The sequence below is a fragment of the Homo sapiens genome, chromosome 10 (genome assembly GCF_000001405.40).
Source record: "Homo sapiens chromosome 10, GRCh38.p14 Primary Assembly".
NCBI lineage: Eukaryota > Metazoa > Chordata > Mammalia > Primates > Hominidae > Homo > Homo sapiens.
The window spans coordinates 89,211,890-89,788,605 of NC_000010.11; the positions used below are offsets into that span (position 1 = coordinate 89,211,890).

At 39.7% G+C, this 576,716-nt stretch overlaps 9 protein-coding genes, 4 long non-coding RNA genes, 1 other non-coding gene and 3 pseudogenes across 72 annotated transcripts, besides 36 other annotated features; 11 read left to right on the forward strand and 6 right to left on the reverse strand.

Annotated features, from left to right (window-relative positions):
• Positions 1,683-202,790, reverse strand: LIPA (lipase A, lysosomal acid type). Of its 25 annotated transcripts, NM_001440835.1 has the most exons (13): positions 130,603-130,800; positions 126,306-126,446; positions 123,128-123,645; positions 102,654-102,770; positions 35,649-35,760; positions 33,787-33,904; positions 16,311-16,509; positions 15,006-15,115; positions 13,203-13,339; positions 11,795-11,941; positions 10,622-10,693; positions 4,049-4,120; positions 1,683-3,172 (listed from the first exon to the last, which is right to left on the reverse strand). In NM_001440835.1, the coding sequence occupies exons 5-13, from the start codon at positions 35,757-35,759 to the stop codon at positions 2,939-2,941; spliced, it is 1,200 nt and encodes a 399-aa protein (NP_001427764.1). In that variant the 5' UTR covers position 35,760; positions 102,654-102,770; positions 123,128-123,645; positions 126,306-126,446; positions 130,603-130,800; the 3' UTR covers positions 1,683-2,938. The 25 variants fall into 25 exon arrangements, with proteins under 25 accessions (NP_001427764.1, NP_001427750.1, NP_001427753.1 ...); NM_001440821.1 differs by lacking the exons at positions 102,654-102,770; positions 123,128-123,645; positions 126,306-126,446; positions 130,603-130,800 and adding exons at positions 81,683-81,779; positions 200,902-201,033; positions 202,654-202,790; NM_001440824.1 differs by lacking the exons at positions 123,128-123,645; positions 126,306-126,446; positions 130,603-130,800 and adding exons at positions 200,902-201,033; positions 202,654-202,790.
• Positions 23,023-23,524: an enhancer, noted in NCBI's record as "NANOG-H3K4me1 hESC enhancer chr10:90994669-90995170 (GRCh37/hg19 assembly coordinates)". NCBI's record gives its function as "activates a minimal SCP1, AML or CMV promoter by ChIP-STARR-seq in naive H9 embryonic stem cells {active_cell/tissue: H9 hESC(naive)}" and the evidence as "EXISTENCE:reporter gene assay evidence [ECO:0000049][PMID:30033119]".
• Positions 23,525-24,024: an enhancer, noted in NCBI's record as "NANOG-H3K4me1 hESC enhancer chr10:90995171-90995670 (GRCh37/hg19 assembly coordinates)". NCBI's record gives its function as "activates a minimal SCP1, AML or CMV promoter by ChIP-STARR-seq in naive H9 embryonic stem cells {active_cell/tissue: H9 hESC(naive)}" and the evidence as "EXISTENCE:reporter gene assay evidence [ECO:0000049][PMID:30033119]".
• Positions 37,155-37,244: an enhancer, noted in NCBI's record as "active region_3737". NCBI's record gives its function as "activates an Ori minimal core promoter by ATAC-STARR-seq in GM12878 lymphoblastoid cells {active_cell/tissue: GM12878}" and the evidence as "EXISTENCE:reporter gene assay evidence [ECO:0000049][PMID:35858748]".
• Positions 39,913-39,972: an enhancer, noted in NCBI's record as "active region_3738". NCBI's record gives its function as "activates an Ori minimal core promoter by ATAC-STARR-seq in GM12878 lymphoblastoid cells {active_cell/tissue: GM12878}" and the evidence as "EXISTENCE:reporter gene assay evidence [ECO:0000049][PMID:35858748]".
• Positions 71,785-80,236, forward strand: LOC124902477 (uncharacterized). 4 transcript variants are annotated; one of them, XR_007062230.1, is made up of 3 exons: positions 71,785-72,002; positions 73,147-75,333; positions 80,098-80,236. It is a non-coding gene; the product is annotated as an uncharacterized LOC124902477 (long non-coding RNA). The 4 variants fall into 4 exon arrangements; XR_007062231.1 differs by having other exon boundaries at positions 73,147-73,375; XR_007062233.1 differs by having other exon boundaries at positions 73,193-73,375.
• Positions 80,221-90,014, reverse strand: LOC105378419 (uncharacterized). The gene is made up of 3 exons (NR_188200.1): positions 89,397-90,014; positions 81,683-81,779; positions 80,221-80,464 (listed from the first exon to the last, which is right to left on the reverse strand). It is a non-coding gene; the product is annotated as an uncharacterized LOC105378419 (long non-coding RNA).
• Positions 89,865-90,184: an enhancer, noted in NCBI's record as "active region_3739". NCBI's record gives its function as "activates an Ori minimal core promoter by ATAC-STARR-seq in GM12878 lymphoblastoid cells {active_cell/tissue: GM12878}" and the evidence as "EXISTENCE:reporter gene assay evidence [ECO:0000049][PMID:35858748]".
• On the forward strand, positions 90,157-97,382 carry IFIT2 (interferon induced protein with tetratricopeptide repeats 2). The gene is made up of 2 exons (NM_001547.5): positions 90,157-90,239; positions 94,073-97,382. The coding sequence occupies exons 1-2, from the start codon at positions 90,235-90,237 to the stop codon at positions 95,484-95,486; spliced, it is 1,419 nt and encodes a 472-aa protein (NP_001538.4). The 5' UTR covers positions 90,157-90,234; the 3' UTR covers positions 95,487-97,382.
• Positions 115,876-116,115: an enhancer, noted in NCBI's record as "active region_3740". NCBI's record gives its function as "activates an Ori minimal core promoter by ATAC-STARR-seq in GM12878 lymphoblastoid cells {active_cell/tissue: GM12878}" and the evidence as "EXISTENCE:reporter gene assay evidence [ECO:0000049][PMID:35858748]".
• Positions 116,108-129,079, forward strand: IFIT3 (interferon induced protein with tetratricopeptide repeats 3). Of its 4 annotated transcripts, none has more exons than NM_001289758.2 (3): positions 116,108-116,189; positions 125,536-125,653; positions 126,772-129,079. In NM_001289758.2, the coding sequence occupies exon 3, from the start codon at positions 126,923-126,925 to the stop codon at positions 128,237-128,239; it is 1,317 nt and encodes a 438-aa protein (NP_001276687.1). In that variant the 5' UTR covers positions 116,108-116,189; positions 125,536-125,653; positions 126,772-126,922; the 3' UTR covers positions 128,240-129,079. The 4 variants fall into 4 exon arrangements, with proteins under 4 accessions (NP_001276687.1, NP_001540.2, NP_001276688.1 ...); NM_001289759.2 differs by lacking the exon at positions 116,108-116,189 and adding an exon at positions 120,640-120,738 and having other exon boundaries at positions 125,532-125,653; NM_001549.6 differs by lacking the exon at positions 125,536-125,653.
• Positions 116,436-116,485: a silencer, noted in NCBI's record as "silent region_2591". NCBI's record gives its function as "represses an Ori minimal core promoter by ATAC-STARR-seq in GM12878 lymphoblastoid cells {active_cell/tissue: GM12878}" and the evidence as "EXISTENCE:reporter gene assay evidence [ECO:0000049][PMID:35858748]".
• Positions 118,337-118,396: an enhancer, noted in NCBI's record as "active region_3741". NCBI's record gives its function as "activates an Ori minimal core promoter by ATAC-STARR-seq in GM12878 lymphoblastoid cells {active_cell/tissue: GM12878}" and the evidence as "EXISTENCE:reporter gene assay evidence [ECO:0000049][PMID:35858748]".
• Positions 120,246-120,325: a silencer, noted in NCBI's record as "silent region_2592". NCBI's record gives its function as "represses an Ori minimal core promoter by ATAC-STARR-seq in GM12878 lymphoblastoid cells {active_cell/tissue: GM12878}" and the evidence as "EXISTENCE:reporter gene assay evidence [ECO:0000049][PMID:35858748]".
• Positions 120,416-120,675: an enhancer, noted in NCBI's record as "active region_3742". NCBI's record gives its function as "activates an Ori minimal core promoter by ATAC-STARR-seq in GM12878 lymphoblastoid cells {active_cell/tissue: GM12878}" and the evidence as "EXISTENCE:reporter gene assay evidence [ECO:0000049][PMID:35858748]".
• Positions 120,416-120,737: a biological region, named in NCBI's record as "Sharpr-MPRA regulatory region 6014".
• Positions 120,443-120,737: an enhancer, noted in NCBI's record as "tiled region #6014; HepG2 Activating non-DNase unmatched - State 2:TssF". NCBI's record gives its function as "activates a minimal TATA promoter and a strong SV40 promoter by Sharpr-MPRA in HepG2 cells {active_cell/tissue: HepG2}" and the evidence as "EXISTENCE:reporter gene assay evidence [ECO:0000049][PMID:27701403]".
• Positions 121,868-122,087: an enhancer, noted in NCBI's record as "active region_3743". NCBI's record gives its function as "activates an Ori minimal core promoter by ATAC-STARR-seq in GM12878 lymphoblastoid cells {active_cell/tissue: GM12878}" and the evidence as "EXISTENCE:reporter gene assay evidence [ECO:0000049][PMID:35858748]".
• Positions 122,128-122,317: an enhancer, noted in NCBI's record as "active region_3744". NCBI's record gives its function as "activates an Ori minimal core promoter by ATAC-STARR-seq in GM12878 lymphoblastoid cells {active_cell/tissue: GM12878}" and the evidence as "EXISTENCE:reporter gene assay evidence [ECO:0000049][PMID:35858748]".
• Positions 139,744-139,843: an enhancer, noted in NCBI's record as "active region_3745". NCBI's record gives its function as "activates an Ori minimal core promoter by ATAC-STARR-seq in GM12878 lymphoblastoid cells {active_cell/tissue: GM12878}" and the evidence as "EXISTENCE:reporter gene assay evidence [ECO:0000049][PMID:35858748]".
• Positions 150,708-151,601, forward strand: IFIT6P (interferon induced protein with tetratricopeptide repeats 6, pseudogene; annotated as a pseudogene).
• Positions 156,090-156,189: an enhancer, noted in NCBI's record as "active region_3746". NCBI's record gives its function as "activates an Ori minimal core promoter by ATAC-STARR-seq in GM12878 lymphoblastoid cells {active_cell/tissue: GM12878}" and the evidence as "EXISTENCE:reporter gene assay evidence [ECO:0000049][PMID:35858748]".
• Positions 166,167-173,316, forward strand: IFIT1B (interferon induced protein with tetratricopeptide repeats 1B). The gene is made up of 2 exons (NM_001010987.2): positions 166,167-166,251; positions 171,430-173,316. The coding sequence occupies exons 1-2, from the start codon at positions 166,247-166,249 to the stop codon at positions 172,847-172,849; spliced, it is 1,425 nt and encodes a 474-aa protein (NP_001010987.1). The 5' UTR covers positions 166,167-166,246; the 3' UTR covers positions 172,850-173,316.
• Positions 179,569-179,730: a silencer, noted in NCBI's record as "fragment chr10:91151215-91151376 (GRCh37/hg19 assembly coordinates)". NCBI's record gives its function as "represses an EF-1alpha promoter that drives an FKBP-Casp9 reporter gene in an ReSE screen in K562 erythroleukemia cells {active_cell/tissue: K562}" and the evidence as "EXISTENCE:reporter gene assay evidence [ECO:0000049][PMID:32094911]".
• Positions 180,283-180,332: an enhancer, noted in NCBI's record as "active region_3747". NCBI's record gives its function as "activates an Ori minimal core promoter by ATAC-STARR-seq in GM12878 lymphoblastoid cells {active_cell/tissue: GM12878}" and the evidence as "EXISTENCE:reporter gene assay evidence [ECO:0000049][PMID:35858748]".
• Positions 180,563-180,612: an enhancer, noted in NCBI's record as "active region_3748". NCBI's record gives its function as "activates an Ori minimal core promoter by ATAC-STARR-seq in GM12878 lymphoblastoid cells {active_cell/tissue: GM12878}" and the evidence as "EXISTENCE:reporter gene assay evidence [ECO:0000049][PMID:35858748]".
• On the forward strand, positions 180,734-194,598 carry IFIT1 (interferon induced protein with tetratricopeptide repeats 1). 5 transcript variants are annotated; one of them, NM_001270930.2, is made up of 3 exons: positions 180,734-180,828; positions 181,218-181,452; positions 190,392-194,598. In NM_001270930.2, exon 3 carries the CDS (start codon positions 190,480-190,482, stop codon positions 191,821-191,823), a length of 1,344 nt encoding a protein of 447 aa, NP_001257859.1. In that variant the 5' UTR covers positions 180,734-180,828; positions 181,218-181,452; positions 190,392-190,479; the 3' UTR covers positions 191,824-194,598. The 5 variants fall into 5 exon arrangements, with proteins under 5 accessions (NP_001257859.1, NP_001257856.1, NP_001257857.1 ...); NM_001270927.2 differs by having other exon boundaries at positions 181,218-181,314; NM_001270928.2 differs by lacking the exon at positions 181,218-181,452 and adding an exon at positions 188,001-188,114.
• Positions 181,414-181,463: an enhancer, noted in NCBI's record as "active region_3749". NCBI's record gives its function as "activates an Ori minimal core promoter by ATAC-STARR-seq in GM12878 lymphoblastoid cells {active_cell/tissue: GM12878}" and the evidence as "EXISTENCE:reporter gene assay evidence [ECO:0000049][PMID:35858748]".
• Positions 202,536-202,845: an enhancer, noted in NCBI's record as "active region_3750". NCBI's record gives its function as "activates an Ori minimal core promoter by ATAC-STARR-seq in GM12878 lymphoblastoid cells {active_cell/tissue: GM12878}" and the evidence as "EXISTENCE:reporter gene assay evidence [ECO:0000049][PMID:35858748]".
• IFIT5 (interferon induced protein with tetratricopeptide repeats 5) lies at positions 202,679-209,108 on the forward strand. Its single transcript, NM_012420.3, has 2 exons — positions 202,679-202,914; positions 205,316-209,108. The coding sequence occupies exons 1-2, from the start codon at positions 202,910-202,912 to the stop codon at positions 206,757-206,759; spliced, it is 1,449 nt and encodes a 482-aa protein (NP_036552.1). The 5' UTR covers positions 202,679-202,909; the 3' UTR covers positions 206,760-209,108.
• Positions 203,456-203,555: an enhancer, noted in NCBI's record as "active region_3751". NCBI's record gives its function as "activates an Ori minimal core promoter by ATAC-STARR-seq in GM12878 lymphoblastoid cells {active_cell/tissue: GM12878}" and the evidence as "EXISTENCE:reporter gene assay evidence [ECO:0000049][PMID:35858748]".
• Positions 203,656-203,725: an enhancer, noted in NCBI's record as "active region_3752". NCBI's record gives its function as "activates an Ori minimal core promoter by ATAC-STARR-seq in GM12878 lymphoblastoid cells {active_cell/tissue: GM12878}" and the evidence as "EXISTENCE:reporter gene assay evidence [ECO:0000049][PMID:35858748]".
• Positions 210,126-211,325: an enhancer, noted in NCBI's record as "BRD4-independent group 4 enhancer chr10:91181772-91182971 (GRCh37/hg19 assembly coordinates)". NCBI's record gives its function as "activates an origin of replication core promoter dependent on BRD2, P300/CBP, MED14 and CDK7 cofactors, and independent of BRD4, by STARR-seq in HCT116 cells {active_cell/tissue: HCT116}" and the evidence as "EXISTENCE:reporter gene assay evidence [ECO:0000049][PMID:35650434]".
• Positions 218,410-344,815, reverse strand: SLC16A12 (solute carrier family 16 member 12). 7 transcript variants are annotated; one of them, XM_047425223.1, is made up of 8 exons: positions 344,719-344,815; positions 343,993-344,092; positions 250,490-250,735; positions 231,867-231,970; positions 229,219-229,362; positions 226,715-227,294; positions 224,171-224,430; positions 218,410-221,437 (listed from the first exon to the last, which is right to left on the reverse strand). In XM_047425223.1, the coding sequence occupies exons 3-8, from the start codon at positions 250,687-250,689 to the stop codon at positions 221,175-221,177; spliced, it is 1,551 nt and encodes a 516-aa protein (XP_047281179.1). In that variant the 5' UTR covers positions 250,690-250,735; positions 343,993-344,092; positions 344,719-344,815; the 3' UTR covers positions 218,410-221,174. The 7 variants fall into 7 exon arrangements, with proteins under 7 accessions (XP_047281179.1, XP_047281177.1, XP_047281178.1 ...); XM_047425221.1 differs by having other exon boundaries at positions 344,635-344,815; XM_047425222.1 differs by having other exon boundaries at positions 343,993-344,099; positions 344,635-344,815.
• Positions 244,102-256,262, forward strand: SLC16A12-AS1 (SLC16A12 antisense RNA 1). Its single transcript, NR_120614.1, has 3 exons — positions 244,102-244,359; positions 250,626-250,803; positions 256,137-256,262. It is a non-coding gene; the product is annotated as an SLC16A12 antisense RNA 1 (long non-coding RNA).
• Positions 264,478-264,978: an enhancer, noted in NCBI's record as "H3K4me1 hESC enhancer chr10:91236124-91236624 (GRCh37/hg19 assembly coordinates)". NCBI's record gives its function as "activates a minimal SCP1, AML or CMV promoter by ChIP-STARR-seq in naive H9 embryonic stem cells {active_cell/tissue: H9 hESC(naive)}" and the evidence as "EXISTENCE:reporter gene assay evidence [ECO:0000049][PMID:30033119]".
• Positions 278,737-279,238: an enhancer, noted in NCBI's record as "NANOG hESC enhancer chr10:91250383-91250884 (GRCh37/hg19 assembly coordinates)". NCBI's record gives its function as "activates a minimal SCP1, AML or CMV promoter by ChIP-STARR-seq in primed H9 embryonic stem cells {active_cell/tissue: H9 hESC(primed)}" and the evidence as "EXISTENCE:reporter gene assay evidence [ECO:0000049][PMID:30033119]".
• Positions 321,972-322,871: an enhancer, noted in NCBI's record as "OCT4-NANOG-H3K4me1 hESC enhancer chr10:91293618-91294517 (GRCh37/hg19 assembly coordinates)". NCBI's record gives its function as "activates a minimal SCP1, AML or CMV promoter by ChIP-STARR-seq in naive H9 embryonic stem cells {active_cell/tissue: H9 hESC(naive)}" and the evidence as "EXISTENCE:reporter gene assay evidence [ECO:0000049][PMID:30033119]".
• Positions 346,980-347,504: an enhancer, noted in NCBI's record as "OCT4 hESC enhancer chr10:91318626-91319150 (GRCh37/hg19 assembly coordinates)". NCBI's record gives its function as "activates a minimal SCP1, AML or CMV promoter by ChIP-STARR-seq in primed H9 embryonic stem cells {active_cell/tissue: H9 hESC(primed)}" and the evidence as "EXISTENCE:reporter gene assay evidence [ECO:0000049][PMID:30033119]".
• Positions 367,606-433,353, reverse strand: PANK1 (pantothenate kinase 1). Of its 7 annotated transcripts, none has more exons than XM_017016334.2 (8): positions 431,808-432,027; positions 427,260-427,317; positions 399,807-400,159; positions 387,363-387,616; positions 381,924-382,100; positions 381,308-381,431; positions 376,763-376,888; positions 367,606-372,576 (listed from the first exon to the last, which is right to left on the reverse strand). In XM_017016334.2, exons 1-8 carry the CDS (start codon positions 431,820-431,822, stop codon positions 372,517-372,519), a joined length of 1,167 nt encoding a protein of 388 aa, XP_016871823.1. In that variant the 5' UTR covers positions 431,823-432,027; the 3' UTR covers positions 367,606-372,516. The 7 variants fall into 7 exon arrangements, with proteins under 7 accessions (XP_016871823.1, XP_016871822.1, NP_683879.1 ...); XM_017016333.3 differs by having other exon boundaries at positions 427,260-427,353; NM_148978.3 differs by lacking the exon at positions 427,260-427,317.
• Positions 380,858-380,938, reverse strand: MIR107 (microRNA 107). The gene has a single exon (NR_029524.1). It is a non-coding gene; the product is annotated as a microRNA 107 (primary transcript).
• Positions 424,355-424,856: an enhancer, noted in NCBI's record as "H3K4me1 hESC enhancer chr10:91396001-91396502 (GRCh37/hg19 assembly coordinates)". NCBI's record gives its function as "activates a minimal SCP1, AML or CMV promoter by ChIP-STARR-seq in primed H9 embryonic stem cells {active_cell/tissue: H9 hESC(primed)}" and the evidence as "EXISTENCE:reporter gene assay evidence [ECO:0000049][PMID:30033119]".
• Positions 432,127-432,176: a silencer, noted in NCBI's record as "silent region_2593". NCBI's record gives its function as "represses an Ori minimal core promoter by ATAC-STARR-seq in GM12878 lymphoblastoid cells {active_cell/tissue: GM12878}" and the evidence as "EXISTENCE:reporter gene assay evidence [ECO:0000049][PMID:35858748]".
• PANK1-AS1 (PANK1 antisense RNA 1) lies at positions 432,225-440,272 on the forward strand. Of its 8 annotated transcripts, none has more exons than NR_184343.1 (5): positions 432,225-432,310; positions 437,034-437,132; positions 437,258-437,399; positions 438,170-438,342; positions 438,664-440,272. It is a non-coding gene; the product is annotated as a PANK1 antisense RNA 1 (long non-coding RNA). The 8 variants fall into 8 exon arrangements; NR_184344.1 differs by having other exon boundaries at positions 437,034-437,109; NR_184350.1 differs by lacking the exon at positions 432,225-432,310 and adding an exon at positions 433,381-433,610.
• Positions 432,877-433,356: a silencer, noted in NCBI's record as "silent region_2594". NCBI's record gives its function as "represses an Ori minimal core promoter by ATAC-STARR-seq in GM12878 lymphoblastoid cells {active_cell/tissue: GM12878}" and the evidence as "EXISTENCE:reporter gene assay evidence [ECO:0000049][PMID:35858748]".
• Positions 440,273-479,410: 39,138 nt separating the features above from the next.
• FLJ37201 (tigger transposable element derived 2 pseudogene) lies at positions 479,411-486,039 on the reverse strand (annotated as a pseudogene). Its single transcript, NR_026835.1, has 2 exons — positions 485,881-486,039; positions 479,411-482,913 (listed from the first exon to the last, which is right to left on the reverse strand). The product of NR_026835.1 is annotated as a tigger transposable element derived 2 pseudogene (transcript).
• Positions 481,495-481,996: an enhancer, noted in NCBI's record as "NANOG hESC enhancer chr10:91453141-91453642 (GRCh37/hg19 assembly coordinates)". NCBI's record gives its function as "activates a minimal SCP1, AML or CMV promoter by ChIP-STARR-seq in primed H9 embryonic stem cells {active_cell/tissue: H9 hESC(primed)}" and the evidence as "EXISTENCE:reporter gene assay evidence [ECO:0000049][PMID:30033119]".
• Positions 489,223-489,302: a silencer, noted in NCBI's record as "silent region_2595". NCBI's record gives its function as "represses an Ori minimal core promoter by ATAC-STARR-seq in GM12878 lymphoblastoid cells {active_cell/tissue: GM12878}" and the evidence as "EXISTENCE:reporter gene assay evidence [ECO:0000049][PMID:35858748]".
• Positions 489,347-489,862: an enhancer, noted in NCBI's record as "OCT4-NANOG-H3K27ac hESC enhancer chr10:91460993-91461508 (GRCh37/hg19 assembly coordinates)". NCBI's record gives its function as "activates a minimal SCP1, AML or CMV promoter by ChIP-STARR-seq in naive H9 embryonic stem cells {active_cell/tissue: H9 hESC(naive)}" and the evidence as "EXISTENCE:reporter gene assay evidence [ECO:0000049][PMID:30033119]".
• KIF20B (kinesin family member 20B) lies at positions 489,701-563,045 on the forward strand. Of its 5 annotated transcripts, none has more exons than NM_001284259.2 (33): positions 489,701-489,791; positions 493,405-493,552; positions 497,278-497,364; positions 497,456-497,572; positions 498,038-498,176; positions 499,072-499,256; positions 502,158-502,194; positions 503,066-503,293; positions 504,547-504,658; positions 505,535-505,606; positions 505,687-505,833; positions 506,821-506,983; positions 507,530-507,817; positions 512,075-512,214; positions 513,131-513,269; positions 514,404-514,632; positions 515,967-516,007; positions 517,239-517,358; positions 521,014-521,167; positions 525,498-526,728; positions 527,069-527,207; positions 531,919-532,038; positions 534,010-534,070; positions 539,457-539,582; positions 540,678-540,802; positions 542,629-542,784; positions 546,817-546,993; positions 548,637-548,747; positions 550,749-550,946; positions 556,401-556,502; positions 556,849-556,999; positions 560,800-560,942; positions 562,082-563,045. In NM_001284259.2, exons 2-33 carry the CDS (start codon positions 493,406-493,408, stop codon positions 562,157-562,159), a joined length of 5,463 nt encoding a protein of 1,820 aa, NP_001271188.1. In that variant the 5' UTR covers positions 489,701-489,791; position 493,405; the 3' UTR covers positions 562,160-563,045. The 5 variants fall into 5 exon arrangements, 3 of the variants coding, with proteins under 3 accessions (NP_001271188.1, NP_057279.2, NP_001369435.1); NM_016195.4 differs by having other exon boundaries at positions 514,524-514,632; NR_168374.1 differs by lacking the exon at positions 506,821-506,983 and having other exon boundaries at positions 514,524-514,632.
• Positions 489,863-490,379: an enhancer, noted in NCBI's record as "OCT4-NANOG-H3K27ac hESC enhancer chr10:91461509-91462025 (GRCh37/hg19 assembly coordinates)". NCBI's record gives its function as "activates a minimal SCP1, AML or CMV promoter by ChIP-STARR-seq in naive H9 embryonic stem cells {active_cell/tissue: H9 hESC(naive)}" and the evidence as "EXISTENCE:reporter gene assay evidence [ECO:0000049][PMID:30033119]".
• Positions 529,195-529,696: an enhancer, noted in NCBI's record as "NANOG hESC enhancer chr10:91500841-91501342 (GRCh37/hg19 assembly coordinates)". NCBI's record gives its function as "activates a minimal SCP1, AML or CMV promoter by ChIP-STARR-seq in naive H9 embryonic stem cells {active_cell/tissue: H9 hESC(naive)}" and the evidence as "EXISTENCE:reporter gene assay evidence [ECO:0000049][PMID:30033119]".
• On the forward strand, positions 574,721-575,218 carry MTND5P42 (MT-ND5 pseudogene 42; annotated as a pseudogene).

Sequence of the window (576,716 nt, forward strand, 5' to 3'; positions counted from 1 at the left end):
TTGCTTAATTTGGAATTGAAGTTCAAATCTGCACCTAGCGCAACATAATGAAATACTGATTGGGTAACTTTTTAAAAATCAGAATAATTACTATTCAAAGTTGCCTTTCAGTGTCACAACAGATCAGAGTGACTTATCTTTTGAAAATCTCTTAATACATTGAAAAATTAATGACAAGAAATCACATTACAGTGTATTTTTAATGTTTATATTTAAAAAATTAACACCTTTAATACCCACAAACACAAAATAATCATTATTTGGGGATGTCACTAGTCTAAATTTCAGTCCTATATATGTGTGAGGCCTGAGTTAAAACCTTTTCCTCCTGCCACCCATCCCCCAACCACATCTGAAGTTCTGATCACTCATTTACCTATTAGGCAAATTTTTATTTTCAGTTTACATTTGAGGGGCAGGTATTCCTTGAGAACGTTTTCCAGATGTTATCCACTAGGCAAGAATTAATTATACTCCTGAACAGAAATAATACTACCATGGCTGGCCATCAAATTCCAACTGGCTCAGAAAGCAACAAAGTTCTCTACCTTCCCTGGTAGATGCTGGAGAAAATCTTAGAAAAAGTAGTGAGGACATGAACAGACACTTCTCAAAAGAAGGCATTTATGCAGCCAAAAAACACATGAAAAAATGCTCACCATCACTGGCCATCAGAGGAATGAAAATCAAAACCACAATGAGATACCATCTCACACCAGTTAGAATGGAAATCATTACAAAGTCAGGAAACAACGGGTGCTGGAGAGGATGTGGAGAAATAGGAACACTTTTACACTGTTGGTGGGACTGTAAACTAGTTCAACCATTGTGGAAGTCAGTGTGGCGATTCCTCAGGGATCTAGAACTAGAAATACCATTTGACCCAGCCATCCCATTACTGGGTATATACCCAAAGGACTATAAATCATGCTGCTATAAAGACACATGCACACGTATGTTTATTGCGGCACTATTCACAATAGCAAAGACTTGGAACCAACCCAAATGTCCAACAATGATAGACTGGATTAAGAAAATGTGGCACATATACACCATGGAATGCTATGCAGCCATAAAAAATGATGAGTTCATGTCCTTTGTAGGGACGTGGATGAAATTGGAAATCATCAATCTCAGTAAACTATCCCAAGAAAAAAAAACCAAACACCGCATATTCTCACTCATAGGTGGGAATTGAACAATGAGAACACATGGACACAGGAAGGGGAACATCACACTCTGGGGACTGTTGTGGGGTGGGGGGAGGTAGGAGGGATAGCTTTAGGAGATAATGCTAAATGACGAGTTAATGGGTGCAGCACACCAGCATGGCACATGTATACATATGTAACTAACCTGCACATTGTGCACATGTACCCTAAAACTTAAAGTATAATAATAATAAAGAAAAGAAAAGAAAAGAAAAGAAAAGAAAAGAAAAGAAAAGAAAAGAAAAGAAAAAGTAGTGAGGGAAGAGAGCGTGGGAAGATTTGCAAGCAAAGCCAAGAGTGCCCTCTTGTGGCATACAAAAAAATGATTTTTAAAAATCACTCGTTACTTGGTAGCCCTTCATTTCCCGGAGTAAACACATTAACCTTGAGAAGAGTTCCAAGTACTGCCAAGAGAGAAAGGGAAGAACCGGATGACTGTTAAATAAAAGAGAAAAAACATACACACAATTCTTTGGGCCTATAAGTCTCACTCAATTTTATTGAAAAGTTTAAGACTTTAAAAGTTACAAAGTAGTATTCGCCCTGCCTATATTAACCATTAACAAGCATTGTACTGTTAGTGCAGCTAAAGTAATTATATCAGAAAAACATATCAATTGTCATTTTGTCCACCGGACAGTATTGTAAGGAAATGATGCTGCAAGAAAAGCAGACAAATATGGACTTCCCAACATAGGGACGTGAAGCAGGTGTATTAAAAATAAGGATGCATATAAAACTAAGACACAAAATGAATCCCTGAGCTGAGTTTGCATCCGAAAACATCACGTTCACACTTCATTTGGGTGAAAATGAACAAGGACACTTCTCATGGGCAACCACGGGGCTTTGGCTTCACACAGATGTGATCAATAACGACAGTAGCGGGCTCCAAGAGTACATTAATCTCAGAAAAAATAGTGGTATAGTCTCCACAGGGATTTGCTTCTCAGATAAGTAGAACTATGGCCTGCCATGAAATTGAGAGCTCATGAATATAGATGGTTGAGTGTATCAGTCTTCAAAGCATTTAAAACATACTTTTGTTTTTGTTTTATCAGTGCAATTTGTTTTTGAAGACGCCGGAAAACTATTTCATTTAACCTGAGCAATTAAAACGTGTCAAATCACAGCTGTCACAGTTAGGTTTGATAAAATTAATTGTTAGCATCCTTATTACTGGCACAGCTGTGATATTTCTGGATTTGACTATGCACCTGCTGCAGGAAAACATGATAAAATGTCATTTAGATCTCTAACTACAAGACCGTTAGACTAGAGAGCTCTTTAAGGCAAGGACATGAAAACTGCGTACTTTTATACCTCGCTTAAGTCAGTGACAGATTTACCAATGACAACACAATTTTAAAATTCCAACACATATATTACTTTGTCCTATGAAGGGCAAAAAGTCAATATATTTTAAATTTTAAAAACAGAATGGATATAATGACCTTTTTACACATCAGTGATATTTAAAAGACTTAAAGAGACAATACTATGGTTGAGACACTGGCTTCCTATTCCAGCCCTAATTAAAGAAAAAATAGCTAGTATGTTTCTAATTGAAACTAGAGTGAACTGGGCATCTTCAAAGTTATCATTTTCTTGGATATAAAAAAACAAAAGACCTGGGAAAGAAAAACAAGTGTTTTACAGAAATGAAGCAAACACATTTTCACATGACATAATCATTGACTTGGTGGTACACAGCTCAAGTCCAGCTTTCACTGATATTTCCTCATTAGATTAATAATTTTATTATAAAGCCTCCAAGGGGCATCCAGGCCCCAAATGAAGTCAAGATGCTCCCATTCCGGAATGCTCTCATGGAACACCAAGTTGGTGATCTGAGTCAGTAAGATATTGACGTCGTAGACATCTGCAAGCCAGTCGTGACCCCCGCTCCAGACTGCAGTCGGCACAAGCATGTCCTTCACATTGTATGTGGGAGGATAACTCTACAATGAAAAGGAACCAGAGAAAGCCTCGTTGTTGTTGTTGTTTTAATTTTCAAAATCACAATAAGCGCAATCTCCATTAAACATTGTCTAGTAAGTTTGACTAACAGACTAAATTTTTAAAATCTCTTTGAGTATCTTTTCAAGTTGCCATTACCGGCACAAAAAAAGAAATCTAACCCCAAATGAGAGAATGCTAATTATAATCGCCACTAGCTGTGGAGCTGCTGCCGTAGGCTGGGCACCAAAATGAATGTTTAATCCCCGGCAAGGAAGGTGTTGTACTCCATAGGTAGTACACTCAAGGCAATAGTGGCTGGAAAGAGTTTGGGGTCATGCCCTCCTACTTCTTCCCTTTGGGTGTAAGACAAGTCACAGAAATTCTCTAAGCCTCACTGTCCTCATGTTTAAGTCAGAGATAATCACGTTTACATCACAGAGATGCTCTGGGAATTAAATTTAAAAAACAGAGCAAAGTGCCTCACACTTCAGTGCATTTAGCATGCTCAAAAATGCTAATTTTATTAGTGCAGGGAAGAGGCTTAAGCAATGTAATCTGGCCAAGGCCCCATAGCTACCAGATAACAGACATAGGACTGTCTGACTCTACAGGCTATGTTCGTGATTACTCTGAGTAATGCATAACAGTGATGATTCTTATTTAGAGCTGGGGAAAGGACAAAGAGAGGAGGCCCAGTCCACAACACCAGCTACAAAGCTTGGATTGTTCTGAATGGACTGATGGAAAACAAACACTAGTCAACTCCTGCAAACATTTCCCACAGCACCTGAGCCTGGCCAGAATCCTGATAGGCCAGGCTGGCTTTCTTGATGAGTTTTCAGGGCCCCCTTTAATGAAAAGACTAAAAACTTTACCTGGTTGTAATGAAAATAATTCTTGGCACTGCTTCCCCAGTCAAAGGCTTGAAACTTTTGGAATTTAACAGCCTAAAAAGAAGATAATTTGGAAAAGAGTTATCTGACACCAAAGTTAGAGATAACATCATAGGTTGCTGGAGCTAGCCACAACCTCGGAAATCAACTTTATACCAATATCCAGATTTACTCTTCATTTCCAAGGCATTATTTTAAATGAGATGGCATGGTTTTGTCCTGCTTTACTGAATGACTCAATTTCTCATTGTATGATTGTTAAGCAGCTACCACCTGACACAAGAAAGCAGCTATGCACATATGCTGTCAATTATACTAGATCAACAGTTGCTCCTGCTAGCGGAACTTTATGCTGACATTTTCTGCTGAAATTTGCATCCTAAGCTTTTTCAAAGAGTTAGTCATTTTACTTGGGAAATAAAGGTAGACAGATAGGTAGCTACATATATATATACATATATATATATATAATAGAGAGAGAGAGAGAGAGATGGATATATATAGATAAAATAATTATAATATACAATTGGCCCTCCATATCCAGTTTTGTATCTGTGGATTCAGCCAAGTGATATTTTGCAGATGGAAAATATTTGGAAAAAAACAATAAAAGATAATAAAACAATAAAAAATACAAATTTTAAAACAGTGTAACACCTACTTACATAGCGTTTACATTGTATTAAGCATCATAAGTAATCTAGAGATGATTTAAAGCATATGAAAGGATATGCATAGGCTATATGCAAATACTACATCATTTTATATAAGGGACTTGAGTATCTGTGAATTTTGGTTTGGGGATGATGTCTGCAGCCAGTCCCCAAAGATACTTGAGGGATGACTGTATATTTTCTATTTACCCATTCTACTTGTCTAGTTATATTAGTCAAATTTTAATGATGGTATTGATTAAACACTTTTTCTTGAGTACTGGTATCAGTATAATCACCAAGTAGTACTGCATGCCAGCACAATTCTAACTAGTTAGGGATACTAGAGCCATGAAATTGAAATTGTATTGAAATTTACATTTATTCATATTTAAAATAGTATAATATAAAATATTAGCAAAATGTCACTTATTTTTAAAATTCAAAATAGTGCAAATCCATATTTCCTCTACACTCTCAAATTAAATGTATGTCAAAAATTAAACACAAAATTGGCAAGCCAAATGAATTTGAAATGGTAAGTTTTGGCCACAAGGTGGCGCCTGGTAAAAAGAAATGCTCAGACATTCTTTGTCAAAACTGCTTTTGATTTATGTGAAGTCTGTTCTAATCAACTGCATACAATTCTACTGTTTGATGTAATAAAAGACAGAGTGAGATGATATACTATAGGGGATTGTTACAGGAGAAATATTTGGCATCTGTTTTTGCCGTTGCAAATGACTGATATTAAATACCTGTGGCATATTTAACAAGCAAAACAAAATTTGGATTCACAGCACCTGTTGGTACATCTGTTCCCCATCTTTGTCAGTGAAAATATATTGATGCAAACTATTCTGCCACTGAACACAGACAGCAGTTCATCACTTTGTCACATGTCCTTCAGCATTCATATGAAGCACCAGCGTGAGCACAGAATACAAAGGTGAAACTTGCCTATAGCTCAGACTGAAGTTCTAAATTTGACTTTGTGCTAAGTCACTTAGGACTTCAAGCTATCCACTTGAAAGGATATTTCAAAAGAAAAGTATTAAGATGATTTCCAGTAACAAAAACCTGGAAATAAGCTAAAGCCCAATTTTAATAAGTAACAATCCCTTGTAGTATATCATCTCGCTCTGTGTTTTATTACATCAAACAGTAGAATTGTATGCAGTTGATAAGAACAGACTTCACATAAACCAAAAGCAGTTTTGAAGAGAATGTCTGGGCATTTCTTTTTACCGGGCGCCACCTTGTGGCCAAAACTTACCATTTCAAATAATAGATATTTGGGTAAATATGTTACATAAATATACACAAGGGGTATGCCACTGTCATAAATATAAATAAAATACAAACAGAAAATGGCTTACAGATAATCTCATAAATAATACTAAGTGGAAAAAAATGAAACCAAATATACACTAAGGTTATACTTCTGTGATAATCATATCACAGAGTATATGTAGATAATGATCAGGAGGAAATGCCTATAGTATTAGGATAAACCGTTTTAAAATGACATTTAAAAATTATATTTAGGTCTTGAATGGTAATAAAAATGTAAACGGGTTCAACTTTTCTAAAGTACAATATGTATTAGAAGTCTTAAAGCTATGCCTACCCTCTCCCTTACTAAGTCTACTGCTATAAATGTATCATCCTAAGAAAACACTCTAACATATAAGGACAGATGATTTATGACTGCAAAACAACTATCACTGCAAAAAACAAAATGATAATAAAATTCAAGCAACAGAAACTGCCCTTTATGACAAATATTTTAAAACTTTAGTTACTGACCCGGAAAGGCATTTTTAATTATGGCAGAGACTGCCACCCATTCCCATTCTTGCCTTCTTCCTTTCAGTAACAGAATCCCTAAAGCTTTCCCTAAGTACATGGCTGCCAAGATAGAAACCACATCCTCATCCTCCTGCGAGCAGCCAGGCTATGGCCATACCGCTCACTTCTAAGCTATCTCCTTCGCACAAAGTCACTTGCCCTGAGCTCCCTCTCCCCTGCCTTCCTGTGAGTTGGAAGAGACATGGAGGTGACCGGGCTGCAACCAGGCAGAAGAGGACAACACCCCGAGGATGGCAGAGCTATAGTATGGAGGGAACTGGGTCCCTGCATGGCCTCATGGAACACAGCCAAAACCCCCTCTATCATCAGTCTGGGCCACCTCTCTCTGAACTTTATTATGAGAAAGAAATAAACTCTTTATTTAGCAGCTGTATTTTGGGGTCTCTAATACAACAGCTTAACTTGTATCTAACAAATATAATGGCATTTCTTTAAATGAAAATTTACATAAAAGCAGATGTAGTATGATCTGACTTTTGTAATGGAAATGATTATATTACAAAACTGTAAGATTATACCAAAATATTAATAGTGGCTATTGCTGGGTGCTAGACATACAAGTCATTTTTCTTTCACTCATGTATTTTCTAAAATTTCATAAAACATATTACATGTTTAACAAAAATTATACTGAATATCCTTTTTACAGTGTTCTTTAAAAGCCTACCAAAAGTATGTTTTTTCCTTTAAAGAAAAAAAAAAGAGCACATCGTAATCATCTAAGGCACTTAACTCAAACATAGATCCCAGGGTCACAGCCCTAGGAATTCAGAGTCTCCACAGGTCTCAGACAGGCCCAAGAACCAGTATTTTTAATAGCACCTTAGGTAGGTCAGAACAACACTGGAAAACTACACTGGGATGGCCTTCTTCAAACAGGTGAGAGTACCTGGGCTCTGGGCAGGGCCAGTGAGAAAGTGAGAAGTAATATCAAGTCTTGGCTCTGGGGAGCTCCGAAATTCATCAGGTTTATAAGGAGAATGGAAAGATGAGTATGCTATATTTAAAATCCCGCTAAAGAACAAGGTATGGAATTTATTAACAAGTTAATCCTAATTATTTAAACAAAAAGTAAACTTCTGAATGGACTGTAAACAAAATGGCCTTTAAGGTCAACCCCAAACTCATACCATAAGAGCCCTCTAATGCCACACCTGAATTCTAGCCCCAGCCTGCCCGGCATCCAGGCCTGCCCAGCTTCCACAGAAGCCTTTTCCTGCACTGCCTCTTGGAGCCTGCAGCCTGCACCAGTGGCAGCCCCTGGCCAACAGCCCAGAGGAGGGAAAGCCAAAGGGAAGATCCGATACAATGGCTGCACAAAGCAACCAACCATTTTACTGACAAAAGATGGTACAGCGGGTAGAAGAGCAAAGGCCCAGGCTGCCTTGTACAGCAAATCTGGGCTTTGCAAATATTCTGGAGGTATATTCCAGGGTAGTTAGAATCTAAAGTCACCAGGTCACAAATGGGGCACAGAGCAGTGCTCTGGCCCTCACCCTGCAGCCTTTGACCCTGGCAAGCTGCTGGATAAGAGGGCTGGAACAAGACCAGTAGCCTAGATGATAGCCGATCCAATGTCTCTACTGCAAACCCCATGCCCAGTGGAGGCCCAAGACACAGAAGGGTGAAGCAACACAGGTCTGTAATATAAAATAGAGTTGGCCTAGGACAGCCTTGGTTTCAACATTCCCAAGGGCCTCTGACATCCCAGGTCTGGTGGCCATTTGTACTTTGCTGAGGCCTGGCGTGTACTGTGTGTGGGCTGCTGGCAGTCACTAAGCTGGTGGGAAAGCTCAGGATCTGCCTCCAGCCAGCTCAGTCACCCTCCATCATCTCTGGGGGTGCAATAACTGATGAGGTGACAGACATTGGGCCTTTTAGGAAAATGTCCATTAGGTAAGAGGTCCTAGGCATCCTCAAAAATGTAGGGGAATTCTAGTGACAGGGTATATGAAGAAAACAAGTGACTATAAGCATAAATGTGACCAAGGAGAAAAGCAGAGACCTGAACCAAGAACGAAAATCCTCAATCTTTGTGAATTTGAGGATTTTTGAAGGTTTGGGGGCATTCCTTAAGTGGTAAGCATGTGCTGTTCAGCACGTCATGAACTATTTGCATTCCAGATGCCCCTCTTTTAGGCCACAACAAACTCTGCCCCTGAGGAACTGACATTTAACTCTCAGCCTTCTAGTTACTATAAAGGACCAGGAGCCTCAGGCCAGGCTCTTCCTAGTTCCTTAGAGACGAGCCCCAGGGAAAGGAGAACTATAGCACTGTTAGAGTTCCTGGGGCAACTGAAGAAGGAGATGAAAGTATCAGGATGTCCCGAACAGGTCTGCTCCCAAACCTGGTGGAGCAAAAGAATCTACCAGGCAGATTTTTTAAAAATGCAGATCCTCAGAAATAAAAAGGAATGAACTACTGACATACACAACATAGGAAAATTTCAAAACAAGTATTCTGAGTGGAAGAAGCCAGACAAAAACAAGTATAAACTGCATGACTGTTCTCATGCAAGCTCTAGAAAATGCAAACTAAGCTACAATGACAGGAAGCAGATCAGTGGGATTGAGGGGAGGGATGGGGGGAGGTATCACAAAGGGGCAGCAGGGACCTTTTAGGATGATGATATATTTGCTGTGTCGATTATGGTGATGGTTTCACAGGTGTATACAAACACTGAAATATATCAAATTGTATACTTTAAATATTCTATGTCACTTATACCTCAATAAAAAATTTTTTTTTAAAATAATAAAACGACTCGGGAGGCTGAGGCAGGAGAATCACATGAAGCTGGGAGGCGGAGGTTGCAGTGAGCCAAGATCGCACCACTACACTCCAGCCTGGCAACAGAGTGAGAGTCCATCTCAAAAAAATAAAATAAAACGAAAAAATAAAAGTACAGATTCTCTAGTCCAAATGATTGGGACACAGGAGTATTTGTTTTATAAGCCTGGATGGTAGCCAATCCAAGAATTCCACTATAATTCCAACTCTCATTACTTTTTTAATGCAATGATTTATTAAATAGTGTACTTTTTAAAGCAATTTGGTGATTCTGATGCAAGCAGTGACTGCCAGGTGTTTGGAAATTACTATTCAAGACACCTACAGTGTCTTGGTTTAGGGCTTAAATGGTGAGTTGTTTCATATTAAAAATGAAGTTAGCTGAAAAATAAATGGCACAAAATTATGTCCTGAGGTAGAAAGAAGTCCCTGACATATTGTCAGGTGAAAAAAGAAAAGCAAGCTGTAAAACAGTAAGCAGGAGAAAAATCAATCTATTTCTACATCTACTATTTCTATCCATGTCTTTAACAGCATCTTTTTGAAAAGAGGTATAGAATAGAATGCAGAGACATTCAATATCTATGGATATGCATTTCCTCTCTGTCTAGGGTTATAGAATGATTTTATTTTCATTTTAAGATAATTTTTTTCTAGATGTAGTTTCTAAATTTTCTAGAATGAACATGACTTATTTACATGATAAAATAATCAAAACTGTATTTCAAAAGTCAGGGGCCCCCATTCACATCTATCATTGGTTTAGCTCCAGTTTATTCACTGCTATTCCAAGCATATTGTGATCAGGGGTTAGTGTTGAAACAGCGGTTTCTATCTCCAAAACGGACTTAAAATCACTCTTTATGAAGCAACACAGAAATAAAAAAAATCTAGGACTCAATGAGAAGCAGATGGAGGGGAGGAAACAGGAGGAGGAAAAGAAAGCTGGGGGAGAAGGAAAGGGAGAGAATATATTAACCTGAGACTTGAGGAAGGGAGAGGAGGGAAAAGAAAAATGTCAACCCCAGTAGCTGTTTGTGAACCCACGTATAACACAGTGTGCCCCACCACAGGTATCAAAAGCAACACAAGCACGATGACAAAAACCCAGGACTCTGGGGAAGAAAACCAGATCAGATTTGTAAGCAGGTTGTCTTTCTATTTGGAAAGGGTTTGCATGCCCAGACCTTTCTGATGTTGATTTTACATGAACCCCAAATGCACTCCTGGAATGCCTACCTGGCTCCAGTGTAACATGTTTTGCACAGAAGTTCCAGCAGGAGAATGTGTTGTATATACATCCACTCTAGACTGCAAAATAAATACATTGAAATGAAGAATGAAAACAGCATTAAGGTGGCATTGATAATAAACATTGTATTTTGCCCTTCAAAGCACTAAAAACTAGAGCCATAATCTCAAGTATGTGAGATGAGAGGTAGAAAAAAATTATTTGACTAAAAATCTGCCCTATAAAAATACATACAACCACATACAAAGTCCATATGAAGGAGGTGCAACAACATGGTAAGCACGGGACTGTGTGGGTTTCGTTTACAGGGCATTTTCATTTTGTTCTTCATGCTTTCCTGAATTTCCCAAATTTCATATAACAATCACACCTTGCTTTAATTATCAGACAAAAGAAAAATGGCACTGAAATTCCTTAGGGCCTTTATTCCAGGATTTTAACCCTTTTTTTCAAAATGCCACATGACAAACTAACAAACATATTTAGAAACACGGGCATAGTATTGGCCAAGGGTTTATATTTTATAAAATAAAATGGGTTTACATTTTATAAAATGTACTTTTATAAATACACACACACTGCAAGCATACACTTATGTGTATGTAAATGGCCGTTCCAAATTTAAATACTTATAGTAATTTTTGAAAATTTGTGTATTTTAGATTCGGGGGGTCCATGTGCAGGTTTGTTACAAGGGTGGATTGCATGATGCTGAGATGCGGGCTTCTATTGATCCCATAACCACAGTACTCAATATTGGCTATAGTACTCAACAGGCTTCAGCCCTTGTCCCTCTCCCTCCTTCCTTTTGGAGTCCCCACTGTCTATTGTTCCCATCTTTATGTTTATACTTATAATGATTTCTAAAAGAAACAAATCACTAGAGTAATTATAAATATTACAGCTTAATTTGTGACAGATCTCCTCATTCAATAATCTCCATCTAGGTACAACATAAGAAGGTGACCACAGTCAGCCTGAGGATGGCAGCAGGTGGTACCGTATTCTAGGCATTGGCCAAAGTTCATGCTTGTGCCTCTCAAATGAAAGACTCTTTAGAGTTCTGATGAGGTCATTCCCACCTCTCCCATATCATTCAACACAAATAAGCACATTCACAGATAAAAAAAAAAATCAAATCTTACTATAAACATGCATACCATATTTAAATTTCTCTCATTAAATCCACACAGAAGAAAACAGAGATTTCCACAGAGCTCCTTCAGTATGACATGAGTGCAAACGTGGGTACCCAGCCACTTCAAAAACGCACTCTGGGGAAGAAATTCTTTGTCTCCAAATAAGTCCTACAAAATAAAAAGAAACCCAAGAACATCTCAGCATTTCACTCTGGTGCATAAGTCTCCGTGACTCACCTCAGAAGCAGAGACAAGTACCCAATGTCTCCACGAATGGCCTCAGGAGAGAATGGCAACCAGTGGACATCAAATCAGGATGCTTTTGCACAAGTTTACCAAAGCAAAAATCACACACTACAGAGGTGTATTTAAATTCTCCAAATGAAGAGAAGGAGGCAGAAAATCAAATAAGTTTTCAGCGGACTTCTACAGTGGGAAAGGGCCTTAATGATCACCCCTCCCAGGGCCATCCCCAAGTAATTTTCATCTGACTCTGATGGATCGGTGGTTACTTCTAAGAAACAGTCAAGGCTGTGATTGATCAGTAATGTCTGCCAGAGGTGTGCCCATCTAATTCAATGCTACTGGCCAGCAGGCCAAATCCAGCCCATCGCTTGCTTTTTTATTTTGTTTTTTAAAATTTTTTTTATTGGCCAGGCATGGTAGCTCATGCCTGTAATCCCAGCACTTTGAGAGGCCAAGGCAGAAGGACTGCCTAAGCCTAGGAGATTCCATCTTTCCTATTTAAGTCTTCTAAATGGCCCATGAGAGACGTTATACCTCATTTCATGTATATATTTCTATACAGGATTTCATATGTGTGTGTGTGAACATATATTTCATAAAAGACATATAATGCATGCATAATAGAACATCTGGTCTTACCTAGCTTAAAACTCTTTTTCATGAAATCTATTTCCTCCCTGAACAGAGGTTCGGGTGCCACAGCTTTAGGGCAGAGCCCTGATGAAGCTACTGGCTGTGTTTAGGAGCCATATTATAAAATACAATAATGATAGCGTTGTTAGGTCACCCTCAGTGTAGCTAGGGATGGGCTTTTGGGAACATTTCCTATCTCCCATCTCCTACATCCTCTGTGCACAGGCTCACCTCATGGGATAAAGGGCAACTCCACAAATGCTTAAATTATTTTCTCCCAGACTCTCCTTGCTCTCCCTGTGAGGTGGGCAGAGCTGTACTGACACATGCTAACCATGAGTACACGTGGCACCAGTGTGCAGGAAACGACAGGCGTCCCCGGCCACCCCTGGGTCTGGAAGGAGGGGTAAACGGAAAAAGAAAAGCCCACTGCTCCACTGATATCAAAACGCAGGGGAGGAAGGCACAGATTATCCCTCCCCTTGCCATTTCTTCAGATCTCAGGAGGAAATCTGCGGGGAGAGGAGAGGGATGGGAGGGGTCCAAGTACCTTAATGAGATGATCTGGTAATCGTCCTAATTTGGCCATAGGGCTAGTACAGAAGGCGACGGAAGCCACAGGACCCAGGGCAAAAAACATTTTAATCCTTTTAGCCAGCTCAGGGATCTGTGAAAATGCTATAAAACCTGTGAGAACAAAGGACAGAAAACAGGAATTCCATCATCTGGGATTTCCTTCTCAGAAAACACAAAGGCCGTCACTCGCGACGCCCTCTCGCGGAGGCCTGAGACCCACGCAAACAATACCACCAGCAGGAGCCAAAACACTTGACATGGGGCACTCTGAACTTCCGTGTGCCCTAACACTGAATTTGGTTAAACTAGTAAATCAAGCATTTGTTAATGCTTGCTCCAAATCTCAACCTAGATAAGCACTGGAAGAAATCCAGTCTGGGAGAATCAGAAAATCTTCCCAGTTCCTTTTACAATGTAAATAACAGACTATTTCCAAGAGCCTCACCCCATCACCTTTATCTCCCCCATGCCCCTCCCCCAAAGAACAATTTACAGACACCACGTTGAAATAAACCACCAATGATTTCAAAGGAACTCACACATTTAGAATCCCCTAGCTTTAAAATATATTTTAACCCTTGATATGGTTTGGGTGTGTTCCCACCCAAATCTCATCTTTAATTGTAGTTCCCATAATTCCCATGTGTTGTGGGAGGGACCTGGTGGGAGATAATTGAATCACGGAGGCGGTTCCCCCCATACTGTTCTTGTGGTAGTGAGTAAGTCTCTTGAGATTTGATGGTTTTATAAGGGGAAACTCCCTCACTTGGCTCTCACTCTCTCTTGTCTGCCACCATGTAAGATGTTCCTTGCTCTTCCGTCATTATTGTAAGGCCTCCCTAGCTCACAATCCATTAAACTGTGAGTCCATTAAACCTCTTTTTCTTTATAAATTGCCCAGTCTCGGGTATGTCTTTAGTAGTGGCATGAAAACGAATTAATACAACCCTCTCTGACGTCTTGCCACCTGGCCCCAGAATGTCACTTTAGGAAGCAGTGGGGCAAAGGTCCCAAGCAGGCAAGTCATGAAAGAAGAAATATAAATAAAGAAAAATGCCTAACTCCATTTTTTTCCTGGCAATATAACCACATGTTTTGAGACCCTTCAAAACATTCATACCTTTCATATAGTAAGGCTCCTTCTAGGAATATATTGTAAGGAAAGCATGTGATGGGAACACTAAGGTGTTAGTCATAGTAAACATTAAAAGGGAGAATTAAATAAATTATAGGACAGGTTCCTAGTCCCTAATTACAAAAACTCTTGCTGACTAGAATTATGGGCAATTTTTATTTTCTTTAATTTTGCTAAATCTTCTGTTCTTCTGTTTTTCTACAGTGAACATGCATTACTTATATAATCAGCATAAATTAAAATGCATATAACTTTTCAAAATTTTTTGTAAACCAAATGTACCTGTAGTTAGTTATATTCCACTTAACTTCAGAAGGCAGTATATTTTCTTGTTTTCTTTATGTAAGTCTCTGAACTTAGAAACTACTTGTTTTCTACTCTCTCACATCCCTATCTTGCTTCATCTAGGAAAACATGTAATATATTGTGGCTTACATTAATTTCTTCAATTTCAACCATATACATGAATTTTCATAGAAGACTAAATGTTACCAACATTCCTTATCTTATTCATTATTTCTGTTTGGCATTTAAAAATAAATGGAATTTGAACTAACATCTTTTTATATTTCACTTTTAAGAAAAGTACAAACTCTGTAATGAAGAATTTATATCAACTTCTGATCTTATTTACATACATACCTATAGTGGTGCCTTGAGAATGACCCACATAATACACTTGTTCTTGGCCAGTTTTATTCAGAATGAAGTTAATGGAAGCTGGTAGGTCATATTTTGCCATCTCATCATAACTGTAATCCAAGAAAGGAACTCTTTCATTGAAATAGTACATAAAATAGAGCACACACATACTGAGTATGCAGTTTGATGAGTTATCACAAACTAAACACAGCTGGGAAAACCAGCAGTGAGTCCAGGAAACAACACCAGCAGGACTGCAGAAGCCCCCTTGGGCTCTCTTCCAGTTGTGTCTCCCAAAAGTAACTATTGTCCTCATTTTTCACACCAGAAATTAGTTTCGCCTGTTTTTAAATATTTCTGTAAGTAGAATTATACAATGTGTATTCTCCTGTATCTGGCTTAATCCATTTTTTGCTGCATATAATTGTAAGTTGTTCATTCTTATTCTACTATATAAATATACAACACTTTATCCATTCACTGCTGACATGCATTTGGGTAGTTTCCTGTTTTCCGTTGTTACAAATAGCGTGACAATAAACCAATTCTTGTATATGCCTTTTGTTAAAAGCTCTCATTCTTGTGTTTCATGTCCTTAGAGGTGCCTCTGGTTTTAAAAATGGGAAGCAAGCCCGGAGGCTGCTATAGTGCTGCTGACTTTCTCTAATACCTGGTACCAAAACATAGACCAAAACCCAAGTGTGCGTATGGGTATATGCATGCGCATGTTGCCACTGGCAGGAGAAGAGCCAACCCCTAGCCAGTTCATACAAGGTGCCAGGTTCTGTGGAGGTTCCTTCTCTGCACCCTCTCCTTTAAGCCCCCAGTGACCTTATGAGGTAGGTGTTTATTACGCTCCATTTTACAAATAAGGAAACCGAGACACAGGAGGCTTATGTAAGATGTCCAATGTCATACAGCAATTAACTGGTGGAGCCAGAAGGAAGAGGGAGGAAAGGATAATTTCTGGAAAGAAGAAAAGTGAACATCTGGATTACATATTTATGGAGAAAGGAGGAAAGTTATGGAATAACGTTTACCCAGCAGCACCCACACCACCAGAAATGCCGAAGTAACTTAAGAATTCCTAACTAAATGTAAATCTTAATGTAATCATTTACTTATAATTTACCTTACTGCTAGTCATTAAATTCCTAGCAACATTTAAAACCTTTCAAAAGACACTAACTTCCCCTCTCATACAACTTCAGAGTTACCACCTATCTACCTCTTCTGCTGGAAGCCTGTTGTCTGCTTTAAGAGTACTAAGGAAATACATCCATGCCATTATCAATTCATATATACCTGAAAGCCCAGAATTCATCCTGAGAAACTGAGAGTGTCTTATGTTTCCGAGACCAGGTATTTCCTCTGCTGTTGCCCATCCACACGTCAAAACCAGCATCAGCAAGAATGAAGCCCAGGCTGCTGTTGGCAAGGTTTGTGACCCAGTTACTAGAATCTGCCAGCAAGCCATGTTGCAGGAAGACAACTGGTTTGGGACCTGAAAAACATTCATTGTTTAGGAGGCAGTAGCACCAAGCTTCAAAACAAATATGATATCTTGCTAAATAGAACATTCGTAAAAGATCCATAAGCAAATAATGAACTAGAAATAAATTGAAAGATTGACATAGTGATGTACTCACATATAATGTTAGTAAAGAATTTTTTTAAAACAGCACTGGCAAGGTAGCAGTGAAACTGGACCATTTTTTGCATGTCCACTAACAAGACACACTTATGTAAGCAGCAAAAACAAAAATCAATATATTTTTAAGAAATTATAAAATGTTTTTACAATTTTTTTCTTATAAAATGTTTTTACAATTTGCTTTCGTAATTGCATTTCTCACAATAATTCCTAACAAAATAAACAAAAGGAAAGAAAAAGATCACACATAATGAGACATCACTATACACGTATCAGAATGAGCAACATCCAAAAACGCTGAAAACACCAACTGCTGAAGAGGATGTGGAGGAACAGGAACTCTCATTCATTGCTGGTGGAAATGCAAACTGGTAGCACCACACTGGAAAAGTTTGGCAGTTTCTTACAAAACTAAACATACTCTTACCATATAATCCAGCAATCACATTCCTTGGTATTTTACCCAAAGGAGTTGAAAACTTACATCTACACAAAAACCTGCATACAGATGTCTATAGTAGTTTTACTCATAATTGCCAAAATTTAGAAGCAACCAAGATGTGCTCCAGTAAATGAATGCATAACTAAACTGTGCTACATCCAGACAATGGAGTATTACTCAGCCCTAAAAGGAAATGAGCTATCAAGCCACAAAAAGATGTAGAGGAACCTTAAATACATATTACCAAGATCTGTAAAGGCTGCATTCTATATGACATGCTGGAAAAGACAAAACTATAGAGAGAGTAAAAAAGATCCTGGTTGCCAGGGGTTAGGAGGGAGGAAGGAATTCATAGACAGAGTAAAGAGGATTTTTCAGGGCAGTAAGACTACTCTGCATGATACTATAGAGGTAGACACATGCCATCATACATTTGTCCAAAACTATAGAATATACAACATCAAGAGTGAACTGTAGTGGCCGGGTGTGGTGGTTCATGCCTGCAATCCCAGCACTTTGGGAGGCTGAGGCGAGTGGATCACTTGAGGTCAGTAGTTCGAGACTAGCCTGGCCAACATGGCGAAACCCTGTCTCTACTAAAAATACAAAAAAGGTAGCTGGGTGTGGTGCCCCACACCTGTAATCCCAGCTATTCAGGAAGCTGAGGCAGGAGAATTGCTTGAACCCGGGAGGCAGAGGTTGCAGTGAGCCAAGATTGCACTGCTGCACTCCAGCCTAGGGGACAGAGGGAGACTCAGTCTCAAAAAAAAAAAAAAAAGGGAACCCTAATGTAAACTACGGACTTTGTGTGAATGTAGGTTCATCAGCTGTAACAATTACAATTCCACTCTGTGAGGGATGTTCATAACAGGGGAGTGTGGGGGCAGAGGGTGTATGGGAAATCTCTGTACCTTCCACTCAATTTTGCTATGAACTTAAAACTGCTTTAAAAAATAAAATTTAATAAAAATTTTTAAAGCTGAATAAAAGTTAAATAGATAAAAAGGCTCACACACACAAATTCATAAATATATGTGTCTGTGTCTGCCTGTGAGAATTTATTTTCTACTCACCTGTACCCGAGACAGTGATATAGCAGAAAAAACAAAGATGTGGGAGCCAAAGAAACCTGACCTCAAGCTGCTTACCTAACGCTGAGACCATTCAGTTATTCATGAAACAAGCCTTTATTGAGTACCAACTATGTGCCAGGCCTTCTTCTCAGCACTGAGAACACAGCAGAGAACAAAAACAAGAGGAAAAAAAGTACCTCCATGGAGCTGACATTATACTGACCATGAGTTTTATCCACTTATTTGATTGATTGATTGATTGAGATAGGATGTTGCTCTGTGACCCAGGATGGAGTGCAGTGGCGTGATCTCTGCTCACAGCAACCTCCACCTTCTGGGCTCAAGTGATCCTTCCATCTCAACCTCCTGAGTAGTTGGGATTTCAGGCGTGCACCAACACACCCAGCTAATTTTTGTGTTTTTTGTAGAGACAGTGTTTCACCATGTTCCCAGGCTGGTCTCAAACTCCTGGACTCAAGCGATCCACCCACCTCGGCTTCCCAAAGTGCGGGGTTTACAGGTGTGAGCCACCACGCCCAGCCCGATCATGAGTTTTAGACAGCTCAAACAAACCTAGGCTCAACTCTGTCCTCTCCAAGTTCTAACATGACACCTTGGGGAAACATCTCCTAAAATTAATATAATTCCCTGAAGAGTAGAAATGATAATACACATTTTATAGGACACAGTGAGATATGAGATATTATATGAAAAGTAGGTAGCAAAGAGTCTGACACACAGTAAGAGTTCACTATATATCAACTCATACTATTAAGTTGCTTAACCAGTCTGCGTCTCAGTTCCAAAAATAATTGTTAAGAGGAATAAGTGAGGTAAGTATCCAGTATAGTGACTGACACACGGGTCACAGTGAACAAATGAGAGCTTCCTTTGCCCTCTGCTCATTCTTTATAACAGTGAAAAACTGGAAATAAGCTAATTGTCAAGTGGTCAAATAATTCATTGAAATCCACTTGGTATAATAATTATCCATCAACCATGACAAGGACAGTGACAGCATAGAAAAGCTTATACCTTGCAAAGGAAAAAAAAGCAAAATACAAAATTATAGACTACTCTAAATTACAGCTGTGCAAAATTAATGTACACCAAAGAGGAGTGTAAAATACCAAGGAAAAATGAGAAGAATGATTTGTCCAGATGATAAGACTATAAGTGAATTGACAAATGTTCATTTCTGCTAATGTCCTAATATAGATTTGATAACTAGCAAATTGTTTTTAAATGACAGTTCTGCTGCAAGGTAGCTTCCGTAGACTACTCCGGAAGGCACTGCTCACATACATGAAAATATACATGGTACTCCCTGGAGTTGTACAACCTGGGGGTGCTATACCCTCGTGTTGTTAAAATAGCAGGACCCCAGGCCAAGAGTATAAAATGATTCCCATAACTTTTTTTTTTTTAAGAGAGAAAAGGTCTCATTCTATCACCTAGACTGGAGTGCAGTGGCATGACTGCTCACTGCAGCCTCAAACTCCTGGACTCAAGTGATCCTCCCACCTCAGGCCCCTGAAGAACTGGGATTACAGGTGTGTACCACAACATCCAGCCAATTTTTTAAAAAACTTTTCATAGAGATGAGGTCTTACTATGTTGCCCAGGCTGGTCTCAAACTCCTGGCCTCAAGTGATTCTCTCGCCTTGGCCTCTCAAAGTGCGGGGATTACAGAAGTGAAACATCATGTATGGCTGGTGTGATTTTCTAATCACAAAATAGAAATGCCAGGGCCATGCAGGTGAACTTCTACCCATGGGGAGAAAATAGAAAGCAAACTGGACAAGATTAGGGCTGCTTTATGTGCTCATCTTTGCCTTCAAAGGTTCATTTTAATGCAATATTAACAAGACTAAATTTACTACGAAAAATGTAAGTGGAAGGCATTGTGGTAGATACAGCGTCTTATGCACAGGCTTCTTGGCTTCAATGAAGAGGATGATAATCCAGCTGGGAAAATATGAAAATTGATCATTAAAAATCCAAAATTATAAACTGCAGTGTAAGTGACAATTATAATTACCAAAATTAATTTATCATTAAATTATAGTTGAAAAATGTGTAACTACAGGCACCATCATCATCTCATGGTAACTGTACGTGAGAATGGTGACCGGGCGCTGTACGATGCAGTGGCTCTGCTGTACTGATGGTGCCCAACACTTTCTAGAAAGAGGGGCTTTCCTGCTCATGTCACAGCTCTTTAGGTATGTTGAGGCACTTTTCACCCACCAGGAGTGATCAGGAGCTAGGCCATGAGTAAGGTGACTTGACTTTGAAAGGCCAGGAACGGGCTGCTCCCACAGGTCAGGTCATTTCCAACAAAAACGACTGCAATCGTCTTCCCTCAGGATGGAGAGTCAGAGAGAGGCAAGAGGAAGGCTCGGTAGGTGGCCTAATTCCTTGGCACTTGTTCCAATCTGTGCCTCTGTAGTTAACACGGAAAACATGGGACTGCCTAGTCTACTCCTCAGGGGAGAGTGTCCAGAGAAAGGCAGGAATGGTTTGAAACCAAAGAGGGCCCTGGGGCAAGGATAATTGAGAGAGGAGAAGGAGGGTGATATGTGGCAGCCAGGCCAGGACAGAGGCTGGAAGGGGAGATGTTGGCCAGCACATGGGACCAGGACTCAGCTCCCCACCTTCTCTCGATGGAGAATGTTTAAAATTTCCCTAAAGTCTCTGTACTTCCCTCTGTAACCTCTAGAGCTTTGAATGGGGAAATGTGGAAGCTGACAAGTTGAAGATACATCAGGAAAGTCTTTAAACATCCCCAATAAATAACTCCTGGATTCCCAAGGGCAATGAGGAGCTGCTGCAGTTTTCCTGGGAGGTGAGTGTGAAGAAAGGAATGGCCTGTGGACAGCTGGAGCATGTGCTACCCAGGAGACCACGCCTAAGGTGGCTGTGCAGCTTCTAAGAACATCGGTAAATACCCTTGTTCCACCCAGACCGAATTCACACCTGCACAACGCTTTTCTCAGGGAATTACTTTATCCTTTGAAGGAGGCTTCCAGAGAATAAGTCAAAGACACTATTTTTCTAATTGTCCTTTTTTGTTTGTTAGGGTTCTTCCATCCCCTACTTCAAGCTGAATACAAAAGCTCAATGAACAACAGGCACAAAAGATGCAGCAGATGGGAAGGAAACAGTGAATCTATTCTTTACAAGCTAAATGTTTTCAAATCTGGAGAATCTGGGCCAAGCACTGCAAAGGGTACTGCAGACCACACTGTTTTCTCATGGGAAATGCTGGCAGATGAGGAAAAGGGCTGATGAAGAAAGGTAAACGTCTGACAAATGGCATGGCTTTAGAGAATGGAGGCCACTCAGCTGTGTCCTCCACATTCAGGTGAAAAGTTTTTAATGGAAATCTGCTGTATCTTAAGCAGTGCACTAGAAGGTAAAATATCAAGAAGTGATTTGAAAACATACATTACGTTTCGTGCAAACCTTTAGTGGTGCCTACTGAGTACCAGCCACTGCTATTAGGTTGTTGCAAAAGTCATTGTGGTTTTTGCCCTTAAAAAGCAATGGCAGGCCGGGCACGGTGGCTCACGCCTGTAATCCCAGCATTTTGGGAGGCCGAGGCGGGTGGATCACCTGAGGTCAAGAGTTTGAGGCCAGCCTGGCCAGCATGGTGAAACCCTCGTGGTGGGTGCCTGTAATCCCAGTTACTCAGGAGGCTGAGGCAGGAGAATTGTTTGAACCCAAGAGGTAGAAGTTGTGGTCAGCCAAGATCGCACCACTGGACTCTAGCCTGGGTGACAGAGAGGGATTCCATTTACCCCCACCCCCCACAAAATAAAAAAGCAATGGCAAAAACCACAATTACTTTTGCCCCAAACTAATAGATGCTAGGAATGCAAAGATGGGTAACCCACACTCCCTCCCACAGGGAGCTCCATCCTCGAGGGAGTCAGACACACGATGACTGTCTAACCCAGCAAGAAGAAGGCTAGAACACCACTCAGGAAGTCCCAGAAGAAGGAGAAAGTTACTTGGCCAGTGGGACAAACATTTGACCTGGATTCTAAGTAAGAGACAGATGTTTCCACAAAGGGTTCTGGAGAAAACATAGGAGCCAGATGAATAAAGAGCTGACACTGCACCCAGGCCTTGGCCAGATGGGACCAGTGTGCACATGAAAGCCTCCCTGCCTGATTCTGACGCGCAGCCAGGCTGGGGAACCACTAGGAAAAGTCCAGTGCCTTGTCTGACCTGGGGACACAGGGAATAGGAAGGACTTCATGGGGTGCACATCTTTCCAGGCTGGGCCAGTTTCCTTTCATCCCAGAACAAAAAAGTCTCTTCTGAGGAGGGAGATGCAGAGGATATAACTTACTGAACTTCTAGAGATGGCAGTTCCATTAGGCATGACGGATCCTCAGCAAAGAAAATAGTATCGAATCCTCGGGTGAAAAACCTTTAAAAATGGCTTCCAAACCTCTTGCCCCTTCCCTCTGGCATTGGGTGAATACAAAAGGGAATGGAAAAGACTGGACGCTGGAAGCAGGCCCAGCCAACTGTTGCCAGCTTCTCTCACCTGCTCCCACCAGGGGGAAGAAAGGAAGGTACAATGTGGTTCTTTCCCATCCCACCACCAAAGAAGGATTTAAGGATTGACTGGCAAAGGATGTTTCTCTCTGGGAAGGTAAAACCTATTGCTGTTCACATCTTCCAGTGAACTATTTCAGATTTCACTTCACCTTGCTGAGAACAGCTGATTGAAATGATAGCTAGCGCCGATTGCACGCTTGTATGCTGTAGGTACTGTACTGAAAATCCTTTGAAGTTGGCACTACTGCCATTTAACAGAACAGGGAATTGTGGTAAAGAAGTCAAGTAACTTGCCCAAGGCTGAACGAGAGCTAGGAAGCGTGAGGGTTGGAGTCTAACCAGGTGTGTCTGACACCACAGGCCATGCTTTTCAGTGCTTTGCTAGGGAAAGAAGGTTAACAAGAGAGAAGTCTCTAGAACACACTGAGGCCTTCCGGCTGAAGGCAGAAAGCTATTTTTGAAAGGATGTGGACAAAGTGCTTGAAGAAAGTAATCTCTAGTAGATGGAGGGGGATAGGGAATGAAAGGAGGGGCACCCACTCAGCCTCGCCTGGTCAGGCAGCTCCTCCAAGGCCCAGCCTGCTCAATGCACTCAGGCACCCTGAAGCCCTGTTTGTCAGAGTGACAAACCAGCATGACAGGTCAAGGGCTGCCTTCCCCAGCTATGCCCTACGGGTGGCTCTGGGAGTTCTGTGCAAATGCAACTTGAAGAAAAAGAAGCCCTAGGAGGGCTGGGGATTAAGGGAAAAGACTAAAGGACCATTTCTCAGCCTGGAGATGGCAAGTGATTTCATTATGGCCCTAAATAGGACAAAGCTGACAAAGAAGCAGCCCAGTGGCAGTCCACGACAACGCTGCCTTCCCAGTGTGGGTGGAAGCCAGGAGGCGATTACTCAAGCTCCGAAACTGAATGTGCTGAGCCCACAGTCCCGCAGGAGGAAGATGACCGGGTAGGTGGGGAAGTTCCTCCTGCCTCCCAAGGCACTGGCCTTCTCTGCCAGGATGCTGAGTCCGGACAGGACTCCGTCACACTCCAAAACACATGTGAGAAATCAGCTGAGGGCCAGGGCAGAACCAAAACAGAGAACAAGGAGGTGGTCAGACACCAGGGCGTTAGCATGAAGCAGACCTCAGTTCTTACTGGCTACAAAACTTTGTAGGATTTGCTCAACTCTCTCTGAAGTATAGGTGTCCTTTTCTAAAGTGAGAATGACGAAGTAGTTAATACATAGTAAAGCTGAATAAATAATGGTCCCTGATAGTAACAATAATAAATCTATACAGTTGGTCCTTAAACAACACAGGTTTGAACTGCACAGGTCCACTCATACATGGATTTTTTTTCAATAAACATTGAAAAATTTGTTGGAGATTTGCAACAATTTGAGAAAAACTAACAGACCAACTCTGTAGTCTGGAAATAATAAAAAGTTACTAAAAGGTTAAGTATGTCATGAATGCATAAAATATATTTAGATATTGGCCTTTTTTATTTATTACCATAAATATACACAAAGTATAAAAAGTTAACATTTTCAAAACTTAGACACACACTTACAGACCAAACATGGTGCCATTGACAGTTAAGAGAAATGTAAACAAATGTAAAGATGTGGTATTAAATCATAACTGCATAAAATTAACTAGAGTTTATTGTGTACTACTGTAATAATTTTGTAGCCGCCTCCTGTTGCTCAAGTATTGTAAATATCTGCTTAAATTTCTCATGACACTAATCATCTCCACGTAAGCAGTTTCTCCAGTAAATTGCACATTGCAGTAAAAAGTGATCTCTTGCAGTTCTCATATGTTTTTCATCATGTTTAGCACGATATCATAAACCTTGAATAACACCATTGGACCCATACAAAGAACTAATAGTGATCTGGGAGTGCTCCCAAAAAGCAGAGAAAAGTCCAGACAAGAAAAAGTTGAATTGCTTGATATGTGTCATAGATTGAGGTCTGCAGCTTCAATTATCTTCATTTCAAGATAAATGACACATAAAGATGACTGTTAAAAAAAAAGGGAAAGAAAATTTGTGAAGCCATTTGTCATTGCAGCTATGACAGCAAGTGCCAAAACCTTGCACTTTTTCCGAAATACCTTTTATCTCATATTGAAAATGCAGCTTTTATGTGGGTGCAGGATTGCTCTAATATGATTCTAGACTCTAATATTCAAGATAAAGCAAGAATAGATTCTAGACTCTAAGATTCAAGAAAAAGCAAAGTCATTATATGACAACTTAAAGAAAAAAGAAGGTGAAGAATCTAAAGTTGGAGAATTTAATGCCAATAAAAGATGCTTTGATAATTTTACAAAGAGGTTTGGCTTTTAAAATGCCAATATAGACCAGGCACGGTGGCTTATGTTTGTAATCCCAGCATTTTGGGAGGCCAAAGTGGGAGGACCTCTTGAGGCCAGGTGTTCGAAACCAGTCTGAAAAACACAGTGAGATCCCCATCTCTATCAAAAATTGTTTTAAAAATTAGCCGAGTATGGTTGGCACATGTCTGTAGTCCTAGCTACTTAGAAGGCTGAGGTGAGAAGACTGGTTGAGCCAAGGAGTTTGAGGTTACAGTGAGCTATAATGGTGCCACTGTACTCCAGCTTGGTGACAGAGCAAGATGCTGTCTCTAAAAAACCAAAAATTAATTAATTTTAAGAATTAAAAATTTTAAAAACTTTAAAAATATGTCAAGATAACAGAAGAAGCAGCTCCTGCCAACCAAGAGGCTGCATATAAATTCCTAGAGGAAAATGTATCTGCCTGAACAGGTTTTTAATGCAGATGAAAGTGTTCCATTCTAACAAAAAAAAATATATATATATATCCCACAAAGGACGTTTATTAGTAAGGAAGAGAAACAAGCACCAGGATTTAAGGCAAGAAGGGATAGGCTAACTCTACTGTTCTGTGCAAATGCAGTAGGGTTGATGGTCAGGTCTGCCCTTACCTATAAATCTGCTAATCCCTGAGCCTTAAAGGGAAAATATAGACATCAGCTGTCAGTCTTTTGGCTGTACAATAAGAAGGACTGGACAATGAGAACTATTTTTCCAGATTGGTTCCATTGATGCTTTTTTCCTGAAGTCAGGAAGTGCTTTGCCAGTAAGGGACTGCCTTTCAAAGTTCTTTTGATATAGGAAAATGCCTCTGGCCACCCAGAACCCCATGAATTCAATACCAAAGGCATCGAAGTGGTCTACTTGCCCCCAAACACATCTTTAATTCAGTCTCTAAATCAGGAGGTCATAAGGACCTTTAAGGCTCATTACACACATACACTATGGAAAGGATTGAATTGGAAGAGAACCCCAACAGAGAGAACATCATGAAGGTCTGGAAGAATTACACCACTGAAGATGCCATTGTTGTTACAGAAAAAGCTGTGAAAGTTATCAAGCCTGAAACAATAAATTCCTGCTGGAGAAAAGTGTATCCAGATGTTGTGCATGACTTCACAGTATCCATATCCATGACTTAGCCAATCAAGGAAATCAAGAAAAAGATTGTGGATATGGCAAAAAGGTGGAGGGTGGGAGCAGGTAAATAGTTTCAATATATGCATCTTAAATAAAGTCAAGAGCTAATAGACACACCAGAGGAATTAACAGAAGATGATTTGATGGAGACGAGTGCTTCTAAAACAGCACCAGACGATGGGAAAGAAGACATGGGAGATGCAGTGCTAGAAAACAAACTGATATTAGACAATTCAGGAGAAGGGTGGCAATTGCAATTATTCAAGACTTCCTTTACAACACTGACGCTTCTATGACACAGGCACTGAAACTAAAGCAAATGATGGAAGAATTGCTATTCTATAGAAACATTTCTAGGGAAATGAAAAAAGGACAGAAATTACAATGTATTTTCATAAAGTTACCCTGAATGTGCCCACTTCTCCTGTCTCCCCTTCCACTTCCTCCCCCTCTTCCACCTCTGCTACTCCTACAACAGCAAGACCAACTCCTCCTCTTCCTCCTCTTCCTTAGCCTGTTCCAACATAAGAATGAAGACCTTTATGATGATCCACTTCCACTTAATGAATAGTAAATACATCCTATTTTCCTTATGATTTCCTTATAACATTTTCTTTTCTCTAGCTTACTTATTGTATATATGGAATATAATACATATAACATATAAAATATTTGTTAATTGGCTATGTACGTTACAGGTAAGCCCTCTGGTCAACAGTAGGCTATTAGTTAAATTTTGGGGAATGCAAAAGTTATATGCAGTTTTCAATAACTCTGGGGGACAGCACCCCTAACCCCCATGTTGTTAAAGAGTTAACTGTAAATGTAATAAAATATTATTAGAACATAACCACTATGAAGAAGGATAGAGTGAAGTGGCATTCTTTGGCCCAGGTAATATAATCATAGTAACAGCAAGCGCATACTAAGTGTTGACAATGTGACAGGCACCATGCTAAGCACTTAAGCACTTTACACGCATTATCTCAGATAAGTCACCTAACAGCTCTCTGAGTTGCTGTAGTAGGCACAAGCAGGACATCTAGCAGATGCAGGACATCTAAGTCAGATACTTTCCACTTTCCACAGTGTGACTTTATCAGGGACATCATAGCTGTTCTCTAGCCTGAGAAGAGGGCCAAGTGGGCAGAAACAGTCACGGGCTGTGTGACTCCTGCCTTCACTACCCATCAGCTGCTTTATCTTGGGCAAGTTAATTAACCCTATAAACCTTGGTTTCCTCATCTGTAAAACAGGAGGTAATAGGAGTTCTTACACCCTAGAATTGTATGAGAGTTCACCTGATGATTCACACAGGGCACAGCGCTTGGCCTGTCCACAGGATGCATTCAGGAGTCATGTGGCCTTTGCCACTGTGCAGTCCACTGCACTCACACTTCACTGTCACCCTGCTGGGGAGCAGGTGACCTGCAGGAGTGAACACAACAAGAGCACCCTGCATCACAGAGCAGGGAAGAAAACCGTTCCATGCCTCAGAATGCTGTTTTCCCCAAAACCAGCAATAATCACTCTGATCACCAGGCAACACGAAGGCAGTAATGTGGTCTGTCTTGTTCACTGCAGAACGTTCCAGGACATTATCATAATTAGAGTTTTCCACGCACCCAGGATGGTGCTGGGCCATTTACATCATTCTTCCTCCTTTGGGGCCTCTGAGGCTTAGAGAGACTAAATCATTTGCCCTAGGACACACAATTAGTATACGATGCAGCTGGGAATCAAACCCAGGTCATGTGACAAATGTGCCCATCATCTCCATGCCAAATTGCCTGTCTTCCCTGCCCCTCTCTGCCACCACGGCCTGTCCTCAGACAGCTTTGCAGCACAGCAACTTGAGTTCCAGAGCTTCACAGTTGAGCGAATTTTGGGAAATTATCCAGCTCTCATCCAAAATTCTCCCTCAACAGAAGGAGCAGAGGGTCCACAGAAGAAAGCACCTGCAGGGGACACAGGGCTAGAAATGACACAGTGCTTGTCACCTGACCCCCAGACATAGTTCTATGACATTTCTTACTTTTCTTACTTCTGTCCATTGTAAACAAATGCATCTTCCTCCTGTCCACACAGTTTAGAATACATCCCTGTCATGGAGGGCTTAATCCTGAAGAAGTCAATATCAGAGACCACCATCAAATCCATGTTGACATTTCAAAATTAAAAACAGAGGCTGGGCACCATGGTTCATGCCTGTTATCCCAGCCCTTTGGGAGGCTGAGGGAGGATCATTTGAAGCTGTAGTAAGCTATGATTGTACCACTGCATTCTAGCCTGGGAGACACGGTGAGACTTTTAAAATATTTATGTATTTATTCATTAATATTTTAAATAAATAAATGTTGTAAAAGAAATTGTATCACCTGCACTTACTATACTGCATATATTTCACAGGCCTTATCAAATTTTCACAACAGCCTACGAAGTAGCCAGTATTATTCTTCCTGTTTAATAATTGAATAAGTCAAAACTTCAAGAGGTAAAGAAAATTGCCAAGGTCACACAGCCAGTTAAATAGTAGAGCCAGAACTTACACCCATGACTGGTGGCTCTTCACATGCTCAGCTTAATCATGAGGCAATACAGCTTCAAGTTTTACCCACCACAGGAAGCATTTAAGTTGTGTTCGTGGACTCCTAGGAGCCCAGGAGTAGGAAATCCTTCATGCAGTGTGCCCTTGAGCAGGGGACACTATTAAATCGCAATGTCACAGGAGGGCTGCAGGAGCATGCTTGGGTAGACTGCAGCCTGGAGCTAAAGCAATTTACCAAGTAAAGAGAATCAGAAAAGTCTTCATCCCCGCAGAGTCTGGTGGGGATGACAGAGGTCACACACATCATCACCTACATAATAATATATTGTTTATTGTCTTAATTGCGATGGAGAAAAACACAGAGGACTATAAGAATATGTAGCCAGGGGCCTGACCTGGTGTGAGAGGCTGAGGAAATCCTCCCTGAAGATGTGAAAATTAGGTTGAGAACAGAGGACAGGTCAGAGCGGTTAACCAGGAGGAAGAGGAGGGAAGGGGACAGGGCAGAGCACTATCTTCCTTTCCACTTGGCTTTCTGCTCTGATCCCAACCTGGGTCTATGAGATAAGCTGTACAGCTGACCTCACTTATGCTGCTCCATTAGGCAAAGGTTCTGAATGCAATCCCCTACCCAATGCGCCATCAGAGTGCTACATGAGCCTGAGCTCAGCCCAAGTCACCAAGCTCAGGCATTGATTAATGAAACCATGTCTGTTCGGCACCACCAGGGGTGAGGAATTACATCCCAGATTACCAACGCCTATGTGTAGCCCGTTAGAGCACTGCAGTGATTCAAAAAATAGTTTCTTTAGAAGTGAAGGATTTTTCTATAAGGAAAGAAAAATCTAGAAATCAACCAGAATTCTAAAATAAACAATCAAAGCAAAATACAAGCTGATGGTCTCCTTCTAAAGACTTAACTCACAAGCCACGCTGTGAATTTTCAGCTATGACTCTAATAGCTCAATGGACAACCCCTGGGGAATCTTTGCTGAGGCCACAGTTGAAAAGCCTGTTTCTGCATGCTGAAGGCAGTCATTCCAGGCTTTCACAGTCTAGAGTGCCACTTCACCCACTCGGCAATCAGATGCATAACTTTCAGATACAAATGTGCCACTCTTGGTGTGTGTATATATATATAAAATATATATTGTGCCTATCATGGCATCAACTTGGTTAATATTTATTATGTAAGGCCACATTCTCCAGTTCAAAGATCACTGAATCTGTAGTCAGACAGGTCAGGACATGACCCTCTGCCCTGAGACAAATTCATTTCCCTATTTGAACCTGGCTGTCTTATCCAACAAAATGAGGATGTTAGTCTAGAACACAGGTTGCCAAAACCAAGAATTCTACCTTGGAATCCACCAGTGAAGTGTGTTTAAAAAAAAACAAAAATCCCTAGCCCAGGCAGGAATCTGAGATCCCTCCAGTGCTAACTCCCCATGACTTTCTGAAATAAGGCTGAGCAGATGAAAACAGAGCCACTTCCCTATGAAGTGTAATTTCTGAATTTCAATTCCCTTCAGGAGCAAAGCATTGCTCAACACTTCCTAAGAAGGTTGCTTAATGGTGGGAAACAGCATGCACATACTGCACGAGTAGCCAAGGGCTACTACTGTGCAGAATGGAGGTGAAAGGTACAAATACCAGCTGGACAGAATATTTAAGGAACAGTGTGTATCTTCATTTCTGAGACCCCTAAAGATTGCTGAATGGCAATTTCACATCATTATAGCTAAGCTTTAAGAAACTTAATCCTGCAAAACCACATAGGATGAATGAGAACAGGAAGCCTGGCAGAGAAAAGAGCAGTTAGGTAAAGCCTTTAAGCAAACATGAGCAGAGAAGCCATGTGGCCAAGCCCTGTGTTCATAAAAAAAACCTGATCTCCAAGTGAGGCTACACAGTCAGTCAAAGAGGCCCATGGCAACAGGACTGAAAGATGCTCACCATTCAGCTGTAGACTCAGGTTCCACAAGGAATGTGGTACCAAAAAATGAATAATGTTTTAATACATTTTGTAATTACTTGTAAATAGTATGAATGTATAGCAGTATTTTTGTGTGTATTAAAAGCATTAATTTCTTAAACTATATAAGCAAACTGAATTTCCATAATCCTGTCTTGAAATTCTTTCTTTCTGTTAGTATACGAGGAGCCTTGAAAATGGAAATGGCTCAAGACTCTCTCAGCTGCTGAGCTTATTTCAGGCGCCCAGTTAAGTGGTAACAAGAGCCTAATGTAGGCTGGTGGTCAGGGAAACAGAAGAAAAAGATGAACTGAAGCAATTTAACGTGGGTGGCCTAGAGAGGACCCGTGGTCAAGAATGATTCTGCAGATTCCAGGCTAGGTCATTAGGAGGATGCTGGTGCTATTAATAATAGAGGAGGAAGTCAGGAGGGGAAGCGGGATGCATGAGAAGAGGACGCGTTTCACTTTGGGTGTGAAAGGCCTTCTCCATTCTTTTTATCTATTTGCCTTTAAACACCGGAAATAACACCAGTGGCAACAACCTTGCTCTTGAATAGGAGTGAAGGACAGTAAAGAGCCTCTGTCCATGCTCTGTTTTAGAATGTGGAAATGCAAACCATCAGGAAAGCGCCTATGCAGTTCTTAGGAAAATCACAATTCCTTTAGAGAACTGAGTTGTTCACTGTAGACTTCCTTGAAGACTCCCCACTGAGGTTAGCTCATAGCAGGTATGACATACACATCAGTGATCCCCTACAGGGAGGGCCTCTCAGAATAGAGAAAGAACATGAGGACCAAATGCTATGAACAGATTTAGCTTAGAGTAAATACTTTCAGTCTATATTCCCCCATTCTAAAGACCTAGACTCTCCACTCTCCCAATCCCCAACCCTCTTGCCAAAAATAAAATAAAGTATATATAATATATCCCACAGAGGTTAAAAAAAAAAAAGAAAAAACAAAGCACACAAGAAGTCAGGGGCAAACCCAGGTGTAGCACCAAGGTCCCATAAGTCTCCTTTCTATTACCTGGGAGCATATCAAGACTCATGCTCACTTTCTTCATATTCCAGGGCACTGCACCTTCCCCTGCAACAGTGTGATACACACAGGTAGGGCATGTGACTCTGAGTGTTTTAACCACTGTATGGAGAGAGAAGTCTGAAGCTGGATATAGGAGGAGAGCTCTCAGCAAGTTTTACTGAGATGCTTACCATCATTTAACAGTGATTCACGTTACTAATTAATCAACTATAATTTTAAGAAAAATAATATAAAGCATTTTTCTTTATACAGTGTCTGAAATCAGTATACAGGGGTTATTCTTTGGGGGAAAAAAAAGGAAGGAAACCAAGATCATATGCTCGCTCTAGCATAAAATATATGTTTTGAGTGTTTTGAGCACAGGAAAAACTAAAAGCTCTCACTATAACTCATCACTCATTTTATAACATATTTATAAAAAGGAAGCTTAATGGCATATATCTGTAAAGCATAAAAATCTCAAGAGTTAGAAATCAAATTTCAAAAAAAATGGTTGTCGTGGCCACCTAAACATTATTAAAATCTTATTACAGCTAGAACACATGGAAGAAAAAAGTTAAACTAGGATAAATTAAGAAAAAACAAAGCAAATAATAATACAATGCTCACATTAACACAAAGGGTGTTTAAGTTTGCTTTGAATAACAATTTGGGCAGGAATTGAGGCAAAGGTGGCTCTTTTGCCCGTATAACACTTAAATTGAAGAATAAATAGCTATCTAACTACCTTAATCTAAACCTTAATTTCCCCAAGAAAAGTCTCCAGAAACAAAAAAATGTTAGAGAATAAGCTACATCTTACTTGAACCTGGGAGGCGGAGGTTGCAGTGAGCCAAGATTGCACCATTGCATTCCAGCCTGGGCAACAAGACCGAAAATCCGTCTCAAAAAAATAAATAAATAAATAAGCTACATCTGGAGAGATAATTGAATAAAGATTAGATCCTTCTTCTGATAACTGCTTAATAATTTCAATCAGTCTGTCTAGAAATTCCTTTATCTGCACTGGAAACTGCAGTTTTGCTTGAGTTATAAAATGAGAGAGAGAAAAAAGATATACATATATATGTATATATATACTTTTTAAGCCAAAGCTACAAGAACTTTCATATATTCATAGTGATAGTAATTATCAGGACACATGCACATGAAAATCAGCTTGGCAATATATATCAAAATCACAAATGCATATATCCTGTGATCCAAAAATTCTACTTCTGGACATGTATCATGTAAATAAACTTGCACACACAAAAGCTTATTTACAGCAGCAATATTTGTTAACAGAAGACTGAAATAGCACAAATATGCATTAATAGGACACTTGGTAAATAAATAATGATACAGTCATATAGTGAAATATCATGCACTTCTGGAAGATGTGCTTTATGTATTGTATGGAAAGATCTCCAAGATATTAAGTAAAAAATTCAAAGAACAAAATAGTGCCATCTTTTGCATTCAAATGGAGGCAAGGGAAAAATAAGAATCTGTGTGTGTATTTGTTTCTAATGAGATTTTTGGAAATAAAAAGATTTTAAAATGAAGTTATTTCAAAAAGATACACAAAAAAGCAGGAAGTAGGGAGTGAGAGAGAAGGGAGGCATTTCACTGTATGTCTTCTAATTCTCTGATTTTTAGATTATGTGAATTCAAAAAAATTAAATAATTTTTAAATAGCAAAAGCCATCTATTTAATGCTCAAAACATTTCATTAAATACACTTCCTTAAAAAAACAAAGCCTCAGAGATTTTAGCATATCCTCAAATGAATCTGGCCTTTGAACAAAAAATTAGATGACTCTTGTCCTTACTTCTTTAAAAGAAAATTATTTTTCTTTGCCTTGCAAACCTCAACACAGTTAGTGCTTTCGTCTAAAAATAATCCCATTTCAATGTTTTTAAGTTAAATCTGAACTTGGTTACTAACACAAAACCCAGAAGAATTCTGGTTTTTACTTTTAAGAGCCTTCCCATACCTTTGTCAGAATGGTTCTTCCTCCCATGAGGAATTCGGTTAAGGCACAGAATATATCCATCTTCTGTCTCAACTAGGTATTCCTCACTAGGGAATCCCCAGTAAGAGATAATTTCACTCTGTAGAGAAAAAGGACGATGGAAATTGGGTGGACAGAATCTGAAACAGTCTCCCACATTAACAAGCAAAGGAGCAGATAAACTATGTTCTCCAGGCTTTAAGAAAGCATTTGTCATTGAAATTTTAGTCTGCTAAATCTAGTAGCCAACTTCTCATCACAAGAGTAAATCCTCCCTTGTTTCACGCTTGTGTTCCACCTACCGGTGTCTGGTTAAACTTCAGTTTCATCATTCTAGCATGTTTTATACCAAATTTGCCTAACTTTACCACATCTTGGGCCTCTTTGTTTCCATCCTGCCTACCGGGCACAAATAAATGCTCATTTCTTTCTTTTCTAAATATCCCAGCTAGAACTGTCAATGTATAAAACACTTTCTTTGTTTTGAGAGATCCCCTGCTGGCCAATAAAGTATAAAAAATATTAACTTGTTTTTATCAATGGACTAAAATAATTACATAGAATGTCAAGGTGGGATGGAAGAAAAGTTGAACAAAATAGGGAATTATGGTCACATTCACTTTTCTATAAGGAAGGATTCATGGGACAATTGTTAATCAGGAGCTCAGTGGGATATGGATAATTCAATTATCCAGGGGATTTAATGTAAATAAGTGCACATACCCTCTCTACCATAAGTACTTGAAAGAATTTAATTTTATCATTCTTATTTAAAAAATTATTTTAAAAGTTGGAAAAATTGGGAGGCAAAAGAAAAGCTTTGAGCTAAGAAGTAAAACTTAACTTTAAGACCCTGTTATCAGGTCATACTCTCCTGGCTCACTGTGAATTTCTCTGCGAGTCCCTAAGCTTGCCTGATTCTTCAGCTGGGTCACTGCAACATCTATTTTAAAGTTGCTGTTTTCTTTAATAATTTGTACTTTACTGATATTTTGTGCCTAAATGAGGTATTTCCAGATTTTATTGTTTACTTACGATTAATAACTTTCAGATGTTTTAATTAGTCGAGTGGTTATTTTTGCATATTTTTTCTAACAAAATTTAGCTCAGATACTTTGACTTCTGTATAGAAATATGTTCCCTGGACATTCTTAATCACAACCTTTGTTCAATGTATTCTAAAACCAGCTCTCAATAGCGGTAATGTTCTTGCAAAGTTTAAATACTTTTTTATAGTTTAAACAAACTTAGTGAGACTTAAAAATGAAATGAATTAATAAAAAATCATAATTTATCTTATTAAGAAGTATATATAACATTAAACTGAGGTTTGTTGGCTACATATTACCTGGTGAGAAAAGCCTAGCAAATTGAATCTAAGATTCAGAGAAATTGGGCTGGGCACGGTGGCTCACGCCTGTAATCCCAGGACTTTGGGAGGCTGAGGTGGACAGATCACCTGAGCTCAGGAGTTCAAGACCACCCTGGGCAACATGGTGAAACCCTGTATCTACTAAATACAAAAAAAATTAGCCAGGCATGGTGGTGCATGCCTGTAGTCCCAGCTACTTGGGAGGCTGAGGCTCGAGAATCACTTGAGCCCCTGAGGCGGAGGTCGCAATGAGCCGAGATCACACCACTGCACTCCAGCCTGGGCGGGCAGGTGACAGAGTAAGACTCTGCCTCAAAAAAAAAAAAAAAAAAAAAAAAAAAAAAAATTCAGAGAAATTGAAAAGCAAAGGAGTTATAAAGAGATGAATGTATGGGTATGGCTTCATGTAGCTCACATAACTGGATCGGGGAAATAGATGCATTTTAAAAGTACATAACTTTGAGAAACTTACCACATTCATGTTTGTTTCAGGATCCACAGCTGTCAGTTTCCCTCCAGACCCCTCAGAATGCAGGGTCCAGAGAACCAAACAGACCACCAACCCCAAGAACCGCATTTTCATTCTGTATAATAAAACAGTCTATTATTATTTGCTTGAATTTTACTACACAAAAATATTCTGGTAACTTAATGCTCCCACAAAAAGTTCTGAACCAGATTTAGGGCAAGTAAAAGGTGAAAGGAAAATATGAAACAAATGACTCCAGCCATATCTGAAAGGAGAATAAGGAATTTTTAAATTTTATTTATTTATTTTTATTTTATTTATTTATTTATTTATTTATTTATTTATTTATGTTGAGATGGAGTCTTGCTCTGTCACCCAGGCTGGAGTGCAGTGGTGCAATCTCAGCTCACTGCAACCTCTGCCTCCTGGTTCAAGCAATTCTTCTGCCTCAGCCTCCCAAGTAGCTGGGACAACAGGCACGCACCACCACGCCTGGCTAATTTTTGTATTTTTGTAGCGATGGGCTTTCACCATATTGGCTAGGCTGGTCTCGAACTCCTGGCTTCGTGATTCGCCCACCTCGGCCTCTCAAAGTGCTGGGATTACAGGCGTGAGCCACCGCGCCTGCCCAGGAATTTTTTTTTTTTTTCGGAGTCTCGCTCTGTTGCCCAGGCTGGAGTGCAGTGGCACAATCTCGGCTCACCACAACCTCCGCCTCCCAGGTTCAAGCGGTTCTCCTGCCTCAGCCTCCAGAGTAGCTGGGACTACAGGTGCAGGCCACCATGCCCGGCTAATTTTTGTATTTTTAGTAGAGACAGGGTTTCACTATATTGGCAAGGCTGGTCTCAGATGACTTCGTGACCTGCCCGCCTCCGCCTCCCAAAGGAATTATTATTATTATTATTTTATATTTATTTATTTATTTATTTATTTATTTATTTATTTATTTATTTATTTTGAGGCTGAGTCTCGCTCTGTCGCCCAGGCTGGAGTGCAGTGGCGCAATCTTGGCTCACTGCAAGCTCCGCCTCCCAGGTTCAGGCCATTCTCCTGCCTCAGACTCCCAGGTAGCTGGGACTACAGGCGCCCGCCACCACGCCCGGCAAATTTTTTTGTATTTTTTTTTTTTTAGTAGAGACGGGGTTTCACTGTGTTAGCCAGGATGGTCTCGATCTCCTAACCTCGTGATCACGCCTCGGCCTCCCAAAGTGCTGGGATGACAGGCGTGAGCCACCGCGCCCGGCCCAAAGGAATTACTTTTAACTAAGAAACCTCCCACCCACCACCTCCAGTTGATATATGACCTTTGGAGTCCAGCATACCCATTCACCTCCTAACCCCAAAGTTAAAAACAAATTGGTCATGGAGAAATAACAAAAGGCAAGACTTAGAAGAGGATAGTTTGAGAAAAAGAAAGAGACACAAAATTTCTGAGCTTGCTTATTTCCCACCTCTTGCCTTCCACCTATGATTTAGACATGTTTAAGTTCAGCCACTATTAGCTCTTCCTCCTACTTATCTAACCACTATTAGCTCTTCCTCCTACTTATCTAACCACTTCTGTTCTTGCCCCAAATTATACGTCAGCATTTAAATTTGTCATTCATGGGAAAAAAGTGAAATGAAAGAAAATAGAGCTTTCAAAAGAAACAGAAAGGAAAAATTTGACCCGTCTCTCTCCTTCTGAAATTCTCTAACCATCAAATCAACAAAGACCATCTTGGTTTCTGGCAGTGATGACTCAAAATCACAGCAAAGACCTTGAGGATGCTGAAGGCAAAGTTAAATGCCTCTCCTAAGATCACGCAAGTGGTCAGAGAAAAACCTAGGACTAGATCCCAGAACTTCTACATTTTTAAAAAATAAATAGAATCACTTAAAAAGATGCAGGCATGTATGCCCATACAAAGACTTGTACATAAATGTTTATAACAGCTTTGGGTGTAATAGACAAAAACTGGAAAAACCCAAATGCTTTAAATGGATGATTGGATAAATTATGGTATATACCTACTACTCAGCTATAAAAGGGAAGGAACACAAAAAAATATAGATTAATCTCAAAATAATTATGCCAAAAGAAGCCAGATCAAAATAAGGAAAAAAAAAAGTACTGTCTGATCCCATTCATATAAAACTCCACAAAATGCAGTCTAATCTATATTCACAGAAAGCAGATCAGTGGTTTCCTGGAGAGAAGGGGCAGTAAGAAAGGATCACAAAGGGGTATGCACAAATAATATTTTGGAGGTGATGTACAGGTTCATAATATTGAATGTACTGATGGTTTCACAGGTGTGTACACATGCAAAAACTTATACAATTGTACAATTGAAATATGCCATGCTATTGTATGTCAATAATACTCCAATACAGCTGTTTGTTTTTAGTTTTGTGTTTAAACTGAATATTCCACAAGTCTTAAGAAATTGATTCTCAGGAGATTGCAAAAGTGAACTGACTCCCTTCTGTTGATGGAATTCCTCCTGGGATTATTTTTTTCCAAGAAGTAGTGAACTCTGAAATTCTTTTCTTTTTTCTTTTTTCTTTTTCTTTTTCTTTTCTTTTCTTTCTTTTTTTTTTTTGAGACAGTCTTGCTCTGTCCCCCAGGCTGGAGTACAGTGGCGAGATCTTGGCTCACTGCAAGCTCCACCTCCTGGGTTCAGGCCATTCTCCCGCCTCAGCCTCCCAAGTAGCTGGGACTACAGGCGCCCACCACCACGCCTGGCTAATTTTGTTTTTGTATTTTTAGTAGAAACAGGGTTTCACCGTGTTAGCCAGGATGGTCTCGATCTCCTGACCTCGTGATCCGCCGGCCTCGGCCTCCAAAAGTGCTAGGATTACAGGCGTGAGCCACCGCGCCCGACCGTGAACTCTGAACAGGAGCAAACGTTATCCCCTTCAGTGTGCATTGGCAAAGCAAGGCCACTGCTTCTACTTACAACTTTGTACTTCTTCATGATAGGAAGGATTGTACAGCCCCAGGCTATTTTTTATCATAAATGCAACCTCCCAAAAGTCCATTATTACTAGAGAATAAGGAGTAAATTGAAAGGGAAAAAATTAAAGGAATTACCACAATTGAAAACAGAATAGCATCTGCAGGAGCTGCTTTCATTCAGCGGTTTTCCTACAGAACCTGTATCAACCGCCCAGAGGAAGGTCCATGAGAGTAACAGCTAAAGCTACTCAGCTGAAAATCTCACCCAGTTAAGTTTTCCTTCCAACACAACACTACATACTTAGTATGTTTTTCTCAACATACTAAGCCAAGCAATTCTTACTAAGAAGGAGATACTCTGAAAATCTCGAAGGAGGGGGGAAAAAAAACCTTCCAGGCTGAATTAAGTGTGCTTTTCTGGGCTGTATTAACACCTTTATCTCAGTTATTTAGACTTTGTAACAATCTGACTCAGCTTTGTACCCCCAGGACCAAGCAAAGTGCCACGTATATATTAGATGCATAGTACAGATTCTGAAAAAAGATAAGAGCAGTCCAACAGTTCAGTGGCAGAAGAAAAGGCCCCAACGCAGCATGCTATTTAACTTTCTAATAACAACAATTATTACGACTCCCATTTAAGCTCTTGCGAGGCGCCAGCCACCGCAGGCAGCGCTTCTGATCTACTGTCAATTACTCCTCCACCGACCCTATGGCAGTACCATTAATTCCATTTTTCAGGAATCTGAGGTTCACCCAGCTGAAGTACTGGAAGCAAAGTGTCAGCTGTTTAAAAAGCAGTATCGCTGGGACTTTAACCAGGATTGATGCCCAAGTCTGCTTTCGACCACGCCGTTGGCTAACAAGAGAGGTAGGATGGGATGCCTGGAGGAGCTAAGGGGAGAGCACGAGGATGCAGAGAGAGGAATCAGACATCCCTGCTGTCCTCGCGGTCCAGGAGCACTGGGCAGCTTCACTGACCGGAGACCGCGCCTGTCCAGGAAAGTGGACAGCGCCCAGGGAAGAGAGTGGGCTTCTCTCTGAAGTTGCTCTCTGAAGTTGCCCTGGTTGATTGGCAGATGCCTTGAGCCAACGCCCGCAGAAAAAGCACCCGCAGGCACCCCAGGCAAGACTCGCTGGGTCCAAACGCAGAGGGTCTTGCCGGCCGGCAGAGCCTCGGGGCGCGACCCTCCCCTTGCTGAAGGCACCAGCTTCCACGCCGCACCCGCACCTGGCAGCGCCGCGGCGCCGGCACTCTCACCTGGAGCTGTCCTGCCGGGCCGCTGTCTCGAGTCGCAGTGCCAGCTCTCAGGGGCCGGGGTGCGGATAGGGGACCTGCAGGGGGCCTGGTCTGCCTTGTCGGGAGGGCGGATGCCCACCACCCTCGGACTATTTGTTCAGCCAATCAGAGCAGCCAGCCACCGGGAAGTGCCTCGGAGACTCCGCCCCAGACCAGCGCTGCCGCTTGCCAGCCCCCCAGTTGACCCCATAGAGCATGCGCCGTAGGCGTTTCTAAGAGATGGAGCCCGTCCTCCGCCTCGCAGGCTGGCAGGTCCACAGCTCTACCAGCGCGTCGCCTACGCATGCTCTCTTAGCAAAGGCTGTTTTAGGCGGCCTTCTGCTCCGCCCCCGAAGCTCCTGCAGGGCTGGCACCTTCTGCGCCTGACAGAGAGCATGTGGGCTCTATAAATGAAAGTGAATCATGGGCTCCATTTAAAGCGCTTATCATTGTGCCTGATGCAAAGCAATCTTGCTGCTTTAAATTTTTTATTATTATTAAAGATTTGTTAAAAGAGGAAACAATATTCAATATGTACATATTATTTATTAATCATTTTCTAAAACAAAGATTTTATTGAGCACCTACTAAATGCCAGGCATTAGTAAGACAGTGGAGGTATAGAAACCAACCAAACAAGGTTCCTGTTCTCTTGTATATATTCTGATGGGAAGAGACACATCATGAATAACTATATAATACATGAGGTGGTGATAAGTGCTATAAATAACAACAAAAACAAACAAACAACAACAACAACAAACAACAAGGGGCTGGGCACAGTGGCTCACGCCTGTAATCCCAGCAGTTTGGGAAGCTGAGGAGGGCGGATCACCTGAGGACAGGAGTTCAGGACCAGCCTGGCCAACTTGGTGAAACCCCATCTCTACTAAAAATACAAAATTAGCGGGTGTGGTGGTGTGTGCCTCTAATCCCAGCTCCTTGGGAGGCTGAGGCAGGAAAATGGCTTGAACCAGGTAGGTGGAGGTTGCAGTGAGCGGAGATCATGCCACTGCACTCCAGCATGGACAACAGAGTGAGACTCCATCCCCCAAAAAAAAAAAAAAACAGGGATAAGGAGGATGATATGTATATGGTAATCAGGAAAGGACTCTTATGAAGTGACACCTGAGCACAGGCAAGGAGGTAGTTAACAGCCTTAGATACTGGAGAAAGCACATTCTGGGTGAAAATAGCAGGTACAAAGGCCCTGTGGTAGGAATATTCCTGGTGGGTCCTAGCCAGAGTGGTGAGGTCTTTGAGGCTAAAACAGAATGTACATAGTAGAAAGTAATAGAACATGAAGTCCTAGAAGTCTGGTGCCTTGGGAGCCACTTGTCAAGATCTTACCGTGTCTTCTGAGTAAGATGAGAAGCCAGTGTAATATTTTCAATAGAAGGGCAGCATAATCTAGTTTAGAAAGATCATTCTGAACTACAGAAGCAGGGAGACTAATTAGAAGGTGTATTAGTCTGTTCTCATGCTGCTAATAAAGACATACCCAAGACTGGGTAATTTATGAAGGAAAAAGGTTTAACTGACTCACAGTTTCACAGGACTGGGGAGGCCTCACAATCATGGCAGAAGGCAAAAGGCTTGTCTTACATGGCGGCACATGTGAGAGAAAGAACCAAGTAAAAGGATTTTCCTCTTATAAAACCATCAGACCTTGTGAGACTTATTTACCACCACAAGAACAGTATGGGCTAGACTGCCCCCATGATTCAGTTATCTCCCACCGGGTCCCTCCCACAACATGTGGGAATTACAGGAGCTATAATTCAAGATGAGATTTGGGTGGGGACACAGCCAAACCATATCATTCTGCCCTTGGCCACTCCCAAATCTCATGTCCTCACATTTCAAAACCAATCATGCCTTCCCAGTAGTCCCCCAAAGTCTTAACTCATTTCAGCATTAACTCAAAAGTCCATAGTCCAAAGTCTCACCTGAGACAAGGCAAGTCCCTTCCACCTATTAGCTGGTAAAATCAAAAGCAAGTTAGTTGCTTCTTAGATACAATGGGGGTACAGGCATTGGATAAATACACCTGTTTCAAATGGGAGAAACTGGCCAAAATGAAGGAGCTAAAAGCCGCATGCAAGTCCAGATCCATCAAGGCAGTCATTTCTTAAAGCTCCAAAATGATCTCCTTTGACTCCATGTCTCACATCCAGGTCACACTGATGCAGGAGGTGGGTTCCCATGGTCTTGGGCAGCTCTGCCCCTGTGGCTTTGCAGGGGGACCCTTCCTCCTGGCTCCTTTCACAGGCTGGTGTTGAGTGTCTGTAGCTTTCCCAGGTGCACAGTGCAAGCTATCGGTGGATCTACCATTCTGGGGTCTGGAGGACAGTGGCTCTCTTCTCACAGCTGCACTAGGCAGTGCCCCATTGGGGACTCTGTGTGAGGCCTCCAATCCCACATTTCCCTTCTGCACTGACCTAGCCCAGGCTCTCCTTGAGGGCCCCACCCCTGCAGCAAACTTCTGCCTGGACATTCAGGCTTTTCCACACATCCTCTGAAATACAGGTGGAGGTTCCCAAACCTCAATTCTTGACTTCTGTGCACCCACAGGCTCAACACCACATGGAAACTGCCAAGGCTTAGGGACTGTACCCTGTGAAGCCATGGCCTGAGCTGTACTTTAACCCCTTTTTGCCATGGCTAGAGTGACTGGGACACAGGCTGGGACACAAGTCCCTAGGCTGCACACAGCAGGGAGGACCTGAGCCAGCCCACAAAAGTATTTTTTCCTCCTAGGCCTCTGGGCCTGTGATGGGAGGGGCTGCCTCAAAGGTCTCTGACATGCCCTGTCAGACATTTTCCCCATTGTCTTGGTAATTAACATTTGGCTCCTCATTACTTATGCAAATTTCTGCAGCCAGCTTGAATTTCTGCTCAGAAAATGGGTTTTTCTTTTCTATCGTATTGTCAGACTGCAAATTTTCTGAACTTTTATGTTTTGTTTCCCTTTTAAAACTGAATTCTTTTAACAGCACCCAAGTCACCATTTCAATGTTTTACTGCTTAGAAATTTCTTCCCCCAGATACCCTAAAGCATCTCCCTCAAGTTCAAAGTTTCACAAATCTCTAGGGCAGGGACAAAATGCCCCCAGTATCTTTGCTAAAACATAGCAAGAGTCACCTTTACTACAGTTCACAACAAGTTTCTCATCTCCATCTGAGACCACCTCAGCCTGGATTTCATTGTCCATATCATTATCAGCATTTTGGTCAAAGCCATTCAACAGTTCTCTAAGAAGTTCCAAACTTTCCCACGTCTTCCTGACTTCTTCTGAGCCCTCCAAACTGTTCCAACCTCTGCCTGTTACCCAGTTCCAAAGCCACTTCCACATTTTTGGGTATCTTTACAATAGCACCCCATTCTACTGGTACCAATTTACTGTGTCAGTTCTTATGCTGCTAATAAAGACATACCCAAAACTAGGTAATTTGTAAAGGAAAGAGGTTTAATTGACTCACAGTTCCACGTGGCTAGGGAGGCCTCACAATCATGGCAGAAGGCAAAAGGCACGTCTTACATGGCAGCAGACATGAGAGGATATGAGAACCAAGTGAAAGGGGTTTCCCCTTATAAACCCATCAGATCTCATGAGACCTAGTCACTACCACAAGAAAGGTATGGGGAAAACTGCCCCCCATGATTTAATTATCTCCCACTGGGTCCCTCCCACAACATGTGGGCATTATGGGAACTACAATTCAAGATAATGATTTGGGTGGGGACACAGCCAAACCATATCAGAAGGCTACCACAATAGTCCAAGTGAGAGTTAATAATGACTTGGACCAGGATGGTGATAGCAGTGAAAGTGGAGAAAAATAGGCAGCTCTAGGTATGTTTATAAAGTTGAACCAATAGGACTTGCTGGTGGATTGAATACAGGTATGAGAGGGACAGTAGCATCAAGGATGGCACTAATGGAGTTGCCATGAATTTGAATGGACAAACTACCAGGAAGAACAACTTGAGAGGGAAATTAGGAGTTTGTTCTAGATGTGTTGGTTTTGAGATGCCTTTTAGAGACCTGTGTCAACTCAGGCCATGTCAGGAAATAGAAGCCACTCTAGGCATTGCAAACAGAGGACATGGTTACACAGGTAATGACATTGCTGAGAAGACAAACAGGGTTTGGGTGGCACCACAGAAATTATTAGCAACAGTGGAAAGAGCTGGGGCATTATTGGATGAAGGAAGTGTCATACCATAGACCAGAAGTTGAGCAACAGTCTCTGTCAGAGACACTACTCATGGCCAAGAAAGAGAGGAGCTAGAAATAGCTGGACCTCCCCTTCTTTCTTCCTTCTTCCTTCAGTCTTCCACAAGTCCCTTCTGAGGATCCTAGGCAGGCTAAAGGTGGCTGACACAAGAGCCTGCAGAGGTCAGACCACTCCACCCTCCACAAGACAGAGCAGAGCAGAGGTAGGACAGGGAAAGGATTTGGAACAAAAAGGAGAAGATTGGAAAAACATCCACATGGAGATGTTGAGTAGGGACTAGGATATATAGATGTATTCAAGCTCCAGGCTAGAGATATGATTTGTGACTAATCAGATTAGAAACAGTATTTAAAGACATGAGGCTGGAGGAGATCCCCTATAAAGTAAGCATAAGTAGCAAAGAACACACGTAGAGATTCAGAAGATATAAAAGCTGAGAAGACAATGAGGTTGGAGGAGAAATGAGTGTGTTGTACTTGACATGAACTGAAGAAAGAAATTTCATGAAAGAGGAAATGATCAGCCCAGGCAAGTGCCAATGACAGCTTAAGTGAAGTGAGTACTGAGAAACGAGCAACAGATTGAGCAGCATTTCTGTGTGTCAGACATTGGGCAATATAGTTACCCTTTCTAAGCCTCAGCGTCTTCACTTGTAAAATGGGTGTATGAAGGTAGTCTTGAGGATTAAGTGAGACACTGTATGTAGAGGGCTTAGCACAATTTCACAAAAGTAAAAAGTGATGTAGCCCAAAATGCAACCCAGGCAAACTAAATCCAGGTTGTCATCCGTGAGTGAATGAATGAAAATATAACCACGAGGTTCCTTCACTCAGGTAGGGGAAGATTTCTCCTACTTCCTGCTTTGGGCCATTGTGAGCCACAGTGACTGGTGGATGACCTATACCTTTTCCAAGTTAAACTTAATAAAGAGAGAAAAGGAGACTCTACATAAGAAAATGATATTTATTCAGGTTTGCAATGTGAATAAGTGTGCCATATTATACTATGTGCATATTTAAAGAAGTTAAGACAAGGGGAAGTTTTTAAAGGCAAAATGAGAAAGAATAAATAAGTTGTTTTGAATCAATTGTCCTTGGCTACGAGGATCAATAACAAGGGTGGCATTGGTCCAAGGACTGACAGTTGCTGAATAGACATCCTTGCAGAAGTATTTTCTGTGCAAGACTGCATTTTTGGCAGTCTTTTGTGATAGTTCTGAATTTCAGGCATATGTGTGAGAATACTCCCTTTATGGCCTTCCATGGGTCCATTTGCCAGGACTTTAATATAAAGGACTTCATTTTGATTTTGACAACTTTCACAACTATAAAAAGAAAGTTTTATAGAAAACAGGAGGTAGTAGTGGTGTGTGTGTGTGTGTGCATATATGAACATGTGTGTTTGGGATGGTCACTTTATATCATAAGCCAGACTGGTGAAATAAAGACAGAAACAATACTAATAGCAGTTCTGCTTCCAGCAAAGATAGAGTAACAATGACCTGGTTTACTCTCCTACTTTAAACAGCTAAGTTGGAAAAAGTATGAAACGATAATTTCAGACATTGGACAACAAATAGTGCAAAAGAAAGAGCAATCCTTGAGAAAAGAAAAACAAATGAAATGATCCCTGCAATGCCTCAGATAATTGCCTGGACAGATTTTCCAGGCTGTAGTTTAGGGAGGCCAAATCCAAGCAAAATCCAGCAGTTTATCTAAATAGAGGAGAAAAATGAGAATTAAAAAAGCATTCTCATCTGGCAGTAGGAATTCTCTTAAGGCAGCAGAGTTGCAGGGCAGAATGCTGGAGCAGAGAGAGCTGAAGAGAGAGAGAGGCTGTGGCGAGCTGCAGATGGGTTCCTTCAAGTCTTTAACTAACAGTTTGCATGTGAAGAAACTATGCTAGACCATAGTTTAGTGGAAAGAACCACCTGCAAACGGTAAGATCCCCAAGGCTCACACAAAACTTGGAATGGTTTAAGTTACAACCAGCCAGAGTGGGAAAACATTGTAACACAGAAGGCACTCAATAAAAGATTCATAAGACTATTGTCTCAGTATTGGAGCAAGATCAGCCCTAAGTTAAGGCTGCCTTTTAAAAATAAGAATACTGAATAAGAATAAGAATACTGAATACTGGGAAGTAGACCCCCAATTGATTTTTACCAAGGTTCCATGACAATTCAATGGGGAAAGAATAATCTTTTTAACAATGGTGCTAGAACACTTGAATAGCTATATGCAAAACAATGAACCTAGACCCTTAAGTCATAGAAAAATTAACTCAAAATGGACCATACACATACATTTGAAAGTTAAAAATATAGGAGTTCCTGGAAAAAAATTGGAGAAAATCTTAAGAAATTTGAGTTTTGTCAAAGATTGTTTAAATACAACACAAAAAGCACAACCTATAAAAGAAAAAATATCAACAAATTGGACCCCTTCAAAGTAAAATAACTTTTTTTTCTAAAAAAAAGACGTTTTATAACCATGATGAGATACCACTTCATACCCACTAGGATAGCTATAATAAAAAATACAGGTAATAACAAGTGTTGATGAGGATGTGGAGAAATGTGAACCCTTGCACACTGCTGCTGGAAATGTGAAATGGTGTGGCCACTTTGGAAAACAGTCTGTCTGGAAGTTCCTCAAAAAGGTAAACATAGAGTTATCATATGACCCATCAACTGCACTTTCAAGTATATACCCAGTAGAAATAAGAACTGATGTTTACATAAAAACTTGTACATGAATGTTCATAAGAGCATCACTCAATATAGCCAAAAAGTGGAAACAACCATATGTTCATCAACTGATGAAGACATGAATAAATAAAATTTGATATGTTCATACAATGGAATATTCTTCTATAATTTAAAAATGAAGCACTGATACTAACTACAACATGGATGAATCTTGAAAACATTATGCCAAATTTAAAAAGCCACTCAAAAAAGACCCTTCCACTTGCATGAAATGTCCAGAATAGGCAAATCTCTGCAGACAGCAAGTAGATTAGTAGTTGCCTAGGGATGATGGTGGGTTGATGGCTAAAGGATGGGGAAGAAGAGGAAGTTAGGATGATGAAAATGTTCTAAAATTAATTGCAATGATAGTTGCACAGCTCTGCAAATATACTGAATGCCATTGTTCCCTTTAAATGGTGAATTGAATGGTATGCAGATTGTATCTCAGTAAGTTTTTTTAACTTTATAAAATGATTTGGTCTGCTCCTTAAAAACTAAAAACCCGATCAAAAATGAGCAAAATATTTGGACAGACATTTCACTAAAGAAGATATATGGATGATGAATAAACATGTGAAAAGATGTTCAACACCATTAATCATTAGGAAAATGCAAATGAAAACCACAATGAGATAACACTATTCTACCCACCAGGATGGCTAAAATTAAAAAGTGTTGGCAAGGATGTGAAGCAGCTGGGAAACTCTTTCATCGCTGATGGGAATGTAAACTGGTACAATCACTTTAGATAAAAGATTATAAGTATATCTACCATATGGCCCAGCTATTCTACTCTTAAGTATTTACTCAAGAGAAATGAAAGTGTTTGTCCACAAATGATCATAGCAGTTTTATTTGTAATAGCCATAAACTGGAAACAACACAAATGCCCATCAACAGGTAAATGGATAAACAAATTGTGGTGTATCTATACAATGGAATATTACTCTGCAATAAAAGAATAATGATCTTCTGATGCACACAGCAACATGAATGACTCTTAAAATAATTATTCTGAGAGAAAGAGGACAAACAAAAACAGTACATGTCTCATTTCATTTTCATAAAAATATAGAAATTGTAAATTAGTCTACAGTCACAGAAAATTAGTGGTTTCCTGGAGAGGGGACATTTTTCTTTGGGGAGGAGAGGAGGCTGGATGACAGAGAGGCATGGGGAAACTTGGAGGGAATAAATATATTTGTTATCTTCACTGTAGTGATGGTTTCACAGGTATATACACATGTGAAAACTCATCAAAATGTACAATTTAAATATGTGCAGTTTAATCTTCATCTGTCATACTTCGATAAGCCTATTTAAAAAAATACTAATAGTTACTATTTATTGAACCCTTGCTATATGACAGATATAATCCTAATACTTAACATTCATTATCGTGTTGAATCAGTAACCACCCAACAGAGGTGTTTTCCGTTTCTTCAGATGATGATATAGAGACTCAAGCCATGAAGATGATATTTAAACTCAAGTAGCCTAATGCCAAAGATCCAGCTCTTCTTCACTAACGAGAATTTAACCCATTTTCATTCAGCAGTTCTTTGTGTGATAGGCCACTCTCCTAAGGGTTGCAGATTCCGAGCTGAACAAGGATACCTGGCTCCTGCCCTCAGTGCATAGTGGAGGAAGCGAGAAGCTGGGGAACCTGAGGCTCAAAACAGGAAGGCCCAACTCACCTGGCTTATGGATGAGAGGTTGGGTAGCTGTGGAGAAGATTGGCTAAGCTGATTAGAACAGAATGTTGTCTCACCCTTCATTGCCAGCAGGGGGCAGCAGTTCCCCAGGAAGACCGTGTCTGGGCCTATGCACGCTTGGGCCTCCTACTTGGAGGTGCCGACACATTCTGGTACATGGGGCCTCAGAGTCTCACAGGCCTTTGGCTGTGTTTTCCCCACCTCCACACACATTACAGTGCTTAACAGTTCAAGGCCCTCCATCTCCGTGTGCTCAGTAAAGGGAAGGAGGCTTTACAGAGCACATACAGGGCAGACTGCTCTGCCTCCCAAAGGGAGGCAATTTAAACATGTCCCATTCTGTTTTGTATCGGTTGGAAGCGCTGATAAAAGGTTTACTAGCATGCACTTGAAGATGGAGTTCAGATATCCAGGACGCTCCAGGCTTTGACCCGCGATGGTGAGCAAGGGTTCCTCTTCCTTTTCCTATGCTGGGCTTCTCAGTCAGTTTCATCACAAAAGGTGAAAGGTAGCTAGTAGTGACACATTCCAGCACCAGAAGAATTTCTAGAAATTATTGTCTAAGGGTCTTTAATTTCCAGCCCATAGTTGCCTTTGATTCCTATTAACGACATGTATGGACACCTACTAAAGAACTAGCCTGGAGCTGAGGACACAGAAATGACTAAGTCCAAGCTTTCAGTGCCCTCCTACATAAATGTGAGTAATTGGATGTGATGCCTAGTCCAGAAGTCATAGCCAGAGGCCCTCAGATATGCATCCTTTGCCAAAATAGCTGGACCCTCTGGGTGTTCTAGAAATTTGAATTAGTAGTCAACAGTTAAAAATCAGAAGAGCTCAAGACCAGACTGGCCAACATGGCAAAACTCCATGTCTACTAAAAATGCAAAAATTAGCTGGGTTTGATGGCGGACGCCTGTAATCCCAGCTACTTGGGAGGCTGAGGCAGGAGAATCGCTTGAACCCGGGAGGAGGAGGTTGCAGTGAGCCCAGATCGTGCCATTGCACTCCAGCCGGGGTGACAGAGCGAGACTCTGTCTCAAAAAAATAAATTAATTAATTAAAATTAAAATTTAAAAAATCAGAAGAGCTCACATAAAAATATATAATCCTGGCTTCTCTTGAAAAACAGAGAGAATGCTGGCTCTTGATTACAAGATGAAATAAATGTCTTAGAAATGTGGGAAAACTCATTGGCATAGGTCAAGTCCAGCCCCCTCTCAGTGCAGAGGAGAATAGAACTCTAGTCTCATTCTGTACCTTCTGTGGTTTATTCTTATTCTTCCTTGTTCAGACCTGTGCATCTAACACTAGTTTATATTGAATGGGCTGAACTTGCTCAGATTCATTAAGAAATTCTGTCTCTCTATTGCTGCCCTGCAATGTGCTATTCCTGAGCTCCCCTCCCTATCCCTGAACAGCCCGGTTGATTTTTTTGCCGTAACCAATCCAATTCCAATCTCGCTTTTCAATTAAAAGTTTCTCTCCCTCTTTTACTTCAGGCCTGCTTAAGATGAAGTCCAGCCATGGGAAGGGGTATGTGATCTGTTTTTTTCCCTTTTCCCAGGTCTTTCCTTACTCACCTACCCAATGCTTACTGCTGGCTTCTTCAAGCTAGAATCAGGGAAAGATGAGATAATAGAAAACAAGATTTTTATTGTTACCTGACTAGTGCTGAGGACTTGTAAACTCCTGGTATTCCCTATGGGAAAGCATACGATTGCTAGCTCTCTCATTTAGCACACACAAATGGACTGAACGTTCCAAAAAAAAAAATCAGCATATACCATCTGACAGTGGCAAGCTACTATGCAGGCAATGAGGCATGAATTAAACAGCATTGAGTATCTAGTAAGGCTTCCCTCAGTGGCTTCAAGTCATCCCTGGAGTCTGCTCACAAGCTGTTCTCTTTGCCTCTGCATTCTCCATTCAGCACTTGTTGGAGTCTCTCTTTTCTTTGTCTCTCTGTACCTACAGCCTAAGGCTCCTAAATGACAGCACAATGAGCAAAGGGTCATGGAAACTCAGTATCTTTCTTCCTGTCTGAATCACAGCTTTGCTAAGCAAACCTTGACATTTTTATATCTTCATTCTGCAGATATCATCAGAGTATCCCAGCCTTTTTACAACCTTGCTATGCAAAGAATGGTCCCTGGCCCAGCACCTTGAGATCATCTGGGAGTATGTAAGAAATGCCAAAATTCCGGCCTCACCTCCAAACTACTAAATCAGAGTGCAAATTTATCAGATCGCAGGGTGACTCACATGAGGAATGTTTGAGAAGCACTCTTTACAAGATTCTAATTCTATATATTAAACGTATTTTTCATATTTGTAGTAAATTTCATCAAAACAATTCCAAACTCTTTCCTCACATTTCCTCAGAAATCTCAGTGGACTCTTGTCTAGGATTCCTCTCAGTTGACAATCACTTTTTGTGAAGGGAACAGTAAAAACTGCCAAGCCCAATTACATGTGCAGTTGTTGGAGTTACTTTAAAACATACTAACATGTTGCTGTTGGCAGCTGAGGCAGAATAAAAGGGAGAGGCAACTAGAGATTCCATCAAGTCTTCATGAATTCCTTACCTCTTTCTTCCTAGAACTTCTCTTCACATACAAAATAGATATAGGGTATCAGGGCCAGTTTGGCTTTGACTTTCACTTCTCTTCCTCCTAATTGCCCTTCACCGCCTCCAAGACTCCCTCAGTGAACTTTCTTAAATGAACTGCAAGCCTATTGGGCCATGAATAGATCCTGAATTTCTGCTGGATGACAACAGGTTTGGTTTTGCTGCAGGGATGGTGACCTTATTCTGACTTTAGAAAGATTATAAAAACAAGAGAAGGTTGTGTTAGTGGTATTGGACTTTACTTACTAAGTGCTCCATTTTGTGGGAAATTACCAGAGACCTTTTGGTGGATTGCTACCAAAAACTACAAATGTCACTTTTAATATGCTTGCATCTTTGGTTGGTTTTATGTTCAGGAAAACAACTTCATCTCTGTGATCCTTTCTATTTGCCATGGTAAAAACTCTCCTGTCCTCTAACCCTACCAAACATATCATGCAAAAGCAATACAAAACCTACACAGAAAGTTATGATTAATCAAAAGTTGCTTGAGAAGCATAGATTTAGTTCAAAGAAGTACTGATAGCATATGGAACTGTCATAAGATCCTTAGGGTGTCACTTTTCCAGCCAGAAGCCTGTGTGGCTGTTGGCACCTTTGCCTGAGCTTTACTCAGGCCTGCTGGGCTTGTTTTGCCCACTTGGCCTGGCAGGCTGTGCTTGGCTCATGCTAACCAACCAGATCCCACGCCTCCAAGGTCAAGCCAGGTGTAGAGTGGTGAGAGGTGCATAAGCAAGTGAGTGTGGGGTCCAGCCACTGTGGAGAGTCAGCAAGCCAGCTGCTCTGGTGGGGTGGGCAGCTGCAGGCACCAGTACAGATGCCAGTTCTGTGCAAGCCTACTGCTGGATCAGATGCACCACAAGCAGCTTCTCCTATGGACACCCAAGTCTGGATAAGGGGAGTGTGCTGGCATCCAGAAACTTGGAGAAGCCAGAAACCACAGTGCCCCAAAGAGGGTGGCACAGCCCTGGCTTGGGGAGCCTCTAGGTTTGGGCTCCTGGAAGGGCCTCTGCTCTTCTCTGCTGCCCTTCTCTCCTTCTCATTGCTGGCAACATGGCAAGCAGGGGGGGTGGTAGGGGCATGTTTCAGCCCTATTTGTGTTACAGCTCTTTCAGTCCCACCATTCAGGGGGTCCTGAGTTCTTGTCCCACATCCAGGAAGAATGAAATATGCAGACGACTGGAGGGTGAGCAAGGTGAAGAAGTCCTTTATTGAGCAACAGTACAGCTCTCAGGAGACCCAAAGTGGGTAGCTCCTTTCCACAGGCAGGTTGTCCCAACAAGTGATCAGCCCTCAGAGGAGAGGAGACCCCCAGTGGGTAGCTCCTATCTTCAAGCAGATTGTCCCAATGAGTGTGCAGCTCAGTGGAGAGCAGACCTGGAGTGGGTAGCTCCTATCCACAAGCAGGTAATCCCAAGTGTGCAGCCCTCAGCAGGGAGGAAACCTGGAGTGGGTAGCTTCTATTCACAGGCAGGTTGTCCTGACAAGTGTGCAGCCCTCAGCAGAGAGGACACCCAGAGTGGGTAGCTCCTATCCGTAGGCAGGTCATCCTGACATCTGTCCCAGTCTGGCTGAGTCCTGGGTTTTTATGGGCTCATAAGGGAGGAAGTGTATGCTGATTGGTCCATGGGCGGCCATGGGTGGGCCCAGAAAAAGCACCATAAGTTCTCACTCTGGGCTGTGGACACCACCTGGAACTGATAGGTTGGCCCCCAGGCTTCAGGCCCTCCCTGGCTTCAAGGTGGTGCTTCACTGGGACTGCCCCTTTCTGCCCAGGGGCCTATCTGCTTCCTGCTGCCATCTGCGTGTCATCCACGGCCCCTGGGCTGTTTGTGCTGAGGGGAACCCACAGGCCCATGCTAAGCAACCCTCAGCACCATCCTCTTCAGCCTCCCTCCCATGCTCATTGGCCCCCAAAGTCTGGAGGAGGCCCAGGCAGCAGGGGGCTGGCATGTTGGTGCCACCCTGAGCACATCCACACCTAACCAGGTCACAGCAGCACCTAGGCTTGGCCACAACTTTGTTCTGGAGTGGGTGCCAGGAGCAGGGAGAGGCCAGGCAGTAGGAGCAGGCACTTCTGAGCTTGCAGGGGTGAGGGGAAAGGAGTGGGGTGCAGGGGGTTGGGGAGTGGGGGCCATGGGGTCCTGGGCCCCCAAACTGCAGGGATGCCTAGGTCTGCAGCTACAGCTGGGCAGCTGTAGCTGTGCCTGGGAGGGTGGGGCTCCTGACCTGCCAACTCGGAAGGGGACAGGGCTCCCACCATCTCCATGGAGTACACAGTCCTGGTCACACCTCCCCTGGTGCAGCTGGCGTCTTCGCAGAGGCCACTCCAGATGGGCCGCTGCTGCCATCAGAATCAGTAAACATATCCTTTTGTGGAAAATCATTTTTGAACAGTGTATAAGTAGCTTTCAGCTACATAAACCAAGTGATACAGAAAAGATGCTTTTGTTCTTTGGGACTTGAATTGGAATTATTTTACTTTCCTTTTACATTTTTAAAATGTTGTTCATAGGGTCAATTAATATCTAGTGAGTATTGATAATATGCAGTCTAGTTTCTAACACTGGGAAAGATTGGAAACTCATAAAAGATGTTGTCCATGGTGCTTGACTATAGACAAACATTTTCCATTGGCTCCTCCTAAATTGCAAGTTCTCCAATCTTTGCTGTGTTCAGACTTGTAAAATAGCTCACTAGTTAATGAGAGAGACCTCAACATGAGAGAACTAAAAACCAAAGAAGATGCTATGTTATTATTACAGGTGGAGCATCCATTATCCAAAAATCCAAAATCCAAAATGCTCCGGGATTCAAAGCATTTTTGGGCCAACATGAAAAATTCCATTCTGACCTCATGTGACAAGTTGCAATCAAAATGCATGTGTACAACACACAGTTTATTCAGCGTCCCTAAGAAAGAACCTCCCAGCCCCCTTCAGCTGTGATGTATGTTTTCTACATATGATATATGTTTTCTATCCTCAGATTCTCACATAAAAAATACCTTGTACAGTAACTTTTTAATCAAAACACAGCATCGTAGGTGGAGACTGAAAGCCTGCTGTTGTTTGTTGTTGCTGTCATTTAACAGCTGACGCAGATATTCCAGTGATGCTACGGTGCTGTTTAGTTACACTAAACACATTCTTTCTTACTGTATTAATGATATGTCTTTTTTTATGTAAAATTCTTATGTGTGAATTAATGTAAGAAAATGACTGTGTATTGGTAGCATATAAATTCAGTCAAGAATGATGGTGATGCCAAACAACCACAGACTATCCACATGTGTGGCTGAGATAGTGACACCTTTACTTTCTGATGATGGTTCAGTGTACACAAACATTATTTTATGCACAAAATGATCTAAAATATTATATAAAATTACCTTCGGGCTATGTGTATAAGGTGTATATGAAACACATATGAATTTCATGTTTAGACTTGGATCCCGTGCCTGAAATATTATGTATATGCAAATATTCCAAAATCTGAAACACTTCTAGTCCCAAGCATTTTGGATAAGGGATACTCAATCTGTACTTTGTGTTATCTTGAGTGGAAAATAAGGGGGCTTTATAAAAAAATGTTTTACTCATGTCTGACTATTTTCCATTTCCCAGTTTCTAATTAAAGAGGGTCTACCAAGTAACCTCATAAATCTGTTCCAGAGCAAGAATGGTCTACAAAGTGTTCTGTGACTTAATGTCTGTGTTTGCCAGAAGCTCTGTATATTGCCCTGAGAACTGCAGAGAGAATTGCTTTTGTGTAATTATTCTGAGATAGCAGCATCTGTAAAACTGCAGAGTGCATCAAGATTACCATGCAACATGCTTTACAAATATTCCTGAAGTGTATCTAGTCTATCCAGGACAGAGAAATAAGGACTGGGGAATAAGGTGTGGGTGGCTATGAATGTCAAATAAAATATCTTTGTTTATAACCATCAAGTTTACTCCCACACATTCTCTATTTTTATATTATCTTCAACCCTCCTGTTCACGTGATGTGTTTCCAAAATACTCAGTGTCAGCTTTATGAACACAGGAATCACAACTTGTATGTCAGGATCCTAACAAGGGCATTCAAAATGGAATGATTCAAAGACAGCTGATTTGCAAACAGACTATTTAACAGTTGTTGGGCAGGGGAAGCATAAGATAGTGCAGTAGCCCCAGGTAGTAGCAGTTCAGCTGTTAACCACCCTTAGGCTCAGAGAGATGAGATTGTTACTGGAAAATGGAAGGAGAAAGTCTCACAGAAGCTTCCCTGAAAGGAAAATTATTCCTTAGTAGACTGACACAGCCTGCTCCAGGCAGTCCCAGCAGGGAGAGAACCAAAGAAATTGGAAACCATCATTCTCAGTAAACTATCGCAAGAACAAAAAACCAAACACCGCATATTCTCACTCATAGGTGGGAATTGAACAATGAGATCACATGGTCACAGGAAGGGGAATATCACACTCTGGGGACTGTGGTGGGGTGGGGGGAGGGGGGAGGGGTAGCATTGGGAGATATACCTAATGCTAGATGACGAGTTAGTGGGTGCAGCGCACCAGCATGGCACATGTATACATATGTAACTAACCTGCACAATGTGCACATGTACCCTAAAACTTAAAGTATAATAAAAAAAAAAAAAGAAACTTAAAAAAAAAAAAAAGAAAGAAATAATTACTCTACCATCACTTTCTCCATCCTTTCAATCTCCTGCAGGTGCCGCCTGTCAACAAAACCCAACCAGTAGCCGGAGGACACTGGAACCGGCAAGTATAGTCTCTGCTGTAAACCTCCCACTTTATAGGGCAGGGTGGAGAATAATGGAAAGTGGAACTCAGGGGAGTTAAGGAATGGGGAATAAGCTGTGGGTGGCTATGAGTATGAAACTTAAAATATCTTTGTTTATGAACATCAAGTTTACTCCCACAAATTATCTATTTTAAAATTATCTTCAACCCTCCTGTTCATGTAATGTGTGCCCCAATACTCAATACTACATGGGAGATATCCTTCATATGATCTTTATCCACTCTCCTTTGGAAGAGGAAAATAGGAGGTCCAGGATTGTAGTTAGGAGTGCAGACTCAGGGGTCAGGCTGCCCACATTCAAGGCAAAATCTACAATTTGCTGGCTGTGCAAACTAGTGTAAGATTTTTAACTTCTTCTTGAGTTAGAGTTCTCTTCTGTAAAATAGAATTAATATTGTCTAGGGACATCTCAAATTTTGGATAAGATAATATGTGTTAAGTGCTTAGAATAGTGCCTTGCACTCAATAGATGTTAGTTGATTGTGTTTTTTAAATATTTTTCCTGACAGTAATTTTTTTTATAAATCCAATTTATTTGCTGATTATTAATGGATTCTAGTTACTATGTAGGTTCAATATAGTTACCATTTTGGTATGTACTTTCAAACTTGTTTTCCTCTGATACATAATTTCACAAAAATAGGCTCAAGCTATATATATTATTTAGTTATCTACTTTTATTCCCACTCAATAGTAGAAATCTAAATATGTCATTCAGTATTTTTTGAAATCATTTTTAATGGTTGCATGTATTATTTTGTCATCTGGAGTTACAATGATTTACTTTAAATCATTTGAATGATGTACTTTATTTAAAAATGCTTCCCAGCACTTTGGGATGCTGAGGCGGGTGGATCACGAGGCCAGGAGATTGAGACCATCCTGACTAACACAGTGAAACCCTGTCTCTACTAAAAATACAAAAAGTTAGCTGGGCGCGGTGACGGGCGCCTGTAGTCCCAGCTACTCGGGAGGCTGAGGCAGGAGAATGGTGTGAACCTGGGAGGCGGAGCTTGCAGTGAGCCAAGATAGCACCACTGCACTCCAGTCTGGGCGACAGAGACAGACTCTGTCTCAAAAAAAAAAAAGTATAAAAATACTTTAAATGATTTACTTTATTTAAAAATACTTAGGGCCAGGCACGGTGGTTCACACCTCTAATCCCAGCACTTTGGGAGGCTGAGGCAGGTGGACCACCTGAGGTCAAAAGATCGAGACCATCATGGCCAACACAGTGAAACCCCGTCTCTACTAAAAAATACAAAAAAAAATTAGCTGGGCGTGGTGGCGCATGCCTGTAGTCCCAGCTACTCGGGAGGCTGAGGCAGGAGAATCACTTGAACCCGGGAGGCAGAGGTTGCAGTGAGCCAAGATCTCACCACTGCACTCCAGCCTGGTGACAGAGTCAAAAAAATAATAATAATACTTTAAGAAGTTTAGTTTATTTCTATTTTTTAAGCCAGGATACGCTCTATATCCATGGTAATTTCACTAGGATCATGTCCTAGAAACAAAACTTTTAGGTCTAATGTAGGTATATCTTTAAGGATTTTTTTTTTGCTCTAATTAATATTTTATTCTTCTCTTCAACATTGTGCAAAGGCTTCAACATATTCGACAAATAAAACTTTGATGACATAATCATTAATTTTCTCTGAAGTCAACCATATAATACTTTAAGATGACATGAAAGTTTGTACATGAGAGACTGGAGTTTCTGAAGCTTATATGTTCCTCTTTTGGGGAAATTTAAAGCGATGCGTTGGCAATACAGCAATGCAATTGTAGCTTCAAAAATATTAATTTCCTTACCAAAGGTTAATGTCCTATAACTGACTCTCCATACTTTGCTGTATTAAAAATTTGGGGGAGGATGAGGTTTTTTTAAACTTTATTCTTTACTAAAATGTGAGACTAATTTTTAGTAATGAATCTGCAGGTACAGATTTGTAGGTAGCAACCTGATGAGTTTACAGAGCCACTAAGGTCTTCAGTTGTGGGTATGTGGGCCTAGACTTTGGAGACACACAGCTTTGTATTCTGGTCAGACATAAGTTGTGTGACCTTTACTCCAATTTCTTCCTCTTTGAAGGATTGCTCAATTATGTCTGTGCAAAGTGCAGATGGACCTTGGTGAATAGCTGTGGATTATTAAAACTTAACCAGGTGGTCACTCCAAATTAGCTACTATTCTAAATGTCTTTTCCTTGGAGAAAGTTGACACATTCCCTAGCATGTGGTGTGCCACAATATATTTGACAAATGTTATATTGTCTATTTGTGTTGGTAAAGATCAGCTGAAGCAGTTTGCTTCCACCAGTCAGGGCCAGAAATCCACCTTCATTGTCCCATTTTAGGGATATGTAATTCTCCAGAACTGCAAAGATTTTTACCTGCCAAAACTTATCACTTCTCCATTTCACAATACATCATGTGGTCCAATGTGATACTGACAGTATTTGCTGATTTAGACCAAGTAAGCAGGAAATAGCAAGCATTCTAGACACCTTGGCAAGACACAAGTGGGTGGGAAATAAACCCCTTATAAATTCAGAGGACTGCCACCTTATTGCAATTTCCAGAAGTCCATTTTCTGGAGCATGTTGATATATCCTTTCCAATATGAAGGATACATTTCTGTATCTGTTTTCTTCTACCACTGAAAAAGAGGCACTGATCCTAGTGGACCTCTTTGGAGGTCAACATATACCTCATTTGGGCCTGCTCCTCTAGCCCACTTCCTGAATAACCATAAAGGCTGCCAGCTTTGAGTAGGGCCCAGAACAAGAGAATGCAACAGCTCTAAGCTAAAGGCAAGCTGCTCTGCTACTCATGTTATACGACCCAACAGATCTGATGGTGCTCGAAGTGTCTGTGACAGATAGGGAGGCTCTATGGCACCTTTAGCAGGTAAATCACAGAAGATACCCTTAGGATCTTGGAGCACAGCTATGTCATCCCCTGCAGATAACTATTCTTTTGATGAACAGTGGCTGGCTTACTTTGGGGCTCTAGTAGAGACTGAATGTTTAACGATGGCCCAAGACCTGAGCTATGAATTGGATGTTATCTGACCCATCAAACCTTAAAGTTGAGTGTGCACAGCAGTATTCCATCACATGGAAGTGGTAAATGAAATTAGACTTATGTAGGTCCTGAAGGCACAAGTCACATGAGCAAGATTCCTGTGACCCCTACTCATACTACATTGCCCCTTCTCTCTCATCTGTCTTCTCATGGGGAGTTCCATGTGACCAGTTGACTGAGGAAGAGACTATTTGGTCTACTTTATAGATGGTTCTGCACAATACACTGGCATCACCCAAAAATGGCCAATGCAGTACTCCTGTCACATTTAGGGATGATTCTGAAGGACAGTGGTTATGGGACATTCCCCCAGTGGAAAGAGCTTTGAACGGTTCACCTGGATGTTCATTGTTCCTAGAAGGAGAGATGACCAGAGTGATGGATTTACATTGATTTGTAGCTTCATTAACCTGGAAAGTAAAACTGTCCCCAGCCACTTTGTACTCCTTATGCTAATTAACCAGCAGGCTTAAAAAAGGTGATTATTGTTCTGATGGGTGATTTATCCTGGCTATGAAGGGAAAATGGGGTTGCTACCACACAGTGAGGGTAAGGAGGAGTATGGTGGCTTGCAGGAGGTCTTCTGGGGTGCCTCTTTGTATTTCCATATCCTGAAATCAATATTAAAATGAAAACAATTCAATGCAGTGAGGACTGCTAATGGCAGTGACCCTTTAAGAATGAAGGTATGGGACAGCTCACCAGATAAGGAGTCATGACAAGAACCAGTGTTTGCCAAGGGCAAGTGTAATATGGAACAGGTGGTAAAAGAAGGAAGTCATAGGCTGGGCTCAGTGGCTTACGCTTGTAATCCCAACAGTTTGGGAGGCCAAAGCCGGCAGATCATTTGAGCCTCAGGGGTTTGAGACCAGCCTGGACAACATATCAAAACCCCAACTCTACAAAAAAAAAAACCCACAAAAACTAACCAGATACATTGTCACGCACCTGTAGTCTCAGCTACTCAGGAGGCTGCAGTGGGAGGATCACTTGTGCCTGGTAGGCTGAGGCTGCAGTGAGCCAAGATTGCACCACTGCACTCCAGCCTGGGCACACAGAGTGAGACTCTGTCTTAAAAAAAAAAAATTTAAAAAAAACTTTTGTTTTAAGCTCAGGGGCACATATGCACAATGTTCAGGTTTGTTACATAGGTAAATGTGTGTTATGGGGGTTGATTGTACAGATTCTTTCACCATCCAGGTATTAAGCGTAGTACCCATTAGTTATTTTTCCTGATCCTCTCCCTCCTCCCACCCCCTGCCCTCCAGTAAGCTCCAATGTGCATTGTTCCCCTCTATGTGTCCATGTGTTCTCATCATTTAGCTCCCTCTTATAAGTGAGAACATGCGGTATTTGGTTTTCTGTTCCTGTGTTAGTTTGCTAAGGATAATGGCCTCCAGCTCCATCCTTGTCCCTGCAAAAGACATGATCACATTCCTTTTTATTGCTGCGTAGTATTCCATAGTGTATGTGTACAACATTTTCTTTATCTAATCTATCATAGGGGCATTTAGGTTGATTCCATGTCTTTTCTATTGTGAATAGTGCTGCAATGAACATATACGTGCATGTGTCTTTATAATAGAATGATTTATACTCCTCTGGGTACATACCCGGTAATGGGATTGTTGGGTTGAATGGTATTTCTGCCTTTAGGTCTTTGGGGAATCACCACACTGTCTTCCACAATGGCTGAACTAATTTACACTCCCACCAACAGTGTAAAAGTGTTCCTTTCTCTCTACAACCTCGCCAGCATCTATTATTTTTGGACGTTTTATTAACAGCCATTGTGACTGGCGTGAGATGATATTTCATTGTGGTTTTAATTTGCATTTCTCTAATGAACAGTAATGTTGAGCTTTTTTCACTTGATTGTTGTCTGCATGTATGTCTTCTTTTGAGAAGTGTTTGTTCATGTCCTTTGCCCACTTTTTAATGGAGTTGTTTTTTTCTTATAAATGTGTTCCTTACAGATGCTGGATATTAGACCTTTGTCAGCTGCATAGATTGCAAAAAGTTTCTCCCATTCTGTAGGTTGTCTGGTCACTCTGAAGATAGGTAAAAGAAAGAAGTTATAAACACTAGCTACAACCTTGTGCCCTGTCTTAGAAATGAAGACTAAACAGTTAACATCAGAATTCCTCTTTTGGTGGAGGGGAGGGAAGCATAAGGAATTCCTTTCTATTTTTCTCTTTGTTTTTTGTAAAAGAAATTAACTTGATACATTTTCTAGAGTCAGAGTAGAACATATTGTCCCTCATTATAGGAGGAAGATGAGAGGATGAGCTGAGTGTCCTCTGGAAAAATGGAAATGGAGTCAGAGGTAGGGGTTGCTGGATGAGCCAGAGGAAGCATTTGTGGCACTATGTGTGACTGTTTTGGGGGTACTGGGAAGTTAATATCACATCTGGATCAACACAAGTGGCATAAACACAGTGTCAATGTAGCAGGAGCTCAGGAGACCAGGAGCACTGGAACCCAATTTACCTAGGCTTCTGTAAAGCATCAACAAAGGCTCTGAGAAAACAGAGCTGATGGTTAAGAACATTTTGACACCCTGGAAAGTGTTGTGCTGAGAAAAATATTGTGAATTGGGGAGCTGTGAGGAGCCTGCTAGGGAAAGAAGAATCACAACTGACAGGACAGTACTCATAATCTAGTCAAAGGTTTTAGCCGATGTAAAGACAGATAACATGTGTGGGTATTCATTGAGATATTCCTGAGCTGTAGGTCATTTACAGCAAGAAGGCAGATTTGAAATAAAACCAGGTATTTTATTGGGCCTCATTTCTTCAAGATGCTCTGTGAACATGAAGAATTCATAGGGCCAGAGAGCAAAGGTTAACACACTACAGCTCGTGGGCTGAAACCAGTCTGCCACCTGTTTTTGTAAATAAAGTTTTATTGGAATTTGTATTGTCTATGACTGCTTTTACACTACTTTTACAGCACAGTTGAGTAGTTGATACATAGACCATACTGCCCACAAAGCCGAAGAAAATATTTACTATTTAGCTCTTAACAGAAAAAGTTTGCCACTGCCACTATAGAACAGCATTATAGACATAAGTCACATTCCTGGGATCCATGAGACACATAAAACTATAGGAACTACTGGAGTTTGTGTGCCAGTGGCCCTTGGACAAAAGTGCAGAAGCTCACTGGGGGATTTTTTGGTTATTTGAAATGATTTAACATTTCCTGTGAGATATAATTTAATTAAGTAATAATAAAGGTCTAAAGTAGAGCAAAGGATTGCTTTCTATTGTCTCTTTTAAAGAACACAGGAAACTCACCTTTTAATGTCCAAATGATAAAGAAAAACTTATATGTGGGTATCAACATTATCAATCATTTGGAGATGATTAGAGAAAAAACAGATTACCTCAATGGAGAGGAGCAGTGACGGGGTATGTGTACGGTGCCTGAGTCCAGACAGTCTTTTGTGTTGGATACAACTCTGCTCAGTTCTGAAAGGCAGCCCAGAAGTTAAAGAAAGAGACTGTTGGGTTGAACATCTGAGAAACTAGGACACATCATGTCTTTATAGTGATTTGATTAAAATATAAAGGATTTTTTTGGAAAATGCTTTTGACTGATGTCTGTCCCTTAGTATCCTGGGCTCACTGACCCTATAAACAATCCCGTTTATTGCTGCTGAAATCTAGCAGGTTGAGAGGAATTTTCCCTAATCCTTGAACAATGACAAGAGACTAGGGATAAGGATGGCCACCAGAACTCCCAGCAGGTACTGGAATTTCCGTGTCTGATGGGTGGGAGGTGACCTCTGTTGAGACAGACTTTATTGGAGTTTTCTTCCTCCTATAACACACAAAGATGCAGAATGAATTAATTTGTTGATGCTGCTGCATTATTAGAAGAGGCTTCTGGTGCTATGACTTCTGCCATCATTGCAGAAGTCAAGAATGCATTTTATTCTTTAATGTTTTCTTAAAATGAAAAGGCATTCTATCTTAAGAGACACTGCCAAAAGGCTCACATGACAGTGTCTGAGCTAGGTAAAGAAGTAGAGTTGAAACTGTCGGGGCTTTATAATAAATAATGTCTCAACTCAGCTAGGCTGAACTGTGTTTCCCAGAATTTCCTCGTGTTTTCAGTCAGGATGAGTCAGTAGACATTTTTGCATGTGATTTAGAGGGTGGAAAAGAAGCAACTATTTAGCCTTTTTATGCTTGGAACGTTCAAGCAGGTGTGTTTGTGAACCACAGAATACTATGGCCCATCTCCTGGGTTAACTCCTTGGTGTACCAGACCTGCAACTACTCCAACTTCCCCTGAATCCTCCTTCAGCATCTCTGAATCCTGGGCCAGGTGTGTAGTTAGCTCCATGATGAAGGGCTCCTGCTTCTCCTGCAGGAGGGGTTAGAGGCAGTGAGAGCTGACTTGGGTTCTAGTCCGTATTTGTGGAACTGCAGCTCGTGGTTGTGGTTCCAGCCTGTCCTTGTCCTGCCCACTGGACATTCATCCATCTTCCCATTTTTTCCACCTGCCTTATGTACTTGAAGCTTCAGTACCAGACATGAAATCAAGAGCCTTACAGAACCGGCTTGGCCAGCTCCCACAATTGCATAAGATCAAATACCCAAAAGAAACGTGTATATCCCTTCCAGTGGCTCTGCCTCTGTTGCTGGATCCTGACTAATACACAATCAGAGATATCGAGTGAAACTGGGATTAGAAAACTAGTGATCTACTTTCATTTCTGCCAATTCTGGCTCTGTCGTTTTGTGAAAATTATTTTACTTTTTTAAGCCTCAGTTTTTTTAAAGTATATGCCTTTTACCAAATGATCCTCTCAAATTTCATTCCAGCTCTAGGGCTATCAGGTGACTTGATGATTGTATGTCCAGATATACCAGATGCTTCATAAATAACTTTCTAACTGCAGTGTATGGAGATTATGTTATGATTGCATCTATTTTAATACTATCTTTGATGCTGAAGTACATAGCTTGTGTGAGAATAATGCCAGCTCAGTTCACAGTACAACCTTTCTACTCCATAGTATAATTTTGTAGAGGATGCTAAGCTTTAAAAGGTAGAGTTGTAAAAGGTAGGCTCTGGATAGGGCTGGGTCTAGATAGGTAAGGTAAGCAAGGCACTTAATGCACATTAAGAAGACACTCACTCTCACGTCTTGCAAATGTGTGGTCAGCACTTGAACTACCTGCAGAGTAAGTATCTCCTTAAATTTTATGCCCTAGGCCCTCACTCACTTCACCCTCATCCAAGTCCTGATTTCTAGAGCCAGACTGCTAGGTTTGAAGCAAAGATCTTCTACTTGCAAGTGTGATTGTAGTTACAGCCTCTGTTATTTTGTTATACCAGCCTGAGCTAAGACATTTCTCAACTTTTTCCAGAAACTCAATTAGCAGCCAGGCTCTTTAACAGCAGATAGACACAAATTCAAAAGTATCACACCACATTATGTTCCACATACAGTATTGGTTAACTATAATACACCAAGTAATGGCATTGCCCTATCTTGAGATATCTTTATGGATTAGAGGGGAACATTTTAAAATAAGAGCTGTAAAACTGTACTGTTGTAGAGCCTTAGATGATCAAATGACCTTAACCAAGTTTCTGATTAGTTTAACAGTATCGTTGGAAGAGACTTATTTTTCTGTCTACCAAACTGTAAGGCATTTGAGGGTAGGATCCATCTAATAATAATAACATATGCCAGTTATTTAATATTTAGTGGCTGCAAAGTGTTATTCTAAGTGGTTTGCATGTATAAAGTCATTTAATCCTGACAACTCCATTAGATTTTTAATTGAAAATTAGAATATCAATTAATTAATAATTACCATTATTATTCCCATTTGATAGATGAGGAAACTGCAACAGAAATACTAAATAATGGCTAGAGGAGCTAGCGAGTGGCAGGTCTGAGGTCGAACGAAGGCAGCCTAGCCCCCAGAGCCCTGTCTCGACCCTCCATCTCATTCACTGCTGAATCCCTAGTACTCACCCCAGAGCTCATCAGTTGGCTTCACTAAATGTTTATTGAATATATACCTAATGGCTGTTTTTATTAGATGAATGCCAAACCCAGTCACATAAACTTACTGTGTATTAAAAGAAGGAAGTATCCAGGAAATGGGGGTGAAAATGTCATTTAGAAACAGAGGAGGAAAGTGATGGAAGAATAAAGCCTGCATGCAGTAGGAAGGTTCGCTGGGAGTGGAGTGGCTGCAATACGAGAGGAAATAGCGTTACTGCATTTCTGCATTACTGCATTTTTACTTACAAGTGTGCGATCTTATACAAGTTATGTAATCCTTTTGAGTCTGCTTTCTCGTATTTAAAAAGCAGATAATCACAATATATATCATAAAGCTGTTTCAGAGGTTAAACACATATTTTAAGTAAAACACCTAAGAGGGTTACTGGCACATCGGTAGGGATCAATAAATGTTAGCTATCTTTAGTTTTACTTGCATTATACGCAGAACATTAGAGGCATGGAACAGTGTCTGACACATGGTTGAAATTCAATATATATTGACTGAGTGAATTAATGAATGAATAAAGATGGATCCATAAAGATAAATGGATGGCTAGATGGACAAAGTATGTTTTCTGAGTTCAGCTTCCCTAAAAAATACAGAGAATACAGAAAACAACCACTGAAAAATTATTGGCAATTATCTCTATATTGGAGGAAACAATTTAGAACAACCTCTGCTGGTCATGATTGGGTTCAGGGATATGACTGGATTGGAGGCAGTAAGGTGACTTCTTTCATTCATCTTCCAAGAAAACAAAGTACTACTATATTTGAACTTACCTGGTAACTTTTACTCTATGTTGTTGTCGTTGTTTTCAAAAATAAACAAACCCCTCCCCACTCTTTCCTTTCTCTTGTTTTCATTTGTGTTTTTTTAAGTGTTTCGTGCTCACTTACCTAAATTACAAAGGTAACTTGGAAACACAGGGGTCTACATAATACGAGGTATAAGGGATTATGTACTGCCATTGTGAGAACCCCTCATACAATCCTGCCTTTTTTCTTTAGTTTCCCTCTTTTTGATCAGATTATGCTCCTGGTGTAAATCAGGCTCAGGACCAAGAGCCCTGGTGGGACCAGCAAGAGGGACACAGCAGGAAAAAGAAGAACAATTCCTACCAAAGCATGTTACTAAGTTTCTTTCTCTCAGGAAGTAATAACAGGAATGTTTTCATTTTCTCAGTTCTAATGATTTCATACTGAAAGAGAAAAAATAAGTCACAAGACCAGTGATCTCCATGGCTGGATTGGCTCCAAGAGAAAAAATCCATGACAAGAATAGCTGGGAGTTGAGTCACTGTGCCCAGAAGTTCTGCAAACATGATTCAGGAGGTAATTCTCTCTGCTTTAGTGTAGCAGGAAGGTGTGGAGAAGGGTCCACTAACATGTATTAACAGCGTGCAGTTTGCCAGGCACCATCCCTGAGGCTTTTCTTGGTTTAGCTGATTTAATCCTTACAATAAACATCTGTGATAGGAAGCAGAGGGAAAGAGAGGTTAAGCAAGTTCCCCAGGGCCACACAACTAAAATGCTGCTCTATTTTGCTTCAGACCTGGAAGACCTGGCAATGTTATCTTAGTTTGGAATATTAACCAAAAATATAAAATTACAAAGACAGGCTCCAAATAGTTCTTTATGCTTTGGAAAAGTAAGAAGTCTCATAAAATATAATTGAATTGTGAAAAATGTAAAATCTTCAGTCTAGGTTAAAAAAAGTAATTATGGAAGAACACAAAATATATATTACTTACATATGTGTTATAGTAATATTATTTACATATGTTTATATTTTAAAATATGTAATATAAAATTACTTTTATATATAGTATAATTAAAAGAATGTACATGGTCTAAATATATTTTGATAAAAATAATATATAGTCTTCTTTCATATGCACACACACACAGAGACATATATATAATGGAAACATACAGAATGGTAACAGGTTTTTACCAACAATTGCTTGTAGCTAATGTAGAACATACTTGAGAAAATGGCTTCTGTGAAAGACCAGTTAGTACCAAAATAATCTGGCCCAGAAAAATAGCCACCATTCTTGACTACATTAATAGAAATAGAATAACCCCCAAAGGGAGATGAGAAGCATTCTAAAGTGCACTGATCATGAGTTTCTATGTGATGATTTGTGTCCATTTGGAGCTCCAGTGCTTTAAAGCTGAAATGAACCCTGGCCTTTCACCACCCTCCCTGCCCATAGTATGGTATATCCTCTTATTCCTTCCCTCTTAGCTTACTGAGAGTGTAATTTCCAACCAGTTAAGCCAAAGAGGACTATTTTCTAGAAAAGGAGAGAGAGAATGAATTAGCAGATAAATGAAGAGTGTGAGGGAGGCCTTTGGTGGTCCTAGGGTTGGAAGAGAGTTTTGGAGAAGCATTCAGGGATTTGCTTTCTACCAGGTGGCAGAATATAGGGAAAGATGGGAGTGTAAGGGGTTTGCATTTATGGAAGGATTCCAGATTTCTAAATGTATTGGCAGGAGCCAAGTTCCTGTCATGACCCTTGATTGGAGACCAGGGCTTCGAGCCAAACCACAAGGGATGATAGAGAACAATTGATAGAAAAATTCATTCATTTCCTGAGAAAGTAATAGGAAAATATAAACCCACAAACAAAAAGTGACCTTCCCATGCTCCCAGAGGGGTAACAGAATTGACAGTGGAAGGAGGGATTTTCCAGCCTAAACCTGGCCTATACACACTGTACTTAAGTAAGGAAGTGGGAAATGGTAGCCAAGTGTGAATTAAATAGCAACTCAACACCATTTTGGACAAAAAATGGGGCCAGGATTTAAGACATGGTGTGAAGCATCTGGTCAATTTCTTTGACCTGGAAATTCTAATTTCCGGAATGCATCGTATTGAAAAACCCACACAATTGTACAAAGACGGACATACAGTGATATTCACTTCAACATTGTTTGTAATAGTGATAATCTGAAAATGACTTAAATGTCCAGCAAAAATACATTAATTAAACATTAAAATATGCCTATTAAATGTTGTCCTTGAAAAAAAATAGCAAGATTATAAGTACTGACATGGAGAGATACCCAAGATTTATCATTGAATTGAAAACCACAGCTACAAAACAACATGGATGGGGAGTGATTAAAGCACATTATGATCCAAGTTTAACTTCAGACTTTTATTTTGTTTATACTGATGAATTTATAATATATAGATTTTTATTTTTATAATTAGAAAACATATGCAAAAAATTTAAGGGTATCAATGTGTAGCAAAGAAAAAAACAAAAGGAAGAATCTCCCTCCATAGTCAGGTAAAAAGTGAACGTGCTCTCAGGCAAACAGGAAAGGTTCCTTGAGACACTAGAAGGCAGGGGAGGGGTCTCCTGGGTACATTCTCCCTTCGCCTCCCACTGCCTCGCCTGGCGTTAAACACAGCTGGATTACATTTCTGCTTTCAGAAGTTTGCACTCAGAGTGACGGTCTCTCCTAGGAGGGGACCCTCAATTCTAATTTTGTGATCTGCCATCTCCAAACACTGTCCCCATTTTAAGTTGGTCCCAGCTTCACCCATTCATCTCCAGTCAGAGTTTCTCATGTTGGTTCTGCTGATTTCTGCTACTTTTGACCGTAGCCCATATTTATGTGTCGGTTGGAAGTCTGAAGTTTTCTTCACCATCTGGTTTCACTAAAGATAGAATGTGTGAGGATGTTTTATCTGATGCCTTCTTCCTCGTTATTATTCCAAAGTAGAAATTTCTGACTAAGCTGCTCCAGTGTTTTTTAATGGTATCATTTCTGAAGTTGGTTTCAATGGCCAATTTTGGAATTCATGGCTGAATATTAATTCTGTTTACCTCTTTGCATTCCAGCTATTATAATCCCAATTTACCCTAAAGAAACTCTTGCCTCAGATATTATAGGTGAAAAGTCTTAAACAAAGAAGTACAAGAAGAAAAAGCACGTTAATATATTTCCAACTATGGTCATGCCACAGAGGAAATAATAAATAACTTTGGTTTTAAAAACAGTGGCTATTTATGATTTTAAAAAGAAGGCAAATATTTGTCTGTTAAGTATTTGCAACTCTTGAGAAGGATTCCCTCCTTGACCAAACTTTAGGCAGGTTCCTTTTTAGTCAGAGCCCTCTTCTTGACTAGGCCTCAACATGGCTCTCATCCTTCTCCTTCAGAGACCAGTTTTAGCAAAGAATCCTGCTGAGCCACTTTATCAAGAATGCCCCCCCACCCTGATATACAATTAAGTACTTCTTTCCCAGGCCTTGATATCTAAGCAAGTTCTTTTTAGTAATTTTCCATCCACTCCTTCATCCGGCCTGTTGACTACAAATCCACACTTGTTGTATTCAGTGTTGAGTTTAGTCTTTCTCCCATATTGCAATAGTCTGTCTCTCTCATTGTAATAGTCTTGAAAAAAAATAAAAGTCTCTCTTGACATTTTAACAGGTGCCCACTGCAAAATTTATCTTTAACTCCACAAGGTTGCTATCAATACTCAACACTTTACAGATGTGGAAACTAAGGCTCCAATAGATCAAGTAATTATCCAAGGTCAAACCACTGGTAAGTGGTAGGAACAGATGTGAACTCAAGCACTGATATTCCAGAAACCAAACAAACACTTCGCTACTGCACTTTTTGTCTGACTTTCTCAGCTCAATAGTTTGTGAAAACATCTCAGTTTGGAACCAGTTTAGGTCATAAATGCCAGTTTTAGGGAAAGTATTAGGCAGGATGTATGATGATGGTATTTGGCAATAAGCCACACTATTGGGGTATGAAATCCAGTCCTCTGGCATGAACATCATAGGGCCAGCTACTGAGAACTATACATACTATCCCTACTTAGTGTTCCTGGCTGAGATATTCAACCCTGGCTCTTGGTTCTCCATCAGAATAAACAGTTATGGTACTATTAGAGTTTTCCCTTTAGTGTTCCATGTGCATTCACATGCAGGGTCTACACTGTTGCTGTTGATGAGGCAAGAGTTAATCAACTTTACTCTTCTCATTCCACAGAGATGGAAACCAAGGCACAGAACTACTGTGACTTTCCCAGAACCTCAGACCTAGACTGGTTTGCACCTTGAACTTGATTCCAGGATATGGATTCATGAAATGTTAGTCATCATATTTCATACTGAGAAAGGTCCTGGAAGGATCATCCAGACCAACGATTTTTATTTCTCTGAGCATAAAACTGAGACCTGTTTTATGATTTATCTAATATCACAAACAGTTGGTGACAGAAGTAGGAAATACAGCTGAGGCCAAAACTCATTCTGAACAGCAAATGAAAACAGATACTTTTGGCCGGGCATGGTGGCTCATGCGTGTAATCTCAGCACTTTGGGAGGCTGAGGCAGGCAGATTACCTGAGATTGAGAGTTTGAGACCAGCCTGACCAACATGGAGAAACCCCGTCTCTGCTAAAAATACAAAAAAATTAGCCGGGCATGGTGGTGCATGCCTATAATCCCAGCTACTCAGGAGGCTGAGGCAGGAGAATCGCTTGAACCCAGGAGGCAGAGGTTGCGGTGAGCCGAGATCGTGCCATTGCACTCCAGCCTGGGTAACAAGAGCGAAACTCCGTCTCAAAAAAATAAAAAAAAAAGAAAGAAAGAAAACAGATACTTTCATCGAATCCATTATGTGCCAGGCACTATTCTAAGAGCTTCACAACAAGCCTATGAAATAGGTGCTACCACTCTTTACAGATGAAGAACGGATGCAAGTTCACACAAGCAGTGCATTTCAGAGTTGAAATCAGAAACTATATAGTTTAGATCCAGAGACTTGCTGCACTTAAGGAACACACTGAACAAGGGAAGTTCTAGAATTGGGCAGACCTGGACTTCTGTCCTTGGGCATATCACTTAAGTTCTCTGAATCTTCTCTTACTCATCTGTTAAATGGCCATATTTCACATGAGTGTAAAATGGAGTAAATTAGGTAAGTCCTATAAAGCCCTGAGCAAAAATTCTCAATCAATATTAGTGTTGAATTAAGTTTCACTTAAAGCTGCCTCCTTGCATATTTTAAGTTCACCCTGACAGTTTTTCTGTACATAGTAAACTATAACCTAACTGGATGTGTAAACAGACTGTAACCTACTCCTGTGCCACTCACAGTTTTGGCCAATCAAAGGTGGCCAACCATTCAAACCATGTTAAAATAAGGCAAATGCTGGGCTGTAACCAACACTTCCATTTCTGTACCTCACTTCTGTTTTTTATAGGTCATTTTCCTTTTTCTGTCCATAAATCTTCTACCAGGCAGCTGCACCGGAGTCTCTCTGAGGCCACTCTGGCTCGGAAGTCTGCCTGATTGGTGAATAATTCTTTGCTCAATTAAACTCTACTAAATTTAATTTGTCTAAGGTTTTTCTTTTAACATTAGCTACTGATGTCACTATTAATATTAGCTAGTGATGACAACAGTTCTCCGGAATCCACCCTAGTCCTGTGGTCATTTTTAGATTTCTGGTTCTCTGACCACTACATTGCTAATCCTCCTTCTAGTAAATTTTCATCTACCTTGAACTTCCTTACACACTATTCCCCCTAAACGTTGTTCCAGTTGAGTGCCCAGCCAGAAAGATTAAAGCTCTCCCTGCTGAAATCTCCTTTCCCTCCAGCAGGAAACCAGTGTAGTTATGTTGTTTGTACTTGCCAGGATACACTTCCATTTCATATTTGCAAGTACACATAAAGGTATCCTTCATCAGCAGCACAGTGCTTCCTTTCCTCTGAATCTGCCATCAGCTCAGGCAGATTTCTAAGCAGCAAATCAGCCTTTGCCAGAACACTGCAGGACACCAGTGCAGCGCCCAGCCTGCGACCATGAGGTAAAGGATTTTTTCTTGCATTTATCCCTTGAAATTATGTTGTGTGCCTTTGAAAACCTCAAGGTAGATTTTCTTAGGTGCTGGATTTGGGCATCTGCTTAAATATTTAACATATCTTAGAGAATACTTGTTTCTTGTTAATTCAGGCATTTTAAAATCTGTGGCGCTTCCAGACTCATATCAACATTCCCTGATGGAAGCCTTTAGCAATCCTAACCAGGAAGTGGCCAGAGCCTGGAGCCAGAGACGAACGTCCCTCATAGGAGGGGTTGCTGGAGGAGGAGGGGCAAATCTATTTCATTCTGTCCTTGCAGGCACATTTTCATCAGTTAATGATGCAAACCAGGCTGAAACGTTCTTAACAAGCATGTGTGTTTCTGTTTTTCATTTGAAAGTCAGGAGCATGAGGCTATATTCATCATAGAGGCAGGGTTTCTCTGTGTCAGAGCTCAGCATTGGCAGCTCTAGCAAAGGACAGGCTGCATTTAGCTGGTTCTTTTCTAAGGAGCCACAGTCAGGCACTAAACCAGCATCTACACCTCTGAGGCCCCTAAAAGCCTCCAGTGAAGCTGGGCTTGATCAGACCTCAAAAAGATCTCCCTTTGCATTTTGCTCTTAGTTCTCAGTGATCTTTAAAAAATAATAATAATAAAAAGATTAGAATCATGAAAGATTTTTCTCAGGATATGAATACTATAGGCACACTAAAGAAACTTTGGAAAAATGCCAGCAAGTATAAGCGAAAAAAAATCATACTGCCCCTTATATCACCCACTGAAATTAAAATATTTAAACATTATGCTTCTGTGTACACCTGTATACGCTATATGTCAGGCCTCTGAGCCCAAGCTAAGCCATCATATACCCTGTGACCTGCACGTATAAATCCGGATGACCTGAAGTAACTGAAGAATCACAAAAGAAGTGAAAATGGCCTGTCCCTGCCTTAACTGATGACATTACCTTGTGAAATTCCTTCTCCCAGCTCTTCCTGGCTCAAAAGCTCCCCCACTGAGCACCTTGTGCCCCCCACCCCTGCCAGCCAGAGAACATCCGCCTTTGACTGTAATTTTCCACTATCTACCCAAATCTTATAAAAACAGCCCATCCCATCTCCCTTCACTGACTCTCTTTTTGGACTCAGCTCGCCTGCACCCAGGTGATTAAAAAGCTTTATTGCTCACACAAAGCCTGTTTGGTGGTCTCTTCACATGGACGCGAGTGACATTTGGTGCCGTGACTCGGATCGGGGAACCTCCCTTGGGAGATCAATCCCCTGTCCTCCTGCTCTTTGTTCCAAGAGAAAGATCCACCTACGACCTCTGCTCCTCAGACCAACCAGCCCAAGGAACATCTCACCAATTTTAAATCGGGTAAGTGGCCTGTCTTTACTCTCTTCTCCAATCTCTCTCACTATCCCTCAACCTCTTTCTCCTTTCAATCTCGGCACCACACTTCAATCTTTCCCTTCTCTTAATTTCAATTCCTTTCCTTTTTTGGTAGAGATACGGGAGATGTGTTTTATCTGTGGACTCAAAACTCCAGTGCTGGTCACAGATTCGGGAAGACAGTCTTCCCTTGGTGTTTAATCACTGCAGAGATGCCTGCCTGATTATTCACCCACATTTCATTGGTGTCTGATCACCGTGGGGATGCCTGCCTTGGTCATTCACCCACATTCCCTTAGTGGCAAGGCAATTGTGGGGACACCTGCTTTGGCTGCTCACCCACATTTGCAGCCCAGGGCTGCTCACCCAACCCCTTCTCTCCATGTCTCTACCCTCTCTTTTCTCTCCACTTTCCTGGGGGGCAAGGACCCCCTACCCCTTCTCCACTTTCCTGGGGGGCAAGCACCCCCCACTCCTTCTCTCTGTGTCTCTACCCTCTCTTTTCTCTCCACTTCCCTGGGGGACAAACACCCCACCCCTTCCCCATGTTCCTGGGGTGCAAGAACCCCCCACCCCTTCTCTCTGTGTCTCTACCCTCTCTTTTCTCTGGACTTGCCTCCTTCACTATAGGCAAACTTCCACCCTCCATTCCTCCTTCTTCTCCCTTAGCCTGTGTTCTCAAGAACTTAAAACCTCTTCAACTCACACCCGACTTAAAACCCAAATGCCTTATTTTCTTCTGCAATGCCACTTAACCCCAATACAAACTCGACAGTGGTTCCAAAGAGCCATAAAATGGCACTTTTGATTTCTCCATCCTACAACACCTAGATAATTTTTGTCGAAAAATGGGCAAATGGTCTGAGGTGCCTGACGTCCAGGCATTCTTTTACACATCGGTCCCTCGTCCCTCCCTAATCTCTGTTCCCAATGCAACTCATCCCAAATCTTCCTTCTTTCCCTCCTGCCTGTCCCCTCAGTTCCAACCCCAAGTGTCACTAAGTCTTTCCAATCTTCCTTTTCTACGGACCCATCTGACCTCTCCCCTCCTCCCCAGGCTGCTCCTAGCCAGGCCGAGCCAGTTCCAATTCTCCCTTAGCCTCCGCTCCCCCACCCTATAATCCTTCTATCACCTCCCCTCCTCACACCCAGTCCAGCTTCCAGTTTCGTTCTGCGACTAGCCCTCCCGGACCTGCCCAGCAATTTCCTCTTAAAAAGGTGGCTGGAGCTAAAGGCATAGTCAAGGTTAATGCTCCTTTTTCTTTATCCAACCTCTCCCAAATCAGTTAGCGTTTAGGCTCTTTTTCATCAAATATAAAAACCCAGCCCAGTTCATGGCTTGTTTGGCATCAACCCTGAGATGCTTTACAGCCCTAGACCCTGAAAGGTCAAAAGGCCGTCTTATTCTCAATATACGTTTTATTACCCAATCTGCTCCCAACATTAAATAAAACTCCAAAAATTAAATTCCGGCCCTCAAACCCCACAATAGGATTTAATTAACCTTGCCTTCAAGGTGTACAATAATAGAGTAGAGTCAGCCAAGTAACAATGTATTTCTGAGTTGCAATTCCTTGCCTCCACTGTGAGAGAAACCCCAGCCACATCTCCAGCACACAAGAACTTCAAAATGCCTAAGCCGCAGCAGTCAAGCATTCCTAGAGGACCTTCTCCATCAGGATCTTGCTTCAAGTGCCAGAAATCTGGCCACTGGGCCAAGGAATGCCCACAGCCCGGGATTCCTCCTAAGCTGTGTCCCATCTGTGTGGGACCCCACTGAAAATCAGACTGTCCAGCTCACCTGGCAGCCACTCCCAGAGCCCCTGGAACTCTGGCCCAAGGCTCTCTGATTGACTTCTTCCCAGATCTTCTGGGCTTAGTGGCTGAAGACTGACACTGCCCGATCACCTGAGAAGCCTCCTGGACCATCACAGATGCTTTAGGTAACTCTTACAGTAGAGGGTAAGTCCATTCCCTTCTTAATCAATACAGAGGCTACCCACTCTGCATTACCTTCTTTTCAAGGTCCTGTTTCCCTTGCCTCCATAACTGTTGTGGGTATTGACGGCCAGGCTTCTAAACCTCTTAAAACTCCCCAACTCTGATGCCAACTTGGACAACATTCTTTTATGCACCCTTTTTTAATTATCCCCACCTGCCCAGTTCCCTTATTAGGCTGAGACATTTTAACCAAATTATCTGCTTCCCTGACTATTCCTAAACTACAGCCACATCTCATTGCCACCCTTCTTCCCAACCCAAAGCCTCCTTCATGTCTTCCTTTCATATCCCCCCACCTTAACCCACAAGTATAAGATACCTCTACTCCCTCCTTGGTGACCGATCATGCACCCCTTACCATCCCATTAAAACCTAATCACCCTTACACCACTCAATGCCAATATCCCATCCCACAGCACGCTTTAAAAAGGATTAAAGCATGTTATCACTTGCCTGTTACAGCATGGCCTTTTAAAGCCTATAAACTCTCCTTACAATTCCCCCATTTTACCTCTCCAAAAACCAGACAGGTCTTACAGGTTAGTTCAGGATCCGCACCTTATCAACCAAATTGTTTTGCCTATCCACCCTGTAGTGCCCAACTCGTACACTCTTTTGTCCTCAATACCTCCCTCCACAACCTCTCCACAACCCAGTATTCTGTTCTGGATCTCAAACATGCTTTCTTTACTATTCCTTTGCACCCTTCATCCCAGCCTCTTTTCACTTTCACTTGGACTGACCCCGACACCCATCAGGCTCAGCAAATTACCTGGGCTGTACTGCTGCAAGGCTTTGCGGACAGCCCCCATTACTTCAGTCAAGTCCAAATTTCTTCTTCATCTGTTACCTATCTTGGCATAATTCTCCATGAAAACACATGTGCTCTCCCTGCTGATCATGTCTGACTAATCTCCCAAACCCCAACTCCTTCTACAAAACAACAACTGCTTTCCTTCCTAGGCATGGTTAGGTATTTCCACCTTTGGATACCTAGTTTTACCATCCTGACTAAACCATTATGTAAACTGACAAAAGCAAACCTAGCTGACCCCATAGATCCTAAATCCTTTTGCCACTCCTCTTTCCATTCCTTAAAAACAGCCCTAGAAGCTGCCCCCATGCTAGCTCTCCCTAACTCATCCCAACCCTTTTCATTACACACAGCGAAAGTACAGGGCTGTGCAGTCAAAATTCTTACACAAGAGCCAGGACTGCATCCTGTAGCCTTTCTGTCCAAACAACCTGACCTTATTGTTTTAGGCTGGCCCCCACCCCCATGACTGTATCTCTCTGATCTACCTGACATTCACTCCATTTCCCCATATTTCCTTCTTTCCTGTTCCTCATCCTGATCACACTTGGTTTATTGATGGCAGTTCCACCAGGCCTAATCTCCACTCACCAGCAAAGGCAGGCTATACTATAGTATCTTCCACACCTATCATTGAGGCTACCACTCTGCCCCCTCCATTATCTCTCAGCAAGCCAAACTCATTGCCTTAACTCGGGCCCTCACTCTTGCAAAAGTACCACACATCAATATTTATACTGACTCTAAATATGCCTTCCATATCCTGCACCACCATGCTGTTACATGGGCAAAAAGAGGTTTCCTCACTACGCAAGGGTCCTCCATCATTAATTCCTCTTTAATAAAAACTCTTCTCAAGGCTGCTTTACTTCCAAAGGAAGCTGGAGTCATTCACTGCAAGGGCCATCAAAAGGCATCAGATCCCATTGCTCAGGGCAATGCTTATGCTGATAAGGTAGCTAAAGAAGCAGCTAGCATTCCAACTTCTGTCCTTCACGGCCAGTTTTTCTCCTTCTCAATGGTCACTCCCACCTACTCTCCCACTGAAACTTCCACCTATCAATCTCTTCCCACACAAGGCAAATGGTTCTTGGACCAAGGAAAATATCTCCTTCCAGCCTCACGGGCCCATTCTATTCTATCGTCATTTCATAACCTCTTCCATGTAGGTTACAAGCCACTAGCCCACCTCTTAGAACCTCTCATTTCCTTTCCATCATGGAAATCTATCCTTAAGGAAATCACTTCTCAGTGTTCCATCTGCTATTCTACTGCTCCTCAGGGAATGTTCAGGCCCCCTCCCTTCCTTACACACTAAGCTCGGGGATTTGCCTCTTCCCAGGACTGGCAAATTGACTTTACTCACATGCTTCAAGTCAGGAAACTAAAATCCCTTTTGGTCTGGGTAGACACTTTCACTGGATGGGTAGAGGCCTTTCCCACAGGGTCTGAAAAGGCCACCATGGTCATTTCTTCCCTTCTGTGAGACAAAATTCCTCTGTTTGGCCTTTCCACCTCTATACAGTCTAATAACGAACCGGCCTTTATTAGTCAAATCACCCAAGCAGTTTCTCAGGCTCTTGGTATTCAGTGGCGCCTGGTTTTACCTCAAACTGCCACCCTTAAGTCTCTGTTTGAACGGATAGAAGATCTTTGGTGACAAAGTATACTCTAATACTTTCACCCCGATGAAGTCCTATTCTTTACTTTTACACTTACTCTTATTCTCGTTCCCATTCTTAGGCCACCCTCTACCTCTCCCCAGCTATCTCCACCACACTATCAATCTCAGTCACTCTCTCCTAGCCATTTCTAATCCTTCTTTAACAAACAATTGCTGGCTTTGCATTTCTCTTTCCTACAAAATCGCTGAGGCCTTGACTTACTCACTGCTAAAAAAAAAGGGTGGGGGGGACTCTGTATATTTTCACATGAAGAGTGCTGTTTTTACCTAAATCAATCTGGCCTGGTATATGACAACAATAAAAAAAACTCAAAGATAGAGCCTAAAAACTTGCCAACCAAGCAAGTAATTACACTAAACCCTCTTGGACCCCCTTGGACACTCTCTAATTAGATGTCCTGGGTCCTCCCAATTCTTAGTCCTTTATTATCTGTTTTTCTCCTCCTCTTATTTGGACCTTATGTCTTCCATTTAGTTTCTCAATTCATCCAAAACCGTATCCAGGCCATCACCAATCATCCTATACAACAAATGCTCCTTCTAACAACCCCACAGTATCACCCCTTACCACAAAATCTTTCTTCAGCTTAATCTCTCCCACTCTAGAAGCAGCCCTGAGAAACATCGCCCATTATCTCTCCATGCCACCCCCAAAATTTTTGCTGCCAACACTTCAATACTATTTTATGCTATTTTTCTTATTAATATAAGAAGACAGGAATGTCAGGCCTCTGAGCCCAAGCTAAGCCAACATATCCCCTGTGACCTGCACGTATAAATCCAGATGGCCTGAAGTAACTGAAGAATCACAAAAAAAGTGAAAACGTCCTGTCCCTGCCTTAACTGATGACATTACCTTGTGAAATTCCTTTTCCTGGCTCATCCTAGCTCAAAAGCTCCCGCACTGAGCACCTGGTGACCCCCACCTCTGCCAGCCAGAGAACAACCCCCTTTGATGTAATTTTCCACTATCTACCCAAATCTTATAAAACGGCCCCGGCCCTATCTCCCTTCACTGACTCTCTTTTCAGACTCAGCCTGCCTGCACCCAGGTGATTAAAAAGCTTTATTGCTCACACAAAGCCTGTTTGGTGGTCTCTTCACGTGGAAAAGAGTGAAACTATATAAAATAGATTTCTTTGGAAAATATTTCAAAGTTAAGGGTGTATGTTACAGTTGGTTTCATCTTATCCTTTCACTTAACATTATATTGTGAGTGTTTTCTGATATTATTACAATTTTTCAATGACATGGGTATTGAGAGCTTCATAATAATATTGCAAAATATGGATGTAGGATGTAGGATGACTTCTCGGTCTCCTTTCTTTGTTCTTTTTTTCATTTCCTTTCTTCCATCCTTCCTTCCTTTCCTCCTTCATTCCTTTTTTCCTTCCTTCTCTCCAATCCTTCCTCTTACTTCCTTCCTTTGTTCCTTCCCTCCATTCTCTTCTTCCTCATTTTTTCCCCTTCCTCCCTGCCTTCCAGATTCCTTCCTTTTTAGCTTAATTAAATGTATACATTCACATCATTTAAATAGTCAACGTGATCTACAAGGTAGGAGACATAGCAACCCCCTTCCCCATTCCACCCTATTTCCCAGTCTCCAGAGGTAACCACATATAACTCTTTTGGTGCCTATTTTGTGATTTGTTGCCACACCCTGAGATTCTTCCATGCTGTCTTTTTTCAGTTTAAAGTATTTATTATAGTTAACCTACCACAATACATGATACCATGATACACATGAGTTATATAGTCTTAACTAGCCTTTTGATTTTTTTTTTCTTTTAAGCATGAGACCACAAGGAGTCACATACTGACCTTTAGGCAGGACAGTGCTTTACTCAGAAATCCCTGACCATGAGCTGAGTGCAATGATTCCTTGACTGTGGGTTGGCTCCCCTGGGAAAGGTCCCATTATGTTCTATGTTTGGGAAGAAGTGTATACATGGTTATTTAGGGCCAGAGCAGGATACTGTTGTGGAAACAACTCATGATCCTTCCAAATTAGTGTTTCCCCTTCATAATATGAAGTCGTCACCAGGAAGGGGGCTTCCTACTCTGCAGCTACATGAACTAACCTTCACTTCTCCCCAGGTGGGCCATGAACTAGTGCTTCCTAATAGAATGTGAGTGAATGTGATGTATGTCATTTCCAAGTAAAGATGGTTAAGAATCAGGTGTACCCTCTTTACTCTCAATTTCCAGGCTCTAGGGGATGGTAGAGTCACAGGATGGAAGAACTCTGTGTCCTTGAATCATTGCATGGAAGAGAACTGGAAGTTGCCCAGGAACACCAGCCTTGGACAGTTATGTGAACAAGAAATAAACTTCTTTTACAGTGTCATTTATGTTTTTGAGCATCTTTGTTACAGCGGCTAGGTGTATACTAATTCAGGGATTCTGTGATAGCAATATTTCTTCTTCTTTTGAGTAGGTTTCCAAAACTTGATTTTCCACAATTCTGAAATATTTTGGTTCTGGGATAAACTTTTCTACTCTTTTGGCAGCACAAAGATCCCTTTGTACAGAGGCACTGATTTGTCTTCTTCTGGAGTAGCATCCCAGTTTCTCACTGTGGCCAACAAAGCGAATAAAAAGAAAAAAAGGATCTGAAATAGCAATCCAGCGGCAGCCACCAATACCTGATAATACTATAGTCAAAGCTCCACATTAGAGAACAGACCACTTTCAGGTGAGTGGCCCCTGGCCCTAGAAGTAAGTGGTATTCAAAGATGGTAAATGGTATGGGTGGCAGTAGAAGGTAGTAATAACTAACCCTTATTGGGCATTTACCATGTGCCAAGCACTGTTCTCAGAGCTTTATACATAGTAGTCCACTCAATCTCCACAAAACCCTATGTGGTAAATACTAACATAATTCCTTTTTCTTTTTTAGAGACCTAGTCACGTTCTGTCACACAGGCTGGAGTACAATGGTGCAATCTTGGTTCACTGCAGCCTCAAACTCCTGGGCTAAAGCAATCCTCCTGGGTAGCTAGGACGACAGGCTCATGCCACCATGCCTGGCTACTTTTTTTTTTTTTAATTGTAGAGATAGGGTCTTGCTATGTTGCCCAGACTTGTTTCAAACTCCTGGCCTCAAGCAATTCTCCTGCCTCTGCCCCTCAAAGTGCTGAGATTACAGACATGAGCCACTGTACCTGGGCACAATTCTCATTTTAAAAATGAAGAAATTGAGGCACAGAAAGGTTTCTAATATGGTTTGGCTTTGTGTCCCCACCCAAATCTCATCTCAAATTATAATCCCCATAATCCTCATGTGTCAAGGGCAGGACCTGATGGGAGGATTGGATCATAGGGGTGGTTTCCCCCATATTATTCTCATGATAATGAGTGAGTTTTCATGAGAGCTGATGGTTTTATAAGCATCTGACATTTCCTCTGCTTACATTCACTCCCTCCTGCTGCCTTGTGAAGAAGGTGCCTTGCTTCCCCTTTGCCTTCTGCCATGATTGCAAGTTTCCTGAGCCCTCCCCATGGAACTGTGATTCAGTTAAACCTCTTTCCCAGTCTCAGGTAGTATCTTTCTAGAGTATGAGAACAGACTAACACAGTTTCCATCTCTATTACTTAACAGCAGCAGCCAGATCCCGGCCCCCTTTTCTCCACCCATATGTAATTCCTCTTACGGTCTCCACTTACTCTTTTTTTTCCCCATGGACTTGTCCCATATTGTCTAATTTATTTATTATTGTATTAGTCTACATTGGCTGCCATAATGAAAAATCACAGACTAGGTGGCTTAAGCAACAGAAATCTATTTTCTCACAGTTCTAGATGCTAGAAGTCCAAGTTGGTTTCTGGTGAGACCTCTCTTCCTGACCTGGAGATGGCAGCCTTTTCTTTATCTTCACATGGCCTTTCCTCTGTGTGAGATGAGAGAGAGAGAGAGAGAGAGAGAGAGAGAGAGAGATATCTGAGGTCTCTTCTTTTTCTTCTTGTTTGTATGAAGACGTCAGTGTTACCAGATTAGGGGTTACCAGATTAGGGGCCCCACCCTTAAGACCTCATTTAACCTTAAATACCTCCTCACAGGCCCTATCTCCAAACAAAGTTACGTTGAGGGTTAGGGCTTCAATGATGAATTTTGGGAAAGGAGTTGGGAACTCAATTCAGTCCAAAGCAGTTGTTTATTGCCATCTCTTCCTGATAGAATATAAGCTCCATGAAGACAGAGATCTTTGTGTACTGATGTATCTTAAGAGCCTAGAATGGTGCCTGGCACATAGTAGATTCTCAGTAAGTATTGATTTGATGAACGAATGGTGAATGAATGAATGAAACAAATACTCCTAGTGTTCTAACAGGGATAAGTGTACAAATTGTCCCAGCAGAAGTTTATTTAGCATGGTCTTATTTCTGAATAGGACTATGGAAAGATAAAGTCATTTACCCGCATCAAGTTTCCACTCAAAGACTGCCCAACTGCAGTCTAAAAAATTAATGCTGAAAAATGTCTTAGTCCATTTTTTTCTGCTATAACAGAATACCACAGATGGGCAGATTGGGAGATTGGGTAATTTATAATGAACAGACATTTATGGACACATGGTTCTGGAGGCTGGAAAGTCCAAGATCAAGGGGCCACATCTGGCCAGGGCCCTCTTACTGGGTCATCCCATGATGGAAGGGTAAATAGGGGGTGAGGGTGAGCAAGAGAAGGTTGAAGTCATCCTTTTATATGGAACTCCGTCCCTCAATAATGGCATTAATCTATTCAAGAGGACAATGCCCCCATAACCCAAATACCTCCCATTAGGTCCCACCTCCCAACACTGCCACATTGGGGATCAAGTTTCCAACACATGAACTTTGGAGGACATATTCAAACCACAGCAAGAAGAAATGGTGTTTAATTAATTTTTGAAAAAAGAATAAGAATGGGGAGCTGGCCAAGTGCTGTGGCTTATGCCTGTAATCCCAGCACTTTGGGATGCTGAAGCAGGAAGATCAGTTGATCCCAGGAGTTTGAGAGCAGCCTGGGAAACATAGTGAGACCCTATCTCTACAAGAAATAAAAAATTAGCTGGGTGTAGTGGCACTCATCTGTGATCCCAGCTACTCAGGAGACTGAGGTGGGAAGATCACTTGAGCCTGGGAGGGAGGTCAAGGCGACAGTGAGCTCTGATTGCGCCACTGCACTCCAGCCTGGGTGACAGAGCAAGACTCTGTCTGAAAAGAAAAAAGAAAAAAAGGAAGAAAGGAAAGGAAATGAAATGAAAGGAAAGGAAAGGAAAGGAAAGGAAAGGAAAGGAAAGGAAAGGAAAGGAAAGGAATGGAAAGGAAAAAAGAATGGGGAGCTATTTTATTAACTATATCAATATTTTTGAAGTTCATGTGGAAGACCATTTTAAACGTGTATTTGTGAATGAGTACAGAAGGGAATGTCATATAGGTGGGAACACATTGTTTTCAAATTACAGCCCATTGTGGGGATCAAGAGAACCCACTGGGCTACCTAAGTATTCCTCTAACAAGTGCGAATACTATTGAACAGTCACCAGCTCTTCTAGGTGGACAAAACTTCAGTTAAAAATAGACTCAAAACAAAAAAGAGGGTCAAATTTTTTAAAAAATCTCAAGGAAAAAGCATAGAGTTTCATTTTATAGAAGTAAAAGTATTTTTGCTTACATTCAATATATTATTTGGTTCTCAGACTTTAGCATCCATTATAATTATCTGGAAGGCTTATCAACACCTAGATTTCTGGGTCCCACACTGGAATTTCTGATTCTATCAGTCTAGAATGGGGCCTAAGAATTTGCACTTCCAGGTGATGCTGATATTGCTGGTGGCAAGTAGCAATATGAGAATTATTGCATTATACCATCTGTAGTTGATGTAACCCATTCCAGGAACAGGAAGCAAATCTATATTCTATATAAATGAAATCTATTGTTCTAGGAAATATGAACAGGGCCTATATTCCAGGAAAAAGACACATATATATTTGTAGCAACGAGGTTAGGCAGAACTCTTTCTAATAAGTTTCATTTTCTCAAAATAGAAATAACACCAGGAGAAAGTTGGTTTTCCTTTTCAGTTGCTATTTTGCAATCACATTGCATGCATAGTCTCACACTAACCCAGCTACTAAATCAGCTGATGCATACCTGCTGTGGTAACATTATATACAGGCACTAGCCATACAAATTTCTGAAGTGTAAATCAGTATCTCAACCATTTCAAAGCACAGTGACCATGGCAAAACCTTTCTCTATGCTTCTCCCCAACCAGTACCTTTATTCACAAGATTTTAAAATTCCTATCCAATAGTTTTCTTGAATACTGAGTTCAAAAAATAAATCAAACCAAACCCACAGCATTTCCACTTTCCTATTTCAGCATTTCTTAAAAACCTAACATACATTTCTGTAAGTACCTAATAGAACTTGTAAATAGAAGCCAGGCACTGTGGCTCATGCCTGTAATCCTAGCACTTTGGGAGTGCTTCCCAAGGCGGGCAGATCCCTTAAGGCCAGAAGTTCATGACCAGACTGGCCAACATGGCAATACCCCATCTCTACTAAAAATACAAAAATCAGCTGGGCCTGGTAGCTGGGCCAAGTAGCCAGCTACTTGGGAGGGTGAGGCACGAGAACTGCTTGAACCCGGTAGGCAGAGGTTGCAGAGAGCCAAGATCTCACCACTGTAGTCTAGCTTTGGCAACAGAGCGAGACTGTCTCAAAAAAAAAAAAAAAAAGAAGAAGAAGAAGAACTTGTAAACAGAAAAGGAACTTGAAACTCTTGCGTAAGACACAAAAGTAAGGGTTTCCAACTGGGACAGGCTTAGCTGTGCATCCTAATCAAAGGGTGGAGACTTTTTAGGAAGGATAGTTTCTTTTTCCTCCCTGCCCTAGGCAGAAAAAAAATTATGGTAAATAACTTTTCCCAAGACTGAATAACCTACCTTAACAACCTCAGTTTTGCTGGAGAATGTGTTCTATCTGTGCTTTGTGTAATTTTCTGACCTCAATCTTTGAGGTACTATTATTTTCTTTTGGGCCTATATACATGATTACCCCCTTTGTGACTAAGGGTATGAATAAGGAAAATACATTTCTTCTATCATTACAAAACACTATGGCTGTACATTGTGATTTGGGGATGTCAAATACCAGGGCAACAAGCAGGGATTTAAAATATGGTGGGGATTCTGGTTCAGGATGGCTGACTAGAGACATCAGACACCCACCCTCTCTAGAAAGAAGAACCAAAATTATGAATAGATAATTATACCTCGAATAGAACATCTAGGAGACAACACTAGAATTCAACAGAGAAGTCATGGGAAACACCCAAGGCGCAGAAGAAGAAGGTATCAAGTGGCCAGCTTGGCTGAGATTGGCCAGGATAACAGAGGGCCTTGGCATTTCAGGGAAAGGTCAAATGAGAGAACTTCAGCAGTCCACATCCCTCCTGCAAACTGCTGCAATCTGAAACATGAGAGAGTTTCTCTACCCATACAAACTCTGACACCAGTATGGGTGGTGATTTGGAGACCCCACAAGGGTATTTCATGAGACAGGGAACTCACGCTGGGTCTCTCAGCTCCCCCAAGACCTAAGCGGCACCATTGTGAGACTATAGTCATGGAATTACATCCTATCCTGGGAACCGCAGCTCCCATATCTCCATATCCCAGGAGCCCCCAGTGATATTTCCCAGTATCCACCCAGTGGGCTACAGTGACACAGCACTGGCTAGACCCAAAGGTAATACAGTGTCCGCAGCACCCCAGCCCACAGGGAGTACTACTCCCCAGGGAAAGAATGGTGCAATGTGCCAAAAAGACAGCCCCTGATACAAAGGAAACTAAAACATGTCCTTTCCAGAGCCTCCTGTTTGGGGCTGTGAGAAGTGACCCTACCCTTAGCAGCACCACAAACTCTGTACTCGGCCTCACAAGTGGATAGTGAGATACTCTCCCACTAGTGAAGCAGGCTGTGTGCTTGGGCTTACATGTAGAGAGCAGAGCCCCTTCTTGTCCTCTACACACTGCTGCAGGCACAGCCACTGATGCTACTACCAGAGGCTGGGGCAGGGAAGCCAGATGGCCGCCTGTCTGGTGCTGTGAGTGGTGACTGCACCCCCACTGGACGCATGGCCTCTGTGCCTAGGCTCACACCTAAAGAACAGCGTCTCTCCTCTCTCTGCACAGTGCTGCGGGGTTGCTATTACAGAGAATGAAAGAGCCTGAGAGCTGTGTGTCTGTGGTATAGGTGGCAACCCTGCACCACAGCCACTGCCAACATCAGTGTACACTTATCAGAACCCAAGGGTTTGTCCCACCGTTGGCTACTGCCATTGCCCAGATCACATCAGCTGCCCAGGGACTTGAGAACCCACTCACCCACCTGGCCCACTGCTGCCACTATCAGCATCTGAGCAAGCTATCTGGGGGCCCAGGAATTAGCCTACCTGGTCCCACTAACACCAGTGCCAGTGTATGTTGTTCTGGGGCCGAAGATCAGACATCCTCAACCCACTGCTGCCACCACTGGGGCCTGAAGACTGGCCCACATGGCAACCCTGTTCCCAGTAAAATGTCACGATAGCCTCCAAGAATAAACCCCACCCTAAACCATCAAGGAAATCATATATATCACTGATCACAGCCAAATAAATTGTACAGAGGCTACACTACCATGCACACTCAGAATCAAAGTTGAAGTGCCTTACTCAACCAATATTGTTGATATATCTTCAGGAAAAAGTCCTCCCCTACAAAAGCAAATTCAAAAATTGAAAGAAGTGACTATTATATTAGATGCTCAGATATCAGTGAAAGGACACAGGAAGCATGTAAAAGCAAGGAAATATGATACCTTCAAAGGAATACAATTCCCCAGCAACAGATCCCAATCAAAAAGAAATCCAGGAAAAACTATTCAAAATTATACTAAGCACAGTGCCTCACACCTGTAATCCCAGCACTTAGGGAGGACAAGGAGGGTGGATCACCTGAGGTCAGGAGTTCCAGACCAGCCTGGCCAACATAGTGAAAACCCATCTCTACTAAAAATACAAAAATTAGCCAGGCACGGTGGTACATGCCTGTAATCCCAGCTCGAGAGGCTGAGGAAGGAGAATCACTTGAACCAGGGAGGCAGAGGTTGCAGTGAGCAGAGATCGCACCACTGCACTCCAGCCTAGGCAACAGAGTGAGACTCCATCTCAAAAAAATAAAAAATAAAAAAATAATATATATGTATATATAAAAAATACTAAAGAAGCTCAGCAAGATACAAGAGATTTCCAAATCCAATACAATTCAAACAATACACAGAAATCGGAGAAACAATTCAGGATATGAATGAGAAATTTGCCAAAGAAATAGGTATCATAAAAATAACCAAACTGAAATTCTGGAACTGAAGAATTCCTTGAATGAAATACAAAATATACAAGAAGCTTCAACAGTAGACTAGACCAAGCAGAAGAGAAAACATCAGAACTTGAAGACAGGTCTTTTGAAATAATCCAATAAGACGAAAATAAAGAAAAAAAAAGAATTAAAAAGTATGAACAAAGTCTTCACGATCTATGGGACACCATAAGGTGACCAAATATATGAATTATCAGTATCTCCAAAGGCGAAGGGAAACTGAAAGGGTTTGAAAACCTATGTAATGAAATAATAGATGAGAACTTCCCAAGTCTAGTAAGAGATTTAGACATCCAGATACAGGAGGCCCAGCAATCCCCAATCAGATACAGTGAAAAACGTTCTTCTCCATGGCGCATTATAGTCAAACTATCTAAAGTCAGTGACAAAAAGAAAATTTTAAAGACAGCAAAGGAAAAGCATCTCATCACCTATAAAGGAGCTCTGGTATATGTGACCAACAGGCATATGAAAAAATACTCAACATCACTCAACCCCAAGGAAATGCAAATAAAAATCACAATGAGATATCATCTCACCCCAGTTAGTATGGCTATTATTAAAAAAAAAAATAACAAATGCTGGCAAGGATGCAGGGGAAAGGGAACTCTTATACACTGTTGGTAGGAATGTAAATTAGTACAGTCATTATGGAAAACAGTATGGAAAGCTCTCAAAAAACTAAAAATAGAATTTTCATAAGACCCAGCAATCACACTACTGGATGTCTATCCAAAGGAAAATAAATCAGTAAATCAAAAGGATACCTGCACTCACATGTTCATCACACCACTATTCATAATAGCAAAGATATGAAATCAACATAGGTGCTCATCAGTGAACAAATGGATAAAGAAAATATTGTATATATACACAATGGGATATTATTCAGCCATTAAAGAGGAATGAAATCATGTAATTTGCAGCAATGTAGTTGGAACTGGAGACCATTATGTTAAATGCAATAAGCCAGGCACAGAATGACAAATACTGCATGTTCTTACTGAAATGTGGGAGCTAAAAAACTTTATCTCATGGACATTGAGAATAGAATAATAGATACCAGAGACTGGGAAGGGGGGTGGTGGGAAGATGAGAGTTAGGTTATGGGTACAAACATGCCGTTAAATAAAAAAAATAAGTTCTAATGTTTGATAGCCGACTAGGGTGACTATACTTAGCAACAATATTATGTATATTTTAAAGTAACTAGAAGAGAGGACTTTAAATGATACCAACACATAAAAATGATAAACACTGAAGGTGATACATACCCCAATTACCCTGACTTGATCATTAAACATTCTTTGCACGTAACAAACACTCACATGCAACTCATAAATATGTAAATTATTATACATCAATAAAAAGGGGGAAAATATTGTGGGGCTTGGGGAAGCCAAGAACATAAGGAGATGTTAGGAATTGTTTGGCTTAGGTCAGTAATTGTGATGGATTGTTGAATGTCAGAGGAGATAAAGTTCTGGAAAAAGCCAACATTGAAATTTCCCCTGGCCGGGCGTGGTGGCTCACGCCTGTAATCCCAGAACTTTGGCAGGCCAAGGCGGGCAGATCACCTGAGATCAGGAGTTCGAGACCAGCCTGGCCAACATGGTGGAACCCCATCTCTACTAAAAATACAAAAATTAGCCGGGCGTGGTGGTGCGTGCCTGTAATCCCAGCTACTCGAGAGGCTGAGGCGAATCACTTGAACCAGGGAGGTGGAGGTTGCAGTAAGCCAGGATCTTTCCACTGCACTCCAGCCTGAAAAAAAGAGTTTCCCCTCTGATCACTTTGGTTAACGATTTTAGTTAATAATTATAATAGAAACTAGCATTTACTTATTACTGCCAGGCATTATTCTAAGGACATTTCACGTATTCTCTCATTTCATCCTCCCAACACCACAATAAACCAGTAGTTGTATTATTCCCAATTTACAAAACCGAAGCAGAGACATTCAATAATTTTCCCCAGAGTTTCATAGCATAAAGGTGGAAGCTGATTTCAAATCCAGATAGACAGACATCACTGCCCATGCTTCTAATCATGTATTCATTTAGTCAACAACTACTTTTGGAATGCTTGCCATACCATGCAATGTGCAGGTTGTTTTGCAGGGACTGGAGATTCAGCAATGATTCAGACTAAAATCCCCTGCCCTGTCGAGGCTAAATAACTGCTCCTTACAGTGGCCTGTGGATCATATTGGTATAAGGCAGAGCAAAGATGGGTTAATATGGTAATCACAAGGCAGGGAGCTTTGTAAATGTGTCCTCCTAGGAGTTGTGCTCCCTTGATGCCATCAGTACATTCCACAAAGAGGAAGTTCTTCTAACTCACTACGCAGCTGGGCTTGGCTCTTACTCAAGAGCATTTTGGGGTGAAAATATCTAAGTTTACCAGCCCTTGTGCAAATCTGAGATGAAGGACTACATTAAAAGTAAAATTCACCTTAGCAGGAAGTGGGGTTTGCTATTCTGTGTATATCTTTAACAGTATCTGCTGAAAAGAACCCTTTTGTTAAATAATTGTATTACAAGTCCCCAACTTAATCTTTTCGAATATGAAATAAGAGAGGGACAGTGCACAAGAGCAATGTCCCCAGACCCATCTTTAAGTGAAGCACCAGGCCGATGAAACATCCCTCTCTGCTGCCTTCTTTCTCTGATCACAACTCAGCTCCGGAGGAAAAAGAGTCCTCTAAAGTATAATAAAAAGAAAAAAAGAAAAAGAGTCCTGCCAATTTCACTTTCTAGTTTCACTTTCCCTTTTGTAACGTCAGCTGAAGGGAAACAAACAAAAAGGAACCAGAGGCCACTTGTATATATAGGTCTCTTCAGCATTTATTGGTGGCAGAAGAGGAAGATTTCTGAAGAGTGCAGCTGCCTGAACCGAGCCCTGCCGAACAGCTGAGAATTGCACTGCAACCATGAGGTAAATATTTTCCCTTCGTATTCGGTAGTGCTGTTGAGTCATCTTGTCCAATGCAAATCCTGAGAAGCTATGTTCCCAAAGAGGGCCAGCTCCATTTTAGTGTTTGTTTATAGCCTTACTATGCCTCTACCTCTGTTGGTTGTAAATCTGTCTTACCAATGGTGGTTTGTTCCCTCCTGAACAATTTTCTGCTTCACACTGGCAAGCTTCCTAAATTCATCTCCAGAACTGCACGCCTGGGGAGTTGAGTTGCAATCAGAGAAAGAAGGCAGCAGAGAGGGATGATGTTTCATCGGCCTGGTGCTTCACTTAAAGATGGGTCTGGGGGCATTGCTCTTGTGCACTGACCCTGTCTTATTTCATATTTGAAAGGATTAAGTTGGGGACTTGTAATACAATTATTTAACAAAAGGGTTCTTTTCAGCAGATACTGTTAAAGATATACACAGAATAGCAAACCCCACTTCCTGCAAAGGTGAATTTTACTTTTAATGTAGTTCTTCATCTCAGATTTGCACAAGGGCTGGTAAACTTAAATATTTTCACCCCAAAATGCCTCCTGAGTATGAATTAGAGATGGAGTGCTTGGAGAAAATAGTTCTGTTCTCACCTCTAACATTCCCTTCTATCCCCAAAACATGAGACTGCCCTGGAGAGGAAGTGTTAGCTCATTGAATAGGAAGGGAAATATTTTCTCCAGTTTGAAGGTGGGGTGGCCGGACCTGGTTGCCTAACCCTCATCCTGGGAGCTCTGGAATCCCGTGTTACCAACCCCTGTGCTTACTTCCTATGAGACACCTTGCCCTCTGTCTGTGAGGTTCCTGATTTCTCTTCTTGAAACGATATTATTTCCTGCTAGTCTAAATGTTCTGCCTGATTTCAAAAAAAAAAAAAAAGATTTGAGATATTTACAGATTTCTTTTTTTTGTAGTCACCCAGAATCTATAGAACCCTTTTCTTATTTCTTAGAATTTTAGCATGGTCTTATCTTAGAATTTTTCCCATTACAATACAGACCCATCTGTCCTTTCTTTCCTTAATTCTTTATCTATTGTGACTTTCACTGGGCATTGCCCTTGTGCCCTAAGACAGTGGTTCTCAAAATTGAGCATGCATAAAAATTGCCTGGACAGCTTATTAAGGACAGAGTCCTAGGGTTGACTCCCCAGAGATTCTCATTAAGTGGGTCTGGGTTAGAGTCTGAGGATGTGTGTTTCTAAAAGGCTCCTCAGTGATTCTGAGACTGCGGTGGTAGCATTAGTTCTGAGCCTGGTTGATAATGTCACTGTGGCTTTCATCCAGATAAGAGGCAAAGGAAGAAATTGTTGTTGTTGTGTATACAACTGGAACTTCTATAGGAATCGGGAGAATAGGTCCTCACAAGCCAGAGCCCAGGAAGCAAGTGTCTGGCATCAGCTTCTCTAACTTACCAGTGGAAATAAAAACCCAAAATCAAGCAGTGAAGTTGGATGCCTTTTAAATGGCTGCTCAAAGGGCTTTTACCTAAGTGTGTATATTAAATATCTCTATCCTGCAAATGCACAATAGACTTTATGTTTTATATGGTGGAGATAACCTCAATTCTATTTACTCTCTCTGTTTCTTTTGTAAAATGAGAAAGGAGCTAAGGAGTTTATGTGTTAAGGGAATGAGCTCCCAAACTCAACTGGAAGTTGGAAATAGAATTGAGAGGGAGCAAGGAAGCTATAGTGAGTCTTCAGGTGTTAGGATGCGTGCTGCACATGCTTGGGGTCTGAGAGTGGTCATATTCTGTAGGACTCACCATATTCTGTAATGAATGCAGTAGAGAGTGTGACTGAGATGCACATGGAGAAAACACAGGGTCTGAGCCCTCCAAGCTCCCCAGTGTCCTGTTCTGATCCTCCTGGGGTCACTACAGTCCTACCCATGGTCCTGTGAAGCACTCTAGTAACTTTAAATCAGTTCCTGCTCACCTCTGTTTCTTGGAACAAATGGAGACTTAACTATCCCAGGCAGAATAAACAAACAAACAAACAAAAATAGGATGGAAAATAGGCAGGAGTTTATAGGAAGGACCCGCCTTCCATTCAAAGCTCCAAATAGGTCTTAGCAAAGAGCCAGGTTGTCTAAGTCCCTTGATGTAACTAACCCCAGGTGCGGGAGCCCCGGAGAGTGCTTGGCTTGGTTATCAGGCATCCTAATGGCAGATGCATTCCCGTTGAAAAGCTCATGTCCAAACAGATCTGTTTTTATTCTTAGTGAGGTTACAGGAAGATTCCCAATCAAAATGGGAGTGGGAAGCAGTGGTATAAAAAGTGGGAGAGAGAGGGGCAGTTAGAAAGAGGGGTCACATAATCTTCTATCTAGACATATGTTTCATAAGTGATCCTGCCACATTGCATGACATTCCAGATATCTATTGGTTGTATAAGAAGCCATACTATTTAGAAATACAGCTCCTGATACAAGGGTTGCTGTATAGATACCACGAAAAAAAAATTTAAATAAGAAAAGGCAACATTACAGAGACTCCAATACACAGACAGTGTTGAGAAATAATTTGGGGCATAGAATACTATTTATCTCCAAAGTAATTCGAAATACAGGCTTTTGCTCATTTGTCTGTTCTCTGGGTTTTTTAGGGGTTTTTTTGTTGTTGTTTTGTTTTGTTTTTTGGTTTGGTTGATTTTGGTTTATTTATTTATTTTGAGGACCAACACTAAAGGGAATGGAAAATCTTTCCAGGAGAGTCATAAGGGTACCCTAAAGAAAAAAGAGCTCTTTCTATAAGAAAAGGAGCTAGTGGCCTTGTGAGCCTTCCCTGTAGCTGCACTTCTTGCCCCTTATTATAAAAGCAAAACCCAGAAGAGAAAAATAAAATTTCAAAAAAAAAATTAAAACAATAAAGTACAAAATTATTAATAGAGCAACTCAATGAGATGTGTTAAGAACAGAAATCACCAGTTTAAGAAATAGAGGTATGGGGGGGAGGGGAGGAAAAAAAATTACATTTTATTCCAAAATAAATGTTTAAGACATTGCTAACATAAATAATACTTGAAATTAAATGAGAGAATAATACAAAAGCAGATAAAATGAGTAAAAATTAAGAATGGTTGAAAATAAGATTCAAATGGTTAAAATGGAAAAATTCACAGAAAAAAATGAGAATGTAGCATGTTAAAGTAATAAACCAATACAAAATAAAACCAATCTGATAAAAGCTCAGAAAGTTTGAATAGACAAAATAAATGAAGGATATATTAAAAGCTGAAATAGACAGAAAATCGAAAGTGATAAAGATTTCTTTAAAGGCAAATGAAGGAGAACTAAGGAATTAAGAATATCAAAGATAAAATGAAGCTGCATTTCGGAGGGATGAGAAATTAAAATCACCATGGCAAAACATTAAAAGAATAAAAAATTATAAAGCTGAAATTTTCAAAGTACAAAAGTAAAGCTAGGGAAGAATGAAGAACAGAAACAGCAATGAAAAAGACTTACTTCTTTAAAACTACATAAATAAAACCAAGCCTCCACAGAGACCCTCGAAAGCAGAGAGGGCAGAGCTGTTTAACAAAAACTGTCTTATTCATGAAAACCTAGCCACAGACTCAGAGAACAACCCACTGCCCTCGCCCTAATTCTTCTGCTGCCCACAGTCCCTAAACTCCTGCTACCACATGCAGGAATTAACAATAAGGAAAAACATATTATAGAAAGAAAAGAAGGGGAGTTTCTTTGATTTGTGTTAACAGCCTTTAGGAGGAGGAGCATTTTATTTGCCATGCTCCCATTTCTTGACATATAAATCTGTGTCTCAAAGTCCATCTTTGTGTTTTTCCCTACAGTGAGAACAATAAGAATTCCTTGGAGAGCAGCCTACGGCAACTAAAATGCCATTTCACCTGGAACTTGATGGAGGGAGAAAACTCCTTGGATGATTTTGAAGACAAAGTATTTTACCGGACTGAGTTTCAGAATCGTGAATTCAAAGCCACAATGTGCAACCTACTGGCCTATCTAAAGCACCTCAAAGGGCAAAACGAGGCAGCCCTGGAATGCTTACGTAAAGCTGAAGAGTTAATCCAGCAAGAGCATGCTGACCAGGCAGAAATCAGAAGTCTGGTCACCTGGGGAAACTATGCCTGGGTCTACTATCACATGGGCCGACTCTCAGACGTTCAGATTTATGTAGACAAGGTGAAACATGTCTGTGAGAAGTTTTCCAGTCCCTATAGAATTGAGAGTCCAGAGCTTGACTGTGAGGAAGGGTGGACACGGTTAAAGTGTGGAGGAAACCAAAATGAAAGAGCGAAGGTGTGCTTTGAGAAGGCTCTGGAAAAGAAGCCAAAGAACCCAGAATTCACCTCTGGACTGGCAATAGCAAGCTACCGTCTGGACAACTGGCCACCATCTCAGAACGCCATTGACCCTCTGAGGCAAGCCATTCGGCTGAATCCTGACAACCAGTACCTTAAAGTCCTCCTGGCTCTGAAGCTTCATAAGATGCGTGAAGAAGGTGAAGAGGAAGGTGAAGGAGAGAAGTTAGTTGAAGAAGCCTTGGAGAAAGCCCCAGGTGTAACAGATGTTCTTCGCAGTGCAGCCAAGTTTTATCGAAGAAAAGATGAGCCAGACAAAGCGATTGAACTGCTTAAAAAGGCTTTAGAATACATACCAAACAATGCCTACCTGCATTGCCAAATTGGGTGCTGCTATAGGGCAAAAGTCTTCCAAGTAATGAATCTAAGAGAGAATGGAATGTATGGGAAAAGAAAGTTACTGGAACTAATAGGACACGCTGTGGCTCATCTGAAGAAAGCTGATGAGGCCAATGATAATCTCTTCCGTGTCTGTTCCATTCTTGCCAGCCTCCATGCTCTAGCAGATCAGTATGAAGACGCAGAGTATTACTTCCAAAAGGAATTCAGTAAAGAGCTTACTCCTGTAGCGAAACAACTGCTCCATCTGCGGTATGGCAACTTTCAGCTGTACCAAATGAAGTGTGAAGACAAGGCCATCCACCACTTTATAGAGGGTGTAAAAATAAACCAGAAATCAAGGGAGAAAGAAAAGATGAAAGACAAACTGCAAAAAATTGCCAAAATGCGACTTTCTAAAAATGGAGCAGATTCTGAGGCTTTGCATGTCTTGGCATTCCTTCAGGAGCTGAATGAAAAAATGCAACAAGCAGATGAAGACTCTGAGAGGGGTTTGGAGTCTGGAAGCCTCATCCCTTCAGCATCAAGCTGGAATGGGGAATGAAGAATAGAGATGTGGTGCCCACTAGGCTACTGCTGAAAGGGAGCTGAAATTCCTCCACCAAGTTGGTATTCAAAATATGTAATGACTGGTATGGCAAAAGATTGGACTAAGACACTGGCCATACCACTGGACAGGGTTATGTTAACACCTGAATTGCTGGGTCTTGAGAGAGCCCAAGGAGTTCTGGGAGAGGGACCAGATTGGGGGGTAGGTCCACGGGCTTGGTGATAGAATTATTTCTCGATTGACTTCTTGAGTGCAATTTGAACTGTAACATTTGCTTAGTCACCTTTAGTGGAGTAATCTACTGGGCTTGTTTCTATATTTATATAAAGCAGCCAAATCCTTCATGTAATATTGAAGTCCATTTTTGCAATGTTGTTCCATACTTGGAGTCATTTTGCATCCCATAGAGGTTAGTCCTGCATAGCCAGTAATGTGCTAAGTTCATCCAAAAGCTGGCGGACCAAAGTCTAAATAGGGCTCAGTATCCCCCATCGCTTATCTCTGCCTCCTTCCTCCTCCTTCCCAGTCTATCATCAACCTTGAGTATTCTACACAATGTGAATTCAAGTGCCTGATTAATTGAGGTGGCAACATAGTTTGAGACGAGGGCAGAGAACAGGAAGATACATAGCTAGAAGCGACGGGTACAAAAAGCAATGTGTACAAGAAGACTTTCAGCAAGTATACAGAGAGTTCACCTCTACTCTGCCCTCCTCATAGTCATAATGTAGCAAGTAAAGAATGAGAATGGATTCTGTACAATACACTAGAAACCAACATAATGTATTTCTTTAAAACCTGTGTGAAAAAATAAATGTTCCACCAGTAGGGATAGGGGAAAAGTAACCAAAAGAGAGAAAGAGAAAGGAATGCTGGTTTATCTTTGTAGATTGTAATCGAATGGAGAAATTTGCAGTATTTTAGCCACTATTAGGAATTTTTTTTTTTTGTAAAATGAAGACTGAACTCTGTTCAAATGCTTTCATGAACCTGGTTTGAGACGGTAGGAAAGCAACAAAACGTGGGAACCTGGTGACTAAGGGCCTGGTGCAAGGACTTGGGAAATGTCATTGATAATAGATGGTGGGGTTTTCCCCCCTTTAGAAATGTTGGATATTAAGTGATATAAACACTTCTTTTAACTCCGAAAATCTTCTGAGAAATCACAAAATTCACGGTATGCTTGGAACGATTGAGATTTTCTAGGTAGATGCTGAATAGCCTAGACATCAAAGTTGGTGTGAACCAAAATAGAGTCAGCTGACCCAGCATCAGCCACACTCTGGGTTGGAAAATGTTTGCCTGTTGGAATTAATTTAAGCTTAAGTATATATCAACATTATTTTATTGTGCAATTAAAACAATACAAATTCATGGTTTTTTAAAGTTAAAAATTCTAACCACTGTAACAACAGTTTTTGTGTTATTTTCTGTATTAAACATCTTGTTGCACGCATTTGAGGTCATCAGGGTGCAAAATTTGTATTCCTGAAAATGTCATATATTTTCATTAATAAATAACCTAAATATGATAAAACATAAAGCAGTGTTCTGGTTCATCTGGAATTTTGCTGTACTTTAAATCTTTCAGACTCAGCTACTGATAAATGAAACGTTACACAGGTGTGAACCAAATCCAAATAACCTCGACTGGTCTACTATCATAATCACCTGAACAGAACAAAACTTTTTCCTCAGCTTTAAGAGTCCAGGGCTTCGGATAACAGCTGCCATCTGCCACCTGCTACCATTGACCTACGTGAACACAGACATTCTGTCTCCACCTTGATGGTGGGTGGGCTGCTCCCCTTTTCTTTGTTAAATTTTGTGCTTTCATCACATTTTCTCTATTCTGACCTCTGTTATGAGAAATAAAAGTCACTGATTCCATTTTATGCCCCATCCTGGACGCAATCCAAATGCATGTTAAAGAGTCTTCCCTATTAAGTAAAGAATAGGAAGAGACAAGAAGGCCCAAAATCTCTATTATTTTTCAAGAGGCCTCTAATGGAAAACACAAATCACACCAACTGCAAAGGTAAACTCATTTCATTGGATCAAAATGGACAAGTGTATGTTTCAGGGGAAGATCTAGCTCACCTTGATCTGAGTAAATTAGGACTACATCTGGTGCCTGGGAAGGAACACCACACGTATTCTGAGTGGAAGGTTAAAATGGACAGGTATGCCGACCTTGAGAGAGGACCCTTGGTACCTGTGTGTGCTAAAGATGGATGTATGTAATCTTGTCCTTGCATGTCATGCCTCCAGTCCCTTGCTGGAACAGGACCCTTAGTGGGAAAACAGCAAGAAGGGTAGAAAAGGGAAACATAACATATTACACTTAATATGAGGGCTTAAAGTTAACAAATGATTGGAAAACAATGAAAATTATGTACATAGCTCCAGTTTCCTGAAATTTCACTATCCAAGAATAACAAATGAAGTCACATTAATTGGGCTTGACTTGTAATTCCCAGCCTTTTAGCCACATTTCCCGGGGCAGGACATTTGACTCCCTTCATATATTCATCCAACACGGCAAGCCCCTAGTAGATGTCTCCTATGTGCTCATGAACCCGTTTATCAGAGTTATCGGACCACATCTGCTACTTATGTAGCTTCAACACCCATATCCATCAATGACCATTGCCCCTAAAACTGCCTTCAATACATTTCACATTCTCTGTATTTGATTGCCACCTTGAGAGTACTAATATCTCTGCCAACAATGTTTTCAAGTGTGTTAGTGCCAGTGAAAGAGTGAGAAGAATTCCTCTTATCTCTGTGTTGGTTCCAAGTAGTTCTTATTTATTTCTCTGCCTCAGAGTCCTCAGTGAAAAAGATTCATCACTTCTGCTTGTCTTTCTCCATAGAGCTCAGACACAGTCCCTGGGGACAGCTGACCTTGAGTCATGCTGCACTTTCACCTTCCTTCATACCCTATGTCAATTGACATATCCAATACAACTGGATCCAGTGCAACTGGAAGACTGGAAGCATTAGAATTCTGATTATAACACAGATAGGCCTTGTGTTAGGATCCCTACCATACGTGCAATCAACCTTGGATGCCAATCTGAGGGTTGCAGTTTGCAACCTACATTTGCCCTATTGCCCTTTTTGGAAAAGGGACTAACTTAGACTAATATGTAAGAAATTTTCCCCATGATTAATAGTGCAGCTACCTCATTGCTGATTATCTACACCTTCTAGGGAGGCTGCAAAGAGGGAAACCCACTAAAATCCTTAGATGTACCTAGGTGCATGCACTTGTAAGAGAGGCATTCTCAGCTCTACATGGGGCCTCCCTTCAGCTGCTTTACATACAGGACTTAAGACTAGAGAAGAGACCAGAGGCAGGATTTGTTGGAAGCCTGTGGAAACAAATCCCAAACAGTTCTGCTTCTCCTCTGGTTCTCTGTAGGCTGCTGTTGAAAAGGAGGCTACCAAACAGGTAAACGATACAAATAGACCCCAGAGCCTTGGTTTATGTCTCACTTGTTTTGGAAACATAATGAGTCATAGTTTGTGTTATTTCTGAGTAAAATGTAAAAATATATAGTAAATTCTGCCCTGAACCTAGAAATTCCTGAAACCCTTCTAGAGATCTGGAAATTGGCCCCAGTGTGTTTATACAGATATAATCTAATTAAAATATTTGAAAAGTCTTTCTTTACCTTTCCAGAATCCTGGATATCCCAAGTAAATGAGCCTATTTATGTTCTGCTTTTGATTCACAGATATTACAGAGCAAAGGCACTGTGATATAAAACCACTGAGCACACATTTTCCTTTCTCATTTTTAAATGAAACTTACTAATTTGTCATCAAGCACTACATTTAAAAACTCAAACCTGGCTGGGCGTGGTGGCTCAAGCCTAAAATCCCAGCACTTTGGGAGGCCAAGGAGGGTAGATCACCTGAGGTCAGGAGTTCCAGACCAGCCTGATCAATATGGTGAAACCCCATCTCTACCAAAAAAAATACAAAAAAAAATTAACCAGGCATGGCGGTGTGTGCCTGTAATCCCAGCTACTCAGGAGGTTGAGGCAGGAGAATCTCATGAACCTGGGAGGTGGTAGTTGCAGTGAGATGGTACCACTGCACTCCAGCCTGGGTGACAGAGGTAGACCCTGTCTCAAAAAAAAAAAAAAAAAAAAACCCTCAAACCTACTTGTACGTTTTTTGCATTTAGTGAAACACCTACATAAGTTGGAGCTTTAAAACATATGTATAAAACTTTGTAATATATCTTCTAATTGTTGATTAAGGAAAACTAGAGTTCACTAGAATATTTAAATAGAAACATTTTAAATAATGATTAAGGCTTTTAGGTTATGGAAAAGAGTTGATTTGTCTAGGTGTTAAAAAGGAAATTATTATTTCCACTAGCAATGTATGAGAAATACTGTTTTCAGCATCTTCACCAATACTGAATGTTACCAGTCTTTAATTTTTGTCAATCTGATGAGTGCATGCATATATTTCCAAAAAAGGCACTGGCGTATAGATCACAGAAAAATAAAATATTCAAGTGTGGAATCTGTATGACGGAAATCCTCTCCACACCCAGAATGCTAGTTTTCTCTCCTCTCTCTCTGTCTGTCCCCACCATCTCTCTCTTCCTTTTTCTCTCCTTCTTTCTCACTTTTATCTTCCCTTTACGTCTTCTTCCTTCAAGTTTCTCTTTCTAGAGATGACTTTGCGTCTCTGTGCATGAAGTGGAAAACATGCCTACCAGGTTATTTATCTCTTCTCCTAATAATTCAACAAAGGCCAGGTGCAGTGGCTCACACCTGTAATCGCCACACTTTGGGAGGCTGAGGTGAGCGGATTGTTTGAGCCCAGGAGTTCGAGACCAGCCTGGACAGCATGGTGAAACCCTATCTCTACAAAAAATACAAAACTTAGCTGGGCTTGGTGGCATGCACCTGTAGTCCCATCTACTTGGGATGCTGAGGTAGGAGGAACACTTGAGCCCAGGAGGTGGGGGCTTCAGTGAGCTGAGATCGTGCCACTGCACTACAGCCTGGGCAACACAGTGAGATGAGACCCTGTCTCAAAAAATAAATAATAATAATAATTCAATAAAGACTTTCTAGAATCACTTTCTTCTGATCAAAATTCCAAAGAAATATCTGTTTGTCTCATTTCAAGTCAATATCCATTACCAATAGAATCCAGTTGACTGAGGCGGGCGGATCACGAGGTCAGGAGATCGAGACCCTCCTGGCTAACACGGTGAAACCCCATCTCTACTAAAAAATACAAAAAATTAGACAGGCGTGGTGGCGGGCACCTGTAGTCCCAGCTACTCGGGAGGCTGAGGCAGGAGAATGGCGTGAACCTGGGAGGCAGAGCTTGCAGTGAGCCGAGATTGCACCACTGCTCTCCAGGCTGGGTGACACAGCAAGACTCCCTCTCAAAAAAAAAAAATAATAATAATAATAATCCAGTTGACCAAGAGAATGAGATCATATTCCAGAGAAAGCAGGGGCTTAGAGTGCATGCTTTCTGCAGGAATGAGAGCAAATTATCCAAGAAGGAGACATGGGAGGAGGGAGAAAATGACTGGCAGAGGACATGGCTTGCATACCTAGAATACACTCTAGCTTTCAATCACACGAGCACACACTTTTGTGTGTAGTCCAGCACTGTCTTACATGTTATTACCTGTAGAATATCTAGAGTTCTAACTAGACCAGTATTTCTCAGACTTTAATGTGCAGTGCCTACTTTCATGTGCACAATCACCTGAGGATCTTGTTAAAATGTAGACTATGATTCAGTAGATCTGGGTGGAGCCTGAGACTCTGTATTTCTCACAAGCTCTCAGGTCAAAACAAGGCCTGTAGTCTGTAAACTACACCTTGAATAGCAGAGGTATAGACTGAACTGCAACCAATTCAATCTGGTTCCATTTTTCAGTTTATCCTTTAGTCAGAAATGAAGATCATACCAGCACATTTTCCTTCCTACAGCCTTCTCTCTCTTTCAGTAACTCATCTCTTGAGATCTCAGATAAGAAAATCTGTATTACCTCAAAAATAAGTATGTTTAATGTAAAATGGTGCAGCCACTTTGGAAAATAGTTGGACAGTTCTTCAAATGGTTAAACATAGTTACCATATGACCCAGCAATTCCATTCCTAGATACATATGTAAGAAAAAGGAAAACATGAAAACATAGGTTCACACAAAACTTGTGCATGAATGTTCATAGCTGTATTATTCATGATGGCCAAAAAGTGGACCCATCAACTGATGAATTGATAAATTAAATATGGTAGAGCCACATAATGGAATATTATTTGGAAACAAAAATAAGTGAAGTACTTACTGATACATGATACAACACAGATGAACCTTGAAAACATGCAAAGTGACAAAAGGCAATTTAAAAAGTCACATATTGTATGATTCTGTTTATATGAAATGTGGAACGGAGGCAAATTTATAGACACAGAAAATAGATTAGCAGTTGCCTAAGGCTAGGGGAGGGGGTTGTGACGATGGGAGATGACAGCTTGAGAATGTTCTATAATTGATTGTGGTGCTGGTTGCATAACTGTGAATATAATGAAAGCTATTGAATTGTATACTTTAAATGAGTGGATTATATGATATGTGAATTATATTTTATTATAGCTGTTAAAAATGGGCACTCTTATTCCAAATATAATAAAGAAAATTTTTCTTTTGTTATCTATTTTTACTTCTAAGTTTGTTTTCATTGTGTTGTATCCTTATTAGTAGCATTTTGAATACTGTCATTGCTTTCACATTCGGTAGATATGTTAGATAAGTTATGTATTCTATTTTCTGAGTTGGGTGTGCTATGAAAATCTGGTCCCATCTGATTTTATATTTAAATACTCATACGCAGGAACCTTACTGATTGGCAAATTGGCACAAAGAAAGAGTCCAAATACAGAAGAGAATTTGACTCCATATGTAAGTTCAAATCTGCATGTGTACAAGTTTAAGAATAATGTGAATTTATGCCCGAGCGCAGTGGCTTACGCCTCTAATCCCAACACTTTGGGAGGCCAAGGCGGGTGGATCACGAGGTTTAGAGATCGAGACCATCCTGGCCAACATGGTGAAACCCCATCTCCACTAAAAATACAAAAATTAGGTGGGTATGGTGGTGGGTACCTGCAGTCCCAACTATTCGGGAGGCTGAGGCAGGTGAATTTCTTGAACCCAGGAGGTGAAGGTTGCAGTGAGCCGAGATTGTGCCACTGCACTCCAGCCTGGCTACAGAGCGAGACTCTGTCAAAAAGAAAAAAAAGAATAGTATGAATTTCTTAATGATGCAGAATGTTATTCAGTCACCATGTGCAACTGTTGCAAATACTGCTAATTCATGAGTACTTTTTGAGCCAGGAATTAGAACAAAAAGAAAAGCAAGAAAATGGACAATAGGTCCTACTGTACTGGAAAAATAATTATTCATTACATAAGAATCTATTGCATTCTGGTGAAAGACAGTCTTTGAGCAGTTTGCTGAATTTGCCTTTTCTCTGATCTTTATTGCTACAATCCTCTCTGAACTCCAAAGCAGAATCTGTCTCTAAAAATCAGCTCCCTCACAATGCACAAACATGCATGATATAATCTCCATTCATTGTGAGCAAAGAAGGGAAGATAGGCAACTTTTCCCTGGGCTGGATGTTTAGGGTTTCAAGTCCAATTCTACCAGAATTAAGCACTGGATTCTGAGTAACAGAGGTGCTATTTGTTCTTTCAAAATTTTACATGTTTGTATCTGTGATATATGGGACCCTCTAAAGCACGGGGCCAAAGGCACCTTCTAACTGGGTATAAGGATGGTATTTATACCATTTATGATATCACAAATATATGTACCTTTTATAAAGATATGTCACTTTATTATCACCAAGATAACAAATTGTTAAGTTAAACAACCAATCAGAATTAGACTTTTCCAAGTTGCAGGTTTCTTTCTTAGACTATAACAACCTCTGAACTCGAAGTATCTCATGAGACTCTGTTGTTGGAAACACCATATGTCATGTTAATTTTGCTACACAAGAGTCTCTGCTTTGTGCAGCTACAGGATGGAGGAAACGCTTCTAGCTAACAATTCCTTCATTATCAAATTAGTCATGACAACTATACTCCCTAGGTTTTTATGAATATTTACATCATGGTTGGGAAGTATTATAAAAATGAAAAGAAAAAAAAAACCTCTCAGGGTAGTATCAACTCCTTCAGAGCTCAAAGCATAAATATATAATCCATCCATTAAACAATAATATGTGTATTACTTTTGCCCATTTTACAGCTGGGTAAACTAAATTATTATCCAGAGCTTGGAAAGCTAAACAGCTCACAGATCCCTCCAGGGCCTGGCTTCGTATGTTTAGTGTGAGGCAAAAAGGAAATTCTGGCTCAATGATATGGCCCCTGGAAAATTCGAGAACTAGTAAAGTAAACAGAGATAATTAAATCTAGGTCTCTAGGTCTAAATTTACTTCTGGGGGACAATTTACTGGACAAAACTACTATTTTTTTTTATTATACTTTAAGTTTTAGGGTACATGTGCACATTGTGCAGGTTAGTTACATATGTATACTAAAACTACTATTTTTTTTACAAAACATTTTGGAAGTCTTTCATATAACCGGCTCCCAGAAACCCCTACATCAGAATCTCCTAGAGACATTATTAAAAATGCAGTTTCAGAGGAGGTTCCAAGATGGCCAAATAGGAACAGCTCCAGTCTATAGCTCCCAGCATGAGTGATGCAGAAGATGGTAGTTTCTGCATTTCCAACTGAGGTACTGGGTTCATCTCACTGGGGCTTGTCAGATAGTGGGTGCAGCCCACACAGTGTGGGCCAAAGCAGGGCGGGGCATCGCCTCACCCGGGAAGTGCAAGGAGTCAGGGAATTCCCTTTCCTAGCCAAGGGAAGCCATGACAGATGGTACTTGGAATATTGAGACACTCCCACCCTAATACTGCGCTTTTCCAACGGTCTTAGCAAACAGAACACCAGGAGATTATATCCTGCTCCTGGCTCAGAGGGTCCCATGCCCAGGGAGCCTTGCTCACTGCTGGCACAGCAGTCTGAGATGGAACTGCAAGGCAGCAGTGAGGCTGGGGGAGGGGCGCCCACCATTGCTGAGGCTTGAGTAGGTAAACAAAGTGGCTAGGAAGCTCAAACTGGGTGGAGCCCACCACAGCTCAAGGAGGCCTGCCTGCCTCTATAGACTCCACCTCTGGGGCAGGGTATAGCTGAACAAAAGGCAGCAGAAACTTCTGTAGACTTAAACACCCTTGTCTGACAGCTTTGAAGAGAGTAGTGGTTCTCCCAGCACGGAGTTTGAGATCTGAGAATGGACAGACTGCCTCCTCAAGTGGGAGTTAGTCTGTTACTCCTCCCTGAGTAGCCTAACTGGAAGGCACCTCCCAGTAGGGGCTGACTGACACCTCATACGGCAGAGTGCACCTCTGCGATGAAGCTTCCAGAGAAAGGATCAGGCAGCAACATTTGCCTTTCTGCAGCCTCCACTGGTGATACCCAGGCAAACAGGGTCTGGAGTGGACTTCCAGCAAACTCCAACAGACCTGCAGCTGAGGGTCCTGACTGTTAGAAGGAAAACTAAAAAACAGAAAGGACATCCACACCAAAACCCCATCTGTATGTCACCATCATCAAAGACCAAAGGTAGATAAAACCACAAAGATGGGGAGAAACCAGAGCAGAAAAGCTGAAAATTCTAAAAAATCAGAGTGCCTCTTCTCCTCCAAAGGAATGCAGCTGCTTGCCAGCAATGGAACAAAGCTGGACGGAGAATGACTTTGATGAGTTGAGAGAAGAAGGCTGCAGACAATCGGTAATAACAAATTTCTTCGAGCTAAGGGAGGATGTTTGAACCCATGGCAAAGAAGCTAATAACCTTGAAAAAAGATTCGACGAATGGCTAACTAGAATAAAGAGCGTAGAGAAGACCTTAAATGATGTGATGGAGCTGAAAACCATGGCATGAGAACTATATGACGCATGCACAACCTTCAGTAGCCAATTCATCAACTGGAAGAAAGGGTATTAGTGATTGAAGATCAAATGAATGAAATGAAGTGAGAAGAGAAGTTTAGAGAAAAAAGAGTAAAAAGAAATGAACAAAGCCTCCAAGAAATATGGGACTATGTGAAAAGACCAAACATACATCTGACTGGTGTACCTGAAAGTGACACGGAGAATGGAACCAAGTTGGAAAACACTCTGCAGGATATTATGCAGGAGAACTTCCCCAACCTAGCAAGGGAGGCTAACATTCAAATTCAGGAAATACGGAGAACGCCACAAAGATATTCCTCGAGAAGAGCAATTCCAAGACACATAATTAGCAGATTCACCAAAGTTGAAATGAAGGAAAAAATGTTAAAGGCAGCCAGAGAGAAGGGTCAGGTTACCCACAAAGGGAAGCCCATCAGACTAACAGCAGATGTCTCGGCAGAAACTCTACAAGCCAGAAGAGAGTGGGGGCCAATATTCAACATTCTTAAAGAGAAGAATTTTCAACCCAGAATTTCATATCCAGCCAAACTAAGCTTCATAAGTGAAGGAGAAATAAAATCCTTTACAGACAAGCAAAGGCTGAGAGATTTTGTCACCACCAGGCCTGCCTTACAAGAGCTCCTGAAGGAAGCACTAAACATGGAAAGGAACAACCGGTACCAGCCACTGCAAAACATGTCAAAGTGTAAAGACCATCGGTGCTAGGAAGAAACGGCATCAGCTAACGAGCAAAATAACCAGCTAACATGATAAGGACAGGATCATATTCACACATAACAATATTAACCTTAAATGTAAATGGGCTAAATACCCCAATTAAAAGACACAGACTGGCAAATTGGCTAAAGAGTCAAGAACCATCAGTGTGCTGTATTCAGGAGAGCCATCTCATGGCAGAGACACACATAGGCTAAAAATAAAGGGATAGAGGAAGATCTACCAAGCAAATGGAAAATAAAAAAAGCAGGGTTGCAATCCTAGTCTCTGATAAAACAGACTTTAACCAACAAAGATCAAAAGAGACAAAGAAGGCCATTACATAATGGTAAAGGGATCAATTCAACAAGAAGAGCTAACTATCCTAAATATATATGCACCCAACACAGGAGCACCCAGGTTCATAAAGCAAGTCCTTAGAGACCTACAAAAAGATGTAGACTCCCAAACAATAATAACAGGAGACTTTAACACCCCACTGTCAACATTAGACAGATCAACGAGACAGAAAGTTAACAAGGATATCCAGGAGTTGAACTCAGCTCTGCACCAAGCAGACCTAATAGACATCTACAGAACTCTCCACCCCAAATCAACAGAATATACATTCTTCTCAGCACCACATTGCACTTATTCCAAAACTGACCACATAGTTGGAAGTAAAGCACTCCTCAGCAAATGTAAAAGAACAGAAATTATAACAAACTGTCTCTCAGACCACAGTGCAATCAAACTAGAACTCAGGATTAAGAAACTCACTCAAAACTGCTCAACTACATGGAAACTGAACAACGTGCTCCTGAATGACTACTGGGTACATAAGAAAATGAAGGCAGAAATAAAGATGTTCTTTGAAACCAATGAGAACAAAGACACAACACACCAGAATCTCTGGGACATATTTAAAGCAGTGTATAGAGGGAAATTTATAGCACTAAATGCCCACAAGAGAAAGCAGGAAAGATCTAAAATTGACACCTAATATTACAATTAAAAGAACTAGAGAAGCAAGAGCAAACACATTCAAAAGCTAGCAGAAGGCAAGAAATAACTAAGATCAGAGCAGAACTGAAGGAGATAGAGACAAAAAACCCTTCAAAAAAATCAATGAATCCAGGAACTGATTTTTTGAAAGGATCAACATTATTGATAGACCACTAGCAAGACTAATAAAGAAGAAAAGAGAGAAGAATCAAATAGATGCAATTAAAAATGATAAAGGGGATATCACCACCAATCACACAGAAATACAAACTATCATCAGAGAATACTATAAACACCTCTATGCAAATAAACTAGAAAATCTAGAAGAAATGGATAAATTCATGGACACATACACCCTCCCAAGACTAAACCAGGAAGAAGTTGAATTCCTGAATAGACCAATAACAGGGTCTGAAATTGAGGCAATAATTAATAGCCTACCAACCAAAAAAAGTCCATGACCAGATGGATTCACAACTGAATTCTACCAGAGGTACAAAGACGAGCTGGTACCATTCCTTCTGAAACTATTCCAATCAATAGAAAAAGAGGGAATCCTCCCTAACTCATTTGATGTGGCCAGCATCATCCTGATACCAAAGCCTGGCAGAAACACAACAAAAAAAGAGAATATCAGGCCAATACCCCTGATGAACATCGATGCAATGCAAATATCCTCAATAAAATACTGGCAAACTGAATCCAGCAGCACATCAAAAAGCTTATCCACCATGATCAAGTTAGCTTCATCACTGGGATGCAAGGCTGGTTCAACATATGCAAATTAATAAATGTAATCCAGCATAAAAACAGAACCAAAGACAAAAACCACATGATTATCTCAATAGATGCAGAAAAGGCCTTTAACAAAATTCAGTAGCCCTTCATGCTAAAAACTCTCAATAAACTAGGTATTGATGGGACATATCTCAAAATAATAAGAGCTATTTATGACAAACCCACAGCCAATATCATACTGAATGGGCAAAAACTGGAAGTATTCCCTTTGAAAACTGGCACAAGACAGGGATGCCCTCTCTCAACACTCCTATTCAAAACAGTGTTGGAAGTTCTGGCCAGGGCAATCAGGCAGGAGAAAGAAATAAAGGGTATTCAATTAGGAAAAGAGGAAGTCAAATTGTCCCTGTGTGCAGATGACATGATTGTATATTTAGAAAACCCCATAGTCTCAGCCCAAAAGCTCCTTAAGCTGATAAGCAACTTCAGCAAAGTCTCAGGATCCAAAATCAATGTGCAAAAATCACAAGCATTCCTATACACCAATAACAGACAAACAGAGAGCCAAATCATGAGTGAACTCCCATTCACAATTGCTTCAAAGAGAATAAAATACCCAGGAATCCAACTTACAAGGGATGTGAAGGACCTCTTCAAGCAGAACTACAAACCACTGCTCAATGAAATAAAAGAGGACACAAACAAATGGAAGAACATTCCATGCTCATGGATAAGAAGAATCAATATCGTGAAAATGGCCATACTGCCCAAGGTAATTTATAGATTCATGCCATCCCCATCAAACTACCAATGACTTTCTTCACAGAATTGGAAAAAACTACTTTAAAGTTCATATGGAACCAAAATAGAGCCTGCATTGCCAAGACAATCCTAAGCCAAAAGAACAAAGCTGGAGCCATCACACTACCTGACTTCAAACTATACTACAAGGCTACAGTAACCAAAACAGCATGGTACTGGTACCAAAACAGAGATATAGACCAATGGAACAGAACAGAGCCCTCAGAAATAATACCACACATCTACAACCATCTGATCTTTGACAAACCTGACAAAAACAAGCAATGGGGAAAGGATTCCCTATTTAATAAATGGTGCTGGGAAAACTGGCTAGCCATATGTAGAAAGCTGAAACTGGATCCCTTCCTTACACCTTATACAAAAATTAATTCAAGATGGATTAAAGATTTAAATGTTAGACCTAAAACCATAAAAACCCTAGAAGAAAACCTAGGCAATACCATTCAGGACATAGGCATGGGCAAGGACTTCATGTCTAAAACACCAAAAGCAATGGCAACAAAAGCCAAAATTGACAAATGGGATCTAATTAAACTAAAGAGCTTCTGCACAGCAAAAGAAACTACCATCAGAGTGGACAGGCAACCTACAGAGTGGGAGAAAATTTTTACAATCTACCCATCTGACAAAGGACTAATATCCAGAATCTACAAAAAACTTAAACAAATTTACAAGAAAAAAATCAAACAACCCCATCAAAAAGTGGGCAAAGGCTATGAATGGACACTTCTCAAAAGAAGACATTTATGCAGCCAACAGACACATGAAAAAGAGCTCATTATCACTGGCCATCAGAGAAATGCAAATCAAAACCACAATGAGATGCCATCTCACACCCGTTAGAATGGCCATCATTAAAAAGTCAGTAACAACAGGTGCTAGAGAGGATGTGGAGAAATAGGAACACTTTTACACTGTTGGTAGGACTGTAAACTAGTTCAACCATTGTGGAAGACAGTGTGGCGATTCCTCAAGGATCTAGAACTAGAAATACCATTTGACCCAGCCATCCCATTACTGGGTATATATCCAAAGGATTATAAATCATGCTGCTATAAAGACACATGTACACGTATGTTTATTGCAGCACTATTCACAATAGCAAAGACTTGGAACCAACCCAAATGTCCATCAATGATAGACTGGATTAAGAAAATGTGGCACATATACACCATGGAATACTATGCAGCCATAAAAAAGGATGAGTTCATGTCCTTTGTAGGGACATGGATGAAGCTGGAAACCATCATTCTGAGCAAACTATCGCAAGGACAGAAAACCAAACACCGCATGTTCTCACTCATAAGTCGGAACTGAGCAATAAGAACAACTGGACACAGGATGGGGAGCATCACACACTGGGGCCTGTCATGGGGTAGGGGGAGGGAGGAGGGTTAGCATTAGGAGATATACCTAATGTAAATGACGAGTTAATGGGTGCAGCACACCAACATGGCACAAGTATACATATGTAACAAACCTGCGTGTTGTGCACATGTATCCTAGAACTTAAAGTAAAATTTTAAAAAATGCAGTTTCGAGCTCGGGGTTAAGATGGTAAACTAGAAGCAACTCATGTGCCAGGCTATCACGGAAAGGAAACAAAAGGGCTAGTGAGCATTGACCCTGCAGGCCAATCATCTGAGAAATCATGTCAGGGATTCGGGATCCTTCAAGATGTAAGGGGATTACAGAGAGCAGAAAGGGGTGAAGCTAGATACCAGCCTGTCCGGGCTCAGCGTGGATCCAGGAGAATTTCTCCAACACTGGAAAGGGTGAGTGAGTGAGAACCCCCTAGGGGATTCACACTCTCGACAGGGACCTGTGCAAGACTGGAAATGGGAGAATGCCCCTGAAACCCCTGCCCACCCCCGACCCCACCACCGTGCTTCTAGACTGAGGCAGAGAGCCCCCCAGACATTTTGGAGGGCAACTCTCTAGTCCAAGGAGACTTCTGCAAGCCTTGTGCCCCCAAGAAGACCAGCACTGGTGCCATAGCCCAATAAAGGCTGCAGTCCCAGTGCCTAGGAGCAGTAAGATTGCCCCATCTCAAACCCTTTCTGGATGGGGCTTGGTGCCAGCTTCCAGCCTACTGGTCCTACTTCTCTGTCTGAACTCAGCCAGTGACCATAGCCTCCTGTTCTCCCAGGAAGCACCTGGAGGGCAAGACAGGTGACTACATCTACCCCTGCCACTGGTTGCCAGGCAGGCAACACTTGCTAGAGCTTCCATCCCAGTGGTTCCACTTCTGTCTGAATTCAGCCAGAGAGCACAGCCTCCTGTTGTCCTGGGAAACATTCAGGCAAGGTAGGCAACCCCACCTACCCTGGCCTCTTGTAGCCAGGCAAGCCATGCCTGCTAGAGCTTCCAATTTATGTCCCACAGCCAAATTCTCATTTCCCATTCCTTTATAAAATTCTTGTTTCTGTTGGTTCAACATACACAAATCAATAAATGTGATTCACCACATAAGCAGAACTTAAAACTGAAACCACGTGATCATCTCAATAGATACAGAAAAGGCTTTTGATAAAATTCAACATCCATTAATGTTAAAAATCCTCAACAAACTAGATATTGAAGGAACATACCTCCAGATAATAAGAGCCATCTATGATAAACCCAAGGTCAACATCATACTGAATGGGCGAAAGCTGAAAGATTTCCCCTTGAGAACTGGAAAAATACAGGGATGCCCACTCTTAGCACTCCTATTCAACAGAGTACTGCTAGCATGAGCAAGCAGGCAAGAGAATGAAATAAAAGGCACCTAGATAGGAAGAGAGGAAGTCAAACTATCTATCTTTGCAGACAATTTGATTGCATACCTAGAAAACCCCCACGTCTCTACCCAAAAGCTCGTAGGTCTAATAAACAGCTTCAGCAAAGTTCCAGGATACAAAATCAACATACAAAAATGAGTAGCATTCCTATACACTAACAAAATCCAAGCCGAGAGCCAAATCAGGAAGACAATCCCATTCACAATAGCCACAAAAAGAATAAAATACCTAGAAATACAGCTAACGCAGGAGGTGAAAGATCTCTACAATGAGAATTACAAAACATTGTTCAAAGAAATCAGAGATGACACAAACAAATGGAAATGCTCATGGATAGGAAGAATCGATATTGCTAAAATGGCCATACTACCCAAAGCAATTTACAAATTCAATGCTATTCCTAACAAGCTACCAATGACAGTCTTCATAGAATTAGAAAAACCTATTTTAAAATTCCTATAGAACAAAAAGTGCTCAAATACCCAAAGCAATCCTAAGCAAAAAGAACAAAGCTGGAGGCATCATGTTACCTGACTTTGAACTATACTATAAGGCTACAGTAACCAAAATAGCATGGTACTGGTACAAAAACAGACACATAGACCAATAGAACAGAATAGAGAGCCCATGTTACCTGACTTTGAACTATACTACAAGGCTATAGTAACCAAAATGCATGGTACTGGTACAAAAACAGACACATAGACCAATGGAACAGAATAGAGAGCCCAAACTTAAGGGCACACACCTACAGCCATCTGATCTTCAACAAAGCTGACAAGAACAAGCAATGGGGAAATGATTCCCTGTTCAATAAAGGGTGCTGGGATAACTGGCTAGCCATATATAGAAGACTGAAATTGGACCCCTTCCTTACATCATATATGGAAATCAACTCAAGATGGATGAAATGTAAAACCTAAAAATATTAAAACCCTGGAAGATAACCTAGGAAATACGATTCTCAACATAGAAACCAGCAAAGATTTCATGATGAAGACACCAAAAGCAACTACGACAAAACCAAAAATTGACAAACGGGACCTAATTAAACTAAAGAGCTTCTGATAGCAAAAGAAACTATCAACAGAGTAAACAAGCAACTGACAGATGGGAGAAAATATCTGCAAACTATGCATAACCAAAGGTCTAATATTGAGAATCTATAAGAAACTTAAGCAAATTAACAAGCAAAAAAGCAAACAGCTCCATTAAAAAGTGGGCAAAGGACATGAACAGACACTTTTTAAAAGAAGACATGCATGCGGCCAATAAGAATATGAAAAAATATGTGGTGTTTGGTTTTCTGTCCTTTGTGATATTTTGCTGAAAATGATGGTTTCCAGCTTCATCCATGTCCCTGCAAAGGACACAACTCATCCTTTTTTATGGATGCATTGTATTCCATGGTGCATATGTGCCACATTTTCTTTACCCAGTCTATTGGGTTGGTTCCAAGTCTTTGCTATTGCAAATAGTGCCGCAATAAACATATGAACCAACATGGCACATGTATACCTATGTAACAAACCTGCACATTGTGCACATGTACCCAAGAAATTAAAGTATAATAATAAAAAAAGAAAATAAATTTCTTCCTTCAGATACCCTAAAAAAAAGAATATGAAAAAATACTCAATATCATTAATCATTAGAAAAATGCAAATCAAAACCACAATGAGATATCATGTCATACCAGTCAGAATGACTATTATTAAAAAGTCAACAAAAATAACAGATGCTGGTGAGGTTACAGAGAAAAGGGAACACTTACAAACTGCTGGTGAGAATGTAAATTAGTTCAGTCACTATGGAAAGCAATGTGGTAATTTCTCAAAGAACTTAAAATAGAAGTACCATTCAACCCAGCAATCCTATTATTGGGTACATACCCAAAGGAATATAAATCATTCTGCCATAAAGACACATGTTCAAGTATGTTCATCATAGCACTATTCACAATAGCAAAGACATGGACTCAACCTAAATGCCCATCAACAGAAGACAGGATAAGGGAAATGTGGTACATATACACCATGGACTACTATGCAGCCACAAAAAAAAGAATATCATGTCCTTTGCAGTAATGTGAATGGAACTGGAGGCCATTATCCTAAGTAAACTAATGCAGGAAGAGAAAACCAAATACTGCATGTTCTCACTTATAAGTGGGAACTGAACATTATGGACACAAAGAGGGGAACAACAGACACTGGGGCCTACTTGAGGGTAAAGAATGGGTGAAGAGAGAGGACTGAAAAACTACCTATCATGTACTATGCTTATGAGTGGGGTGACTAAATAATCTGTACACTAAAGCCTCATGACATGCAATTTACCTAAATAACAAACCTGTACGTGTATACCTGCACATAAAATATAAGTTAAAAAAAAACCTACAATGAGATATGATCTTACCCTGGTTAAAATTGCTTTTATCCAAAAGACAGGCAATAACAAATGCTGGCAAGGATGTGGAAAAAAGGAAACTCTTGTACACTGTTGGTGGGAATGTAAACTATTATAACTACTATGGATAACAGTTCGGAGGTTCCTCAAAAGACTAAAAATAGAACTACCATATGATCCAGTAATCCCACTGCCAGGAATACATCAAAAAGAAAGGAAATCAGTACATCAAAGAGATATCTGCACTCCCATGTTTATTGCAGCACTATTCACAATAGCCAAGATTTGGAAGCAACCTAAGTGTCCATCAGCAGAAGAATGGATACAGAAAATGTGGTACATTTACACAACGGAGTGCTCTTTAGCCATAAAAAGAATGAGATCCTGTCATTTGCAACAACATGGATAGAAGTGGAGGTCATTATAAGTGAATTAAGCCAGGCACAGAAAGACAAATTTTACATATTCTCACTTGTTTGTGGAAGCTAAAAATATTAAGACAATTGAACTTATGGAGATAGAGATTAGAATGATGATTACTAGAGGCTGGGAAGAGTAGTAGCGGGGGAAGTGGGGATGGTTAATGGGTACAAAAATATACTTAGATAGAATTAATAAGATCTAGTGTTTGTTAGAACAAGAGGATGACTATAGTCAACAATAGTTTATTGCACATTTCAAAATAACTAAAAGAGTATAATTGGATTGTTTGTAATACAAAGAATAAATGCTTGAAGTCATTTACCCTGATGTGATTATTACTCATTGTATGCTCGCATCAAATATCTCATGTACCCCATAAATATATATATCTACTATGTGTCCACAAAAAATTTTTAAAAATAATAAGAATTGGCTTAAAAAATGCTGTTTCCTGGGCCCCACCCTAGACTGATGGTCAGATACCTAATGTTGACAAAAAAAGTCAAACTCTGTAAAACATTTGAAGAGATTTATTCTAAGCCAAATATGAATGACCTATGGCCTGTGACACAGCCCTCAGGAGATCCTGAGAACATGTGCCAGGCCACAACTTGGTTTTATACATTTTAGGGAGACATAAGGCATCAATCAATACATGTAAGGTGTACATTGGCTAGGTCCAGAAAGGTGGGACAATTGGAAACAGGGAAGCGGGGCAGCTTCCAAGTCATAGGCAGATTCAAAGATTTTCTGATTGACAATTTGTTGAAAGAGTTATTATCAATAGAAAGGAATGTTTGGAGACATCCAATAGAAATTCAATAGACAATCATTAGAAAGGAATGTCTGGGTCGTGGAGACCAAGGTTTTATTATGCAGATGAAGCCTCCAAGTAGCAGGCTTCAGAGAGAATAGGTTGTAAATGTTTCTTAATACACTTAAAAAGAGCATGTTCTGGCTGGGTGCAGTGGCTCATGCCTGTAATCCCAGCACTTTGGGAGGCCAAGGTGGTTGGATCACCTGCTATCAGGAGTTCAAGACCAGCCTGACCAACATGGCGAAACCTCGTCTCTACTAAAAATACAAATATTAGCCGGGCATGGTGGTGGGTGCCTGTAATCCCAGCTACTCGGGAGGCTGAGGCAAGAGAATCACTTGAACCCAGGAGGCAGAGGTTGCAGTGAGACGCAATCATGCCACTGCATTCCAGCCTGGGCAACAGAGTAAGACTCTGTCTCAAAAAAAAACAAAAACAAAAACAAAAAAAGAGTGTGTTCTATTAGTAATTCCAAAAGGAAAAAGGATGTAATGAGGCATATCCAGCTTCCCCTTCACATCAGTTTTCAGGTTAACTTTGGAATGCCCTTGGCCAAAAGCAGGGGTCCAGTCACATGGTTGGTGAGTATGGCCTTAGAATTTAATTTTTTGGTTTACATTAGGAATGCTTCCACATTCTCTCAAACAAATTTTAGTCACAGTTTTGAATAACGTACTCTGGCTCAGCCATTGCAGGTCTCAAGCCGTTAGGTTTCATTTTCCTCCTCCCAACGATTTTAAATTAGTTTCACTTTCCAGTTTCCTCTTCCTTCCCCTAAAAGCAATTACTCAAAAACGGAGAAAACATCAGCTGATGCGTGCCCTACTCTCCCACCCCTTTATATAGTTCCTTCAGTATTTACTTGAGGCAGACAGGAAGACTTCTGAAGAACAAATCAGCCTGGTCACCAGCTTTTCGGAACAGCAGAGACACAGAGGGCAGTCATGAGGTCAGTGAAATAAGAATGCATAATCATGCTTGTTTTTGAGTGCAAATTGTAAGTTGAGTTTCTTACTGTGCAGGCACATTCCTGAATTGTCCTGATGTTTATAGATTCAATATGTCTTTATCAGTCTGAGCATTTGTAAGATGTTTGAGGGGTTTTTCCCTGTGGCTTTTTTTGGTGTACACACAGGCTTCTTAAGTTTCTGGAATGGTTCCCTACGGAACTACATGGGGGGAGGCAGGGTGGGGAATGCATCAGCTCATGTTTCCTCCCTGTGTGCAGCTATTTCCTGCAATGAGAGGAAGGCTTGGCAGGAGCGGTGTATTTCACTCAGCCACAAACTTGGCTGATTCAAGGGTAGACCTAAGGGAATTACTCTTTTGGGTTTTTCTGTTATTGTCATTTTGTTTGAAAAGATTAAGTCACAGGCTTTTTTTCTTGTAATTTTAAAAGGAGGAATTTATTTTCAACAGATATTGTGAAAGATACAATCAGTACTGCAAACCCACTCATGAAGAAGGCAATTTTGCCCTGAAACGTTGCATTACTTTAAGGTGGGAAGTGGAAGAAACAATTCTTACAAATGGGCATTTTTGTCATTTCTTATATAAAAACAAACCCAAAGCTTAGCATTTATTTTTATTGATGTAGTGAATGCTGGTCAGCAGCAAAAAAAGAATTTCTCCTCAAAAGTGTAATGACCTAATCTATTATCTAAAACTAGTCTAATCTCTAATGGTGGGAAGCAGATCAGTGGTTGCCTGGAGATGGTGGGGATTGAGTAGGAAGGCTCCCAAAAGAATCTTTTTAGAATCATAGGAATAGTCTATAGGGAGGTAGTGATGGTGGCTACATATGCATAAACATTTACCAAAACTCATCAGACTATACACTGAAAATGGGTGCATCTTATTGTATATAAAGCATAATCTCAGTAAACTTGATTTTTAAATTTATATATTGACCTCCTGGAGTTCTTCAGGGGATAGCATGTTAGGGAGAACTAAGAGAAAAGGATGCCTTTCCCACCAAGCATCTCTAGGAAAGGAGTGAGGAGGTGATTGCCAGGGAGGGAAGACCCCATCGACCATTCAGGGGGGCAGAAAAGGAAAACTGGATTCCCTACCTTACTCTGCCCCAAGGACTTGAAGATGCTCTGCAATGTCATGTTTGGGGATGAGATGGGTAAGAGGAATTCACTGCCAAATACCTCAGTATATAGAATACCCTTTTATATAGAATAAGTTCCTGGTCAAGAGTGATGTTAATTGTGTCTGTGTGAGTGGGATTGACCAGAGAGCAAGGCGTCTTAGTAGCCAGCTTGCAGGAAAGGTTTTACAGGGTCCTGTCTTTAGGTGTGTCTATAGCCACTGACCTGAGGAGGTCTGAGGGGGGCTCTCTGAACTATGCTGGACTCAGGTTCACATCAAGGTGCTCCTATTTCCAGAGGCTATAGGAACAGGAAGAGATTGGGCTGCTCCTCCCCAGTTGTGCTAAAAATTTCCAAATGGGAAAATCACCTGGAGAACTCACTGGCACGTGCCAGCTGATGGGCATCCTCCTCTGCCCCATCCACTGAGGAACTCTGTTGCTCCCTTTACACACTCACAAATTCACTTAAAATTATAACACAAATATATTAGTACCAGCAATCATGGTGGTAACATTTCTTTGTGATCTGTAGTTAGTGGTTTCATGCAAGTCCGTGTGAAGAGACCACCAAACAGGCTTTGTGTGAGCAACAAGGCTGTTTATTTCACCTGGGTGCAGGTGGGCTGAGTCCGAAAAGAAAGTCAGGGAAGGGAGATAGGGGTGGGGCCATTTTATAAGATTTGGGTAGGTAAAGGAAAATTACTGTCAAAGGGGGGTTGTTCTCTGGTGGGCAGGTGTGGGGGTCACAAGGTGCTCAGTAGGGGAGCTTTTGAGCCAGGATGAGCCAGGAGAAGGAATTTCACAAGATAATGTCATCGGTTAAGGCAGGAACAGGCCATTTTCACTTCTTTTGTGGTGGAATGTCATCAGTTAAGGCAGGAACTGGCCATCTGGATGTGTACATGCAGGTCACAGGATATGATGGCTTAGCTTGGGCTCAGAGGCCTGACAAGTGGGCACTGTGTTAAACACGTTTTACGCATGACCTCATATCACCCTTCCAACAGCCCTAGGAAGTAAGAGCTATTATTTCTATTATTAGCCTCATTTTCTAGATGACCAAAATGGGGCTTAGAAGGGCAAATTACTTGCCCAAGACATCAGATAGAGAGCAGGTGTCAGAGCAGAGTCATTAATGGAGGCACCAAACTCTACTGCTGATCATCTGACTCTATGCCCAATGGCCAAAAGGTGAAAGATCTTAATGCTTTCAACTATGCTCACTTTAGAGAGGGGGCCAGGGATGGGCTTCCTATCTGGAGAGTAAGGGCCAGCCTTTGATGGTTACCCATGCCTTAGAGTGGCCAAAGCCACAAGAACTGAACCCAGATCTTGGAGAAGGGTGAAAGTGGTTCTCCCCAGGGCATAATTTTCTATCATTTGGATGAAGGGAAAAGGAAATTCATCCTAGGGCATTTTAAGGATAAGGGAATGAGGCTCAGTGATATGACTCAAGAAATATCCCAGAACTAAGCAAAGAGGTCACTGAAATCCAGGTGTCCTGTGGTTTTCTTCCCTTCACTCAAGATGCCTGATAATGCTGCTTAATTCACCACATTAGCTCCATAAATAAAGGGGAAAACTGCTTTTTAAAATACCTCTATGACAGCACTTCTCAAAATGTGGTACAGGAACTCCTGCACTGAATTTCCAAGGCACTTGTGAAAACACAGGTTTCTAAGCTCACATCAGATTCACTGCACCAGAATCTCTGGGAGTAGGACTGCATAGTCAGTACTGTCAATATACAATAATCAGAAGGCTCAGGATCCAGTTAAAAGAGTTTATTCAACAAAAAGTTGAGGGCAGCAGTCCCAGGAGTAGAGCTGCACCCAAGAATGGTGAACAGTACTTCCAGTGTAGAGAAAAATGAGGACTGTTTACATAGGCAAAGACAGAGGTGTTCAACAGAATGACAACTTCTCTTGTTGTTGTTGTTTTTGTTGTTGCTGTTGTTGTTTTTGAGACAGAGTCTCACTCTGTCACCCAGGCTGGAGTGCAGTGGCCCGATCATGGCTCACTGCAGCCTCAGACTCCTGGGCTCAAGGGATTCTCCCACCCAGCCTCCCAAGTAGCTGGGACTATAGGAGCACGCCACTATGCCTGGTTAATTTTTTTGTATTTTAGTAGCAATGGGGTTTTGCCATGTTGGTCAGGTTGGTCTTGAACTCCTGACCTTAAGTGATGCACCCACCTTGGCCTCCCAAAGTGCTGAGATTACAGGCGTGAGCCTCCGTGCCTGGCCAACATTTTCCATACAGAGGCTAACATACAGATATACAATTTGATTGGCTACTATTGATTACAGTCCAAGGGAATTGCTTAATATTCTTTTGTAAAGAGGTAACATGGCTGGCCGCAGTGGCTCACACCCATAAGCCCAACACTTTGGGAGGCCGAGGAGGGCAGATGCTTGAGCTCAGGAGTTGGAGACCAGCCTGGGCAACATAGTGAGACCCCGTCTGTACTAAAAATACAAAAATCAGCCAGGCGTGGTGGCACGTGCCTATAGTCTCATTGACTGGAGAGGCTGAGATGGGAGGATCGCTTGAGCCTGGGAGGCAGAGGTTGCAGTAAGCTGAGATCGTGCTACTGCACTCCAGCCTGGATGACAGAGTGAGATCCTGTCTCAAAAAAAAAAAAAAAAAAAAAAAGTAACAATCAAAAGGGTCTCTATTTCCATAACATGAGGTCTACGTTTTAATAAAGACTAGGTTGTCTGAGGCCGGGCACGGTGGTGCAAGGCTATAATCCCAGCACTTTGGGAGGCCAAGGCGGGCAGATCATGAGGTCAGGAGTTCGAGAACAGCCTGACCAACATGGTGAAACCCCGCCTCTACTAAAAATACAAAAATTATCCAGGCATGGTGGTGCACGTCTGTAATCCCAGCTACTCAGGAGGCTGAGGCAGGAGAATCACTTGAACCCGAGAGGCAGAAATTGCAGTGAGACTAGGGAGTCTGGTTAACATGTAACCCCTCACCACACAGGTCAAAGAGCAACAGTCATGCACCTGAGAAAAAAAACAGTCACGTTACGTGAGTCAGTTTTCAGGGCTTAACTTTGCCTCTTGACATAACACATTTGGAAGCTTCTAAAATTTTATTTTCTTTTTACAGTGCCTTTTTACAACTTTCAAACCACAGTTTTCCAAATCTGTCTGGAACATGTTCCTGGCGTGAGTGAGCTCAGTTCTCACAGATTCTGTTTCAGTTTCCCCTCAAGAGGGATCTTGATAGGGTTCCATCAGTTTCACTTTCCTTTCCCCTTTCATAAAAGCACAGACCTAACAGCACCCTGGGTGGAAACCTCTTCAGCATTTGCTTGGAATCAGTAAGCTAAAAACAAAATCAACCGGGACCCCAGCTTTTCAGAACTGCAGGGAAACAGCCATCATGAGGTAAATAGTCCCTGCTTCTCTGATAGGAAACAGAATTTCTTATGTACAACTTCCTGACTTATGCTATTTCAGTGTTTGCTTAGAGATGAAATATGCATTTATCTAATTCAAGCATAAATCTGCCTTACCAATTCATGCATTTTTATTTCTGTAGCTCTTTGTGATGTATAGAGTTAGGCAGCCAAAGGACACAGGGAAATGGGAGCTGGGAGCTGGGAAGGGACGGGGCATATTGAGAGATCCTAGAGAGCCCATGCTCAGATGCTTTCAGGTAAAATCGGGCCAGTGAAAGCTGGGGCCTGGAGGGAAGTTACTGGAGGTTCTGGTTCGTCTTTTGTTTCTTATATTTAGAAAGCCTAAGTCAGAGGTTTGTGGTTTTGTTGTGACTGTGGTTATTTTTAAACCATGCTTGCTTCTCAGCAAATGTGTCAATAATTAATTCAGCACTGCAAAATTCCAATTTATGTTGAGGTCACTTTTACCTTGAAATGCACTTTTTCATAATTGGGGGATATGTCTACTTGAGTTGTCCTCTAGCAGGTCTAGTGACCTGCTAAGCCTCCCACGTGATCAATGAACAGGGAGAAGGTGTTGCTTGCAGTCTCTCAAACTGTGTTCTGCGAGTGGCCTGAATCATATCAACCTGAGTCTTCTAATAGAATGCAAATTTCTAGGTCCTGCATTCTGAAATCCTGATTGAGTAAAACAGAAATAAGGTCCAGAAACAAACATATATTTAAAGAGGACCACAAGTACTTCATAGGCATACTGAATGGCTTACAGAAGAAATGTCCATCTCCAAATCCTCTCTTCCTTAAATGCATACAAGGCTTCCTGCATTGTATGTGTGTAAATGTGAAGGAGGAAACCCCAAGAGGCAGGAGGGGGGAGGGGTGGGAAGAATGTTGAAATAAAGCAAAGCTTGTTTCTGGGCACAGTGGCTAAGCCTGTAATCCCAGCACTTTGGGAGGCTGAGGCAAGAGGATTGCTTGAGCCCAGGGGCTCCAGACCAGAATTGGCAACAAAGTGAGACCTACAAAAAAACAAAAATAAAATAAAAATAAAGCAAAGTTTGACTGTTTAAAGGGTAATTTAAGTATGAGAAACTGGTGATTGGAAATCACTGCCAAAAAGGGAAGTCTTCCCAGAGCCTTGCTGCTCACAGTGTGGTCTGAAGCTGAGATCCCCCGGGAGGTTGTAAGAAAGGTAACATCCCAGCTTATCTGAATCCAGATCTGCATTTTAAAAAGATCTCCAGATGTTTGTGTCCATATGTACATTAAAGGTTGAGAAGTCCGGCTCTGGAGAGTTCCTTCACTTGCTTTCTGAAGTGATGGACTCCTTGGATTGGGCCTGTTCTGACCAACCAACTGAGCACAGGTCTGCCAGTTCCTTCACGTAGTCAGTTGGAGCATAACCAGCACATGCTGGGGACAAGCTGCACATGTGCAGACAAGAGTGGGGAAATCCCCACTCTTACCACTTCAAGAAAGCCACTTTCTGAAAATTTCAAGATTCTACTCTAGTAATAGCTTTGACTGGGAAGGAGATGTGGTATCTACCCTGGAGTCTGTGGGCAAGACAGGTGGTCATGATCTGGGTTAGGTGAGAGACTGTAACTATGTTGATTCTGGGGATTTCCTAAGGACTAGCAGCACTAGCTTTAACTGCTTTAGTAAGCGAAATCTTATGTCTGCAATCCGAGGTCATGGGAAATCTCTTTCTGGACCTGAGGGAATCCTATCTCCCTAAGGTCTTCTACTAGATGCAGATCCAGGTAGGACTGGCATTCTACTCCCCAAGTTTCACCTGAACCTAGCTATTCTGTTTTTTCTTCTTTTTCTTTTATTCTTTTTTTTTTTTTTTTTTTTTTTTTTTTTTTTTTTGAGACGGAGTTTTGCTCTTTCGCCCAGGCTGGAGTGTAGTGGCCCGATCTTGGCTCACTGCAACCTCCGCCTTCCGGTTTCAAGCAATTCTGCCTCGGCTTCCCGAGTAGCTGGGATTACAGGCGCCTGCCACCACGCCCGGCTAATTTTTGTGTTTTTAGTACAGGCGGGGTTTCATCATGTTGGCCAGGCTAGTCTCGAACTCTTGACCTCATGATCCACCCGCCTCAGCCTCCCAAAATGCTGGGATTACAGGTGTGAGCCACCGCGCCCGGCCACCTAGCTGTTCTTTATCAAGTGACTGTAGTCATCATCCCACCTGCCTGCTTGTATTTATTTAAATATCTGCATTAATTACTGTTAACTAACTTATTTATACATATAAGAAGTATTCAGAGTAACTTTCAAAAACACATATGAGATAAATTATTAAGTGAGGAAACCTTGGCAATTGGAGTATTTGTTTTAAGAGGGCAATAGTATTATAATGAAAACCTCCTGACCTGTGGCTCTGGGGTTCATGTTTCTTCTTATCGAGGTCTCAGGCCTTCCAGTCCAATATATTTTGCTCCAAATTTTACTTCAAGGAGAGATCAAGTATCAAATACCTCATCAAATTGGAGACTTTAGGGAGTAAGGCTTAGGAAAAATCAAGAGAATCAAGGGACCCAATTTTCAGTGGGTTTTATAATCATAAAGCCACATGAGTAGTTGACTATCTTCCTGAATAAATTGTTCCATGTTATCATTAAATGTCTCAGCCTGGCCAGCTCTCGCATTGGTAAAGCATTGGTGGGGATGGAATATCCCTGAGAGATCCATATTCAGAGCTCTTTCACAAGTCCAGAAATGTTCAGTGTGCTTTTCTGCTTGTCCAACACTTTCTTGAGCAATTGATATCTTCTGAAGCTGACACATGACAGGGTGGAAGTATGTTTCATCTCAGAGGGAGAATCTTGAGCTATAAGTGCTTAAAATTTAGTTTGGTAAGATCCCTGGTGCATTGATATGTCAAAGCCTTCTGCCCTCCAAAAAAAAAAAAAAAAGAGAGAGAGATAGTGTCATCAGACTTGCAAGGTGGTTTCCGGTTTCGTTGAGGCAAATACATCCAACAATACATCCAACATCACCTGTCATCCTGCAGGTCCACTGGATACTCTCTATTAATTACTAGTGTTCAGCTATTTTTTTCAGGCACCCATATGTACCTACAAATCTGCAGATACATTCTATTGATCTGAGACTCACACTTTCTCCTTTTAACCTTCCTAATTCACACATCAGCAAAGTTAACTCATGTTTCCATGACTTTATTATGATTTAGTGGCATAACAGATATAAGCAGAGTTGTTCAATTATCATCGTTATAACTTACTTTTGGTATTCATTTTTTAAATAATTGCTAACTTGACTTTTGACTTGTAGTCCTTCATACAGGGTAGTTAGAATACCCAGGTAAAGCCAAATTGAAAACCCCTAGGGCCAGGTGTGGTGGTTCACACCTGTAATCCCAACACTTTGGTATGTCGAGGCAGAAGGATTGCTTGAGACCAGGAGTTTGAGACCACTCTGGGCAATATAGTGAGACCCTGTCTCTGCAAAAAAAGGAAGGAAGGGAGGAAAGAAGGAAAATAGGGAGGGAGGAAGGGAGGGAGGGAGGGAAGGAAGGAAGGAAGGGAGGAAAGAAGGAAAATAGGGAGGGAGGAAGAGAGGGAGGGAGGGAAAGAAGGAAGGAAGAAAGGAAGGACCCTATAATAGACAGGGAAGATATTGACACTGGAACCCTAGACAGGGACCAAGAAAAGGAAAAGGACTGTCCCCAAATCAAAGCACACACATAAAGAGGCTAGCCGGATGTAGATGGCAACTTCCCTCCTCACTCCCATTGCCCTTGAGTTGATTCTGCATCTCTCACTATAAAGCATTTCATGTGCAATCATATTGGGCCAAAAATGGTTTAGATCAGCATTACTGGAGAGACAGACAGGAAGTATAATAGATCAGTACACTTGCAGTAGCGGTGTGAGGGCCAGTGCTCGTCCATGGTAAATTGCAAATAAAGTCAATGGCTCCTTGTAGAACAAAATGCATTCAATTTAAAGAATTTTGTTTATTCTGAGATTACTTTTTCAGTGGCAAGGAAAATTCTTTCTTTTCTATCTTTTAAAATAAAATATTGGTCAGAATAGATGGTTGGTATCTTTTCAGATACATTAGCAGCCCTATTTGGTTCATAACTTTTTTTCTGAAATTGTGCTTGTCTGTGAAATCCAAAAATAAGGACACTTGGTTTAATGATTTCTGGAGGTTCTTTCCAATCTTATGGTGCCGTGACTCCACTGGTAAGAAGGAAGAAGCACAAACTCAAGAGTGAGGGACATACAGCCCAAGCCCCAGGCAAATGTAGATAATGGGAACACACTTAGAGAACTCTTGCAATTTATCCAGCTAAATAAGGCAAGTGATCTCCTTTAGTATCTTCCAACTACAAAACAAAAATGAGTCCATTTTGTTTGTTTGTTGCAACAAATTCATTCTGTCTGGGAATCTGGCCTGTGTGGTGGGGAGACTACTTCAGTCAGACTCAAGCTGAGCCTCCGTGGGTCTGTTTGTAAGTGGTGGAAAAGATGAAGGGAAAAATACCTAAATCACATAACATGTTGGCAGACATATCTGGGCTTTTATTTCTTTACATGTCTCCTAACAAAACTGAAAGCACCTGGCGGGCAGAGAAGGTTGGGATAATCTCTATTTTTCTTAGTATCCATAATATCTAATAAAGTGACAAAAAGAGGTACCCCAATAAAGAGTCATGGGATAGCTAAACAAACCTTACCCAGAATGTACAAGGAATGAGAACTGACTTGGTATTTTTTAATTTTTATTCTTACTTTTATTTTTTTTGAGGCAGGGTCCCACTCTATCACCCTGGCTGGAGTGTAATGGTGTGATCTCAGCTCACTACAACTTTTGCCTCCTGGGCTCAAGTGATCCTCCTGTCTCAGCCTCCCGAATGGCGAGGACTACAGGCATGTACTACCATCCCTGGCTAATTTTTGTATTTTTAGTAGAGGCAGGCTTTCGCCATGTTGCCCAGGCTGGTCTTGAATCCTGGGCTCAGGTGATCCACCCGCCTTGGCCTCCCAAAGTGCTAGGACTACAGGCATGAGTCACCATTCCTGGCTGACTTGGTAATTGAGCAGCGTGAGAGAGATCTCATTTCCTGTCACTGAAGCTGCCTCCTCTTACCCATCTTACCTCACCTCCTGCATATCTGCTTACACGGTGTAAGGGATGTGCTTTGTGGGTGTCTGCACAGACTGTAGCTAAAGAAAAGTGAATGTAGGAAGCAACTTACAATTTTTCCAACCTTGTGATGGTACAAAAGTGATAATTCCATTCTTGTTTTTCACTTAAAATACAGTATTCAATAAGTTACATGAGATACTCAACACTTTAGTATAAAATAGGCTTTGTGTTAGGTGACTTTGCCCCACTGTAGGCTAATGTAAGGGTTCTGAGCACATTTAAGCTAGGCTAAGCTATGGTAGGTTAGATGTATTAAATGCATCTTTTTATTTACAATGTTTTCAATTTATGATGGGTTTATCAGGATATAACCCCATCATAAGTCAAGGAACATCTATATATAAAGAGATTTATTATGAGGAATTGGCTCACCTGATTATGGAGACTGGCAAGTCCCATAATCTGTTGTCTGCAAGCTGGAGACCAAGGAAAGTTGATGGTGTAGTCCCAGTCCAAGTCTAAAAGTCTGAGAACCAGGTAAGCCAATGGTGAAAGTTCTAGTCCAAGTCTAGTCTAAGGGCAGAAAAAGACCAATGTCCTAGCTCAAGCAGTCGGTCAGAGGGAGAATTCTCCCTTCCTCTGCCTTTTTGTTCTATTAAGGCCCTCAACAGAATGGATAATGCCCACCCATACTGGGGAGAGCAATCTGCTCTACTCAGTCCACCAATTCACATGTTCATGTCTTCCAGAAACAACCTCACATACATACCCAGAAATAATGTTGGACCAAATATCTGGGCATCCTGTGGCCCAGTTCAATTGACATATAAAATTAATGATCACAGGGTGCAGTGCTTGGCAGTGTACATCACAGTGACCATGTTTATTTTCTCCACAGTGAGGTCACCAAGAATTCCCTGGAGAAAATCCTTCCACAGCTGAAATGCCATTTCACCTGGAACTTATTCAAGGAAGACAGTGTCTCAAGGGATCTAGAAGATAGAGTGTGTAACCAGATTGAATTTTTAAACACTGAGTTCAAAGCTACAATGTACAACTTGTTGGCCTACATAAAACACCTAGATGGTAACAACGAGGCAGCCCTGGAATGCTTACGGCAAGCTGAAGAGTTAATCCAGCAAGAACATGCTGACCAAGCAGAAATCAGAAGTCTAGTCACTTGGGGAAACTACGCCTGGGTCTACTATCACTTGGGCAGACTCTCAGATGCTCAGATTTATGTAGATAAGGTGAAACAAACCTGCAAGAAATTTTCAAATCCATACAGTATTGAGTATTCTGAACTTGACTGTGAGGAAGGGTGGACACAACTGAAGTGTGGAAGAAATGAAAGGGCGAAGGTGTGTTTTGAGAAGGCTCTGGAAGAAAAGCCCAACAACCCAGAATTCTCCTCTGGACTGGCAATTGCGATGTACCATCTGGATAATCACCCAGAGAAACAGTTCTCTACTGATGTTTTGAAGCAGGCCATTGAGCTGAGTCCTGATAACCAATACGTCAAGGTTCTCTTGGGCCTGAAACTGCAGAAGATGAATAAAGAAGCTGAAGGAGAGCAGTTTGTTGAAGAAGCCTTGGAAAAGTCTCCTTGCCAAACAGATGTCCTCCGCAGTGCAGCCAAATTTTACAGAAGAAAAGGTGACCTAGACAAAGCTATTGAACTGTTTCAACGGGTGTTGGAATCCACACCAAACAATGGCTACCTCTATCACCAGATTGGGTGCTGCTACAAGGCAAAAGTAAGACAAATGCAGAATACAGGAGAATCTGAAGCTAGTGGAAATAAAGAGATGATTGAAGCACTAAAGCAATATGCTATGGACTATTCGAATAAAGCTCTTGAGAAGGGACTGAATCCTCTGAATGCATACTCCGATCTCGCTGAGTTCCTGGAGACGGAATGTTATCAGACACCATTCAATAAGGAAGTCCCTGATGCTGAAAAGCAACAATCCCATCAGCGCTACTGCAACCTTCAGAAATATAATGGGAAGTCTGAAGACACTGCTGTGCAACATGGTTTAGAGGGTTTGTCCATAAGCAAAAAATCAACTGACAAGGAAGAGATCAAAGACCAACCACAGAATGTATCTGAAAATCTGCTTCCACAAAATGCACCAAATTATTGGTATCTTCAAGGATTAATTCATAAGCAGAATGGAGATCTGCTGCAAGCAGCCAAATGTTATGAGAAGGAACTGGGCCGCCTGCTAAGGGATGCCCCTTCAGGCATAGGCAGTATTTTCCTGTCAGCATCTGAGCTTGAGGATGGTAGTGAGGAAATGGGCCAGGGCGCAGTCAGCTCCAGTCCCAGAGAGCTCCTCTCTAACTCAGAGCAACTGAACTGAGACAGAGGAGGAAAACAGAGCATCAGAAGCCTGCAGTGGTGGTTGTGACGGGTAGGACGATAGGAAGACAGGGGGCCCCAACCTGGGATTGCTGAGCAGGGAAGCTTTGCATGTTGCTCTAAGGTACATTTTTAAAGAGTTGTTTTTTGGCCGGGCGCAGTGGCTCATGCCTGTAATCCCAGCACTTTGGGAGGCCGAGGTGGGCGGATCACGAGGTCTGGAGTTTGAGACCATCCTGGCTAACACAGTGAAATCCCGTCTCTACTAAAAATACAAAAAATTAGCCAGGCGTGGTGGCTGGCACCTGTAGTCCCAGCTACTTGGGAGGCTGAGGCAGGAGAATGGCGTGAACCTGGAAGGAAGAGGTTGCAGTGAGCCAAGATTGCGCCCCTGCACTCCAGCCTGGGCAACAGAGCAAGACTCCATCTCAAAAAAAAAAAAAAAAAAAAAAAAGAGTTGTTTTCTCATGTTCATTATAGTTCATTACAGTTACATAGTCCGAAGGTCTTACAACTAATCACTGGTAGCAATAAATGCTTCAGGCCCACATGATGCTGATTAGTTCTCAGTTTTCATTCAGTTCACAATATAACCACCATTCCTGCCCTCCCTGCCAAGGGTCATAAATGGTGACTGCCTAACAACAAAATTTGCAGTCTCATCTCATTTTCATCCAGACTTCTGGAACTCAAAGATTAACTTTTGACTAACCCTGGAATATCTCTTATCTCACTTATAGCTTCAGGCATGTATTTATATGTATTCTTGATAGCAATACCATAATCAATGTGTATTCCTGATAGTAATGCTACAATAAATCCAAACATTTCAACTCTGTTAGAATAGAGGTAATTGTGTGGTTTGTGTATGGGACTATAACAGTAATATTAATTCCCAAAATTTCTCCTACTAGGAACAGTGGGTAATTGCTAAGCCGTACCATACTATTCTCGACATGTTCATTTGAGCCCCTCCCTTAGAATGAACACCCTCCCCCTGAAGGCAGCCTATCCTTACATTATAGGAACTATGACTGTCTTTCCAGCCTAGGAGCCCCAACTAAGCCCCATGCCCAGTTAGCAGCTGCTGCTGTAGACAGGGTTGCTGTAAGCCCAGGAATATCTGGGCAAATGCCTCCCTGACAGAGTGTGAGGGACATCAGTGTGAGGCTGGTCAAAAGGGCAGAGATCCATCCAGGTCTACAGCAGTCCCTTTCAAACTGCCAGCATCTGACACGGTGAGCTCCATTTTGTTCAGGTTAAAGTCAGACCTGGACAGCAAAGGTCTCTTAAACACATGGGGGAATAGCCTCCATGGACTCTTGAGATTAACTTCTGCAGTTCATTTTTAATTCACTCATGAATGTAATATCTAGTCACAAAGGTGTAAACAGAAAGGTAAAAGTATATAAATGTATAAGATGATCATTTGAACACTTTCCTTTTAAATTCCTTATCCCCTAGGAATTAATGTAATATTTGAAATAAATTCTGAAATGATTCCCTAGCTGATTTAACACCTGGAAACTTGCTTGTAGGTTCATAAGTGGCAGAAAGACTGTGGCCCTAAAGGAGTTCATCTCTCAGAATTTAGAATATAGACCCTACACCAGGAACCCATAAAGAGTTGCCCTCTGGTATTCACAGACATAGTATATGCACCTTGGACCATTTCCAAACTCAAAGATCCAGACCTGCTAGGGATTTTGGGTTTTGCCAAGGCATTATACCGTATTAAGAGGCTAACATAGTACATCATGGTGACTATAGTTAATAATGATATGTTGCATACGTGAAAATTGCTGAGAGAGTAGATTTTGTGTTCTCACTACAAAAAGAAAGGTAAGTAGCTGAGGTAATGCATATGTTAAATAATTTGATTTAGCCGTTCCACAATGTATACATATATTAAAACATGCTATACACCATAAATATATACAATTTTTACATGTCAACTAAATTTTTACTTTGTATTAAAAAAGGCTAATGGGGGGTAACTGCAGCTAATGAATAAACATCCAATAGGTCCAGCATTCCCATGTCAAGTGTCCTCTGCCTGTCATCCTTTATACAATAATTCTAATGAAATGCTAGATGGAATGGGACATACCACTCAAGAATACCACAGATGATCACCCTTAAGATATTATAAGATGGGCAGAGAGCACAGACTTCCACTCTTAACTCTTGCCTGGCTGATCACAAATCATATCCCAGCCCAGGTCCAGGGACCTACTTGCTTCCTTACAAACGAGGAGACCCTGGTTCTAAGACTTTTGCTGAGAGCAGAAATAACCTCCCCCATCCTCCTGCTCCTTAAACAAAAGAACCTTTAGGGCAATTGTCTAAAAGGAAACAACATACCAGAAATACAATTCCTGGGTTAAAGCAAGCAAAGCTGCTTTTCTAATAACTCCCATTTTCTATGCATACCCTGGGTCCAGCATTCCATCTTCCAGGTATGGTTAGAAAAGAGATCAGACCTTAGTGACTGCTGGTGAAGTGAATTGCATGCTGCAGCCCCTCATCAGCATCTTTGTACAGCTCAGTTTCGTGTTTTCTGCAGAATCAGGAGCTGACAATCAAAATGGCCCCTCACTCACATTCATTGGTCAGACTGGGCTTGTGATAACAATTTAGACTAATCACTGACAAGCAGGGATGGGGAGCACTGAAGTCAGCTATTGGCTGTGTCCCGGAGCAGTTGGGCATTCTGCCACTGGATGCTGCTTTTGTAATCTTGTCATATGACAAAGCATTATGATGTTCTTTTGTTTTCCTTGGATTGGCTTAAGGGCTGGTGAGAAGCAGGAAATATTCTGCCATGGGAAGTCTACTGACCTGCAAAAATTTATCAAAATACACAGAAGCAGGAATGGAAGGTGGAAAAATTACAAACTGTGATAATCAGCTCCAAGAGCATGTAGGGGTAAAAGGAGGTAGGTAATACCTCTCCTTACTCATTGTAAGAGTCATGGCTGACACTCCTATAACAAAAGACAAGTTAACAAGAGAAAAGCATAACAAATTTACTTAATCAAAGTTTTATGTGATATGAGAGCCTTCAGAAATGAAGACCCAAAGATCCAGGGAAAACTGTTTTTGTGCTTAGGTTCCATGAAGAATGGGCAGCTCTGTAGAGATGTGTTTGGACAAGAGTATGATCTAATGGTAATAGACTGGGTTCAAATTCTTCTTGGACTCTCTGTGTAGCATTTCTTCTTTGCAAGTATGGGGCAGGATTCCTCTGGATTAAGGGTCTTCAAATGAGAAGGGAGAAGGGAGAGAGTGACCTTCCTAAGTTTTATGGCTTGCTTTGGGGAAAGGGCTTCTAGTTTCTATCATTGTCTTGCGGAAGAGGAATTCTAGTTTCCATGGTTCACTCCAGGGGAGAAAGAAGCATGAAAGACAAGAGGGCAGGAGAAGGTCAAAGAGATCTTTCTTCGGAGGCCCTTCCAATGTCTTTCAGTTCAAAGTACTCAGCACACCGAGGCGCTATACTTTGGGCATCATGTTCTGAGAGCCAACAGCTACAGTGAAGAAGTATGAGAGCAGTCACTGAGTAGGGAGGGAGCTTTCAACTAACTTAGAGGAGCAGGGCCTGACCCTAGCAAGCATTCCTGGGGCCTCCCGATTGCCATATGGGGCAGTACTTATGTGTGGGACAGTGATATGAGGAGCTACACTCAGGAAGCTTCCTGATCTCAATTTTTATTATGATTTGTTTCTGATTTGGGATCTTCCTAACTGAATTAAAGAACTTATATTAATTTCTAGCTTAATTCAGGCAGGAGTTAGTCCAAGTATCATTCGACAAACTTTATTAATCTTTTAAAAGTGCCTTGGCTTTGGGTTTAGACCTATTTCAACCTCACCTCCACCACTTAGTATCTCTACAGTGTTGGGAAAAATCACCTAACCTCTGTGACCCTAAGATATTCCTACATAAAACCTGGGAATAATAAATTATACCTCACAGAAGATTAAATGTGTTTCCTTACAAGCATTATGGTAGACCAGATATACACAGAACAAAAAGCCTGTGTATCACAATGAAAAATGCTATATAATCTGCAAAACATATTTTTTAAATGCACAGCTGCATTTATAAGAGAGTAAGGAATTCCCTGAAGTCCAGAAATGACAGGAAAGTGAAAATCCACCAGAATAAGCATGTGTTCATTTGTGTTGGTGATCTACATCACTTTCTCATGGACTACATTACATTATGAAGGAGATGGAAGACAAAGTCTGGGGCCTGCACGTGGTACATTGTATCATAGAACTCACATAAAACCAGGACCCATTCAGAGGTTAAACTGGAGAACAAACTCCTTGCAGACGTAAATGATGGGGCTACACATGCCTGTTTTTGGCTTTGGCCCTAAGTAAAGCAGGGAGGAAAAAAAGTCATTGATAATTTCTAATCTTAAGTGGAGAAGCATGATTGTTTTGGGCTGAAATTCTCACTATCCATGCGGCAAGAAAAAAAAAAAAAAACCTCAAGTAGAAAATTTCATTTTAAGCAATTCTGGCTTGGTAGTGCTCCCATGCACCTAACAAAAGCAAATAAAAACACCCCTCAAAGGGAAACACTTTTTACATAGTTCTCAAAGAATTTCCAAGTTTGATAAAGTTCCAAGGAATATCAGGTCATAATACAAAATCAAAGAATACACACAAATAAATAAGCCACAATGTGCAAAAGTTGCCAGATAATAAACGATAAGCCAGAGCAACAAAACTGCAGATATTGTAATTGAATAGAGAATAAAAAAGAATGTATTTAGTACACTTTGGGAGGCCGAGGCAGGTGTATCACTGAGGACAGGAGTTAGAGACCAGCCTGGCCAACATGGTAGAACCCGGTTTCTACTAAAAATACAAAAATTAGCAAGGCATAGTGGCGGGCATCTGTAATCCCAGCCACTTGGGAGTCTAAGGCAGGAGAATGGCTTAAACCTGGCAGGTAGAGGTTGCAGTGAGCCGAGATCGCACCACTGCACTCCAGCCTGGGCAACAGAGTAACTCTGTCTCAATAAAAAAAAAAAGAATGTATTAGTGTATTTAGTAAATTTCAAGATAAAGAAAGAAAAAATTAAGTTTTAACAAAGGAATAGGCCGGGCGCAGTGCCTCATGCCTGTAATCCCAGCACTTTGGGAGGCTGAGGTGAGCAGATTGCCTGAGGTCAGGAGTTCAAGACCAGCCTGGCCAACATGGTGAAAACCCATCTCCACTAAAAATACAAAAATTAGCCAGGTGTGGTGATGGGTGCCTGTAATCTCAGCTACTCAGGAGGCTGAGGCAGGAGAATCTCTTGAACCCAAGAGACAGAGGTTGCAGTGAGCTGAGATCATGCCACTACACTCTAGCCTGGGTGACAGGTCGAGACTCCATCTCAAAAAATAAATAAATAAATAAATAAATAAATAAATAAATAAAGGAACAATAGTGTATTAAATTTGATTAGGCATATTTGCACAAGAACCAAACAAAACTTAGAAATATAAAAACTAAAATAATAGAAATTAGAAACTCAAAGGATTTGTTGAAAAGTAATTTATACACAGCTGAAAAGCATTTATTGATTTAGAAGACAGATTCGAAGAAACTACTCAGAATGCAGCACAGAAAAACAGTGAGATGGAAAATCAACAGAGATATTCAGGGACATGGAGAACAAAGTGAGGAAGTTAAAATGCATGTGATCAGAGTTGCAGAAGAACAAATAAAAGGGAATGGAGGAAAGGCAATAGTTGAAGAGACAATGACCGAAATTTTCGGAATTAATGAAAAATGCTAATCCTCAAATACATGAATTTCACAAAAGATCACCCAAGCAGATGTCACCTAAAAACATAGTAGTATCTTTTAAGTGCCTTTGAGGCAGAAAGATTTTTAAAACGACAAAAAACAGAAGAAATATCTGTGAAGGAATTGGTATTAGGTTAAGCTCAGACTTCTCAATAGCAACCAAAACACAGTGGGAAATAGTTTCAAAATGCCAAGAGAAAATAATTGTCAGCCTATAATTTGACTTTTTAACCCTTTTTATTTGAAATGATTTTAGACTTAAAGTTGTAAAAATGGTGCCCAGAATTCCCATATACCCTTTACGCAGCTTCCCATCATGTTAACACCTTACATAAACATAGAATAATCTTTAAGACAGGAAACTAACAGTGACAACATATAATCAACTAATCTACAAGTCTTGTTCAAATTTTACCAGTTGTCCCACTAATATTCTTTTTCTAGTTCAACATCCAACCTGGGATCTTCCCCAAAATGACCTTTGTTCACAGTGTCATAATTCACCCTGCAACACAAGCTCTGCTCAACTAGAGTTTGATGAATAAAATGATTTTCTCTTTGCCATGGTCCCTTTATATGAATATCTCATAAAGCATAAAGGTCAGGGTGGTTCCTGTTAGAATATTCACTTCCCTTGATTTCCTGCCAAATATCATTTCACAACCCTCCTGAGCTCCCTCTTGATTATAAAGGGAAAGACATTGACTCCAGTCTGACGCAATAAACAGAAGAGTTTTTGATGACCCTGCACCTTCTTTTCTTCTGATTTATGTGGAACATACCAGCAACAAAATCCTGAACCAAGATCCACCAGGGGATGGACAGGTGTCCTAGGTATGCCCAAGAATGATGCAACATCCCCAGCCATGCGCATGATGGCTGAGGAATCTGGGGACAGCTATTGTGTGGAAAGAAAATCTTACAAAGGGAAATCCTCATAGGAAATTGCGTAGGTTGGAGAAAGAGCCACACTCAGTCAGGCTTAGCCTGTCTTTTCTCTCCTTTGGTCTCCCAGAGGGAGCTGTTATATTCTAATAGCCTGCTGCATTGTTTTTTTCTAAAGAGAATTCTAGGAAATTGACATCAGGGTCTCCAAGACTACCCCTAGATTTGATGATTCACTGGAAAGATGAGCAGGATTCAACATATGGTCATACTCACAGCTAAGCCTTATTATAACAAAAGTATACAGAGCAAAATTAGCACAGACAAAAAGTGCATGGGGCCAAGTCCAAAGAAAATCAGGTATAGGTTTCCAAGAGGGCCGGTAGAGTCATCAGGTTGTGCTTAATTCCTCCAGCATCAAATTGTGACAACACATGTGAAGCCAGTTAGACTGTGTGCCCAAGGGTTTTACTGGGGACTGATCATGTATGCACCCTCTGCCTAGCATGTACCAAAATTCCAGACTTCGAGAAGGAAAGCAAGTGTTAGCATAAACTCCATCATTTGCATAAACAGTCTTAGCATAGTAAGCCACCCATATCATTTATAGAATAGCTAGAAAACTTAAAAATCCAAGTTCCCTGATGTTAGCCAAGGGCCAACCTTGCAAGCAAGTCTTTCTAAAGATAACAGTTTCAAACTTGCCATGCTAACTCTGCATGGTCCATCCCCTTAGTCCTTAGCAAGGCAACTTTATAGTAAAATTATTATTTCTAGGATCTCTGTCAGTATTGATCTCAGTTTTTTCCAATACATTCAGTATTTATCCTCTTTTAAGGATCCTGAATTTAGCCAGCTTAAACAAATCTGATTAATTATAAAGGTCTATCTTAGAAGTCCAGAGAGCTTCCTCCGTACATGTCTATATTAAACTTTTAACCTGGTGGCACATCACAGCTGAGGCCAGGAAAGTAAAGTGGACCTGATCACCTTCCTGGGCTGAGACAGTGTCATGACAGTCAGGTACACACAGACACAAAGCACAATCCCAGAGGACATGCATGGCAGCCCAAGCGGGACATGCCTTAGGCAGTACAGGTTTACAACCCCCACCATGTGGCCTTCCATGGTGAGGCCTACCACCGTAAGGTTTCCATCCCAGTCCAAAAAATACACTGAAGTCCTTGCTTTCAGAGGAACTGCCTTCAAGCTATCAGTTCCAAACACAGGAGTGAGGAAGACATCTGAGGTTTTCTGGATGGAAAGTTCCAGAGTGGATCCCCACCTCCAACCCCAGTGCTGTCTGTTGTGCTCAGAGGCTCAGCAATCTGAATTCAAAGCATTAAGTAGGAGTTTGGAAAGACAGCGTGGGAAGATTTCCGTCAGACAGAAGGGAAATCTTCCAGGAACAGTTCTGAAAAACAAAAAGATTGTTAATGACTTCCTCTCCTTTATGCCTCCCTGGGGGCTGAGTTTCTATTTTTTTCCATTGCGACAAAGTCAGAGAGTCCTATTCAGCAATCATATATTTTTGTTCAGTTATATCCCATTCTCACGCAGATCTTTCAACTGGAAAAAGTGTATACAAAAAGGACAAAAGGACTTTCACCAAAAAAACATTTTCATGCAATTTAAGCATAAAGAGGTATCATGCTCACATTGTCTGCTACTGAACAAAACTGGGGTCCACTTGCCCAGCCCAGTAAAGCCAAACACCCACAGTGGGGTTTTGCAACAAGAGAAAGGAGGGCATTTGTTTGCGGGTTGCCATGCAAGGAGAATCCCGCAGCTCACGCTTAAGACCCTATTTTTGGTTTCTATAGAGAACCAAACATCACCTGACTCTAACTTCCTTGGCTGTTGTTGTAAGCTATTATTACCTTCTTGCTTATCAGCTTGCAAACTTACTTCTCAGGGCCCGGTAGTGCCTGGAATTTCCCTTGAAGGAACTTGAGATTTTCCTTTATTTCCATGCCTGCGTGGGGGTCCTGGCAGGCCACTAAGAAGGAGTCCCTGCTCCATCTTATGTCCAGAATGAAATCCTGAATTTTCAAAAACTTTCAAAATTGGCTAACATAAACTCCCACCTCTTTCATCCAAATTATACACTGAGCCTAGAAATTAGTAATCCTTTTCTGGGGTCAATTGCATTTAATAATCAAACTTCTAAGGTCAGGAAATGCCACTCCAAAATATATCACTTTGGACTTCAAAATGAAGGCACTTGAGAAATAGCAAATGCAAGACAGGATTTTCTCTGAGCTCCCTTTATCTGCATAAAGATAGACCCTCCAAAAGGAACTCAGATGTCATGAATCCCTTCCCAGGGAATCTTATCAACCAGGAAGATTAAACTTGGTTCACTGGAGAGAACACTGGAGGTTGACCCCGTGTCCAGACAGACTTCGTCACAGGCTGTCACATATTCTTCTGAGGGCCCATTCATTTTTCATCAAAACAATTTACTCCCCCTAAGTAAGTTGCCTACATCTCCCCTCCCCTCTCCTTTAAAAAGAGGGTATATAAGCTTCTTGATCTCACTGGGTTTGGGGCGTTAACTTTCCTTTCATATGATGCCCCATGCACGTAATAAGTTTGTATACCTTTTGTTCTGTTAATCTGCCAGTTTTCAGTTTATTTCATAGATTCAATTATCAAGCCCTCAAAAGATATAGGGAAAATGTGTCCTCCCCCTACCTTACTAAGGTGTGTGTGTGTGTTAGGACAAAAGTGAGGGATGTAGATTCAGGCTGTCAGATCATTTTCACAGATTGAAACTAATTGGGAAAGTTGAAAAGAGCAAGTCAACAGCAATGAGATAGTCTCAAGATGGGGAGAGTCCAGTCTGTCAGGAGTGGTTGGAGGGGTTACACTCCCTGTGATGTGTCCTCCTCCAACTTACAGCTTTCAACAGGGATTATAAATCAGTAATGCAATTAGCCTCTGTATCATGAAGGGGCTCAGACTATGCCACCCCAAAACATGCCATTTTGACATAAGAATTATTTTGAGTTAAAGGGAATTGAAAAAAAGCAGACGCAGGATGAGTTGTCTGCCCTACTTCTGTCTGCCTGAAAGCAGAATATAAACGTCTCTTGTGATGGTATCCCCAACCCCTACTTCCATTCAAGAAACGGGATAACAACCTTATCACTGGACAAAGTCTACACAAACAAATCTTAGTAACTAGCCCTCATCTACCATTAGTTTCCCCAAATATTTGTCTTTGCACAATTTGACACCCCTCAAAGTTCAAAGTTCCTTCTTTTTTGTCTGGCCACTTCTCTACAAATGTATTGTTATTTTGTTAAGATGCTCAATAAGTCTGAAGTTCTAGCCACTTCTTTCACTTGCTCATCACTGAGTTCTCTGGTGTGAAGAGACTGATGGGGTTCAGGAGGATATGATATTTATTAATTATTTAGGTGCACCGGCCCAGTCAGATTAACATCTAAAGGACTGAGCCCTGAACAAAGAGTGAAGTTACCTTTTTTTTTAAGACGGAGTCTTGCTCTGTGGCCAGGCTGGAGGGCAATGGCGCAATCTCGGCTCACTGCAAGCTCCGCCTCCCAGGTTCAAGCGATTCTCCTGCCTCAGCCTCCCGAGTAGCTGAGACTACAGGCGCATGCCACCAGGTCCAGCTCATTTTTTGTATTTTTAGTAGAGAAGGGGTTTCACCATGTTGCCCAGGATGGTCTCGAACTCCAGACCTCGTGATCCGCCCACCTCAGCCTCCCAAATTGCTGGGATTATAGGTGTGAGCCACCGTGCCTGGCCTGAAGTTACCTTTTAAGCATTTCTTGCAGGGGGTTGGGGGGAGATCTGTGCAGGGGGAAGGATACTACAGAAGAGAGAAACAAAGGCAGTTATTCAATTGAGACATGCATTACATCATTTCTTACTTTTTAAGGAAAAGCATGTTTTGCGACTTGAGTTTATCTGTCTAGTGAACTTGCAGTTGCATAGCTAGGGAAACAGAGTCTTCACAATGCCTGGGAAGGGAGGAGAGATAAGGCTTACTAGCCACAGAAAAACAGGCAGTTAATTTTTTAAAGGACTCCAGTTCTTTCTCTTTCTCAGGGGGAGTTGGGTTTTCTTACATACAACTGAGTTTTTGCTTACACACTCTTTCATTTCTTTTAATTTCTGTTTCAGTAGGGCCCCAGCCTATGAACCTAAGACGGGAAGAGGAAATAATGTTTGCTGAGCCAGGCGCAGTGGCTCACGCCTGTAATCCCAGAACTTTGGGAGGCTGAAGTGGGCGGATCACTTGAGCCCAGGAGTTTGAGATCAGCCTGGGCAGCATGACAAAACCATGTCTCTATAAAAAATACAAAAATTAGCGAGGTGTGGTGGCACATGCCTGTAGTCCCAGCTACTCAGGAGGCTGAGGTAGGAAGACGGCTTGAGCCCAGGAGGTTGAGGCTACAGTCAGCTGTAATCATGCCACTGCACTCCAGCCTGGGCAACAGAGCAGAAACCCTGTCTCAATAAAAATCTTTAATGCACAGAATGGTTTTTTTCCTCTCCTACAATCATAAATATGTAATCAGCAACTGGATTTCAGATGGCCTAATCAGAGAAAAATCCAAATAGTCCAGAAAAGCCCAAAAAGTATCCATGACGATTTTATAAATTAGGGCTCCACAGAGCAGTGATTTGCAAGGATCCCAGAATCTGAGTTCTGTCCACAGAGCCTATGTCTGCTTTCAGTTCAGCACAACACAAACTAAGGCTGAAACCACCTAACAACAGGCAGCCACAGGTTTCAGTTTAGAGTCAGAACAGGCAATTAGAATATGTGAATTCTGGATTTCAAAGGAGACAGCTTCTTTTCTTCCTGCAGCAACAAAACCAAGATACTTTAGAGTCAGAGAGCCATGGTCCAAGTCCAAGGGACAAGAAATGCTTTCCCAGGCCCTTTTTATTTTGTCAGGCTTAGAGTCTTAATTGACCCACTCAAAAAATACGCGCATCACCCTGGAACATCATCAGCCTTAAAGATTCAGACATCTGACATCACAAGGGCTCTCTAGCAACTAAAAATTGATTTTTCAAACTCAGTGTGTCTCCATCTGGAGACAACGTCTGAGAAATAAAAATAAAATCCTAAGCCCCACAAGCAACTGAACATAATATACCCCCTCTTGGCCACGGGGACCCCAGGGAAACCTTAAAAACTGAGTGCCCGGCCACGATGGAATGTAAAGTCAGACACACCCCTTCCTTATTAATCTTTAACCAGAATTCTTTCCTAAGGAGTAAGCAGAAACCAGCTCTGGAAAACAAGAAATAGAGGACACATTCCTTTATTGCCTTTAGCCAATCATCTGAAGCCACTGCTCGACTCCCCCTCCCTCTTTGCAGTTTCAATGTGACAGCTCGCCAGTTTCACAAGGCAACCCTTTCTAAAAATTGACCTCTATCTCCAGTCCAGTTTTGGCCCAATCACAGAGGAAGGGCAGTGCGGGTTTTCATGTCCTCTACCTCACCTTTTGACACAAGAAGGCCAAAAACTCCACCCATGGATCACGCTAACACCACCATTTTTTGTACATATGATTCATGGAAAGGCACGAGGCTCAATTGCACATGTGCATATTTTCCCTTTCATGAATATTCATGACTCCTCCTATAGCTTATCGAATATGTGTATTTGGACACCTCATTCAGCAACAATTTTTGTCTTAGTCTTCCCTCCCACAAAGTGCCTGTGGCTTCTGGTTGGAGGCTATGCTTTCCAGCCTGTCAGAATGGCTAGCTTTGTAACTGCCCAAGGGTTTTTTCCTGCCCACTGCACAAAGACCATGCCATTGTGGTACAGAAAATTTTAATAGACACATGGAAGGAAAATAAATCTTGGGACCCCCAAGTCACTAAGCCAAAGGGAAAAGTCAAGCTGGGAACTGCATCAGGCAAACCTGCTCCCATTTTATTCCTAAATGAGATAACTACAAAGATAAAAAAAAAAAAAAAAAAAAAGCTACATACTTCCTTCACAATTTGTCCATAAGGAAATTCCTTGTGGGCCTCAATATCTTTACCCTAAAAACAGTTCTGTTGAATTTTACCCTAGCAACATAAACTGATAGCTTGTCTTCACCAGTACAGGACAGAAAGTCATAACTCTACTCGCCTGAGACAAATGCCTATCTGGTTGCTTCCTCTGCCCTATCGTTCATGTAAAACTGCCGATTCACTGAGACAGACTAAGGCATAAATTGTTAGAGTAGGTAGTTAGACATGAACAGGGCAGGAGAGGGCCTCCTCTCCTACCAGGCAACCATCAGGTGATGGTCAGGCAGTTGTTAAACCGTCCCTAAAATGATAATTGGTTGAAGCCAATGCCAGGGAAGGGCCATCTCCCAATAGAAATACCTGAAATTGGTAATCAGCACCTTCCAAGTAAGATCTCAGGAGTTGGACAAGTGGGCTCAAGCATGTGCACTAAGAGGCAAAATGGCAGAGTTTAACTGGTATATGAACTTCTTCTAGAACACTTGACTGGTAGGGAAACAATGCCTCAAGTGAGCATGTGCACAATTTCAGTAAACACACTGAGCATGCAGCCCCAGCCCCTCCCAAGTGCTGGCAGATCCCTGCACATGTAGACAGCCCAACCCAAGGGAAGAAACAGGGGAGAAATAACGAAAGACCCCAGAAGCATGCCAACTTGCAAACCCCAAGTCAAAGGTTAAATGAAATAACAAAAGACCCCAGAATTTCCTTGTGGGCAAATTGTGAAGGAAGTAACGAAAGACCCCAGAAGCATGCCAACTTGCAAACCCCAAGTCAAAGGTTAAACCATGCACTTGAATCTCTTAAGTTACCCACTTGGCCCTCTTTCAAGGTCAAGAATATAAAGCACACTGGGAGGCCGAGCCTGGCAGATCACGAGGTCAGAAGATCGAGACCATCCTGGCTAACATGGTGAAAACCCGTCTCTACTAAAAATACAAAAAAATTAGCTGGGTGTGGCAGCGTGCACCTGTAGTCCCAGCTGCTGGGGAGGCTGAGGCAGGAGAATGTTGTGAACCAGGGAGGCAGAGCTTGCAGTGAGCCGAGATCACGCCACTGCACTCTAGCCTGGGTGACAGAATGAGACTCCGTCTCAAAAAAAAAAAAGAATATAAAGTGCATTCAAGTACTTCACTTCCCCTTATTCCTGCTCTAAAACTTTTTAATAAACTTTCTCTCCTGCTCTGAAACTTGCCTCAATCTCTCTCTTTGCCTTTTCCCCTCAGTCGATTTCTTTCTTCTAAGGAGGCAAGAATTAAGGTTGCTGCAGAACTGTATGGATTTGCTGCTGCTAACCAAATGACTATTCCTCTACCCCACCACCATATATAAATTGTGTATTCAGTGAAAGGCTGATCAAAGATCCAAAAGAATGCAACCTTTTGTCTCTTATCCGCCTATCACCTGGAAGCTCCCACTTTGAGTTGTGCCACCTTTCTGAACCAAATCAACGTACATCTTACATGTACTGATTGATGTCTCCTGTCTTCCTAAAATGTATAAAACCAAGCTGTGCCCTACCTTGGGCACATGTCCTCAGGATCTCCTAAGGGCAATGTCATGGGCCATTGGTCACTCATATTTGGCTCAGAATAAATCTCTTCAAATATTTTAGAGTTTGACTCTTTTCATTGACAGACACAAGACTAGTCATGCCATGTAGGAGATGGAGTTCGTATTCAAGTCGTTCTCCTTCAAAGCTCATAAGTTAGAAGTTTTGTTCTTGTTTTTGTTTTTTCTGAGACAGAGGCTGACTGTGTCGCCCAAGTTGGAGTGCAGTGGTGCAATCTCGGCTCAATGCAACCTCTGCCTCTCAGGTTCAAGCAATTCTACTGCTTCAGCCTCCCGAGTAGCTGGAATTACAGGCACCCACCACCACGCCCTGCTAATTTTTGTATTTTTAGTAGACATGGGGTTTCACCGTCTTGGCCAGGCTGGTCTTGAACTCCTGACCTTGTGATCCACCTGCCTCGGCCTCCCAAAGTGCTGGGATTACAGGTGTGCACCACCATGCCCGGTGTATGTTAGAAGGTTTTCAAAGTGTGGAGGTGGCTAGGCTTGCTGCTGACTGGTTGGGCAAAGACAAAATCATAGACAGTTGAAGCTGTCCTCCTGCATGCTGAATTGCTTCTGGATGGGGCCACAGGAGGAGGATTGGTGGATTCAGGTGGGTCCAGGTGGAGCCATGGGTATCAGACATGCAAAAAACCTGAAAAGATGTGTCAAAAGGCCAATTTTAGGGTCCTACAATAGTGTTGTTATTTGCAGGAGTAATTGGGGAAGTTGTGAATTGTTTAACCTCAGGAATAACGGCTATCAAACTTTTATGTCTGCCCCCTAGTAGGATTCAGTCTCCGCTCCTCCCCACAGCCTAAGGGACTCTCATTAGCTTTACAAAAGTGGTTGAGTTTGGGGGACAGCCTATTACCATTTAAACTATAATCTAATGTCTTCCAAAGTTAGCTCAACCCAATAGCCCAGAAATAATTATGGGAAAGGCAAGATGGGGGTTGGTGAGTTAGCTCAGATCTCATTCCCTGTCATAATTTTCTCACTGATACAATTTTTGCAAAGATGGTTTCAGCCTGAAGGCTGCAATCCCCTTATGAGAAATAAAGCTCTCCTTTCAAAATTTATGAAGTTTGTTATTCTTCAGTTGAAATTATAAAGGATACAACTATTAGAGACATTTGAACCAGAGAAACTCCATCTTGAATAGGGGCTGGGTGAAATAAGGCTGAGACCTACTGGGCTGCACTCCCAAGAGCTTAGGCATTCTTAGTCATAGGATGACATAGGAGGTCAGGACAAGATACAGGTCAAAAAGGCCCAGCTGATGAAACAGGATGCGGTAAAGAAGCCAGCCAAAACCAAGATGGTGATGAAAATGACCTCTGGTCATCCTCACTGCTCATTATATGCTAATTATAATGCTAAATTTAGCATTATAATTTAGCATTAGCATGCTAAAAGACACTCCCATCAGCGCCATGGCATTTTGCCATGGCAACATTCAGAAGTTAACCTATATGGTCTAAAAGTGGGAGGAATCCTCAATTCTGTGAATTGCTTGCCTTTTTCCCAGAATACTCATGAATAATCCATCCCCTGTGTAGCATATAATCAAGAAATAACTTTAAGTATACACAGTTGAAAAGCCCATGCTGCTGCTCTGCCTATGGAGTAGGCTTTCTTTTATTCCTTTACTTTCTTAATAAACTTGCTTTCACTTTACTCTGTGGACTTGCCCTGATTTCTTTCTTGTGTGAGCTCCAAGAACCCCCTTTTTGAGTCTGTATTGGGACCCCTTTCCTGTAACACAACTAAGGAACAACCAAATGGAAGAGTTGCATAGGGCAAGGTATGGGGTGAGTAGGGGGAGGAAGGGTGGGCATGGAGCTTCCATGTTTTTGCTTGGGATGCTACTCTTCCAGCACCTCAATGTGTTCACCAACTCAAAACCTCTCAGAACCCCATCCTTTAAAGCAGGTGTCCCCAATCCCTGGGCTACAGACTGGTAGTAGTCCGAGGCCTGTTAGGAACTGGGCTATACAGCAGGAGGTGAGCAGCAGGCGAGCAATCAAAGCTTCCTCTGTATTAACAGCCATTCCCCATCACTCACATTACTGTCTGAGTTCCGCCTCCTGTCAGATCAACAGAGGCATTAGATTCTCAAAAGAGCACGAACCCTATTGTGAACTCTGCATCCGATGAACCTAGGTTGCGCATTCCTTATGAGAATCTAATGCCTGCTGATCTGCCACTGTCTCCCATCACCCCCAGATGGGACCGTCTAGTTGCAGGAAAACAAGCTCAGGGCTCCCACTGATTCTACATTATAGTGAGTTGTATAATTATTTCGTTTATATTACAATGTAATAATAATAGAAATAAAGTGCACAATAAATGTAATGTGCTTGAATCATCCTGAAACCATCCCTGCCCAGTCTGTGGAAAAACTGACTTCCACAAAACCAGTCCCTGGTGCCAAAAAGGTTGGGGATTGCTGCTTGAGGGGTTTTTATGGAGGTTCACAATATATAGGTAAGATTTTGATGACTGATTGAATCATTGGCCACTGGTGACTGAACTCACTTTCTAGCTCTTCTTCCCTCCCCAGAGGTTGGGGGATGGGGCTGAAAGTTCCAACCCTCTAATCATGCCTTGGTCTTTTTGGCAACCAGCCCACATAATGAACTATCTAGGGGCCCCCAGTAGTGTGACTTCATTAACATAAACTCAGGCATGGTTGAAAGGGGTCTGTTATGAATAAGAAAACATGCTTCCTATCACTGTTGGAAATTCCAAGGAATTTAGAAGCTCTGTGACAGGAACCAGGGACAAAGGCTAAGGAGATATTTCGTATTATACCATAGCAGTGCTATTTACATGGGAAACAAGATCACCAGGAAATCCTCCCTGAATCTAAACCCCTCACTTGCCTAAGAAGCACCAAAGGACACAGGACAAACCTGAGGAGCCTCTCAGCTGGAACCAAGCACTATGTAGCAACTGTGTCTCTCAAGAAACTATGAGGTCAACCTCTTGGTGCTCCTGGACTTTTGTTTCTAGCATATTTTTAAATTCCTGTATTTTTCTAGAATGCAAATTTCCCTGCAGACTCCTCCTAAGAAAGGCAAACTTTCTAACTCTTCTATTATGCTTTCTTACTAAGTTAACAGACACAGACCCAGAAAGAAAATAAAGTTGTGTTAACAGTAAAAGTCATTGCATTTGTGTCATAATTCTAACCGAATGAAAACATCACAAGCGATGTTCATAGAATTGCAAACCAGACAAAACTGACCTGAGGTTTGAGAGGAGCTGAATGAGACAGGATGATGGGAGGAGTGAGTTTTAATCTATTCAGGCTAAGATGGATCACTCAAAGGTAGGTAGTAAAATAAAAGAATTTTAAAGGTAGCTATGTTCAATTTTTATTTGAAAGCATCAATGCTTGGGGTTTTGTTGTGATGATAACCATTAAAATAAGATTTATCTTTTCAACAGATGTTAGGAAATATAAAACCTAACCAAAATTAAGGTATATCTTATTCAAAAGGTACACATTCCTCTTTTCCTGTTTGGTTTTGTGCTGGTAAGTTGCAGAAAGTATTTTCTTCTCAACATTATACTGACTGACTTGCTAGAATCTTTTCATCTGATATAGTGTCAGGAGAAGGATAACTGAGAAAAAAAAAGAGGACCCTATTCTCAGATGCATCTTCCACCATTTAAATACCTGTAACTGCCTGCTGCGAAGAGGTCTGCAGGAAGGACAGAGACCACTTTCTATTAGTTCCTCCATGTGGTGAGAAGATAATCTGGCCGCCTGAGCCACAGTCCCAGGAAGGCCATTAAATGCCCTGCAGAATCAAAACCACAGTGAGATAGCATCTCATCCTGGTTAGAATGGCTACTATCAAAAAAACAAAAATAATGAATGCTGATGAGGATGCAGAGAATGGGGAACCTTATATACTGTTGGTGGGAATGTAAATTAGTACAGCCACTATGGAAAACAGTATGACGTTTCCCCCCAAAACTGAAAATGGATTTATTATGTGATCCACTGCTGGATATATATTTTTAAAAATTGACATCAAGTTATCAAAGCGATATCTGTATTCTCATGTTCATTGGAGCACCATTCACAATAGCCAAGATATAAAAACAAACTAAGTGTCCATCAGTGGATGAATAAAGAAAATGTAGCTTATAGACACAGTGGAATATTATTCAACTATAAAAAAGAATGAAATCCTGTCATTTGCAACAACATGGATAGAACTGGAGGTCATTATGTTAAGTGAAATAAGCTAGGCACAGAAAGACAAATATTGCACATTCTCAATCATATGCGGGAACTAAGAACAAAGTGGATCTCATGGACATAGAGAGTGGAATGTTGGTTACCAAAGGCTGGGAAGGGTAGAGGGGAGGGAAGATAAAGAGGGGTTTGTTAATGGGCACAAAAATGTCATTAAATAGAAGGAATAATTTCTAGTGTTCGATAGTACAGTAGGGTGGCTATAAGTTATTGCATATTTCAAAATAGCTAGAAGAATTGGAATGCTCTCAACACAAAGAAAAAATAAATTATTGAGATGATGGACATCCCAATTACCCTGATTTGATGATTACACACTGTATAAATGTATCAAAATATCAGTTCTTTCAGTGAATGGAGCAAAGGAGGATGCCCATCAGCCAGCAGGTGTCAGGGGTTTTCTCAGGTGAGCTGCCCTTTTGTCCATTTTTGGCACTGCTGGAGAGGAGCAGCCCAACCCGTCCGTGATCTTGGGCCTCTGAGAATAGAGGAAGCTTGATGTGGGCCTCAGTCCAACTTAATCTGGAAAGTCTGCCTAAGGCATATTTTAGAGAGGGAGGACACATTTTGGGGCACATATGTTTTATATTGTTGCACCCCAAAATATATATAACTATTATGTCTCAATAAAATAAATAAATTGATGAATTAGTTAATTAAAAATAAAAATAAATGCCCTGTAGGGCAGTATTTGAGGAATAGGATATTGGTGAGAGAGATTCACTACTAAGAGGTTCCTATTTTTGTTAACTGCATTCCTGGTCACGAAATCATGTTAATCCTAGTGCTACACATGGGGTTGACCAGGAAACCAGGTTGACCTGCCCAGGGCCTTAGCAGCCAGCCTGCCCAAGAGGCTTTTCAGCAAAATGCTCAGGTGTGTCCAGAGCCCTCTGACCTGAAGGGCCTCAAGGAGAACCTCTAGATTATGCTGGACTGAAGCCCTCATCAAGCTGCTCCTATTCGCAGAGGCTCAAGACCATGGCAAGGTGGGGTGCTCCTCCCAGAAATGCCAAAATTTGACAAAAGGGGAGCTCACATAGGAAAACACGTGTCACCTAATGGTTGATGGGCGTCTTCCTCTCACCCATCCACTGAAGGCCTGGATCTCCCTCTCTATCTATCTCTCTCTCTCTCTCTCACACACACACACACACACACACACACAAACACACACACACACAATGATAATGCCAACCCTAATGCTAATGCCTAAGTTCTATGTTCTGCTTGGTAATTAGCTCACTCTGCCTTGATCTCTTATTGCGTTACCTCAGCATTCTCACTATAGTTCTATAACTAGGAATGATTATAACTCTTACTGGGTCATTTTGCAAATGAAGAATTTGGAAATTGAAGTTAATTACTTAAACTCACACATGTACTAAGTGGGGCAGAATTGGGTTGTTAACCAGGTTCCCTGACTCTCTGCTTCCTAATCATAAAACATATGAGAATGAACTATCTTACTGCCCTTTATTTGCTCAGTTTTTAAAGAAATAGGAACCTGGAGGATTTTAAGTGCCTAGCATCTATTTAGAGAGTAACAACTACTGTTTAATAACATTTCACCCCAGAATGTGCCTGTGGCTCACAATCTAGAGAGGAAAAGATGGCCCATGTTGGGGAGGACACACCCATAATCAACACAAAAGAAAAACCTCTCCTGCTTGTTGCCAAGGCAGCCAAGCATTATTGTTCAGATTATTCATTAGCCAAAGGGGTAAGGGAAGAGAATGAAACCCAGTCTACATTTGGCTCACCAAGATAAGTGTCCTGGCAAGGGACACATATACTCACAGAAAAGGGCACTCTTTTCTAATTTACACAAGCACCATAGAGACTAGAAGTGGTACATGTGAGGCTAAGAGTGATGGTTTAAAAAGAATTGGATTTTTACTAGAGATGGGTTTTCTCCATGTTGGTCAGGCTGGTCTCGAACTCCCAACCTCAGGTGATCCACCCGCCTCGGCCTCCCAAGGCATGAGCCAGGCATGAGCCACTGCACCTGGCTCGTTCCCCATCAAACATGGGGATTCCCTAAGATCACAGCAGTCAATCTCAATGATCTTTCCTGCTTCAATGTTTTCTCTGTGTATTAATTTCCTAGGGCTGCCATAACATAGTACCACAAATTGGGTGGCTTAAAACCACAGAAATTTGTTCTCTCTCAGTTTTGGAGCCCAAGAGCCTAAAATCAAGGTATCAGCAGAGCCATGCGCCCTTTGAAACTCCCCGCAGCATCCTTCCTTGCCTCCTCTTAGGTGCCATGCTCTCTCTTCACATGGCATCCTTCCTTGTGTTTTTATATCTTCCCTCCGTGTGTGCCTGACTCTGTCTCATTTCCTCTCCTTATGAGGACATCAGTCACATTGGGTTAGCGTCCTCCCAATGTGCTCATCTTTGATTATATCTGCAAAGACCCTATTTCTAAATAAGGTCACATTTACAGGTACTGGGAGCTAGGACTTCAGAGCATCTTTTTGGTGGACACAATTCAACCCTCCAATATGTCATAGATAGGACTGGGCATAAAGGAGTAGTTGGCTCAAAAGCTGCTCCTAACCAATTCTCTTTTGGCATGTTGATGACTCTAAGAAATAATTCTTTGTAAGAAAAAGGAGAAGACCATGCCTGACACTGAGTTTATTCAGAAAAGTCACTTTGCCCACCGTCTTGTTTTAGGGGGAAGAATAAAACTAGAAATGTTTATTTCACTATTTCTGCCTTGGGGAAAGAAGCAGTTGTTTTCAAATCTTAATGGACCAAGTTGGAAACCTAGAGAAAGGTGAGAAAGAGCTTCTCCTTGCCCCAGGTTCATTTCTCCTGACAGCATTATTGCTTTTTTGATGCATGTCATCTGCTATGGCATCCTGAGAAACGAAAGTGTCATATAGCATTGAGGAGTTCAAAACCTATCTAACTGCATTAGTTTTCCAACTAATCTAAGTCACTGGCAGATTTAATCCCTTTCAGCCAGTATTCAAGCAGACAAAATGCATTTGCTGATATCATGATGTTGATAATTTTTAACTAAGGCTTCACAGCCTAGTATGGTTCCTCCTTAGGATATTGCAGGGACAGCACCAAACACTTGGCAATATGGAATGACGTTGACAATGTTAAGCTTTACCTAAGCCTTATGCTCCTGGAAAACAGCTATGGGGAAAAAAAAATCCACCCCCCACCCTCCACCTGCCTTTTTTTTTTTTTTTTTTTTTTTTTTTTTTTTTTTTTGAGACAGGATCTCATTGTGTGTGTCACCCTGGCTGGAGGGCAGTGGTATGATCACAGCTCACTGCAGCCTCAACCTCCTGGGCTCAAGCAATCCTCCTACCTCAGCCTCCCTGAGTAGCTGGGACTACAGGTGTGTGCCACCATGCCCAGATAAATTTTTTTTGCATTTTTTGTAGAGCTAGAGTTTTGCCATGTTGCCCAGGCAGATCTTGAACTCCTAAGCTTAAGCTATCTGCCCACCTTGGCCTCCCAAAGTACTAGGATTGCAGGTGTGAGCCACTGTGCCCAACTATTTAACAATGTTTCTACCTATCTTTTCATTAGATAGCATTCCATTTCCATCAGAAAATCACGCAAATACTTCCTGTTTATTTTCACAGTAAAAATGCTGATTATCATGGAGTCAAAGATAGGCTTGAGCAGTTGAGATGTCACTTTACATGGGGGTTGCTAATTGAAGCCCTTGAAATTTCTGATTTAGAAAACAGGGTCTTGGAAGAGATCCAGTTCGTGGACACAAAGTACAGTGTGGGAATGCACAACATACTAGCTTATGTGAAACACTGGAAGGGCCAGAATGAGAAAGCACTAGAGAAAGAAGTTGAATGAGAACACACCAACCAAGCAGACATGAGTGACCAGTATCATCACATGGGCAGGTGACCTGGGGCAACTTTGCCTGGGCTGGGGCAAATTTGCCTGGGCGTATCACCACATAGGCAGACTGGCAGAAGCCCAGACTTACCTGGATAAGGTAGAGAACATTTGCAAGAAGTTTGCAAATGCTTCCCGCTATAGAATGGAGTGTCCTGAGATGAACTGTGAGGAAGGATGGGCCTTGGCGAAGTGTGGAGGAAAGAATTATGAACAGGCCAAGGCCTGCTTTGAAAAGGCTCTAGAGGTGGGCCCTGAAAATCCTGAATTCAGCACTGGGTATGTCATCACTGCCTATTGCCTGGACGGTTTTAACACAACAGACAGTAATGAGACATTTTCTCTGCACCCCCTAAAATGGGCTGTCAGTCTAAATCCAAAAGATGCACACATTAAGGTTATCCTTGCCCTGAAGCTTCAGGATGAAGGACAGGAAGCTGAAGGAGAAAAGCACACTGAAAAAGCTCTAATCAGTATGTCTTCACAGACCTATGTTTTTCTATATGCAGCCCAGTTTTATCAAAGAAGAGGCAATATAGATAAAGCTCTTCTGCTCTTAAAAATGGCCTTGCAGGGAACACCCACTTCTGCCTTCCTGCATCACCAGATAGGGCTTTGCTGCAGGAAACAGACAAAAAAAGCTAAAGGCAGGATAGAGAAACTGTAGACAAAATAATAAGATTAGTTATATCTCATGTTGAATTTGCTGTAGAGCAAAGGCCCACATTTGCAATGGTTTATGTGGACCTAGCCAACAGGTATGCAGAGGGAGGTGAACACCAAAAAGTTGAGGACATTTACCAGAAAGCACTCAGCCTGCATGATATTAATAAAAGCTGTTGCAAGAGATTTATTATCGTTATGGCCCCTTTCAGGAATGTCATGGGAAGTCTGAAGCTAACACAATTGACTAATATTAAAAAGAGCTGGGCTGGGCGCGGTGGCTCTCGCCTGTAATCCCAGCACTTTGGGAGGCCAAGATGGGAGGATCACAAGGTGAGGAGATGGAGATCATCCTGGCTAACACGGTGAAACCCTGTCTCTACTAAAAATACAAAAAATTAGCCAGGTGTGGTGGCAGGCACCTGTTGTCCCAGCTACTCGGGAGGCTGAGGCAGGAGAATGGCGTGAACCCGAGAGGCGGAGCTTGCAGTGAGCTAAGATCATGCCACTGTACTCCAGCCTGGGCAACAGAGCCAGACTCCATCAAAAAAAAAAAAAAAAAAGCGAGGGGGGGCGGGTGTGGCTAAATATAGAAATTCAGTCAAGTGCTAGAGGAAAAAAATTTTAGTGCTTTACTGAATTGGCTAACAGGCAAGTTCATTTGCTTAAATCTGATGAGGAGAGTTTGAATCTCATTGTGCTCCTTCACACATTGAAAGGGGAAAAGAAAGTGAAGCTGTGCTGTCCTATGAGACAGCCTGAGACGGGCTACTGGCCTGAACCCTGTCTTTTGAGATGTTAAATGTTATCATATCTAAATCTAAATATCAGATAAATCTTCCCTGATCGCTGCTTTCAAAAAGGCATGACAGGAAGCAACATAAAACTGTTTGGTGGCACACATCGCATCATCAGCTCAACTCCCACTTTTTGGCTAATGAACACCTATCCACGTGGTTGTGGCAGCAATATCAGCACTTCTCCTTTATCACTGCACCCCTTTGTCACTCTTGATATGTCTTGTGTTAGGTACCTGGCACCTGCCAGACCAATCAGACTTCTGAGAATTTGCAATTGGAATTGACAACTTCCATTTTCAGTCTACTAGGTCAGCTGTTCAAAGGAGATTTATATTCAGGGAGTACAGGAAGTCAACTTTTTCATATGGGCAAAGATGTTGACCCACAAGAAGATCTACAAACAAAGCACATGGGCAGAAAGAGAGAAAAGATTCTTGTGTGCACCACAGTATCTCAGCTCCATTTTCACTTCTTAAGGCCCATCTCTCTCCTATACTTTCAGACTATTGAGATACCTTATAATATAAATTATTATAGCTTTATAACAAATCCAATCCTTTGTTTAAGAAAGTTCTCAGTCCTTGAAAGCGAAATAGTTCTAAAGTATTCATATATATGTATACATATAATATATATGTATATATATAGTATATATATAATTAGTCATTCTGACCTAAGGGAAGTTAAGTTGCATCACAAAAAGAGAAAGTGAAAAAAGTCCCCCTATTTGAGATGCACAAGTAGTGCTAGGTAGTGTGTAATATACTCTTTGCTCTTTCTCTGTATCCAAAAATCTATAGTAAAATTAACCAAGATAACAAATTTGTGAGTAGAGTTTTAAATTGTTGCAACCTCTAAGAAGCTGTGAATTTACATGTCTGTGTGGGAAGCAAGAAAACTAAAACTGTCTGTGCAGAAATAAGAGGCAGAAGAAGCCATAACATCTACCTACAAATAAAAGACACACATCAAGGAAGCATTTAGCCTTCCATGAATTGCACAGAATTGGAGAGTGTTGACAAATTTCACAGATATTTAAGGGCTGGGAAAGGATATGGAGCCCTTCATGTAGCTGACATGGGTGTAGAATTCCTTTCTAATTTTGGTGAGGAGATTTATTAGTTTTATTCAAAAGAACATTACCAGTGCATGGGGTTTCCAAGGAGCTCTCCTGGCCTCTCCTTGAATTCCTTACCTAATACCACTACAGACCTCTGTGTAGGGGCAGATTTGACTTTCCTTCTGGAACACAGCTAAAGATAAAATCTAAAGACAGAGATCTTGTAAATTTGTTTGAGTTCTTTGTAGATTCTGGGTATTAGCCCTTTGTCAGATGAGTACTTGCAAAACTTTTCTCCCATTCTGTAGGTTGCCTGTTCACTCTGATGGTAGTTTCTTTTGCTGTGCAGAAGCTCTTTAGTTTAATTAGATCCCATTTGTCAATTTTGGCTTTTGTTGCCATTGTTTCTGGAGTTTTAGACATGAAATCCTTGCCCATGCGTATGTCCTGAATGGTATTGCCTAGGTTTTCTTCTAGGGTTTTTATGGTTTTAGGTCTAACATTTAAATCTTTAATCCATCTTGAATTAATTTTTGTATAAGGTGTAAGGAAGGGATCCAGTTTCAGCTTTCTACATATGGCTAGCCAGTTTTCCCAGCACCATTTATTAAATAGGGAATCCTTTCCCCATTGCTTGTTTTTGTCAGGTTTGTCAAAGATCAGATGGTTGTAGATGTGTGGTATTATTTCTGAGGGCTCTGTTCTGTTCCATTGGTGTACATCTCTGTTTTGGTAAAAGTACCATGCTGTTTTGGTTACTGTAGCCTTGTAGTATAGTTTGAAGTCAGGTAGCATGAAGCCTCCAGCTTTGTTCTTTTGGCTTAGGATTGTCTTGGCAATGCGGGCTCTTTTTTGGTTCCATATGAACTTTAAAGTAGTTTCTTCCAATTCTGTGAAGAAAGTCATTGGTAGCTTGATGGGGATGGCATTGAATCTATAAATTACCTTGGGCAGTATGGTCATTTTCACGATATTGATTCTTCCTACCCATGAGCATGGAATGTTTTTCCATTTGTTTGTGTCCTCTTTTATTTCGTTGAGCATTGGTTTGTAGTTCTGCTTGAAGAGGTCCTTCACATCCCTTGTAAGTTGGATTCCTGGGTATTTTATTCTCTTTGAAGCAGTTGTGAATGGGAGTTCACTCATGATTTGGCTCTCTGTCTGTTATTGGTGTATAGGAATGCTTGTGATTTTTGCACATTGATTTTGTATCCTGAGACTTTGCTGAAGTTGCTTATCAGCTTAAGGAGCTTTTGGGCTGAGACCATGGGGTTTTCTAAATATACAATCATGTCATCTGCAAACAGGGACAATTTGACTTCCTCTTTTCCTAATTGAATATCCTTTATTTCTTTCTCCTGCCTGATTGCCCTGGCCAGAACTTTTTACAAATTTATAAGAAAAAATTTTTTCACAAATTTACAAGAAAAAAACAGACACTTCTCAAAAGAAGACATTTATGCAGCCAACAGACACATGAAAAAATGCTCATCATCACTGGCCATCAGAGAAATGCAAATCAAAACCACAGTGAGATACTATCTCACACCAGTTAGAATGGCCATCATTAAAAAGTCAGGAAACAACAGGTGCTGGAGAGGATGTAGAGAAATAGGAACACTTTTACACTGTTGGTGGGACTGTAAACCAGTTCAACCACTGTGGAAGTCAGTGTGGCCATTCCTCAAGGATCTAGAACTAGAAATACCATTTGACCCAGCCATCCCATTACTGGGTATATACCCAAAGGATTATAAATCATGCTGCTATAAAGACACATGCACACGTATGTTTATTGCAGCACTATTCACAATAGCAAAGACTTGGAACCAATCCAAATGTCCATCAATGATAGACTGGATTAAGAAAATGTGGCACATATACACCATGGAATACTATGCAGCCATAAAAAAGGATGAGCTCATGTCCTTCTTAGGGACATGGATGAAGCTGGAAGCCATCATTTTCAGCAAACTATCTCAAGGACAAAAAACCAAACACTGCCTGTTCTCACTCATAGGTGGGAATTGAACAATGAGAACACTTGGACACAGAAAAGGGAACATCACACACCGGGGCCTGTCGTGGGGTGGGGGGAGGGGCAGGGATAGCATTAGGAGATATACCTAATGTAAATGACAAGTTAATTGGTGCAGCACACCAACGTGGCACATGAATACATATGTAACAAACCTGCACGTTGTGCACATGTACCCTAGAACTTAAAGTATAATAATTAAAAAAAAAGACAGAGATCTGCTGATTAGAGATTGTAAAGACAACACTTCTCCAATCAGACAGCTCTTAGCTTCTGGCTTCTAGCTCTGTCCTGCAATTGTTTCTAAACCACTTCTTATTCTTGTAAACAAGATGGCTATAGTTTCCCATTACTGGCTCATCTAGGCCTATAGAAACCAAAGGACATATTGTTCCTTCTTGGTTAAAAGTTACATAGAAAATTTACTAGAAGTTAGATGGCATTATTTACAGGGGTTGGCTAACAGGCAAGTTCATTTGCATAAATCTGATCAGGAGAGTCTGAATCTCTTTGTGCTCCTTCACACCTTCCCCTGGTGCTGGAAACCAAAGCTGGTTTCCCTAGTAACCAGCACCTATTATGTGTGAGAGAACTGTGACTGTGAGTTTTGAGCGTTTGTGTGTGTATTTGGGTAATTACTGCTGACTGAGGTTTTCAGTACAGCATGAACTTCTTTTGTGCCAGAAACAGAAACTATTTTTTTTTTCCAGAGACAGGGCCTCACTCTGTCACCAAAGCTGGACTGCAGTAGCATGATCATAGCTCGATGCAGCCTCGAACTCTTGGGTTCAAGCAATCGTTCCACCCCAGCCTTCCAATTAGCTAGAACTACAGGTGTGCACCACTATGCCTGGCTGATTTTCTTTTTTTAATTTTTTGTAGAGTTAGGTCTCACTATGCCCAGGCTAGTCTCAAACTCCTGGCCTCAAGAAGTCCTCCTGCCTTGGCCTGTCAAAGCTCTGGGAAGAAACTATTAAAGTTCATTTTGAAATGTCATTGATTGACTCTCTTGACATTGGGCTGCATATGAGTGCTTTCTATGGGGCACACGACCTGGAGGAAAGGAGGGAAGAATGAAAATAGTGTGGTGAACTTGTGAATTCATATTCCACTAGCACAGAGCTATTAAGAAATCTTCCCCAGTGATCCTATTGTAAACTCTGGCTACACTTCTATGTATAATCCATATGCACCACACCTCACAAGCCTTTGGCTACATCACATTTGTGTGTTAGGCCTAAATTATGATAGCTTTAGCCCAAACAGATCAGAATACCAGAAAGGGTCCCCAGCTGTCTCAAGCATTCCAAAGAGGACTTCCACAAACATGCTCAGCAGATATTCATCACCTTCTTCCTCTCCAGCCTCTCCACCCACCAACTCTGCTCTCTCTTCTGCTGATGGATTTCATGGGCTTACTGCTCTCTTGGGACCATTGTCTTAAGTGGGTTATAGAAAATATATACATATTTAATATTTGCTTTAAAATATACTTATTGAGCTCTCAATGTATGTAAGATATAAACATGGTGACAAAAAGCAAATTAAAATTAAGATGGTGAGAGAAAAAAGGAATAGCCAGGTCTAACACATCAGGTAAGTTGTCCACTTTTCCTGCTCTGGCCCTGGCTTGGTGCTAGTTATAACTCAGGTTCAAGTTACTAAGGATGGAGAAAAAAATCTGGAGGAGTCCAAAGTAGACAGAGAAAGACATACCCCCAGACCATCACTTTAACTACACACAAACATATAAACTTACACACACAAACTCACACACTCACAAACACAAACACAAAACTCACACACACACACACACACACACACACAAATGGTTAGAAGGCATCCGAATCTGCTCTCCCTGGCTCTGGAACTCTTTGGAGCTGCCAGGTGTCTACCACAGGGATTGGATTATTTATATTCATTAAGCTCAATGTCAATCTTTTTCCATGGGCAGTGCTGATTCCATGGCCTTCTCCACAGTCTACGGCAAAGGAAAAACTCCTTAGAATAACTTGTACACACAACAGAAGCATTCTACTTGTACATTCTTCTTGTACATACAAAAGAAGCATTCACTCCAAGCTCAGGGAAGAGAAACTCAGTCTCCTGCCTTTCTGGGGCCCCAGAATGTCTCTTAAGTGCCCTTCCAACTAGTGCTTGGTAAATGAGACACTGGGCTGAGGAAACCACTGACCACAGGCCACGTCTTCCCTCTGCAAGCTTCTAGATTCAGTTGCCAGGATGGGCTCCTGGACTGTGCCTATTCTACTGGACACTGATTAAAAGTCATCTCTGTGCCCTTTCATTTCAGGCAGCTGGGGAGGGGATGGCAGTGAGCAGCCAAGAAGCGGTCTCTCTCCACCCTGGGAACCAAGCCATTGAGCTAAGTTCTGAAAACCGGTATGTTGGAGTTATCTTTATCAAGAAACTTCAAAAAGTTCATGAAATAGCTGAAGGAGGAAGATTAATGAAGAGAGTCATAAAAGAATATTCTATGGACAACAGATAATGCTTTTTAATGAGTTTTTCCTAAATAGAAGTGTTTCCTATATAGAGGTATTTGCGCCCTCTACTGCCTTCAGCTGCTACTTCTCAGCAAATTATCCCCTGAATATAAAGTCTTAGATACTAGCACACAGATCTTTTGAGTTTTTTAAAAAGGAGATTCATCAGTATATATGGATGGAAGGAAAGGCAGAGAGAATGGCATTCCTAGTCTCCTCTGGAGCAGGAATGCATACTATATTCCCCACATACAGCCAAAGGTCACTGTGCCCAGAAAATGTAGGAAGTTTCTTAATGAACTATATTAAAGCTATAAAAGCTGCAGCTCAAGAAACTGCTATGTGCTACCGAAGGCAAGTGCTGCTTCCATCAGGTGTGTGGGGGAACCCCCAGCATCTGACACTGCAGGCTTTTATGTAGAGCTGGGTGGTCTGATATGAAGCCACTATGCAGCTATTTCAATTTATATTTAAATTAATTAAAATAAAATCTAAAACTCAGTTCTTCAGATGCACTAGTTACACTTGCAGTGCTCAATAGTAATATATAGCTAGCGGTGGCACAGATTTAGAATGTTTTCTTTTTTTGTTTGTTTTGTTTTTTTTTTTCTGAGACAGGATCTGTCTCTGTTGCCCAGGCTGGAGTGCTGCAACACAGTCATGGCTTACTGCAGCCTCAAACACCTGGGCTCAAGCAATCCTGCCGCCTCAGCCTTCCAACTAACTAGGACTACAGGCTCACACCACCACATCGGGCTAAGTTTTTTTTTTAATTTTATTTTTTGTAGAGACAGGGTCTCTCCATGTTGCCCAGGCTGGTCTCAAACTCCCAGACTCAAGTGATCTTCCCAATTGGCCTTGGAAAGTGCTGGGATTACAGGTGTGAGCCACCCAACCCACCCTAGAACATTTTTAACATTGCAGAAAGTCCTTTTGGAACTAATGTAGGGTTTTTCAGTCTAAGCACTATTGCCATTTGGGGCCAGATAACTCTTTGCTGTGAGGGGTTGTTCTGTACATTATAGGATGTTTAGCATCAGCAATGACCTCTGGATGTCAGTAGCACCCACATCTCCAGATGTGATCATCCAAAGTGTCTCCAGGGGCCAAGTGTGGTGGCTCATGCCTGTAATCCAGCACTTTGGGAGGCTGAGGCAGGCAGGTCACCTGAGGTCAGGAGTTCAAGACTAGCCTGGCCAACATGGAAAACCCTATCTCTACTGAAAAAGTACAAAAATTAGCTGGGCATGCTGGTGGGCACCTGTACTCCCAGCTACTCGGGAGGCTGAGACAGAAGAATTGCTTGAACCCAGGAGGCAGAGACTGCAGGGAGCCGAGATCGCACCACTGCACTCCAGCCTGGGTGACAGAGTGAGACTCTGTCTCAAAAAAACAAACAAACAAACAAAAAATTTTCTCCAAGTATTGCCAGATGCCCCCAGGGGCAAAATTGCCCCCATTTGAGAACTGTTCATTTAAAGCAGTAATCAGCCCAAGTAGGCACTGGCCAGATCCCACCAAAAGGAGATATCACAGAACTCATACAGACAGCCTGGATAAGTTGGTGGGTAAGAGTATCTAATGAAAGACCAGCCACTCCTACATCATGTGCCACTGCCACTTCATGATCTTAATGCATATGGCTTAAGACATATGGGTTAACAAGGCTAAGCTTGTGGCCTGCTTACAGATGGAGAATCTTGATAATTCCATGACTCTCCATTTTAGTTCACATCAGAACTATAACTCTTTATTTGCCTTAGGGCTGGAGATCAATAACATGATCCAAAATGTCTTCTATGAGCCTCACAAAGTAGTATTTCTTTTCTCTGTGCTTACACAGCATCTAAACTGTACATGTTTTAGTACAATAAAATCAAATATGTTCTAATCTGTCTCTGTCTCCCACGAGACAGCAAACCACTAGTGATGGAGGGGAAGAAGAGGCATCTCCATCGTTTTACCAACTGGTGTTCTCAGAATGCCAGGCATAACACAGGTAAGCATTACTGGTTTGCTGAACGTTTGAACTGATGAGAAGCCCCTGACAATGAATGCTGCTTTGGAGGCTTGTGAGTACTACTTGTAAAGATCGCCTACCATCTGACCAGTTATTTTTACCATTGGAACCTTAAACATCCTTGGAATTCTCAGAGCTATAGGAATAACATGGGTGTTGATCTATGTTCTTTTTAGCCCATCTAATTTAAGATTCTAAATTTTGGTTGCATGAATACTATGCAGCCAAAGGACAAGATCGTGTCCTTTGCAGCAACATGGATGGAGCTGGAGGCCATTATCCTAAGTCAACTAACATGGAAACAGAAAACAAGATACTGCATGTTCTCACTCACCAGTGGGAGCTAAACACTGAGTACATGTGGACACAAAGAAGGGAACAACACAAATATGGGACCTACTTGAGGGTAGAGAGTAGGAGGAAGCCCCTCATAGAGGCCCCTATCACAGAAAACTTCCCGTCTCCGGTGTACTAATTTGGTAGTCAGCTGGCAGTTTCACCGTTGCACATTCTGTCTTATCTGCTTTTGCAGGATTACCATGACTTGAGATACAAGAACAGGTTTATGGTCCTAGACCAAAGCCTTTCCCCTAGTGTGTGCAGCCAGCATCATTGCACACTGCAAGAGTAGCCACAGGGACCCTTTGGGGTCAGACCTGCTCACAGACTAGACAGTCTTGGAAGTATTCTTCCAGTGGGGGAGACAACAGGATTATGATTTTGCCAAACACTTCAGGTTAAAGACCAAAAGTTAACTGAGGAAGTTTTTCATGAACCTCAGGAAGAGATAAACATCCAATTCTCTGTTATTTCAAAGCAACCAATGTGTACTGTTTTTATTAAAAGCAAATTAAGCGCTTATCAATCTGTCTCCTGCTACATGACAGGTCACTTGAGAAGAGGAAACATGCCCTATGTGTCCCAACAGAGTACCTGGCCTGTACCTAATGATAATTCATAGCTTGCTGATTATAGAAATGGACAAGGAGCTTAGAGCAATGAAGTCTGCCTTGGCCATGCTAACAATATGTTTGGATCGCAGGTTCCTTAAACCTCTGTGGGTTTCCCAGAACCATGGGAATGGCATTGAACTTCTTTTTTCAGCTCAATGTATAATCCTAAATTTCAATTGCATCTAGAAAACATCTTCACCTCTTCTCATTTCCTTTATAGACATGGACTTTTCAAGTCCCAAGATACTTCAGACAGTCTAAAAACAACTTGCTTTCCGGGAACCTGAGGACTTTTCCAATAGACATTATAGGATCTATGAAATATCTTGAGTCTAGTTCAGTGATGTAAATGCTTCCTACAATTTATATAGACAATTCCAGGTGAATGAATATTTGACATGTAAAACAATGAAAGCACAGAAATTCAGTTAGAATTGGAACACGTGGGGCCGGACGCGGTGGCTCACGCCTGTAATCCCAGCACTTTGGGAGGCAGAGGCGGGCGGATCATGAGGTCAGGAGATCGAGACCATCCTGGCTAACACAGTGAAACCCCGTCTCTACTAAAAATACAAAAAACATTTGCCGGGCGTGGTGGTGGGTGCCTGTAATCCCAGCTACTCGGGAGGCTGAGGCAGGAGAATGGCGTGAACCCGGGAGGCAGAGCTTACAGTGAGCCAAGATTGCACCACTGCACTCCAGCCTGGGCGACAGAGCGAGACTCCCTCTCAAAAAAAAAAAAAAAAAAAAAAAACTGGAACACGTGGGAGTCAGCCAGAAAAGTAAATCAGAGTAGCCCAAAGATAGCCATCAAGACCCCTGAGGTGGTATGAAGATTACCAGGACTTTCAGAGCAGAGAAGTTCCTAGTAGCTGAGTATTTTCTCTGTGGACATGATTGGTGCAAGTTTGCAAACATGAGTAGTCTCAAAAGCAAACATCAGACACTCTCTGTAGAGGTCAGTGCACTTTGACCTACATCCTTTCTGGTATTGCATGGATTATTAAGGTGCACAAGGGGAAACCAAAGCATAGAAAAATAAAGTTCTAGACTCAGAGCCTCATAGAAAATAGGTATTTATTAGGAATTAGTCTCTGATCCAAAGCATTTGGACCTGAAAGGGATCCAGGGATCATTTGGAAAAGTATCTGTGAAACTTTAATGTACCAACAAATCATCTGGACATGTTAAAAGGCAAGTTCTCATTCAGGAGATCTGTAGAGGGGCCTGATATTCTGCATTTCTGGGCTTTTAGTAGTTGAGGATGCCACTGTAACAGACCATATCCTGAGTAGCAAAAATCTAGTCTAGTGGTTTTAAACCATGCACAAAAAAATCACTTTGGGATTACTTTTTTCAGAAAACTTACTGATAATACTCATGCCTGGGCTTCACTTCCAGAGATTCTGATTGATTGGGCTGGAGATTGGCTCAGGCATCTGCATTTTTAAAAGACTTCCAAGGAATTTTACAACCTTGCAGCCCAAGGTTGTAAACCACTGTTCAAGGCCAACCTTTTTCTATACCTGATGAGGAAACTCAGTGTTTAAGTGAAATCAAGTTCACTCTGCTAGTTCGTCGAACACAGAGCTGGTTCTGGAATGTTGATAGTGGTTAAGTTTTATTTCTCCAATGCTTAAGTTTCATTTCTACAAGTAGGCATCCTGCCCATTAGAAATGAGTTTCCCTCTCTAGTTTCCATTGTTTTTTTCCTATTTGTAGACACAGACACACACACACTCTCTCTCTCTCTCTCTTACACAATGTGTTGGCTGTTTCCTTATTGTTGCTCTGTCCTGTGTGGTTCATGGCTGTATTTATCCAAGGACACACTGGGCCAGATCCTGAATACCTAATCAGTTGAGCCAGAGCCTCACAGAACCAGGACTGCTGCCAAATTCAGTGACCACATGACAAACACTCACTCTGTTTCTCTGACACGCTGTTACTAGCAATAATTTTATGCATGAAAATTCCAAAGTCATACTACTCTCAGTGTAAGCAGCTCTCCTAATGTTCATTTCAGTATTTGCTTATGTTTCTATCCCTTTTAGAGTTGATTCAGGGCTAGTGCCTTACAGAAGATATTTGTATCTGAAAACACAATTGGCCTCCTAGAAGCTTCCCATCTGATACAGAACTGGAGAGAGAGAGCTGAGAGGAAATGAGTCCCATTCCAAAATCTCTTCTCCCCCTACACAGGTCCATCCTCACTAGGGAGAGGTTGAATGCCTGCTGCCCAAGAGGTACTGCTGGGCTCTATGTGTAGATATGGCCAGGGCTCCCTGACCTGAGCCTGAGATGGGAATATGTAGATTGCCCTGGCCTGAAGCTCAGAACAGGACACCCCTATCTCAGCAGCTGCACAGTCAGATATGACATGAAACACCTCTCTCTCAGTGCCCACTGGGAAAAATTGTAGTCTGGAAGGGCTCCAGCTAATGGTCAGCACAGACTGCACAGATAAGGGGACTTGTCCCACACTGTGAAAGCAACACTCACAATTACTGAATGCTGTTAAATGAGACATGCTTTCCATGCAATATCCCACTTCATCTCAACATAACCCCATGACGAAAGTCCTAGTGCTATTCCGATTCCATGGGTAAGTAAATGTGGCTTAGAAATGTGAACCAACTATCCCAAGATCACATGTCCAGTAAGCAGCAAAGTCCATTAATGACCCCAGGTAGTCTGATTCCAGGTGGCCTTCACTACTGAGCAACATCATCTTGTGCGCACAAAGACAAGTAAAGGTAAAGGGTTTTAATAGTTCTCATTATGCCCAAGCTGCAGAGCAAGAAAGGAAACCTCAGAAGAAAACATCCCATTGGCCCCAAATATAGAATAATGGTTGTTCTATGATGGGGTGCTATTGTCTTATACTCAGAGTACACAACCCCAAAATAAACAAGATGGCAAATATCTGTGCAGAACCCCCTCCATCAGGTGATTCTGTCACCTGACAGGTGTAGAAGGTTTTTTCTAATGGCCTTGGTTTGCTCAACCCCAGATGGAACAATGTTTGACTAACAATCATTCTTCCCTTTCAGCAAACTTGGTCTTCCACAGCAGGGCTACGTGGGCCTAGTTTCCTTTCCCTCATTCCCCTGAATGGTTCTAACCTCCATTTCTGTGCTGTCATTATGCTTAGAGAATTTTTCTGCCTACTTTTATTATTAGAGTATACTCAAGGAATAAAATGGGGATTCTCATTACTTAAGTAATGTTGAGATTTGGTGGGTTTATGGAAGAATACATGGATCTAAATGATATCCTGTGCTTGTAAGATGTCAAGACGGGCCAGGTGCAGTGGCTCACACCTGTAATCCCACACTTTAGGAGGCCAACACAGGTGCATCACCTGAGGTCAGGAGTTCGAAACCAGGATGGCCAACATGGTGAAACCCCATCTCTACTAAAAATACAAAAAAATAGCTGGGTATGGTGGTGCACACCTGTAGTGCCAGCTACTCTGGAGGCTGAGGCATGAGAATCACTTGAACCTGGGAGGCAGAGGTTGCAGTGAGCAGAGATAGTGCCACTGTACTCCAGCCTAGGTGATACAGCGAGACTCTATCTTAAAAAAAAAAAAAAAAAAAAAAGAAGAAGAAGTCAAGAGGTCCAGCACATTCTTCTAGGAACTTGTCTCATGCGAATGGGGAGATGTGGTCTATCTCAAGTTGCCTAAATCCTTCCTTGAATAGACGTGGAGATGGGTTTTTAATTCACATAGAGAGAGAGATTATATACTATACTCTTTCTTAAGCATATTCTTTTCCTAAGATGTCTGCTCTCATTTCAACTGTGAATGCATAAGATCTTATGTGACGTTCCTTTTCTGGGTAGTCCTTCTTGTCTATATAATTTTTGGCTTTAGAAAGGTCAGGAGCAGTAACTGGAGCAGTAACTCAGAAGTTCCCTGAAAAGAAAGAGAAGAGCTGCCCCAGACATCTGAGAGCATCATTAACACCTGTGACCATGATGGGTCAAGACAAAATACAAGGCCACTCTGTAATCAGGTCTGAGTGCAGACAAAAATACGAATATTTTCCAACTGGATTCGAAAATAATCAAGCAGCCCCTTAAACTGGCCAATATGAATGACTGCTGCTTCCTTTCAAATTACACCTGTCACCTTGGTCTAGTCTTCTCTTTTTCCAGACACAATTTAAGATACCCAATTATAGAATCATTTCTGCTTCCTGACAGCCTCCCATCCCATGCCCATGACCACACCTTACCACATGGGAGCCTGGGAAATATAGTCTAGTTACAGGCCCAGGACAAAGAAGAAATAGCACAGCGAGGCTACAGTTTCATTTGGTAATTATGAGAAGACTGTAATGAAGTTAATAACCCTACCTTGAAATGCTCACTCAGAGGGAAATCGCTCTCAGTCTTTGCCCTTTTGCTTATCTTGGTGCACTACCCCTACAAAACCAAGATCCAGAAACGTACAGGATGACATTGTAACAATTCACAAGAGGAATTCAGAATAGCAGCTTTCCAAATTTTCCTTTTTCTCTGCTAATTGTGTGGGCAATTACATCAGCCTTGGGATCATATAAATTTTTCATTAAACATGTGAACATTGTTTGATTGACTCTCTGATGGTTGTTGCTTTGTAACAGATAATCTTCAAAATAGTAGAAACAGAAGAAACATAAGGACAACTCAGAAGAACTATGTGAATTTGGATTTAGATTTTTAACCCCCATGACCCCATCACATTCTCTGACTACATTGCATATGTTTCTCTACTGACCAGCTCAAACATTGTTGTTTGAACCACTAATGGTGAACAGTAAAGATCATCAAAACAGTCAATATGCTTGAATAGGCTCCACTATAGCCAGGGTTGGCAGTAATGCAAATGCTGCTGGAGGATGTAACCAGTATGGGACCCTTCTTATAGACCAATATCTCAAAATTGAGGAGTTGTTTTGCCTAACACAGCCCCACAGAAGAAGACCTAACCATCTGCAACCTCATTCTTCCACAAATTGACAATGACTTTCTACAGTATTCTTTTAGGCACAAACCACTGACCCTGGTCTAAGGAGCTTCCATTGTAGACGTCCCTGGAACCACCTGGCGGGATACATGTGATAGTAACAAGTTTGACAACAGAGTCTGACATGATTCACAAAAATATACGTTCCTGTCTGCCACTGGTTTTTCCACAACACTGAATGTCATCATAAAGTCCAGTTACCCTCTATCTCCTACACCACATTGACTCCAGCAAGGGAATTTGCGTATCAAAACTGCTTCTCACACACCCATCCTCTTAGCTGCCAAAACTCAGCATGTATTTGTAATCAAAGCAGAGACAGCCCTATTCCTCTGTATCATTTTCACCCTGCCAATTCACTAGGCATCAAGGGTGTAAAAAACTGCCTGGATATACCTCCCATATATAAGCACCATGCTTATCTGAGAAGCCCTAGAACTCTGTGGATGAACCTTGAAGGAGCCTCCAAGCCTGAACCAAAGCACTACAGATCACCTGCTATCTTCATAGCACCATGAGGTAAAGTCTTTCTCTGCTTCACTGACCTTATTTCTGCACACTTTGAAATTCTAAAACTTTCCTTAAGGGCCAATTTTTTGACAGGCCTTCTCCTAAGGGAGCTGTCCCACTGGTGGTTCTGACCCTGATAGGCACCCTCAACATGATAACCAAGAAGAGTTTAATAAGGGGGCTATTTAAGACGATATGGGCAAAGTTTAGGGAAATCAACAGGAAATGGTGCTTGTTGGTTGCAGGGCAGCGGGAAGAGGCGTGTTGGTTTACAACAGTGGTAACATGATAACCCTGGGCCTACAGGAGCAAGAGGAGAGAACCAGACCCAAGGAGACTCTAAGCTATAGCTGTAGGGGAGGGGCTTCTCAAGAGGCCTTTGGTGAAAAAATCACTGACAACCTCAAGCAGAGCACAGTGGGAGCTTAGGAATTAATTCCATGACCTTCACCTCCTCCTGCAATTTAATATCTGGCTGGTGCTCCCCAGTGGGCCAACCCCAGTAGAAAGTAAAAAATAAAAGAGTTTTGGAGTTAATAAAGTCCATAGAGTCAGCTTCCAAGCACAGAGCATGGTGAAGAATGTAGGAAAGTAGATTCAGAGGGGCAAGATGAGAATATATGTAGAGGCAAGTTTCCTAACTCCTGTTACAGAGCTCGCTTAGTAAGGGTAGCTGGCTTAATAAAAGCAGCAATGCTCTTAAGGAAATAAACGAGAAAGCAATCTTATTTCCAAAGATGTCATTTCTGTAGCACTTTCTAATAGAGGGACAATTACCCAGGCAACACTTAAAGACTGTTCACCAGGGAACAGAGGCCTGAGCCTAGAGAGGAGACTGGCCCGGGGACCAGTCAGGGCAAGAGCATTGAGATCCTTTTAATATACAAAATACTCTTTTAGGCATCCAGGTGAGAAGAAGCAGCTATTTTTATTTGATAAATTGGTTAAATTCACGTGGGAAAAAGAAGCTACTTTCAGAGATGGCTGTTTTTCTGTTGTTTGTTTGTTTTTGATACCAAGTCAAATTTTGTGATTACTGTGAAACTATGAAATTGTGATTACTATGAAATTTGCTTTTCACTGAATTAACTGTTCTCAAAGTGTGGTCCCCTGACTAGCAACATCAGCATCACTTGGGAAGGTAGCAGAAATGCAAATTCTCAGGCCCTACCCTAAACCTGCTGACTCAGAAACTCTAGGGTGGGGCCCATCAATCTGTGTGTTATAAGTTTTCCAGGTGATCATGTTGCCTGCTAAAATTTGAAAAACCATTATACTAGATGTTAGAAAATAAGAAATTTTGTAGGCATTGTGATATGTTTGTTCCACAAAATATATATTTCTTTTTTTCCTGGTGTAGTTAGAACTGGTGACCTGCAGAAAATGCTTTCACTCAAAAGTATTCTGACCTGCTAGAGTTCTCCCATCTGATGTTGCAGTCAGTGGGAGAGGAAGAACTTTACAGAAAAAGGGGCTGCTCTTTTGAGATCCCTTTCTAGCAAACATGTAGACCTGTCTTGAGAAGAAATTATAAATGAAGGATTGCAAAAAAATTCACCACAAGAGTACCCAAGTCTCTCTTTTTAATATAACGGGCTCCTGGTCATAAGATGTTAGTTGTGGCTGGGCATGGTGGCTCACACCTGTAATCCCAGCACTTTGGGAGGCCGAGATGGGCAGATCACGAGGTCAGGAGATCAAGACCATCCTGACTAACAAGGTGAAACCCCGCCTCTTCTAAAAAATACAAAAAATTAGCCGGGAGTGGTGGCGGGCGCCTGTAGTCCCAGCTACTCAGGAGGCTGAGGCAGGAGAATGGCGTGAACCTGGGAGGCGGAGCTTGAAGTGAGCCGAGATTGCACCACTGCACTCCAGCCTGGGCAACAGAGTGAGACTCCGTCTCAAAAAAAAAAAAAAACAAAAGGTATTAGTTGTGTCTGCATCTGTGGAGTTGACAGAAAGCAAGCCTTTCATTCCCTGCTGCCTTGGTAGCTAGTCTATGTGAGAGGTTTTGCAATGGCCTGGGCGTATGTTTCTAGAAGCCACTGACCTGAGGTGGCCTAAGGGGAATCTGGACTATCCCAGACTGAATAATGCCCACATCAAAATCCTCCTGATCCCACTGGTTCAGGGACAGAGGAGCAGATTGAGCTCCTCCTTCCATTCATGCTTATTGATCAAGACAGCTTAAGTGGAGCTTAAGTGGACAAGATCCAGGGAAATGCCTCACAAAACATGGTGACGAGTCCCTGTCTGCCACAGGCATACAGGGATTAGGTCACTACATACATGCACAAACTCATCTTTTTTTTTTTTTTTTTCCAGACAGGGCCTCCCTCTGTCACCCAGTCTGGAGTGCAGTGGCATGATCACAGCTCACTGCAGCCTCCACCTGCCCGGGCTCAGGTGATCCTCCCACGTCAGCCCAAGTCGCTGGGACTACTGGTGTGCATCGCCAGGCCCGGCTAATTTTTGTATTTTTTGAGAGACATGGTTTCGCTATGTTGCCCATGCTGGTCGTGAACTCCTGGGCTCAAGCAATTCACCTGCCTTGGACTCTCAAAGTGTTGGGATTACAGGCATTAGCCACCACGCTGGGGCCTAATTTGATGATAATATGTATACTACTAATAACAGCACTTTCTGTATGCTCACCAGATAAAAGGAGGACTTTAGGCTCTCAGCATTTCCATTTTAGAGAGTGAGGACACCTCTAGGGTGATATTCTACTCCTTAGTCTTCCCAGGGCCCAAGTCAAGAAGATACATGTTGATGAACAACCACCTATAAGAAAGAGCAATAATTCTCTTCTGGAACTTGGCAGGGCAGCCTTGTAAGATTGTGTAAATTGTGCACTTGAAATTCTACAATCTCAGTGAAAGCCAAAATCTAGTATACTTTTTTCCACCTATCAATGCATGGCCATGATTAGATCACTCAGAGGAAGACTGATCTCTTTCTACTGCTCACAAATGTGCTGGGTGGGCTAGCAGCTGAGATGCTGAGATTGGGTACATATTTAGAAAGCTTGGAATGGCTTATCTTCAAATATTCCAGCAGCTCTAGAGTAATGGAAGTCTGTGTGGATTATTTTCCCTGGGTAGTGTCTGTTCTCATCATAGCACAAGCTCCACGGGGCATGAGTGGACGATTTGGGTCAAAAACTCTTCCCGATTCCATCTTCTGTAGGGGTGGTGACTATTTTCAGTGAGCATTCTTCAGCACAATATTAATTTTACTTACTCCTGACCCCACCTCACCCAGCATATGTCCCACACACACCCCCACACACAGGTTTCATTGGGTAATCTTCCTGGGCCACAGCTGGAAGGAAGATTTCTGGGACTCCTCATCTCAGCAGTCAACTATACAGTCCTATCCTAAAGCAATATGCCAGGACTCTCATATTCCACAGACTCAAGGATGGAGAAGATGGCTTGGGATTGTGGGCAGGAATGCACTCAAGGAGGGTCTAAGCATAGTAGGGAGTTTTTTAGATGGAGACTCTGAGGGAAAAGTGAGGGCTGTGTTGAGCTGCCAGCTGTGCTCAAAGCAGCAGTCATAAGCCTGAGTATCCTCTGCCCAACTTTGTGGTGCTATTCATTATCTTGTGAATCCTTTCCTTTCTTCCTTTCTTTCCTTTCCTTTATTTTCTTTATTATTAATTTTTTTGAGACAGAGTCTGGCTCTGTTGCCCAGCCTGGAGTGCAGTGGCATGATCTCGGTTCATGGCAACCTCCACTTTCCAGACTCAAGTGATTCTTGTGCCTCAGCCTCCAGAGTAGCTGGGACAACGCTGGCTAATTTTTTGTATTTTTAGTAGAGATGGGGTTTCACCATGTTGCCCAGGCTAGTTTTGAACTCCTGAGCTCAGGCAATCTGCCTACCTCGGCCTCCCAAAATGCTAGGATTACAGGTGTGAGCCACCACACCTGGCCGTGAACTTTTTCTTTCCCTTTATTTTCAAAAAAGAATGTTTCATCATCCATTTTTTGTGATTAGATTATGGTTATATTATATTATATTATGGTTATATTGAGTCAGGATTTATATAAAAATTGTTTTTGCTATACATTGCCATATAGAGAGTAAGAGAAAATTTCATAATGGTCCTCTCTGAAATCATTCCTTGGGCCTAACGGATAGAAAACATGTCAAGTATAGACTGTAAAGTAATTAGTTTAGAACACAGAGGTAAATATACTTACATAGGATGTGAGGACCACTTTTTCAACTATTAAGGACAAATTTCTTTTTCTTCCTTCATGTTCTTATAGGGAGACTAGGACTTCAGTTCCACTTCAGAGGAGCGTGAACTATTGGGGAAAAAAACCCTTCTGGTCCCACTGACTTCATATTATTCTCTCTTCCTCATGAGTGGCTGAGAGATTACTACAATTGTTGAGATTTTATAGCCTGTCCTCCACTAGGCTTCAGGGTTACTTGATGTCAGGAGCACTGACTTACAAAAGTGGGACTTGCCACTTCTTCAAAGAGACACATCTTACCTATGTAATGTTCATTCATGCCTCTTCTTCTGTCCCCATCAGTAAGGCTGCCCTTGTGAGGTGGTTCCACCCACTTGGAACCCCTCCATTTAGGATTGGTTGAGTAAGTGCACACAGGCAAAGGAGTTAGAAACCCTACCACATTCTCCAACCTGGCTTGAGCATTCATGAAGTCCTGCATTTGAAACCATATTTGGCTCTCATATTTTACTCAGAACCCTTCATGGGAGGAGAGAAAACCAAAATGTGTTTACGTGTTGAGAACATGAAAAAGATGAGTAAGGAACCCACCTTTCTGTGAACCCTCTCTCCACATTTCTTCTGACTGCATTAGTCATGGACTGCAAAGTCAGGAGGAAGCAGAAAGAAGACAGGTTTTGCAGTGTTGAGGGTGGTGCTGAGATTATTTTGATGTTAGCAGAATTAACCTCTTTTGAATTGACTTTTAGACTTCATGTAACCTATCTGTTGGCACTACAAGATGATTAGCATTTCCCCTTGGTTTTTATGTCAACCTGTTCTCTTTCCTAATGACATGACTGTAGAACCCAGAGGGGCACCAGATAATGGAGGCAGGGAAATTAGGATAGAGCATATTTGACTATTTGAAGTGCTGGCTTCATTTTCAGTGGACTGAATACTTTCTCAAAATGTAATTAATTGCTGCCTATTTTTACAGTGAAGAATCTGATGGAAAGCTTATTGAAGACAGCCTGATTCAGCTGAGATGTCACTTTACATGGAAGTTGTTAATTGAAGCCCCTGAAATTCCTGATTTAGAAAACAGGATCTGGGAAGAGATTCAGTTCCTGGACACCAAATACAATGTGGGAATACACAACCTACTAGCCTATGTGAAACACCTGAAAGGCCAGAATGAGGAAGCCCTGGTCAGCTTGAAAAAGGCTGAAGACTTAATTCAGAAAGAACATGCCAACCAAGCAGATATTAGAAGTCTGGTGACCTGGGGCAACTTTGCCTGGGTGTATTACCACATGGGCAGATTGGCAGAAGCCCAGACTTACCTGGACAAGGTGGAGAACACTTGCAAGAAGTTTGCAAATCCTTCCCGCTATAGAATGGAGTGTCCAGAGGTGGACTGTGAGGAAGGATGGGCCTTGGCGAAGTGTGGTGGAAAGAATTATGAACGGGCCAAGACCTGCTTTGAAAAGGCTCTGGAAGGGAACCCTGAAAACCCTGAATTCAATACTGGGTACGCAATCACCGTCTATCGCCTGGATAAATTTAACACAGCATCAGGGAGGAATAAGGCATTTTCTCTGCACGTCCTAAAACGAGCTGTCAGGCTAAATCCAGATGATGTATATATTAGGGTTCTCCTTGCCCTGAAGCTTCAGGATGAAGGACAGGAAGCTGAAGGAGAAAAGTACATTGAAGAAGCTCTGACCAGTATATCTTCACAGGCCTATGTCTTTCAATATGCAGCCAAGTTTTATCGAAGAAAAGGGTCTGTGGATAAAGCTCTTGAGCTCTTAAAAATGGCCTTGGAGACAACACCCACTTCTGCCTTCCTGCATCACCAAATGGGGCTTTGCTACAGGGCACAAATGATCCAAATCAAGGAAGCTACAAACTGGCAGCCTAGAGGGCAAGATAGGGAAACTGTGGACAGATTGGTTCAATTGGCTATATGCAAATTTGAAAAGACTATAATGTTAAAGCGAACATTTGAGATGGCCTATGTTGACCTGGCTGAAACGTATGCAGAAATAGGCCACCACAGAAAGGCTGAGGAACATTTTCAGAAAGGGTTACGCATGAAGATCTTTGAAGATCAGCTAAAGCAAGAGATTCATTACCACTACGGCCGTTTCCAAGAACATCATGGGAAATCTCAAGATAAAGCAATTACCCATTATTTAAAAGGTTTGAAAATAGAAAAAATGTCCCATTCCAGGGAAAAACTTCTCAATGCTTTAGAGAAATTGGCTAAAAGATGTATTCACCAGAATGTACGGGTTGTGGAAAGTGTCAGCCTCCTTGGGCTTATCCACAAATTGAAAGGAGAAGTAAGTGATGCTTTGCTGTGCTATGAGAGGGCTCTGAGGCTGGCTGCTGACCTGAACCCTATATTTTAACATAGAGGTCACCATTATCCATTTAATGGTCTTATAACTAAATAGAATGACTATGAAATTAAATAATGCAAACTTAAAGCTGTTGGAAATTTACCTTATTTTGAGCCTTGAGAGGAATGTGGCTGTGTGGCCTGAGTTATGTAGCATGCAACTGCAACTTCTGCTTTTTCCTGTAAATGATCAGGAAAGGCCTTGTGGCACCAGACATAAGACCCCCTGAAAGTATCATCCCTCCTGATGGAATGGTAAAGCAATCTTTCTTGGAACATAGCAAGTAGTAACCGATCAAATTGCTATAACGTGTGTACTGACCTTATGTGGAAAATGCTGCAACCCTGTTTACTGCCTATGTAAGTGAAATCTTAACTTCCCCATTTTGGAATGCTGACTCCAGTCATTAGGTGTCTGTATTTCCTGAGTGGTTACCCTCAAGCTTTGTGCTCAAATAAACTCTATACTTAATCATAGTTTCTGAATTCCATTATTTGAGATTGAGACAACAGTCTTTCCCAATTGCTGCCTTCAAAAATGTATAGTCTGATGAAATACAAAATACTTCGGTATAACACATACTCTATTGCCTGGCCACCCCCCTCATTTTTTCCTCTTCAATCCATGTGTCTGCGGCAGGAGCATCTATTCTTCCACAACACATCCCTGCATTCATTGACCAAGGCTTATTAATGCTGTTTTAGGCACCTACATCTGCTGGGACAATAAGAATCATTTTCCTTAAAATTTTGCCTTTGGAATGAGCAGTTTTCATCCTCAGTCTCCCAAACAAAGGAGACCTAAACAGGGAAGGTTTCTGTTCCATGTGGCCAGGGTCACTGACCTGCAACAAAACCTAAGAGTAAAATAAATGAGCAAAGACAAGAGTTAGAAAGGAGGGAATTTCAGGAGTTCTACAGCATTCTAGCTGGAGTTCTATTTCCCAAGGCCCTACTGTAGCTGGGACCTGCTGGTCAGTGAGCCAAGCCTTATAATAAATTCAAATTTTTGTTTACATGTGTCCAGCTGCTGGCAATCACAAGGGATCTACGTGACCCAAACACACTGCTGGACATTTATTCACACCTGAGATCACACCTAAAATCACACATCTAAGATTACACCTAAGAGCTTTGCTAAGATCACAAATTCTTGGAGTGTATTTTATTAGTGATATTCAAAAACAAGTGTATTTTGTGTTTTATTTCAAATAGAAAAATGTAGAACCAACTTACACAGCATTAGAAGGCCTGAAGCAGAGGAAGTGATGGAATAGAAACCTGACCAAGAATTTTTATAATTTTTATTTATTTATTAGAGGCAGGGTCTTGTGATGTTGCTCAGGCTGGAGTTCAGTGGCTATTTACAAGCACAGTCATAGCACGCTGCAGCCTTAAACTCCTGGCCTCAAGAGATCTTCCCTCCTCAGCCACCTGAGTAGCCAAAACCATAAGTGCATGCCACCATGTACCACTTCCTACCAAGAATTTTTCAAAAAACTAGGGAGGCATTTACTACTACAGGCCATGGAATTTTAAGATTGACTTATGTTACTTGGATCCTTGAAAGCGGGGAGTGACCAATGATGGAGATTTGGGAGAGTGGGGAGGCAGGGGAGTGGAGTCATTTAGATGACACCTGGAAAGCACAGGAGTAACACCTTTTTCAACTTTGTTGATAGTAAACAAAGAACGTACTTATTCAATTTAACCAGAGGAAACTACTATTGACTTTTCCCTGTAAACAAGGTGTGATTCAGGCTCACCTGGCCTCTGAATTCCTTACTTGTAACTGCCACAGAGCTTCTTGTAGGGGAGATTTGCCTCCATTCATGGAATTAATCTAAATGAGACATCTGAGGACATATCTCTACTAATTAGAAAACACAGAGACAATGTTCTTCTAACTGGACAACTCTAAGCTTTTGGTTTGGCTCAGTTCTGTAATTGTTAGTAAACTGACAACTATTTGCTCCTTAGCTACTGGTTACTCTTGGCAAAAAGAAGTAACAAGAGATTTACAGTCCTCTTGGCTGAATTCATCACAAATAAAATAAAATTACTCAGCTAGTTAGTAAGTTGTCAGGAAATTAGGTTTTATTGAATCAAATTCATTCATTAATTAATATTGAAACCTTCCCACCACTCCAGGTACTGGAACCAAAACCTTTTGCAACTGCATCTACTTAATAGAGTTTATGAGTCTGTGGGTATATGAGTGTGTGTGTGTGTGTGTGTGTGTGTGAGAGAGAGAGAGAGTGTGTGTGTGTTTGGATAAGCACCAAGTAAGTCTTAAAACTATTTTAGGCTGGGCGCCGTGGCTCACGCCTGTAATCCCAGCACTTTGGGAGGCCGAGGTGGGCAGATCATGGGGTCAGGAGATCGAGACCATCCTGGCTAACACAGTGAAACCCCGCCTCTACTAAAAATACAAAAAATTAGCCGGGCGTGGTGGCGGGCGCCTATAGTCCCAGCTACTCGGGAGGCTGAGGCAGGACAATGGCGTGAACCCAGGAGGTGGAGCTTGCAGTGAGCCGAGAGATCCCGCCACTGTACTCCAGTCTGGGTGACAGAGCAAGACTCCGTCTCAAAAAAAAAAAAAAAAAAATCTATTTTAACAACATCAATTCACCATACCCTGGGAACATAAGAGGGAATCAATAAACAATTATGGATTCATTGGCTGAATATCATCTAAAGTGCTGCTTTTATCAGTGGCTTCTACATGCAATATGGGCCAGCGAAGAAGAGAGAAAAAATTGGAGGGTATATAAAACTTATCTACCTGCTTGTATTAAAATGAAAACAGTGGATGGATAAATGAAATTTTGTAATGGTTACCAATAAGAAAGAGAGGAAAAGGAAAGGGACAGCAATAGGAGCCAGACTTCTCTGTGTTTGTTTTTGCAACCATGTCAATATTTTGCCTAATTATAAAACCAAATTTATATTTAGAAAAGCAATCCACATATGTAAGCTAAATGTTTTATCAATTAATTGTACTGAAGGCCCTTTTATGCAAAAGAAAATATAAAATAAATGGATGGGTGGATAGAGAAATGAGTGGATGAATAGATATGTAATAAGGTAAATATAGTAAAATGTTAACTGTAGAATCTAGTTATACAAGTGTTCATTGTAAAATACTCTCAACTTTTCTCTCTGCTTGACCATGTATAATAATAAAATGTTTGGATAAAAAGGGCAAATAGCAGTATCTAAAAAGTACAGCAAACTGAGACAAATTATCCAAAATATGTAGGGAATGGTGGATAAAATCACATAGGAAGGAAGGATTCCAAGTGATTTTTAAGTGCGCTGTAATTTGACTCTACATTTTTAATAGGATATAGCTTATAAACAAAACTAACATGGAAAAAAATTCTTTTTTTTTTGAGACAGTGTCTCGCTCTGTCACCCAGGCTGGAGTGCAGTGGCATGATCTCAGCTCACTGCAATCTCCGCCTCCTGGGTTCAAGTGATTCTCCTGCCTCCGCCTCCTGAGTAGCTGGGATTACAGGTGGGTGCCACCACACCCAGCTAATTTTTGTATTTTCAGTAGAGACAGGGTTTTGCCATGTTGGCCAGCATGGTCTCGAACCCCTGACCTCAGGTGATCCGCCCATCTTGGCCTCCCACAGTGCTGGGATTACAGGTGTGAATCACCGCGCCTGGCCGAAAAAAATTCTTAAACTCTACTTAGCACCATTCTGGAGGTGTTTTGTTAATTTTGTTATTCAGAGACGGTTGTTGGTGTATTATATAATAGATCACATGAATAATTAAACTGGCATCACTTAGAAAAGGAATGTTTAGTTTGGGAGGAAAAATATGTACGTAAGATTTTTTATGTTAAGTAAAAAAATCCAGTGTACCTGGGTTTGTAAGATTCATGTCATATTTTATCTTCAAAATATATACACAGTATCCATGTCATCTTCCTGGTTTTAATATTGTACTACAGCTATATAAGATGTCACTATTTGGGGAATTTGGATGAAAAGTACACAGGATCTTTTCTGAAATTTCTTGTGTCTATAGTTGTTTCAAAATATGCCTGAAATGTAAAAAAAAAAAAAAAATGAGCTAATAAAAATTCTAGTAGTACTTGAATAGGTTGCAGTAAACCAAACTGTGGGTCAAGGTGGGCTGAGTGATATCATGGGCTGAGAGGTCTCTTGAAGTTTCATGAGAAGATATGTAAATCATCAAATCATTTGCAACGAAGAATTTCTGGAGTCCAAGTCCTCTCTCCATGGATGCGACTGGAAGTAGTTTAGGAAAAATCTCAGAAGCCAAGAAAATAGTTTTCATACAGTGGTCAGAACACTGAGAATTACATTCCTCAGAAAATAGGCTATAGCTAAAAATATCTTTGTGATTGAATACATTCAAAAGAGTATATAACATGTAATTAGCAGAGATATTCCAATTGTTAAATGTTAAATTATAAATTAAAAAGAGAAATATCTAGAAACCTGACTTTTATAATTAAATGAAAAACGTGAGGAAAATCAAAGATGCAGGAACATGGAAATGGATTGATCGATTCAGTCAAGCCTTTGGTTTTTATGATTCTAGCATGAAAGCATCTTGTGTGTCTTTCATGTCACTACAATGCCTTCATTTAACTATGATTACCAAAAAACAAGTACAGTAGCAACTTCTGCAGTACAAACTGATGGAAAGGACTGCTGAGGAGACAGAGAAGCCCAAGGAAGTAGTACCACCTAGGGGCTGAATTTGTTTCTAACAAGAAATCAGCTTTTCATTAGGTAACCAGATCACTAGATCCTATTCTACCTGGCCATTAGCAAGCTGATAAGAGATTTTAGACTACAAGAGATGACCCTGGAAAAGACAGGGGAAATTTCTATGGAGCCCATTCCTTAATAAGTTGTGATTGGATATTTGAGACCCTTCAGCAGAAATGGCTTAGCATTTGTCCATATTATCATATTATAATTTTTAAAAAATACACTCAGAATAACATTCTTTTTCCATATCATCCTGTGAATGAAGAAGAGACTAAGGAATTCATTACCCATTGTGTAGGTGAGGAAACAAGGCATTGAGTCGTAAAATACTGAATCTGGGCCTCACAGAACAGGAAGTGGGTCCAGGGATTGAGTCCCATATCTCTCAGTCAGAGAATTTCAGACATACAATAGACATTAGGGATAATTGAGGCCCTGGTTCCCGGCTCAGGGCGCAGGTCTACATCAAAATCACCTGAAGATTTCTTTCTTTTTTTTTTTTTTTTTTTTTTTGAGATGGAGTTTCACTCTTGTTGCCCAGGCTGGAGTGCAATGAAATGGCACGATCTCGGCTCACCACAACCTCCACCTCCCGGGTTCAAGCGATTCTCCTGCCTCAGCCTCCCGAGTAGCTGGGATTACAGGCATGTGCCACCACGCCCGGCTAATTATGTATTTTTAGTAGAGACGGGGTTTCTCCATGTTAGTCAGGCTGGTCTCGAACTCCCAACCTCAGGTGATCCGCCCGTCTTGTCCTCCCAAAATGCTGGGATTACAGGCGTGAGCCACTGTGCCCAGGCTGAAGATTTCTTTTTAATACTGAGCCAGAGGCCTGTACCTAAGTATATGTTCAATTGTTCTGGAATGGGCATAGTTAGCATTATTTTTGAGATTTACCTGGCTGATTCTAATGTGCAGTGAGGGTTGAGATCTGCCAACCTATTCCAAATGACTTCTCAGCTGAGGAAATTGAGATTCATAGAGGTGAAGCAGTTTATCATAACTGGTCAGTCCCTTGCAGAGCCCAGCTTAGACTCCTGGGAATGAACTCACAACCTAGTGCTGAAATTTCATTTTCTAAATGTTTGATCCTCTCTGGTTCCCATTTTCTTTTTTATCTGTAAACACACACACACACGCGCGCGATTGGCTTTTCTTTCCTTAATGCTGTTCTATCCTGTGTCCCTCATGGGTTTGTTTAGCCCAAAGAGACACTAAGCAAGATTCTGAATACCTAATCAGCCTGGGCCATAGCCCCGTAGAACCAAGACTGCTGCCAAATTCACAGCAATGGCAAGATAAACTTTTTGTTCATATCTCTGCATGCTATCTAGTGCATTGGCAAATTGAAAACCCATTTTTTCCCATAAGAATTCCAAAGACATCTTGCTCCCCAAAAGATGTTTTCTAATTCATCTGTTTCAGCATTTGCTTATGGCCTGATCATGTATCTGAGTGCAAGACAAAACCTGTCCTATTAATTCAGAAATTCTTATTTGTGTAGAACTTTCTAACTAGTTGTTGAACTCTCTGTGGAAGCTTACAGAATTGGTGAGAGCTGACATGGGAGATGAGTCTGGCAGGGAGTTGAGCAGAAACTGTTTAGATCTGGCAGTGTGCCCAGTTAAGTGTTTCCAAAAGGAAAATACTCTTGCACCTGCTCCTCTTCTGCTTCTTATGTTAAAAGACAAAGTAGGTAGGTTTTTTTAAAGGAAACATTGTTTTTATATATTGTTATGATTATTTGAGACAGGGGCTCACTCTGTTGCCCAGGCTGGAGTGCAGTGGTGTGACCATGGCTCACTGCAGCCTCTACCTCCTGGGCTCAAGTGAGCCTCCCACCTCAGCCTCCTGAGTAGCTGAGACCACAGACACACACCACCACACCCAGCTTTTTTTTTCAGTTTTTTTGTAGAGTTGGGGTCTCCCTATGTTGTCCAGGCTGGTCTACAATTCCTGGGCTCAAGTGATCCTCCCGCCTTGCCTTCCAAAATACTGGGACTTACAGGCCTGAGCCAATGCACCCGGACAACAATTTTTTATTTTTTATTTATTTATTTTTTTAGACGGAGTCTCGCTCTGTCACCAGACTGGAGTACAGTGGTGTGATCTCGGCTCACTGCAACCTCTGCCTCCCAGGTTCAAGCAATTCCCCTGCCTCAGCCTCTCGAGTAGGTGGGACTACAGGTGCACACCACCACACCCAGCTAATTTTTTGTATTTTAGTAGAGAGGGGGTTTCACCATGTTGGCCACGATGGTCTCCATCTCCTGACCTTGTCATCCGCCCACCTTGGCCTCCCAAAGTGCTGGGACTACAGGCATGAGCCACCGCACCCAGCCAAGAATCATTATTTTTAACTTGATGACTGAAAATAATAATAATAATAGTTACCACTTATTTGCATGCTTCTATGTGCCAGGTAGTTGCTAACTATTTAAACTCAAATTCCATGAACTGTAGTGGAGGTTGTACTGGAATTTGATTCAGAATGACAGTGTCCATGATGGAGCAATAGAGGGCTCTCTATTTCAAACCATACCTCCTTGCTTTTACCTCCTGCCTAAGTCATCAGGGGTTAGAAGGCTTTCTAGGTATTGGTCTCTTTCCTTCATTCCTAAACCAGATTGGTTGCTTATTTCCGTCAAGCTGAAACCAAAAGTAAGCAACCAAAAAGCAACCAGCAACCAAAAGCCTTGTTACTCAATTAATTAAGAGTAGATTTTTATATTTGATAGTAGGTTCCTTCTAAATATAGAAACTGAAAATAGAGCTATCTCCTTCAATTCTCCTTTTTCTGTGTATTCATCCAGAATCCAGCCACCAACTGCCACAATAGGCAGCAATGGACTGATGTTCTTTAGGGAGGACGTGAATCTCGTTCCAAATGCTGGCCAGTCATTGGGTTTCTGCAGCACTAGAAACATCTATGGTTGCAGGTCTGCAGTTTATCTGTTTTAAAATAGAAACAAAGTTTCATTCCCCACCCCCCCCCGTCAGCAGGAATTCCGCTAGCTTTAGTTTCACTTTCCCCTTTCGGTTTCCCTAGGTTTCCAACTTGCAAGGACACACCCACAGCTTACACCATTGGCTGCTGTTTAGCTCCCTTATATAACACTGTCTTGGGGTTTAAACGTAACTGAAAATCCACAAGACAGAATAGCCAGATCTCAGAGGAGCCTGGCTAAGCAAAACCCTGCAGAACGGCTGCCTAATTTACAGCAACCATGAGGTAAGGATTTCTTTGCTCCTCTGCCATAATGTCTAAAGTTTTTGAAAAAATGGTAATTAAATACTATTTCAACAGGTTAGATCTCAGTGAGGTCAGGTTTTCTAATTCCTCGATTTGAGTATCTGCTTATGGACTGAATGTGTGCATGCATGTGTGTGCACGTTCACACATACATAAATTGTTTAATGCATTTTTATGTTTGTTAGCATGAACTTGAGGAAGCTTACCTCATGCTATAGCCCAAAGAAGGGGAGGGAAATGGGAAAAGAGTTTTGCAGGAAGGGAGAAAATGATCCCAATCTGAGAGATTCTTTCCCATCAGATTCACTTCTGTCTGATATGGGGAAGGAATGGACAGCTTGTCTGAGTAGAGGCATTGCTTTCTGCAGGTTCTTTACCACAGAGAAAAAGCAGGACCCACAAGAATGTGAAAGCCTCAGTCTTGCAGCCTCTCTGATGTCTTGTGGGTAATACAGTGGAGATGTGGTAGGAAAAGCTCACAGCCTTCCTCCATAGGCTTCTGGTCTCACTTTCTGCACTGCTGGCCTCTTACAACAGGTTTTCGCAATCAGGCTGAGCTTAAGATAAACAGATTGCCTCCTCCCTGGAAAATCTAGGCTCTTGGTACGTCCTTGACTGAAGATGATCCACATCTGCTTGGGAAGATCCGTATCTTCCTTACCTAAAGGGCCTAATGTGGGAATTTCTCAGCTGATTTAAAAACCATTACTTAGGCCGGGCAAGGGGGCTCATGCTTGTAATCCCAGCACTTTGGGAGGCCAAGGTGAGCAGATCGCCTGAGGTCAGGAGTTGGAGCCCATCCTGGCCAACATGGTGAAACCCCATCTCTACTAAAAATACAAAAATTTGGGCATGGTGGCACATGCCTGTAGTCCCAGCTACTTGGGAGGCTGAGGCAGGAGAATCACTTGAACCTGGGAGGCGTAAGTTGCAGTGAGCTGAGATTGTACCACTGCACTCCAGCCTGGGCAACAGAGCGAGACTCCGTCTCAAAAACAAACAAACAAACAAAAAATCCATTACTTAATACTGATTTGTAAATTTTCCCCTCAGTGCTCCAGTTGGCAAAATTTTGAAGAGGTAAAAATTCCAGAAAATGCACATTACAGGCCTATGATGAACCCTCCTCTGTAAACAGATGGAGTTGGTACTGATAATTAAAATAATAATAATATTAAATGTTATAAAGGTAGTTATCACTTCTTGAATTCGTATTAAGTGACAGCCTGGCTTCTAAAAGTGTTATGTAAATTATTCCATTTAATTCTCAAAAGATACTTATAAGGCAGGTACTTACACAGTCATGCATCGTGTAACAATGGGGATACACTCTGAGAAATGCAGCTGTTAGGCAATTTCATCATTATGCAAACATCAAACCTAGACGGTATAGCCTACTACACACCTAGGCTATAAACCTGTGCAGCATGTTACTGTACTGAATACTGTAGGCAACTGCAATACAATGGCAAGTATTTGTTTATCTAAACATATTTAAACATAGAGTACAGCAAAATTGTGGCATTAAAATCTTATAGGACCACCACCAAATATGTGGTCCTTTGTGGACTAAAATATCATTATGCAGTGCATGGCTGTATGATCCTGATTTTACAATAAGGAATCTTAGATTTAGAAATGTTAAGATCACACAGACAATAAGTGGTAGCTTTGAGATATGGATCAGGATCTCTACATTCAATGATATTTCATTAAACCTTTAAATCAATGTTTCCCAAAGGGTGTCAGTGGGGGCTCATGTGATTATTTCAGATGGCAAACTCATTTGCTTTTATGTTTTCCTGCTTTTATGTTTATGTCAATATGTACTACAGGAAAATATATATATATATATATATATATATATATATATATATATATATATATATAAAACTTGAATTTTATTCAGGTTAGCAATGTGATTTTTTATTGTGATAAAATACATGTAAAATAAAATTTATCATTTTAATTACTTTAAAGTATACAATTTAGTAGTATTTAGTATATTCATGATACTACTGTGCAATCATCATCACTATCTAGTTCAAGAACATTTTTCTCGCTATGTGGAGAAACTGCATAGCCATTAAGCAGTCACTCCCTACTTGCCTCTTTCCCCAGGCCCCAGCAACTGTTAATCTGCTTTCTGTCTCTATGGATTTGCCTATTGTGGGTATTTCATATAAATGGAAACACATACTATGTGGTTATATTGAATTTTTATAATTTTATATTTCCTAAGCATCCCTTTTTGAATATTAAGTTGGACTTTCTCATTCCAGAAGCAGGGCTCAGTCACCCTTGAGACAATTTCTAGTTCTCCACCTTTTTCCAGTTCCTCAATGTGATTGATCCAGATATCTGCTTTATATAACTACCTCCTGGTGACCACTTCCCTATAGCATAGCAGGGTATGACCTATTTGACTTGCCCCCACTGACCCCACCCCCACCCCACATGGACCAGGCAGATGTGCTGCAGTGACCACCTCTCAGTCACAGCATGACCCCTTGGCAAAATTGCACCTGCTTGCTCTAAACCCACCAAATAGAACTCTCCACAGGAAACCCACCTAGGTAACGCCCTGGCCTCCCATAAAGGCTTGGGCCCACATTCCCCACTCGCTGGTTGAGCAGGCATGTCCTCAATGGCTCCCCCTTTCCCATTGGCCCTGCAAGGCATATTACCCTCTTCTCTCTGGATCTGTAAGTAATAAGCTGCTTCTGTTATTTCACATACTATTTTTTTCAATTGCCTCCTTTGTATTTCACCTGACCAACACACTCAAACTCTTCTTTACTGGTCATGGCTTTCCGAGAGAGTGGCTGTCTCAGTAGAAATAAACTAAACACAGGTCAGGCAAGAACCACAAGGGCATCTGCCTGATATAAACAAGTTTCCTATAAAAGGGGACACCTAGACATAGATCAGACGCTTAGGCATTAGGCTGTTCATCAAAATAAAGAAGTATCCCAAGAAAGGCACATTGTAAATATCCATGACCAAATACCCTGAAGCTCTTTCAAGGCAGGGCTGTAGATTGTAGCCACTCTCACAGGAGAGACCTCAAGACAAAATTAGGAAAAAAAAAAATACAACAGTGACCTTTTGGATCAGTTTTTTTCATTTAGTGTAGTGTTGTCAAGGTTTATCCATGTTGTGTCATGTATCAGTACTTCATTCCTTTTTATGGCTACATAATATTCCACTTTATGGATATATTACATTTTTTTATCTATCAGTTGGTGAACATTTGGGTTGTTTCCATTTTTTGGCCATTATGAATAGTGCTGCTATCAACATCTGTGTGCAAGTTTTTATTTGAACACCTGTTTTTAAGTATCTTAAGTATATATCCAGATGTGGAACATCCAGGAATGTATACCCAGGAATGTGTCATATGGTAATATTATGTTTAACTTATTGAGGAACCACCACATTGTTTTCCACAGCAGCTGCATCATTTTACATTCCCACCAGCAATGTATGAGGGTTTCAATTTCTCCACATCCTTATTGCCTTAGTCCTTTTTGTGTTGCTATAGAAGAATAAGCAACAATTTCTAAGGCTGGGCAATTTCTAAAGAAAAAAGGTTTATTTAGCTCACAGTTCCGCAGCCCATACAAGAAGTATGGTGCTGGCATCTTCTCAGCTTCTGGTGAGGGCTTTGGTGCTGTGTCAAAACACACTGGAGAAGGTCAAAGGGGAAGCACATACAAAGAGGGTCTAAACCCAGGGGGCATCCTCACATTATAACAACCCATTCTCAAAGGATTAATCCATTCCCCCAAGAACCAATCCAGTCTCACAAGAATGAGAATTCACTCACTACTACTAGAATGGCACCAGGTCATTCACGAGAGACCTACCTCTATGATCCAAACACATCCCACTAGACCCTACCTCCAAAATTGTGACACTAGAGATCAAATTTCCGTAGATTTGGTGGGGACAATCAAACTGTATCCAAACCATAGCACTTGTCAATACTTGTTCACCTATTCTCCTTTTCTAAAATTATTATTGTAGCCAACTTACTGGGTGAGAAGTGATAGCTCATGGTTTTGGTTAGCATTTTTCTAGTAGCTAATGATGTTGAGCATCTTTTCATGTGTTTGCTAGTCCTTTGTGATTCTTCTTTGGAGAATTGTCTACTCAAGTCCTTTGCCCATTTTTAAATTGGGTTGCTTATCTTTTTGTTGATGAGCTGTAAATATACTTACATATATTTCTCCATACATGAGTAATCACATACATACAAATATATAAGGATTTGGTTCTTTATAAAATAGGGTCGTGTTTTGGACACTTCTTTACAATTCACTTTTCTTGATATATATGAAAGTCCATCAAACTCAAGTAGTTTTGATCTAATTCATGTAGTCTAGTGGCTACATAATATTCTATGGTATAGATATACCTTTATTTAACCGTTCCCTATTAATATTTCCAGTTTGTTGCTAATATATACAGTGTTGGTAATGAATATTCTTGAGTATACATCCTTATGTACTGGTTATTTTTTTCTGGGAGATAGATTCTGAGGAGTGGAATTACTTTGTTGAAGGAAATGTAATTTTAATGACCACCATTAATTTTAATTTTGATTTTAAAATTAAAATTTTAATTTTAATTACTATCAATTTTCATGGCTGTCATCAGATTGATCTTGAAGGCCATAATAATACATGGCTTCAGAAATTGTGTCCTCATCCATTTAAACTCTTGCCAATCTGAGTGGAATAAAGTTATAAATTATTGCTTCTTTAATTTGCATTTCTCTAATGGCTAGAGGCTTAGGGCATCTTTTTTCTTTTTATAGAGACAGGGTCTTACTATGTTGCCCAGACTGATCTTAAACTTCTGGCCTCAAGCAAATCTCCTGCCTTGGCCTCCCAAAGTGCTAAGATTATAGGCATGAGTCATTGTCTTGATCCAGAGCATTTTTTTTCATATTTATTGGCCATTTATATTGGCTTTTCTACAAATTATCTATTCACATAGATTTCCAGTGGTCTGTTGAACTATACCAATTTACAAAAACACTTTGTATATTACAGATGAGAGTCTTCTCTGTATTACAAACATTTTCCACGTTTTTGTTATTTTTCTATTTACTTTGTTTGGAGTACCTTTGCCATAAATAAATCACAAATTGTTTTATTATGGTAAAACATATATAACATAAAATCCACCATTTTAACCATTTTTAAGTGTACAGTTCTATGACATTAAATACATTCACTTTATTGTGCAACCATGACCACCATCCATCTCCAGAAATTTTTCATCTTCCTAAACTGAAATTCTGTACTCATTAAACAATCATTTCCTATTCCCTCCTCCCCCAGTGTGGAGGATCAGTCAGAGTGACGGGAAAAACTATAGGGAAAGAATGCAAGCCTTCTGAAAGGTCAGAAGGTTCTGCAGAGCCCTGGGGGAGAACAGCTGAAGGCAGCTGTTCTATAACTCTGAGGCAGAGGGCAAGGAGTAGGTACAAGGGAGTGTGGGGGAATGTATCTTAAACAGGCTTGTTTATTTATGTTGACCAGGAACTGACCTTTGATCATCCACATGCGTGATGTTCCCTGAAAGGGGAACAATAAATGTTAATTCCCTACAGGTTGTGTTGGCTCCAGGTTTTCGGCATTGTGCCTGCACTGAATAAAAGTAAGCAGCTCCAGCTTCTCGGGGATGTTCTCTGGCCACTAGAGCCAGGCAGTCACCTAGCTGCTCTTACATTGCATACCTGTGTCTGAGTACTCATTTCATCCATCAGCCAGGGTCTGTGGGACAGACCCGGCACCCTAGTCCCTGTTAATCACTATTTTACTTTCTGTCTTTATGAATGTGCCTACTCTAGGTAGCTTATATAAATTGAATCATACAATATTGTCCTTTTGTGACTGGCTTATTTCACTTAACATAATACCTTCAAAGTTTATCCATGTTGTAACATGTATCAGAATGTCTTTTCTTTTTTAAGGCTGAATATTCCATTGTATGTATATACCACATTTTGTTTATCCATTCATCCATCAATGGACACTTAAGTTGCTCCTACCTTTTGCTATGTGAATAATGCTGCTATGAATATGGACAAATAAATAATCTGCTTGAGTCTCTGCTTTCACTTCTTTTTGGGTATAAAACCAAAAGTGGAATTGCTGGATCAAATGGTAATTCTATGGTTAATTTTTCTGAGGAATTACCATACCATTTTTCACAGCACTTGCCCCCTTTTACATTCCTACTAGCAGTGCACATTTCTCTAGATTCTCACCAATAATTGTTATATCCTGCTTTTTTTTTAAAATAATAGCCAACCTAACAGACATGAAGTGGTATCTCATTGTGGTTTTTATTTGCATTTCACTAATGATTAGTGATATTGAGCATCTTTGCATATGTTTATTGGCCATTTGTATATTTTCTTTTGGGAAATGTCTATTTAAGTCCTTTGCCCATTTCTTAATCAGTTGTTTGTTTTTTGTTGCTGAGTTGTAGAGGTTCTTTATCTATTCTGTATATTAATCCCCTATCAGGTACAAGATTTGCAAATATTTTCCTTCATTCTGTGATTTGTCTTATCACTCTGTTGATAGTATCCTTCCATGCATAAAAGTTTTTAATTTTGGTGGAGTCCAGCTTAATTATTTTTACTGTTATTGCCTGTGATTTTGGTATCATATCTAATGAATCACTGCCAATTGCCAAATCCAATGTTACAAAGCTTTTTCCTTTCTTCTGAGTTTTATAATTTTAGGGCTTACATTTAGGTCTTTCATCCATTTTGAGTTAATTTTTGTATATGGCATAAAGTAAGGGTCCAACTTTACCCTTTTTCATCATATATCCAGCTTTCCCACACATTTGTTGAAAAGACCATCCTTTCCCCATTAGATGGTCTTGTCATTCTTATTGAAAATCATTCCACCATTGTTATGGAATGAATTGTGCACTTCCCACCCACCCCTGCCCAAAATTCTTAAGTTGAAGCCTTAACCCTCTTATGTTGAACTGTTGTTTGGAGATAGAGTCTAAAAAGAGGTAATAAAGGTTAAATAAAATCGTAAGAGTGAGGCCTTAATCCAACAGAGCTGGTGTCCTTAGACACCAAAGCTCACTCTCTCTCTCTCTGTGCCACTGAGGAAAGGCCACTTAAGGATGCAGCAAGAAGGAGCCATCTGCAATCCAGGAAGAAATTCCTTGCCAGGAACCAAATTGGTTGTCACCTTCATCTAGGACTTCTAGCCTCGAGAACTGTAAGAAAATAAATTTCTGTTGTTTAAGACACCCACTCTGTTATATTGAGTTATGACATTCTGAGCTAACTAATACAGTCAGATAAGTAAGGGTTTTTTTCAGGGCTTTCTATTCTATTTCACTGGTCTATACATCTGTCTTTATACCATTGTTGTAATATTGTGATTACTGTAGCTGTGTAGTAAGTTTTGAAATCAGAATGTGTGAGACATCCAACTTTGTTCTTCTTTTTCAAGATTGCTTTGACTATTTGAGATCCCTTGACATTTCATATGAATTTTAGGTTGAATTTTTCTATTTCTGCAAAAAATGTCATTGGGATTTTTATTAGGATTGCATTGAATTTGTAGATCACTTTGGGTAGTATTGACATCTTAATATTATGTCTTCTAATCCACGAACAAAGGATGTCCTTCCATTTATTTATTGCTTCTTTAATTTCTTTCAGCAGTCTTATAGTTTCCAGTGTACAAGTCTTTTGCCTCCTAGGTTAAGTTTATTGCTAAATATTATATTCTTTTTGATGCTATTTTTGTAAATGGGATTGTTTTCTTAATTTCCTTTTGGGATTTTTAAATTGTTACTATATAGAAATATGACTGATTTTTCATGTAGATTTTGTATCCTGCAATTTTGCTGAATGTATTTGTTAATGTGTAGAATCCTTAGAATTTTCTACATATAAAATTATGCCATTTGTGAACAGAGATAATCTTACTTCTTCCTTTCCAACTTGGATGTCTTGTATTTCTTTTTCATTCCTAATTGCTCTGACTAGAATTTCCAGTACCATGTTGAATAGAAGTGGTGAAAGGAGCATCTTACCTCATTCCTGATCGTGGAGGAAAAGCTTTCCCTTTTTCACCATTGAATATGATACTAGCTATAGGTTTTTCATATATGGCTTTAATTGTGCTGAGATAGTTCCCCTGTATTAGTAGTCTATAGTCTGTTTTTTTTTTCATAAAGGGTGTTGAATTTTGTCAAATGCTTTTCCTGCATCAATTGAGATGGTCATGTATTTATTCCCTTCATTCTGTTAATGTGGTATATTACATTGATTAATTTTTGTATATTGAACTATCCTTTTATATGAAAGTCTCCATTTAGATGACTTTTTTTTTTTTTTTGAGACTGAGTTTCTCTCTGTTACCTAGGCCAGAGTGCAGTGGCGCGATCTCAGCTCACTGCAACCTCTGCCTCTCAGACTCAAGCGATTCTCCTGCCTCAGCCTCCGAAGTAGCTGGGACTACAGGCATGCACCACCATGCCCACCTAATTTTTTTTTTGTATTTTTAGTAGAGACAGGATTTCACCATGTTGGTCAGCTGGTCTCAAACTCCTGACCTCAAATGATCCACCTGCCTCGGCCTCCCAAAGTTCTGGGATTACAGGTGTGAGCCACCGCACCCAGCCTATATGACATTCTTGAAATGACAAAATTACAGAGATGAAGAACAAATTAGTGGTTACCAAGGGTTAGGGGAGTACAGGTGAGGAGGTGACAGATGTGACCATAAAGGGGTAATATGAGGGAGATGTGGTAGTGAAGAGGAGTTTCGTTTCTTTATCAAAGTGGTGGTCTCATAGGCTTACGTGAAAAAAATGACATAGCACTATACAAAAGCATTGTTGTACCAATGTCAATTTTCTAGTTTTGAGCTACTGTATTATAGTTGTGTAAGATATAATCATTGGAGAAAGTGGGTGAAGGATACACTGGATCTCTGTACTGTCTTTGCAACTTTCCGTGAATCTGTAATTATTTCCAAGTAAAAAAAAAATGAAAAAAAAAAAACCCGGGTCAAATATTATCTGTTTCATGTGGTCTTAATTTGTTGCATTACATGCAGAGTAAGGTCCTGAAGTCAATGTTTCCTAAGGTTCTGCATTTCTAACTGACCTCTGTCCTAATTATCTTAATATTAAAATAAGAAACTCTTATATAGCATATAATATGCTCTAAGTGCTTGACACATATAAGTTTATTAATCCTCACCAAACCCAGTGTGATAAATACTATCATTATCTCCATTCTACAAATAGGACTCATAAGTACAGAATAGTTACTTGGCTGGAAATTGCTCTAGCCAGCATATGAAGCCAAGCAAACAATATCAACAGTCCATGAATAACTTAAAAATACATTAACTTTAATGAAACCTAAGTAAGTTGATCCTTTCAAGGATAAGCACTAAAATACAAGGTATTTTATCTGACTTTTTTCTTTTAGCTGTTCCTCACCTAACAAAGAAAATCTGTTTTTGTTTTTACAGTACAAATGGTGATGATCATCAGGTCAAGGATAGTCTGGAGCAATTGAGATGTCACTTTACATGGGAGTTATCCATTGATGACGATGAAATGCCTGATTTAGAAAACAGAGTCTTGGATCAGATTGAATTCCTAGACACCAAATACAGTGTGGGAATACACAACCTACTAGCCTATGTGAAACACCTGAAAGGCCAGAATGAGGAAGCCCTGAAGAGCTTAAAAGAAGCTGAAAACTTAATGCAGGAAGAACATGACAACCAAGCAAATGTGAGGAGTCTGGTGACCTGGGGCAACTTTGCCTGGATGTATTACCACATGGGCAGACTGGCAGAAGCCCAGACTTACCTGGACAAGGTGGAGAACATTTGCAAGAAGCTTTCAAATCCCTTCCGCTATAGAATGGAGTGTCCAGAAATAGACTGTGAGGAAGGATGGGCCTTGCTGAAGTGTGGAGGAAAAAATTATGAACGGGCCAAGGCCTGCTTTGAAAAGGTGCTTGAAGTGGACCCTGAAAACCCTGAATCCAGCGCTGGGTATGCGATCTCTGCCTATCGCCTGGATGGCTTTAAATTAGCCACAAAAAATCACAAGCCATTTTCTTTGCTTCCCCTAAGGCAGGCTGTCCGCTTAAATCCAGACAATGGATATATTAAGGTTCTCCTTGCCCTGAAGCTTCAGGATGAAGGACAGGAAGCTGAAGGAGAAAAGTACATTGAAGAAGCTCTAGCCAACATGTCCTCACAGACCTATGTCTTTCGATATGCAGCCAAGTTTTACCGAAGAAAAGGCTCTGTGGATAAAGCTCTTGAGTTATTAAAAAAGGCCTTGCAGGAAACACCCACTTCTGTCTTACTGCATCACCAGATAGGGCTTTGCTACAAGGCACAAATGATCCAAATCAAGGAGGCTACAAAAGGGCAGCCTAGAGGGCAGAACAGAGAAAAGCTAGACAAAATGATAAGATCAGCCATATTTCATTTTGAATCTGCAGTGGAAAAAAAGCCCACATTTGAGGTGGCTCATCTAGACCTGGCAAGAATGTATATAGAAGCAGGCAATCACAGAAAAGCTGAAGAGAATTTTCAAAAATTGTTATGCATGAAACCAGTGGTAGAAGAAACAATGCAAGACATACATTTCCACTATGGTCGGTTTCAGGAATTTCAAAAGAAATCTGACGTCAATGCAATTATCCATTATTTAAAAGCTATAAAAATAGAACAGGCATCATTAACAAGGGATAAAAGTATCAATTCTTTGAAGAAATTGGTTTTAAGGAAACTTCGGAGAAAGGCATTAGATCTGGAAAGCTTGAGCCTCCTTGGGTTCGTCTACAAATTGGAAGGAAATATGAATGAAGCCCTGGAGTACTATGAGCGGGCCCTGAGACTGGCTGCTGACTTTGAGAACTCTGTGAGACAAGGTCCTTAGGCACCCAGATATCAGCCACTTTCACATTTCATTTCATTTTATGCTAACATTTACTAATCATCTTTTCTGCTTACTGTTTTCAGAAACATTATAATTCACTGTAATGATGTAATTCTTGAATAATAAATCTGACAAAATATTAGTTGTGTTCAACAATTAGTGAAACAGAATGTGTGTATGCATGTAAGAAAGAGAAATCATTTGTATGAGTGCTATGTAGTAGAGAAAAAATGTTAGTTAACTTTGTAGGAAATAAAACATTGGACTTACACTAAATGTTTAATTCATTCATTTTATTGTGAAATAAAAATAAAATCCTTAGCTCCTCCACCAACTGAACAGACCCTCTTGGCCAAGGAGACCCCAGAAACCTTAAAAACTAAGTTTCCCAACCATGACAAGATGAGAGATCATTCACACCTCATTATATTCCCTCCCTTGCTAACTGCCATTGGACTTTTTCCACTGAGTTAAACAGAAACCCATGGAAAACAAAGAACAGAAGACTCACTCCTTGGCTGACTTCACCTAGCTCACTCCACGTAGCGCCACAGCCAGACTCCCCTCCCCTCTTGCGGTTTCCACATGACAACTGATCAGCCTTCCCTCCTGATAAGTGACCACTGCCCACAGACTGGTTCTGGCCAGTCCATGGAGGCTGCACACAGGGTGCCTCTATGTCCTTTGTTTCACCTTTTGATATAGAAAGGCTAATTTTGCTGTATTTTAATGTTAAGTCTCCACCACAGAGTGAACACAGAATGCATGTGACATACATGTTTACATACCACTATTGTGTGACTGCCCCTCATGAATATTCATAGCCCCCCATAACCTGTTAACTATGTGTGTCTAGCCAATCCACCAACCATAAAACTTCTGTAATACCCTCCCTTCCTCCAAGAGCCTGCTTTTGGTTGCTGTGGTAGGCTCTGCTTCCCAGGCTGCAGGTTGCAGGAGAGGAGGCTGCAGTGGCTCACGCCTGTAATCTCAGCACTTCGATGGGACGAGGCAGGCAGATCACCTGAACCCAGGAGTTCGAGAGCAGCCTTGGCAATGGCAAAACCAACCGTCTCTACAAAAAATGCAAAAACTTAGCTGGGTGTGGTGGCATGCACCTGTAGCTTCAGTTCCAGCTACTCAGGAGGCTGAGGTGAGTGGACTGCTGGAGCCAGGGAGTTCGAGGCTGCAGTGTCGAGATCTTGCCACTGCACTCCATTCTGGATGATAGAACGAGACCCCATCTCAAAAAAAAAAAAAGTTCTCTCCAATTGTATATAGCTTGTGATTTTATGTCAACACTATCAATAAATAGCTTTCAGTGCAAGAAACCAAAAATACTGTAATAAACAGGCACATATTCTTCCCAAACCTCATGCAGTTTACAATCTAGTGAGAGACACAGATAGCAGTACAGAGTCAATTAAAGGTTAGTTTTCTTCATGAAGATGTTTTAATTTTAATTCAATGTGAAAGGGTTCCAAGGAGTTTATCTTGTTTTATGCCATTTTATTTGAAGCACTACTTACTAAGTCATTTGCTGATATTAATCTAGTTAAATCAAGAAATATTACATGAAAATGTTGCTAAATCAGAGATCATGGGTAACAATCACCTTTGATTATGAATAATCATATTTTATTGAAAGGCAAGGCACAACAAATAATAAGAAGGAAAAAATAAATAAGCAATGTTATTGATCTTTCATTCTGTATATGTTTTGGGGGGAATATACTAGTTTCTTTTAGTGGCTGTAACAAATTACCACAAACTTGGTGACTTAAAATTTCACAGATTTACTCTTTCTTACAGTTCTGGAGGTCAGAAGTCTGAAATGGGTTTCAATGAGCCAAAGTCAAGGTATTGATGACGCTACACTCCTCCGGAGGCTCTAGGCAGATAGCCTTTTCCAGCTTCCAGAGGCTGCCTGAATTCTTTCATCCATCTTAAAAACCAACAGTGTAGTAGCCTCAAATCTCTCTCTCTGCTTCCTTCTTCACATCTCCTTCTCTCCTCTGACTCTTTTGCCTCTTTCTTCTAAGGACGCACCAGGTCCACCTGCATAATCCAGAATAATTGCCCCATCCGCAAATCCTTAATTTAATAACATCTGCAAAGTCCCTTTTGCTATGTAAAGTAGCATGTTCACAGGTTCTGGAGACTTGGCCATGGATACGATTGCGGGGGGGGCATTATTCTTACCACAGAGCACCCCAAGAAAATCTCCAAATTTTGGGCTTCCAATCCATTTTGCTTCAATTATTTAATATTTTTACTCCTTCCAGTAGATACTGATTTCATCCATTGCCCTTAAGAAGGTAGGACAGAGATTATGGCACATCTCACATTAAATGCTATATTTTCGTTGGAAATACATTTTTTGCTTCAACTTTTATTTTAAATTCAAGGGTACATGTGCAGGATGTTCAGGTTTGTTACACAGGTAAACGTGTGCCATGGCGGTTTGCTGAACAGATCATCCCATCACCAACAGATCATCCCATTGAGAGGTGAAGCCGGCTGGGCTTCTGGGTTGGGTGGGGACTTGGAGAACTTTTCTGTCTAGCTAAAGTATTGTAAAATGGACCAGTCAACACTCTGTAAAATGGACCAATCAGCTCTCTGTAAAATGGACCAATCAGCAGGATGTGGGTGGGGCCAAGTAAGGGAATAAAAGCAGGCCACCCGAGCTGGCAGCGGCAACCCGCTCGGGTCCCCTTCCATGCTGTGGAAGTTTTGTTCTTTCGCTCTTTCAATAAATCTTGCTGCTGCTCACTCTTTGGGTCTGCACTGCTTTTATGAGCTGTAACACTCACCACGAAGGTCTACGGCTTCACTCCTGAAGCCAGCGAGACCACAAACCCACCAGGAGGAACAAACAACTCCCGACACACCACCTTTAAGACCTGTAACACTCACTGCAAAGGTCTGCAGCTTCACTCCTGAAGTCAGCAAGACCACAAACCCACCAGAAGGAAGAAACTCTGGATGCATCTGAACATTGAAAGGAACAAACTCTGGACACACCACCTTTAAGAACTGCAACACTCACTGTGAGGGTCCGCAGCTTCATTCTTGAAGTCAGCGAGACCAAGAACCCACTGGAAGGAACCAATTCCAGACAAATTTTGGTGACCACGAAGGGACTATCGCCTATCACCTATCGCCAAGCAGTGAGTACCATCGGACCCCTTTCACTTGCTATTCATCCTATTTTTCCTTAGAATTCGGGGGCTAAATACTGGGCACCTGTCGACCAGTTAAAAGCAACTAGTGTGGCCGCCAGACTAAAGACACGGGTGTCAGGCTTTCTGGGAAAGGGCTCTCTAACAACCCCCAACTCTTTGGAGTTGGGAGCGTTGGTTTGCCTGGAACCAGCTTCCATTATTCCTGTACTTCCAGGCTGAACCAAGGGTTGACAGGGAGGAAAGCCATTCAGCTCTGGGGTCCTGACAACAAGTTCATTGACCCTGCGGCCATGAGTGAAACTCTCAAAGTCATGTCGCCCAAGTGAGACTCACCTATCTATTCTATCTACCCTAACCCTTGCCTCCTGGGTCCTAATGCCTGCCAGACAAACTTCCTCTTGCTTCTCTTCTCCGAGGCTAGTCCCGCTTCTAAAAACCACTCCCTGTCTCTGGTGCTTTTCTAGTTTCCCCTATAAGAATGATTTCTAGTATAAACTTCCGGACTCTGTTACCATCTTTAGGCACCCAGGCTCACCAATGAGAAAGACATAATTTTTGCCCAAAGCCCCATCGTATGGGGGACTATCTGGAATTTTAGGATCCCTCCTCAGACAAGCAGGCCTAACAAAAGCTATTCCTGAAGCTAGAATATGGGGAGCCTCAGAAATTGTATCCTTCCTATTCATATAAATGAAGACAAAAGGCATTACGCTTCCAACTCTGGAGCTCCCTTCCCTCCCTCAGGGTATGGCCCTCTACTTCATTTTTGGGGCATAACATCTTTATAGGACACAGGTAAGGTCCCAATACCAACAGGAGAATGCTTAGGACTCTAACAGGTTTTAGAGAATGCGTCGGTAAGGGCCGCTAAGTCCGATTTTTCTCGGTCCTCTTTGTGGTCTAGGAGGACAGGCAAGGGTGCAGGTTTTCGAGAATGTGTAGGTAAGGGCCACTAAATCCAACCTTCCTCAGTCCTCCTTGTGGTCTAGGAGGAAAACTAGTGTTTCTGCTGCTGCATTGGTGAGTGCAACTATTCCAATCAGCAGGGTCCAGGGACCATTGCGGGTTCTTGGGCAAGAGGTGTTTCTGCTGCTGCATCAGTGAGTGCAACTATTCTGATCAGCAGGGTCCAGAGACCATTGCGGGTTCTTGGGCAGGGGGAGAAACAAACAAACCAAAACCATGGGTGGTTTTGTCTTTCAGAAGGAAAACACTCAGGTATCAACAGGCTCACCCTTGAAATGCATCCTAAGCCATTGGGACCAATTTGACCTGCAAACCCTGAAAAAGAGGTGGCTCATTTTTTTCTGTGCTATGGCCTGGCCCCAATATTCTCTCTCTGATGGGGAAAAATGGCCACCTGAGGGAAGTATAAATTACAATACTATCCTTCAGCTTGATATTTTCTGTAAGAGGGAAGGCAAATGGAGTGAAATACCTTATGTCCAAGCTTTCTTTTCATTGAAGGAAAATACACAACTATGCAAAGCTTGCAATTTACATCCCACAGGAGGACCTTTCAGCTTATCCCCATATCCTAGCCTTCCTATAGCTCCCCTTCCTATTAATGATAAGCCTCCTCTAATCTTCCCTGCCCAGAAGGAAATAAGCAAAGAAATCTCCAAAGGACCACAAAAACCCCAGGGCTATTGGTTATGTACCCTTCAAGCTGTAGGGGGAGGGGAATTTGGCCCAACCTGGGTACATGTCCCCTGCTCCCTCTCTGATTTAAAGCAGATCAAGGCAGACCTGGAGAAGTTTTCAGATGATCCTGATAGGTACACAGATGTCCTACAGGGCCTAGGGGAAACCTTCCATCTCACTTAGAGAGATGTCATGCTAGTGGTAGATCAAACCCTGGCCTTTAATGAAAAGAATGTGGCTTTAGCTGCAGCCTGAGAGTTTGGAGATACCTGGTATCTTAGTCAGATAAATGATAGAATGACAGCCCAAGAAAGGGACAAATTCCTTACTGGTCAGCAAGCCATCCCCATTATGGATCCCCACTGGGACCTCAACTCAGATCATGGGGACTGGAGTCGTAAACATCTGTTGACCTGTGTTCTAGAAGGACTAAGGAGAATTAGGAAAAAGCCCACGAATTATTCAGTGATGTCCACCATAACTAAGGGAAAGGAAGAAAATCCTTCTGCCGTCCTTGAGCGGCTACGGGAGGCCTTAAGAAAATATGCTCCCCTGTCATCTGAATCACTAGAGGGTCAATTGATTCTAAAATATAAGTTTATTACCCAATCAGCCACAGATATCAGGAGAAAGCTCCAAAAGCAAGCCCTGGGCCCTGAACAAAATTTGGAGGCATTATTAAACCTGGCAACCTCGGTGTTCTATAATAGGGACCAAGAGGAACAGGCCGAAAAGGAAAAGCGAGATCAGAGAAAGACCGCAGCCTTAGTCGTGGCCCTCAGACAAACAAACCTTGGTGGTTCAGAGAGGACAGAAAATGGAGCATGCCAATCACCCGGTAGGGCTTGTTATCAGTGTGGTTTACAAGGACGCTTTAAAAAAGACTGTCCAAACAAGCTGCCCCCTCACCCATGTCCACTATGCCAAAGCAATCACTGGAAGGCACACTGCCCCAGAGGACAAAGGTTCTCTGGGACAGAAGCCCCCAACCAGATGATCCAACAACAGGACTGAGGGTGCCTGGGGCAAGCACCAGCTCATGTCATCACTCTCACTGAGCCCCAGGTATGTATAACCATTGAGGGGCAGGAAATTGACTTCCTCCTGGACACTGGTGCAGCTTTCTCAGTGTTAATCTCCTGTCCTGGACAGCTGTCCTCAAGTTCCATTACCATCCAAGGAATCCTGGGACAGCCTGTAACCAGGTGTTTCTCCCACCTCCTCAGATGTAATTGGGAGACTTTGCTCTTTTCACATGTCTTTCTTGTTATGCCTGAAAGTCCCACACCCTTATTAGGGAGGGATATATTAGCCAAAGCTGGAGCTATTATCTAAACGAATATGAGGAATAAGTTACCCATTTGTTGTCCCCTACTTGAGAGGGGAATCAACCCTGAAGTCTGGGCATTGGAAGAAACAAACTCAAGCTCTAGCCTTAAGCCTTCCCAAAGGATGAAACTTTTCTTTAAACATCACAGAGAAAGCAGAAATAGCTCCTGGGGTCCTTACTCAGACTCGTGGGACAACCCCATGACCAGTGGCATACCTAAGTAAGGAAACTGATATAGTAGCAAAAGGCTGGCCTCACTGTTTAAGGGTAGTTGTGGCAGTGGCCATCTTAGTGTCAGAGGCTATCAAAATAATATAAGGAAAGGGTCTCACTGTCTGGATACTCATGATGTAAATGGCATACTAGGTGCCAAAGGAAGTTTATGGCTATCAGACAACTGCCTACTTAGATACCAGGTGCTACTCCTTGAGGGACCAGTGCTTCAAATACCTATATGCGTGGCCCTCAACCCTGCCACTTTTCTCCCAGAGGTTGGGGAACCAATTGAGCATGACTGCCAACAAATTAGTCCAGACTTATGCTGCCCGAGATGATCCCTTAGAAGTCCCCTTAGCTAATCCTGACCTTAACCTATATACCGATGGAAGTTCATTTATGGAGAATGGGATACAAAGGACAGATTATGCCATATTTAGCGATGTAACCATACTTGAAAGTAAGCCTCTTCCCCCAGGGACCAGCACCCAGTTAGGAGAACTAGTGGCACTTACCCGAGCCTTAGAACTGGGAAAGGAAAAAGCAATAAATGTGTATACAGAGAGCAACCATGCTTATCTAATCCTACATGCCCATGCTGCAATATGGAAAGAAAGGGAGTTCCTAACCTCTGGGGGAACCCCCATTAAATAACACAGGGAAACCACGGAGTTATTGCACGCGGTGCAAAAACCCAAGGAGGTGGCAGTCTTACACTGCTGAAGCCATCAAAAGGTGAAGGAGAGGGAAGAACAGCAGCATAAGCCACTGGCAGAGGCAGGGAAACACCAGCAGAAAGGAAAGCAAGAAAGAGACAGAAAGTCAGAGAGAGAGAGACAGAGAGAGGAAGAGAGAGACGAAGAAGTCAAAGAGAGAGATAGAAGTAGTAAAGAAAAAACAGTGTACCCTATTCCTTTAAAAGCCAGGGTAAATTTAAAACCTATAATTGATAACTGAAGGTCTTCTCAGAAACCCTATAACACTCCAATACCACCTTGCTGTCAGTGTAAACAAGGGCGTAGCCTGAAAGCACTGAGGCCACTGACAACCAGTAGCCTTCCTATCAAAAATCCTTACCCAGCAGGTTTCCTAACAGGGGATCTAAATCTTAATTAATTCCCATACAAAGGTCTGACCAGATCTAGGAGGAACTCCCTTCAGGACAGGACGGATAGATGGTTCCTCCTGGGCAATTAAGGAAAAAAAAAACACAATGGGTATTCAGTAAATAATAAGGAAACTCTTGTAGAAGCAGTGTTAGGAAAATTGCCTAATAATTGGTCTGCTCAAATGTGTCAGCTGTTTGCACTCAGCCAAACCTTAAAATACTTACAGAATCAGGAAGGAGCCATCTATACCAATTCTAAGTTAATATGGACTGAACGAGGTCTTACTAATAGCAAAGAATAATTGAAATCCCAAACTTACAAGGTTTTCAACTAACGTAAAGTTTGCTAAAAGTTAACAGTGTAACATGCATTATCCTACTACCATACACTCTCAAAGGATTTCTCAGACAGTTTGCATGAAATAATGAAATCTATCCTTACTCTACAATCCCAAACAGACTCTTTGGCAGCAGCGACTCTCCAAAATCGCCAAGGCCTAGACCTCCTCACTGCTGAGAAAGGAGGACTGTGCAGCTTCTTAGGGGAAGAGTGTTGTTTTTACACTAACCAGTCAGGGATAGCACGAGATGCCACCCGGTGTTTACAGGAAAAGGCTTCTGAAATCAGACAACACCTTTCAAACTCTTATACCAACCTCTGGAGTTGGGCAACATGGCTTCTCCCCTTTCTAGGTCCTGTGGCAGCCATCTTGCTGTTACTTGTCTTTGGGCCCTGTGTTTTTAACCTTCTTGTCAAATTTGTTTCCTCTAGAATTGAGGCCCTCAAGCTACAGATGGTCTTACAAATGGAACCCCAAATGAGTTCAACTAACAACTTCTACCGAGGACCCCTGGACTGACCTGCTGGCCCTTCCACTGGCCTAAAGAGTTCCCCTCTGGAGGACACTACACCTACAGGGCCCCTTCTTCGCCCCTATCCAGCAGAAAGTAGCTAGAGCAGTCATCAGCCAAATTCCCATCAGCAATTGGGGTGTCCTGTTTAGAGGGGGGATTGAGAGGTGAAGCTGGCTGGGCTTCTGGGTCAGGTGGGGACTCAGAGAACTTTTCTGTCTAGCTAAAGGATTGTAAACGCACCAATCAGCACTCTGTGTGTAGCTAAAAGTTTGTAAACGCACCAATCAGCACTCTGTCAAAATGGACCAATCAGCACTCTGTAAAATGGACCAATCAGCACTCTGTAAAATGGACCAATCAGCACTTTGTAAAGTGGACCAATCAGCTCTCTGTAAAATGGACCAATCAGCAGGATATGGGTGGAGCCAAATAAGGGAATAAAAGCAGGCCACCCCAGCCAGCAGCGGCAACCTGCTCGGGTCTGCTTCCACGTCGTGGAAGTTTTGTTCTTTCGCTCTTCGCAACGAATCTTGCTGCTGCTCACTCTTTGGGTCCACACTGCCTTTATGAGCTGTAACACTCACCACAAAGGTCTACGGCTTTACTCCTGAAGTCAGTGAAACCACGAACCCACCGGGAGGAACGAACAACTCCGGACGCGCCACCTTTAAGATCTGTAACACTCACTGTGAAGGTCTGCAGCTGCACTCCTGAAGTCAGCAAGACCACGAACTCACCAGAAGGAAGAAACTCCAGACACATCTGAACATCGAAAGGAACAAACTCCAGACACGCCATCTTTAACAACTGTAGCACTCACAGCGAGAGTCCGCAGCTTCATTCTTGAAGTCACCAAGACCAAAAACCTACTGGAAGGAACCAATTCCGGACACACCATCACCTACGTATTAAGCTCAGCATCACTTAGCTATACTTCTTGATGCTCTCCCTCCCACCACCCCCAACTCCAACAAGCCCCAGTGTGTGTTGTTCCCCACTGTGTCCGTGTGTTCTCATCATTTAGCTCCCACTTACAAGTGAGAACATGCAGTGTTTGGTTTCTGTTCCTGCATTAGTTTGCTGAGGATAATCACTGGAAATACTTGCTCTGTATTTAGAGTTCATAAAATTTGCAACTTATAAAAAGCAGATTCGTATACCTAAGTTATTCCAAATGTAAGTTTTCTATTAACTTATCAGTTTTTAAATTTATATTAAATTAAAAATCAGGTTCTTAATAGCCACAGGTGACCAGCAGTTTCTGTATAAGACAGTACAACTGTTAGAAGTGATTGCTTTAAATGAGGCACTCGCTTCAGGCACTAAGTTTTGAGGGGTGGGGTGCCAGAAGCTCAGTGATCAAGGTAGACAATATTTCAATGCAATATGTTTTTAAAAATTCAAAATCAGGCCAAGCATAGTGGCTCATGCCTGTAATCCCAGCATTTTGGGAGGCCACGATGGGCGGAACAATATTTAAGGTTTAGAAAAATATTTGTGCCCAGGTGTTGGAGACCAGCCTGGGCAACATGGCAAAACCCCGCCTCTACAAAAAATAAATTAATTAGCCCGACATAGTGGTGCACGCATATAGTCCCAGCCACTCAGGAGGCTGAGGTGGGAGGATCGCTTGAGCCATGAAGGTTGAGGCTGCAGTGAGCTGTCATCTCACCACTGCACTCCAACCTGAGTGACAGAGTGAGACCCTGTCTCAAAAAAAAAAAAAAAACCAAAATCAATGCAAAAGATGAATTATGGACAGGATATTGAGGTTTTGAATACAGACATTAACTCAATAAGGGTAAGGCCCGTGTCTGTTTTCTTTATTGTTATATTGACAGTACTTTGAACAAAGTCTGGCTCTTACAGTTGTTTGTCAATATTTGCTGAATGAATTCAAAGGGGACAAAATGTTTAAGGTATGGGTGTTTGACATTTTCTGCCTAGATCCCCAATACCACTCTTGTCTTTATTGGGTCCTTATTACAAAGCACCATTGGCGAAGGTATGGAAGAGAAGCAGTCTCCTACAATTGTGGGTAAGAGTGGATTTTTAAAGCTATTTGGCAATATCCGTCAAAACTTAAAATGTATATAGATTTTAGCTCCAAATTTCTCAGTTTACACCCAACAGAAATAACAGCATAGATGTATAGCATTGCAGTGTTGCTTGTTGAATCAAAAGACTGGAGTGGAAGCAGGGACTTAAGTTTCCGCCTGTAATCCCAGCACCTTGGGAGGCAGAGGCGGGCGCATCCCTTGAGATCACGACTGGGTGACACAGTGAGACGCTATCTCAAACAAACAAACAAACAAACAAACAGTTACACGGGCAGCATGCGAACTCAGCGTACTCAGGGAGGCAGATAAAAGCCGAGACCAAAGTGAAGGAGCCCAGCTGCAAATTCAACTCCGAAAGACCCTGGACTCCGCAAACGTCTGGCCGCGGCTCTTGAGCTCTTCTATTAAGTTTCGGTTTCTGAAGCTTACGTTTAGTTTCGATTTCTTAAGTTTCAGTTTCTGAGCGCTCGGCATCTGATTCAATCTCCAGTTTCCTGTTCTTGCTGGGGCTGGGGTCTCTCCTTTAACAAAGACACGCCGCGCGGCCGAGTCCAGGGGCTGCAGAGGCCTGGCGCGCGCACGCGCACGCGCACGCCCACCGCGCGGCTTCCCGCGGTCCCCGGTGCTGAGGAGAGAGCGATCCGAGGGACTGCGCCGCCCGGACGGCCTGCAGAGCGCTGCCATCATGAGGTAAGGGTTTTCCTTTGCCTCTCCTCCCAAGCCCTGCGTCGGCCTTGGTTTCAAACCGGGCTGCTTTTATTCATTTCCAGCGCAGTTCTGCGGCCTTTTCAGGGGCCGAGCCCCTCGCGCCCAGCAACCGGGCATCTGCGTTGGGGACCCTCCCCGGGCGCTCTGTCCCGGCGCGCGGCGTCTGAAGTCGGGCCTGCCGGGGAGGGTGGCCGAGTGGACGCTTCTCGGGAGTCCGGCCCCTCCCCAGCGCCTAAGAAGGCCGGTCAGGGAGGAGGAACAGGAGATGCTCCCCGGGAGCCTGTCCCATCCCTGGCGTCTGCGGTCGGGACTGTCAGGGTATGTGCCGGGCGACGCTCCCCCGGAAGGCCTGTCCACCCATCGCGACCCGACGGCTCTTCTCGGCAGCGGCGACGGTGACCGTGCTGGGTCCGCGGCCGCCGCCTCCGGGAAACTGGTCAGCGCCTGCAGAGCCCCCAGGCGCTGTTCCGGGGGCAGCTGCTACGTGCCACGGGTCTCCTTAGGCCTGTCGCGTGCCTCTCTTTCCAGCTGCCATTCCCTCGGTGTGGCATACGCGGTTTCGCCGCAGCCCTGCAGGCGTCAGGTTCGCCTGCCACTGCCAGTTTGCGTTTCTGATTTCTGGGTCTGAGTTCTTCCCTTCCCAGGAGCTACCTCTGTACCAAGCACAGATTGTTATCGTCCCACCCAATCCGCTGTTTTATGAGGATTTCTTTATCTGTTTCCTTTACTGATTTAGTATGATGGCGTCCTTTTCTTGATCATTTTGTATCCCCAGGGGCTAGCACCCCGCCCTGCACGTGGTTAGTGAACCTTCCGCATTTAATGAGTTGAGGAATGAGATGTTAAGGTCTTGGGCTCTAAAAGCAGATAGTCCCTTGTTCTAAATCCGGACTGAACTCCTACTAGTTGAGTGATCCCAAAGTTTCTCAAACTCTGTGAGTCTGTTCCTTATTTGTAAAAATTAATGGTGTCCATCTCTTGGGACTGTGGAAAAGGACAGTAATAAATCCTATCAGTTGACTGCTTAGCACATAATACTTGCACAATAAATGTTAATTATTCCCATTATAAGTTTAAAAAAAAAGTTTAAGTGCCACCCACACATCTAACTTTATTTTTGAGACGGAGTCTCGCCCTGTCACCCAGGCTGTAGTGTAATGGCTCCATCTCGGCTCACTGCAACCTCCGCCTCCCGGGTTCAAGCCATTCCCCTGCCTCAGCTTCCCGTGTAGCTGGGATTACAGGCGTGTGCCACCACGCCTGGCTAATTTTTTGTATCTTTAGTAGAGACGCGGGTTTCACCATGTTGACCGGGCTGGTCTCGAATTCCTGACCTCGTGGTCCACCCGCCTCAGCCTCCCAAAGTGCTGGGATTACAGGCGTGAGCCACAACGCCTGGCCACATCTAACATTTGTAAGAAAGGAGAGTGCTATCAGGAAGGGGCTTGACAACAACAACAACAACAAAACAACAACAACAACAAAAAACAGAAAAAGACGGTGGCGTGCACCGTATATATGCAGGATGGGGAGGAAAAGGGCTCAGCCCCATTGGGGACTGTCTCCCAAGGACAATGAAAGTCTGCTTCTTCCTAGCAGAAGAACAGAATTACCGAAAGATACGTGTTACCTCTTCTGATGCAATAGCTTCTCTCTTATTAGCTTCCCAAAGACAAAGTTACAAAATTAAGTAGACAAAGTTTAAACAATAAAAATTCTCATGGTGTCCAGTTGTGCATAAATTCCAGAGCCTGGACAAACCACGTCAGTACCTGATTGAATGTCCCTTTGAGATCTTACAACCAAATCCATAATACCTGAGCAGCCCTCCTCATCCTCCTTGGGCTGGGCTGGTAGAGACCTTCAAAACAGGTGTTTGTTTTAGGCAGGGGGCTGGTAAAGCCATGTTGTTGTGGATTTAAGCAGGCTGTAAGGACATGGCATGTCTTGCCCATATTTTTGGTACAATTACACTAGAGAAAGGAACAATTACCAAGGAGCAATTTTACCAGGTTTCCTAGTCAGGATCAGTACTCATAATACAAAAATGGAATTTTCATATTAATTATTGAATATGTATATATTCATTCCTAATTTTCAATGGTTTAGTGATTGCCAAAAGGAAATAGATACATGTAATACAGAAAGCTCTGTCATCTCTCCAGAACTGTTTTTGCAATAAATAGTGAGAATTTAAATGAAATATTTCTAGGACATAACTGTATATAGAAGAAACTCTAGTATAAAGTTATGGGAAACTTATGTTTTAACTGTAAGATCAAATAGGGATAAAATTAGTTGTTATGCAAAGAACAATATTTAAGGTTTAGAAAATTATTTCTTGTATTTCTTCAAAAATTAAAAAGTATTTTATCTTTGACAGTGAAATTCGTAAGGACACCTTGAAGGCCATTCTGTTGGAGTTAGAATGTCATTTTACATGGAATTTACTTAAGGAAGACATTGATCTGTTTGAGGTAGAAGATACAATTGGGCAACAGCTTGAATTTCTTACCACAAAATCTAGACTTGCTCTTTATAACCTATTGGCCTATGTGAAACACCTAAAAGGCCAAAATAAAGACGCCCTTGAGTGCTTGGAACAAGCAGAAGAAATAATCCAGCAAGAACACTCAGACAAAGAAGAAGTACGAAGCCTGGTCACTTGGGGAAACTATGCCTGGGTGTATTATCACATGGACCAGCTTGAAGAAGCTCAGAAGTATACAGGTAAGATAGGGAATGTCTGTAAGAAATTGTCCAGTCCTTCTAACTACAAGTTGGAGTGTCCTGAGACTGACTGTGAGAAAGGCTGGGCACTCTTGAAATTTGGAGGAAAGTATTATCAAAAGGCTAAAGCGGCTTTTGAGAAGGCTCTGGAAGTGGAGCCTGACAATCCAGAATTTAACATCGGCTATGCTATCACAGTGTATCGGCTGGATGATTCTGATAGAGAAGGGTCTGTAAAGAGCTTTTCTCTGGGGCCTTTGAGAAAGGCTGTTACCCTGAACCCAGATAACAGCTATATTAAGGTTTTTCTGGCACTGAAGCTTCAAGATGTACATGCAGAAGCTGAAGGGGAAAAGTATATTGAAGAAATCCTGGACCAAATATCATCCCAGCCTTACGTCCTTCGTTATGCAGCCAAGTTCTATAGGAGAAAAAATTCCTGGAACAAAGCTCTCGAACTTTTAAAAAAGGCCTTGGAGGTGACACCAACTTCTTCTTTCCTGCATCACCAGATGGGACTTTGCTACAGGGCACAAATGATCCAAATCAAGAAGGCCACACACAACAGACCTAAAGGAAAGGATAAACTAAAGGTTGATGAGCTGATTTCATCTGCTATATTTCATTTCAAAGCAGCCATGGAACGAGACTCTATGTTTGCATTTGCCTACACAGACCTGGCCAACATGTACGCTGAAGGAGGCCAGTATAGCAATGCTGAGGACATTTTCCGGAAAGCTCTTCGTCTGGAGAACATAACCGATGATCACAAACATCAGATCCATTACCACTATGGCCGCTTTCAGGAATTTCACCGTAAATCAGAAAATACTGCCATCCATCATTATTTAGAAGCCTTAAAGGTCAAAGACAGATCACCCCTTCGCACCAAACTGACAAGTGCTCTGAAGAAATTGTCTACCAAGAGACTTTGTCACAATGCTTTAGATGTGCAGAGTTTAAGTGCCCTAGGGTTTGTTTACAAGCTGGAAGGAGAAAAGAGGCAAGCTGCTGAGTACTATGAGAAGGCACAAAAGATAGATCCAGAAAATGCAGAATTCCTGACTGCTCTCTGTGAGCTCCGACTTTCCATTTAAATACATACTCTAGGAAATTAGCTCTAAGTTTTTCCCTTCATTTTGGGTTCTCCTGTTTGTTTTTTTTTTATTATTTTAATCCCTTGTTTATTATAGAGCTAATATTTATTGAATAGTTATTGTGTACCAAGCATTGTGCTAAATACTTTATATGCATTATGATGAATCTTGTGCGGTTTTCTTTCTTTTTTTCTTTTTAATTAAAATACTATAATCCATTGAGAAATAGCAATATTCTAGCTATTGTAACTTCTAAAAATGGTATGGCCATTAGATCTGTGCTTTTTATCTCTGCTCTTTGAATTTCTCATATTATATAGTAAATATATTCCTACGTAAACCTTTGATACCTAGATCAGGAATACTCTTCCAGGAGTACAAAATTACATTATTGATAGTTAAGCTCTTAATTGTGTAGCTTGCAAAAGACAGCACTTTTTAGTTACAGATGTTTTGACTTTGATGAGGATATTTAGCTATCAATCTAATAGTCACCTAAAATATCTTTTTTGTTGGAAAAAAGTTTATAATAAAAAAGTTTGTCATCTCTAGTGACTTCAATAAAGAAAAAACTAGAAGAGGAGAAAAAGGATTTCCTCAAATTTTAAATATGTAACTTCAGGGATTCAATCCCCAAATGTTTATTAAGTAGCTAGAAATAATTATGTGGAAAAAAATGAATAATGGAAAATAGTGAGTCTCAAATTGTTCTCTTTTTTTTTTTAACTAAAACAAATCTGCAATGAATCTAGATGCAATTAATTTTATTCCTTCCAACTAAAATTACAATATTTTTAGGTTAAAATTATTGAGATATAAAGCAGCCATTGGGAAATTGGGAGAAATGATAAACAAATGGAAAAAGAAGATGTCCCTAACCTACACCCATAGATTACCAAGGTTTCAGTGTACTAGTTTTGAATCTGTTCTGAATGGAGTTTTTATACCCTCAATTTCTGGCCTTTGGCTATTTTAGCATTTCAAAGTGACTTCTATGAAGCTTTTTTTTTAATGTGAAATTTTCAGAATGTTGTTTTTTTCATGTAGATACTCCAGGAAGAGTTAAGCACTGCTTTCAGTTTTAATATCCACCTTGAGGGGTCGCTGCTTGAGGGCTCTTATCCCAGGGGACTTTTTAATTCGGATGTTACTTAATGTGGCTTCTCTAATGTAGTTTCTTTGATTACCGACTACACAATTATGTACCATCACAGTATTAGTGGAAAAGTACCATGTGATTTAATTCTCCATTCCTCCAATGTAACTCTTAAAATTATTATGTATGTGTGTGTGTTTTACTTTTTGTTTTTTATCATCTTTAAAATTTCTATTATGGTTTGATTATTATAAAAATAATGAATTCTCACTGTAAATTTCAAAAAAAAATTACAAAAGTATGTGAATTTAAAAATGAGAGCAGTCCTCTCACCCTACCACAGTTCCACACCCTCAAGGTAAACTTATAACTTATAATTTGATATGTAAACTTCCAGATCTTTTTTCTATGCGTAATCAGACATACATATATACTGCAGTGTATCTCACGTATTAATTTTTAAAAATCTTTTGTTTTACTTAATTCTGTTTTTATTATTATTATTATTTTGTTTGATCTATTAAGGAAGAACAAGGAAGGGAATGATCTTTACTCAAGAATTTCAGAAAGTCAGCACTGAAGTCCTGACCTATCAGTAGACACATTTGTCCCTTTCAGATATTTTAGGATATTCTAGCAAAGCAGGCCATTTCTCCCACCTGAAAGTACATAACTTCTATCACTTGCCACATAATTAAAAGAACTCACATTAAGCGGTTACTCAGACAGTTAATCATAGAAAAGATTATTTGCTTCATCAGTTCATAGAAAAGATTATTTGCTTCATCAGTTAACTTGTTTTTATAAATCAGGGCTGTGTTCATACACAGAAGGGGCCTGAGATTTCTGCACTTTAAACAAGCTCCTCCTAGGTGAGGATGCTGTGGCTGTTCTAATTACATTTTGAGTAGTAAGGTCTACAGCATTGTTCCTCAAACTTGGCTACGTATTGGAATCACCTAAAAAGTTAAAACAAAACATGGATGTCTGGGTCCCGCCCCATAGAGAATGACTTAATTGGCATGGGGTGCAGTCCAGGCATCATGATTTTTAGATTTCCCAGTTGGAACTTGTGCAGCAAAGTTTGGGAGCTACTGATGGACATGTGAAAAGTAAGTATAAATGGAATAAAATTAATTAGGCTAATAGGCTTAACCCAGGAAATCCTAAGTTCCTTGAATATCCAGTTTGCATTTGGACTCCTCATCATATACTTGGTATATAATACTCTAATAAAAGCTGCCTGAGTTGAATTGTATATTGTCCTGCACCTACCTCTGAAAACTGCCCTTATCAACTGACTCAAAGTCTCTGAAATGGGTCCAAATCCTACTTAGTTAGATGAACTCATCCTGTCAAGCCTGATAAGAATCCTATGATGCCAGGCCCAAGTTGTTTTGTTGCCTATTAGACAAACTCATAAATATGCCCAGAAAAGTGGCTGTGATTGCTCTTCAGGGTAATTTGACCCTTCCGGAAAAGAAGTGCTGCCTCTCCAAATCTTGAAGGTGCTCTTGGAAACTACTTCATTCAGCACTAAAGGTACGCTCCCTGACTCACAAAAGCTGAGAAAAGCCCTTTCAACAAATGATAAATCAGCTGGCAGAAAAACTGGTTTCCCAGTCATGGAGCTCTTAAAGATATTTGCTTCCTCTCTGGGTGCAGAAATAGTCTTACCTGTTGATCACATGCTATCAGCCAGTTTCAAAAGCAATATAAGCTGTTACTATTCCTTTCTAGATTGAGTCAACGATGCCGATTACTTCAGTTCAGGAACAACCTTGTAGACAACACAGAACTTTAAAATCAGGAGGACCTTGAGAAAATCCCTACTCCAACCAACTTTATTGATATGAAGATTGAGACCAGGACTGGTGATATGACTTAAGGTTTCACAACTAATTTGTGGACCATAATTTCTTTCTCCTGGCTGCTGGTTCAGTAGCACTCATGCCCATTTTACAGTTTCTACCGATAATCATTTGTTGGAGGCAACAAACTCCATTTGTTGGAGTCTGTCAAACTCAATTGACAGAGTTTATCTGGCCATGATGTGACTATGCTTATGTGACATCACCTACAACACAGGCAGGCCCAAGGATAGTCCCTTTATGGAATATGTTCATTACTGAGATTAAGGAACATGACAGACCTATAAAACAATGTGGCATGTTTTTATATAATTGGTGAATTACAAGAAATGAAAATCCATTTGGCCTTGACAATTAGAACAGTCTCCTTTGAGTAGTTCAAGTGTAATAACATTGTAACCCTAATGTGGTAGCAATGAGAAGCACCTCTCAGATCTCTAGCTACAAGGATTATAATTGTCTGAAGGTCCCATCTCTACACATTGAAATCTATCACTACATTTACACTGAGGCCATGCTTCCCAGTGTGGCAAGGTTACTAAGTCATGTCCTCTCCTGAGAGATGCAGTACTCCTCTGATGAGCAATTTAAACTCAAGGACTCCCCACCAGCCTTGCCAAATATTCCTTAAAACAATACTGTAATCTAAGATGTTTTTACCCAACTTTTATTCCTTCTGTCTCTCCTACATATGGGGTCAGACCTGCATCACAGTTGGATGGCTCTCCCAGCCTCTGTCTGCTCTCTTCCCGTTTTTTCTCAGAGGTGTTTCCATTACATTTCTTGCATGTTCAACATCCCATCTTGGATCAAACTGACACATCTAGTGAAAGAAATTTAATTAGAGGACTCTAATTGGCAGTAGGTGAATAATGTTTACATAATATAAATGTCATTTATTGTTCTTCAACTTTCTGGATGAGTAATTATGATTAAAGAACAAAACATGGCTGGATGTGGTGACGCATGCCTGTAATCCCAGCACTTTGTGAGGCTAAGGCGGACAGGTTGCTTGAGGCAGGAGTTCAAGACCAGTCTGGCCGACATGGCAAAACCCCATCTCTACTAAAATTACAAAACTTAGGTAGGCATGGTGGCACCTACCTGTAATCCCAGCTACTTGGGAGGCTGAGGCACATGAATCACTTGAACCCAAGAGGCAGAGGTTGCAGTGAGCCAAGATCACATCATTGCACTCCTCCAACCTGGGCGACAAGAGTGAGACTCTGTCTAATAAATAAAGAAATAAATCTTTCCAATGTTATAATATTTGATTTGGAAAAGAGAATGGGGAAGAGAGGTAAGGGAAATTGTCTTAGTTTCTGGTGTGCCGCTATAATAGAATACCTAAGACTGAGTAATTTTAACAAGCAGAAATTTATTTCTCACAGTTCTGGAGACTGGAAGTTCAAGATCAAGGAGCTGGCAGGTTTGGTGTCTGGTGAGGGCCTGGTCTCTGCTTCCAAGATGTCACCTTGAATGCTGCACCCTCTGGAAGGGAGGAACTCTGTTCCTCACATGGCAGAAGAGCAGAAGAGAGCAAGAACTCACTCCTGCAAGCCCTTTTCATAAGACCATTAGTCTAGTCATGTGGGCAGAGCCCTCAGGAACATCTCTCCTTAGGCCTCACCTCTCAATACTGTTGCATTGGAGATTAAGCTTCCAATCTATGAATTTGGAGGAGACAAAAACATTCAAACCATAGCAGAAGAATAGAGACTCAAAAGATACAGTTAAGGTTTTATGGAGTAAGAATTAAATATGTTAGTATAACTTATAAAACAAATTAAGTAAAAATTGAGTTGTGGGATGAGAAGAGTTCTTTAAATTCAGTTAATTAAATCCTAACAACATAGCAGAAAACCAATAGATAAAGTCTATATTAAACAGATCAAAAAATAACATTATAAAACGTACCATCACAGATTGGGATAGCCCCTTCTCACAAAACTAACTTTCTTCCTCTTTCTATCCCTTCAGAACAACATAGCAAGTGTATATTTAAAACAAGTTTATCACTTAGCTTTCTGCTCATACATCCCCTCTCTTTCTGCTTGTACATCCCCTTTTCTCCCAGGACTCCAGCCTCCGCATTCCTCTCTACTTCTCTTCTGAGCCAAAGTTCCCTGCCTCACTGGGATGTGGTTTCTTCTTCTTTAGCTTTCTCTTTTCCTAAGATCAAGCCACACACACTGGATCCCACCCCAAACACAACTACCCCCTTCTTCGGAAACTTCATATTTACTAAGTTGAATTTGTTCATTCAACATTTTGTATTTCACTTTGAGGAATAAAACAGCATCTAATTACTAGAAATGTACTAGAAATGCCATGTATATATTCCCAAAACTGTCTGAACTGAGGGGTTCCTCTGTAAGTGATGAACTGGATTTCTCAATACCTCCTTTCATGATGGCACCTAGCTGAGTAACTAAAGAAATAATGAAGGTGACATGAATAAGCTTTGGGAAAGCCATGCCTCAATGGGAGCACACAGGTGCCTCACAGACAACAAACTCTGAAGGGCAAGCATAGACTGAGGCCACTTGGATTGAACACTTAACATAGAACACTAGCGTTCTTGACTCCGGTGATGCAATGATAGTTATAGCTAACTCTTACATAGTACACAATATCTGCCGGGTGCTGTTCTAAGTGCAGGGCATGTAGTAATCTTGTAAAATCCTTACAAACCCCCCTAAAATAGGCATTTTTATTCTTTCCTTTCGCACATGAGTAATTAGGATTTAGACACATTAAGCAAGCCCAAGGTCGCATACCTAATAAGAGGTGGGAAAAGGATTCAAACTCTGGGTGTCTGGTTCTAGAATCTAGCACTTAACTACTATATAATACTTTCTAAATAGTCTTAAAATTTGGAATGAAGGATATGGGAAGATAGGACCAAATCTTTACAGACCAGAGGAGAGAGATTCTAGAGGATCACACCAAGCCCACATTCTACAATCATAGGTCACCAGACACTATTGTACACAGAACCCCGAAATTCCCTGGAAGGAACTAGGAAAGGGAACTATTTATGTACATTAGCTGCCTCTTGATGCTGGGATTAAAAGCTGTTCTGAAACCTCAGGGAGAATGACCTAAGAAACTGACGGACTCCATCTAAGTGAGGGTTTGTTTCCAGAATTGGATTTTGGAATTCAAAGATTTGGAATAAATTCCTCAAAAAAAGGAAGCCACATATTTTGGAAGACTGAAGAACCAGTAAACAATTAGAAGCCAGAACACGTACCCAGTCCTTTGTCCTTGGAAGGAAGGATATATCCCTTGTGCACACACCAACCAGCATCAGACCCTCACCCAGTGTGGAGAGCAAAATAAGAAGGCAAGGAGATAGTTTGATATGGCCATTCCACAATGTATACATATTTTAAAACATCATGTTGTACATGATAAATATACATGATTTTTATTTGTCAATTTAAAAAGGAAAGGGAAGGGGCGGGGAGGGGATGGGGAGGGGTGGAGGGCGCTGGAACACGTGTAACAACTAGGGCTGGGGTCACCTGCGCTTTAACATCCCCTGAGTTTGCCTTGAGCCTCCAGGCCATGGACTTTGGAATGTGGCTGCGAGTCCCTAATTCTATTAAATATTAATTTTGTTCAAGAGTAACTTCATCTCTCTTCACATGCTTTTCCTTTCCATACCACATCAACTCCAGCAAATCTCACCAAAGCAAACAAACAACAACAAATATAAAAACCAAAACACCAAAACTAAAATCACTTACAGGTCATTTCTATATAAAAACCCTTTATTGAGAAGATCTTAGGAGACAGAAGAATCTACAACTTTAAAGTTAATATTAGGTAATCTCTGTTTTTCAGAAAGAAAAAGGGAGAGAAGTGAGAGGGAGGGATATTGGGAGAGGGGAGACAGGAAACAAAAAAGAGGAATGGAGGGAGCAAAGAAAGAAGAAAAGAAGGAAAGATCCCCAACCATTTATTGATATGCCTGCCTCTTTCTGTGATTCTGAGCTTTGCCTGTTTCCCTGTGTCTCTTCTCCCTTCAAAACCGTTCCTCCATTTTTCTTAAACAGAGCAATTCAGTTCTAACTCTTATCCTCATACTCAGTCACAAACCCAACTATGAGTTGCTTAGTTCTTAGTTCTACATAAGAACTTTCATTTTAACATGATCCACTCTCCTTTGAAAGCAATTTCAGTTATAAATAAATAGAATCCCCACGATTTCACATGCACTACACATTTAAAGTAAATTTAATCACTTTGTCATATTTGCTGTACAGTATAATCCGATATTTTATGTTTTCAAATTGACATGGAATCCATTCTTCTGTATCATTTGGTTTCAACATTTTCTAACATTTGGCTTCTGGTATAACTTTGAGATTCTGTGTCTCACACTTTAACTCCTTTATCAACTCACATCAAATAAATTAACACATTAGTAGGGGTCACAGTGGGAACAAGAATGGAAGGCTGACAATCTGGGTTCCAGAGAAAGGCAGAGGACTTCAAATTTTTTTTACGTTATGTTTTACCAATGGCTATCCCTAGTCAAGCCAGTCAAAATCATCATTCATATTAACTTTGATACTCTATGTTACAGAACTGATATAGGTAACCAAAAGCTGAAAACTGCAACACAGCATCTTTATCCCCGTGTTTATACTTGCAAGAGGAACAGGATAAATGTGGGATGGGTAACGAGCAAGGGGGAGTTGGAAGAGGAGGAAACAATGACAAACTTTAATGTTTGTGCCTTTAAGGTAGGCCTTGGGGAGTTGAACAATTGGAGATTCCCCTACTCCTGGGAAGTGTTCTTGCTAATTCCAGCAGATGGCAGTGCTGCATAATATGTCAATTTTAAAACTCTTTTCTGTGCTTAAGGATCCAAACTTTGGATCCTTAAGAAGAGAATGACACTCTTTACAGTTGAGAGATGAATATTGAATTATAACCCCATGCCCTGAAAATCCCTGCTTTGTACTTAAAGAAGGCAACTGCAATCCCCAAAAGTCCCAGACACCTTTATGGACCCGTCATCGGAACATTTATGTCCACGTGTGCTTGGTTCTGCACTGGCCTGAGATGCCTGCTGGAACCTCAAGGAGCCACACAAAGCAGCTGCCTCACATCTCTTTCCCTCACTCCCAGCCTCTTGCCCTGAAAAAAGTAAGGGCTGATTCCAATCTGTTCAATCCTGTCTTCAAATTCCCCAGAATCAAATTTCTTCAACCCATAATGAATTCTTCCTCTCCTAACCCTCAAAGTACTACACATGCCCTTAGCCTCAGGTCAACATTTAATAACTTCTTGGTGTTGTTCTAACCTGAGTTGGTTTCAATTTACCAATTAGGTAGTAAATTTGAGATCATGGAGGGGGTCCTATGTGTATTTTTAATTCTCCACCATATGTAACATGGTTCCAGATTCCAAAGAGGTGCTTGATAAATAGTTGGTTGATTAACTCCTTTCACCATCTCTTAAAAATGTCTGCCAGCATACTGTCTAATTTTCAATAATGCTTTATGAGTTAGGGGCAGCCATAGGTCTGGTCAGGACAAAGATTTCAGTCAGAAACATCTTCTGCACCTAGCAAAACCCTGGCATAAATATTTTGTGTAAAAGCAGTTTGTGTGGTGCCTGTAATTGAAACCCTGTCTTTTCAGGTTTGGGGCAGGTGCAATCCACATTTTCCCAACGTTCCAGGGCTCCCTTGTGTGAACAGTTCCTCTTCCCTTGGGTTTCCGTTCATTTGTGCACAACAGCTATTTAATTAAGCCTGTCTGGGTTGAACACAGTAGTATCATTTTTTACATTCAGGCCTCAATCCAAAGTTTGTTATTTAATATCTTTTGATCAACTCTTTACTTTGCCACTTTTATTCCCTTTCCAAAACCTGCTCCATAATGGTCAATGCTCCAGAGCTTCTACTGTTTTTGTGACACTTCTAACAAGGTGTCCTATTTTGACACACCAAATTAGGAACATCTAATGTATCCTGTCTGTTCTGGGTACAAGAGCAATTTGCACCCAAACAAACCTGCACCCCAACCCTTCAATCCGCCCCACCCTCGCTAATGTTACAATTCTCCTTAGCAGTTTTTTCATTTATTTGTTCTTTACACTCATTTATTCATTGACCAAGTATTCATTGAATGCCTACTCTGGGTCAGGCACTGCTCTAAATAGTGAATGAGTCAGTATGATCCGTATCCTCAGAAAGCCTGTGGTTTTGTGGAGCAGATGAAATTTAAAAATAAAAACACACATCAATATATATGATCATAACTAAAAGATGTTCTTTGAAGGAAAATAATAGAATGCTATGAGCATGAAGAATGTGGGTGGTAGTGGCGGGGGAGGGATGTATAATTTAGATAAGGGCAGTGGTTAAAGATGGACTCTCTAGGGCAGTGACATTTAAACTGAGACCCAAAATATGAGAAGAGAGTGATCACAGGGATCAACATATGCAAAATGCCCCAGGGTCAGGGGTATAAAGGGGAGGCTTGGTACTTGAAGGAACTGATAGAAAAACTGGGCGCTAGATTGTAGTAGAAGATGGGGGATGTAGCCTAACGTCAGGAACTACACCCTGTGAGACTTCGTAGGTCCAGTGTGGGCACTGAATGCTCACACCAGCCCTGTCAGTTCTGCGATTCTGAAAAAGGCTTTGCTCTTCCCTGTTTGAGCTTTAGAAAGCTGTTTGAGCTGTTTGCTCTTCCCTGTTTGAGCTTAGGGTCAGAAATCTGGATTCATCCACCTGCACGTGGGCCGGAACCTCAGGTAACCACACAGAAGCTGCCCCCCAACCTTTCTCCCACTCCCGAACTCTTCCCTACCTTGACCTATACCCACACCTTGCTCTGCCCACAGTTGCAAAAATAAGCTATCCAAGAATGAACATAGGTCTTCATCTTTCGTAGGACAAGGTCCTTGAACTCTTCCATCATTACACTGGTCAGTGGGAAAAGGCCTAACTTGTCATCACAAAAGAAACATATTTATGGAAAAATGTGAAAAGGGCTGCATTTGAAATGCTAATTCTAAAGCCTTTTAGTGCCAACTCAACTCAAAAATAAACTGCTTTTTACTTAATTCTAGACCAATCTTAGGTCCCAGATCCCTCAAAAAGACCTCTGACCCTTAAACAATTAAGAGCAATAATGAGAGTAATAATGATCACTCTCATCTAAACCTCAAAATCCCTTTTCATTGGTTTGACTCTCTTGGGTCAGGAGAGAAAAAAAAAAAAAGCCTCTTTTAACTTATTTAATACAGCCCTGGGCCTCAGGTAGATAGATCCTTAGGGGCTGGGGAGAAAAGGAGAAAATTTTAATCTTCAATTGAGACACTCAAAGCCCATATCAAGAAAGGAGCCCCAATCAGCTTTGTAAGTAATGATGTGGCTCATTAATAGGTGATACTAACCACACATGTCCCCGTTAGCAGGAACAAATTATTCTTGCCAAGTTCAGGCATTCCCTGGCAGCTGAAGGAAACATGAGCTGCCCACATGTTAATATACTTCAAATTGCTTCTCAAGGGAGAGGATAATGGGTAGATAATTGTAGATGTGGGGGGATAGGTACCTCAAGTTCTTTACACTATTCATTCTACTTTTGTATATGTTTGAAAAGTACCATCATGTTTTGTCTTAAATGTCAGTCCTTTTATCATTATTTATATCTTCCCACTCCCCAACCAAATAGTTTTCCGTGCTATGGGACAAAACCTCAGTTATCTGTCATTGGTAGCTACGCTGGCAACAGATATAAAAATCTATTGCTTGACGGAGTTAAAAAAAAAAACAAAAAAAAAACTTTTTTTTTTTTTTACTCAAACTTTCAAGTGTGAGAAAAGAAACTCAGATATCCACCCTGAATTTGTACTATTTCATTTCAGTAAACAATTTCAGAATTAGACCTACTGGGACCAGGAAGGGGAGTGTCAAATAGACATTACCATTTTCATTATCACTGGCAGTGGTGAAGGCAATTCAAAAAGAACTCAACTCCTAACTGAGAAAGCCTGACTTTGGTAATGTGGAAAGCAGACAGTGGAACTAGCTCACTTTTGGGACAAAATATGCTCCCCAATTCACCCCCTCAACCCTAAATGCTCCCCAAAAGAAGCCTGGATCAATCAACAGCAAATTAAACCACTGAGCCTGAAAGTAGTGGTTTTGATAGATCCTCTTGGGAAAACTCTTGGAAATCTCCAATCTAGAATCTTCCTTCAATATTGATTAGAAGACTGAAGCATAATCCAAAGGATTTTATCTGTCCAAGGGAGCGTCGGTTTCCCAACAGCTTCTTGAACCCACATAAGATAATCCAAGTAGGCACAGGGGAAGGACACAGGGCTTCAGCATCAGCAGCATCCCAGTTTTACAGGATTTCACACTAGAGGATACTGAGCTGTGGGAACTGGTGCCTCAGTTTCCACATCTACAAAATGATAATAATAGAGGTCACTATGGGGATTAAATTCGACAATGACAATGCATAGGAAGTGCCTGGCATAATAGCTCACACATTGGAAGAACTCAATAAAGACTTCTGGTTTTTGTAAATCATTTGATTATTTAACACATCTTAAAATGCTGACCACATCTTAGCATGATCCAGACAGGCCCACTCACCATCCAGTCCAAACCTCTTGTCCGAGGGAAAAATGTCTTTCCAAACACAGGACAATAAATTCATTTTATTTTGCTTTTGAAATAAGAAAATATTAGCATAAATATTTCATCTATTAATGAAATTACAATCTGAACAAAAAGCCCAATCATACAGTGTATCTACAAAGTTAGATAATGTCTTCTGATTTTCTACTCAGATAATTCCAAAGTAGAGCTTACAGTAGTAGAAAGAAATATTTAAGATGTAAAATTATCCCACTATAATTTTGTTCTTGATTCCACAAAATACATCATTCCCATGAATTTCTCAGTTTTGAAATAAACAGTATAGACACATGGAACATTAACACTAAAATTCTGTGTAGAAATGTAAAATAGTAGACCTTAAGATGTACATTTTTCTTACTGATTTTCTAAAAATGCTGCCTCAAAAGGGAAAGTAAAATGCAAATCTATGCATGTATAAAGTCAAATCTCCCAAATGTTTTTATACAAAATCTTTAAAATTTCTGATCACTATGCTTATTTTTCATAAATACTTGTAATACTTCACAGAAATTATATTGCAGAACCACATAAACAAAATTTTGTTGTGATCATGATAAAAAATATGTATAAGAATATTTGTAACTATTCATATTTTTAAACATCTTTAGGCTTGAAAATTCAAGAAATGATATTTAGGGCAAAGTGCTATTCCAAACAGATATAACTTCATCTTAACTTTGACATTTTACAGATACCTTCCAATTTTTTTTTTTTGAGATGGAGTCTTGCTCTGTCGCCCAGGGTGGAGTGCAGTGGCATGATTTTGGCTCACTGCAACCTCCACCTCCTGGGTTCAAGCGATTGTCCGGCCTCAGCCTCATGAGTAGCTGGGACTACAGGCGCCCGCCACCACGCCTGGCTAATTTTTTGCATTTTTAGTAGAGACGGAGTTTCACGATGTTAGCCAGGATGGTCTTGATCTCCTGACCTCATGATCCACCCGCCTCAGCCTCCCAAAGTGCTGGGATTACAGGCGTGAGCGACCATGCCCAGTCCCAAATATTTTTAAAATTGCAAATGACAAAGTCAATGGGGTTCAAAACTAAATTCTTAAACTAAGTAAGGAGATAACAGACAACATTTAAATTTGTCTTTGGAAAACAACTATGAAATATTACCATTTTCTCCTATCAGATCAAGTCAGTATTTCATTCTGAAAGCAATGTATTAACATGTGATTTTATGAAATAATCAAGGTATAGGCAAGCTCTCTTGCGGAGCATACACATTAACTCAGGATCATCCTCATTGCTGTTTTTTTTCCCCCAGCACTTGTGAGGCCTTGTAGGGGACAGTGGATTAAATAGCCTTCAGGGTCAAAACAGTTCCTTGACATTTGGATTTTAAACTCCTGGTAATTAAAATTGATTGCATAATTTACTCCTATTACAGGTGTGACACACTGTGAGATTCAGGATTATAATTCTTTGGACTTAAAATGGTTGGAAACAAGCTGGGGGATCTGGACTTTTTCTTCCCTCCATGCCTTCCCTCTTCAATCTGAAGACTCAGAAATTATCCCAAACCATAGAAAAGTGGAGTATTTGAGAATGAATAAACTTATAATCCAATGAGTAGATTTCTAATTATTATCTATAAAGAGATGAAGAGCAGTGGATAGTGGAACAAGAATTAACACAGGGAGAAAGGAATCTCACCTTTAGAATATCTCTAGGATAATATTTTTCAGACAACTGACTCCCTCCAATCCTCTTTTGGGTAATGATAAAACTAAATGTCTGATCTGCAAAGAAAACTCTCACCAGAGACCTGCTGATTCAAGAATTCAGTTCCTGCCCAATTGGAATACTGCCAACATTTTTCCAACCTAACAGGAATGCGTCTGCAGTCTAAGTAAGAGCTTCTTCTCTGAAGGTAAAAGACGGGAAGTTTTGGTGTTGTTGACATTTCAGGTAAGATTGAGAGGTTGTCCTTGTGACTAAGTGTGTTCTGCTAAATTTAGAGTAAGTATTATATGTGATGGTAACAAATGTGAGAGCCTGGAACCCAGTCTTAGGAAAAGAGCTTTCGGTTTCCAGTGGACAATTTCAAATGGATCTTACCAGATGCCCTTTAAGATCTATTCCAACCATGGCATTCCATGATTATTTGGATTCTCATAGTGGTGTCTACCCTTGGGCAGAGGCAAGGGCTGGCTGGAAGACTAAGAGAAAAAAAAAATAAGAGTTTCTTTCTATATTAATCACCACTTTTTGAAGAATCTCAAGTATTCTTTAACAATCCCAAGTAAAACCCTAATGAGAAACTCCACCATGAAAAAGTATGGCATCTTCACTCTTCACCACCACACCCAAGCTGACCTCCCTTCTCTAACCAGAACAAGGTAAGCAAAGCTACACGTTAATGTTTCCATTTTCTTTCTGAGGAGGGAACATGAAGGGCCTGAGACTGGAACAAAGCTGCTGCCCAGTGTCATCTGCTTTGGTTATGCTTTGAAATTATCCCTAATTACAGCTAATTATATCAGCTGTGTCCTTACATTTCTTACAGAGCTATGCCCATTGACCAAAAGATACGAGTTCAGTTATGAGCACAAATCCCAAATGAGAAGGCTCTGGGCTAGTCCAGCTTTCCTTATTATGTGCTGTTTTCCCTTATAAATATTAATATGTTAACAAAACAATAATAATAATTTCCTTGGAAGGCAATCCTTCTGCCAAAATAAAAAGTTTCAGAAACATGAAGAATCTGGTGGCCCCACCTCTCTCAAACCTGAAGATTCTGGGGCTCAAGGCCTTTGGTCATGTGAGGCTGTAGCCAGGCACTGCTGTAGCCACAGGCTCCCCATGTTTCTGATCTAATTCTCTTGCCACAGAATAAGCCACTGATCCATTGGTCCATAGCTGCAGCTTAGGATCAGATTCTTTGGCAATGAACTGCAACTGGGTTTTTCTCATTCTCTTTATAAGTCTAGCAAAGCCAAGCAACACAGAACTAAATATCATTGAAAATCCACAGAGGAGGAATGCTGCAGTGTAGCTGCCGGTGGTATCTACCAGCCGTCCTGTAACAAACAACAGCAAAATTTTATTTTTGAGTTGAAAATTCAATTGCTTACCCACTCTCAAATTCTAATGATTTGTAAGGATAATAATAGATCGATAGCACCACCAATTGTAACTTTGAAACAAAAAGAGGTCACCTAAAAATATTGTGCAGCAACTGAAAAATACATTCTGTTTTCCAGGAAAACTTCTAGAGTGAATTGATTGTTGTTCTGTAAAGTGCTTGGAAAAGCATCATGTACTTAGTAGTCACAACGTAAATATTAGTTACTATTAACCCCATGAAATCTGGTAAAAAGATAAAAATAGCATCATTTAAATTATTAAGGTTGGAATAATTTACCTAGGGTGTTAAGAGAACATATTTGTACAAAATGCCAGTAGTATTCACAGCACCCATACACTGTTTTGAGTAACATGACATGCTTCAAAGCAGTATCACATTTTCAACTGGATTCAGTCATTGTACTCTATCCAGTTTGAAAATCAGAACTTTCAGCTATTTTAGCAGTTGCAAATGCAAACTAGCTTTTTTTTCTTTATCTCTTGTTGCAACAAATTAATCTCAATATCTATCTCAGCTCTAAATTTTGAGGAAAACCGGGCATATGATATGCAAAATAGGGTCCACAATGACAGAAAACCAGTGGAATAACATTATACTTCGTCAGGCAATTATTTTATAATTAACAAAGGTTTTTTTAAATTCCTTCAAACTTTCCTTATCTGCCAAGAAAACCCACCAGAGAAGTATATGATTTCTTCTCTTACCCACTTCAGATCCATTCGTCAAAAATAGCATGTAGAAGTTGTTATAAGCCCCACAAAATTTCCTGAATTTAAACTGCTCTCAAATATTTTAGTTATTGTTTGATTTACTTGTGCAATTCTATAGCACCAAACAAAAAAGACTGAGTACACAGTTGTCATTTGAAAGGTAAATAAATAAGAAAATGATACAATAAGAATTAATCCTCGAATTTCCAGTAATGAGTATCATGTCTGATTTGCCAATGAAGGCCACGAACTGAATCCCAATTTCATTTGTGTCCTGTGACCTTTGATAGAATGACACTGTTTCTAAAGGTTGGTGAGCACTAAAATAAGCTATGAAAGGAGGATGTGGGAATATTTTGGGGGCAGTTTTCAAAAATGGAGCATTAAACATAAAGATCTGTATCATGGAGTTCAAACTGAACAGGGTTTTGTCATCTGCACCACTCAAGCGGCCACAATTTCCCCTAGTTTGCTGTTTTTATTCCACCCCAATTGCTGGATTTGGAAATAGCCTGAAACTGTCTATTCACAATAATAGCTAATAGCAGAAACTCTGCCTTCCTCAAAAAAATTCCTGCCTTCTTTCTAGGCAAAGTTTTGGGTTATTTCTCTTTTGCCTGTCTTCAGAGAACTTGTTCACTCTCTCAGTTTTAATTTAGGCAGATAATAATATGGAACAGTCATTCTCAATATTTACCTCGCATGAGCATCACAACAAAGCTGGTTGAAAATGCAGATTTCTGGAACTCATCCTCAACATTCAGATCACAGGTGGGAGTGTCAAGGAATCTGCATTTTTAACAAGGTCCCTAGGAGACTCTGATGCAGGTGGTGTAGACCACATGCTTTAGGAAGGAGAAACAGCTTCTGACCTGTTTACTCCTGTCTCTCCAGCATGATAAACACAATGCTAGTTACACATGCAATATGTATTTGTTGAATTACTTGTTTAATGCATACAATAAATATTTGTCAAATTGTTTAATCATGCTTCACTCTATAGCATTTTAGAGTTTATAAAACATTCTATGTGCTTTATATGATGATTCCCAAATCTATATATAAACCAGGCCATCCACTAAAGCTCATATTTCATCTTTAAACAGCTCTATTGAGCATTTTTACCTGTATATTTCAGAAATCTCAACATATCTAAAAACCATATTCATTATTTTTCAGGCAAAGCCACTTTCTCGAATTTCCTTATTTTCTCAACCATGACATTATTTTCTAAGTCATCCTTGACTTCTTTCTCTCATTCACCTCTGTATGCTAAATTCTGCTGAATTTTGTTTTGAAAACTTCTTCCTTGCCCCCAGAGCTCATCTTTATTTCTGCTGCAGCAGCCCTAGCTCAGGCGTTTATCAGCTGCCTCCTAAACTATTAGAATGGAATCTTAGCTACCTCTCTCCTAAGTTACTAGATCAATTGCTAGATCACATTTTCTAACATATATACTTTACCATATTATCCTTTTACATAAAAACTTTAATACTATCCACAGTCTCTGAAGAATAGAGCCCAGTTCCTCTGTCTGGCACCCAAAACACTCCACTATGACACTGGCGTTTATAATTTCAGCCTCATCACCCACTGCCCCCTGTTGGAATCCTGTTCTCCCCTGAGACTTCCCTCTGAATGCACCCTACTTATTTATAAGGCTGAACAACTGCTCCATCCCCCTGCTCCCATCATTAATATGGAAAGGAATCAAGACCCTAATTTGGGACTTACTCTTTCCAGGTAGGCTAAGGTTCTTACTTGGTTGGAAGAAGATTATAAAACAAGGATGTAGGTGGGACCATGATGGTTTTGGGGGCTCTTATATCCCTTTTCTCTTTCACTCTTCCCCAACTCTCTTGACAGTCCTTCTCATTGACTGCATGTGGGTTTGCTGTTTTCACATCAATATGCCAAAGAGAAAAGGTGGTTGGGGTTTCTCTCTGGAAACTTACCTGCGATGGGTGGGCTCACCAAGTATGGCACTGCGTGAAGGAAGTATACCACACCAAGCGCTGATGACAAAGAGGTGGTCCCCACTATCTCTGTGGTCACTACTGGGATCAAAGTCACATAGGCACCATCAAAGTAGCCAAAGGTACAAGAGAAAGGCACGAGCAGAGGGAGACTTTGAAGCATTGGGAGGCAGAGATAGCAGAGCCCATCCATTCCCACGGCAAAGAGGTAGCAAACATACTGGTAATTCTTCAGACACCTGTAGATTTGAAGAACAAGAATAAGTGCAGGAGGTACACATTCTGTAAAAGAGCTTTAGAGCCACGGCTATGCAGCAGTAAGCATTGCAGTTATTTACAGAGATGGCTTTCCCATTGTGTGTTATGTATGCTGTCTTCCTATCTTTCTTTTTTGCAAATGCAAGAATTCATCTCTCCAGGAAGCATGGTGTGGTAGAAAGAATATATACTTCAAAATTAGAAAGGTAGAATATTAAAACTAGTCCTGCCACCCACTGCCTGCCTAACTCAATTTCTTTAGCTATAAAATGGAAAGGTTACTTATCTCACAGGGTTACTCTGAAATTAGTCGTGAAATAAAATAGAAATAAAATGTAAAATGGGGTCTCCAATCTTTTGGCTTCCCTGGGCCACATTGGAAGAAGAAGAATTGTCTTGGGCCACACATAAAATAAACTAACACTAATGATAGCTGATGAAAAAAAGAAAGAAAGGAAAGGAAAGGAGGAAGGAAGGAAGGAAGGAAGGAAGGAAATAAGGAGAAAGAAAGAAAAGAAAGAAATAAAGAAAAAGAAAGAAAGAAAGAAAGAAAGAAAGAAAGAAAGAAAGAAAGAAAAAGAAAGAGTGCATAAATCTCAAAATGTTGTAAGAAAGTTTACAAATTTGTGTTGGACCACATTCAAAGCCATCCCAGGCCACAGGCAGCCCATGTGCCACAGGTTGGACAAGCTTGATGTAAAGGATCAGAAGGGTAATTTTCCTAGCAGTCTACCTTATTAGATACTTTTAGGTATGTTATCCATTGGTATCTGGCATGTCATAGATCATAAATACTCAATAACCCAAGTGGTTACACAAAGGGGAAACTGTAATACAAAGACATTAAAATGATTTGCCAGAGATGATGGAGGTCTTGGACTAGGATGAAGTCTAATATATTTCAAGATCTCCCAAGTGGTATTCCCATTAATTTTCCTGATAACTCCAAACCCATTTATGATACCAATAATTTCAAAGAATCTGTATAATGTCAGCTCCAACAGCTTATGCTTTACAAACATTTTTCTACTCACAGCCTCATTTGAACATCACAAAATAGTATAAGGTCAACAGGCAAATATTGCACTGGCTCATTTTACAGATAGAGATCATTGTGGATCTGAGGGTTAGGTGACTTTCTGTAGGTCACAGGGTTAATAAGGAGCAAAGCCAGTGCAAGAACTTAGGTCTAGTATGCCTCAGAGTAGAGATGCCTCCATTAGACCTACACCTGGCTGCTTCTTGCTGAGTTATTTGATTGTGAAAATAGGTAATCTTTGCTCTTCCACTTCTTCTTTAACCATTAAAAATGTGGAATCAATACTAAATATCATATTCATAACACTGGAGAATGGCAGTTGGATCCTGATTAATTACCAAAAACATAATTTGTGAGAAGCTACATGATGGTATTAGCCCTGCAGGTCATATCTCAAGTGTGAATGGTTCATCATTTAGGAGAATATGAGTAGCCTGCACTCTTCAGTCCAAACAGATGAGCATTTGCTGAAGAAATTACTTGGTAGATTTCTTATAACTTTGGTTTCTAAGCCTGCAATTACAAGGAAATTACTTGCAATTTGCATTGTCAAACATGAATATGTGGCTACAGACAATGTGTTATCATTGCACCTGGCCCTCCTGCCTAAACTGAATTCTGCTCCTTTTTCCATTGCCAGTCAGGACTGGTTCAAAAGAAACTAACACCACCACACCCAGCCAAAAGTTGTCTTGCTTGAGGACTGACTTGTCTTGGGATGGAATTAAATCTACCGCCAGAACTTGTAGTTACCCTAGGCTTCTGCAATTTAGACACATCTGGCCCATGACATCTTTTTGTACTACCTGTGAATTAAGAACGGTTTTTCCGTTTAAAAATGGTTGGAAAAAATCAAAAGAACAATATTTTGTGACACATGAAAATTATAAGAGAAATTCACATTTCAGTGTGCATAAAGTCTTATTGGAACGTAGCCACTCTCTTTTGTTTACATATTGTCTGTGGCTGTTTTGTACTATAATAGCAGAGTTGGGTAGTTATGATGAACACTTGGCCTACAAAGCCAAAAATGTTTACTATCTGTTCCTTTACAGAAAATTTTGCCAACCTCTGATCTAGAAGTACCAGCAAGGGAGATGCCTTCAGATACTGCAGACTTGTTAACATTATTCAGACCTAGGTACTCCACAGGGTAAGGGGCTGAGGAGAAACTCAAGGCTTAAAGTCCCCTGGTGGGGAACCAATTGTGGTTTCATGAATTTTACCTTCTGTCGGTCAGCCATCCAAATGTGATATTGCCAATAATGTCAATCACTCCAAGTATGGACATAAGAAAAGCAGCTTGCTGATGACTCACTCCAACACTCAAAGCATAAGGCACCAAGTACACAAAGAGAGGGCTGCAGCCATAAGCCATAAACAGAACGGAGACGGCTAACACAACAAAGTCTGACATGAGTAAAAAACTGTACTCTTGCTGCAAACAGCAACAGAGGCAAGTCTGTGCCCATTCTTTGGTCAAAGATGAATAGGGAGACACCCGCTTAATGTCTTCTTTCTGAGTTCTACACACATGGTTCTGCTCTGGAGTTGTGTGGTCCTCTTTAAGAGTAATTGGCCTCATCAAGGCACCACATACACAGAGATTCAAGACAAAGCCCCCAAGAATGAGTAAGGCTCCCCGCCAGGAAAACTGTTCAATAAGGAGCTGAACCACAGGAGCCAGGATGAAGGTGCCAATGCCACTTCCTGACATGGCGATACCATAAGCAAGGGCTTTCCGTCTGCTGAAGTACTTGCCAACCATGGCAATAGCTGGAGAGTAACAAAGTGCAAATCCAAGACCTGAGGATAAAGAGAACTCTATGAGTGCTGAAGTACCATAAACAGCCAATGATATCTCAGAATACAATGATTTATATTAAAGAGAATCTGACCTCTCATTAAACCCTTTTAAAGCTGCTTTTTACACCAAGCTTAAAATGAGTCTCCCCTCACCAGTCATTCACAATTTGGAAAATGTAGAATATATATGACTTTCTTTTTAGGGAGAACACCCTTAAGGAAATATGACTTCATAAACAAAATTAAATGAAGAACATAAAAATAATTACACAAACTAAATTGGAATTCACTAGAAAATCTGGATAATGCCAACCAAAGAAACTTATCACTTCCTCCATTTTTTAACTTAAATTATCCAGACAATTCCCTAAACGCTTCACTGCCTATGAAGACACAACACTGACAATCTGCACCACTCTGGAATTTGGATTCAAATAGCATGTACAACTATGAAAATTCCAGGGTAATTTTACATAGTTGGGAAACATCATGCCAATTTTATATGTGAACATAGCAATGTATATTTTCATATATGTGAAAATATCTCTTAAGGTCAGCAGACAAATGTTGACACTTTAGAAAGTTTTTAGAGACCTTCAACTTTTGGGCTGGGTGCAGTGGCTCATGCCTGTAATCCCAGCACTTTGGGATGCTGAGGCAGGCAGATCACTCGAGCTCAGGAGTTTGAGACCAGCCTGGGCAATATGGCAAAACCCCATCTCTGCAAAAAAAAATACAAAAATTAACCAGGTGTGGTGGCATGCACCTGTAGTCTTAGCTACTCAGGAGGCTGAAGGGGGAGGATGGCTTGAGCCCAGGAGACAGAGGTTGCAGCTGAGATTGCGCCACTGCACTCCAGCCTGAGGACCGAGCCAGATAGACCCTGTCTCAAAAAAAAAAAAAAAAAAAAAAAAAAAGATCAATTTCTATTACTTTTTAAGTGAAGAAAATCTGAGGGGCTGTGAGCCTGGATTTTATGGCAACTAGAATGTCAGAGAAGGAAAAAGAGAACCACCTTCAGAAGCTCCTGCTTCCAACTGCAGTGCACAGTAGCCAGCAACCCAGAGTTGCCTGGACTGAGGGGTTTCTGGATGTGGGACTTCCAGTGTTAAAACCAGGACAGTGCCTGGTAAACTGGGATCCATTGGTCACCATAGCAGCAGTCAGGGTCTTTGGGTTACTAGGGGTGGGTGTACCTTCTTTAGCTAACATAGCCAAATTTATAGCCTCACTATGAGGTTACGTCCTTTATTGACCTTATTCACGCCACACCAATGGCACAATGCCCAGACAGGAGTTGGCGCTACTCTCCACACCCCTTTGAGTGATAGGCAAACTCCCATTGCAGTCCCACAATCCTATGCAGTCTCTGTAAGAGTGATTTATTGAATGTACATGTTGCTTTTTTCCATGGCATTTATTATGATTTGCTAAAGTGATACTTCCACAGCATTGAGAAAGAATGTGTAATATAAGAATATTCACAATAAAGGGTTTTTTAAAATTAGAAACTCCCATTTATTGGACAGCAATATTCATTATAAAGCAGGAGCAACTCAGATTGACCGTCAATAGTATTTTAATGTCTTGGCAATGGCTGGAAGAATGACCATTGCTGAAAATTCATGTTGCCCTGGGTAATATCTTGTTTCTTCTGAGTACAGAATCTCAGTCATACACTAATTCCAAGGAGAAAGCTGCAGTTGCTTTTACCATCTGGCTGAATTACAGTGGAGATGCATTTTCATTAGGGTAATGTAATCTCATTTCCAGCTCTGTTTAACTGCTAGGTAGGTAGACATAAGCTAGGTCAACTAAATTATGCATCTAACAAAATGAATATTTTATGAATTACTTCTCTGTTGATGTGCTTGGAAACCCCTGAATGGAGTGGGGTGAGACAGGTGGTACAAAGTGCCCTTACCTGTAAGAACTCCCAGAGTGAGGTAGAGATGCTTCAGACTCGTGGCAAATGAGCTCAGGATGAGTCCAGTAGATGCAAGCAAGCCACCCAGCATGATTCCCACTTGACAGGATAAATGGTTACTGACAACACTCCCAAGTGGAGCTTCAAAAACAATAAGAAATAGGTTCAACAGAAAGGCCTTGAGGGCACTGTGAAAGGCTGTGATGTGGCATTGACAGAGGAGAGAACCTTTAAAGCATTGAGCCCACCCTATTAATTCTGCAGCTTTGGAAACTGAGGCCCAGAGAAAGGAAGTGATTGTCCATGGTCCCACAGATAATAAGCAGCAGGGTTGGAATAGAACTCAAGTCTCCTGACCTGCATTTCAGGGCTCAATCCTCTTCATTCTATTATAGTCATAATGGCAGGACGGTAGGGTGTTTTTTAAACAGTGGATCAACTTTCTCTAAATTACATGTCATTTGCACAGGGATGCTTACTATAGTGTTGATCATATATCATTAGCAATAATGGTGACAGTTAATTGCTGGAGAAAGAAAGTGGATAACACCATGTGACCAGCAGGGTTATGCAGTAAAAGACCAGGGAGAGAGATCATAGACAAATTCCACAATCTGGCCCAGTTTTCAGGCTTCAGCACACCCTGTGGTTGAGATATCAAAGCCCAGAAAATCTAAGAAAAATGCTTCATGCCCATGGTGACATTCTGGTTGGTCTCACTTGGTTTGTGGCTTACCAGTGTATCAGAATTATGTTGGCCTCAAGGCTCATAGAATATTAAGTAAAACCAGAGACCAAAATGGAACTGAAGTTCAGGGGTATATGGCATGGCCCAAGGTCACCAACAAGAGCACCTAACACCGAGTGTGAGGTTATTTCACGCCCTTACTCTTTGGGTCTCTCAGACTAATGGCAGGAGTGATGGGTGAGGAAGGCATGTGAATTTCCTTCTAAGGAAAAATTCATGCTGACATCAGTAACTCTTAGTAGCAAGATCAGAAGACCTGATTTTCCAGGTGTCTGAAGAGTATGATCATTTTTGTATTGATCAGACTGAAATTGGGGGTCAACTGTTACCTTCTCTGTTCATCACAGAGCAGATCTGTTCCCAGTGGGTGTCCCACATGTGATTCTGCAGACTCTCATCCATACTCTGAACTTTAATGTTCTAATATTATGTTACAAGGTGAGCAGGTAGGTATATGGTAATTGTGTACAACAGGCCTCTTGGTCTTGCATAGAATTTAAATATGTTGCTTCTGACATAACCCTACTCAAAGCTTGACTGTGTGAACCATATTGACTGTGTGACCATATTGGTCACCTAAGGTCATTTCCTCCTATTTGGGGGATTATGAATATCCTCCAAAAGATAGAAATGAGGGAAATTAGTCACTTTTATCCTCTGAGAAGACAAACATGGCTTCTTTGGTGTGCTGATGCAAATGCTGTGACTAATAATGTGACCCTGAAAATCAAGTGGTTTCAAAAAAAAGACAAGCTCTATAACTCGAATATATGATTTTTTGATCCCTTAAGACCTTCTTCTTAGTTGAAAGAGTTGAGTTGATTTAGCCTTCTCATGAAACCTGCTTTTAGTCTTAGAACTGCTCTCAACTTCCTCCCAACCAAACAAATATTATACATTTCAGTACAATTTAACTGATTCATGAGTAAATGAATTTTTTTTCCAAAAAGAAATATGAGTCAGTGCCTAGAATGGAATAAAATGGTTATTATGAGTTACTGAATACAGGTATTATTTCCCTTTTGCCACTAAGACATGGCTTGAAGAGATGAAAATTTCCGAAAATACTCAGAACTCATTGAAATGAATGGATTAAGTGGGTCTAAGCTACAAACAATTTGATTTAATCTTAGAAACTCTCTAAGACATCAATTTAATAACGTGAGTTTGAAATTTATTTTAAACAAATGCCAGGTTTGTTGTCCTCTACTACACAGATGGAATGTTAATTCCATACATTTCTAGAACACCCTACATACCTTATATAACACTTTCGGAGTTCCTTGAATGAAATTACACCCATAATGAATATGTTTATCTCATGACGACATAATCCTATCCTTCCCCAATACTTCTCTAAGCATGAAGATTTATATATGAAAAAGATGAAATCCATGAGCCAAATGTCAAGCCCTGGGGGAGGAACAGAATGCAATCCAAGACTTGAGATGTGATACAACACTGTTGGCACTTATGACTATGTAAAAATGGCTCATGGTACTATCAATAACTATTTACACAACTTGAGAATGAGAAGGCCATAGCATTTGGAAGAGAGAAGCCAAGCATATACTATAAATTGCTTCCAAAATCAGGACGTGTTCTAGAATGCTCAGCGTCCTATCTCTATATGGAAGAACCAAATCTTACGTGTTCTTTTGAGTGTATTATCTAACTGTTCTACCTGACATCAGCCAAGACCATTAATTACAAGAGCAAGTCTGGTTGGCTTTGGCTGAAGATAGGATTGATCTTTTCTTTATATTATATAGTCCTAGCCAGTTTTTAATGTAGCCCTTCTACTTAGGAAAACTAGTAATCAAAGTCAGTGGAATGTCATTGTCATATACAGTTCAAGAGTGGCCAGTAATTCCCTATCCTAGTAAGTAATACTCACCACAGAGCATGGTCACACAATCTACAATGGAATGGATCCATGCCGTTTGTGCGTAATCCTGAGTGAAGTATGTCTGGAACTCCACAAAAAAAATTGAGATACATCTGAAAAATACAATGCAGGCATTTTATACAAAAAATGAATGAGCATGCATTTGAGCCAGAACTTAAAATGTTTGGTTCAATTAGCTGCTCCTGTTTCCAAGGGTTTTAATTGCTAGACCATAATAAGTGGGAAATCAGAAGCTGACCATTTGGGCCATGCTGGATAACAAGAAGAACAAGTGTTCAACCACCACAGGGGCTACTAAAGCCAAGTAGATGTGAAAACTACTGCTCTAAGGAAGGTTTTATGGAAACAAAAGCAGGTCAGGAACATGGATTCTTATTTATTTTTGTATTTTGCTAACTTCTTCTGAGAGGTTATTATACAAATTAAGATTTGACAATAAAGAATTATATATCACCAGCAATGTCACCTCTAGGATTTATATAAAGGAAATAATCAGGTGATATTGATGATAGATAGATAAAAGGATATATTCTGGAGAACTAATTTAGTCTATAAAATTATATATATGTGTATATAAAAGGATATATTCTGAGGGATATAATAATAATAGATATATAAGAGGATATATTCTGGAGAATAGCCAAATATCATAACCAATGTAACTGTTCATCAATAAAGGAGTGGCTAAATAAATTATGGCATATCAATAAAATAAAATAGTAAGTCTTAAAAATGATGATGTTGATCTGTATATATTGATTTGGAAATAAATTTGCAATATAATGTTAAGTAAAAAATAAGTTAGTTACCAAACAGTTCATATAGTAGGAACTTATTTTTGTAAAAACAGTTTATGTAAATAGAAAATTTCCTGGATGGCCGAATAGGAACAGCTCTGGTCTGCAGCTCCCAGCGTGATTGATGCAGAAGACAGGTGATTTCTGCATTTCCAACTGAGGTACCTGGTTCATCTCACTGGGACTCGTTGGACAGTGGGTGTAGCCCATGGAGGGGGAGCCGAAGCAGGGTGGGGCATTGCCTCACCCAGGAAGCACAAGGGGATTTCCCTTTCCTAGCTAAGGGAAGCTATGACATACTGTACTGGGAAAATTGGGGCACTGCCACCTAAATACTATGCTTTTCCAATGGTCTTAGCAAATGGCACACCAGGAGATTTTATCCTGTGCCTAGCTCAGCAAGCCCTACGCCCATGGAGCCTTGCTCACTGCTAGCGCAGCAGTCCGAGATCAAACTGTGAGGCGGCAGCCCGGCTGCGGGAGGGGCATCTGCCATTGCTGAGGCTTGAGTAGGTAAACAAAGTGGCCAGGAAGCTCAAACTGGGTGGAGCCCACTGCAGCTCAACCAGACTTCACCTCTGGGGGAGGGCATAGCTGAACAAAAGGGAGCAGAAACTTCTGCAGACTTAAATGTCCCGGTCTGACAGCTCTGAAGAGAGCAGTGGTTCTTCCATCACAGTGTTTGAGCTCTGAGAATGGACAGACTGCCTCCTCAAGTGGGTCCCTGACCCCCGTGTAGCCTAACTGGGAGACACCTCCCCGTAGGGGCCAACTGACACCTCATACAGCCAGGTGCCCCTCTCAGACAAAGCTTCCAGAGGAAGGATCAGGCAGCAATATTTGCTGTTCTGCAATATTTGCTGTTCTGCAGCCTCTGCCGGTGATACCAGGCAAACAGGGTCTGGAGTGGACCTCCAGCAAACTCCAACAGACCTGCAGCTGAGGGACCTGACTGTTAGAAGGAAAACTAACAAACAGAAACGAATAACATCAACGTCAACAAAAAGGACATCCACACCGAAACCCCATCTGTAGGTCACTAACATCAAAGACCAAAGGTAGATAAAACCACAAAGATGGGGAGAAACCAGAGCAGAAAAGCTGAAAATTCTAAAAACTGGAGCACTTCTTCTCCTCCAAAGGATCACAGCTCCTCACCGGCGACAGAACAAAGCTGGACGGATAATGACTTTGACAAGTTGACAGAAGTAGGCTTCAGAAGGTCAGTACTAACAAACTTCTCCGAGCTAAAGGAGGATGTTCGAACCCATCACAAGGAAGCTAAAAACCTTGAAAAACGATTAGAGGAATGGCTAATTAGAATAAACAGCATAGAGAAGACCTTAAATGACCTGATGGAGCTGAAAACCATGGTATGAGAACTACGTGACGCATACACAAGCTTCAGTAGCCGATTTGATCAAGTGGAAGAAAGGGTATCAGTGATTGAAGATCAAATTAATGAAATGAAATGAGAAGAGAAGTTTAGAGAAAAAAGAATAAAAAGAAATGAACAAAGCCTCCAAGAAATATGGGACTATGTGAAAAGACCAAATCTACATTTGATTGGCGTCCCTCAAAGTGACAGGGAGAATGGAACCAAGCTGGAAAACACTCTTCAGGATATTATCCAGGAGAACTTCCCCAATCTAGTGAGGCAGGCCAACATTCAAATTCAGGAAATACAGAGAACAACACAAAGATACTCCTTGAGAAGAGCAACCCCAAGACACATAATTATCAGATTCACCAATGTTGAAATGAAGGAAAAAATGTTAAGGGCAGTCAGAGAGAAAGGTCGGGTTACCCACAAAGGGAAGCCCATCAGACTAACAGCAGATCTCTTTGCAGAAACCCTGCAAGCCAGAAGAGAGTGGGGGCCAATATTCAACATTCTTAAAGAAAAAGAATTTTCAACCCAGAATTTCATATCTGGCCAAACTAAGCTTCATAAGTGAAGGAGAAATAAAATCTTTCACACACAAGCAAATGCTGAGAGATTTTGTCACCACCAAGCCTACCTTACAAGAGCTCCTGAAGGAAGCACTAAACGTGGAAAGGAACAATCGGTACCAGCCACTGCAAAAACATGCCAAATTGTAAAGACCATCGATGCTAGGAAGAAACTGCATCAACTAATGGGCAAAATAACCAGCTAACATTGTAATGACAGGATCAAATTCACATACAACATATTAACCTTAAATGTAAATGGGCTAAATACCCCAATTAAAAGACACAGACTAGCCAATTGGATAAAGAGTCAAGAGCCATCAGTATGCTGTATTCAGGAAACCCATCTCATGTGCAGAGACACACATAGGCTCAAAATAAAGGGATGGAGGAAGATCTACCAAGCAAATGGAAAGCAAAAAAAAAGCAGGGGTTGCAATCCTAGTCTCTGATAAAACAGACTTTAAACCAACAAAGATCAAAAGAGACAAAGAAGGCCATTACATAATGGTAAAGGGATCGATTCAACAAGAAGAGCTAACTATCCTAAATATATACGCACCCAATACAGGAGCACCCAAATTCATAAAGCAAGGACTTAGAGACCTACAAAGAGACTTAGACTCCCACACAATAATAATGGGAGACTAACGCCCCACTGTCAATATGAGACAGATCAACGAGACAGAAGGTTAACAAGGATATCCAGGACTTGAATTCAGCTCTGCACCAAGCAGACCTAACAGACATCTACAGAACTCTCCACCCCAAATCAACAGAATATACATTCTTCTCAGTACCACATCACACTTATTCCAAAATTCACCACATAGTTGGAAGTAAACCACTCCTTAGCAAATGTAAAAGAACAGAAATCACAATAAACTCTCTCTCAGACTACAGTGCAATCAAATTAGAACTCAGGATTAAGAAACTCACTCAAAACCACTCAACTACATGGAAACTGAACAACCTGCTCCTGTATGACTACTGGGTAAATAACGAAATGTAGGCAGAAATAAAGATGTTCTTTGAAACCAGTGAGAACAAAGACACAATGTACCAGAATGTCTGGGACACATTTAAAGAAGTGTGTAGAGGGAAATTTATACCACTAAATGCCCACAAGAGAAAGCAGGAGAGATTTAAAATCGACACCCTAACATCACAATTAAAAGAACTAGAGAAGCAAGAGCAAACAAATTTAAAAGCTAGCAGAAGGCAAGAAATAACTAAAATCAGAGCAGAACTGAAGGAGACAGAGACAAGAAAACCCCTTCCAAAAAATCAATGAATTCAGGAGCTGGTTTTTTGAAAAGATCAACAAATAGATAGATCACTAGCAAGACTAATGAAGAAGAAAAGAGAGAAGAATCAAATCAAATAGATGCGATAAAAAATGACAAAGGGGAAATCACCACCAATCCCACAGAAATACAAACTACCATCAGAGAATACTATAAACACCTCTATGCAAATAAACTAGAAAATCTAGAAGAAATGGATAAATTCCTGGACACATACTCCCCAGACTAAACCAGGACGAAGCTGAATCCCTGAATAGACCAATAACAGGCTCTGAAATTGAGGCAATAATTAATAGCCTACCAACCAAAAAAAGTCCAGGACCAGAAGGATTCACAGCCGAATTCTATCAGAGGTGCGAAGAGGAGCTGGTACCATTCCTTCTGAAACTATTCCAATCAGGAGAATAACAGGGAATCCCCCCTAACTCATTTTATGAGGTGAGCATCATTCTGATATCAAAGTCTGGCAAAAACACACACACACACAAAAAGGGATCTTTAGACCAATATCCCTGATGAACATTGATGCAAAAATCCTCAATAAAATACTGGCAAACCAAATCCATCAAAAAACTTATCCACCAAGATCAAGTTGGCTTCATCCCTGGGATGCAAGGCTGGTTCTACATACGCAAATCAATAAATATAATCCACCATATAAACAGGACCCAAGACAAAAACCACATGATTATCTCAATAGATGTAGAAAAGGCCTTTGACAAAATTCAACATCCCTTCATGCTAAAAACTCTCAATAAACTAGGTATTGATGGAATGTATCTCAAAATAATAAGAGCTATTTATGATAAACCCACAGCCAATATCATTCTGAATGGGCAAAGACTGGAAGCATTCCCTTTGAAAACTGGCACAAGACAGGGACGCCCTCTCTCACCACTCCTATTTAACATAGTGTTGGACGTTCTGGCCAGGGCAATCAGGCAGGAGAAAGAAATAAACGTTATTCAATTAGGAAAAGAGGAAGTCAAATTGTCCCTGTTTGCAGATGACATGATTGTATATTTAGAAAACCCCATCGTCTCAGCCCAAAAGCTCCTTAAGCTGATAAGCAACTTCAGCAAAGTCTCAGGATACAAAATCAATGTGCAAAAATCACAAGCATTCCTATACACTAATAACAGACAAACAGAGAGCCAAATTATGAGTGAACTCCGATTCACAATTGCTACAGAGAGAATAAAATACCTAGGAATCCAACTTATAAGGGATGTGAAGGACCTCTTCAGGGAAAACTACAAACCACTGCTCAACGAAATAAAAGAGGACACAAACAAATGGAATAACATTCCATGCTCGTGGATAGAAAGAATCAATAACTTGAAAATGGCCATACTGCCTGAAGTAATTTATAGATTCAATGCTATTTCCATCAAGCTACCAATGACTTTCTTCACAGAATTGGAAAAAACTACTTTAAAGTTCATATGGAACCAAAAAACTGCCTGCATTGCCAAGACAATCCTAACTCAAAAGAACAAAGCTGGAGGCATCATGCTACCTGACTTCAAGCTGTACTACAAGGCTACAGTAACCAAAGCAGCATGGTACTGGTACCAAAACAGAGATATTGACAAATGGAACAGAACAGAGGCCTCAGAAATGACACCACACATCTAAGACCATCTGATCTTTAACAAACCTGACAAAAATAACAAATGGAGAAAGGATTCTCTATTTAATAAATGGTACTGGGAAAACTGGCTAGCCATATGTAGAAAGCTGAAACTGGATCCCTTCCTTATACCTTATACAAAAATTAATTCAAGATAGATTCAAGACTTAAATGTTAGACCTAAAACCATAAAAACCCTAGAAGAAAACCTAGGCAATACCATTCAGGACATAGGCATGGGCAAGGACTTCATGACTAAAACACCAAAAGCAATGGCAACAAAAGCCAAAATTGACAAATGGAATCTAATTAAACTAAAGAGCTTCTGCACAGCAAAAGAAACTACCATCAGAGTGAACAGGCAACCTGCAGAATGTGAGAAAATTTTTGCAATCCAGTCATCTGACAAACGGCTAATATCCAGAATCTACAAAGAACTTCAACAAATTTACAAGAAAAAAATCAAACAACCCCATCAAAAAGGTGGCAAAGGATATGAAGAGACACTTTTCAAAAGAAAACATTTATGCAGCCAACAGACACATGAAAAAATGCTCATCATCACTGGCCATCAGAGAAATGCAAATCAAAACCACAATGAGATACCATCTCACACCAGTTAGAATGGCCATCATTAAAAAGTCAGGAAACAACAGGTGCTGGAGAGGATGTGGAGAAATAGGAACTCTTTTACACTGTTGGTGGGAGTGTGAACTAGTTCAAGTATTGTGGAAGACAGTGTGGTGATTCCTCAAGGATCTAGAATTAGAAATACCATTTGACCCAGTGATCCTGTTACTGGGTATATACCCAAAGGATTATAAATGATGCTACTATAAAGACACATGTGCACGTATGTTTAATGTGGCACTATTCACAATAGGAAAGACTTGGAACCAAGCCAAATGTCCATCAATGATAGACTGGATTAAGAAAATGTGGCACATATACACCATGGAATACTATGCAGCCATAAAAAAGGATGAGTTCATGTCGTTTGTAGGGACATGGATGAAGCTGGAAACCATTCTGAGCAAACTATCGCAAGGACAGAAAACCAAACACTGCATGTTCTCACTCATAAGTGGAACTTGAACAATGAGAACACTTGGACACAGGGCAGGGAACGGCACACACTGGGGCCTGTCGTGGGGTCAGGGGATGGGGGAGGGACAGCATTAGGAGAAATACCTAATGTAAATGATGAGTTAATGGGTGTAGCAAACCAACATGGCACATGTATACATATGTAACAAACCTGCATGTTGTGCACATGTACCCTAGAACTTAAAGTATAATAAAAAAAAGAAAATTTCCTGAAAGCTTATACACTAAAATGTACCTAATCATTATATGTAAATGGTGAGATTAGAAATAATTATTTTAATCTTTATAGAGCATTTTCAATTACTTTACAATAAACATGATTTCTTATGTAACCAGAAATGTGTATATATGTGTGTGTATGTGTGTATGTGCAGAGAAAGAGAAAGAAATATTTATATTGAAAAATAGTTAATTACTTAGAGAAAGACATGTGAACCAGAAGCAATAGTTTGCATCACTGTGCAACTTGGAAAAGCCTTATATGGATTAGCATGGCGTCCTCATTCAGGCAGGAAGCTTTTATAGCCCGGTGATAACAGTAGGGAAGAAATCAGGCCTGTGGCTTGGGGATGAGATAAGAGGTTATTAATCTCTTTGGAGCTAAGTTCCAATTAATTGTGCTTTAACAATCCATAGTAACCTGTTATGTTCACTCTCCCTCTCCTCCCCAGTTGCTGCTGGGTGTGAAAGTAGGTGGTGAAGAGCTTGGAGAAGAAGGGAGAGAACCAGGTATAAACAAGACTGCCATGTTAGGCAGGGCCGGCTTCATGGGAGTGCAGCCTACACAGTCACATAGAGCCTGGCACTTAGAAGCATGAAACTTGATTTAATGCTTGGCTGTCACTGACTGAACTTTTTTTTTTTGAAACAGAGTTTTACTCCTGTTGCCCAGGCTGGAGTGCAATGATGCAATCTCGGGTCACTGCAACCTCCGCCTCCCAGGTTCAAGCAATTATCCTGTCTCAGCCTCCCGAGTAGCTGGGATTACAGGCGCCCGCCACCATGCCCGGCTAATTTTTGTATTTTTAGTAGAGACAGGGTTTCATCATATTAGTCAGGCTGGTCTCGAACTCCTGACCTCAGGTGATCTGCCCACCTCGGCCTCCCAAAGTGCTGGGATTACAAGCTTAATAATTTTATGTTTGAATTTCTGTTTCATAAGTGCAGTGCAATGGAACAATGGAGACTTCATGTGAGTGGCGGAGATACGTGCAATATGTGTTTCTGCAGTTCTGTGATGCACCATTCACACATAGTGTTAGAGATGTCCCATAAGCACAGTGTTCTGCTAGGCCCACGATTTGAGAGAGTTCAGTTAGGACTCAAAGCCAGTATGAGGTAAGTGTGTTACATCTACAGCTTAGCAGGCCTGGGGATAGGGAATGAAGTGTCTACCAGCCCCAAGAGGCTATGCTTTCCTTTTGAACCAAAACCTGCTTCAAATGCAGAAAGAAGGCAGTGGTGTTATAAGAATCACAAAGGACCAAGGATTTCTATCATATCCTTTTTCATTCATATCACTTCCTTGTATTAACAAACCACTAATGTTGAGGGTGATGGCATAGAAGGAAATGGAAAGATCAGCCAACCCATATTTCCATTCCCTTTCAGTCCTTCCTGACTCATCAATAAGCTGAAGGTAGGAGAATGTCGATAGGATGTGCAAGTTTCAGGAAGTCAAATAAAAACAGTTGAGTTAGTTTTGTGCAGGGTTTCTACTGTTCTGATGGAAAATGAAATATGTATGTATGTATGAGCTATAAAATAAGAGTTGCTTGACTTCAGTGATTCCATATATGAGTTCAAGACTCATATTTGCATTTAAAGCTGACATTGCATAACATAAAAATGTGTGGTCAATTCATTCTAATTATTTCACACTCTCATTTTCTTTACTTAGAATAACATTAAATAGCAAATTTAAACATCATGAAAAATTTAAAGAGACCACTGAAGAAAGGAAGAAGCTTTCTATTTTAGTACATTTAACAGCATTTTCCCCTGCTTTTTGAGCAAGGGGCCCTGTATTTTCATTTTGCACTGGGCCCTATAATTTTGTTGTTGATCCTTGTGGTAGGAAAGAAAAAATGGAACAGTGTGGTGAGCTAAATTCTAAGTCCCAGCAGAAGGTGGGATGAAGTTTGGCATGCAGGGCATACAGTAAGGATCAACACTTGTAGAAGGAAAGGGAAGGATGCAGGATTAGGCAGAGAGGTCGAACTGCAATGCAGGCCTAACAAATTCTCAGTCAATCCCAAATGAAATGGTTCAGCCCTGATGCACGTCCTCAATCAGCCATTGGCGGTGGGTGCCCCCTCTACGCCCAGGGGTCTGCTCTTGGGAGACGCAGCTTTCTGCAGGTGAGGGGGACCTAAGAACTGACAGCTGCAGGCTCTGCTGACTGTACACCCTGCAGCTAAGGCCAAATGAGTGGCACATCTCTGTGTTCACCGCAGTCCCATTCTTGTATGCCACACGAATGCTCTATGTAATTCTCTGTCAAAGGGGTATAAAAAGTGGTCCTTCTCTATCCAGTGATTTAAGAAACCAGACATGCTGCAGCAGATCTGACGCTAGATTAATAATTATATCAGAACTTGGAGTACTAAACAGTCACACCCAACGACAGAGAGAATGGTAACATAAACTGCCTGGCATTGATTAACTGCAACAGTCAAACTAGCTTTAATTCAGTGCAAACAACAACAAAAACCTTATGATGTTTCTTAACATTTTAAAAATTGCTAGTCTAATACTAAAAAGTTTATTATTTTCTCCTAACCACTAGGACTTCAATTTAAGTGAATAATGATTTATTGGATTTACCCTCATTATAAAATTCAGACATGTACCACATAATGACATTTTGATCAACAATAGACTACATAGACAATGGTGACTTCATAAGATTATAATATCATATTTTTACTGTACCTTTTCTATGTTTATATACACAAGCACTTACCATTGTGTTACAATTGTCTACAGTATTCAGTATACAGTAACATGCTGTACCGGTTTGTAGCTTAGGAGCAATAGGTTATACGACATAGCCTAGGTGTGCAGTACGCGCTACTTTCTAGGCTTGTGTGAGTACACTCTATGATGTTCACATGACAATGAAATTGCTTAATGATATATTTCTCAGAACACGTCCCCGTCATTAAGCAACACATGACTGTAGTCTAGTTATCCTTACCCGAAGGCTTCTCAGTGGAAGCACTATTGACATTTTGGGCCAGGTAATTATTTGTTGTGGGGGGCTTTCTTGCACACTGTAGGATGGTTAGCAGCATCCCTGGCTTCTACCCAAAATGTCTCCAAACATTGCTAAATGCACCCTGGAGACCAAAATCAGTCTGCCCGAGAACCACTGACCTACTCAATTGCCAAGTTCTACTTATTCTCTCTCTCTCTCTCTTTAACCTTTTTACTTTTATTGCCTCCCTCCCTCGCTCCCTCCCTTCCTTCATTTGTCTCAGCTCTGTTGCCCAGGCTGGAGTGCAGTGTGTGTGCAGTGGTGTGATCACTGCAGCCTTGACCTCCCGGGCTCAAGCGATTCGCCTACCCCCTACCTCAGCCTCTCCAATAGCTGGAACCACAGGAGTGCACCATCATGTCCAGCTAGAGACAAGGTCTTCCTATGTTACCCAGGCTGGTCTCCAACTCCTGGGCACAAGTAATCCTCTCGTCTCAGCCTCCCAAAGTGCTGGGATTATAGGCATAAGTCACTATCTCATATATATCCCTCAAATTCCTCAACATATTAATATCTCTAACCCCCTTACCATTCATCATTCACACCAGCACCTTTCTCTGGTACTGCAGCCAAAACCCTCCTAATCTTCCTGAATTCACACCAGGCTACCTTCAGTACATTCTACACCCAATGTTCTAGAACACCAATCAGATCCTAATGCTTCATACTTTTTAACCTGACTTAGGAGACTGCATGAGCTAGCCCTTCTTAGTGTGCCTCCTTTCTGCGCATCTGTTGGGCTCTTCACTTCAGCAATACTGAACTTCTGCTTGCCTCTTTTAACACATCACCCATGATTTTTTTTTTAATATCTTTGAGCCTTCACTTTTTTTTTTCTTTTCTAGCATGCTCTCCCAACCTCCCACATTCTTTAGTCTCAAGATAACCTTCCTCCAGGAAGGTTTCCCTGACCACTCAAGTCTCTCTTGATTCCACTCTTACGTGTTTCAACTACATGCTGGACATTTATCACACTGTGTGGCAATTTCCTTTGCATTTGTTTATATTCTTCACTAGACTGTTACCCTGTGACAGAAAAGACCATGTCTGTCTTATCTCACACTGAATCCCAAATATCTAGTATAGTACCTGTCATATACTTGGTGTTCATAAAACACTTTTCAAGGGAAGCAAGCCAGGAAGGAAGGAAAGGAGGAAGGATTAAAGTTGGTAGAGGAAGTGACTAGAAGACAAGGAAGTGAAAATGATTGAGTAGCAACTTCAAGAACTATGAATGAGAAAGGGAAGAAGGAGGAAGACTGGATGGTAGCTATATAGGAACATGTGGTTAGGTGAGGTAAAGTAGGGATGTGAAGAAAATGAGTGTTACAAGCTGAGAAAACAAATCCACAAGAGGGAGATGCAGAAGCTGGAGATGTAAGAGGATCACATGATGTCTAAGAGAAAAGGGCCCCCAGATGATGATATTTTCAAATTATAAATAATAATCTCTTTTTTTCACTAAATTGTTTTGGGGAACTTAGTAGTGTAACCATGTCTGTCCCTTGTCACTTTTTTTAAAGGTTACTTTGATTTCTGCTTGCTGGTTTTCTTAGATGACTTAATCAGTCATATGAATCAAACTTTAGATATACAGAAATCAAAATTAATACCTGAAATTCTTGTCTAAACATGTAAGCAGGCTTAACAAAGGCAAACTTTCTAATAACCACATACAGGCTTCTGAATGATTGTGACTTTCATGAAATATGGGAAGAATATTTTATCACTTATCTGTTCTCAAAGGGGAAAAGCACCACAGAACTTTTTGAGTAGTAGTTTCATGATGTATGCCTCTGAACACAGGCATGATATTAAATAAATGAAATTTTATTGGGAGCATGTGTGCATCTCACTCCAGAAATTATTTTTATTATTTTGGTTGTTCTTTGGAATATTTTACAGTGAAGCAGGGTCCTGATCCCTGGTTCTCACCCTAGGTAACTGAGGTTTTTGATAAAGCTTCTTAATCCCTCAGGGCCTCAGTTTCTTTATCTCTAAAATTAGCATTTTGGTAAACATGACTGCATCAGTCAGAATGGGCTGGATTATGCTGCAGTAGCAAACAACTCCTAACAACTTTCAGTGTTCATAGGCTCTGTTCATAAGAATGTGGAAACAAAGTATCACCAAGTGTCATCTGTGACGAAATGACATTCTCAAAAATACCTTCTCTCAGAGGCCAGTATGACTGCTGTCTCAATCTTGCCACTCTGCTGTAAAATTTTTCTCTGTCTCCTATACAGTGAGTGCTGCCAACATCTGGCATACTAGAATTGATCTACTGGGCACTGCAGCCTAGTGGCTAAAAGTCCTGCCACTTACTAACCATGGGACCTTGGACATGTTCTTCAACTGCTGTGTGTTATGAGGATTAAATGATTTAATCCATAAAAAATGCTTGAAGAATGCCAACATGCACAATGTAAGTGCTCAGTTAAAGTTAGCAATTATTATAAGAATTCAACTATTGTTAAGAGAGTTCAAAAGAACTCTACAATCCCATAGGATTCTAGACATATATTGCACCTAAGTTAATTTGGACCCAGTAGACTTAGAGAAAAATAGGTCTCAGACCTGGAGGGGGACAGGGTTTTGGACATTTAAATCAAACATTGCTTTTTAAGTATCAACCCAACTCAAGTGGCCAATTTATGAACAGAATAGCCTGCAATTACACATGAAGTATGATTCTTTTTTTTTCATTTTTTAAAATTTTATTTTATTTTACTTTAAGTTCTAGGTTACTTGTGCAGGATGTGCTGGTTTGTTACATAGATAAACGTGTGCCATGGTGGTTTGCTGCACCTATCAACCCATCACCTAAGTATTAAGCCCAGCATGCATTAGCTATTTTTCCTGATGCTCTCCCTCTTCCCACTCCCCCACCCCGACAGGCCCCAGTGTGTGTTGCTCCCCTCCCTGTGTCCATGTGTTCTCATTGTTCAGCTTCCACTTATGATTGAGAACACAGAGTGTTTGGTTTTCTGTTCCTGTGTTAGCTTCCTGAGGTTAATGGCTTCCAGCTCCATTCATGTCCCTGCAAAGGACATGATCTTATTCCTTTTTATGGCTGCATAGTATATACATAGTGGTATATATGTACCACATTTTCTTTATCCAGTCTATCACTGATGGGCATTTGGGTTGATTCCATGTCTTTGCTATTGTGAATAGGGCAGCACTGAACATACGTGTGCATATATCTTTATATTATAATAGAATGATTTATATTCCTTTGGGTATATACCCCGTAATGGGATTGCTGGGTCAAATGGTATTTCTATGCAAAAATTGACAAATAGGATCTAATTAAACTAAAGAGCTTCTGCACAGCAAAAGAAACTATCATCAGAGTGAACAGACAACCTACAGAATGGGAAAAAATTTTTGCAACCTATCCATCTGACAAAGGTCTAATATCCAGAATCTACAAGGAACTTAAACAAACTTACAAGAAAAAAAACAAACAACCCCATTAAAAAGTGGGCAAAGGACATGAACAGATGCTTCTGAAAAGAAGACATTTATGCAACCAACAAACATATGAAAAAAGCTCAACATCACTGATCATTAGAAAAATGCAAATCAAAACCCCAATGAGATACAATCTCACACCAGTCAGAATGGTGATTATTAAAAAGTCAAGAAACAACAGATGCTAGCAGGGCTGCAGAGAGATAGCAACACTTTTACACTATTCACAGGAATATAGATTAGTTCAACCATTGTAGAAGACAGTGCGGTGATTCCTCAAAGACCTAGAACCAGAAATACCATGAAGTGTGATTCTTTTTTTTATAATCTTTATTGAATATTTTTATGTACAACCAGTTACATTTTTTTTTGTAGGCAGAGAACACATGTACTTAATTTTACACAGAACACTGAATTAGCCAGAATTTTCTGAACTAAGCACCCTTTATTCCATCCTGCTTTAGCTACTATTTCTTTTTGGAACAAAGATCTCTCCCCCTGTGACTTTTTCAAAAATATTCAGACTGTAATGCTATTGTAATTTGTTTAGTGGAAACTGAGAGCAGCAGTATAAACATATTTACCCCAAGTCTGATTGTGATTGTGGTGTTCTGAGTTATCCTAAAGATGGAGAAGGGCCTGGAAAACTCTGTAGAACATCCATTGTGTCCCTGAGGATCAATAATGAAAGATGTTAGCATGTGTGGATGTCCTGGGTTCTGCCTGGGCGGTTTGTTTATTTATTTGTAGATAGGAGCATAACATAGATGTTCTTTTTCAGACAGAGGGATTGGCAAATTTTTTCTTCTTTAAAGAACCAGCATCCATTTACTGTTGATAAAGATAAAATTGTTTATAGTGCTGCCAAATCTAAGTAGCTGTTATGTAGAATCTCCTCCAGTATCATCGCCAATTGAATCCAATATGCGTTAGCCCATATACCTCTGGCCAAACGAGGCAGGGGTTTTCAGTCAAACATGTTAGACTGGTCAAGTGATAACACAAAATTGGGCATCTATGAGTTTCATGCTCTTCATGGTTCTTCCACAGACAGAAGTATGAGAATTTGACCTTTGGGTCTATTTACCTGTCTGAAAAATAACAGGATTAGGCACTTTGGAGCTATCTACTTACTTCTTTTTTGGTGTACAGAGGACTTAAGAGTTAAGCTCCCTTAGTTATCCAATTGAAAGATTTGGCATAAGCGCACCAACTATAATTAAGGAAATGACTCAAGTGACAGGCATTCTACCACCGGAAGGTATTTCTGGAGTGAACTGATTTTGCCTTTCGATTCTTCATCATCAAATTCATACTTAGATACAGCTTCACATTAAGCAGATAGAATAAATTGCCTTTACTGTTCACATACTGAAGAGCTTTACTTAATTACGATTTGGTTGGGAACAAGGTGGAAAGAGGCATTATTAGTGATTACTCCTGACACTTTTGAACAGTTTTTAAGTTCTTAAAATACATCCAATCATGAATTTCAAAGCATAGAAAGAATCATGGGGTGATGGTAAATCAGGATGGATTATCCCCTTCCTATAAATTGCAATGTGGGGTGAGTTAACAAACCACTTTAGGCTCCTGAGTTAACTTTTGATCTTACTGGAAAAAAATTGTGCAAGTAAGATGTGTTTAACTTTTTCCTATTTGTCTGTGGTATGTCGGAGGAGGGGCAAGCCTAAGAAGTTTACAGTAAAGTAAAACACTGTGAAAAGTAAGGAGAAAAGTTGAAGAGCACTCAGGAATACCTGTTCCTCTGCAATTTTTCCTATGGAAGAATTTTGCACTAAGATATACATTTTATGAGAAGAAAAGATAATTAATTCCTTGGTTCCTAGGTTTCTTAGTCTGAAGTGTGATTCTTAAGAGGGCCTGTGTAAGAGTAATTTGGAGACATTTATTCCCTTGATACTATGACTTCGCATCGCTGATATGACAGCTCGCTGGATATTAAGAAGTTGCCCATGTTAAGACAATGACTCCCATAACCAAGGCAGTTTTTTTAAAAAAAAAAACCCATGTCTTATAATACACAATTGTTCTAAAGGATAAGCTGCAGAGTTTGCATGTTTGTGTGTGTATGTGTATGTTTGTGTGTGTGTAGTGTGTATGCAGGGGCAGGTAGAAGTGTGGTGTGTGTATGAGAATAGTTTAGGAAGCTATTTAGTTATGTATTGGAAAGGGCATAGCGGTTTCTGTGTTTATGTGTGTGTGTGTGTGTGTGTATGTGTGTGTGTGTTTCAAGAGTCAATGGATTATGAATGTATGCACAGTGACAAACAAACAAACAAACAAACAAACTAGAATTCTAGTCCAGCTCTGTCCTACTAGACAAAAAGAAATGTAGGCCGGGCATGGTGCCTCGCCCCTATAATCCTAGCACTTGGAGAGGCTGAGGCGGCAGATCACCTGAGGTCAGGAGTTTGAGACCATCCTGGCCAACATGGTGAAACCCCGTCTCTATTAAAAATACAAAAAATTAGCTGGGTGTGGTGGCACGCACCTGTAATCCCATCTATTCAGGAGGCTGAGACAGGAGAATCACTTGAACCCGGGAGGCGGAGGTTGCAGTGAGCTGAGATCACGCCACTGCACTTCCGCCTGGGCAATAAGAGTGAAACTCTGTCTCAAAATAAAATAAAATAAATGTAGACAAGTCAATCTTTCTGAGCATCAGTGTCCTAATCTATTAAATAGAGGGTGAATAAATCACAAGGCTCACATGAGGCAATGTGATTGGAAGACTTATCTTAGTATCTCATCTAAAAGCACTATGGGCAATTCCACAGAAGTGCAACTTCATCATGAAGACTCAACTACCCCTAAGATTCCAGCATGATCCCTCCTTCTAAAGCATTGTGCCCACTTCCAGAACTCTTTCATCATGGGAATGATGGAAGCTTCTATATGAAGGACCAAGGATAGGGATTCCTTTTAACTCCATGACTTCCTCAAACCCAGAACACAAGACTCATAATATAGATGAGTCTTACAGACTCATATTATAGACTCATAATCTAGACTTCTTAATGTCCAGGGAGCTGTCATATCAGTGATGAGAAGTCACAATGCCAAAGGGATAATTGTCTCCCAATTCCTCTTACAGAGGTCTTCTTAAGAATCATACTTTGGCAGGGCACAGTGGCTCACGTCTGTAATCCCAGCACTTTGGAGGCTGAGGCGGGTGGATCACCTGAGGTCAAGAGTTCGAGACCAGCCTGACCAACATGGTGAAACCCCATCTCTACTAAAAATACAAAAATTAGCCAGGCGTAATTTTTGTATCCCAGTACAAAATTTTGTATCCCTGTAATCCTAGCTACTCCAGAGGCTGAGGCAGGAGAATCGCTTGAATCTGGGAGGCGGAGGTTACAGTGAGTGGAGATCATGCTATTGCACTCCAGCCTGAGCAACAGAGGGAGACACTGTCTCAAAAAAAAAAAAAAAAAAAAAAAATCACACTTCATAGTATTTCTGGTTCTAGGTCAGGGAGGAATCACCACACTGTCTTCCACAATGGTTGGACTAATTTATATTCCCACCAACAGTGTAAAATCACTCAGCATCAATTATATTATTTTGAACAAATCTGTAGTTTATTATGATACACAATCAACCAACCGTTACTGTAGCAAAGATAAACATCTTATTCTATCCTGCACTGTATCTTTGTTATGGGAGGGACACTGATGCCTGTATTGATGATGCCAACAAATAATTAGTCCAAATTACTTTCTTGTAATGGTCTGCTGCCAGAGGAGAGAAATAAAGATTTCTATTTGAATGAAAGCACCTGTAGAGGAAAGAGCTCACATATGTAGATTTCGAATGCATATTTACTCCAAATATAAATGAGATGGATGAGTCTTAATGTACGTGCATCTAACTTAGGCATATTCAACACTGACTTTGGAGAAAAGTAAGAGGGAGAAGAGAGCAGGCAAGAATGAGAGAATCCCTGTATCTATGTTTGTGCTCTCCTTCAACCTAGAAGTCATCACCACAACAGCCAAAATGCAAAATAAAGCAAAATAATTTAAATTCTAGGTTTTAAGCTTCCAGGGGCTTAATGAGCCCTAGGGAGCCAAGAAATTTTCCAGGATTATTTTGGCCTTGCATGTTTTATCCTTTCTGGGATGAATATAGACCCTAACCTTGTGTAAGATTAACTCTGTGTGATACATTCACACATCCAATGTAAACTTTATAATCATACTCTTGTCACCTGGTACCCCTTTTCCTCATCCCTAGACTTAAAGCCACATCACACCATTATGACTATGATCTCTTGCCATCAGTTTGCCCATAGTGTTTTTCTTGATTTATGAATTATAGATCACACATCCTATTAGCTTTGTAAAACTTTAATGAATAAGATCTATCTTAATTTAGATTTATCATTAAGATGACAGTTAAAAATTCTGGAGAAACACACTTGTAGAAATGATCTTACCCTCCCCTGGAGCTATGCCAGCTTAAGCTAACTTACCTTCTCAGGTATGCATTTACCAATCCTTTAAAATCCCCAGAAAAGTGATTTCATTATGAAAATACTGTAGGACATTTCCCATGCTATTTCACATGTGATGAGTTTTAAGTATTTCATATTACTGAAGAGTGGAAGATGAAGAGTGAAAAGAAATAGATGTTACATCCTTCCACATCTTCTGGAGCTGCTTATGAAAATGAATGGCTGGAATAGTCACAGCATTGGCCTACAAATGTCCTAAGACTCCAGGTTTAAATATCAGATATGATAGAAAAGATCACTATCTGGGACTCATAAGTGTCAGAGAATCACATACTTTGCAAAGGAAACGATACCTGAGCAGTCAACGGAAATATACACACCCCACATGAAAAGACCACTATCTGGGACTCATAAGTGTCAGAGAATCACATACTTTGCAAAGAAAATGATACCTGAAGAGTCAACGGAAATACACACACACCACATGAACACACACATATCTTCACAATGATGGGTTCAGAAAGAGAATGAAGCAGATTTAAAAGAAAAGACAGGCCAGGTCATCTTAATAAGTTAAGAAGAAAATCCTACCTACCTTGTGACTGCCCGTGTGCAGATGGTAACAAGGAAACAGCCAGCCACAATCATCCAGCCCCAGCCTCCATCTGGAGGGGAGGTAGACCGAGCTCTATTTACTTTTGCCATGGTTTTTCTTTTTTCTTCTTTTCCAGGTTGCTCCAACAGCCAAGTTATGATCTTGGAAGAGTTTGCTGTCCAGTGACTTCCTGATGGCATTCAAGGTTGGCATAGAACGCTACCTGGCCCATGGGTTACTCGCCATCTAAAACCAAAAATCAGGACATATTTATATCTTATTGCTATGTCCAAAGGTTGATTTTTCTTCACTTGGTAAGACATGATTATTACTTTCCTATTAAATATGAGTATTTGTAACTATGAATACTAGACTGGGGCAGACTATTTGTTGTCCTTGGTACATGCTTTCTTTTTTAAAAATAAAATAGAACCTCTCAAATTGTAGTCAAATGCATGTCTACTCTATTTGATACCATTTTTCCCTAGCCTCTCTTGAAGGTAGTTGTGGCAATAAAGTGTAGTCTCCATGAAAGGGATGTGAGCAGAAGTCATGTGTGCCACTTCTGGTTCATCAACTCAAAGGCAAAGGTACTTTTTGAGGACTTCCAGCACCCTCTTCCAACAGACTGGAAGATGGATGTGGATATGAAACGACTTCAACCACACAGACCAGGACATCAGTCTAGGGGCTGGCAGAGGTACGAGACAGAAGCAGCCTGGGTCCCCAGATGACTCTGGGGAGACCTGCCCTCCTACTCTGGACTCTACACATCTCTACACTGTTACACAAAAGATAAATAAGCTTCCATTTTATTTGTGTCTCTGTATATAAGCTGTTACAACAGCTTATAACATAGACTAATTATTATACGGAATGAGTCTGACAGCAACTTCTTGGCATTTTTTAAAATGCTGTAATTTTTTAAGTGTGTAATTGAAGTAAGAATAGAATGAGAAATAAATGAGACAAAGTAGAGAGCCCAGAAGCTAGTATATAATATTTAATACAATCCAAATAAGGTAAAAAAAAGATCAGTGAAGAAAAAAAGTATTATTCACCACATTCTGTTCAACTCTCCATTTAGCTGTTGACCTTCCAGATAAATCAATAAATGTAAAAAAATAAAGAAGTAGTTAAAAACCTAAGTGAAAATATAGGCAAATATTTATCTGTTCTCTAGATAGGAAAACTCCCTGAGGTGTAAACTAATAAAACAAACCAAGATAAAAAAAATTTCGTTAATTTGTCTAAATTAAAATTTAACATTTCTGTATTAAAACATGTGATTAATAAACAAAACCAAAAGGTAAGCCACAGGCTTGGGGAAAAAAACATTAGCAATACATACTTCAAAGAAGTAATATCTGCATTCATTCATTCATTCAACTCTAAATATTTATTGAATCCCTAACATGTGTCAGGCACCGTTTTAGGGCACTAAGGATTCAGTAGTGGTCACAATACACAAAGCTCCCTGTGGTGGGCAGGCTCTAAGGTACCCCTATGGTCCTGACTCTGGTTGTTCATATCTTTATGTAATCCCTTCCCTTGAGCGTGGGAGGGACCTGTGACTTGCTTCTACCCAACAGAATATGGCACCTGTGATGGAACCTGACTCTCGTAATTATGTCACGTTATATATGACTCAGGCCTGCTAGCCACTCTCACTCTCCCACTGTCCTTGAAGAAGCAAACTGCCATGCTGCACACCTGGAGAAAGCCATTTGGCAGGGAACCATGGGCAGCCTGTAGATGCCAAGGGCAGCCTCCAACAGACAGCAAGAAACATGAAGATCTCAGGGTCTTTTGTTTTTTGCTTTTTCGCAAACATCCCAAGTGAGCCTGGAAGCAGATTTTCCCCTAAATTGAGCCTCCAGTTAAGGACAGTCTCACTGACACCCTGACTGCAGCTTTGTGATACCCTTAGCCAAGGACCCAGCTAAGCTATTTCTGGATTCTGGCCCCACAGAAACTGTGAGATAAGGTGCTTCTTAAGGCATTCCATGGCTTGTCAAACAGGCTTCTTAATTACAGTCAGGGACGAATTTTTTGAGAGGAAAAATAAGAGTTTCAACATCTACTTTTGCTACAGAATTGAGCAAATTACCCAGTTGCTTTTATAATTTTATTGTGATCACTGGACGAAATATTAACATTAATTAAATGAAATGTCATTTCAACTATGACAATGTGTGGATTATTTGATGAACAAAGACTATGTACCACCTGGTAAATTATGGGCAAAATAAATTGTCTAATAAAAAACATTTACTTTAAGACCACAACTTTCTCAAGAAAATGGCTCACAACAGAAATTTATAAGTGTGCATCTTTGAAGCCACTGGAACAAATTGGTGGCTTGTGACTTCAGAGAGTGCATACAGAGCAGGGGTAGTGAGGCCAAGGCAACAAGAATGATTCCCACATACATCACTTAGGTTTGCCCCTTTTGAAGCCTCAGGTCTTCATCTTCATGCTGTTAACCATCCTGTGACTTTGGGGAGACTGACAAAGGTGATTACGTGGACAACTGAAATTATAAATCTATCAAAAGTATTGGGAGACCAATACTGGCATAAATACTAAACCTATTGATAAAGAAAAAAATAAAAGTTATTACTGGAAATGATAATATTGCTAAACACTGGCCTGAGGATTGACTAATAGTTAAAATACTGGTGTTGGGGCTAAGTGAAAATAACAGTGATATAGAGCTGCTATTTACAAAACACTTGCCATAGGCCAAGCTGCTAGCAAGCATCACTACAGACAGCATCTCATTTAATCCTTACAAGATTAAAGATACCTTTAGATAATGAAGCAGCAGAAATGGGCTATGAACCTTGGTCTGATTGCAAGGCCAGTCTTCCTAACCAATGCCCTGCACTGCTTCTACTACATTTCCTTATTCCTTGGTATAAATTCATAAACGTTTTTGTCTAATTATACACATAATTCTTGCTGATGACACACCAGTAGGATGATGTGAATTGCAGCCTGACGTAGCTATAAATGCAGTTCTTTAAATGGTACCATTGGTATTTCCCTGAAACATTCTTGTAGGTCACTGACTTGACCAGCTGTGAAATTTCAGAGCAAAACTAACCCTCTAAAGGTGTCCTTAACACTCTGGAGCTTCAGAATAAGTTTTTCCAAAATATAACTTTGTGTCATGAATAAGTAGCTTTAACAGTCATCTACTTTCTTCCCCAAGATGAAACACTCAAGGAAAAACTCTTATTTTAAAAGATCTACCATACCTGTATTTTTGCTTTCACACACAGCCTGCTGGAGAAGACAGAGCTGGTAGTCCGTCCCTTCCTCTATTCCATCATAACCCTGGCTTTGTTAGGATTCAACTCTATCTGCTCTTTCCAGTGGCCATCTGGGCCCAGTCCCTTGGTTTAGGGAATGGGTTTGGATTGGTCTCCCGTTCCCATGTCAGTGAGTGATGAGGCACAGAACGGGAAGTATCCAGCCAATGAGCTATGGAGAGAAGTCCTCTGGGAAATGTTTCCCTGTTCTTAAGAAAAGACATGAGGAAGAAACAAGCCCCTCTTCTTCCTGTAGATTCTGGATGTGATACCTGGATCTATAGCAGCCACTTCTTAACCATGAAGGAAGCTAGTTTGAGGACAAAGTTAATGAGCCAATACCCAGATGGAAGATCTGGGTTCTGACTCTGCATCTTAAGAGTTATATGAATTCAAGCAAATTACTTTATGTCTCTGAGCCTCAGTTTACTGATCCATAAAATGGAGGTAATAATTTTACTTTCACAAAATGTTGTATATATCAAAGTGAGATAAAACATGAGGAATATCTGGCATAAAAATGTAGATATTATTTGCCATGTGATTTAACCTCTTTTCATTTGTTCATCACTCATTAATTCAATAGATATTTATTGAGTGTCCAATATGCACTAGAAACTATTCTAGGAGCTGGGCTATGAGCATTGCAGAAAAGAGACAATAGCCCTGCTTTCATGAGGCTCACATCCTAGTGGGACAGGCACAGTTCATGAACTGTTGAACAATAATTTCTAAGCCTCAGCTTTCTTGTTTGTACAAAAAATTACCTTCTGCCTACTTCACAGAATCATACTTATAGTCAAATGAGAGCACCCACAAACCAGCAGCAACAAGCAAATCAGGCTTCAGGACAATTTTATTACGCCTACAGTGTTTTGTAAATGTTTACATTAGTTGGCACTTGTAAATATCAGATACTATCCAAATTTCCAGATTCTTCTGAAAAATTGCAAGCTCTAAAAAGATGCTGGGCTGCATTCCCTTGTGGCAGCCATGAGATGGAGCCAAGCAGCAGTGTCCCCTTTCAGACAAGTCCTGCACTTCCCCTTTACCCTATCCCTGATAGAGTACCCTGATAGGGTAAAACTGCACACACATTTGTGTGCAGTTCCTGCGTGCTTCACCTGCCAGGCCCCTGGGGCAGTAAGATTTTCAACTTCTGCCCATACTGTGCTAACATAAATCAAAGCTTCTTAAACAGCCACGTGAGTCATGTTTATGGTATGTTTTATGCCTAGCACCCTCTCTTTCTCTCAATTCCAATAGAACCGGCATTCAAGAGTCTACCTACACCTGTGACAAACACACACAATGGAATAACTCACCAATTGGACACAATTAACTGCCAAGTGTTATGATGTGATACAATCAGTTGTACCAGTAAAAAAAGGCACAACTTAGAAACTCCTGCCTTGGTATAGTCCTAGCTTCTTCTTAGGCTTTTCCATTTAAATAACCCCCAAGGTTAAGTTGTTTTCCAGTGTAAGACTATAAATCCACCTACCCATAAACATCCGGCATAAGGACCATCCTTATTAGTGCCGCCCTATGCTGTGAAAGAATACTGAAACAGCCAGAGCTGTGCAACAGCCCTTTTAAAAAGCAACATAATGTGATGGATCATGAATTAGAAAGGTATCCACATTCTTTCAATAGCAATTCTATTTCTGGGAGGTTATCCTAAGAAAACAATGTAAGAGAAGCCACTATAGGCAAAAAATAATAGCTGCATTAACAATAATATATAAAACAGAAACAACCTAAATGTTTAACAACCGGGAAGTGTTTGGAGAATTATGACATGTTCAACAAATAGAAGAGTATGCAATTCATTACAATTATAAACAGGAAGCTAATATTGTTATATGGAAAACTATTACGATGCAATATTAAAGCCAAAAAAAGACGCTCATCTACTTTGTGAGGGAAGCTATGTAAAGCTTATGTAAAAGTTGTATGTTTGTAATTGTCACAAAGAGTAGGAAGAATATGTAAAAAGGAATATAATTGAGCTGGTATGATTAAGTTATTATTCATTTCCAAAACTGTGTTAAATATCATTTTACATGTAATTTTCTTAAATAGAGATTTCAGGTCTGTTCCTTTGGTGAGCACAAAAGTCTCTTTTTTATGGTTTTTCAAGGACTAAAAATAACTATCATTTATTGATATGGCACATTGAAAATGAGGTGATTATTCAGTAGAGGACACATTGTAGGCAACAAGCCCCTGGCAAAATAAAATGTTCTGTTTCTTTACAAAAATATTAAGCATGATTAATTTTTACTTTGCTGCTGCTAAACTCACGATTCCCTTTTCATTTGTTTTAGGTGAGCATCTTCTGTTTGGCATTTCCACATGTAATAAGTTAAGAACTGATTTGAGAAGATATCCAAAAAATGCAATTGTATAAATCCAAATAAAAAATTTAAATAATCATCCCAAGATGGCTGTGGTGATAGCACGATGAACAAAGGTCTGTTGTAAGTCACAGAGTCAACCTGGGTAAAACCACAGGACAAGGAACATCCTCATGGGACACCAGGGTGGGGAGAAAGAGCCTCTCTGCAAGCATTTGTATGCAATACTATTACTAACAATTTCTCATGAATAAGCGCACTCGATCCTCACCATCCTCAGGGATAGATGCTATCTTTCTCTCTTTCTCAATGGTGAAACTGAAGCTCAGAGAAATGAAAGGACTCCCCTGACAACACTGCATGTGAGTGTAAATGGAGGCAAGTAGCTTTGGCTGACTTTGGATGATGCACTTGTCCATCTGCTCTGAGATTTCAAAATTGTTATTGGCGTTTCTGTCAACAAGATGTCCAAGCAATACTAACGCTTAAGCACCATTCATGTGAGTGACCACGACAAAAGGAAGGGGGGAGAAGCCGACAAGGTTATCACAAGGTTATATGGCTGTTCACAAAACAACGCATGTGAGTTTCTTTCAAAACAGGTCATTTAATAGATTTATACATATTCAGAAGAAATGTGCAGGTTAGACATGGCAAACCTTGTTTCCTGGAGACTTTGAAGCAGTCTGCAATTCTCCCACAACATTAACCTGAGCATTCTTGTAAATAATTAACCCACCTGACAAGAGACAAATATAATGGGCAGGTCTTTTATTAAGTTAATAGTATTGCAGCCGGGCACAATGACTCACACCTGTAATCCCAGCACTTTTGGAGGCCAAGGTGGGAGGATCACTTGAGGTCAGGAGTTTGAGACCAGCCTGGCCAACATGGCGAAATCCCATTTCTATAAAAAATACAAAAATTAGCTGAGTGTAGTGGTGCATGCCGTAATCCCAGCTACTTGGGGGGCTGAGGCATGAGAATCACTTGAACCCAGAAGACAGAGGTTGCAGTGAGCTGAGATCACGCCACTGCACCCCAGCCTAAAACTATAAGCAAAGGAAGCATTTACCATCTTGCAACTCTTCATTTTACTAATCAGCCTCCAATTCATATTATTTTGACATCAACGACTGATGAATTTTACTCATCAAATGGAACAGTATTCTGCATCCCATTCTAGCTTCGGAAAAATTTTCTGAGATGAAAGAATTACTACATGATGATGTTCTTCTAAGATTACTGTTTACAGTGCAAGTTGGGATATATTCTCAATTTCACTTTATCCTCTTTACTTTAGAAAAATCATTTGCAAAAATTCTTGCTAACATTCAGTAAACTCGCAGTAAAGCACTCCATTTGTGGGGCAACTCTTTTATGTTGCCCACAGTAAAGTTTTCTGAAGATATTTCTTTTATCACTAGAACACCTACAAATTTCTTATAGTCAGTAAGCAACTAGAACAAAGGGAAGAGTATTCCTAGAACCACTTGTTTTGGAAGGCCCCCAACATTGGCTTTCCCTTGTTCTTTCCTTCCTTGACTCCTTCTATTTCCTTCACCTTTAGCTGTATTCTCACCTTATAAATTTGTCTGTAGCCACAAAAGAGATAGAGTATGATGGAAAAATACCAAGGGTGGGCATTTGGGCTGAGTCCCAGTGACCCTGTATGAATCACTTCCTTCCTGCTGCTATTTCCTCATTAATAAAATCAGGATGTTGAATTACTGATATCTGTCTTCTAAACCAGATGACTACTAACTACATCTTCCCTAATATGTAAGTTAACTGGTATAGGTAAGCACTCTCAGTAAACTCTAATTAACTTTACTCTTTGTTTACATAATAACTCTTTCAAGGTAGAGACAATTCCTCTTTGTTATTGCTTAAGAATCATGAAATTTGCCAGTCTCCTTTTTTTAGGCATTTCTGAAATATTCCTATACTATAGGTAATATTTTTTAAGAAATCTTCTGGTGTATTGCCCCTTTCTGGTAAGCCAGGTTCCTTTAAATATTCCCTTATGTCATTAAGACTAAGTCAAGAAGCCTATTGCTGTAGGGAATGAGACATAAGCTCCATCCAGAATAAATGCATCCCCAGGCAAGGAATCATGGGATTGTGTTATAGGGGACATTCCCACCACACAGAAAGGGAAAGTAGAAGCCTACCCTGAGAGGAAAGGGAAACGGATTTTAAAGGAAGGGTGATGAGCTGCCCATGTTTCTTAGGGACTATGTTTCCCACTCCCTAAGTCTTGACCAAGGACAGGTATGTGATATGGTGAAGAGATAGTTTCCCTTTAACCTAGGTAGCTGAGGGGGAAGTGCCAAGAAGGAGGCCTGTGCTATTTGTCCCATGTATAACTGTGGGAAGACATAACTTCAGGGGTCCCCTCTGTCTAAGCAGAGAGAAACAGAGTGCCCACTGACTGTCCTTCACCTCCTAGGTGGCACAGAAGTGATGGGGGGATTCCCCCATGTTCTCAATAGAGACATGGAAGATAGGTGAGATAAGAGCCAGGGCCATGGCAAAGGGAAGAGGGATTCCATGGCAAAAGTGCTAAGCCAGATGGAAATCATAGTTGACCCTTAAGAACTACAACAAGAAAGGTTGGGAATTCCTCCAGGCCCTGGCCATATGGAGAATACAAACCATAAGTTCCCAGCAGCAAAGTACACAATGAGGACAGAAGCCATCTCCTAGAGAGCACCAAGATGAGTTTCACTTTCTATGCACATTCAGGAGGCCAGCAGGATGCCCAGTAACCAATACTAGGAAAACCTCTGCATGGACCAATGAGAACTTAGAAAACAACCAGAGGGCCTGCTTGCTAACCACCTCCCCCACCACTACCACAAGGACACGGACACGTGAGCTCTCCCCTAGACCAGACACACTCATGAAGAAGGAGGAATAAACACAAGAGAGGAGAGAAACAACCCTAATAATCAGAGTAACCTCAGATTTGGCTGAATAATATCCAAAGAAAGCTGATCTTAGATGAAAAATACTAAATTTGCAAAGACTGTTAAACATTTTTAAATTGAGGTATAACTTACATACAATAAAACATGCCCATTTTAAGCCTACATTTCAGAGTTTTGACAAATGTATCACTTATGTAATTACAACCACCACAATCAAGACAAAGAACATTTTTATCATCCCCAGACATTCCCTCATGCTCCCTTGCAGTCAATCTTCACCAACCCTGGCACCAGAATACCACTGATTTGCTTTCTGTCAGTATAAATTAGTTGTCAATATAGATTGCTTTCTGTCAAGATAGAATTCTGTCAAGAATTTCATAAAGATAGAATCAAACAATATGTATTATTTTGCTTCTGGCCTCTTTCACTCAAGATAATGTTTTGAAATCATTCAGTTTGTTGTGTGTATCTACAGTTGATTCTTTTTATTGCTGAATATTACTATGTGTTATGGATATACTACAATGAGTTTATTCATTTGTTTGTTGATAATTGTTACAGCTGTTTCCAGTTTTACATTATGAATAAAACTTCTATGAACATGAGTGTACAAGTCTTTTTGTGGTCATATGTTTTCATTCTCTTGAGTAAACCCCTAGGAAAGAAATTGCTCAATCATAGGGTAAATGTGTATTTTAACTTTAGAAGGAGGTGCCAAACTTGTTTTTAAAGGTGGTTGTGTGATATTTTCAGTACTAAATTAGAGTTCCAATTGCTTCGCAACTTTGGCAATACTTGGTATTTATGGTGTGATTAATTTCAGTCATTCTAGTGATATCAAATGGTATCTCATTGTAGTTTTAATTTGTACTTCCCCAATGACTAATTATATTAACCAATTTTCATATAATTATTAACAATTCATATATCTTTTTTGTGAGGTGTCTATTCAAGTATTATGCCTATATTTTACTAGGTGGTCTGTTTTTTATTATTGGGATACAGGAATACTTTATATATTCTAGATACAAGTTATTTGTGGATATATGTGTTAGAAATATTTTCTCCCACTCTGTGGCTTACCTATTCATTAATTAGTGGTGTATTTTGAAGAGCAGAAGCCATTAATTTTGATGAATTGAAATTTATTATTTTTTCTTTTGTAGTTGATTGCATTTCTCTATATTAGTGAATAATTAGAAATTAAAAAGTTTTAAATACCACTTTACAGTAGCTTCAAAAAATATGAAATGCCAAGAAATAGATTCAACACAACATGTGCATTATTTTTACATTAATAATAATGTAATAATAAAACAGCAATAAGAAAAATTTACAAAGGCCTAAAAAAGAGAGAAAGAGAGATACCCTGTTCACAGATTGGAAGACTTGGAAGATGTCATATCTACTTAAGTTAGTTGATAGTTTCAGTGAAATCCCAAACAAAATTCCAGCAGCATTACTTCTTTCTTTTTTCTTTTCTTTTCTTTTCTTTCTTTTTTTTTTTTTTTTTTTTTTTGAGATGGAGTCTTGCTGTGTTGCCCAGGCTGGAGTGCAGTGGGGCGATCTCGGCTCACTATAACCTCCACCTCCTAGGTTCAAGTGATTCTCCTGCCTCAGCCTCTCGAGTAGCTGGGAATCCAGGTGCCCACAACCATGCCCAGCTAATTTTTGTATTTTTAGTAGCGATGGGATTTCACTATGTTGGCCAGGCTAGTCTCGAACTCCTGACCTCAAGGGATCCACCTGCCTTGGCCTCCCAGAGTGCTAGGATTACAGGTGTGAGCCACCGTGCCTGGTCAGTATTTTTTCTTTTAAATTTTTTTCTTTTTTATTATTTTCTTGAGACAGGATCTCACTCTGTCACCTGGGCCAGAGTGCAGTGGCGCTATCATGGCTCACTGCAGGTTTGACCTCCTGGGCTCAAGTGATTCTACCACCTCGGCAACCCAAACAGCTGGGACTACAGGCACATACCACCACATCTAACCAATTTTTGTATTTTTTTGTAGAGATGAGGTTTCACTATGTTTCTCAGGCTGGTCTCAAACTTTTGGGCTCAAGCGATTCTCCTGCTTCGGCCTCCCAAAGTGCTGGGATTACAGGCATAAGTCACTACACCTGGCCTCAGCAGTCTTTTTTTTTTTTTTAATGGAAACTGACAAGCTGATTCTAAAATCTATATGGAACTGCAAATGACCTAGAAAAGCCAAAATATTTTTAAAAGAAAGAACAAAGGTTGAAGACTTACATTAACTGATTTCAAGACTTGTTCTAAAACCAGAGTAATCAAAACAGTGTGATATTGGCACATTATATTAGTGGAACGGAATAGAAAGTTCAGATACAGACCTACACATTTATTCACATGGGGAAAAATGAATCTTGACTCTTATTGTCACTCCATTTATACCAAACCTATAGATAGAACATGTAAACGTAAAAGAAAACTATACAACTTATGGAAGAAAACAGAGGGAAAAAAATCTTTATAACTTGGGAATAGGCAAAGGTTTTTTAGAGAGGACAAAAGCAGCAAAATAAACTCCCCACTCTTGCCTTCATTTAAAATGGAGGCTTATGAAGAAGTTTACATTTATTATAGCAACAAACAAGTTGTAATTTTTTTCGTATCTATATTGTTTTACGAGTAAGTTTCAACCCTACCGCAACTCACTAGAGAAGATTTCTAAATGAACTCTACTATTACCTCTGCAGTGGGGAGGTACTCTTTTAGGGTACCTTTGTAACCCTTAATGTGTCCCATTTGAAGCTCTTTGATCTACACACTCACTCCTGTCTCTGTAGAGAAGCAAGAGGGAAACACACAGATAATATTTCTAATCATGGAAACTCAGTGTCCTCAGCCATAATCTGTTTGCCTGAGGATTGGCTGGTCCTTGAAGTCCTCAGCAGAAGCCACGTTCAGCCCATAAATATGATCATCTCCTTAGCCAAATATCAGCCTCACTCCTAGCCCATCACTACCATACCCACCTATCCTATAATACTATAAATTTCTTTCAACTCACTGAAAAACTCAGGCTTTATATCTTTTTACATGCTATTCATTTTACCTTCAAATTCCTTTCTTCCACACTTCCCCACCTGAATTACCTATCACTCCTGATTCCACTGCTTCTATGCCTTAAAACAGGCATCTCCCTCTTCCAGGTTTTTGGAGATCTCTGTGTATGCCTTTCCTGGCACTTATCAAATACATTCTTGTTATCTATTTACCTTTCTCTCTGTCTCCCACTAGACTGTTTAACTCCCAGAGCAAGTCACCTTTGCATCTTCCCCCAATTCCTCTCACCTTACCCAAACCCAAACAAAATACATGCATGCACACACACGCACCCAAACACACTGCCTGGTTCAGAATAAGAGCTTACTCTACGCCTAATAAATGAATGAAATAAGTTCTGCCTTCACCAGGGAGAACCCCCTCAAGTCATAAGAAATAAAAGTGTAAATAACTGTCACTAGTTTTTAAATGGCCATTCAGCTGAAAGAAACATGGAAAGCACTTTATCTTCATCAGAGAGGTCTAATCTTCACAAAGCAAGAAAATCAACCATTATAACTAGAAAACGAACAGTATTTAACACAACCAGCTTCTCTCTAAACAGCGCACACCAGAGTGTGGCATTCATGTCACGGAGGTACCAGCCAGCACTCAGAGCTCAAGTGTCTGACTCTTGGAACACAGAATAAGCCACAAAGTAATAACAGTAACAATGATTATTACTATTTAGGGGCACTGAATCCACCAGGCTCTGAATTCACTGCTACATATATGTTATTCCATGTTATCTTCATCTTGACCCTGTGACGTAGGTATTATAATCTCCATTTTACAGACAAAGTAAGGAATGCTCTATCCAAGATTCTACCTCAGGTCTGATTTCAAAGCTTGTGCTCTTATTCACCGCAAACCATTGCCTCTCCCTGGCCTTTAAGCTGCGTCTTGGTAGAAGCCATAACTGTCATGTTGGATGTTGTGTCCCCAGCAACTAAACAGTGCCTGACATGTGTTTGCTAAATGTTGTTGCTAAATGTAAGCCTCTTGTGGATATTCAGAAAACGATAGATTGGCTCCCTATCACTTCACATTTTATTACTCCCTCTTAACAAGAATTAAATGTCTGCCTCTACCCCACCCCAGTTAACATCCTGGCCTATGGCTAGGAAACAGAGAGGAAACCATGTGTATTAAAGGGTAATTTTCCAAGTATGAGAGAATTCCAACATTTTTTTCTGCACAGCCTTTACAGCAGTGTAGCAAAGGGTTCCAGCTGGTAGCCTTACAGACTTCTATCCTAGGGGCAAACTCGAGTTCCAAAGGGACTGAACGTGGGAGGGAAGTTAAGAAACCCCTCTCTCTCTGCTTAGGCTTGCACAGTCTCTGGCCCAAGCACCCAATTGTTTTCATCCACTTAGAGCCTCTGGATCCTGGAGATGCCTTCAACTGGAAATTGATTTATTTATTTTTATTGTTTACTGACATTACACATGTGCCATGAGACAATACATATATAATGTTCTAGGTGAAGAGAGACTAAGACTGCTTTTTTTGATGTGCTTATTTTTCCTTTCTGCTTCTCTCTGCTTAGTCCTCAAACAAATCCTGGTAACGGGAGTAAATAATTACTGACTTCAACCAGAAATTTTTGGATGTTTGTCAGAGACCTTTGGGCACTAAACTGAAACACTGACCTTTGCTAAAGAAACTGCCAAAGCCTCTACATTGTGTGTGATGCTTTGAGGACAGGAACACTTTACATAAGACTTAGAATAAACAGCAGAGTGATTTATATGGTATTTGGTCTACAGAAAGGAAGAAAAAGGTACAACTCGTGATTCACATACGAGGCAGACAGTAGAAAGCAAAATTCTTTCCCACCCTTTCAGTTCCTAATCCACAGAGCCACCGATTCTAGGCAACATCAGAAAAATGCTTACTTCTGAGTGGTTGAATGTGCAATTCATAACCAGAAGCTTGCCCCCAACTACATTTTCTGCAGTAATAGGGTTCTGGTATAACATTGGGTGTAGTGTCTGGCATAAAGTCGGTGCTCAATACTTGTGTAGTTCCATGAATAAATTTTTGTGTCTAACTCAGTGCCTTGTATAACTCTTTTATTCTAATTTTGTACTCTGTTACAGAGTATGGCATCATTAAGTCAGATTATATCGGAGGCATCTTGGCTGTAAAGGAGAACCTGGGAGTTTGAGATGCATTTCACAGAGTCTTTTTGTTCGTCATCAGAGAGCCTATTATTGAGAACAGTGCTGCTCTCCATACCACGATATTTCCTTCACTCTGTAATCGCTGCCATCCGCCATGCTGTTGAAATGGGAGGGGCAATGAGTCCATTATTTCAGTCAGCTAGAAATTAACCCCTCATGTCATGGAGTACTACGGAGAACTGGTGTTTGTAGGAGTGCAGGCAGAAGAACATAGTTCTGCACTCAGAGTGTGAGATCCCTAAGAGGAGGGACCCTGGAGGCTCCCACTCCCCACTATCTCCAGTGCCTAGGATCATGCCTGGGAGAGAACAGGGACTCAATAAGCAGTTACTGAACAAACTTCCCAGTTCTCTGGTTCAGGATAATTTCTCAAATTACATGGGGAAATGGTACACGGAGCTTGAAGAATGGTAACAAGAAACCCTTTCTTTGATCTTTTTATCCACCATAACCAGCCTTCCCAGCACTGGGGTCATAGAACCCTAACTGACTACATCTCTCTGGGCACATACCTAGGCCCTGACCCCAGACCAGGCCAAAGGTGGAAACAGAAATTCACTGGCAGATTTGCCCCTTCTTTCTGCTTTTGCAAAGTGGGCCGCAGGAGGGCTCACCTACAGGGCCTGGCACTCGGCCCACAGTCTGCCCCACATCACGCTGGCCATCACATTCCACAGGCCTGTAGAGATGTTTATTTTTGTGTTCTGTAGACTCTGCTCACTGCTTGAGCCACAGCAGGTCACACAAAGGACAAGGTGTTGCCAAGGCTGAGAATGTGGTGTACTATTTTTTTGTAAGACGGGGGCTTGAATTTCTGCTGTGAAATGAGTTAGAAATGATTTTACAAAAATTCCTTCAAGATACGGATGGTCGTTTTTGTTCCTATCCTGATAGAAATAGATATTGTTAAACCAGTTCATTCCACCTCCCTCTAGTTTGGAACCGAAGAAAGTTTGATGAACTTTTAACAAAGTCCTTGGAAGTAATTCCCAGATTCTTTGCATGTGAGTACAGTCTGTACATTTAAAAACATGTCCAGCCCAGGCGCAGTGGCTCACGCCTGTAATCCCAGCACTTTGGGAGGCCGAGGTGGGCGGATCACTTGAGGTCAAGAGTTCAAGACCAGCCTGACCAACATGGAGGAACCCCATCTCTACTAAAAATACAAAATTAGCTGGGCGTGGTGGTGCATGTCTGTAATCCCAGCTACTCGGGAGGCTGAGGCAGGAGAATCACTTGAACCCAGGAGGAGGAGGTTGCGTTGAGCCGAGATTGTGCCATTGCACTTGAGCCTGGGCAACAAGAGCAAAACTCTGTCTCAAAAAAAAAAAAAAAAAAAAAAAAAGATGTCCTTAGCCAAACACAGCAATAGTTATATTCTTAATATAAGCCATAAGCCATTTGTTAGTTAAGAATCTGTATAAAGACAATAAGTAAAATAAATTTGATGAATTTTCAAATAAATTTTCTTATGAATCACTAAGGCACTTACACATTTGAAGAATCATGTAACTGTGTAAGATATTCTGTCCACCAACAATATTATATGTACATATGGATTTACAGTCTCTGTACTAAGTCTATTGTTCCCTCCCAGTTCTGAGACCGGCCCCTGCCCTGCCCCCGCCCCCACCCCCACCCCGATGAAGTCCCTCTGTTTATTAAGAGTAGGACTTGTGCCTTGGAGAACATGAGTTCTTTCTGGTTTACTGGGTATATTATTTAAGGAACTGGGAAGGGAAGACTTCAATAAAGACATTGTTTATAAAGGTATAAGCAGTGTTAATAATATCTAACAACACTATATCATGATAGTGTTGGAGAATAACAGTTACATCAAGTAGAACTTAATAAAGGAAGTGGAGTGCCTTGGGTCTAGTAACAGTGGGAAACTATTACCACCTCTAGACTTAAGGGGGCAGAGGGAGAGAGCAGTTACTAGAATCTTGGAGAGTTGACGTAGAAAGTCCCTGTTGAAGGGAAGCAGTCAGTCCACAGGATCTGACAGTGAAAGAACCAAGGAGGTAAACACATCAGCCACACCTACTCCTGCATTCCAAGTCTCAGAGGTAATTGAACCCAATGGGAGCCCAACTGATGCAGTCCATAAATGTTTTCAGCCTCCCAGGTCAGAGAACAGGGTGGAAGTGGGATGGACAGTGAACCTGCAGGGGGAAACAAAAACTGTGTTGCATACCAGTGTGATCCGTAAGCTTGCCTTGCAGCATTCTAGGGCTATGGTAAAAAGGTGAAGTCAAGTCCTGAGCTCACGCTGGGCTTTGCCTTTAAACTAGATCAAGTTGCTGATGTTTACCAACTCAAATCTTTTAGTGTATTTCAAAGATGAAACTCATCTGTGAAACCAACTTCCTCTTTCACTGCTCAGACTTAAGCATTCCCTTAGTTTCAGCCACCTATCACCTTTATTTAAATGGACAACTATAAAATCTGCATCTCTGCTTCCGATCTTTCTCCCAAGTTACAGACTCAAATTTCCAATAGTCTGCAGGGTACCTCAAACTCTCATGTCCAAAAACACTGGCTATTCACTCCTGGAAACACTGTTTTCTTAATGCTCTCATTGTTTCCAACTAGAAATGCTAAAAGCTTTGAGTCATTTTGACTCTATCCCAACTCTCATTACAAGTGAATCCAACTCTTATCACTTATTTTTTGTAATCCCTTTCACATCTGCCCTCCCATCTTAATTTTCCATTGCCTTGTTCCTGAACTGAGCCTGAGCCCGTCCTAGCCTGGCTTGTTCAGCCCTGACTCTACCTCTTACTTATGGACTGACCTTATTTAGACTTCTCTGCCACTTACTAATAGTGAACTGTCACTTAGTGTCTCAGTGCCTCATTCCTTATCTGCAGGATAGCCGCATGTTTAGTACCTACAGCTGGGGACAAAGACCTCCTTTTCCATGATCCTGTGGGGTGGAGACTCCAGTAGATTTAACACTCCTGGCTCTTCTCCTTCTCCTCACTTTTCGCTGTAAGAGGGGTTGCTTATCTGTTTCCTTGGGAGAAATCATTGCCTACACTCACCTCACACTCTTTCTCTTTTTTTTTTTCATGTGGGATCTGCCTATTTGTAGAGAAGCTTATCTTCCTCAGCAATTCTGTGCTATAAGTAAAATAGGGGAAGATGCCCTTGCAAGGAGGCCTGTGGTTGTTTAAGAGCTGACAGTGACTACAACTTGGCTCCTTTTCATGAGCAAAGTATTGCAACCCTACTTGGCTAGTTGTCCTAAGCCTCGTGCCTTAACTATCAGTATTATTAGCCTTTAGGGTGGCATTTTGATCTTCATCTGTTTAATTCCTGTTTCTACCTCTAAATTGGCTTAGAACTTAGGGAAAATATGAATGTTTTGTATTGGTCCTTTCAAATCCCAACTCCTACCCCACGGAGTTGTTGAGAAAATGAAATGAGGTAACCCATATTATATCACAAAGCATAGGTCCTGTCCACAGTAAGCATTCAAATAAATGTTAGCTATTACTACTATTGTTATTATAGACTGCCTCCATGAGCCTTACATAAGGGATAAAAAACTTAAAATTTCAATATCCTGTGATTATTATGATTTATATATCACGATAGTGTTGGAGAATAATAGTTATATCAAGTAGAACTTCATAAACTGCAAAAGAAGCTCTATCACCATTCTCTATCCAAAGACTTTACATAGAGGCATTTACATGTCTCCTGAGGCTGGGTGTGAAAAATGTTCTGAAAGATAATTTATCTGAGAAGGAGGCTTATAAGAGGCCCTTTAGGTCATGATGCAGCTGTAAATAGTAACACAACATGGCTCAGAAAAAGATCTTTAAAAATAAAAAAGAAACCCACATTCCTCTGACAGGACACCCCTCTCTCAATAATTCCAGGGTTTTTTTGCCATCCCACTCCACCCTCAGTTATACTACTACTCTTTGAGGCCATTAAAACTGCTGCAAATATGAATACCACATTACATTTTGAAGCACATGGAACAGTGCCCTTGGCATGAGGTCAGACATATCTGGCTTGGAAACTCTACTCTGATAATTACTAGCTCTGTGATTTTGACATGCAACTTAGCTTTCTGAATCTGTCCTGCTGTGTACATTGCAGTGAATATTTCCTTTTAAAGGGGGCTTTAATGAGGGTTAAATGGCAAAATACATGTAAAAGCATCTGATACCTATTAAATATTCACATATTAACAAATACTAATTTCTTTCTATATAATACCAGCAAATACATTTTTCATCTTCATTGATTTCTTTCAATAATTTTCCAAACTAAAAAGTAAGAGACTGTTCACTACAGTAGCTATACAGGAGCATATAGTAGGTACAAAAAAATGCTTAACTAAGTTATTACATATACCAGTTACTAGATCAAATAGTAACATGATTAGAAAATTAGTAAATATATAGCTTAATCATCACTAAAAGTACACACATATTTCTTTTCTTGGAGTATCAAAAGGAAAACAGACCCAGTGTCTTCATCTTTCCAAGTCAATTTTCCCTTATGCTATGCAGACAACACAAAAGAGTTAAATGGAGTGAGGAAGACTGGCAAAATGAAAATAAGAGGGAGAACTATAAATCCAAGAAATGCCATGTTTCTTGAACATTTAAACTAATTTTCACTTCTTTGCAGTATTTAGTTGATTCTTTATTTTGAACTTCCACCGAAATTCTTTACAGACAAATATCTGTATACTAAATATCTGTGTCTACGTTCTTTCCTTTTTAATGATTTTTCCTAAGTTGTACACAAATGCTATGTCCAATCCCTGAACTATTAAAAGCCTCTATAAATGACAGCTCTGAGGACTGTATCAGCACACAAAAATGCCCATCTATGTTGGGATATTAACTCTAAATCAGAACACAAAATGTATGTGCTATGAGTACAACTGTAGAAATACATATGCATAAGGACAAAATAAGAAATGAATGCACCAAAATAGAAAATAGCTGTGTGAGGAAACTGAGATAATGAATGAGCTCTTCCTGTATTTTCTGAATTTCCTGGAATACTCATGCTCTTTTTATACAAAGTAATAAAACCACTTGTACATAGTGGCAACTAAGTGTGTACATTTTTTTTTCCATTTAACATCAGTTCACATCCGCTTGTCTATATACTTGGCGTAGTTGACATTTGTCTATATATATATGTTTAGGTTTGCTCTCTTTATTTAAACTTATTGAGATTTTATCATTCCACTAATACCTGAGAGTTTTGCTTTTGGGACTACTCTCATACACAGATTAAAAGTTTCCCCCTCACTTTTTATCTGCCCAAGAAGCCAAAAACAAGAATCTATTGATGGATAGATAAACTGTATGACTATTTTTTTAAGGTTGGCTACTATCTAATTGACACTGTTTTTTTTTTCTTGTGTGTGTGTGTGTGTGTGTGAGAGAGAGAGAGAGTGTGTGTGTGTGTGTGTGTGTGTGTAAAACAAAAAAAAATGTATTCCAGCATGGTTTTTCACTATAACTTTCAAAAATTGTTTTCCTTTTACAAAGTGATGCAACATTTGATGACTAAATAACATGGAATGAAAAAGTCCACTTTAGGACAACTGCACTACACAGAATGAGAATGCAATGTTCTTTCTCATGGCATTTCAGGCTCGCATGAGGAAATCATTCTCTTTTTCTTTCATAAACTTCTTGAGAGAATGCTGACAATGATAAAATTGTCTTCACCGGAAGCTAGGAGAAAAACAAGTTAATATTTTCAGGATAAAAATAAGTAAAGGCATGAGTTACGCTGAATAGTTTTAGAATCTTTGAATGAAATAGCCCAAACAGAGAAAATAAATTTTTTGAATTTCGAAAAATAATTAATCATCTAAAAGATTGAAAAGTACAATTTAGTCTGTACTTAATGATTTGTGTCTTAAATCCATACTCCTCACTTAGAATAGAGTGTCAAATAGTACAAATTCAGTTTACTTTGGATTATCATTTCTCAAGAATACACCAAAAAAAAAAAAAAAAGAAGAAGAAAAGAAAAAAAGGCTAAAGTATAGCTACAGACTATGGTACAAAGTTAACATATATTCTTAGAAGCATTCCAAAGGCCAGTGTAGTCAATGTATTTTTACAATGTACTCTACACTAACAAGTTTGAGGTCATGGGTTTTAGATCCATCAATAATAAATTTTAATCACAGTGTGGCAGAAAACAGTATCATGGTCAATGTATAACCAAGGATGAGAAGTCATAGTTAAGAGTCTAATAGATGCCGGGTGTGATGGCTCACGCCTATAATCCCAGCACTTGGGGAGGCTGAGGTGGGCAAATTGCTTGAACCAAGGAGTTTGAGAACAGCCTGGGCAACATAGCAAGACCCTGTCTCTACAAAAAATACAAAAAAAAATTCCCAGGCACAGTGGCGTGGGCCTGTAGTCCCAGCTACTAGGGAAGCTGAGGTGGGAGGATCCTTGAGCCTGTGAGGTAGAGGTTGCAATGAGACAAGATCACACTACTGAACTACAGCCTGGGTGACAAGAGTGAGACCCTGTCTAAAAAAAAAAAAAAATGTCTAATAGAATAGACCAAGAAAAAAGAAGAAAAAACCCACAAAATTTAGCAGAGTGAAATCATGTTGTGTAGAAGGAAACACATCAATATGCCTTCTTAATCCAGAGCTTCCTAGTTGCTTAGCCGGGCTCCAGGTGTGACATGAATCTGTATTAGTCTACTCCAGCTGCTATAACAAAATACCAGACACTGGATGGCTAAAACGGAAATTTACTTTCTCAGTTCTGGAAGCTAGAAGTCCACGATTAAGGTGTCAGCAAATTCAGTTTCTGGGGACAGCTCCCTTCCTGGCTTGAAGATGGCCACCTTTTTTTTTGCAATGTGCTCACGTGGCCTTTCTTGAGTGCATGTGCATGTGCTGGAGGAGAGGGGGTGTGAGTTCTCTGGCATCTCTTCTAAGGACACTAGTCCTATCATGGCCTACCCTTATGGGCCTCCTTCAACCTTAATTACTTCCTTTGAGGGCCCATCTCCAGATACATCACATTGAGGGTTAGGGCTTCAACATATGAATTTGGTGGGAACACAAACATTGAGTCCATAACAGGACCCTCAGCTCATGAGGCAGCTGGGCAGATCTTCTGGTGGCCATACCCCAGAGTCGCCAGGGCCAGTAACAGCATCATGGTTTACTCCAATGTGGTTTAGAAAGATGATGATTTTTGAGGTCTGCCTCCCCAAGAGAGGTTGGGAAGCACTGCCTTATCAAATTGAATACATCACTGCCCTGCCAACCATTATAATAATAAATTGCAATAACCCTCTAAAATGAAGAAAATTGTCTGGGTACAGTGGCACATGCCTGTAGTTCCACCTACTTAATAGGCTAAGGCAGGAGGATAGCTTAAGTCCATGACTTTGAGGCTGTAGTGCATTATAATCGTGCCTGTGAACAGCCACTGCACTCCAGCCTTGGCAACATAGTGAGACGCTGCCTCTAAAAAAAAAAAAAAACAAAAAAAAAAAAACGGAAGAAGAAAATCCTGATAACAATTAATGCTTACATAGCATTCACTGTGTATTATGCCTGTTCTTAGTGCTTTTTACACATGTTCACTCATTTAATTCTCACAAAAACCCTCTGATACATGTATTATAATGCTGTGGTCAAGTGCATAGTCTTTTGGCATCCAAATGCTGAGTTCAAATCTCAGCTTCTGCATTTCTAGCTGTGTAAACTTGGTCATGTTACTAAGTCTCAGAACCCAGGTGTGGTGGCACATGAGTGTAATCCCAGCCGCCTACTCAGGAAGCTGACATGGGTGGCTCTCTTAAGGCCAGGAGTTTGGGACCAGCCTGGGCAACATAGCAAGACACTGTCTCAAAAGAAAAAAGTTACTAAGTCTTTTTGAACTTCAGTTTTCCCCATCTGTACAATGAAGATAAATATACAAATGTATAATTCCAAAAAGTTCTGAGAACAAACCCATAATTTTCCCAGATATTGACAGTGTAATTATTTGGTGACAAGACCTAAACTACGTATATATCTCTTTTAGTAGAATATTCCTATGTTCTATTATAGAATATCTTATGATTGATTACCAGATACTCCCTCAGATCCTGCTAGAGGGTTACAAATATCTGCTCTCCATACCATAACAAAAAATCTTGTCCTAAGGATTTCTGAAAAGAGTTTCAACTCACAGTTGTGGGTACGTAGTAAATTAATTTAACACACTTAAAACAGTACCTGGCATATCCAGTGAGTAATACACAAGTGATAATTATTATTATTACTGTTGTTATTATCACTGCCATTGTGTAGGTGAGGAAATGAGGCAAAGAGAGATCCAATAAATAGTCTGTCCAAGCCACAGCTGGCATGCAGTATGATGAATGTGAACCTAGACAGTGTAGCTCCGAAGCCTGTGCTCTTAACCACTGCACTGCCCCATCTCCACAAGTTGCATACGTTTTACTTGTGTGCAATATAATCTAAGAAGGCATTGCTTCCTTAAAATATTTTTAGAATTTTTCCTATGTAAATTGGAAATACTAGGTACTTAATGGAGTATGCACTCAGATACAAGGGAAATTCCACTCCCCAGCATGATCTGGGGCAGGTGAGTGACAGCCACGTTTGTGCTACCTGTTCTGCACCTCCCTGGCCCTGCCGATTGTACCAGGAGTCTACACATCATCCCAAGGAACCAATCCAAAGACCGAATCAAATTCTGAGATTCTATGTCTTTGGAGTAGGCAACTGAGTCAGGCTGGAGCTGGGAGGTGCAGCACAACAAGGCTGAGGAGCCACCTTCTGCCTGTATATAGAGCAGCCGAGAACCAGGGGAACAAGGAAGCAGTTTCCTATGGATCAGTCGTTGTCAACAATGGCCAATTTGGCTCCCCAGAGGACATTTGGCAATGTCTATAGAGGCATATTTGGTTGTCACAATCAGGGTGTGCTACTGGCATCTAGGGCACAGAGGCCAGGGATGCTGCTGAACATTCCACAGGACATCCTGAAAAACAAAAGCAATTATCTGGCCCAAATGTCAACAGTGACAAGGTTGAGAAAGCCTGATATAGACTTAGAGCAAGAAACTATGTGGCTTCAACAAAAGGGTGAGATGGAGAAATGAGTTGCATTAGCTCCAATGGCTTCCCAGGTCCTGAACTCAGCTGCTTATGACATCTAACGGCTCATCCTGCTCCAGGTGCCCTGAGGTCCTTTATGGCCAATGTTCTTCACGTCCACTTACCATTCCACAAAAGTTCTCCATTTCCTAACAGCAGTTTAATGAGTTTATGCTACCTGCAACCAAAGATATCTGAGATAGGCTTGGGGGAGAACAACTCAGGATGGCAGGAAGAGGGATTCAGGCATGGGGAAGAGTGTATTAAACACAGAGACTGAGAGGGCATTTGGAGAAACGCCCATGGAAAGGGGAAGAACAATGCAGGTGAAAGAAGAAATGAGTCAGGGCAAAGAAGCCCCAATAAGCATAGTGTGTTTGTGTGCAGAAAGGAGAGCAGCGTGTGTAGATCAGTAGGTGCACACTGGGGAAGTTAAAGAAATTAATTTAAGAGGTAACAGTTTTGAAAGATGCATCAGGACATACAATTGTAATAAAGACTCACATATCTGTGACTGTACTAAGCCTAATTCATCCTTATAAAAATTCATGCATATAAGAAAAGTACCTTTGGGAATATAAACTTCCTTGGTAAGCCATCATGACAGAGTGGAAATTCTGCCCTATCAGTAAAATCCATGATTAGGTACATTCAACAAGCAGTATTTTCTGAAGATGTAAAATAACAAAAGAAGAGGCAGAAATCCCTGGCATTTATGGGAATCAGTCAAAATAGTTTTTCATCAATAAGCTCCTCAGTTCTCTATTCTATACTCTGGGGAAGATGACCCGTGTCTTGCAGGGTTGGAAGGCAGTGAGCTCACTGCCTGGTACTGAGGATGATCTAGGTTGTATGTAAAAGCCCCATATGGCTCCCTTATTTTCTTATCTAAAAAAAGAAAGAAAAAGACCACAAAGATTGAGAATTGGCCTCCCTGCTCCATCACTCAGTCAGGAGACTTAGAATTCATAAAAATATCATTAAATTTACAGAGTCAAATATATAAGTAAACTATGTGACTGTGACATGTTATAGAACCTTCTCTACGAAATATAGAAAAAAATTAGTCAGACACAGTGGCATGTGCCTGTAGTCCCAGCTACTCAGGAGACTGAGGTCGGAGGATCCCTTGAATCCAGGAATTCAAAATTACAATGAGCTATTATCAAGCCACTGTACTCCAGCCTAGGTGACAGAGTGAAACCTTGTCTCAAAAAAAAAAAAAAAGAAAGAAAGAAAGAAAGAAAGAAAGAAAGAAAGAAAGAAAGAAAGAAAGAAAGAAAGAAAAGAAAGAAAGAAAGAAAAGAAAGAAAAGAAAAGAAAAAAGAAAGAAAGAAAAAAAGAGAAAAACGAAATAAGTAGAAATAAGTATAGAAATAAAGACTAGGAAATGAATATCACAGAAAAAGGGATGTCCTGGATACCTTGTTTTTCTTTTTCTCTCCTTTGTTTTCCAATAAAGATAACTGTGACTCTTTGAGGAAAAAGTTGATTTTCTGCTTAGTAAATCAAAGGTTCTAGATCAAAAAGCAACAGATACAGTGTTCAGAGAGAGATATGTGTGGGCTGGTACCAAATCAACCAGTGAAGTCAAAAGACACTCCAGGAGAAAATTTGGAAGTATGGGACGAAACATACACCCTTTCACTTCCAATAGGCAGTGCTTCAAAAGGACGATCCCCAGCAATCCCTTCTATGGCTGACTGACAAGAAAGCTGTGGGCTCTGCGGATTCCATACAAAGGGTCAGATTCCTCTGAATGAACACAACCATCCTGAGGCAAGGCAACAAGCCTTCTCTAAGGGGAAATCACATCTAACTCATTAATTGGGTGTTTAAAGGAAATGCCCAGAATGGTGTGGCAAAAAGAGAACTCAAATTTTTAATTCTGAAGATTAACATCATCATAGTGTACCATCTCACACCTATCAGAATGGCTATTACTAAAAAGTCAAAAAACAACAGATGTTGGCAAGGATGTGGAGAAAAGGGAACTCTCATACATTGTCGGTGGGAATGTAAGTTAATAAAACCTCTATGGAAAACAGTATGGAGATTTCTCAAAGAACTAAAAATAGAACTACCATTCAACCCACCAATCACACTACTGGGTATTTACCCAAAGGAAAAGAAATTGTTGGCCAAGTATGGTGGCTCACACCTGTAATCCCAACACTTTGGAAGTCCGAGGCTGGTGGATCACCTGAGGTCAGGAGTTCGAGACCAGCCTGGCCAACATGGAGAAACCCCACTTTTACTAAAAATACAAAAAAAAAAAAAAAATTAGCTGGGCGTGGTGGTGCGCGCCTGTAGCCCCAGCTGCTCAGGAGGCTTAGGCACAAGAATGGCTTGAACCTGGGAGGCAGAGTTTGCTGTGAGCTGAGATCACGCCACTGCACTCCAGCCTGGGCAACAGAGCGATTCTGTCTCAAAAAAAAAAAAAAAAAAAAGGAAGTGTTATTTCTCTGTCAAAAAGACACCTGCACTTGTATGTTTGTTACAGCACTATTCACAATAGTAAAGTCACAGAATCAATCCAAGTGTCCATCAACAGATGATTGGATAAAGAAAATGTGGTGTGTGTGTATATATATATATATATATATATATATATATACACACACACATTTATTATACCATATTAATATATATTAAATATATATGTGTATGTATAATACATATTATTTATCTATATATACACATATATAAAATCATGGAATACTACATAGCCAGAAAAAAGAGTGAAATCATGTTTCTGCAGCAACAAGGATGGGACACACTAGAAGCCCAAACCTTACCATTACTCAATATATCCATATAAGAAACCTGCACATGTATTCCCTGAGTCTACAGAAATTTTTTTAAAAGATCCATCAAAAAAATCCCTTAATCATAAGGAAGGTTTTTTGAGGAACTTTTTAAAGAATGAATAGCAGCTACTATTTTTTCAGCACTGATTTGTGGTCAGTGCTAAGGAAGTCACATGCATTATGGTCATTTGGAAGAGGATGTGGATGCCAGCTCTTTGTTGGTGGAACTCAGCAGCATGGTACCACACCTTGCACAGCAGAATTTCATTTTCCTTTCTGAATTAATTCCATGCCTATAGGAGTGCTAATAAGGACTTAGGAAACAAACTGCCTCACACTCTAATTGATAGGCTATGGGAGAGGTTCAGTGAACCTCAAATAAGTTAGCTTTAATATATTGGGTCACTCCAATGCCTATGCCTAGGATAAAAGCAGCAGCAACGACTAACTGACAATAGTAACAGTTTCCCACCAAATGATGCCTTAGAAATCTGTAGATGGCTCCTCTCTGAGCAGTTTGGGGGATTCCCGAAGGACCAACCCCTAACCTTGTAAAAGATGTTAGGAAGAAGGATAGAGCCTAGGATGCAGAGAGCTCCTTGTAAACTAGACAGATGCTATGCACAGAGATATTGAGATCTGGTTAGGAATATTCTGCATAATATCAGGATAAGTCCAGGATGTTGTATGACAAGAGTCAAAAAGAAAACTGACGTATCAGGAAACGACTGGGGAGTGGCTTTATCAGAGCTAGCCAGTGTACAGCTTCAGGGAGAGTTCTTTCATGATGAAAGAAAAGGTGATCATATTTTTTGTACTTGTACATTTTACTTTTAAGTAATCATCTCTAGAAATGTGGGCATATTATAACACATAACCATTGGGAAAAATCTTTGAAATTACTACTGTTATTGTTTTCACGGCTCAATCATTTAAATAAGAAAACCAAGCTCACCATTTCATAGACATATTAATGCTATTTTGACCCCAACGTTACTGCCCAATTTGGTCGTGAATATCACACATTAGACTTGGTTCACAATGGCTTTTTGATGTTTCCAAAAATCATATTCACCTTCTTGGAGATTGGCCACTGCTGAGGATTATTCTTTATATACTAAAGATTTAAACTTATTTTACTTTATTTTATTTTATTTTATTTATTTTTGAGACAGGGTCTCACTCTGTCACCCAGGCTGGAGTGCAATGGCGAGATCTAGGCTCACTGCAACCTCTGTCTCCCGGGCTCAAGGATTCTTCCACCTCAACCTCCCGATTACCTGGGACTACAGACTCATGCCACTGTACCCGGCTAACTTTTTGTGTGCTTTTTGTAGAGACGGGCTCTCCCCATGTTACCCAGGCTGGTGTTCAACGTCTGTACTCAAGCAATCCACCTACCTTTGCCTCCCAAAGTGCTGGGATTATAGGCATGAGCCACCGTGCCAGTCCTTAAAGTAATTTTTTAAATGAGATCTTAAAAACTGTGAACTATGACAGCTTGACCTTAAAAACCTAAGGTGAATACTTTTAAAGGGATAATATCATTTGGAATATATTTTACACTATATTTTTGAGTCAATATTTTATTACATGTGTTTATACCTGTAAACACATAATAAGGTCTGTTATTTCAAATATGATGAAAAAAGGTATAAAAATTAATGCTGACTGGTTCCTAAAGATATGTCTAATGTCCTTTGAGGATCAAAAAAGTCATTATAGTCACTAGTCATCATCAAGGGGAAATAGGAACAAACTGAACAATGTATTTCTCCTGTGTAAAACATTAGCATCCATAATGCTACATAAACTCTGTTCACTTGAAAATCAAAAAAACTATAACAATTTCTGAAGGGTCAAAGATAGATAACTATAGTGACTCAAGGTATGAAGGGTCTTTATATGAAGAGGAATGTAAAAGTAGGGCTTTTCTTCAATAGGCAAAGAAATGAGTCAAAGATGGATGAGCCTGAAGATTGTAAAATCATGATGAGCAGATAACAGTGAACCTGGACTTGCAATCAAATCTCAGAACTTGCTGGCAACTCCTGGAGGAGGTCATGTCGGTTTATATGTAAAACAGTACTCTGTGATTTTCAAATCCTCCAATACCAACTCCATGTCTAACAATTCAACTCAACTCTGATGCTATCTGCCTGAGTTAGTGTCAGATCCCACAAGTTAAGGGGCTCGGTCTCACAAGACTGCCCCACTTCAGATACCAGTCACAAGTCTGGGCCTCCCTTCTAACTTCTGATGGACCAGCTATAAATCAAGGGTTCCCACAACCCCCTCAATACTTTGCTTTAATTACTCACAGAACTCAGGGAAAAATCTTTACTTATGTTTACTGGTATATTATAAAGGATACAGCTCAGGAACAATCATATGGAAGAGAAGCATAAGGCAAGGTATGGGGGGCCGGGATTGGGAACGCAGAGCTTCTATGCATCCCACCCTCCTAGCAACTCCATGTGTTCACCAACCCAAAAGCTCTCTGAATCCCTTCAGTTAGGGTTTTTATGGCAGCTTCATTAAGTTAGCATGATTGGTTAAATCATTGACCATTTCAGATAAACTCAACCTTCGGCCCCTCTCTACTCCTGGAGGTAGTGGGAGCAGTTGCTGAAAGTCCAACCCTTTAGTCATGGGACAAGCAGTCTCCCATCTTTAGGGCCTTTTCAAAAATCATCTCATTAACAAAAGCTCAGGCTGGATGAAGTTAGCTTGTTATGAATAACAAAAGACAATTCTCTCACTCCAGAGCTATTTCAAGAACTGGAGACAAAAACCAAATACTATAACAAAAGATGCCCCTATCACTCATATTAACACTTATGAAATTCCAAGAGTTTTAGGCAGCCAAATACATATTTCTTATTTTATTACATGACTTCTCCCATGAATAGCAACTATACTACCACCCCCACTCTCCATGAGGCAAAAGATGCGTCAGTTTCTCATGAGCCAGTTACAGAGCTTTCTGGGGAAAGAGCTGCCTGGAGCCATTATAATCCTGCCCAAGAGGGCCTGCTGGCAGAGGGGATGGTTTTCTAACAGTAAAGGTCCATAACCACAAGAGAACCAGGAGCTGAGTTGCAACCAGGCAAAAGAGATATACTACATGCCTCACAGGTGTGTGCCTAGAAGGACAAGCAGGGAGCCTCCATAAAAAAATAAAAATAAAAACAAAAAACAAAAAACAAAACAAAACATAAAATCACCTACTACATAAAAAGTTAACAAGTGCGCATACCAAGTAAGATTGTGCCCTATTTTCCTAATCTCTTCTCCCACTGAGCCAGACCCTAGAGGAGTTTTTTTTTTTTTAAATTAATTCCAGAAAGCTGGGAAAGAAAAAACATTAAGCTGGAAAGAGGAAAGAATCATGCCTCCTTCTCCCACTACAAACAGACAATTTTATAGTGGCCCTGCCTGGGGGAGGAGGTAAGAATTGACATTAAAACTAAATTCTAAGTTTTTATCATGTGTGTGAATTAGATATTTTAATTTCTAAATTGAGACTGTGTTTGTGACTTAAAATGACCCAGAGGATGGTCTGTTACCTAACAATGAGCAGAAAGCCATGGGACCTGTCCACGTGTTCATCCAGGGATGGGGAAAGGCTGTTCCCACTGAACAATTTTTAAAGGGAAAGTAGAAGTCGAAAAATAAAGCTGCAGTTTTACTATACTCTGCAAATGATGCTTCTTCACCATACCACATACACAAAAGGGAGAAAAACATATAGACAGGAGCTATAAAAAAAAGTATGCAAGTCATCTCCAGAGGCAATACCAACTTAAGTATAAATAGATTATGGAAAAGTTTAGATCAATTCATGGATAATATCAAAATAAGTTATGACGAGGAGGAAATATTCAGAAGATGTTGTCACCTTTGAGACTGACATGATATCAATGTTCTCCCGCTGGCTTCATTTGTTTATGATGTCATTTGTTTTACAAACAAACAAAAGATCAATTTCAATATTTTAAAGCTGTGCATGTGTTAATTGATCACAACCAATAGATACCAAGATAAAATAATCTGCCATGATTATTACTTCATTGGCCAAAGCATTTTAAACATGACACTACAAGGATGGTGATAAATGTATATAATTATCCACTAAAGGTTATTTTTGATCTTCCCTTTTATATGTCGCCCGAGATAAGAGCAGTTTTTTAGGAACAAGAATGGGGACAACTCACCTATGCTTAAAAGGACTTGTAAAAAAAAAATAGCTATAAGTAGCTGGGCGCAGTGGCTCACACCTGTAATCCCAACACTTTGGGAGGCTGAGGCGGGCGGATCACCTGAGGCACCTGAGGTCAGGAGTTCGAGACCAGCCTGATAAACGTGGAGAAACCCCGTCTCTACTTAAAATACAAGAGTATTTTTAGTCTCTACTAAAAACACAAGAGTGCGATGGTGCCGACATGGCAAGTAATTTATTTGGGCAAGTCTGAACTAAGTCATAATTAAGTATTCATAAGATAAAAAAGACAATCTACATTTGTTGTATAGCACCATGGAGTTTATATTCACAAATATTACTCTTTCTAAGACTCAGACCAATCTAGTATGAAAGGTAGAGAAGGTTAATAGTCATCTCCTGCCTTTGTCTACCCAACATCTATGCCCTTTCCTTTAGGAAACAACACCTCAGTATTCCCATTCTCAGTTCAAGCGTCTTGAACCTATCTCCTCCTGGGGAGGCCTGGCCAATCAGAGGCATGACTCATTCAGAGACTTATGAACCAGGCTAGACCCATAAGAGTCACCAAATAAGACATTTGCTAGAACAACAAGGAAGATGTGGCTTCTTTTCATGGGGTTCCCAAGTCACAGCATGCCAACAGTGAGCTGCAGGTGGCCATTTTTCTCTTTACTAAGCCAGCCTAGGAAAGAGTTCAAGAAATACGTGTTGCTGAAATTGTTTAAACATTTGAACTCAGCTATATCTAAATCCCACCCTTGAGGTTCTCTGTTAAGTAAATAAATGAATTCACCTTTTTTCTTTCTTTTTTTTTTTTTTTGGTCTGAGAAGGAGTTTCACTCTTGTTGCCCAGGCTGGAGTGCAATGGCCCAATCTCAGCTCACTGCAACCTCCGCCTCCTGGGTGTTAGCGATTCTCATGCCTCTGCCTCCCAAGTAGCTGGGATTACAGGCATGTGTCACTATGCCCGGCTAATTTTTGTATTATTAGTAGAGACGAGGTTTCTCCATGGCGGTCAGGCTGGTCTTGAACTCCCAACCTCAGGTAATCCGCCCACTTTGGCCTCCCAAATGAATTCGCTTTTTACTTTTTGTCACCCTGAGTTTAATGTCTGTCACTTGCACCCTAAAGTCCTACTTTTTAAAGTCACTGTTATTCTTGTCTTATAAATATGGTCAGGGCTTATATGATTGTCCAAGATCACATAGAAATATGTGGCTGAGCCAGAATGTAAGCTAAGAGAGCTGTCAAACTCCCAGTCCATAGCTCCTCTTCCTTCCTCGGATTGGCTCCCCTTTCCATATAGTTATACTACCAGTGTTTTACAGGCCTAAACAAATGCATTTTTATCTCTTTTGCCCAAGTACCTAAATAAACAAATGGGCCAGGAGCTGTGTCAGAAGCAGGGTGATAAAAAGAATGAGTGTGTATCATTAAGCAGATAAATGAAAGGTTCCTACCAAGGTAATTTTGTCAAAGCAAACTATAAAAAAAAATCGATCATCAGTTCCTCTAATGTTAAAAGTTCTAGAAGCCTGTGAAATTGAAGGATTGTGAGCCACAATACATATTAGAAATAAAGAAAACTGAAGTAATCATATTGGCCCCATTCCTGTTGGTAAACTAATTTAATCCCCCACGCTATATTTCTTCTTGAAGAACTATAATACAGTAATGTTTAGTATTGAGTTTTTCAATTATCTAACACGAAAGTGTCAGCCAAGATTATTAAATAGAGGAAATGTTTTAAATCAAGCAAAGAAACCCATTGGTCCAGCATCAAAAAGGACACGTAGCTAGTTCATTAATAAAAACGTGCTTTATTTCATACACACTGTTGACAGCAGTATTAACCGGTTCAATTGTTTTGGAGTGACATTTGGCAGTAAGTTTCAAACGTACTCAACTTCTGACCCAATGCTTCTACATTTAGGAATCTGTCTTATAGTTAACACTCCCCAAATGCTCAAATATGCTCATATAAGAATGCATTAGCATTATTTGTAACTACAAAACATTGGAATATGTTTCCATTAGCAGGGAATCAGTTGGGTAAGCTGTGGTACATTCAGCTTCCAATTTTGTACAGCAGATTGAGCACGCATGTTTATCTCTCCTCCTAAAACATTGCTGGTGGTAAAGGAATCAAAGGAAATAAACCACAAGGATAAAGAGAACAGGAGAGAACATAATAGCAAACAAAAGATGTCAAACACATTTTGGAAGCCGGAAAGTGAATGAACAGATGGGATCTGATTTAGCAAAACAGAGAACACTGAAACCTAATCCAACATGGAAGGGAGACGGTAAGAAGGAAGCCAAACTGCAGAATCCCAGAAAGACTCAGGAATGAAGGAACAGAAGATTTCTAAAGACAGCAAGTGTGGGAATGAAGCTAAAAATAGGACTGATGGAAAGTTTGTAGAAGTTCCCACCCCTCAGACAATTAGCCTTCCCCTCCCTGGAAGAAAACTGGTATTTAGTCTGTGGAAATGCTACATACTGTTCTTGGAGATAGCAGATACAGCGGAAGTAGCAAGGGAAGGCAGAGCACCACACAAAAACAAGAGGATTAAATGAATATCATACTGAATGGTGAAATGCCCTGTCCCACAACTCTGGCCCTATATTACTCTAAAAACACTAGGAACTGGCCGGGCATAGTGGCTCATGCCCCTGTAATCCCAGCACTTTGGGAGGTCGAGGTGGGCAGATCACCTGAGGTCAGGAGTTTGAGAGCAGCCTGGCCAACATATAGTGAAACCCCGTCTCTACTAAAAAATACAAAAATTACCTGGTAGTGGTGGTGTGCGCCTGTAGTCCCAGCTGCTTGGGAAGCTGAGACAGGAGAATTGCTTGAACCTAGGAGGCGGAGGTTGCAGTAAGCCGAGATCCGCCACTGCACTCCAGCCTGGGCCACAGAGCAAGACTCCGTCTCTCAAAAAACAAACAAACAAACAAACAAACATCACACTAGGAACCAGGTTTCTAGCTACCACGCAAAACACTGACAACTGTCTTTGGAGAAACTAACCAAGCTAAGAGAAAAGGTATTAACCCTTGGGAGTGTTACTCAGAAACTACAGATGCTCCTTGACTTATGATGGGGTTAAATCTTGATACATCCATCAAAAACTGAAAATATCCCAAGTTAAAATGCATTTAATACACCTAACCCACTGACCATCCTAGCTTAGCCTAGCCTACTTTAAATGTGCTCGGAAATTTAAATTAGCCTGTAGTTGGGCAAACTCATTTAACACAGACCCTATTTTATAATTAAGTGTAGAATATCTCATAATGTATTGAATACAGTACACTGTAGAGTACAGTACCAGTTGTTTACCATCATGATCGTGGGGCTGACAGAGCTGTGGCTTGCTGCCTCTGACCAGCATCATGAGAAAGTTGTCTTACTACATATCACTAGCTCAAAAAAAGATCAAAAATCAAAATGTGAAAAACAGTTTCTACTGAATGTGTATTTCTTTGGCACCATTGTAAAGCCAAAAATTTGTAAGTTGAACCAGAGCTGCTCATTCTACATGCAACTGGCCAATCCACAAATCCTTCCTTCTAATCAGCTTCTTAATGTCTCATTCTGAAATAAATGAACAACCAAAGATCATCAAATAGTTAAGAAATTACCATATAATTAGGAAATTATTAACATAACTAATAATTATTATAACAATTAACATAAGAAGTGGGATGGGGGCTTTAGGAAGAGAAAGAAATAAATTCAGAGGAAACATGGACAATTCAGGGCATGAAAGAACATACAAGGACATGAAAGAAAAATTCAAAGAAAAAAACTACAGTAAATATCTTCAGAGAGGTCAAGAAAACATAATGCATAAATAAAACAAGAAGAGGAGGCTATAAAGAAAGAAACATTTGGAAACTAAAAAAGAATGCTTGGAATTAAAATATAATTGTGGAAATTGAAAATTTAATGGAAGGATCAGAAGAAGAACTATCCCATAAAGTAAACAAGAACACAAAGATGTAGACTATTAGAAGGAACAGGAAAACTAGTGAATTAGTTCAGAAGAGTTAATATTCAATTAATAGGAGTCCCAGAAACTAAGAAAACAAGGGGAAATAGATGATGAAAGAAATGCTATAAAAACATTTCCCACATTTGAGCGTCCAATGAAATTACTGAAAAAACTCAGAGCCCTCAATCTTGCACCATTCACAAAAGTTGATTTCAGGTGTATTATACAACTGCATATGAAAAGGCAAAATAATTAAGCTTTAAGGAGCTAACATCCTCATGATTTGGAGGTATGGAAAGAATTCTAAAACAGGGTTCAAAGAACTCCAATTATAAAGGAGAAGAACACTTTCACATTTGACTACCTTAAAATTAATAATTTCAAAAGACGTTATTAAGACAATAAAAAAGCAAGACAGAGAGTGGAAGAATATATCTGCAACATGTATAACCAACATAGGACTCCTATCAAGAATGTAAAAGGAACTCCTATTAAAAAGACACTCCAATAGAAAAAGGACTTTGACAGGCAATCCACACAAAAGGAAACCCAATGGCCAATGAACACATGAAAAGATGCTCATTTTTAATCAGAGAAATACAGTTTTAAAACACAATGAGAAAAGTGTGAACCTGAATGTAAAGTATAGGCTTTAGTTAATAATAAAGTATCATTATTCGTTCATCAGTTGTAATATGTGTACAACACCAAGTCAAGATGTTAATGACAGGAAAAACCAGAGAGTGGGATATGGGGGCAGACACAGAGTATACGGGAACTCTGTACTTTCTGTTTGTAAACTTAAAACTGCTCTAAGAAATAAAGTCTATTAATTAAACACATATACACACATGAGATATCACTACAAACACATCAGATTGATTTAAAAAGCAAGTTTCTTTTGGTTTTTATTTATTCTCAAAAAATACAGGTAGAAACAAAGAAATTCAGAGGTTAACGTATACTATTTATACAAACAAAAATGTATATGTTTTAAAACTGAACTAGTGTGATTATATATTTTTTGGACCAAATTGCTGGGAACTCAAAGACCAGGTCTTTTCAAATGAAAAATAAAAGCACAGTGGTACAAAAGGATAACTGGAAAGCACAGAGGAAGAATTCTACATGGTGTGGGGGAAACAGCACTGTATTAGGGCCTCTGGAACTCAAATCTCCCTAAACCTACATAGCAGGTGAGAGGCAGAACAGAATTAAACTCAAGTCTCCTGACTTCCAATCTAGCATACATCCTCATCATGCTATTTCTATCCTCTGTGCAGTTACTGATTAAAGAATTAATAGGGGTAGAGATCAGAAAGAGGAAAAAAAAACCCAACATGATTTCATTAAGGCCAAGTCGATCTTCATTAAAGAGGATTCTTTCTAATAAGATATAAACCAACATTTCCTACTGAGGTCTCAGAGCTATATTTTATGTATGTATGTTACTATGTAATTATACCTCCAATATCTTAAATCATAAGGGCACACAAACTACATGAGATAAAGTTAGAAGTAGGTATAATTATTTTATCTACGTCTGTACTATTTGAAAACTTAACAAGAAACAATTCTTATCTTTATAACTAGTAAAAATAAAGATAGTAGGGGCCAGGCGCGGTGGCTCATACCTGTAATCCCAACACTTTAGAAGGCCAAGGCAGGCAGAGCCCACAAGTTCAAGACTAGCCTGGGCAACATGGCGAAACCCAAACTCTACTAAAAATACAAAAATCTAGCCAAGTGTAGTGGTGCGTGCCTGTAGTCCCAGCTACTCGGAGGTGGGTAGGGTAGGGGTGGTAGAGGGTGGGGGTGAGGTGGGAAGATGGCTTGAGCCCAGAAGGTCAAGGCTGTGGTGAGCCCCGATCATGCCACTGCACTCCAGCCTGGTTAACAAAAAGAGACTGTGTTGAAAGAGAAGAGAAGAGAAGGAAACATTTCTAGTGCAATTGATTGAGATTAATTACATTAACAATGATTCCCTGTTTATGTACAATTGGCTGAAATATAGATACAAAGGGAATGTGTTCCAAAAATTATATGAACAAATGAAGTTGAAAAACAACAAATGGTTGACCTCATTTTTATCAAGTATGTAAAATATTTACAAAACACCTGGAATATTATATTTTAAAATGTTAAGAAATAGAAAGGGCAGTCATGATCAGAGAGTTTTTGCAGCTCCGACTCGGGCAGACAGAACAGCTTGAGGAGACTCGCATTATGAATTTTTGTTCCAGAATGACTGCAGGAATAAATCAGGAAACCCGAGAGGACCCACAGACCCTCTGAAGGAGGTGGATTGCTCCTGCAGGACCTGGGAGACACCCCAAATACTGTGGTGGTATCCATGTCTGAGAGACCCACAGACGCTCCACATCATAGGCCTCTGTGCAGACAACCCCCTGTACCAGCCCGGAGCCTGGCAGACTTGCTGGGTGGCTAGATCCAAAAGAGAGATAACAATCACTACAGCTTGGCTCTCAGGAAGCCACATCTATAGGAAAAGGGGAGAGTACTACATCAACGGAACACCCCATGGGGCAAAAGAATGTGAACAGCCTTCAGCCCTAGATCTTCCCTCTGACAGAGCCTACCCAAATGAGAAGGAACCAGAAAACCAACTCTGGTAATATGACAAAACAAGGCTCTTTAACATCCCCCAAAAAATCACACTAGCTTGCCAGCAATGGATCCAAACCAAGAAGAAATCCCCGATTTACCTGGAAAATAATTCAGAAGGTTAGTTATTAAGCTAATCAGGGAGGCACCAGAGAAAGACAAAGCCCAATTTAAGGAAATCAAAAAAAGCGATATCAATGAAATAAATATTTTTATTTATTAAAATCAATCAAGCTGGGCACGGTGGCTCTTGCCTGTAATCCTGGCCCTTTGGCAGGCCGAGATGGGTGGATCACCTGAGGTCAGGAGTTCAAGACCAGCCTGACCAACATGGAGAACGCTCGTCTCTACTAAAAATACAAAATTAGCTGGGTGTGGTGGTGTGTGCCTGTAATCCCAGCTACTCGGGAGGCTGAGGCAGGAGAATCACTTGAACCTGGGAGGTGGAGGTTACGGTGAGCCCAGATCCTGCAAATACAAGGAAATTAAATAATCTGCTCCTGAATGATCATCAGGTCAAAATGAAATCAAGATAGAAATTAAAAAGTTATTTGAACTGAATGACAATAGTGACACAACCTATCAAAACCTCTGGGATACAGCAAAGTCAGTGCTAAGAGGAAAGTTCATAGCCCTAAATGCCTACATCAAAAAGTCTAAAAGAGCACAAACAGACAATCTAAGGTCACACCTCAAGGAACTAGAGAAACAAGAACAAACCAAACCCAAACCCAGCAGAAGAAAGGAAATAACCAAGATCAGAGCAGAACTAAATGAAATTGAAACAAAAAAAATACGAAAGATAAATAAAACAAAAGGATGGTTCTCTGAAAAGATAAATGAAATTGTTAGACCATTACTAAGATTAACCAAGAAAAGAAGAGAGAAAATCCAAATAAGCTCGATAAGAAACAAAATGGGAAATATTACAACTGACACTACAGAAATACAAAAGATCATTCAAGGCTATTATGAATACCTTTATGGGCATAAACTAGAAAACCTAGAGGAGATGGATAAATTCCTGGAAAGATACAACCTCCTAGCTCAAAGCAGGAAGAATTAGAAACCCACCAATAACAAGCAGCAAGATTGAAATGGTAATTTTAAAAATACCAACAAAAAAAAGTCCAGGACCAGAGGGATTCACAGCAGGATTCTACCATACATTCAAAGAAGAATTGGTACCAATCCTGTTGACACTATTCCACAAGATAGAGAAATAGGGAACCCTCCCTAAATCATTCTATGAAGCCAGTATCACCCTAATACTAAAACCAGGAAAGGACATAACAAAAAAAGAAAACTACAGGCTAATATCCCTGATGAATATAGATGCTAAAAGCCTTAACAAAATACTAGCTAACTGAATCCAACAACATATCAAAAAGATAATCCACCATGATCAAGTGGTTTTCATAGCAGGAGTGTGAATGTAGGGATGGTTTAACATATGCAAGCCAATAAATGTGATACACCGCATAAACAGAATTAAAAACAAAAATCACATGGTCATATCAATAGATGAAAAAAAAGCATTCGACAAAATCCGGCATCCTTTTATGATTAAAATCCTCAGCAAAATCGGCATACAAGGGACATTCCTCAATGTAATAAAATCCATCTATGACAAACCCACAGCCAACATTATACTAAGTGGGGAAAAGTTGAAAGCATTCCTGCTGAGAACTGGAACAAGGATGTCCACTCTCACCACTCCTCTTCAACATAGTACTGGAAGTCCTAGCCAGAGAAATCAGACAAGAAAAAGAAATAAAGCACATCCAAATCAGTGAAGAAGAAGTCAAACTGTCACTGTTTGCTGATGATATGATTGTTTACCTCGAAAACCCTAAAGACTCCTTCAGAAAGCTCCTAGAACTGATAAAAGAACTCAGCAAAGTTTCCAGACACAAAACTAATGTACACAAATCAGTAGCTCTTCTGTACACCAACAGCTACCAAGCTGATAATCAAATCAAGAACTCAACCCCTTTTACAATAGCTGCAAAAACAAAAAACAAAAAAAACAAAACCTTAGGAATATACCTAACCAAGGAGGTGAAAGACCACTACAAGGAAAACTACAAAACACTGCTCAGAGAAATCATAGATGACACAAAGAAATGGAAACACATCCCATGCTCATGGATGGGTAGAATCAATATTGTGATAATGACCATACTGCCAAAAGCAATCTACAAATTCAATGCAATGCCCATCAAAATACCACCATTATTCTTCACAGAATTAGAAAAATAATTCTAAGCTTCATATGAAATCAAAAAACAGTCCACATAGCCAAAGCAAGACTAAGCAAAAAGAACAAATCTGGAGGCATCACATTATCCAATTTCAAACTATACCATAAGGCCATAGTTACCAAAACAGCATGGTACTAGTATAAAAGCAGGTACTAGTATAGATCAACAGAACAGAATAGAGAACCCAGAAATAAACTCAAATACTTACAGCCAACTGATCTTTGACAAAGCAAACAAAAACATAAAGTGGGGAAAGGTCAACATGGCAAAACCCCATCTATACTAAAAATACAAAAATTAGCTGAGTGTGGCAGTGCATGCCTGTAGTCCCAGCTACTCAGGAGGCTGAGGCATGAGAATCACTCGAACCCAGGAGATGAAGGTTGCAGTGAGCCAAGATTACACCAGTACACTCCAGCCCGGGCGACAGAGCAAGACTTCATCTCAAAAATAATAATAATAATAAATTAGGCTGTTGTATTTTCTTCCTAGCATATTTATCACTATTTGAAGTTGTCTCATTTGCTCATTTGTTTATTATTTGTCTTCACTACTAAAGTGTAAGCTCCATGCAGGAGGGACACTTGCCTATGTTATTTCATGGCTGGATTCCCAGTACCTAGAACATGCCTAACATATATTTTAAAAATTCCCCAATAAATACCTATACCTGTCAAAACTGGAAAACGAATTGTCTCATGAATTGAAGACAATTTGATCCTTACTGTGTTGCTTTTAAGTTATCTAGTTTGGCTGCTGACACAGCCCAGATTGAAAACTGTCACTGTCTCAGTTAGGGAGGATGTAGGGTAGTATACAGCACAATGACCATTTCATGCTGGAATTCAGGCAAAAGTGATGCCCGGCCGGGTGCGGTGGCTCACACCTATAATCCCAGCACTTTGTGAAGCCAAGGTGGGCAGATCATGAGGTCAGGAGTTCGAGACCAGCCTGTCCAACATGGTGAAACCCCGTCTCTACTAAAAATAAAAAAAATTAGCCAGGCATGGTGGTGGAAGCCTATAATCCCAGCTACTTGGGAGGCTGAGGCAGAAGAATTGCTTGAACCCAGGAGGCAGAGGTTGCAGTGAGCCAAGATCGTGCCATTGCAGCCCGGGCAACAGTGCAAGACTCCATCTCAAAAAAACAAAAAACAAAAAAACAAAAAAGTGATGCCCACAGAAACTCCTGATACAACTGAGAACTAGATCTTGCATGCATTCACCTACTTATGGTAAAGCTTCTGAGCAGAACTCAGCAGCTTGCCCAGGAGTTTGCAGCATTTCAGAGCCATGCACTGGACAGCTATCAAAACTGTGTCATGTGCCTTGAGCCTTGAGGACTATAGAAGCAAATAAACATCAGTCATCTTGGCTGCACATGTGTCGGACACTGCTAAAGTCAACACCCCTTCCATAAGGAGTGTGCATTTCAGTTTCCAGCTGCCAAATCATATTGGTTGTCAGAGATTGAAGCCAACATGATTCATAAATGTTAATTTGGCAGAGGATCAGGAATTCCCCAACTTCATGTCAACTAGGCTTCCATCTGTCCAAGGAAGCCAACAGTCTGCTTTCTCCTATCTCTTAATAAAAGGCTGAGAAGATGAGCAATGGTGATCAGCAAAGCTTGTAGGAAACATGTGCGCTATCTACAATCAAAACTGCAATCTATGATCAGGATCAGCGGGTTCCTATTTGGTAATAAGTACCTTGTCAAAACAGACAAGCACTTAGTTCATATCTCTCCAGTAAATGTTCTCAAAAGCAGCCCCAAGTCACTAGAAACAATAGGATGAGAGAGAACAAGGCAATATTCTCTTTGCATAACAAATCTTAGTAAATTGTAAACACATCAGAGTCACTTATTCCTCACATAATTGACTCCTACCTTTTCTTTTTCACGTTATTTTTCTTTTACATTAAATATGCCTTACTAAAGTGGTGGGTCCTTAATTAGCATCCTCATGTAAACATAGGCCTTGTTTTATTTGAAAAAGATTAAAAAGGTGGTGACTCACTTTAATAGGAAAACCCACAAACAATGAATGCAATGCCCTTTAATCCATAGTTGCTGTTCCAATCCCACGTAGAATTATAAAAGGTCCCCATAAAATCCCATTAACCTGCCCAAGACCTCTCTCTTAATAGCTCTCTGCCTTTTCCATGCAGATGTACAGCATGATTGAAGTAGATGAAATATGAAGTGATTTCACACTGTGGGGTTAGAGAAAGAAGGCGAAGTCCAGTAAGGGCATGGAGCATATGAATTTCTAGATGTGCCCAAATAAAGAAGAGATGTGGACAGGTAAGTCAGAAGTAGTAGCCTGAAAAGACCATGGGGCCAGGTGAGTCAAGAAGGGTGGGTGTTTTCAGAGTCGCTGGAGAAGGCAAGTCCACAATAAGACTGAGAAGAGACTGGAAAGAAAGATGCTTGTGGTGGAGTCCGCAATTGTTCCCATACAATTTGGGCCACAGAGGCCACTGTAGCCAGCTGGGGCCACAGCAACAGGAAGGAGTGGGAGGTCTGAGCAGAGGCTGTGGAGGAAGACAAGTCTATCACCAGAGGCTGGAAGTGAAGGAGGAAGTCGAGAGCAAGCCAAAACCCCAGGGTATCAAATGCTTCTCATTTGAGAAGTCTGCAAGAAATCAGCACAAGGAAGACATGTTGAGAGGAAATAAACAGCAATGTCTTGTTCAGTTACAAAATAATTAAGAAATGGAATTTTACTCTTGTGCCTCCCCAATACACAATTTTCTCAGCTTCAGCTCCCATCTCCATGAGGCCTCAAAATTAGTCATCAGATTTTACCACTCTTTCCCATATCTACACAAAATAGTTCAAGTTCAAACAGCTCTGAAAGTCTCTTTTCCGTTGCTTCAAATTCTTGGTCCTGAAACTAAGCAGCCAGAATCAGCCTGTCAAAACAAAACAAAAAAAGCTCCCCAAAAGGTCACTGATCATTGCTTAAAACAGTCAATCTCATGTAAAGAGTCCATTAACTAGTTGGAAAGAGGCTCTTAACTAATGCCTTTCCTTATTACCTGTTCCCTGGTTCATCAAGTTCTCTAACCCTAAAACACAAACATACTTTCCAACCCACCCTTCATCTGGCCCATAATCAAACACAGTAAGTGAAAGAAAAAATATATATATTATTGTACCCTGGACAACCCTTATTTTCATAAAAGTAGTAACTGGCTCCATGAATAGATTTTCCGCTTTTTCCAAGTTGGTACATACGGAACCATTATTGCTTTTGATGTTGACATAAATACTCACTATAAGGCCTAAAAGTATTCAGAAAATTACAGAATATACAGTGTTACAGACTAGGAAGAAAGTACTCTCCCAGGCTAGTTGTAATTAACAAAGATGACCAGCCAAAACCTTGGTGAGTGAACAAACCCAAAAAGGAGATTTATTTTATGCTAAAAACCAAGATGGGGGAGGAAGGTGGATGAGAGAAGCAGAAAGACATATGCTGGGGCCTGATTACAATGTTTCTAGAGTCTAATCCACTGCCAACAAGCCCTGGTTCTCTGGTTCTGCTTCACTGGGCAGAGGAACATGCAGCCCCGAGCACCAGAGCATGATCGGAGGGACCCAGGGTACAGAGTGTGCCAGGGAGCATAAGTCTCAAGGCAAGAAGGATGAAGACCCAGGTGAAGGCTGAGCAGACAGAGCAAATGGGGGTTGCCATCAACCTCTGAATTGATACAGCTTGATTCTGAGTGTCAAGCATTTTTAATTATACATGTTATACATAATTGATGCAGAAAAAGGAGAAAATGGAGCAAAAAGACAATAAAAATCATCCACATCTGCCACCCAAATAGGCACTACTTTTATTTGGAATACTTTGAATAATTATTTTATATACTTATAATGTATGTAAATAGGAGATTGAGACCATCCTGGCTAACATGGTGAAACCCCATCTCTACTAAAAATACAAAAAATTAGCCTGGCGTGGTGGCAACATCTGTAGTCCCAGCTACTCGGGAGGCTGAGGCAGGAGAATCTCTTAAACCTGGGAGGTGGAGGTTGCAGTGAGCCGAGATCATGCCACTGCACTCCTGCACTCCAACCTGGGTGACAGAGTGAGACTCCATCTCAAAAAACAAAAAAACAAAAAAAAACAAGAATTCCAGCAAGATGGCTGAATAGGAACAGCTCTGGTCTGCAGCTCCCAGCGAGACTGATGCAGAAGATGGGTGATTTCTGCATTTCCAACTGAGGTACCTGGTTCATCTCACTGGGACTGATTGGACAGTGGGTGCAGCCCACAGAGGGTGAGCCGAAGCAGAGTGGGGTGCTGCCTCACCCAGGAAGCTCAACGGGTCAGGGGATTTCCCTTTCCCAGCCAAGGGAAGCCATGAGAGACTGTACCAGAAGGAACAGTACACTCCTCCCCAGATACTGCACTTTTCCCATGGTCTTCGCAACCGGAAGACCAGGAGATTCCCTCTGGTGCCTGGCTCAGCAGGTTCCACGCCCACAGAGCCTAGCAAACTAAGATCCATTGGCTTGAAATTCTCGTGGCTAGCGCAGCAGTCTGAGATCGACTTGGGATGCTGGAGCTTGGCAGAGGGAGGGGTGTCTGCCATTGCTGAGGCTTCAGTAGGCGGTATTATGCTCACAGTGTAAACAAAGCCACTTGGAAGTTCGAACTGGGTGGAGCCCACCACAGCTCAGCAAGGCCAACTGTCTCTCTAGATTCCACCTCTGTGGGCAGGGCATCTCTGAACAAAAGGCAGCGGCCCCACTCAGGGACTTATAGATAAAGCCCCCATCTTCCTGGGACAGAGAACCTGGGGGAAGGCGCAGCTGTGGGCACAGCTTCAGCAGACTTAAACGTCCCTGCCTGACAGCTCTGAAGAGAGCAGTAGTTCTCCCAGCAGAGTGTTCGAGCTCTGATAACAGACAGACTGCCTCCTCAACTGGGTCCCTGACCCCATGTAGCCTGACTGGGAGATACCTCCCAGTAGGGGCTGACAGATACCTCATACAGGAGAGCTCTGGCTGGCATCTGGCAGGTGAACCTCTAGGACGAAGCTTCCAGAGGAAGGATCAGGCAGCAATATTTGCTGTTCCGCAGCCTCCGCTGGTGATACCTGGCAAACAAGGTCTGGAGAGGACCTCCAAGAAACTCCAAAAGACCTGCAGCTGAGGGGTCTGACTGTTAGAAGGAAAATTAACAAACAGAAAGGAATAGCATCAACATCAATAAAAAGGACATCCACACCAAAACCCCATCCATAGGTCACCAACATCAAAGACCAAAGGTAGATAAAACCACAAAGATGGGGAGAAACCAGCGCAGAAAGGCTAAAAATTCCAAAAACCAGACAGCTTCTTCTCCTACAAAGGATCACAACTCCTCATCAGCAAGGGAACAAAACTGGACAGAGAATGAGTTTGACAAATTGACAGAAGTAGGCTTCAGAAGGTGGGTAATAACAAACTCCTCCAAGCTAAAGGAGCATGTTCTAACCCAATGCAAGAAAGCTAAGAACCTTGAAAAAAGGTTGGACGAATTGCTAACTAGAATAACCAGTGTAGAGAAAAACATAAATGACCTGATGGAGCTGAAAAACGCAGCATAAGAACTTAGTGAAGCATACACAAGCTTCAATAGCCAAAGTGATCAAGCAGAAGAAAGGATATCAGTGATTGAAGACCAAATTAATGAAATAAAGCAAGAAGACAAGATTAGAGAAAAAAGAGTGAAAAGAAATGAAAAAACCCTCCAAGAAATATGGGACTATGTGAAAAGACCAAATCTACATTTGATTGGTGTACCTGAAAGTGACGGGGAGAATGGAACCAAGTTGGAAATCACTCTTCAGGATATTATCCAGAACTTCCCCAACATAGCAAGGCAGGCCAACATTCAAATTCAGGAAATACAGAGAACACCACAGAGATATTCCTCGAGAAGAGCAACCCCAAAACACAAAATCATCAGACTCACCAAGGTTGAAATGAAGGAAAAAATGTTAAAGGCAGCCAGAGAGAAAGGTCGGATTACCCACAAAGGGAAGCCCATCAGACTAACAGCAGATCTCTCAGCAGAAACCCTACAAGCCAGAAGGGAGTGGGGGCCAATATTCAACATTCTTAAAGAAAAGAATTTTCCACCCAGAATTTCATATCCAGCCAAACTAAGCTTCATAAGTGAAGAAGAAATAAAATTCTTTACAGACAAGCAAAGGCTGAGAGATTTTGTCATCACCAGGCCTGCCATAATTACAAGAGCTCCTGAAGGAAGCACTAAACATGGAAAGGAACAACCGGCATCAGCCACTGCAAAAACATGCCAAATTGTGAAGACCATCAACACTATGAAGAAACTGCATCAACTAACAGGCAAACTAACCAGCTAGCATCATAATGACAGGATCAAATTCACACATAACAATATTAACCTCAAATGTAAATGGGCTAAATGCCCCCAATTAAAAGACACAGACTGGCAATTGGATAAAGAGTCAAGATCCATCAGTGCACTGTATTCAGGAGACTCATCTCACATGCAAAGACACATATAGGCTCAAAATAAAGGGATGGAGGAAGATCTACCAAGCAAATGGAAAGCGAAAAAAAGCAGGGTTTGCAATCCTAGTCTCTGATAAAATAGATTTTAAACCAATAAAGATCAAAAGAGACAAAGAAGGCCATTACATAATGGTAACGGGATCAATCGACAAGAAGAGATAACTATCCTAACTATATATGCATCCAAACAGGAGCACCCAGATTCATAAAGCAAGTATTTAGAGACCTACAAAGAGACTTAGACTCCCACACAGCAATAGTGGGAGACTTTAACACCCCACTATCAATATTAGACAGATCAATGAGACAGAAAATTAACAAGGATATCCAGGACTTAAACTCAGCTCTGGACCAAGTGGACTTAATAGACATCTACAGAACTCTCCACTCCAAATCAATAGAATATACATTCTTCTCAGCACCACATCACACTTATTCCAAAATTGACCACATAGTTGGAAGTAAAACACTCTTCAGCAAATGTAAAAGAACAGAAATCACAATAAACTGTTTCTCAGACCACAGTGCAATCAAATTAGAACTCAGGATTAAGAAACTCACTCAAAACTGCACAGCTACATGGAAACTGAACAACCTGCTCCTGAATGACTACTGGGTAAATAACGAAATGAAGGCAGAAATAAAGATGTTCTTTGAAACCAATGAGAAAAAAGACACAACATACCAGAATCTCTGGGACACATTTAAAGCAGTGTGTAGAAGGAAATTTATAGCACTAAATGTCCACAAGAGAAAGCAGGAAAGATCTAAAATCGACACCCTAACATCACAATTAAAAGAACTAGAGAAGCAAGAGCAAACAAATTCAAAAGCTAGCAGAAGGCAAGAAATAACTAAAATCAGAGCAGAACTGAAAGAGATAGAGACACAAAAAACCCTTCAAAAAAAATCAATGAATGCAGGAGCTGGTTTTTTGAAAAGATCAATAAATAGATAGACTGCTAGCCAGACTAATAAAGAAGAAAAGAGACAAGAATCAAATAGACAGAATAAAAAATGATAAAGGGGATGTCACCACCAATTTCTGTGTATTGTCATTACACAGAAATACAAACTACCATCAGAGAATACTATGAACACCTCTACACAAATAAACTAGAAAATCTAGAAGAAATGGACAAATTCCTGGAAACATACACCCTCCCAAGACTAAACCAGGAAGAAGTCAAATCTCTAAATAGACCAATAACAGGCTCTGAAATTAAGGCAATAATTAATAGCCTACCAACCAAAAAAAGTCCAGGACCAGACAGATTCACAGCCGAATTCTACCAGAGTTATAAAGAGGAGCTGGTACCATTCCTTCTGAAACTATTCCAATCAATAGAAAAAGAGGGAATCCTCCCTTACTCATTTTATGAGGCCAGCATCATCCTGATACCAAAACCTAGCAGACACAACAAAAAAATAGAATTTTAGACCAATATCCCTGACGAACATCAACGTGAAAATTCTCAATAAAATACTGGCAAACCGAATCCAGTGGCACATCAAAAAGCTTATCCGCCATGATTAAGTTGGCTTCATCCCTTGGATGCAAGGCTGGTTCAACATATGCAAATCAATAAATGTAATCCATCACATAAACAGAACCAACAACAAAAACTACATTATCTTGATATTTGCAAAAAAGGCCTTTGACAAAATTTAGCAGCTCTTCATGCTAAAAATTCTCAATAAACTAGGTATTGATGAAACATATCTCAAAATAATAAGAGCTATTTATGACAAACCTACAGCCAATATCATACTGAATGAGCAAAAACTGGAAGCATTCCCTTTTAAAACTGGCACAAGACAAGGATGCCCTCTCTCACCACTCCTTTTCAACATAGTATTGGAAGTTCTGCCCAGGGCCATCAGGCAAAAGAAAGAAATAAAGGGTATTCAGTCAGGAAAACAGGAAGTCAAATTGTCTCCATTTGCAGATGACATAATTGTATATTTAGAAAACCCCATCATCTCAGCCCCAAATCTCCTTAAGCTGATAAGCAACTTCAGCAAAGTCTCAGGATACAAAATCAGTGTGCAAAAATCACAAGCATTCCTATACACCGATAACAGACAGAGAGCCAATTCGTGAGTGAACTCCCATTCACAATTGCTACAAAGAGAATAAAATACCTAGGAATCCAACTAACAAGGGGTGTGAAGGACCTCTTCAAGGAGAACTACAAACTGCTCAATGAAATAAAAGAGGACACAAACAAATGAAAGAACATTCCATGCTCATGGATAGGAAGGATCAATATCGTGAAAATGGCCATACAGCCCAAAGTAATTTATAGAGTCAATGCTATCCCCATCAAGCTACCACTGACTTTCTTCACAGAATTGGAAAAAACTACTTTAAATTGCATATGGAACCATAAAAGAGCCTGCATAGCCAAGACAATCCTAACCCAAAAGAATAAAGCTGGAGGCATCCTGCTACCTGACTTCAAACCATACTACAAGGCTACAGTAACCAAAACAGCATGGTACTGGTACCAAAACAGGTATACAGACAAATGGAACGGAACAGAGGCCTCAGAAATAACACCACACATCTACAACCATCTGATCTTTGACAAACCTGACAAAAACAAGCAAGGGAGGAAGGATTCCCTATTTAAATGGTGCTGGGAAAACTGGCTAGCCATATGGGGAAAGTTGAACCTGGATCCGTTCCTTACACCTTATACAAAAATTAACTCAAGATGGATAAAAGATTTAAATGTAAGACTTAAAACCATAAAAACCCTAGAAGAAAACCTAGGCAATACCATTCAGACATAGGCCTGGGCAAAGACTTCACGACTAAAACACCAAAAGCAATGGCAAGAAAAGCCAAAATAGACAAATGAGATCTAATTAAACTAAAGAGCTTCTGCACAGCAAAAGAAACTATCAGCAGAGTGAACAGGCAACCTACAGAATGGGATAAAATTTTTGAAATCTATCCATCTGACAAAGGGCTAATATCCAGAATCTACAAATAATTTATACAAATTTACAAGAAAAAAACAAACAACCCCATCAAAATGGGCCAAGGATATGGACAGACATTTCTCAAAAGAAGACATTTATGCAGCCAACAAACTTATAAAAAAATACTCATCATCACTGGTCATTAGAGAAATGCAAATCAAAACCTCAATGAGATACCATCTCACACCAGTTAGAATGGTGATCATTAAAAAGTCAGGAAACAACAGATGCTGGAGAGGATGTAGAGAAATAGAAACGCTTTTACACTGTTGGTGGGAGCGTAAATTAGTTCAACCATTGTGGAAGACAGTGTGGTGACTCCTCAAGGATCTAGAATTAGAAATACCATTTGATCCAGCAATCCCATTACTGGGTATATACCCAAAGGATTATAAATCATTCTACTGTAAAGGCACATGCACACGTATGTGTATTGCAGCACTATTCACAATAGCAAAGTCTTGATACCAACCCAAATGCCCATCAATGATAGACTGGATAAAGAAAATGTGGCACATATACACCATGGAATACTATGCAGCCATAAAAAGGATGAGTTCATGTCCTTTGCAGGGACATGGATGAAACTGGAAACCCATCATTCTCAGCAAAGTAACACAAGAAGAGAAAACCAAATGCTGCATGTTCTCACTCATAAGTGGGAGTTGAGCAATGAGAACACATGGACACAGGGAGGTGAACATCACACACCAGGGCCTGTCGGAGGGTGGAGGGGCTGGGGGAGGGGATAGCATTAGGAGAAATACTTAATGTAAATGACGAGTTGATGGGTGCAGCAAACCAACATGGCACATGTATACCTCTGTAACAAACCTGCATGATGTGCACATGTACCCCGAACTTAAAGTATAATAATAATAAACAAATAAAATTTAAAAACAAACAACAATTAAAAACAGAATTGCCATACAATCCAGCAATTCCACTTTCAGATATATACCCAAAAGAATTAAAAGCCAGGACTCAAACAAATGTTTGTACACCCATGTTCATAGACACATTATTAACAATAGCCCCAAAGAGGAAGCAACCCAAATGTTCATTAATAGATGAATGGATAGGCAAAATGTGGCACATAATGGATTACGCAGCCTTATAAAGGAAGGACATTCTGATATATACTACACAATAAATGAAGCCTGAAGACATTATGCTAAGTGAAAAAGCTAGTCACAAAACTACAAACATTGTATGATTCCACTTACGTGAGGTCCTTAGGGTAGTCAAACTCATAGACACAAAAAGTAGAATGGTGGTTGCCAGGGCCTGACGGAGAGCAGAAAGGGGAGTTAGTATTTAATGGGCACAGAGTTTCAGTATGGGAAGATGAAAAAGTTCTGGAGATGGATGGTGGTGATTAATACACAACAATGCGAATGGTGAACATACTTCTGACATAGTGAGAAATATTTGGTCTCTGCGCTCCCCATCATAAGGAATTTTAAGAAAACTTCAAATCTTGTAGGTGATGTTTCTTTTTGCACACTAATGAGATGACTAGTGTCTGCAGGCTCCTGGGCAGCCTCAGGTTGGAGGATGTTTGCAGAGAAGCCAAACTTGTGATTAGAGGGTTGGAACTTTCTGCCCCAACCCAAGCCACCCTTGACCTTAGGGGAAGGAATAGGGCCTGAAGATTGACTTAACCACCAATGGTTAATGATTATTGCCTATGCAATTATGCCTCCATTAAAACCCAAAAGGACAGTGTTCAGAGAGCCTCCAAGCTGGTGAACAAGAATGCATCCACAAGCCAAAGGTCCAGTAAGAGAGAAGCTTGGGAATCTCCCGGACCTTGCCCTACGTACCTCTTCATCTGGCTGTTCATCTGTATCTTTCAATATATCCTTTGTAATAAACTGCTAATCTAGTAAGTAGATTGGTTTTCTGAGTTCTGTGAGCCATTCTAGCAAAAGATCGAACCCAAGAGGGGGTTGGAACCTCTGATTTAAAGCAGGTTGGGTCAAAGTATGGGTGCCAACCAGGACGTGGAATTGGCATCTGAAGTGGGGGCTGTCTTATGGGATGGAGTCCTTAATCTGTGGGATCTGCTATCTCCAGGTAGATAGTTTCAGAACTGAGTTAAATTGCAGGACACCTAGGTGGTATCTGTAGAGAACTGGAGGACTACTCAGTGTGGAAAACCCCATACCTTTGATGTCAAAGTTTTCTCAAGTATTGAGAATAGACTAGACAGGAAAACAGTTTGTTTTTCCTATTGAGTACTTAATGACACAGAATTGTACCCTTAATAATGGTTAAAATGGTAAATTTTATGTTATGTACACTTAACCATAATTTAAAAAAAAATGAAACCGCGATCATTTAATCTATATTGCTCTTTTCACATAATGATACCATGGATGTATACTTATGTTAATAAATGTACTCTGTCTGATCATTTTAATGGTTGCAAAGTATTTGATTGTTTGAATGCACTGTAACTGACTTCACCAATCCCCTCTTGTTGGACAGTTACGTTGTCTCTGATTTCTCTCTCCCAAAAAGATGTGTGATTCAATCATGTGACATATCAGGTCACACTGCATTCCTGATGGTTCTTCCTTTGGACTCACTGTGGTCATTCACAAATATTTTGAAAATCTGACACTAAAATTAGAGAATATCATATTTCCTCACCATTAAAAATATTTATTTACCACTTGCATCTGTAATGAATTAATAACAAATATAATGATTAATACTTAATATATTTATAAAATGTATACCTTGAAACATCACAGAAGATAAAAAGTTAGACTTGTTACTAATCAAATGTGACTTGATGGGTAAAAATCAAAATATTTAGCAAGAGACTGATAACACTGAGAAATCAGAGACCAGTAGAACAAGGGACTAGTCAGACCAGTGCCCACCAGCTGACAATTAGCCCTGACCCCAAAGAAACCATTTAAACCAGGAGTATGTGGTTAAATGGGCATTCTTAAGTAAAACTTTCTGGAAAGGTCCTATATTTTGTTGGTTGCTCAAAGAAGGAGAGGCATATATGGGAAAAAAGAAGTCAGATTCTGGATGGATAAAAGTGTGATATCCCTGTGAGACCTCTAAGTGGACCTGTTAGATGAACTGGTCAAGAGCCTAGGAGAGAGATCTAGTGTCCAGATGTATACTTGGAGATCAGATCATTCAGTTGATAACTGAAATCCTAAAGAGCAGGGCTTCTCAGATTTTCCTAGGTACCACCTGCTAAATGGCGGATTCAGATTTGGCAGATTTGGGTGGAATCTGAAATTCACATTTCTGACAAGCTCACAAGTGACGCCTTCACTGGTCTACAGACCGTAAGAGTAGCAAGGTGCCTTGCAGGTAGGTGGAAGAAGAAAGAGATTAGGAAGGGTTAGGAAAAGAGGCGGTTGCAAGGAAATTGAGAAAGTGTGGCCAGAAAGATAAAGAGCAGTCCAGGAGAGCTTGGTGTCACTGAAGTCAAATAAGAAAGAAATGATACTATCAGAGGACTGTGTATGTCTTAGCTCAGGCTGCTATAACAAAATACCATAGGCTGGTGGCTTAAGCAATAGACATTTTTCTTACAGTTCTGGAGGTTGGATGTCTGAGAACAGAGTGCCAGCATGCTTGGGTTCTGGTGAAGGCACTCTTCCTGGCCTGTAGACAATGGCCCTCTGGCTGTGTGCTTGCTTACATGGCCCTTCTCAGAGCATGTATGGGGAGAGACAGATTTTTCTCTCTTCCTGTTCTCATCAGGACACTAATTTCATCATGAAGACTCCATCCTTGTGACTTCATCTAAACCTAATCACTTCTCAAAGGCCCCACTTCCAAATACCATCACATTGGGGGTGACAATGTTTCCTCAATGTTTACAGGGCTTAAACATAAATCTGGGTTGACATGACCCATCAATCCACAATAGTGCCCACTGTACTTTGTAGAGATGAAAAGGAGCGGGCCGGGTGCGCGGGTGCAGTGGCTCATGCCTGTAATCCCAGCACTTTGGGAGGCCAAGGCAGGGGGATCACCTGAGGTCAGGAGTTCGAGACCAGCCTGGCCAACATGGTGAAACCTCGTCTCTACTAAAAATACAAAAAATTAGCCAGTCATAGTGGCATGCACCTATAATCCCAGCTACTTGGGAGGCTGAGGCAGGAGAATTGCTTGAACCCAGGAGGCAGAGGTCACAGTGAGCCGAGATTTCACCACTGCACTTTAGCCTTGGCAACAGAGCAAGACTTCATCTCAAAAAAAAGAAGCAAAACAAAACAAAACAAAACAAAACAAAAAAAAAAGAAAAGAAAAGCGGCCTGTTAGGTACTGGGGAGCAATTTCAATGGATGATGATTACATGAGGACACATGGATTTCCCAAGACCACTTCTGTAATACATACAGCCTGTCAGGACTCTCAAATCCCTCCAGTGAAAAATCCCCCACATTGGGAATGTTAAGACCCTTGTTCAGCAGAATTAATGCGCTCCTAGGTTCACATGCAAAGAGCCTCCTGAAACAGGAATCCATGCCACAGACATTCATATCCTCGGTATTCATTCATTTGCTAAAACAGAGTCACCCAGGATATTGAAGTCAGTGTCGGAGGGCTCTATTCCCCTCCAGCCACCTGCTTTTTTTCTGTCAACAACGATCCATTTTGCCTCACTTTACAGGCACAGTAGAAGTTCCACTTGTCGAAACTGAAGATAAGTGCAGTTCCAGATGCTTCTTATCCCCGTTTTCCCACAAGAAGCTCAAGAAAAGGCATATGGTTTCCCAGGTCCAAGCTCCCAGGCTTGTTATTATAGTGATCTCATCAGAGTCACAGTGTAGAAAGCCCTGCTTGTGTTGCCCAAAGAAAACCAGGCTTGCAAGAGCACCCCCTCACTCTCCAGCCCAGAGCCATGGAATTCATAACTGTGGCCATGGTAAATCACTAAGTCATCATGAATTAACCACAGAAAGTCATCACAATCAGTACCATAACAGGAGAAAGAAATGGGATTTTTCACAATGAGCTTTCATTTTCAATTAAATAGCAAAACTAGAATTAAATAAACCAGTACTGCCTTGCAGAGCCAATTATATCTTATAAATATGGTCATTTGGCAAGTTATATCATCAGACCAAGCAGAACGCCAAAAACAAACTAACTCTACGTATATTATATAGTAAATCTTATGTATGCAGAATCTTAGCTGTGTGAAAAGGGCCTAAAAGCGAACAAAATCTAAGTCCATACAATTTACTCACAGGAACACACCGGTGTGTCCGACTCATTTACTCTTATTAGTTATTTGTTTTCTAAGACAGCAGCAGATTAGAATGTAAACTCCGAGAGGCAGGAATTTTTTGTTGAATTTGTTCACTGATGTATCCCTATCACCAAGAGCGGAACTTAAGTATCTATGGAATGGTGAGAGAATGAGCCCTGACGTGTCCTCTCTGATTTGGCTATGGTCCAGCCCCTCCCGATGATGTCACCACTCGGCTACTTCACACTGGAGGCCCCCAAAACGTCTGTCTTTGCAACCTCTGGTTTAAATGCTGTGACAGACCATTAACTTGAAAATAGAAACTCTAAATAACTGATGAGATTTCTTTTAGGAATGTAAATACTCTCTCTGTGATCTTGTTTCCACTGGTGATTTGGTTAGCACCATGTTTTTAACTGGCAAGGTAAATTGTTTCCTACTAGATTGCAAACTCCTTCAGACTTGGTATTAGGGCAAATTGGCTGAATTAAGCTGGAAAGTGAAATTTTAGCTCAGTTCCTAGGCTTTGCAACCTTTGCTCCCTCCAAACTTAACTCTATCTGGACAGGAATAGAGTGTCTGAGTAATTGTTTTTGATCCCCTGATGTCACCTGGAAGATTGTAAGCATTCAATAGCTTCCTTATTTTCAGTTTGAGTCCCAACACTTCTTTTTTGGACTAACGTTCTGTTTAAGAGTTTTGTGGCCCTACTGATATTTCCAGTAAGGGCCAGGAATCCACTAAATCCATAGTAAGCAATTGATTCTTGCTAAGGCCTAATTTAAGAAAAGTTCAAATGTTTAAAAGCCATGTTTACTTGTTTGTTTCACTTGAAATAAAAATAGTACCAGGCATGATGGCTCATACCTGTAATTCCAGCATTTTGGGAGGTTGAGGCAGGAGGATCGTTTGAGGCCAGGAGTTTGAGATTAGCCTGGGCAACGCAACAAGACTCCCATCTCTACAAAAAATTTTAAAAACTAGCCAGGTGCAATGGCATGTGCCTGTAATCCCACCTACTTAGGAGGATAAGGCAGGAGGATCCCTTGAGCCCAGGAGTTCAAGGCTGCAGTGAGCTATAATTGTGCCACTGTACTCCAGCGTGGGTGACAAGGTGAAACTCCATCTCAAAAGAATAAAAAATAAAAACAAAATAGTTTATTGAGTTCCATGGGGGGCAGGGCGACGGGACAGAATAGAAATGTACCTAGAATACCACCTTTTCTTTTTTTTTTAAGAGACAGGGTCTCACTCTGACACCCAGGCTGGAATGCAGTAGCACAATCATAGCTCACTGTAACCTCTCCTGGGCTCAGGCAATCCTCCTGCCTCAGCCTCCCAAGTAGGTAGGACTATAATCACATGCCACTTGCCCAGGTAATTAATTTTTTTTTTTGTAGAGACTGGGGCCACACTATGTTGCCCAGGCTAGTCTCAACTCCTAGACTCAAGGAATCCTCCTGCCTTGGCCTCCCAAACCCCTGGGGTTTCAAGCATGAGCCATTGCACCTGGCTCCAACTTTATTGAATAGAGGAATGTCATTACTTTTTAAATCAAGAAGTTCCTGTCTGGGCATCTCTGAGAAATAATGAAACAGGGGCGGTTGGGCAGTAACAACACAGCTGGGCAGTTTTCTGATTCTTGATATTTATATAAAACTTCACAGTTCACAGGAGGTAGCCACTATCTCAACAATCCTTCAAGAAAATGATTGCCATATTCCAACAGTCCTAGAATAACATACATTGTGAGTTATCCCCCTATTACAACTTTTCAAGAAAAAGGAAAAATTAAGAAACACTACTATATTAAATATATACACCTAAGATGCCAATCACATCTTATTTCAGAAACATTAAAATAAGGAGGGAAAAAAGGGCACCTTAGACTTGGGGAAAACAGACTAGGCTTCTAATCTTGAAGTGACTTGCTCAAAGTCACTCAAATGATTTACCAGCAGAACTAGGGTTAGGGCATCTTCATTCCTTTCATGCAACAGTAGCTGGGCACCAATAAATGCAGGCACAGGAAAAACAGAGATAAACAAGAGGCAGTCCCTGGGCCTCCATGAAGCCCTCCACTGGTAAGGAGCTCTGTTCTCTGCTTGGGAAGTCAGAACAGTGCAGGCAGAAAGCCAGAGAGCACAAATAGCTCTCCTTTCCCAAAAGGTTGGCTGCCAGGGGCACTCTGGCTTCTCTCTGTTGCTGTTAAACTTCAGTGTGTCCTGGTCCCCAGAGCCCAGCATGCCACAAGCCTCACCGAGGTAGGTCCTGGAGAAGACAAGTCGTGCCCTAACCCCAGCAGCTGTTCTGTCTGGCTGGTGACAGGCATAGCTGGTTTCCTTAGGCAATTTGTACATGCAAGGAAGTTGGCCTGGAAGCACACCAAACTGTTCACGGTGCAAGCCTAAGGTATGAGAGACAGTGGAGGGAGCAGTATCTCCTTTATTCCCTTCTCTAGAGCCTGGATTATTTTCGAGGTGATTTAAAAAATTCAAATCTGGAAAAAGAAACGAAGAAAAGCAAAGAACATGCAAGTTGGATTTAGGAAGATTAGGATTGAAATCTAGGCTTTCCATTGACTTGCTGTGTGACCTGGAACAAGTGACCTCCTGGGCCTCCATCTTCTACCTACTCATAGGGTTACTCTGAGGCCCAGCCCCCAAAGAGCACTCTCTTTCCACCTACCCAACAATCCTGGCCACAGTTTTGGTCACTGCTGGTGGACCCTTATGTGGCAGGGGTGGTCCCACTTTTTGCTTTTTCCTATTATCATATCTAACCCATTAGGTGTTTAAAATTACCTGGGGAAATGTACAGGCAGAAAACAAAATATAAATACTCAATATATATTATATACTAAATATACACTATGATCACAACTATGATATTTTAAAAATCTATTTAAGAATAGTGGTGGTTGCTACATAGCTTCAGCATTAGTATATCTTAGGGCAGGCAGGAACAGTTGGGGAGAAGTATTTTAGGAATTGTTGAAATAATTCTATGGGACATTCAGTTATATGAATGAAAGTCTTGTCACTTTCACTACAACTCCAAAACACATATCCCATATTGATACTGTGCCACAAAAATGGGAACAAAAGACAGTGGGACCTACTTGAAGAGGCATGGTGGGAGAAAGGTGAGGGTCAAAAAACTACGCATCGGGTACTATCCTCACTGCTGGGTGAATCATTTGTACACGAAACCCCACCAACACACAATTTACCCACGGAACAAACCTGCACATGTATCCCCTAAACCTAAAACAAAAGTTGAGAGAAGAAAAAAAAATACCCTATCAGCAAAAACTGGTATCTCCCACTTCGTTTTCCACGTCAATTTACTCATAAATTGTTTGAGAGTATAGCAGGGATCCCAGCGTGAGAACCGGAACTATGAATAAAAAACAGATGTGTCTGTAATATAGGCCCTCAGGGAGTGTATGTGCACACAGGATCAGGAAGCCTCTTGAGAGGGAACTCACACCAGGGCGAGGATGAATTCAGATGCACAAGTTTAGCTTCCCCCCGAGACTTTATGAACTAATAGGCAGGAATTGATGTAGGCTGGATTTCCTCAAGATCTAGTACAGGCTGAACCATGGAAACATCATTTTTATTGTCATTGCAGGGGGTGGGGGGGTCCGAGGAAAAGAATGTTACATGTCAACAGAATGACTCAGATTTTTTGGAAATCTTTTATAATCCCAGACATATAAAACATCATACAAAGGCCGGGTGCGGTGGCTCATGCCTGTAATCCCAGCACTTTGGGAGGCTGAGGCGGGCAGATCACAAGGTCAGGAGTTCAAGACCAGCCTGGCCAACATGGTGAAACCCTGTCTCTACTAAAAATACAAAAATTAGTTGGATGTGGTGGTGGGCGCCTGTAATCCCAGCTACTCGGGAGGCTGAGGCAAGAGAATTGCTTGAACCTGGGAGGTGGAGGTTGCAGTGAGCCGAGATCGCGCCACTACACTCCAGTCTCGGTGACAGAGCAAGACTCTGTCTGAAAAAAAAAAATCATACAAAGAGAAAAACGCATATTTCTCAAATAGCACTACAAGTATATCATTGTCACCATCCAAAAAGCTTCCACAAAACAATCAGGCTATCTATATAAAAAGAAGTTCAAACCCTTTGACCCACCTACCAAGGCTGCTTCAGGAAAACTATCATAACAATATAAACCAAAAATATGGAAAAAGATCATCTCACACAATGCTCAAAGCAAGGCAATTTGCAACATCAAAAAATTATGTCCCCTACCTTCTAACTTCAAACCTTACTGACAGGTCCCATGGTCACTAAGCCTTAATACAATACAAATTCAAGCTTGACTTCTTCATGAGGTTCAAATTAGCCAATACATATACTAGAACTCAATAAGCATTTGTAAATCCCTCAACTATTTCAAAAGCTTAAAAATGCAAAAAGCTTACATTTCAGAAAAGAACAGTAGAAACAAAAGCATCGAGTGTTTTAAAAGCACACGTACACTTGTGTTTTGGAAATCACCCATGCAGTTAGCCCTGAACTAGTTAGCAAATGACAATCCCTGGCAGATAGAAGAACTGTCCAAGGCCCCATGTCAGCTGCCATTACTGGGTCACATAGGCCAAAAAAAAAAAAAAAAAAAAAATGGAACCCCTGGGTGAAACTGAACCCATACCTGTTCTCTGCCCCTGCCCTTGAGCCTTAATGTTTCAGATCTCAGCTTAACTGAGATTGGAAATAAAGTACTTACTAGAGTGCCTGGATATGATCATTGCTTGTTATGTATTTAGTGGGTAATAAAGAGAATGCAGATAAGCCTCCAGCCAGTGCCTGGAACACGTACATGCTCAGTAAATGGAAGTATTCTTGTTATTGTCATTATTTTTACTATTAAATGAGTAAGTCACATTTGTATAGCTACTTAGAGTTTATGTAAAGTGCTTTCAATCCCTGCAATGGTCTTGTAAGAGAAAACTGAGGCTCATGGAAGGTGATATCTGTCCAAGTGCATGCTGCTATCAAATGCTGAAGTTGAGGACTTGATTGCCAGCCAAGGCTCCTTCCCCTTAGTAAGGCTGTCTGAATCTGACAATAATGCCTTGTCTCTGTCATAGACATTGTAGCTGATCCCATTGTAACTGATCCCAGTCCCAACAAAGCCAGTCCAAGTCGAGATTTCTGTTCCTTACACCCCAAAACGTGCTACCAACTACATTTTCTACGCATGGCACTTATGGATCAGACCTAGTACACATATTCTGTCACAGAGCAATAGCTCCATATCTTCATATGTGGGGCTTTCTAAGCTTACATCAGATCTAACTTTGATTTCCTAGAATCCTACACGGGCAGAGGAGAAAAAGAAACAATGATATGTACAGCTGTACAAAGGAAACACATATTGCTGGTTTCCCATCACATGGCTAAACTACAGAAGCAGAGGACACCACACTGAGTCCTACTGAAGCTTCCGGCCCCTCTCCCATGACCCTCACCCCCACATGTCATAACAAAGCTCCACATCTGGAAGCCTGATGATCTTCAGCTGCCTCTCTCTGTCCAGAGAGTGTCACACTGCACATTACAAGGAAAAATGAAAGAGGGAGGAGGAGGAAGAAGAGGAGGAGGTTTCATCAGGGCATGTAGTCTTTTCTTTCAATTGTAATCTGGCTGAAGCATCCAAAGTTACCTGTGATGTGTGTTGTTTTGCCAATTCATACTTCGAGTTATTTTTCAAACACTGCCATGCAAAATGTAAGCTATGCAACTGTCCTTTGACAATGTTCTATTGAGATCATCAAGTGGTCTTTATTGTATGCCGGAAACCAGCTATCCTTTTGTATCTTTCCATATTACTGCCCATACTTGGGTTGTGTCCTCCTGAAGTCCAGACCGTCCTTAGGACTACCAGGAACCATCCTCCAATGAGAGGCAGGGCCCAGTCAACATCTATCCAGCAGCTTTGCCATTCTCAGCGTCAAGTTTGACCACCTCATGTCCCATAGCATTCACCTCCAATCCATTTCAGCCATGTACTCCCAAAGCCACACTATCTACCTGTCATCACAAGGTGAAGCCAGCCCTCACTTCTGAAATCTAGAGTTGTATTGAGAATTAAGTATCCTTCTTGAATCCCAACTGTCTATCCTCCAAACATCTCCAACACCCTAACTCTTATTGCACCTGGTTTTCAACCCCCTTGAGCCCTTGGGTCCTTTGCTGCTCCGCTTTCCCCCATTCCATTAACTGGTCCTGCTCTCTTTTCCCTCTTCTTGGCTGCTAGACCTCATGGTCCATCACTTCAATTGCTCTCTTGCTAGAAGCACCTCTGTTTCAAACTACTAACCCCCAATTCTGCATCAATCTGAACACCCAAACATTTCCACTTCTACAACTGGTAAATCAAGTTTTACTAGAGGAAATCTCTCAATCCTGGAGATTAATGGCAAAACATAATTATGAATTCCAACAGAAACTAAGTGCTTGGTGTGACTCAGCAAAAATGTATTGCACTTGTTCCTTACATACACTGGTTATTTGAAGTCTTAAGTACTCCATGTGCCCCTCATTTTCAGCAGTACAGCATGATGGTACACAGCTTTGCATCCTGGTTCTGCCTCTTAGTCACTCTATAACCTCAGACAAGTGACTTAACCTCTCTGTACTTTAGTTACCTCAATTGTAAATTAAGACAATTCCATCTTCAAAAGGTTGTGGAAAGAATTTAGTGAGTTATCTATGTAAGGTATTTTAACAATGCTTGCGATATAGAAAGTGCCCAAAACACGTTAGCTATTATTTTGTAGACACAAGTGAGACCTTAGATGGGATTTTCCTCCACTTCCTTTCCTTTCTTTCAGTTTATTATTTTCCTCCATTTCCTATTTCTCCAATTTATTCATATCCACATGCATCCTTATCTTTTTTCTTCCTGTTTCAAAGAAAGACTTGTCACTCTATATTTAGTCTTGCCAGCTAGTATCCTTTACTACTTTTTCTGTATTTTGAACCTAGACCTTTTCACTGGGTTCTCCTTAGCCTATAAATTTACTCATGTGTCTCTTTTCTTGAAAGCAGGAAGGGAGAATGTGAGGGAGAAAAGAAGGGAAGAGAAGGAAAAAGCAGGGAAGAAAACTCCCCTTCAGCCTTACCACCCTTTCTGGCTCTCACGGATTAGAATCCTCCCTTCACAAACCCACCCTCTAAGGTCCTGTCTATACTGACAATCTCCTTGCTTCTCTTCCCATTCCCACCTCAATGGAAGGGAATTTGCCTCCTGTGTCCTCCACACACCACTCAGGCTGTTTTTGACATTATCACCAGTGACTCCTAATTGCCAGTGTTTACTCTGGCATTCTTAATTGGCCAGTCTCTGTAGAATGTGGCACTGTTGACCTCTCTGTCATGACTAAAACTTGTTTTTCCCTGAGTTTCCATGATAGGAGTCTCTACTATTTATCTTTCTTCCCTACCAACCCCTGCTTCTTAGTTTCTTTCGCTAGATTCTCTTCCTCTGACCACTCATTATATGTTGTGTCATCATTCCTTCATTCATTCATTCATTCAACAAGCATATTAAACTCTTACCATATGTCAGGTACCATGACAGCTGCTAGGACCAGTTAAGCTGAAGCACTACTCCAGGCACTATTCACAGTGCAGACACACTACACAGGCATATAAATGACCCCATCCAAAGTTGTGCAATGGCAGTGAAGCTATAAAGAATACATAGTCCTTGCCCTCTTGTTGGACCAGTGAAAAAGACCAAAACACAGCTAGATAATTAGAGAATAAAACAAAAGGTGCAATGACTGAGAGATGCCCTGGGTATCGCGTGAGCACAGTCTAGTTATTCCCCCAAGTTCTTCAACCTGTTTCATACCTCACTCTTTCCCTTTTCCTCAGGAAAAGACATCCAGACAAGTGATTTCAACTGAGCTTCTTAGCGGATGATACAATTTTGAATTTCTTGCCCAGAATATCAAACTTTCTACCACGCATTTCTACCACATGCCTTATAGGGCACCAAGCAACAGGAATATAAAAATAATAAATAAAAGTCTTACCATAAGGCATTAATCTTATTTCCCATCTGCACCATTTTAACAGACCCTCTGGGGCCTTTCTTCAAACCCCATTCAGAGTTAACTGCTTGAAACACAAGCTAATTTTATCACCAAATCCCCACTCCCACCCACTCCCTTGTTCAAAAACTCAAAGAAAAATCAAAACCCCTTGGTGGTGCGATGTACCAGACCCTGATGCTCTCGCTCCTGCCTGCTCCTCTAGCCTTCTCCAGACCCCTGGCCACACATATTCCCTACCTGTCAGCCATGCCACACCATCCGAAGATGAGCAGTGCTTTCAATTCCAAGGCAATTCCCACCTCAGCGCTTTTGCACCTGTTGCTCCTACTGCCTAGAAGGTTCAACCTGCGAATTTCTACAATTATTTAATGGTTTGACCAACCTCAGCAACGTTAAGTGCCTCTGGCTCTGCACGTCCATAGCAGATGATCACTTATGGGACTCATTCCAATGCTGTGATACTTTGTACACACACTTGTGTGTACAGAGGCCTTTCCTCAAAGGCTTTCCATCTCCTGGGAAGTATCTTCCCCAGAAAAAGGCAAGCCTTTGAGGAAGAACACTGTCTAACACATGGCAGGGCCTCAGTGCATGTTTGCCTGGGAAGAGGTAAACTCATGAAGTTATTTTCAGCATTGTTTAATCACAATATTTTTTGTTAGAGACTTTAAAGGTAATTAATTCTATTTCATCTAAATCAAATGTCCCTTCTACAGATTCTGCTTAAAGCTGTTAAAAGCTAAACTGAGGCCGGGAGCAGTGGCTCATACCTGTAATCCCAGCACTTTGGGAGGCTGAGGCGGGTGGATTGCCTGAACTCAGGAGTTTGCGACCAGCCTGGGCAACATGGTGAAACCCCGTCTCTACTAAAATACAAAAAAAAATTCCCTGGGCGTGGCGCCGTGCGCCTGTAGTCCCAGCTACTCAGGAGGCTGAGGCAGGAGAATTGTTTGAACCTGGGAGGCAGAAGTTGCCGTGGGCCGAGATCGTGCCACTGCACTCCAGCCTGGACGACAGAACGAGACACCATATCAAAAAAAAAAAAAAAAAAAAAAAAAGCTAAACTGAAATTTCACCTTAACAGAGCCTGCATTAGCAGTCAATTAGGTATACTATCATGCAAGAATTGACAAAGAAAGCAGAATATGCCAGGAACATTCTGAGATACCAATTTGGGTCCATCAGTTACTGAGCAAAACTTGAAATTTTAGTTAGATCTTCATCTGTAATAAAATCAGAATATATGGTTGTCTAAATTTGATCTTTTTTTGGATATGGAAGATAACGAAAGAAGTCAATCTCAGCAAGTAAGAAAGGAAGGAAAAAATGTATGGGGCTTAATTTTGATAAAATGACGAGTCCCTTAATCACTGGAACACTTCAATTATCCGGTAAAATAATTTTAACAAGTATCTTATTTATGAGTATTTATTTGTTCTTTATCTAGGTACTCTGCCTTTTTCTAAGAGTGTTTTTGAATTTTTTAATTAAGTTAGTAGCTGTTGCCAGGTGTTCCTCATGACTAAATTTACCAAAGAGCCGGCTGGCATTGAGGGTGGAGTCTGTGTCAATAAAACACAATTAGCTACAGACCCATGTGGAGTGGGGATTTGACCTAAACGTCCATGGGATCACACCCAAAACCTAGCAGTCACTATTCAAGTTCCACAAGGGAGAACTAAGATACGGGGGAAATGTCTGGATTTTTTAAGGTAAGAAACCGTGATATTTCTTAACAAATAATTTTATGTCAAAAAATGCCACAACAGCTGTCTGAATTGCCAAATTCACTAGGTAACCACCCAAGTTTATCCTCTCATTGTGCACTTCAACCTGCATGTAGAAGGGGCCCCAGTGATTTGTGCATGATGCAGGGTTTTCAAAGAAAGGATAAGCATCCTTGGCTGGTTTCCAAGCCCTGTCCTCTGACCCCATCATGCTACCCCCCGCCCCCACACACATATATACCCATGCATCAACTCTTTTGGCAGTTATGTACAACTGTACATGGGGGAATTATAAAATTAAAATATGAAATGCAAACTTCATTAACCAAAATGCACATTTGGTTAACGTGAATACAGAGAACGGCACTTAGCCCAGCATAGCTATTCCCCAGAATTTGATCTTTGACCCATCTCACCCCTCTCTAGAAACACTCTCCTGGGGAGACATATAACTTGAACTGAGTCCCTATACTGATAACTCCCAAGCTATAGTTCTTGCTGTAAATATCTAACTGCTTACTTGGTTATCTCTCCCCACAGGCATCAAAGTTATAAAGTTATTAAGACCGAAGATTTCCCAGGCTTTTCAACACAGATCCGCAGTCGTAGCTTGAAACAATTAGGAGCTGCCAGAATATAAAACAAATTTGGCAAGGAACAGGAAGCAGAAACTTAGAAACATGTGGCCCAATCACTTACAAACTTGTTTTGGCCAAGAAATCCTTTGTTCAAATAAAATCTTACTTGGAAACCAAATATGTGAAATCAAGCACAGGACACCTGCTCAGATAGCAGAAGGGGCCACCAGAAAGGAGCCCAAAGGTGGAAGCTGGACATCGGTCCGCCACCCATTGCCCTCATGCCCTGTAACACAGCTCCAGAGGTGCTCCCTGATACTCCCAGGAATGTGCAAAATACAGTTTAAAATCTACTGGCCAAAATCCATTAAGAAATCAAGAACAGAACACCTACTCAGATAGCAGAAGGGGCCACCAGAAAGGAGCCCAAAGCTGGAAGCTGGACATCGGTCTGCCACCCATTGCCCTCATGCCCTGTAACACAGCTCCAGAGGTGCTCCCTGATACTCCCAGGAATTTGCAAAATACAGTTTAAAATCTACTGGCCAAAATCCATTAAGATTTTTATTCGTGGATAAAAATTTATTTATTTTTATTACAAAATCAACAGTTAAAGTGTAATTTGGGGAAGCTAACTGGTAACAGTGGGTGAGAATCTCCATGAGCATTAAAACCAAATAAGAACAAATTAAAAAAAATAAGGGGCTGAGTAGGGCGTGGTGGCTCATGCCTGTAATCCCAGCACTTTGGGAGGCCGAGGTGGGCAGATCACTTGAGGTCAGAAGTTTGAGACCAGCCTGACCAACGTGGTGAAACCCCGTCTCTACTAAAAATACAAAAATTAGCCGGGTGTGGTGGCAGGTGCCTGTAATCCCAGCTACTCAGGAGGCTGAGGCAGGAGAATCGCTTGAACCCAGGAGGCAGAGGTTGCAGCAAGCCGAGATCATGCCATTGCACTCCAGTCTGGGTGAAAGAGTGAGACTCCACCTCAAAAAAAAAATAATAAAACTAAAAAAATAAGGGGCTGGCATGGTAGCTTACATCTATAATCTCAGCACTTTGGGAGGCTGAGGAGAGAGGATTGCTTGAGCTCAGGAGTTTAAGTCCAGCCTGGAAAAACATAGTAAGACTCCATTTCCATTTCTACAAAAAAAAAAAAAATTATTTATCTGGGCATGGTGGTGCCCACCTGTAGTTCCAGCTACTTTGGAGGCTGAAGCAGGACTGCCTGAGCCTAGTAGTTCAAGGCTGCAATGAACCATCATTGCACCACTGCACTCCAGCCTGGGTGACAGTGAGACCCCATCTCTTAAAAAAAAAAAGAGAGAGAGAGAGAGAGAAAAGAAAAAAAGAGGTGAATTCTAAGTAGGAGTAGTCTACTAGATAAATCTTCAGAATCTGTATCAGTCACCTCACCACATTTTCTCAAAAACAATAAATCCTAATGACAAGGAAAGCTCTAAAATTAATCATACTTTGTTGAAGTCACATAGGGCAAGGTTTAAACTCCTATCTTTCTTACGTAAGAGTCCTATATAATATCTTTCTTATATAAAAGTCTGGCCAGGCATGGTGGCTCATGCCTGTAGTCCTAGCAACTTGGGAGGTTGAGATGGGAGGATTGCTTGAGCCTGGGAGGTCGAGGCTGCAGTGGGCCCTGATAAGGCCACTGCACTCCAGCCTGGGTGACAAAGAGAGACCCTGTCCCAAGATAACCCTTTTTATTTAATTTGATGCAATTGAATAAAAACAGAAAGTTTTCAGAGAAAGTTTGAGTATTAAGGTTGACAACTCAATCAATTTAAAGAAACACATAATAAAGGACACATCTGTAAGTATTTTAGAGGAAACACATTATTGTTGTAGAGTAAAAGGCCAAATTATTGTCCTAAACAAAAATACCCATATGGTACCACAATCATCAAAAACTTGAAAATAGTTGGTTAATTAATTCATTGGTTGACAGTAATTATATCAATTGTGTTGATTTGGTTGTTTTGACATCTTATACACATAAGCCTAGTGAATTCCACAGAGAAGAAAAAAAATCACTGAACATTCATTCAACCATTGGGAAAAGCTTTCCATATAATGAATGGGCCCTCTATAGAGAAAATGCACACACAAAAAATTTCCATTATATGTTAAGAATATACCACACATGAAATTTTATGTTTCAATAAAATTTTTTTCTAAAGAGGCACAAAATTATTATTACATATGTCCATAGTTTCTCAACCCTGGCTGTACATGAGATTCACCAGAGAGATTTAAAAACTATCAATACCCTAGCCCTGTATCTCAGACCTACGGAATCAGAATTTTTCAGAGTAGGACATTGGTACCAGTTTTTTTCCTTCCTCAGGTGATTCTAATGTGTAGGTGGGGTTGAGAACCATTGATACAGAGTCTTCAATCAACTGATTTATGGATACTAGGTTGTCAGGTGTCAACCTGAACAGACCATTTATTTTTTATATCATTTATGCCTGTGAGTTTGGGCTACCCCTATTCATAACTATTTAATAATGATGATTAAGGCTGGTTTTTGATAGTTGTCTGGTTGAACTATCACTGCCTGAAGAAGCAGCATTCTGTTCTCCCTTATGAGATTTAACTTTGTCGTGAGTTTTTATTTTTTTGGTGGTTCCTTCGGGGGCTATGAATGTGGTTGCTTTGAAGTTACAGGTTCAGAGAGCTGAAATTTCTGTTTCAAGAAATACATCTGGTTTCAGTAGATAAATATGAACTCACTCCCATGGAAAGTATTCCATCAAGCAAAGTGGAATCCCAAAATAAGTAATTATGGCCCTAATTTATAATATGTCAAATAAACCACAAAATGATTAATTGTGCTCAGGAATATTTTGAAAAAAACATAGTCTACAAATGATTTGGGTGATAATTTTTAAGTATTGGTATAGTTAACACTTTATGTAGCTACTTTGTTTACATATATGAACCACCGAGCCAGAAGACGGTGTTAGGGGGAAACAGTTGCTGATTTTTATGGTGATTCAGAAGTTGGGAAACTGAGTCCCAATTTCCTTTACAGTCTTTTTTTTTTTTTTTTTTGAGACAGTCTCTCTCTGTTGCCCAGGCTGGAGTGCAGTGGCACAATCTCGGCTCACTGCAACCTACACCTCCCAGGTTCAAGCCATCCTCCTGCCTCAGCCCCCCTAGTAGCTGGGATTACAGGCACGTGCCACCACGCCCAGCTAATTTTTGTATTTTTAGTAGAGACGGGGTTTCGCCATGTTGGCCACGCTAGTCTCGAACTCCTGACCTCAGGTGATCCACCCGCCTCAACCTCCCAAAGTGCTGGAATTACAGGCATGAGCCACTGCACCCGGCCTCCTTTACAGTCTTAAGTGACTAATGCTATATCTATAAGAGGCTCATAGACATGGAATTTCTCTCTAGATACAGAAATGAGTTATTTTCAAAATATACAGGGTACCCTCAGAAATGGAAACATTAGAAGCTCTCAGCAGTAAAGTAATCAGAAGTCAGGAAAAGCAGAGTCAAAAAGTTGATACAACATATTTTGAACATTTTGTTTCAATTCCTTTCATAAACAAAAAATTCATTCACTAATCTTTGGATATTGGGTCATGATTGGAGTTCTATGTTATTTTTCTTGGTTAATCCACATCCAGATTTCCTGCTTCCATTTCTTAAAGAGGATCAGGACCTTATTGGAGCTTGTGAAAAAACCTGAATGCAAAATCATTCTAGAAATTTTTACTGTACTCTTCAAATCTCTTATCACTATGCCACACCTAAGTACTCATCCCTCTTCCTTTTGTAATTTGCTTGTTCATGTTGCTTTTTAAAAAGCTTTATAGTCCTTTTATAAATTGAGATAAAATTCACATAAACTTCACTATTTTAATACTTTTAAAATGTAAAATTTGGTGGTTTTTTTTTTTCTTTTTTTTCTGAGACGGAGTCTCGCTCTGTTGCCCAGGCTGGAGTGCAGTGGCGGGATCTTGGCTCACTGCAAGCTCCGCCTCCTGGGTTCATGCCATTCTCCTGCCTCAGCCTCCCGAGTAGCTGGGACTACAGGCGCCTACCACCACGCCCGGCTAATTTTTTGTACTTTAGTACTAGAGACGGGGTTTCACCGTGTTAGCCAGGATGCTCTCGATCTCCCGACCTTGTGATTTGCCCGCCCCGGCCTCCCAAAGTGCTGGGATTACAGGTGTGAGCCACGGCGCCCGGCTGGTGGTTTTCATATATTTACAATGTTGTGCAACCACCACCCCATTATCTAATTCCAGAACATAGCCGTCACCCCAAAAAGGAACCTTGCATCCATCATCAGTCACTCTCTATTTCCCCTACCCCACTTCCCTGGCAATCACTAATCCACTTTTTGTTCATATGCATTTGCTTATTATGGACATTTCATATAAATCATACAACATGTGGTCTTTGTATCTGGCTTCTTTCACTTAGCATAATGTTTTCAAGGTTCATCCATGTCGCAGCATGTGTTGATATATTTTTTTTAACATTACTTACTTTTATGGGTCCATATAGCGATCAACTTAGTTTTCACAGAAATACCATTCTTTGTTTAGCATTCATATTACATCGGTTTAGGCAATATTTCATTAAATCACAAAATTACAATAGCATCCTGGCACTTTGGGAGGCCAAGGCAGGCAGATCACCTGAGGTCAGGAGTTCGAGACCAGCCTTGCCAACATGGTGATATCCTGTCTCTACTAAAAAAAAAAAAAGTACAAAAATTAGCCAGGCATGGTGGTGGATGCCTGTAATCCCAGCTACTCAGGAGGCTGAGGTGGGAAAATTACTTGAACCAGGGAGGCGGATGTTGCAGTGAGTCGAAATACACCACTGCACTCCAGCCTGGGTGACAGAGCAAGGCTCTGTCTCAAAGAAAAAAACAAAAATACAATAGCAAAGTACAACTGGCATAAACTGGACTGTAACCAAACACCGCTGTAAGCATGCACCTGACCTAGTAACAGCCAAGTATACAAATTTATTAAGATGATAGCTATTTCCCACAGCGGTCTCTGTGTCTGAGCAACCACCAGGATGTGGTTCAGAGGAGGAGAGCATTGGTTAATCCAATGAGTTGTTTCAGTGTTGGGCAGTATTTCATTAAGCAGAACAGAGTCACATGCATGTAGAGGGGCAGAGAGGTGATAAGTGTCTATTATATGACCCAACACAGCCTCAACTGGTTCCCAAGAGGAAGTTCTCTACGTGTCTTCAAAAAGAGGCAAGGATGTGCTGCCATAAAGATAGGTATATCCTCTGCCTCTATAAAAGCTTTACCGTGCTTTACCATCTTTCAAGAAGCAACTCCAATGGGCCCTCCTCTACAAAGTCTTCCCTAACCCTCAAATCTTCACAGTGCCTGCCTGCTCTCTCTTCTTCCTTTTAATTCCCAAAGTACTTATGCATCTCTTATGGTAGTTTGAATCGGTATGATAGCTAGCCATACAATGTCCTCTCTTCCATACCAGGATGTAAGCTGCATCAGAGGCATGTTCTGTGTCTTTACACGTCCTGCTGTCACCAGCACCAGAAAAGAGATGCTCAAAACACAGTCTTCACACAAATCCTTATACAAATCTTTTAATAAGAAGTAGAAGTTCAATAAATATTCATTAAATTAATAAATGAATGAGCACACTAATTAAATAATTAATTAATTTCATGCAACATCTTACCTGGCTACAGCAATTAACCCTACTCGTCAATGCGCGGTAAATGAAGGAAGGATATGTATCTGATGGGGCACAGTGGTGGGTGAATGAAGAAAAAAAAATCAGCTACTCCAGGTGCCTAGCATGCATCAGAAATTGTGACTGTTCCCCAAATGTTCAACAGACACCACCTTCAAACAGGACATTGTTAGATAATGACACTTTCTGATGTCCTTTGATGTAGAGCACATTAAAAATATTATCAGAGGGAAAATCTTTCTGTTCAAAATCCCCCAACCTCTTCAACTGTGTATTTAGTTTTCATCAATTAAATTATTATATCATTTCAATGGGTGACTTTTTATATACACTGGAAAGGTACTCATAAGAAAATAGCTTCCAAATTGGCAATTTTTAAAAGCAAAGCAACTGGTTAGGTGAGGAATGCATAAACAACCCCAAAAGCGGCACTGAATACTTTTCTTTGGCTGTATACGACTGAAAAACTGCCAAGTTCATTTCGATAAGCCTTTGTTAAAAACAATAAACATGCCTGAGCTTGCAAACTATGCTGTTTTGAAGAAAAAGCAATTGAGAGAATTAGAAAATGCTTAAAACTGGAATGTCTAATAGTCTATGAATATGGAGGAAAGTGGGGGACAAAATGTAAAGTGAGACAAAATAACAACAGAACACCATCTTCATAAATAAATAAAAAGCAACATCTTATAAACTAATTTAATTAGTCTCCAATACTAACATGGTACCACTAACACTCTTAAGAAAACAAATCATCCCGTGCTTCAAGTTTAGTCACCAAGGTGATCTCCCTGCAATAAAGGAAATGTAATTTCATTGACTCCAAATGAACATATATTAAATAACCAAATGTGGGAACTGCAATTCACTTACAGTAAAATGTCAGCTCATAAAAGTCAAAGTAACTTCACCTGAATTTGTTTTTTTGTTGTTGTTGTTGTCGTTTTTAGTTTTTTTTTTTTCCATGATTATAAGATTCTCAGAATTGCAGGATTGGAAGGAAGATAGTTTGGATCACTTATGTTTATTTTCCTGCTTAGGTAAAACTGAAATTCTCTTGTACCTGCCTAAGAAATCCTGGAAAAATTCTAGTGAATAAATTGCAACTTGAGCTCTATAGGATCAAAGTTCTTTGTTTTGTTCATTGACATATCCCAAATGCCCAGAACAGCACTAGGCATACAGTAGGCACTCAATAAATATCTGCTCAATTGAACTAAATTGAAAAATATGCAGTGCAATGCAATGTTAAATAAGTCACTTTGAAACTCCTTTCTTAGCTTTGTTTTGGTCATAGTATTAATCACAATAAACAAACAGTCCTCATATAAAACACTTCAACACTATAATTCATGTTTTTACTTCTGATCGATCATTACCATAGAGGGTGCTGAGAATCAGAAAAGACTCCAAGGAAAGATGGGGGTAGAGTTACTCCCATCTATTTGGACTAATTTTCTTCTTCTGGGCATTCACCTGAGAAGTATCTGTATATCCATAATATAAAAATAATTTAAAATATTACTTAAAATTAAAGGTTTGCACCTTTAAAAATTGTGCCACAAAAGCAATTTGATTAAATCAACCTCTCATCTATTTCAGAATCCCATCAGTTAAAAAAAAAAAACATAAAAAATAAGAACAGGAAAATGATGTGATTAGGTGATGCTAGTCATATTATTTTTGCTCAAAATGCCTAGAGGCAATATGCCTTGGAAAACTGAGTTAGGTGGGAATGAGAAGATCTGGATTCTAGTGTTGATTCCATCACCAGTTAACAGTATGAATTCAGCCAATCCTTGCCAATCTGGATCTGAGCTTCCTGGGCTGTAACGTGAAGAGTTTGAATTTAGTAGATGGTCTCCAAAGCCTTTCAGTTTCAAAGTTTCTCTAAACCCTGTAATTATAAGTGACTAAATCCAGTTCACCTAATTACTACCACTACTCTTTTACATCCTTCATTTCTTCAGCAAACATCCGGTCACCTTGGGGGCGCAGGGGGTGGAGGATGTCAAACACCATTAGCCACAGTTTGGCACGACATTTATGGAGGGGGAGCGACAAACAATGCAAGGGCAGCTAGCTGATGATTTTAACTGTTAGCGAGCTTACACCTGTGGAGCGAATGTGTTTCTGAATTTGAAAGGCCGGAAGATTTTCCCCCTGGGCTAAGCTGGTGACGCCGCGGGAGTGCCTAGCTCTGAGCAAAGAACCAGGTAGGATGAACTAATTAGAGGCTCTTCAAAAGGAGAGTGTTTAACCAGTTTCCTGGCAGGACTCACCTGACTAGACATTTTTAAAAATTATGGCCAGGCACGGTGGCTCACGCCTGTAATCCCATCACTTTGGGAGGCTAAAGCGGGCAGATCGCTTGAGCCCAGGAGCTCGAGAGCAAACCGGCCAATATGTCGAAATCCTGTATCTGCAAAAAAAAAAAAAAAAAAAAAAAAAAATCCAAAAATTAGCCGGGCGTGGTGGCGCGCACCTTTAGTCCCAGCTACTCCAGATGCTGGGGAGGGAGGATCGTTGGAGCCGGGGAGGCGGAGGTTGCAATGAGCTGAGATCGCGCCACTGCACTCCAGCCTGGGCGACAGAGCGAGACCTTGTCTCTAAATAAATAAATAGTATAAGAGGTTTAGAATGCTGATGTGTGAAAACGGAAGACTAACCAAATAGCCCCAGGACTTACTGAAATTGTGCTTCAAAATTTTGTTACGAACGCTTTTCCGAGTCCACAATACAGGTATCACTGGTTTATTTGTGGACAAGAAGCAACTGAGAAATTGAGTTCAATCCACTGAAAGCCGGTGTGTTTTTAATATAGCACACACGGGAAATAAATATTATTGTCTGAGGTGGGGGACGGGGAGAGATTTTTAAAATGTACTATAAACATAAAATCCAGAAGAAAGATGGTCTCTATTCCACCGAGAAGTCTGCATTTGAAAACCACAAGAGATGGAGATCAAAGCCGCTCGTTCTCCAGCCACCTGCCCAAAAACTCGGCCGCAGCGCAGACCCAACCCAGACAGGGCAAGTGAGCACGTGTCTCCCTCCCAACCCAAGCTGCGCGCCGACGCACCCAAGTTAGGGTCCCAGGCTCCCGGCGCGGGATGGGCGCTAGGGCAGCGGAGAATGGAGGGTCCCCGTCCTCCTCCAGCTCCAACGACAGCGCCAGCGCCCCGCCGTCCCGCCGCCCTTCCTTGAAGGATGCCCGTGTCACCTGAGCCACCGCGCCCTCTGCACAACCGTGTCAGGGAGAGGGAAGAGGGGGAGCCGAGGAAGCTTCTTGGCCAGGGCGCTGGGGATCCGGGAGCGGGGGCCGCCGGCGAGACTGAGCCCGGGACAGCCCAGAGCTCCAGCGCTCCAGCGCTCTGCAGCCCGCCCAGAGCGCGCAGACCACCCCCATGCCCCGCCCGCCCTCCTGCCACACCCGCCCCCAGCCCGGCCCCGCCGCCTCCTCACCTCGCCGGGACCACTGCAGCCCTGGCGGTAGCGCGCGGACATGCCCCCGGGGCGCACCCGCCGAGCCGCGTCCCTGCGCAGTGGCCCCTTCCCGGGCCCCAGGCTGCGCGATCCGCGCTTCGGTGGGGCGGGGAGCGGACTGGGCGGAGGCGCCGGCGAGGCTGGGGCCGGGGGCCTAGCTGGCAACGCCGGGAGAGGGAAGCGTAGCGCGGAAAATCCCAGTGCTCGGCCTTCGAAATGCACCGGCTCATTCAGCCCCGCCAGCTCCGCCGGGGACTCTGCCTGGCCGGCAAAGAGGATTTAGCGCGGGGATCCGCTCTAAGTACTGTGGCTTGGCTAGGGGCGAGGGGCGCAGCGGAGGAGGGACGTCTCGCGGTTATGTAATGCACCGGCTTTCTGTGTCCCCAGCCAAACCGCTCTAGGACTGCCGGACCCTCCCCGGGAAGAGCCATGACCCCTGACCTCGGCAAGCCGAGGGGAGCTCGGTGTTCCCAAAAAGAACTTTTCCCCTCAGGGTCAAAGAGCAAGATCTCGAGAAAAAATACAAGGCCTCCTTTAGGTGTATCTGGCAGGGATCCGGACCCTGCTAGCCAATCCTTCCCATTTCACAGCACAGGAAACTGAAGCTCCAGAATGCTAGTGAAAAGCGTTATCTCTTGGAGTCAAAAGGACCTGGGTTCAACGCATCTGAAAATCTCATAACCTTGGGCAATTTAACTCTCTGAGCCTCACTTTTGCTTGTAAAACAAAGGATGATAGCGCCCACTTCATGTTGTTGCTGCGAGTATGAAATGAGTGAGGTGTAGGCGCCCGGTACATAATACAATTCCCCAAACGTTGACTCAAAGCCTGAAAAGGGAGCTGCCAGGACGTACCCCACGTAGGACAGGTTCCAGGCGAACTTTCTGTAAAGTCCTCTCCTTGTCAGAAGCAAGGCCTCTGAACTGACAAGGTCTGGTTCCAATATCTTGGAGCCTACGTCCTCACTTCTTCAAGAGTGGCCCGTAGACCAACAGCGAGGTCATCACCTGGGTGCTTGTTAAAAATGCGGAATCTCAGGCCCAACCGCGGATCAGAATCTGCATTTTTTGCAAGATTCCCTGGTGATTTCGCTGTATGTCAAAATTTCAAAATGAATTAGGCTTTTTGGAATTATTATTATTATTATTTTTGAGAAGCAGTCTCGCTCTGTCGCCCAGGCTGGAGTGCAGTGGTGCGATTTTGGCTCACTGCAACCTCCGCCTCCCTAGTTCAAACGATTCTCCTGCCTCAGCTTCCGGAGTAGCTGGGATTACGGGCGCGTGCCACCACGCCCAGCTAATTTTTTGTATCTTTGGTAGAGACGGGATTTCACCATGTTGGCCAGGCTGATCTCGAACTCCTGACCTCATGATCTGCCCGACAAAGAGTTACTGATGAACAGTAGGGAGCATTTGCCACGCAGCAAGGCACCGTAGGTATGTTTTTTTTTTTTTTTTTTTTGGGAAGGAGTCTCGTTTTGTTTGTTTTCTAAAGAAGGGATTTCACTATGTCGCTAAGGCTAGAGTGCTGTGGTGCGATCATAGCTCATTGCAGTCTCGAACTCCTAGGCTCAAGGGATCCTCCTGCCTCAGCCTCCCCAAGCACTGGGATTACAGGCTTGAGCCACTGTGCAAGCCAGGGGTTTTTTTAAATAGTCTAGTATAGTCCTTTCTCATTTTACCCTCTGGCTATTTTTAGTCATCCCCCTCCTCTCAGTTTCCTGCCCTTTAACTATAAATCTGAATTTAAGTCCTATTTTCACTTGCAAAAAACCCTAGGTTAGATTTAAGTGATGATTAGTGAATAAATGTTCAAAACTCACAAAAGAAAGAACAAATACAGCTTGTAAAAGAATTCATTAGCATTGAAAATGAACCTGTAAATGTAGAGGCTGCCATGAGTGAGCCCTGACCTCTCAGCCGTGAAGGTCTTTAGGTTAAAGGCTTGAATACCTTTGAGTTTCAGAAAAATGCTTCTTTCAGTTAAACATTGCTTTGGGTGGCAAATAAGTCTCACTTTCCATTTAAATAATGTAGGACAACAGTTTTTAAAGTTTTGGAGACTAGGACACCGCACAAGGCTTCCTTTCGTCTAAGTCACCACTTACAGGGGGCTCTAGCAAAGACCAAAGCTAATACTGTGTTTATTCTATTCAATGCTGTGTCACTGATGTTGTTGTTTCATTAGAAGTTCAGATTTTGTGTGTCTGATTCTATCTCTGGCAGGATGATTTTCATCCTTTACGAGTTCAGTAACTGTGGGTTGATGATGGTGATGGTGAGTGCAATGCGTATAGGCAGTGCCGGATACAGACGGGTCACTTCTGTGTGCCTACCCCTTTGGGGTTCCACGCTCAAGACCTGACATAGCTGCTGACAGGCAGCATGGAAGTGGAGAAAGGGAGATGCACAAAGCAAAACAATCTCCTTTCACTGAGGCTGGAGGATTGGGGGTGGAGAATGTTGGACTGCTATCGCTGTGCAGAAGAAAAGCAAAGCAAAGGAACCCTAGAATCCAACCTAGGAGGAAAGGGAAGGAGCAACATTTCTTCCAAATAGCACTGTCCAACAGAATTTTCTACAGTGATGGAAATGTGCTATGTTTGCACAGTCCCAACACGGCTATAAAATATGGCTATTTACATTTTAGTTAATTAATTATAATCGTAATTAAAATTGAGGTTTCTTGTGTGTGTTTTGCTTTTTTCTTTTTTACTACTAGTCTGTTGCACTAATCACCTTTCAAGTGCTTCACTCCAAGATGTGGCTAATGTCTACCATACTGGATAGCACTCAAAACGTTTTCTTCATCACAGAAAGTTCTACTGGACAGTGACGCTTAGAGGCCAGGATTTTGGTAAAGAAATGAGCCCAGATACCCAGCTTTTCCAAGTCATAGTCAGAACTTCATCTGTCTAAAAGCAAGTAATAGAATGAAAATTAAACCTACATCGAGGCTTTGTGATAATCAAAATGAGTTAATCTATAGAATGTATTTAATTCAATGCCTTGCATATTATACATGTGTAAAAAATATTAATCCTTATTAGTATTAATAGTCTTTTACCTTAAAAATATTGGGGAATGACAAAGATTTTTTTCCTTGGCCAAACTTTAGTCAGGCTCCTGAACTTTCTCCTAAGACCATGTGTGTATTTCCTTGTAAATTCCAGTTTATCAAAGAACCCGGCAAAATCAGTTTGGCAATAACGTCCCTTCCCATTGACAACTGATCACCCAAGGGTTCCTCATCCTCCACTGTCCTCCAGGTGATATCTAATCACCTTGGCCTGTCTTTAGTAAGAATCCTGTTAGGTCGATTTAACTAGAGTCCCATATCCTGTTTCTTGGCTATAAATTCCGATTTTCCTCTGCTGTATTCATAGTGGAGCCCCATCTCTCTACCCTACTGCAAGTCTTCGTTGTAGTGGTCCCTGTATCTGTCTCAATGGTCCTGAATAGTCTTCTTTACCATGCTGTAACAAGTGACATTGAATATTTTTTTTCTTTAATAGGGACATGGCATTAATGGTACATCATTATTAGTTAAGTAACCTTTCGCTGATGTGGTCAGCTGATCTGGTACCTCCACATGCATTAATAGTTGTGTTCTAACTTTCTCCCTTCCTCTTCTTCCCTACTCAGAATTGAGTACTATTTGTACTTTTCTGGCCTGGAGGCACAGAATATTTTGTCAAATCCCTACCATTTGTAGCCAATAAATAACACGTGTGTTAACTAAAATCCTATTGCACCATGGTTCAGTGGAATTAATTTTCAGATAGGATTCTGAGAAGCCTGACACCTTAGGGTACATCCATTATGAAAAGAATTGTTTGTTCCTGTTATTTGGTCAAACAAGAATGTGTGGACTCAGTACAGAAAAAAAGGGAACATTGGCTACAGATAAGTAATATTTGGGGTGTCCAGGTCAAGATAGAAGCTACTGGAAGGTTGGGGGTTGAGGATGAAACCTTAAGGCTTTTGCCTAAATAGAATTTGAAATTTTGTTCTCATGACTAATTAAGATTTTAGGACTAAATACAAACAGCATAAATAAGATGCAAGTATTTTACGTAGTCAGCTGTACAGATTAGGGCAATACATGGACAAGGAAATAGTGAAATTCTTCCTTAGACACCAAGAAACAAATTTTTCTTTCTTTCTTTCTTTCTTTCTTTCTTTCTTTCTTTCTTTCTTTCTTTCTTTTTTCTTTTTTTCTTTCTTTCATTACTTCCTTCTTTCTCTTTCTTTCTTCTTTCTTTCTTTCTCTCTTTCTTTCTTTCTTTTCTCTCACCCTTCCTTCCTTCTTTCCTTCCTTCCTTCCTTTCTTTTCTCTGGCTCTCTCTTTTTTCTTCCTTTCCTTCTTTCTTTGCCTCTTTTTCTTTCTTTCTTTCTTCTTTTGTTGCTTCTGAGACAGAGCCTCACTCTGTCACCCAGGTTGGAGTGCAGTGGCATCGTCACAGTTCACTGCAGCCTTGATTACCTAGGTTCAAGAGATCCTCCCACCTCAGCCTCCCAAGTAGCTGGGACTACAGCCACCCACCACCATGCCTGGCTAGTTTTTGTATTTTTTGTAGGGACAGAGTTTTGCCATGTTGCCCAGGCTGGTCTCAAACTTGTGGGCTCAAGCGATCCTCCCGCCTTGGCCTCCCAAAGTGCTGGGACCACAGCCGTGAGCCACCATGCCCAGCCTAGAGTCCACCTTCTTTATCATCTTTTTTTGTTCCTCTTTCACCAGTCCACTCTTTTCTATGAGCACTTTCTTAGACTTTAGCCCCTATTTCCACTGTCCTTTCTTAATGTATATCTCCATCCCAGCCTCATGACTGTAGCTAATACCTGCTGTCAACGGCAGTGCGTTTCCAGTTCTGACCTCCCTCTGAACTCCAATTCTTGTTGCCAGATAGCCAGTGAATATTTTCACTTGCATTCTCCCTACACCATCACTTGGAGATTTTAAAATATCAGGAACTCAAGTCATCACTACAATCTGCTCTTAGATCCCAACAACTCTCTTCTCCGATGTCACTTAGTCTCTGGAGCTAACATTCTCTCATTTACTATGACTCAAAGCTATGTCATCATTTTAACCCATTTATCTTTCTGGAGTCATGGTATAACTGAAAGGCATTGAATTTGAAATCAGAAAACCGAAGTAAAAAATCTCATTTCTACCACTTCTTACCAAGACAAACTAAGCAAATTTCTTTTTTTTTTTTCCCTTTTTTTTTTTGACAAGGAGTCTCACTCTATTGCCCAGGCTGGAGTGCAGTTGTACAATCTCGGCTCAATTTAAGCTCTGCCTCCTGGGTTCATGACATTCTCCTGCCTCAGCCTCCTGAGTAGCTGGGACTATAGGTGCCCACCACCACGCCAGGCTAATTTTTTTTTTTGTATTTTTAGTAGAGAGGGGGTTTCACTGTGTTAGCCAGGATGGTCTCGATCTCCTGACCTCGTGATCCGCCCGCCTCGGCCTCCCAAAGTGCTGGGATTACAGGCGTGAGCCACCACGCCTGGCTGCAAATTTCTTAACATCCCACCTCTCGAGCCTCAGATTTCTCATCTATAAAATAAAATCACCAGTACTATTCAAAAAACATGGATTGAGGATGGGTATGGTGGCTCATGCCTGTAATCCAACATTTTGGGAGGCTAAGACCAGAGGATCACTTGAGGCCAGGAGTTCTAGACCAGCCTAGGCAACATACTGAGACCCCGTCTCTACAAAAAAATTTTAAAAATTAGCTAGACATGGTGGTGAGCACCTGTAACCCCAGCTACTTGGGAGGCTGAGGTAGGAGGATCTCTTGAGCACAGGAGTTCGAGGCTGTTATCGTGTTACAGCACTCCAGCTTGGGCGACAGAACTAGACCCAGTCTCTAAAAATAGAAAATAACAAATAAAGGGTTGAGCAGCTACATATCCCAGTTTCTGTGCTAATTAGGTTAGACCCTCAAGGTCTGCGCTACTGATATTTTAGGCCTGACAATTCTTTGTTGTGGGGCTCCCCTGTGCATTGTAGAACATTTAGCAGCATCTTTTGTGTTTGCCCATTAGGTGCCAATAGTAATGCCCTAGTTGTGACAATCAAAATTTTTTTCAGATATTGCCAAATATTTCCACTAGGTTAGGTTGTGCAAACTTTTATGTCATTTTTTTCTGAAATATGTGTTTGATATTATTATTTTGTGTCTCCAAATTAAGTTTTCTAATATTATTTAATTTTCATAATATTAAGAGCAATTCTTTGGAGGAAGGATTGTGAGGAAATTTATTGATATTTTTTTAGTTCCTGTGATATCCCAGGGGCGATAGTGCCTTTCTCTCCGGGTGCTTTGAGGATTACATGAGATGACAAATACGAGAGTGGCGGGCACAGCCTGACCCAGGTCACTGTTTGAAGAATGTGGATGTCTACTCATTCATGAAGCTCTGTGAAGGTGAGGTGTTCTCTGAAGATCACAGGTAGAAGACTATTTTTACAAAAATATTCAATTTAGATCATATTGTTATGAATTATTATTATATGCTAACAAATATTATTTTTGAATTTAAACAACAATAAAGCAAATTTCTTCTGTTATATTTTCTTTTTTTTTCTTTTTTTTTTTTTTGAGATAGAGTCACACTCTGTCCCACAGGCTGGAGTGCAGTGGTGTGATCTCGACTCATGGCAACTGCCGTCTCCTGGACTCAAGTGATTCTTGTGCCTCAGCCTCCTGAGTAACTGGGACTACAGGCATGCACCACCACGTCTGGGTAATCTTTGTATTTTTCAGTAGAGATAGGGTTTCACCATGTTGGCCAGGCTGGTCTTGAACACCTGGCCCCAAGAGATCCACCCACCTTGGCCTCCCAAAGTTCTGGGATTACACGTGTGAGCCACAGTGTCTGGCCTGTTATATTTTCTTAATAGTTTTATCTCCCTATCTATTGTCACTGATCTCCAGACTCATCTTCCGTCATGCATGGCTCACTAGAACCACTATACTTCCATTACTTTAGCCTCTCTCCCCGCCCAACTATACAGCTAATTTCTTGACACTGTGCCTTATATTCTTTCTACTGGAAACTCTGGCCATTCCTATTCCCCATATTTACTTCATCGAAATGGGACTCTTTTGCCTGTTGGTTGGCCAAAGTCCTCTTCCAACAGCCTCCTATCCACCCTTCATTATCATGCTTCTCAACACTAATGGGCACCCTCTGTTACATCCTCATTCTTGTTCTGTGAAGTCGCCATGCACATTCCTACCCCTGTTCTTTCACCCATACTCTTTCCCATGTCTGGGCTACCCCTTCCTTTCTGTCTTCTGCCTACGGAGATCTAACAGCATCATTGAAGGTCCAATTCAAATCCCAACTTCTAGTGATATCTGTAACTTCCCTTGAAAGGCATTTACAAAAGATGCTTAATGGTTAGAGAGAAGGATGGACAGATGGATAGTTATATGATAAAGCAAATTTAGTAAATTTTAAATCTAGAATCTAGGTAGAAACATATAGGTGTTCACTGGATAATCTTTTTGACTTTTTTTCTGTTTCAAATTGTCATAATAAAATAAAAATAATTTAAAACTTAAAAATAAAACAAACATCCCAGTTTATTCACAAAGCCTTCCCATCCAACTCTAGTGATAGTCATTAAGAACCCAAGTTTATACATCAGACAGATTTGAATTCACGGCTTAGCTCCCCCTCTTGCTAGCTGGGTGATTTGGGGCAAGTTGTATAATAACTCAGAACTTCATTTTCCTCATTTATAAAATGAACATAATAATAACACTTCATAGGTGTTGTGGAGGCTAATTGAGATTTGTACTTATAAAAGTGCTTAGCTGGCTGGGTGCAGTGGCTCATACCTGTAAACCCAGCACTTTGGCAGGCCAAGACAGGAGGATTGCTTCAGCCCAAGAGTTTGAGATCAGCCTAGGCAATATGGTGAAAACCTGTCTCTACCAAAAAAAAAAGTTAAAAACTTAGCTAGGCATGGTGGCACATGCCTGTGGACCCAGCTACTTGGGAGGCTGAGGTGGGAGGATCACTTGAGCCCAGAAGGTCAAGGCTGCAATGAATGATGATTGTGTCACTGCACTCCAGCCTGGGCAACACAGCAAGACCTTGTCAAAAAAAAAATGGATAAATGGATAAAGTGCTTAGCACAATAGCTGAAGCCTAGTAAGTGCCCAATATGTGTCAGCAGAAAATACAAATGCTCCTCCCTTGAATGCCTAGAGTGTAAGCTATTTGACGGCAGTAACTCTGTCTCATTTACCATTCCCACTATGTCCACAGAGTAGAAACTTGAGCTTTGTAGAATGAGTAAATGTTCACCGTATAACACCTTTGTTGTTTACCTCTGTTGCTCTTCCTCTGGGAGACTCATTCAGTTGGTATTTCTGAAGCATCTACTATGAACAAAGGAGCAGCCATGAGCAGAACCATTATGGCCCCACACCTAACCCAATACTTTATCCCTGAAATCAAGTTTCTCTAGCTGAGTGCTGCTGTGCAGGTTGGTGGTTCTCTGACCGTCTAAGGCTTCTTCTGAGAATATATTTGGAGTAGAAGTATATGTTTAAGTGGAGAATAGACAAAAGAGAAGAGTTACTGGTGCTGTCTCCCAACCAGATGTGGAGTATGAAGAAAAGGAGGTGATACATTCCCCATGGTCTGACCCACAGACTTTATGACCTACCCTTTTTGGATCCCATTGGATCAGTTCGATCTACTGGTTTTAATAATGTTGAACTTGGTTTTCCAGTTAATTTATTCAAAATCTTTTCAAATGACTGTTCAAACTTTTATCTCATTATTTTCTGAAGTATGTATTCAGTTTTAATATTCTGTTTCTCCAAATTAAATTTAAATACAATTATTTAATTTTCATAATATTAAGAGCAATTCTTTGGAGAGAAGGTTGTGAGGAAATTTATTGAAATTTTTTAGTTCCTATGATATACCAGGCCCTGTGTATGTATTATTTCATTCCGTTCTCATAATACCTGTTTCCAATTGAGAAAAAATGGCTCAGAGTGGTTAAGTGAATTGCCCAATATCAGGCAAGTAGTAAACAGTGTCTGTTTATGAAACCAGGTCTGTCTAACTCTGGGGTAGATTGATTGTAAAAATAGCTGGGGTTTTCTCTACCACCCCTGTTTTCATATCCTTTGCAATATGACTTTGTAGCTCATTCCACAAAGAACCAGGCCTATCTCCATACTCCTTAAGTCAGGCATCATCTTATGATTGCTTTAGCCAATAGGGAAGAGAAATGATAGTGGGCCAATTCTGAGTCTAGACCTTAAGGGGTTATACCTCCATCTGGCTCTCTCTCAAATCCTGCACTGCTATGAGAACAAGCCTCAAATGGCCTGCTGGATGAGAGGACATTTGGGGCCAACCTGAGTCACCCCAGTTGAGCCCAGCCAAGACCAGCAAAGCTATCCCCTCAGCAGGCTGCAGGTGCACAAGTGAGCCTACTGAGACCAGCTGAGATCAGCAGAACCACCCAGGTAACTTACACACTCATGCACAAACAAAAATGTTTATCATCATAGCCACTGAGGTATGATGATTGTCATGCAGCATTATTTAATCAAGAAATAACTAATATAAATTCACACAACAAACTCCTTAAACTGATAAGCAACTTCAGCAAAGTCTCAGGATACAAAATCAGTGTGCAAAAATCACAAGCATTTCTTTACACCAACAGTAGACAAGCAGAGAGTCAAATCATGAATGAACTCCCATTCACAATTGCTACAAAGAGAATAAAATACCTAGGAATATAGCTAATGTGAAAGACCTCTTCAAGGAGAACTACAAACCACTGCTCAGGAAAATAAGAGAGGACCCAAACAAATGGAAAAACATTCCATCCTCATGGATAGGAAGAATCAATATTGTGAAAATGGCCATACTGCCCAAAGTAATTTATAGATTCAATGCTATTCCCATCAAACTACCATTGACATTCTTCACAGAATTAGGTAAAACTATTTTGAATTTCATATGGAATCAAAGAAAACCTCACATAGCCAAGACAATCATAAGCAAAAAGAGCAAAGTCATACTACCTGACTTCAAACTATACTACAAGGCTACAGTAACCAAAACAGCATGGTACTGGTACCAAAACAGACATATAGACCAATGGAGCAGAACAGAGACCTCAGAAATAACACCACACATCTACAACAAACTGGACAAAAAGAAGCAATGGGGAAACAATCTCCTATTCGGTAGTAAATGGTGCTGGGAAAACTGGCTAGCCATACGCAGAAAACTGAAACTGGACCCGTTCCTTACATCTTATACAAAAATTAACTCAAGATGGATTAAAGACTTAACTGTAAAACCCAAAACCATAAAAACCCTAGAAGAAAACCTAGGCAGTACCATTCAGGACACAGGCATGGGCAAAGACTTCATGACAAAAATGCCAAAAGCAATAGTAACAAAAGCCAAAATAGACAAATGGGATCTAATTAAACTAAAGAGCTTCTGCACAGCAAAAGAAATATCATCAGAGGGAACAGGCAACCTACAGAATGGGAGAAAATTTTTGCAATCTACCCATCTGACAAAGGCCTAATATCCAGCATCTACAAGGAAATTAAGTTTACAAGAAAAAAAACAACACCATCAAAAAGTGAGCAAAGGATATGGACAGACAATTCTCAAAAGAAGACATTTATGTGGCCAATAAACATATGAAAAAAGCTCAACATCACTGATCATCAGAGAAATGCAAATCAAAACCACAATGAGATACCATTTCATGCCAGTCAGAATGGCGATTATTAAAAAGTCAGGAAACAATAGATGCTGGCGAGGCTGTGGAGAAATAGGAACACTTTTACACTGTTGGTGGGAATGTAAATTAGTTCAACCACTGTGGAAGATAGTATCGCGATTCCTCAAGGATCTAGAACCAGAAATATCATTTGACCCAGCAATCCCATTACTGGGTATATACCCAAAGGAATATTAATCATTATACTATAAAGACACATGCACACATATGTTTATTGCAGCACTATTTACAATAGCAAAGACATGAAATCAACCCAAATGCCCATCAATGATAGACTGGATAAAGAAAATGTGGTACATATACACCATGGAATACTATGCAGCCATAAAAAGGAATGAGATAATGTTTTTTGCAGGGACATGGATAAAGCTGGAAACCATCATCCCCAACAAACTAACACAAGAACAGCAAACCAAACACCGCATATTCTCCCTCATAAGTGGAAGTTGAACAGTGAGAACACATGGACACAGGGAGGGGAACAACACACACCAGAGCCTGTTGGGGGGTTGGGAGGTGAAGGGAGGGAACTTAGAGGACTGGTCAATAGGTGCAGCAAACCACCATGGCACACATGTATCTATGTAACAAACCTGTACGTTCTGCACATGTATCCCCATTTTTTTTAGAAGAATGAATTTAAAAAAATTCATGCTGCCTACAGACCTTGAATATGCCTTATAAGAGTATAAGGGAAAAAAGTTTTTGCAAACACATTATCAGAAGTCTTTTGTATAGTTTTTATCATACTATTACAATCTTTTCAATTACTTGAGGAAAAAAACATTTTATTAGCAATATATTAGAAAAGAAATTATTTGTGTTTAATGAGCCAATTTAATGAATGACTAAATTGCAAACTGAACTACAGTGCATGGCTCTCTATCATCTCTATACTAGCTAAATCCAGTACAAATAAATCAACCAGAATTCCTGAGTATCTAGTCTGTATAGGCCCTGTGCATAGTACATTGGTGTTTTAAGACATGGTTCCTGCCTTCACAGAATTTACAATCTAGTTGGAACTATAAGTAGCCATGCAAATGACAAATATTTCAAAAACACCTTTACTACAACCTTATAATAAGAAAAGGTATGTGATCATTTTGTTTCAAAAGAAAAGGGTACATGATTATTTTGATAAAGGAAGTCAACACTTGCTAGAAGAATTCAGAGAAGAGGTGGAGGCCAGGCACAGTGGCTCATGCCTGTAATCCCAGCACTTTGGGAGGCTGAGGTGGGCAGATCACCTGAGGTCAGAAGTTCAAGACCAGCCTGGCAAAACCCCATCTCTACAAAAAATACAAAAATTAGCCAGGCATGGTGGCATGTGCCTGTAATCCCAGGTGCTCAGGAGGCTGAGGCAGGAGAATCACTTTAACCCAGGAGGCAGAGGTTGCAGTGAGCCTAGATCAAGCCACTGCACTCCAGCCTGGGCAAAAAAAAAAAAAAAAAAAAAAGTGGACTGCTTGAGAGAGAAGCTGGCAAGGTGGAGCGTGACATTATAGGTAGGGCTGGAACACCTTCTTGGAGAATTTCAAAAAGCAGGAAGGAAGGCAGTCTTGTTAAATCAAACTGCAGGTACTAATGCAGGTACTAATACTTGCAGTGGAAAAGTGCAAGGTGTATTTGTCAGTGTATTCTCCATTGATGAGAATGGAGAAAATCAATAGGACAAAGTGACTGATTAGATATGAAGTGAAAGAGACATGAGAAGTCTGTGTGTCTCCAGCCAGGAGGATGGTGATCATTAACAGAGAAAGAAAAGGTAGCAGCATGTGAACTGTTCAATATTGAACACATGGATCTTGAGCTGGAAGTGAAGTACCCAGCAAACTGTTGAAAATTCAGGTCAGGAGCCAAGGGGAAGAGTCAAGGTTAGAGGTATGCTTTGAAAATGTTCTGTGCAAAAGAGGTTGGATGAAGCCAGAGCAGCAGGCCGAGGACCAGACCTTGGGGAATGCCTGCAATGTCTAGTAGGAGAAATAAAAAAAAAACGCAGTCGCGACTGGGCAGAGTGGCTCATGCCTGTAATCCCAGACTTTGGGAGGCTGAGGCGGGTGGATCACTGGAGGTCAGGAGTTCGAGACCAGCCTGGCCAACATGGTGAAACCCCATCTCTACTAAAAATACAAAAATTAGCCGGGTGCAGTGCCAGCCATCTGTAATCCCAGCTACTAGGGAAGCTGAGGCAGGAGAATCGCTTGAATCCGGGAGGCAGAGGTTGCAATGAGCTGAGATCGCACCCCTGCACTCCAACCTGGGTGACAGAGCGAGACTCTGTCTCAAAAAAAAGACGCACTAACTGATTGCTAAGCAGGATGTAGCAAGTGCCACAGGAATTGCACAAGTGTGATATGCAATTTAGAGAGTGGAGAGGGATGTACACCAGCAGAGGGGAAATGCTGTCTTTCAAGAGAGGAATGAGTGATAATGAGCAGGACCTGCTCGCAGCAGGATCAGGCAGCTTTTGCAAATCATTGAATGAGATGGATGGTTCTGCTGGACTGTCACCTGCTAACAACAGAAACACCAGAGAAGACTGATTAAACTTATTTGAAAAACAGGCATAGCCAGCTTTGTTTGGGGCTGATTTACCCTTTCTGACTCTCTGTGTTGATCTTCTTTATGAATTAATTAGCAAGTTTCTGCTTCACCTTTATTCATTTTGATAAATTCAGAAAGTGCAAATTGAAGGAATATTTGATCAGGATAAAACCAATACACATAAGGCATCCAGATAAAGGAACAATGGCTAAATCCAGTTTCAGTTTCTTTGCAGTAAGTGTACACCTCAAGTGCTATACCAATTATATATACAGTGCACTATTGTGCTGCTTCCTTCAGCAGAGACACATTTACACATTCATATTAATTAGCTTTTGTGGTTATAGATGATGCTGTAGTAAGATTATTAAGAAATTACAATTCATCCTAACAACAGGGAGAACTACTTAGAGTTTCTAGCAATATAAATAATAGGCATCAGTTTTTGTTTTTGTTTTTTTCAGTAGTGTGTGAAGAATGGAGAAGCATAAAGTGAAAAGAAAAAGTCACCTTAGTGTTTTGGGTTTTTTTTTAAGTTTATAAAAAGAAGCCATACTCTGTCAGCTAACTGCTTGCCAATTGCTTTAGGGCGTTTCCACCTAATTCTAAGGTTAGCTGAAAGCAGTGTGTCTATAATTCTTTAGTCACCAGACACACCTTTATTAGCCATTCTGGTCTACATCTGCCCCACATGCTCTGCTCCAGGAACATTATATTCAGCAGCCAGCATTGTAACAAGCTTTGCAAGTGGCTCAGCATCCTAAAATTTGAGAGCCATGACCTAAGAAGTCTAGGAAGACCCAGGGTAGCTGGAAGGGAGTAAAGTGCCTCAGACCCAGCCTTCCCTCTTTCCTTTCTCCCTCTTTAAGCAGAGAACTCTACTTTATGGTTTTATTATATTGGACTTTCATTCATTCCATTCGTCAAGCCAAAAATCTAGGAGTCATCACTTACCTCCCATATCAATCCATCAACAAGTCCTGTCAATTGTCTCATCAATATCCACCCCTTTTTTTCCATCTGCACTGTGACAACATCCTGATCCATCTTGCCATCTCCTCTCTCCCACTAGTGCAAGTCTCCTAACTGATCTCCTTCCCTCTGCTCTTAGCCTCTTCCCATCTATTCTCCATAAAACATCAAGAATGTTTTTCTTAAAACTTAAATTAGCACGGTGGCTCACACCTGTAATCTCAGCACTTTGCGGGGCCGAGGCAGGAGGATCAAGAGGTCAGGTGTTCGTGACCAGCCTGGCCAACATGGTGAAACCCCGTCTCTACTAAAAATACAAAAATTAGACGGGTGTGGTGGCAGGTGCCTGTAATCCCAGCTACTTGGGAGGCTGAGACAGGAGAATCACTTGAATCCGGGAGGCGGAGGTTGCAGTGAGCTGAGATCGCGCCACTGCACTCCAGCCTGGGCTATACAGCAAGACTCCGTCTCAAAACAAACAAACAACAACAACAACATCAAAATTAGACCATATTGCTTTGCAGCTTAAAACTTTTCAGTAGTTCCCAAAGCACTAAAACAAAATCTAAACTCCTCTGACCATGGCCCATAATGTGTCATGGCCCCACCCCCGCCTTTCTCTACATCATCTCGTGCCACACTCCCATATCTCGCTATACTTAGCTATGTTGGCTTTTCTCTGGGCACCAAGCCAGGGATGCAGAAGGCTTTGTGCTTGCCTTTCCTCCTGCCTAGAAAGCTCTTCACTATTTTCGCAAAGTTCTCAGCTTAAATGTCACCTCCCCCAGGGGTCTAATGTTAATTGCATTTTGTTGTTGTTGTTGCTGTTTGCATTGATTTTGTGTGTCACTAAACTAAAAGCTTAGTGAAACCAAGAAGATGTCCATCATGTTTACCATTGTATCTCCAGCACCTTGTAAGTTACCTGGCATATATTAGGAATTCAATTATTGGAGGAATGAATAAAAGGATCCAAAGTTTTCAAGGTGTGGAAGTCCATGATGTAATCAAGTTAGAAAGGTCCATTTTGGATGGAGTGAGGGTGTGTATTCTGGAATTAAACTCTGTTCCAGAGTTATACTGGTGACCGGTGATCAAAAATCCCCAAGTTCAGCCTGGCGTGGTGGCTCACGCTTGTAATCCTAACAATTTGGGAGGCCAAGGAAGGCAGATCACTTGAGGTCAGGAGTTCGAGACCAGCCTGGCCAACATGGTGAAACCCTATCTTTACTAAAAATACTAAAAATTAGCTAGGTAGGATGGTGCATGTTTGTAGTCCCAGCTACTTGGGAGGCTGAGGCATGAGAATTGCTTGAACTTGGGAGGGGGAGGTTGCAGTGAGCTGAGATCACACTACTGCACTCCAGCCTGGGCAATAGAGTGAGACCCTGTCTCTAAATAAATAAATAAATAAAAAGTCCCAAGTTCATTGTTCTTCCAACCCAGTGCTGATGGAGCACATTGTTGTTGGGAAACTTCCATAAAGCTGATATAGTTTGGCTCTGTGTCCCCACCCAAATCTCATCTTGAATTGTACTCCCATAATTCCCATGTGTTGTGGGAGGACCCAGTGGAAGATCATTTGAATCATGGGGGTGTTTTCCCCCATAATGTTCTCATAGTAGTGAATAAGTCTTAAGAGATCTGATGGTTTTATCAGGGGTTTCTGCTTTTGCATCTTCTTCATTTTCTCTGGCCACCACCATGTAAGAAGTGCCTTTTGCCTTCTGCCATGATTCTGAGGCATCCTCAGCCATGTGGAACTGTAAGTCCAATTAAACTTCTTTTTCTTCTCAGTCTCAGGTATGTCTTTATCAGCAGCATGAAAACAAACTAATACAAAAGCTAAAAGGTTGTTTTGCCCTTTTGAAGAGAGATCTATTTATTTATTTATTTTTAATTTTTTGAGACAGAGTCTCGCCCTGTCGTCCAGGCTGGAGCGCAGTGGTGTGATCTCAGCTCACTGCAACCTCCACTTCCCAGGTTCAAGTGATTCTCCTGCCTCAGCCTCCTGAGTAGCTAGGACTACAGGTGCGTGCCACTACACCTGGCTAATTTTTGTATTTTTAGTAGAGACAGGGTTTCACCATATTGGCCGGGCTGGTCTTGAACTCCTGACCTTTTGATCTTCCCACCTTGGCCTCCCAAAGTCCTGGGATTACAGGCGTGAGCCACTCACGCCTGGCCAAAGAGAGATGTATTAATGTTGATTTGTAAGTACAAAGATATCACAAGAAACAGAAAACAGATTATAAAGCATGTGTTATTAATACTTATTATAGTTATATTAAAGCTTAAATAAATCCCATGTAATCTCATTTAAAAATTATAGGCTTCTGGCCAAGAACATTATGACAATCTATTTTGGAGTTAGGCATCATCTGGAGAGAATCTAGGGTGGTAGCACTGAATTAGATTTGGCTGCTTGCTGACTATGGCACAACAGCACATTGCATTTCTCCATGAATTGAGGTGGACGTGTGAGAGGGGGAAACGTATGGTACTAGGAGGGGTGTGAGTGATTGTGGATGATGAGAATTAGCTCTAAGGTCCCTTCCAATTGCTTCTGGCTCTTCAATTCCAGCTAAGCCAATTCAACTCAACTAAACAGTTATTGAGAGCCTTCTGAGTGCCAGGAAGTAAGTTGGGAGTATGATAATGAACAAAATGGATAATCGGCCCTGCCCTAACAGAATCTGGAGAGAGTAAGTGAGATGCGAACTAAGACTTAGCAAAACCAGATGGTGACATCCGCACTTGGCTTTCCTCTCGGAGTGTCAGTTTTACACCGGAATTAGCCACGTGTAATGAACAATCAAAGAAATGGTACTTTCTTAAATGCTACCAAAATGTTTTTATTCCCAAGTTCCAAAAAATGACCATTGAAATGCATTGGACTCAGAATTTGAAGCCCCAGCTGAATTCTCTTGAATGTACCTCCGTCCCTCTGTCCACTTTGGGAGGCTGAGGTGGGTGGATCACAAGGTCAGGAGTTTGAGACCAGCCTGGCCAATAGGGTGAAACCCCGTCTCTACTCCTTCACCACACCCGCATGCCTATTATGTTTTCTGTGATATTGAATCATTTTTTCTTAATTTAATAGTAAAATCCGTATGCATATCTTTTATTAGATTTGGGAAATAACAGAATGTCTGACTTGCTCAGAATTTCTTGTGGTGTTACCCTGCAGCTGTTTTCCAGTAGACTGTTGTGTTTATAGTTACTTATTCACCTTTGATAGCACCATCTTGTAATCCATTACAGTCAGAGTGGTACATTTTTTGTCTTCTCATTAGCCCCTCTCTGACAATCAACATTTTGCACATTAGGTACTACACTCTTTGTTCATATAAATCACAGGCTATTAAATCATCTCAGCACAAATATTGCCAACTAGCATGACTCATTTCAATACTAAATTGTTTAAAGTTGACAGTAGTTGTCTTAATAGTTCGCAGGCATTTTCTCCACATTTTGTAGCTACTTGATGACTCAATGAAAAGAATGCAGACTTTGTGACAATATTGGACAAGTTGTTAGCTGCTCTGAGTCATTACCTTATCTGTAAAATTAGGCGATTGCATTAGGTTAGGGAGTGAACTGCTCAACAATGGGACAAATTTAATTCTCAGATCAGCTTGGATTGGCCCTCACAGCACTTTGAAAATTATCACAAATTGGCCAGGTGCGGTGGCTCACGCCTGTAATCTCAGCACTTTGGGTGGACCAGGAGGTCAGGAGTTCAAGACCAGCCTGGCCAACACAGTGAAACCCTGTCTCTACTAAAAATACAAAACAATTAGCCAGGCGTGGTGGCAGGTGCCTGTAATCGCAGCTACTTGGGAGGCTGAGGCAGAGAATAGCTTGAACCCGGGAGGCAGAAGTTGCAGTGAGTCAAGATCATGCCACTGCACTCCAGCCTGGGCAACAGAGCGAGACTCCATCTCAAAAAGAAAGAAAGAAAGAGAGAAAGAAAGAGAGAAAGGAAGAAAGAAAGAAAGAAAGAAAGAAAGAAAGAAAGAAAGAAAGAAAGAAAGAAAGAAAGAAAGAAAGAAGGAAGGAAGGAAGGAAGGAAGGAAGGAAGGAAGGAAGGAAGGAAAGAAAGAAAGAAAATGGGAAAGTTCTCAAAAAACTCCAGATTTCTGGCTTCTCTTGAAAAATCAACACCTGACTTCCCTAGAAAAATCTGGCCTCAGAGAGTGCCTGCCTCAGTTGCACATTCTTCTCACATTCACAAATGAGAAGCCAGGAAGGCATAACTAACCCACCTCAATTCCCTTCTGATAGCACCTGAAGACCCTGCTTCTGGTGAAATCTACCAGGAGATTTAAAGGAACCAGATCTAGAGAGGGAAGCTCTTTTAATGGCCGAGAAAACCTTTTGAGGAAACAGGACAGGAGACCTCATCTACATCATCACTTTAGTTGTTGATCATGTTATTATCTTGTGTTGTTTAATATTTATCACAATTTGGGTTGAACAGGTTTGTTTTTTAAAATATTTGAGGTTGTGGGGAGATGGAGGACAAAGTGTTTGCTTTGCCACCTCTGAATCCACCTTTCCCAGAGCTGCTCTTTCTGTTTGTTGACTTTTAGATGACATATGTATGTGTGTGTTGTGGGGAAACGGTCTTACTTTTGGTTGTTAGAGAGAGAGAAAGAAGAAAACTGTAGCCTGAGCTGATGAGATGGGAGCAACCTTTACATTGGATACCTGCTCTTTGCTCAACAGCAGGCCCCAGCTGGCCTACTTTACTTATTTATGTTAGCTATCTGGCCCCTCTAGCCCTCTAGCCATCTGAATTTCCACTAGATAATGTCTAAGTCCCCTTTCATCTTCATAAAGCTAAACATTTCTAAGATAATATTCCAAGGGTGTTGAGGCTCCGCAAGCAGGTATTTTCCTACCCCTGTCCTGGCAGAATATCCCCCAGTAGAAACACTGGTTGTCCATACCTAACCCTTGTCTGTCTTCCTCACTTAAATTTCTAGCACCCAGATAAGCCCCTAGCACCTAGAAAGCATCCAGTAAATATTTGTAGAATGAAGTCTTCAGGATTAGCAATTACCTTTGGAAAGGGCCCATCGTGATTAACAAAGCAAATTAGTATTTAAGAGGACACAATATCTTCTTTTTTTTTTCAAGATAGTGGATCTTGCTATATTGCTGAGGCTGAACTCAAATTCTTGGGCTCAAGCAATCCTCCTGCTACTCAACCTGTTGAGTAGCAGGCACTACAGGCACGCAGGCACAGTTACCTACAATATAATTTTGTCTTATGTTACCCAATAGACAGGGATAATGAGCTTAAATTGCATTGGTTTAAATGTTTTGTTGTTTAAACTTTCTATTAACACGTGCTGGGTACAAACACAGTTAGGCTTTTGGGTTTCATGTTTATTTCTACAGAAAGGATAATATATATATGTGTATATATACGTATATATACGTATATACGTATATATATGTATATATGTGTATATATACGTATGTATGTATATACGTATATATACATATACGTATATGTATATGTATATATGTATATATACACATATATACATATATATACAGATATGTATATATACACATATATACATATATATACAGATATGTATATATACACATATATACGTATATACACACATATATACATATATATATATATATATATATTCCATGCAGTAGGGAAGAAGAAAGAGTAAGACTGAGCCTGCTTTCCTAAGACTACATTTAAATAATGCACTTCCAGAAAAATCAAGTTTCTGAATTGAACCAGTGTGAGGACAGGTGGGAGAACACTACTCCCTTGTGTTTACTATTGGAACTTACATTACCTCTGCATGCTGATGATCTGTGATGCGGTCACGGCTTACAGCGCACCCTGCACTCTGGTATGGGCTAGTGAGGCAACAACGAGCAAAACAGGCAGGGCTCCTGCAATCTCAGGAGATAAAACAGCCATCAGTTAAATTATCAAACACAGAATTTCAAGCTGCAGTAACTTGGAGGAAAAAATTTAGTGCTTTGAAAATTATTCAGCTTTATCTCTGGCCTCCCAAGATGGTCAGCATCACATAGATCAATGTATTGACAGCTTTCTACCCAGGCACTGTGCTAAGCACTTTTTATGCTTCCTCGCTTTCAATTCATGCTCTCAAAAGCTATGGGTGGGTACTCCATTGATAAATAATTTGCAGAAGATCACACAGCTAGTAGGTGAGGGAACTGTGTGACTCAACCACTCCTGACCACTTTACTAACTGAAACAAAAAGGGGGGAAGAAAACGACTGCAATATTATTATACATATCTCTATCTCTATCTATCAATCTATCTCTCTATCTCTCTGTCTGTTTGTCTATCTAGGTTATCCACGGTTCCTAGCTCATGACTCCCATAGCCCTTGTTACAATGTTAGGGTGCTTTAGGCTTCAGAAGCAGGCCTCAGAAAACAGAATTTCTTTTTTTCTCTCTTACCTTTTCTGCCCTCCTTTCACCTATTTCTTTCTCTCCCCAAGGCAGGAACTTTTTCCTGGTTTCTGGAGCTGGTTTCTGACCTACCTTGTCTGATCATAGGTCAGAACACCTCCATTTCAGAAGGGTTCCTGCCCCATACCATGGAGGAAGGCATGGTGCACAGAGAGACCAAGAAGAATCTGAACAGACAGTCCCTGCTGGGTTACCCCACTCAGTCTGTTAGTATTAGATCATACCCTTTGTCCAATCGCATTTTAACAGGTTGTCCATTTTCAGTCATGCCTATCCAATGAGGTCTCCATAAAGACCCAAGAGGACAGGGTTTGGAGAGCTTCCAGGGAGCTGAACAAATAGAAGTTCCTGACTGGTGGTTTATCAAGGCTGCCTCTCTTCTCCCATACCTTGCCTTATGCATCTCTTCATCTGAATCCTTCATATCCTTTATACTAAACCTGCAAATGTAAGTAAGTCTTTTCCTGCATTTTGTGAGCCACTCTAGCAAATTAACTTAACTCAACGAGAGGTTTCATAGAAACCCCAACTTGAAGCTGATTGGTCAGAAGTTCTGGAGGCTGGAACTTTCAACTGGTGGGAGGAGGGGATGGTCTTGGGGATTGAGCCCTCAATCTGTGGGATCTGATGTTATCTCCAGGTGGATACTGTCAGAACTGAATTGGAAGATACCCAGCTGATGTCCACTGCAGAAATGATTGCTTCTTGGTGTGTGGGAAGAAACTCACACATATTTGGTCACAGACGTCTTCTGTGATGATGTTGTGAGTGAGAGAATAGAAAAAAAGGCTGAGGTGGGTTTTCCCAAAAATAACAACCTACAATACTATAGCAGTGTTTCTTAAATATGAGGAATGTGTGAATAAAAAATAAAGAATTTATTTTAGATTTCGCTATCATCACCTCCTACGGTCAACTTAAATTATTTTGATCATAATGCTTGCTGCTTAAGCATGTATAAGAAGGTTAGGTATGAACTCTGAATGTTTTTAGCTCTTACAACAGCAACAAAAAGATAGAAGTTAAATATGAATAGAACTATCATTCAACAAAATGTTTCATAATAAATTCAAATTAACAGCAATGACGTGATATACTCATTTAAAAATAAGTCTATATGAGTTGCCCACTGTATGTTAGGCCCTGTTCCCATCAAGAGTATGCAATGGCAGAGACAGACAACAAGTAAATAAGGAGTGAAATACACTATGTGTCAGTTGGAGATAAGTGCTATGGGGAAACACAGCAGGGACTGGGAGAGGGACAAGGCAGTGTGATTAAGAGTGTGGTCCGGGGCCGGGCGCAGTGGCTCACCTCTGTAACCCCAGCGCTTCGGGAGGCCAAGGCAGGCAGATTACCTGAGGCCAGGAGTTCGAGACCAGCCTGGAAAACATGGTGAAACCCCATCTCTACTAAAAATACAAAAATTAGCTGGGTGTGGTGGCACATGCCTGTAGTCCCATCTACTCGGGAGGCTGAGGCAGGAGACTCGCTTGAACTAGGGAGGTGGAGGTTGCAGTGAGCTGAGATCATACCACTGCACTCCAGCCTGGGTGACAGGGCGTGACTCCACCTCAAAAAAAAAAAAAAAAAGAATGTAGTCCACGGCCAGGCACAGTGGCTCATGCCTGTAATCCCAGCACTTTGGGAGGCTGAGGCAAGCGGATCACTTGAGGTCAGGAGTTTGAAACCAGTCTGGCCAACATGGTGAAACCTCATCTCTACGAAAAATCCAAAAATTAGCTGGGCATGGTGGCAGGCGCCTGTAATCCCAGCTACTCAGGAGGCTGGGCAGGAGAATCGCTTGAATTTTGGAGGCAGAGGTTGCAGTGAGCTGAGATTGTGCCACTGCACTCCAGCCTGGGCGACAGAGCGAGACTCTGTCTCAAAAAAAAAAAAAAAATAGTGTGTGGTCCGGGTCGTGGCATTCACGCAGCAACCTGAAGGAGGCAGGGGAGTGTGGCTGTGGTCATCTGGAGGGAAAGCACGGAAAAGGAGAAAGGGGCAAAATGAAGGCACCCTGAGTTTGGAGTGTGCTTGGTATACTTGAGGAAACACAAGGAGGCTGATGCGACTGGAACAGATGAACTAGGGCAGAAGTTCAAATTCTACTCAAAAAAAGAAGTGGAATTAGAGCAAGGGCAACAGCTAACCCAGATAATGATGTCTGCTGAAACTATCTCTTGGGGTCGTCTCCTACAGCTGCCCAAGGCAATGTTACTCCCTATTACACCGCTCAGTTGCGGTGTCCTTTATCTCGTGTGGTGAAAATTAGCGACGTGGACACACGTGGAGTGGATTAAGGGGTAGAAAGTTTAATAGGCAAGAAAGGAGAGAATAGCTCCCCGTACAGAGGGAGGAGGGCTCTGAACCGAAAACCCGCGTGCAGAGGAAAGCAGTGGTTTATATTGGGAGGCTGGAGGAGGTGGTGTCTAATTAGCATAGGGCACAGGGGATTGGTTTAACCACGTGTGTCATTCAGGTAGCCCCCCCAAAAAAACTGGCCCTCCCACCCTAGCCTTTTATTATGCAAATGCGGCTACCTGGCTGGTCGCCATGACACCTGTACACGTGGCAACAAAGAAAAAGTAGCAGGAACCGCCATATTGGCTGGACCTGACTCTTAACCATCTGCATTTGCATATCAATACTTGCAGGTCTGGTTTTTCAGGCTGCTTTCTGTTAGATAATAAATATTTGGGGGACCGCTTTTTTATTAAACGAAAAAGACTTACTGAGGACTCTTTTACCCTCTCTAGCTGCCTAAAATAATTTCTTAATAACTCCTGTAATACCTACATATAGAACCTTTTACAGTTCTCCAAATAGATTGTGTTCTTCACCCTTCCACGCCATCTCTGTCTACCTAAGCGGACTCCTTTTATACTTCAAGTCAAGCTTAATTATGGCCTTCTCTGGAAAACTGCCCCCCATCCTGATTAGACAAGCATGCCCTCGTAGCACCTTGTCACCCTATGCACAACCCTATCCTAGTGTCTATTGCATTGCATTGTAGCTGGTGCTTTACTTCTCTACCTTGCCCACCAGACAGCAAGCCTCTTGAGGACAAGAAAGCTTTTTCTTTCTGTCTCGGTATCCATAGTACTTAAATACTTATATAGACACAACAGATAATTAGGAAATGTTTACTGAATGAATAAATAGCATTGGCAATCACTCATAAAAACGCCAAGTCAGATTTTAGTACCCCCTTAGCATACTTGCACATGATACCTACTAGCAATCCTGAAGGGTCACTAGATGCCAGGCAATGCACTGAATTAGGCGGTTGTTGGTTACTATTCATTATCTTCCAACAACCCTACAAATTAGATGTTATTATTCCCATCTTTAAATGTAAGAAAAATAAAATTGGGCAGGTTAAATAGCATATGTCACCACCTAGACCCAGGATTTTAATTTAGTCTCTCTAAATCCCAAACTACACCAAGCTGTAAGTCAGAAAAATGTAAATGAGGAACAGCTTATGGTACACTTAAAAAAATTATTTGATAAAAATCTGTTAGAGATTTACAGAAAACTTTTCACACTGTATTTACATTGCTTGACTTCATTATGGATTTTCAAGGAAGAATGATTGAAGGCCAACTCAATCATTCAGCCACAGTGAAGAGTTTGGCATAATTTGAAACAAAGGAATACATATGGGAAGCATCTAGAACTGAGTGAAATGGTGGCAAAGAAGACATGGACCTATACAAATATTACTAATTGGGAAAACACTTATAAACCACTGTAGGGTTTCTACATTGTTGAATGCTATCCCAATTTTTTAATACATGACATAGAACAATATTTACATACATGTACACTGAAAATAGATCCAAAGGGTATAAAACAAAATGTTTTGGTTATTTCTGAGTTATATAATTTTTTTTTCTGTGCTTGTCCACATTTACTAAAATCTCCACAATTAAAAAAAAAAAAATCCATGATGAGCTGGGAGTCGTGGCGCACACCTGTGGTCCCAGCTACTTGAGAGGCTGAGGAAAGATGATCACTTTGGCCCGGGAATTTGAGGCCAGCCTGGGCAATATAGCGAGACCCCATCTTTAAAAATTAAAAAAGTAAAAAAATAAAAAGTTTGTAATAAAACTTATAACAAGAAAATGAACCTAGTTAAAAAATAAAAAGAAGATCTGAATAGACACTTCACCAAAAATGATATACAGATAGCAAATAAGGCATTGAAAAGACGCTTGATATCACATGTTGTTAGGGAATTGCATATTAAAACAATGAGATACCACTACATACCTATTAGAATGGCTAAAATCCAAAACTCTAACAGCATCAAATACTGACAAATGTGAAGTAATAGCTCTCATTCATTGCAAAGTGCAAAATCGTACAGCCACTTTGGAAGATAGCTTGTCAGTTTCTTACAAAACTAAACATACTCTTACCATATAATCCAGCAGTTGCACCCCCTGGTATTTACTCAAATTAATCAAAAATTTATGTCCACACAAAATCCTGCACATGGATGTTTATAGCAACTTTACTCATAATTGCCCAAACCTGGAAGCAACCAAGATGTCCTTCAATAGGTGACTGGATAAATTGTGGTACATCAAGACAATGAAATATTATTCAACACTAAGAATAAATAAATTGTCAAGTCATGAAAAGACATGGAGGAAACTCGATGCACATTACTAAGCAAAAGAAGTCAATCAGGGGAGGCCCAGGTGGGCGGATCATGAGGTCAAGAGATTGAGACCATCCTGACCAACATGGCGAAACCCCCTCACTACTAAAAATACAAAACTTAGCTGGGCATGGTGGTGTGTGCCTGTGGTCCCAGCTACTCAGGAGGCTGAGGCAAGAGAATTGCTTGAAACCGGGAGGCAGAGGTTGCAGTGAGCCAAGATTGCGCCACTGCACTCCAGCCTGGCGAGAGTGCGAGACTCCAACTCAAAAAAAAAAAAAAAGTCAATCGGAAAAGACTACATACTGTGTGATTCCAACTACATGATATTTTGGAAAAGGTGAAATTACAAAGAGAGGAAAAAGATTAGTGGTTGCCAGGGCTTAAGGGGAGGGAGGGATAAATAGGTGAAGCACAGGGCATTTTTAGGGCAAGGAAACTGTTCTGTATGATGCTCTAATGACAGATACATGACAGATACAGATACATTATATATTTGTCCAAACCTGTAGAACATACAACACCAAGAAGGAACTCTAATGTGGGTGGGTGGACTTTGGGTGATAATGATGTGTCAGTGTAGGCTCATCAATTGCAACAAATGTACTACTCAGGTGGGGAATCCTGGTGGTGGGGGAGGCTCTTGGGAGAAGGAATATGCAAGACTCTTTGTACTTTGCACTCAATTTTACTGTGGACCTAAAATGCTCTTTTAAAAAAAATCTATTAAGTGTGTTTTAAGTTCATGATGAAGAAGTCTGGTAGTTAAATCTTGCAGAATGCAATCCAAGAGCTCTCATGCTTGCTTGTATTCCTTACCATTCTGGGAACAGAAATATTCGTGATAACAATGTGCAGGTGACAGCAACTTCAAGACATGCAGGAGAGTATGCTTCAGGATTTCAGTATTTGGAAAGGACAAGTAAGTAATCCTCTTAGAGAAAAAGATTTAGAAAACTACCTCATCTGACTTCAGACTTCAGCATAAACTAGTAATCTTAACAAATCAGCTGGCTAGGATGGATGGAGAACAAAGATACATAGACATTTCCCATTATTTCTGTAAACCAGAAAGTGTCGGAGACAGGTCTCAATCAATTTAGAAAGATTATTTTGCTAAGGTTAAGGACGTGTGCCCTGGAAGCAGGTTTGTGCCTTTCTCCAAAGATGATTTTGAGGGCTTCAGTATTTAAAGGGGAAAGAGGAAGATATTTTTTAAAAGGTATGGGTAGGTAAAAGACAAATGGTTTTATTATTTTGAGTCTTTGATCAGCCTTTCACCAAATACACAATTTACATGTGAAAGAAGGGTAGAGGAATAGTCACTTAAGCCTTTTTCTAGCTCGGTGAAACTGCATTTTTACACCAGAGAAAGCCATCAGATATGCATTTGTCATTTGTCTCAGGTAAGCAGAGGACTTACTTACAGTTCTATCCTTTGTGAAGATAAGCTTTTGTGTTCTAGCCTTCACACCTGGGAAGATAAGCTATCAATTTACATTGTCAGGGTAACATTCAACAGAACCATTTTAGGATAAATGGGGGCCCATAAGGAATTTCCTAGTGGGCCAATTGTGAGGGAGGTGTGTAGCTTTTTAAAAATCTTTGAAGCTATCTTATTTAGGAATAAAATGGGAGGCAGTTTTGCCTGACACAGTTACCAGCTTGACTTTTCCCTTTGGCTAAGTGATTTTGGAGTTCCAAGATTTATTTTCATTTTAACAGTTCATAAGATCACCAAAAATGTTTTATTTAACATCAGAACGAAGATAGTGAATAAGAGTACAGAGTTAGAAGAAAGAATTCCACACATCCCTAAATTTGGACAGTTCTCAAAAGGTTTTAACTACTCATGATTCTCTGCAAGACCACTTGGTTACAGCATTCCTATTAGGGAGCTTTGAGCAGAGGACGGTCTTTCCTTCAAGGCCTCACCACCCTAAATCCTATGCCTTAAGACCATCAAAGGGTTGGAATGTGCAATTTTACCTTGTCTGTTATTGAGAACTTGTCTATCTGGGTAATATTAATAATACTTAATATTTTATGGAATATATACATTTGCCATATATTGTTCTATTTATTTTCCTTGCGGTCACCATTTAGTTTGCGTAACGACCCAGTGAGGTGAACATAACATTATCTCATTTCACAAGTAAGGAACCAAGGTCCAGAAAGATTACTGTGTTACTAGGTATCAGTTTGTAATCCAGAAGACAGTTTGACTACTGTGTCATGCTGTCTCTTAATGACAACAGCTAGCTCCAGGGCCTCCAGAAATCGTTCCACAGGTTGTTCATTGGGCAAGTTTGCCACCCAAGAGTGTGTGTGTGGACACACATCTAATCCCCACTCAGCTTGCCAAACTGCCAGCCTACAGGGCTGCATCTGCCTGGTCTTTACCTAATTAGCCCAAAAGTGCTGCAAGCCAGGTACTGAATTGACAACTTTGTGTGCATTATAACATTTCATCCAGGTGTCCCCATGTCTCCACCATCTTGCTTTCAAGGTCCCAGTACTTCCTACACAATGCAAAGAAATCTGTATTGCTTATATTTTGAGAAATTTACATCATTTGAATTATTTGTAAACCTCATTATGAATACCACCTCTTTGGTTTTATCTGTCAAAGAATGCCTACAGATGCTAATTTATTGGGCAACTTTAAAAATTGCCCAATTTTTAAATTTTTAAAAGTTTTAAATTTTTAATTTTCAAATTTAAATTTAAAATTAAAAATTTTTAATTTTCAAATTGAACTGATATAATTTCATAGTTTAGTTTGGTTAATTTCACTAACCAGTATGGGCAATGACCAGGAAATTCCCAGGAAAGTAATGCCATCTAGCGGTAAAATCAGGGCAGATGTAATATACCTGCAATAAATGACAAAATTACAGAACAATTACTCAGACATAAAAAGAAAGGCAACACTGACACCTGCTCAATGTGGATGAACCTTAAAAACATTGTTATAAGCAAAAGAAGCCAGACACAAAAAGTTACATAACATATGATTCCATTTACATGAAACATCCAGAATAGATAAATCCACCATGACAGAAAGCAGATTGGTGCTTGCCAGGGGCTGTGTGAAGGGGGAAATGTGGAGTCAATGCTAAAGGGCATGTTTTCTTTTGGGTGACAAAAAAGTTTTGAAAGTAGATGCTTTAAATGTTCTAGATGTTGTACGAGATTGTGAATGTACTAGATGCCACTGAATTGTTTGCTTTAAGCACAATAATTCTATAGGCACATTACTTTGTAATATTCATATTTACACAAAACATATAATAAACCATATTTGTCCTGCCGTATATTAACTAAGGCAATGTTCTAGGCACTACAAAAAAAAAGACAAAGCTGTAAAAATCAGTTTCTGTTTGTAAAATATGTAACTGAATGGCGAAAAGTTGTACATTTAAATAATAGTACTAGAAGGTAGAAGGTGGTAAGTGGCACAGAGGAGATAAAAGATAATTATTCTGGTCAACTGGAGATGGATGACAACACTTCACAGACGGGGTTCAGGAAGGGTGGTCACACAGGAAAGATTCCAGGAGAAGTGGTTTCTGATCTGGAGCTTAATGGTAAACAACACACCATGTGGAGAATCTCAGCTTAAATTTAAATGCCGAGGCATCAAGCCCAACAAACACAACAGTGTGCATCTTTCTGATGCCTGTTCTAGCAGTGAGATCCAGGCACCAGGCTGCCTGAGAGGCAGCACCCACCTCGAGGGCACTAGGCAAATCCCTGCAAGTGAATTCCCACCACGTTGCTTTGAGAGCTAGGGGTAATCTGTGGAGTCTTTCCATGCAGAAGAATTCAAAATGAATTGTGCAAGTCGGCGCCTAACTCCCTACTCCTTAAGTGTAAGCTGTGCGTAGTGACTTCCCTCCAAAGAACACAGTATGGAAAGAGGAGAAAAAATAGAAACTTTACTTTGGAGAAACTTGATAAATACTAACTCTGCCAGGTTGACAAGGTCAACATCATTAGTGATAAGTCAGCTTGATAGTTTGTACCCTTGACAAGTGACAAGAATGTCACTTCTGTGGTCTTCCTCCACAAAATTCATAAGTCTAACTTAATCATGAGAAAACATTAGACAAATCCCAACTGAGGGACATTCTACTAAATGCTTGCTCAGTACTTCTCAAAACTGTCAAAGTCATCAAAAACAAGAAAAGTCTGAGAAACTCTCACAGCCAAGAGGTGTCTAAGAAGACACGATAATTAAATGTACTGTGGTTTCCTGGATGAGATTTTGGAACAGAAAGAGGACATTAGGTAAAACCTACTGAAATTTGAATAAAGAATTCACTTTAGTTAATAATAATGTATTAAATTTTTCCATTAATTGCAACAAATATACCATGCTAATGTAAGATGGTCGAAGGAACTGGTGCAGCTTTTAAGGAACTCTACTATCTTCACATTTCTTTTCTAAATCTAAAACCGTTTTAAATAAACAATATTTCAAAAAATATATAAACACAAAATAAAAGCATAGATTTGTGTTAAATTCCATGCATTTAAAGAAATATAATTAACATAAAGAACACATATACCTAAGCCCATCTTAATTTCTTGGCATATAAAACCACTTTGTATTCACCTCCTAACCCTTTGTCCTCTCATAACCTTATCTTGAACTTCATATGCATTAATCCTATGTATATTATATATCCTATGTGTATTATATGTTTCCAATATGTAAGTATGTATCCATAACCATTTTATAAAGTATTACATATTTCCATGAATACCTATAACCGCAAGTGAATAGAAAAAATTTGGAAACATATTTGTTACACTGACAGCAGTGCTTACTTCAGGGAAGATGGAGAGTAGAATGAGTAAAGTGGAACTCTCCTTTGACATCTTATTACTGATATGTTTCAAGGACATTGCGTTATTTTACAACGTTTACATCGGCAAAACATAAATATAAAGAAACGTGGTTGGGTCACATCATCCTTCTGCTCCAAAAACCTTTTATAAGTTTTCTTCATCTTGCACAGTGCCCTGCAGCCAGAAACTCTCAATTAATGTTTACGCATGCCAAAATTTTATGAGCACTTACCTTAAGCATTCTTTCCTGCCCATTAATCCAGTGGTTCTTAACCCTGATTGCATATTACAATCACTTGAGGAGATTTTAAAAAACAAAAAAACAAAAAACAACAAAAAAAACATACTGACGACCTGGCTTCTCTCTCGACAAATTAATTGGAATCTCTGCAGGTAGGGTCAAGGGATCTGCATTTTCACAAGCCCCTCAAGTGGCTTCTATGCTCTTTAAAGGCCATATCACAGACCAAAAATTTAAGCAGGCTTAACTTACCACTTGACGGAAGCCATCTGGATGGTTCTTGGTCTCATTAGCAAAATAAGTATCCTGTGTTGTGAGAAAACTACTGATTGCCAAATGGAAATAACTGCTTGAAAAATTCAACAACGTTTATTTTTGTAGTAAATACAATCTTGTAGATAGAAAGCATGTGTCCAGGTAAAATATTTGTCAAGCCCTTTGAATTGTAGCAAGTGCTTAATAGGCTCTCAAGAAATATCTATTGGATGAATGGTTGAATAAATAAGTGAGCAAAAAATTTACCAGGGAACCCAAGTAAGCTAACGAAAGTCTAACTGATGGAAACATCATTTGTTCAAGATTTACTGAGTACCTACTATGTGCCAGGCCCTGTACTAAATCCTAGAGTCATTGAGTTTCCACTAAGACACACATTTTTTGGTTTTTAGTAGCTGAAATTGAGGAGAGAAATACTGGCAACATGCATATTGCCTGTAAACATTTCCCTATTCTTCTAATCTTTTTTTATGAGGAAAATGAATTGTCTTAGTATGGGAATATGCGCCAATACTGTCTCTAAAGAGTGAGAAAATAACATAAACATCCCAATGAGAGGATAGAATAGCTGAAAGAGGGTGGGAAGCTGGAAGAGAATGTCACGAAGCAGAATCCTAACATCTGACCTCCAGCCTGGGGTTAGATATTTGGCAGCTTACGCTCCCTCTCCTAAAGAGCTGTACATGTCTTTGGAGCATTAATTCTGAATTAGCATTCCAAGCTTTCTGTGTGCTTCACTAAGGACCAGGCAAAAGAGGATAAATTATATTTAAGTCCCCTCAAACTTCAAATCAGCAACATTTTAAGAAAATTCAAATAGACTACTTTTTTCATTAATATACAGTGACCGTGTGCTCCTGCCATCTATTTTAAATTACAAGTGCTACAATGGCTACATATTCTTAAAAAAATATTTGAACCAGCTGCCAAGATGAGGTTTTATTAATAGCACATTTTTTAATGCATATAGTTTTAAATTCAATATGTAACAGAAGTATGAAGATTTTCCAAAAGGCTAGAAAGCCTTTTTAAAGTAGAATGAAATGTAAAGGTCAGTTATAGGACTGTTTTGTTTCTTTACTAAAAACAGAAAACTTTCCCCTTCTTAATTATGCCAATTGACTTTTTTTAGTCAATGTGTGTTATGAATCACGATCATAACCTTGACTTGATTTAAACAGAAAAATGTGGTGTGGTCATATGATTAGAATGTTGTTTGTAATCCCACCCTTTTGTTAATTAAAATATCAACTTCCACTTTTGAGAGAAAAAATCTCGTCTTCTACCCTATCCCGTATCATTATCTTCAGGAAAGCAACAGTTATTGAAAATAAAGTAATGGGGCATGGAGGAAACAAAAAAAAGATAAATAATCACCAAACAGTGTTGACTTTCTGAAAGCAGAATATGCACCCCAAATTCTTAACAAATACCTCATTCTGTGGATCATATGAGTAACTAGCCATTAGAAGAGCCAGCTGTGACTTAAAAGAACTGAATCCTGGCTCAAGTGATGTGATTGGCTCAAATGTCAAAATCATTGAAGGATTTTTGGGTGCCCCATGTTGACTCTTTATTTAAGTATAACAAAGAAGTGTTAAGAGGTCATAATTGCAGGAAATACTATAATTAATAAAAGCTTACTTTCAATAGAGTTCTAATTATAATATGTGGCTATTATGTGGATATCCACATATTATTTGGATGGATATGGTAGAAATAGCAACCTATGAACACACGTTGCAGCTGAGTCCACAAAACAGCGATGTAGACATAGACATATGTATGTATCTTTCTGGTGAAATGATTTATAAAGCTTAAGTTTTCAAAACCTTATACTTTCAGAATATAGTGTATACAGAGCAAAACCAAAAAGTGGACTTAAAAAATTTACATTTCCACTTCATTATCACCTCATTTAGTAGGGAAAAAACACGTCTCTAGTTCTGGATAAATAAAATGACCATAGGGAGAAAAATTTTAGCAATTACATGGTATAAGTGGAAGAAGATATATTTAATAATCTTTCATATAATATGGTACAGGTCCTCCAAAGTAATATGGTTTCAGGATATAGATATATCCTGATATTCATCTAGATATTTGCGCATTTATAGAGCTTTATAAAGAAGCCTAAATATCTAGATGAATAAGTGATTTTTTAGTCATCTGGGAATTTCGACATTTCAGAACCTGAAGAATTTAAAATAACCCCTCTCCTATTTTCAATTCAATTCATGGCGAGCACTACTAATTTTAAAAAAGAAATAATGATTTTTCTATTACTTTTATTTTGAAATTTTGGAGAAATGTAAAAATATTTCTTAAGATAATGAGAGGGACTTGGATTCTCCCAACGCAGAGATAGATCTGGGGAATCAACACAAAGCTAGGCTCATGAGAGCTGTTGAATACGTACCTGTTGAATTTAGTAGGCCTTTCATTGGATGGAGATTAACAAACAAGGGTTCAGCTTAATTTCTGTCATGGAGTCCTTTATAAACATGTTTTCTACCTATTAGAACAGAGGTCCCCAACCCCTGGGCTGTGGACCAGTAACAGTCTGTGGCCTGTTAGGAACTGGGCCCCACAGCAGAAGGTGAGCAGCAGGCAAGTGGGTATTACCACCTGAGCTCTGCCTCCTGTCAGATCAGCAGTGGCATTACATTCTTATAGGAGCACAAACCCTACTGTGAACTGCACATATGAGGGATCTAGGTTGCACGCTCCTTATGGAGACTCTCTAATGCATGATGAACTGAGGTGGAACAGTTTCATCCTGAAGCAATCTTCCCCCACCATCCACCCCATCCATGGAATAATTGTCTTCCACGAAACTGGTCCCTGGTGCCAAAAAGGTTGGGGAACACTTTGAAACTGTGTTTTTTGGTCATAGATTTTTGTTGCTGTTCTTGTTGGAGATAATTTGGAGATTCCTAGATGAAAAAGAGTTACATGATTGCAAGATAACAACTGCTTGTTTCTCATAGCCCAAAATAATTATACAACAGTGCCTCTGCCATTCAGCATTCAATATAATCGTCTATTTGGAAGAAATGGTAACATTTTCTTTTCAAATTGTCCTTAAAATTTCCACTGTGGGTCAGGTGCAGTGGCTCATGCCTGTAATCCCATCATTTTGGGAGGCCAGGCCAGAAGGATTCCTTGAGGCCAGGAGTTGGAGACTGGGCAATATAGTGATATCCTCACCTCTATGAAAAATAAAAATAAAAAATTCAGCCAGGTATGATGGTGTGTGTCTGAGTCCCTGCGACTTAGGAGGCTGAAGCAGGAGGATTGCTTGAGCCCAGGAGTTTGAGGCTGCAGTAAGATGTGATTACACTACTGGACTCCATCTAGCCTGGGCAACAGGGTGAGATTTATCTCTTAAAAAAAAAAGTCTACTGTCGTTGCTGGGCACTTCAAAAATTCAGCCCGTAGTGTGTGCTTGTAGTCCCAGCTACTTGGGAGGCTGAAGTAGGAGGATTGCTTGAGCCCCAGGAGTTCAAAGCCAGTCTGGGCAACATAGCAAGATCTTATCTCTAGAAAAAAAATTTAATGCAAAATGTTTATTTCAGCAACCGGAGATAATAGCAGCAGTAAATTTAGGCTGATGTTATGAAGATGTCCTGTGTCACTTCTATACTTGGAAGGAGAAAAGTGGCTCACCTGAAATGAACTCCAGACAATCTCAGAGAAACTGCCCCGTTACGAGATTCTTTCTCTCCTGCAAACTAAACTCAGCATATTGCCTTCCTCATGCCAAAGAAAGTACAGAATATTAGAAAAATGTGGGAGTAGAACAGAAACTGAAAACTAGACTACAAAAGCGTGCTGGCAAAATCAGTTTCAACATAATGTGAGGGACACATTTGCCTCTATTGTCTTAAGGGGCTTTAGTTATCATGCTGCACACATAGTTGAATGACACCTATGAGGTGCAATCATTTTGAACCTAGAGACAGCAGTTGGAGTGGTTTAGTCAGTAGTTGATCAGCGCATAGTGCTGGTTTCTGCCAATTGGGCATGGCCTGCCAAAGAATCAGGAGGGGTTATTTTAAGTGTGTATATACTTTTTAACGCTGGTAGTGATATATCCTTTAAGATAGGCATGGGTCTTCACAATAGACTCAAGTATTTCTACCTAGACAAATTGTAACTGTTTAAGGATTATGTAGGGAGGTTTATTTAAAAATGCTTTTGGGGCCCCACTATAAGAGATGGATTCAGTGAGTCAGGGGAAATGCTCCCAAAGAGGCATTTTAAACAAACTCTCCAGGTTATTCTAAGGCAGGTGGGCCTAAGCTACACTTTAAGACATTCTGTATTAGAAGCATCTCCCTGAATAAACGCCACTTGAATCTGAGACGCTAGGGTTAAGCAATCATGTTGGGCTAAATTATTAAGAACATAGGATTCTATTTAAAAAGGAAAGCTATCTTTACTTACACCATTTCCAGGGATTAAAAAAATTGAGCAGGAATAAAAACAACCCAACTTTTCTTAAAACAACCTTTAAGGATGGCAATGAATTTAGGAGACAAGTTTCTCATAATATAAGTTATAATGAGGCCAAATTGATAGGTTATTTAAAATATTAATTAGTTCTTGAAAGCAGGTTTACGTTCTGAAACCAAAAATTGTATTACCCTTACATTTTTTTATTTTTTTAGATGGAGTCTCACTCTGTCACCCAGGCTGGAGTGTGCAGTGTGCATTGTGCCATGGCACAATCTTGGCTCACTTCAACCTCCACCTCCCGGGTTCAGGTGATTCTCCTGCCTCAGCCTCCCGAGCGCTGGGATTACAGATGCACACCACCACACCCGGCTAACTTTTGTATTTTTAGTAGAGATGGGGTTTCACCCTGTTGGCCACTCCTGACCTCAGGTGATCTGCCCACCTCAGCCTCCCAAACTGGTGGGATTACAGGCCTGAGCCACTGTGCTTGGCCTACCCTTAAAAATTTTTATTCTGACAAGAAATACTTACTAAAAGCCAAATACCATAATTTCTATATATCCTTCTCTTAACATGTAATAATTGAAAAATAAGAAAAAAGTCACACCGAAATGAACTGGTTTAATGAGAGATACTAATATTCAAAAGTATAATTAGAGCTAAGAAATTCAAGTTATTAAATAAAACAGAAAATATTTATTTCAAATTATAATAGAGAACATTTATATAGAAATCAATAATAATTCTATTTTTCAAAGATAATTTTGGAGGCTGAGACAACAGGATCCCCTAAGACCAGCCTGGGCAATATAATGAGTCCCTGTCTCTAAAAAAATAAAAACAATTAGCCAGGCATGGTGGTATGCACCTGTAGGCCCAGCTACCCAGGAGGCTGAAGTGGGAGGATCACTTGAGCCCAGGCATTCTAGGCTGCAGTGAGCTATGATTGTACCTCTACACTCCAGCCCATCTCTAAAAACAATAACAATAATAATTTTGGCATGAGTCTTCATAATAGACTCAAGTGCTTCTTCCTAGACAAGATAGAATATATATCATTTTATCCACACAGAAGTTTAGCAATAAGGTTTTGTTTGTTGTATAAGTACTCCCATATGTACAAGTCTAGCATCAATGTTTGCATAGAGGTAAAGTGTAGTGGAAGTATGATGAAGAAAAAAAAAAGAAATGGGCAAGTGGAAGAATTTTCTTTTATTTTGTTTTGTTTTTTTGAGGTGGAGTCTTATGCTGTCATCCAGGCTGGAGTGCAGTGCCACAATCTCGGCTCACTGCAACCTCTGCCTTCCAGGTTCAAGTGATTCTCCTGCCTCAGCCTCCTGAGTAGCTGGGATTACAGGTGTGAGCCACCACACCTGGCTAAATGTTTGTATTTCTAGTAAAGACGAGGTTTCACCCATATTGGCCAGGCTGGTCTTGAACTCTTGACCTCAGGTGATCCACCCGTATCGGCCTCCCAAAGTGCTGGGAATATAGGCGTGAGCCACCACACCTGGCCAAAGAATATTAACTAACTGAATAGCAGTAGGAGGAAGGCACTTGAGCTAGAACTTCAGACCAGCCAATGTGCAATTTTAAGCCTGAGTATGCAGAAATTTCAATAATATGACTGATAAAGGTGATAGATACACATTCAGACATTGCCTCTATACACAATCCCTTTTAGAAAATGGAAGCAAATCTCTGGATCATTTAGTCCCAAAAAAGCCTTGATTTTTCCCAGAAAGCCACTTCAGGATTCTTGACGATTTGTTCATGGCATGCTCTTGGCATGTTCCTTTGCCTCTTCAAGCTTCAGTCTTTTCTCCAGTAAAATGAAGATAAGAATCCCCACGTTATTCATCATCTGAGTGGATTAATGGAGATTAGGTACAGGGAGTGCCAAGCATATGAAAGGCTTAATCCATCAGAGCTGTCATTATTGTTGTGGACTCTCTTTCCTGGAAACATCTTTTATTCCCACATGGTAGCTTTTTTTTTGTTCTGTTTTGTTTTGTTTTTGTTTGTTTGCTTGTTTGTTTTTGAGACAGAGTCTCGCTCTGTCGCCCAGGCTGGAGTGCAGTGGCACAATCTTGGCTCACTGCAAGCTCTGCCTCCTGGCCTCACGCCATTCTCCTGCCTCAGCCTTGCAAGGAGCTGGGACTATAGGCACCTGCCACCACGCCTGGCTAATTTTTTTGTGTTTTCAGTAGAGACGGGGTTTCACCGTGTTAGCCAGCCTGGTCTGAATCTCCTGACCTCGTGATCCGCCCACCTCAGCCTCCCAAAGTGCTGGGATTACAGGCGTGAGTCACTGCGCCGGGACCCCATATGGTAGCTTTGTAAAGGGCAGGGTCAAGGCCCAGTTCTCACACTCACAGAAGCTCTGGGTTGGGAAGGATATTAAAGGTCACTTCTGGTCCAAGCTCTACCTCTCCATCCAGTGCCAGGTCAGAACTTGTGAAAGTTCAATGCAGGTTAATAATTTGGCACCTTTTTTACTGATATTCTCCAAATAGTTGTTCAACATTTATTTAGAAGTTTAAAAATTAGAATAATAGCAAAAAGTGTAATTTTCACTTCTCAAACTTGGTAGGTTTATTTTGGGAGTGGCCTTGAACCTATTTTGCAACTACTCCTTAGTAATTAAAATGAACTTCTCCTGAGTTGAAATGCAAGATGCAGTTAATGCTTCCAAAGTCTCTTCTGCAGGACTGGATCAATGAATAAAAACTGACACTAAAACATAAGTAGCAATTATTCAATAATTAATACTAATGAATTACTAAATCTCTACATCTTAAAAGTTTGAATACCAGTGTATTTAGAATTTGTTTGGCTTCCAAAAACTATGCATGCCATGGTGTTTTATTTTAAAACTTCAAATCCTAACACTATATACCTTTTTTAAAGTGTTAATTTCTCATTTCTTTTTCTTTTTTTTCTTTTTTCTGAGACGGAGTCTTGCTCTGTCACCCAGGCTGGAGTGCAGTGGTGCGATCTCAGCTCACTGCTCCTGGGTTCACGCCATTCTCCTGTCTCAGCCTCCTGAGTAGCTGGGACTACAGGCACCCGCCACCACACCTGGCTAATTTTTTTTTGTATTTTTAGTTAGAGATGGGGTTTCACCGTGTTAGCCAGGATGGTCTCAATCTCCCGACCTCGTGATCCTCCCGCCTCGGCCTCCCAAAGTGCTGGGATTACAGGCGTGAGCCACCGCGCCAGGCAGTTAATTTCTAAGTGTGGCTATATCTTCATAAAATCTCTCTCTATGGCCATTAAAATGGATTATGCCATAGATGAAATGGTCCTTAACATTCCATGGACAAAGACCCCTACAGCTTGATTTTGCTGAGATAATCTTCATAGTTAATTAAGGACCACAGAAGACTACCATGAGCAGCTGAGGTCAGACAGGGACTGTAGAAACACAGGCTAAAGGACACGAAGAATTGTGTAATTGACTAAATGTTCAGGGCACAGCCAACAAAACTCAATTGTTCTGGACAACCACACCATTTTCTCTAGAGTTGCTGAAAGTTGTGTGGGTGGGATCTACAGATAATTGCCCCACTTCTCCATTTCATTTTGCCTGTCTAAACATTGTATAAATAACTACTTGATAAATTCAATGTTGATGTTGGCACATGAACAGACAGACAGAAAAGTGACTGCTCATTTTAAAATGTATAAAGCCAATATAAATAGTAAACAAATCTCAAAGGAGAATGCCTAAAAATGTTTAAAATTCACAATAATGTTTAATTTACCAAATTTCAACCCACTTATGGAGCTTAATTCAAAAATACTTTTGGCTTATATTTAAAATAAAGTGACATTTGACAAACTGTTCAAATATTAAGCTTAAAAATGTACTCTTCCTAAATAATAATTTTAATACAAACTCTAGATCCACAACTTGCAGGATTAACTATCTCTTCCCCAATATGCCAAAAACACGTACACATCCAAATATGCATAGAGAATATGAATGCTAGAAAAGTTTAAGAATATATCATGAAAATATATTTCATATGTCAGGATAAATAAGCTTGAGTAGTTAATGAAAAATAATTATTTTAAAGTTTAAGTTGTCTTTAAAATTAAATTTTACATATATTTTCAAGATATATGAGAAGACATACACCACCTACCTCACTATGGAATGTGGTAAAACAAACATAATTTATATCTGTGTCATGGCAGCCAAATGGCATAAATTCTTTAGATGTTGAACTTTGCTAAAATAGCAACAGCAAATTTCATGAACAAAGTGAAGTGGAAGAGAAAAGAGAAGAACAATCCAATACAAAAACTGTCTAATTCTTTCTGGTTGCCTTATAGCCTAAAAGAAAATTTTAAACTCTCCTTAAGCCATAACTGCAAAAAATTTAAAAAGAAAATCCATCTGTTAAAACAAATTACGCAAATGGTATTGAGGCTACTTGAATTTATGTCACAGTGCCCTTAGTATTAACCACACCAACTGTGGGCCACACACGTTTGACTAAATGTGCTTAGTGGTTGATTCCAGAAATGTCATAATTCAAGAAATGTACAAGGAAAAAAACTAGTGGAAAAGCAAAAGTAACAAGTGGAATATTTTACAAAATTGAAAATAATACCACACAGGTCAAAAAAAAAACATCCAATTAACATATATAATTTCAGTTTTGTGCTATATTCCAATGGTTCTTTTCAGTCTTCTAATTTACATTGCTTTTTATATATTTCATTAATATATAGGCATATGTTGGAGAAATTGCAACTTTGTTTTCAGACCCAGGCAATCAAGTCACATGAATTTGTTTCCCAGCAGATGTACATGTTATGTTTAGAATATACTATAGTCTGTTAAGTTTGCAATAGCATTGTGTTAAAAAATATAGATACCTTAATTTCAAAAATACTTTACTGCCAAAAAATGCTAATAATCATCTGAGCCTTTAGCCAGTACTAATTATTTGCTGGTAGAGGGTCTCATCTCAATGTATTTGGCTGCTGACATCAAGGTGGTGGTTGCTGAAGGTTGTGGCAATTTCTTAAAATAGGACAAAAATGAAGTTTGCCACATTTGTTGACTCTTTCTTTCACAAAAGATTTATCTGCAGCATGTGATGTCATGTGATGGCATTTTACCCACAACAGGACTTTCAAAATTGAGGTCAATCCTTTCCAACCCTGCCGATGCTTTATCACCTGAATTTATGCAATATTCTAAATCCTTTGTTGTCATTTCAACAATGTTTACAGTGTCTTCACCAGGGGTAGATTCCATCTCGAGAAACCACTTTCTTTGCTTGTCCGTGAGAAGCAACTCCTCATCCTTTCAAGTTCTATCATGAGACTGCAGAAATTCAGTCATCTCTTCAGGTTCCACTTCTAATTCTAGTTCTCTTGCTATTTCTACCTCATCTTCAGTGACTTTCTCCACTGAAGTCTTGAACCCCTCAAATTCATCCGTGAGGGTTGGAATCCACTTCTTCCAAACTCCAGTTAGTGTTGGCATTTTGACCTCCATCCATGGATCACATATATTCTTAACGGCATCCAGAATAGTAAAACATTTCCAGACAGTTTTCAACTTATTTTGCCTAGACCCATAAGAGGAATCAGTATCTATGGCAGCCATAGCCTTACAAAATGTATTTCTTAAATAATAAAACTTGAACATTGAAATTACTCCCTGATCTGTGGGCTGTAGAATGGATATTGGATTAGCAAGTAGGAAAACATTAATCTCTTTGTACATTTACATCAGAGTTCCTGAGTGACTAGGTGCATTGTCAATGAAAGAAATCTTTTGAAAGGAATCTTTTTTCTGAGAAGCAGGTCTCAACAATGAGCTTAAAATATTCAGGAAACCATGCTATAAATAGATGTGCTGTTATCCAAGCTTTGTTGTTCCGTTTATAGAGCACAGGCAGAGGAGATAAGTCTTAAGGGCCCTAGCATTTTCAGAATGGTTAATAAGCATTGGCTTCACCTTCAAGTCACCAGCTGCATAAGCCTCTAAAAAGAGAGTCGGCCTGTCTTTTGAAATTTTGAAACTACACATTGACTTCTCATGTCTAGTTAGGAAAGTCCGAGGTCGTCTTTTCTTCTAATAGAAAGCTGTTTTGTGTACATTGAGAATCTGTTGTTTAGTGTTACCACCTTCATCAATGATCTTTGCTACATTTTCTGGATAACTTACTGCTTCACCTTGTACTTTTATGTTATGGAGACAACTTCTGCTCTTAAACTTCATGAACCAACCTCTGCTAACTTCCAACTTTTCTACTGCCACTTTCTCACCTCTCTCAGACTTCAAAGAACTGAAGAGAATTAGAGCTTGGCTTTGGATTAGGCTTTGGCTTAAGGGAATGTTGTGCCTGGTTTGATCTTTTATCCAGACATAAAACTTAATATCAGCCACAAGGCTGTTTTGCTTTCTTATGATTTGTGTGTTCACTAGAGTGTACTTTTAATTTCCTTCAGGAACTTTTCCTTGTATTCACAACTTAGCTAACTGGCACAAGAGGCCTAGATTTTAGCCTATTTCAGCTTTCAACATGCCTTCCTCACTAAGCTTAATCATTTCTAGTTTCTAATAAATGAGAGATGTGTGATTTTTTCCTTTCACTTGGACACTTAGAGGCCATTGTAGGGTTTGTAAGTGGGCTAATTTCATCATTTTTGTGTCTCAGGGAATAGGGAGGCCTGAGGAGAGGGAGAGAGATAGGAGAACTGCAGGTCAGTGGAACAGTCAAAACGCAACACATACCGATTAAGTTCAGTGTCTTACATTTGTGGCACCAGAAAACAATCACTGATCACAGATCACCGATCACAAATCACCATAACAATTATAATAATAAAGAAAAAGTCTGAAATATTGTAAGAATTATCAAAATGCGACAAACAGACATGAAATGGGCACAATCTGGGAAAACAGTATCAATAGATTTGCTCAAGGCAGAGTTGTCACAACCTTCAATTTGTAGAAAACACAGTATCAGCAAAGCACAATAAAACAACATATGCCTATAATTCACATACCATTCAATTAATCCATTCAAAGTGTACAATTCAATGACTTTTAGTTGAATTATGCAACCATCATTACAATCAATTTTAGTATATTTTCATCACCACAAAAGAAACCTCATACATATTAGCAGTACTCCTCATTTCTACCAAATTCTCAGCCCTAGGAGACCACTAATCTACTTGCTGTCTCTGTAGACTTGGCTATTTTGGAGACCCCATATAAATGGAATCATACAATACGTAGTCTTTTGTGACTAGTTTCTTTCACTTAGCATAATACTTTCAAGGTTCATTTGTGTTGTAATTCCTTTTTATGGCCAAATATTATTTCATTGTATAGAAGTACACATTTTATTTATACATTCATCTGTTGATAGACGTTAGGGAAATTTTAATTTTTTAGTTATTATGAGTAACATTACTAAGAATATGCTCGAACAAGTCATATGTGCATGTATATCTCCATTTCCTTTGCGTATATACATATCTGAGAATGGAATTGCTAGATCATATGGTAATTCTATATTTAACTTTTTGAACAACTGACAGACTGTTTCTCAAAGTGAGTGTATTATTTTGAAATCCCAACACTAATGTATGAAGGTTCCTATTTCTCTATTATTGCCAAAATAATAGAACCATGCCTTCAAAATTCTGAAGAAAAATGGCATCTAACATAAAGTTCTGTAGTCTGCCAAACTATCAACTAGGCATGACAATAGAATAAAAATTTTTCTAAAAATTTTTAGATATGCAAATACTCAAAAATTTTTATCTCCATCACCTTACCCTTGGGAAACCACCGTGTTCACAATGATAAAATAAAATAAGAAAAAAGAAAACTTGTGTGCTGCTGTTTTCCATAGTCTTGTGCAAGTATTTGACTTTTAAAACTATATGCATGTAAAATGTTGAATTTTTTTAAAAAATACTTAAATTTAAAAAGATGAACTCTTCTTATGGACTGATTGAAAACTGTTTAGTGAAAACATTAACTGAAATCACCTCAATTAATTCTAGTTTGGAATGTTTATTTACTTGATAATTTAAAAAAACAGGCAAAGACTTTTATACAAAATTCCTTTTTATTTTTGTATTGCAAGTGACGAATACTTGTAAACTAGCCTTTTGAAGTTGACTTTGCAAGGCTTGACATACATGGTTACACTGAAGAGACACCTTTTGGAATGTGAAATAATTGAGCTCATCATGGGAATAGGTGTTTGTGGCTGGGTTTTTTAAAAACCCAGTGGTCAACACATCACAAATTTAAAAAGTATTAAATTTCAAACTTGTGCTGTGGAAACTATTAAATGACTCTGGTCATGACAAAATCATTAACAATAAAGATTCAAGTAAACAGTTCAAATAATATTTTTTCATTAAATGAGCAGGGGAAAAAAGGTGCATTACTAAATCAATATATTATTTTACGTGATAACTTTATTTTAAATACATATTATCTAAATCAAATATTCTAAGAAAAAGAAAATTAGCTATCAGTTTCCCAAAAACATCTTTCATTTTCATTGAGGAGGTGGCAAGAATGAAAGCAAGGTGAGCCCATCATTCCTTAAAAGTTGAGGCCATGACTTAATCATACTTGCATTTTATGATCATCTGACTGAAGAAGTCTCTCTCCTCCCTCTCTATCCTATCACCCTGTTTCTTTCCTTAATAGCAATTGTCACTCCCTGATATTTTCTTGTTTATTTATTGGTTTATATGCTTCAAGTTTATCTCCATTAACCAAATGTAAGCCTAATGAAAGCAGAGCTCCTGAAGTCTTGTTCACATCGGATTGCATCCTCAGTGCTACCCAATGCCTCTCAGATCATTGATATTTATTAAAAATTAAACAGATGAGCAAAAGAATGGGCAGCTGGTAGACCTAATAAACGATGTACACTAATGAAATCTTTTTCACAAATGTGGCGTCATCTTCTGATCACTGGGAGGAAAACTGCTTTCTAACAATTCTTGTGAGTGATAGTTTACGATGCTCCCAGTATTGAAACCTTCTTGCTCAATGAATAGACTCATAGTGGGGCTGTAGCTATTAGTAGCCTGTGTCCTCTGAGAAAGTTCTCAATAATTTTTATAGCCATCCTACTTACAGCGAAAGCATGGTTCACTCTGTAGCTACTGCATGAGGTCTGGCACAATAGGGAAAAAAATGGAATAATGTTAGGTATTCAAAAGTACGTAACTTGTTTACTCATTTACTTCAACAGAGCATTTTGCTTTACCACTTTGAAACCTGATTATTTCTAGTTTCACTTTCCTTGAAACTCTTTGATGGCTCCACAGTGACTACGGAAAAGTCCGCAATGTTAGCATGGAAGACAAGTCCTTCCACAGTTGGGCCAGCTTCCTCTTTCTCACTACCTGGTTTCTGTCTCATGAACCAGGCTCCAGCTATAGCAAAGAGCTTCCAGTCCCTGAATAAGCCAAGTGGTTTCTTCCCTCAGCGCTTCTGCTCACCCAGCTCCCTCTGCTTGGAAAGCCCTCCCTTCCTCTCCACTTAGTGATTCCTATTCTTTGGTTAAGACTTCACAAAACCTTCTCTAGCACCTTCTGGAAGACAAATGACCAACCTCTCTTCTGGGTAGAGGCCACTACCCTCACAGATTTCTTATAGGACCTGGCTCAAGTTTACTCCCAACACTGCATCTCCCACCACTTTCTATTTTTAACTCCAGACACTGGCCTCTTTGCAGTTCCTCAAATCCCTATTTTCATTTGCCAGGAGTGAAAAATATTTTCTCAGACATTTACACAATGTGTTCTCACCTCCATTCAACTCTCTGCTCAAAGGTCACTTCCTAGGAAAGGCTGTCTTAGACCACCCTGAGATATTCCTCCCCTTCTCATTTTTCTGAATAGAACTACCCCTTATTTAGCCTTTACACCAGCTTACTTTTTCTTTGTAGTACTGATCTAACATTATATATTTAGTAATGTACCTGTCTTCCCTTCTAGAATATAAGCTCTGTGATGGTGGATCTTTGTTCTGTTTACTGCTGTGAATGTGAATGAATAAATGATTGAATGGCACTTGTGGCACTTGATGACTGATGTTGGCTTGAGATTTTGCTGTCTTTCTCTGCAGGGGCTGTATCCTATGCATCTTAGTCTCCAGTTCCTTCCTGGCACAGAGTAACTTCTTAATATTCCTTCTATGACTGAACGACATCAAGTATACATTACCTATAACAATTGTTCCCAACAAAGAGACTCTGAATCCATGTATACTGCATAAGGTGAAGAACACAACTATATTTCCACAATCCCTTTGTCTAAAACTCGGGATCAGATGTGTTTCAAAATTCAGAATCATTTATTTATTTATTTATTTTATTTTTTTGAGACAGTCTCACTCTGTCTCCCAGGCTGGAGTGCATTGGTGTGATCTCGGCTCACCGCAAGCTCTGCCTCCCAGGTTCACGCCATTCTCCCGCCTCAGCCTCCCAAGTAGCTGGGACTACAGGTGCCCACCACCATGCCTAGCTTTTTGTATTTTCAGTAGAGACGGGGTTTCACCGTATTAGCCAGGATGGTCTCGATCTCCTGACCTCATGATCCGCCTGCCTCGGCCTCCCAAAGTGCTGGGATTACAGGCGTGAGCCACCACACCCAGCCAATTCAAAATCGTTTATTACTTAACACCCCTGTCAGAGTCAGTATCCTGTTATCTAACTCATGACGAGCTTTGCAACAAAACATGTGAAGAGCCCTACTACATGTGAGAAATAATGCTCAAGTCAGCTTTTGCTGCCAAGTGAGCTGTCAAGATAGATTTCTTAAGTATGGGATTTTGGAAGTGTGGACAAGGAGCTGTGGATATGTATTAGCATACGGAGATTGGTGAAACATCTCCATACTAACATGGGTTTCCCACAATCCAGAAAGTTAAGAATTACTGATTTAATAAATTAGTTTAAATAATTTATTTTTTCATTGTAGCTATCATTAATGAAGCATTTACTTTGTGTCAACCCCTGTGCTGAGCTCTTTAAATATGTATGTAAAACAATTATTTGTCCCATTTTATAGGTGAGGAAACTATGGTTTAGAAAGAGGCTTAGCATATCTTTGAACTGGTAACTGACTAAGCTGGACCCAGACTGAAGCTGCCTCACGATAAAAAGCCATGCTCTTACTTCATATTGCACAAGGTCAAAATTCTTTAGTCTTCCCAGTTTCTTTGTGATGTTGATTCTAAGAAAAGTTTCTGTAATTCAAGTGAATGTGAAAATCCTCAGGCTACAAGATCTCTTTTGTAAAAAACAGGCTGGCTATATGTAGTCAACATTTAACTGATATTTGTATAATGGAATAATGTATTTTCTCAGCTACACCAATATTTTAAATGTTTGTAATGAGAGATCAAGTGATTTCAGATAATTAAAAAAAATACAGTCACACTAACTTGCCCTGATTTCCTTTGTAGAACCATGATCTGCGGAATCAAGGTCTGCTGTTACCTGATAGATGAGAATAGGAATAGAAGAGGCCATCAAAAGGCACTAATTATAAATAATATGTAGATTTTTAACTTATCCTTTTCAAGAACACTTTAGCTGTCTGAATTTTTTTAAAGCCAGATAGAAGTTGGTAAAATGTATCTGTGATGACCAAATTTTGAAACTCCTTTGGAATTACCAAATATAGCAGAGGTAGTTGGCATTAAGGAGTCACTTGTATAGAAACAATAAAGCTCTATTTTAAAAATCTATGCATAGGGCTACAGCTTCACCTGAAGACAGTGTTTTGGACCATACCACACTCATGGGAAAGCCTCCAATTTTGAAATGTAGAGTAGCAAAAACACAACAGACAGTCATTTCATGGTACAAAGCAGATACTATAAACATGAGAATTAAGAAATGAAAATAACATATACACTAAAAACATCACAACAGAAACAGGCTTTATTTCAACCAGACAAGTGAATTCTTCAATTAACATCAACTTCTTCAAGACTTGAAGATATGGAAATTAAAGACGGTGCTCAGAAGGCAGAGAAAGGAAGATTCATCATGGAGTAATTGTTCTGTCCTTCAAAAATCCCTTTCAACAATAAGCTCAATACACAAGATCATGGGATCTCATGCATCCCAATATTTGTACATGACCCTCATTTGAAAGTTACCCATCAGTCTTAATGAAATCTTTCAAAAAGAAAAAATATATAGATCAGTATAAATTATTTTTAATTTTAGAAACTGAGATTGAAGTACAGTTTTTAGTTTAAAATATTAAAAATGAAAAAACCTTTAACATTATTAAAGATGTGTTGTTACAAAGTTCCTAGATATATACATGTACAAAACAAATAGATATTACTATCTGACACCTCAACCCATGACTTACCCTAAATCTCCTGATATGAACAATTAATCTACTGGGAGGCTTTTCCCAATAAGTTTCAAATTTCTTGCACAAAGATTTGCTGCCATTCATATTCTGTGCATGGATGAGGACATTTAATCACAGACTATTTCAACTTAATATAACCTAGCATAAAATAAATCCAATGAAACACTACATTTATAAGCGATAGGACAAACTTGCATATAATTTGCAACTTTTGCCAGACTCATTAAATTCATTAACACATTCAGTCTTCTCTTCACGGGCATTTTCAAGAGCTTTAGATCTTGTGCTTAACTTTGTATTGAGCTGGTCAGCACCTTCATTGATATGAACAATTATGTCAAAGAAAGGTTACAGGTAGGGGGAGGGACATCATCTGAGGACAGAAACAGAGGGAACGACTCTTTTTTCAGAAGACAACTAAAACAGAAAAACAAGACAAAAAAGGGTACAAAACAAATAACAAAAGTGTTCACAGTAAAACATGCCAGATTTGTAGTTTCATTTGAAACCAACAGCAAATCATGAAACGTCATGAAAAATATAAGTCAAGGTAAAATCTCCTAGAGTAATTACTAAATGAAGTTAAAATCACCACACTGATCAGTAAACCCCAGAAGAAAAATGACCAGCGCTTACATATCAGGTCCTTCTTAAACATCAAACAACTTTTCAAAGTTAATGCATACAATTGGTAGGTTTGGCCACGCTGCACCATTTTTTTAAAAAAATACAGTATACAGAAAAAAAACCTTTTATATTCCCCCGTTTTGAATCATTAGCTCAAAACCTAAGAGTAAAAGATCATCTGGAAGGATTTTAAATTATTTACAAATCCAGCAGGTTCATCTGCCATAATGGCTTGGCTTCCGTCCCAAAGCGACTTTCACCTTCTCCAGCAGCAATTTTTTAGTTCTCTGTCCTTTTGGGAGGCTGTTTCCTCCACTGCTCGTCTCTACTTGTCATCAGTCATTTTGAACAGTTCCAACAGTGCCCCAACGGCTCCAAAATAACCCTACGAAAACAATACAAAACGATGATCTCTGAACCTTAGCCAAATATGTATTGTTTTTAATAATTCTAGGAATGCCACTAATATCGATAAAAGAGAAATTTAAAACCTAAATTGTGTGTCACAAAACATGGCAGAATAATAACAACTATAATTTATTGGACACCTACTTATATATATTAAATACATTCACATATGTAAATGCTTAGAACTATGTCTGGTACATGTGTGCTAAGTGTGTGCCAGGGTTGTTAGTATTATAACTATTTCATCTTTATCTTTGTCATGGCAAAACACTGACTATTATTTCACATATGAGAAATGGAAGGTAATAAAGTAAATTACCCTTGCAGGGTCACAGGTCTTGTACCAGGGCTCAATACCAAATCTGTCTGACTTTAAAGCTATATTTCATGAGAGAAAACCCTAAACTTCCCTCAGTAGCTCTTGCAAAGGCACTTAAATTAGTCCAAGCCTTACTTTGCCCATCTGTAAAATAAAAGACCATACGTCTATGAAAATGAAAGGAACTAAAAAATATAAATTTTTAGAGAACTATGTGTTAGTTTGTTCAGGCTGCTATATATAACAAAGTACCCTAGACTGGGTGGCTTATAAACAATAGAAATTTGTTTCTCACAGTTCTAGAGGCTGGGAAGTCTAAAATCAAGGTGTCTGGTGAGGACCCATTCCTCACAGATAGCTGTCTTCACATTGTAATCTCACATGGCTGGATTACGTGGTGGAAGGGGCAAGGGAGCTCCCTTAGACCTTTTTATAAGGATGCTAATCCCATTCATGAAGGCTCAGCCCTCATGACTTAATCACCTCCCAAAGGCCACCTCCCAATACCATCACTTTGTAGATTAGGATTTCAACATAGACATTTGAAGTTGGTCACGGCACAAATAATCAGTCCACAGCAATCTGTTTCCAAAAGGCAGGAGGCTCCATTCTTCTGGCACTTGCTGAACTCAATAGTTATAACTGCAGCAGTAGGTGTGAGTGTGGCAGGATGTGGATGGATCTTTGCTGCTGCTGCTGCTGCTGTCTGCTTACATTTATTGAGGCCCCACTAATGCTAGAAGTTGTTCTAAGCACTTTACATGGATTTACTCATTTACCCATCACAATAACTCTATGAGACAAATATAATTGCCCCATTTTACAAATGCTAAAACAGAAATGGAGAGACAGAGTCATTGTCTAAGATCTCACAGTCAGTAAAACGCAGTGTTCTTAACTACCTGGCTAGATGACTTCTCTTAAGAGATGTTCAGTAACATTAGTTGAATGAATGAGAAATTTAGTGAGGACTCCTAAGGCCAGGGCAGGTGACCAGAAAGCCACCATACCCGTGCTTCTCAAAAGTTGTCTCTCCATAATATTCTCTAGTAAGGCCCGCGTAAGCCAGAGGGAATTTAAGAATGTAGAGAATTTTCTGAGGAACACATTATGAGGGTTACAAGAATACTCCATTTTCACTGGCCATAGAGACTGAGTTATGATATAGGGTAACAAACCAAAGCCAGAGTCCACAGAGGCTTAGGATTGTACAGGGTGATATAGGCGACTACATTTTTACCTACAGAAGTGAGTTTCCCCAAAATGTTGGCTTTTATTTCCTATCTTACCACCTAACTTCCCACCTGATGTTATAGAAGACTTTTTATCCCTGACAGTTTCCAGGCTTTGTTGTCTGCATTAGGCCAAGAAGATCTGGACTTATGGTTACCAGATAAGACACAGATAAATGGCAGATAAAATAACTGGGCACCCTGTATTTTTTATTGCTAAAAATGGCAACTCTATCTGGACTAGAACAGGAGTTTTCTTTTTCCTTTTTCATTATTTTTTTTAAAGGCTGAGATGTTTTTTTCTTTTTCAAACAAAACCTTACATGGAAACTCCATAAATAATCAGGTATTCTGGCTGTGGGGGGTAGGGAGTGGAGGTTCTGGGACCTCATTCCCCCTCACTCAATGCCTAAAGTCTGCTTTAAAAACAAGAGCTTTCTTTAGTATGAATTTCTATCATTGGGCCTTAACTATTTTGTATTTAAGTACCTGTTTCATATACTTTAATAAAACAAAATGCAGGCATAGAGAGTTCTAAATAACTCTAAATGCATTGGTAACTTCTTAAATAAATAGCTCAGCTTAAAAATGAGAAAAAAATGGCACAGTAGTTATTCATTACAATTGAAATTGACAATACCAGCTCTCTCAATGTTTTTCTGCTGCAGTGTATACAAGAGATTAGATACCTCCAGTGATAGCTCATTGCAGCACTGCAGCATTGATTTTAAAGGAGGTGACAGAGGAGGTGGAAGAGAGAAGGGCCCCCACTTTTTGGTTTATATTATGGTAGAAACTCCAAGTAAGGGGGCCGGGGTGGCTCACGCCTGTAATCCCAGCACTTTAGGAGGCTGAGGCGGGTGGATTACCTGAGGTCAGGAGTTCGAGACCATCCTGGCCAACATGGTGAAACCCTCTACTAAAAATATGAAAATTAGCCAGGTGTGGTGGCGCACGTCTGTAATCCCAGCTACTTGGGAGGCTGAGGCTCGAGAATTGCTTGAACCTGGGAGGTGGAGGTAGCAGTGAGCCAAGATTGCGCCACTGCACTCCAGCCTGGGTGACAGAGGGAGACTCTGTCTCAAAAAAAAAAAAGAAACTCCAATAAGGGACTCTGAATTTACTGACACTCTCCATTTCCTTTGTAAAGAGGTTCACTAATGGTCAGGTACACTGACCTCTCAAGGCCAATAAGCTACTCTTAGTAGCCCAAGCACTTCTGTTCTTACCAGCTGAATTGCTTACTTGCCAAGAGTCAGCTGTGTTTATCCTTAAATTTGTTTATGACAGGTTGATTGTAATGTAATAATCTAGTTTAACTATATACCACCTAAATCAATAAAAAGAGCACAAATTAATGGTCAGTTCTATGAAAATTCAGTTAAATTCTTGAGAAATATTGAAAAAGGTAGTCAGAAATAATTGCTGTCTACTTAGGTGGATGCCACAACGTGAAAGAGAGAGAGAAAAACCTGTAAACATTCTGCAACCAATTTACTTCATAAGTATCTTTATCTTCTTAATCCACTTTAAGGAAACAAACTGGAAATCAAAGGAGGTGCATAATATTGTAGATTATGAAAGAAAGATAACTACAGGACTCCAATCGGAGAAACCATGCTCAAAAATAGGCGTTGGTCTCACATCAAAAGATTGGTAAGTAAGTGCACATTTACACATTTTAAGGTATAATAAAATGGTTGAAGAAAGCTTTCATTAATGATTACTCATTTTATCTGACTTTAAAACTTTTTAAAAATGTTATTATAAATTGACAACTTATAATCGTATATATTTATGGGGTACAAAGTGAGGTTATGATTTATGAATACAATGTGAAATAATTAAAGCAAGCTAATTAACATGTATATAACTTCAAATACTTAGATTTCTTTGGTGAGAACATTTGAAATTTACAAGTTTGAAATGTATGTTCCCATTTCCTCTACCCGCCAGCCTCTGTAACCACCATTCTACTCTCTGCTTCTATGAGTTTGATTGTTTTAGATTCCACAAATAAGTGAGGACATGTAGTATTTGTCTTTCTGTGCCTGGCTTATCTTAGCATTTTTTCCAATTCCATCCATGTTGTTGCATATTACAGAATTTCTTTTTAAGTGCTGAATAGTATTCCATTGTGTATATGTACCACATTAAAAAAAAAATCCATTCATCTGCTGATAGACACTTAGGATAATTCCATAACCTAGTTATTGTGAGTAGTGCTGCAATAAACATGGGAGTGCAGGCATCTCTTCGACATACTGATTTTAAATCTTTTGGGTAAGTATTCAGAGGTGGAACTGCTGGATCATATGGTAATTTTATTTTTAGTTTTTTTGAAACTTCCATGCAGTTTTCTATAATGACTGTCCTAATTTACATTTCCAGTGACTTTTTAAAAAATTAAATTAACCAACTACCAGTCCTGGTTGTTGGATAAGAACGCTTCCATTTTATATATGCTTTTTTCTTATCCTTTGTGTAAATGCAAAGTGTAAATGGCAACTTTTCTACTTGACCAATTTAAAAAGCTAAGAGACCTGCTGATATGTTAGCCAAACCAAAATATACTCCACATATGACAGTAAGTCTATGCAAGCTCAACCTACCTCATGTTCCAAAAACAGAGCTTTCAGTTGTCCTTTGGACCAAAAATCCATGGCATATGCCAGCAGCTTCATGGAGACCATATTGATTCTGAGAAAATTTCCAACAAACACAACTCTGTCTATGTTCTGGAAAAAATATTAAAGAAAACAATTGAATCATGGCATAAAAATAGCATTTGGCAAAGACCCAATGTTCTGTATGTCTCTGTACAGAACCTTGAAGAGTGAATATTCCTTGTTTTTTTGGTGGAATTATTTCAACATCGCCAAAATGAAGTTAAACCAACCTTATAGTGCATTCCACAAGAACAAGAGGCTGAGATTTTTGTTGGGCAAGGCAGAAACTGATATTGGACTTATTTGCAGGTGTTATGTCAGACTGCCTTACGTCTGACATTAAGCTCTCAAAACATACGTATATATACAATTTTAACTGGAGTTCAAGTTCAGCTAAATTTTCATGTGTAATACCTCAATCCCCCAACTTCTAGGTATAAAATACTCTTATAACCAACTCACAAATAAAACGGCTATGGTATGGTTTATTTGTGTAATGAATAATGCTCAATTTGTTCTGTGCTGGACACTAGAAATACAAAGAAGAAAGAATACTCAGTCTCTGCCCTCAGGATATGTGGTGGAATATCCTGTTTGGCCAACACATGAGTTAAAATATGGTAACAAAAAATAATTCTATTTTTGTCATCATGGATGTGGCTTTGCATTCTGAACATACACTTATGAACATTCCTCTCCTATCCGGTTCATGCAGACATGCTTCAAATCCCGTAAGCTTCTAGCTCCAGTGCACTCGTTATACTTCCCACTCCCCGAGATATTTCTTAAGCTCAAACTGGAGCTCAACCTGTCTACCATGCAGAGACTGCTCACCACTCACTCACTCACTTAGAGCCAGTTGCTATGGTCACTCATATCAAAGGCAAGAGAGTCTTTGAAGCTGGTATTATTTTCTGCTTAGTCTATCAAGAGTAATCAGGGTCTGGGAACATCACCTTTTAACTGCCTCAAGTTTTAACAATGAATGTTCATTAACCCATTAGCCACTGAAAATTTTCCGTGGGTGGAGGAGTGGAGGTAGTTTTAATAAATTTTCATTAAAAAAAAAAACAAAAAACTAGCCACAAATCACCCAAACTAAGAGGTAGCAAGGAACACTCTAAGAAACTCAGACTAAAAAGAAATTTAATTAAATTGAGGAGTTTTGCCCTTTCTCCCAAAACAGGGGAGTCCAAGGGAGGATTTGCTCAAAGCCCAGTCCTGCATTACCCTAATAGAAAGTCAGAAGGAGTAGAAGTGGCATTAAAACTGGAAGAGCATTCCATGTTTCAAATAAATTCCAGGTGGGTCAAAGATGTTAAAAAAGAAAAAAAAAAAAAGAAAGAAAGAAAAGAAAAAGAGATAGGGAAAAATATGGAAGAATTGGAAAAAAAAGTTGAAGTAGAAAATGCATAATAAAGGAAATCATCTCAAAATAATTGCTACATTTACTTTAAAAAGTTAAATTTATTCGGGGAAAAACATCACCACAAACAAATCCAAACGGGAAGCAATAAATGGAAAATATTATCAGTACATTTCACATAAAATGGATTTGTTAATTAATAAAGAGTTCCATAAATCAACAAGAAAAAAAGTCCAACAACCCAATAGAGTAATGAGTAAATAATATTAATAGTTAATCCCAAAATAAGGTATAATTTTTAACCTATTACATTGAAAAAAATCAAAAAGTTTGATAACTCTGTGGAGAAACTTGTACCGTTATAACCCTGCTTGGTGGGAATGTAAATTAGAACCACCTTTATGGAGGGAACTTTATATCTGTTAATATTACAATCAACATATCCGATGACTCAGCAAGTTCCCTTCTAGGAATTTATCCTATTGATATACTCACATGTAGGCAAAATAATATACATGTGTGTACATATATGTGTGTATACCGTATACAAATACACTGAATTTTTAAATAATAGTAAAAGACTGGAAAAACCTAAATATCATTAGGAAATTGAACAAATCAATAACAGCATATCTATATGTTAAAATGCTATATGGCCATTAAAAATGAAGCAATTTAAAATATACTGATATGATCAATTTCAAGATGCGTTATTACGTCAAAAAGCAAAAGGCAGTATTTTTAGAGATGCTTATTAAAATATATAGGGTAGATTGATATAATATCTGGGATTTGTTTTCTAGTATTTTAGCAAAAAAGAGGGAAGAAGGAGAGAGGACCAGAGGGAGGAGGAAGAAGAAAATATAGAGAAAGCATGTGTTGTGAAGCCTTAATGATTGCAGAATCTGCACTGATGGATTAATGGAGGTTCTTTATACTGTTCTCTCTCCTTTACATATGTTTATGAATTTTCTTAATAAAAAGCTGATAAAGCAAGATATAGAATAGTATATGGAGGGTGAATTGTATAGCATATAATTATATTTCAATAAAGCTATTATTTTGTAAAAAGAATGCTATATAGAGTTTGCTACCTTTGGAAAGATAAATGTATCCTACATTACATACAATATAAACAAAGATATATTGTAATACGTACAATAAAAACAAACAAAAAAACCCTAAAAAAAATGGCAGCCTCTACTGAGGTTAACACTGAGAGACAGAAGTGGAAATGGTGACTCACTTCCTTGTGTATCCTTCTAATGTCTTAGAAGTCTGTATTATGTGTTTGTATTATCTATCCAAAAATTTGAATCAGAAAATTTATAACTGATGGGGAAGCATTTCACAGCATCTCAAGAATCACAGCAAAAATGTTTTAGATTTGGTAAACGTGGTGTCCCTCAATGAAATGGCTGCAATCAAAGGTTCTCAAATCAGTGACTCCAGAGAGCAAAGCAAGGACTGAGGGACTTGGTGGCTGCTCTCATGGGAAATGCAACACTGCCAGTCACTGGTGCGGCCACTGGGAGTCTGCACTGACTGGACACCCTCTGGTAGAGCCTTGGCCCCAAGGCGACTGGTGATTCCCTTCACTCATTCAGCCCCACAGAAACATATAAAATAGTTGCTCAAACCAGTGTATAACATGGCTACATTTTCAAATTGGCACTCGCTCTACTCCACCAATCAACAATATTGAAATTGAAATCAAAAGTGAAAAGTAAAGTCAGTTGCTCTCTCCCAAAGGGATTCTGATGCCTGTGAAAAGACCTGCTGACCTGCTGGCTCACTCCAGCAAAAAGCACAAGAAGCCAGCTCTGCGGAAAGTAGGGGAAAGGGCATCTATTGCTCTGTGGGGCAAGGGTTGTTACCAGCTGACCTTTGAGAGCCCATGAGTACAGCCAACTACACACATATTGGTCTTGGGGCTTGTTTCATTACTTGGAAAAATTCCCTTTAAAGGTTAATGTCAAGAAATAAACTCTGTTACATTGAGTCCCATGACTCAAGTGGACTTTGAAAAAACATCTCTGGAATGCTCTTTTCTCTGAGTATCAGCCTCCCATTTAAACTCCGTCTGAACTGAGGGCTTCCAAAAAGGTATATCGCTGATCTGCAGGCCAGTAACATACTCTGTTCAGTGTTATGCAAGGAGAGTATGTTTTTTGTCAACCCAGAACTCAAAGGCAGGGCTAACACCCATGTATCATAAAGACTGCCTCATACACTAACATTCAACTATTCAACTGAGAGGGGGCTCAAGGGGCTTTCTGAGTACCTATAATGTTCTATTTCTTGATCTGGGTGATGGCTATACAGGGTTGCTTGTGTGTGTAAATTAAACTGTAAGCTTATAATTTGAGCCTTCTTCTGTATGTATGTCACCTCTATTAAAAGCTGTATTTATAAAAACTCCATTACAGATCTACTGTGGTTCTTTAATACTCTCCTATGACCTGTTCCATGCCTCAACTCCTCTTTCCTGTCTTTCTAATATACCTCAGTGTGAAGAGTTCTACTTTATACACCTTGTATTTCAGAAAAGGTTCAATTTTTTCCAAACGAATCTTGCAATGCTTCAAAACATGTTAATACAACTTTGTATGTCACCAGCTCCACCCCTTTTTGTGCCTGGGACTCTGGCTGGCCTTGGCTGTAGCAAGCTCTCTGTGCTTTGATAGCCCTGTACAATGCTGCTTGAACTCCATGCCACAAGGCAACACTGTAAAGAAGCTGAAAGCAGAGAGAATATCGAATATTGCAAGTCGAGCATTTTACCTGCAGTTATGTGCAAGGATGCTCAGACCTTTTCCTCACATTTCAGTGGACACATGGCAATAATGATGGTTAGAGAGACTATGACATGGGTTGTAATTGTATCCTGTTTCCACAGGTGAATGGTTTATCATTCATTATCATCCAGTGCCTTCTTAAAAATAAAGCATATATTCCTCCCCCTCCCCCAACACACACCCCTCCTGTTCTGTAAAGTGTGACTAGAGTAAAGGGAAGCTTTCCTAAGGATATGTAGTTGTGTAAGAGTCAACAGGTGTTGCACTGCCAAGATGATGTATATGAATGACACACAGCTTTCACCGGGTTGAGTAAGGCCTTACCTCATTCAACGCGCACATCCGAGCAATGGAGCCAATGTTGTTGGTGATGGTGACCAATGTGGCCCGGGCGAGGTCTTCCTTGCTGATGGAATCTCGCTTTTCTTTACTCATCATGTTGCCAAAGCTATGTTGGAAATATCAGCGAGAGTGTTCAAAATCGTCCTCAGGCAGGGCCCATCCTTCCACCAAAGTATTGTGGAAGGCTCTACGAGTAACTGTTCAAACTCAAGTGATCCAATTTTGCTACTATGGTTTATAAGCAGACAGAATTATAGTATGCATGGCTGACCGCCCTTTTCTTAATAGGGACAAAGTAGCATGTCCATTAATGGGGGGGGAAAATTAATGCCTCTAGATATCTGGACAAGAATGGAACAGGTGAAACTATTGCAGTTTTCTAGAACCTTCTTTCAAAGTTGCCTTATTTTAAGAACAAGCATCAAGAGCTAAACATCTCAGTGCTTCATCAAGGGCAGGAGATCAAGTCTGAGCTCTGATACAACAGGTATCTGCACCAGGCTGGTGGACTGACATTTTAAAACAACTTAGTGAATGGCCAGGGTGGAGAGGCTGCCTTGTGTTTAATCACTACTGCTCCTAGCTACTTAATCTCTACCTTGATGCTACAGCAGATCCTTGAAGGCCAAATCGTTCATAGTCTCCTCCGTAAATGTCCTTCACCAGTTTATCAACATTGGTGCTGTCGCCTTTAGCTGCCATTTCCAGAGCTTCTTCAAAGGTCTCACAACCAGTCAGCAAGCAACATAGGCCTAGGAATGTTCCACCTCCAAGACTGAAGGAATAATAAGGTTTATTTTTAAATTTTACTTTAAGATATGCCCATCCAAGTCCCCAACTACGTCAAGACTATTAATATGGGTGAATAAAAGCAGACGAACAAAGGGGCACTTGAATTAAAGTGCTAGGGTGCAACAGAGCTTTAGGGTAGACTGGATATGAAAAGAGGGCAGAGACTAAAAATAAACATCAAGGAAAATTTGCCCCTAAATTTGAGAACAAAACCAAAGAAAGACTCTCACTGATTTCTGTTGTGAGACCTTCAACTAGCCACTAACCTGAGTGCTTTGTTCAGCCTTCCCACCTATGAAATGGGGCCAAATCATGATCTCTTCTATTTGGGTGGTCTGAAAGCAGCAAATAACCAAGAAATAACTCCTATTAAAAAACCATATGCAGCTGAATATAAATACCTAGAAAAAGAATTTGTGTGTACATAAAGCATAGTTCAAAGCTATGAAGCCAAACCCTCTGATGACAAAACTGACCCAGGATTGTGCCAGGAGTGGCCTGTCTTAAAAGCTGTGTTTTACCTGACCTTGCTTCTCTAGCAGAGATAATCTCATTTAGCCTCCTTGAATATTTCTAGAAAGGAACCACTGATCTGATACTGAATTTTTTCCTAGTAGACTCTCCAGAAGGTTTTTAGTATATTACTTACCACTCCATAGTAAAAAACAGTAACAAAGGTCATAAAGTGGTTCCAATGGTTGAACTACATTTAAAAAGCTTTGACTTGTTTAGAGGGAAAGTTCCTCTAAAACAGCCTAGACAAAATTAGAAAGTAATTACAGTAGCCAAGAATGAACTCAATTGTGTATTAATATCAAAGTTACCTAATGGAAAGAAAAGCAGATTCAGAGTAAAGTATCGCCAGTGAACTCCCAGCAGGAAAAGGAGTATTGATTCCTAAAGCTAATGGACATAGGTTTTCCTATTTCTTTACCATGTAGAAGAGTAAATGAAGAAGAGCTGCTCACATCCATCTGTTCTGAAGCCCCAAAGAGCTACTAGCTTTGGAAATTCAATTTGTGTTTGAGCACTGGCTTTTACTTCTAAGAATAAAATCAATTTGGGATTAAGGTTATGTTTAATAATGTCAATAACTGTTAACAAGAAGGTACAAAACTGTAGATAGGTACATAGTTCTTGAAGATGCATCTAAAACGAAACTGACCGGGCGTGGTGGCTCATGCCTGTAATACCAGCACTTTGGGAGGCTGAGACAGGCAAATTACTTGAGGTCAGGAGTTTGAGACCAGCCTGGCCAACAAGGTGAAACTCTGTCTCCATTAAAAATACAAAAATTAGCCAGGTGTGGTGGCTGACACCTGTAATCCAAGCTACTCAGAAAACTGAGGAAGGAGAATTGCTTGAACCCAGGAGGTGGAGGTTGCAGTGAGCCGGGATTGTGCCATTGCACTCCAGCCTGGGCGACAGACACAGCGAGACTCCATCTCAAAAAATAATAAAATAAAATGAAATAGTGAAACTATGTGTAATATTCTTAAATTGTCATTTGTATAAAAGTATACTTGATTGAGGCCAGGCGTGGTGGCTTATGCCTGTAATCCCAGCACTTTTGCAGGCCAAGGTGGGTGGATCACCTGAGGTCAGGAGTTTGAGACCAGCCTGGTCAACACGGTGAAACCCTGTCTCTATTAAAAATACAAAAATTAGCCAGCCTTGGTGGCACGCGCCTGTAATCCTAGCTACTCTGGATGCTGAGGTGCGGGGATTACTTGTACCCTGGTGGAGGCTGTAGTGAGCCGAGATTGCACCACTGCACTCCAGCCTGGGTGACAGAGCCGGACTCCATCTTAAAAAAAAAAAAAAAAAATATATATATATATATATATATATATATATATATATATATAACTTCATTTACTAATATATATATGTACACACACACATATATATATGATTGAAATTATGGGTTTTCATGGAAAATTATGTAGCTAGGTACCACCAGTAGCAGATACCCAAACTGTAGATGCAGTTCCATGAGTAAAGGAAGAGGTCCATGTACATTATTACCTTCACAACTTAGTCACAGTACAAACTTTGGATTTCCTCTAAGAAAGTTTATCTTTATTCACATTTAATGCAGTATGTCATTCTACATTGCTGGTTTCAGCCTACCTACAAAACTACGGTGGGAACATGTTTTGGTTTGTGTGCTATTTGGATTTGTTTTGTTTTCTCCCTGTGTGTTTTTAGAAAGATGTCTTTGCTTCCATTTCTAGCTTCTAAATATCTGTCATCCCCATGAATAATCTTTCTTTGGACATTAAGGATTTGTATCAATCGAGGCATTCAACAACCCACTCCAAAGGTAGGCAACTGAAGACACTGGCTAACTTAGAAAGAAGGTAACCCATTGGCTGATGTGTTGGTATAAATGAAAAAGGGCAAGTGCCTTGTATGACTGGAAAATGACAGACAACTCCACATAAAGAATTGGAGCAAATGAGGTAAAGCGAGCATGCATTTGCACAGTGAGTGCACTGCAGATAGGAGGAAAGAATGCATGGCTGCAGAAGAGCCAAATGTCTCCCAGCACTTTATTAATATCCTTAACCTGCTAACCATTATTTAATCAAGTGATTTTCTTGCTCACAATCAGATGCATCTGTTTGTTTCAGTAGGCATACAGTAAAAACTCTCAGTATATCAGAGAGAAAAACAATGCAAGAAAAAGCTGTAGAATATTATCATCATTTAAAAATAAAACAAACAACATCATAGTGGGGGATGTTAGGAAACAGCAGAAGAAACCTTCAATTAAGTGCTCATGCCCTTAAAACAGATTCCAAAATAATGAGATGAGATGTACTGCTACTTTCACCAAAGTTTCAAAATTATCTGCATTCCTCTTTTAACAGATTACACATTCTACTGTCAGCTATGAAGTACTATTTCTTCCATTGACTTCTATAATTCGAGTTGTGTCACTAGGAAAAAAATGTTGCTACCCAATCTGGGATGCAACAAAATTATATATAACACTGAAATAAACCATTTGAAATCATGTTTAAAAGGAAACTGACATCCTGTGTAGCTTCTTAAAAATAAACATCTTTAATGTTTAATGGGAAAATCAGGTATAATACAATAAGAAAAAACCTGGAGTGACAGCTATCAGTTCACAATAGGAGTAGCAAAACTTAAAGCTAAGCCATTTGCTAAAACAGTGGTTCCCAAAATGTGTTTTACACACTCATACTAACCATAGATACTAACTTCACTGCTAACTGTAATCGTTTATGTCAGAGGTTTCCTAACTTGAATTAAAAGAAACCTTTGGCAAAACAACTCTGGATCAGGATCACAGCCCCACAGACTTGATGTTTCATTCCCCTCCCTTCTCGTGGTAGCCCCTGAAAGGGTTCTCTATTAACCTGCAGGCTTCGGTAGCACCTTTCCAAAACTACTGATTGAAGAGAGAGTTTATAGGGAAGCTTGAACATCCAGACAGAATTTGTTGATGACTGGAGAATACTGGACATTAATGGGCATTTACCAATATTTATAGACATTATTACACACATAATAGAAGCCAAACACCACAGTTTGCTTCTTTGCAGCTATCCAAGATGACCCAGATCTGCGGAGCCTCCAAGTTTAAGAAAGTGTACCTGTGATGTAATTCATTAAATTGTTAAGTGTTAATAAAACTAGATATCTCTAATGGTGAACAATGTATAGCTTGCTGTTACCTTGGGACTAGCTTTACCAATTCAATTACTCCTTCTGGGAGGCGGTCTGTAGTTGTTTAAAAATTATGTTTATCAAATCACTCTCTAATGTAAAACCAACTCAGCTGAAATATTCATGTCTCTGATATTCCTGACAGTCCTCATGAGGTCACGGAGTCAGTTTTGTTTCTTGTGTGAGCAAGCAAACTTCTATATTCTCAATGAGAAAATGTATACTTGGTAGCAATTAACTTACAAAACAAAGCCTATACTCTGGACACAAGTAGGTTTCAATTAGAATGTGTGTGTGTGTTTGTGTGTGTACATGCATGCCAGGGTTTCTCAACAGCAGCATTAGTGATATTTGAGGCTCAATAATTTTTTGTTACCTTATGTACTATAGGATTTTGGCAGCACCCCTGACCTCTACCCACTAGATGCCAGTTGTAACAACCAAAGAAAAAAAGATGTCAAACATGTCCTGGGGGACACTGTTAAATCTTCCCCTCTTCAGTGGGGAACCACTCATTTATCACAAGTCATGGAAATGTACTGCAAAAGCAATGTTCTCCTCCTAATGGGTGAGTAGTCCTGCAGAATTTCAGTACTGGAAAAAGTCTGTAGAAGCGATCTAAGAAACAGCACCCTTCATGGCAGAAATGAGGATACTGAGACCCAGAGAAGTGACACGATATCTGCATCTATCAAAAACACTGGTTTCAACATCAAGTCCCAAAGCACATTCTACATGGCACTAATCTCCTAAGTTGTTCCTCTAAAAATGGGTTCTATGGTTCCACATGCTGGAGAAATGCTTCATATCAAATCCTCCTCCTAGAATTAAGGAAAACCTATTTAGTTTTGTTTACACTGTGATGTCTTAGAGAGATCTGACCCTAGATGTTTTTCCCATGTTGAATACCCGTTAACAGGAAGCTGAGCCCCTTGGCTCTTACATGGGCCTTGGGGTGTGTGCACTGAAAAACAAGGCCCTCTGCCCCACCATGGCCATGGGGCTGTTTCCCTGTCTACTCCACTCCAAAATTCCCTAGGAGGTATGCTGACTATTCCAGTTTTCAGGTGGAGCATTTGGCTGAGGGTAAAAAAACATTCTTTGTAGACATAGTTTGGTTTGCTGTTTGGAATGGTATATTATTTCAAGCAAGTCACTCCGAGCTAGGCATCAATGAGGGTCCAAAAGAAGGTTCCTTCTGAAGTCATCTGTGACCATCCCAAGTATCCTTCCATCTGAATTCTACTGACCCTGCCAATCATTTGGCACTTAATGTATGCCTCCTTCTTGGCAAATTTCTGGTGTGTGCGATCCTTCTTCCCTCAACCTGACCAAAGTTTCTATCAAGGCAAGAACTGTTTTATTAACATTTATATAAATCACCCACATACCACTTTAACACACCATTTGATAAATTCTTTTTGGTTGGCCAAGGAGGCCAAGATATTTCTTTTAAAAATGTATTCAATATAAATAACCTTTTACTATAAACTGGTCATCAAGAAAGAGGTCTGGGTTCAAGCACAAGCAGAAACATGTTTACCTGGTCCCTGTAACTCTTTTATAGTTGTCCTTGGAGTACACGGCTAGAATGCTGACACCTGAGCCCATGTTAACCAGCAACATAGGGTATGGGTTATCAAGGCAGTACGGCTTTTTTTGACACAATTCAGGATTTGTGGGATTTTCAAAATAGTAACATTCTGGCTTGCCGTTGAAGCCAACAGAGTCGACATAAAGCAGGCCCTGAATCAGACAGTCCAGTTCATCCAGTTTATGCAGCTGCAGGTCAGCAATCTAAAACAAAACACACAACAAAATAAAACCTTGTGAGATAGGCGACCATCTAAGGGGAAGCCCCAGAGGTTTTATTTAAGATGGGGTCATTCACATGAAAAGCATGGAGACACCCTTAAAACAAGTTGTAAAATCTTGCAGATAATCAGCCACTGCACTGGAAAAGTAGCCTTGGCTAGATGTCATACCTGCCCACAGTGCATGCTAAAGGACAAGAGCTTGCCTGATTGTTTGAAATGCACCCATCAGCGTGTGTTGTGGGTTGAATGGTGGTCCCTGAAAGATGGCACTATGTCCTAATTCTGAGCACTTGTGAATGTGACTTTATTTGGAAAAAGGGTCTTTGCAGATCTAATTAAGTATCTTGAGAAGAAGTGACCATCCTGGGTTATTGGGGTGGGCCCTGAGTCCAATGGCAAGCATATAGACACACAGGAGAGATTTAAAAGATGCAAAGGAGAAGGCCATGTGAAGACAAAGGCAGAGACTGGAGTGCTGCTCAACAGGCCAATGAATGCTGACAGCCACCAGAAGCTGGAAGAGGCAAAGAATGGCATCTCCCCAAGAGCCACTGAAGGAAGTACGGTCCTGCTAATGCTTTGAATTTGAACCTCTGGCATTAAGAACTACAAACGAATAAATTTCTGTTGTTTGAACCATTAAGTTTATTTGTTATAGCAGTGACAGGAATCTAATAGGGAATGCTGCCAAGAAAGAGGTGCTTACACAGGGTGAGCAGACTGAGAATATTCAGAAAGCAACAAAAATGCTATACTTCCTTGGTAGAGCATGAAGTCCCGAGGGACTGGGAACTGGGGTGAATCACCTTTGAGCCCACAAAGCCCTACTCCCCTTTTTCCAGGCTTGGGCTCTGTAGTTAGATCTGGCTTTGAATTCTAGCTCTAAAATTTACTTAACTGAATGATTTCTCAAACCTCAGTGCCCTCATGTGTAAAATGGGGAAGATAATAATAACATTCATTGCACACTGTTGCTGTGAAGATTACCTAAAAATATAGGTAAAGTGCTTACATAAGCCTTGGCAAATACAAAGCATTCAAAAAATGTTGGCTCTTTTATTAATGTCTGGGGTGGTCCCCAAGTGCCCTATTATGTTCCTGTGAGACAAAAATGTACAGGGGCAAAAAGGTAAAGGGGAATGACCTGGCTGAGGGCTAGGCTTAGGGTCTGGTAGCCATTTTGCCTTCTCAAAAGTTTAATTTATGATCCTCAAATATATTACTACTGGCCCAGAGATCTGGAAACATCATTTTCCATGGACCAAAGAAAGAAAAAAATCTAACAATCACCAACATGAAACTGAACAAATGAAGATAATTTAAGAGACCCAATATAAATTTTTAAAAAATCTCTTTAAAAATATAATAGCAAGTATTTACTGTTTACTACATGCTAAACCCTTGTACCAGATTATTTAATTCTCCCTAAAACCCTAAAAGTTGGTACTATCAACCTTATTCTATGGTTAAGATTCACAGAACTTAAATAACTTTCCCTAAGTGACACAACTAGCAAATATCTCCCAATGACTTGCTGTACTTCTCGTGTCTTCATTGTCATAATGGGTACTGCTTCTGGAGTCTGGAAACAGCCTACACAAGTACTAGACTCAGATATTTTGTCAAAAAGATATTATCTTCATTATAAAAGTTAAGAGGTAAAACGGGCTGGGGTGTGGTAGTTCACACCTGTAATTCCAGCATTTTGGGGCGCCGAGGTGAGAGGATCACTTGAGCCACGGATTTTGAGACCAACCTGGGCAATATACGGAGACCCATCTCTTAAAAAAAAAAAAAAAAAAAAAAAAAAGCCTGGTGTGGGGTACATGCTGCTGGTCCTAGCTGCTTGGGAGGCTGAGGTGGGAGGATCACTCAGGCTTGGGAAGTCAAGGCTGCAGCGAGCCATGGTCGTGTCACTGCACTCCAGCCTGGACAACAGATTGAGATTCTGTCTAAACAAACAAACAAAAAAAGAGCTAAAACAAAATTTTTGACTTCATGTTACTCATTTGAATTTCCTATTTGACAACATTTTTGACTTCACATTACTCATTTGAATTTCTTATTTAACAAAATCCTCTGATTGTATACCTGCAGAACGGAATTAGTTAGAATAGGTTACCAACCAGATAGTGGATGTATTCTTGATTATTCTTGAAATAAACATTCTAAATGACCCATGGTGCTAAGTAAATCTACCTCATAAATGGTTCTAAACATTTCTTTTTTTACCAAGTGAAACTTCTGTATGAGATGTATGTAATTATACATGTTTTAAGAAGCAAAATTACAGGTATAAAACTATCTGGAGACCTGAAAGACTATAGCAGGGCATAGCAGTGTAAACACTATTTCCTCTGTTCTCCCTGATTCCACAGCCTTCCATTGCACTTACAGCACAGGTCACATTCTGGCTTGTTTTCTAGGTCTCTTGCTGCCCCTTAGCACTATGCTCAAAGGCCTGCACATAATAATTGCTTAATAAACATTTATTATGTGGAACAGGGAGTTATTATCTCTTGGATCACCCCAAACTGAAAAGTAGCAATTTCATCAGCCAGTCTTGGAAGTATAGGTTAACTGCTTAAAAATTAATCAGAGGTTCATCAACAATATTGACAGCCAATTCCAGAGCCAACATAACAAACACAAAGTCTGTCCTGCTGGACCTCCTGAAACTATACTAGGAAAAAAGAAAAACCTGCCAAGGCAAATAATCTACGTACGTACTAGAAAAGAAACATCATTATTTCACCTTTTCCCTAAAAATTATTTTCTAACAAAGTGCTAGCAGCAAACATCTCTTCTACACATTTCACTGAGGGGTGGATATCTCTGAAGCTTGAGGTCATGCATCCCCAGACAGGGAAACAAAAATATGTGTCACTTTCACTGAGCCCTACAGAGACCTCCCTCAAAAGTCTTCACCATCTGGGAAAAATGACAGGGTCCCAAATGCAGGCAGTGAGTCATACTGCTACTTGGATTTTTCAAACAGGACATCTGAAATTCAGGACAAGTTGGGAATTAATTATCAGACTTTGCAGTCCATTAGTACAACTGAATGAACTTTGTGGAAAGCTTAAAACAGCATGTTGAGATTTCAGCTAGTGAGAAACACTCTTTCTCGGGGCTTAGTTTCCTTTACATCAAGGGCCACAGACTCAAATGCTTAAAGGAGACTGTAAGAAAACAAAGGAGCAAAGGCCTTGACTAGATGTAGAGTCACAGAATGATAAGGACTGTAGCAAACAAGTCAACCTGCATATATTTAAAATTCACCTGCTGTCCACTGTTGCCATGTGATGTTGAGGGCCCAGTGTTACCAGATGACCCTATTTTTCAAGAGCCAGAAATCCAAATTTTTATGTTAAATCTTCCAATTTTTAAGGGCTGACAGGTAATTTAACATTAAAAAAATACATTGCAGACCAACAAAACATGTCTGTGGGCTGAATCTGATTCCCATATTACCAATTTTATCTATATATATCCTAATGCTGATCCTATAATGAGCCTTAAATGATCAGAAATCTGAACTGCTAGATCCAGCAAATATGCAAATGAAGCTTCAGGTCATTTGAACATACTTTGTAACTAAGATATGCTGGTAAATGTTTAACAACCAGCTCTCTGAAACTAAAAGCCCTAGTTTATAGCATTTACTAATTTCCATCGTATAATCACCCCCGACCATGACCAATTTCAAGCTACCAATGTGATGTCAATAAACACATAATTGGGAAGAGATGCATACATGGACTCTTTTAACCCAGTAGGTGCTGGCTGTAGCATCCCTCTGCTTGTAACTCTCCTTAGCACTTTTGGAGAGTATCAGTTCTGCCAATTCCTAAATTATTAGGTTAAATTTAAGCCACTCCTCAAACTTAAAAACAACAAAACAAAGCTTGTCCTAAGACTCAAACTCTGTAAATAATGGAAGCTAATCAAAGACTGTATAGATCCTGGCTGTGGGACTTTAAGCAAGGAAGCTATCACTATTACCTATTTTGCAGATAAAATGCATCACTGTGGGTCAGTGGGTTAAGTTACCTACTCCTGTTCCTAAGACTAACAAGTAGGGGAAGAGGTAAAGTAGAGAAAATTTTCCAACTACAACTCTGAAAAACTAGCAATGTTATTTCTAATACCAAAGTTACTTAAGTAAGTAGGGGTACAGTGGGGTTCTCAAACTTTAAGTGCATCAGAATCACCTGGAGGGTTGGTTAAAATGCAGGCTGCTGGGCCCCAACCCCAGATAGCTTTTTCCACCCTCCATCAAATGACGAAAGGGGCCATCTATGAGTGGTCAAAGTCTCAAGCAAGAATGAAATTGAGAATGATAGTGTCTACCAAATCTTATGCTCCTGCAATATCACAAATCAGTCCTCAGATTAATAATAGGGACCAAGGTAACAGGTGTTCCTAAATGATGCTCTTAGGTTTAGACATTCCACAGATTCATAGGTGTCCTACCCGCTCCTGATGCTTTTCCATCATTATATGCTTTTTAAGACTGGTCCCTTGGAGATTTCTGGCATAAGAAAAGCCAATTCTTAAGTCCTCACACATTGAAAAAAAGTGATGAAAGCAATCAGAAACCTCTTTCTGTTGCCCTAAATTTAATGTCAACCGAATAAGACTGTTGTTATATCCTATTTGTTCAAAGGGTAGGTAATTTTTTTACTTTTAAAGTAACTAAAAGAGTTACTTCTGACTTCTAATCAATGTTAGCTTTGGACTGGACAAAACTCACAAGTGTCTACATGCATACTTCCAAGATGTTGCAGGTTGATTTCCAGACCACCTCAGTAAAGTGAATATTGCAATAAAGCAAGTCACATGAGTATTTTGGTTTCTTAGTGCATATAAAAGTTGTTTACACTGACGGGGCGGTGGCTTATGCCTGTAATCCCAGCACTTTGGGAGGCCTAGGCAGGCGGATCACTTGAGGTCAGGAGCTTGAGACCAGCCTGGCCAACATGGTAAGACCCTCGTTTCTACTAAAAATACAAAAATTAGCCAGGCATGGTCACGATGTGTCTGTAATTCCAGCTACTTGGGAGGCTGGGGTAGGAGAATCGCCTGAACCCAGGAGGCAGGTGTTGCAGTGAGCCGAGATCGCATCACTGCACTCCAGCCTGGGCACAGACTGAAACTCCGTCTCAAAAAAAAAAAAAAAAAAAAAGTTGTTTACACTATACTGTAGTCTATCAAGTGTGCAATAGCATTATGTCTTTTTTGAGACAGAGTCTTTCTCTGTCTCCCAGACTGGAGTGCAGTGGCAGTATCTCGGCTCGCTGCAAGCTCCGTCTCCCAGGTTCATGCCATTCTCCTGCTTCAGCCTCCCGAGTAGCTGGGACTACAGGTGCCTGCCACCACACCTGGCTATTTTTTTGTATTTTTTAGTAGAGACGGGGTTTCACCATGTTAGCCAGGATGGTCTCGATCTCCTGACCTTGTGATTTGCCCACCTCGGCCTCCCAAAGTGCTGGGATTACAGGTGTGAGCCACCAAGCCCAGCCTAGCATTATGTCTAAAAAAAAAAAAAAAGGACATACCTGAATTTTAAAATATATTTATTGCTAAAAAATGCGAATCATCTGAGCCTTCAGATTAGTAATCTTTTTGCTGGTGGAGGGTCTCCCCTCAATGTTGAGAGCTGCTGACTAATCAAAGCAGGGTTTGCTGAGGGTTGGGGTGGCTGTGGAAAAGTTCTTAAAATAAACAAAAATGAAGTTTGCCGCATTGGTTGACTCTTCTTTTCACAAAAGATTTCTCCACAGCATGGAATGCTGTTTCATAGCATTTTACCCACCATAGAACTTCTTTCAAAATTGGAGTCCATCCTCTCAAACTCTGCCACTGCTTTATCAACTAAGTTTATGTAATATTCTAAATCCTTTGTTGTCATTTCAACAACGTTCACAGCATCTTCACCAGAAGGAGATTCCATCTCAAGAAACCATTTTCTTTGCCCATCCATAAGAGGTAACTCTTCATTCTTTCAAGTTTTATCATGAGATTGTAGCAATTCACTCATATCTTCAGGATCTACTTCTGATTCTAGTTCTCTGGCTAGTTCTACCATATCTGCGGTTACTTTCTTCACTGACATCTTGAACTCTGTCCATGAGGCTGAAATTCACTTCTTCCAAACTCCTCCTAAAGCTATTTTATTCCCCCAACTTGAATCTGAAATGTTCTTAATGGCATCTAGAATAGTGAATCTTTTCCAGAGGTTTCTAATTGATTTTACCCAGATCCATCAAAGGAATTGTAATCTATGGCAGCTATGGCCTATGAAAAGTATTTCTTTAAAAAAAAAAAGTATTCCTTAAATAATAAAACTAGAAACTTGTAATTATTCCTTGATTTATGGGCTGCAGAATGGATATTGTATTAATAGGCATGAAAACATTAATTTCCTTTTACATCTCCATTAGAACTCTTGGGTGACTAGTTGTGTTGTCAATGAGCAGTAAAACTTTGAAAAGATTTTTTTTTCTGAGCAGTAGGTCTAAATAGTGGGCTTAAATATTTAGTAAACCATGTTATAAACAGATGTACTATCATCCATGCCTTATTGTTACATTCGTAAAGCACAGGTAGAGTAGATGTAGCATAATTCTTAAGGGCCACACGATTTTCAGAATGGTCCATGAGCGTCGGCTTCAACTTCAAGTCACCGGCTGCATTAGCCCTTAACAAGAGAGTTACCCTGTCCCTTGAAGCTTTGAAGCCAGGCATTGACTTCTGTTCTGTACTATGAAAGTCTTAGGTGGCCTCTTCTTCCAAAACAATATAAGGCTATTTCATCTATACTGGAAATCTGTTGTTTAATGCATCACCTTCATTAGTGACTTTAACTATATTTCCTGATTAGCTTGCTGCAGCTTCTACATTGCACTTAGTACTTTATCTTGCACTTTAATGTTATGGACATGGCTTCTTTCCTTAAACCTCACAAACCAACAACCTCTGCTACCTTCCCACTTTTCTTTTCATGTTTTTTTGAGACAGGGTATCACTCTGTCACCCAGGCTGGAGTGCAGTGGCACAATCATAGCTCACTGCAACCTCTGCCTCCTGGGCTCAAGCGATCCTCCCATCTCAGCCTCCTGAGTCACTGGGACTATAGGGGTGCACCACCACATCTGGCTAATTTTTGTATTTTGTGTAGAGACAGGGTTTTACCATGTTGCCCAGGTGGGTCTTGAACTACTGGGTTCAAGCGATCCACCCACCTTAGCCTCCCAAAGTGATGGGATTACAGGCATGAGCCACAGGACCCCGCCTACCTTTCAACTTTTCTTCTGCAGCTTCCTCCCCTCTCTCAGACTCTAGAGAATTGAAGAGTTAGGGCCTTGCTCTGGATTAGACTTTGGCTTAAGGGAATGTTGTGGCTGGTTTGATCTTTAATCCAGATGACTAAAAGTCTGTATCAGCCATAAATCTGTTTTTCTCTCTTATTATTTGTGTGTTCACTGGAGTAGCACTTTTAATTTCCTTCAAGAACTTTTCCTTTGCATTCACAGCTTGGCTAACCATATGGCACAAGAGGCCTAGGCTTTGGTCTGTCTCGGTTTTCACCATGCCTTTCTCACTAAGCGTAATGATTTCTAGCTTTTGATTTAAAGTGTGGGACATGGGACTCTTCCTTTGACTTGAATATTTAGAGGCCAATTAGACCAACAGTAGTACTATTAATTGGCCTAATTTCAATATTGCTGTGTCTCAGGGAATAGGGAGGCCTGAGGTAGGGAGAGAGATGGGGGGACAGCCTGTCAATGGAGCAGTCAGAACACACAACATTTATCAATTAAGTTTGCCATCTTATATGGGCATAATGTGGTGGGTGCCCCAAAACAATTACAATAGTGACATCACTGATCACAGATCACCATAACAGATACAATAATAATTAAAAAGTTTGAAATACAGCAAGAATTACCTACATGTGACACAGAGAAATGTGCGTACAAGCCATTGGAAAAGTGGTGCCAATAGACTTGCTCAATGCAGGGTTAACACAAACCTTCAATCTGTAAAAAATGCAATACAACAAGGTATGCCTGTATTGCAATGAAAAGCTATATGGGCAGAATTAATGACTTTTTAAAAATAAATTTTCTGATGTTAAAAATACCTTGCATTCTTGAGAATACGGTTGTTGAAGTTAGGAAGTGTGGTTGGGAATAAAAATACTAGAATCTGTACATAAAATATTCTGCTTGGTTATTTAAAACAAAACCCACAGAATATAGACACTGGGAATAAACACAAAATTCACTGAAACCTACAGAGCCTTGGTGCACAGCCATGCAGAGTTCTCCATCTTGAAAGCCACTTTTTAAATGGTGGGAGTTCCTCATTGGCTTATCAACATCTTAGTCTATTTGAAGTTAGGCTAAGTTTTTCTTCTGTGTTCCATTTTGATAACTCATTGATTTTGAAGGCTAGTTTTTGCCAGTCAAAAATTTGGTTATGACAATGATCCTAAACTTTTTTTTTTTTTTTTTTTGAGGTGGAGTCTGGCCTCGTCGCCCCGGCTGGAGTGCAGTGTTGCCATCTCAGCTTACTGCAAGCTCTGCCTCCTGGGTTCACGCCATTCTCCTGCCTCAGCCTCCCAAGCAGCTGGGACTACAGGCGCCCGCGACCACGCCCGGCTGATTTTTTGTATTTTTAGTAGAGGCGGGGTTTCACCGTGTTAGCCAGGATGGTCTCGATCTCCTGACCTCGTGATCCACCCACCTCGGCCCCCCAAAGTGCTGGGATTACAGGCGTGAGCCACCGCGTCTGGCCAATCCTAAAATGTTAAAAAAGAAAACAAGAAAGGAAAGAAGGAGGGGAGGGATGGTGGGAAGAAAAAAAGAAGGAAAGAAAAAGGAGGAACAAAGTGCAGACCTGTTCAACTGAGAGTATTCTACACAGGTCTAATTTAATGATTGTGTCATGGTTTATAGTTCTTTCTTGTACATTTTAAATGGAATGAAGAATAGTTACATTATCTAAGGATTCAAGTACATATACTATATATTTTTTAAAAATACTATTCAAATATAACAAGTGCTTACTATTCGGGGTCTGTTGTACATCTTTTACCTAGCCCTAATCGCTCAAATAAATCACACAGATGGATTTTTCAAACTCCTATCTGCAAAGTTGTGTTATACCAAAAACAGTGATTTTATACAATAACAATAACAGGACTTTATAGGTATGTAGATGTACTTCTGTATGATTTGTCAAATTGTTTTAATACGTACAGTAGTATATATTGATCCTTTACAATTAAGTTAGCATCTTCGATTTTCTATTCTAGAAATGAGGAGAGCTTGGATTATTAGGACACTAAGGGCCTTAGCACTCACTGCTCCATCTGCCTAACACACTCTTTCTTTGCATGATTTGCTGTCTTCTTCAGGTCTCTGCTCCAACATTGCCTAGTCACACAAAGACCCTGCCAGCACTCCCTATCTTCTTTGCCCTGGTTTTTTCCCTCCATTCATAGTAATTATCACCATCTGATATATTCCATATTCACTTTCTTTTTTGAGACAGAGTCTTACTCTGTCACCCAGGCTGGAGTGCAATGGCACGATCTCGGCTCACTGTAACCTTGATCTCCTGGGTTCAAGAGGTTCTCGTGCCTCAGCCTCCTGAGTAGCTGGGATTACAGGCGTGCGCCACCTCACCTGGCTTATTTTTGTATTTTTAGTAGAGACAGGGTTACACCATGTTGGCCAGGCTGGTTCAAACCCCTGGCCTCAAGCAATCCACCCGCCTCAACCTTCCAAAGTGCTGGGATTACAGGTGTGAGCCACTTTCGCCTGACTCTATATTCACTTTTTAAATTGATTATTGATTGTCTTCCCCCACTAGAATACAAGCTCATGGTGAGCAGGGGATTTATTTTGTTCATAACAGTACTTGGTGCACTGAAAGTGCCTGAGTGAGTGAATGAATGCTTAGGAAGGAGGATAACACCTATTCATCCTCATAACTTTGGAAAGACTCAGGCACATCACTAACATAACATCAAATGGGCTATAGGAAAAGATCTATCTGTTTCAATTCTGTCTTCACTTTGGCTGAGACTCAGCCTGGATACAGAAGGCAGTTCATAGACTCTTCTTTCACAGATGGATGCCCAACCTGGCCAGACTATTTAGCAAATGTTACATACTTGCTCCCTACTCCAGTCTATTCATTAGGCTTCAAAAGCCTGTCCAAAGGAGGAAAGGCTTCTTTATCTTGGTTGTAATGAGATGTGACTTTTCTCAACTTAGAACCTTGAGAAATACACCTGCTCATGGCCAACACATATTGAGTAACTTTCTCCCAGGGTATACGTTACCCCAGGGGAGAGATGGAGGCATTGACAGAGGTTGCATCAATCCTCTGGGTCACCTTGGTTCACTTCAGGCTCTCCAGTGGAAATGGACAGATAGGGCATCCTTGAGGGACCTGAGGAGCTCAGAGCAATGAGAGTGGATCAGCATTTCCTTCTGAATCAGAATTGAGTCCAAGTCCCAGCTCTTACCTAGGTGACACTGCTAGAAGCTTTTGATCTCTCTGGCAGCTTTAGTTTCTTATCTACGTAGCACAAGAAGGCTATACTTTCTCACCTCCAGAGGTCACTTTCAGTTCTGAAGTCTTACTCCCACCTCTTTGCAGATGACAAAATGAGGCCCAGAGAAGGGACAGGTCTTGCCTAGTCACCCAGCTGATGAAATGTAGAAACAGGACTGGAGTTCAGGTTCAATGGTTTTTCCATTATGGACTGAAACTTAGTTCTCAAGCCCATGGATCTCAAACATCTCAGTTTTAAAACTCTTTGATCATGAGCCTCTTTGGTGAGAAAAGGATTCTGTGGGTCATTTAAGTAAGTGGCAAGTCAAACTCTACTGCTGGGTAATAGGAGGGGACATAGAAGAAAAAAAAAAACAAAAACTGAAGATAATTAGTCTCACTTAGGATACTATTCTAGGACTCTGTTGCCTGCCCTTACAGAAACTTACTATAATCAATGAGGTAAATGGGGTTACTTTTGATGGCACAAGTAAAATTTGCATTTATAGCTTTATTAAATACCATGAATGTGCACTGATTGATTAATGTATTCATTAATGACAGACTTTATAGCAAGACTGGATTATGTTAGTTCTGCACAAAATGGCAGTAATTTGTACTACAGGCTTTGAGAATACGTATTTTATGACTTACCTCACTATATGTTCAACTTTCTAGTAAAACTAATCCTAAAATCTCCCAACCCTTCCTTCTTCCATGTTCAATCACTTTTGTTTATCTAGCTTCCCTTCCTTTCCAAGATATATCTACATCTATTGTTTCACTTTCTTCTCACTTTATAAAATGAAGACTACACAGTACAGAGATTATTATATTGACTGTAGAAAATGAAGAAATTGGAATGCACAGATGTTAAGGGAATGCTAAAAAAAAAAGAGAGAAACATTGGACTGCATGTTACTTATCCGTATCTTCCATTTAGCTTCATTTGTTAAATCTAAATGAGCAACGTACAGTTTGTAAGTACTGCCAGTCAGGATACAGCATTATCCTTACTATATAAAATTATACTCCCTAAATGGTATTCATTAATGAAGGAATTCACTGATAAGTAATATTACAGATTTCATTTTTGTTTGTGAGCAAAACTTCTGAATGGCATTCATATGCTGAAAAAAGGCACTTGAGAGCAAATGGGTAGATAGAAGTAATCATTTTTGGTAGGATTCATAGAAGCCTTCCCATGGGTCTCTGTTTATATATGCATAAAGTTGGCATCACGATTATATAGTAAAAGTCTGTGGTCAATTCTAACTGAAATACTTCAGAAGGGATTTTAGCATCTTGTCTTTAGCGTATTACCCAGCAATAATTGTAATTGAAATGATGATGATAACTATATTGAGCACTTACTAAGTGCCAGGTACATATTATCTCATTTAATCCTACATGTAACAACCCTATGAGGTAGAAGCTGTTTTTATTCTTGTATAGGTGAGAAAACTGAGGCACAGAGCGGTGACATAAGCTTGTCCAGAGTCCCAAGGCTAGTAGTATGGTTCTTCGGTATGAGTGGCCATGATTATGGACATGTGAGAGGTTTTGATGTTTTAACAAAGACAAACCCGACCTACCATTCTGAAGTCCTCTTCGAATTTGAAAGCCCCGCCTCCTGTGGCACAGAGGGTGGTGTGAAGGCTAGAGAAGTTCTTCTCGCTGCCCATCTGAATGAACCTGTGCATAGCACAGCTGGGAAAGCGGATGAAGTGCAGGTTCCCTTTGCGTCCACACATGGTCAGGTTTTTCAGTTCCAGGTGGACGTCTCGGATCCCAGTTTTCCCATAAGCAGTATTAGAAGTCAAATACTTCCGGATGCTCTTCAGGTTCTCCACTTCCTCTTGCTCCTCTTCGGCTGTAATATCCTTCGGCTCGAAATACACCAATTTAACCAGCGTTCCACCGATGTCCATGCCAAACCATGGGAATGCTAAAGGACAGAAAGAAAGAGTGCTGCTGAATGCTATGCGTGCAAAGAAGTGTTCAGTTTTTGAATATTAAATAAGCAAAAGCAGTGGTATCATATCTACATGTGCATTTAACATTCAATTTATTTGAATTCAACTATATGTGCCTAAAAGGTGGCACAGACAGAGAAAATTTTACAATCAAAAGAGTGCCCAAGGCTCTGCTCACACACCACTGCACTCCACTCAGAATTGAGTGAGATGAGAAATAGGATTCTGCAGTTCCCTAAGGCAGTCTCAATTCCTGTGTGCTTCCTAGGGCTCAAGTATCTCACCAAGCTGAGTGTTATACTAATATTTAAAGATAGATATATATATTTTTGCATACATCCTGGATCCCAATTGCTAACTATTTTTGTCAGAATCTTTACCAAAGAAACGGATCTGCTTCAATCCTAGAGGAAAAACTGACCATGCTGGGTGTACCAAGAGATGGTATGTCGGTCTCTAACCTAGGGCGCATTTCAATGATTCCATTTTTGCTTTATGAACTGACTTTAGAAGATGTGATTCCACTGTTTTAATCTATACAGTGTATAGAAAGGGGAAAGAGAGAGGAAGTAGACTATGAGAGATGATGAGCAGACATGAAATTCTAAAAAGAACAACTCGCATTATATCTAATTTATTTCTGCATTAAACAGAGACATCCTCTCTATTCCAAATAGCCTGCTCAGAAGTTCTCAATCCGGCTGCCTTTTAGAATCAGCTGAGAAGCTTTTAATATTCAATTTCTGGCCTCCTCTCGCACATATTCTGTTTAATTCAGGCATGGCATCCAGACATGAATATCTTTTAAAAGTTCCCTAGTGGTTGCAATCTGCAGGCTTGGAAACTACTAAACCAGAGGAACCATGGCCAGGTCTGAAACACAAAGGCATGCCTCTAGGTGAAAGTATACTTAATGTGCTTGTGATGCTTATCTATGACAAAATGAATCTCCATCATGATGATTTTTTTAGTTATATAAGCTCTTTATTGTTAAGAGCTGAAAAGAGCAGAGGTGAGCTACCTAAACAGTCTGACTTTATTTAGAGACAGCCTGGAAAGTTAATGCCATGCTGTCAAATGCTCTGCAATGAACACAGAGCAAACCCAAATGGGAACCCAAAGGTTAGAGTCTTCCTTTTTATTTCCCTCACAGAATCCATTGGCAAAACCCAAAACTGTAATATTAAAACTGAATTTAAAGACTCAGGGTGCAAAAATGGCTTCCTTCCAAGTTTCTTTTATTTCAGCCCTAGAGAACATCAATATGAACCCTTGTCAAATTGTCCACACTGCCAGAAACATCAGTGGGCCCTGCAGAAGGTCTTTTTTCTAGGCACCCCTACTAGTACTTAGCTTTCAATTCAGGAGGGCTGAGGGAGGAGTGCCTAGCAGGAAACCATTTCTGTAAACAAAATCTTCTTTCCTCTGCCTCACTATTGTTATTTTGGTTATGACCCAAGATAGCTGCTTCTCACTTGTTGAGCAGGAACTCTAGCATTATAGAAATAAAATTCCAGGCCCTCAAAAGATTAAGAGCAACAAATTTCACTGACAAGACCAAGTTAACAAATGTCTTGTTTTCTTTGCAGACGTTTACAAAGCAAATTCTGCAACCAGTGTAGGTTGGGAAACTCGCTTGTCCTAGCAGGAGATGAAAAAACTGGAAACTGGTCATCCTCATTTGTTGATTCAGATCACAGATGAAGTCTGTTGGTTTATTCTCTAAAACTCACTGTCAGCATGGGCCACAGTGTAGGAGCAGCATGTTGTAATAGGTAAAGCCCCAGACTGGGATTCGGAACATCTGCTTCCCTGAAGCAGCAGACAGTAAGTAGCTCACTGTAGCTCCTTCTACCTCTTTGGATTTTAATTTCCTTATCTGTAAAAGGAATGGGTTGCATTAAAATTATCTCGAATTTCTTCCCTACTATCAACTTTCCATGAATTCCTTAAGAAATACAAAAGAAAAATTGCAAGTAACCCCAATCATAAAGTCTGACCAGAGTCTTTTTCAGTGGAGTTTTAAACTCCCTGGAAATATACTATGGCATGTTAACAAGTGCCTGGGCTATGCAACCAGTGCTGCAGTTGCCATCCATTCTCATCAGAGAGGCGAAGATGCCTACACTGGATAGGATGGGAGAAGGGTATTTTGGAACATTGCTGGGAAATATTTTGACAACATCTATTACAATTGAAAGTACACATGCATTTTTAACTCAGCAAAGCCCTTTCCTGGGCCATAAAAAAAGCACAAGTATTCCAGGATAGGCATAAGAATGTTCACCGCAGCATCTTTTACCATGCTCAAATCAAAAAACAAAAACAAAACCAAGGCAAATTGGAAACAAGATGAGTGCCCTTTAACAGGAAAACTGTCCAATAAAATGGATGACTTCCAAACTGTAGAATATTAGGCAGCTATTAAAAAGAGAGTGAGGCCAGGTGTGGTGGCTCACACCTGTAATCCTAGCACTTTGGGAGGCTGAGGCAGGCAGATCGCTTGAGTCCAGGAGTTTGAGACCAGCCTGGGCAACATGACGAAACCCCATCTCTACCAAAATACAAAAATTAGCCAGGTGTGGTGGTGCACGCCTGTAGTCCCAGCTACTTGAGAGGCTGAGGTGGGAGGATCACATGATCCAGGGAGGCAGAGGTTGCAGCGAGCCGAGATTGCACCACTGCACTCCAGCCTGGGTGACAGAGTGAGACCCCCTATCTCAAAAAAAAAAGAGTGAAATGTATTCCAGCAGGCTAGAAATATTTCCCCAATCTTCTGTTAATAAGAAAAGCAAGAAATGCCTAGAAGTGTAAACAACTTTTTAAGCCTATTTGGTTTAGGGAGAGGAAGGGAGGAAGGAAGGAAGAAGGAAGGAAGGGAGAAGAGAAGAAAGGTAGGAAGCACAATTTCTAATATGTTCATGATTATATGAGCCTGTAGAAAAGCATAGAAGGCCCCCAGTTGTTAATATTTACAGGAGTGGCAGAATGAGCAGGTTGTATAGTTGGTGGCTAGAGATCCAGGAAAAGGGATGGAGAAAATTCTACACTTAGAGCTTTCAGTAAAAGCAGATAATAAAAAAATAAGAATTACATAATAATGGAAAATAGGAGATACTTCCGCACAACAAGACCCAAACAAGCTACGTAAACCCCAGAAAACAATCTAGTTCTGTACCAGAAATGCAGAATTCACCCAGGTACAGCTGCTATCAGATTTCTGGAAGGAAGAGCCTGCACATAACCTTTTATGTGGTTGGATGTTGGTAAATACAGGTAACTGAAAAGAGGTCTCACTTTTAAAAACACTGTAGGTGACGCCTGAAGATTTTTTGTTATTCAGAACCCTGGTTCCTTCCTCCTGCTTCATCTCCTGCTCTTTCTGAAGCCATTTCAAAGTTTTTCTTGGCAACTCAACAGAACAATTGGAAAAAGTATAGAGTTTTGAAATTTCAGCTAAATGTTATATCATTAGTTTGGGTTAAGGTAGGAGAGATAAGAATTATCTTATCTCTGGGGTTTCACCACGTTGCCCAAGCTGGTCTCGAACTCCTGGACTCAAGTGATCCACCCACCTCAGCTTCTCAAAGGAACTACAGTATTAGTTTAAGTGGCAAAAGAAATTGGCTTTTCTTTACCTATGTTTATATCTTACCTCCATGAAAAATCTAATGCTCTTCTAGTCACATTTATTGCTTTTTCAGTACACTGTCTTATATTAAATGTACAATTTTATTCATCTTCCTGATATCAAGATCTGCCTAAACCTAAGCTTCCCATGCACAAGCTGTGGATGGAGACAGAAGAGAAGGGGAAGGAAGAACATCCTAGTGCAGCTATGATCCATGACTCATGTTTTCTTTACTCCAGCATACCCAGATGCTTTGATCAATTCAGTTGAACTACTAATAAGAGCTTATTCTGTGTTTGCCAAGAGGAGTGATGTTGGTTTTAGGTACAGGAAGTCTGTATTCACCCCTTACTCCTCCTTAAACCAGATGTCATTTTAAAATATTTCTAGAGTATTCATCAACAACGTACAGCAGGAAACCAGGCTCAAACTTCACAGGAAGACTTTTGCAAACAAATAAACTGACCCACTCATTCAAAATGGTTTTCACTCTGGTGAAACTGATGTTCATAAAACCAAGTGCTACAGATAAAATGGCTGTACATCCATCTTTGAGCAACAAGTTTTAAAGAATAAAAGGAATTCCTAGATAAATTTCTATACATTGCATGAGGAGACATACACAAAAATGTTCACTGCAGTGATTTGTAATAATAAAAAATGGTAACAAACTAGATGTTCATCCATATGTAAATAAAATATGACAGATTTATATGATAGAATGCTACACAGTTATGAGAATCAATTATATTTATATGCCTCAAAAGGCATTTTAGAGCTGTTTGCCTGTAGTCCCAGATTCTGAAGCAGCTGAGGCAGGAGAATCTCTTGAACTCAGGAGGTCAAGGTTGTAGTGTACTACGACTATGCCTGTGAATAGTTGCTGCACTCTGGCCTGGGCAGCAAAGCGAAAATCCATCTCTTAAAAAAAAAAGACAGGCGCGGTGGTTCACGCCTGTAATCCCAGCACTTTGGGAGGCCCAGGCAGGCGGATTTTGATGTCAGGAGTTCGAGACCAGCCTGGCCATCATAGTGAAACCCTATCTCTACTAAAAATACGAAAATTGGCCAGGCGTGCTGGTGGGCACCTGTAGTTCCAGCTACTTGGGAGGCTGAGGAAGGAGAATCGCTTGAACTCAGGAGGCGGAGGTTGCAGTGAGCCGAGATCACTCCACTGCACTCCAGCCTGGGGGACACAGTGAGACTCCATCTCAAAAAAAGAGTATCTTACTGGATAGGAACTGAAAAACAATGTTGAAGGAAAACTTTAGGGTTGAAAAAGGTGATAGATACATTGTTACTTCCAGGACAGGGCATTTAATTACAGGCATGAGACCCTCCAGAGCTTTCCCTCTGCTATGGTGATGGGAAGCATTCCAGGTAACCCACAATGAACATAGAGCATAAGCACAAAAGAAACCTTTGTTCTTTTCAACCATTGAGATTTGGATGTTGTTTGTTACTGCAAAAGATGTTGCTTGTTACTGCAAAAGAACCTGGCCTATTCCAACTGATAAAGTGAAGTGCTGCTGCACAACAACAAAATGTGGCAGTGGCTTAGAAGCCAGGCAGCAGGGAGTGAAGAAATGGATTCTGGAGACTGGCACAGCATTTGGTAAAATGATCATGTATGATAACTTGGAAGGCAGATAATACACCTAAAGAATGAGCAGATCTAGTGAAAGACTTTGAAAGTCTAATGTTAGTAGCATGTATTCATTACTATTGACTGCATTTTAAAAGGTGTAATGAAAAAAGAGAGAGATGAGCTCTCTCTGGTTTATAGATTAAAGAAAAGGGAATAGAGTCCATTAAGTTGCACTTGTATGGCTGGAAAAAGCAGCTGCTTCTCCTTCCCAACAAATAGAATGGCTACCACACCCACTGTTAACACTCTGAAAGGGTTAAGATGTCTCCAATAAAGATACAGTTGACACTGTGGCTTCTTGGTTAAATCTTTCAATTAGAATAGCTTAAGGGAAAACATGCTAAACTTGTAGCAGTCTCAACAAAGCCATTAATAAATAAAGGCATGGAAGCACAAATACAAAGGAATAAGCAAATACAAGTATGCCTAGAAGGAATTGAGGGCTTAATTCTTGGTATATGGAAATAAATTGGAATAAAATAGATGAGAAACCGATTTTCTTTTGAAAAATAATTGTACTGCCAAAGAAACTGCAATCTCACACCTAAAACAGCTGGGAAAACTGTTCAAGACCTAAAAAACCTCTGGAGCCCTCAACTCTCTAAAGTCAGGAAGCAGCTGAGAAGGCTGTTCAGGCTCCAACGCAGGCATATTCTCAGTGTTCACTTTAGATGCAATCAGAGAGTCTACTAGGAAATAAAAGATATCTCTCAAGGGGTGGAGCCAAGGGCTGAAGAGAACAATGGACTGGGAAGGCTCTTCCAGGGAGAAGAATCAGGACCCTAAAGGACCCTTCTCCACCTACAAGGCAGGGGGCCCAGAGGGATTTCAGAATTGCTTCAGCATTTTAGAATGACTGAGCACCAGTGACTGCTGGGTATCTCCCATTCACCCCCTTTCTGAATGGGAGTATAGATTAAGTTTTCCAATCTTTGTTTCACCATTATATACTAATATACAATGTGTGGGGGGGTGGTGATGAAGAGCAGATAACTTGCCACTTTTAGTTCAGAAGTCTCTAGATCAAGAGGAACCACATCCAGAGTTGATGTAGAAATGACTTTATATCATCACCTGAGTAACAGCCTAAATTAGGCATCATCCAGATACTGTGCTGGGTGAGACTTTGGGGCAGTCTCCTTTGGGGAAGGAATGAATGTATTTTGCCTGTAAGAGGGAGAGTGAGACAAATATCCGGTAACCAGAAGAGCAACCTGTGTCACTAGTGCAGCTGGCCAAATATTTCTGGTCTCTTTCTTCCAGGCCCATGGGGTCAGAATGCAACTCTTGGCCATTTTATACTTGAGCTGGGCAATGTTCCTAACCTGGCTGGTAAGTTGTGAATGGAAATGGTGTACGTCACTTTCAGGCAAGAATACTTGCCTAGAATGAGAATACTTGGCTAGTGTGAGACCCTTCCAGATTCTTTCTGTTACCTTAACCAGCAAAAATTAAGACAATTGTTCTATCACCTGGGTCTCAAAGTAAAGATGAATCAGAATGGAGCTTCCAGCCACCTTTCAATGAACTTGTGTTGTAAGAAATAAACTTTTGTTGTTTTAAGCCAGAGAGATTTGAGGGTTATTTGTTACTACAGAATAACCTTGCCTATGCTGACTAATATACCCCTAAATCAAAATCCTTCGCGGTTTTTAAAGCTGGAAAAATTCCCTCTCTAGCAGAACTATATATAGGAACTGTCATGATCACAGACAAACATGTGGTAGCTGAGTGTTAAAAAGGTATATAGGTCCTGTTATATTTATTTCTGTCTAAAAATTTCTTAAAATACAAACCAAGATTGTCTATCTGGTAGTAGTTAAAACTGAAATAAATCTGCATTTCAAATATTGTGGCAAAAACATTTTAAAACTTTATTGGCAGTTGATGTTTTAAACAAAGCCTATTTCTTGAAGGCTTTTTCAGAATTCTAGAATACTCTCTGGGGGTCATTTAGGCTTCCTGCAGTAGCTATCAAGTATACACAGTGAACTCCAAATAGCCTAAATGAGCAAAGACATGAGGTGAAAAAAACTGAAAAGATTTTCTATCAATCGAGGAAACAATTTTAAAAAGCTAAGGGAGCATGGCATGAGAAAATCAACCTCCTCTTGATTTCACAGTATAAACTAAATGTAAAATCTGAGTTTCTCTATAACCAGCTGCAGAGCCTTAAGAAGTGTTCCTGGTGAGGCACAAGTGTTCCTGGCGAGTGTTCCTGGTGAGATTCCCTAATGCCAATGTCTTCCTGAATGTAAATCAGGCACCCAAGGGCTCAAGATGAGCTTCTGTGGGCATGGATCTGACTCAGCAGCCAGTTGCTGCCATGGAGAGTAACAATTCTCTCAAGGTTCTACCAAGTTGGAGTTAGGTGTAATTACTATGAATAGGGTGCAGCAGGACTGAAATTTCTTTTTCCAATATTTGTAAAGATTTGTTAAGCAAATCAACAAGGGGGAAAATGTTTAAAGATCATGTGAGCAACAGAAAAAAAGCTTTAAACACTTCTGTTGCGGGAAGTCAGGGACCCTGAATGGAGGGACCCTGCAGCAGAAGAACATAAATTGGGAAGATTTCATGGACATTTATTAGTTCCTGAAATTAGTACTTTTATAATTTCTTATGCTTGTCTTTACTGCAATCTCTGAACATAAATTGTGAAGATTTCATGGACATTTATCACTTCCCCAATCAATACTCTTATAATTTCCTATGCGTCTTTAATCTCTTAATCTCGTCATCTTCGTAAACTGAGGATGTATATCCCCTCAGGACCCTGTGTTGATTGCGTTAACTGCACAAATTGTTTATAAAACATGTGTGTTTGAACAATATGAAATCTGGACATCCTAAAAAGGAACAGGATAACAGCGATTTTCAGGGAACAAGGGAGATAACCGTAAGGCCAAACTGCCTGCAGGGCTGGGCAGAACAGAGTCATATTTCTCTTCTTGCAGAAAGCAAATAGGAGAAATATCACTGAATTATTTTCCCAGCAAGGAATAACCCTGGGAAAGGAATGCATTCCCAGGGGGAGGTCTCTAAAATGGCCGCTCTGGGAGTGTCTGCCTTATGCAGTTGAAGATAAGGGATGAAATACACCGTGGTCTCCTGCAGCGCCCTCAGGCTTGCTAGGATTAGGAAATTCCAGCCTGGCGAATTCTAGTCAGACCTGTTGTCTGCTCTCGAACCCTATTTCCTGTTAAGATGTTTACCAATGACAATGCATGCCCAGCAGGACATGGAACCTCATCAGTAATTCTAATTTCGCCCTGGCCTTGTGATCTTGCTTTGCCTCTCTGCCCTTGTGATCTTTTATTGCCCTTTCAAGCATGTGATCTTTGTGAATTACTCCCTGTTCGTACCCCCTTCCCCTTTTGAAACCCCTAATAAAAACTTGCTGGTTTTGTAGCTCAGGGGGCATCACAGAACCTGCCAATATGTGATGTCACTGCCAGAGGCCCAGCTGTAAAATTTGTCTCTTTGTACTCTTTCTCTTTATTTCTCAGACCGGCCAACACTTAGGGAAAACAGAAAAGAACTTACATTGAAATATTGGGGCTGGTTTCCCCGATACACTTCAAAGATATTTTACACCAAATGAATATTAATTATGTTCAAGTTGCCTAAGGACGTCCACAAGTTTTAAAAAATTCCTTGTTAAGGCCGGGTGCGGTGGTTCACGCCTGTAATCCCAGCACTTTGGGAGGCTGAGATGGGTGGATCATCTGAGGTCAGAAGTTCGAGACCAACCTGACCAACACTGAGAAACCCTGTCTCTACTAAAAATACAAAATTAGCCTGGTGTTGTGGCACATGCCTGTAATCCTAGCTACACAGGAGGCTGAGGCAGGAGAATTGCTTGAACCCGGGAGGTGGAGGTTGCAGTGAGCCGAGATCGTGCCATTGCACTCCAGCCTGGGCAATAAGAGCACAAACTCTGTCTCATAAAAAAAAAAAAAATCCTTGTTAAATCCAATTGTGTAATGAATTATCTCTTTAAAAATTTCCTGTCTCTGAGAACTAACCTTCCTTTCACAATGTACAAATTTGGTTGATAGTATAACAAAATTATTTGATAATATATTCACAGAAACATTTAATGTTAAGAGGTGGAAGGAACGTTAGGTTGAGTCTAACATCCTGTTTACAAATAAGAAAACCAAGACTTAGAAAGATCAAGGAATTGTCCAAGGTTAGTCACAATAGGTATCTGAGCCCATTTTCAGTTTCATGAACCAATAAATCCCCATTTTGGTAGGCTGGTCTGAGGTGAGGTGTCTGTTGCTTACAACCGAGAATGTCCCAACAGTCAGAATTTGTGTGGGCAAGTTTCTTACTTGAGCTATTTACTTGTCTTTATTTTTACTTTTAGGGGGATGGAGCCTCACTCTGCTGCTCAGGCTAGAGTGCAGTGGCACAATCTCGGCTCACTGCAACCTCAACCTCCTGTATTCAAGCAATTCTCCTGTCTCAGCCTCCTGAGTAGCTGGGATTACAGGGGTGTGTCACCACGCCTTGCTAATTTTTGTAGTTTTAGTAGAGACGGGATTTTGCCATGTTGGCCAGACTGGTCTTGAACTCCTGACCTCAAGTGATCCACCTGCCTTGGCCTCCCAAAGTGCTGGGATTACAGGCATGAGCCGCTGCATCTGGCCCATTTACTAGTCTTTAAATGGAGGTAGATTAACCTATCACTAAAGTTCTGTCTAGTTCTCACATTCTATCATCCTAAATAATCATATGCAAAGACCTCCAAAACCATACTTTTAATAGCATGAAACACAGTTGAAAACTTAATGACTATTTAAGGACCTTGAAGAAAGTAGTGAATATAAAATTTAATAAAAGTGTTTCCCTAATACTGTAAAGAAACCCATAATTATCACACACAGAGCAATCTGTTGAACATTACTCTATGAAAAGAAATTTGAGTCATGGGTTCTTTCAAATTAATGTGTACCAGATTTCCTTAGTTTGAATTTTAGTTATAAGGTAATTACCCAGTGTTGGCAAGGGTACAAGCTCATATGCTACCACTGGGAATGTAAACTGGTATAATCTTTCTATGGGTTTATTTGGAAATACATATTAAAAAGCTCCAGATTCCTATACCCTTTGATATGTTGGTTCTATTTTACCCTAAAAGAAATTATGTGTGCATCCAAAAATTTAGCTTTAAAAAAATACTTAAAATAGGCCAGACGTGGTTGCTCATGCCTGTAATCCCAGCACTTTAGGAGGCCGAGGTGGGCGGATCACGAGGTCAGGAGATTGAGACCAGCCTGGCCAACATGGTGAAACCCCGTCTCTACTAAAAATACAAAAAACATTTGCCGGGCATGGTGGCTGGTGCCTGTAATCCCAGCTACTCAGGAGGCTGAGGCAGGAGAATGGTGTGAACCTGGGAGGCGGAGCTTGCAGTGAGCTGAGGTCGTGCCACTGCAATCTAGCCTGGGTGACAGAGCGAGACTCCATTCCAAAAAAAAAAAAAACTTAAAACATTGAAGTTGTATTTATAATAAGAAAACTAATTTATTGTACAACAACAGAGGGCTAATTAAACAAATAATCAAATAATTATTCATTAACACAAAGTGATTTAATTTAACCATTAAAATCACTTTGTAGGACATCATTTAATGATGTGAGACAAATGTTCATTATCTATCGTTAGGTGAAAAGGGCAGGGATTAAATGGTACATTTCAGGCGGTTATAATTTTGTCTAAAAATTAAATGGCTATTTGGACACACACACACAAAACTAGAAACTTTAGGCCAAAATGTTAATAGCTGGATCATGGATTGGGGTGATGTTTTTTTCTTCCTCTGGCTTTTCTGACACTTTTCTTATTTTTTTGTTTTGTTTTGTTTTTGTTTTTGAGATGCAGACTTGCTCTGTGGCCCAGGCTGGAGTGCAGTGGCGCAATCTCGGCTCACTGCAAGCTCCGCCTCCTGGGTTAACGCCATTCTCCTGCCTTAGCCTCCCGAGTAGCTGGGACTACAGGCACCCACCACCATGCCTGGCTAATTTTTTTTTGTATTTTTAGTGGAGACGAGGTTTCACCATGTTAGCCAGGATGGTCTCGATCTTCTGACCTCGCGATTCTCCCATCCTGGCCTCCCAAAATGCTGGATTACAGGCATGAGCCACCGTGCCTGGCCCAATTTTTTTTTTTTTAAATAATCAACACACTTGAACTTCATAATCAGAGCTATTTTTAAATTCTTAAAAACTTCTCTGTAATGATGCAAAAGAAAATGAAATTATTTTAACTTTGCTTCAGTGAACAGATAGCAGGTCTGTGGTCCTGCCCATAGAAAATAATATGCTTTCATTCCCTAACTCAACAACAGTTCCTTCTCTTCTCATGCAACAGCCTGCCCATATCAAACCAATTATCAAAATCCACTGAACGCAAGCCATCAAGAATGGCAGGAGTAAGCCCAACTCCCAAGAGCAAAGTTATTCAGCCTGTTAGACGCTTGATACCACAAGGGTTCCCTCAGGGTGGGAAGAGGCTGATTCACTCACCTGCACCACGGCCAGGGCAAAAACTGTATGTTAAACTTAGCAATTGAAAATACGCTGAAGAGGACACATGTATGTTTGTGGGATGGAATCGCTGTGGGACAGTGTACTGTCACAACCTTGTGTGACAATAATCTTTCTTCCACTGGCACAGCCCCAGATTCCTATCAGCTTTCTCCTCTCGCCCAGACACGGGCTGATCATATTCTAATATTTGAGAGGGAAAAAGAGAACAGCAAGAATTCCTTTCAGAACTTCTGAGGCATGTAGAAGTATTATCACCGGAGTCACATAGAGACTCAAGTCTGAATTTCATCACCTCTGCTGCTCGGGGTTAACCCATCTGTTAGGTGCAAGAGGCACAGTGGCTAGGACCTGCCATACTTTTAGGCACCCATGAAAATAATTTATTTTAAAATCAGAAGAAAATATATGAACATTTAGGTTAAGGAAAATACAATTTACTATATAATATTAATACATTCATCTTTACACCAACAATAATAAAATATAACTTTTATTTATTTTTTATGGAGGAAGGGGGCCCATGAAGGCAAAAGTACCTAGGCCCATAAAAGGTATCCTCTACATTTTGCTCTACACCCATCTTCAGGTTAAAACTGACATGATACCATACCACCATCCACTTTGCATTTGCAATGTGAACCTGGTCTCTGTGACTTGTTTACAATCACATTTCCATAAAGCAACTTAAATTTTACTATTTAGTGCAACTAAATTTTAAAGTCAAAGTTTTAGTTATATTTATTTTTTTTAGTGACTGGCCACATTTAACAACATGGTTTCTCAAATTTGCCTAATCATAAAAATCACCTAAGGCACTTGTTAAAAATACAGACTCCCAGGACATCACCTAGAGATTCTGATTCAGTGGGATAGGAGTCACGTCCCAGAAAATGTTTTCAACAAGGGGTCCCTGTAATTCTCACTAGTCAAGTTCAGAACTACTATTCTAGTTGAATCAAAATGAATACTGTAAGTAGCTGGACTACATTTCTTTGTTTTCTTGAGATGGGGCCTCACTGTTGCCCAGGCTGGAGTGTAGTGGTGTCATCACAGCTCACTGCAGCCTCAACTTCCCAGGCTCAAGTGATCCTCCCACCTCAGTATCCTGAGTAGCTAGGACTATAAGTGTGCACTCTACCACTTCTGGCTAATTTTTACATTTTTTGGTAGAGATGGGGTTTAGCCATGTTGCCCAGGCTGGCCTTGAACTCCTGGGCTCAAGAGATTCTCCTCCTCAGCCTCCCAAAGTGCTGGAATTACAGGCATGAGCCACCACGGCCAGCTTGGACTATGTTTTAAAAGTGAGAAACTGGAGTTTGTAGGAGTGGCTCTTGCTTGAAACTGAGCACAGAACTCTGAGGCAGACAGCTGAGGGCAATGCACAGCCACCAACTGGCAGGTGTTGCCATTCCCAGACACATCTAATTGCTTGTTAATGAAATTATTTATTGGCAATTTATAACATGAGTGTAATAGGTGATTTTCAAATTTTAAATGCAGCTTTTGAAGTACTAGGTATTATCCAGCCATGACTAAACCCCATGGCTGTGGTTTAGAAACATTCCACATATAATTAAATTCCCTAGATGGGCTCCTCTCTCCCCCTGACTGCCATCTTAAAAGTAAGCATACATTCCTCCATAAAGAGGTTAGCTCTAGCAACAGTACTCATGTATTTAGGTCACGCAGACAGACATTCTTTGATTTGCAACCCACGCGGCTGACCTTGACACAGACAACCATGTGAAATTAGAACAACAAATAGAAACACCAACATGAAAGCTCTGTTGCTTTTATTTTATTTTGTAGGTTAAGATAAAAAAAAAGAAAAAAAAAAAGCTCTTGCAGGGGCAAAGGAAGCCATGTCATTCTGGTAGCACCATGAAGTGTATTCTTAGCTTGGATCTGGGCCAGGAGGAAGCAGGAATAAGATGAAGCTAGAGATGAGGAGACCCAAAAATGTCAAATCCATGAGGTTAATAAAATTTTTTTTCCTTCAGTCTTTTCGTTAAGTCCCTGAGTAGCTCAGTGAGAGTGGTTTCTTTCCCAAGGTCCTGAAACCTCTCCATGTCACCCTTACAAGAAAATCAGAGAGAAAGATGAGCGTCACTCTAGGGACCAGTGAGCTCACCTTCTCCCCTTCATGCCTACAGTCAAGCTGTGTATTTCTGCTTCAGGGGTTAAGGAGAGGAAATGGTAGGCAGATGAAATTTGTTTCCCATTCCACAGTTAAGTTCTCACGCTGTGCAGAGGAGGTGGGAGGAAAATACACTTACAGACAGCTATGGTCATCACTCCTATTTCTCACCAAGAAGCTGTCAGTTCTGCCCAATCTAGAGGCAATAGAAGATGAGTATAAGTATCAACTTTCTGTGTGGTCCTCAGCATTTTTTTTTTTTTTTTTTTGAGACGGAGTCTTGCTCTGTCGCCCAGGCTGGAGTGCAGCTGCGTGATCTCGGCTCACTGCAAGCTCCGCCTCCCAGGTTAATGCCATTCTCTTGCTTCAGCCTCCCAAGTAGCTGGGACTACAGGCACCCACTACCATGCCTGGCTAATATTTTGTATTTTTAGTAAAGACGGGGTTTCACCGTGTTAGCCAGGATGGTCTCGATCTCCTGACCTCGTGATCCACCCGCCTCAGCCTCCCAAAGTGGCGGGATTACAGGCGTGAGGTCCTCAGCTTTAATTATGCCACTTTCTTCATCAGAAGTAGTCCCTGGACAAAAAAGAAGAGTCCACAGTTTTGACCATGCAGGTGTGCCAAGGGACATGACCACCACGCATCTGTGTGGCTGTCTCCAATGTGATCATTTCAGCAACCAGAGCTGAGCACAGCATCCACCCAGGAATGGCTCCTTCAACCTTCTAATGCCCGGCACTAAGGCTCAAGATGGTAATCTTATTACCTGCTTAAACAAATCCCCATTTAAACCACCAAGAGGTTTAGCTTTCTGTCTTGACAAGTCACCAGAGCGTGCTTGCATACTCTAAGGATACTGTTATCAATTTAATACCAGAGCATGGTTAATTAAAGAGGCTTCAGGGAGAACAGCATTGCTGGGTGACATAACCAGGCGGAACAACAGGTCTACCAGAAATGGGCCTTGTTCATTTATTTCTTAACTATGAAAGTCTGGCAAATCTTTGAAGTTGAGCTGGGGGGCAGAGGACTGAGGAAAGGTATGCCAACTGCTCACATGGCAACACAAGCTGAAATAAACACTTGCTTTAAATAATCTGAGACCAACTACAGTCACTCCTTCATATCTGTGGTTCCAATCACGGATTGAACCAACTGCAGACTGAAAATATTTGAAAAAAAAAAAAAAATTCCACGAAGTTCCAAAAAGCAAAACTTAAATTTGCCACGTGCTGGTGCTATAAAGAATCCATGTGAATAAAGTGATGTGTAGGTATTGTATTAGGTATTAAATCATCTAGAGATGATTTAAAGTATATGGGATGATATGCGTAGATTACATGCAAATACTACGCCATTTTATACAGGGACTTGGGCAACTGAGGATTTTGGTACCCATGGGGGTCCTGGAACCAATACAATGGATACTGAAGGAAAATCGTACAGGCTTATTCATTCACTGATTGAACAGGTATTTATTTTGTTCCTAGACGGTGTGAGGCACTCTGCTAAACAGTCAGGATGCGGCAATGAGCCAGCCCCCTTGGCACTTAAATTCTAGTACACAAAAACTGGTCAGTAATTAAGAGCAGTCTGGGAAGGAGTGAAAACTCTGCTGTGAGTGAAATCCACATTGTCCTAAAATCAGACATGACTTAATTAAAACAATCCTTTAATATTTACTAATGGTAGCTCTATGTAGGGCACCCTCCTAAGCATAGTAACTATCACAAAGTCAAGTCTGACATTCCCTAGCCATCAAAGAAACTTATAATTTCACTAGATATGAGACTAAAACTTATACAAGTTTTAAAATAATAAGATATTAGTGTTGGAGGATATAAGAGCTCTGGCCCATAACAGGCAAATGAAAAGATGCTCAACATCATTGGCTATTAGGGAAATGCACATCAAAACCACAATGAGATACGACTTAAAACCCACTAAGATGGTTACAAGTTTTAAAAAATTGAAAACAAGTATTATGAGGAAGTGGAGAAATAGGAAACCTCACACCACTAGTGGAAATGCTAAATAGTACAGTCACTTTGGAAAACTGGCAGTTCTGCAAGAGGTTAAACAAAGAGTTACTATATGATCTAGCAATTCTAGTACTAGGTGTATATACCCAAGAGAAGTGAAAACTCATGTCCACACAAAAACCTTACATGAATGTTTATAGCTGCATTATTCACAATAGCCAAAAAGTAGAAACGACCCAAATGTTAATCAACTGATGAACATGGATAAATAATGTGATAAATCCACCCAATAAAATATTATCTGGCCACAAAAAAGGACAAAATACTAATACATACTACAACATGGATGAATCCTGAAAACACTATGCTAAGTAAAGCCGCCAATCAGAAAAGATCACGTATGATATGATTTCACTCATTTGAAATGTCCAGAATAAGCAAAACTCTAGAGACAGAAAATAGATTAGTTGCCTAGGGTTGGGGATTGTGGGGGAAAAAGAGGAGTGACTGCTAATAATTTTCTGGGAGGGGATAAAATATTATAAAGTTAATTGTGATAGTTGTACAACTCTATGAATACACTAAAAACCATAGAATTGCATACTCTAAATGGATGAAATACATGGTGAATGTGAATTATATCTTAATTTTCTCATTTCAAGATACATTTTTAAAACATAAATGCCAATTATACCAGTTCTTAAAGATAATCTTTCTAAAATGCACAACCCACTTCTCCATACTCTTAAACAAAACAGACTGAATGAAATTTGAGGTCTTCTTGATGATTCACAGTCAAATGACAATCAATTATTGTGCTCACTGTACATTGATGTCCTCAGGAATCATGTAAACATGCGCTTCCCAGGCTGCTATGGTTTGAATCTTCTTTTGTCTCTATTATAGTTTTCTATGTCTTGCTTTTGGGCTAAAGCTGTTAATTTCTCACTGCTGTCAGTGTTACTGCAATATATCTATCCAGAACCTGCTGTGTCCGAATGCAGAGAAACCAGGAAAGCAAGTCTGTTAAAACTGCATGTATAGTTATTATTTGTCAATTTAAAAAATAAAATTAAAAAAGAAGAGTACATAGATTCTGAGGGAGATCACAGGAAGTACTCTCAAGTGTAAGATGCATGAGCACCTCTGACTTTATCTACTTCCCAACACTGATTTTGATTGCTCAGAAGTGTTTGCTTCCTTCCAGTGCTCAGCTGCCTTCGGGGTTATCACTGGCATCCCCTGAGGTTATAGGCATTGTAGTTAGAAGTGACAGGCATTGTAGTTACAAGTGAATTTTTTTTTACTATAATAATTTTTATCAAAGGCACAGCTAGATGTAATATCTGACTGAGAAAAGGGATTAAAACTTTATAAAATATAAATATGAACATTCAAAATATTTTATTCGCCTGGGATCATTTAGTTTTGGGGCATAGTGTTCTTCCACACCATGAAGAGTGAGATTTTTTCAAATTCTTTAGCATTGGAACTTTTAAAAGTTCCATCTTAATTCTGAATCCCAGATATGAAAGAGATAAAAGTGACGTCTTATTTGCACTGTCTCATTTTACAAATCACATCACATCTAATGTAAAGTTAATTAATGAGAACAGTGATGCTTGTTCAACATAAAGGCTGGAAACTGTCCCTTACGGATGATAGCTGCAGCTTCACGAACTTCACCCATTTATTTCTGTACTTTATTTGGATTACACAATTTGAAGAAAAGTTTGATTCAGAGACAGCAGCTGCAAATCATAACTGTTCTTTTGAACAGCTTCCCTTGCAAACTCAGGGATTTCCTGAATCAAAACTGATTCAGTAGTTTGAAAAGATTTACTGAAAATGTTTCAGCTTCTTGCTGAATACTAAAAATACCTAACAACTCACTTTGCTTGCAACACATATAAAAATCAAACAAAAAACATCCAAACCTTTTGATTAGTGCTAAAACTCTAAGACAGCATTACCAGGACTTGACAGGTTACCCATTTACTTGTTATGTAACTGACCTAAGCCAGGGTGAGGGTGAGAGGGTTTGCCAAGAAAATATGTCTAAGCCTTGACTAAAATTTAATTGAGTGTGGTACACGTGTGCTGAAGTGGTATATATTATCTTATGCAATCTGATGTGGACAGATATATACCGGCCAAACGTTAAGACTTTAGAGCTACAAACTTGCCAATAAATAGTTTATTTATAAGAATTCAGAAGAAGTTTATTCCAACGACTGTGAAAAATGAGTTAATCCAGCAGCAGCAGCAACATTATATCAATTAACATTTAGGACATACTATGTGTCAGGCGCTGTGCTAGCAGCTTTCCATGCATTATTTAATTCAGTTCTCATAACCCAATGAAGTTGGCACTATTATTATTCCCATTTTACAGATTACAAAATTGAGGCTCAGAGAACTCCCTCAAACATTAGGTGATCTCTAATGTGCAGTTTTTTTGTTTTTTTTTTTGAGACGGAGTCTCGCTCTGTCACCCAGGCTGGAGTGCAGCGGCGCGATCTTGGTGTACTGCAAGCTCTGCCTCCCGGGTTCACACCTTTCTCCTGCCTCAGCCTCCCGAGTAGCTGAGACTACAGGCACCCGTCACCTCGCCCGGCTAATTTTTTGTATTTTTAGTAGAGACTGAGTTTCACTGTGTTAGCCAGGATGGTCTCGATCTCCTGACCTCGTGATCCGCCCGCCTCGGCCTTCCGAAGTGCTGGAATTACAGGCCTGAGCCACTGCGCCCGGCCTCTAATGTGCTTTGTAAATTATAGCTTTTAAATAGTTAAAAAAAAATTAAGATTTTTGAATTAAACATTTGGACCCTCTAAAAGTTACACCCAAGCTGGATAGGCTGGCGCATCCCTGTAGTCTCAACTACTCAGGAAGCTGAGGCAGGAGGTTTGCTTGAGCCCAAGAGTTGGAGATTAGCCTGGGGAACACAGCAAAACTGCATCTCTAAACAAACATTTTTTTTTACATGCTGTATATAGCTGTTACACAACACATATCCATGAATGAACAAACCCAAATGCCTGTACACCATTACCTAAGACTTTCCTGTATTACAACCCAGTATAAAAGTTGATATTAATGATGTCCCTAAATTATTAGAATATGTTAAATGAGACTCCCTTGTCAAAGAAGGCAACGATGTATAAAATGAATCTGAAGCACATTTTCATAAAGCTGACAAAAGTAAACCAGTTCTGGCAGTTTACACAGACAGAAATTCACTGATGTTTAACTAGTTTGATCCCAGGAATGTTAATAAATTGAGTGATACGGATTCAGGATCTTTTTCTTTCCTCTTGTGGCTAAATTAAAATACAGAGTCCTAGGTCTAAAGATTGCCTGAAATTACAAATTTTAGCAACACCCCTTCTTTAAACCCTTGGTTCAATCCTGAATCCAGCAACTCCAGATTTCTAGGCCTGAGGCCAGTCCTATACCCTAATTGTCTTCAGGAGAGCTAGCTTGCCTGCTCCCACTGGCACCATCCAAATGACTTCAGAGGAAAGGAGAGGGGTGGAATTCTTTTAATACTGTTCTTTAGTTCTTAATCTATATTTCCAGACAAAAATTATGTAGGAGATACTAATCACTCTTAGTCCAGTGATACTGGGTGATTCCAAAGCAGCTTTTTGGCACAGGACTATTTCAAGAATGAGGTTTCAAATCTCAGACCATGAAGAAATGGTAAAAAATTAATCATAAACAAACAATAACAGGTATGGGCAAATGAAAGGATTCTCCAGGGGCAACACAAATCAGGTTTTCAATTATCCACCTACAAATGAGATGTAACAATTTTAATTGTGGTTAGATAACTGAATTTATCTAATTGTGCATCATAAAACACAATAGTCTCAACTGGATATAATACACTGCTAACTTTTACAGCAAATAACAGATTGTGTGTGTGTGTGTGTGTGTTTTTTTTTTTAAAAAGGGTTCTTTTCTTTTGGAAATAAAGACAAAAACATTTAATACTAAACATATGATTTCTGAGGTCTGCTTCAATATTATAAAATTGGACATGATTTGATAATTATAGAAGCTGAGTGATAAGTACTTGGCAGTTCATTATGCTATATTCTCTAGTTTTGTATAATGTTTAAAATGCAGAAAAAGTTGTTAAAATCCCAACACTTTCCAAAACGCTCACTCAGGACAATAAGAGGACAAGTGGAACACAGTGACTTTTGGAATAAAAACCATGAGTCTGAATTTGGGAAGTCCCTTTTTTGCCACACAGATCCTGCTTATGGAACCAAATATATCAAACTGTTTTCCCTTTAGCTAGGACAAACTTCAGTCTACTTATCCTAACCATAAACATATAATGAAAATATTCTGGCAACTCCACCCTGACATTTCAGCAGCAATAAATAAATTATAAATCACCCTAGAAAGGTACAAGCCTCAACTAAGGCCAGGTTTATATCTATTTAAGAAAAAAAAAATTTGGTGTTCCTCAATCCACAATGAACAAATAACTCAAAATAACTGAAGTCATTAAAAAACAAAAACAATAATGAATTATGAAATAAGTGTAAGTCCAAATTTATAATTTTCCCATGATTAATACTTAAGTGCATGCATGTCTACATATCCATACACATAAAAGCACATGTATTATTTTCTTCTGCTAGCATTGATGGAATTGTTAACACCTGCTTGGTCTACCTGCTGGGTAATCCAGCACTAAGCCCAACTACATTTACAGTAGGAATTTAGGAGGCAGGAAGGGAGGAAAATAACGATGTGATTCCAAAGAAATTCTACCCTCATACCAACCACAGTGACCCCTGAAGTATTTGTAGAATACTTTCTTTCCTGAGAATAAGCCTCCCTCATCAAACTTCTCATCTTCAGACATTGTCCTACTTAGCAAAGGACATGTTGACCTTTACTCCCCTTCTCTACCTCAAATGCATCAATAATTCAATTAGTATTACTGATACCTGCTGGGACTTTTCTCTGAGCTTCTTCTGTGAACTGTGTCCCAGTCACTGTGTACTGGTAAATGTTTAACAACTGGTTCTCTGAAAATAAAGCCCTGATTTTCAGTGTTTGCCAGTTTCCACGGTGTATATATATATATATCCATGATGGCCAGTTTCAAGTTATCAGCATAAGGATACTGAAATGCAGAGTTGGGAAGTCATGTGTATAAACAACACCCATAGCCTGTATAAGTTGGCTTTAGCACAACGCTGAGATGCCTGGTTTGCTAGGATAATCCCAGCCTATATCTGTGGTCCTAGCATAATTAATGGTACCCCTACCACTCTTTAAAAGTGTTAATGAAATATTACATGATCACCCCAAAGAATAAATCACTTTGGGACCCTTTCTCAAAGTAAAAACCTTCCACAAAAAAGGATAAGACCTTCCATAAAAGGTAAGAAGATCTGATTATCTCCTTAGTCAAATGTACACTAACTTCCTAGTATGGAACACCCTAAAAACATTAACAGCCCTTTAATTTTTTTTTTTAAATCAAACATAGGTAGTTGGGAGAGTATGAATAGTAAACAGGTTCCACTAATGTTCAAGTACTGACTCACACACAGGGTTTAGTGATTTCTGGAGCTATTACAGCATCTGAGTGAAGAAATCAAGCCACACAGCTGGCTTCAGGTTACACTCTAGCTTAAAGTCACATGAAACCAAATATCACATGCAGAGTCTAGCACAGTGCCTAGCCCAAATAAATTAAAAACTGGTTAGTCCCTGTAGGTTTAATGGGAATCATTAAATCTCAGAGTTCAAGGCAACCCAGGTCAATACTTACTTGATCTCCTTTATGACTACCCCAAGAAGTCATCCTCCAATCTTGCTTAAATACTTGTCAGCAACCCAATACAACCTGCACTGGGTCACATGGGTAGAATCTGGCAGGCAAGAATATTGGTCTTGGTTCTTCAAAGAGGAGAACCCAAAAAAAGAGTCAAGATAAGATAGCTATCTTTAAATACCTCGTGAGCTGTTATGTAGAAGATGAATTAGATATACTGAATTGTCAAGGACCATGGGGTAGAAGTTATAGGGAGACAGATTTTGAGTTAGTATAAGGAAGAACATCTAACACCACCACAGTAATAATAGCTAACATTTATTGAGTGCTTACATTTTGCTGGAAGCCTCACCATACTGCTAACTCATGTTAAGCTTGAAGTCAACGAATCTATTGCTCTCTCTGGTCGCCCCTGACCATCTACCTTGGGCTATAAAAGAGTTGTTTGTCCAGAAGCCCCAGAGGGATCCAAGTAACTGGCTGCCCAGGCTAGCTACAATTCAGAAGTTCATACAGGTCCAGTCTGTCCTGAGCCTCTATCTAAAGTCCTTGCACCCTCAGATTCAGTGTAGGATCAAGGCCAAGAGTACTAGAATGTACATGTGCTGGTGCTGAAGGCAAGCACCTGGAAATATTCATCTCATTCATCATCTGCCAAAGGAAGATTCCAGAGTCTTGCACATATTTGCAAGGTCATTTTTTCAATTCTTGGAGAATGGGTTAAAAAAATGACCCAAGAACTTGATGTAGTTCTTCTGAATTCTGAAGTCTTGTTCAATTCATGTGGCTTTTATGAAGGAAAAGTACTCACTTTTCTCATCCTTCTCATCTCCTTTGCATATAACTGCCTCACTCAAGGGCTGAGATATCAAACAGTTAAGATCAAAAGAGGACACTTCTTTTTTAAAAAATAACCATGTCCTGACACAAGATTAGCAATCAAATAAATTCCACAGTCCTCTTATTCACTAATTTGCCAGCATCACTCTCAGACAGGGTATGCTAAACTTGGTGAGGCAATCTATGATAATCAGGTCAAGACTTATGACACAAGCCATGTGTCCTGCTTCTAGAAACATCAGAGGGTATTAGGGAAGCTTCCATTGAGGAGGTGATATCCGATCAGGTTGGGGAATACTCTGAAATCCAATCTCCGAAAGATTCCCAGTCAGGGCAAGATGAGTTTGTGGAAATCCTGGTATTTCAGAGTCTTGGAAGCCTCTGTAATTAAATAACAGCAATGATATTAATATTAAATGTCTACATGGTTGATCATTTAGCAAATATATATATATATATAGAGAGAGAGAGAGATAAAATGTCCTCTATTAATATAAATAAGACTGGTATTAATAGTGTCTTAGTCCATTTTGTGCTGCTATAACAGAACACTTCAGACTGGGTAATTTGTAATGAACAGAAATTTATCGGGCTCACAATTCTAGAGGCTAGTAAGGCCAAGATTGGGGGGCTGCATATGGCAAGGACCTTCCTGCTGCATCATCCCATGATAGAAGCATAAAAGGGCAAAAGAGCATGTGTGCACAAGAGAGCAAAAGAGTGAACTCACAGCCTCAAACCCTTTTATAATGGCATTAATCATTCATGGGGATGGTGCCCTCATGACCTAAATGCCTCCCATTAGGCCTCATCTCCCAACACTGTTACACTGGGGATTTTCAACACGTGCTTTCTGGGGGACACATTTAAACCACAGCATTCCACCCTGGCTCCCCAAATTCATGTTCTTCTCACATAAAAGACACATTCATGTCATGCAATAGCCCCAAAAGTCATAACTTTCCAGCATCAGCTCAGAAGTTCAATGTACACAGTCTCATCTGAATCAGATATGGATGAGATTCAAGGCAGGATTCATCTTGAGGGACACTTCCCTCTAGCTGTAAGCCTGTGAAATCAAACAAGTTACTTACTTCCAAAATACAATGGTGGAATAGGCAAAGGATAGACATTCCCATTCCAAAAGACACAAATAGGCAAGAAGAAAGGGATAGTCTTAAGTCAATCCAAAACCCAACAGGGCAAACAACACTAAATCTTAAGGCTCCAGAGTAATCTTCCTTGACTCCACATCCTACCATCTGGGAACACTGGAGCAGCAGTTGGGCCCCCAAGGCCTCAGGTAGGCAGGCCTACCCCTACAGCTTTGTTTGGTGCTACCCATGCAGCAGCTCTCACAGGTTGGTGTCAGGTGCCTGTGGCTCTCCTGGCTAGTATTTCATGCTGGTAGGTCTAGAGTTCTGGGGTGTTGGTGTGAGCCCACTCCTTAGGCTTTACTAGGCATTGCTCTAGGAGACTCTCTGCGGTAGCTCCTACCCTAAAGTTATGCCACACACTGCCCTAGTAAGGGCCCTCTGGGTTGCTCCACCCTTGCAACACGTGTCTGCCTGGGCCATCAGGCTGTCTATGACATTCTTTGGAATCTAGCTGGAGAAAGCCATGCATCCACAGTTATTATTATTATTATTATTATTATTTTTAATTTTTATTTTTTTTGAGATGGAGTTGGAGTGCAGGTTGGCTTGCAGTGGCGCGATCTCAGCTCACTGCAGGCTCGGCCCCCCGGGGTGCACGCCATTCTCCTGCCTCATATTATTATTTTTTGAGATGGAGTCTTACTCTGTCACCCAGGCTGGAGTGCAGTGGTGCGATCTTGGCTCACTGCAACCTCCACCTCGTGGGTTCAAGCGATTCTGCTGCCTCAGCCTCCCGAGTAGCTGGGACTACAGGCGCATGCCACCATGCCTGGCTAATTTTTTGTATTTTTAGTAGAGACGGTGTTTCACAGTGTTAGCCAGGATGGTCTCGATCTCCTGACCTCGTGATCCGCCTGCCTTGGCCTCCCAAAGTGCTGGGATTACAGGCATGAGCCACCGCACCCAGCCTGCCTCCACAAGTCGTGTACTCTGCATGTCTGTAGACTTAACACCACATGGATGCCACCAAGATTTGCTGCTTGCACATTCCAAAGCTGTGGCCTGAGCCACACCAGAGCACCCCTCTTTTTTTTTTTTGAGACAGAGTCTCTCCCTGTCGCCCAGGCTACAGTGCAGTGGCGCGATCTCGACTCACTGCAAGCTCCGCCTCCCGGGTTCATGCCATTCTCCTGCCTCAGCCTCCCGAGTACCTGGGACTACAGGCGCCCGCCACCACGCCTGGCTATTTTGTATTTTTAGTAGAGACGGGGTTCCACCGTGTTAGCCAGGATGGTCTCGATCTCCTGACCTTCTGATCCACCAGCCTCGGCCTCCCAAAGTGCTGGGATTACAGGCGTCAGCCACCGCACCCGGCCCACCTGAGCACCGTTGAGCCACAGGTGGGGTGAGCAAGAAGCACTGTAATGAAATGTGGCAAGCAGAGACTTCAGGCAGCCCTGAGAAGTGAACTCCAAGATCCAGAGGGCACACTAGTTCTCTCTTTTGATATACAGTCATACGTCACTTAATGACGGGTATTTTCAGAGAAAAGAAGTGTCATTAGGCAATTCTGTCATTGTGCAAACAGCATAGAGTGTACTTACACAACCCTAGACGCTATAGCCTACTACAGACCTAGGCTATATGGTAAACCCTATTGTTCCTAAGCTGTAAACCTGTACAGCATGTTACTGTGCTTAGTACTATAGGCAATTGTAACAATGGTTAGTATTTGTGTATCTAAACATACCTAAACATAGAAAAGGTACAGTAAAAGTACAGTCTAAAAGACAAAACGTGGCATACCTGTATAGGGCACATACAAGAGCTTCCAGGACTGACAGTTGCTCTGGGTGAGTGAGTGGTGAGTAAATGTGAAGGCCTAGGACATCACTGTACACACTGTAGACTTTACAAACATTGTTCACTTAGGCTACTCTAAATTTATAAAAAGAAATTTATTTCTTCAGTAATCAATTATACTTAGCTTACTATAACAGTTTTACTTTATAAACTTTCTAATTTTAAAAATTTTTTGACTCTTGTAATAACACTTGGCTTAAAACACAAACATATTGTATAGGTGTACAAAAATATTTTCTTTATATTCTCATTCTACAAGCTTTTTTCTATTTTTAAAATTTTTTAGTTTTTTTTTTTACTTTTTAAACTTATTTGTTAAAAACAAAGATGCAAACACACACATTAACCTAGGTCTACACAAAGTCAGGGTCATCAATATCACGGTCTTCCACACCCACATCTTGTCCCACTAGAAGGTATTATGTATTATACATAATTGTGTGTGCTATATTTTTATATGACTAGCAGCCAGTAGGTTTATACCATCATCATCAAAAACAGATGAGCAACACATTGAGTTATGATGTTCAATGGTTATGATACCACTGGGCAATAAGAATTTTTCAGTTCCATTATAATCTTATAGGACTACCTTTGTATATGTGCTCCTTCCTTGGTGAAAAGGTCTATATGTGGGGCATGACTGTATTTCCTTCTCCGAGGTCATGGCACCCTGTGCCTGTGATGGGAGGGACAGCACCAGTAATTTCCAAAATGCCTTCAGAGTCATTCTTCCATTGTCCTAATGAACAGCCTCTGGCTTCCTTCTATCCCTACTGATCTCCTTATCAACTGGTTGCTTGCCCACACCCTTGGTCTTCTCTCCTGAAAATGTTCTTTCATTCTCTACCACATGGCCAGGATGAGAATCCTTCAAATCCCTAAATTCTGTTTCCTTTTTAATTATAAATTTTATCTTTAAGTCATTTCTCTCTTATTTTCCTGTATGCAGTTAATATTTTGCTTAGAAATTTCTTCCATCAAATATCGTAGTTTATTGCTCTTACATTCTGCCTTCCATAAAGCCTAGGGTGTAGACACAATTCAACCAAATTCCTTGCCACTTCATAACAAGGCTGGTCCTTACTCCACTTTCCAATACCTTATTCCTCTTTTCCATCTGAGATCTCATCAGAATTGCCTTTATTGCTCTTATTTCTACCAACATTCTCATCACCATCACATAAGTAATCTCTAAGGAGATTTAGACTTTTACTACAGCTCTCCTCCTCTTCTCAGCCTTCACCAGAACCACATTTAATGCTCTGTTCATAGCAACATAGGCTTTTCATAGCAACATAGGCTTTTCATAGCCTGCTTCCCCACATTCTTCCAGCCTCTACCTGTTACCCAGTTCCAAAACCGCTTTCACATTTTCAGGTATTTGTTATAGCAACAGCCCCATTTCTCAGTACCAGTTTTCTGTCTTTGTCCAGTTTGTGTTGCTATAATAGAATACCTGTGACTGGGTAATTAATAATGAACAGAAATTTATTTGGCTTACAGTTCTGGAGGCTGAGAAGTCCAAGATCGAGGGACTGCATCTGGTGAAGGCCTTCTTGCTGCATCATCCCATGGCAGAAAGGCAAAAGAGCATGCTTGAGAAAGGGCAAGAGATTGAACTTGCAGCCTCAAGTCCTTTTACAATTGGCATTAACCCATACATGAGGGTGAAGCCCTCATGACCTAAACATCCCCCATTAAGCCCCACCTTCTAACACTGTTGCATTGGAGATTACATTTCCAACACATGAGTTCTGGGGGACACATTCAAACCGTGGTAAATAGTAAGATATCTTTTACTATGCATGTACTAGGGTCCAGGCATGGTACTATACTTGATATACATTTTCCACATTGGGTTCTTACTACAACTGATAAGATGGCCACCATTATCTCTATTCAACAGTGAGCCTTGAGGAAGTTAAGAATCTCACCTAAGGCTTCATTGCTAGTAAGTAGGAAATGCGGACCTGAATCCAGGCCTGGTGGCAACAAAGCTCTTTACACCACAGAACCCTACCCACACTTGCTTCATGGAACCCACTAGGGCCCTGCCCAGCAAAGTCAAAATCTTAAATAGTTTTACCCTGAGTCCTGAGCCCTCAGTTTCCTCATTTGTAAAAGGAAGAGAATGACAGCCCCTATCTCACAGGCTGCTGGGAGTATTTGATGAGAGAATCCATGTGTCTAACTTAGTGCCTAGCACATAGTAAGTGCTCCTCAATGTTGGCCACTGTTACCTCCACAGACACATGGATGAGCATTTTGCCAAAGGTGTACAGATTACATGGACCTATCTTTTCCGAAAGTTTTACAGAACACACTTTTTTTTCCCAACATAAATAATAGGCTTATTGTGATAGAAAACAAAGCCAGTTGGCAAGGAAGATAGACTTGGGTTACAATTTTGGCCCTGTCATTCACTGATAACAGGTCTTTGGACAGGTTGCTTTACTTCTTTGAGCCTCTCTTTGCCCATCTTTAAAATAGAGAGTAGGAGTGGGAACTGCATGCTTTTGTAAAAGCACATACAGAACAATGGACACAGAGATGTCACTCAATAATAGCTACTTTCATTACTGGGTAAATCGAAGCTACTGTCATGACTTTTTCCACCTTCTTTCCTAACAACAGAGAAATCTGTTAGAGGTTCAGGTCATTGTTTTGATGTAATTCTCTTTAAATAATATTTCTTTGCCCCTTTGAATCATCTACTACTCTCAAATGTACTCTCAAGGAGAGAATACACACACACACACACACACACAAACACACACACGATTACCCAACAACTCTAGGCATTTAAAAGGTGTCATAAATTAAGTAAAGAGATACCAAGCTTGACAGCTGCACTATCTAGAGAAAAGGTCTACTTAGAAATTCTGTATGCCACAGTGGATACACTAAATACTTGTCATCCCAAGGTCCCAAGATGAATACTGGCTTACCTATTAAACCTAAAGCATATGTAGTTAAATATATTAGAAGTCAAGCCCTGATTAATTTTCATGATAATTGGCTCATACTTAACATATATACACACAAAATATTAAAATGCAGGCTATCCCACACAGACAAAACAGCCTGTCAGTTAAAACCAATACTTATTTGTTTCCCCTACTTATTCTGTCTCCAAAACCATGAAAGGTTTTTAGTCACTTGTTAAATGTCTCACATATCAAGAACCAACAACACTGTTCCTGTCTTTGGTCACCATGCCAAATAAAATATGCTTTGTATTATATTAATGTTGAAACTCACTTACTGGTCTTTTGGAGGAAAAGCAGTGTTTGTATGCTTAATAGAATCCTGATCCTTAACCAGTTGGACACTGGACACTTGGGCCTTAAATTATTAATCATCAATTCAAATGTGTATTGTACAATTCATAGCTTAATTGACAAACTTGGGAATTTGACCACACTCTAGAAGGTAGCAATACTAGAGTGTGCTCCTGCTTTCCCTTTTAGTCTTTTGTTTTTGAACTTGCAATGTCTCTTATCCATGTAGAAGTATTGATTATGTTAAAATTAATTGTTAAAAATACTGTATGCATCCATACTCTATGCAGATACAACCAGAAAATTTTCCTTATTTATCTTTTTTATACTGGTTTTTCTAATTAGCCCAATTCAAGGGTAATGTAAAGTCCAAGTTCCAAAGCTAAACATCCCAATATTTAGGAAATTAAAGCCTTATACTTTCACAATGATGGCTAAAACTGGTAACAGATTTGGGGTTTTTCAGTCTGTACCCACCAGTATGCTACCTGCATAATGAACTCTCACTCATTTTCTGCTATCTGGATGATTTGAGAAGTCAGAACCTCCGACCAGAAGGCTGACTGCATGCATCTACTCATTATTCCTGCCTGTTGCCACACATAAGGTAGCACATGCCCTTGAGCCCTTCAGATGATACTCACATACAAAAAATTAGCTGGGCGTGGTGGTGGGCGCCTGTAGTCCCAGCTACTTGGGAGGCTGAGGCAGGAGAATGGCGTGAAGCCAGGAGGCGGAGCTTGCAGTGAGCCAAGATCGTGCCACTGCACTCCAGCCTCGGCGACAGAGCGAGAATCCGTCTCAAAATAAATAAATAAATAAATAAATAAATAAATAAATAAATAAAATAAAAAAAAATCAGCACAAGGCAAAAAAGTCCATTCACAATTAAATGTTAAATCAGTGGCACAGCAGATAACTAGTATCATCTAGTAGGAAGAACTGTCAGCTCTGAAGTGTCATAGAATTCTGAAGGTACAGGAAACAGCACTTGGAGATCACCTAGCCTAGCTCCAGCAGTTCAAGATGTGACTTGGTAACTTGGTTAAGATCACACTGCTGCTAAGTAGCAGAGGTGGGTAAAGTACCTAAGGAAACCTGATAGTAAGTAGATAGTCTAAGAAAAGCCTTCCAAGAATAAGTAGAGTGAGGTGATGGCACTTTAGATGAAAAGAGTGGACAACATTCTCCTTTCCTGGTTTAGCAAAATTAACCTGCCACTGGTCTGACTTTTAGATTGTAGGATGGTGAATAGTCTCGGCACTGAGAGGTCAGATTAAAATTTGTTAAATAATCTAAAAATACTGATCTGTTTTATTCCATCCATCATTTTCAAACATGAAGTATTTTAATGTGTATTGTCCTTTACCTACAATACTACAAAATAGAAACACACCTATCCACACATGCATTCCAGGTGCATTTACAAGTGTTAACACTGGCTATCTTAACACACATCTTGTTGGGACAGAGGCCAAACTGTTGTAACTGACCAGGAGGAAATAATTATGTGTCTAGCTTGATGCTTCGCCACCAGCACACACTAAAGTTTGCGTTTAAAGCACACAACTACTCTTTGCAAAAATCGTTCCTGTAAAATCTGTCAGTCATCAGCAAATAGGAATAAGCTTAGAGTATGTAAATACTCACAGAGTACCTAAATATTCCTCTTAGAGTACCTAATTCCTCTTAGAGTAACTAAATATCAACTGATTGGACAATATTCTTTTTATAAAGATATGTGAATGTCAATAGGCAAGGCACAAAGATATTAAGTTAAGCCATTTTTAACTAAGAAATTTTGGTAGTGAAAAGGCCAGATGTGACTCCTAGGAACATGTAAAATTTATTTCAGACATGATTGTTCAAATCTGAGAGAAGAAAACATGGTAAATAATGTAAATCCAATTTTGACGAACCGTTTTTTAAAAATTATAAGTAACAATCGTGGTCATGAAACTTAAAACAACTAGGATTTTTATTCTGTAAGAAACATAAACCACTTTAATTTCTGATACAAAGCACACAGGCAGATAGTTACATTTTCTTGTATTTTAAAATAATTTCTGTGGGTTTGCAAGCACAAGTTAAGGCTCAGGTTAGTTTTTCTCTGTCTTCAAGATATTCCTAGAGGGTGTATTTTCAATTCCTCAGAAGTTATTTCAAGAGGTGTTATATCCTCAATTAAACATAGAAGATTAAGCTAGAAGCTCCCTTTCATTATATTTTAGCTATTTTCATTGCAAACTCTAGTACAATCTGTCAATGTAGATAAGAGAAATAACTGAAGTATAGCTTCAAAATAAGTGAAACAGGTTTATAAATCACAGGTAATCAATATTAAGTCCTGACTTTTAAAATATTAATACTAATGAAAGTCATTTTCTAACAAGTATCAAAAACAAAAGCAAATAAAAATTCAGGTGCTAGATTACAACCTTACACCTTACAACTGTAGCCAAATCTGCTGTTTGGCTTTAAAGTTCCACACAAAATCTTAACCTACAAATTTAACATTTCAAACCCACAAAATACAAGTACCAGAGTCACCCACAGTCATGTCAAAGGGCTTTCCAAGGTCTTAGAAACCTTAATCCAATACAGAAAAGCTAAGAGTCAAAAAGACATAGAAACAGGGAAAAGTGAAGGTGTTATTTGCCAAACATTAAACTTTCACAGAAATCCAAAACCTACTTAACAATTTCCCTATATCGAACAGCATAACCTCTATGCAAATGCAGTCATTTATTAGCATTTACTGTACTTACTTTGCTTTTTGCCATTTATAAGCTTCATTAAAGACACCCACAAAGAAGTAACCAGTTGAATGAGCTTCAGTCAAGAAAAACCAGCTGTAAACTCGACCTACAAATTTACATCCCACAGCGTCCTGTGGGGAAGGTACACTTTACAAACTACCATTATATATACAAGCTTTAGATTGTGAAATAATGCACTTCGGCTTTCTCCGGTGTACATTACAATTACAAACCCTCAACTCAACCTCCCCCTTCGTTGAAAAAAAAAATCCACCTCCAATCCTCATTGGTCCACATAGTTCCGGCCCACATGGTATCAGTGGGTGTGTCCCTCCCAAAAAACCCTCTCATTGGCCGTGAAGAAACAGCTTCTAATAGGCTGTGATTTTGGGGGGTAGTTAAACTCCACGCCTCCAGACTTGCGCTCTCCAATAGACCCGAGACGCTGCTGGCTACTCTGTGATTCAAAGGGCAGGCAACCCCAGTAGGACGCGCTCAGAGAAGCGAGAGGGGTGAGAAAGGAGAGAGCACCCTCGGTGTGCCGCCCACTTTATCCTCACTCCTGGACCCCAGCAAATGTTCACACACCTGCGTTTTCCCAGCCACCAATTAGAAGGGCGGACAGAGCGTTCGCTTATTATATATCCTTGACCTAGGGACCCGCTCAAGCTTCGTGTCCAATCCTCGTTCTACTGATAGAAGCGAGCAAAGGGCAGGCTCAGGCAAAGACCTGTAGTGCTTGATGTCCCCTAGGAAAAGAATCAGTCCCGGGAACCTACTCTGTGCAGTCCCTCGACCGCAGACGCGGGGGCGCACGGGGCGTGCTGCGGCGCCTGCCTCAGCCGCTCCCAGTCCCGGGCCCCGCACGCTGCGTCTGCCTTGCGCCCGCGCTCCCCTCCCAGCGGGACTTACGCGGCCTGTTCTTTCTCCCCGAGTCCATCCTCCTCCGCAGCCGGCATTTCTTGGCCGGGGAGTCATGCTGAGGGAGCAGTGGCTGCGGCTGCAGCTCCGGCAGGAGCGGGAGGCGCTGGGGCGCCGCGTCGCTGCCGCCCACTGGACCCCGGCTGCAGACGTGCGGCGGCTGGACTGGCGGCGGATGGAAGCCGTTGTGCAGCAGCCCGTTCACAGCGGCGGCGCTGGTGCCCACGGGGGCCCCTGGAGAGTGCGGGACCGAGCGCTCCTGCTGCCCGCTGCGGTCGCCCATGCCGGGGGCTGGCGGGGCTGTGCGCGGGCCCCGGCTCAGGCGGCCTCGCTGGAGGTCATTCTCCGGCGTCTTTATTTCCCCGGATCCTCCCTGCGGCTTCCGATTCAGCAGCCGCAGAGCCGGCGCCTGGGGATGGCGAACCCGGCGCTCCTCCCCTCCTCCTGCCGACTCCCCCACCTCCTCTGCGCCCTGCCCCCCGCGCGCCGGCCCCACGGCGCCGGCCTGGAGCACGCCAGCCCCGGGCGCGGAATCGGGGATCCCCGCGCACCCCCAGCCGGGGCTCCCGCCGCCCGCCTTCCCCTGATCCCCAGGCCGCGCGACTTCAAACGCGGCTTCCTCGCCTCCCAGACTGGTCCCCGCCACTGAGCATGCCCAGTCCTGCCCGCCACCGCCACCGACGAGTTTCAACATGGGGAATCAAGTTCTCTGGGCTTGCAGAGAGGAGATGGGCGGGTTGGGCTTTGTATGGCGATGTGAAAACCAGATGGGTCTGGGAGAGACAGCGAAAGGAGCGAACCGTTTCAGGAGGAATACGGGAGGAAGACAATTATTTGCAGAGGTGTCAGGTTTGCTAATCCTGTCCCCAGTGAGCAAGATACCTTTGCAAGGTCATTCACGTTACCCTCCCCGCTTTGTGAGTGTGTGCTTACGCGCGCGCGCGTGTGTGCCTGTGCGTTTGGTTAAGTGACCAAACTACTTAGAGGCCTGAGGGGAGGGAGAACAATTATTTATAGAAAAGTTGGCAGACTTGGGGAGGGAGGGGAGTGAAATTTCTTTGCTGGCACGCACACACACTCAAACACCATGTGGTCTCATGGAGTTGTCTTTTGCAGGGAGGAAACCTAGGAATACAGTGTAAGGACAGTGAAGGACAAAACTGTAGGCAGGATTAATCGGTGCTGAAAGAGATCAAGTAAACAGGAGCAATTCCATGCTATAAAAAGCACTTTCCTCACCCAGAAAGGACTTCAAAAGACAATGTCATGTTATTTATAGAGTAAGGAGTTGCCTCTTCTAAGAAGGGAAGGCGGCATCACGTGGTGACCAGCACTACGAGCTTTGGAGTTAGCACTGGGTTCAAATTCCAACTCAGCCACTGAGCAAACCCAGATAACGTTAATGCTCAAGGTAACACTTCTAGCAATAGGAAACGGGACTGTCCATGCTCACTATGCAGGACTAATTTGGGTGGTGAATACCTTCCCAAAGTTATGCAATCTCTTGAGGCCTCACTTTCCTATCCATAATGGGGCTGTTGTGAGAAAATCTACTAAAAGTACCTGGTACAATCCTGGCACACAGTAAATGCTCAGAAAGCTAGTTTTCCTTATTACGCTATTATGATTAGCAGTTCACCCTTTGTTTCGACAGGGGAACAAACCATGCTTACAGCCGTATTTATTGTGTGATTTATTTTGTGATATTCTCCGTGATTTGCAATTAATCTACAGAGGAGTCAGAGTCTGGCAGGTGCTGGCTGGCTACTGGGTTGCTGGGCCCCTGGGCTTCAGTGCATTCAGCAGCATCTAGGGCTTGCATCTGGCAATTCCTTCCAGCAGAGCCTTACCTAGAATCAGAGCTTGAGAACCATGGGGGCCACTGGAGCACTCTGGTCTATCCACTCTTGCATACTTTTTTCGTATCAGGAAACTGAGCTGCAGACAGATGGCTGAGGTTATTAAGAGCAAAGGTGGGACTAAACTCCAAATCTCAACTCTCTTAGCTTCCCTAACCTTATGCTATTTAAAGACAGAGAAAAAAACCCAGGTGATCTGGCCCCTCCCTACCTCTCCTGCCTCATCAGGGGCTCCCTGTGCTGCCTTCAATTCCTTAAACAACATTCTGCTGTTTCCATTGCCTTAGAGAAGTCTCTTCTCTAAGACCTCTTTTGTCTACTAGACTCCAACTTTAGATCTCCTCTTTAACTTCTCATATTTAGAGAAATGTTCCCTGACCCTTAGGGCTACATTAGGTCTCCCTGCCATACCCTCTTCCTACTCCTTGTACTCTGTTTATGACTCCTTATCATTTTGTAACTATACCATGCATCTGTTCCCTCATTTGTAACTTGAGAATAATAGGACATCACTGAGTTGTTAGACTGATGAAATGCATAACACATGCGTAAAATTAATTCAAACTTCAAGCTATTGGAACTTTTTTGTGAGACTTGAGAGAAATGTGGCTATGCAGCTACAACTTCTGCTTTTTTTTTTTTTTTTTTTAAGACAAGGTCTCACTCCTTCACCCAGGCTGGAGTGCAGTGGCACAGTCGTAGCTTACTGTAGCCTCCAACTCCTGGGCTCAAGCGATCCTCCCACCTTGGCCTCCCAAAGTATTGGAATTATAGGAATGAGCCACCATGCCTGGGCTTGCCTTTTTTCCTTGTAAATAATTAGGAAGACCGAGCAGGGCCAGAGATACTAATCCCTTGGATCACTGCCTCTCCTCACAGAGTAATAATCTTCCTTGGAATGCAGCAGTCTGCAACCAATCAAATCGCTGTGGCATATGCATTGGTCTTGTATGGAAAATGTAATTCTGCTGGAACTTCTCCATCTCTGCCAGTATAAGTGAAATCTTAACTTCTCCACTTTGGAGCACTGATCCCACTCATTTGGAGTTAGTGTTTCCAGGTGGCTATCCTCAAGCTTTGCACTCAAACTTCATACTTAATCATGTTCTCTAAATCTCATTATTTAAGGTTAACATATGTAAAGTGTCCAGCACATTGTAAGTGCTAGAAAAAGACATTATTATTATTTGATTGCCCATCTTACCCCACTTCACTGTAAGCATCTTTAAGGCAGATGACTTGTTCATCACTCTATCCCTAGGAGGCACTTGGTAATTATTTGTGACTGGATAAATGACTTATATCAAGCTTGTCTAGCCTGTGGCCCACAGCCTGCATGCGGCTCAGGACGGCTTTGAATACGGCCCAACACAAATTCATAAACATGAGATTTATTTTTGTGACTTTTTTTTTTTTAGCTCATTAGCTATCATTAGTGTTAGTGTATTTTATGTGTGGCCCAAGACAATTCTTCCTCTTCCAGTGTGGCTCATGGAAGCCAAAAGATTGGACACCCCTGACTTAGATGATATTTCACACAGAGTCCCCCTCACTTTCTACTGTAAATTTGCTAAAAATCACCAGCCACTCCTAAATATTCAAATATATCATTTTCAAATTCCCACATAATTGAGCTGAGTGGCTTAGGAAGCAAATTACATCAGAGATGCAAATAGAAGCTTTAGCATTGCAATATCTCCAAGGACATATTTTTTCTAGCTGGATTCCCAGGCCTGCTGAGGAAGGCCTGAGCCAGGTGGCTCAGACCCAGGCAGGGCAAAAGTACTGGTACTGGGACAGAACGTCCTCCACCTGCTTCCTTTCTCCTACCCTTGTCAGGCTGGGTGCTTGGATCAGTTACACCCAGCGTATGGTAGGGAAGAAGCCAGGTGGCATCTCACAGGTTTATTCAGGGGTGTGTGTAGGAGGTGTAACTTTGAGGCGTGAGCTGTCATGTCCTCCAGGAGGGGCATGCAACAAATGTTTGGAAGAGAGTGAGGGAGAAGGGAACCCACAAACCAGTGCACTCCCTTGGGTCTTATTCATTTATTTAATAATCATTTATTGTGTGTACTATGTTGTAGGCACTAAAGCATGCTGGGAATACAAAGACAAAATAGATGGCTTCACTGCCCTCAAAGGGCTTACAATTCAGTAGAGAGAGAAAAGTCAGTGATTCTCCAGCATCAGTGTTATGTAAGAATAACCTAGGGAATTTTTCCTTTTTAAATTTGTATTAAAACTAACATACATACAGAAAAGTATGCATATCTTATAAAGCTCAAGGTATTTTGCAAAAAATGAACATGCAGTGTAACTTGCAACCCAGGATATTTTGTAAGCACAGATTCTGGGTCCAGTTCCCATAGACTGATTCATCAGTAGGTGATGATGATGATAACGAAGATGATAATAAATATTTTTAAAATTAAAAAAATAACTTTTTCAAAAACAGGGGATTTGATGCAGATGATCATCATGGCTTGGAGAAACAATGAAGGAAGCAAAGTATGCCATCTATGCTGCGGGAGGTAACTCCAGAAGACCCCAGAGAGTGAGCAATGACAGAGTCAGGGGTGGGGGTTTATGGGGGAGTGGTGCTGAGGTGGAAGCTAAAACAGGTTTCAGGGAGGAAATGACCCTTAAACTGAATTTTGAATAATATTGGCCTTTCTTCAGGTGAATAGGGAGGGAAGGTTTAAAAGAATCTACTCAGAACTGAAGGAGCCAAGACTCTGTGGGTGCATTTGAAACAACCTGGCATTTTTGGGAAACTGCCAGGAGTTCCACAAGGCTGAAGAGCAGCCTGAGAAGGGAGAAGGTGAGCAGTAATGGCTGAAAAGTTTATGTAACCAACCAACAGGCTCATTTTACCTGCTGCCCAGATACAGCCGATTTATCAAGACAGGGGAATTGCAAAAGAGAAAGAGTTAATTCATGCAGAGCCAGCTGAACAGGAGACTGGGGTTTTATTACTCAAATCAGTCACCCTGAAAATTCAGAGGCTGTGGTTTTTCAAGGATAGTTTGGCAGTCCAGGGAATGGAGTGCTGCTGATTGGCTGGGGATGCAATCATAGGAGTGTGGAAAATGGTCCTTCTGCATATGTGCTGAGTCTGCCTCTGGGAGGGGCCACAGGATGGGTTGGCAGGTCCACGTGGAGCCACTGGTTGTCAAAAATGCAAAACCCTGAAAAGACATCTCAAAAGGCCAATCTTAGGTTCTACAATAGTAATGTTATCTGCAGGAGTATTTGTGAAAGTTGTAAATCTTGTGACTTCTGGAATAATGACTAGTAATCATTTATGTCTACACTTTAGCAGAATTCAGGCTTCTCTTATCTGCCTAACCTATAAAGATGGTTTAGTTTTGGGGAAGGGCTACTATCATTTAAACTATAAACTAAACGTCTCCCAAAGTTAGCTTGGCTCAAGCCCAGGAATGATTAAAGACAGTTTGGAGGGTAAAGGCAAGATGGCAGTTGGTTAGATCAGATCTCTTTCACTATCATAATTTTCTCACTGTTATATTTCTTGCAAAGGTGGTTTCAATTGAATAGGATCCAAATCTCAAATGGCTTTCTATCCCATAGGAACGAGTTTGGACTTTTAACTGAGGGCCATTGGAAACTACTGAAGAGTTTTAGGCAGCATAAGAACTACTAGATTTTCATTGTGGGAGGATCCTCAGCAGCAGCCTCAGAAAGGAGATTGGGGAAGGAGATCCCTAGTCAGGGAGACCAAGAAGACTACTGGAAAAAAACAGGTAAGAAGTGATAAGGGACTGAGTGAAGGACACAGCAGTTGGAATAAGAGCACTGGGTGGATTCAAGAATTATTTTAGAATCTATAGGACTTGGTCAATGGGAGGGTAAGGGAGAGGTGTGGCTGGGCTGATTTCTATGTTTCCAGGTCGTGCAGCTGGGGATGTGGTTTCAACATGCAGATCTAAGCATATCCCCATTCCATCCTGAGCTGCATCACTCCCAGGCTGGGTTGGGTGCCTCTCTGGTGTAAGCCATATCACTCTTTGCCTATCTCAGTCTAATACTACACTTAACACGTTTCATTGCAATTTTTTTGGCAGGGGAATCCTCAAGGACCTGCAAACAAGAAACCAAATCCCCCCACTCCCCCCAGCCAAAATGTGTTCATTTTGACCAGCTGTGTGTGTGTTTTAAATTAAAAGTTTGAATTAGAAAGCAAGTAGGATAAATTTATATACTTAGATGTATAAATTTAAATACCTGGCCCCTGAAGCACTTCTGATAGGTCTCAGCTACCCAAACAAGAAGAACGGAATCTTTGAATCCCCAGGACTCAACGCAGTACTGGACACAAAATGGGAGCTGAAAAAGTGTGTGTGGAGTCAGTGAAGGATGCAATTTCCCCTCATTGTAGAGATGAAGAAGCTGAGGCTGCAGAGTAGAATAGGAGCAGACAGTGGGGATTGTCTTCAAAGTAGGTTCCTAGTTCCTGGCTCAGAGGTCCCAGTTTTTGTTGACCATGGACAGTAAAACTCCCTGGGGAAGCGGGCCCAGTCTCAGGAGAGCAGTTTTGATTGGTCTAAGTTTGTGATTGACTTAGGAACTGTCTGGCCAATGAAATATGAGGGAAAGCCTGGGGGATTCTGGGAAAGGTTTTGTAAACCAAAAAGTATTTGAGACATGTCTCAATTTTAGAGGATTATTTTGCCAAGGTTAAGGACCATTGCCCATACAGCCTCAGGAGGCCCTGAGAACATATACCCAAGGTGGTTGGGGTACAGCTTCATTTTATACATTTTAGGGAGTCAGAAGTTACAGGCAAAGACATAAATCAATACATGCAAGGTATACATTGGTTTGGCCCAGAGAGGTGGAACATCTAGAAGCAGGAGCTTCCAGGTCATAAGTGGATTCAAAGATTTCCTGATTGGCAGTTTGTTGACAGAGTTAAGCTCCGCCCCAAGAGTTGATGTCAGCTTAAATTAAGGTAAGGGGGTGCTTTGTGGAAACCAACGTTCTTATCATGTATATGAAGCCTCCAGGCTTCAGCGAGAATAGATGTGAATGTCTTTTATTGGACCTTAAAAATTGTCAGACTTTCTGGAAAAGACCTAATAAGGGAATCTTTACAGAACATAATTTTTTCACCCACAAGTGACAGCTTGGCAGGGCCGTTTCAAAATATGTAAAGAAATATAATTTGAGGTAAAATAATTTGATTTCCTTCAGGGCCCACTGGCTGTCACGTGATGTTATACCAGAGTCAGATTGGAATCTGTTGTCTTACTGCTACCAAGATTTTGTCTTGACAGTCTTAAGATTCCTGTTTTAATGTCAGTTCTGGTCAGTTGTGTCTAAACTCAAAAGGAAGGAGGGTATAATGAGGCATGTTTCACCCCCTCTTTCCCATCATGGCCTGAACTAGTTTTTCAGGTGTTTTTTTGAATCCCTTTGGCCAAGGGGGATCCATTCAGTCAGCTGAGGGGCTTAGAATTTTATTTTTGGTTTATAGTTTCCTCTTGATTAAAGAAGGAAGTCTGCAATGTGGGTTTGTAACCTAGTTTTTAATAACTTTACATCAGACTTGTAATTTATTGTTACTTTCTGAAGACACACTGATAAAACCTCTCTACCATGACGTCATTGCATGTTTTCACGGTAGAAATTCTAATTATTTGCTAAAGTGAAAATAAAGTCAAACATGCCTAAGTCTTTATCTGCTTAACCACATTAGCTATGGTGTGATCATGGAAAAAGGGCACACATCAAGACATAGTTTTAAAAGAATTATTAGAATGTTGACTACCAGAATAATATTGACCCAGGATGAACTTCTTTTTTTATTTTTTCATTTCTGCTTTTTTGTTATTGGTGTTTATAACTTCCTCAGAGATTCACCATGGGGTTACCTCATACAAGAGACTACCTTCAGGTACAGATTTTCATCACCATACTTTCTGTAGGTGCCCCTGGCAGTCAGAGGTTACCACAAACAAAAAGTACTTTGGTGAGTAGTGTTATAGTGAGATTCTGATAACTCATTCATCAGAGCCTCTCACTTAAGTACGAAGATAAGTACCAGAGTTACAATCTTGAGCAAAAGCAAAGTCCCTGTCTTCATCTGTGTTACAGAAAAGACAGGCCTTAAGCACACACTCACCAAAAAAGCAAAGACATTAGTGCATACTTCAAAATGCATAAAATATAAGACCCCCTAGTGCCATGAGAGTACATACCAGGCTGACCTGGCCTAAATATAAGTTTCATCAGAGGAAGTGGTATTTAAACTGAGTTCTGAATATTGAATAGAAGTTAATTAAGGTTGGAGTAGATGTAGAAGAGGTATTCACAGTGTATCTCATATCATAAATATGGTAGGTAATTCATAAATACTTGTTGATTGAAAGAATGAATTGAACCTATCCCCCCAGTAGGGCAAATCAAGTGTAAGGAAAATTATTCACTGGAACAAACCATTGGAGAAAGTTTAGGCCAGTTTGTCTAATCATCAGTCTTTCACAATAATTTGTTACAGACCAGAGGCTCCCCATGTAATAAAAATTAACATGGAGCCAAGCAGATTCCTCAGACAAGGCTTTTATCTGGTGTTTGTGCTTGAGTGCAAGGGAGACAGCAGAGGCACAAGGACCTTCTGGTGACTCTCTGAAAAAGAGCTGGTAGGGATTTTTTATGAGACAAAGTGCTGGAATTGACAATAGGGGTAAGATATGCAGGCTGGGCTGGACAAAGCATGTGAGGGGTAGGGTATGTAGCATAGCGCGTTGCTATGTTTTTCTTGAGTAATGGGCCAACTGGTTATCTGGGAGCAGCAAAGAGGGTTTAAATCAGATTTTCGGCATTCCTTCCCAGGTAGGACACTCTGCAACCTTGGTTTGATTTTGGATCCCCCAAAGCCAGTTTCTGAAATTCTGTAAGTAAAAGACATGGTTAAACATTATGAGAGCAAAGAAGAATGGCTGTGTTCTTTGTGTGACTAAAGCCTTGGAGTTAGCAGGTATAGCATCAGTGAGGTAGTGGTGTGGGTTTTGTGGTCAGTGGGAATGTATGAAAGAATGCTCTACTGGGGGCAAGCTGAAGCCAAGCCCAGTTCTTGCGCTTTCTCAAATTGACCACATGAGAGTAATCCCTTTCTCTTTACGATTCTTTCTCTCTCGTGATGGAGTACTTTCTTCAAACACATACCCAAGATACTCTTGTTGTCTATTTTTTTTTTTCGTTTTATTTTGGTCAACAAAGAGGGGAAAATATAGCATCAGCAGCTGCCACTACCAGTAATAACTGTGTGTGCAGGAGTGAAACGCACCCCACGTGAATAAACTTCCTGTTAGGCACTAATATTTTTTGAGCACCTACTAATTATGATATGGAGGGGGATGGTGCATGGCTGCCTAGAAATTTGATAGGCTGTAATCAGAATGACCCCAAGTATTGGACATAATTTCAAGAATGGAGCTGAGTTTAGCAAAATTATAACAGTCATATTATCTAACATGTATTAAATCCTCATGTGCCATATACTGTCCTAAGCACACTATAAATATCATTTTTTTAAAATAAGTATCACAATAGCCATGTGAATTGGGTACTATTATTATCCTCATATTCCAGATTAGGGAACTGGAGCTTATAGAGGCTCATTAGCTTATCCAAGTTCACACAGTGGATAATAGTGTCACTGACATTTGAACACAGGTCTGGATGGCTCCAGAACTTACTGTGGTATAAAACAAAATATATTTGGTCTTTGTCCCAATTCCTGTCAGAGATCCTGAAACACTCAAAATTTCCCGGAGTGTGGGGAAAAAAAGGAGTGTTTTGTTATTCATAATGGCCTCTTTTTATCATACCTGACTTTATGCTAATAAGTTGACTTGTGGTGGGCCCCCTGTGATAGACTCAGGATAGGGCCAGACATCAGAAAAATCAAGTGATTAGGGAATTAGAGGGTTGGAAATTTCAGCCTCACCCACCAACCTCCAGGAAAGGGGTGGGGGCTAGAGATTAAGCTCTCTAGAACTCTTGAATAATGCAATTTAATGAACTCCCAGGTTGCTGAACACATAAAGGTGCTGGGAGGGTAGTCGCCCATCCATGCCTTGCTCTATGTATGTATTAGTTCATTCTTGCATTGCTATAAGGAAACACTTGAGACTGGGTAATTTATAAAGGAAAGAGTTTTAATTGGTTCATGGTTCTGCAGGCTTTACAGGAAGCATGGTGCTGGCATCTGCTCGGCATCTGGGGAGGCCTGAGGAAGCTTTCAATCATGGCAGAAGGTGAAGGGGGCTCAGGCACATCATGGCAACAGCAGGAGCAAGCAGGAGAGAGAGAATTGGGAGGGAGGTGCTACAAACTTTTAAATGACCAGATCTCACGAGAACTCACTGTCATGAAGACAGCACTAAACCATGAGGGATCCGCCCCCAGGATACAAACACCTCCCATCAGGCCCCATCTCCAGCACTGGGGATTACAATTCAAGATGAGATTTGGGCAGGGACAAATATCCTAACTGTATCAAGATATCCCTTCATCAGGTTGTTCATCTGTATCCTTTGTAATATCCTTTGTAATCAACTGGTAAATGTAAGTAAAGTATTTCTCTAAGTTCCGTGAGCTCTCCTAGCAAATTACTGAACCCAAGGTGAGGAGTCATGGGAACCTTAATATATAGCTGGTGATATGGTTTGGCTTTGTGTCCTCACCCAAATCTCATGTCAAATTGTAATCCCCAGTGTTGGTGGAGGGGCCTGGTGAGAGGTGGTTGGATCATGGGGTCAGTTTCTAATGGTTTAGGATCATCCCCCTAGTGCTGCTTGTTTAAAAGTATGTAGCACCTCCCCTGCAACCTGCCAGCCATGTGAAGCTATGCCTGCTTCCCCTTCACTTTTTGCCATGGTTGTAAATTTCCTGAGGCCTCCCTAGAAGCAGAAGCCTCAGAACCATGAGCTGATTAAGCCTCTTTTTAAAATAAATTACTCAGTCTCCAGTATGTCTTTATAGCAATGTGAGAATGAACTAATACAGAAAATTGGTACCAGAGAAGAGGGCAATTGGTATAAAGATACCTGAAAATGTGGAAGCAACTTTGGAACTAGGTAGCGGGCAGAGGTTGATACAGTTTGGAGTGCTCAGAAGAAGACAGGAAGATGAGGGAAGGTTTGGAACTCCCTAGAGACTTGTTAAGTTGTGACCAAAATATTGATAGTGATATGGACAGTGAAGTCCAGGCTGAGATGGTCTCAGATGGAGATGAGGAATTTATTGGGAACTTATTTGGAGCAAAGGTCATTTTGTTACTCATTAACAAAGAGGTTGGAGGTATTGTGCCCTGCCCTAAAGATCTGTGGAACTTTGAACTTGAGAGAGATGATTTAGGTTATCTGGTGGAAGAAATTTCTAAACGGCAATGTGTTTAACATGTGGCCTGGCTGCTTCTAACAGCATATGCTTATATTCATGCAAATTTTGGAAAATTTGCAGCCTGATCATGTGGTAGAAAAAAAAAACCCATTTTCTGGGGAGGAATTCAAGCCAGCTGCAGAAATTTGCATAAGTAAAGAGGAACTGAATGTTAATAGCCAAGACAAAGGGGATAATGCCTCCATGGCATTTCAGAGACCTTCAAGGCAGCCCCTTCCATCACAGGCCTGGAGGCCTAGTAGGGAAGAGTGGTTTCGTGGGCCAGGCCCAGGGTCCCAGTGCTCTATGCAGCCTTGGTACATGGTATCCTCCATCACAGCTGCTCCAGCTCCAACCATGGCTAAAAGAGGCCAAGGTACAGCTCAGGCCACTTCTCCAAAGGGTGCAAGCTGCAAGTCTTGGTGTCTTCTATGTGTTATTAAGCACAGAGGGCAAGAATTGATGCCTGGAAACCTCTGCCTAGATTTCAGAGGATGTTTGGAAATGCCTGGATGTCCAAGCAGAAGAAGTCTGGTACAGAGGTGGAGCCCTCATGGAGAACCTTGACTAGGGCAGTGCAAGGGGAGATGTGGGGTTGGAGTCCCCATATAGAGTCCCCACTGGGGCACTGCCTAGTGGAGCTGTGAGAAGAGGGCCACCATCCTCCAGACCCCAGAATGGTAGATCCACCAACAGCTTGCACCATGCAACTCGAAAAGGCACAGGCACTCATTGCCAGTCTGTGAAAGCAGCCACAAGGGCTGTACCCTGCAAAGCCAAAGGTACAGAGCTGCCCAAGGCCTTGGGAGCCCATCCCATGCATCAGTGTGTCCTGGATGTGAGACATGGAGTCAAAGGAGATTATTTTGGAGCTTTGAGATTTAATGACTACCCTGCAGGATTCTGGACTTGCACAGAGCCTGTAGCTCCCTTGTTTTGGCCAATTTCTCCTTTTTGGAATGGGAACATTTACCTAATGCCTGTACTGCCATTGTATCTTGGAAATAACTAACTTGTTTTTGATTTTACAGGCTCATAGGCAGAAGGGACTTGCCTAATCTCAGGTGAAACTTTGGACTTGGACTTTTGAGATAATGCTGGAATGAGTTAAGATTTCGAGGGTCTATTGGGAAGCCATAATTGTGTTTTGAAATGTGAGAAGGACATGAGATTTGGGAGGGGCAGGGGTGGAATGACATGGTTTGGCTTTGTGCCCCCACCCAAATCTCATGTTGAATTGTAATCCTCAGTGTTGGAGGAGAGACTTGGTGGGAGGTAATTGGATCTATGGGTTTAGCACCATCCCCCTGGTGCTGCTTGTTTAAAAATATGTAGCACTCCCCTTTTTTCCAGCCACGTAAATATGTGCCTGGTTCCCCTTCACCCTCTGCCTGATTGTAAGTTTCCTGACACTTCCCCAGAAAGCTTGTACAGCCCACAGAACTGTGAGCCAACTAAACCTCTTTTCTTTATAAATTACCCAGTCTCAGGTATGTCTTTATAGCAATGTAAGAACAGACTAATACAGCTGCTTATTCAGAAGCACAAGTCACAACTTAGGACTTGACTTGCAATGGCTATCTGAAGTGGGAGTAGTCCTATGGGACTGAGTCTTCAACCTTTGGAATCTGACACTATCTCTACGTATAAATGTAGGACACTCAGTTGGTATCTACTGGAGAATTGCTTGGTATGTGGGGAAAACTCCCACACATCTGGTCACAAAAGTGTTCTGTGTGGTGAGTATGAGAGTAGAGAGAAAATCAGGGTTTTTTTCCCCTTTACACCTATACATTCCATAACTCAGCTGTAGTACCTCCCAAAAGACAGTGTATCTCCCTTTACCTGCAGACTTTACACCATGGTTGCAAATGCCTGGTATAATATTCCATTGCCTGCATAGCATTACCTTTCATAAAAATTACTAGGTTCCTTTATTTCTTATTGATATTCTTCAACCTATTATCTTATTTTTGTTTCTGAAAGAGACTTTTTGCCCTTAAAATTTTTTTCCAACTATTAATATAATGTTTTCTATTTTGTATACATAGTTCCTAACTTCCAATAATTCAACTTACAATTTTTCAACTTTACAATGCTGAAAAAGTGGTAGGCATTCAGTAGAAACTATATTTCAAGTACTCATACAACCTTTGTTTTTTACTTTTAGTACAATGTTCTATAAATTACGTGGGATATTCTACACTTTAGTACAAAATAGGCTTTGTGTTAGATGATTTTGCCCAACTATAGGCTCATGTAAGTGTTCTGAGCACATGTAAGGTAGACTAGGTTAAGCTATGATGTTCGGTAGGTTAGGTGGCAAATACATTTTTCACTTATGATATTTTCAACTTATGATGGGTTTATTGGGACATGACCCCACTGCAAGTCGAGGAGTATTTGTGTGTATTTGTGTGTGTATACACATATAGTCAACTTTTTGAAATCAAATTTCAAGTATTTTCAGGATTCTGGTGAATAGGATCTATGCACAGTTCTTAAAGAATGATAGCAGTGATAAGGAGAATCTTGTATCAGGGGCCTAGTATGCTAGATATTCATATTTCATTCAGGTTTCTTATAGCTGTCTTGTTTCCCAGATGAAATCCCCTCTGAATAGTAAGTGGTCATCAGCTGCATATAATAATAAAAACCCACTTGTAAGGGAAAAAACAAACTTCCTCCTTCTCCTCTCATACACAACACAACATAGAACAATCCTGTGACTAATATATGTGGGGACTTTTCCCCACACACCAAGCAATTCTCCAGTGGACACCAACTGGGTGTCCTACAGTTCAGTTCTTACACTGGCTACCTGGAGATAACATCAGATCCAACAGGTTAAGGGCTCAGGCCCACAAGATTGTGCCCCACTTCAAATGCCAATCATAAGTCCCAGGTTGTGACTTGTACTTCTCGCCAACCAGCTACAAATTCCTCAGGTCTGATTGCTAGGATGGCTTTCAGAACTCAGGAAAGCAATTTATTTATACTTACCAGTCATTTTAAAGGACATTATAAAGAATACAGATGGACAGCCAGATGAAGAGATACACTGGGCAAAGTATATGGGAAGGAAAGCAAAGCTCCTATGATCTCTTCAGGTTTACCACCATCTAGACATCTCCACATGTTCAGCAACCTGGAAGCTCACCAAACTTCATCAGGTAGACATGATCAATTAACCCAATCTCCAGCTTTCCCCAAAGGATGGGGGGTGAGTTGGAAAGTTCAAAGTTTCTAATTATGGCTTAGTCTTTCTGGTGACCAGTCTCCATCCAGGAGTCCACCAAGACTCGCTCCATTAGAACAAAAGACACTCCTATCACTCGGGAAATTCCAAAGGATTAGGAGCTCTGTGTCAGGAACTGGGAGAATAAACCAAATACACATTTCTTATATCACTATATCTCACCACTTTAACTCGTTTTAGCATAAAATGAATCAATATGGGAAATTGGGTGAGTAAAATCGCTGGAAAAGCTAAAAACAGCCATTACTGGCTTGGCTCCCAGTAATGACTCTCTTGGGTGGTATTCTTTCCACAACAGAATCATCTTACTAAGGGAGTAGCTACTTCTGTTACAATCATAAAACAAGAAATCAGGGAGTCACTGCTCCTGTTGCTGGCTTCAGGACTGACCATCTCGGGTCAAATCTATACACGCAAAACGCATGCCCCATATTCTGCCTCTCCAAGTCCATGATATTAAGGACAGGACACTGAGACCTCTGCTGCCACTGCACTGCCTTCCAGACAAAGCAGCAGAAGTGCAGCCTCCTCCTCAATCAGGCCTTCCAGATGTTGCCCAAGTGCATCTGCTTGGCAGAGCTAGCCCATGTACAGGACCGAAGCTGTAAGGAAATCTGGGGAAAGACTTCAACTTTCTCACTTCTAGCATGCAACAGGGCATATTGAAAGTGGTCGAAATGGAGTTGAGTGAACCCATCTATTTACCTGCCACAAACCTCAATAAAGATTTTGATAATTAGGTAGCATGGTTTGCTGAGACTTTTCTGCATCCTGGGAACTTCCTCAACCCAGGCAAACTGAGATAGTCAGTTAACCTATGTGGTAATGAGGCTTGAATCTCTCTATAAATTCCCCTAGAGAGGCTGAAATTGAAAGCAGGACTAATCAAGTAATAACAACAGTGATAACTATGTTATGGTGTTATGAGTTCTATTTCTGAAGTCACTCAGACGTAGGTTTGAATCCAGCTCCTTCTCTTAGTGGCTGTGTAATCTTAGTAACTATGACCTTAATTAAGTTGATTTATCTAATAGCCAGTTTCTTCTCTCCAGCATTATCCAATAGTATTCTCTGATGGGGGAAATACATCGTATCTACACTGTGCAATGTGATAGTCACTAGCCACACATAGCTTTCAAGTACGTGAAATATAGCTAATGAGAGTAATGAACTGGATTTTTAATTTTTTATTTTAATGAATTTACATTTAAATTTAAATAGCAACATGTAAATAATGGATGCTGTATTGGAGAGTGGACACAATAGGAATAAAATGGTCTCTACCTTATTTATTTTATTAATTCGACATATATTTATTAAGTAAATTTTATGAGCACCTGTGAATGTTGTGCTAGGGAAACATCATGAAGCTTACAACCCACTGAGAGAGTCAGACCCTTAACAAATGAACAAATACAGTAACTACAGTTTATGATTAGTAGTATAAAGCAAATAAACAGGATATCATTCTGCAGAATAATAGGGGGTGCATTCTTTAGGTGGGGCATCAGGAGAAAACTTCTTTGAGGAGAGTATGAATGATCCAAACTCCATCCATTGCCATCTTCCAGCTCAGGGTGGCCATTTGACACAACTCAGGCCAGTGAGATAAGAGAAGAAACTGTCCAAGTGATGTTTCCGGAAAGTTTTGGGTTTTCTCATAAAAAAGGAACTGATAAATCAACTTGAGGACACTCCCAATGGCCAAAATTGGACTATTTGAATATCAATAAGGCTAATAACTGCAGTGCATTAAAACACATCAAATATGTTTAAATCAATGAGTTCACAAAGATAATTTTTTAAAAGTCTGATTGGTTACCACTGGAGGATGCTAGTGAATCAATTCACTGTTTTGAAAACTGGTGGCTGGGCACGGTGGCTCATGCCTGTAATCCCAGCACTTTGAGAGGCTGAGTCGGGTGGATCACCTGAGGTTGGGAGTTTGGGACCAGCCTGACCAACATGGAGAAACTCCGCCTCCACTAAAAATACAAAATTAGCTGGGCATGGTGATACCTGCCTGTAATCCCTGCTACTCAAGAGGCTGAGGCAGGAGAATTGCTTGAACCCAGGAGGCAGAGGTTGTGGTGAGCCAAGATCGCACCATTGCATTCTAGCCTGAGCAACAAGGGCGAAACTCTGTCTCAAAGAAAACTGGTAAACTAAGGGAAAGTATGAAGCATTAATCTTTCCTTTATTGTTTGTACCTATTGGGTCACTTAAAAATAGAATGGGAAAGTTTCTCTTTATAAAAGTATTCCAGCTAACAACTGAAGAAGGAATGATAGACTTAAAACATTATCATTTTATAACATAAGGAATTAATGGATTTAGACATTAATCATCAAAAGCTGTTAATGTCACAAAAAGAGAGACAACCACTCATTAGGCACCTCTGGATAGCAGAACATAATACCTCCTATGAAGTAGTCTTGCCAAGAAGAAAAAAGGAACAATAAAACATCTGAATCTAATCAAACTTGTAGATTCAACTATTAACTTACAAGATACACAGAGGACACCATAGGGATGCAATCAGAAAAATCCAGATTGTGGGAAACTCTACAGGACAAATGACCTAGTTTCTTCAAAAAATAAGAGGAAAGGAAAAGAGATGAAGGGGGATCCTGTGGATTAAAAGGGACTTCAAGGACATGTCCATTGCAAGTGTCTTATTTGCAAGTATTTGGATACTTTAAACTGTAAAAAAAATATTGCTTTTATTGAATAATTAGAAATTTGAATTATTGTGGAATAATTGGAAATATGATGATATTAAGAAATTGCTATTTTTTTTTTTTTTTTTTGAGACAGAGTCTCATTCTCTCACCTAGGCTGGAGTGCAGTAGCACTTATCTCGGCTCACTGCAACCTCCACCTCCGGGGTTGAAGCGATTCTCCTGCCTCAGCCTCCCAAGTAGCTGGGACTATGGGCATGCACCACCACGTCGGGGTAATTTCTGTATTTTTAGTAGAGATGCGGTTTCACCATGTTGGCCAGGCTGGTGTCGAACTCCTGACCTCAGGTGATCCACCCACCTTGGCCTCCCACCTGGGATTACAGGCATGAGCCACTGCGCCCAGCCAGGAATTGCTATTTTTTGTGTGATAATAGTATATTGAAAAAGGGAAAGCTTTATCTTTTAGAATAGGTAGTGACACACTTTGGAAAACAATGATAGAATGTCTAGATCTTCCTTCATAATAATGAGAAGAGAGGGAGAGTCAAGTGGGGGTGGATAATAGATAAAGCAAGATTGGCCACAAGTTGATAATTATTGTAGTTGTGTGGTGTATCCATGGGGGGCTCTCTATACTATTCTATTTTTTAATATTTGAAATCCTGCATAATACAAAGTTAAATAAAAAGTGGGTTTTATCCCTCTGCTCTCCCCCTTCTGCTTTAACAGTGCAGTAGCTGTCTTGTGATCATAAGGCAGCAAGTATGAAGTCAGGCATATGAGGCTATATGAGTTGACTGCATCCCCTAAAAGTTTATGTGTTGAAATCTTAATCCCCAATGCAACAGTGTTGGGAGATGGGGCCTACTGCTCTCATGAATGGATTAATATTATCATGGAAGTAGCTTAGTTATGACAGAGGGTTGTCATAAAAGGGAGTCCACCCCTCGTGCTCTGTCTCATGTGCTCATTTGCCCTTCTGCCATGTTATGACACAGCACAAAGGCCCTCACCAGATGCTGGTGTATGCTCTTGGAATTCCTAGCCTCTGTAACTGTGAGAAATAAATTTCCTTACTTTATAAATTACCCAGTCTGTGGTAGTCTGTTATACCAGCAGAAAACAGACTACGACATGAGGTCAATACCTGAAGGATGATAGAACTGAAAGGTGGGAAGAAGCTAAGTCCCTATGGTCTCATGGAGCTGCTGTGCCAGCCCTAGGATGCCTACTTCTGGAAATTTTATAAGAGACAGACAAACTTTCCTGTGTTTAAGCCACTCTTAGATGGGGTTTATTTGCAGGTAAGGCTGTTCATAAGTGATAGAGCTAAGATCCAAAATATGAAAAGGAGCTATCGAGGTGAAGAGTAAGCTAGATGACACCACAGTCAAAAGGGATAGGAATGAACTGGGAACGTGCAGAAGGCCCATGTGACTGGAGCATCATGAGGAAGATGAGTGGGGTGAGATCAGGTTAAGGCATAGGCAGAGGCTTGAAGGCTTGGGACATTGTGGTCCATGGTAAGCAGTTTGGATTTTATCCAAAGCGTTACAAGAAACTGCTGACAGTTATGAAGTAGACAGATGACAGGAATTGATTTATTTATGTTTAGAAAAATAACTCTGGCTGCTCCATAGAGAATGGACTGGGGCAGGGGCTAAAGGGAAAGCATAGAGAGACCAGAGAGGAGGCAGCTGTTCAGAGGAGAGATGATGGGAGATGCACAGAAGTGAACAGTTTTGAAATCTATTTTGAAAGTAAAATTAACAAATTATTAAATGAACGTGGAAGATTAAGAAAACGGAAAAGTCAAGGATGATTTCTTGTTTTCAGGTTTTAGCAACAAAATAGAAAAGGTAACCATCAAGTGTCAATTGGATATCCCAGTGACTATGTCAATTAGACAATTAATTATGTGAAACTGGAGATTATGAGAGGCCTGAACAATCAGTATACATTTGGAAGCCATCAGCATAATATTGTATTGATGATAGTGATAAGGAATATAAAGTCATTCGTGAGATACTCAGTAAACATTAGCTATCATTATTTTTATTTTTTTTTTAGAGACAGGGTCTCACTCTGTTGCTCACACTGGGGTGCAGTGGTGCCACTGCAGCCTCGAACTCCTGGGCCCAAGAGATCCTCCTGCCTCAGCATGTCAGGTGGCTGGGACTACAGGCACTCTATCATTATTTTAAAATGCTAAGTAAGTAAGGCTCATTTAATCCTAATTACAAACTTACAATGTTAGATGTTGTTATCCTCATTTTAAAGATGACAAAATTCAGGTACCCCAAGTTCACTAAGCTGCCTGGAATCATGCAACTAATTTAGGTGGTAGAGCTGGGATTTGAACCCAGATTAAGCTACTATTAGAGCCAGAGCTCTCATCACCATCCCAGACAGGCTGGTAGTTGGGGGTATCAGGCAAACATCCTGAATAGCTAGAGCACCCTCTGGCAGTTGGAGAAACACCAGCTTTCATAGATCACTTGTGGTCCTCTGGGTTGAAGCAGCTGAAGAAAACTCTGCCAGGATAAGCCTTCAGCTGCCATCCTTGCTGCGGCTCTGGAGAGGTCATACACGTGACTGCATCAAAGTCAATGCCACTGGTGAGCAACTGTTTTGTAACATAGTAACAAATTATGTTGCTAGGGTAGGAGAAGAACTTATTTTATTTCTTAGTGGCATTAAACAACGTTTATTACACTCCCTACTTTATGGGTCTGGAATTCAAACAGGGCTCAGAAGGAATAGCCCATGTCTGTTCCATGATGACTGGGATGACTGAGATGGCTCAAAAGGATATAAATGGTTGGAATGGTTTAACTGGGACCACATATCTGCTATGGTTTGAATGTGCCCCCCAATATTCTCATGTTGAAATCCTAACCCCCAGCGTAATGGTATTAGGATATAGAGCATTTGGGAGGTGATTAGGTCATAAGGGTAGAGCCCTTGTGAATGGGATTAGTGTCCTTATAGAAGAAACCCCAGAGAGATCCTGCTCCTTCCACCATGTGAGGACACAGGGAGAAGTCAGCAATCTGCAGCTTAGAAAGAAGAGGGCTGTCATCAAAACCTGATTATGCTGGCAACCTGATCTTCGACTTTCAGCCTCTGGAACTGTGAGCTTTTAAGCCACCCAATCTATGGTATTTTGTTATAGCACTCCGAATGAACTAAGGCAAATACGGAGGCCTTAATTCTGGCTATCAGTTAGGTTTCACAGTTTTCTTCACGTCATAGCTACTGAAGCTGAAATGTACAAGGTGGCTTCATGATTTCCATGCCTGGCATCTAGGTTGAAATGGCTGGGCAGCTCAGGCTAGCTGGTTATCATTCTCTCCACATGGTATCTCTGCTCAGGTAGCTTGGGCTTCCTCGTAGCATAGCAATTTCAGGATAGCCAGAATTACATGGTGGGCGGCTTCAAAAATGTATAGTCATACTGTTTAGATTAACCTATTTTATGGCATAAAAAATGTTACTGTGAAAACTGGTGCTGCAGTTTAGCCACTAAATTAATATTTGGGGATTTTTAAGAAGCAGCAACATAGAAGGGCTTTCCATTCTTTCATCCTAAAATTAGATTAAAAGCTGTATTGTGAAGCTACGCCAACTGCTGGCCAAGCCTAGTTCACAGCAGTCTGTACCTTCTTGCACTAGTTCTGCAGCTGTCTTCAGAGTTCTTGATCCAACTTGCCCGATCATACCATATCAGCCTGGGATGGGTGATGGCCTTGAAACTTTCCCTTCTTTGGCATGCACTACATTTTGTTAAGTAAAGTTCTCATTGGACCTATGAAGATCCAGAAAAATGTCCTCATCTTGTAAATACCTCTTTAAGCTCTACTCCTGGGAATTTATCTTAAGCCAAATTCAAAAAAATTCAAAAGAAGAAAAGTGGGGTGGCTGGGAGGAGAGAGAGAGAGAAAGAGAGAGAGAGTACAAGTAGCTTATGTATTAGGCAATAAGATAATGGGTTATACATTCAAGTTTTTTTATGTAGTGTAGTGATTATGAACATGAACTCCAGTGTTAGAATCACCCTGCATGAGTTCACATCCTGGTTGTGCCACTCACTTCCTAGCTGTGCAATGATTTGGGGCAAGTTACCTAATCTGTGCCTCAGTTTCCTCATCTTTAAAATAGTGATGATAACAGTATCTACCTTATGGGATTGTTTAGAAGACTAAGTGAGATAATCTGTGAAAAGCAATGTGAACAGTGGCTAGAAAACAATGCTGAATTAGTGGTAGTCATTAAATTATTGAAATAACATTTACTGGGACCTACTATGTGCCAGATGCTGAAGTGCTGGAAATAACAAGTTGAATAGACCATAATTTCTACTCTGGTGAGAAAGATAAGCATGGAGCATGCATGGGAAGTACAGAACAAAATGGAGACATGTACAAAGGTATCTAGGAGTGTGGATGTGGGAGCACCTCCCTTTTTCTGTGGAGGAGAGGAGATGCTTCCCATAGGAGGTGATGTTTACACTAAATGTTAAAGGGTAAGTAGGAGTTTGCCAACTAAATAGCAGAAGGAGGAGTGGGAGAGTTATTCTGGGCAGAGAATACACTACACTGTGTGCTTTTCAGGGAACACAAGAAATATACACTGGGGAGGGAATGCAGAGGACAGTGATGAGACTGAAAGTGTAGGCAAGAGCCCATATCCAAAGGGCTGTGTGAACCATTAGAAGCGGTTTGGCCTCTAATGGGTAGTTGGTTGGGAGTCATTGAAGAAACATGTTTTAGGCCTGGCTGCTATATGATGTGTAGCTGCTGCATGCTGTTTGACAGATTGATAGAAGACCACCAAAAAGCAAGGGCACCAGTAAGGAAACATTTGCAGTAATCTAGGTGAGAGAGTATGTTGTTCTGAAGTAAATCAGTGGCAGGAGAAACTTAGGCATAACTCAGGTTTCTGGCTTGGGTGTCTGAGCAGATGGAGGAAAGTGGTAAGTTAGAGGGAATGTCATATGATCTCTAAAATGATTATTATAAAGGCTTCATAACACTATGGGAAAATGTTCATGATCTAATGTTAACTGATGAAAGCACCCTAATCATGTTTGCACCATTATGACTACAAACCAAGCAAATATATTCAAAGATGAGGTGAGGAAGGGACAAAAAATAATCAAAATAGTTTGATTCTTAGGATATTAAGATTGTAGATAAAAATCTTCATGACTATATCTTATAACTTTGAAGAGAAAACTAGCATAGCAAAATTACAATGAAATATTGTTTGAAATTTTGCCTTTTAGATTTTCTTTAATTGTTTAACTTTTTAAATTAACAGCTTAATGGAGATATAATCCATGTAACATACAATTCACACATTTAAATGGTATTAACTCAATGGTTTTATTATATTCACAGAGTTTTGCAACCATCACCACAATCAATTTTAGAACATTTTCATTACCCCCAAAAGAAATTCCACATCCATTAGCAGTCATTCATCATTATTCCCTAGCCCCCAATGTGAGGCAAACACTACTTTCTGTCTCTATAGATTTGCCTATTCCAGACCTTTCATAAAAATGGAGTCATACAATGTGTGGTCTTTTGTGACTGGCTTCTTTTACTTAACATAGTGTTTTCAAGGTTCATCCATGTTGTAGCAGACATTGGTACTTCATTCCTTTCGTGGCTGAATTATATTCCACTGCATGAATATATATTTTATTTATCCATTTATCAGTTGATGGCTATTTGGGTTGTTTCCACTTTGGGGCTATCATACATAATGCTACTAAGAATATTTACGCACAAGTTTTTGGGAAGGTATGTTTTAACCACTCTTGGGTATATATTGACTTTTAAAGTATAAAAATGCAAAGGGGCATGAGGAAATTTGGGGAGCCATTGATATATTCTATATCATGATTGTGGTAGTAGTCATATATCTGTATACATTTGTCAAAACTCATTAAGCTGTACACTTATATTAATACATTAATTATATCTCAGTAAAACTGACCCCCAAAATAAATGATGGAATGGTAGGGAGACAGATTTAAAGGCATGTTAATATGTATAATGTTTCAGCACTATTATTTAATGCTTTTCCATATACCAATTATTTTCACATACATTATTACCTCCTTGAAACAACCAACCACCTAAACACTATGATCATTCTAATAACCCAGTGAGATAAGTAAGAAGGTATTATTATGTCCATTTTGGATATAAGGAATATAAATGTGGTATGAATGGCTTGCCCAATATCATAGAGCTGCCAAGTAGCAGAGGCAGAATTTCTCCCACCTTGCACCTCTATAGCGTTCAAATGCTTAATCAAATTTGCTTACTAAGGTTAAGGGACAAAGGAGCTACTTCTGTATATATTTTATATTTGGATAGCAGAATAAAGAAGTTTCCCCACATGCTGGCTCTTCCATGGCCTAGAATAAAAATGAAAAAAAGTGATAACTTAAATCCCCAAACTAGAACAGGACCTCTAAAATGCAAGAAAAATGTAAAATACCCCACTTTTGATTGTAATACTCTTTTAAGTTGCTCTAATACTTGAGCTTTGATATTACTTAATAGAGTGTCTTACTGTCTTTACCAGTTTCTGCTGGTCCTAAGCTGATGTGTGCTCAGACCCTTTGCCTGTCCTTACTGTACCCTGCTCTGTAAGGAAGGAGAGCTGACTCTTGCAGGCTGTGTTTTTCAGGGTCCAGTGACAGCTGTCTTCCAGTTGGCGTTAGCCAGTGAGAGAAGAGCATTGGTGAGAGAACAGCAAAGTTTTTCTCTCCTTCCCTCACTGCTTTGGACAGCATCTCCAACAGCTGCTACCCTTCTTCTGGAGTCTCTAGCACCTACAGGACATGTCTGCTCTGACTCTGCCTTCCTAACTCCTGGGCTCTGATTATATCACCTTTACCCCTTGCCTTGCCAGACCAACAGCTTCCTGCTGTTGCTAATGTCTGGGTTGCTGTCATCTAATTAGCTTGTCTGCTTCTTCCTTCATCACATTCCCTGTCCCCTGAATACCCAGGGTGGTTTCTGTTCTCCTGGCTGGACCTTGAATGACAGACCATTTATAATGTTGACTCAGGATGTTTATTAGTCTGTTCTCACACTGCTATAAAGAAATACCTGAGACTGGGTAATTTATAAAGAAAAGAGGTTTAACTGATTCATGGTTTCACAGGCTGTACAGGAAGCACGGTGGCATCAGCTTCTGGGGAAGCCTTAGGGAACTTAGTCATGGCGGAAGGTGAAGGGAGAGCCAGCACTTCACATGGCCAGAAAAGGAGGAAGAGAGAGAGAAGGGGAAGGTGCTACACACTTTCAAACAACCAGCTATCGTGAGAACTCACTATCATGACAACACCACCAAGGTGATGGTGCTAAACCATTCACGACGGATCCACCTCCATGATCCAATCACCTCCCACCAGGCCCCACCTCCAACATTGGGGATTACAATTCCTTATGAGATTTGGGTGGAGCCACAGATCCAAATATCAAGATTAAACCTACGAACATACCTGAAGATAGTTTTAAGGCTTTAACCACTTCACTTGGCATCCCTTTCTGGTCTAACCCTTAGGCACATTTAGATATGACATCCATTATTCTAATATGAGTGGGTATATTTGTGTCAGAAATGCAACTGTTAGAAAATGAAAATGTATTTTTCAAATAGGCTGAAGTGCAATCATCTAATAGCTGAAATAAGACATTTATAGGTCTGGAAACTTAAATAAGTATTTAGCTGGCCATTTTCTCTTGTACAATTTTTCATGTTAAATTAGTATAGTAAGAGATTTATTAGTTGCTCACAAACTGTTCAGTGTGGTCAGCTGAGGGTTTCTGCACCATGCAGTTATTTAGGGACCTTATGTGTTGACATCTAGCTAGCAGATGAGGAGCAAAAGAGAGCATAGAGGTTTGTGTGGGATGTTTTTGGGACCAGGTCTGGAAGTATCATACATCAACCTTTCCCACATCTAATTGGCCAGAACTCAATCACATGGTCCTTAATTGTAGGAGAGGCTGAGAAGTGTAGTTCAAATGCCTAGGAGGGAAAAGAAATGATTTTGGAAAACATATGGCCAGTCTCTACCACAGCTTGCCCTTTTGGTCAATAAATTATTATTTTATTCTTCCTCTCATAAATAGAGTACACTCCCCCACCAAACTCCCCTGGAGATTATTCCCAGTTGTTGTGTTCAGCTAAAAGCCCTGGGATGCATGTCCATCTGGTATAGATATGGTTCTTTCTGGTTGAGTAATTTATAAACTAAAAAGAAGAGCTTTCTACCTCCTGCTCCTTTCCCATCACCAAATATACAATGGTAAGCAGAGACAAAGAACTGCAGTGTCTCATTTGGAAAGGGGAAAGATCAAAGACACAAAGCCATCACTTGTCTAGAGCAGTCTGGTAGGCATTGTGAAGTTTCCTTGACCAAGAAGCATTAGGAAATTTACTTGGACTGTTTCTGTTCTATGGCAGAAATTATTTTGCCCATTTTTCTGTGGTCCCTGGCTCCACTCTTTCGGAATTCTCTTCATTGCCATTATCCTCTGTGGTGATATCCGAAGTGGGTGATAGGGAGTAAGCTATCTATGGGATATGTAGATTTTGGAGTCAACTTCCTTCTCATGGAAAGCTGAGAGCCCAAGGGTGGTGGTTGTTTTATGCCTTGACTATTCTTTGTCCCAGACTTACATTTTCTTTGGAAATAAAATTTCCTCAGAAACTTAACAGGCTTCTCATTGACTTTTTTCTAGACATCCTGTGCCACAAACAACATCCCAAATACTTTCCTGACATAGCTCTTCATCTTCTTTATGTCTTTTTTCCCATGCCTCTCCCAAGAGACAGCCTACCTACTGGCAGCCACCTTGATTCTGTTAGGACTGAGTGGGAAGGCCACAACTTTAATGTGATCTTTGCCCTAAGGCAGTGACCTAGCAGACCTTGGTTTCTCAGAGTTTGCCCAATCTTATTTCCTTCTATTTGGGATCTAGAAGTAGTAGTCTACTTTAAGACTCCAAATTTATGTAATTTTCTTATTTTCTTTCATTTATCTTTGTACACTGCCTATACTGGCCAGCCAGTAGTAGCCAATACACACTAACAGTTTGGTTCTTTCCAACTGCTTCTCTTGGAGCTGACATTAGTAAACATATGGCCCATCTATTAAGTTACTATAAGCGAGAATTTTTGCCAAATGTTTTACTGCTGCATAGCATGGATTGCTGCCTTTGCTGCCTCTGGCATTAGTTTCCTTTCTTCCCACAACTGGTATGCTAAGCCAGTGGCATCTATTTTAGGTTTTTGTTTTAGGAGCAACCTACTTCAAGGTCCCATTTGTGGTTTTAGTCATAATAGTAGTGCTAGTTGTATAAAAACAATCTCCATATCTCAGTGGCTTAACACAATACACACATAAAGTTCAGTTCCCACTCTACTGTCCAATGTAGGGGGGTGGGGTGGAGAGAGGGACCTCTGCTCCCTGCAGTCAAGCAGAGACTAAGCTAACAGAGGCCCCACCATCTTTAATGCATGACTCCTAAGGTTCACCAACATGCAGCCAGCAGCTGGGAGAGGACAGAGAACATGATCATATGGCATGTTTCAGGAGCCAGGCCTGTGAGTAGCATATCACTTCTGTATACTTGCTAGAGTCTATCACGTGGCACTACTAACATCATGGGAGAATGGGAAATTTAATTTTATGTCCGAGAAGAAAATGAAATAGGTTTGATGAAAACACAGCAGTCTCTGCCACAGATACTATTAATTGGCTTGCTCAATTTCCATTTCACCTTTCTAGTATTCATTTCTATACTTCCAAGGCTGGGAAGCTAAAACTTACTATTAGGCTCCTTGCCACTAGAGTTCTGGGGGCTAAGTTGGGTCTGCTAATTCGGTTCTGCCAGTTACCCAAATGAAATCTGGAGGGAGGAAATGAGGCAAAGGCCATCTTACCCTCTGGCTGCTTTCTACTGGTAAATGCATTATAAAAAGCAGAGAATTTTTTCTGCAGCACAACCTCCAGTGTCCATTTTTCAGCTTTCTGGGTATCAAGATTTAGTGGCAATTGCAGTGGCTTTGTGATTTCCAATATTTAGCTCACAGATACAATGGAGTGTTCTTGAATTCAGTTGTCTTGGCCTCCCATGTAGAGATCCCCCATGTGGTCAATTAGGTAAGGGCTCTGGAAGTGATTTCTGGAAACTCCACTGAGAGCCTAGTCTTTCAGTCCTTCTAATAAAATATATATTTTTTATTTCCTACTTCTATTTATGTATTTATTTTTATTTCTGTGTTTATAGTGATGCAATTAACATCCATAATTAACATCCATGAACCCACCTTGAACTCAATAACCAAAACATGGCCAATAACTTATGTATGTCCTGTCTATGTGCTCTTCCTTCAGCCCATCTCCCTACCCTACCTCAAAGATAAGCCAATATTGAGTTCCCTTTCTTTTACTCTACAGTTTTATCTTATATGTATGTAATCCTAAACAAAATATTGTTTAAATTTTGTTTCTGTACTTTACAAAGACGGTATCATACTATGCCATCTTCTGGGATTTGTCTTTTTCATTCACTATTATTCAGATCCATTCTTGTGTCCATGGTGTTGCATATAGCTGAAATTCATTTATTTTTACTACAGTATAATATTCCATTACACAAACAAACCATAATTCTTACCCCAATATGTGGTTAATCAGCATTTATCCGAGTGTTGTGTTATCAACAATGCTTCTGTGAACATTATTGGAAATAGGTTCTATGCATGTATAAAAGTCACTTTTAGTATACAGGAGTGCAGCTGCTGTATCCCAAGATATGTGAAAGTTCAATATTATAAGCTCATGTCGCCAGGCATGGTGGCTCACACCTGTAATCCCAGCAGTCTGGGAGGCCGAGGCGGGCGGATCATGAGATCAGAAGTTCAAGACCAGCCTGACTAACATGGTGAAACCCCGTCTCTACTAAAAATACAAAAATTAGCTGGGCATGGTGGTGCATGCCTGTAATCCCAGTTACTCAGGATGCTGAGGCAGGAGAATTTCTTGAACCCAGGAGGCAGAGGTTTGCAGTGAGCCGAGATTGTGCCACTGCACTCCAGCCTGTGAGACAGAGCAAGACTCTGCCTCCAAAAAAAAAAAAGATCATGTCAAATGATTTCTAAAATGAATTTTACAATCTCACTCTGCCAGAACTCCACTGCTAGATATCTCAGTTGCTGCCCCCTACCTGCTGTGGGGTCAGCTTTCATTTGTTAACTTAGGAGCATTGCTAGAGACCTTTCCAACCTTTCTTGAGATAAGGAATTCTTCACAGTGTGTTGTATCTGGGATCTAGTTGTTGTGGGGTGCCAGTGTCCACACATTGCTCCTAGTTACTCAAAATATTGAAAGCAGAATTCCCCCAACATTAATAAGAGGAATTGTATGCAAATAATTCAATGTATTAAGTCAATGTAACAATTCAGTGTGTTAATATCTGCAGTGGTCTCTACTTCCTGATCCCTGACTGACAGAAATGGCAAGAACTCTAAGCTTGGTGCAGATGACATGCCTTACCTTAGTCACTTAAAAAGTGGCTGCTTTGGGCAAGTACCTTAACTCCCCTGAGTCTCAGTTTCCTGATTTCTTTTTTTTTTTTTGAGACAGAGTCTCGCTCTGTCACCCAGACTAAAGTGCAGTGGTGTGATCTCGGCTCACTGCAACCTCCGCCTCCCAGGTTGAAGAGATTCTCCTGCCTCAGCCTCCCAAGTAGCTGGGATTACAGGCATGCACCACCACACTTGGCTAATTTTTGTACTTTTAGTGGAAAAGGGGTTTCGCCATGTTGGTCAGGCTGATCTGGAACTCCTGGCCTCAAGTAATCTACCCACCTCGACCTCCCAAAGTGCTGGGATTACAGGCATGCACCACCACACCCAACTAATTTTTGTATTTTTAGTAGAGAAGGGTTTCGCCATGTTGGTCAGGCTGCTCTGGAACTCCTGGCCTCAAGTGATCCACCCACCTCGGCCTCCCACAGTGCTGGTATTACAGGCATGGGGCATTGCACCCAGCCAGTTTCCTGATTTTTAAGTTGAAGAAAAACACAAGTACCCTCCCTACCTGTGAGGTGTATAAGGAAATAAACAAATCATTGTACAGCATAGAATCTCTGTGAACAATGAAAATATATACTGCGTGCCTTCTGTCTGCAACACACTATGTTACGTATTTAATGATGTTATTTCGTTTAATGATCACAACAGTCTTACGAGGTAAGTTCTACTGTTATCCTTATTTTACAAATGAGAAAATTAAGAGCTTAAAATGGTTAAGGTACTTGTATAAGGTCACATGGCTAGTAAGTGGCAGAGCCAGAACTGAAACTCAAGGCAGTCTCACTCACAGATTTGCTGTATTATTCAGTTCCCAGCCAATTTCACGTCTGCCACCTCATGGGACACCCTGAGCCAGCACCACCCAGTTACAACACTGTGAAATAATTGATTTTTATTGTCATGTTAAACCACGAAGTTTTTTATTTGTTTATAAATTATTATTTTTTTTAGAGACAGGGTCTCACTCTCTCACCCAGGCTGGAATGCAGTGGTGTGTTCATAGCTCACTGCAGCCTCCTATCTCCCGGGCTCAAGTGATCCTCCCACCTCAGCCCCACAAGTACCTGGAACCACAAGTGTGTCCCACCACACCTGGCTAATATTTTATTTTTTGTAGAGACAGGGTCTTGCTATGTTTCTAGGCTGGTGAAACCACTAAGTTTATAGGTAATTTGTTGCACAGCAGTAGGTATTGATAAAAGTTCATAACTAATTTATACCACTTAAACATTGCGCTGGTAAAAAAAAATTTCCTTGGCCTGAATTCAGGTTGCCAGTTTATAATATCTATAGAGAGAATGCCACCCAAAATATGCTACTGTGGTATAGGGATTCATTTTGAGCTGCAGGCAGTTGAGAAAAAAAGCAGACAAGAAAAACTCTCTGCCCTGACCTGCTCTACCAAGTAGGGCAGGATATACTTAATCACCAAACTCTAGACTCTTAGCAGCCCAGAATGGCACCAGAGAAATCTATATTACAAACCTTGCTACAACAACTTTCATCTTCCATTAGTTTTCCCATATATTCTCCTTCGCACAATTTGTTCCCCTAGGAACTGCAAGCCCCTTTCCTTTGTCTTGTCACTTCTCTATAGGTTTATTGTTCTTTTGTGAAGATGCTAGATAAGCACCAAGTTCTAACCACCCCTTTGAGTTACTCATCACTGATGAGTGTTAATAAATAAATGTGTAAATAAATTTGTTTTTCTCTTGTTAATCTGTCTTTTGTCAGTCTAATTTGCAGGGCCCCAGCCAATGAACCTAAAATTGTAGAGGAAAAAAGGGTTTTTTTCTTACCTAAACTTGCTTTGAATTGAATTTTTTTTTTGTTTGTTTGTTTTTTTTTTTGACACAGAGTCTCGCTCTGCCGCCCAGGCTGGAGTGCAGTGGTGCGATCTCGGCTCACTGCAAGCTCCACCTCCAAGAGGAAAACTGATTCAATAAACTGAATTATTTTTTCAGATTCAGTTAGACTTGTGTTCACATATGTCTCTACCACTTACTGGTTATGGGACCTTGGAAAATTTACTTAACAATTTCCTCACCTGTAAAAGGGGAATAACAGTAAAAGTACTCAGGAAAATCTGTGAAATACTTTGAAAAGAGAACGAAAAAAAGATTAGTGGATGTCCTATCTAGCTTATACTTCTGGATTATCTCTGCATTGCATTGTCTTTGAGCTACTTTATGACTCTATAAATTGCAAAAAACAGAGTAATACAAATAGTTCTTATTCAAAGGAATGCAAATTGTGGGGGCCCAACCCTGTAATCCCAGTCACTCAGGAGGCTTAGGTGGGTGGATTCCTTAAATCCAGGTGTTAGAGACCAGCCTGGGCAACAGGGTGAGAGACCTCATCTCTAAAACAAATAAAAATAACCCACAAAGAACTAGTGGTATACCATTGATTATTGTCCTATGGCTATCAGTTTTGTAACCATAAAGTAAATTCATTTTAGCATTCCTGATGGGTTACTTTATTTGTCTGCTCTTTGGATCCTCATTTAAACTGACTGTAATATCTTACTGATTTAGTCATTGACATAAAATCATAGACACATGCTTATTTTATATTTGTGTGTGAATCAAGATTCCTCTTAAAAAACTTATCCTTCAACATACTTCAGAGTGTTATTATGATTAAATTAATCAATGTATGTAAAGCAATTAATACAGTGCCTGGTACATAGTGTTCAATAATGTTAGCTAACTTATAAGAAAGGAAGAAGGTAATGAAGAAGTGATAATGTTAGGTAAGACAAGTTAGGTAAGACAAAGGTCCATTAGTCTACCTATCCTACTCATTCCTGTTTTCCCAAAACAGATATTCAGAGATAAGTTTTGTTAATCAACAGAACAGCAATCAAAATTCTAACAACACAGCTATTACACAAGAACAAGATCTCAGAAAAATCAGCTAACCTCTTGGATCCCAATGAGAATAATAATATTCACTTCAGTAGTTGCTTCGGAGGCTTGCTGAAGTAAGGTATGTGAAATGGGGGTCTGTGAATGAGCTGGAAGAATTATTGTCCTCCAAACAGATTTAGGAAGCATACATCTGAGTGTCTGTTCAAATTCTATGCCTTCTGGCAGGTGGCTGAAATGCCTTAGTGGGCCAGGTGTAAGAAACAGGCAGCTCTAGCCATCTATTTTTATTTTAGGTAGAGATCAAATACTTGATAGAGATAGAATATTTTTCTATTACAAGAAAAACAATAGAAAAACATGATGATAGATGGAAACAAATACTCTAGCTTAGAATCAGAGAAGGAGCATAGAATGGGATGGTGTACTGGGAGGGAGCAGCTCTGGTTAATTGTTGCCACCTAAGAATTCAGGTCCAGAATTTTAAAAGAGCGGCAAGAAACCTTAATTATTAGTGATATTTATATGAGCTCAAGCAAGTTAGTAAACATACATGGTAACCAATCCACATTTATCATCCCTTTGTGACCTCTCTCTTAGGCCATTTTCTTGTATATGTTCTTTGGGTGGCAACTACTTGTTGGTGACACTCATCACGAGTTGCTTATCACTGAAGCCATTTTTTACTGGCATGAATAGAAGATGAATGCCAGAGAACTGTGTGGTCATTTTTGTTAATCTGGCTGGAGTTGTTAGTATTTAATAAAGAGAACATGTAAGAAATATTTGTAGTTCTGAGTCAAAGACATTGATACTTTGTTTTGTCCATCACAGGTTGCTTTGCCATCACAATCTGTAAATGTGGTGAGAAAGGGTTCTAAATATGTCCATCCTTTTAGGAAACTTTGAAATATAGTAAAAAATAAATAACTTTGAAGTAATATACACATGGATTTGAACCTCAGTACTCTGTTGTTTAAGCAGTAACTTCTGTTGTTTAAGCAGTAACTGACCAGGGATAATCAATGTCCCTGATCCTCAGTTTCCTCACTTATAAAAAGAGAATTAACAGCTGCTCAAGGAATCAACCTGCTTTTATCTTCCTGCTCTGCCATCTTTAATGTGGAACTTCCAGTTCTTTGATAAGAAGGTGGCTGTTGCATCTACAAGCATTGCTTCTGAGCTCTAGGCAGGAAGAAGGGAGAAGAGTGAAGGTTAAATGACATAGGTCAGGTGAGTGTGCTTTCCTTATCAAAATTCAGTAGCTTTCTTAGAAGTCACACCTAGTAGACTTCTGCTTATCAGCCATACTATCCATCATTGGTTGCAAGGGAACTTGGGAAATTAGGATTTTTTTTTAGCTGGGTACACTTCCATTCACCTGGATGGCAGAGTTTTAATACTATCAATGAGAGATTGGCTACTGGGCAAAAAACAAAGAAAAACAACCAGCAGTATCTGTCACAGGGCTCAATAATCCAAAATATTATTTATATGATGACTTCTATCTCAGCTAGTCTCTCTCCCTTGTCATAATATTCAAAATGCTGGGCATATAATGTGTGTGTGTGTGTGTGTGTGTGTGTGTGTGTGTGCACATGCATGCACATCCAATCTGGTTTCTTGCCCATTTAGCTGGTACATCAGAAGTATATTCTTCCTAGGTAATCTTCATAAAAAGTTAAAAATTAAAAAAAAAAGAGAAAGGATTTTTTTATATAATATGCTAAGAAAGTAATTTTGGGTTTTCTTTATGCTGAAGATTGCTACAATAACAATAATCATTTTCATATCATAATAACTAAAAATTTACTGATAATTTACTATGTGCCAGACATTGTACAAAATATTCACTATGTTCATCATGAAAACTCCATAATGTAGACTCATAATCCCTACCCTACTAATAGGGAACTGATGCTCAGAGAAGTTAATGTACTTAAGATTACATAGCAACTATACAGTGAAGCCAATATTTGAATTTGGATCTGTCTGATAGCAAAACTCCTGCTCTTGGTCACCATATTATACCAACAGCTTGCAAGATGCCTAACACCTACTTCTGAGGACTCTTTCCACACTTTATTCTAAATTTCAAATCTTGGTCTCACTATTTGACCTATACCACAATAATAATTGTTGTAGGTAAGAATCATCAATGAATTCTAAAACTAGTGGGAAAAGTAGGATGAGAAACAGATTATATGCATATTTTCAAAGTATCTCCACACATGATACTTATTAATTACAAAGAGAATAAGAGTAACTTTACAGTGGAGAAATCAGGCACACATCACCATAACCAAGTAATGAACCTTAACATCACTAGTAATGAGACATACCAACATCATGTGATTCCGGAAATGATGCGCTGAGAAGGGCACGGCATCACTTAACATGGTATTCTTATAGAAAATGTGTAACCTGAATTTAATTGTGAGGACACCAGACACACCCACCTTAAGGGACATTCTACAAAACAACTAGTTAGGTCTGTCTTCAAGGGTCAGTGTCATGAAAGGCAAAGAATAAATGAGGGAATGTCTTAGAAAGAGACTAAGAAAATGTGACCACTAAGCGCAATACATAATCCTGGATTGGATCTAGGTCCATAAAAAGAACACTAGTGTGACAATTAGTAAAATTTTAGTAAGGCCTGTATATTAGTTAATAGTGTGATATCGAAGTTAACTTCCTGGTTTTTATAATTGTACTATTATGTAGGGTGAAAAATATATGATAACTGTTTTATGCTTTCTTTGCTGATGGGTTTTTTTGCATCTTTTTTGTAAGTCTGAAATTATTTCAAAATAAAAAGATAAAAAAACTTATCTCCTAGTTGACTTGTTTACTTATTAAAATTATGTCTGAACTAAAAGTAAATGGACTCTAAGTGTATCTCCAGCAGCTTTCTCATCTGCTCTGCATTTTGTGTTCTATCTCCCTCTAATAGGGTGCCATGTTCAATGGTGGCAGATCTGAGAGACAGCTATTTACACCCTAGATAGCATACATTTGTATGTTCATTATGCAAAGTTTCTGGAAAATGAAAGAAAAATGTTTTGTTCTAATAAAATTAATATATTATGACAGTTTGCTGTCATGTGAAAGTAATGTCTTGGGAAGAAGCTTTAAAAAATTGACATAAAAGAATTGTATGGGCTAGCAGTGGCCCTGCATTCTATCCCTTCCAAAGCCACCACCGAGGTACAACCTCTACTCCTCTAGATTAGATCTAGTCACATACTATCTCCTGGCAAGAAGAAATTTCCTCATCCCTCCTTCAGCAACGGAATGGAAACCTTCTCTCAGGATTTAAAAATATCCTGAGGAGTTACATCCCCAGGTTGGCTGTTGAAAGACAACATTGACCAGCCAATATGTAAAGAGGAAATGCAGCAGTAGCTATTGTTAGACCTCAGAGTTGTAATATAAATAATTCTAAAACTTTCCCCCAAGTGTCCTGAACAGCAGGGGAGAATTATATCAGGTAGGATGCTTTGGGCTGCAAGTAACAGAAAACTCAGCTCAAACTAGCTTAAACAATGAAGTTTACTAACAGACCATCCAGAGCTCAGAAGGGTTCCAGGCCCAATGCTATAAGGGCTCCATTCCATTTCTTTGATATTCTCTTGGGTGTATCAGGTTTGTCTCCACATTAAGGCCCTAACTGGTAAGCAAGGGCTTTCAGCAGCAAATAGGTACACACGTTTCTTTGTTCATATACTACAGAAGAAAAAACCTTTTACCTAACCATACTACAGAAACCTTTCCCTTCAGTCTGACTGGGTCAACTTAAGTCACATGCCCACGCCTCTACCAATAACACTCCCCAGGGGAAACTCATATATGAAATAAATGAAGTCTGAGTTTCAAAACCAGTCACTGGTAAGGTGGTGGGATTACCATGAGTGGTTAAGAGTAAGCAAGGTACATTCCTAAAGCTGGCGATGAGGTTAAATTCCTTTGAGTCACAGGCCTTGTGAAGGAAGAGTGGACACCTAAAGAAAACCAGGGCTTTGTCAGGGAAAGGAATGAGAGCAATGGAAGCTGAGGAAGTGAATTCCCACCTCTGTCAATCTGGAGTGTTGGTCCAACAGAACCCTCTACCAGCAGAATTATTCCTTTGATATCTCTCTTTTTAAAAAAGGGTTATACCACTGTGGGAAACAGTAGGTAGTTTCCTCAAAAAATTAAAAATAAACCACCATATGATTGGGTAATTCCATCTCCGAATATATATCCAAAATAATTAAAAGCAGAATTTCAGAGATATTTCCACACTCATGTTCATAACAGCATTATTCATGACAGTGAAGAGGTGGAAGCAGCCCAACTGTAAAACAGGTGAATGGATAGAAAAATGTGGAAGATACACACAATGGAATATTATAAAACAGAAGGAAATCTTGTCATGTGCTACAACATGGATGAGTCCAGAGGTAATTTTGCTAAGTGAATTAAGCTAAGTGATTTAAGAAGACAATCATTGTGAGTCCATTTATATGAAGTACACTCACAGAAGCAGAAAGTAGAATGGTTATTACCAGAGGCCAGCCAGGGAAGTGGCTGGTAGGTGGAGAAGTGGAAGTGGAGACTTATTATTTCATGGGTATAATGGATTTGCAAGATGAAAAAGTTCTGGAGATCTGTTCTACAATGATGTGTATATGCTTAACACTACTGAACTGTACACTTAAAAATGGTTAAGGTGGTAAATTTTATGTTGTGTCTTCTTAATCACAATGAAATTTTAATATGGAAAAAGAAGTTATAAAAGCCCCTTTATAAATCAATTTTAAACCTAAAAAATGTTTCCAATAAAAAAAGGAAACGATACAGAAAAGGAATAAAACTCATTTCAAATAATGCAAAAAGAGAAAAAATAAGGAAAACAATGCCAAAATATTGAACAAGAAAGAGTTTCTTGTTTTATTATCTAAAATACAATTGAAGGATAGACAAAATAGAGCAGGAGTGAAGATACACAGTTCTAGAATCCTTCAGTGAAAGCAAGGCAAGGTTTTGTTTGTTTTCTTATGTAATCATACAGACATTGCTTTCTTTTGTGTACCTACAAAAGATGTAAAATTAAGTATCACAAAAGACCCTACACAGTTCTCTCCACACAGGTTGTATCTATAATTCACAAATATATCCACAAAATAGTTTTCAACCACATTTAATTTTTAAAATTATTTTCCTGGTTTATCATAAAAATTCATACACATTTCTATTTCATAATATATCAGAATTGGGTCTATTTTAGATGAATCTCTGCTTCCAATTTTGTGAAAAATTTGTGAGCCTGAGAAGATATTTATTTATTTATTTTTTGAGACGGAGTTTCGCTCTGTCACCCAGGCTGGAGTGCAGTGGCGTGATCTCGGCTTACTGCAAGCTCCGCCTCCCGGGTTCCTGCCATTCTCCTGCCTCAGCCTCCCAAGTAACTGGGACTACAGGCTCCCACCACCACGCCTGGCTAATTTTTTGTATTTTTAGTAGAGACAGGGTTTCACTGTATTAGCCAGGATGGTCTTGATCTCCTGACCTCGTGATCCGCCTGCCTCGGCCTCCCAAAGTGCTGGGATTACAGGCGTGAGCCACTGCGCCCAGCAAGAAGATACTTATTATCTTGTATCCAGAAACTCCTGGCACTTAGCCACATACACCAATGCTAATTTGAGAGGCAAAGCACAGGAATGAATTTTCTGGAAGACAATTCTTTCTGTATACAACAATAGGGAACTGGTTAAGTAAATAATGTAGCCACATGAACGATTATTACCCATTAAAAAGGATTATGAAGAGTCTATTTATTAAATGGGGGAAATAATAAGTAAAAAGGAAGAAACAGAATACTACATAAATACTGTTTGAACATGACTATAAAAGAAACAGGCCGGGTGCCATGGCTAATGCCTATAATCTCGTACTTTGGGAGGTCAAGGTGGGTGGATCACCTAAGGTCAGGAGTTCCAGACCAGCCTGACCAACATGGTGAAACGCTGTCTCTACTAAAAATACAAAAATTAGCCAGGCATGGTGGTGCCCACCTGTCATCTCAGCTATTGGGGAGGCTGAGGCATGAGAATCACTTGAACCTGGGAGGCAGAGGTTGCAGTGAGCTGAGATCATGCCACTGCACTCTGGCCTGGGCAACAGAGGGAGACTTCATCTTAAAAAAGAAGAAGAAAAAAGGAAACAGACAATATTAACAATAGTCAATATTTGAAAATATATATAGGAGGGACCAATGCGGTGGCTTACACCTGTAATCCAAGCACTTTGGGAGGCCGAGGCTGGCAGACCATGAGGTCAGGAGATCGAGACCATCCTGGCTAACACGGTGAAACCCCTTCTCTACTAAAAATACAAAAAATTAGTAATACTAGCTACTTGGGAGGCTGAGGCAGGAGAATCGCTTGAACCCAGGAGGTGGAGGTTGCAGTGAGTTGAGATTGCACCACTGCACTCCAGCCTTGGTGACAGAGCGAGACTCTGTCTCAAAAAGACAAAAAAAAAAAAAAAAAAAAGTAGGAAAAGACTCCAAAAGAAATATATTTAATAGATCAAAATATTAACAGTGGTAGTCTTTGGGTGGTGTGTCTTTGGAGAGTTATTCTTTCTACCTTTGCTTTGTTTTTTGTCATACCCCATAACAAATCTAAAATGTTTACTGAGAGAAAAAAATGGACTGGGGTAAACAAAATACTGTGGGTCCAAAGGCTCACTTATGAAAACCTCAACTTTATTACTTCTCTTTTGGCTGTTCAGAGGACCCACATCACCTCCTCCATCCTGCATTTTTTATTTTTAATGTGTTTTTATTAGTTGAGGTCAATATAAAAATACTACTGTAAACAAAAATAAAGACAGATTTAAAATTAAGTGGCTCTGTTTTCTCAATGACTTGACTCCTTTGCTATTTAAAATTTTGTTTCTGAGTAAGAACAAATTCATATTATACTGCAAAAAAGTTAATTTAGAACAAAATGAGCTTCTTGATTGTTTGAAACAGTATTAAAATAAGTCTTCTACCTGGAAATATGAAAATTATTGTTCAAAGGGATATACAGTAGACGCTTAAACAACATGAGTTTGAATTGTTTGGGTCCACTTATATGTGGATTTTATTCCATCTCTGCTGCCCCTGGGACAGCAAGACCAACCTCTCCTCCTCCTCCTCCTCTTCAGCTTGCTCGGTGTAAAGATGATGAAGGTGAAGACCTTTATGATGATCCAGTTCCACTTAATAAATAGTAAATACATTTCTTCCTTGTGATTTTCTTAATATTTTATTTTCTCTAGCTTACTTTATTGTAAGAATACAGTATATATTTTGTACGTTTGTATATATACAACATACAAGATATGTATTAATCAAGTGTTTATGTTATCAGTAAGGCAGTCAACAGTAGGCTATTAGTAGTTAAATTTTGGGGGAGTCAAAAGTTTTGTGTGGATTTTTGACTGTGTAGGGGGTTGGCGCCCCTAACCCCTGTGCAAGTATTAATATTACAATTTGAGAAGGTGCCTAAACTTCTTCCATTTAAGTGCTCTTTAATAGTGCTGTCATTGTGCTTCTGGCAAGCACATCTTTACATAACCATGAACTATGTGGAAATTCCAAGATCAGAATAATTTAGATTCTGTCCTTCGGAAACACTGCATTTATCTCGTGTAAGATGATTGAATGTCCTGCTGTAGATGAGACAGCTCTAGGTTTGAACTGCAAACCCGAAGACTCAAGTGTGTGTATCTTGCCCAACCGTGATCTCAATCAGAGTGGTCACAGGGCAGCTCTCAGCTAGAATCTGCAGCTGCTGCTTTTCCCTGTCTAGGAGCACCTGCCCAGCGACAGCTGGAGCTCAACCTTCACATGAGTTTTCTATTTAGGTAGTGTGCATAACTGAAGGAGTGATTTTGAATTTTAGTTCTGCCTCATACTACTGTGGGGGCATTGGATTAATTTTTGTGGCAGGAAGGTGTATTGAGATAAATAATTCTTCATATTCTCCATATCCTGTGCTCACTACCTTTTTTCTAGGCGAGACTCTTGGTATTTTCTTCCCCCAAGGTTTTTTTGCACAAGGAAAGCAGAAGTTATCATGGAGAAGCTTTTATTATGTAATGGTTCAAACTCTTCTAGATTCTGCTAGGTGTTCCCAGAAGAGGAGAAAGACACGTTGAGAGCAACAAGAAGGATGAGACAAATACCTCCCTATCACTAAAAAGGGGGTGTGTGAGGATGACAGGATTCCTGTGATCTTGAATACCCTTGGTATAGTGGCCAGAAGAGAAAGCTCAGACAGGAGGGCTATGTGTTGAGGTATAGCTTGAGATACTGTGTTCTCCTAACCTCTCAAATATTTTTGGCATTGTAGGTCAGACAGAAGCCATGGAGCAGCCCCATCTAGAGTAAGCTTTTCTGGGCATCCCGCAGATACTCATGCAGACGGAAGAGAGATGACAGGACAGGCACTCTCCATGCTTTGGCACATTGGGCAAGATCCTAGAATCCTGAGTCATGTCTTGTGAGGGAAGCCCTCAAATGGCTGAGATGTCATTTCCTGCCATTCCAATGTAATCATGCTAGTAGTTGATTTTAATTAAACTTAAGAAAATAAAATATCTGTACATTTCTTACACATTTGAATTTGTATGTATTTCTGCTATGCTTGTTTGAGCCTCTATTTTTTCATCTTATCCTGTAGATAAAAACACTTGCCTCATAGGTCATTGTGAGGCTTAAGTGAGGTAGCATGTAAGTTCCTGGGATGGTGCTTAGGCATATTTAGTAGAAGCTCAGTTGTTTATTCTTTTTTTTTTTTTTTTTTTGAGAGACAGAGTCTCGCTCTGTTGCCCACGCAACAGTGCAGTGGCACGATCTCAGCTCACTGCAACCTCTGCCTCCTGGGTTTAAGCGTTTCTGGTGCTCCATCCTCCAGAGTAGCTGGGATTACAGGTGCCCGCCACCTCGCCTGACTAATTTTTGTATTTTTAGTAGAGACAGGGTCTCACCATGTTGGCCAGGCTGGTCTTGAACTCCTGACCTCAAGTGATCCACCTGCCTTGGCCTCCCAAAGTGTTGGGATTACAGGCGTGAGCCACTGTGCCCAGGCTTTTCTATCATTCTCTCTGCAAGATGGGACTGGCAGGACAAACGGCAGAAGCTGGTATCGGGGCTTATAGCTGGCCTTGGGCTAGGGAAGGATGAGGGGCAACATTTTCATAGTAATAATAATGATAACTACCACTTCTTAAGAACCTATCAGTGGTTTTTAAACTGCCCTGCAGAGTTCTAGGATTCCATGGAGGGTCTCAGGAGCTGCAGTGAACAGAGGGGAGACCAGCGGTTCATGTTCAGGGCTGCCTCCTCTGCTTCAAGCAGATCAGTTTTGCTCTTACCTAATATATTGATCCTCTACATAACATTTTGTTTGAAAAGTAGTATATCTGTTAAAAATGTTTGAACACTTCTACAGAAGTATTGGATCAAGTTGATAATATAAACAAATACATATTTGCCCAGGTTTCTTCCTTTCCAAGCTTGGGCAAAGCAGATATGGGGACCAAGAGGCAGTCCCGAATCAATATTCAGTGTGATTTTTGTAATGTTACAATAGTAGGAACAATTAGGCTGTTCCTCCCTTCATCCTTCCACTTGTGCTATGCAGCAAGCAGCAAAAGCAATACCCGGTGAATGAGAACACTTGTGTATTACAAGCCGGGAGTACTCAGTGGGCATATACCACCAAAAGAAAGTGGGGGTTCCCATGCCCAGAAGATGAGCTGATGACCCCCTTAGCTTGGTGGTATGTCCTACCTCGCCTCTGTAACCACAGGAAGCAGAACACAATACACAGATAAGCACTCACAGACAGACAGACAGGCAGATCAGCAGGTACTAAAAATGTAAACCTAAGGACGCAACCAAGAATCACCACAAATTTGATGAAAATTGCAGAGGAGTTCCAGAAGGAGAGAATGGTGGGAATGGACAAGAGAGGGAATATACGAAGAATAACAGAATAAAATACTTTTTTTTTTTTGATACAGAGTCTTACTTGTCACCCAGGCTGGAGTGCAGTGGCACAATCTCGGCTCACTGCAACCTCCACCTCCTGGGTTCAAGCCATTCTTCTGCCCCACTCCCCAGTAGCTGGGAATATAGGCACGCACCACCATGCCCAGCTAATTTTTATATTTTTAGTAGAGACAGGGTTTCACCATGTTGGCCAGGCTGGTCACCAACTCCTGACCGCATGATCCGCCCGCCTCGGCCTCCCAAACTGCTGGGATTACAGGTGTGAGCCACTGTGCCCAGCCTTAAAATACCTTATTATCAATCAAAGAAATAAAACTGCCAGTGAAAGGGCCCATGAGCTATTTAAAATAAATACAAACACAAACTGAAAGACTCCAGATCATACCTTGACAGTTAATGGTAAAGTTTCAGAAAACTAAAGAGAAATATCTTAATACTTCTGAAAAGAAAACAAAGTAAAACAAAAATGGATTACTTAACAAAGGAATGGAGGCTTTTAAGATAATCCAACAATATTCTCAAAGTATAAAGATAATTTTTAGATATGCCATCATTTAAAGAAAACAATTAAATAGGCTCATAGGATCCTAACAACCTTAGGAGTGTAACATAGAGAAAACAGAAGTGTTATTTAAACCCAAACTGACCATAGTAACATCTGAATTCCAAAGATGGTGGTTGTGACAAAATTCACATCAATGAGGAAACCAATCTTTATTCTGATCTTCTCTTCTCAGGGCCTGGGAAATGGAGAAAGGAAAGCCTAAAATTATGAAGCCTCTGCTGGTTCCTCTGGGCTGCTAAAGGAAAGACTTGGACTACACCATCCCGTGTTTCAACATATTAATGAGTTTTTGATGTACAAAGGTTGGCCTTTGTTAGTTAGTGGTGGAGACAAGTCATTCTGCATAATAAATTGAGAAGGATGACCCTAGGGAAGGCTGGAGGATGAGAGGTGTGGAGTGAGATGGGCTTGCATATCACGGCTGGAGCCTGAACCTGTAGAAAACAGTGGCTTGGAAGGAGGCATTCCCTTCAGATGGGGTGGCTGAAGGGCTCTTTATTTTCAAAACATCATTTAATTTTTTACTGTGAACAATCTTTAAGTTTATGAAAAAGATGCAAAAATAGTTTAGTGGGTTTCCATACACCCTGCACACAGCTCCCCTAAATGTTAGCATGTTACATAACCACAGTACTATTATTAGAACCAGGAAATACACATTGGTATAATATTACTTATTATACTATAAGCCCTTATTTGAATTTTGTCGGTTTTTCCACCAGTGTCCCTTTTCTGTTCCAGAATCCTACATTGCATTTAGTTATTTCTTCTCAGTCTTCTGTAGACTGTAACAGCTTCTTAGTCCTTCCTGCTCTTTCACGACCTTGATACATCTGAAGAGTACTGATCAGTTATTTTGTTGAACATCCCTCAAATTGTATTTTCTTTCCTTTTCTTTATTTTTTAGAGACAGGGTCTTGCTCTGTCACCCAGGATGGGTGCAGTGATGTGATTATAGTTCACTGTAACCTCGAACTCCTGGGCTCAAGTGATCCTCCCACTTCAGCCTCCTGAGTAGCTGGGACTACAGGAATGCATTATCACTCCCTGCTAGTTATTTTTATTTTTAGTAGAGATGAAGTCTTGCCACATTACCCAGGCTGGTCTCAAATTCCTGGCCTCAAGCGATCCTCCTGCCTCAGCCTCCCAAAGTACTGGATTACAGGCATGCACAACTGTGCCCGACAAGTTTTCTTCTGATTGGACTGAGGTTATGCATTTTTGACAAGAATGCCACAGAAATGATACTGCGTTCTCATGTAATGGGATGTGTGCATCATATAATGCGATTCATGATTCTAGTATTACTAGTGATGTTGACCTACCACTTGATTAAGGAGGTTTTTGCTGAGTTTCTCCATTGTAATGTTCTTATTTTTCTCTGGATAGTTAATAAATGTCTGGAGAAAATGCTTTGAGACTATGCAGTCTGTTTCAACTCAAACTTTCACTCACAGATTTTAGCATCCATCTATATATCCTTTCTGCTATAATTATCATTGTGGTGTCTGCCTAGTGGTCATTTTCTATTTCTCTCTATCCTTCTACCTTTATTAGTTAGATTTTTTTCTGCAGTGGCCAGGTCTGGGCAAACCTGCCCCCAAGTCCGAGGAAGCTGAGAGGCCAAAGATGCTGACAAATCCAGTTTCTTCTTAGAAAGAAACAGTTAATAAAACATCCAGTTTCTTAGAAACATTAAATGAACAGAAGCCATGTCTGTGTCTCAGATGGGCACAAGACGAGACGGTAGGTCCCCACGCCATTACCCCCAAGACCCAGGTCTTATACACCATAAAGGAGGAGTAGTTCAGAAAGGATGTGTAGGGTAATTGAAGTATGATAACATCAAGGTTGTTTAGCCTAAGGTCAGGATTTAAGGTAAGTGCCTGCTCTTACACAAAAAGCAACAGATAAACTAGAAATCTTGGTGGCCTTCCCAGAACAGGGGTTAATCAGAAGCCAACATGGCAGAGCATCACCCAAGATGGAGCTGCTTTAGCCACCACAGAATTCTACTCTAAGGAAGAGCTGTCTCTTCTCCCCTACTTCTTTATTTAATCAATTACTTCAATATATGGTCACAGGAATATTTATTTTACCACGTGGGTTATAATCCACTATGGTTAATATGGTTATTATTTAGCTTGTTGTTCAAATTGTTCCAGCTTTGGTCTTTTGGAGATTCTTTAGGTTGATGCCTATGTACCTTTGACACATCTTACTTTATTTTAAAGCATTTCCTTACTTTCTGGCACCATGAGATAGTACACGCTCATTTTGTAATTTCCCTGACCTGCCTAGGACCAACAAGTTCTTGAAGGAACCCTGGTTCCTTTTATTTAAGAATGGTATTTAAAAATCAAATCTGGGTACTAGGCATGCTCATTATTACTGGAGTATCATTGCTTTTAGGCCCTATCACTGGGCATATTTGCATGTATACTAACCCGTTAGTATACACTGACCTGTGTACATACCCTTGTGTGTATACACTTCTATATTTCTGTATCTAACCATGTATATGTACTAAAAATGATGAGTTGCCAGGTACAGTGGCTCATGCCGGTAATCCGAGAATTTTGGGAGGCTGAAGTGGGAGGATCTCTCAAGGCCAAGAGTTTGAGAACAGCCTGGGTACATAGTGAGACCCTGTCTCTATAAAAAAATACAAAAAATTCACCTGGCATGGTGGCACACACCTGTAGTCCCAGCTATTTGGGAGGCTGAGGTGGTAGGCTCACTTTAGCCCAGTAATTTGAGGCTGCAGTGAGCTATCATCATGCCACTTGCACTCCAGCCTGGGTGACACAGTGAGACTCTGTCCCTAAAATAATAAAAATTATGAGTTCATACTAATACATTAGATTCCAATTCAATATCAGAGGGTTCATTTGAAAGACTTTTAAAGACAGGAGTGTCCAAAGTTAAATGTCTGGTTTATGTGAAAGTACTCTTTCCATCACTATAGCCTTTTAATTGTGACCAACATACACACAAATGGCTTGTGTGTATGTCAAGGAAAAGGGGTCCCTGTCCATGGCTAGAGCAATATAATGCAGAATAAGAATATGAGATTGTGAGATGACTTATAAATTACACTAGCTGAGCAAAGCAAAAGGTCTGAACCAAATGTAAATAGGAAAATTTAAGGTCCCCATAAGTGACAGATGGCATATGCTATGACATTTCTACTTTCTGTACCAATGGCAGAGATCAACACATGACCACTACACACTGACTAAGCAAAAACATGGCTTCAAATTTTCAGACATGCATTTCAGGCAGCCACTACTAAGCAACGGGAATTCACACTGTAGATGACTCCTATCCCTAGGTTAAACAAATGAACAGCTAATGTAAACCATATTAGTTGGGAGAGGAGGGAGAACATTATCCATTGTTAGATTTTGCACAAGTTACAGAAAAAGCCTGACATAACATGGTCAATGATGTTCAAAAATTCAACGACATGAGGCCAGTTCCTAGATTTTGGCTCATGATATAAGGTTTCGTATCATCTGGTGGCCGGTTCTTCATTTTAGTTTAGGTATCGGTAGGACAGACTGTTAATCATTTGTGTAGCTGAGATTTCCAGGTCAGCATAGTGATTCCAGGCATCTTCCAATTGAATGGGACTTGTTTCTATGACTGATCCTAAGATAATGGAATGGATAATATTGTGGATGCAGGACCTACCCTCCACATTCCTACTTAACAAGATGAAGTTGCTGTTCCATCCTGTCTGGGATTCTCTCTACCTTCCATGTCAAGCCTCTCCTGTGCAAATTTAGCTCACCCCAATTGAAGAAATATGTTGAGTAGAGAATGGGAGCCAATCACCAGTCAGGTTGTATATGAGTTTACATGATGGTGAAGGTTTCTTATACCTGGTAAGAGTAGCTAGCAGAAAGCTGCAGCATGAGCTAATGGGAAATAAGAGGGGCAACTATGATGGAAAAATGGTGAGAACAATAAAGAAGGTAGGTACTCTGGCAGAGGGACTGCAGAATAATGCTTACCCTTGGGCCTGTGAGTAGAAAGTCCCAGAAGAAAAGAGGATAAGCTGAATGCAGTGTAGAAAATCTGGCTTTGTCAAATCAAATAGAATTCATACGGAAAAATTCTCACAATATAGTGTTCACTAAAAGTAATGTGGCCAAAAATCCTGTGAATATAGTTTGGTCCCTAAGTGTGTGAGTGTGTGTTTCCTTTAAATGTGTTATATGCCTACTATGGTAAGATAGCAAGGACAGGGTGGAGAACAGGAATGAATGGACATGGTTTCTGCCCCCGTAAGGCTTAAACTTTAATGCAATAGATAGCTTTGAAAGTAAATGTTAAGAGTGATTGTATCACTGGTTGTCACATTAGAGATGAGTTTATTTTCTTCTTTATAAATTGTATTTTCCATGTTTTCTACAAGAACGATGTATGCCTTTTATAATGAGAGAAAAGCAACACATCTTATATTTTAAATGAACAAACATTACAAAAAAACAAAACAAAGAAGACAAGGCCACAGGAATCAATTCACATTCATCAGGCTAATAACAGCTTTCTTTACAAAACAGAATACCAATTTTATGTATTCAGCTATGTTCAAGGTCTTATAATAGTAGCTGAAATTATATGAAGAGGGTTAAAAATCAATCTTTGCTCACAAGGGAGATTAAATTATTGTTTGTGTGGTGCTTATGGCACACGGAGCTGAGGGGATAGTTAGCAGCAGATAAAAATATTATATTTCTTTGATTAATAAGGGCTAACTAGATGTGTTCATATTTTATGAACATGCAATTTAATTTGATGTAGCATAACATTTTCTATCCTCTGATTTGCAAAATGTTTCCATTCTTGGATGAAGATTTAGGAGATACTCTAATACACTTTATCAGCAGCACATTGCCAAAGCATCTCCTAGAGTAATAAAACTTGAAGAATGCATATCATTACCTATGCTATTGCTAACTTCAATGTCAGAAAAAGCTTGTCTTACATTTTTAAAGTAGAGTAACGCAATATTAATAATAGCAACTACACTTAATGGGCATTTACTTTGTGTGAGACATTTTACATTGATCATTTCACTGGATCATTCACAACAAAAAAGAATCACAGGTCTATAATCTCTTAAAAACTCTGGGGACCAAATGTGTTTTGGAAATGAGAATTTTTTGGAATTCAGGATGAAATTGGAATCCTTTGGAATATACTACATAAATTGCATACATTTTGTAACATTCCAAATGGGTACAGGACAGTACTATGTAATGAAACACATTAATCTTACTATTTCTGCGAATAAATGTGTGAAAATTCACACTAAGTGAAACAAAACCATAAATAATATTACAATTTATTTACAAAAATATATTAGTAAATTCATTGGTAAATAACATTTTTAAATAAATACGTTTATTGGTAAATGAAATATGAAGATAAATATAGACCACACATACCATAAGCTTTTAATGTGTTTTGTCACTTGTGAAAAAGCTTCTTATTTCTAAGGAAATTTTAAGTAAAATTTAAAACTTATACTGATGAAAACTAACCCATAACACATATACATGCAATGAACGTTTGTTACCTTTGATTGCCTGAGAATCTTGGAGAAGAGGTTGTTCCAGTATTACCACTGCCTATGAAACCAGGTTGGAGCTGGACATCTGATGAGCCAGAAACAGGATTGTCAAGAGATGAAGCGGCATTACCACAGAGAGCTTTATTAAAGACTTTTCCCAGTTTCACCTGCTTCCTTAACACAGGTTTCTGTCTAAGCAGTTTCTCTTTAATTGAGTAAATTGTCATCAGCTCTTGCTCACTGATAAATGTACATCGTTCAAGGCCAGCAATTAATCGGTCACACATTTTCACCATATGATCTATGGAGATTTTTTTCACCCAAATTCATAATGTCATCATCATTACTACTACCATCTTCATATTGATCTGCATTTAACACCATCTCAGCAATTTCCCCATCACTCTTAGGATGCACAATGGGTTCATCATTATCAATGTTAACCCTTTCTTCAATGTTAGCTTCTTCTAACTTATTTACACTTTTGGCTGATAAACTTTTGGCATAGGTAATGAATTATGCTACCATTGTTTTCTCATTAGAGTCATGAACTCTTTCAAAATCTTCATCAGCTAGGTCACTTTCAAACATAATTGTAGCCCAAAGTCTATGCCAAGCATTTGTTAATGTTGACTTATCAACGTCGTTCCAAGCATTAGCAACTGTGAAGATGGCATCCTTAAGATTAAATTCTTTAAGGATGTCCTGGATTTTCAGGCCTCTGTTAACTGAAGCAAGGATGCTTTTCAAAAAACTGTTTATACTTGCTCTTCACGGCGTGTAGAATTCCTTGGTCACAAGGTTGTATTACAGACGTCACACTGGGGGGAAAGTCAATGCCAAAAGCATTGCTCTTCGCAAGATGTTCAGGAGGGGGTTGTGCAGAACAGTTATCTAGAAACAACAAAATTTTGCAGTTGTCTTCCAGTCCAGTTTGCAATGAGCTCATGCTGCTGGCACAAAGTGCCTATCAAACCAGTTGGAAAAGATTTCCCGTTACTGATGCTTTCTTGTGTGCATAACAATGTACAGGTAAATTATGCACACCTTTTAAACACCTTGGATATAGGCTATTTCCAATCACTGCCAATTTTATCTTGTGTGTGCCTGCAGCATTAGCACACTCAAGAACAGTTAACTTTTGCTTAGTATCTTTGACATCTGTTGTTGCTCTTTTGTTAGCCATTGTTAAAGTTTTTCTAGGAACATAGCACCAGTACAAAGCTGTTTCATCAGCACTGTAAATTTGTTCAGGGCTAAGATTTTCATCAGATATTACCTTAGCAAATTCATCAATGTAATTTTCAGTAGCTTCATCATCAGGAGAAGCCTTTTCACCACAGATTTGAAGATACTTGATTCCAAGACACTTTTTAAATTTCTGCAGCCAGCCTCCTGAATATTCACACTCTCCTTCAAAGTTCAGTTCTTCATGGTATATTCTAGCTTGTTTCACGACCAACAAACCAGTCAGTGGTGTATCTTTACTTCTTTGTTGTCGAACCCATTCAATCAACACAGGGTCAAGGTCTTCATTTTTGGCTCTATGCAATGTTTTTCTATTTTTCATTCGTTCCTGGTTATTGCTGTCACTATAAAATTTCAACAACTTGTCTGTTTCTTTAAGTCATATATCGTGGTGGTTCCCATACCATATTCTTCAGTAAGACACCTCACAGACATACCACCATCAAGTTTCTGCAATAACTCCACTTTCTGAGATATTGATAAAGACAGATGCTTCCTTTTCTTCTTCTCACTGTTACCCATAGGTATATCTTTAGCCCTTTTCGACATTTTCCATGGAATTAATCCCCAAGTCAGAAAATATCAGCAAATAGCAGAGGCATGTGTGACTTACGGATACAAGTGCTGAGACAATAGAGGCTTCATATTTGTTCACAGTAGGTTTTCTTTGGCATATAATCCTGGTGCCAAACTTACAAAAACACTTTGGGTTTCACAGTGTTTTGTTTTTTGTCCTGTTTTGGAATTGCAGAGTAAAGACTATAGACCTGCATTAAAAATATCATTTTAATGAAGAAAAGGCTGAGGCTCAGTCAGTATCTTGCTCAAGGTTATGCAGCTATTACTTGTCTTTTCTGCTTATATTTAGTCTCCTAACATTTGGTCACTTTAATAGACAGAAAAATGTTTGTTTTTTCTGGTATTGTCTGCCAAGATGATTTGAGCTGGAATATTTTTAGCACAGGAACCTGATACTCTTATTTGATTGACACAGTCGGTAGTTGAGCTCCAATGCTGAATAACATGGAGATGCTGTGGCAAGAGGTTAGAGTTCCTAAATTTATAGTTATTGAATACAGATTTTTCTTTTTGTACCAAATGATCTGTTTGGTACTTACTGCCTGTTACTTACTGCTTCACAATGAGCAATCAGGAAAAATGAAAGAGCTCACTGCAAATGTCCCAAACACTCCCACAAGTTTTCCCTAAATATCCACTCATTTAAAAGGCTTTTTTGTTTGCTTGTTTCTAAACTGTTCTGAAAATTGTACATCCCAACTGTGACTCAGAATTGTTAATCAAGTTCAGAATTAAAACACATTTTAGACATTCTAATAAAATGTTTCTTTTAATTTAGAATTTAGAAAGAATTCATTAGCATTTTTCATGACTTTTAAGCTTCTGTGGTTTGAGCCTTATTTCATGTACTCTTTTATAAGTTCCTATTGGAAGGCCAGCTTTTCTTCCTCATTCTCATCTTCCCCAGATTTGTTTAGATCTTCCTCAAATGTCTAATATGAACTGCTACAAATGCCTGAAGTTTACTGATTCACTCCTAAGTCTTTCTTTCTTTTTCTATTGGCTTTAAGAGCAGACTTTTGGCTGGACTGTTATAAAAATGAGTAAAGCACAGTTCTGTAAGACAAAATTCTAACCCCCCCAACTGACTGAATGGACCCCTCTCTTGGCCAAGGGCATTCCAAAGTAAACCTGAAAAACTAGTTCGGGCCATGATGGGAAGGGCGGTGGTTGGGCATATCTCATTGTACCCTCCTCCCTTTGGAATTCAGGCACAAGTGATCAGCGTTAACAATAAAACAGAGATCTTAAGACTGGCAAAACAGACACTTCATAGCAATAAGATACCAAACTCTAACCTGACTCCTGCACAGCATCACATGACAGCAGGCCCTGAAAGAAACTGAAGTATTTTACCCCAAAATATATTTCTTTGACATATTTTGAAATGGCTCTGCAAAGCTGTCTCCTGTGGGGAAAAGGATTCTATAGATAATCCTTTTCCTTTTCCAGATCTTTTCCTGATCCAGGAGAGACTAACTAAAGGTCTTACATAATACCTTTCCAGGTCTGATAAGAGACATTTGCCATCTATTCTCTCTGAAGCCTGCTACTTGGAGGCTTCATCTGCATAATAAGAACCTTGGTCTCCACAACCCCTTATTTTAACACAGACATTCCTTTCCATTGATTCCAGGTCTTTAGATAATAACTTATCTCTTTCAACCTATTGCCAATTAGAAACCCTTTGAATCCACCTATGACCTGGAAGTCTCCCTGCACTGCCCACCCCCAATTCGAGTTGTTCTGCCTTTTCAGACTGAACTAATGGACACCTTACATGTATTGATGTCTGCCTGTAACTTCTGCCCCTCAAAAATGTGTAAAATCAAGTTGTAACCCAACCACCTTGTGCACATGTTCTCAGGACCTCTTGAGACTGTGCCTCAGGCCTTGTTCACTCATATTTAGCTCATAATAAATCCCCTCAAATATTTTCCAGAATTTGACTCTTTTTCATTAACAGCTAGTATAATTCAGAAGTGTTTCAATTCTAGTAAATAATTGGGTATTACGTGGAATACCTGGGTGACAAAATTATCTGTACAACACCTGTGACACGCAATTTACTCATGTAAGAAATCTGCACATTTACCCCTTGAGCCTAAAATACAAGTTGGAAAGAAAAAAAATTCTAGTAAATATGAGAAATGTATAATATTGAGAATACATTATATATTATCATATTATATATTTTATATATAATAATATATATAATTTTACTCTATAAACTTTTATATTTCTTTTACTTTTAACTTTTTGACTCTGTAATAACACTTAGTTTAAAATACAAACACACTGTACAGCTGGGTAAAATATTTTCCTCCCTTATATCCTTATTCTATGAACTTTTTTTTATTTAAAAAAATTTTTTTTTTTTTTTAAACTTTTTTGTTAAAAACTAAGATGTACACACATTGGCCTAGGCCTACACAGGGTTAGGATCATCAATATCACCATCTTCCACATTCACATTTTGTTCTACTGGAATGTTTTCAGGGGTAATAACACACTTGAAACTATCTTCTTCTATGATAACAATGCCTTCTTCTGGAATAACTCCTAAAGGACCTGTTTAAGGCTGTTTTACAGCTAACCTTTTTTTTTTTTTTCCAACTGCCTTTTTCCTGAGGCTAAAGCTAGTCAAGTTGACTCTGAAGAAAAATCACCACGACAGCTTACATTTGGAAAAACTTTGTACATGCAAACTACAAACAAGAAAAATATGTCAGATTCCTTCACTAAGGAGGTAATGGGATCTCATAGCCTAATACACAGTAAATGATTAACAAAGAAATGCTTTTTTTTCTGACACATTAAATTTTCTTGTTTTTTGTTTTTTTTTTGAGACAGGCTCTGGCTATGTTGCCCAGGGTGGAGTGCAATGGCATGATCTTGGCTCACTGCAACCTTCGCCTCCCAGGCTCAAACCATCCTCCCACCTCACCCTCCCAAGGAGCTGGGACTACAGGTGCACACCACTACACCTGGCTAACTTTTGTATTTTTGGTAGAGACGTGGCTTCACCATGTTTTCCAGGCTGGTCTTGAACTCCTGGGCTCAAGCAATCGTACCACCTCAGCCTCCCAAAACACCGGGATTACAGGCATGAGCCACCAAGCCCAGCTAGGACACATTAAATTTTAAAAAATGTTTATTACAAATTCAAAAAGATCTTATAATAAAAAAACTCACCCTTTCACATCTCCAGGCCTGCTTTCCAGGGGCAACTATTCTTATAATTTGTTTTTAGTATTTTTGGCAATTACTATACCAAATACTATAAATACTATATCTTTAAATGATATGCTCCTCCTAATATTATTTCTTCATGTATCAATTATAGATATCTATTTACTTCCTACAAAGACAGACAATCACTTAGCTCTAGTTACATATATTTTTTCCTGTACTGGTTACCTTTGCACACTGAAATAATATGCTTAAACTTCTACATCCTGTTGTCTCATTTCTTGATTTGCACTTTGTTAAGATTTTGGTATTATAGACATAAGACTCAATCCTTTTCTTTCTTCTCTTCCTACACTCTTCCTTCCATACCTCTGCTGAGCAAAACCTAGGCCTTACAGAATATAATTCTAGCTCTTCTTTAGCATGTCATATAGGGCCCTTTATGATCTAGCCTCTGCCTACTTTTCTTATCTCCTGCCATTATCCACTTCAGCTAATGTTCACAGTCATGCTGAAGTAGGTATTTAGTTTTTGGAATCTTTTGTGAACTCTTGTTCTTTTTATCATTGTCTCACAGCCTTCCATGGCCTGGAATAGCCTCCTCCTGTAATTCACTGGCAAATCCCAATCATTTTCTTCAGCCTACATGCTACATTACGAAATCTTCCCTAGTAGACATCCCTTATTACATCAAAAAGTATTTATTGAGTACTTGTTTTTGTGCAAGGTACGGTTTTAGATGTTGGGGCTATAGAGGACCAAGATAGTAACGAGTTTGCATTCTAATGACTTAACAAACAGATTTAATAAATATTCCTACCACTATGAAACCTACTATGTACCAGGATTATACTAAATAACTTACATATGCTATTTTAATCCTTACAACAATTTTATGAGCCCTATAAGTGGCTGGGCTTATACTCAATCTCAAGTCTGACTTCACAGCCATTACTTTTAAGCTATGCTCACTCTGCTCCCATTATTCCTTGTTCATTTCTATTACAACATTTGTCATGTTTTGAAATACTTTGCATATGGATTTCCCCATATGAACCACAGGAGATAAAAAAATTATTTTCAGGACGGTGTAGAACCAGTGCCATTCTAGATGTATATGAAAGAAGTTAATACATTATATACAATGGGTGCCTAAAGGCATTAGGGATTAATTGTCTCTTGAAATCCCAGGTTGAGAAGGGCTACTTTAGATGAAGGCCTCTTAAGAGCCTCTCAAGGGTAGAGACATCTGTCACTTAGTGGGTGGCTGATAAATTTTTGTTGAACTTGTTATTTAAACCTTTGCAATTAATACATACTCAAAAGTATTATTTTGGGGTTGAAAAGTCAGCTGCTTCAGTCTTGCTTCTAGAGATGGCTTTGCAGGTGGAGTTAAGCACTTAGTATTTTCTTAAGAGAATTCCAGGGGTGTTGGATCCAAACTTTGAGAGGCCAAAGAATGCACAGACTCTGAAGCCGGATCACCCAGATTCAAATTCCAGTCTCTCTGTTTGTTATATAAATTGAAGCAAGTTATTATTTAACATATGCCAGATACTTTTATAAATACTTTACACTACTACCTGATTTAATCTTCAACACTTCTATTTAGTAGATACCTTTACTATTTCCTTACTAGCTCCATGCCTCAGTTTCCTCTTCTATTAATTGGCTGTAACAACAACAAATTGCCTTACAGAGTTACTGTTAGGATTAAATGAGTATAAAGTGCTAAGAATACTACCTGGCATAAAGAAAGTTAGCTATTACTAACAGTAGAGACTGTGGCCAGGGCAGAAAAATCAGCTTGATGTAACTTACCAAATTTTTCATTTTATGTTAATATTCATTTCAAGGGCACAGATGGAATTCTTTGGAATGGGTACTAAATCTTAAGCACTTCCCAATCAAGCTGGCTCTGCATCTCCCTAAGGGAAAAACCCAGCAGCTGGTGCTGAAATGAAAAACGTCGGAAAAAGTACCTTTAAAATCTGGATACTTTTCTGCAACTCCTCTGCCATCTTCCAAGTCCACATTATCATTATCTTTTCCTGGGATCTCTTGCAACAGCCTCCTAACTGGTTCAACAGCATCCTCCCTGGCTGCCTCTAGTTTCTCCAGGAGATTAACCTTTTCAAAAGATAGATGCACATTGGATTGCACCATGCCCATGCTTAAAACTGGTTATCCAGTAAGCATTTCGTAATACTCAAGTCAGTAACTTGGCTAAGGCTTACAGGGTCTGGCCTTGGCCCATGCCTACAGATTCACTCCCCTGACTCCTCCCCATGGTCTCTACCCAGCCACATCAGCTTTCATTCATTGTTCAACAAATATTGATTTGCTTGTCTTGTGTTAGAGAGTCATTGAGGATACATTAGCGACCAAACAAAACACAGTTATTCTACTCACAGAACTTAGATTTTACAGGGTGGGGGAACAACAACAATTGCTAGTTGTAAAAAGTATAAAAATGAAATTGAACCTGCAAATAAAAAAAGAGTGCTCACTTGAGATACAGTAGCCAGGAAAGTCTTCTTTAAGAAGGTACTATTTTAGACGTAACCTAAATGATGAAGGGAAGTGCCACGTGTTGAATGGAGAAGAGAGAATTTAGGTACAGGGAACAACCCATGCAAAGGTTCATACATGCTGGAAAGAAGTTGGTGTTTGAGGTATCCAGAGCAGATCAACTTACTGTACAGTTAGTGGGGAGTGAGGTCGGCTGACACTTGATTGTGCAGGACCTGGGAGGCCATGGTAAAGATCAGAATTCTATTCCTTTTCCCCCCTCCTCTTTTTATTTTATAAAATCTGTTATTTTAGAAAGTTGCAAGACTGGTACGATGTACACCATTATACCCTTCAACTAGATTCACCAATTACTAATATTTTGCCACATTTGCTTTCTCTATTTTTTTGCCATATCTTTTGAAGGTAAGCCGCAAACACTGTGACACTTTGCTGCTAATTACTTTAGCAAGCGCCTTCCAAAAACAAAGGCATTCTTCCACTTAATCACAAATTAATTCTCACATGCAATCAATTTAAAACTGATTCAATATCATCTAATATGTAGTTCATATTTAAATTTCCCCAGTTGTCCACAAATGTCTTTCGAAGTTTTTTTTTTTTTTTAAAAACTATGAACCAGCCAAGATTCACAAATTTCATTTGGTTTCTTTTGACTCTCGACTAAAGTAATTTTCCACTTCGTTTTTTTCTTTTTCCTGTCATGACACTGACATTTTTGAAGAGCCTAGGCCTGTTGTCTTGTAGAATATTCTACATTGTTTTTTTCTGATTGTTTCCTCATGATTAATGTCAAACATTTCTAGCACAAATACTATCGGGTGATATTAGCGATGCTAAGTATCTTCACTTGGTTAAGGTATGTCTAATAAATCTCTTCAGTGTAAAATTCTATTTTCCCTTTATAATAAGAAATGATCTGTAGGGTGATTCTTTGAGATACTAACATCCTCTTCCCTACAACCTTTCAGTTAATTGTTTGTTTTAGCATCTTGCATTCATTAGTTTTAGCATTCATAAGCTTACCTATATCAATTTTTAGACTGGCAGTTGCACAATGGGGATGCAGCGAGGGAAGTGACCCTCCGGATCCCGGGATGCCGAGCCTTTTTCTGCCCCGTAGGGACAGGACTGGGAAGTGGCTAGCCCGCCATTCCTCGGCCCGTCCTTAGGGGAGTCGCAGGACTAAGTGCAGTGGCAGTGGCCTCACCTCGGGCCTTCGCCACATCTTTATTGCCTCAAGGACAGAATTGGAGATCGGTGTCCCAGTCAACAGCGTGGTACTTATGACAGCCGCGAGAAAGCGCACTACTAAAGCCCGGCTAGCAGAGCTGGGAGGCAAACCAGACCGTCAGCACCAGGGCGGCCCACGCCTGCTTCCGCCCATTGGCTGCCCGCGTTTCAAGACCCGCCCCCATATTGGAGAGCTTCTTCCGGTAGCCACTGGAAAGCCCGCAGCGCGAGCCGGCTACGCTCCCTGGCGGAGCTCTGGACGCCCCACCTACTCCCAGCGTTCAGTGCGGTGCCCTGGCCGCCATTGTTTGAATTTGAAAACGGTAACATCGCAGTGCTGCTCGCGGGTCTGGCTAGTCAGGCGAAGTTTGCAGGTGAGGAGGTGACCCGCGGGAATGTGTGGGGAAGGAGGTGGGTGACTGCGCATGTATGGGGCCTAAGGTGGGGAAACGGCTTTGGCAATGTGGACATGTTCCGACAGGGCTCATACCCCAGTGGAGGTTACTGTCAGGAACTGGGTTGCGGAGCGATGCGAACACGGGGTACGCAGCGAGGAATGAGTCATACTAATTCGGTTACGGTTTAAATCTCGCCTCCACTGCTAATTAGCTGAGTGACGCAAGACAATTCATTTAATCTCTCTCTGTACCTTAGTTTTCTTATCAGTTAAAAGGCTGCAATGAAGTGTCTATTTCTTTCGGCTTTTGTGAAGATTAAATGGTAATGTGTAAAGTTATTAGTGCTGGCACACAGTAGGTACTAAATGTTTGCAGTTATTAATATTATTATTGTTGTTGCTTCTGTTGTTGTTGAGGAACAGGCCTGTTTTGCCACACCTAGTTTTCTGAAGCTCTGAGGTGAGCAGTTTGCTCGGCTGGTAGGTAACACGGCCTTTTTGCGGGGGGAGCCCTGTGGTAGCCTCTGTGCACTTATTTCCAGACTACTCCTACTGGTCCTTGGGGCTTGCCCTTCTAGGGTTTTGCAGTGCCAGGCTGAAGAGTTTGTGGCACAGTGACTGCTGTCATTCCCCAGTTTAGAAGGCTTTCTCCATCTCGATTCGCTCGCTGGTTCAGTGATGCATGTCTGGCACAGTTCTCTTATATTTCTTGCTAAACTACTAGTTTACAGAAGTTCACGCCTTATGGGTTAGGTAGTGTAACAGTGTATTTATCTTACATGTCCAAGACTCCAGATTTTAAATTGTAAAAATAACATAAAATACTCATCGATTAGTTGTGAAGACTTTTTTTGAGGCTTTGTGTTGTAGACCACATTCAGAAACCTCATTCAGCAACAGATTCTGCTATTTTTCACCAAAGTCTCCAATTGTGGATTCTTATTGGAGAGAGGGTAAATATGCAGTTTTCCAGTCAGAGCAGCCTTTTGAAATGAAAAATGAGGTCTTGGAGCCTGCTGTCACGAAAGATAATATTACAGACTAGGACCGACTTTTTTTTTTTTTTTTGGAATAGTATTTTCTTTATAACCATTATTTTAAGTCATTAGGTAGTCTTTATCCCTGCATAAGTCGCTGAATTTGTTATAGGGGATACAGAGTGGTATAAGGCAAGGTTCTTGCCATCAAGAAGTTTCCAGTTTAGTTGGGAAGGCCACGTATAAGTAGAAGTCATCTAAAATCGCAAGAAGTTACAGTAAGTCTGAACACTTTTAGAAATGCTAGGAAGTAGTTTGTTCATTGAAAAATGAGCATATGAACAAATACTTTATTATAACTGCTTTTAGTACATAGGAATATTCTTTTTAATTCAGCAATTTAAAAGATTTATCAACACTTTTCTTTAAACCAAAAATTATTATTTGAAGCCACAGGTGTTTTTTAGTTTTCTGGGCATTTCCATGAACTCTGTGTTATGAAATGTCAGGCCGGTACTTTAACGTTTTGCAGATGCTCCCCCCTCTGCACCCCCTTACCCATGATCTAGATCAGTGCTTTCCTTAGTCTTTTTGCAATTTAGGGGAAAAAAGTCAACTATGTTCTTGTGATACGTTTAGGAATTTCAGCCTGATCAAGGAAAAAGATTGACAACAAGATGGCAGGAATAAACAAGGATTTTGACAGGATTGTAGGCAAAGGAAATCCGTCTCAGTTTGGGACCTTTTCTAGACCAGGGTGAGGGGCCACCATCTAGAGGGGAAAGAGGGCAAGGGGAATGGGGAGTCGGGGAGGAAAGAATCATAGAGGGGCTTACATGCCTAAATGATGTTGCACAGTGGAGAGTCTCCGGATCATAGAAACTCTCAAGGGCAGCAGTGGCTTGGGGGTCTTGATAATCCCGGGTTTTATGTGTCTGGCAAATGTTGGGTGCAGTTTCATGGGGCATTCAAACCTGGCAGGCTCTAAATGGCTAAAAATATGCTTATTTTGGGCCATTTTGAAAGTAAATGGATGCTTCAGAATTTGACTTTGGCGCCCCAGCAGGCTTTTCCCTTTTTTTTTTTTTTTTTTGACGCAGTCTTGCTCTGTGTTCAGGCTGGAGCGCAGTGGCGCAGTCTCGGCTCACTGCAGCCTCTGCCTCCTGGGTTCAAGCGATTCTCCTACCTCAGCCTCCTTAGTAGCTGGGACTACAGGCGCATGCCACCACACCCGGCTAATTTTTGTATTTTTAGTAGAGTCGGGGTTTCACCATGTTGGCCAGGAGGGTCTCGATCTCCTGACCTCGTGATCCACCCACCTCGGCCTCCCAAAGTGCTGGGATTACAGGTGTGAGCCACTGCGCCCGGCCGTAGGCTTTTTAATTTTTATTTTAAACATTCATGGTCCTTGATCCAGTGGGCTTTTGAGCTAAGATCCCTACCAGCTGTGAAGAAGTTTACACTGTAGAGCTATTATGCAAGGGCCATCTTTGGTTCATTTTATATAATACCTGTGGGTGATGGTCGTTACTACTTTCTTGAGCTAGGAACCTTAGTTTGGGAGTCACTGATCTGTATATTTTTTAATCTTGTCAAAAAACAGCACAGAGTCCTCCTCCTCTCTCTGGTATTGTACATCTAGTAGATTCTCAGTAAATATTAGAATGTTAGTATTTTTTAGTTAAGGTTATCCTTAAGTTTACCTTTTAGTTTAGTGATTTGATGTTTAATTCAATGGTAATAGTTTACTGATGCATTATTCCTATTTAACTTAAAACCTGTGATGTGTCAGGTACTGTTTTGAATGTGTTTACATATATTATTTTACTTTTTACTTGAATTTGAAATTGAAAACAATTTTTCAGATAACTGAGTTTTGTTTTGTTTTTTTTTTTTGACGGAATCTCACTCTGTCACCCAGGCTTGAGTGCAGTGGCGCGATCGCGATTCACTGCAACCTCTGCCTCCCGGGTTCAAGCAATTTTCTGCTTCAGCCTCCCGAGTAGCTGGGATTACAGGTGCCTGGCACCACGCCTGGCTAATTTTTTTTGTATTTTTAGTAGAGACGGGGTTTCACCATCTTGGCCAGGCTGGTCTTGAACTCCTGGCCTCGTGATCGACCCGCCTTGGCCTCCCAAAGTGCTGGGATTACAGGCGTGAGCCACCGCACCAGACCCAGATAACTGAGTTTTAACTTTTAAATGCTAAAACAAAGTCTGTAAGTAACATTCTACAGGAGTCACTAAGTAGATGACACAAGGTTATAATTTACCCTGTGATCTCCTTACTATTTGAGTTTTGAGAGGATTTCACGGAGAGAGTAAATATTTTATACCATCTTTACAGATTACCTGTACTCACGAAACCTCTTTGAATGGATATTATATGAAAATAGTAGGCTGTGTTCAGTATTATTAGAATCAGAGTCTGTAAATATAATTTGATCTTTAGTCTTTCCTGTAGGGCATTGTGTTATAAATGAAGCAATGTAATGCGTTTCTTTTCTAAAATCTAGTTATTTGGAGGGAAGTAGTGGGCTAGACTTTTGAAAGTGTGGGTGGCTTACATGCTGACTTATTAAGGTTGTTAAAGAAGTTGCTGTTATTCTTGCAGAATGGAATCTAATTTTAATCAAGAGGGAGTACCTCGACCATCTTATGTTTTTAGTGCTGACCCAATTGCAAGGCCTTCAGAAATAAATTTCGATGGCATTAAGCTTGATCTGTCTCATGAATTTTCCTTAGTTGCTCCAAATACTGAGGTAAGTACAAGAAAAGTATTGTGTTGATTATCATGCCTCCTTCTAATGCAAGGGTTGGCAAACAATGGCCTGTTTTTGTATTACCTGTTTTTGTACTTAGATACAAGCTAAGAATTGTTTTTATATTTTTAAATAGTGGAAGAAAAATCAAAATAGGAATAATGTCACATAACATAAAAATTATATGAATTTCAAACATCACTGTCCATAAAGTTTTATTGCATCACAATCGTGCTTATTGGTTTATTTATTTACTACATCCGTTGTGGCACTATAATGGCAGAGTTGAGTAGTTGTGAGGAGACTATAGGGTCTCTAGAACCTAAAATATTAGCTGTCTAGCTCTTTACAGAGAAAATTTATTGACTCCTGGATTGGCATGATGTTTTTGAGATTTGTCGTGTGTCATACATCAGTAGTTTTTCCCTTTTTATTGCTAAATAGTTGTCTGTTGTGCAGATATGCCACATTTCCATTTGTCGTTTGATGGACATTTAGGTAGTTTACAGTTTGAGGTCATTATAAATAATGCTGCTTTGAACATTCATGTGCAAGCCTTTTTGTGAACTTGTGTTTTCATTTTTCTTTGGTAAATACCTAGGAATACAAACTGTATAAGTTTAACTTTATAAGTAACTACTAAACTGTTTTTCAAAGTGGCTATCCCAGCAGTGGCAATGTATGTAGGTTCCAGTGCTTCTACCTCTTTGCTAACACTTGATAATGGAACTTTTTATTTCTAGTGGATGTGTAATGGTATCCTGTTGTGGTTTTAGTTTGCCCTTTCTAATGAGCACTCTTTCAAGTATTCTTGGCCATTTTTCTACTTTCTTTGTAAAGTGTCTCTTCAGATCTTTTTCCCATTTAAATTAGGTTGTTTCATTAGTGTTTTGTGAGAAATCTTTATGTATACAAATCCTTTATCAGATTAATAGTGTCTTGATGATCAGACATTTTAAAATTTAAAGACATTCAATTTAACATTTTCTTTTCTTCTTTGGTGAATTTTTTTGTGTGTGTGTTCTCTTTAAGAAACTTTCGCCTTCCCCAAAGTTTTTGTCTTACTTTTTCTAGAAATTTTAGTTTTCATTTGAGTAGTTATATCTGTGGTCCATTTTGAACAGTTTTTGTGTGCAGTTGATATAGGGACCCAGGTTAACTTTTTTCTTTTTCTTTTTAGCTTCCATACATTTTTTTTTTTTTAACTACATAAGTAGTTATTTCAGCATTATCTATTGAAAAGACTTTCCTTTCCCTGTTGTTTTGGTGCTTTACAAACGGCTGTGTATATGTGGATCTATTTCTGGATTTTATTCTCTTCCTTTGACCTATTTGTCCTTATTCCAACACAATACTCTCTATTTCTGTAGCTTTATAATGATTCTTGAAATTAGGTAGTGTGAATTCTCCAGTTTTGCTTTTCTAGGAAAATTTTGGCTTTTCTAGGTCCTTTGCATATTCATAAATTTTAGAATCAGCTTGCCAGTTTCTACAAGACAGCATCTTGGGATTTTGACTGGGATTGCATTAAATCTGTGGATCAGTTTGGAGAGAATTGACATCTTGACAATATTGAGTCTTAATCCATGAACACAGTATTCTTCATTTTATTTAGGTCTTTAATGTCTTAGCAGTATTTTATACTTGTCAATGTAGAGGCCTTTCGTGTCTTTTGTCAAATATATTTATAAACATTTTATGTTATTTGATGCTATTGTAAATATTTTTAGTTGCTTTATTTAGGCATAATGAAACACTGCATATATTTTAGATACGCAGTTTGATAAGTTTTGACATGTGCATACACTTATGTAACTGTCACTACAGTCAAGATAGTGAGTATAACCATTACCCTCAAAAGTTTCCTTGAGGCTCCTTGTAAGTGCTCCCTCCCATCACACCTCCAAGTAACCTCTGATTAGCATTTTGTTAGTATACATTAATTTTTTGTAGATTTGTTGGATTTTGTATGCGTATGTTCATGTTGTTTCTAAATAAAGAAAATTTTATTTCTTCCTTCCCAATTTGGATGACTTTTGTCTTTTCATTTCCTTTTTTTCTTTCCATTTTTTTTTTCCTTTTCTTTCCCCTCCTCTCCCCTCCACTTCTTTCTTTCCCTTCTTCCCTTCCCTTTTACCTTTCTTTTTCCTTTCCTTTTCTCTTCCCTTTTTCTTTCCCTTACCCCTCCTTTTTTCTTCCCCCATCCCCTTTCCCCCTTCACACCCAATTACACCAGCTAGAACCTTTAATACAATGTTACTAGAAGTGGGGAAGCAGAAATCCTCTTCTTATTACTCATTTTGCTGCTCATCTTAGATTGAGTCTTTCCTGTTAAGTTTGTTGTTAGCGATAGATTTTTTGTAAGTGCCCTTTATCAGGATGAGGAAGTTTGCATTCATTACACTTTGCTGAGAATTTTTATTACAGATGGACGTTGGATTTTGTCAAATGCTGTTTTCCCATCTGTAGAGATAAAAGTTTCTCTTCATTTATTCTTTTAATATGGTTAATTGCCTGGATTGATTTTTGAATGCTAAACAGACTTTATATTCCTAGAATAAACCATTCTTGGTCAGATGTATTATCCTGTTTTATATATTGGCTAGTATTTTGTGTGGGAAATTTTGCGTATATCTTAATGTGGTATTTTGTTTTCTAATTTTTTCCTGAGGATATCTTTGTCAATTGTGTTATTCGGCTTATGTCAAACTCAAAATTAGTTAAGGTATTTTCTCTTCCTATATTTTCTTAAAGAGTTTATGTACAATTTGTATTTTTTTTTTTTTTGAGACGGAGTTCTGCTCTTGTTGCCCAGGCTGGAGTGCAATGGCGCCATCTTGGCTCACCGCAATCTCTGCCTCCCAGGTTCAAGCGATTCTCCTGCCTTAGCCTCCCAAGTAGCTGGGATTACAGGCATGCACCACCATGCCTGGCTAATTTTGTATTTTTAGTTGAGATGGGGTTTCTCCATGTTGGTCAGGCTGGTCTCGAACTCCCGACCTCAGGTGATCCACCCGCCTCGGCCTCCCAAAGTGTTGGGATTACAGGCATGAGCCACCGCTCCTGGCCTGATCATTTTCTTAAATGTTTGATAGAATTTACTGTTAAACTACTAGGGCCTGAATTTTTTTTTTTGTGGCATTATTTTGTTTGAAAATGGATTCAGTTTGCTTCATAGAAATTGGGTTATTCAGATTTTCTAGTTATGTCTGTTTTGATTAAGTTGCATTTATCAAGTTGTTTCCTTTTTACTTTTTTAAAAAAACATTAAAACATTTCTTTAAAATTACATTTTCTATGCACATTTCTTCCTCAGAAAAAGTAACAAGGAGAATGGTACATAGTAAAAAAATTCTGAATACCTCATGGAATTGAGCATTTGAATAATAGAATATTCTAGTTACTTTTGATTTATTCTAGAGTTATATTTTCCAATGACTTAGGGCCTCATTAATTATATTAGGCTTTTGTGGAATAAAGCCTTTTTATAAACTTCACGTATAAATACAGGAGATGGAGGAAATTGGATCTTTTTTGGTGTATTTTGTTTTTATTTAAATAGATTTATTGAGTTTTTCTAACATTATTAAAAGCAGGATAGTGACTGCTTAGAAATTCTTTATCATCTCAGATTATTATGTAAAAAGTAGCCATGTTAAGGAAAAATGGTCTCTGAAAAGCCGTATCTTTCAAAAACACAATGTTTTTCTCCTTTATTTTTTAAGGCAAACAGTTTCGAATCTAAAGATTATCTCCAGGTTTGTCTTCGAATAAGACCATTTACACAGTCAGAAAAAGAACTTGAGTCTGAGGTTTGTGTTGAATTTAATAGAATTTTAATATTTTACTTTCATTTAAAATGGCAAAATACTAGTTTTTATTTATTGGGGGTATGTTTTCTAGGGCTGTGTGCATATTCTGGATTCACAGACTGTTGTGCTGAAAGAGCCTCAATGCATCCTTGGTCGGTTAAGTGAAAAAAGCTCAGGGCAGATGGCACAGAAATTCAGTTTTTCCAAGGTAAAACTGAAGTGTTTTTGTTTTTTGTTTTAAAGATAAAGAGACTTGGCTTAGGCTAAATTGCTATATAATTGTATATAATGAACTATACATTTTATGCTTATGCAACTTAGATTTTAAGGATAAGACTCAAATCTCAGGTCTGGAAATATATAATTGGATGTAAAGAGATCACTGTAGTGTTATTAAAGTTATTATTACTATATTTTTATTAAAGTTATTATTAATATATTTTTAAGAAATATTCTTTTCAAAACTTAGGTGAATACTTGATTCCCTGGTACAGATTTCTATCTTGAAAACTTTCTGGTAGTAAAACTATCAAATGTATTTGTGGGAGTGGGGATGTGGCACCTATTTTAAGAATGAATCTTTTAAATTTTTAAACAGTAGTGTTGGGATGGAACACACTATTAATATTAACTTGAATTTTCTAAAAAGAGTTTTTAAAAAATGTTTGCTTAGGTTTTTGGCCCAGCAACTACACAGAAGGAATTCTTTCAGGGTTGCATTATGCAACCAGTAAAAGACCTCTTGAAAGGACAGAGTCGTCTGATTTTTACTTACGGGCTAACCAATTCAGGAAAAACATATACATTTCAAGGTAAATATTGTTTTATTTTGGTTGGAAAGGATAAGGAAGCAATAATAATCACTCAGTGTTTTTATAATACATACATGTAGTTATGTTGCTATTACCTAGTATGCGTTTGCTCTATTTTTAATAGTACTAGCATATTATTACGTATTGCTGTTTTTTTTTTTTTTTGGCGGGGGAGGGACAGAGTCTCACTCTGTTGCCCAGGCTGGAGTGCAGTGGTGTGATCTCAGCTCACTACAACCTCTGCCTCCTGGGTTCAGATGACTCTCCTGCCTGAGCTGCTCAGCTTCCCAAGTAGCTGGGACTACAGGCGTGCGCCACCATGCCAAGCTAGTTTTTATATTTTTGTAGAAATGGGGGTTCACCATTTTGGCCAGGCTAGTCTCGAACTCCTGACCTCAGGTGATATGCCCACCTTGGCCTTCCAAAGTGCTTGGATTACAGGCAAGAGCCACCATGCCTGGCCTTGCTATTGGCTTTTAATTCAAATTTATTTAATTCATTTGTAAAAATACTTTACCCATTGATAGAGATTTAGATGATGATTAAAATCCAGAAAAAGTATTGATGTGATACAGAGAATTAAGCATAAATGACCAGAAGAAATTTTATATTTCATTTTACTTTTATAGTTTGTGATTATGGGTGGTTACAAATCTTAATATGGTTGCATTATCTGAATGTAAAGTTTCATGTTTACATCAGAATAATAGTCAATAAAATGTTGGTAATACTGTGAATAACAAAGTGATGGAAAACTGAGTAATCCTTAGCTATCATTTCCGTTTCAGTTGTTGACTCTTGCCTATTGGTAGTATAAAAGGAGCTTTAATAAACAAGTAAAGTTTCCTCTTTCCTAGTAGACTGAGAGAGTATAACACAAAAATTCCTTTTGCAGGGACAGAAGAAAATATTGGCATTCTGCCTCGAACTTTGAATGTATTATTTGATAGTCTTCAAGAAAGACTGTATACAAAGATGAACCTTAAACCACATAGATCCAGAGAATACTTAAGGTTATCATCAGAACAAGAGAAAGAAGAAATTGCTAGCAAAAGTGCATTGCTTCGGCAAATTAAAGAGGTATGGAAATATTTTAGTATGTAAAATATGTATAATTCCTGACTTCTTATAAACCCTTTAGATTGTTTCACCATATATTGGAATCTGGTTTGTGGTGGTAGTGTTTTTTGTTATTATTTATGTTTTCGAGAAAAATAAAGCTTAAAGTGTGAAGACATCTTTTGTATTTATATTATACCAACAGCAAGAATGTTTAAACAATACAAATGTAAATGGTTCTGAAATCTTTTTTGATTGTTGTAGAGCCAGCATTGTGCTTTTTATGTAATGATTTTTTAAAATTCTGTTTTTTAATTGTGAAAGTAATATGTACCCAAAATTTAAAATAGGGAATGTGAGAAGTAAAAAGTAAAAGTTTCCTTTAATTTCATTCCTAAAGAAAAAATTATTAATAGATTGGGAAGTATTGTTTTTGGACCTTTTCTCTCTCTATATAAAATCCATATACAGAGCTTTCTATCTGTATATACACAAACATGGTCATATATATGATGTGTATATCTTCATACCTTTGTTTTTATATGTATGATATAATTTTTTTTTTTAAACAAAAAAGAGATCTTACTATGCTTACCATTCTATGACTTGGTATTTCATTTAGCGTATCTTAAATCTCTTCCTACCTTAAATCATGTGCGTTTTATCTGTTATGTCTTTAACTTGTTTTTTTAAATTTTAAATCAGCTTTTAAAACTAAGTCTCCATTGATGGACATTTGTATTGTTTCTGTGTTTTACTATTTTGAACAGTGTTTCAGTAAAGAAACATTCCATTGCAAATATATTTGGTGCTAATTTTCCCAAACTCAGGCCAAGATTGGATATTTAATAATGTCTGGTTTGATAGGTGAAAAATGGCTCACTTGAGCCTACTTTATATTTTTTTAATTGTAAATTAGTTGATTAGTACATCTTAGAATTTTTTCCTGTGAATTGTCACATGTTCTTTGTCCATTTATCTAGTATTGTATGACTTTTCTTGTTTACTGATTTATTAAAATGTATTTAAAAAAATGAATACATTATTAATGTATTAGTGTATGGGTTGCAAATTTTCTGGCTTATTGTTTGCTTCTCCCCTGCCCCCATTGTGTTTTTCTTTTTTTTCTTCCTTTTTTTAGTTTTTAGAGACAGGATCTTGCTTTGTCATCCAGGCTGGAGTATAGCGGTATGATCATAGCTCACTGCTGTCTTGAACTCCTGGGCACAAGTGATTCTCCTGCCTCGACCTCCTCTGAATAGCTGGAACTACAGGGGCATGCCACCACTCCTGGCTGTTTTGATTTTTTTTGTAGAAATGGGGTCTTGGTATGTTGCCTAGGCTGGACTTGAACTCTTGGCCTCAAGAGATCCTCTTCCCTTGGCCTTCCAAAGTGTTGAGATTACATGTTTGAGCTGCCAAGCCTGGCCCATTGTGTTTTTCAGTATTCATCTATTCAGCAAATTTTATTAAGTCATCTGTTTTTTTTCCAGGCAATATTTTCAGTTTTGAGGACAAATGGTACTGCCCTCATGGAGACTGACAATAAATAAATATGTAATATACTGTGAGGAGGTATTGTTTTATATAAGGTGGTACCATATAAACTTTTAAAAATGAAGTTATACTTGTCTGTTTATTCCTCTTGTGCCTTCTGGATTTTGTAGTATATTTTCAGACATTATTCTATTCAAGGCTGTTAAAAACTACTAATTGTTTTTGTAAATATTTTTACCCTATTATTATTAATGCAAATTTTTCTTTTTTAAAACATTTAGAAACCAGGGTTTTAAGGCAGTAAAAAGTGTGTTACCAGTGGAGTTCAAAGTTGAGTCTGTGACTATGGTCTCTGAAAGTAGAATAGTGTTTTAACAAAATTTATGGGGATTGGTGGATAACTCCATAGCCAATTCATAGAGGAAATTAAAATCATTAATAATGAAAAAAATTTTTCACTGGGCATGGTGGTTCATGCCTGTAATCTCAGAACTTTGGGAGACTGAAGCAGGCTGATCACTTGAGGCCAGGAGTTGGAGACTAGCCTGGCCAACATGGCGAAACCCCGTCTCTATTAAAAATACAAAAAATTAGCTGGGCATGGTGACTCACACCTGTAGTCCCAGCTGCTTGGGAGGCTGAGGCACAAGAATTGCTTGAACCCGGGAGGTGGAGGTTACAGTGAGCCGAGATTGCGCCACTACATTCCAGCCTGGGTGACAGAGCAAGACTCTCTCAAAAAAAAAAAAAAAAAAATTCTAACAAGTTATCCAGTTAAAACATGATACTGTTTTGCCTATGAAATGATTAAAATGTTAAAAAAAAATGAGATAATGTGCTTTCATATATTGTAAATGGTTCTAGAAAGCAAATTGGCAATAGTGTGTTAAGAGTGAGAACATTAAAATATTTTATATCTTTTCATCCACCAATTCACTTTTAGGTGTATACTCCAAGGAAATGGGTTTATTTCTATTTCTAAGGAAATAATAAGAATGCAGAAGAAAATATGTAAAGATGTTTGGCAAAACTTGGTGAATAAATTAAATGTTTAATAATAAGGGAATAATTAAGTCATTTCACATGTTTTATATAGCCATCAAATGTTGTAAACAATTTTTAATTATGGGGAGAAAAAGCTTACAACATAAGTGTGGGGAAAAGAATAGAAGGGAAATATTTTAAAATATTAATAGTAACCAACCAGAGTGGCAGGATTATACATGATAATATTCTTTTTCATAGTTCTCTGTATTTTTCCATGAAACTATATTATTTAACTAGGAAAAATTAAAGAATTCATTGAATTGAGTAGATGAAAGGTTGTGATTTGGTAGTGACTTATTTGGATAGGTAATTAATATCTTGATTATTTAACCTTAATGAAAATGTTTTTTTAATTTTTTAAAACAATCTTTTTTTTAGGTTACTGTGCATAATGATAGTGATGATACTCTTTATGGTAAGGTTTCGTTGCTCACTTATCTTTGATGTATCGATTATATGAAGTACACTTGAAAAGCTTTTAATTTTTAAATCACTTCTAATGTTTTATTTTTATTATTAAAAAATTTTTAGGCTGGGCGCGGTGGCTCATGCCTGTAATCCCAGCACTTTGGGAGGCTGAGGTGGGTGGATCATGAGGTCAAGAGATTGAGACCATCCTGGCCAACATGATGAAACCCCGTCTCTACTAAAAATAAAAAAATTACCTGGGCGTGGTGGCGCGGGCCTGTAGTCCTAGCTACCTGGGAGGCTGAAGCAGGAGAATCCTTGAACTCAGGAGGTGGAGGTTGCAGTGAGCCGAGATCGCGCCACTGCACTCCAGCCTGACAACAGAGTGAAACTGTCTCAAAAAAAAAAATTTTCACCTTGTATTTATTTATTTTTTTTCTATAGACCTCTTCTTTGGTTACTAAGGATTTAATTTCTATAATGACATAGTCGGTGATACCTGGAAAATGATACATATTTATATGAAATGTCAGTCATTGTGATGTTTCGTTTGTATTAAATATTACAGATATCCCTTTTACTGGTTACAATTTTAATATTGAATTTGAAAGACACTTGTTTTTCTTTGTCCTTTACATTTAATTTCTATTGGTTCATTAACATATTTTCAAAAAGAAAGGAATTATAAGAAGTTGTCTAACTTTGGTTAATCCACATATTATTTACATCTTCCTTTGTTCCAAAAAGTTTTTAACATAGATGGTCAAAAGATTAAGCATACTTGGTTTTTCAAGTGTGAGAATCGATTTGTACTTTTGTCACGTTTTTAGTCAGTTGCTTACTTTCGTGATTGTTTTTTCTTTTTCTTTTTTTTGTAGGAAGTTTAACTAACTCTTTGAATATCTCAGAGTTTGAAGAATCCATAAAAGATTATGAACAAGCCAACTTGAATATGGCTAATAGTATAAAATTTTCTGTGTGGGTTTCTTTCTTTGAAATTTACAATGAATATATTTATGACTTATTTGTTCCTGTATCATCTAAATTCCAAAAGAGAAAGATGCTGCGCCTTTCCCAAGACGTAAAGGGCTATTCTTTTATAAAAGGTATACTAATGAATATTTTTATCTTATTGCTCTGAAGTTCTCTTCCTGGGCTTTGTGATAGCTGTAAGACTAAAACAAATAGAAAATTGAAAATTGTAATGCTAATTATTAACATTAAGAGAAGAAGATAATTTTGTGCTTTGGAAGTATGTTTTGGTATATTTATTAAACTTGAATATAAAAGGGTCTATTTTGGTATTGTATTTGCTTGAGTATCATTAATTGGATTTGTGGTGATGGGAAAAGCTGTGTATGGTTATGTTCACGTTATTCTCCTGCTTTGTAACAGTGTCCAAATTTTGGAGCTATGAAATGTTACTATTCTTCCGGAGTGGTTTTTCTAACCTTTTAAAACAATTATTCACAGTAGGAAACACATATTAATAACATCATGATTCAGTACCTACATGCATGTATATATATTCATATGTAATATTTACAACTCAAAAGTTTCGTTAATTATACTTTTACTACAAGGAATGCACTGTAATATTTTCTATATTCTTTGTCATTTCTACAAAATGCTGGCCAGATGCAGTGGCTCACACCTGTAATCCCAGCACTTTGGGAGGCTGAGGCAGGTGGATCACTTGAGCTCAGGAATTCGAGACGAGCTTGGTCAACATGGCAAAACGCCATCTCTACAAAAAATACAAAAATTAGCCTGGCATGATCGTATGCATCTGTAGTCCCAGCTACTCAGGAGGCTGAGGCAGGAGGATCACTTGAGCCTAGGAGGTCAAGGCTGTAGAGAGCCATGATCACGCCTTTGCACTCCAGGCTGGGCAACAGAGTGAAACCTTGTCTCCAAAATAAATAAATAAATAAATAAATAAATAAAAATTAAAATACTGGTCATGATTCAATAAATCTGATTTTATGATTCACTAATAAATTACAATCTTCAGTGTTTAATAGCTAGGTAATTTTACAGGTTTAATCTGTACTGTACTTTGCCACTCTTTTTTTCCCTGAGTGTCTAATTCTAAGGAATTGTTACTGTATTCAATTTTCCGTTTGGCAGACTCTGTTGACAAACATTTATTTTGTGTGTTTGTGTAATTTACATTCTAGAACATTGTTACAATCTTCTCTGGTGTAACCTGAAATAGCTGAGTTGACTCCAGCTAGGATGTGTTGTTAGAAGAAAGATTTCATTATATGTCACTAGGAAAAGACTTTCAAAGAGATTACATTGTAGAACACATTCTTTGTCTCAATAAATTAATATATATCCTCTTTATTTTTTAAAGATCTACAATGGATTCAAGTATCTGATTCCAAAGAAGCCTATAGACTTTTAAAACTAGGAATAAAGCACCAGAGTGTTGCCTTCACAAAATTGAATAATGCTTCCAGTAGAAGGTAAAGAATAAACTCTGTAAGAGTAAACTCGAATCACCGATAGTATTCTGTGTTAATTTAAACACAGCTAATTTTACATTAAAGTGGGCAGTAGGTTCTCTCGTGTTAAATTCATAAGGCATAAAAAACATTTGGTATACAGAATAACACTAAACACGTTTATCAATACTGTTTCCTGTCCTGACAGTAGATTTATTAATTTATAGGAAATCTCTGAGGTATTTTTACTCTTTCTTTATGTCAGTATCTAAGCTCAGTATTTTTGGAGTTGGTAATAATGGTGGCCTTTTCTCTGGGTCTTTCTCACTTATCCCCTGAATACTATATAAATATACTCAGTGAGGGTATAATCTCAAGGGGTTAAGGAAGGAAGTTTTGATGGGATTGGGGGATGAGAGGCAAAGGAAATAAGTTTAAGCAGTGAGATAATTAAAGCAGGCTTTTTCTTAGAGAAGGAGCCCTGTTCCCGTAGTCAGTTGGGCATGGGACAATACAAGATCCGGATCTATAGGTCAAATGTATGCTTTGCTTTAGGTATGTATTCAGAGTATTGGCTAGCTGTACATAATATCATTTTAACTAATATTATCTTTTCAAACAAAATGTCGCTTTATTATAAATGATACTATTAATAGAAGTTGAACTGTCAGGATATAATTTGAGGGATTTAGAGCTAGGCAAAAGGTGATTTTAGGCATTTGGGTATGTAAGTGACAGTAGAACACTGGCTTGAAATATTTAACAGCTAATTGGAAAATGCAATGGTGGACTGTAGTTATACTAGGGTATAAATAAGATTGATTTGAATACTTGTCTCTCCTATTTAGAATGCAGAAATTAAAAATGATAAGATAACATTTGATCTTTGTATTTCAGTCACAGCATATTCACTGTTAAAATATTACAGATTGAAGATTCTGAAATGTCTCGTGTAATTCGAGTCAGTGAGTAAGTTGAATATTCTTTAAATTTAATTATTTGTAATTGTTTTGAAGAACTTTTAAAGTACTTTTTTTTTCTTAATTCAGATTATCTTTATGTGATCTTGCTGGTTCAGAACGAACTATGAAGACACAGAATGAAGGTGAAAGGTTAAGAGAGACTGGGAATATCAACACTTCTTTATTGACTCTGGGAAAGTGTATTAACGTCTTGAAGAATAGTGAAAAGTCAAAGTAAGTGTTTCTGAAAGTGTTATTAGCATATTAAATATTACAATATTTAAACTTTCAACTTTTTTGTTTTTAGAAAGTTCTTTTTTGATTTTTAAACTGCTTCTTATGTAATGACTGTGTATAGATTGTGATTCAAGTACTTAAGAGATCTTGGATTAAAGACAATGATAGAAATGTCAGTTGATGCCAGTAACTCATCAGGTAAAGTCAGTATTTTCCATGGCAAATCTATACCAATAGACACTGTAAATGAGAAGCTTCTAATGCTGGTTTAGGATCTAAAACCACTTTATTCTTATTAATGCATTGTGTGTGGTTCTAGATGCAATAGATTTTTACATTAATTAGCATTTTAGGCTGAGTAAATATAAATCAGCCTTCACCATTTCTATTTAGGGTGTTTCATGACATCTCTTATATACTTGCTCTATACTAGGGAACATAACCCAGTTAAATGTGGTTTTCTTTATAATTTACATAGTGGGTTATTGTTAGTAAGTAGCAGCAGTTAAAACAAACAGCCAGGCATGGTGGCTTATGCCTGTAATCCCAGCACTTTTGGAGGCCGAGGCAGGAGGATTGCTTGAGCCCAGGAGTTCAAGACCAGCCTCATCTCTACTAAAAATAAAAATAAAAAAATTAACCAGGTGTGGTGGCAGGCACCTGTAATCCCTGCTACCCTGGAGGCAGAGGCGAGAGGATCGCTTGAGCCTAAGATGTTGAGGCTACAGTGAGCTCTGATTGTGCCACTGTACTCCAGTCTGGGCAACCGAGCTAGACCCTGTCTCAAAACAGAAACAAAAACAAAAACAAACAAGAAAAGATAAAAAGAAAACTGAGAAGGACTATTACATCTGAAACTAATCACTACCCTAAAGTTTAATTTCATGATAGGTGGCTTAATTATTTCTTTGTAAAATGTCTCAGCACCCTGATTTCATGAGATGTTTTTTAACTTACAATGTTTTCTGAAAATTTTTTCTGTAGGTTTCAACAGCATGTGCCTTTCCGGGAAAGTAAACTGACTCACTATTTTCAAAGTTTTTTTAATGGTAAAGGGAAAATTTGTATGATTGTCAATATCAGCCAATGTTATTTAGCCTATGATGAAACACTCAATGTATTGAAGTTCTCCGCCATTGCACAAAAAGTAAATATTTATTTTATTAAGCCTCTTATTATTAGAATATTAACAGTTTTTCTTGAAATAAATATTTTTTACTTAATACTGTAAGCCTAGGAAATAATTGAAAATTAAAAAGGTAAATATTTAACCAAGTAGGAAGACATGAGAAAGGATTGAAAGTTGCCCATGCTAGGATTAAAATGACCTTTAGTAATAAGAATTAGTAATAAACATCAGTTATAAATTAATGAGTATTTTTGGAATGAATTGTCTGCTCTGCCATTCATCTTGTTCATTTGGTACTTCTGGGTGATTGGAAAACCCTCTGCTAAGATTAATACTGAACACTTAGCCCAGGAAGATAGATTTTTCCTCTAGTTTACATGTGTAAGTAGCTTTTTTCCTATCAGAATGTTCTTTTAGGGATGGTGATTCCTGTTTGTATGTTTGTTTGAATAGTTTTTCCTTAACACTTGAGTGTTCATTTGACTTAAATTTATAAAATAATCATTTTCTAGTGGACAGTTCTTGTCTTTTCTGTTTTAAAAGTCACATTGAATATTTTAACAGGTTTGTGTCCCAGACACTTTAAATTCCTCTCAAGAGAAATTATTTGGACCTGTCAAATCTTCTCAAGATGTATCACTAGACAGTAATTCAAACAGTAAAATATTAAATGTAAAAAGAGCCACCATTTCATGGGAAAATAGTCTAGAAGATTTGATGGAAGACGAGGATTTGGTTGAGGAGCTAGAAAACGCTGAAGAAACTCAAAATGTGGAAACTAAACTTCTTGATGAAGATCTAGATAAAACATTAGAGGAAAATAAGGCTTTCATTAGCCACGAGGAGAAAAGAGTATGTATTAAGAACTCATACTTCTATGCTTGTCTTCTTATTCTGAAGTTAAGGTTAAATCTTAAGGCTCTCTCTCTTCAGTTTTTTTCAACAGTACACTGAAGTTTTTGTGTTCAACTTTATATTTTGAAAAATTTCAAACCTATAGAAAGACTAGTACAATGAATACTCATTTATCCTTCACCTGGATTCTCCACTTACCATTTTATGAGTATGTGAATACACATCTTTTGGTCTGTACAATTTGAAAATAAGATCCAGACATAATGACACCTTACATCTAAATATTTGAACATATTTTTCTAAGAACATGGGCATTTTCATCATGATCACAAGACCATGAAATTTTCATACCCAAAAAATTTAATATTGATACACTAATATAACCTCGTATACTGTTTGTATTGAGAGTTCCCCAGTGTTCCAAATATGTTCTTTATAGCCACTTTGTTTTTGTCTACAGCCAGAGTTAACACATTGCTTTTGATTATTGTGTTTCTTTAATCATTTCTAATCTAGCACTGACATTTTTGAAAAGTGGGTCCTAGTTTTCTCATAGAATACCTGCAATTTAGATTTGTTTGATTATTTCTTCATGATTTAGGTTTAATACATTAGGGAAGCTTTTTATGTAGGTTAAGTTGTAAATTTTCCATTGCATCACACCAAGAGCCACATGATGTCTGATTTTTCCATTCTTAGAGATGCTAAGTTTTGCTCACTTGGTTAAGATAACAGTATTTCAGATCTGTATTGCAAAACCATATTATCTGTGGGGTGTTACTTATAGACCATGTGAGTATCCTTTCACTAAGTGATTTTATGTATTCCATCAGACCTTTATTTTGCAGTCTCAAGTACAAGTGTTAAAAATATCTACCAAGTACCTATGATCCCATATCTTCAAAAACACTAATTGTTTGTCGTCTTGTTATTATGATAAATAAATAAGATTTAACGGTTGTTTTTTTAGCTTCTGTCCAATTATAGTATTTATTTATTTATTTATTTATTTTTGAGAGAGGGTCTTGCCCTGTTGCCCAGGCTAGAGTGCAATGGCACGATCTCGGCTTACTGCAACCTCTGCCTCCTGGGTTCAAGCGATTCTCCTGCCTCAGCCTCCTGAGTAGCTGGGAGTATAGGCATGCGTAACCATACCCAGTTAAGTTTTTTTTGTATCTTTAGTAGAGATGGGGTTTCACCATGTTGGCCAGGCTGGTCTCGAACTCCTGACCTTGCGATTGCCCGCCTCGGCCTCCCAAAGTGCTGGGATTATAGGCATGAGCCACCTTACCTGGCCACCTATTCCCATCTTTAATTGGCCATAACTCCGTGAGTATAGATGGAGTCCTCTTACCAGTGTCCTACAAACACTAGTAGACCTGTGTTCATGGGTGTGCTTTAATGGTGTTGACACATCACACATCACAGTACTCTTCTGGATTGCAGAAGTATAAGTAGAACGATGATGTATTAGGCTAAATACTCTCATTTTAATAATTTACCTTCATGTCCCTGAAAGCAATTATTGAACATATGTTTGGAAACAAGAATGATAGCTTCAGATGTAGTACAAGTCCCACTTTATCTGGTCACTATGTGATTAGACCGTGTTACTTGGGCTTCTGTAATGTATTAAATAGTACCTCCTCAGTGACGAAAGGAGCCTTTAATAGTCTAGTTTGGCTGGTGCAGTGGCTCACACCTGTAATTCGAGCACTTTGGGAAGCTGAGGTAGGAGGATTGCTTGAGCTCAGGAGTTCAAAACTAGCCTGGGCAACATAGTGAGACCCCATCTCTACAAAAAAGTAAAATTAGTTAGGCATGATGATGCACAGGTGTAGTCCCAGCTACTTGGGAGGCTGCAGTGGGAAGATTGCTTGAGCCCAGGATTTCTAGGCAGCAGTGAGCCATCACTGCACTACTGCACTCTGGCCTGGGTGACAGAGTGAGACCTTGTCTTAAAAACAAAGAAACAAACCAAAAAACCCAGTTTTTTTTTTTCATTTCAAAGTTGAAATTTTTGTATAATGTTGGTTAGTAAAATTTCTGAAATTACTAGAGAAAAATATTTAATGCTATAGTTTATGATGGATTATATAGTATAAATGCTTATCATATAAGATTGACTAAATATTTTAAGGAAATTCATCAAAATGTCTAATATTTGACATTTAAAAATCAATATGATTAGGTGTTGGCATGCTTTATTTTTTTCTTCTAGAGACAAAGTCTTGCTCTGTTACCTAGGCTGGAGTGCAATAGTGTAGTTATGGCTCACTGCAGCTTCGAAATCCTGGGCTCAAGTGATCCTCTTGCCTCAGTCTCCTGAGTAGCTGGGACCACAGATGCATGCCACCACCCCTAACTAATTTTTAAAAATGTTTTGTAGACATGAGGCCTTGCTCTATTGCCCAGGCTGATCTTGAACCCTTGGGCTCAGGCAATCCTCCTGCCTTGCAAAGCGCTGGGATTACAGATGTGAGTCAATGTGCCCAGCCCTTTCTTGACATTTTAATTAAAGGATTGGGACTTTTAAAAACCATTATAAAATACCTTGGTATTAGCATACATATACTTAAATTCGTTTAGCTGTAATAGCCAGCCTAAATTTTTTCAGCAAAAACTTTATCAGATGCTAACAATGATAAAACCTAATTATTGAAAACTATTAAACTTCCCGCCAGGCGCGGTGGCTCATGCCTGTAATCCCAGCACTTTGGGAGGCCAAGGTGGGTGGATCATGAGGTTGAGAGATTAAGACCATCCTGGCTAACACGGTGAAACCCTGTCTCTACTAAAAATACAAAAAATTAGCCAGGCGTGGTTTCTGGCGCCTGTAGTCCCAGCTACTCGGGAGGTTGAGGCAGGAGAATGGCGTGAACCTGGGGGGCGGAGGTTGCAGTGAGCCGAGATCGAGCCACTGCACTCCAGCCTGGGCGACAGAGTGAGACTCCGTCTCAAAAAAAATAAATAAATAAAATAAACAAACTTCCCAAGGTTTTTCCACATTCATTCTGATGTCTCCTTCAATAGTTATTATTTATTGTTTTACTCAGAAAGTATGTAGTTTAAAATTATTAAAATAGTATTATGTATTTATAGTAGAGTGAAAAAGAAAATCTAAATATAAAGATCTCTCAAATCTACCATGAATGTTAATGGATTTTTATTATATATTACTGTTTTGTAACCTGGTATTCTTTATATAAAAATAAATTGTGAAAAGTATGAATTATTAATATAGGTTATCATTGATTACGGTAGTTTATGGTAGTACCATAATTAAACCAATCCTTTAACATTGGTTGAGTTGGGTTCACTTTTTCATTATTTAAACACAACTACCATCACAAAACAACAACACTGTGATCAGCATTCATACAACCAGAACATGGGGTTATATTATAATTATTTTCAGTATAAATTCTTGGAGGCAGAGTTTCAAAGTCTGGATAGCTGTAGAACTATTTTCAAATATAAAGTTGAGACATTGGAAGATCTGTAGCTTAGAGTTTATTGTTTAATTTGTTGTTGAGTAACTTTAAATAGAAACATTAAAAAGAATATGTAGCTGTTTCCTTAATGCTACAATTTATGTTATGAATGTATAATGGTCATGTTAAGTGTTTTATTTATTGCTTTATTTATATATTGCACATTTTTCATGATTATGTATGTGTTTCAAAGGCTATAGAATTGCTGTTGACATCTGGATAGTTATAAAAGCCTAATATAAGTTTATGTAACATCTTTATTTGACAGATTAGTAAGTGGGTGTTCTTAGCAACTTCTCTGGTGTATGCAATCCTTGGGCTTTAGACTTTTACAGGCCACTTTTAAACTCAACCTTTAGCATTTACCAGAGATCTGATCCTTATGCTTCCCACCTGTGAAATATGGATGATACCAAGCTCACAGAAAGTTGTGGATTAAATGAAGCAAATATGGAACTCCCCAGAGTAGTTCTTGATAGATAATAAATGCACTAATTAACTTTACTTATTTTCTTAGTATAGCTAAACAGTGAGACGAGTTACCAAAGGTCTATTTCTAAAATGTGGAAAGGCCAACCTGATTTTTCAGTTAACAAATCTTTGCAAACATATAATTTTCAGTGAGAACATTATCACTATTAAAAAGGACACAGAATTACAATTGACTAAATGTAAAGTTTTATTTTTTGAACAGTTGGACGGTATTTCTCTTGGGATATATTTATTCTTTTATAAGAATTTTATCATTTACATGTAATAGAAACTGTTGGACTTAATAGAAGACTTGAAAAAAAAACTGATAAATGAAAAAAAGGAAAAATTAACCTTGGAATTTAAAATTCGAGAAGAAGTTACACAGGAGTTTACTCAGTATTGGGCTCAACGGGAAGCTGACTTTAAGTAAGTTATTTATTTCATGTCCAGGTAAAAATTGAGAATTTTATTTAGTTTTTTAGTTTTTTTTTTTACTTAGTTTACTTTTTATATTAGGTGGCTTCTGAATTCTGATCTCTTTATACAAGCTTGAAAATAGCTGTTACTGGTCTGGTGCGGTGGCTCACGCCTGTAATCCCAGCATTTTGGGAGGCCTAGGCAGGCGGATCACTGAAGGTCAGGAGGTCGAGATCAGCCTGGCCAACATGGTGAAACCTCGTCTGTACTAAAAATAGAAAAATTAGCTGGGCGTACTGGCATGTTCCTGAAGTCCCAGCTGCTTTCAGGAGGCTGAGGCACGAGAATCTCTTGAACCTGGGAGGTGTAGGTTGCAGTGAGCTGAGATTGTGTCACTGCACTCCAGCCTGGGCGACAGAGTGAGACTCTTGTCTCAGAGAAGAAAAAAAAGAATATAGCTGTAACTAATCCCATGCATGGTTATTTAAATTTTCTCTCTTTTTTAAATTTAAATTTTAATTTTTTGAGATGGAGTCTTGTGCTGTCACCCAGGCTGGTATTGAGTGGTGCGATCTTGGCTCACGGCAACCTGCACCTCCTGGGTTCAAGCAATTCTTCTGCCTTAGCCTCTCCTGCCTTAGCCTCCTGAGTAGCTGGGATTACAGGCACACACCACCACGCCCAGCTAATTTTTGTGTTTTTAGTAGAGACGGTGTTGCTGTGTTGGCCAGGCTGGTTTCAAACTCCTGGCCTGAAGTGATCCACCCGCCTCCGCCTCCCAAATTGCTGGGATTACAGGCGTGAACCACTGTACCTGGACTAAATTTTCTTTTAATCTAGAATATACTTAAACTTAGATGTTTAAAACAAAAACACAAAGTAGTTCGTTTTCTGTTTCTTAATGGGATTAATTTGTATTTTGAAGGGAGACTCTGCTTCAAGAACGAGAGATATTAGAAGAAAATGCTGAACGTCGTTTGGCTATCTTCAAGGATTTGGTTGGTAAATGTGACACTCGAGAAGAAGCAGCGAAAGACATTTGTGCCACAAAAGTTGAAACTGAAGTATGTTAATTGAAGTATTTAAAAATATCCAGTGAGGTTTTGGTACCAGGGTTTAGTGTACCACATCAATGATGAGAAACACCAAGATAGTTTAGAATTAAAACAATGCTTTGTGTGTAGCTTTATTATAATTAGGCATGTTTTTTTAGAAGTGTAAGGCACCAAGAATTTAAATATAATGATTGGTTTTGAAAAATTTATACCTCTGTTATATATATATATATCTTATTTTGGTATTGCTTGAATCATTGTGTTGTAGGCAGATAGATTCTTTTTTGAGATTTGTCTTACTTAACATTTTTAAATAAAAAGAATTTTAAAGGTGTAAGAGACCTAAGACGTCATTTACTTGCTGTTCTGATTAAAACAAAAATGTTTATGTATAAAAAGGGTTGCCCTTGCCGGGCAACTACCGTTTCTTACTCTTTTAAAATTTTATTTGTTTATTTATTTATTATAGTTTTAGAGTTAGGGTCTTGCCGTGTTACCCAGGCTGATCTTGAATTCCTGGCTTCAAGCAGTCCTCCTGCCCAGCCTCCCAGGTGGCTGAGATTACAGGTGCACGCCACTGTGCTCAGCTTATTCTCTACTTGTAATATAAGAAAAATTATCCTTTTCTGCTGCTTCCACTGAAGCTGAAATTGATCAGTTTTTTGGGGGAGTTGGTTTTTTTTTGTTTTTGTTTAGTTTTTTAATCACTCAGTTCAAGTGCCTGTGACAGTGATGTCCAGACGTCTGCTGTCAAGCAAACCTTATGTATCCTTGACGTGGTTTGGGATTGACTGAGTTGTGAAAATGTAGGTTTGTTTCATGCACTATCCCAACAAAACCTTTTAAGTCTCATTATATAATTGAAAGTATACCTGAACTAGGTAATCATAATTGTTCTATAATGACTTGTCACAGTTTGTAACATTGTTTTTATGCGAAAATATGCCTCATGGTCCATACAGCAGAAAATAAATAATGGAACACAGGTTTTTCATAATTGGAGTTGCTTCTATATAATTTATTTTAAAGAATTTCAAGTGATGAATTTTTTGCTTTTTTAAAAACTGTCTAAATTAGATGGTACCACATGTAAAGGGTGAACCCTACTGTTAATATTAGGCATGTGGTTTTTGCTATTTTTAGGAAACACATAATTATGTAGGATTTGAAGATATTATTGATTCTCTTCAAGATAATGTTGCTGATATTAAGAAACAGGCTGAAATTGCTCACTTATATATTGCATCTCTTCCTGACCCCCAGGAAGCTACTGCTTGTTTAGAACTAAAGTTTAATCAAATTAAAGCTGAATTAGCTAAAACCAAAGGAGAATTAATCAAAACCAAAGAAGAGTTAAAAAAGAGAGAAAATGGTAAGTGGATACATTTTACTTTTATTTAGATATTGTAAACACATAAAAAGTACTCTTGGTAAGTATAAGAGATTTATGTAGCTCATTTACCGTAGTGACCAGAAAATTCTTTCATCTAGGTAACATATTTTAATATTTTACCATTTGTATGACTTTGTAGTAATTTACTACTAAAAATATTTTTTGACTTCCATTTATTTTAGACCAATATTATTAGAAAATGAGCTTCTCAACAAAAAAAGTCAAAACAAGTGTTAACTTTATGAGTAAAGCTGTAAATTTTGTTATATATATATATTTTTTATGACAGCGTCTCGCTCTGTCACCAAGGCTGGAGTCAGTAGTGGCATCACAGCTCACTGCAGCCTTCTACTCCTGGGCTCAATTACTCCTCTTGCCTCAGCTTCCTGAATACTTGGGACCACAAGTGTGCACTACCACAGCGGCTGCATTTTTTTTTTTTCTTTTTTGTAGAGATGGGATCTTGCTATGCTGCCCAGATTGGTCTTGAACTCCTAGGCTCAAGTGATACTGCCTGCCTCGGCCTCCCAAAGTGCTGGGATTACAGGCATGAGCCGTGCTGTGCCTGGCCTTGTTCTATATTCTTTATAAATTCTTGCAGTATAGAAGATTCACTGTTGGGATAGAGTGACTACTGTGGAGTGGTTTAAAGTAATTTGTTAGTTTGATGCTTCATTCTAACTAGGAGGGCATTTTCTTTTTCTGTCTTCCCCCCCCCTTTTTTTTTTAAAGACAGGGTCTCACTCTGTCACCCAGGCTGGAGCGCAGAGGCATGATCATGGCTCACTGCAGTTTTCCACCTCCTGGGCTCAAGTGATCCTTCCACCTTAGTCTCCTGAGTAGCTTGGACTACAGACATGTGCCACCATGCTGAGGGCATTTTATATACATAAATAGAATTGTTTGTAATATCTGCATTTTAAGAATTAGTTGCAATAACTGCTCTGCCCTTTTTTGTGTGAAACAAATGGGTAGAAAATAACACGTAAGTGGTGCCTTTGCATTATGAAATGTACTTAAAAAGCACTAGCTCCTTTTCTTCTCTGATGCTATGCCAGTTCTTTACTATTTAGCATATGCCACCTATTTTTATCCTGAGTTTTAGAAGTGGCTTTTTCTGAAACATTACCCTGTTGTGGTTGAATTAGCAGATTTTTTTTTAATGAGTAGGGTGTGCTTCTAGTGCTATCAAAATCCTTTTTATTGAATGTAACAGTAAAGTGTCACTAGAGCAGCATATGTTTCATAGTTATTCAGTGATACATATTTTTAGATGCTTAGATATTTATTTTCAATGTTCTTTATTTTTTCAGAATCAGATTCATTGATTCAAGAGCTTGAGACATCTAATAAGGTAATGCTTTAAGTTTTATTTTGTCTTGATAAGGTATTTAATTAACAAAGGGGTATGAATGATGACTAGATTTGTTTATTTTAAAAAATAATTAAACAGTAATATAGTCTCTTGGTATGCATGGGGGATTGGTTTTATTCTGTTATTTTTTCTGTTCTTCTTTGGCTTGAGTCTTCTTATTTCAACTTGTATTTATCCTTTCAAAAAGCTGAATATTTTAAAATATGATCAGATATAAATAATTCAAGATCTTGGTATCTAATATCCAGTATTTAAAGAACAAAAATGTACTTAGAAGACATTACACCTACTGTTTATACAATTCCTATCTTTTCTTGTATTTTTTCTACTTATGAAAATAGTAGACACTAGTTGTACCAATTACCTTAAGCTATATAAATAGAAAATAAAAAATTTCCCATAATGTTCTTCCTAAATTTAAAACAAAACCAAACCAACTTGTTTGGAAGCTCTTTAGACTGTTACTTTATGTATGTATTTATAGAACACTTACCATTTACCAGATACTCCTTCAAGTGCTTTTTATTAACTCATTTAAATGTTAGAGCAACTTTATGATGTAACTTGCCCAGGGTGACATAGTTTTTTTAGTTTTATTTATTTATTGTTTTTGAAATGGAGTCTCACTCTGTTGCCCAGGCTGGAGTGCAGTGGCATGGCTCACTGCAGCCTACGTTTCCTGGGTTCAAGTGATTCTCCTGCCTCAGCCTCCCAAGTAGTTAGGGTTACAGGTGGCCACCACCCCCGGCTGATTTTTGTATTTTTCAGTGGAGACGGGCTTTCACGATGTTGGCCAGGCTGGTCTCAAACTCCTGACTTCAGGTAATCTCCCCACCAGGTAATTTGGCCTCCCAAAGTGCTGGGATTACAGGCATGAGCCACTGTGCCTGGCCCAGGGTGACATATTAAAAGGGATAGCAGCTAGGATTTGAGCCCAGGCAGTCTGGCTCCAAATTCCTCTTATATGCTATATAGCTTCTTTTTTCTTTGTGTGTGTGTGTGTGTGTGTGTGTGTGTGTGTGTGTGTGTGTATGTAATTTTTTTAAAGGCAAAAATAAGATCATGCTGTGCATAGTGTGTTGCCACTGATTAGCTTTATTTAACTTTAAAATTTGAAGGAATTATAAAACTGTTTGCATTATTAATCATATTTGCATTCTAGTTATCCTAAAGTATATTCATGAAACATTGCTTTTTCTTCTTTCCAAAGAAAATAATTACACAGAATCAAAGAATTAAAGAATTGATAAATATAATTGATCAAAAAGAAGATACTATCAACGAATTTCAGAACCTAAAGTCTCATATGGAAAACACATTTAAATGCAATGTAAGAATTTAACCTTGTGTTATATTAATAAATTAGATAAGCATATGTTTTGGTTGAAAGGAAATAATTTAAAATAGCTTATGCAACTAAGACTAATTTATTGAGAATGTTGAATTGCTTATGCAACATTGAACTCAATTTACTGTTTTCCAAATCTGAATTTTTGAGAACTTAGACGAGGGTGTTTGACTTCTTTGAACATACTTTTCCACAAGATACGCTGGCAGTGCTTTGCATGTAAAAAGGAGGAGAATATGTAGCCTTTGGACGTTTAAGCCTCAGCTAGTTGGAAGGGGAGCTTTGAGGAGAAAGGAATTTAGGTGTACTTAGAAAACCAGATTATAATGTTTCAGGGAACTATAACATGAAATTCAGTAAAATTAGGTTTTTCCTTAGAAGCTTGTTTTTATTATATGTATTGTTGCTATTGTTTATATGCTTAATAGCAAGGATATTTTTTCTAAAAAGTTATACACTGTGACATGTAAAGACTTAAAGGGTTGTCTTTCATACAAATTTAGATAATTTCATATTCAGTTCAGCTTAGAATGATCAGCTTGTCTTTTAATCCATGTCTTTTAAAATGGCTTTTGGTTTTCTTTTTTTGGGGTAAGCTCCTTCAAATTATTCTTTTATTTAGAAATGGTAAAATATATGGTAATAATGTAGTAAGCTGAGTAAACTTAGAGCCAAACATCTTGCTTTGTTGAAAGGTGCTTTTTTATGTCTTTTCTATGACCAAAAGAAGCAGGCGTGGTATCTTATAAAAAGTGACTGTTGAGTTTCCTTTGTATCTTGATAGTCAAACTCTAATACCCACCAACATTCCCTGATTCATCTGAACTTTAGATGGGCATTTGATACCACAGGGGTAAATGAGGAGCATTCTAGAAGAGCACTCTGTCTAATCTCCTATAGTAGGCCTTTCTTTTGGTATTTATTAGATACATGATTCATTCTCTGGTTTTTCTGTACCTGAACTGGGAGAAATATCCTAATATTTAATATGTTAATAATAAACTATTTAGTAATAATTAGTATTTAATAAGGTGGAGGAGCAAGAAACACTTGTGGAGTGTCCAACGTGTGCCAGGTACTATGCTAGATTATTGGAATTATACAGATTAATAAAATCTACTACCCTAACAATCCCCCAATAAGAAAAAAACAACATAAATATAGTTATAATACAATGTGCAGTCGTAGTCAATGTGTGAAGCTGTGAGTGGGTGGGGAGTTAGGAATACTTTGTGGAGATGAAAATGATTAAGTTGAGCCTTAAAGGGTGAGTAAAATTTAGCCTTTTGAAGGTAGAGGAAGGGGACAGTGGTAGTCAGGAGAGACAAGAAGGTACATTGGCCTTCCATGTACCAGAATCAGAGTGCACAAAGTCATGGAAATGAGAAATCTTTCAGTGAGTGCAGGAAAATACAAACAATTTGTTGTTTAGGAAGAAAGTTTGAAGCAAGGAGAGGTGAGAAATGAGGCTAGGAGTAGTAGAATAGGATAAGATGAAAGACCTTGAATACTGCATTAAAGAGTTTGGGGAGTCAGTGGGGGAGTCATTTTCACCAGAGGAATAGCAAAGAGGAGTTTTTCATTTGAGTAGATATTTTTGGAAACTTGGAAGATAGGATTGAGATGGAATTAGACTACAGGCAGAGAGACCAGATAGCTACCTCTTGGAAGAGTTCAGCTAATAGTTGATGAGGACTTCGATTTACGGTAGTAGTAGTAGAGATTAAGGAAGAGGAAATTGATTTGTGAAGTAAGGGGATGTTAAAATTTTGAGACTTGGGGCAGTAAATTAATTGCTGGGCCTCCTGGCTCTCGAAACTTTTATTTGGTTAGTCATCACATGCTTTTTGCTCTCATCTCTTGATCTGGATTTTAAGTCTGTTCTTTGATTTGGTAAATAAAAACAAAAAGGAAAGTCAGAGACAGGTCATTTCTGGTGACTACAACTTCAAAGAAAATAGTTGGAAATTTCACATGGGATTATATTTATTGCTGTAGTGTGTTTGCATACCATAATATATTAGCAATATTTAAGGAAGTGATAGTAAAAAAATCAATATTTGTAAATTAGTTAGTCCTTGCTTGTAAATAAACTTTATAGATTCTAGATCTTGTTTTATCAACTAACTTAATACAGTGTGCTAAATTTAAATTGTTCACTTAAATACATACAAATATACAAAGTAGTTTGGAACTTACCTAATTGTCCTGATTAACAGTTGATCTAGGGTCACTGTTCCACATCTTGTCTTGAGCGCAAACTCTTTCCAATAATGAAAAAATTTAGTTTGAATTCTTTGCTTTTTCTACCCAAGCATACCCTGGGAGCAGAAAACCCTCCTTTCAATAACTATAACTTCTGAAGGATAGATTTTTGGTGAGGATTGTATATTTTGAAGCGGGGAAAAATGACGGGATCATTCTGATAGGTACCAAGGATCGGGGAAGGAACAACTTGGACTTGTTATGGAGCTGTGTCAGAGGTGTGATCTGCCTGTCCCATGATTTTGTCATTTATCAGTGACACTAAGGGACTAATTGTGAGAAAGCGTGGAGATTGTTCTTTATGACATCCTTTGTTTAGAGATACTAGAAAAACTTTGCCTTTTTTCTTAAATAACCCATTACTTTATGACTTTAAAAGGTTATTTTTATCTGTATTTCCTGCTAATACAATGTTTGCTGATTAAGCGGCACTCTATCATACACTTTGTTTTTTCAAATTGATTGCTACAAGTTTCTGCCTTCACCATACATTTGATTACTCTATAGACTTGCGCTTAAATGCTGAGTTTTACCCTTCTTCTAAATCCATATTATACCCTTTTTTTGGAAGTTCCCCCCCTCTCTCAGCTCCCCCACTTTCTTTCTTTTTAGAGGTAGGGTCTCATCACTCTGTTGCCCAGGCTGAAGTGCAGTGATGTGACCATGGCTCACTGCAGCCTTGAACTGCTGGGCTCAAGAGATCCCATTGCCTTAGCCTTCCGAGTAGCTGGGACTGCAGGCATGGACCACAACACCTGGAATTTTAATTTTTTGTAGAGACGGGTTCTCACTGTGTGGCCCAGGCTGGTCTCAAACTCCTGGGCTTGAGTAATCCTCCGGCCTCAGCCTCCCAAAGTGCTGGGATTACAGGCAGGAGCCCCTGTGCTTGGTTGCTACTAGCCTTTTCAAGGGAGGCAGTCTGCCTTAAAAAAAAAAAAAGTCTAAATGACGTATCTAGAAGCTCAGTTTCAAAGCTGTCTGTAGGCTGTATATCTTTGAATATATATCGACTTAAAGCTAAGGGCAAAACTATTTTTCTAGGAGTTGTTAATGTTTAAGACAATACTAATCTTTAAGAGGCTTTGGCTACAAAACAAAATAAATAGTTGAGTTCATATTTTTCTTTTCAAAGCACATTTCTGATGTGACTTCAGAGATTTATCTTCTTAAGATTCTCCAGTTATCCCCAAATGTTACTTATTTGCTAGAGCCATCAGTTATTTTAGGACGAAACTTAAGAAATAACTTAGAAAATGTCTCAACAAATTTGAAAATAAAATTTTTATGGTACACCATTGAAAGTAATTTATGTGATTTGTACATTTTTTGTAGCTTTCTATATGTGAATTATTTTTAACTTATTTTGCTTTAGGACAAGGCTGATACATCTTCTTTAATAATAAACAATAAATTGATTTGTAATGAAACAGTTGAAGTACCTAAGGACAGCAAATCTAAAATCTGTTCAGAAAGAAAAAGAGTAAATGAAAATGAACTTCAGCAAGATGAACCACCAGCAAAGAAAGGTACTACTTCAGCTGCCAGCAGCAGGCGTTTAAGAAAGCTAATTTCTAAACCAGTAAATAGAACAAGGCAAACAGAGGGGCATTCACTTGTCTAAGGAAAAATCTTGAGAAAATCTAAACGTCTTGAATTTTTATTCTGGAAAGTTATACATTTTCTAGGGATGGGCATAGTTAAAGCTTTTATCTTAATAAATATGCTTTTAGAAATTGTGCTTTTATTATTTCTTTCGCAGTCTATGTAATAATTTCTGTGCTTATAATAGTTAAAACTCATTACTTTGATTTTATAAATATAGTATTTTCTGCCTAAATCCCAGCACATTATTTTGTTTTCTTTGTTTGCATTCTTTATTCATTTGGAGAAAAGGATATTTTACAGTAAGACTTTGAGCTAAATATTATTAATAATAAATGTATTCAAGCTGTATTTGTGATACCAGGAGACAGTCTGATGAAAGATAATACATGTTGAAGATTATTTTTTAAAAAATCTTTAATAGTAACTGGGCAAGTTTGTTGTAAATATAAAGAAGGGCAAACCTTTGAATTTTAGAGGAGGTAGACTCTTTAGAATAAACTGAAAATCTTGAGGAAATAAATAGGAAAATGTAAATTGCAAACATAAGAAACGCTTCAAAAAGAAACTCAGCAGCTTTTAAGAAAATACAGCAGGCATAATGCCTTATTTTACCCCTTCCTCTTTGAGGCTGGACAGTGTAAATTATACATAATAAAACCTTGTCCACTGAGCTTTTAAAATTAGTCTGTATTGAAGAAAAGAGATCTTGGAATCCTGTAATGAAATTGCACAATTACAGCTTCCCAAGAACATTTAGACAATTGAGTGAAACAAAAAAGAACATGCATTGCATTTGAGAAATGAAGACTTAACAAATACAGGTTGTTTTTTGTATATACAGTATCGAAGGCAAAACTAGATAAATTCTAGATGGGACAGGGAGGTAAGATTCCCATATTATATAGTGATTCTTGGGTGGGGGCATATTCTCACTGGGGGAAATCAGTATCTTGAGAGAGCTAGGGGATTTTAATTTATCAAAAGGGGTCATAGGCCGGGCGTGGTGGCTCATGCCTGTAATCCTAGCACTTTGGGAGGCCGAGGTGGGTGGATTCCCTGAGGTCAGGAGTTTGAGACCAGCCTGACCAACGTGATGAAACCCCATCTCTACTAAAATTACAAAAAATTAGCCTGGTGTGGTGGTGCATGCCTGTAATCCCAGCTACTTGGGAAGCTGAGGCAGGAGAATTACTTGAATCTGGGAGGCAAAGACTGCAGTGAGCCAAGATTGCGCCATTGCACTCCAGCCAGGGCAACAAGAGTGAAACTGTGTCTAAAAAAATGAAAGTGGTGGTGGGGGGTCATAGTATTAAAAAACCTTGAGAACAAACAATCACATAAGTTTTTTCTTCTCCACATTATGGTAGTACCTGAGGGACCTTTCATAAATGCTTTGGCTTTTCCTTTATTTTGCTCATAACTTCAACTGTGATTAGTATATATGGAAATGAGTATAGAAACTCATTTGTATATGGCATGGCAGATTTCAATTTAATGAGCTTTGTAATGATCTCAAAAGTGCTGCCTTCTTCATCGAACAGATTCATTACATGTGCATCCCATGGGCTATCATCTCACAACTAGGATGCACAAGAGCCTGTGAGAGGCAGGCTAAAACTTAATGGGTTTGAATTTCATAACTACAAGAGGTTTGACGTTTGGCTCTTAAGGAACAATTACATGCAGCAGTGCTGTCAGTTAAGGGCTTTGTAATGTAACAAACTGATATGTTAAGATCCCAAAGGTATTACAGAAGTCACTGTCAACTTCTAGAAATTTTCAAAAATAATACCCCAGAACACTAATTCTCAAAACGTTGCATGTAAAATACATCCCAGACTTACCAAATCACTATCTTTGGTATTTGGTGCCAGGAATCTGCATTTTAATAAGGTCCCTGGATAATTCCTCCCAATAAAACTAGAAAATCACTCTTGTGTAAATAAATGTTTTTCAGTGTTAAAGAGAGAACATTAAAATTTTAAACATAAAGTTACCATAAAGTAACAAAATTAATGTAACTGGAATATGTCAGATTCATGAATTTACATATATCTAGAAGCAGAATAAATTATTATTGCAAAAATCACAAAGATTATTTGTTTTCTATACCATGATATGTCTTAGAGATAGAAAAGAAGAACATATGTGGTATAGTTAAGTTTCAAAAATATTACATTTAGGATTATTATTCTATTTAGGTTTATTGTTCGTGATGAGTGAGATATAGGGAGTCTGCCATCAAGGAGCTTAAAATCTAGTAGATGAGAGAGACAAACATATTTCAATAAAATATAAAGAGCTGAGATGCATAGGATAATATTCGGGACTCATTAAAAAGAAAAATGTACCATATACTTTTTAGAGTCAATTAGATACCAATGGAAAGTAGTAAGTGTCTTTTTTTTTTTTTTTTTTTTTGAGACAGAGTCTTCCTCTGTCACCAGGCTGGAGTGCAGTGGCATGATCTTGGCTCACTGTAACCTCCGTCTCCTGGGTTCAAGCCATTCTCCTGGCTCAGCCTCCCGACTAGCTGGGATTACAGGCGCCCACCACCACACCCATCTAATTTTTTTGTGTTTTTAGTAGAGACAGGGTTTCACCATGTTGGCCAGGATGGTCTCGATCTCCTGACCTCGTGATCCACCCGCCTCTGCCTCCCAAAGTGCTGGGATTACAGGCGTGAGCCACCGTGCCCGGCCAGAAAGTAGTAGGTTTCTTAACTAGAAGGATTTCAAGCCAAACCTACATTATAATTGTCTTCTGCTCTTATAGATTAGTAACCCTTGTACTTCATATTATATCTGGGATCATTAAACAAGAAGAATTTGATTCTTACATAGTGAGGATATCACATAAAAATACAGGTTAATTAAACAGAAATGGTCAGTGAGGGAGTGAATGGCGGTCAGAAGAACATATGGAATTGATTGTATTAGAGCAAAGTCGTGTAGAAAATTCACATAAAAATTGTACCAGAACAATGTTGTAAAGTCTACTTGCAAACATCATATAAACATCAAACCATGAAGTATAACAAAACAGGAAAAAATTTCTAAAAACGAAGAGTCAGATTCTGGCCTGTTTTGAAGTAAGGTTTCGAGGATCTGAGACACTCATCTGACCCTTAATGGAAATTGTATGAAATATAAAAAGATATGTAGATATAAATTTATATATCTAGAAGATTGTTAATTATATTTCAAGATTTAATCATGGAATCTATGAGGAAAGTTTAAAAGAATATAATTTATACTGGGCACTTACGTGGGGTGAGTTTATTTGTCAGAGTGAACTTATGAATTAAATTGTAGCTAATAGTGTATCTGTTCTGGGTATAATTTGATCTGTACTGATTATAATGGCTAAAGTTCTTACATGTATACAACATTTATGTAGTCATTTAACTTACATTACGTATTAACTCATTTTAGTCTCTTAGCATTATTCTGTAGAGTAAGTTGGGCAGGTAAGGGTATCTTTATTCTAGCAATATACATATTAAGCCTGAAAAAGGCAAACTTTTATGCATTTTCAATTAGTTGAATCCTTCTGTACAGATTTTCAGGTTCTATTAATAGTTAAATCTATCCAATGCACAGTGTCGTCAACCCATTTGTCATCTTGATCTTCACAACTTTGAGATAGGTGGTATTATTCCTATATCACATTTGAGGAAACAGTCGTAGTATGAAGCAGTTTATTAATGGTTACAGCTAGTAAGGCTATATTATATGAATTCCCAAAGTTTTAACATGTCCCTTCTAATTTTAGCTATGAAAATTTAAGATACTCCATTTGCCTATTGCTAATATAGTAAAAGCCACAATATAATTGTAGCTTAAAACTGTTCGTTAGGATATGGAATGTCTGCCTAGGGTTTCTCGTCATCTCCTCCTCTCTGTCCCATATTGAAATGACAATAAAGATTTGTGGTACAAAATTTAAATAATACTGAAAGTTAGAAATAGCTGGTAATGCTACTCAGAGGTAGGTAGCTGCCATCATTTTGGTGTACTTCCTTTGCTAACTTTGTATTACCTTGTGAAATAATAATTTTTACATAAATGGGCTCATACCACATGTTTTAAAACCTGTTTTTTCTTTTTTTCTCAACAGCTTATTTCATTTTTTTTTTTTAATTAGAAGTTTACTTTTACATGTTTTGTATGTTTGAATATTGGCTTATATGGTGACTTTTTGGTTTTATTAAGGTTTGCCAGATTAATAACAATTTTCTTATTTTTAAAGGGTCTATCCATGTTAGTTCAGCTATCACTGAAGACCAAAAGAAAAGTGAAGAAGTGCGACCGAACATTGCAGAAATTGAAGACATCAGAGTTTTACAAGAAAATAATGAAGGACTGAGAGCATTTTTACTCACTATTGAGAATGAACTTAAAAATGAAAAGGAAGAAAAAGCAGAATTAAATAAACAGATTGTTCATTTTCAGCAGGAACTTTCTCTTTCTGAAAAAAAGAATTTAACTTTAAGTAAAGAGGTCCAACAAATTCAGTCAAATTATGATATTGCAATTGCTGAATTACATGTGCAGAAAAGTAAAAATCAAGAACAGGAGGAAAAGATCATGAAATTGTCAAATGAGATAGAAACTGCTACAAGAAGCATTACAAATAATGTTTCACAAATAAAATTAATGCACACGAAAATAGACGAACTACGTACTCTTGATTCAGTTTCTCAGATTTCAAACATAGATTTGCTCAATCTCAGGGATCTGTCAAATGGTTCTGAGGAGGATAATTTGCCAAATACACAGTTAGACCTTTTAGGTAATGATTATTTGGTAAGTAAGCAAGTTAAAGAATATCGAATTCAAGAACCCAATAGGGAAAATTCTTTCCACTCTAGTATTGAAGCTATTTGGGAAGAATGTAAAGAGATTGTGAAGGCCTCTTCCAAAAAAAGTCATCAGATTGAGGAACTGGAACAACAAATTGAAAAATTGCAGGCAGAAGTAAAAGGCTATAAGGATGAAAACAATAGACTAAAGGAGAAGGAGCATAAAAACCAAGATGACCTACTAAAAGAAAAAGAAACTCTTATACAGCAGCTGAAAGAAGAATTGCAAGAAAAAAATGTTACTCTTGATGTTCAAATACAGCATGTAGTTGAAGGAAAGAGAGCGCTTTCAGAACTTACACAAGGTGTTACTTGCTATAAGGCAAAAATAAAGGAACTTGAAACAATTTTAGAGACTCAGAAAGTTGAATGTAGTCATTCAGCCAAGTTAGAACAAGACATTTTGGAAAAGGAATCTATCATCTTAAAGCTAGAAAGAAATTTGAAGGAATTTCAAGAACATCTTCAGGATTCTGTCAAAAACACCAAAGATTTAAATGTAAAGGAACTCAAGCTGAAAGAAGAAATCACACAGTTAACAAATAATTTGCAAGATATGAAACATTTACTTCAATTAAAAGAAGAAGAAGAAGAAACCAACAGGCAAGAAACAGAAAAGTAAGCTAAATGTTATTCAAAATATTTTAAAATACACAAAGCATTCATTTTGCTATGCAGCTTTAAAAAAGTTAGATAGTCATACTTAATCTGGTAAAGCGTAGCATGTATGATGAGTGAAGAACTTGAACTTTGTCCATATAAACCTTTGGACCATAGGTTATGTGAAAAGATCAGCTTATAAAAATCATATGAAATATTTTCTGAAGAACTCATTCATAGTTTGGATATTCCAAATTTGTGAAAAGATATAATTTTGTAAAGATTGTTACCATTTCACATGTATGGTCCTAAGCAGTTAATGATGCATTACCATAGAAAAGTGGTTTATGTTTTTTAGATTGAAAGAGGAACTCTCTGCAAGCTCTGCTCGTACCCAGAATCTGAAAGCAGATCTTCAGAGGAAGGAAGAAGATTATGCTGACCTGAAAGAGAAACTGACTGATGCCAAAAAGCAGATTAAGCAAGTACAGAAAGAGGTAGGTTATTTGAAAAGTTATGTGGCCAGTTTATGATAAAGATTGTTTTCCTTATATATCAAACTTAGACATTAATCTTAGGATTGAATAGAACATTTATCCACTTTATAATTTTTCTTAAAATTACAAGAACAGTTACTTCACGAGAGAAAATTTAGCTGATTTAAACAAGCTGAAGAATGTCCAACATTAAGAGAAATATGTACCTTATGAAAGATTAGTCTTTTTCTTCTTTAAGAATTGCTAAATGTAAGTCCTTACAAAAAAGTGGAAAGCAACTTGTTTACAGATAGTACTTAGGAGAATGTGCAGTATGATTTTTTAGTTTTTATTATAACTTAATTTTTAAAAGGGAATGCAATCACATTATTCCAAATTTGAAATATAATAGATGTATACAATGAGAAGGAAATACTTCCCACTCCTTCGAGCTGTCAAGTTTACCTTCACAGCATCAAATGTTACCAATTTCTTTCTTTTTCTGCACTTCTCCCTCCTTCCCATTTTCTTGTATGACCACTTCATTTTCTGTCGTACTTAGACCTTCTCTAAAGATTGGAGCACTTTTTTTTTTTTTTTTAAACTTTGAGGTAGTTACCAAATAATACTTAAATGTGTAAGGTCTGACAAATATTAATACAACAAATGCTGTTTCTACCACTATAAAAGTGACTACTGAATGTTGTGTTTATCTAAACTTTAAAAAATATAATTTAACCATATTTTTTAATCTCTAAACAGTATTTTCTTCTCAAACTTTTATTTTTCACATCATATTTCTGAGATTGATTTTGTACAGTCGTAATTAATCATTTTCACCTCTGTATAGTATTCTGTTGTGTGACTTAGCGCAATTTATTTAGTCTCTTGTTGATGACCATTTAGATTGTTTATTATTTTTTGCCCATAGCCATAATGCAAATATCTTCTATATGCTCTTGGTACACATATGCAAAAGTTTATATACCAAGTGGGGAATTACTGTGTTAGAGGATATGAAGTGTTATCTCATGGTAGTTTTAATTTGCATTCTTTTGATTGCTAATGAAGTACAGCTTCTATTCATATTTTTATTTCTATTTGTCTATCCCAGTTTCTGCTCTGTTGAAGTCATTTGTTCATTTTAATTGTGCTGTCTTTTTTTTTTTTTTTTTAAAGTATGTAGTTTTTATTTTTACTTATTTAAAAAAAATTTACTGGTTTATTATAAAGGATACAACTCAAGAACAGACAAATAGAAGGGATACACAGGACAGATTAAGGGGGACAGAGGGTGGTGCAGAGCTTCTGTGCCCTCTCTGGGTGTACCACCCTCCTAAGACCTCAGTGTGCTCACCAAGTGGGACACTCTCTGAACCTCACTGTACAATAGTTCTCATGACTCAATCTCCAACCCTCCTCTCTTCCACAGAGTTTGGTGGGTGGGACTGAAATTTCCAACTCTAATCATTTTTGGTCTTTTGGTGAGTAGCCCTACCCTTAAGCTATTTCAAAGGAGCCTCCACTCAAAGCTATTTCATTAGCATAAATTCAGGTGTGATTAAAAGGGGGCTCTTTTTTCTAAGTTTATTTATTTTGTTTTGGGACAGGGTCTTACTCTGTCACCCAATCTGGAGTGCAGTGGCGTGATCATAGCTCACTGTAACTTTGAACTCCTGGGCTCAAGTGATCCTCCCATCTCAGCCTCCCTAGTAGCTGAGACTACAGGTGTGCCACCATGCCCTAGCTCCTTTTAAATTTATTGTATTGTTAAAGTCTTTTTTATTGCTACTTATAGAGGTATCTCTTTTCAAGTATAGATAGCAGTCCCCAGCCTTTTTGGTACCAGTGATTGGTTTTGTGGAAGACAATTTTTCCATGGACCAGGGTAGGGGCTGGCTGCTTTAAGGATGATTCAAACACATTACAGTTATTGTGCACTTTATATTATTATTACATTGTAATATATAATGAAGCAATTATACAATTCACCATAATGTAGAATCAGTGGGAGCCCTGAGCTTGTTTTCCTACAACTAGACGGTCCCATCTGGGGGTGATGGGAGACAGTGGCAGATCAGCAGGCATTAGATTCTCATAAGGAATGCACAACCTAGGTTCATTGCATGCAGAGTTCACAATAGGGTTTGCACTCCTATGAGAATCTAATGCCTCTGTTGATCTGACAGTAGGCGGAGCTCAGGCGGTAATGTGAGTGATGGGGAGTGGCTGTAAATACAGATGAAGCTTCACTCCCTTGTCTGCCGCTCACCTCCTGCTGTGTGGCCCAGTTCCTAACAAGCTATGGATCAGTATTTGTCTGTGGCCAGGTGGTTGAGGCTCCCTCCTCATATAGATGACTATTTAACATTACTCTAATGATGGGTATTAAAAGTATTTTCTATTTCTCAAATGTGTAGTTTTAAAGCAAATAATAATAATTATAGCAATTTAATCTAGGCCAGCTGCTATGCTGAGTTGACATATTATCTTAATCCTCACACAATATCGGGTATAGACACTGTTTTTAACTTCCATTTTGTTGATAAGAAAACAGACATTGAGGGATACAGTAGTCTCCCTTTACTGGCAGTTTTGCTTTCTGTGGTTTCAGTTACCTGTGGCCAACCATGAGCTGAAAATACTAAATAGAAATTCCAGGAATAAACAGTTCAATTGCAGGTCATTCTGAGTAGTGGGTCAAAAGCTTGTGCCATCCTGTCCTGCCTGGAGTTAGAATTATCCCTTTGCCTAGCATATCCACATTGTTAGTGCTACCTATTAATCACTTAGTCATCTCAATTATCAGATCACGTGTCATGGTATCAGGGACAGTGTTTGTGTTCAAGTAACTTTTATTTTACTTAATAATGGTCTCAACATGCAAAAGTAGTGATGCTGGCAATTCAGATAAGCCAAAATGTTGTTGTAAAGGGCTTCCTTTAAATGAAAAGGTAAAAGTTCTTAACTTAATAAATAAAGAAAAAAAATTGTAATCTGAGGTTGCTAAGATCTATGGTAAGAACAAATCTTCCATCTGTGAAATTGCGAAGAAGAAAAAAGAAATTTATGTTAGTTTTGCTGGTGCACCTCACTGCAAAAGTTATGGCCACAATTCATGATAATTGCTTAGCTAAGATGGAAAAAGCATTAAATTTGTGGGTGGAGGATGCAAACAGAAGTGTGTTTCGATTGATGGTGTCTGGGTTCAATACTGTCCACTGGGGATCTTGAAATACTATCCAATGTTTCAGGTATCCACTGGCGATCTTGAAACATATCCCCTGTGGATAAGGGGGAACTTGTCCTTGTCTAAGTTCACTTGTCTTAGTCTTAATAAGACTTGTCTAAGTTCACTCAGTAGTAAGTGCTAGAGCCAGAATGGAAACCGAGGCAGTCCTTACATGCATCTTTGTGCAGCACATAGCCTCTATTATTGTTAGTTATATAGTTGATGAAGATGGTGTTTATTACTTGAAGCCTCATTTTTTTAAACAAAATTAGCAAATATTATGAATATGTGATTATCATGTATGTATTATTGGAACATAAAGCTTAAAACAATGTAAGAATCCTCTGAAACCATACCACTCTGAGCTACTATAATAAGGGCATCTTCAAGCCTTTTTTTTTTTTTTTTTTTGGGCGGAGTCTCACTCTGTTGCCCAGGCTGGAGTGCAGTGGCGTGATCTCGGCTCACTGCAACCTCCACCTCCCGGGTTCAAGCAATTCTTCTGCCTCAGTCTCCCGAGTAGCTGGGACTACAGGCACGTGCCACCATGCCCGGCTAATGTTTTTTGTATTTTTAGTAGAGATGGGGTTTCACTGTGTTAGCCAGGATGGTCTCGATCTCCTGACCTCGTGATCCACTTGCCTCCGCCTCCCAGAGTGCTGGTATTACAGGCATGAGCCACCATGCCCGGCCTTCTCTATGCTTTTTATGGGGCATCTTTTCATTTAATTTCCTTCCGTTTTTGAGCTCTCTAGCGAGTGTGAAAATGGAGTTTTGGCAGTAAAGCTCCACAAGGGAATAGAAGAGAAGGCTCTGCTGCCAGTTAGATAACTTCCCTCTGGAAATCCTGGCAAGATGTACTGAAAGGTTTCAGAGGGGGTTGGTATGATGGAAACTAGTATAAGGATGTACCTATATTAGCTTTTTTGGGTGAGAAATTAATATATATATTAGTCCATAGTACCTCGATTTCCCTACGTTTATGGCATTAGATTACCGGCAACAGCAGAAATCAATTGACCTTCACTTGCGTGGGTACCTTTTGATTTTGTGATTGTTCCATTTTCTTCCCTGCATGTCATTATTAGCTTTTAAAGTTTTTCTTGTATTCCTGGATTATATTACTCAATAAACTTTGGAAATTTGAATCAGTATTTTTCTCTCAGAATATCTTTATTGATTTTTCCTTGGTAATTATTTCCCTATTATGTATAGATGTTATGATAATTCTTTTTTGAGAGAACTTAAAAAGTTTGAGATTCTTAAATAATGGAACAAGAAATTGAGTTTTTCATATGCATTCTTCATTAGAGTATTAAAACATTTTCTAATAATTTGAAGCTATAGTGTGTTTGATTTGTAGTATATTAAAATCTGTCATTTTTCTTTTAGGCTGTAAAGGATGTGAATCTTTGAACATAGTTGCCATGAATCTTAAATAACAAAAAGCAGTTAGTATTTTTAAAATATTCCATTTGTTTTATAAACATTATTTTGTAGGTATCTGTAATGCGTGATGAGGATAAATTACTGAGGATTAAAATTAATGAACTGGAGAAAAAGAAAAACCAGTGTTCTCAGGAATTAGATATGAAACAGCGAACCATTCAGCAACTCAAGGTAAACAGTTTTGTTTTTAAAGATGATTTAAATGCATTCTCTTGGTATATTTTAGTGTACAAAAAGGTACAAATTTGTTTTTAATAACATCCTGTTTTGACTTTTTCTAGAATCTAGAAATAAATTATTTAAAATTAAATAGGCAAAAAAGAAAAAAAAAAGATAAAATTAAGTAGGCCAGTAGTGACTCTCTTCTAATGAATAGACTATGGAAAAGAAAAAATAATAACTTCATAGTGAAGAAACCTAGCAGATACCACTTTAACCAAGTGTTTAAGAATAACATTACCATTAGTCATATTGATGCTGTGTGCTTCCTGGTTTGATGTGACCAGAAAGGCACATACCCTCTTTGGTATTCTTTCCCTAAATTTATAACCTCAGACTCTTCACGAAAAAACATTAGACAAACCCAAATGGAGGATGTTATACTTACTGCTTCACCAGTATGAAGTATAAAGTGTCAGGGTCATTAAAGACAAGTAAAGACTGGTGAATGATGGTGAAGTCTGGAGTGTAATTAATAGTAGTATACCAATGTTAATTTCTTGATTTTTGATAAATGTACCATGGTAGTGTAATATGATAACATTAAGGGAAGCTAAATTCTTTGGAACTCTTGCAAAGCTAAAATTATTTTGAAATAAAATGCAAAAAAACAAAAAGAGTTGAGGTCTTACAGCAAATTCCTTTTAAAAATGATATTTAAAAGGCAAAATCCCTTTATTGTATATGGTTATTTTTTGCTTGATATCAACCAAATGGATGAGGCAACAATAAAAAAAATACATTTGTTATATTATTTTCATGTTTGCTTTTAAATGAAGCAAACTAATGAATAGTCAGGTATAAATACATGATTTTAATTCTTAAGGTAATCATAATAAAGCATTCTATAACAATAGGATTCGAGATCTCCATATTCCATAATGATTCACTCTTAAGACTTACAAAGTGATGAGATAGTGGTGACATTAGATGAGATTGGGGGTGAAGTTTGGATTACATGATAAGTTACAATTAGAACTGTAGGATATCTGGTCCCCATAATTTAATCTTGCCTCTTAAGGCTTATTTTTTTCCAATCTTGCAGCTACTTTCTAGGTAAAAGGGGTGGAGAGCTCTTTTTTCCTTCATTTTGAGTTTAAGTTTACCAGTGAGGAAGCTTTTAATGGTTTTTCTTGTTCCTTCTATGTTAAATACACAGTAGAACTTCATTTTCCCTTGTTTCTGCTTTTTGTGGTTTGTAAGAAAACATTTATCTAAAATGTTGAGTAAGTAAAATAACCGGGTCATAACGTAGATTAAAAGTATAGGCTGGGCACAGTCGCTCACGCATGTAATCCCAGCACTTTGGGAAGCCGAGGCAGACGGATCACAAGGTCAGGAGATCGAGACTAGCCTGACCAACACGGTGAAACCCCGTCTCTACTAAAAATACAAAAATTAGCCAGGCGTGGTGGCACACGCCTATAATCCCAGTTACTCAGGAGGCTGAGGCAGGAGAATCGCTTGAACCCAGGAGGTGGAGGTTGCAGTGAGCCAAGATTGCGCCACTGCGCTCCATCCTGGGTGGCAGAGGGAGACTCCATCTCAAAAACAAACAAATAAATAAATAAATAAATAAAGACATATAAAGTGTTTTTTTTTAATTTTTTTAAATTTTAATTTTAATTTTTATTTTTTGAGATGGAGTCTCGCTTTGTCGCCAGGCTGGAGTACAGTGGTGCGATCTTGGCTCACTGCAATCTTGGCTCACTGCAATCTCTACTTCTTCTTTCCCCTGCTCTCACCCTACCCTTTTCTCCAAGATGAAAGACAGTTGGAAGCTTGAGACTGGTACCAGCTGGTATACCAGCTATATAGGAGACTGATTTCAAACTTAATATTGAGCCCTGTTTTCAAGATCCACTGTTAAATATTGTGTTTTTAAGTTAATTTGCAATTAATTTATATTCTTTCAATTTGTAGGAGCAGTTAAATAATCAGAAAGTGGAAGAAGCTATACAACAGTATGAGAGAGCATGCAAAGGTCAGGAACAAGTTTGTACTTCTGGAACCAGAAAAGTTCTCTTATTCCCCTCGCAGGGCATGCGATGGGGGTATGACTTGCTTCATTGGTGCCCTGCAGCTCAAACCCCTAGGGGGAGCATGCAGACGGGCAGGTCTTGAGTGTGGGCTCTGACCCTGTGGCAGCATCTGGGGTTGAGTGTTTACAGCTCCTGAAGGCCCCAGTGGGCGTGTTCTACAGGGTGTTTTTTCAGCCTAGCCGTCCACAGGCGGCTTGTGTTAATCAGCTCAATTAGACCCTCTGCCTTATTGCAAGGACAGAGGGCTTTCTGTATCCCGGGATTCTTGCTCTAGTGTACTGGAAAAATCGGATCACACATGGGCGTGTAGAAGGTTTTATTGAGTGGAGTTAGCTCTCTGCAGATGTATGGGGAGCCAGAAGGGGATGGAGCGGGAAGGTGGTCTTGCCCTGGGCGGCCGGACTCTCCTCTGACTGCCCGCAACCAAATTCCGTGTCATCTCACAGTAGATGGCCTGCCAGCATCTGCTGGTATCTGCTGGTGTGTTCTTCCAGTGTGTTCCTCTAGATGTTCAGCTGCTTGTGTGTGTGCCTGCCAGGGTCTCAGGGTTTTTGTAGGCACAGGATGGGGGCGTGGCAGGCCAGGGTGGTCTTGAAAAATGCAACATTTGGGTGTGAAAACAGGAGTGCCTGTCCTCACTCTGTGGGCACAGGCCCGAGGGTGGAGCCTTCACCAGGGACCCTGCCTTTCTGTACCCAGCACTTCCCTGCCTGCCTCCCATATCACTTCCAGTACTAAAATTACAAAACAGGTAGTTGCAATAACAACTGGTTAACATTTCCTTTGAAAATTCTGAAGGGAAGTGAGGGCAACATAAGATGCAGCTTATCAAAAGTGAAAAGTAGTGATTCTAATGAATAATTTGTTAACTTAAAGCTTATTCTTAGAAAAATAAAATAAGTAGTCAAAGCAACATTGATTTCTTGTAATGGCCAGTATTTTGTGAAAAATAAAGCCAGTCAAACTTTTATGTAGGTCACAATGAATGGCATAGATTTCTGGACGAAATTGTGTAAAGAATAAACTTCAAATAAAATATCTTTAAAATTAAAATGTGTATTCTGAACGGACACTTCTCAAAAGAAGACATTTATGCAGCCAAAAAACACATGAAAAAATGCTCATCATCACTGGCCATCAGAGAAATGCAAAGCAAAACCACAATGAGATATCATCTCACACCAGTTAGAATGGCAATCATTAAAAAGTCAGGAAACAACAGGTGCTGGAGAGGATGTGGAGAAATGGGAACACTTTTACACTGTTGGTGGGACTGTAAACTAGTTCAACCATTGTGGAAGTCAGTGTGGCGATTCCTCAGGGATCTAGAACTAGAAATACCATTTGACCCAGCCATTCCATTACTGGGTGTATACCCAAAGGACTATAAATCATGCTGCTATAAAGACACATGCACATGTATGTTTATAGCAGCACTATTCACAATAGCAAAGACTTGGAACCAATCCAAATGTCCAACAATGATAGACTGGATGAAGAAAATGTGGCACATATACACCATGGAATACTACACAGCCATAAAAAATGATGAGTTCATGTCCTTTGTAGGGACATGGATGAAGTTGGAAATCATCATTCTCAGTAAACTATCGCAAGAACAAAAAACCAAACACCACATGTTCTCACTCGTAGGTGGGAATTGAACAATGAGAGCACATGGACACAGGAAGGGGAACATCACACTGTGGGGACTGTTATGGGGTGGGGGGAGTGGGGAGGGATAGCATTGGGAGATATACCTAATGCTAGATGACGAGTTAGTGGGTGCAGCGCACCAGCATGTCACATGTATACATATGTAACTAACCTGCACATTGTGCACATGTACCCTAAAACTTAAAGTATAATAATAATAATAATAAAATTTTTAAAAAGCTGCTTAATAATTTAGATTCAAATCCTAGGTGCTGAATTATGAATTATGCTTTTCTTACTCAGATTGTATTGATTTGTTGTTTGAAATATTACAAAATTACTTTTTTCTTTTTGAGACGGAGATTCGCTCTTGTCATCCAGGCTGGAGTGCAGTGGCACAATCTCAGCTCACTGCAACCTCCGCCTTCCTGGTTCAAGTGATTCTCCTGCCTCAGCCTCCTGAGTAGCTGGGATTACAAGCACCAGCCACCATGCCTGGCTAATTTTTGTATTTTTAGTAGAGACGGGGTTTTGCCATGTTGGCCAGGCTAGTCTTGAACTCCTGACCTCAGGTGATCCACCCGCCTTGGCCTCCCAAAGTGGTGGGATTACAGGCTTGAGCCACCGTGCCTGGCCACAAAATTTCTTTTATAGATGATACATATTTCTGTTTTTAAAATGATACAGACTCCTCTCCTCCTCATTACCCCTTAACTTCTTTGTTCTGTGAGTGGCAGAACTAGGATTTGAACCCAGGTGTGCTTCACTCTTAAGTCTCAGACTCTCTTTACTAATCCATGTTATTTGTACTTGGCCAACAAAAGAAAGGGTAACACAACCAGATTATTACTTATTTAGCTGACTTATACATTGGTGGGGTTAACTTGGATGGGTAACTTGGATGTGAAAATATATCTCTGCACACAGTACTGTTTTCTTCTGCCTTTCTTAGGCCTTGTCACCCTAACATCTCCTATTTCATAGGAAATAGTTCATAGCTATCTTTTAGGATTCCCCTTTACTTTGGCTCCTTTGTCCCTCTTGGTGAATGTGGACACATCTTAGATACTCTGGAAAAGTCTACCCTTGGACCAGGTTGCCCTATAGTTTTTATCATATTTTAATTTTTGTTTTCTTTGCCAAATATGGAGAAGTATGGCATAGGCCCACCGTGACTATTTTAATCTGACTTCCACCTTTTCTATGCTTCTAAGTCACTTGTAACCTACATATGTTAAAATCTGTCAGCATTTTGCAATCCCTGCTTTTTATTTTTCATTATTTTGGTGTTATTGTACACTCTTCTTTTCCTCAGTTATATTTATAAAGTAGTATTTATTGTATGTGTATTTTTTCTAAATATAAAGGTAATCTATAGCTCCTCCCACCTTTTGAAACTCTCTTGTCTCAGCTTTTATGATCTATTCTGTACTAGTTACCACTTTTCTCTCAGAATGAGTCTCAGCCACTTTGGTAACTTGCCTGATTAAGATGTCGTTATCTTTTTTTAAAATTATTTTTTCCTTTAGAGAGAAAATGCTCTTGTGATTTAAGTTGTGTATGAGACATTTCCCTACAAATAGACAACAAACAAAACTATATCTTTAACTCTTAAGGCTTTCCCTGCCTCCTAAATTTCTATTTATTCACGGAATGCCTTTCACTTACCTATCTTTAATATTGAATTATTAAACAATGGAGATCTAATATATGTAACATAAAATTTACCTTTTAAAAGTGTACAGTTTAGTGGGCTTTAGTACTTTCTATTCACAAAATTGTACAACCATCACCACTATCTAATTACTGTGTGTTTATAGTAACGTAAAGTGACAAGTGAACATTTTTGTCACTTCAAAAAGAAACCCTGTACCCATCAGCAATCATACCCCATTCACCCCATCCCTCCAGCTCCTATCAGCCACTAATCTACTTTCTGTCTGTATGAATTTGCCTATTATGGACAATTCATGTTAAGTCAGTTCATACAATATACGGCCTTTTGTGTTTGACTCTTCTTAGAATAATGTTTCCAAGTTTCATCCATATTGTGTATGTATCCGTACTTTATTCCTTGCTATGGCTGAATAATATTCCGCATTTTATGTATCAGTTGATAGACATTTGGGTTGTTTCCACTTTTGGCTTTTATGAACATTTATATGCAAGTTTTTGGGTAAACTTATAGTTTTAATTTTCTTGGGGATGGTAAGCAAGTGTTGAATATGCAGCACTTGATTGCTTGTTCATTTAATAGTCATTTATTTCACTATGATTGCTCATAACTATCCTTAGATAATATCTTTAGATAGCTATGATGAGATATCTGTCTCAGACTTCTTTACTTTGCTTTATTTTCCATTTTATCATTTTGGTGTGTATTTTGGGGTTCTTTCCTGAAATAAAATGTAAATTACTGGAGTCAATGACTGATTAAATAATTATCTTTTTGCCTTTACTGCTCTAGTTTGCTAGCTTTCAAATAATAGGTGAGTAGCCATTAGTGAGGTTACCATTGGTGTTCTGGAAATTTTTTAATTGATAATTAGATTTGTAAATTCTTTTTCTAGTCCTCAGTTTAGAGTCAGAAATGCAAAGTGTAAGAGGGAGGGAATTCTTTGAATAAAATTATAATTAATTGTGTAATATGAATATATTTGAAAATCATGCTTTTTGAAAGAGATTTATATGATAATATGAAGGTGACTTTAATCCTAGGAGGAATTCTGTTTTACTAGCACACCTGAAAGCCTGCATCAATGGAAAAATACTAAAAACTGCTCATACAGTTTTCTCTTACTGTTTAGTTTGTTTTACCTTTGTTTTATGTGCACTTTGAGGGAGCCATCTTTGGGTATTTGTGTTACTAAAAGCAGCCTGAGATTGAGCTATGCATTTATAGCTTTATCACCTCTGACATCAGTAATAGTTGGTAAGAGTTCTCTGAAATGAGCCCTGCTACTAGGTGCCATCACCAGAGGCAACAAACTGATCTTCCCTCTTTATCCGTTTCCTGCAGACAGGGTTAATATATAGTTGCTTACAAGTAATTGCTGTAGTCATTCTTCAAGGGCCAGAAACAATTTTAGGAAGGCTGTTATTACTAGCTTTTCAAAAGCCATTTCTGAGGAGCTGGTTTTAAATAAAAATTTAAAATAGAAACAAATATTTGACTCTGAATATTTTTCTAGAAAAAGTAACTACTTGATGTTAAAAAAAATAGTTCAAATTGGGATTGAGCTTTTTTAGTTTTAGGAGGTAAAGGTTTTAGTTTGATTGGAGAATATTAACACTGAAAATAAGTATTTTGCCAAATAATGGTTTTTCCCCCTAAATCCTAAGATTTATGTTCATAGTAATAGTTAGTTGTATCGGAATAGTTTAATTGTATTAGAAATTGTTAATTTTACCTGAAAAAACTTTTTTCCATTCATCCACTCTTGCAATCATCCAAGCATCCATCTTTACACCAAATATATATTTAGTATGTCATATATACCAGTACTGTTGTAGACATTGAGGATATTGCGATGAATAAGACAAAGTTTCTGTCTATATGGAACTAATATTCTATTACAGTTAATAAAAATGTATTTTAATTTTAGAAGAACTTAAGAAAAATTGGATATCTAGAGGCTATTAATTTCTAAAATGTTCTCCCCCGATTTTTAGATCTAAATGTTAAAGAGAAAATAATTGAAGACATGCGAATGACACTAGAAGAACAGGAACAAACTCAGGTAGAACAGGATCAAGTGCTTGAGGCTAAATTAGAGGAAGTTGAAAGGCTGGCCACAGGTAAAACAAGATTGCTTACATTTCTCTAAATATACTTTTTCATTTAAAAAAAAATTTCCTAGATTTCTTCCCTTGTTAAAGTAGTACGTATTTTCAGTGATTGATAATGGAAAAGTATTTGGTGTTTTTTGAATGTCCTATTACTTGTCATTTTCCACTGTGATGAAAATTGTTTCACTAAAATTATATGCAGTAAAGGAGTAAGGACACTGCATGATAACTTACGAATTATATATTGCAAGTTATGGATGATAACTTGCAGTGTTCCCTAGATGTTAAGAGTAAGTTTTCAACTGAGTTTCACCTTTGTCAGGCTTTTAGCATTATCTTGTATGTTGATCTCAATAAATACTTTGATTTCATTGCTTTCAGAATACCATCAGAGTTTTTCTAGAGTATATGGAAAAATATAACATTTACTAATAAAAATGTTATGTGTGATTCTTGTAGAAAGGGCAAGAAATTTAGAATTAAGAAATTGTCTAGCCATTTTATATATAACCTTGGCAGGGTACTTGTGCTTACTCAGCCTAATTTTCCTCATTTGTAAAATGTGGCTGATGATGATAATGCCATATGTACTATTGCACATTATTCTTTTTTTAAAATCATCTGACTTGAAGATTCATATTGTACATTATTCTTATCAAGATCAGATGAGATGAAAAAATGTAATAGTACTTTGTAAACCCTAAAACTCTATTATAACTGTATTTTGGTGGATGAAATTGTGATGAGGATGAGGACAGTGAGTCTGTGTGACTTCATACTTTTCTAGCCACTTTCATGGGCATAGAAAACTTTTTTCTTGAGGACTGCATGAAGTTTTCTATATAATAAGGTTGACAATGAATTTATTATACTATACTGTGAATACTATTCATTGGATTCCTGAGAAGTCCCTGTAGTTCCTCTTCACTAAGAATTTAGTAAGAACTCCTAAAAGTTAAACTATAGAATAGCCTCAGTTCCATCTTGGTCTGTGTTCTTTATCTGGGCTCTACTGATTTGTGTCTGTAGCCCATGTCAAGTGTATCTCTACATGGTATAACTTTTGCATATGCTTTAAAACATAATTTTATGTCTTCAAATCAGAATTGGAAAAATGGAAGGAAAAATGCAATGATTTGGAAACCAAAAACAATCAAAGGTCAAATAAAGAACATGAGAACAACACAGATGTGCTTGGAAAGCTCACTAATCTTCAAGATGAGTTACAGGTATGACTTTATGTATGTTTTTATGTATGAATGTATCTGTCTTCATTATATTTCTAATAAGAGGAGAATTCAGTATTTTATATTTAGTAATTCACTTAGATATGGGTGAAATAATACCTGGCAAATGTTAATATGTAAATATAACTTTTCAGTGCACATTGAAATGACATGGGGAAGAAATTCCAAGATATAGCCTATTAAGTGCCAGTGAAATATAGTGATTGGGTCCTTAGTTTTATGTTTCACATATTTAATTCATAAACCACTGCTTCTAATGTCCTTGTGCCCATTTTTCTACTCCTTAAACTTCTTACTCATCAAATACTGCTGTGGAGAAAATGACCATCAGGAGAATTATTTTGATTACTTTAAATCTCTTCAAAGTTTAATTATTGGAATAGAATTGTATATCTGAACACATATAAAACTATACTATATAGAAGGTATTCTATTTTGTGTGTGTGTGTTTTTTTCTTGTTCAGCTTTAACATACAACATATGGGGGAAACTTTTTTTTTCGTAGGATTTACCAAATACTATTTCATTTTGTACATTTTATTAGAAGTGGCATTCATAACAGAAGCTGTAGGATTGAAGGAAACATAATAGTTTTGGGAGATTGTCTGCCTCTAAATTTTTTAAAATTCTGGCTGTGTATTAAACATATGCTGAAAACAAATACAAAAACTACTTTTTTTGTTACATATTATATATTCTAGAATTTACCCTTTTCATTGTGAAATTCCAAAAGCAGTTAGAACAAAATAAATATTATGAAAAAAGTGTATCAACCGTATTGAGAATGTTTGCATTAAAAAGTATTTGTGTATTTTGCATTGTTCTAAGATGATGTAATCACATTAGTGTAGATTATAAACTTTGTAATCCTGGAATGGACTGCCATACTTTGTAATATAGTGATTTTAGAAGTTTTCTTTTCGTTTTTTTGAGACGGAATCTTGCTCTGTTGCCAGGCTGGAGTGCAGTGACGTGATCTCGGCTCACTGCAGCCTCCACCCCCTGGGTTCAAGCGATTCTCCTGCCTCAGCCTCCCGAGTAGCTGGGACTACAGGTACACGCCAGCTCGCCCAGCTAATTTTTTTGTATTAGTAGAGATGGGGTTTCACCATGTTGGCCAGGGTGGTCTTGATCTCCTGACCTCGTGATCCGCCCACCTTGGCCTCCCAAACTGCTGGAATTACGGGCGTGAGCCACCGCACCCAGCCTAGAAGTTTTTTAAGTGGTATTATTATTTTTATTTCAAATGAAGTTCTACTTGGGTTTTTTATATATATTATTAAATGCCTCTGAACCCAAAGAATCTGTGGTACCAGTTTGAAAATTACTGATCAGCAGTATTCTCTGTCCAGCTCTTCTGGATGTTCTTTTAATAAATATCCTGTTGCACAAGTTATTTTTTATTTGGCATCTCGTAGGCCCAGGAATATTTTATTTTTAGAACCATCCAGTTAGAAATGACCACCACAAACAAAGTCTTTTTTATTCTCTTGGCATTTAGGAAGATTTGAGTCAGTTTAACTGTTTCAGAAATTTGAATTATTTATTTTTTCTTAAGGTCACTGATAAAAGTATTTAAATGGACTTCATAGCAAAATTAACTTATAAATGAAATGCGTTTAGGAAAGCAAACCAGTTATTTTATTATTTTTTAAATAATCTGAAGCTTTGATCTTGTCATTGTTTAAAGTGAAACATTAAAGTTTTTATAGAGGTGAAAAGTAATGGATTGTATGAAAATGTTATAGAAACATGTATTGACTACTTTGTAGGCATGCGATAATAACTTATACCATTTATATATACAGGAGTCTGAACAGAAATATAATGCTGATAGAAAGAAATGGTTAGAAGAAAAAATGATGCTTATCACTCAAGCGAAAGAAGCAGAGAATATACGAAATAAAGAGATGAAAAAATATGCTGAGGACAGGGAGCGTTTTTTTAAGCAACAGAATGAAATGGTTAGTAACAATTGTATCTTTGATGTATTTCACCTACTTTCCTTGGTGTGTTAAATGTATTGCTGGAATTAACAGTTTCTACATGGTTTTCTGTTTTTGGTTTTTTAAAGGCAGGTTGTCATCTTTATAAGATAACTTCTGAGCCAATTTATCTTGACATTCACTAATGTTCTTGTTTTAACTTGTTTCAGTTGATTTAGCATGTTGGGAGAATACCTTATTGCTTCTTACTGTCTAGATACTGAAGTAAAAAATCTCTTCCTTTTGACCGTTACAGAGTATTCCCTATTATATTTTAAAACTTTCTGCATTTTGAACTGTAGATTCTAATACTGTGTACATTTTATCACATAAAGTCACCTAAATAGTTTGTAAAAGACTATATATATAGTAGAAATGACCTTCAGTTTTACATTTACTAGCTGTAGGTCTTGTAATGATTGTCTTAGCCTGTTCTTTTTTTCTAATTGGCACTTAGTCTGACATGCCATGTTGGCAATCAGAAAAAAGAAGCTAAACGTTATCGTTAATCCGAGGAAAGCTATTGAGCAACAAATATTTTAAAATGAAAAACCAGTGTCTATAAAAATAGTAACTTCGCAGTATCATATTGTCATCTGTTGGCATTTCCTTTTTTTATGACTGCATTTGACTAAAAACAGTTAAACTTTCCTATAAAAACTGAAAGATTTCCTTCCTTCTTTCCTTCCTTCCTTCCTTGCTCCCTCCCTCCCTCCTTTCCTTCCCTCCCCTCCCCCCTTTCCTTCCCTCCCCCCTTTCCTTCCCTCCCCTCCCCTCCCTCCCCTTTCCTTTTTCCTTTCCTTCTTCCTTTTCTTCATCCTGTCCTCCTTCTTCCTTTCCTTCCTTTCTCCTTTCCCTTCCCCGTGCCCATCCCCTTCCCCTTCCCTTTCCCTTTCCCTTTTCTTTCCTCTTTTAAAGAGACAAGGTCTTGTTCTGTCACCCAGGCTGGAATGCAGTGGTGCAGTCATGGCTCACTGCCGCCTCAGACTTCAGGGCAAAAGCAATCTTTCCAGCTCAGCCTCCCAAGTAACTGGGACTACAGGCACATGCCACCACACCTAGGTAAATCTTTTATTTTTTGTAGGGACAGAGACTTGCTGTGTTGCCCAGGCTGGTCTCAAACTCCTGGTCTCAAGCAGTCCTCCTGCCTCAGCTTCCCCCAAGTGTTGGGATTATGGGTGTGAGCCACTGTGCATTGTACCCGGCCTGAAATGTTAATTTTCAATAAGGTAAGGACAGTTTTTCCACTTTTTTTCTTCCCTAGCTTTAAAGCTGCTTTTAACATTGAATATTGAACAGAGTTGGCCAGTTTTTATTAAAATGAGGCTGTTGTGAGCTAAACTTTCCAGCATGCTTGCTAAACTCCAGACCATACATGTATTCTACTCCAGAAATCAAGCCCTTGGTTGAAGTGTGTGTCCTTTCTGAAGCTAGAGAGTCTACCATTGAATGCTCTGTCCTCATGTCACATGGTGTAAATTTGCTCCCATAAAAAAGTTTACTTTTTCATGAAATCATTTTATTTACAGAATAAATTTTTTGAAATCATTTTATTTACAGAAAAGTTACAGAACTAGCACATAGAATTCCTGTATACCTATCACCCAACCTTCCTGACCCAGTAGTAAGAGGCAATAAGTAAAATCAAAACAGAAGGCTGTCACAGTTGCTCCAATTCCAAACCAGTGGTTTCTCTGGTAGCAATGCCAGCAAGTAATCCCACTTTGAATTTTTAATCCTAGGGAAAGCTAGTTTACTCTTTTCTCTCATATGTTTCTTTATAATCATACTTAGGTTGTGTATGTGTCTGCCATACTTAAGAAACACATTTTTGATGTAATGTTAATTTTTGATGTAAAATTGTAACATATAACATGGAAAGGAAATAGAACATAGTTCAGTGAGTTATTGTGAAGCCAGTACCCACTTAACTAATACCTATTTCAAGAAGAGAACACTGTTCCACCCCAGAAGCTCCTTCTTCTGCCTCTTTTCCAGTGGTAATAACTAATCTGTCCTTCAGTGTTACACTTCAGTTTTGTCTGTTTTTGGGTTTTATGTAAATTGAAATATATGAATACATTTGATTGTACCTGACTTCTTTTCATTCACTATTTTATGTTTGTGAGAATCATCCATGTTTCCATGCATGTATCTGGAGTTAGTCCACTTTCATTTCAGAATATTTAAGTGTATGAATAAACCACTGCTAATTCATTTTAATGTTGAAGATATTTGGATTGTTTTCTGGTTTTGGCTGTTATGAATAAATTTTCCTATAAACATTTTTATACATTTGTTTTGGTGCACATTTGCATATATCTCTGTTGTGTGTGTGTGTGTGTGTATATATATATATATATATATATATATATACACACATGACAATTGCTAGATGATAGGGTATATATATGTGAAATTCTAGTAGAATGCTGCACTGATTTTCGAAGCAGTTGTACCCATTTATACCCCAACTAGTGTTGCAGTAGCTGTATAGTCCCACCAAGGTATGGTATTGTCAGTCAGTTTTTAAAATGGTTTTAATGTGCTTTTCCCTAATTACTGATGAAGTTGAAGATTGTTTCATTTGTTTATTGGCTGTGCCTATACAAGTTCCCTTACCTGTTTCTCTGTTGGATTATCTAGCTTCTTATTTGTAGGAATTCTTTATACTTTTCGGGATAGAAGCCCTTTTTGTAATGTGTTGCAAGTACCTTCTTTCTATCTCTAGTTTGCTTTTTCTTTCTTACTGCCTTTTTATGAGTAGGAGTTCTCATAAATTATTATTGTAGATATGGTAGATATTACAATTATTGTAGATAATTTTATTAGTATTATTGTAGATAATTGTCCCAATATTTTTCTTTATGAAGCCCAAGGACTTGAAGATGGTGTGTTATATTATTTCCTGAAAGCTTTGAAGTTTTTTATCTTTCATATTTAGATACTAGAATTGATTTTTGTGTTGGTGTGAGATAGTGGTCAAAGCTCTTGATGTTTGTTTTAATGTGAATTACCAATTGATGTGGAAATATTTATTGAAAAGACTGTTTCTTTCTCACTGCTGTGCCACTTTTGTCGTAAATCATTTGCCCACGGGTTAATTTTGTATGTGTTGTAAGATTAGGGTTGGGGTTCTTTTTTTTTTTCATTTGGTTATTCTGTTGTTCCAGCCCCATTTATTGGGAAGATTGTCCTTCCTTTTATTTAATTTTTTTGCCACTTTTTTAAGTCAGTTGACCATGCATTTGTAGATCGTCTCTTCTGTCCCATTGATTTCTCTGTCTTTACATGCTGTCTTGATTATTGTGCTAACTTGAAATTATAGATAATTGCTGTCATTTTGTTCTTCATTTTCAAAATAATTTTGAGTATTCTAGATGATTTGCATCTCCATATAATTTTTAGAGTCACCTTTTCCATTTCCACACACATTCACACATACCTGAATTTTGATAAAAACTGCTTTTACTCTCTAGATCTATTTGGAGGAGACATCTTAACAATATTGAGTATTTTGATCCTTCAACACAGACCAATCTCTCTATTTATTTAGGTGTTCTTTAATCTCTTTCAGCAGTATTTTATGGTTTTATACATTTTCTTTATCAGTATTTCATGATTTTTGAACCTATTGTAAATGGTCTTGTTTTCTGTTTTCATTTTTCTGTTGTTTGTTGCTATTACTGTAATTTTACCCACTAATTTTCCAAACGTTGGCAGAAATGTTGATACTAGTTTGAAAGCTATAGCTGTAATTGTGTATTGAAAGAAGTTACCAGTAAGCTGATTTTTGGAATGAGATGGGATATGGATAAAAATAACATGGACATTTAATTTATAAAATGATATGTGTTGTTTTATAGTTAAATATTTTATCTAGACTACTTAATTTGTCTTGTAATCTTGTTTGCAGCTATATTTATGGTGTTACATATAATAATTTCTAAACATTCTTAGATTCATAATATATCAAGGTTGATTTTAATATTTTCTTTATTTCCTGATTAGGAAATACTGACAGCCCAGCTGACAGAGAAAGATAGTGACCTTCAAAAGTGGCGAGAAGAACGAGATCAACTGGTTGCAGCTTTAGAAATACAGCTAAAAGCACTGATATCCAGTAATGTACAGAAAGATAATGAAATTGAACAACTAAAAAGGATCATATCAGAGACTTCTAAAATAGTCAGTAGTCTTTTTTGCTATGCCTTTTTAATTGAACATAGTAATTACTTAATTGACTAACTCTTAAAGAATAAAAAAGTGTAAGTCTCAATAGACCAAAAAGGAATCAGAGTATTTAAAATGTGGAAATTTTTCATGATTTAGAGTCTTGAAATTTATCATTAAGATTGATTTGTCAATCAATGACTGAGATGTAGCATTTTCTCCAATATTTTGGTTATATCTCTCAGTAATTAGAAAATATTAGTATTTCTAATTACTTTGGTAGAGTAATTAGAAAATCAACAATTTATGGTTTAGTCCCCAGTCTGCGTTTAAAATATGGAAATGTGATTCAACATGAACTCTTGGTGATTTTGAATACTTGGGCCCATCCTTAACTTTATTTTATAAAGATACAAATTATTTTGAAAGTAAGCCTAATGGTAGAGAGACATTATGAGTCATTCAGCTGTTACTTTTATATTACCTTGAGACTGGAAATCCTGAAAGAGGAGAGAATTGCCTTTTACAGATAGCTGCTTCCCAGTAAATAGAATCTGGGTACATCTGAAGCTAGTCTTTCTGGAATAATCTGTACTTAAAAATCTTCTGCTTTAAAGCCTTCAGACAATAGGAAAAATATGTATGTGTGTGTCACATCAAAAGACTATTATTGTAAGAGAGATTACTTGCTTTAAAAAGAGGTAGTATTGTGTTGTTTAATAATATATCCTAGAAAGTCAGAAAAACTAGGTATCAACTGCTGTCGCTGTGGTTTTGGGACCTTTGAGAAGAATTACTTAACATTTCTGATCTTTATCTAAAACAGGTAATAGTGTTTTCCTAACAGAGTTGTGAAATTAATGAAGATTGTAAAACAAGTAGCACAGTTCTTACTCCAGTGGAAATCAATATATGCTAGTTACTTTCCCTTTTATGAATTCAGTAGAGTCTTTCTTATTTGGCAGTAATGGGGAGGTGACATAAGAGGTTTACTTGACTTTTGATTTTGATGGCTGTGATGAGGAGGTCTGTGTTACAGTTTATTAAGTTTAAAAATGTAATCTATTTCTTTATAAATCGCCTAAGTAGAGTTTAGAAATAGAACTTTATGACTGAGAAAATAGGAGGAAGAATGTGCTGCAAGAAAAGATTTAGTTTTCCTTATGGTCTTTTGTACTGTAATGCTATAGTTGCATTCCTGAGAAGCCTCCAGTTTTTCAAAATTGTGTTATCAAAAGCAACTGTTGGGATACTGAGCAATTCTAACTCAGTACAGACCTTGACCATGCCATTTAACGTGTGTCGTTCTCTATTTCCTCATCTGGAAAGTAGGAATAATGATTTTTGCCAGACCTACCTGCAGAGTTGCGATGAAAGTAAAGCAAGAGAATGTGGGCAGAACACTTGGAAGTTGCAAGCAGTCTTTCAAATTTCTCCTTAGATCAGAGTCAATAAACTGGAAAGTGACCCAGCCTTTCCTGAGTATCTGAGGTTGAAAGAGAAATAGGAGGGCTAGGTGGTAATTAAAGGTGTCTTTACTTAGTAATTTCCATTGTTTAGTTTCATACAAATCTTGATTTTATATTCTTTATGTGAAGTTTTCTTCAATATATTTTCAGGTTACAATGCCCTGTTGCTTTAATATTTCCTTACTTTAGGAAACACAAATCATGGATATCAAGCCCAAACGTATTAGTTCAGCAGATCCTGACAAACTTCAAACTGAACCTCTATCGACAAGTTTTGAAATTTCCAGAAATAAAATAGAGGTGGGTATTTGGCAGCACAGTCCACTTATTTATTCTCTTTATCCACTATTACTAAATAACACGTACAAGTAAGTTGCTGAAGATACCTTACTGCACAATTAGCTGTGTGTGCTCTGGGCTGTGTGAAAGAAACTAGAGGCTTTTGAGGAGAGGTGAAATTCTTTTGGGAGATTATATGCCCAAATGATGTTAATCTCATCTTAAAAGCAGTAGATTTGTTAATAGAAACAAACTTGATGGTCAGAAATAGGAAATCCTACTAATGAGAAAATAGGGATAATTTGCTCTCATAAAAGGTTGCTTTAATAAACATTGTGTTAAATAGTATTTTTTGGAATTGTATCCATTTAGTAGCTTTGTCACCAGTCTTCAATAACAACTCGTGAGTTTCCTTAATTTGTATTGGGCTTAGGGTTCTGTGAATAACTTTGGATAATATAGAGATTCTTAGGTTGGATATGAAATAGATAAAAATTCTATGTTACTTAAAATTTTTGAAGATAAAATTACTTTTTAAATTTCTTTTTAAAACACATTTATTGGGAGCATTCAGAGTTGGGAACCTTTTTAAGCACTGAGGATACGAACATCAATAAGACATGATTGTCATCCTCAAGGAGTGAAGAATCTAGTAAGGTAGATACATAAGTGAATGACTTGTTTGATTTTACTTCATGGGCTAAGTGTTATAGTAGAAATATAAAGTGAGTACTCCAAGGAACACTGAGGAAGATGAAATGAATTTTGCCTGAGTGTTTGTGGAAATGGATTAAAGAAGGTGATACCATATTGTATCTTATGAATGGAAGCTTATTAAGCAGACAATGAGAAGGAAAAGTCTTAAAAAAAAAAAAAAGAAATGGGGTTTCACTATGTTTCTCTGGCAGCTGAACTTGAACTCCCAGGCTCAAGCAGTCCTCCTGCCTCAGCCTCCTGAGTAGCTGGGACTACAGGCATGTGCCACCATGGCCAACTGAGAAGGACATTTTAATCTGGGAAAATAACATGAGCCATTCATTTTCTCTTGGTTTTTCCTTGACAGTTCTTAGTAGTTTCAAATAATTAGCACTAACCTTGGGGACTAATACAAATCATAAATTTCACAGAAAAGTTTGAAGTTTATCCATAAACAAGGCTTAATTCTTGATTGCATGGACAAACACATATAATGGAACATTTCTTTCTCCATAAATTTATGTATGTTGTCCTAAAACCTCCTGGTTCCAATTTTCTAATTCCAGCAGTTATTTTATATTCCACAATTTGGGGAATCATATTGTTAGGCTATTTTGTATGTTCTTGCCTTCATGTAATCGATATACTTAACTGGGCTGAAAGTCCAAAATGATTAATTCAGTTAACTGGTAGTTGATTCTGGGAATTCCACTGGACTTAATTTGTGGTCTCTCCCTGTGGATTGGACCTCTCATGGCATGGTAGCTGGTCTGAGATGGGGCATTTTGAGGGTGAGTGTCCTGAAAGTGTTCTAAGAGGACAGGACAGAAGTTGTAATGCTTCTTATGATTGAGCCTTAGAGGACCATAATGTTATTTCTACCACATCCTATTGGCTATAAGGCCCAAATTCAAATAGAGGGGAATGAGAGACTCCATCTCTCAATGGGAAGAGTAGCAAAGTATTTGCAGCCTACTTCTTTAATATAACCAGGCTGTTTGTCAAAGATCTCAGCCTCCTCCCTTGGAGATTTCTGATTTACTGGGTTTGTGGTAGAGTCCAGGAGTCTTTTAAACAAATTCTGTAAGTAATTCTTATGATCATACAAGTTTGGGAAATAGCGATGTTACCCCTAATTTTAACATACCATGTGTGAGCCTGAAGAAAGTAGATGATTGCTCAATCTTTCTGTTCTTGCTGTGATCTAGCACGCTTTTTGTCTTTCCCAATGCATTGTCTTGGATAGGCATTTGAGAGAATTAATTCTTTGTGGTTTATAAATGTATACTCTACAAATAATATTTTTCCTTTTACATTCTGTTGTAGGATGGATCTGTAGTCCTTGACTCTTGTGAAGTGTCAACAGAAAATGATCAAAGCACTCGATTTCCAAAACCTGAGTTAGAGATTCAATTTACACCTTTACAGCCAAACAAAATGGCAGTGAAACACCCTGGTTGTACCACACCAGTGACAGTTAAGATTCCCAAGGCTCGGAAGAGGAAGAGTAATGAAATGGAGGAGGTAAATACTTAAGTGATGAGTAAATTTAATGAACAAATCTTATTATAAAGCTGTTATAGTATAGAGTTAAACTGCTATATTGCCCTCCTGTTCATAGGCACTGCTGTTAGAGACCAAAATCACAATTTATGCTATATTTTATACCCTTTAAGGATATCACTGTGGGCCAGGCGTGGTGACTCATGCCTGTAATCCCAGCACTTTGGGAGGCTGGGGCTGGCGGATCACTTGAGGTCACGAATTCAAGACCAACCTGGTCAACATGGTAAAACCCGTCTCTACTAAAAATACAAAAATTAGCCAGGAGTGGTGGTGCACACCTCTAATCTCAGCTACTCAGGAGGCTGAGGCAGGAGAACAACTTGAACCCAGGAAGTGGAGGTTGCAATGAGATGAGATGGCACCACTGCACTCCAGCCTGGGTGATAGAGCGAGACTGTCTCAGAAAAATAAAGAATATTACTGTGGTTTAATGGTCTTCAGATAAAAAGCTATGTATATTAAAAGATATAGCGTCCTTGCTTCAGTTAAACTATAATACATCAAATGATGGTGGATTTTACTGGAGAGCCATTTCAGTATACCAGTCCTGTTCATACTTAGTCACTTTCCCTGTATTGGAAGAGAAAAGAGGGTTATGTAGAAATCAGAGAAACTGAAATAGCTAACTTGCTTGTGTATAATCTTTGTCATTTAACTAAAATCTTGTCTGTATGGTCCTAGCAAGTTTTAAAAGAGAAATTCTTTTTTCATCAGCCAGTGTTAAAATTTGGGCCTCTATGTAGTGGTAGGCTAAAAGCTATTAACCTCTTCTTACTGCAGTTTCTTGATTGAAGGGTTGCCAAACCTACCATGTCCTAGATGTGGAGATTTGGCAAGTCAGATGAGGTTTCTGATCCTGTTTTCTCCTTTTTGGAACAATGGATTAATGTGTTGAAAATGCTTCGCTTTTGCTCTGCAAGTGGCAGTTACATTTATTAATATAACTATTATTACTATTTATTAATAGTTACTATTAATATTTATTAATAGTATTATTTATTTATATATTTTTATTTATTTATTTATTTATTATTATACTTTAAGTTTTAGGGTACATGTGCACAATGTGCAGTTTAGTTACATATGTATATATGTGCCATGCTGGTGTGCTGCACCCATCAACTTGTCATTTAGCATTAGGTATATCTCCTAATGCCATCCCTCCCCCCTCCCCCCACCCCACAACAGTCCCCAGAGTGTGATGTTCCCCTTCCTGTGTCCATGTGTTCCCATTGTTCAATTCCCACCTATGAGTGAGAACATGCGGTGTTTGGTTTTTTGTCCTTGTGATAGTTTACTGAGAATGATGATTTCCAATTTCATCCATGTCCCTACAAAGGACATGAACTCATCATTTTTTATGGCTGCATGGTATTCCATGGTGTATATGTGCCACATTTTCTTAATCCAGTCTATCATTGTTGGACATTTGGATTGGTTCCAAGTCTTTGCTATTGTGAATAGTGCCACAATAAACATATGTGTGCATGTGTCTTTATAGCAGCATGATTTACAGTCCTTTGGGTATATACCCAGTAATGGGATAGCTGAGTCAAATGGTATTTCTAGTTCTAGATCCCTGGGAATCGCCACACTGACTTCCACGATGGTTGAACTAGTTTACAGTCCCACCAACAGTGTAAAAGTGTTCCTATTTCTCCACATCCTCTCCAGCACCTGTTGTTCCCTGACTTTTTAATGATGGCCATTCTAACTGGTGTGAGATGGTATCTCACTGTGGTTTTGATTTGCATTTCTCTGATGGCCAGTGATGATGAGCATTTTTTCATGTGTTTTTTGGCTGCATAAATGTCTTCTTTTGAGAAGTGTCTGTTCATGTCCTTCGCCCACTTTTTGATGGGGTTGTTTGTTTTTTTCTTGTAAATTTGTTTGAGTTCATTGTAGATTCTGGATATTAGCCCTTTGTCAGATGAGTAGGTTGCGAAAATTTTCTCCCATTTTGTAGGTCACCTATTCACTCTGATGGTAGTTTCTTTTGCTGTGCAGAAGCTCTTTAGTTTAATTAGATCCCATTTGTCAATTTTGGCTTTTGTTGCCATTGCTTTTGGTGTTTTAGACATGAAGTCCTTGCCCATGCCTATGTCCTGAATGGTAATGCCCAGGTTTTCTTCTAGGGTTTTTATGGTTTTAGGTCTAACGTTTAAGTCTTTAATCCATCTTGAATTGATTTTTGTATAAGGTGTAAGGAAGGGATCCAGTTTCAGCTTTCTACATATGGCTAGCCAGTTTTCCCAGCACCATTTATTAAATAGGGAATCCTTTCCCCATTGCTTTTCTCAGGTTTGTCAAAGATCAGATAGTTGTAGATATGCGGCGTTATTTCACAAGCATTCTTATACACCAATAACAGACAAACAGCCAAATCATGAGTGAACTCCCATTCGCAATTGCTTCAAAGAGAATAAAATACCTAGGAATCCAACTTACAAGGGACTTGAAGGACCTCTTCAAGAAGAACTACAAACCACTGCTCAATGAAATAAAAGTGGATACAAACAAATGGAAGAACATTCCATGCTCATGTGTAGGAAGAATCAATATCGTGAAAATGGCCATACTGCCCAAGCTAATTTATAGATTCAATGCCATCCCCATCAAGCTACCAATGACTTTCTTCACAGAATTGGAAAAAACTACTTTAAAGTTCATATGGAACCAAAAAAGAGCCCGCATCGCCAAGTCAATCCTAAGCCAAAAGAACAAAGCTGGAGGCATCACGCTACCTGACTTAACTATACTACAAGGCTACAGTAACCAAAACAGCATGGTACTGGTACCAAAACAGAGATATAGATCAATGGAACAGAACACAGCCCTCAGAAATAACGTCTGTTAAGTATTTTATTTCTCCTTCACTTATGAAGCTTAGTTTGGCTGGATATGAAATTTTGGGTTGAAAATTCTTTTCTTTAAGAATGTTGAATATTGGCCCCCACTCTCTTCTGGCTTGTAGAGTTTCTGCCGAGAGATCCGCTGTTAGTCTGATGGGCTTCCCTTTGTGGGTAACCCGACCTTTCTCTTTGGCTCCCCTTAACATTTTTTCCTTCATTTTGACTTTGCTGAATCTGACAATTATGTGTCTTGGAGTTGCTCTTCTCGAGGAGTATCTTTGTGGCGTTCTCTGTATTTCCTGAATCTGAATGTTGGCCTGCCTTGCTAGATTGAGGAAGTTCTCCTGGATAATATCCTGCAGAATGTTTTCCAACTTGGTTCCATTCTCCCCGTCACTTTCAGGTACACCAATCAGACATAGATTTGGTCTTTTCACATAGTCCCATATTTCTCAGAGGCTTTGTTTGTTTCTTTTTATTCTTTTTTCTCTAAACTTCCCTTCTCGCTTCATTTCATTCATTTCATCTAAAAAGCAGAGCGCCTCTCCTCCTCCAAAGGAATGCAGTTCCTCACCAGCAATGGAACAAAGCTGGAAGGAGAATGACTTTGACAAATTGAGAGAAGAAGGCTTCAGACGATCAAACTACTCCGAGCTACAGGAGGAAATTCAAACCAAAGGCAAAGAAGTTGAAAACTTTGAAAAAAATTTAGACTAATGTATAACTAGAAAAACCAATACAGAGAAGTGCTTAAAGGATCTGATGGAGCTGAAAGCCAAGGCTCAAGAACTACGTGAAGAATGCAGAAGCCTCAGGAGCCGATGCAGTCAACTGGGAGAAAGGGTATCAGTAATACTTATTTTTAAAGTAACTTGTTTTAAGCTTAAAACTAATTACAAACTCTCTAGCAAAATAATTTTTCTTCAACTTTCTTTTACTTCTTTGAAGAGTAGTATATTTTCAAGCTGATGTAAGAGCAGAAATAGTATTAACTATACTCCTGAGGCTCTCTGTCAGGTAATAATTTTGCTGAGTGAATATTATTCAGCATAGTTTTTCTGCTACACATGTAACACCTTTAGAGATTGTTTTATGGAGTCTTACTAGTTAACTTTTGTTTTATATTTATTTAATTTTTTAAAATAACATTAAAACACTGAGTTTCATCATCTAGTTGGCTTTTTCTTGATCCATTTTTTTTCAACGAAGAAGGAAACACCGAGTGTAGTTCTCAAGAAGGTTAAAATATAAATATTTTATTAATTTTACTATTGGCATATATCCCTCATGTATATTTCAGAAAAGATTTACAGATTGTTGTAGATACATCATGTAGAAACTTTAAATTTTCTAACTGATTTTACTCAATCTTCACTGCTATAATAAACTAAGTACATGGGCCCCCATGAAAATCATTTATGCAATCCTATTTTCTTTTTTTCTTCCACATACTCTTTTTTTTTTTTTTAATTACTAAGTTCTGTGGTATGTGTGCAGAATGTGCAGTTTTGTTACATAGGTATACACATGCTATGGTGGTTTGCTGCACCCATCAGTCTGTCACCTACATTAGGTATTTCTCCTAATGCTATCCCTCCCCTAGCCCCCCACCCCCCGACAGGCTATATTCTAATCCAGTGAAGACTCCAAAGAGCTCCTTACTGACCACTATGTGTGGAGGTAGCCTCATGGTCTCTTTTCACTGGCATCCTATGATTACCATCTGTCTTTTCCCTGTCATGGTGTCTGCTTCTTATGACCCTTATAACTTCTGCTTTGTAATTTGGATTCTGAGGTTCAGTCATGATCTTTTCTCTGCTTCTCTTCTTGCCCCCTTTTTCCTGAACTTTTATCTTTGGTACAACTAGGATTTGCAGCAGTTCAAGTCAGTGAGTATATCTGTAAAGGGCTTTGTCCTATGTGAGGTTATTTGGGGAAAAGAAGAGTAAGATGCCATACCCATGTTGTAGAGAAGAAAGATAATATTTTAAAAGTTTTAACATTTTACCTTTGGTTATTTGAAGTTTCGTTTTTATTTTATTTTTGATATTGTCAAATGTCAATGAGAGAACTTAGACATAGATGCTTGTATTATTTGGGAGTTAGGCAATAGGTAGGTATATTGTATGCTGTATTTTAAAGCTCAGTTTCAAATAAAAGATATTCCTTCCATGTTTTTCATTTAGCTTATGTAATTTCATTACTTGTGATATGTTTGAAAAATTCACACCTTCAGTCAGGGTTTCTCAACTCCAGCACAGTTGACATTGTGGGCTGTATACCTCTTTGTTTTAAGGGCTATCTATCCTGTGCATTGTAGGGATGTTTAACAGCATTCCTGACCTCTACCCACTCGTGGCCAATAATATCCCCTTCTCCCTGGCAAAGACAACCAAAAATATCTTCAAACATTGCCATTGTCCTCTGAGTTCAAAATTGCCCTCGGTTAAGAGTCACTGTTTTAAGTGATAATGTAGCTTTTTACAAATTTTCTTTTTTGAGTCTAGAGAAATAAAATATTGTCAAGAAATTAACTGGTGCTAAAATTCATTATTTTTAGGACTTGGTGAAATGTGAAAATAAGAAGAATGCTACACCCAGAACTAATTTGAAATTTCCTATTTCAGATGATAGAAATTCTTCTGTCAAAAAGGAACAAAAGGTGTGTCTTTTAATTTGTCCAAAATTGTAGCAATTATCCAGAAATCCAGTTGTGTTCAATTATAACTCATTTATCTTCTCTTTCCTATACATCTGATTCAGTTGAAATGTAACCTTTAGCATTTGGCCAGTAGCATCTACTTTATGTGTTTACTTCTGACTTTAACACTCTGCCTGTCAAACTCTTTTTGCCATTGTCTGACCCTTTTATCCCTGTCCTTACATACTTAAAGTTTCCTACCTGAGAATTCATAACCTGTCTCTGGCCTCTTTAATTCAGCTGTGGCCATAACTATTTCCTTCTAACACTTCTCATCAACAATAACAAAAAATGTTTTGTTTATTAGGTTGCCATACGTCCATCATCTAAGAAAACATATTCTTTACGGAGTCAGGCATCCATAATTGGTGTAAACCTGGCCACTAAGAAAAAAGAAGGAACACTACAGAAATTTGGAGACTTCTTACAACATTCTCCCTCAATTCTTCAATCAAAAGGTTTGCAGAAAATTAATTAAATGACCTTTTTTTGTTAGATGTTGGGTATATTTTAATACCTAATTGATATATAAACTCAACAGCTGTTCAGGGAATATTATACTTCAAATAGGCATTGTCCTATACTAGGTACTGTGGGAAGAAACATGTAAAAGGATGATAGATCTAGGTGTTCGCTATGTAGTAGAAGAGAAAGGCTTGTATTTAAGTAACTGATCCAGAGCAGGCTACTTAATATAGTAATAGGGGTATAAGCAAAGGTATGATAGTATTGGAGGGAAAAGAGCTACTCTGATTAGGGGGCTTTGGGAAGGTTTTTATGGGAGAGATGGGATTTATCCTGTGTATTGAAATGTGGGCAGGAGTACACTCTCTAGGGTGTCCAAGGGTGAGAATACAGTCATGGGTTCTTAGTTTCTGTTTTTGGTTGGGGCAGGAAATCCCCTTCCTCATCCCTGTTTTCTGCTTATCACTAGAGACAGAAACTAAAAACCATGGCTTCAGGCCGCTAAAAGCCTAAAACAAAACAAAACAAAACAAAACAGAACAAAAACAACAACAAAATAAGGTGGGTTGGACAAGTTTGCCAGTATTAGTATTATGGTATATATCCTCCTAGTGTTTTTTTTTCTGTGCATATGTAAACATTATCTGTTTATGTACAATATGTCAAAAACACATTATTTTCATAAATACCTATTGAGTTTAGCTGCAGAAACAGTATGCTTAGTGCTTTTTTTCTTGATAATATAATGTGGACATATTGATACCTGTGTATATGTTAAGATATATACACATGTGTGCACATATGCGGAAGGAATGGTTTTAACACAGGTGGAGTATCAGAAAAATGTAGGAAATGTTCATGCAATTACAGGCAGCAATACACATCTGGCATGTAGAATGTGGAAGGACTATCTTAGGGGTGAGATGGAGTAGTGGGTTTTTGTGAGGTTACCTGAATGACAGCAATAGGATGAATTAGAGACCAGAGTGAGGGGTATAGGGAAGGAAAGGAACTAGAAGCAGGGGGCAGTTAAATTGAATCAAATATGTTGTGTGAAAATACTTTTTGTCGAAGGCTTACCACAGACGTTTCCAAACTTTGTTGGTTCACAGTGCCCTTAATGTCTCAGTAATTAATTTCCATTTTGCCTCTGCACCCAAAGAACCACTAGTAGTCTCATGCATTAGAACTTAAGACCAAACAACCACTGAAAATTCAGCTTCTGAAAATCCAGATTGCAAAGATAATGTCATAATGAAAAGAAATGTAATTCAGTATCGTTTTGAAATTGAACTACCTTGGGCTATTGAGCATCACTATTTTCCCTGAAGATTGAAAATATCCTGAGGTGCTTCTGTAAGTTTGCTGCAGCATGCCTTAGTACACAGTTTGGGAACTTCTGACCTATCAGACCCATTTGTATATTTACATACATTTAAAAAAATATGTACATTTAAAAAATGTGTTTGTATAAACAGAAAATATCTGGAGGGACAAACAGCAAACTGTTAAATATCTAAATTTGGAGAGGAGGGACATCTTTCTTTAGAGTCCTTTAGGCTTACTACCACTTTTATATTAAAAAGAAATATATTTTCAAGGAGAGGTAGGTACCTATAATAAGTATGTAATCAGATAAGGGTAATGATTCTCTTACTTCATTGACTTGGTTCCTTAACAGCTTCCCTACCAATGCACTTGACATACATTTTTTTTTTCCTTTTTTCTTTTTGTTTTTACTTATTTCTAGAAATATAAGATATCCCTATTTTGAACTGTAACTGTAATACATATTTGTTGTTTTGGGTCACTTGGAAATATAGAGAGAAAAGAAAAAATGGAGATTAATTTTTAAAATTCTGCTGCTCTGATAACCACTGTTAATCCATCACTTAGTATCACTGGTCTCCCAGCTTGCCCCTCTTGTCATCTCCCATCCATTCATACATGACAGAATGTTCTTTTCAAAGTGCAGATTGAATTATGTTACTCCTCTGATCCTTTAATGATTTCTCATTCTTCTGAATGACCTGATTTCTGACTCTCTCCAATCTATCTCTTATTATTCTACGGTTTGATAACTAGCCAGCTTCAATCCTGCTAACTTCTGACAGTTCCTAGAATTTGCCAGCTTCTTTCTTACCTTCATATCATTGATTTCTTTTGCTTTTTCCTGTGCTTTCTTTTATCTGGAACACACCCTGGCTTTTGTCTTAGCTGGCCCCTTACCCTTGAGCCCTCATAGCTGATGGAACGTTATTAGGGAGACACCTTCCTTCATCACCCTGTCACTACCCCTCATCCCCAGCATCACTTAATCTTTATTATTCAATCCTATTTTTTGTCTTAGCACTTTTTAAACTGTAATTCTTTGCTTTCTTATTATCTTTTACACTAGAATATAATCTGCACGGACAAAATGTCTGTCTAGTTCATACTGTCAGCTCTTAGTATAGTGGCTAGCACATAGTAGTGATGAGTTTGGCTCTAGGCCAACATATGTATGATTTTTAAACATTTCTATTTTTTTTAGGCTGTACCATAGGCAATTACAAAGACTTACCTGACAAGCTTCCCTTCCTACACCAGACTTGATGCATAGCCAATGCATTATAATCTCTTAAGGGAGTTATAGTCAAGGATCCAGCATCCCCCAAGCTAGTCATGCTCTTACTCATATTTGCATATTTAGCCTGAGTGCCTCCATTCAGAGCCTCTTTATTGAGGCCTTTGGTGGAGGCCTTCTTATGGAGGGGAACAGGAGGGGGAACCTTGAAGACGCTTTTCTCCACTGTAACTCGGTACTTTTCCACGTATAGCTCCCTCCAACCTCCAGCCCTGAGGTCTATAAAACTGCGAGAGCCTTTTGTTTGGGGCTGCCTGGGTGGTAAAATGACCACCACTTCTATGCTGATCTGTATTATTCTGTGGTGGACTATAGAAGAGGGTGGGTAGGAGCTGGTGCTTTCTCAGGTTTAGTCTCTCGCATATACTGTTGAAATAAGTGGTTAAAAAGCTGGGTTGTTACTTTCATTTTGGCTTGTTGTCTTAACTGGCTTCTCCGATACCTGGACTCTCAGCTCTCTCAAGCCCAGCTCAGCCCTTAACAAGTAGTCTTCTCAATTTAGTCTAATGCCTTAAATGTTTTTTCTATTTAAAAAAAAATATTTGATATCACATGTGTGTGAATTTCTATCCAGGAATTTTCCCACATGGAAATATGTTTTCTATTAAAAAAAAGTACTATGTACTATGTACATAGTAAGGAATTTAAAAATTCCTATTCTACTTCCCTAAAAGCAATCAGCTGTTAACAGTTTGGTTTCTCTCCATTTGTGTGTGGACTTGAAGTAAAGGGTTTACAAAGTATTTTCATGCAGCATTCATTGTGCATAACTTTATGCATGAGCATTGAACTAGATCATCTACCACCTTATTTTTAATGCTGCATGATCCACTATGTATATATCCTGCTCTTTTGCTTAACATAGCATAAACATTTTCCAAGTCATTAAAGATGCCTGAGGTTTTTTACTACATTGAACATTAATCAAATGATACTTTATTTGCTTTTTTTTTGCTGTCGATCATTATTTCATGTTCTCTTGACATTTACTTTTTTTCTTTGTGATTTGTCTATTCATGCCCTTTCACCATATATATATTGCAGTGTTTTTAGTTTGTGTATGTTCATTCTTTATTAAGGATTTCAAACCATCTTTATTAAGGATTTCAAATCACCTTTGCAATTAGAAAATTATTTCAGGAACTAATTAACAATTTTATTTTATAGCAAAGAAGATAATTGAAACAATGAGCTCTTCAAAGCTCTCAAATGTAGAAGCAAGTAAAGAAAATGTGTCTCAACCAAAACGAGCCAAACGGAAATTATACACAAGTGAAATTTCATCTCCTATTGATATATCAGGCCAAGTGGTAAGCTAGTATTTCTGTTTTCATCAATGTAGAACTGTTCGTGTTCTTTTTAATTTTTTACAGTGGTTTGAATTTCAATTCTTTAGATCTCTGAAAACACATGCTATAAAGGTCATGCTTTTAGTCTCACATGTGTTAAGTTTATACTAATTAAATATAAATACTGTATTAAATGTATATAAGCGTCATGCATTTGCATTTGAAAATGCATCAGAGGAATTTATTTCCAATAATAGAATTGTCACTATTTAGTAACTTATTTGCCTCCACAATCTTTTTTTCTTTTTCTTTCTCTTTTTTAAATCACGGGAGTTGTACAAATCTGGGCCCAAGTGTTCCTGGTAAAAATATAAAACTGACATTCAGCCATTTCCTCCCACCTTTCCCCTAAGCCTTTGAGGATCTATTAGGAAGAGACTGTAGTTATCACCCTGAGTCTATGATTCATTCTCCTGATTCAGAACAGTATGTGCTGTCACAGGGAAAGCTCAAATTTTCTGTCATGCTTGCATTTGCTTAGTGGATGAAAGTGAAGGTAAAAAAATAATTAAAAGAAATTAAAAAAATTAAAAAGAAGTGGCCAAGAAAAATCAGGAGAAACCTTTTTTGCCACAAGAGCTTTCAGATATGAGATTGACACTTGAATGCAAGATGTAAAGAGTTAGGGTAAATTAGGGCATGGTGTTGTAAGTACCATTCTGTCAGTCATTTTTGAGCATCTGTTTGATTAGTACCTGATTTCTTCCCTTGGCTGAAAATTGTTTTCTTAGTTACTATATAATGTGCTTTCTACTTTCTAAGTTATACATTTGTTGCCACGAAAGATCATTTCTTAAAAATTATTTGAGGCACTTGTCTCCAAATATTTTAGTAATTATTTTAAGTTATATCTGCCTTGAATTCAATATGGAGTCTAGGTTATTTTACTTCTAGAATTTGATAGTGTTGAATCTTTTACAAAGTCTGTTTTTTAAATAAATTTTTATAGAAGATGGCATATCTGTAGTCTAAGTAAAAAAAATTCTCCAATGTATCATTTCAGTTACTAAGCACATGAACATGTCTTACTCATTATAAACAAGCTTTTATTTTTATTTTCACTTACAAGCTTTGAAAAACTATGAAATTTTTAATTTCAGATTTTAATGGACCAGAAAATGAAGGAGAGTGATCACCAGATTATCAAACGACGACTTCGAACAAAAACAGCCAAATAAATCACTTATGGAAATGTTTAATATAAATTTTATAGTCATAGTCATTGGAACTTGCATCCTGTATTGTAAATATAAATGTATATATTATGCATTAAATCACTCTGCATATAGATTGCTGTTTTATACATAGTATAATTTTAATTCAATAAATGAGTCAAAATTTGTATATTTTTATAAGGCTTTTTTATAATAGCTTCTTTCAAACTGTATTTCCCTATTATCTCAGACATTGGATCAGTGAAGATCCTAGGAAAGAGGCTGTTATTCTCATTTATTTTGCTATACAGGATGTAATAGGTCAGGTATTTGGTTTACTTATATTTAACAATGTCTTATGAATTTTTTTTACTTTATCTGTTATACAACTGATTTTACATATCTGTTTGGATTATAGCTAGGATTTGGAGAATAAGTGTGTACAGATCACAAAACATGTATATACATTATTTAGAAAAGATCTCAAGTCTTTAATTAGAATGTCTCACTTATTTTGTAAACATTTTGTGGGTACATAGTACATGTATATATTTACGGGGTATGTGAGATGTTTTGACACAGGCATGCAATGTGAAATACGTGTATCATGGAGAATGAGGTATCCATCCCCTCAAGCATTTTTCCTTTGAATTACAGATAATCCAATTACATTCTTTAGATCATTTAAAAATATACAAGTAAGTTATTATTGATTATAGTCACTCTATTGTGCTATCAGATAGTAGATCATTCTTTTTATCTTATTTGTTTTTGTACCCATTAACCATCCCCACCTCCCCCTGCAACCGTCAGTACCCTTACCAGCCACTGGTAACCATTCTTCTACTCTGTATGCCCATGAGGTCAATTGATTTTATTTTTAGATCCCATAAATAAATGAGAACATGCAGTCTTTGTCTTTCTGTGCCTGGCTTATTAACATAGTAATATCCAGTTCCATCCATGTTGTTGCAAATGACAGGATTTCATTCTTTTTTTACAGCTGAATGTTTATGTCCCACATTTTTTTATCTAGTCATCTGTTGATGGACACTTAACTTGCTTCCAAATCTTAGCTATGGTAAACAGTGCTGTAACAAACATAGGTGTGCAGATATCTCTTCTATTTCCTTTCTTTTGGGTACATACCCAGCAGTGGGATTGCTGGACCATATGGTAGTTTTTTGAGGAAGCTCCAAACTGTTTTTCATAGTGTTTGTACTAATTTACATTCCTACCAACAGTGTACAAGTGTTCCCTTTTCTCTATATCCTCATCAGCATTTGTTATTGCCTATCTTTTGGATATAAGCCATTTTAACTGGGGTGAGATGATATCTCATTGTAGTTTTGATTTGTGTTCCTCTGATGATCTGTGATGTTGATCACCTTTTCACATGCCTATTTGCCATTTTTATGTCTTCTTTTGAGAAATGTCTATTTAAATCTTTTGCCCATGTTTTTTTTTTAGTCAGTTTATTAGATGTTTTCCTATAGAGCTGTTTGAACGCTTTACATATTCTGGTTATTAATCCCTTGTTAGAAGGATAGTTTGCAAATGTTTTCTCTCATTCTGTGAGTTGTTTCTTCACTTTGTTGTTTGTGTTCTTTGCTGTGCAAAAGCTTTAAACTTGAGGTGATCCCATTTGTCCATTTTTGCTTTGGTTGCCTGTGCTTGTGGGGTATTGCTCTAGTAGAAGTCTTTGCCTAGGCCAATGTTCTGGAGATTTTCCTCAATGATTTCTTATAGTAGTTTCATAGCCTGAGGTCTTAGATCTACATCTTAATCCATTTTGATTTGTTTTTTTGTATATGTGAAGAGATAGGGGTCTAGTTTCATTCTTTTACGTGGGGATATTCAGTTTTCTCAGCACCATTTATTAAAGAGACTGTCTTTTCCCCATTGTTAGTTTTTGGCACCTTTGTGAAAAATGAGTTCACTGTAGTTGTGTGGATTTGTTTCTGGGTTATTCTGTCCCATTGGTCTATGTGTCTGCTTTTATGTCAGTACCAGGCTGTTTTGGTTACTATAGCTCTATGGTATAATCTGAAGTCAGGTAATGTGATTCCTCCAAGTTTGTCCTTTTAGCTTAGGATAGTTTTGGCTGTTCTGGGTCTTTAGTGGGTCCATATAAATTGTAGGATTATTTTTTCTATTTCTGTGAAGAATGTAATTGGTATTTTGATAGGGATTGCCTTGTAACTGTAGATTGCTTTGGGCAGTATGGACATTTTAACAATACTGATTTGTCCAATCCATGAACATGGAATATTTGTTCATGTTTTGGGGTCCTCTTCAATTTCCTTCATCAGTGTTTTATAGTTTTCATTATAGATATCTTTCACTTCTTTGGTTAATTTCTAGGTATTTAATTTTATGTGTGGCTGTTGTAAATGAGATTACTTTTTAAATTTCTTTTTCAAATTGTTTGCTGTTGGCATATAGAAATGCTACTGATTTTTGTACATTGATTTTGTATCCTGCAACTTTACTAAATTTATCAGTTCTAATAATTTTCTTGTGGTCTCTAGGTTTTTCCGAATATAAGATTATATCATCAGCAAACAAGGATAATTTGACTTCTTCCTTTTCAAGGATGCCCTTTGTATCTTTTTCTTCTTGGATTGTTCTAGCTAGGACTTCCAGTACTATGTTGAATAGCAGTGGTGAAAGTGGGCATCCTTTTGTTCCAAATCTTAGAGGAAAGGCTTTCAGTTTTTCCCCATTCAGTATGATACTAGCTGTTGGTCTGTCATATATGGCTTTTATTATGTTGAAGTATGTTCCATCTATATCTAGCTTTTTGAGGGCTTTTATCATGAAGGGATGTTGAATTTTTTTTGAGGGCTTTTATCATGAAGGGATGTTGAAATGCCCTTTCAACATGAATTGAAATGATCATATGGTTTTTATTCTTCATTCTGTTGATGTGATATAGCATGTTCATTGATTTGTGTATGTTGAACCATCCTTACATCCCAGCAATGAATCCCACTTGGTCATGATGAATGATCTTTCTAATGTATTGTTGAATTCAGTTTGCTAGTACTTTGTTGAGGTCATTTTGCATCAATATTCATCAGAGACATTGGCCTGCAGTTCTCTTTTTGTTGTGTCTTTGTCTATTCTTGGTATCAGGGTAATACTGGCCTTGTAGAATGCATTTGGAAGTATTCCCTCCTCCTCTGTATTTTGGAATAGTTTGAGTAGGATTGGCATTAGTTCTTCTTTAAATGTTTGGTAGAATTCAGCTGTGAATCCATTGGATCCCGGGGTTTTCTTTACTGGGAGGCTTTTTATTACGACTTTGATCTCGTTACTTATTGGTCTGTTCAGATTTTGGATTTCTTCCTGATTCAATCTTGGGTAGGTTTTTTGTATCTAGGAATTTTGTCCATTTCTTCTAGATTTTTCAATTTACTGACATGTAGTTGCTCATAGTAGCCTCTAATTTCTGTGGTATCAGTTGTATTATCTCCTTTTTCATTTCTGATTTTATTTGAATCTTCTCTCTTTTTTTTCTTGGTCTGGCTTAAGGTTTGTCAATTTTGTTTAACTTTTCAAAAACCAACTTTTTGTTTCATTGATCTTTTGTATTTTTAATTTCAATTTTGTTTATTTCTGCTCTGATCTTTATTATTTCTTTTCTACTAATTTTGGGTGTGGTTTGCTCTTGCTTTTCTCGTTCTTTAAGGTGCATTGTTAAATTGTTTATTTGAAGTTTTTCCTGTTTTTTTTGATGTAGGCACTTATAACTATAAATTCCCTGTGAGAACTGCTTTTTCTATATCCCTTAGGTTTTGGTATGTTGTGTTCCTATTATCATTTGTTTCAAGAAATTGTTCAGTTTCTTTCTTAATTTCTTTATTGACCCACTGGTCATTCAGGAGCATATTAATTTCCATGTATTTTTACAGTTTCCAAAATTTGTTATTAATTTCTAGTTTTATTCCATTGTAGTCAGAGAGGATGCTTGATGATGTTTCAATTTTTTTGAATGTGTTAAGGCTTATATTGTGAGCTAAAATGTGGTCTTTGAGAATGCTCCATGTGCCGAAGAAAAAAATATGTATTCTGCAGCTCTTGGATGAAATGTTCTGTAAATATCTGTTTAATATTAGATCCTTGTGGTCTGTAGTACAGATTAAGTCTGATGTTTCTTTTTTGATTTTCTTTGAAGATCTGTCCAATGCTGCAAGTGGGGTGTTGAAGTCTCCAGCTATTATTGTATTGGGGCCTATCTTGCTCTTTACTTCTAATGATACTTGCTTTATATATCTGATGTGCCAGTTTGGATTCATATATATTTACCATTGTTATATCCTCTTGCTTAGTTGATCTCTTTTTCATTATATAATGACTTTGTTCTTTTTTATAGTTATTTTGTTGAAATTGATTTAGTATGATATAACTGTAGTGACTCCTGCTCTTTTGATTTCCATTGGCATGGAATATATTTTTCCCTCTCTTTCTTTCAGTCTGTGTGTGTCTTTGTAGGTGAAGTGTGTTTCTTGTAGGTAACATATCAATGGGTCTTGTTTTTTCATGCAGTCAGTCTGTATTTTAGATTGGAGAGTTTAGTTCATTTACATTTCATGTTGTTAATGATAAGTAAGGGCTCACTACTGTCATTTTGTTGTTTGTTTTCTGGTCTTCTGTCTTTCTGACTTCCTCTAGTGAAGGTGATTTTTCTCTGGTGGTAATATTTAATTTCTTCGTTTTTATTTTTTGTGTATTCATTGTATGTTTTTTTTTGGTTTGAGGTTACCATGAAGCTTGCAAATACTATCTTATAACCCATTATTTCAACCTGATAACAGCATTATTTATTTACATAAACAAGCAAAAATAAAACTAATAAAAACTCTACTTTTTAACTTCATACCCCTGCTTATTAACTTTTTGTTGTTTCTATTCATATCTTATTGTATTGACTATGTCTTGAGTTGCTGTAGTTGTTATTTTTGATTGGTTTGTCATTTAGTCTTTCTACTTAGGATAAGAGTAGTTTACACACCATAGGTACAGAGTTATAATGTTCTATGTTTTTCTGTGTACTTATTATTACCAGTGAGATTTGTTTTTGCAGGGGATTGTTTATTACTCATTAATCTCCTTTTCTTTCTGATTGAAGTACTCCCTTTAGCATTTCTAGTTGGACAGGTCTGGTATTGATGAAATCCCTCAGCTCTTGTTTGTCTGGGAAAGTCTTTATTTCTTCTTCATGTGTGAAGGATATTTTTGCTGGATATACTATCCAGTATAAAAGTTTTTTCTCTTCAGCACTTTAAATATGTCTTGCCACTCTCTCCTGGCTTGTATGATTTCCACTGAAAAGTCTACTGCCAGACATATTGGAGCTCCTTTGTATATTATTTGTTCCTTTTTTCTTGCTGCTTTTAGAATCCTTTCTTTATCCTTTACCTTTGGGAGTTTTAATTATTAAATGCCTTGAGGTAGTCTTCTTTGAGTTAAATCTGCTTGATATTCCATCACCTTTTTGTACTTGGATATTGATATCTTTCTCTAGGTTTAGGAAGTTCTCTGTTATTATCCCTTTGAATTTCTATCCCTCTGCCTCTTCTTTAAGGCCAGTAACTCTTAGATTTGTCTTTTTGAGGCTGTCTTCTAGATCCTGTTGCCATGCTTCATTGTTTTTTATTTTTTCTTTTGTCTCCTCTGACTATATTTTAAATGTTTGTCCTCAAGCTCACTAATTCTTCTGCTTGATGAGTTCTGCTATTAAAGAACTTGGATGCATTCTTCACTATGCCAATTACATTTTTCAGCTTCAGAGGTTCTACTTGATTTTTAAAAGTTATTTTAATCCCTTTGTTAAATTTATCTTACAGAATTTATCTGAATTCCTTCTCTGTGTTACCTGGAATTTCTTTGAGTTTCCTCAACACAGTTATTTTGAATTCTCTGTCTGAAAGGTCACGTATCTCTGTTTCTCCAGGATTGGTCCCAGGTGCCTTATTTAGTTCATTTGTTGACGTCATGCTTTCCTGGATGGTGTTGATGCTAGTAGATATTCTTTGGTGTCTGGGCCTTGAAGAGTTAGGTATTTATTGTATTCACTGTCTGGGCTCATTTGTATCTGTCCTTTGGTAATGCTTTTCAGATATTTGAAAAGGCTTGGATGTTGTGATCTAAGCTGTATCTACTTTAGGGGGCACCCGAAGCCCACTAACACTGTGGTTCTTCCAGGCTTATAGCAGTATAGCCTTGCTGGTCTTAGACAAGCCCTGGGAGAATTCTTTGGATTACTAGGCAGAGATTCTTGTTCCCTTTTCTTATTTTCTCCCAAACATACAGAGTCTGTCTCTATTCTGAACCACTTAGAGCTGGGAGTGGATGACAGAAGCACCCGTGTGGCTACCACCACTATGATTGTGCTGGGTCATACCCGAAGCCAGCACAGCACTGGGTCTTGCCCAAGGCCTGCTGTAACCTCTCCCTGGTTACTGCCTATGTTCGCTCAAGACCCCAGCATTCTACAGTCATCAAGTGGCAAAGCCAGCCAGGCCTGCGTCCTTCCCATGAAGGCGGTGAGGGCTCCTAAACCCTGGATGGGCCCAGAAGTATTGTCTGGGAATCAGGGACTCGAGTCAAAAACCTTAGAAATTTACAAGGTATTCTGTTGTACTGTGGCTGAGCCAGCATTCAAACTACATGATGCAATCTTTCTCACTCTTTTGTCCCCTTTCCAAAGGGAGCGGAGCCTCACCCCGTAGCCTCACCACCCCCTGCCACAAGGAGTACTGCCAGAGTATCACGGATGTTCCTTTAAGGCTTAGGGTAGCTTAAGTCAGCTTGTCTTGAACGCTGCCTGGCCTGGGACCCACCCTTGAAGGCAGTGGGCTCCCCTCTGGCCCAGGGCAGTTCCAGAAATTCCATCCAAATTCTGGAATTGGGGACCCCAAGGGTCCACTTAATGCTGTATCCCACTGTGGCCATGCTGGTACCTAAGGTGCAGGACAAAGTCCCCTTTACTTTCCCCTGTGCTTTCTCAAGCAGAAGTTTTACCCCATACTCACCAAAGCTGGTTATGTGCTGAGTCTCAACTTGAAGCCAGCAAGCCTCAAGAGATTCACCCAGGGTCTTCTTGTGGTATCTGGGTATTGCACTGGTTATTCAGGGCCCAAGGGCTCTTCAGTTAGCAGGTGATGAATGTTGGCTGGGATAGGTCCTTTCTTTGAAGGCATCGGGTTCTCTTCTGTCCCGGGGTGTGTCTAGAAATATCTTCTGGGAGCTAGGGCCTGGAATGGGTGCCTCATGACTCTGACTAGGGCCCTGTCCTGCTGTGGCTGAGCTGCTATCCAAGATTCAAGACAAAGTCCTCCTCACTCTTTTCTCACTTCTACTCAAGTGGCAGAAAAGGGTCTGTTTTGGAGCCATGAGCTGTGTAGCCTGGTGTTAGGGGAGGGGTTATGCTAGCATCCCCTTGGCTGCGCCAGATGTCACGTGCCCCTTCTGTCCAGTGTCTCTGGGCCTAATTTGGCACTAAGACTCTCCCAGGAGTTGCTGTCCTTATGGCCTAGACTTCCTTTCAGGTTTACTTGGAGACACAGAGTCCTGTAGCTGGCATTGGTGAGGTTTGCAGGAACTCAAGTTCTGACTGCTGATGTTGGTGGTTCCCCTCTGGCTAGGGCTGGTTTGATTGCTTTCTCCATGGGTGGGTGTCAGTGGAGTTTGGCTCAGCTTTCCTTTCTGCTCTAACAGGACAGCACTGAGTTCAGTGCCTCATAATTTTCTGTGTTCTCCCTTCCTCAGTGCCCAGAGAAGCTCTCAACACCATGCTGCTGCTGGGGGTGCGGGAAGGGTGGCATAGGTGATTCAGGATTACTTTTTTTTTTTTGTCTCTTCACTGCGTCTTTCAGCTATATGAAGTTAAAACCAGTTATTATGAGTTCTCACCTGATTTTTGGTTCTAATGAAGGTGTTTTTTTCTGAGTAGATAGTTGATAATTGTTAACTTGGTATCCTTATTGGGGGTCGATTGGTGGGGCTTTCTATTTCGCCGTCTTGCTCCACCCCCTCTTGTCTTTTATTTTTTAATAATACAGTTGGCTTTCTGATTTTTTTTTCAGGACACAGAAGATTAGACATAGAAAATTAGGAAGAAGAGAGAGCATCTAGAAGCCAAAACAGTGACAGTTAGAAAAGAAATAGAATTTAGACCTAGGGGGACATTAGAAATACAGTTTCTTCATTTTACAGACGAGAAAACCCAGAGCCGTAAACTTTACTTAATTCTGCAAGGTCATACAAACAAGATGTATTGAGCTGTTGGTTTAAAAAAACACCAATAAGAGACAAAAAACACAAGGTAAATAAAGCAGAAACCTTAAGAATTGTTGCCAACTGGGGCTTTTAAATTTAAGAACATACATTTATACATCTAAAAGGTTTTATTGAATTTTAGCATTGTTGACTTGATTATTAAAATGATGACCCTGAGTCAGTAAGGCAAGTTATCTTCGATTCTTGTTTAGGAGCTCTACACATTATATTTAGGGAAATTTTCCATTAAAGTCATTATATCAACACAGCCTTTTAAAAGCATTAAAATGTTTTCATTATGCTATCTAGAAAAACATAGTTGGTCTTCATTATTCATAGATTCTATATTTGTAAATTTGCTGACCTGCTAAAATCTATTTGTAACCCCTAAATTAATGCAGTGCTTTTGTAGTTGTGGATATGTGCACAGTGGCAAAAATTTGAGGTTCCCAATATGCACATTCCCAGCTGAGATTGAATAAGATAAACACTCTACCTTCTTGTTTCAGCTATTATACTGTAAATAAGTGTCCCTTTCTAGAATATGCGTTAAAATCAAGCCTTGATCCACAAGGGAGTCAGAATTTGCAGAGTGAGTCCTGCCAAATTAAAAGGACTTGTGAAACACCTTGAGCTTTTTACAGATCTACACTAACAAAGCATAAAACTAAGCCTACTTAAGTTGAAAGCAACCAGCTAGTAGTCAAAATGCCTGCTGGAACAAAAACCAGCACTTTTAGAGGAAGATACAAAGCAGATTTTCGACAACATATCTTTTTTTTTTTCTGGAGATGGAGTTTCACTCTTGTCACCCAGGCTAGTGTGCAGTGGCGCAATCTTGGCTCACTGCAACCTCCGCCTCCTGGGTTCAAGTGATTCTCCTGCCCCAGCCTCCCAAGTAGCTGGGAGTACAGATGTGCACCATCATACTCGGCTAATTTTTGTATTTTTAGTAGAGATGGGGTTTTACCATGTTGGCCAGGCTGATCTCGAACCCTTGACCTCAGGCGATCCGCCTGCCACGACCTCCCAAAGTGCTGAGATTACAGATGTGAGCCACAGTGCTCGGCTGACAACTATCTTTTAAAATGTATGGTATATATTCAAAAATTATTAGGTATGGAAAGAAACAGGAAAATCCCACAGTAAAGACAGAAGGCAGTCAAGAAAAAACCTTAACATTGCTTAAATGTTGAATTTTGCAAAATCTTTAAAGGAGCTATTATGCACATGTTCAGGGATATAAAGGAAATGCCATCTTAATGAGTAAAGCAATAAGGAAAGAGAAATGGAAAGTACAAAGATAAAAACAAATGGAATTGTACAATAGAATGGTAAAATAATGAAATGGAAAATCCACTAGATAAAATTAACCACACATTGGGAGGTGTCACAAGAAAGTGTCAGTGACCTTGAAGACAGATCAACTGATACAATCTGAATAAAGGAGATTGAAGGGAAAAAACAAGAGCCTTGGGGTCCTGTGGAACAATATCAAAAGAGCTAACACTTGTAGTTGGAGATTCAGAAGGATAAAATAATGAAAATAAGGCAGGATAAACTATTTGAAGAAATAATGGCCCACAGTTTTTCCAGCTCCTATGAGGATGTATTGACTTAGAAGCCCTGCAAATCCCAAGTAGGATAAATCCAAATAAAACTGCATTTAGGAAGATTATTGTCAAACTGCTAAAAACCCCATAAAGAGAATATCTTTTTTTTTGAATTTTATTATTATTATACTTTAAGTTTTAGGGTACATGTGCACAACGTGCAGGTTTGTTACATATGTATACATGTGCCATGTTGGTGTGCTGCACCATTAACTCGTCATTTAGCATTAGGTATATCTCCAGCAACCTGAAAAAAACACAACACATTGCATACAAGCTGCTGACTGGAAGGAAATATTTTTCGCAATACATTATCAAAAGATTTATGTATAGGAATACATAAGGAACTCCTAAAATTGTAATGAGAACACAGTCCAACGAAAATCTCGTAAAAGACTTGAATAGGTGCTTCACTAAAGAAGATACAGGCAATGGTCAGCATGCATATGAAAAGATACTGGAAGTCATTAGTTATCAGGGAAATGCAAATTAAAGCCATAAGGCGAGGCAAATCTATAGGGAGAAAAGGAAGATTAGGAATTTCCTGGAGGCTGGGGTCAGGATGTGGGATCAAAGGACATGAGAACCTTTAGGGAAATGGATCTATCCTATACTTTGATTGTTGGGTATACAGTTAATAAAAATTAAGCTGTCCTTTCGAATTGAGTGAATTTTATTGTATGACATTTTACCTCAATAGAAAGCCGAAAAAGGTAATATTTTCTCTCTCTCTCACACACACACACTCTCATGATACTATTCCTTGGAGACTAGAAGCTAAAATTAGAAAACTGGCATTACCAAGTAAAACTTTCTGGCTTGTAGCACATATTTTTCCCCTTGCTATAGAGTTAATGTTTATTATAAAAAGAGATCATGTTGTGGGTAAACTTTTAGGCACATCTTTTGACAAAGAATTATAAGATGTGGTGAGTTAGAAATACAATTTATAATTGAAGCATTTTATTAAAGTTCACTTTAGAATACAAGTTTTAATAATTTCAATTGATGAGAAGCAGATTTTGGGACAATTTGAAATTCCATAGTGTTACGGGTGGAGGGTGTCCAGGTTCCTGGCATATCAAACAAAGAATTGGACAAAACAAAAACAAAGTGAGGAAAGAATGAAGCAACAAAAGCAGAGATTTATTGAAAACAAAAGTACACTCCACAGGATGTGAGCAGGCCCAAGCAAGCGGCCCAAGAGACCAGTTACAGAATTTTCTGGAGTTTACTCTCTAGAGGTTTCCCATTGATTACTTGGTGTACACCCTATGTAAATGAAGTAGTGGCCCACAATCAGTCTGATTGATTGAGGGAGGGGACCAATCAGAGGCTGAAGTGACAAAGTTACACCATATGCCATCGTCTGATTGGTTGTGGAGAATGACCAATCAGAGGCTGAAGTGAAGTTACAAAGTTACACTCTATGCAAATGAAGACTTGGCCTGCCACAAGCCTGATTGGTTGCAGAAGGGGACCAATCAGAGGTACTTTCAATTTTTTATCTGCCACACAGAAAAAGTGGCGGGGGTTGCAGAAGGAGTAGCCTCTGATCCCTTTGTTACTTGGGCTTGGAAAGTTGGGGTTTTACTTTTGATTTAGTTCTAGGAAGTCTGAATCGACCTTAGGTTCCCTGCCTCCAGACCCTATTCTACCTCAATAGATGATACTGGAAATGGTGTATAAGTTGAATTAATTCTAAATGCCGTGGGGAAGATCATTAGAGGAATCCTGTTGTGAAGCCTTTTGTAAAGGAAATAAATTTTAATTATTAGTAGAATCACTTTCTAATCTGTTTTACAAGTTTAAAATTTTATTTTTTTCTTACAGAAGGTTATGTCTGTATATGATTACAAGTCACTTAGCAAATGTTTACCAAAAATTGATAAGCACTATCTAAAAACACAAGAGAAGAAAGCCATTTATTTTATATCTAAAAATGGAAATAAGATATGTGCTACTGCATTCTTCTTTCATTATGATTTTTTAGTCTTCAGTAGCATTCAAGAGAGATTAAGAATATTAAAGTCAAGAGAATAACTTCAAAGAAATTCAGGAAAATATGATTTATTGGTGGGCATGTTAAATTATGTTTTATCGCAATGGTTTTTCAGAAAGTTTGTTCATCACTTGGTCCAATTGGTTTTTGTAAAGTCACAGTCCAATATACTGAATATTCTCACTGACCTGAATCTCCTATTATCACAGCCCGAAGGAGAAACAATAAATGAGATGTCCTGGTTACCCTAATCTATTATATGAAATTGCACTTCACCTCCTGACTGCCTGGCCTTCCTAATCTTGATCTTCCCTTCACTACATTGGATCAAGATAGAAGTGCTTTAGATATTACTTCACCTCTGCTTTCAGCCATCACTACAGCTGTAATTGCAGCGATTGCAGTTTAATCAAAATGGGCATTTTCTTTCCTCTCCATATATTTTGTAAAGCAGATAGGCTGCAATATGCTTATGCATGAGCATATAGGTTGCTTTGACCAAATCCCAAAGTGTGACCAGCTGGGACATTCCATGGGAATTTTTCTTACTTGCTGATTTGATTCCTCAAAGTCCTTCGTTTATTATAGGTGACTAACACCTTTGAAAAAATATTTGGCCTCTGTCAGAGTTTTGCATACACATTAAAGTTCCTAGTTTCCCCAAATATTGAATTCACTAAAAAACTGTTTATATGTACAGACCAAGAAGTCATTATCTCAAACTGACATTGAATGACAGTCCAAACTCTTAAACTCTCACTAAGCTTCAAACTAGACTACTTCTTCGCAATATTTATCCCAGTAGCACTATTTGTCATCTGATATATTGTGAAATTATCAATATGATACATAAACTCAGACTGTAACATTAATCAATTTTTCAAATATTTACTTATTTTCCTCATCACAATATTCTGGTTACCGCCAACAACCTCTTTCAATTCTTTATCGGGTGATAGGGTATAGGAATCATGTCTTTTTTACTAATTACCTGATGGTATGGCTGAGCAGATGCTAATACAGCAGCCCTCCAAGCAGTTCTGCACAACCACATCAGAGATATTGGCTTTATTTTAGCGATAGCATGGTTCCTCTTATCCTCCAACACATGAGAGCTTCAACAAGCATTTATTCTAAATCCTACCCCCGACTCCCTTCCATTAATTAGCCTTCTCTTAGCAGAAGGCTAATTGTGAATCGTGCAATTGTGAATCGTGCCGCTATAAACATACGTGTGCAAGTGTCTTTTTCATATAGTGACTTCTTTTCCTCAGGGATACCCAGTAGTGGAGTTGCTGGATCAAATGGTAGATCTACTTTTAGTTCTTTAAGGAATCTCCACACTGTTTTCCATAGTGGCTGTACTAGTTTACATTCCCACCAGCAGAGTAAAAGTGTTCCCTTTCCACCACGTACACACCAACATCTCTTATTTTTTGATTTTTAAATTATGGCCATTCTTGCAGGAGTAAGATAGCATTGCATTGTGGTTTTGATTTGCATTTCCCTGATAATTAGTGATGTTGAGCATTTTTAATATGTTTGTTGCCCATTTGTATATCTTCTTTTGAGAGTTGTCTATTCATGTCCTTAGCCCAGTTTTTTTTGGGGGGGTAGTAGGTAACAAGGCAAATGTTTTCTATTCTTTTTTTTAAACTTTATTTTTCTATAGGTTATTGGGACACAGGTGGTGTTTGGTTATATGAGTAAGTTCTTTTTTTTTTTTTTTTTTTTTTTTTTTTTTTTTTTTTTTTTTTGAGACGGAGTCTCGCTCTGTCGCCCAGGCTGGAGTGCAGTGGCGGGATCTCGGCTCACTGCAAGCTCCGCCTCCCGGGTTCACGCCATTCTCCTGCCTCAGCCTCCCAAGTAGCTGGGACTACAGGCGCCCGCCACTACGCCCGGCTAATTTTTTGTATTTTTAGTAGAGACGGGGTTTCACCGTTTTAGCCGGGATGGTCTCGATCTCCTGACCTCGTGATCCGCCCGCCTCGGCCTCCCAAAGTGCTGGGATTACAGGCGTGAGCCACCGCGCCCGTCCATGAGTAAGTTCTTTAGTGGTGATTTGTAAGCTTTTGGTGCACCCATAACCTAAGCAGTATACACTGCAGCCTATTTGTAGTCTTCTATCCCTCACCCCTCTCCCACCCTTTCCCCCAAGTCCCTAAAGTCCATTGTATCATTCTTATGCCTTTGAGTCCTCATAGCTTAGCTCCTACGTATCAGTGAGAACATAGGATGTTTGATTTTCCATTCCTGCGTTACTTCACTTAGAATAATAGTCTCCGGTCTCATAGAGGTCGCTGCAAATACTGTTAATTCATTCCTTTTTATTGCTGCATAGTATTCCATCATATATATTTTTTATAATATATAATATATTGAACTATATTAATTATTATATTATATATAAAAAGAGAAAAAAGAATATATAGTATATATTATTGTATATAATTATATATTATATTTTATAATTTTATATATAATTATATATTTATATATAATTATATATATTATAATTATATAATTATAATTTAATATATTAATATATTATATATTATTTTATATATTATATAATAATATATAATATATAATAAATATTATATATAATTATATATAATATAGAATATATAATTATATATATTCTATATATTCTATATATTCTATATAATATAGAATATTA

Bases quoted from the DNA above. Each gene is read 5' to 3' on its own strand.
- LIPA (NM_001440836.1), bottom strand. The intron at 35,761-102,653 runs GTACCCACCACC...TTTATTATACAG, and splicing joins CCGAATAGTTGGGACTGCAG to AATGAAAATGCGGTTCTTGG. The intron at 15,116-16,310 runs GTATATATGAAT...CTTGGATTACAG, and splicing joins GATGAATTCTGGGCTTTCAG to TTATGATGAGATGGCAAAAT.
- SLC16A12 (XM_047425223.1), bottom strand. From the start codon at position 250,689: ATGCCATCAGGAAGTCACTGGACAGCAAACTCTTCCAAGATCATAACT. The intron at 224,431-226,714 runs GTAAAATTCATG...TCAAATCTACAG, and splicing joins GGATGGCTGACCGACAGAAG to GTGTCTGAAGAATTACCAGT. The intron at 221,438-224,170 runs GTAAGTTTCCAG...TGTTTGTTACAG, and splicing joins GGTGAGCCCACCCATCGCAG to GACGGCTGGTAGATACCACC.
- PANK1 (NM_148977.3), bottom strand. From the start codon at position 433,002: ATGGGCGACCGCAGCGGGCAGCAGGAGCGCTCGGTCCCGCACTCTCCA. The intron at 382,101-387,362 runs GTAAACATGTTT...TTATTCCTTCAG, and splicing joins AAAAGAGTTACAGGGACCAG to TCTTGGAGGTGGAACATTCC. The intron at 376,889-381,307 runs GTAAGGCCTTAC...TATTTTTTCCAG, and splicing joins GGATGTGCGCGTTGAATGAG to AACATAGACAGAGTTGTGTT.
- KIF20B (NM_001284259.2), top strand. From the start codon at position 493,406: ATGGAATCTAATTTTAATCAAGAGGGAGTACCTCGACCATCTTATGTT. The intron at 513,270-514,403 runs GTATGTTAATTG...TGCTATTTTTAG, and splicing joins CCACAAAAGTTGAAACTGAA to GAAACACATAATTATGTAGG. The intron at 526,729-527,068 runs GTAAGCTAAATG...TATGTTTTTTAG, and splicing joins AACAGGCAAGAAACAGAAAA to ATTGAAAGAGGAACTCTCTG.